At 39.5% G+C, this 549,726-nt stretch overlaps 5 protein-coding genes, 3 long non-coding RNA genes and 3 other non-coding genes across 34 annotated transcripts; 3 read left to right on the top strand and 8 right to left on the bottom strand.

Annotated features, from left to right (window-relative positions):
- The first annotated feature begins 18,403 nt into the window (after positions 1 to 18,403).
- Positions 18,404 to 25,385, top strand: TPBG (trophoblast glycoprotein). Its single transcript, XM_068678096.1, has 2 exons — positions 18,404 to 18,561; positions 18,891 to 25,385. The coding sequence occupies exon 2, from the start codon at positions 18,949 to 18,951 to the stop codon at positions 20,173 to 20,175; it is 1,227 nt and encodes a 408-aa protein (XP_068534197.1). The 5' UTR covers positions 18,404 to 18,561; positions 18,891 to 18,948; the 3' UTR covers positions 20,176 to 25,385.
- A 130,260-nt stretch (positions 25,386 to 155,645) lies between these two features.
- LOC137853062 (uncharacterized) lies at positions 155,646 to 162,253 on the bottom strand. The gene is made up of 3 exons (XR_011094207.1): positions 162,152 to 162,253; positions 159,561 to 159,772; positions 155,646 to 157,032 (listed from the first exon to the last, which is right to left on the bottom strand). It is a non-coding gene; the product is annotated as an uncharacterized lncRNA (long non-coding RNA).
- A 20,748-nt stretch (positions 162,254 to 183,001) lies between these two features.
- On the bottom strand, positions 183,002 to 264,723 carry UBE3D (ubiquitin protein ligase E3D). 12 transcript variants are annotated; one of them, XM_068678089.1, is made up of 10 exons: positions 264,566 to 264,722; positions 264,124 to 264,323; positions 262,632 to 262,722; positions 257,267 to 257,498; positions 250,776 to 250,845; positions 248,164 to 248,233; positions 247,226 to 247,334; positions 243,919 to 244,088; positions 218,520 to 218,658; positions 183,002 to 184,605 (listed from the first exon to the last, which is right to left on the bottom strand). In XM_068678089.1, the coding sequence occupies exons 1-10, from the start codon at positions 264,625 to 264,627 to the stop codon at positions 184,585 to 184,587; spliced, it is 1,164 nt and encodes a 387-aa protein (XP_068534190.1). In that variant the 5' UTR covers positions 264,628 to 264,722; the 3' UTR covers positions 183,002 to 184,584. The 12 variants fall into 12 exon arrangements, 11 of the variants coding, with proteins under 11 accessions (XP_068534190.1, XP_068534194.1, XP_068534192.1 ...); XM_068678091.1 differs by lacking the exon at positions 183,002 to 184,605 and adding an exon at positions 199,660 to 199,689; XM_068678092.1 differs by lacking the exon at positions 183,002 to 184,605 and adding an exon at positions 205,691 to 207,289.
- TRNAM-CAU (transfer RNA methionine (anticodon CAU)) lies at positions 187,517 to 187,588 on the bottom strand. Its single transcript has one exon. It is a non-coding gene; the product is annotated as a tRNA-Met (tRNA).
- On the bottom strand, positions 230,704 to 230,775 carry TRNAM-CAU (transfer RNA methionine (anticodon CAU)). Its single transcript has one exon. It is a non-coding gene; the product is annotated as a tRNA-Met (tRNA).
- TRNAY-GUA (transfer RNA tyrosine (anticodon GUA)) lies at positions 253,023 to 253,112 on the bottom strand. Its single transcript is given in 2 exon segments — positions 253,023 to 253,058; positions 253,076 to 253,112. It is a non-coding gene; the product is annotated as a tRNA-Tyr (tRNA).
- Positions 264,724 to 267,030: 2,307 nt separating the features above from the next.
- DOP1A (DOP1 leucine zipper like protein A) lies at positions 267,031 to 328,459 on the top strand. Of its 9 annotated transcripts, none has more exons than XM_068678077.1 (39): positions 267,031 to 267,150; positions 276,974 to 277,165; positions 278,415 to 278,596; positions 280,760 to 280,930; positions 282,507 to 282,696; positions 283,313 to 283,411; positions 284,476 to 284,575; positions 286,995 to 287,077; positions 288,933 to 289,041; positions 290,663 to 290,783; positions 291,501 to 291,620; positions 293,262 to 293,376; positions 293,809 to 293,838; positions 294,218 to 294,451; positions 297,073 to 297,697; positions 300,165 to 300,439; positions 301,108 to 301,260; positions 305,010 to 305,110; positions 305,927 to 306,186; positions 306,893 to 308,900; positions 309,001 to 309,112; positions 310,089 to 310,271; positions 312,231 to 312,356; positions 313,671 to 313,805; positions 314,300 to 314,355; positions 314,884 to 314,988; positions 315,681 to 315,747; positions 317,327 to 317,471; positions 317,737 to 317,816; positions 318,379 to 318,488; positions 318,650 to 318,799; positions 319,222 to 319,283; positions 319,903 to 320,055; positions 321,220 to 321,356; positions 322,672 to 322,727; positions 323,626 to 323,790; positions 325,266 to 325,395; positions 326,082 to 326,141; positions 327,863 to 328,459. In XM_068678077.1, the coding sequence occupies exons 2-39, from the start codon at positions 277,028 to 277,030 to the stop codon at positions 328,166 to 328,168; spliced, it is 7,452 nt and encodes a 2,483-aa protein (XP_068534178.1). In that variant the 5' UTR covers positions 267,031 to 267,150; positions 276,974 to 277,027; the 3' UTR covers positions 328,169 to 328,459. The 9 variants fall into 9 exon arrangements, 8 of the variants coding, with proteins under 8 accessions (XP_068534178.1, XP_068534174.1, XP_068534179.1 ...); XM_068678073.1 differs by having other exon boundaries at positions 286,968 to 287,077; XM_068678074.1 differs by lacking the exon at positions 267,031 to 267,150 and adding an exon at positions 267,176 to 267,318 and having other exon boundaries at positions 286,968 to 287,077.
- An 845-nt stretch (positions 328,460 to 329,304) lies between these two features.
- On the bottom strand, positions 329,305 to 338,392 carry PGM3 (phosphoglucomutase 3). Its single transcript, XM_068678082.1, has 13 exons — positions 337,918 to 338,392; positions 337,284 to 337,489; positions 336,474 to 336,658; positions 335,932 to 335,999; positions 335,494 to 335,627; positions 335,131 to 335,326; positions 333,494 to 333,651; positions 332,579 to 332,662; positions 331,974 to 332,072; positions 331,507 to 331,623; positions 330,729 to 330,851; positions 330,197 to 330,370; positions 329,305 to 329,619 (listed from the first exon to the last, which is right to left on the bottom strand). The coding sequence occupies exons 2-13, from the start codon at positions 337,485 to 337,487 to the stop codon at positions 329,533 to 329,535; spliced, it is 1,629 nt and encodes a 542-aa protein (XP_068534183.1). The 5' UTR covers positions 337,488 to 337,489; positions 337,918 to 338,392; the 3' UTR covers positions 329,305 to 329,532.
- A 2,774-nt stretch (positions 338,393 to 341,166) lies between these two features.
- Positions 341,167 to 514,406, bottom strand: ME1 (malic enzyme 1). The gene is made up of 14 exons (XM_068678068.1): positions 513,869 to 514,406; positions 466,653 to 466,786; positions 459,991 to 460,140; positions 438,553 to 438,628; positions 436,256 to 436,417; positions 412,323 to 412,426; positions 375,936 to 376,045; positions 365,942 to 366,039; positions 364,027 to 364,140; positions 351,686 to 351,791; positions 348,944 to 349,086; positions 346,507 to 346,680; positions 342,289 to 342,387; positions 341,167 to 341,526 (listed from the first exon to the last, which is right to left on the bottom strand). Exons 1-14 carry the CDS (start codon positions 513,971 to 513,973, stop codon positions 341,368 to 341,370), a joined length of 1,734 nt encoding a protein of 577 aa, XP_068534169.1. The 5' UTR covers positions 513,974 to 514,406; the 3' UTR covers positions 341,167 to 341,367.
- A 13,970-nt stretch (positions 514,407 to 528,376) lies between these two features.
- Positions 528,377 to 529,571, bottom strand: LOC137854536 (uncharacterized). The gene is made up of 2 exons (XR_011095218.1): positions 529,460 to 529,571; positions 528,377 to 528,576 (listed from the first exon to the last, which is right to left on the bottom strand). It is a non-coding gene; the product is annotated as an uncharacterized lncRNA (long non-coding RNA).
- LOC137854535 (uncharacterized) lies at positions 528,454 to 537,701 on the top strand. 5 transcript variants are annotated; one of them, XR_011095215.1, is made up of 6 exons: positions 528,454 to 528,590; positions 529,724 to 529,810; positions 532,610 to 532,983; positions 535,218 to 535,393; positions 535,666 to 535,780; positions 536,753 to 537,701. It is a non-coding gene; the product is annotated as an uncharacterized lncRNA (long non-coding RNA). The 5 variants fall into 5 exon arrangements; XR_011095216.1 differs by having other exon boundaries at positions 532,397 to 532,983; XR_011095214.1 differs by lacking the exon at positions 528,454 to 528,590 and having other exon boundaries at positions 529,513 to 529,810; positions 532,397 to 532,983.
- Positions 537,702 to 549,726: the final 12,025 nt, after the last annotated feature.

The raw sequence follows: 549,726 nt of genomic DNA, 5'->3' as shown, positions 1-549,726 counted from the left end.
ACTGAAGAGTATTTTCTAAGTGGATGATCCAATATATCAAGATTTTGGGATTCTTGAAGTGTGTAGTACACATCTGAGAGTTTGGAACTGTTTTTGTTTTTGTTTTTGTTTTTGTTTTTGTTTTTGTTTCAGTCTATGGTGGCAAGGTCTGAATTATCACAAATAAACATGTAATTGTCATATAGGAAAAAATGTGTCTCTGACCATTGCTGTTACCTTTTATAGTAGGAATAGACTTGTAGCCAAAAATCCCTCAGAAATGGAAAAATTAATACTTAAAAAGGAAAAACAGAATACTTACCCATCCCCATAATTTGCTGAGGAACAACAGTTTAGAGTCTTAATTAGCCTCCAGAGTGTATTTTTTGTGTTAGTATGCATCTCAGTTCATTGACTGTTGAGAGAGCTGTAGATTGACTGTGCTCCAAATGTGTATACTCATTTAAGGTAAGGGGAGATTAACCTAGGCTATAGGGCAGACATTATCCCATTAGGCAGCTTTCCGGCAATCCATGAATCCTTTCCATCCATCCAGTGTAGTCTGCAGAAATACTGAGGTAAAGTTCTGCGCCTTTTCTGCTGCGCCAGGCTTAGGTCAATGGAGGAATTAGGGGAGAAGGTGTAAGTCATAGTAAAGAAAAAATGTACTCTGCACTTTGTGCTATCACTGTAACAATCTCATAACAGATTATTGAAATTGATTCTGAATGTTGAAAAAAGATAGTAATTACTTTTATCAGCCAGTAATCCAAAAGTTCAGACTATATATCAAAAAGGAACATAATTAATCTTTTTCCTTTTCAGCTACACTAAGAATCTGGTGATGGATTTCTGCCTTCAAATTTCTATTTATGTGCCTCGGATGGCCTAATTATTACCAGTGTCCTCTGGAGCCTTGAGTAATAATTCTTATTGGCAGCAGTAATACTCTCAGTTGAAAAAAAAATAATCAACTCCAGGCTTATCTACTGCTGATACTAAATAAGTTTCCAGCGATCTTTTTGCTTTATGAACTTGAAAAGAGCAGAAGAATATAAAATATTTGGAAATTTGTATTACAAAGCTAACAGAGGAAGATTCACTGTAGCACCCTTTAGCAGGTAAAGCTTGTGCTTTGCAATGAAAAATAAATAAATAAATAAATATTTATCAGATAGCCACACATTCAAAAAAAGCTATTTTTATTACCACTAAAGGATGTCCAAATCCATAAACAAATGTGCATCTTGCTTTAAGAAACCTTATTAAATCAGAGAGACAGGTTTACTGAATTCTATATACCAATAGTGTCTGAGAAAATGTGGAGAAGTCTGAGGATAAAATAGCATGGAAAGGAGGACGGTAACGTGTGGAGACTCCCTGAAATCTATTCAGTCTGCTTCAGAGCTTCCCTGTGAAGGTAAAGTAGGAAATGAAGATGTAGTGAGTACCAAGGAGCTTTCACTGAACGAGTTTCAGCAAAGCAGATTCTTCACCGTGCAAGACTGGGAACTCCAATGTAGCCAAGGCATGTCAGATACTCTAACATCTTAACATCTCTTCTTTAATGTGTGAGATCTCCAGAGTGTCAAATTAGACCTTGACAGCATTTCTGGTATCCAAGGTATATCTTATGTTACTATGCTAGTCCAGACACACAGAAACAGTCACAAGCAATGCAAACTATGTGCAATAAGAAAGCAGTCCTGCCTTTGTACAGAATTGCAGAGAATGTACAGAGAATGAAATCTCCACAGCCAGTAGACACACCTTGCACTTACCTTGCAGTGCCATCTGCAGTCTAAAAACTCGTGTGACACACAGATGACACCACAGTACTATTTGGTTAGCAGCTCAGTTAGCAGTTATTCTGCAACAAAACTTGAGAGCCCTGCTGTTTTCATACTTGGAGCTTATTGAGTGTCCGAGGACTTAAGGCACTTTTATTGAGCTAATCTCAGCTGTGCCAGTGGCACACTGAGTATTGTGTCAGATACTGGGGGCATGTTCATATTTCCTCATTCCCAGCACGATCTGTCTCCATACAAAATCAGAGAGAGAGTAGGTTCCTCAGCTAGGACTGCTCAAAACAGGAATTTAACTTACCTGCTTTTAATCGTCCCTCGTATGAGCTGGTTTCTGACCACTGACTCAGTGCAAAATAGGGTGGAATATGATTTTGTTTGTACAAAATTGTATTGAAACCTGTGAATGAAAGGCTGTGTATGAAATAATAAACGTTTCACTACTTACATTTTGAGATTCACTTGCTTTAGTGTATGATGAAAGTACAAACGAAGATGCAGGCAAAAATATAAAAGGCATGAGAAAAGTTTCTTTTTCTACAGTTTTTAAAACAAAGCTGTGCCAAAATGGAGGAGAGCAGAGGAAAGGGGGGTGTTAAAAAGTAATTCCACTCTCAAGTAATTCCAGTTTACCCAGCTATCATCTAGGACCACTTTAAAAAGGTCATGCATATGCACATTTATATTCCAGACAATATATCAGGAAATATATAGAATATATACATATACATTTAAATAAAAATGCATTATTGATTTTTTTGTTATGGATTTCAAGTTTGATTGTAGCAATTTTGATGCATCCGTCTGATTTTTCTGCTGCAGGTTCTAACTACAAAACCAAGCAGCAGCGTATTTATGAACCACTGCTTCACAGTGCATAAATATACACTGTACCTTTTTTATCACCACAGAACCGTGGCTACAGTCTTCAAGGTTACTGAAAATTTATGAGTATTTTTTTCATCATGAAAAATTCATTTTCGTATGCTACTGAATGTTCATTGTGTTTGGTACAGGGGTTAGCCACTAGATGCCACTGTCGAGACACATTTGCTTTCTTTTCATCCTGCTTCTCCAAAGTTAGTCAAGAAAACCAAAATAATAAAAAAAAAATAATATTTTTTTCTAGTGAATATGGTATAGTGTACTGAACAAGAGCAAAGGAATATTCTTTTCAGACTACTGCAAGTAAATGATTTCATTTTGTTTTTAGCCATTTTAACTAGTTGTGGTACCATTTAGAGCCAGTGAATTCATTTCACCTAATCACTCACTACCTATCCAAATATTACAGATACAAAATTGGAAAGAGAAAGTGAGATTTCTATTTAATGTTAGTTCTTCCCTAGTTTTTGCCAAGGTCCACTCGTCTGGGAATATATGCCTTCCTTGCTTGGGTGAGAAACCCCCATTCCTTCTCATAAGACAGAGAGCTCATAACCAGCAGCCAGGGGAAAAGGAAAGGAGCCCATAAACTGGACCATTCTTCCCCCTGCTTTTCCCAACAGGGAAGAAAATAAGAAATTTCCCATTATCCTCAAGTTTTTGCATGGAGTAGAAGGACTCCATCAGCTATCTGATGCATCTAAATGCGTCTAGATTATCTAAAGCAAACCTGCAATCCTATTTCTAGACCTTGGAAACTGCAAATGCCCCTTAGTCATGTGCAGTTCTGAATGAAGATGTGTCAACACATTCCCACATTTGTTTGGTCTAGTGGTTATCTGAACACTAGCCTCGTGCTAAATATTACTCAGCTCTTGACGAGGTGCACTGCAGGCAGCGGGATCATTTCTAGCCTCAGGAGGTCTGGCAGAGCAGGAGGCTGACCTGAAGTGCAGACAGGGAAACAGCAGCCCCGTGCTGTAATTCTGATCCCATTCTGAGCAAGCACAGTGCTGTTTTAATGAGGCAAATAAAAGGACTTGTGCTCAAAATCTCGAAGTAGCTGTTTAATGAAAGTTACTTCAAAGAGTGAAATAAAAGCTGTAGTAATTCAAATTTTAAAAGATGCTAAAAATGCAGAGGCATTCATTCATTCTTCATTTTAAAAGTCTCTCTCTCTCTTTTTTCTTTCTTTTTTTTTTTTTTCTTTTTTCCTTTATTTTTTTTAAAGACTTTTAAATATATCTGTGCATATATCCTCTCTGTTGCTGCTCGCGAGTTTGGTCAGGAGCAAATTGCTTCCAGAACAAGGCTGCTACTTCTTGAAAACAGTCTAATCAGCTTGTTGCTTTTTAAAACCTTTTTTAAACAGAATAAACCTGGGAGGGCAGATTACATGCACGATCAAATTAAGTTTTTACCAAACCAGTAAGCACTTGCTCAGGTCAGTGGAGATGTTGTAGAGCCACATCACAAGACCTACATTACATCCTGAAGTGATGTGGATTTCAAAAGTACTCTTTTCAACCCAAAGTAGACCAAATCTTGTTTTCACCAGAGCCTCACAAACCTAATTTAGCACAACGGAGCAAACTGCAGCACGGACACGGGAGTGAGCATCTCGGGCAGAGGACAGGATGGAGAGGCAGAAAACCTCAGGGACCTGCCCTGTTCCCAGGGAGTGCCTGTGGCTCCCACTGCCTGGCCCCGCTGGGTCGTGACACTTGCTTTATCTCAAGGAAGGGACAGTAGGAAGCAGTAGGAAGTGTTATTTTTCCTTTTTTTTTTTTTCTCTCCTAGTGGTCAGACTTATTTGTTTGCAAGGTAGCCCTCCTTGCTCTCTCAGCTCTATTTTTGTAGCAAACAATCCGAAGGAAGAAATAAAGATCATTTTTCACGTCGAAGCTCATTAAGCAAATTTGATTCAGCTCTCCTTCCCTCCCCCTCAAAAATAAATAAATAAATAAATAAATAAATAAAAGGAAAGGAGCAATGTAATTCAGGAGCCAGTTTTTTTCCCTACACTTCAGTAACATCCTTAATGAGCTGACCTGTGAGAAATTATTTTTGTACACCTTTTGGTTCCCTTAGTGAAAAGTTCTCAGCAATGTTTCACCTCAGCATTGTCTTATGTCTTGGCTCAGCTATGCAGCAGCACAACAAAGCCTTTATTATGTCCTTACCAGTGCAGGCATATTTTAGCCTAAGTGACGTTATGCTGTCCTTCCACCAAAGCACTTGAAAGGAAAAGGCTGGGGCAAAAGATACTCAAAGGTGGTATTGGGAGTTTAGAGTCACATTAAGGAGTTTTCAAGTGATTGGTGTTGCCCTGCTGTGAAAGGGATGAGACACAATACAAGATTTTTGTAATAAACAGGCCCAAATAGATGGGGTTTAATGATAATGTGCAGTGTGTGATGATTCACGGGTTACCCTGGAGGACATTGCTGTTACAAGCCTTCCTCTGGGTCCTTTTCTTTCTGCATCCTGCTTTTATGTGACTTAAAGCTTTGTGCCCAGCCTTTTCCAGCCTGAGCAGATTACAGCCAGGTTTTTCTCAACTCCTGACAAAAAGCCCTGTGTTACCAGTGCTGACAACATCCTTGCACAACCACGTTTTCCCTGTCCTCACACATAGCCCGATACCAAAGCTGGCGTGGCTTTATGCAAAGGCCAGGCTAAAGGAGAGGAAAATAACAGAAATTATAAAGGCTGTTTCTTCTGAAACATAGGAAGGTTAATCAGTCTGCTCCAGTCTCTTACGGAATGTCTCCCATTCGCAGCTAGTAAATCTCCGATCTGGGACTCAGCTGCTTCTCACATGAAAATGGCATATGCCACCGAACCTTCAGATGCCTCAGCACCTACAGATATTTTAAACTCATAAGCACTCGCAAAAAGTCATGTCCAGATGGTATCAGACTTAAACATAGTCTCTCTCTCACGCCGGCACTTGATTATCCGCTGTCTTGCTCTTTATATTGCTTGTACTGCTTGTACCTTCTAATTTATACCTCTGTAAAACATTGCCATTTGGGTAAGGTGACACTACACACACAACTGTAAGTGGCTGCATGGGATATGAAGCAGGAGAAAATTAGGTCTTTGTATCCCATCTGTCCTGCAGGAGGAAAAAACAATCTAGAGAGAAAAGGAGAATAGGAATTGCCAGCCAACTAGGACAGCAGGAGATAAACAAAACTATTATTCTCCCATCACTCAAGGAAGCAGAAAAAAGCAATCTGTAGTGGACCCAGACACTTCATTTACGATTGCTTTTCACAGATCCCAAGATGTAAGTATTTCATGAAAGAAAGTCCGTTAAAATGTTTTCAGGTATTTTCTTCCTGAAAGCATATGAACCATCGTGATCCCCTTACCTTCAGCAGAGTGCTAGGTCACTCTCAGAGGCAGCAGTGATTCATTCTCTAGCATGCTTACATGGCACTTAATCAGTCTTTATCTGTGGACAGCAAGCACAGCAATGCCTATTCCAATACAGCTGAAATGCTAGGCATCTGCCTCATGCACCTGAAAAACTGGTAGGGAGCTGATTTCTTCTCTCAGCACAAGAGAGAATAGTCCCAGTGCCTCTATCGAGCTGCAAGAGAAGTACTGGAAAGATTCTGAGTAAGAAACTGATCTGCCAGCTGCCTGTGCTGTTTGCATGGGGAGGCAGGAGAGCAAAGGAAGGGGACAAGACAGACTCTTGTGAGGCTGAGCTGCTGGGAAAAGCTCGGGTCTGTGACCCTCTCACATGCCTAATTGGTCTTTTTTACCAGTATCTGTAGTACTCATGCAGCAGTTCTCATTTATGGTGTTTGTACATATTTCAGATGTACATATATACAGTTTATAATCTAATCATACACACAAATGCTATACTGGCCCCTAAACAAAACTGGCTCAATGTACTGTCAGCCAACAACGTGTGACAGCTATGGCCCTTAAAGCTGTTTCACCTCAAAATACTTTCTTGTTTCCTCCCTGCCCGCCAAATATACCAACATTTTAAGTCTTCAGGATAAACACATAAACCGTAATACTCTTTATGAAGGACATAGATTACTAAATAAATAAATAAATTGCACAAGCTTATAACTGTCAGCTTTTCCAAAATGTAAGCTTTGAAGCCATCCTGGGAGAAGTTCTGATAGAAAAAAAGACTCAACTGTGTTACGGTGTTCACAAATCTATTGATTGCTATGAAACATTAATACTTCATGCATCTATGTATCTTTTATATTGTCTAGAGGCTGCTCTTTATGGTCAGTTAAAGAAAACATTGGTAATCTCCAGGTGCTCTCCACATTGCCGCAGAACCTTTTTAACAGCTGACAAGTTTCTTTGTCAGAGCATGGAGTATCAGAGAGCTGTAGAAGTTGTAGACACAATCAGAATACCAAAATACTGAAAACAAACAAGAAAAAAAACTTCAGTAACAAAATGTTATGATCTAAACAATGCTATCTGGTGAACAGATTTAGTCAGACTCCCAAGAAAGTCCAGAAGTGGAAGGGAGAAACTCATAAGGGATAGGGATGATTTTAAAAGTTCATCATTAGCCTGACTCTGCTTGCATGGAAATCACTGCCTTGCAGAGGAACAATGCGCGGCAGATGTCTGGGTTTTTTGTTTGTTTATTTTTTGTTTTTGAAAGCAGCACCTGTAATCCTTTCTTATTCACTGCCTTTTTTTCCTAGAGGAAAGTTTTATTGTGGGGCAAGAAGATATATTTTAGTTGATACAAATGCCAACACAGGTCTGATCTTTCTGTCTCTGGAGAGATACTACCCAATGGCATGCAGCCCATTTCATGGGACAAAGCTAGGAACTGAAATGTAACATATGGAGCAGTTTGAAATTTAGTCAAACAACTTCTGTAATTTTAAATCCATTCTGACCTAGCAGAGTTATTTCCTTTCCATAATTAAGACCATCAGAACTGTAATAGCAGCTGTATCTGATATTGAAGAAATGCTACATTAGCAAAAATGAACATGATAAGAACTACCTCATCAAAAATGAAAAATATTCAAAGTTATTAATATTTCAGTAAGAAACAGGTGAACAAGGTATCTTATTTTACATGCTTACAGCAAAAACAAAAAAAGAGAAAATTGCAATCCATTCCTATAAAAGTGGTTGGTCCCATAATACACAGTCCAAGCAATCTGTCATGCATCAGAAATGAAAACAGCTGTAGCAGGTCAATGGGGAACAAACAGTATAGAAAACAAAAGAAGACAGTGTAAATGATGTATTTGAAATAAAATGAAAAGTTCTGGTTGATTTAAAAACTACAGAATGAGACCATTTCACTGATTGCCAAGGCTCTCTGACAGTGCATGAAACAGCCCAGTGTAGCTTGTAGATGGGAAAACAACATTTCCATGTTTCACAACAAGTCCAGTTTCAGGCAGGCAAATGTCACTGCCAGTGAGAAAGTCTTTACTGTAAAAAGGCACCTGTGTAGTGGCTGAGGCTACTGGCTAGGTTATCCATATTGCAAAGGCTTTCTACTACAGACCTCCTCTCTTCTACATATGATTGAGGTGTATGCGGATCCATTCTCCTTTAAAATAAGGGGGGCTTTATCCATGAGAAAGTAGGTTTGTACCAATTCAAAAATATAAATGAGTCTGATTGTGCAAATATAAGACAGGACTGTTTTCCCAAACCAGAAACATTTTATTTCTGCAGGTAGATAAGCCAACCACTGAGATGTAGAAAGTCAATAGTGGGCTTAGCTAAAAATTCTCCTCACAAAATTCACTTGACATTTTTGCTTAAAAAATAGTTTCAGCCTTTAGCAAACATAATGCAAACACAGAAAAGATGGTTTGTTCAAAGCTTCCCCAAACTTTGAGGTAATGTTATTTTTTCAATTAATTGAATTAAAAACTAGTTCTCTTCCCCATCCAACTAAAGATCTGCACTATACACAATTACGATTTACCTAGCCATGACTAGCTCTCTTGCCTTCTGAAGTTCAACAGAATGTTGAACGTTGAACGTTGTCTGACCTTCTCACACAATCAGTATTGCTTTCTACAAATTATTTTTATTTTGAGATTAAATGATTTAAACACTTTTTTTTTCTTTTTTTTTTTTTTCTGTCCCAGAGTTGAAGCTGCCATTAAAAAATAAGTCCAGGATACATTCTCCCCATTCATGTTTCACTATTAAAGACATTGCCTAAACAATGAATAAACCTTCTTGGAGACTACATTTGGCAAGATAAGGCATGAGATTTAGTAAGTGTAACCCAATTTATATATTTTTTCTTCATTATAGGCTGAATAGTAAAATTTAAGCAACAACAAAAAATGCTAGTTCTATTCTTTCCCTATTCCCGAAGGAGATATTTTGATATTATACATAGCATATTAATTTCTTAAGTAGTGCTATTCTAGTCATCAGGAAACTGCAACCAGTATAAATCTGCCTTGTAGAGATGCTGACTGTGAATATCAGGATGTTAGTATCTCTGTAACCTAGAAATAGTTAGAAGTCTTAAAAAGTGCCCTGCCTCAAGAATTTATCTACTTACACTGAATAAATTAAACTCCTGGAACCAAAAGGTTAACATTTGTTAAGGTGAGGGTTTTGTTTGTTTGTTTGTTTGTTTTTCTGTTTTCTGCATGAATTCATATTCACACAAAATCAGAATCTGAATAGAAAATTAAAAAAAAAAAATAAAGTAAAAAAAAAAAGTAAAAACCTGGGTATTACTTCATCCTGTCTGAATTGAAAAACTATTTAATTCTGAGCCTGCAATGTGAGTAATTGTGTAATCAGATGAAAACATTTCTACAGAGCTCCTGCTCCCACTAAAAACACCTGCAGTGTCACATTACCTGTGGCATCATTCATGACTCCACAGTGTTGTCTGTCGCATGCACATTTGGTTAAGATGCCAGTTCAAGCTTTTCCTGAGAGATTTTCTACATATGTTTTCCATCTCTACTCACTCATTTTATGCACTTGGTCAACACCTTTAAAAAATAATCACGTGCTATGCCAGACAAGCATACAAGTATAGGTAATGTTCCATCAGCAGGCATCACACAGCCAGGGTTTATTTGTCTTTCAGAGAGACTTAGGAGACCACTAATGAGATGCTGAGAGTTATGGCAAAGCACAAAATCTTCAGTGACCCACCTTTTTGGGGGGAACTGTTACTGCTTTACCAAGGCACTAAAGTCTCTGGCTCGTAAAAAGTGTGGTGTATGCTCCAGTAAGGCGGCACCATGCTGTCACTGGAAGGGAGTGTGGTTTTACAAATACCCATCCCTGAAAATGCCGCTCTTTGTTTAGACTTCAAGATAAAAGTGATTAAAAGAACCTCTGTGTGGGGGTAAATGATAGCACTTAAAGTCAAGCTGTGATCTGGAATACTTCCCCAGGACAAACCACACATACCCAAGTAAAGGAATCAGCAGAGGCTATGCCTGGCCCTGCGTGGGAAGGAATGGAAGGAACAGCTGAGCACCCTGGTGGGAAGCTGAGAGGCTCTCAGGGCTCTCTTTCCACCCCATGGCTGGACTCATAGAGTCTTTTATTTCAGTGAACTGCCAGAACTTGATGAAGTGCGATACTCAAGACACACAAAGCTCTGATTCCCAATTAATCCTTCTACCAGGAACAACCGATTGAGATCCCAAAGACTGGTGACAATTCTGAACTCAAGGAACAGCAGTACAAAGAGAGTGATCCCAAAGTGCTACTTCTCACACGGCCAGGTAAGAAGAGACTATGGTGCAGTGAAACCACGCTTATCAAGCAGTGGGTGGAGGGGTGGCAGGTGTCATTCACTTCTGAAAATGAAAGTCAGAAGCATAAATGAAGCAGCCTGAATCTTTACTGTACATTTCAGTGTAAGGGTAGAGATACCCGAATTGGCTCAAAACAAGTCAACTGAGATACTTAGAGCTCTCAGAGCAGCCCCGAAGATCAGCCTCTGGCAGTGGGCATTGTGCAGTTGGTTTTCCACTGGGTGGCTCCACTGGGTTTGAGGTACACAAATGTATTCTTTCCTGAAGGAACAGCACAAGAATACAGGCTTTTGAAGCAGGTCTAGCCAACACCAGAGCTCCTAGCAGCGTCAAATGAAATTTTGTCCAAGGCCACTCTTTTTTCTCCTGCATTTTTCCAGCTATTGAATTTGCTTTTGTTCTCCTGTGAGCCTGAACTGTGACTTGGCAACGTGAGATTGGCAAAGTGGAGGAATTTTTCACACTGATACTGGATGCTGGACAAAATACCAACTGACTGGAGTTTCAGCTGTCATAGCATATAAAAGCTTCCTTTATCTTATGTAGAAGCAACTGAAGATTACGTTTTAATACCTTTTTTTTATTTTTTTTTTTTTTTGAGTTTCAATTGGAAACACGGTGAAGAACAAATGAATGCATCCTGGTCCTTTTTTTTCCTGCCTCATCTGGTTCTGGCTTGCAGCAGTTGTTTGAAGATACGTGAGTCTGCAGTTTGCCTAAGCATGTTGGAAAGGACGAATTGACTGGAAGGAATAAATGAAATATTGAAAGTGTGAAAAAGTGAGCAGGCTGCTTTTTCTGGGACTGTAGAATTGTAGAGAAAAAAAAAAAAAAAAAAGTTTTACTTGTAACCTCACTAATGCCAAAGTACTATGAAGTTTCTATTCATAAGAATATGAACATATAAATGTAACAAGCCATGTACCTGTATTTTTGCAAATACTAAGAACTGTTTTTTTCACAATAAAGTTGATAGTAAATGCTGAAAATGTTTGCCATTCAAGACAGCATTGGCAGCCTAATACCTGACCCCAGCTTAAATGAACCCAAGACCTCCCAACCCAGTGTGATCAATCCCCAGTTATGGTAATAACCTTCATCAGCAGATTTATATTAAAAACAATAAAACATTTCCAGCACTGAAAACTTCATTGGGATCTTTTTCTCAGTATGACTTAAAGATGATTTAACAGTGTTAACAACTGCTTCCTGGCCATTTTCCCTGGCACCACATTAATTTTAAAATGTCACGTTTATTTACTTGCTATCATCATCCTGAACTTCAGAATAATTTTACCTAGCTGTAAAAGAAACAACTATTGTCAGCTTGGATCTAATTTTGTGCCATAAATCTCTGCAAGCAGGAAAGTCTGAGCAAGAACATCTTTCCTACATTGCCTGCACCACCACCTTTGGAGGCTCATCCAGGCCAGCACTTGTTACAATGCCAGCCCTGCTGTGTTTTAAGCGATGCATTTTTTTTATTATCTTTTTCAACATGACATCACAAAAAATACTTTAATTCAGCATTTCAAAACATCTTGTACAAGCAGATTTCTCCCAGTTGTGGGAACTCCATGTATGCTCATGTTGCCTTGAGATTAGCAGCAGATGGAAGCTGTTTTTCAGTTCTTTCTTTTACCTTTCTGGGGTATGAGCAGTAGGAAAAGGGACGTGGAGAATGATAGCCCTAGTCTATACTGTAGACTGTGACTGTTCTGTCCCAAATATTGGTCAGAGCAGTCTCAGTTATTTTCTGCTCTCCTCAATCATCACAAAATAAATTGCAGGTATACATGGTTCACCCTAATACTATTCTTTGATATCTTGCATATTCATATCACAGTTCCATGGTGGTCATCTGCACCCAAGGAAGGGAAGAGGCTTCAGAAAGCCATTTTACCCATTAGGGCACATTTACCCTGTGAATATGGCACAAGGAAGTCCTATTAAAACAAAGAAACAACACAGCAATTTTATCTGCAGCACTTACATGGTGTGTGTTCCCAAGAGTTTACTCAACAATATCAAGCACACATTATGGTGCTGAAATGCATTGATAGTCATGTATAGATCAAAATCTAAAATGAATGGGCTTGGCATTAAGGCATCTGTCGAATTTTAAGAGCTGGAAGTTTTAAATTTATTAATAAGTATTTGTTAATAAAAATATGCAGGCGAACAAAGAATTTCATAACTACAAAAAAAAAAATCTTTCAGAAACATGTTAAAATAGTTTTTCTTGTCATGTTAGTTACATGGCAGGGAAAGACAGATGAAAAATAATTTTTAAATGTTTTCTGTTTCTCTTCCTGTTCAAAACTTAAATTTTTTAAAAAATTATAATTTTGCCCATTATTTTCATGTCTCTCCCTTTATTTGGCTACAGACTGTAATTGAATTAATTAGATACATTGCTACACTTCCATTTTTTTCATTCTTTTTGATCCTTCCTGAGATCAAAATCTTTCAGAGCTTGAAATTGAAAAAAAAAAAATTGTAAAATTTTAACTGATTTACTTTTTTTCTAAACATCCACAATATTAAGTGATTCGTGGAAGAACTCTACAACTCAAAGCAAATGAGTTATAAAGTAGGTATGTGGTTTATTTCGGCACTGGGCACAAGCGGGATAGCTCCCAAAGGCATGCACCCCAACACAGCAACTTGCCTTGGTTATATGCAGTAAAGAGTTACATATTCATGAACTTTCCAAATATGCCTATACATATGCATAACCCATCCCCACTTCATATTAAAATTAGTTCCAAGAAGTCATTTCCATAAACTCCTCCTGTCTGCACTTGCACAGTGCCTTTTGGTGGTGGTCGCCGGGGGTTCGTGGAAACGAGGGCTGATAACTCTTCTTCATCACCACTGGTTGACCTCCTGCCTTTGTGCAGACTCAGATGTTCCTTGGTTCTTGTCCAAACCACAGGGTCGGTTTCAGCTGTTTTTTGAGACAGGTTGCCCATTTTTCACCAAAGAGAGAATCTTCTGTTGGGAAAATCTTTCAAGTAAAAAAAATCAGCTAACAGTGCTCATGACATTTTTCTAGCTCTGGCCTGGGAAGCACTGAGGAGTTCACGTTTGCATGGAATTTACAGTCTTTCTTCAGCAATCTGTGCTAGCACCATAAAAGGCAAAATGCTGAACTAGGTGGACTCTTGCTCCAAACCCAGAGCAAGACTTTGGCTCCTTATCTGTGACTGAAGTTTTTTTCCAGTTTATATTCATGAATAATAAATCTAATGGGGCAGACCTCAAGCCATTTATGACATCAGGCTCATAATTATAACTGAATTTCTAATGTAAAATGCATGTGGTACCCATAAAAGATATTAAAATTGTTCAGTAAGTGCAGTAAAATTAACTTTCAATGGCTAGCTGGTGATGACACACATCAGGTTCATTATTGTATTAAATCCATGTAACTACTGTATTTTAAGCAGGCAAATTTAGACAGAGAAAGCTGATGTATTTTGATCCTGATATTAATTTTATCAGAATGAGAGTGGCAGAATGGACACGTAATAGACTCTACATGTAATTTCAGAGGACATTGTGATTTTTGGCCACAATGTCACAGCAGTAGACAAAGGGAAAATTAAGGATATGTATTCCTCTCAAAACACTCAGTTACTGCATAACCTTTCTATTTCTCACCATAGTGGACTTAAAGACAAATGGTGGACTTCCATGGGATAAAAAGATCGGACCTAAGTAAGAGGTTCTTAGATTGAAGCAATTGTGAGAAATTGCATAAAATTTTTAAGTGTTGACAACCATGATCTAAGGGAAAGAGATTCCCAAAGCTGTAAGAAGTGGTCAGGAAAAGTCCAAGATTTACCTTTCATACATCAAGACTTACCAACACTCACCAGCTGGAGAGTCTTTAAGACTCTTTTCCAGCATGGCAGAAACACAGGTATGTACTAGTCATGTCTTCATGGGTTTATTCAGTTGAATATAGCACAGAGATCGTATGATTAATTCTGAAGGACTTTTTAAAATTAATCAACGTAGAATACCAGTAGCACAGTATGCTAGGAGACAGCTCTGTAATGTAGGCAAGCTTATTTTATACCAGTCATGCAGTTTTCTTTTCTGCATTTTATCCCATCATCCCTGCCCACCTTGAATAACTAACTATAAGCAACTCCCTTCTTCACTCAGTTTTACAGTCTGCTTTCTGACAGACATATCTTCCGTGGCCTTTTGCTTGTGCAAGCTTTTTAAAGTTAATTTAGTCTCTCCACATAAGTCAGTATACATCTAGCCTCTGAATCACTTTTACTGCTCTTTTCTTTCTTTCTTCGCTCTTTCTTGTCATTTTTCTAGTCGGAGGATGCCAGAATGGAATGCAGTATTTCAGGTGGAGTCGCTGGTGCTGGAGGGAAGGGAAAGTATCATCTTCCTTCCTTGCTGTCTGAAAGTACTATACAAATGCAGAGTGAAAAAAACAATGCTGTCTTGCTGTCTTCCTGGTCTCATTCCCTTCCAGTTCCTAAATACACATTCCTTTCATAACACAGGCATAGGAAACCCTAAGATGCGAGGAGTTGAGATAAAGCAGGAGAAGGCTGGGAAGGCAAAGCAAAAGAGCTCAGTAGATGAGGAACTTACACACCTCAAGAGCTTAGAGACCTCACAGTGGCCAGAGACAGGTCTCAAAGGATCAATGTTCATAGAGGAAAAGAGGTTGGGAACTGATTCACCAGGCTTTTTAATCTTGCATACTTGCATACAAGTATGATTTTTCAGTCATGCTTGTCACTAAGGGGAGGCGAGTCCTAACTCAGCCAGGCTGCCCTTTGCATTCACCTTGCCAGAGCACAGACAGCAATACAACGCAGAAGATGGTGGGGAATCAAACCCACTATGTTCCCAAACTGCTGAGCCTCTTCTATGCCATTTTTTGTTACTGATCACCAGAAAACCAGGTGAGCTGTATCTCTATAACTCTTAAAAATTTTTGGTGTTGGTTATATTCAGGTGAGGACACTTTGTCTGCTATCATCCCTTCCATCTCCACCTAAAGGATGCCGGAGTCCCCAGAACTCATAAGAGTGCATTATTAGAGATTCCCAATTTACTTATGTTTTAAGACAAAAAGGTTACTTATAGCTGAAATCTTTTTTCATATAGTACCAGGAAAATTTAATATACACTTTCAATGTATTAAAAATTGACATTGTTTGTATAAGACCGGCGTCTAGTTTCTTCAACATAAAAATGGACAGTATGTAAGAAAATACAAACATGGTTTTATCTTGTATAGTGACTAATGACTGAATGATTTCCACAGAGAAGTAAAGATAACCGTAGGATTTATCCTGCATTTATCATATAGACAGTGAAAACCAGAGTAGGTCACCAGATCATTAGGGCAGGGTGTTTTTGTGTCTGGAACTAAGTGCTAGTTAAAAAATAATGTGAAGATTGTATTCTGTATTGTTTCAATTTATATAAAAACCAATAACTACCTTATAAATCTACCATATAAATTTAAGTGTACCTTAACACTTAAGACAAACAGAACATAAATGTTTATGTGTGTAGCATGTGAGTACGGAATAAAGCATTCACGAAAGAATTCAAGGTAGCATTTGGTTGCTTAAGTATTTTTATGGCACCTTTTTAAGTATTCTGATGATGTTTCTTCAAATTAAGCCGAGTCCCAAGGGAAACAGAAGGTATCCTTTGGAGGACCTGCTGGATCTCTCCATGTGAGGAAGCAGATGGAACTTGCAGCTTGTTCTTCCTTTTTTTGTGGGCAGATATTTTTGGTGAAAGAAAAGAATTCTGGTCCCTGTGCTATTGCTCATTTGGTGTATAAACTTTAGCACACCACAAACACCACCCTTCCAAGGCCACTTCCTATGAGTATCTTCAAGCACTGTAGAGGCAATGTAGAAACACTTCACAGAAGAAGCATAAATTTCCCTATCAGTTATTGCCAGTTCTCTCTACAACTCTCTGCACTCCTTTAGGCAGGCATCACATTTTCAGGCTGGGGGAGCTGAAATACTGGAGTACTGATTTTTCCTGTTAACAGAAGCTTCTCAGCCAACCCAGAGGAATAACAGACACAGGAACAATTTGCTTGTGGTAAACTGTCTTCCAGTTTGAGTCTAGTCCAGACTGTGTCTTTGCAAATACTGTGTTTTAACTCAGTACAAAGTTTTGCATAAGCTTTATTCAAAAAAAAAAAAAAAAAAAAAAAAAAAAAAAAAAAGAGATGAGATTCTATGGGCTGTGCAATGCAAATTCACAAATCAATCAATCATAATATCCAAAACTCATCTAAAAAATATATATTTTTTAATTATATGTTTTTCCTTCTTCTCTTTCCAAGCACAGATTGTAAACACATCCAGGAAATCCTCTCAATAAAACTGTATTCACCAGAAAGCAGTTTCCTTCTTAGAGTACACATCAGAGAAAAGCTGTTTTATGTAAACGGGAAGAGAACAGAGCAGATTAACAAGTGTTTTTCTTCTTGCAAACATAAGCAGGGTGAGCAGGTGCAATTCAGCACTGGCTAATAGGAAAATCCTTGTTATTTATTATTTGCATTACTGCAGCACTGACAAACATGGAACAAGGAGTTCCTTGCATGAGGAGCTAATACTATTCAGAGACGCAGATGCATCTAGACACTCATGAAGCACCAGGAGAACAATTTTGGTCAGCACAGTATGATCTGTATTTTTGTTCTTTGCATTATATTAAAATTGACATTGTATCTAAATGTTTTATCAAAAAAAAAAAAAAAAAAAAAAAAGGGTACATGCAGTAAGTATTTTTTCCATGTGACCTCAGAATTGTTAATATTTTTAGTTAACTATTTTACAGGCTATCTTCTTTATCTTCTTTCAGGAAACTCCTGGAAACGTCTTACTGGCCACTGAATTCCACTGTTGTCTAACAGGCCAACTATATTTTTTTCCTTTAACTCTTCCAAAGTGTTCTAACAGATTAGAGAAGCATGCCTCTCTTACAAAACACAGACACTCTCTACGTATCCACTTCTCTAAGTTTTATACTGCTACAGCCTTTTGGATCCAGAATTCACATTCCCTTTAATAAACTAAAAACTCATGCGGTGTAGTGCCACTGCTTTTGTAACCACACATCCAGGCAGCAACCTCACAAACTTTTGGGACCACTCGTGACTCCAAGACCTTGCCTTGCATCTCTATCACTTCTGCTGTTCCTTATTTCATTTTCCCTGGGACCTTCCCATCCAACACACCCTGGTCTGGTGGGACCCCCATGCCACCAGGGGAGAGCGGTCCTACAGACTTGGGGCTTTAGCTGGTTGTTCCACAGATCGTGGGGGACCTGCTGGAGGAACTCTGAAAGAAGACAAAAACCAAAGAACAGAGAGGCCACGCAGGGAATCTAGCTGGCCAGGAAAGCAGAAGGAAGATAACTCTAATATATGGGGGGGGGGGAGGAGTGGTGTTTCCCACGTGGCTGGGTATTGAGGCTTTTGCCTTAGCACAGTATAACTTATATTTCAGTGTAAAGCTGTCCCTTTGCCACTCCGGTTTATTCCTTTGTTCCAGGGCCTCGAAAGGTCCCGCCAGCTTTATCTCCGTTTAGTTTTGCGGCTTGGTCGGGACATTTTGGTGGTGCTGCTGCCCCTTTTTATTTCACTTTCCTCCCCACAACCGGTCTCCCCGGCAGGCATCGCCCCTTCCCCGCAGGAACCCCAACCCCTGCCCCTCGACGGCACGGGGCCGGGGGCCCCCCGGGCTCCGCTCGGCGGCCAGGTAAACCTCCGGCCGCACCACCACAGCCGGGGGGACCGAGGGGAGCGGGGCTCCGGGCGGGCCCCTCCGTGCCGCCGGGTGCCCGGCTCGGGCCGCCCCGGGGAAGGAGCGGGGCAGAGGAGCGGGGACCGGGGGCTGGGGCCGGGCGAGCGGCGGTGGCGGCCGCGTGGGGCGGGCGCGGTGAGGGCTCCCCCCGGCCGGGGCGGCGCTTGGTTTCTCCTGGCAGCGGAGGCAGGGCCAGGCGCGGCGAGGGTGGGCAAGGAGTTGGCGGCGGGGCCGGGGGGGAGGCGGCGGCGGCGGCGGTGGAGTTGGCTCCGGACGCGGCGGCGGGAGGTGAGGGACGGGGCTCCGGCACCGGCAGTCGGGGCGAGCCGGGAGCGGGGAGCCCCGCGGCGGGGAGCCCCGGGACGGGGGGCGCGGGGACGGGCGGACTTAAGACGGGGAGACCCGGGGCGGGCAGCCCGGGGATGAGGAGCCCCAGGACGGGGAGCCCCGGGACGGGGAGCGGGGTCTCGCCCTGCGCCCCGCCGTGAGCCGTGGACGGGCAGAGCCGCGGGGTCGGAGCCGGGGCCGGCCACGTGTCGGGGGCGGCGGGCGAGGCACGGGGCGGCGGGGGGCGTGCGGCTCCGCGCTGCCCTCTGCCTTTCCTTCCCCCGCCGCAGGTCCGCGGAGCGGAGCCGGCTTCGCCTCGCCTCTCCTCTCCTCGCCGGCCGGAGCCGAATGCGCCCGGAGGGGAAGGTCCCGTCGCGGGCCGGGCCGCCGCCGCCGCCCACCGGTGTCGGAGCCGGAGCCGGAGCCGGAGCGATGTCGGGGCGCGAAGCCGAGCGCGGCGGGGCGCTGTGCCTGGGGCTGCTGCTGCACGTCCTGCTGGGCTGCGGCTCGGCTCAGCAGCCCGGCGGCTGCCCGGCCGGCTGCGAGTGCTCGGAGGCGGCCAAGACGGTGAAGTGCGTGAACGGCAACCTGACGGAGGTGCCGCCCGACCTGCCGCCCTACGTGCGCAACCTCTTCATCACCGGCAACCCGCTGCGCCGCCTGCCCGCCGGCGCCTTCGCCGCCCAGCGCCTGGCCGAGCTGGGCGCCCTCAACCTCAGCGGCAACCACCTGCGGGTGGTGGAGGCCGGCGCCCTCTCGGCTCTGCCCTCCCTGCGGCAGCTGGACCTCAGCGGCAACCCGCTGGCGTCCCTCAGCCCGCAGGCTTTCGGCCAAGGCGGCAGCCCGCTGGAGGAGCTGGCCCTCCGCGGGGCTCTGCGCGACCAGGGAGCCCTGCTGGGGCTGGCCGCCCTGCTGCAGGCAGGGGCCCTGCGCAACCTCAGCCGCCTGGAGCTGGCCGACAACGGGCTGCTGCTGCTGCCCGCCGGCATGTTCGGCGCCCTGCCCGCCCTGCGGCACCTGGACCTCAGCAACAACTCGCTGGTGGGGCTGCGGAACGTCTCCTTCCAGGGGCTGGGCCAGCTGCAGAGCCTCAACCTCAGCGACAACTCGCTGGGCGTGCTGAGGAACGGGACCCTGGCCCAGTGGCGCGGGCTGCCCGCCCTGCGGCACATCGGCTTCGGCCGCAACGCCTGGGTCTGCGACTGCGCCATCGAGGACCTGGTGGCCTGGCTCAAGGAGAGCGACCAGGTCGAGGGCAAGGAGGCCCTGACCTGCGCCCACCCCGAGAAGATGCAGGGCAAAGCCCTGCTGAAGATCAACGCCTCGGACCTGAACTGCTCCGTGCCCGTAGACCTGCCTTCCCAGCTACAGACTTCCTACGTCTTCTTAGGGATAGTCTTGGCTCTCATCGGGGCCATCTTTCTCCTGGTTTTGTACTTGAACCGAAAAGGAATCAAAAAGTGGATGCACAACATCCGAGACGCCTGTAGGGATCACATGGAGGGATATCACTACAGATACGAGATCAATGCCGACCCCAGGTTAACAAACCTCAGCTCCAACTCGGATGTCTGACAGAGCGCCGCGGAAGCGGGGCAACGCACAGTAGCTATGCATGAAACGTAGACTGATGCTTTACCCTTGTGCTTGCTTCCCTCTCCCCAGAGAAATCTCAGACGTGCTTGCAACACGAGGGGGATATGCCTCCACGTGATGTTCATTACCCTTCTCTCTTCGTTCTGAGATGCTGGGCAGCTGCGCATGGTGTTGGGCTGTATGTGAGAAACAAGCTGCTACTTCTCTTCCTCCTTAACCTGTTTTCGTTGGTACTCGTGGGAAGCTTTTTCAAAGATCTCAAAAGAAAAAAAGGATTCTCTCTGTGATGCTCCAAAGCCACCAGAGTTTATGTTATATATACATATATATATACATACACACACAGATACCATTCAACAAAAGCTGCCTCAACTTTTTGGGAAAAAAAAGATTTCGATCTTCTGTGCCAGTTTTGGTCTTGTATATCTGAATTGTGATGACGATGATTCCATTTCATAGACTTACACTGAGTCTCAGAAAAACAAAGAAACTCCTTTTAACAAGTCCTCTGTAACAACAAAGGAAATCAAATAGTGAGCATGCACAAATACTTTATAGTTTTACATGTTAGGAAATCTACGATCTCAGTTAGTCTCTTAGTATTTTATACTAAGTTATTTTTGATTGCAGTTTACCTGAAAAGACATTTTTTTTCTATATAAGCTGCATCTAAACTCCGTCTGAACCGTTAAATTCAATAAACAGTCTTACAAGAACTTGTGTTGAAGTTTGCTGTTTAATGAGAAATGTACGGACATCTAAGAATGTTAATAACTTTAGACTCTCTGGAGTAATAGCCCTACGGTAGTAATCCGAATAAAATTTTGTATGAACGTGTAGCTTAGAGACATAAATATTTATGACAATTTTGTGAAATAGGCTTTAAGAATTACACTGATCAACGGCGAGAGTAGTTCCACTTGGCACAAAAGCCCCAGTCTGCTCTCCCGAAACAACTGCAAAACGTCGAGACAGATGCTAGTGTCTATCTAGCTGGGAAGGTACGAGCTAATAGAATTTACATAAGCTCTTCTCTACCAAATTTAAAAACATTCAAATTAAATTGCAGAGTTTGCAAGCTAAACAAAATTGTACCAGAATGGAGGTGTTTGTTATAAAAGATATGCTTGCAGGTCCTGAACTAAATTAAATGCAGCTCAGTCGTGTAGTCAGTGAGCTTCAGACTCGTAAGTCAGTGCAGCACTTAGTAAATTAAGTTCTTGCTGTTTGATTTTAAACTCTCGGTGCGATCCTGTAGTGACTACATTCAGTAATTCGATGGAACTTTGCATTTATCTTAAAACTTCTAACAGGTATGTTTAAGTATTGTGTAATTTCTCATGCTTATTACTTGCTTGGGAATGCATTTTCATGTAAATATATGAAGCATGCAAAGACAAACTTCAGAAATGCATCATTTATTAACTAATTCTGAAGGCATATTGAAAGGTTAGCAAGAACCTTCCAATGTCCATCAGTAATTAATGCATTTTTCCTAATACATTCTTAGATTTTTAATGAAAAAAATACACCAAATGTGAAAGTGTAATGTAAATTGGTATCTGTCAGTATATTGGTGGAGCTTTTTCTACGGTCATTGTTAATGGAAGCTCTTAAGCATCTCTAAAATTTTATGAATTAGCAGCAACTTTCCTTCATTTTCAAAAATGACAGTTTTGTCATAGATATATGCCTTTGGTAAGAGCTCATAAATATAAAATAGTCCTTAAGGAATCAGAAGAAATATAATCTGTCTGGGGCATCAGTATTATTCAAATGCATTTTTCTCTCCTTGTAACTTCAGACATTGTCAAAACAAGTAGCACAAGTTGGTTTAGACTAATTTTCTATTTCTTTAAATGGGCTTTATTCAATACCAGCATTTTTTTTTAATGTGCTTTTGTACATTTGCCCTCGAAAGTAAAAAAGAACATTAAGTACAATCAATATTTTGATAAATCAGTGTATTCTACAATTAATGTGTCTTCAACAATAGCCTATTCCTCCTGCTGTATTTAAATGTATGAGCAATACCTGAATAACAGCATATGAATTTAAGTTTGTGGATTCTTAAAAGCAAACTGCTGGCCTGAATGTTAGCTGCACATATTTTAAGAATAGTGTAAAAGAGCCCGGTGTGAATAATTATTACTGTGCAACTATGCAAACTGTTCATACTTAGCATACATCCAGTAGTTTATATAACAAGGTAGAGTTTACAATAGCTATGCAGTGTGCTGTGTTGTATTGGTCATTTTGGAGATTACCAATTTACACTCATCTATACAGTGCCAAGAGGAGAGGAGTGTCATCATTGCTTAAGATGCTCCTCTAACGTTATAGGTAAAATATGTACAAACAAAGACATTTCTTGGTCAATTTCTTGTTTGTTTGTTTTCTTAACAGATGCTTTCAAGTAACTGCAGTGAAAACCTATGGTCTGTAATGTGTTAATGTAACAGACATGCATTTATAGAACCGTGTAAGGATAGGCAACGACTTGAATCACAGTCTGTCACCACTGGACTGAGTATTTGTATAGTGAAGAAGTGTAACTCTTGTACCACACCTATTATTCTAAAGATTATTATTATTTTTGTATCATGGAACCTCATTGTAATAGACTTTAATTAGAGACCTGGTGATGGAGACTTTAAACTATTTTTTCCATTTGCTTATATGTGCGTTTGTTAGGATATAACAGTTAGCATGTGTGAATATTGTGATGGATGACATTCTCTTACAGTGTTTGACTGACAGTGAATGCTTTGGTGCTTTGTATAATGCATTTGGTCTTAAATCCCCTTCTATAACCAGTGCTTGAAATTTGTTTTCCTTTCCTATTACGAAATAGTTACAGTGGTACTCAGAAGACATACAAAAAGTAGCTCCCAAAGTGCTTCAGAGCTTGGTTGAAAACTATTTAATTTAAAATATCATTAGTTTAAGGGTTCTTCTGAAGCATATTTTATTCTGCTTTGACACCTAAAACTTCAATTGATTACTATTTCCAGAGCAGCTTAATTAGCCAGGCTGTTTTATTCATTCATTCTTCAATAAAACACGTGCAGTACTGAATGCCTCTAAAATGTGTTTTGTATACGTAAAACCCCAAAGTTCTGCATGACACAGTTGTCATTGATGTTTCGAGTAACACAGAAAGGAGTGGGTAAATCTGAAGGGAAGGCAACGCAGCTAAGAAGCAAGAACGATGGATTGTCAAAGGGTCAACTGCTCTCTTGAAACTAGTTTTTGTTGTAATGAGCTTAAAACTTTCTTAGAGAAGTAACACAAGGAATTGAGGTTGTTTTAATGTATCTTACGTAAATATTTTCTATATGCCGTGTTGCCAAGTAAGAAACAGAAAATTCCCTAAATGTTTCTTTACCCAAGGTAGCTCAGTGTTAGATCACCTGACGTTTTTTACTCTCAGCAAGCCGTAATATTGCCAATAATTTTCACACACAAAAAGTACTTTGAAGCTTTGTGCAACTACTTTAAACCTTTATTCTGGGTAATTTACCTTTTAATAACCAGTGGCAATCCCCAGCGACATGGTAGCTTGTGAAGCTGCCTGTTCAGACCCATATGCAGTTGTTGACTGAGATGTCACTGAAGACAGGCGTGACAAAATATTCACAAGATGACTGTGCCAAGATCCCAACTCTCATTATTCTACCAGCATTTTCCCTGTGGTATACTCTGCGCTTTGTGCATCTACATAATTTCCTTTTTTTTTTGCCTCATTTTCCCAAGAAATCCATTAAAAGGAGTATCATGAATCTGCGCAGGTGGAGAAATCAGTCTGACTGCACCTGTATTTATGGTTTTGCATCTTCATTTCCCTTTACGTCTTAGCATGAAAAAGAGCCTTTGTCGAGGTGGACAGAGTGATAATCTGATATGCTCCTTTTCTTTAGCAGCTGAATGTTCAAGAAGAACCATTCATTCTCAGCATATGATGAAGGAAAATAGCATTTGGTAAGAAAAACGTTTCGGTTTCAAGCTTCCAAATGGCATTTATATTCTTTAAGAGACAGTTGAATGGAGAGGCTTATAAAGGAAAGAGAGATATCAGCACTGAAAATCAGAACACTATCGACAGGAAAAATCTGTATCTTTTATGTTATGGTCATGGTTTATGGGTATGGCTCTAATTTCTTCCTGTTGCTATAAATAGAGTTTTTGCTAACAGGTGGAGTCACGTCCTATAATATTTGCAAGGCAGGTGTTTTTGGGGGTTATAATAGAAGATTGCATTTAATTCAGTTTCTGCTGATTTAATAATGATTAAATGAGGCCCTCAGCTCCATGCTCTGTTTTCATAAATGTGCTGCTTGCTAGTTGCAAAGCTCTTGACTTAAATGAAAGCCCACCAAGGCAGAGGGAAAGACAGTCTGTTTGGGGAGTGTGACATTTACTGGATATCTCATACATGCTTAAAGAAGAGAAACAAACCATGTGGGTGGCAAGGGTCCTTTGCTGGTGCAGAATTAAATGCGTTCCTCTGGTTTCTTGAGTCAATTTAGCAGTAGCAGAAAAGTGGTGCCTTGTACCAACACAAACCAAACAGCACTCCTCTCCCAGCTTGGAGGGAAAAAAAAAAAATCACAAGCTTTTCAAAGTGGAAATATAGGTCTGCAGCATAAGTATGTCCCTAAAAAGGAATTTTGCTTTCTCAACAGTGTTACAATTTTCATGTCGTCGCATCCTTGGAAAACCTTGCTATGCCAGAAGTCATCTGTAGTGTAGGCAAAGCTTGAAATCAGGCTGTGCATTCCCAATCTTATCCTAAGTAGAAATAGGGAACTATTTAGAGAATTAAAATGGTACTTTAGACACTATTTGTATTTCAGTTAATAATCTAATACTTGCAATTACTTATATTTTTCAAAGTATTCATTAGATAGCTTTTCCTTTCTGATGACAGACTTACAAAATAACAGAACAGATTCGTGATTTCCTGTAATTATGCATGAAAGCATCTGAATAAATTAGCAATGTTGTTTCAGTGCATACAGTAATGAAAAGTTTTGAAATCCATCTAGTGTTCTAGAATGTTTCGCTATTCTAGACATTTTAGATATGCAAGAAACTGTTGTGAGTTTTTCAGATTGAACTTTTACTTCATAATTAAAAAATGATACCTCAATAAAATAAAATGTCTATTAGATTGCTTATTAATGTTATATGTTCTCAGTGTTGATTTAATTATTGTAAGTCCTCATAGATATTGAGGTCTTTGCTAAGTGTTTTCTCTATAGGTCAAAATGATTATTGTACTGTGAATTTGCATGACACAATAGTGAAAAAGCAACTTCCACCCAGGCAGTATGATTACTTTCTCTAGAAAGAAATTTCGTCAGTGAATTTAAGGAGTTGTGATTTAACCATTCTTGTTATTTTTGGACATGATTTGATAGCTTTTTCTTTTTTGTATATGCATTACTGTTTTTCAAGTTCATTGCAGATTCTAAATTTAACAGTAATGGATTTTTAGTTTTTAATGATTCTATCAAATTGTGTATTTTGAAGTCTTCAAATGTCTATTTACATAGTGAAACGCAGAGGCACTCTTATTGGTGTCATGCATTTTCTTACTGTGATGGAAGTATTAAAGAAAAGTGTTGCTGAAATAGAGGATGAATGAAAACAGAGAATGAATAGAAAATTTCAGAGAAAAGAAAAAAAAAACATTCTGGTGGCAAACTATTTTCTTCTTGCAACTTCTTTTAATGTAAGTACTTGGACTGTGACTATGTGGAAATTCAAGGGGGAAGATGTCATTTCATCTTGTCATAGATAGCTATTGCAGATGTCTGAAATTTTAGCAGGACGGAGCAATTTCTGGGGGCTGTCCCAGTAGTATACCTGATGACTTGGTTAGCCGTGTATTTAAGCTGCATGCTGTTGCTGTTTTTTCACATTGTTAGGGACACCGAACAGGGGAGGATGTTCAGTTTTAGCAGGAATGGGCTGATCTATCCTAGATTTTATCTTCAGGCTGTTGTGTTAATATCTGTCCACAGCCTACTGTAGCTACTCCATTTGTTCCAGTATAAATTTTGTCTGTGGCATACCCTGCAGTAGCTTTGCATGAAATCGTGGGCATTTATGCAATAAAGAACTCATTTGTCAAATTGACATTATCAAATGTCACATAGACATTTTAACAGAATCCAGGGTATACTTCATGCTGGCAATGTAAGAGCATTGAGCAAGTGAAATACCAAAATAATAAAAAATACCATTCCTTTCAAGAGTGCTGTAAGTGATCATGGACTGACACCACTTTGGGGCATTTGAACAACGTAATAAGATTGTTTTGAAGAAGGAAAGAGGAATACTTACTGTATTGACAGTTGTTTTTTCATCCTCAGGTAGGTGTCTTCACTCATTCTCTTAAACAGCTTAAGAACAAATAGTAGCCAAATCCTGTAGATAAAAAATGGAGTCCCTTTAAGCCAGTGGTTTTACCCAGTGCTTTTGTTTCCGTGTTTTCAGGAATGTGTGTTTTTGTTAGCCTGAAGAAGATCGAGAGCTCTTAAACATCAAAAACAAGAATTCTCATTTTATTTATACATGCATGCATATTTTTCATATATAAATATATATATGATGTAAATCGAGACAACAGCGGAGTAAAGTCCAAGCCACACCAATATCTTCAGTATTTTCTTTGGCTAGGTTAGGTGCCTAGTTTTCCACACACATTGCAAAGGGAATCAAAGTGTCCACATGGGGCAAGTATGCCCCTGACAAGCACTGGGGATTTAAACTAGCACTGGCACTGAAGTTGGCACAGATCGGGGTTAAGCAGCCAAGGTTTTCTAAAGCATTTTCTAAAGTGATTGGGGTTCGGCTTTCAAGGTAGTTTAAGGGGCTTTGTTTTCAAAAGCAGTTGGAACACCTTTCAGAAAATCACGTTGTGTGGTTGTTTCTTTAAGGTGAATTGAACTGAAAGTGGGAAAAAAAAAAAAAAAAGTGTGAAAATGCATGTGTCCGGTATATACTCAAGAGATGCTATAAATACATGTAAGAGCTTTTCAAATCCCCCAGTCTTTGCTCTTTATTGCTTCTTGGTTTAATTGAGATCTCCATAACACCTCTATGCAAAATATCCTCTCTCTTCCCCAGCTCACTTTTTTAATCATCTGTGATCCAAATACCCTTTTTTCCATCACCTCTCTATTGTGCCAAGCTTGATTACTTTGCCTCTGTAAGCAAAGGTACAATTCCTATGAAACAAGTCAAATAAAATAAAGAAAATCAAATATTGAAGGTTTGTTACTAAGTTAGTAGGTGATATCTGTTGTTATCTTGCACATGGGTTTTCTCTTTTCCTGTCTGCCCCTTTCTATTTGGTTTTCCAGCATACCAGAAAACTCCTGTGGAAGCCCAGAGGCAAAAGAAGATTTTAGTTTGAGAAAATAGTCTAGAAAAAAAAATAAATATGCAGAAACAGTACTCAAACTTTTCTGACACCCGGGATAGTAAAATGGCACCAAAAATAGCTCCGCTAACGCAGTCTTCATTTGTCAGAAACCCTACGCACGCAGAAAGAAACGGAGTGCTGAATTTGCGGTATGGGTGTGTGTGCTGTTTTAAGTGGATTGGGAGACTTCTAGCACAATAGCTTACTGCAGCTCAGCTCTGGTGTCTCCTTCCCAAAACCTCCTATAGTTCCCCATAAACTCTACAAGGGCTCAGATGAGTGTCGGACAGGCATTCAGCAGATTGTGGTGCTCTGTTTAGATTAATAATCACACGTGAAGGCGCTTTTTTTCAGGCACATAAAGAAACACATCCTCGTGCTTGTTAATGTTAACACAGAAACAAACTAGCTGGCATCAGCCTGGTTTTATCTGTAAATACAAAAAAAAAAAAAAAGGCTCTAAATTTGAATTTAGAAGGAACAGATGTCTTTCAGCAAGCTCAAGTGTAAATTCAGCAGGATTTCCAATTTAATCCAGGATATGATGACACTGAAATTTATTGCAAACAGAAGAATGACTTGTTTCTCCTGGTAGCTATGCAGGCTATGCCTTCCCACAGAGCAGTGCAAGGTGTTTTATTCCATAGGTTTCCAGGGAGACAGTCACAATCCAGTAGGGGTTACTGTTGTTCTTAATAAAGCGCTCTAGATTTTGTAGTTTTAGCAATTTTTCTGATGAAAATCACAGAGATAGCAGATAGCATTTGATAAATGACAATGAGTAACATGAATTGATTTGACCTATTTCAAACACATGATGCTGCGGTGCACCAGCTTAGAGCAGGTGATACCGGTGCTTCCACCGGCTAGATCATTGTTTTAACCACTAAGTAAAAAACCTCAAAACTGAGTCACTACAAAACGTCCCCATCATTTAGAAGTGGATACAGCATATAGGATATCCGAAATATTTTTGATACGGGGCAAAACACCTGCTTCCTGGCAGCAGTTCTAGGTTTGTTCATATACAAATTGTCCAATAGTTCACAGAAAACTATGTTTGCTTTTTGATTCAGAAGGAAAACTGGAGCAAAAGACAACTGAAAGAAAATCAAAATCAAAAAACAAACAGCAAAAGTTGAATTAACAGACAAAAAAGTGTCTCATCTTTAAATAATAAGTTACCGGTTGCATTAGTGATGAGAATTCAAGAAAATTTTATCTTAGAAATATATTTTTCTTCATTATACATTGGACATCGTTAACACTGACATGCTGGGGCTGCATGCAGTGCCTGGAGCCACGTGGATGGTCCAGAGGAACTGCTCAGGACCCTCCCAGTATTGTTTTACATTATTCTGCCATTCGGAGGGGAGAAGTAGAAAAGAGATCTTTGACAGAACAAACGGTTTGAGAGAAACGTGGCAGAGCCAAAAACCTAGTGTAATGTCAGCTGAATGACATGGCAATGGTAAAGATTCTGCAGCAGAGGAAGGTGCAGTTTCTTTCAGAAGTTTCAGGTTATTTAGGTTTATTCAGAGTATTATTGGAGCCACAGCTAGTTCACATATCAACATTTAATCCAGCTCACCAGCAGATATCGATACCAGGATGTGCTACACATTTTCTTTCCATTATCTTTGTGGTGCACTCTGTGCCTTCCAGCAATGCCTTAAGCAGTTGTTGTTCCCTCCTTCCCTCCCGAGGGGAGCGTGTACCCTGTCTGAGGGACAGCGTCTGCACTGCCTTGCCTCATGTTTCGGAGAGAAGCAAATTAAAGCACCTGGTACTTAAAGAAGAAGGTTGATTAGTTTTGTATATTTCCTAAATCCTGGAGGTGTTATCCTTTCCAAATGATATTTGCAATATCCAAAGTAATATCCCTTGGAACGCCTGCTGCTTGGAGAGTTTTGTCTCCTGTGCAAAAAGCCTTTTGTCTGCAAAGAAAAAGTTGTTTAAGACACTTTCTTCTCCTCTTTGATTTAGTCCTAAATGTTCATCTTTCCAAAGGAATATAATAGTCTTAAAATTTTCTTTTGCATCATGAAGTAGAACATAAGCTGTGCATAAATTTGGTGAGGCCCACAGGAAAATAGTTGTTTAGAAGCAGTGAAAAAATACAGAGCAAAAATCATACCAACTAAGTAAGGTCTTAAATTGCTTCAGAGTGAACAACCCCACTCCCCCTGCATCCTTCTTAAGCTCGCGCCGCCGCAGACATCCCTGCTGCTCCTCGGAGCAGCAGCAGCACTCCAGAAGCACCCCGGTGGTAGGATCAAGCCAGCTCTCAGGACAAACTCGTTCAACAGTAAAACATGAGTTTCACTTCAGATTTAGGACCTTTCCGAAGGTTTCCTTCAGTGCTGAGCCTTGAGATATGCCAGGCCATATCCAGAGCACTCAGGTGTGGGTGCTGTCATCTCCTACAGGCTGAATCCCCCTCTCCTCCCACCGCACAAAACCACTCTCCCGACCTGCCAAATCCTTATCTCGGGATGTAGGAGACAGGAACTCTCTAACCCAAAACTGCCAGTCAGCTACTTCTCCCCTCATTTTATTGCTGGTGCTGTGGTATTGCTCACAGAGGGCTTCCTCCCGCCTGTGACTGCAGCTTCTCACAGCAGACTGCACTGCCCAAGCCTGGCTTGTTCTGGGGGAGTGGAACAGATCACCATCCAGATACAAAAGACATGAACTTCATCCCCTTGCCTCCCTGGACACGCAACATTTGAACCTCAGGGTTGCTTTAGTGTTCTTCTGCATCAGCCAAAACTCAGCATGTGCCGATCCGAGCTTTGCAATCTCTTTAGGTGTATGAGGAGTGCAAGGGGAGATGTGCAGACAACTTCATTGTCTTGGGAATTGCTCTTACTGCCTTTAAAAGAAAAGGGGAAAACATCCCCATGCTCTTTTGTTTTTCACCTCATAAGCACACAAATAAATAAAATTAATTTTATACATTTTCAATTTATATATCTATGTACAAGTACATATATATATATACATAGATTTATATGATACATTTTAAAATTTATAACTTCTTTCTAGATTAAATATATGCATGAAAACACACAGTCCCTATACACAGGTAGGGATGGATATGCAGTTCTCGTTGGAAATTAATATTTCACTTTTATCTTATGATCAGACTTCTAGAAATAATGGTAAACAAAAGCTATTTACATTCTGGTCACCGTATTTTTTATTTTTATTTATTTATTTATTTTAATGAAATAAGTCTAATACCTAAGAGCTCATTATTGCAGTTAAATTTTGTAATAAACACTTTTGATAACAGGAATGATAGTGCAGGTTAGCACGGCAATTTTTAGCATCTATTACATCTTATGAGTAGCTTTAGAATTCATAACTTGTAAAACAGTCAGACAGAAGCCTATCCTGGGTGAATAGTTTAGCACAAAATACTCCCTTGCCTCCACTTGGGTTTTATTGCTTCTTCAGCATGGAGATGCTGCCAATATTTTGACATTTTTTTCTCTTTAAAATCTGTGTAGTTCTGTCTGATTGTATGCCTTCAGAGAAAAAGAGCAAGGGACTGGGATATTCTTGCATTTTCTTGTCAAAACAAACAAAGGATAATTAGCAGGAAACAATACCATTCAGCAGTAGGAGAACAGGTATACTCTATGCAAATATTTATGCTTCGTGCAAGGGTATTGGCATGGTTAGTGCTTTGTCTGGGTATAACATTTTGGTTGTGTACCTGGAAAGGGTTGGTCTTGGTTTTCAGGTACCCCTGTGCACAGAGGTGACTTCAAGATGCAGAGTTGCCCTAATACTGCACCACCTATGTGCTGGGCAGTAAAGGAGAGGACTCTGCATTAGGCCAATGCTTCTCAGCTCTCAAGAGCCGCCAGAACAGAGGTGCCAGAAGTTGTGTCATGGCTCCATGGCCTTCCATCACCCGGAGCCGTCACACTGCCCATGGGTGGCGAAGCAACGACTTCAGATCCTGGAGGGTCTCTCTGCAATGTCAGTGATCCTCTTTCAGCCAGTAATCCTGGCTTTGTGGCTATTTTGTACAGGTGAAGGGACATCAAAAGGAGTGATTACAGGGGAGGGCTGGAGCTCTGTCCTTATTCCAAAACTATAAAAATGTCTGACTCTTAGGGGGACCTGGGGCACTCCAACAAGGAGAATGCAAGGTTTGGAGGTGTGTTCTTGAGCCCTGGGGGTATATCACTCTTGGCAGAGATATTTTGAGTTTGCTCAGAGAGGCAGATCTCTGGTGGGGACAGGGGAAATGTTCCATGGTATTATCTTCACTAGGTTCCTCTCAGAGGTCCCTTTAGCCCATCAATCCCATCAACTGTCCTTTTTTTTTTTTTTTCTTCTTCTTTTTTGGTGGTGCAAAGTACTACAACATAAGATTGCCATTGAAAAAGGGAGAGAAAAGGCACTACACTTACCCTGATTTCATTTGCATCTTCATTTTTGCATCTTCATTTTTGCATCTTCATTTTTGCTAATGGATATTGCAAAGTGAGACTTGTTAATACTGCAAAAATTATCATAACTTTTTGACTCAGTAATAAAATTCTATAAAGTAGTAGTAGGTAGGCGTTCTAAATGCTCTGAGAAAAATATTTTCAGAAGCATGCTGTCATTTTTACCGTAAGATTTTTGGGGTAGAGGGTAGCTTTGTTCTGTATTTCTATATTGCCTGGCACGTTGGGTTGCTGATCTCTGTCAGGAGCATCCAAATGTTGCTGCAAAATAAATAATGGTAGCGCTATGCAAAGCAGTACATCACACTTTCTTTTTAGCTGCCCAGTACACTTACTGTTTTAACAAAGCCAGTGCATTTGGGATAGTGTAACAAACCCCCCAACACTCAGGCCTCCTCCTTCAGTTCTTAGCATGAAGTAAATAACATCTTCTCGGCACAAAGCACTCAACATTATAATAGCGTTCTTCCAGGAAAGAGATTTTTAAATGAGATACTTTAAGACAGGCCTAAGAATTCCTCAGACAGCTAAATACTGCTTACTAAACCAGGGAAACCCTACGGTTTAATGTAGAGAAACATGAGCTGGCTTTAAATGCAATGTTATGCACATGAGAAGTCTGGTTGTGGCGTTGCAGAACTCCTTGCGAGAGAATTTACCCTGCTGGAGATGCTGCCTCTTGCAAGAGCAGCAACAACAACAACAAGATGCCTTCCTTCTTGTCCTAACAATTCTTCAAGAAAATACAGAAAAACCTAATGAAGGACAAAACTCTCATATAGAAATAATTTTAACGAATCCCTATCTATTGCCTGAGATTGCAGCTGTGAAAAGACTTCAGGGAAAGAGGATGCCAGGTACTTTCAATTGCACCAGAAATATACTTTCTGCTGGAGTCCTCTAAATATTGTCGACCCCTGCCCTGTTAAGCTGTGCTGTCTTTCATGGAAACAGAATCCCAGAAGGGCTGAGGTTGGCAGGGCCCTTTGGAAGCCACCTGCTCCAGCCCCTGCCCAAGCAGGGACACCCAGAGTAGGCTGCCCAGGCCCAGGTGGCTCTTTAAGGTCTCCAAGGAGCAGACTCCACCAACCCTCTGGAAAGAGAGACAGTTCCCTGAGGTAGATATGCCCAGTCCTTCAGTCATCACAGCACCTCTGCTCAGAGCCAGGTCCCACAGAGTAGTGAAGCAGTGAATGGGGTCGTGAGCTTACCTCTTTTAAATAAATTGATAAAAATATCTGTGCAAGAAGTAGAAACCTCTGTGGGATGCTCTGGACTGTTAAGTCCGAAGGGCTGTAGCTAGTCTGCAGTGAAGTATTTGTATCAAAGTAATGTAAACAGTACGGTGTTTCTCCTTCATTTATTTTCTTTCACATGCTTCCAAATGTGCTAATTTTATGCAGATGTCTGTTAGCTGTAACAAATATTTATCCTCCACAAGAGCTGAGCTCTTCCGAGTGCACAGCAGCTCTTGCAAGCAGGCTTTTGAGCGAGGTAGGTACACACCTGCTCCATCTCTTCCCTTTTTTTCCAGCCAGCCACCTTGCATTACTCTCCTCAAAGGAGCTGGAGCTCCCAAGGTCTGCTTCTGGCTGTGGAGCTGTAATAGGCTCCAGTGGGAGTTGGGCGTGAGGTGTCTGAAGGTAGGTAGCAGCTCAGAAAGGCATGTCCGATACCTGAGCAAACTCTTCGTACTCCTGGCCAGCCACATAGGCTTGCCCTGAACTTCAGAATGACACACGCACAAAGCAATGCATTGTTTTTCCAAGTAAATGAGCCTTAACGTAGCAGCAGGGGGTTGGGTCTGGCTTTCCCTTTCATAGTGGTGCTTGGTAAATTTTGAATCCTCTCCAAAGGAAAACAGATAGACGTGCTTTCCTTGGATGCTGTAGCTCAATTATCTTCAAATAGTTCAAGCATACTCTGCTTATGATCACCTCACATCAGTGATGTTTCTTAATTCATGAGGGGGAAAGACTTGGAGAGAACAGGCAACTGAGATCATTTTCTGTTCTGTGAGAGCAGATCTTAATTTAGCTCATAATTCTTCTGAGTCATCACTAGAAAATATTCTTAATACTATTTAATGCTAATACTAAACCCAATTGTTAGTACTTTCTTAGTAAAATGAAATTACAGTACTCCTCTAATGATGTAATTTATGTTAAATTTTTAGACATTTATATCACCCAAAGGCCCCATTAATTCCTAAGAGTCATCTTCTTGTACTATGTATGGCTAAATATCCTTAAAAATTCCACCACTGAGGTGAATATGATTTGCTCATCAAATTACAACATAAATGCTAATTTGCTTTCCATATATATGTTTTAAATTTATATATCACATGCATAATTACACACACTAGCATATTTTTAGGAAAGACTGAAATAATCACAGGACACGACTGTGTCTTAGAGGACATCTAAGGCATTTGGGAGATTTTTGTGCCTGTGAGCTCAAGACATAGGCAAACTGCAATTGAAGTGACTGTGTGCCCCTGCTTATGAAGTTGTTCTCTGGAAAATTCATCCCTGGGACTCGATTCTTGCCCCAGGCCCACTCCTATAGACACATCTTTTTTCCTGTCTTTTGGAGGGATGGCCTGAACACTTAAGTAGGAGGCCTGTGCTGTGGGATCGTGTGGAGTAAAGGCACTTATCCCTTCTGCAGGGTGGCTTCAGTAAGAATTTCTCTTCCTGGTCCTGACACAGAGAGGAAAGGATTTGGGTTAGTTCAATAGCTACACTGAACTGACAGATCATACACTACATAGATTCTGTGAATGGAAAGTCTTTAGTGAGGACTTTTCCAGCATTCCTATAGCCCATATGCATGTGTACTTTAGTGCTATACATTGTCAAAACAGCATCTCATGGCACTGTGAAAGAAAAAGTCTAGAACAAACACCACCTTCAGTTCCAAAACAATGCACAAAAACCGTCTTAAGTGGTGAGGTATGTAATGGACAGTTCATGTTTCATTAGCATATCCTAATGGAGTTGTTCACTGGTAGTATTTTTAAAGCACTTAATAAATGAAACTGTAAAAGCTGAATTGTTATTTATATACATATGAAATGTATATGTATTTTTGTACAAGTTTTTTGACAAACCAAAACTTATCATTAAAGGAAAAATAATTATGAAATGTGATAAATTTCTCCTTCCTTTTTCTGTAAAAGCTGCTTATAGCCTAGTGCCCTAAGCCTGTATGCACAAGTCAGAGTTCAATGTTCAGTGAAGTAATGCAACCACAATATGGAGTTCCACAGATCCTTTCAAGCTCCCATGTAATTAGCTTACATGATTTAGTTAATGAATTAGCTTCCATTAATACCTTTCCTCTACAGTTACAGAGATCATCTGCAAATGCAGGGTGGCCTGGAGTTCCCTGGATGTAATTCTAAGAGCTGGGAGCTATTCTCATTAATAGCTGGGGATGTTAACTCTGAAGCTTAACGAAGACTATTAAAGTTTGAACAGTAATATCAAATTACTTTTTACCTGTCATATTCAGAACAGCGAGACCTGACACTTAAGCCTTCACCTCTCCCCAGCATTCCTGGTCCGTGATCACAGTTGTATCCAGGATGTATTTAAAGCAATTCACTTCTTATGCCTTATTGACTGACACATGTTGGAAATGCCATGGCCAAAATCTGTGCCAGCCCTCTCCAACATCAGTGTTGTTTTGATAATAAAGATATCGGCACAGAGACTAAAGTAAGAGAAGTGGAAAGGAATGGGATCTGGAGACTGTGCTGCCCAATTAGGTCTCACATGATGCAGAGAGCTGTCTGCTGGGATTGCATGGAGCCAAGCAAGGGCAGCCTTCAGTTTTCCAGAGGGAACTGTTAGGAGATGAGTCCTCGGCCACAGGTGCCTCTGCTTCCACTCAGAGCTCTGTTCACTCACAGTTCTTCTGCTTGACAAAGAGCTGTGGTATCAGTCCCAGTGTAGCCACGTATAAAATATTAAAAAGAAAAAAAAAATGTGAAGAAAAAGTATTCTTCCTATTTCTGACTGATGCATAAGGTGTCTGGACATTTGATGTAAAACCACTTTGAATTTTGTAAACGTATAGAGAAAGAGTGAATGACAAACATTCAGGGAGAAAAAGGGATTCATTAGTTTATATATATATATGCATATATATATATGTTTTAATATAATTTATTAACTTAATAATTCAATAATATAATTAATAATTTAACAACTTAATAAATATAGTTTAATAACTTAATAACTTTAATAATTAAATTAAATTAAATTAATAATTTAATGACTACAGCAAGAAGACCCTTAGAATGGAAATGAGAGTTTTCCGTAAAGACTTCTCAGGGAGATCACCAGCAAGATTAAAAAAAAATAATAATACTGGTGACAGAAAGATCACTTCATTTGCAAATATAATAGTCTCTAAGGGAGATGCTCTTACAGCCAAAGACACTACTCTCCTTGCCACTCATTGCCTCATGGCTAGTAAAGGGGACAGTCTGATCATGAAAACAGCAAATGAGGAAGCAGGTAACTAACCTACAGAGCTTTGAAAGTTATGCATTGAGACCTAGCCTCCTGAGAACAGCATAATACCCTCAGATATCATGTAAAACATACATAACTTCCCTTTTAAAAGGCTTTCAGAGAGGAAGTTTCAGGTTTTCCTTTTTTTTTTTTTTTTCCCTAATGCTTCCCTGTGCACCAGAAGAAAGGGAAAAACAGAGAAAGTTAGCAGTAGTTGTCTTGCTTTAGCATTTTTTGTTTGTTAGCGAGATTTTTGGCCATTTCTATTGACTAAAATATTTCAAAGCAATTAAATAAATAGAGACAGTAATTCCCATTTAAAACCTGGGTGGGAGATATACTGCTGAAAATATTTTTAAAACTTTATCACATGCAGCTGTCTCTGAGTTTCAAACTGTATAGTCCAGCCACAAGACAGACCAAGCCTCATGTTTCAAGGGTAGAGCCTAGAGACATAAAAACAAGCAGCTGGAACATCTAATATGCCTTTGTAGCCATGAAATGATCTCTTTTCATTTATTTGCCTGTAACATCTGTATTTTAACAGTTAAATAACATATATGGTGCATGAATTTCCTCACTTAGTACTGAAATTTGTGGCACATGATGGAACATCCACTTTATTTAATTATGCTTGGAAAAGTTAATCAAATTTAGTACAATAATGTAAAAGTAAAATGAAACCTTATAGAAAAAAAAAAATCATTTACTTCCACCTCTTAATCTGGTATCCTGAGGAAAGAATTTTATATCCCAGTCCAATTTATGCTGAGTTTTACCATCTGAAGACACATATTTATAAGGAATAGTTTTAAAAGAGAAATCCCATTTTAATTACATCTTAATCCACCCAGAGAGATGCTGCATTTTATTGATTTGATTAGTCGATGTCAATTCCTCTTGTGTACCCACAAGAAAGTTTCTCCAGAGCAAACTGAGTATTAATAGGCAATTTCAGTTATGCAGATAGGTATATATATATCTCGAAGAAAACACACACAAACAAAATTCTTCCTCTCCCTCCAGGCTCTACTCATTCTTTCTAAGAACATGCTATCCTTACTCTGAAATACATTTGTGCATCCTACTTCCACAAAGAGGAAAAGGGTCAAAACAAGGAGATGTTTTCACTGCCAGTTGTCTTAGTTTCATACCAGAAATCATTTTTAATGAGCACGTTCCCTTGTTTCAGGGCAATCCCCACAATATCACATTGCTCTGAGCAAGAACACCTGGGAGCCCTCAATAAGGTTGTGTGTAGAGAACAGACCAAAAATAGGCCTGCAGAAGATCCCATGATAAATTGCTAGCTAACATGAGTCACCTCTGAAACAAGAACCGGTGCTCTTTGTTCTTCTGTTGGCATCATTTGTATAAGATCGGTAAACTTAGCCATAAAAATTTATGGCCAGTTTGAATATGTACAAAAGAAGAAATTTCATGCATTTCCTGATGCAGATGATGAGGGAAACTCAGAGTAAATCATACTCCAAGTACAAAATCCTGCCAAGTTTTATTTAGTGTGACCTGTCACTGCCCCCCTACGCGTTTCTAACGAGGGAGAAGCATTGTCTTGCACAACGAACTGCTTTGGGGTGAAAAATAACACAGAGGATATTTCTTATACTCATAAACCCAAATTATTATATTGCAGGCAATTTAAGTCAGAGAAATCTCAACTAAGGGTTATGTAGATTTTATTCTGCTTTCCTTATAACATAGGCTGAAGACTCACAGTTCACCTTTTTCTTCCGAGTGCTTTTAGACACAGAAATCTATCTTCAATTCCCCCCAAAAGCTCACAGCTTCCAGCACAGGGTTGGTTCAGACAGTGGAAATACCCAATCCCAGCCTACAGGAGCCCTGCTGCCTGTCCTACAGTTGACACTGACTGCTGCTGGTGCAGTGGATGAAGATCTTCTGTACAATATTGCTCTCACTCTTGTGGTAGCTCATGGAGCCAGTTTGACCTGTAGCCTCTTATGTCCTCTGACACTTTTCTGACACTCTTTGCAGGAGTAAGGTGATCCTGCTGCTGCAGCATGAGGCCCATATATTGTGTTTCTCAGGGTGTGTTATGCGTATTTTATTATCATCTCTTCCAGCCAAGCCAACAAAGCAGTCTTCAGATAAAGGTAAACCACTCCTTCTGGTGGCATCGCTCATTTCTCAGCAGTGACAGAAATGCCCAGCAAAGATTTGCTGTGCAGTCACTGAGCAGGATGCTCACGAAACTATTAAGCCACCTTAATAATAGGCACTGCTTCTGCTCCATCTCGTACTAAATAAATCTACAGGCAGATCTCGCAGAAAAGAGAACAAGCATGATTTTATCCTGTCCATGCTTCTGACTGGAGAAATAGAGTTTGGAGATGTCTCCTCTCCAGAGTCTCCAAACTTGGATGTAATACTGCAGTCTCTTTCAATAAAAAGTGGCACAGTAGTAAACTTCAGACCATTGTAGGAGAGCTCTGTTCTTCAATCACTGCACCATGTTTTGTTGGGTGATAAGTTCCCTTCTGCAGGTTATTTTGGATGTATTTCACTATTGACCTGTTTTATATAAGGTAAGACATTATCCTCCTTGGAAAGACCAAGAACAGTAGCAAAGCTAGACTTGGGGAGTCTACTGGGGAGAAGTAAATCACAAAATCAGTTTCCTAATGGGAAGTTTATTACTACCTGATAATGGCTTAGTCTCCTCACTCAGACTGAGAATTACAGTCTATCTACCCTTTTCCTGTGGTTTCATGAACAGCCTGATGATTCAAAGACTAACCATTTCAAATGAGATACTAAAGCAAAAATAAAGCAGCTGTAGGGTAAAAAGTCCAATATAACTAATACAAGTCAGAAAAATCAAGAGCAAAAATAATACTTTGCTAGGGAATCCAATAATATAGATTAAAAAACTTGATCCTTCTAAGCTTGAAGATATTGTATCTGCTATTATTTTTTTTACAATCTTAAAGTCATTCGTGTATTAAATTTTGGAGCAGAGATTTTAAAGGAGAGTAGACCCAAGGGAATTCCTTAGGTTGCTCTGGGAATTTGAGAAAGGACATCTGAACACCTCTGGGAGTCTAATACTCTGAAATAAATGTAACTGCTGAATTATTCATCAAAAGAGCATGCACTCATAAATAGAAAGCAATAGCTGAGGAAGTGACCAGAAGACTATTTTCTAGGAAGACTAGAGAGAGTTGCTCAGAATTTCATTGTTCAAATTACCTGAGCTAGATATAGCTGCTTTGGTCTGATTCAGTAGCCTTAGGAAAACGTGCTCAGCACCAAGTGCTTTCCTGCACTCACGTGTTCTATATCCTCCGTCCCTCGTGCTCAGACATGAGTGATGCATAACTGTGCCCCTCCATCTCATTTTTTTGGCCAAATAGTATCATATTGTGCAAGCAGTCTGTTCCGCAATGCCAGGAGGAATTGTATGAGACAAGACACAGCTGATGGACCTTGCTGAGTGTGGCAATGCTCCCCATCAGGTTTCTCCAAGCCCCTTGCTGGCATACAAGCCACCAGCTGACCCACGGTGGCTTGCCAGAGCACCTGCAGAAGGCAACAAGAGCCAGAAACCACTGAGAATGGTTAATGGATAGGATGTTGCCCAAAGGGAAACATCAGCTTCCAGGCTTGAGTGCAGTTCCTTGCTTCTTTTTGCCCTCCTTTGAGTACTCTGCAACCTTAACCGAGAGCTGCTACTCGCAGAGACAAGGCCTGAGCTTCTGTGCTAGAAGAAATGTCAAACCCTGAAAGGGTTGCCTCTTTCTGCAGTTATTGAGAAATACATAAAATCCGTACTGTAATTCTGAAAAATATTTCAACAATTTCGTGTGTGTTGAAGATGGGAGTAGGAGCACTTGGGCTTGTACTGATACACAAGAAAAGGGAAGAAATGTGAGATAATGGTGTCCTGATCTGTCCCCAGAAGGCAGGGCAGCAGTTATTTTTACCTGCCTTGAGACTGTGAGGTGGGATATGGTCTTGTTGTTTCTAACATCTGAGGAAACAGAGGGAAGAAAGCAGAGCAGACATGTCTAAGAAAGTACAATATGCATATGAGGAACTGCAAGCCTTGGTGGTGATGTGCATAACTGATCTCTTACAGCAAGTGAATGGTGGGAAAGAGGTGTCCGGAGGCACCATGGTTTATATTACTCTCTTTCTAGAAGGTAATTGCCTATAATACCAGAAGAAGAAATATATCACAGGAAATAAATTTTAAAAGCTGTTTAGTTGTCTGATTAATTATTTTAATAATGCACAACCTCGGGTAGATTATTCTGAGAATCTGGCACAACTGCCTATAAATTGCCCATCAGCAGTCAAAAAATGGAGAGGCAATTTCTACTTGCTTTCAATCGGGTTTTTCACAGCAATTGTGTCTGCTTTTCTATGCAGGCAGTGCACCCAGAAGGGATGTGGGAGCCAATATTTATTCAATGACTTCTGGCACCTTTGTTATCCACTGGCTATTCTAGGCTTCCCATCATATCAACAGGGATGGGTACCTTCAGAGGGCAGCTATGAGCATCTGAACCATTTCCTTCTGTGGCTACATTTACACTGCTAAAGGCTTTAGTCCAGTGAACAGTGCTTGCTCCCAAGCCAAGAGAGGGTACGGAATGGCCAGTGCCCATCCTGCCTGGGGTGGCTCCTGCTGGAGCAGACTGCCCGTACACACACTGCCCCATCGTTTCACCAGGCCTCCTCTGGCTGCTCCTCCTGCAGCTTGCACATACTTATTTTCAGTGAAAGTGCCTGACACCAAACCCTGTGGCCACTGGTCCAGGTGCAAGGCCTGTCCATCGCTGTATCAACCAGGAAGGGAGGCAGACAGTCGGACCAACAATTTCTCTCCATATATAATGTTGTAACAGGAGAAGTGCTAAGGAGGAAGCAGGTGCTCTCCAAGTCTCAGACCCCTGTTTGAGAACAACATCACAATCCCTAGCTTTGTAAAATGCAGCATTACCACAAATGTGGTGTCTCCTCATCATGGGGTTGTCCTTTGGCCTTGCACTCCAGTGCCTTCCATGTAGCAACTGGAAGGTCTGGCTGTATTATGGCAGTGGTTTGTTACACTGCCTGGGTGTGAGAAGGAGGTTGAACAGTGTTCAGTGCCTGCTAGGGTGATGTTAAAAGGCCATCATGAATGAAGAGAGACAAACTTGGTGTGTTTTATACCCAAATACTCTGTCCTGGAGCGGGGTGAAAAGTTCTGCCAACTGTTTGTAGATGTTTCCTTAAATAGAGGGCTAAGTGGTTTGCTTCAGAAAAACAAACACCCCCCCTTCCCCCCCCCCCCCCCCCCCCGAAAAAAATCTAGATTATATCTAATGAGGCTGCAAGGGTGAATGAAGAAGCTAGCTGATTTAACGGTTCAGCATTTCTCACGTGCTTCTCAATCTTCCGCACCCTTTGAAGCCGAGAGGTTTTCCCATGGAGTGACTGACTGAGGCAGAGGGTAGGTTTGGGGAGCAGAAACCCTTGCCTCAGTAAAGGCAAGGAATCACAAAGAGCAAGCCTTGCATCCTTCAAAGAGGAGAGGCAGCATATGATTGCACTGGAGGGGCAAAGGAAGGGGAAAATCTCTTCATCTATTGGAATTCCTGCTTTTTCTTGTAGGACAATTCATGCAGAGTAAGTATCTGAAGTAGAGAAACATGATTCTTGATTCTCCATGCTCTGCTAAGTGCTTCTGGTACTAAAATTATGAATTGCACTCTCCCAGATTAGCAGACATTAGAATTGTGTCCTAGGATGCTCTGGCTCTGAGTCCCAATTTATGGTAGGGAGTGTGAAGAGTTTCAGAGAGATTTGGCACTGAAAGAAAGGATGCCAGGTTCCTGGGATGTCCCAATGGCACTGCTGATGGAGAGTTCAGTGCCCTCCCAAGGCTTCCCCACCAGTTTTATGCGAAGCCCATACTGCTACATGCTCACCCCTGAGCTACATGCAGTAACCCCCGGTCGCTGCAGGAGAGCAAGGGATTTGCCCAACACTGTGTGTGGCCAAGCACCGTGCTTGCTAGAAAGGAAGGTTTGTGGTGTGTGAATCCTCAATGAAGAGACACATTTTTCTCCATCTCTGAGTCAGGGGCATAAGCTCCAAAGAGGGGAGATTCTCTCTTTCCTTGTTTTCTCACTGGGTGTGTTTTCTGCTCAGTACATAAGTTGGTTTTGAGCACCACTTTGAAGCACTTCACTGTCTCTCTACAGGTAGCCTAAGGTTTCCTCCTGCAGCCAAGCACGTAGGCAGCTACTTAACTCTCCTTCCAGAACAAGGGTTTTTGGCTCTTTCTCTGTATTCTTAATTTAGGCAAAGGTAGAGCTCCTGACTGCCTCAAACCATTTTTTTCTTTCTAACAGAAAAAAAGAGATTTTTCCTTTCTCCGGTATTTTTATGTGTAGAAATATGCATGTGTTTCCAGTATTTCCACTCTTCCAAATACACAGTGAGAAGAAAAATCACCCTCTTCAAGAAATTGCCTAATTTGCACCAGAAAGCACACATCTTAACAATAAGCTATGCAACACCTACTTGCAGTTTACAAATTTAATTCATAAAATGATTCACCAACGTATGTCTGGCCATTTTACTTTCTAGAAACAAAAAATATATTGATTTATTTGAAAAATCAAATACCAGAATAAAGAGAAATTGTCAAAAAATAGCTTTATAATTCAGTTTAGCATACACATACAAATTAAGTATCTACAGCTCCAGTTATATCTTTTTTTTTCCACTGATAAGAAGATAGATTATCTGATCCATCTGTTATTTTATTTATTTTTCAATGTAATGTAAGTAAAAGCTGTCTTCAATGAAATGAGGTAAAGCCCATCAATAATTTACTTTCAACAGCTATAATATTTAAAGGTAATCATCCACTGTGGCATTTATTAGCCCTGAAGAAGTGAATATAGTATCAGATATCACTGAAAGGCCTGGAGGATTAAGGCACCAACCCTACAAATTCTGACATGTTTGCCAGTCAAACTAGTCTCCAGGATATAGTTAAACCAGGTCATAACCCTTTGCTTGAAGTAAATGCATTTAAGTCTATTCACGCTTTGGATCATTGTCTCTCTGGCTGCAGGGAAAATGTGAGAGTTAGCTCAGTACTGGAAGAAGAGATTTATATAAATGCAATATAGTCTTTTTTCTTGAAACATTGGTTAACATATAACTGATAGCCCGTATGCTTTTTCTATAAAACTGTAATTATATACCCTGTAGGGTATTATAAAAAATAGAAATGAAAAAAAAAATTAGACTGACGTGCTTTTTCAGTGAGGTCAGGAATTTCAGCAAGCAGGTACCTTGTGATTCCTTTAAATCTATCAGTGATGTACAGGGAAGAAAACTTTTGCTTCGAGTATTTGAATTACCTTTGTTTATATAAAAAACATCTTTTTTTTTTTTTCTATATTCTGGTTTAAAGAGAGACATAAAATCAGGTTGTGCTTCTTTAGCATCATGATGCATTTTATTCATTCATACCTATGATATCCAGGATTTTCTGTGCATCCAAGAAATAATAATAATAATAATAATAATAATAATAATAATAATAATAATAATAATAATAATAATAATAATAATAATAAAATCATTGCCTCATTTAGCACCTTTTCATATTGGGATAACCAACAATATATTATGATTAGAAGCAATGTTGCTAAGGGAGGAGAAAAATGAAAGATTGAGTATTAAATCTGATCCATGCATCTGAGTCAATGTTGCTACCTCATGCAGCAAATACTATTTTATCGGCATCTCCCGCCTCCTTCTGCAGTCTGCCATATTGAACTACATAGTGGCTGCCAAGAGCAAATGGGTTACACTTAACACACTTTGTCTTGAGCAGCAAACAGGACAATAATCGGTCCAGGGAGAGTTTGGAGAACAGCACTGACTGTGCTCAATGACTCCTTTAAGAAAGTTGCCTTTGCCTTGGTGCCCATCTGCTTTTTGAGGGGGGTGACCAGCAGCACCATGGCCAGCACAGCTGGACCTATCTGTATGAAACACCTGAGCAAACAAAAAGCAGCTGAGAGTGAGTTGTGACACATTTCCTACCCATTCCTGCTGCTGTTGCAGGAACTACCCTGCTGTGCCCGGTGGTGGCATTTGGCTGCTCCCAGGAGCAAAGAGTTTTATCTCCCTCCTGCAGCACCCGGCGTCCCTTTCTCTCCCTGGGGGATGCCTCGTTCATGCAGCTCCTGCTGGCAGCATGACAAGCAAGCCTGTCACACGCCTTATTGCCACATCAATGGTACAAGCTGCTGGAGAAGAGCCAGAGAAACTTCTCCTGCACGAAAAATTAAACTTCTGAGCAAAACGGAGAAAAATCCTGCCACAATCTTCACTTCAGCCGTGCAAACCATGGCCCACGGTGATGCACTGAACAGGTAGTGCAGGTCTGAATGCCTCTAACTTGGGTGCAAAGCCAGATGGACTTCTCTTGCTTAAGCTATGTTTAGCTTAAACTCATGTTTCCATGATTAAAATGTGCATAATTAATTCCATCAAACTCTTTCTACCATACAAGTGGCATCTTTGTAAGATTTTCTTCTTGCCAAATTTCACACACTTCCTAAAGAATCTGATTTCTCTTTGTATTCTGGATGTAATTTGTCATTTATTTTGGAACTATAACATCTCAGAAAGGTCCTTTCCAACCCAAACCATTCTATGATTCTGTGATACGCAACAAACATTTTTCGCTTCCCCACAAACTGTGTTTTCCATGAGCTCTGCCAGAGCTGAAAGAAAATACAGAGAATATCTGAAATTCTAGGAGAAAAGAAAGGAGAGCAAGGAACATTTGTTTTTATTCATTTTATGTAGAAAATCAATAATGTCAGATTATGACAGAAGGACCAGTATTATGAACTAATAAAACCCAGCCAGTTATTACATGACAGTTGCTGAAGGCAATTAATGTGCTGGGTGCCTTCTCATCATAATATAAATTAATAAGCCTATTAAACTCATATAAAGAAACTTTTGCACTCTGTAACTGATCCAGGTTTTCTTGTGTTGCTGTAAAGATCGGAAAAGGTCTTTAATACCTTAAAATTCATTGGGAAAAAAAAAAAAAAAAAGCGAAATGCTGAGAATGAATACAACACCCAAAATTTTACCTGGGAAAGTAAGGTAACAATTAGTGCTATCCCAAACCAGCAGGCTCGTGTATTGCAGTATTTCAGCAGTCCTGATCCCAGAAATTGTCTGCCAGGTGGATTCTCAGCTGTCAATACCACAGCGTTGCAGTGGTGCATAGCGTTGGGAGTGTTGCAGCCTTTCTGTCAGTGGAGGAACTAATCTGGGTGTTTTATAGGGGTAAAAAGAGCCAAGAGAGGTAATCTGTAGACATGTAGCACTTTTGAAATCTGTACCGTTTTGGTCAAATACAGATGAAATTAGCTGACATGCGAAAAATTATAAAGCACCTGAAAAACAGATCACATAAGCCCAACTTCCTCTTAAAAGCAAGGTATAAAGGTAGAATGGACATACTCAGCTTTTTTGCCTCCACTATACACTTAGAAAAATGAACTCACACTAACCTACCTAAACCAGAAAAAGTAGCTAGGATGCCTGGTAGAGGCTGGCACGAGGAAGGAAAAAAATATATATATATATATAAAAATTAACAAAGCCCTCAATGTCACTCTTTGCCACCAGTAGTTTAAGCCAAATTTTCAATGTCAGAGAGAGAGAAATAGAGCATTTAGTACAGAAAAGGTACTCCTTCAATAAAGGCTAAGTTTGGAAGGCTGGGATGCCACTACTGTATGCTAGAAGAAAACAGAGAGTCAAATTTATCCTTGGGGCATGTCTCAAGTAATTCCACTGACCCCAGCAGAACTATATCCCTCAGCTAGGGATGTTTTCTTGTTTTGGTAGAAGAACAGACTACAGAGAGATTTGCTGTATCTGCCTTTGGCTTCCCATGCTAGGAGCCCTGTTTAGGCACCAGCTTGAGACTTTGCATAATTGTTCTCAATTTTTGAGTCCTTTGCTGAGACCTGACCTCCATGTGCTACGATTTTTGGTGAGATGACCATTTTGCCTGTAGTAGATAGACAATTACTATGTAGACTTAACAGCTGTTTTCAAACATGTTTCCAAATTTGTAACTTGGTTCACATGTCAAGCCATTATCAGATTGCTGTGCTGAGCATTATCAGTACAGCATGCTTTAAATATCTAGACTGAGACAGCTACAGAAAATGATCAGCAAATGGCATGAAGCAGATGTACAGTAGCTATAGAAACCACAGTTTACACAAAACAAATAAGCACGGACCATTACCTACAATTTGGTTCACGTTCCTTCAAGTGCGTCATAACATCTGTTGTAAGGAACCTTGTAGGGAGTGCTGAGAAAATATGTTGAACACAAATACTGCTGAACGAAGAATAAAGCCATTTCCGACTTAATGGTGCTAAGAAGGTATTTAAATGTACTAATAAAGAAACTAATGAGGGATGCTGTTGGTGCCAAAGAAAAACACTAGAGAAAATTAGCTACAGCAACCTGCCTATGGAGCAACACACATTACATCACATTGGCACAGGGGATAGCAAGACAGTTCTGTAACTGCTTTAAACATCAATTAAAATCAAACAAACAAAACTGTTAAGAAGTTTGCACTATTTTTATTGCTTAACGGCATACAACTGCCCCCCTTGAAGATTTTGGTCTTCCCTTGAGAATCTGCCTCTCACTTCAGAAGTAGATATGAAATAAGAGGATTTGCAAAGAGGATTAGATTTCAGCCAACAGCAGTGACCACAACCTTCTTCGCCTCTCTATGGGCCTCCAAGGGTCTACCAAGAAAATATCTGTCATGTTTCAAGCAAGAAAAATTCAAAAGAAAACATAAGAAAGTTATGTAAAAGAAAACGTATGAAGGTTATATAAAAGAAAACATTAGAAGTAATAAAATATTATGTCTCTGTGCTAAGGTACATGCAAAATTCCCTCTTGTAGCTCACCCAAAGGTTTTCTTTGCCCAGAGACCCAGTGGGCAGTTGCCCTGGAGAGCACTCTGATGTCAGGAAGGTGCTTTTAGACTCTAAGACAAGGTGCTGAGTTTGAAAGGTAGCTAAGTGCATGAGAAAAAAAAAGAGAAAATTAACCTGGGGTTAGTGTTGTGGATGGTAATAAGGCTTGGTCCATAGATAAGGCTGCAGCCCTTTCTCAAGAATAAGTTGGGTGAATGGGACAACACTGATTAGCAACACTAAACCCCTGGTCTGAAAATGCTTTAATTAATCCTCAGAAAAGCTTGTTGCACATGTATTTGGTAAAAAGGTTTTGCTGACTATGTGCCTTTAAGTGCAGTCAACCTGCTGCTAGCAGCTGTACCTAGTTTTGACGAGGATCCATTGTAGAAGACTGAAAAGGAAATCTAAGAGAGATGAGCAGCCATATACACTCTGAATCTTGTCCTCATGCATCAACAAGCAAAACAAGAAATGAGTATCAGGGGATTAACTAGTTTCATATCAAAATATATCAGATAGACAGCTCCACCGCATTGTCTGTTGCAAGTCCCATACTAAGCCTTTTCTTGAAGTCAATCATCAAATCTCAAGTGTTTATTCAAAGGCCAATGTCATATTCCAGTCTACACCATTTTATTTTGTAATATTGTCAGGTTTATGATGGATAATACTAATTTTCATTGCATTGTCTAGGAGTTCAGTCTGGTAATACCCTGTTAAAATGTCTTATGACAGCATCCAGAGGCTGCATTGCACTAGGTGATAGACAAATAAATAGAAAAGAGACAATCCCTGTCCTCAAGACATTGCAGTTTTAGTAGACAACAGAAAAGGACTGCAGAAAGGAAGGGCTGTTGAGCATATTTTACAGATAAAAAACTGACATTCAGGGAGATTAAGACTTCAAAACACAGAATCTTCAAGTACACTTAAATAAGCATTCCTGCTCTGTCAAGCTCCAGGAAGTCTGCCCTCAGTCTGTCAAGAGCCCGTAATACTAAACTAAGAAGAATACAAAGTGGGAGATTTTTCCAAAGGCTGCCACAAAGTTTAGGATTTCCCAGATCGTTTCACAAGTATACAGGGGACAGAGATACAGAAGACGACTCTGTATAATGCTCTGAGAGTACACAAGATGCAAATAAAAGAAATGATCACCTTCAGGGAGCATGGAGCCTCATTTTCCTAGAATTACCTCCCACAGTAGTCATTACCAACATGTCTTTTTGCCCATTGGTGTATTATCCACTGGCAGTCCCAAATTCAGCATCTAAAGATTTGATTACTATGAGGAAAGCCGAAGTATGTCAGATTAGAAGCCTGGCATGTGAGGCGGTTTTTATTTTCCCTAAGAATTATTGAATACCATTTCTCAAATAAGTCACTCAATGCCTTGAATGATATTTTTCCCCTACATTATTCATTTTTTATTACTTTCACAACTTACAGAAGGATTTTTTCCCCAAAAAGTTTAAATAAAATATATTCAATTCAGTTCTTTTCATTATTCATTGAGCTCTAGCTTGCACTTTCTTTTTCATAAACACAGTTTATCAAAAACAAGAGTTTGAAAAGAAGGGGAGCAATGATATAACAGACATGGAATAGAATTAAGGAATACAGTCCTGCAAGTTCAAGGTAGGACTTAGAAGGGGATGAACATGAGTTTCTCTGTGAACAAATATCCAGTTGAATTTGCCATAGAAGGAATTTCCTGATCTGTCTCTCTTTAAGAAAGGATGAAGCTCCTCCTCTGATAATCTTCATGAGTTTTGATTTTTGTTTGTTTGTTTGCTTATAAGAAGCCTTTCTGACAGAATCAGGTAGCTGCCTGAAAATCTGGTCTGTAACTTTTCAACAAAAGAGAGATTTAGCCTGCAAGGCAATGGAGGAAAATTGGAGATCACCAAATGTGTTGTCTGCAGAAATCATATTTCAAAGGAACCCAGCATGTGACCAGCAGATTAAGGGAGCATGGTCATCAGGTCAAGGGAGGTGATTCCCCCCCTCTGCTCTGCTTTCATGAGACCTCACCTGGAGTCCCGTGTTCAGCTCTGAGGTGCCCAGCACAAGAAGGACATGGACCTATTAGAATGAGTCCAGAGGAGGGCCACAAAGATGATCAAAGGGCTGGAGCACCTCTCTTACAAAAAGAGGGGCTGAGGGAGTTGGGGTTGTTCAGCCTGGAGAAGAGAAGGCTCTGGGGAGACCTTACAGAGGCATTTCTGTAGCTAAAGGGTGCCTACAGAAAAGCTGGTGAGGGACCCTGTGTCTGGGGGTGTAGAGATAGGACAGGGAAATGGCTTTAAACTAATAGATAGTAGATTGAGATTAGATATTTGGAAGAAGTTATTCACTCAGGTGTGGTGAGGCACTGGCACAGGTTGCTCAGAGAAGCTGTGGATGCCCCATCCCTGGATGTGTTCAAGGATGTCTTCATGGGGCTTTGGGCAATCTGGTCTGGTGGGAGGTGTCCTTGCCCATGGAAGGGAGGTGGAACTGGATGGGCTTTAAGTCCCTACCAACCCAAACCGTGATTTCATGATTGATTCTATGATTCTATGTGCTAGTCTTGTTTAAATCAAAGGCATTTTAAAACAACATTGTGGGGACTGCCTCACTGTTTATACAAGCAGCCCTGACCTATATGTTTGCATACATGCTGCGTGATCCTCAAAAATGTTCTGCTGACTTTCCCCAGTAGCAGGACATGCTTGTGCTGTGCCTCCTGTCACCTCAGCCACCTCTCCCCATACCTGCATGGGGACTCAGGCATGCTGCCAATGTGGCTCTGGGTGATTTTTGCTTGAGCACCTGCATCAGGGGCTCAAGCCCCTGATCTGCATCATAGCAAAAGCCAGGTAAATTAAAATTAACGTGAAATTCAGACAGGGGGCAAATGCTTTGTGTGGTGGAGAAGGATGACTGCACTCCCAGGGCTGCCCCTGCAGAGGTAAAAATAAACATTAGTCAATGAAAGGGAGATGCACATCCCTCATCAACAGAACAGAAAACAAAACACACTGAGATGTGCAGGCTTTCTCATCTTTTTAAAATTATTTGCTATTGGTTTTGCACCAGCTTGTATATGGTGAGCCAATGGAAAAGGTTGCTTGTGCATTGTGAAGGACTGTGAAGCATCTGAATGCAGTCTATCACCAGACTTTAACTAGGTTACCTGGTCCATAAATGTGCTTGGAACATGTCACAGCAATGGTAATGCAGAACATAAGTATTGTTATTTTTTCTTCTTCCTTTGATAGGTACAGGAGTTAGAAATGAGCTAGTTAAGCTAATAATAGGAAGAAGAATGAGAAGGAAAGTTAATAGCTCATCCCATGTTTTCCACTCTGCAAGTAACAAGGTGTCATTTTCAAGATATCTTGTCTGTGGTTATCTGAGTGCATATACTGAATCACTGACCTGCTGGGAACTTAACAAGCAAAATCCAAGTTTAAACTGAGGCTCTAAGCCCAATTTTCACATTTTCCCAAGGGTGGACTGTCAGCTCTTAGTCTATATAATGCTTTCACATCACAGGTGTTGCATTAGGCCTAACGCGGCTTCCCTGCTTGAGATCTGTCTAATTGGTGTTGACTAAAAAGTTCCACGTGAAAATCTGTGGTAGCCAAGATAAAGGCAGAGGGAAATGATGTTAAAAATGAACAGAAAATTGCTTAAACTATATTTTACTTTACTTATTATGGAACACTAAAAATATGCCAGGAGAGAAAACCGTGGTCACTGGCTTCCCAGTGCCTCCAGAATAGGAATTGTTGTCCAATACCCCGGTTCAAGAAGGGCCACCTAGAGTAGGTTGCACTGAGCCATGTCTAGTTGGGTTTTGAATATCTCCAAGAAGGGAGACTCATCAATTTTTCTGGGCAACTTGTGCCAGTATTTGGTCATTCTTATGCTAAAAATAAATAAATAAATAAATAAATAAATAAATAAATAAATAAATAAAAGATCTCCATTTAAATTAAATTTCCTGTTTCAATTCATGCCCATTGCCTTCTGTCTTGTTACTGGGCACCATTGAAAAGAGGCTCCATAATTTTTATGAATTTCATCAGGTATTTATACACATCATTAAGATTTCCTTGTGTCTTTCCTTATCCAGGCTGGACAGTCCCAGCTCTCTCAGCCTCTCTTTGCATGTCACATGCTACAGTTCCTTCATCATCTTCATGGCCCTTCACTGAACTCTTTTGAGTATGTTCATGTCTCTCTTGTACCAGGGAACCAAGACCTGATCACAGCACTCCACATCTATCTCACTGTGTTGTACAGAGGAGAAAGATCACCTCCCTTGACCCTTTGGAAATGTTCCTCCTAAGGCAACCTGGGAGGCTGATGGCCATCCTTGCTGCAAAGGTGCATTGCTGGTGCATGGTCAATTGGTTGTCCACCTGGTCTTCCATGTCTTTTTATGCTTAGCTGCCTTCCAAACCAGTTAGCCCCAGCCCATACTAGTACACTGGATTATTCCTACCCTGGGGCCAAGATTTTGCAATCGCCCTTGCAGTTTATTGAGCGTCTGAGTGAGAGCTGCAAGCCTAAATCCTTTGGTGGATCTGGTGTCAGCTTCTTACCTTTTCCCCAACAGGCTGACAGGGAAAATCATCCCAGTCATTTGAAGTTGCTCCTTGGATGTTGGAGACCCAGGCCAAAGGGTCTCCAACTCTGTACTCTGTTTCATTCATAGGAAATGGTTTTAAGTATTCATGTAGGCTCCTGATGGGGCTGTTTTAGCTCATGTAACCAATTGGTATAGCTCTTCTTGACCCCAGAGCAAATCAGTCACTTGCTTTTGACTAATTCTTCTACAGCTGTATCCTTTTAACTTTTTCTTCTCAGAAGAGCTGAGAGCATGTCAGATCACGCCCTTTAGACTTAATCTGACTTTGCAGAAAATTCTTGGCAGGGCAGGTGATTGTTCCAACATTTCTGGTTAGTGTCTACCTAGAAATGAGAGCAGTGCTGAGTGTATATTCACATGAAGGTAGAGCCTCTTAAAATTCTTCTGTACCTGTTCTTTATTCCTTAGTTTAGCCCTTAGCTCAGCCAACAGAAGCAGGAACAATCAAATGTCTTCTTTTAAATCATATAAAGAAGAACAGATAAGCATTTAAAAAGTAATAATTCCTCAGGATGTGCAATATAGAAAGGACCTGTATAATAAATAAATAAATAATCTGTTTTTCTCCTCAGAGAGTAATGTTTTCTTAGGAAAACCTCAGCTGGCATGCCAGCTGTGTTAGAGATTGTACCCATTTTCACTAGCATGCAATATTTTTGCCCTGCTAGCTACTTAAAATGAGTTTGACAGAGGAAAGAAATGGTCATTGGGCAGAGAGTGAACAATTTTAGTTAAAAAAAAATAAAAAAAATTGCCTGTCAAAAATCAAATAAAATGAAAAAAAAAAAATCTTTATTTCCATGACAATAGTGCTTTAAAAAAATACAGCCATGTAAAAATATGGAAGTGAATATGAAATACCTAAATTAAATTAGTTGGCTCTACATAGTCCTTTATGCCATCTAGTCTATGTAGGAGACTAGAAAGTTGGCTTATTTATACACTATGGTAATTATTTTTTATCAGTTCAAATCCAAGTTACATTTATATCAGTTATCTAGGTTTTCTAGGTTCTGCTTCATTATCCCCTCCTCCAAGAACTTCAGGGCACATCGGCTTAATTACTTCCAAAGTGGACTTCACAGTGGTGTTCATTATCTGTACTTTAACATCTTTAACAATAATTTTTCAGAGAAATTTGCAAAAGTTGGTCTGCCAAAGCCATTTTCCTGATGTAAAGTTGTTCTTCATGCAGCCTACTGCAGACTTTCATATCTTTGACTTCATTGTTACTATTTGCATTCTTAATACTTCACATATTCTTAGAGCAACTAGTACTAACTCAGTCCAGCTGAAACAGTGTTACTTTACATTTGATTTAAATGAGTGTACAAAGACTGTACAAAGACTCTTATTGTCTCCAACTCTGTTTTTTAGAATAGAAGCTACCAGCATTGCAGATTTAGGGCCTGATCTTATCACTTGCTCCATGTTCAGTTACGTTCATATGTCCTGCTGATGACAAAAATGCACATAAGATACTCAGGAAAAAATACAACAATAAATAAAAGAAGAATACATTTCACATAACCCTATATTTAACTCAGATTTTTGAACCTTTTGAAATAAGAGTTTGATAACTATTTTCAGATTATAAATGGTGGAAGAATGAAGCTTCTGAAATCCATTTTTATATTTCTAAGAATTTTTGTAATATCTAATGGTGCATGAGATATGTTATTACTCTAAGGAAATCAATATTTAAGAGGTACTTGTCAATGGAAAGAAGCAGAGTTAACTTTCTGGAAGTATGGACACTAAGTTTATCGTCCTGGACTCATTCTGTGCACTCTGTTCTGCTTCTCACTGACTTGCATATTTCCCATGGAAGATTTATGTTTTAAACACATTTACAGGCCAGAAAAGTTAAGGCAGTGTGTTCTGTAACACATACCTTATGTGTTTTCGGTCTGGTTTCCCAGGGGAATACAGTTTATGTGATCTTGCTGTCTCGGCCCATCCATCCATCATGTGCTGACTACAGCCCAGCGTGGCAGAAAGGTAAGACATCAATGACAAAGAATTTCCTACAAATTTCATGAAAGTCTGTGGCAGGCCAGATGAGAGATCTAAATTAATGCCCTGCAAAGAGGGAAAGGCTGCAGAGTGAGTCTAAGCATTATTGCCAGCAACCTGGTGAGAACAAATCCATCACGCATACTGGCTGCCTGGTCAGTAGGCACACGCGTGATGTCAACCCATGCACAGAGAAAGGGACACAACCAAGATATAAGAGTACTGTGGATATGGGAGGATGGACCACACAGAGTACTCTGTGGCTGTTCTGTGTCCAAAGGAAGAGGGAAACTAGAGATAATGTGGGGGAAGCCAGGCAAGGACCTGAGGGACTTCAGGGTTATTGTGGCATGGGTAGAGGGAAAATGCAAATTTAGTGTGGTGAAGAAGCAAAGCACTGCAGTAAAGAAGTACATATAACAGCATCTGCATTAGTTCTGCTGGTTCTGAGGCAGTTTGTTCACTTGGAATAATAATGGGAATTACTCTTGTGTTTGCTGTTTAAATATGACATTCTTGAGTATGTCAGGGTGGTGGAGGCAGAATCCAAAGCTATGGGATCTATTAGCATGAATTTTGCTGAAGGACTCGAAATGCTCAGCTTGAAACAAATATTAGATTCAAGCCTCTTGAGGGGAAGTAGAGCCACATTTGAAAATGCATTTTGTATGTGCTATTTATTTATTTATTTATTATACTGTAGTTTCCCAGACGTTTCCTTCCTGCAGTCATTGTTGGAAAAACAAACAAACAACAAAATTACATTTTGTGTTTTGAATAAAAAGAAATGAGAGTAAGATCTGTAGATAGTGTATCATCCTGGAACCCCAGTGACTGAAAAGATTTAATGCTCCTATTAGCAACAGCAAATGAAGAGTTCTTGATTGTATTAAGCCCAATAACTTGTGTTCTCCTAAAGTATATCTTCCATGCAGTCATAATTTGAAGCTATCTGAAAATTAAGAATCCACTACCAATCCTGGTAATTTGTTTCCCATTGATTACGAGCAATGAATGTTCTTAGTTTCTCATTTGTATTTAACAAGCTTGAGCTTGCAGCCATTTATTCCTTTTATGCCTTTGTCTGTTAAAATGAAGAACCTTTCGGGGTCCGTACTTTCTCTCCTCAATATACACTGTAATCTTGTCACTTCCAACTTTCCTTCTGATAAACTGAACAGATTGAGCCTGTAACTATAACTCTCTTGCTCTTAAATCATTTCATGGCCCTCTTCTGACCAGCCTCCAACCTCTCAACACCCTGCAAGCAAAGCATGAACAGCAAAGATGGGACTCATCTCACCAGACTGCAAAGCTCTGAGAGGTTCCCTTTGCAATCACTTTCTGCTAGCAGATAAGTCATCTTCTCCCAGCTCACATACCTATTTCCGGATGAGAAAAATCTCTTCTAAGCTAGTGCTGATGAATCCCAGTCTGTTTTTCTGATGCTGGGCTCACCAACACTATGTACTGAGGTAAAATTACATCCTACTAGGGTGTGCTATTTCTTTGCTTTTATATCCAAAGAGCGTCTTAAGCGCTTTCTGCTTCAGCACCACTCTGGAATTTCATGTTGAATTGTTTGCTCACTGTGACCCCTAAATCCTATTCAGAGCTGTGTATTCAGGACTCAGTACCTGACCTATGGTTTTTCTTAGGTCACGTTATTGATTTAGTTATTGCCATCTGAAGGGTTTTCAAAAGATTCAGCTGTGTTGCAGTATTGGACATGGTAACAGGTATAAATGCCACTCACAGAATGGGATGGAAAACAAACAGAATCCTACAACAAAATTTGGGTCCAAAAGTAGCTAAAGACTGGTTATTTCCAAACATGAGATAGCACAAATTTCTTCAATATACCATGTTCTGTCCTTTCATGTGTGTCACAGCTTCCAGCTGCTTCATTGCTTGGAAGAAGACTGGAATTATTGTATTCCTATCAGTGACTCTGTCCAGCTTTGGAGCAAAGAATTAATATTTCACCTTGACTCTGTATACTAATATTTTTAAATGTCTTCTGCAGCTGTTGTGGGAGCTGCCAAAACAAGAACAAACAAGCAGAAGGGCCAGGTGTAGAATTTATCTGCCTACATGCTGTACTACTTCTGTAACTCATATACTTGTGTATCTATATTCTTGCAATAGTTCCTCATATATACTTGAAAATCCTGTCTTAAACACATAGAAAATAATTATATATATATACACACATATATATTTCCACTGTTTCTACCACTATTCCTGTTAAAATATACTCCCCCTGCCTTTATTATTTCTCAGGACTCAGAAGAAGGCCAGGATCTTGATTCTTTAGTCTGCTGTGCTTATTCTTAAACTGTCAGCTCATATCACTGAGCTGTGATACAACCCTTCACCTGACTTAGATATAATTGTCAAGGAATCCCAAAGGCTACCATTCTTAAGAAATTAAATAGATATCTTTGCCCAAGTTTACATGTTTTTCTTTATTGTAGTGTGTGAAATCTGTAAAACCAAGGCATCAAAACAGTATTTTAAAATATAGTTTATCCATATCACAAATGTAGGTGTGTGTTCCTGCATCTCATTGATCCTGTTAGTCCCAAAAGCTTGTCTCTGTTTATCTATAACCTGTACTAAGACAAATTTTATTATGTGTTACATTCACACAAGGTAAAACCAGACATAGATGGTAAACACAGGCAGGCATCCACTTGGATCAGGTCACTGATTCTCTCTTTGACTTCAGCTTACTTAGTATATGTAGCTTGTTGCAGAGAAAGCTTCATGGAGAATGAAAATACACAAGGTCTAGAAAGGTGAGAGTCTGTCCTTTCTGCTGTTTAAAAAATATTCAAATTCATCAGCCCTGAGATAGGGCTAATAAGATGAAGTATTTTATTTTTAAGCACCTGGTACCACTTGTGTAACAGAAACTCAGCCTTTTCAATATGAAATTATAAACACTTGATAAAACAATACCTAGGAGCTCAAATGGTGCATAATGTCAAGTTGGCCTGGCTAGATTTTTTTCCTGTTGGCACAGTCAGTAAGAAAATAGAAGACTCCAACTTTTTTATTCCTTTTTGAATTGCTCTGAAACCAATTGTCTTTCTGCAAGAGAAAACCAGGGGCATTTAATTTGATCACAGATTAATAGGCAAACTCATCCTTAAGATTGTTAATTCTTTATAATATGTATGTTCAGTGTATACACTGTAGTTTAAATGAATCTTGTGCAATGTACCTTTCTTGCCTGTGCATTTTTTCTTTTATTTAATACCTTTAAGTACTGTAAAACAACATGTTTTTCTCTCTCTCTCCTTGAAATGTTATTTGGTATCTGAAAACCAGGAACACTGTTTTGCTTCAAAGAGACTCCTTGTTTGCTGCCATTTTGCTTGCTAGTGCTCCTCTGCGTGCTCATCTCCCCTCCTGCTGCACACAACATTTTGCCCAGTGCTCAAGACACCTTTGGGCCTTAGCACTAGTAATGCTGAAGTCCTGCTTGCTGCAGTAGTGTATGTGCACAGAAGCTTAACAACTGATCAGTGTGCAAAATTTGCATCTGATCAGCACAGCCCAGTCAGCACTAATTGAAGCATTATCAGGAATGTGTTCCTGAGCAGGTCCTGATGAAAACATACAGCTGTAGTGAAAAGGCACATCTCTTCCTTGTCACCTTCATCCTTGACATCTGCAGTTCTGGAGGCAGTCCATATGGAGGACTATCAACCCAGACCTCATCACTGTTCATGGTTGGGCAATGGGGAGAGTTTTTCCCATTCCTTTTATCTCTTCTGTTGTTTGTTTTTTAATTTTTCCCAAAACTGAACTTTGTACCTTTAAAATCAACATGCCCAATCAGCTACTGATGCCACTAGTTAATCATTGTGCTTTAGGATCTACCTCTGCATCCATTGTGCTAGAAGATACCAGCAAATGGGAGGAGAAGTATATAACAAGATAAACCTATACCAGTTTCTCCAGAATACCTCTCTAGGCTCAGTAATTTGTGATTTGGGAACTTCCCTGATCCAGATATTCTCAAGTACTATGATTACAAGTAGGAGTCCTTGCTGGATTTTTCTGCCGCAGATTTGTGATTGCTTTTCAGGCCCAAGCAACCCGTCAGCATGTCATGGGCAACCTTTCAGCACATCCCTTTCACACATTCATTTCCATGTGCACTGTGTGGAAGGCTCCCTTCTGAGCCATTTGAACCTGCAGTTTTCTGTCTCTCCCTGGTGTCCCCTGTTCTTGTACTGGAAGGAATCATAAGCAACAGTTTCCATACTCCTCCATGCCACTCCCTGCCCAGCAGGACCTCTTGGCTGTTTTTTAGGGCTGCAAAGCCCTAGTCATGCAAGGCTGGAGGTGCAAAACTCCTAGAAGCAGAAGGAAAGGAGTGGGGTAGTTCTGCTTCAGTCACTCCAAATCCCATTTGACGGGCTGGGAATTTCAACAAACAGAACAAGATCCAGCATTTTAGGGTAGGGTTTGAAATGTGCAGTCTACTTCAGCACAGTTGCAGAACCATACAAAACCTCATGCTGAATGTTGCACCACTATGTACAGGACAGTGAATGTATGTAATGGTATTTAAATGCTGATCATCTCCTTTCCCATCTTACTGAGAAATCCAGTTTCATACTCCTTTCAGATGTTTTTTACAAGAAGAAAGAGCGAGACACCAGAAGCTGGATTTGACTAGCAAGGACCTCCATAAGCTGCCTACAACTCAGAGGATCAATCAGCTAAAAATTCAGGGAGCATAAACACTATTCTTCCAAACAATGGAAACTGCTCATGTCTAACTTGCAAGACAGGCACAGTATCAAGAGCACCAGTGTGAGCACAAGTATCTTTAAAGGAGACAATGTACACAGAAGTATGTCATTATGTGGAGGGGACCCTTGACTAGATGGGAAAGAAAGACTGCATGTGTCAGAAGACTGTCACTTGCACACAGCTCCAAACTGAAAATACCTGTAGCCATATAAAGAACTCTAGACAAGCCAAACTCTCCAACAAGAGAGACAGCCCTTCCAGCCCTTCCCTTTGAAAAAAGAAAAAAATAAAATAAAAAATAAATAAATATATACATACTATAAATAGTTTGTAAAATGTAACTTTTGTCACGGCATAGTGGCTGAACAATAAAAGGGGATTAGGTTACATTATAACATCTCATAATTGCATCTTGAGTGCTCTAAGTGTGAGTCTTGAACCACGGATGAGTTAAAATGCATGTCTTGATTGCAATTTGGCTTTTGTTGGTTTAAGCCTGCCTTGTAGCAACCCTTAAATCTATGTTTTCTGGTTTAATTGATGAAAGAAATAATATAGCACCTTCTACATCACAGCATGGAAGTGAGCTTTGTGAACTGCAGTTATTAGTAGTTTTGTTAAGTTTGTACCACATCCCAAGAACAAAAATAGTACACGCTGTGTACTGAGATCTGCAAGCTGGCAGAAGAACAGAAATAGGCAAAGAATCTCTTCCTGTCATTTAATCTTGTCAAAGCAACATGGACTAAAGCCTTGTCCAAAGAATGTCAACACACACTCAGCACTCCGTAGTTTCTAAGAACCAGGTCCATACATTTTTGTCAAGGTGACAGATATTTTAATCAAGGTGATTTATACACTGTAGAGCAGCTGCATGTGAACACTCTATCTCTGAGTCTCAGTTGTGTAGTAAACAGATCCCAGGGGTGTGCATGTATTGAACAATTAGTGTACTAAGTATATCCCATAAACAACAAGCATATGGAAAATGTCCTGTCAAGATATGCTGCACTGATTTTGCTGTGAGGTGGACTAATGTTTCAATGTCCACTTGCCTCTTACATGGCCTCAGATTTTCAGTTGGCCCCATTTCTCATTCTGAGCCATCTATCCAGTCTCTCAGAGAAAACATCTCATCCTAAACGGTTTAACTGACATGCAAACCAGGCTACAAGCCAACCTCTTCCTTGGTCACTGACCTCGTGTTTTCTTGTGGTCTTCCCAAATGCAGACAGACAACTAGAGGGCAAATGGCAAAACTGAAAGTGTATCTCCCTGTGAGAGTCATTGCTAACAGAACAGGTTTCTACTTGGAGTGAGCATCCAATGGTCACGAGCACCCTGCCTTTTCCTTCCTGGGAGGGTGAACATAGTGTTCACAGTCTTTCTACTGCAGGGGAAAAGGCCCCAGGTTCTATGATCTCAGATAATGAGGGTTAGAGCACTTTGAGAAGCACTGCGTAGAAAAGCCATAAAAGAAATGTGATAGCTAGCAGTTTACATGAGCAATTGCTTAAGTCACTGAGATGCTCTTTGTATGCATTTCTAATGCAGTCATTACCATAATAGCACCAAAACAATTTCTTTTCTTCCTTTCTTTTTACTGTTATAGTAATAATTTATTTTATAAAGGAGCTATATCAGCCAATTTCATATAAGATATTGCCCCTGCTTACAAATGTTACCTGTTTGGGCAAGCAAAGTTTGTAATTTAGAAAAGATTGATCTTCAGAGGATCACAGCTCCAACCACAACATTACTACATACAGAAAACACAAACCAGCTATCTTCTGCAATGAGAAACTGTATCCTGTGGCAGATAACACAACATGTGTTAACTGAAATTCCCAAATAAACATTCTCTAAGGTGTCTACCAGGATGAACATTTGGAACTAGTAACTGCGCATCCAGATTGCCTCTTCCCTGCAGGAAGAAACTTGTGCAGGAAAAGGATTTTCTTTCCAGGTTGGGATGCATACCCAGTGAAAAAGATAAGAATATACTTTGCCTTTACAACATGCCTGGGCTAGGGGAAGAATTCCAGGGTTGTCTGGCACACCTTTCCCACAGCTACCTTAGGAAATCAGGTCTAGATTAAAACATCATAAAAACAGTTCACACTCAGAGAGACAGAGTGGGAAGACATTTTGGGTGTGACTCCTTACGAGTCTCTCCTCTGTTCATTTTACTCTATATTTTAATTAATTACTTAAAGAAGAACTGTAACATGGTTAATGATCAGCTATAGGGTAGCAAAAGCTGTGGAAGATCTGAAAATGAAAATGATCTGGCAATGTAGTTGTCCAAAATCGACAAGATGAATTCAGCCCATCTTCGCCTCAAATGAAATGTGAAGGCACTATTCTTGGCAAGCTATTACAGAGCAAATCAACAGGGATAACAATCAGCTAGACAGCTGTGTGTCAGTGAAAGAGCTGGGTTTACAGGGGCTACAAATGGGTAGGGATACAGGAGTCTAGCAGAAGGAAGACAACTCTCATTTTGGGAAGTGTTACAGAAATGATACATGTTAGGAAACAGGGAAGGAGTTTCCTCCATTATGAAGAATGCTGGCAAAGAGTTGCCTGGAACACCACGTCCAGGCCTGGATTTTGCACTTGAAGCTAAGTCAAAGAAAATACAAGGAAATTTGAGCAATAGGAGGTTTAGAAAAGGAGTTCTACAGAGAAAAATAAATAAATAAATAAATAAATAAATAAATAAATAAATAAAAACACAAATGAAGTTCAGTTTGGAAAGTTGTTCTTGCTAACTTTACACTATTTAGGTCTGGTAATAGGGAATGCTTTTTCTTGATAATAGTGGAGAGAAGGAAGTATGATGACCCTGAGAGATTACGAAATCTCTGTCAATGCAGGAGGTAGGTTATGTCAATAATAGCAACTCGTCAATACTAGAACTGAGCACTAGGCCATCTCCCCTGATGACTGCCTGGGTTCTTCTGTGTCCATCAGCACTCCCCAAACGGTTCCCGGGTGTGGGCTGGCAGTTCACATGAGCCAGGAACCATCCCTAACAGACATGTTCAGTGGGAGCATCCATGGCAACAAAGCAGGAGAGCTTCAAAGTATAAACCTTTTGGTTTCAGGATCAGAGAACTGCCCCAGGAACATTTAACTGGTGTCAGTGCTGTAGTCCATCAGTAAAAGCCTGTGGGAAGGTAACAAAACCTCCTTAAGAAATGCCGTAAGGCCTTACCTAACCATGTGTTCTTGTAGTCCTATGTTCAATGACCTTTGATGGAACACACATTAAAATTTGGGTTACAGTACAATCCTAATTGAGTCCATTCTCCAGTATTTGTATAAAGAGGCAGTGAGGAAGACCTTAAAAGAAACAAACAAAAAAGGGGGGGAAAGAAAGCTTTTTTTTCCTTTCCCTGGGTGGTTTGTCTTGTAGATAACTCTAGAAATAGAAAAAGCAGTCTAATATAAATCAAGCCCAACATCTCAGCTGGAGATAAACAACTTTTATCAACTAGAAGATGCAGAACTCAATTTATTGTTATATGGCATCACAGGAACAGGCATTAGCAAGCAGTGCAAGTATATTGCCCTTCCATCAATCAGAAATTCAGAGGGGGTTAGAGGCTCCATGCTGCAGCCTCCCCGCACCAGCTGTGGGCCTAACTTTATCACGCTTTGCAAACAAAGAAAATGTCTGTAACATAGTCACTGCTCCAACTGTGCCGTGACTGATAGCAGCTTAGCTGCAGTAACAAGGAGCTCATCACGGGCTACAGATCCTCCCGAATGAGTTAGATTGCACAGTATGCATAAGCACAGCATTGCCTAAGCTGGAGCCCTGCTGTTGAGCAAGGTGGTTAACTTCATCCTAGCTCAAGTAGGCCTCTGCTGCAACTCCAGCATGGACGTGACCAAAGAAATGTCTCAGGTGCTGGCTAAGCACCTTTGTTCATGAAGGCTCTGCATCAAGAGACACCTTTCACGTGTACACTGAGAAATATTTCAGCACCAAGTCAAGGTTTCACTGGAACATACTCCTCACCACCACCACACTTCCCACACATGGCAAAGTCCTTCTTAGTTTCTTCCTTTGTATCTTGGCATCCTATTTAGGGGGAGATAGTGGAAAAAATGACACTCAGGTATCAGGAAGGTATCACTGGGTTAACCAGAAAGCAGAGGATAGGGTCATTTACCCCTCCACTAACACTGAGAAAAATAAATAAATAAATAAATAAAAATAAAAATAAAAATAAAAATGAAAATATATATCTTCAGCTTGCAATGAGAAAAGAAGCAGTTTGGTGGCAAGGATGCACCAAAATGGAGAAATCTTGTGGAAAGCGAATATTTTTCTGCTTTGTGAACTTCCCTCCCCTGCTCCCCTGCTCCTTGCCATAGTCAGGTTCAGTTCAGGTGCATTTTATTAAGATATCTACTTTATTTGGTAGAAAAAGAATGGGTAAAGGCACTAGCTTTACTAGAGAAAAAAAGTCAGAAGAACCCCAAATTCCTGGAATCTAGCAGTGGTAAGAGAATAATACAGATGGTTCAGTAATGTGCGTTTTCTGAATCCAGGATAAAGTTTAAAAATAAAGAGGAGAGAATCTCAGTTACTTGGAGCAAAGCAGCTTTAAAATAAATCTAGATATTCAAACCAACTTCTGAGGAGGAAGGTAGCTTTGAGGAATGTTCAAAGGACCTTGCCTGCTGACAAGCTTCAGTCTATTCCCTTGTAATCCCACACCATTTATTCTAAGTCTCTTGAGAGAGCAGAGCTGGTGGGTGCATGCTTTTTTTCCTATTCTCCCCGGACAGTCTACTGCATGGCTTGTAATAGGTGTTTTGCTAGCAAATAAAGAAATAAATTGACCCCCTCGAGCCCTGTAATATAGGAGGAACACGCAGTACGCTGCAAGTCTGTGTCACCTCTGAGTCATCAAATCCAGACCCCTGCTATCTCCGGTGATCACGCCGCATAAACCTATTCATAAATCTATCTTGTTCTATATTAAAAATGATGTGGATGCTTGCCCAGTTTCTAAGCCACTTTAGTTATATCCAGAAGGATGCAAACTTTCTCCAAAATCCCATCTTAGATTTTTCCACAGAGAGCTGTGCCCATTTGGTTTTGTGGCGTGGAGACCCTTGATCTTAGCTCCTCATGCTGTACTGCACTAACCCCCAGCTCTACTTTGCACAAAAGCAGCCTCTCCAGTCTCTTCCTAACTTCACTCTGGCAGACTGAACAGGCAAGCTCTTTCCAGTCTCCCCCAAAATAACAGAAAGTCCCTGACCCTCTGAGTGACCCTCCTCTGCACCTACAGCTGCTGGAGTTTGTGGCTTTGGTTGTTTTAGTTGTTTCTTTTCCAAATGAGGTAACCAGAGTTGCAATCAGTTTCCCACAGGGACTATAATGGCTGCTTGTACAATGGGGTTAATACTTGTTTATCTGCAGTGGCAATATTTAATCTGGTAGGTTTTCGATTTTTTTTTTTTTTTTTTTTTTACCAGTACCTAAAGGACTGTGATTGATCATCACACATTTCTTCTTCTCTCCTTTCCTCATGATAAATTTTTGGTTTGTAATGGCAAGTAATGCTATGAGTCCCTACTAAATTCTCTCCCACTCTGTAATCCCAGTCTAAAGGTTCAGCCAAGTTCTTTTATTTGATATTCCCATTTGCAGTGATGGTACTTGTAGGCTTTTCATTAACACCAGTTTTCATTACCACACCATTTCCTTTTCATAATAAATTCATTGATAAAACCACTAAATACTGAAACTTAACAATGTGTGATGTACTTTTAAATCCAAGACGTAATATCTCATTTTCATGTTTAAAAACACATATCCTAGCTAGTTGCAGTACAATTCATCTTACCTTAAACTGTCTTATTCTATTTTTCACTTGTCCATGTACCTGACTATTTCAGTAAATATCTTGCCTCTGATACATGCAGGGTTTGTGAATGACAGCAGCAAGTAAAACTTCATTTTGAAGAAAAAAATAGGCAAGTTCAGTAACTTCACAAATCTTTCTACCCTAGATTGATTGGAGGATATTTTTAGCTTGCTGTATTGAGCTGTTCAGTAGCAACCGAGTTACTGTTTTATTGGGGTTTTATTTATAAATGTAAGACTGAGCATAGGCTTTACAATAAGCAAGCTGCTATCTCAATAAAAAATGAGTTGGAGCTTGCTTATAGTCTGAGCTGTGCCTTTATGCCTGAGGTTAGGCACCTAGACCCACATTTAGATCCCTAAATAAGTATGGCCCGAAGCGCTGTATAACTTCATCCACTGCTGATTTCACTGCGAGTCCAAGTTATTAGGTTTCCTGTCCTTCCCCTTAGCAGAAGATTTCATTTTGGTGCAAGCTGAAGATTGCTGATGTTGCCATGCTCTGTGGCTCCTTACAGAGCATCTTCTTGCCCTTTACTTTTTTTTCTTGTTTGGAGACGGGTTAAGCAAGAGGGAGGCGGTGTGTCAATACGGAGACTTCATGCTGCTATGAGGCCAGATGATTCATGGGCACCGAACAGAAAAAGGCTGGAGACAGCACATTGCCCTCAAAATTAAACCTCTGTTGGCAGGCCCCAAGCCAGTGCAGAATGAGAAACAACAAAATGCTTGCTCATGGCTCTCCCTTCTTTCAGGTCACAGAGGTTTGCCCGGTTCGTTTGGATTAGTTTTGGGTTAGTGTTTAACAGTTGTGATGTGCTAGGCTTTGAGGGCTCCATGTTATGAAATACTTCCCTGCTCCATGCCCATAAAAACCTCTGATCGAACCTTTTACAAGCAAGATCGTAAACATGGAGAATTCATCCTGTAAGATTCACTTCCAGCCAAACCAGAAGCTGGCCTGGGACTCCTGAGCTAATGAGTAGCTTCTGTGAGTTTCTTGTGCTAATTGGCTCCTTCTGTTTTGAGCAGCATTTTAATATTGAACTCAGCCAGAGCTGAGTGGGTGGTGGGAACAGCAACACATTCCTTCTGCTCCTCGTTCCAAGGTGCCCCAGATCTGCTGACCGAAAATTTTACTGCGAGGTGCTTTGGGCTTTGCTCTAAAGCAGAAGAACTGAAGTTTGGGAGCATGTAAAAAGTAAAAGTGGCAGCAGCAATCACTGGGTGGAATTTAAGCTTAATCTCTGCTATTGTGTGCATCACTAAAGGAATGTCGAGAGCCAAGGGGGGTCAGAAAGAAAAGCAGTGTAAATGACAAGAAAAAGAGAGAGTCTATAAGAGATGTACAGTGAAATCCTGGGAGATTAATGCTCTTCATTACGAAGAGACGAGTGCTTGCCAAATGACAAGTCCCTGCAGCTATGTTCTAAGCCCACCTTTAGCCTCGCCTGCCCTTGCTAGATGAAGTTTGCAGCGCTGCCCCAGCAGCCAGAAAGCCAGTAGGAATTCCCCTCTATGAGCTGGAATAAAATCAGTCCCACAGCTTCTGAGATAAGTCACACAAACAGCGCATCTGATGCAAAGCGGTGACACTGCAAATGGTGTGCACATCGTGACAGCCCACGCAAGCAGCCAGGACTGCACTCAGCCACTCATTAATTCAGCTGAACTGAGAGAACTGGAAAAGCCCAAAGACCCACGGGAGCTTTGTGTGAGAGCCATATGGAAGACAGAAGGAAGCAAAAGGCAAGAAAACCTGACGTGCCATTTTACTTTATCATTGTCCTGCCCAGGCTGTGCTGAACACATCACATTTAGGTCTCAGCATTAAAAAAGAACAAGGGTAGGAAGAGTTAGGGGAAAGCTGTGTTTCTCATTAAAAAAAAAAAAAGTCACAGCAATTAAAAGCTGACAAAACTCCCCTCTGCAGTGTGATTTGAAGGATTTTTCAGCATCTACCATGACCAAATGGTGACAATCTATAGTCTACGTTCTCAGGACATGCTGCTCAGAGCCTAATTTTCACTAGCAAATCTCACCTCTGCAAGCTGCTTTCAGTGGTGACTGTCTTGGGAGCAATAAAATGCTCTGCAGAGAAAGATTCTTTTAGCTTTCTCCTGTTCTCCCTGGAATATCCTTTTCCTTTTTCAATTACAAAATAAATAGTGTTATGAATCTTTTAACTAAAACGGGCTTTAGAAAAGAGGGGAATACACACACATACATATATTTTATTTGTCTTGGTTCAGTGTTTTCAATCCTGCATATTAGGTTGCATTATAGCTGACTAGTAGACTGAAGCTCAGTATATTGAGCAGAAATATACTTTGTCTATATGTCAAAGGCATGAGACTGCAAACCTAATTACAAAACACTGTAGGCTTATATGAGCAGTAAAAGGAGAAGTAAACAACAGCATTCTGGAAAGCCCAAAATTTCTCAAGCAAAATCATGATGTAGATACCTATGAGGACTTTCTCAGTTTGCATATCTTGTGTACCATATCTTGTTAGGTTTTATTCAGTCTGAATTTATGAGTGCTTTTGTACCAAGAAACACAAACACCAGGTGGATTAGAGCATCAGGATTTTAACATATGATTCTACAGCGTTATGACAAACCTAAAACTAAAAGCACTATACTGAGTGCTTTTGTTTTGTTTTAATTTTTTCTTTCATCTTTTCACTGGTCAAACTGCAAGTTGCAATACCCTTTATTTGGTGTTGCTGTGATGCCCTGGCTCTGAGGTGAGAGCACACAGCTCAGCTGCAAGTCACTCCAAGGAGCATTAGTCCCCTTGCTTTTGAATCAGAGTGAATGCACTACTACTGTCTCTAAAAAAAAATGTAGTATATGAATCTTGTACACTGTTGTTTCTCTTCCCCCCTTCTTACTGCCTGTGAGTACATGTTATATTACACAGACCTATAAAAAACTCACAGCTTACTGAGCTGGGCTTGGGGATTCACTGTTGTAGCAGGTGAGTAGGGAGGAAGAATCCAGCCCAAAAATAATACTCAAGGAAGAGTGAGAAGTCAAAGTCACATAGCCATGTGTCACTTTGCAGGAGAGGCTTGGACATAAGAGTAATTAGGAACTTATCATAAATATGGACGTAGTATTGCAGCAATACCAAGGGATCCTGTGATGCACAAAGTGTGCCAAACTGCTAGCAGTCCCCAAGGAGCTTGCCTTCAAACAGCATATACCAGCACAACGCAAACCCCAGAGAGATATGACAAACCCCCAGCAGGTATATGGCACTTCTTTCTCTGGGGTGAAAGTTAACACATCAGGCAGGATAAGTCTACATATTACAATCTGATGTGCGTGTTAGAAACTAGTTGGACTCAGCATGCCAGTGCCCTGTCCAGTGCCCACTAGAAAGACAGGTTTCAGATGGAGAGCACCAAGCCCAGAAGAACATCAGCTTCATGAAGAGGTTGTCTTGCAATCATTTTTGTTCAGTGTTTTCCAGGTGAAACTGTGGTGCAGATTCTTGCAAGAGAAGGAACAGAGAAATTAAATGTCTCTGAACCATGCTGGAGATTTATCTCTTCTTAACATCCCTCTCCTCTTCTGTCCCTAGGTAAACTTAATGTTTTCTCCCAGGCAAGGCATTCTTTTATGAAGATGTTGAGTCTAAACATCAGTTTAGGGATATGGTTTAGTGGGGACTGTTAGCGTTAGGTCAGAGGTGGGACTCGATGATCTTGAGGTCTCTTCCAACCTAGAAATTCTGTGATTCTGTGATTCTGTAAATAAATAACCATCCTTTAATTCATCAGCATGTTAAAGGGAATCCAGTCTAAGAAGGGTTACACAGAGACATGGGTATCCAGGAACTAGTTTTCCCCTATGGTTTATGGCACACCATAGCAGGCACCTCTCGAACTAAGATAAAAAGATGTAGAGATTTTGTTGATGGAAGTTTTGATAGGATTTAAAGCTGCTGTATCTCAGCCATAAGTCTGTGTTTTTTAGTCTTTTATATATATATATATACCTATCTGCACACACATATAGTTTGTCTCAAACTACTTTAATGCTTGGTATTTGCCTGCTTCATGTGCAGAGTGATGAAAAACACCTTGTTTTTAATATGCCATCAGTGATACACAAGTGTGATGCACTGCTACAGTGCTGCCCTAAGATAATTAGCTGTTATCTGGGCACCTCTGTGCCACTGTCATACCTGGATTCTCACCAGCAGCAAAATCACTTGAGGTGAAGCAACTGTGCTTAGTAATAAATTTCTCTGTATTCTTGTATAATTTTAATAACAATACAACCAGTATTTCATAATCTCCTTATACCTCTGAAAAGTTTTTTTCTGGTTTGGCAAATGTATTCTAGAGTCTTGGAGGAAATAACAATAACCCCTTTAAATAGCAGTTGGTTCCTAATGTCACAGAGATGTCTTTGCATAACAGACACACCTTTTCCAGTAGAATTAGTTCATCTATTTTATTTTCTCTTTGCTGGGCATACTTTTTCCATCATTTTGTCACCGCAGCGAGCAGAAGTGTTGCTATCTAGCTTTTCCACTTCAGCTATACCAGTACTTCACCATGAGGTGAGCTATCCAGGTGGAGACTTCATGGTGCAGTGGATGCTATATCAGGGGGTGGCTGTTTGGTTACAGACACATTCATAAGAAAGCCATGAGAGAGTGCTCATTTCTGTATGTGACTTAGCTCACGTATTCTTAAGTCATGTAGGTGCTCTTCTTAGACCATGCGTGGGATGGATATATCTCATTTAAGTCTCAAAAAAATTAGTTATCAACCTCTCAACTAGTTACCCTGCTTGCTTTTATAGGCAGCAGGGAGAAGCAGGCACATTCAGATAGAAATTCATCTCATCAGGAGGTAGGTAGCTGAAGTAGGTCAGAGAGATTGCACGTGTGGGTTGCTCTCCGTTGAACGTAGTGAAAGCCTAGAGCAATCCATGGGGAATTAGACAATCAAACCTTAAATACCTATACTGTAATGGAAATAAACTCATGTGATATTTCTCTGCCAATGATAAATAGCTGCTACAAGGAAAGTTATGCTCGTGGTCATAGTTTCATGACTTGGCTTGTAAAACATGCCCTGCTCCAGGGCCCTCTGTCTCCCCAGACGCTCCTCAGAGTGTTATGGTGTATAAGTAGGTCAGCACTCCTGTTAATGTTATACCACTCCACTGATAAACCTTTTGTTTCTGCAAAAACAATGTCCAAGTGCTACTTCTCCAGCATCTGTTTGGCCGTGATAGCATGAGCATGGCTTGCAGTATAATATTTGTCCTTTTTAAATAGATCCATTAATTTATTCCCAGTGCAGCAAACCTTTGTACAGATTCACTGCTGGAAGAAAATAATAGTTGTGTAGAGGACAAATGCTTCTAAAAGGGCAGCTTGTTTTCATCCACACATTGCACACAATACCCGTTCTCCCTTTCTATTTTATGACATTAGAGCAGATATTATGCTGTATAAAGTAAATGCAAACTGTGAAGACTGATGGGAATCTTTGGTGTTGTTTTCATAGTATTTTTCCAGACTAGACTATGTTTTTGTGTCTGGTAAATTAATTAAAGCAGAAGAGTGAGACAAACAACTTGGAGTCTTGAAGAATCAACATATAAGAGACACTGTTTTCTATATCTAAGTGCTCCATGTGTTTGTATATAGTGATCCTAATTATGGTTTTGTCTTTATTTCCCACTCTGACTGAAAACAATGTCAAATATTGTTTTTGTAGCCAAGTTAGAGAACTTGGTTCCTGCAGTAATGGTGCTCGACATTTCTCAAGATAAGAAAGGTATTTTAATAAAGCAGCAAAATCTAGCCTATTCATTAAGGAAAACTTGGTATAGTAACTATTAGTCTTCTGCTTTATTTTCACTTTGCTCTACATTAAAAGATCAGCTAAGCTTTCTTCTTTGCAGAATAAAATCGTTCTGAGAACAGGCATGGATCACAACTTGAAACATTTTTCAAAGGTCTTGAGTGGAGTTAAAAGATTCATTCATTTGTAGAAATATGTGGAGAAAAAATACTGTTTTATTTATATTACTGAGCGTGGTGCAAGTTGCTATATTATTTTAGTCTAATGCATTTTCATTTATGTCTCATCTGTGGATTATAAAAGTTTTATGTCCCAGTTTCTTTGTTTAAACATGGTATGCTCTGTGAATATAACACAAAGAACATGGTCATGGACAGTAAATGCTTGTATAGCAGTTGTAATATAGCAGTTGGTATATAATTGGTTACTAGTATATCAAAAGAATATTAAATATATTCTCAAATGTTCCTTAGATCTGTACTGACCACAACACTGTAGATTTCTAAACCAATTTTAAGCAAAAGTATTTCTAGTCAACTGAAAATAAATCAGAGCTATAGCAGTTATGTTTATTGCTCACCTCTGGTGAAAAGCCCTCTTTCAGTGCCTGCAGACAACATGCACCACTGAAGGAAAAGTAAATCTTGTACCTAAAACATAAAATAGATTAATGAAAAAAGGAAATCAGAAAAAAATATTCCATGCATCAACTATCTTCATGTGTATATCATCAGGGTAACAGGATACCTGTAACAGCAAAACAGGGCACATTTCTAGATAGAGAAATGATTACAGAAATAAAGGACCTTATTAAAAGGTATTTTTCCCTTGATCATCACTCATAGCTCAGTTAACCTTTTTATTTGTCTGAGTTGTACTGAAAGCTCTTCAACATGGGAAACAAATTTCTTTTATGTTTTAGAAAGTCCCATTATACTGATTTATGTAACACCATGGAGTGCAGTTTTTCACTGTGGTCTTTGGCTTGATCTTCACCAATAGAATATTTCAAGTTGCTTTGAAAACTGAAATCTTCAAGAACAATGTTTTTTCCAGAGCATAATGACAAGGGAGCACAGCTTGCTTTCTTCAGTTCAACAGGTCCAGTTGGCCACTTTGTCTTATGTTACGTGAATGGTGGGCATATCACAGGCATAAGGAACATACACAGCAGCTACCACCAATTCCTTACTGTGTGTCACTACACATTTCAATGTTTTGCACAACCTCCTCGCTCAGGTTGCTGTCTTTTAAACTCAGATTTGAAAAATCTGTGGTGGTCTGGTAAAATTTGGCAGCATTGGCTATCTTGGCTTCTTGAATATCTTTAACTGAGAGTTTGAAGCTATATGTGACTTAAAGAAAAAGTTAAATTTTAACCATCTAATCAGGACTTTTTTGAGAATTTGGATACAGATCCAAATCTAGTAGATGATACTTCACAGTATGTGAGACACAAGCTAAGTGGCACATTGACAAGACGGGATACAGTTTGGGTTTCAGTGATGGGTTTTTGTATCTCCAAGGACATATAATGATAGCACATATATGAAGGGGACCAGATGTTCATCTAACCCTTACAGACAAAGAACAGAAATGCAATTGGTGGTTATTATTATTATTATTATGTAATAAGGATGAAGATGAATTTAGTCCTAATATTTTTCCCATACATTGCTGTTTTTAAAATGGAAGAGTCCGAGATTGCTGAAATAATTTATAGCACAAGAGACAGTATGGCTTTTGTATTGTTTTATTTATTGTGTTCCCCAGGCATATAAAGAGTTACATCTGAAAGACTATCATCATGTGTATATATCACAACTATTTCTGAAATTCATGAGGGCAGTAATTTTTCATGGATGTGAAATTGAGACTAGGTACCAAAGCGCCCAGACTTCCTACAGACCTAGAGAGTCAATGCCCACTTTCTTCAATGAACTTTTGGATGTACACATCTGGTAAAGGTACCTCCATGGGGCAGGACTGGGATTATGTGTCAACAGTCAGAGCAGAGGAATTATAAATAGTCCCTGAACAGGCATACAGTTACAGGCAAGGTGTATCTTTGACCTCTGTTTCACTCTGTGTCTGTATTCCAAGTTCCTGACTGTCCGAGCAGAAGCCTGGGGCCTCCAGCCAGCCAGGAACACCATTAAACAACTGGTCCTCACTGTGGTCTAATCCCCCACCCAGCTCTCTCTTGTGGCGTTTCCTTGTGGATCTGATGAGCTGAGACTCTCCTCCCCGATCCCTACACTGAGATAAGCAAAAGGTTGGATTCCACACTAGCAAAGGTGTATTTCTGGGGAGTTTGAATGTGATGACTGTCAATGACCATTGAATTTGAATGTAAAAACCAGAATGAAGGCTAATAAAATATTTTATTGGCAATGCAATACACAGATCCACAGATATATCCAAAGCTCTCCCCACATAAAACCATCTATAATGTTGTTCTAAAAACATCTGCAGTTCACAGTACCCACCTTCTATGGAGACACCAATTCCAATAATGTTTTTGTATAATTTTCTATATATTTTTTTCTCTATAGCAGAAAAAAAAAAAAAAGATCTCTTCTGAACATGGTTTTTAAATCATCCAGACCTTCCTATACCTTCCCAGTCTGATCTTAAACTTAAGATGACTGACTGTGCTGTTTTGATAAGAAATACTACAGTAATGAGCCAGGGGAAGAGTATTTTTCAAGCTGAAAACCAGAAAAGAATCATTAGATCTATGATAAATCAATGATTTGAACAAAAACACTATTGTGAATGAAAGAAAGAAACAGAAGACAGTCCATCAGTCTTATTGACTGGCACAAATGGGATATAGGTACAAACAAAATATTTTTTTTTATTATTTTGTTATCTTATGAGAATGCAGTGTGCTTAGGCAACATGTCATTATCTCTCAGAGATATATTTAAGCAAACTATCATGAGGGAGAAGCACCCATCAGGAAAGAGTAGACAAGAAATAGCAACTAGTAAATATACATGTATTCTTAACATTTCAGATCAAATGTGATAGAAAATTTATGTGAGTAGCAGAACAGGCCAAATATGGATATTTGCTCATATTTGAAGCAGCTGTTGCTCAGCATGACCATTGCTCTTACCTGTGAACATTCACAAAAGCAAGCATATGTGTGAACAAAGATTTGGGATTCAACTGTTCTTCATACAAATACTCTTCTTCACGCATGAACAACAGTAATGTTCTATTCAACATCTGCACTTCTGTTTAAACCGCTCCAGTTCTCTGCTCAGGGCAAGAACAGATTCAGGATGATACAAGTGTCTATATATTATGGTGAAATCAAAAGACACCCATCATCTCAGCTGGGAATGGACCTTACTTGGTACAGAGATTGTCTTACATACCTCTCTCCTTTAGGGAAGGGAGCACGAGGAACATTTCCTGAGAATGAAAATGGAAATATATTTTTCTATCAGTCATAAAACTTGCAATATAAAGTTAGATTAATAAAAAGAAGGACAGATCAGAAGATGAAGGATAAATCAATAATTCACCCATGTCTATTATGCTGCTGTCAAGTTCTCGCACCAAGAAAGGGTTATATTGAATTTTTAAAGGCAAATGAGCTGTTTGCTCTCCACAGCCAAGGCTAACATCCCGTCTGTCTGGGCTATTGGCCAGGACTGGACACCAAACTCTCTGTCCCATAAAGGAGACCTCTATCACTTCACTCCAGGGAACAGCTTCCTCACTTACCAATGACAGCAGTTGCACTAAAAGCTTTAGCAGAAATCCAGCACTGATTCTTGCTGGGGCACTTGAAGCTGATTCTGCTCCCGCTGTTCTCCCTTTCCTCCAGCAAAGAGTTCTGCTCCATTACAGCTGGAGGACAGTGTGTATGTCTTCAGTTCAGCCACGTGAGCTTACAGCCTGATAGCTCAGCACAGGCTACTTCTTTAGATGTTTCTGCCAATGAACTGGACCGAAGTGGGACAGCTGGGGCACGAATGTGCGTGCCCTTCTGCTCCTGCTGCAGGAACAACAGTCTGCAGCCCTGGGGCACAGCAGGTGACAGCTGCTCTAACAGCTTAACTCCTCTATGGCTTACTTCTGCAGGGAAGACCTGACAGCCCTTGGTCTCATCTTACTTCATGGTTTTTTTTTGTTTTTTTTTTTTTTTTTTTTTTTTATTTGTTTTTGATTCCCCAGGGTGTGGGATCATGGAATCTCATTTTCTTTTTCTTTTTAAAAAATGCTTTGCAATCACACATGCACACATACACACACACAAAACTCGAAAAACTGAATTCTAAAAGTTTATAAAAGAGAAGACAAATGTAACATTTATTTTCAAAATAAATACTATGCTTCTTAATCTCATGCATCATAATTCAACTTCATTATCTGTCAGGAGTACTGTGACTGGCAATACTCTACAAACACGGAATTGACCAACCCATTTAAGAAGACCTGACATATTCTGTCAAGAATATGAATTTCCAGGAACAGTCCATCAAAATATTCATTTGTCTGGAAAAACAAACAAAACAACACAATCAGAGGGTGAGATTCCGTAGGCCAAAATCTAATAAAGATGCATCCACTATGGACTAGAATAGGAAGCAGGTGACAGGACATAGTAATGGAGCCGAAGATGGCTAAAAGTTCCCAGTTTGTTACAGTCAGTCTCATGATGAATTTAAGCATCCAGCTGCAATACATTACAGATATACTAGTGCAACAATCAGAGCATGTAATATTAATACCACTAAAAATGAAAGATCAGAACTTCCAGGGAATGCAGCAAAGAGTGCTGGTCATTCCTGCCCCAGAAAGAGGACCTCACTCAGGGAAAGACACAAAAAGCAGCTATTTCAGTTATAAGGGGCTGGGCAAAGTCTTTGCACCCTTCCATATTTGATGCCAGTTATACCACAGAATCATAGAATCACAGAATGGTTTGGGTTGGAAGGGACATTAAAGCCCATACAGTTCCAAACCCCCTGCCACGGGCAGGGATACCTCCCACCAGACCAGGCTGCCCAAAGCCCCATCCAGCCTGGCCTTGAACACCTCCAGGGATGGGGCATCCACAGCTTCTCTGGGCAGCCTGTGCCAGGGCCTCACCACTCTCTGAGTAAAGAATTTCTTCCATATAGCTAATCTGAATCTACCCTCTTTCAGTTTAAAGCCATCATGCCTTGTCCTATCCCTACACTCCCTGACAGAGTCCCTCCACCGCTTACAATTAGGTACTGGAAGGCTGCTATAAGGTCTCCCTAGAGCCTTCTCTTCTCCAGGTTGAACAACCCCAGCTCTTTCAGCCTGTCTTTGTAGGAGAGGAGCTTCTGCTCCTTGATCATCTTCAAGGCCCTCCTATGGACCAAAAGCAGATGCAATCCTTTCCAGTCCTGTCTTCCTATAAAAACAGAAGTCATAATTTGAGTAGCAATAGGAGTCACAATCCTGGAGGTACCTAATGTAGCAAACTAATCCATTTGTGGTATGTCCTGGACAATGTATGGGTTTGGTCAGGAGTCAGATCAGACAAAAGGAAGGAAGGACCAGTTGCACTAACTCTCAATCACCCTGGTTCTTTTAAGTTTTCTGGAAAGAGTCAGAAGCCTAAGACAGGAGTCAATACAGTCACTGCCATATTGATGAGGGATACCTGTTCTGATAAGGTCTTTTTACAGCCTCTTTAACAGCCCTACTTTCTGGCCAATGCTGTGTGCCAGACTTACAGTAAACCACAAGTTGCCTCTTAACTTTCCAGTGCACTGGGTTTAAGATATTGCTGAAGAGCTAAACAAGATGGTGGGAAATTCGGATCTGACATTATTGCTGGATTAGGATCTTCCAATAGGTGTCAATGTAATCACCTCAGAGTTTCATCTATGGAAAAACAAATAAAAATTTTGCAGGTGTGCAATTGTCGTGGTTTGTATTAATGTCATGTAAGTGTCAAATAATGAATGCACTAAAAGCCAAATTATGTCCTCTGTAACACTTCAGTAACTTCAGCAGACAAGCCCAGTACAAAACAAAATAGTGCTTGTTCTTGATTTTGGGCTTGAATGAAAAGGGTTTTTTTAGCTACAGCAAGGGGATTTAAAATTCATTTCATATTTTCAGTCTTACAGATTCCTCACAAACAGTGTGTTGGAAAAATCTGCTTCTCTTATAGCCATTTCGTTATGAAGGATTTGATTCCAGTTTAGAAGCTATCCCATATATCTATACATAGGAGTCACTTGGAATCCATGCCTTGCAATGCACATCTATTATTTTAATACTTTGTACTTTTCAAATACAATCCTGGAGCTGAATTTTCTGGTAATAGGCTTAGTTTTCCCAAATGGTATTATGATAGATAGAAATTTCTTGATGAGTTAACAATACTTCATTGAGCACAGCCAATGAAATTTACATTTCCACATATAGAAAGACTTGCTAAAGAACCATAGCGTAAGGAGGGGGGAGCTTGCTGAATTGAACTTGTTTGTAACTGAGATACAGTAAACCAATTAAATTATGCTCCAGAATTGACCAAACAGAGCACTGACATTGATATATTAATCAACAGTTGATTAATACCACAATATTAATACACTGAAGTGATTCATTAATATACTCGCCAGCCTTAAGAAAAGTAGTCTGCCAGGATATATTAGATCACTGAATGGTGTACTTAAAGTGGCTGTTTGTAAAGATGATAAAATACGACAGAATCCCATAGCTTATATGACAGGACCGTGTTTTGTAGTAATGTTTTTCCAAGCAATTCTGTTTTGTTAATTCTGAACCCATCTCAGAATCAGAAAGTCCAGGCTATGCTTCTGACTCCACAACTGTCCTTGTCCTGAAACTGTGCCATTCTACTACTCTTGACTTTTCCTTCTGAGTGGCCACCTTTCCCACATCCTTAAAGAAAGGCTGCCAGTCTTATTCTGTGAATACAGCCCTCTTGATCTCCACATATGCAGTTGTTGTGTATTCTGAGATATTAACAAGAAATAAGTGATTTGTTGCAGAGTGGCAAAACAGTTTAAAGAGAAATGGCAAATCCATAAAACCAGGCTTGGACTATAGCTGGATACCTTTTGTATTGTTTTTATCAAGGCAAAAAGCTGTTCAATAAGCCTCCTGCTTCAGCAGGGACTTGTAGGGCTGTGTACTAAGAAAAGCAGTAAAAACTATTTGAAAATCTTACTTTGGCACTGAATCTTTTAAAAATGCCTTTCTTGGCAATGAGATAATATTGTACCATCAAATTGCATTATTCCTTTGCATTAAAAAGAAAGTATGAAGTCAAAAGTAATCCCAAGACTGTAGGTGACTTTTTCAACTGATTTCTGTACAGAATTCTTTCTGAGTCTCTTACCAGATGTGCAAAGGCAAGCAGAGTCTCAGGAAGGAACATTTGTAAGAGTTCATTTATTAGATCATAAAAGAATTCTCCAGGTTAAAAAAAAATAATCATCATCATTTTGTGGAATACATTTTACAGTCCTTTAAAACGTATTTTCACATTTTTGTTAGAAACCTGTGAATTCAGTATTGCCATGCAATATATTGCAAGTCTCTGTTGGGCAGTTCCAAACACTGAGCGTCAGTGAAATTAAAACTAGATTCTGCTGTATCTGTTTTTAAAGGGGATACACATTTGCCACCACTTAAAATTATTTCCCACTTATGTCTGCCAGTGTATTTACCATCATATTTCCTCTCTGGATCACAAAGGAACACTGTAATTCAGGGCTGGATCTGCAGCTGAGCTAGCCACTCGATGGTAAATATTGGCAAGTGCTGACATTTGAAGTGCCACTGCTAAAGCAGTTCCTTGACCAGTGCAGGTGAAACCCAGCACCTTGTACTCAGTGCTACAGTTCAGTAACCTTTCCATTATTTTAATACCTCTGTGTCAGGGCTGCTTTGGCAGCAATTTGTTCTGTCTGGATCTCACCAGCACACCTGCTATAACCATCTCTGAGTGTATCCTGCAGCACATCCCTTGCTGTCACTGAGGCATTTCTCCTTTGCTTGGCCCAGCAAAATGCTTCTCCCCTTCTTCACCCACCAGCCATTTTAGCAGTCCCCGCTAGGTCCCTGTTCAAGTTGTTCCCCGCCTCCTGAAGATCTTCTCACAGAGCAGATGAGGATGAAACACCACCATTGTGTGTGTGACCTTGTTTAAGATCACTGCCCTCCAGGTGTTCCCCTCTGAAAACTGAGCTTCTTATACTCTTGTGAAGGTTAATTAATGTTTGTACAGTGCTTTGTCCTGAACTAGAGAAATACAAGTGCCGAGTAGTATTAAACAGGGAGCAATCCTGACCTGCTGAGGCACATATTAAATATTGGTTAGATCTTTACCAGATATGAAATGTTATCTCTCTCTTCAACCTAGTGAGCAGAACAGAAGTGCTCTTCTAAAACTTCTTCTTCTCCCAGGAGAAACTGAAAACAAGCAACAATCCCAGTGTCTCAGCTGGGCTACCAGCACTGAGGCCAGGAAGGATCTCTGAAAAAGGAACAGTCAGCAACTGAATGTGCCCCCCTTCACAGGGAGCTGGTAGGGGATGTGGTGCAGGATCTTCTCATACCTGAATTCAGGTCAGGTGGTGGCATGCTGGGCTCACATCCAGGGCTCTGGGCCTGAAATTCCTGCCTGGAGGAAGAAGTTCTGGCTGTAAAACACCAGGGACTGAGCTGGGGCTTGCCTGGGACATACCTGACAGCTTGAGGAGAGCTACCAGATCACATGTCCCCTGTAATCCTTCCAGCTTTTCTCCAGCCGGAAAACCATCTACTCACATTAGAGCCACCTCATAACACCTCTCTTATGTGCTGCCTACCTGTTTTTGCAGGTACCTCACTTCAACTCCCTGCTCAGCCGCTGCCTAATCCCGCAGGCACCTCACATCTGCAAAGGCAGTGTTACCATTGCCCTATTTCCCCAAGCACCCCCAGAGGTGCCACCAGAACAACTTCAGCCTTATCTAACATCTGCTAATTGCAGAGGGGAGAGCAGCCCCTCACCATCTCCTTCTGTTTTAAGGGGAGACTGGTTTCAGCATCCAAACCCAAGGGTGCTTGGGGGACTATGAAGCTTTGTTACAGATCACTATAGCACTGAAGCCTGCTGTAAGGGAATTATGCTCCCAAAAGGATCTGGAGTTGAGGCTTACCTCCTCTTTCCAAGTTTTCTATTTATTACCTTGAGCCCTCTTCTCTTGACTGGCCTTTCTCTACCTTATCATGAGCAGCCTTGTTCTCCTCCCAAATTTCATAGAAACCCTGGACATCTGAAGTGGGTTTTGGTTTCCTGAAGACAGCAGGGCAGCCCGGGAGTCAGGGCTGAAGTAACCCCGTGGCCTGAGAAGCCCTGCAGACCTACCAACCAGTCTTCAGAAACAGTGGGAAAAGCCAAATCATGCTGTTGCTGCCATACTCCATTATAAGAGTACGTTGTAATTAAATCAGAACATTTTGAGCTTCTGGGATGGAAATATCACAGCTAACCTGTATCACACCCACACCCACTTGGATAACACATTCCCAGAGCCGTGCAATGCTCAGGGAGGTGAGCAGGCTTAGATGACCTTTTGCTATGATGCACCAACTATGCCACTTTCTTCAACCTACTAGCACCTTTCTAGGCTGCAGTGGGAATCTGTGGGTAAGTTGACCGCAGACACTGAGCATCAAAGGATTTTTCCTCAGGAAGGCAGCCTTGGCAGTGGCAGCTGTGTTTGCTCAAATGCTTGGAGAAAGCTGGCACTAGTTTTGGACAGGAGCCCGGAGAGAATCGTTTTAATGAGTTGTAACTTGCAATATTTCTGATCCGTGGATGAAAGAACATCCTTTACAGGGAGTAATTGTTAACTTTTTTTTTTTTCTTTTTCTTTTTTTTTCCAAGAGAGGTGTTTTTTACACTAGAATCTGTCAAAAACCCAGGACCTTCCAACCTTTGCATCTCTGCAGCCTCATTATCAAAGGGAGATTTGCTGAAGTGCCTCCTCATGAACTGAGGCATGTCAGCCTACAGTCCTCCCTAGAATTACACTCAATCATCTCTGCCTTTCTTTCAGTTTAAAACTTGGTTGTTGGCCTTCACTCCCTCACTTCCCTTCTCCCTCTCAAATTTTCTAAACTGTCAGTTCGAACAAATTTAAGCAAACCTTATGCTTTGAAGGAAAAGAAACTGGCTCCAAATCATCTTTGAGGTCACCGTGCAGCCAGCTAAATACAGAGCTGTCTGACACAATGCCAGGGCTTTGCATGATCCCTCTTCATGAACTCTTATCATGTGGTCTCAGAGCGTGCCAAGACGGGTGTTTTGTGAATATTTGTGCCACTGATACTCGCAGCTGGAGGTTGTCAACTCAGAGCAGCACAGGGTCACAACCTGGTCTTGACCATTACCTCATAGCAGGTCCCAAAGGGCCTGACCCCATGAGCACTATGAGCTGCCCCTTTCTGTTCCTCTTTTGTCTCCTACTGTGGAGCAGAGGGCACAGCCTGGCCCCAAGCTATGAACTCCCTAATTCATGATCCAAGCCAAAACCACATATTATAAAGGAGCACACTAGACCTTTTTTTTCTTCACTGATATTGACAGAAGCAGAATCATAGAATCAGAGAGTGGTTGAGGCTGGAAGGAACCTCTAATGGTCATTTTGTCTAACCCCACCTCTCCTCAAGGACCACCTAGAGCAGGTTGCCCAGGAACAGACCACGTCCGGAAAGCAAAAACATCAAATCATCCATGGCTAAAGCCTTGCTAGACCAAGCAAGAAAAGAAAATGACCACTGATATTGTGCAGGCACAAGGCTGGGGCAAGAGAAAGAAGTGGAGGGTCCTTCATTGCTCTTCATAAGGCAGATTCTCAGCAGAGCAGAGAGGGCTGCTGAGGAGCACCTGGCTTTGCACACCTGGCAGGTAAAAGGGAAAAAGGGAAAATAACTTCTCTAAGCACCTGAACAGTACATGGCCTCTTGTTCACCACGTGGAAGAATGCCATGAACAAGATGGAGAGGAAGGGAGAGCCCAGGTAACCACGTCTGACACAGTAGCTTCCATATCATGGATCTCAGGGCTGGTATTCCTACTTGCAACAGAGGATTTGCCTGTGCTCCCTGTGTCAGCTGATCCCATATGAGAGCTCAGAGGGATTCTGTTATGTGGCCAGTTTATATTCATTCTAAATGTTTCTCTGAAAATAAAACATGTGAGTTTTTATGGTGACTGGCCACCACATCAAAGTTGATTGTGCAACAGTGCCAGCATCCACAAGGTAAATGCAGAGCTGCAGACAACAGTGTAAAGAGCTTCTCAAAGCAAGATCATTGGAGCTGTACCAAAAATCCTACCTGTTAATTAATAAGATGGGGCAAAATTTTGAAATCCTCAGTTTTCAAACCCAGGGTCCTCCTAAGTAAAATTTCCCTCCAGTCTAAGTGTACTTTGCTGAGGCACTGTTCCTGTCTGTCTGCCTTTGGGTACACATGAAGTCTTTCCAAGCATCAGAAATGCAGACATGCTGGCACAGGCCTGTATGAATTCTTAGAGTATGAAATAAGATCATTACATTATCTCCTCTCATTTCCAAGCTCCTCAGATATCAATATCTGCTGAAGATTGTATTGTGCTTGCTATTCCTGCTTTAATTTTTTCTTTTTTTCACAGTATGATCTCCAAAAAATCTATTTCATGTACATTTTATTCCAATTGTTACACAGTGTGGATCATCTTTAATACACATTTGTCCTTTTATTTCTCCACCTTCATCTGTGCTCCCAGGAGAGCTGAATGTATTTGACAGACAACCAGTGGAGACATGTGTGACAAAGCAGCCATACACAGCATATAGACCACCAGATAAAATAATAGGATGGACTTATTTGTGCCTCTACCTTTAAACAAGAATTTGCCTCAAATAAGTAAGTATTCATTTAGCTGCACTGCCAAGAAGATGTAAAACAACTGCAATGCATGCAGTCTTTCCCTGCTTTACTGAGGGAAACATACATTTCTGATTCTCTGTGGTAATCATTTTAATCCTTGATCAGGTTTATTCATTTGCTAGTTTCTATTGTTCAGATACGAACTGTGAAAAGCATGTAACTCAGATCACACATGACAGTTCTTTTCAAATTACACTTTTGTTTCTGTCCTTTCCTCTACAGCACCTTTTCCTAGGATTTACCATTTTTCCCTGGATCAGACACCTGCACTGGAGGTTTTAGAGCTGTTAGTAATTTTAATGACACACATTCTGAGGAAACTTACTAATCCAGAGACTTTTCTAAAGGCAAACAACTATTTCTTTATCATACACACACACACAAGAAAATATATTGACAAGAATGACTGTCCCAGTAGATCCACAATGTGCATGGACAAAGAGCCACTGGAAAGGAAAGGAAAGGAAAGGAAAGGAAAGGAAAGGAAAGGAAAGGAAAGGAAAGGAAAGGAAAGGAAAGGAAAGGAAAGGAAAGGAAAGGAAAGGAAAGGAAAGGAAAGGAAAGGAAAGGAAAGGAAAGGAAAGGAAAGGAAAGGAAAGGAAAGGAAAGGAAAGGAAAGGAAAGGAAAGGAAAGGAAAGGAAAGGAAAGGAAAGGAAAGGAAAGGAAAGGAAAAAGAACAAGTTCTTGGTCTATAACATACTTTCATTTTTAATTCTTGAAGTTATTGACCATGTTTTGACTGTTCTATCTGATAGAATGGGATCTGGCAAGAGTTTTTGCCTTTGATTTAAAGCAGAGGTAGACCCTGATCAGTTCCTATGAAAACTAAGAACCAATGCTTTGCCTACTTTATGAGGCTCTAGATAAAAGATTTTGGCCCTTGAATAAAAACATTCCTTGGGTATACAGAAGTTTATATTTGTCTTTGCATGCAGAAACCTGAACCTCATGGAGTTATTCATATGCAAAAGAGGTTAACAGTCTTGCATGAGCTAAAATGAATCTACACGTACATAAAGACTCCCATTTGAAAAAAAAAAAAAAAAAAAAAAAAAAAAAAAAAAAAAAAGAGGGCTGTAGGAATCCTGCTTTTAAGGGTAATTTTATTCTCATTTGTTAAAAGTCACTGAGAGTAGCAGAGGGCAAGTTCATCTGGGAATTGTCTTGCCAGTGATCTCTCCTATAAAGATGAGAACCAGTGTAATTTACATTAAATTTCATTCCCTGTTGAATGACTAGACATATTCTTTGGACTTTGCTGCAGGAATCTGATGGATACCTAATGCAGAGTTGACCTCAATTCATTTCTTTTCCTTTTCAGTGAAGTATGGCCTGCTTTCAACTGTGCTACCTGTACAGTCCTCTATTTGAGGCTCTTTACTGCACATTACCATGTAACGTAATCCATAGCTAGACATGCATAAGTAATCTCCTTGCAATCACTGATGATGATACAAATATTTTGTTTCAGATAGAAAGGGTTTACCTTTATCACCTGAGACATTTCTGGTAACAAATGGTGGTACTGATATCCTGTCCCCCCTTTTCTAGGTTTTTATAATTTATGGCACATTGACCTTCTTAGGGAATTGTTAAAAGCCAGCAGGTAGCTGCTCCTGTTCTCTTACTCCCACCCTCCCCCCCCAAAAAAAAAAATAATAAAATGTTCCATGAACTGAGCAGGCAGGGAGTGAGCAATATCACTAAATTTAAAGTTAGAAATTCAAAGGCACTAAAAATGTCTGTCTAAACAAAAGAGTTCAGTGAGACTGTTTTGCAATATTTATACACACATCTTCTACTTTCAGGTCCAGGGTACTTACTCAGAATTAAAAACATAACATGGGAGGGTACAGAAAGGAAAGACGGCTCCCTCCAAGAAGAGCAATCCCAGAGAAGCTCTCTCCAAACACATGGAAAGTGGCTCAAGAGCTTGGGAACAGAGAAAAACTTTTAGAGAGAAAAATGCATTTCCTTATATTAAGATTTCCTTTGGTTGATAAGGAGATTACTGTTAAACACTTTAGCAGTGGGAATTATTGAAAAGTGTTTTTCCTGAGTGTTTTTTTTGTTTGTTTGTTTGTTTGTTGTTGTTGTTGTTGTTTTTCCTACACAAAATTGAAAGCCAGAAGACTTTGGCAAGGTCTTGAAGTAAAATGGGATTATGGTACAGAAACGTTAGGCAAACATTTCCTTTAAAATTACTTCTGAAGAAAAATTAAACTTCTTGATTTTTTTCTTCCCACAATTCCTTTCTTCTAAGGATGGAAAGGGTTGCATTTTATCAAAAAGGATTTATTAAGGGTTATTTGGAATTTTCCAGAAATAAATGTTTATCAGACTCTTCAGGGACTCCACCGCTACTGGCACAACAATTTCTGTTGTTACCCTGCATACTGAACTCCCTGGACAAAATCCTGCAAAAGTAAGGTTATCCTCAAAATCAGAGGTTAAATCTGTGCCAGAAGTTTTATCATTTCAGAATTACTTTGTGCCTCAGCAGGAATGGATGGGTTCTTTCTATTTTTGTTTGTTTGTTTGCTTGTTTTTTGTTTTTTTTTTTGATTGATTTAGAAAAGCATATAGGAGAGAAACAAGGTGCTTACTCCAACAGTAAAAGTGTCTCCTACCCCTAAAGAATTGACCTTGCTGTTTCTGCTCTACAAATGAGCATAGTGGAGTCGCTCTTCCTCTACTGCACGTCAGTAAACTCCTGGCAGACAGCAAAGATCTCTGTACCCTTTATGGCAGTAATGCCACACTGTGGTTAGCCCCTCAGGTTGTTAGAAAAATGATCATTTCTTCTTGTTCTTTCTGTGACTTTTGGCCTCTGCTTTGTTTTTCATTCCACTTTGCATTTTTGCCCATTACCACAAGAAACCCCACTGACTGAAAAATTGGGTCAACAGGGTGTAGACTATTGCAATGTCTGTTAACAAGCCAGGACAGATATATATATAATAAATGTGCTTGTGCTCACAGGTGGCGTAGATTGTAAAAAGTTTAAATGTTTAGCTTTTCTACAGTGTAACATAATGCAAGAGCGATTTTTATACAGAGAAAATAAAAGCCAAATTCTGTTTTTCACTGATATTGGTTAAAAACAAACAAAAAAAAAAAAAAAAAAAAAAAAAAAAAAAAACACTTTGCAATGTAATTGAAGTTAGTGGTATAACTTCATGTTTATTCATTAAGAAAACAGACCACAACTGATCGCAATATTTCAAGCTCTGTCTATAAATATTCCTCCATCAATTTCTTTAAACTTTGTCTAAATATTTAGATGATATATTTACCTCACTGAAGTTGGTTGCAGTTTCCAGCAGGGCCAGTACTTCACACTTCCATTTGGGTCTCACTGAGGTCCTCAACTCATCCTCCCTCTACAGTGACCTCCCACCTTTCTCCATTGAGTGATCTTAAGCAAAATTTCTAGCTTACTTTTTTCCCTCTCTTCTATGTCCACATTTTTCTTTCTATATAATCACATAAGGCTATCAAGTGATACAGAATGATGATTTAAAGTTCCTTGCCTCAGAAGAGTTTTTTCTTCTGAGAAGAAATCATTTTTCTTCATCATAGCATCCAACGATGTAGAATGTGTCCTTTGAACCATTGCTGGGAATGTGCCTTAGGCACCAAGAGCAAAGAGATGAGCAAGCAGCAAAAATCACAGCATCATTTCCAAACCTTCGGTAAGAAATGATTCATGCCCATCTAAAGCTCACTTGTTTCCACCTGTCTCTCTGAAGGGACTTTTTTCTTTTTTGTTATATGTGATATAAAGGCTTGAATCAATATAAAGACTCAACAGCTGAGCTACTTTAAAACTGCTTTTTCTATTCATGTCTCTTGACACAATACTGGCACACAGCGATGAGAAGAGCACAACATCTATCCTACATGACACAAATTACACCCTTACTGTCACAGAAGCTGCCATGGGGTATGCATTCTGCCTGTACTTACTTAGGCTCAGCCCTGAGTTTTCACACAAGCCAGGGGCCCCAGGTTGCTCACACAGTCTCCACACTGGTCTGCACTTCAGAATGAACCTGTTGCTATCCAGGTGCCTTGTCAGCACCACAAAGCCATAGCTGGGGCCTGGCATGGCTCAAGACCAATCCATGTATGCCACATGGACAACTTTGAGCTGGCTTTGCTTCAGCCCACCCAGCAAGCCTGAGCTTGCCCAGAGCCACTGAGAGCTCACCCCAGAGCCACCAAGCTGTCAGTGGAAGCCCCCTGGCCAACTTCCATGAGTGTTGTGCTGCAAAACTGCTCACCCGCTTCTGGTCAGATGTTTGGAGGATCTTCAGCCTACAGCCCTGAGGTGAGTAAAGGATTATCCAACAACTGGTATGATTTTGCACAGGAAAGAAAAAATATTTTCCAAGCGCAGACCTGAGATCTGGATGAAAATCGTCTTTAATAAGGTCGCTGAATAGAGAAAATAATAAAAATAAATAAATAAAATAATAAAGTAAATAAATGAATAAAACAATGTAAAACAGCTCAGGAACAAATATCCATCTTGATGTCAGAAAGTCTTTTTTTTTTTATGAGTGCTTTTGTGAGGTCTTCGGAGTCGATGCCACTGAAGAAGTGATGGTGGCTCAAGGTGCCCTATGTTCTCCCCAGTCTATGAAAGGAAATCCCAGCACCAAGAGCTGCTGTCTCACAACCGAGGATCCTGAGAAAGGCCTTTCTGGACTGATAATCAGCCTCTGAAGGGCCAGGGCTCTTTAAACCCGCTTTGCCAGACTCCGTGAAGGAAGCCCTATGGAATGGCCTTGTCGTGATCAGGAGCTGAGCCCCGCTGAGGAAACATCTGCGTTCCTGCTGAATCAACCTTCATCATGCACATCCCTGCAGTCATGAAAATCTGGCTACAACAGACCCAGTAGGTGTCTCTCTCATCTCCCCCAGGTGCAGGAGCAGTGCCTGCCTCCAAGAAAGTCTGGTACCCAGTTCTGACATGTACAGTTTCTAAAGAAACTGAATTTCTAAATTCTAGGGTACAAAGTTTTGGTGCAACTACGATTTATTGTGTCTCACTGTATGTGCCATAGATGTTGGTGTATTCCAATGCCTTCCTCCTTCCCTTTCCACCTTGCACTCCTGCTTGAGGTGAAGCCACACCTTGGCTTCATCCTTCTCTCCAAGTGCCAGCCCTCAGAGACATTCCTGGGCCTGCCAGCTCTAGCCCCAGAGGAGGTCAGCTCATAGTGTTGACCACCACTCCCACTTTCCCTAATCTATGCACAATTGTCTCCCAAAGCAGGACCTTCAACAGACTCTTGCAAAGCCAGTGACTAGCTGTAATCTTGGGTTTAAGGAGAGCTGTGTGTGAGTGTACTTCTACTAAGACTAGCCATTGCCCTACGTGCCAGAGACCGGGCACTAGGACAGACAAACCTGGCTCAAACCTTTCTGCTATTCTGACCCTAGGATCTTCATTCCTCTGGCCTCTGCTCTTTGCTGACAGATCTTCAGTCTCAAAGTTGCAAGAGGAACTTAAAATCATAGAATCATTAAGGTTGGGAAAGACCTCCAAGATCATCTGATCCAACCATCACCCTACTACCAATGTCACCCATTAAACCATGTCCCTAAACACCACGTCCAGCCTTTCCTTGAACACCCCCAGGGACGGTGAGTTAAGTGCTTGCCAGAATGAATCTCAGTCAAAAGGAATTCCAGGTGGTCCCAGACCAACCTGGCTGGTGGAAAGTACAGTATTAAAGACACGGCCTCTCTCCTCGGTCTCTCTCTGGCATAGTATCACATTAAATGGGTCTCCTGAAAATGTGGCCAGAGCAAAATTCATGCTCTCAAATACCTGCTCTATTTTCCAAGGAGGGACCTGAATAAGGAGGAGTTTCTCAATTTGCTCAGCACTCACTACAAACTAGAAATAGATACAGCAGGGTCATACTGTTAACAGGTTGTCTCATGTAGCAGGGTCTCATCAGCACCTCTCCCTGCCTTCATCCCTGTCTTGGTGTTTCTGTCTCCCACTCATTTCTCCAGCAGCCTTACTAACAGTCTGGGTTAGGACTGAACAGCTAGGCTGGGCAAGGAGGGGCTCCAACCTGGAAGACCGCTGGATCCTAGAATCACAGAATATCCCAAGTACGAAGGGACCCACAAAGATTGAGTCCAACTCCTGGCTCTATATGGGACCACCCAAAAGACAGACCATGTGTCCTACAGTGTTGTGCAAACACTTCTTGAACTCTGTCAGGCTCGGTGCTGTGACCACTGCCCTGGGGAGCCTGTTCCAGTGCCCGACTGCCTTCTCAGTGAAGAAAATTTTCCTGATATCCAAAGATACCAGAAAACACTTTGCCCATGAGGCTGGAGGACTCCCATGGGGAGGCAAGTGCACTGTTACACTAGAGCGGGGAATTTCTTCACTAACACCAGTCCCCAGAAGAGCCTTCTTACACTCAGCCCTACCACACAATTAGCTCTTATGCTGGGCAATGCAGCTCAGTGGAGATGCAACCTGCTACTTCTGCGTGCCCTGCAGCACTGCTGTGAGAAACGCCGTGCTGGGCACAGTAAAAGTGCCTGGCCTTTAAGTGCTGCCAAGCTGGCAGTAGCACAATGCCATGCTGCTCACCAGCTCATTGGAGGGTAGCTTAACTCCTGGGTAGGCTGTAAAGATGACACAGTACACTCATACAAGGGCACAGAGTAGTGCAACAGGGAAGCATGTCTACAAAAATATAAAACAAGGAAATGCACTGCCAAGATTAAAGACATAAAAGATGTAACAACATTCTTTAGTTGCTTCAGTATCTCGGCTGTGTTGGGAGGCTTTCTAAGTGGTTTTACAGCTCATCCTGTGCAGGCAGATCTCAGAGAATGTTTAGAAAACAGCCTTTTTCTTGTGTTGGGGTGGGCAGCAGACACAAAGCAGGTGCTCTGGGCAAGTTGCATCTTCCCATGTATACACTGGAGCAAACCCCTCCAAGTCTTTTTCTTCCTGCAAACCTGTGGATCATTTCTTCCTTTAAAATACCCTCAAGCCCTATACTAGGCATAAATGTACTGCAATAGTGCAGAAGCCAACAGACACCAGTGAACAACTCAGTGTGTGCTTGCAGCCCAGAAAACCAACCGTATACTGGGCTGCATCAAAAGCAGCATGGCTGAGCAGGCAGGCTGGGCCAAATGCCTTTTCCCCTTATTCCTCAAAGTCTTTAGCTAGTGTTGTTTTTCCTTCCAGAGTAGGTCTCTTTTCAGTGCCTGTACAACAAAGGGGATTGGGCATTCTCCAGCCCCAGAACAGCAGATCCCTGCTATGAGCATCACTCCACAGCCAGGGCTTACAGCATGAACCATGTGGACAGCCAGAAAACTTTATAAGTGTGGATGCAGGTGCGCAGGAGCAGAGAGATGACACAGGATGCTCAACAGTGTGGGTCCTTGTGCTCTCATGCATACGTCCCCTTAACACCAAAAAGGGGTGGCCTCCATGGTCAGAGCATCTCTGCTGAGGGCTGCTCTACGCAATGTGTGCTCACCCTGAGATGAAGCAATCTTTCATCTGTGATCTGCCATCAGTGCTTGCTCCATTGCAGGAGCATGGAGAGAGCTGCAGAGACTGGGACTGGCTTTTTGTCCTGCTGCAGGCCTCAGCACTCACCCACTGACTTCATACAGCTGGAACAGTCCACAGGAGCAAGGGAGCTGTGTGACACAGCACAACTGCAAGAAGATCCCATTTTCCCTATTCATACCATTACCAGCTTGAGGATCAGAGGATTTCAGTCCTTTCATCAGTCAAACAGGTAATATTTACAGCTTTCCCTTATGCCTACACTTTCTGTGTTGTGATGCAGCCGTCACCAAAGAGGTTCACATGTAGCTTCTGTGCCTTATTCCCAAGGGCTGATCATTCCTGACGTCATTTGCATTGATGGTGCCAACACACAAAGACATGAGCAACAGGAAACCTTTTTGTCAGCTCAAATTCTCCATGCTTTTCAGAAAAATCCAGGTTGGTGTAGGAAGTACCCCCCCACCCTTGCTGCAGGGCAACAGGAGTGACCGCCCAGAAGAGCAGTGCTTCTCCCTGCAGGTCAATAGGCAGAAAGCTGTAGATTTAAGTTTTTAAAAGACAATTTAGGGATCCAAAGGGCATCAGGGAGCAAAGTCTTTTGTAGCCATGCAAGCTGCTTGTATTTCTGCTTCAGAATTAATGAAAAAAGCAGCAAAGGAGAAAGGGGTCCTAGTGACTTGTTCTTACATGGGAATGTGACAAGATCTTAAAACTCACTGTAGAGGGGTTCTCCAGTACTATTTGGCAGTAATCTGCCAATAGACAACACCTTGCACATCACAAGAGTGGCTTCCATCTGCGGTGGAGAAGGATGGGAAGGAAACAAAGCATGCTTGCGATACCTGAAATTAGATCACCAAGAGACAGCGGAGAGGAGGACCGGGCTTGCCAGCAGAAAATGGAGCAACTCCATGCTTCTGAGCGTGGAGCACGGGCTGAACCTGACTGCAGGAAGGCAGGTGTCGAGGACAGAGTGCTACTTTCAACATTTCACTTTTTGCTCTTGAAGGCATAAAATAGTAAAGCTTAATTACGTGGCAGCTGTGAAGGCTTAAAAAGTATCTGTGAAACTCAGAAGAAGAAACATTAAACAACTTCCCTGTAGATTTGCTTGCACCAGCTCCCATATGGTGGGAGGACTATTTGAGGAGATCTTCCAGCTCTCTCCCATGATGCACAGATTATTCCATAATGTAGCATCTGAATGTTGCAAGGAGGAGGTTAGAGAAAGGATTTTCTTCTGGTTCCTGTGTTTAAATCCTTTTTTTTTCCCTGACATTTGCTCTTCTATTTTCATATAAGGGTTGGCCTAATTATGCCAGGTGGCTAATTAAAAATTATGTTATAGAACATAAATATCCCTAATAGCATGTAGAACTGTTAAGAAAATAAATTCTGCAAAAATCTTGGAGCATTTGAAAAGTTGTTTTAACAAGAAAGTCATAAACAGAGTATGTGTGCAAAATTAATAAGCTATTGTAGATTGCAAATTCCACTGGGAATGGAATGGGAAAATGGAATGAAGAGAACAGGGCCTAGGGTACAGCTCTCACTCCCTTTGTTTCACTTGTGAGGCTTAGTACGTTATGATTATTTTGAAATCCATACCCGTGCAAAACAAGAAGCAAAACAAAATCAATACCCCTAGCAAAAGTCTTCTCTCTGTGGTGACAAAAGTTGTATAAGAGACTCGAATAATATAACTCTAAAATGAGAGAATTGAAAATGTCAAGCTGTTACCATTAGAAGGAATAAGTAATCATTGTGAATTTATTTTTTTTTTCCTCAATGTTGTGTGTAAGTGAAAAAAAAAAGAGAACCACACAGCTCAAACCCATAAAGCTTAGAAACAGTTCCAGCACCAATCCTAAGCCTGCCGATCCGTGGTGACCACAGCCACTCTTTAGCCACCAGATAAGATACAAAATCCAGAAAAAAAAAAAAAAAAAAAAAAGTTAGTAGGCTATGAGTTCTCATATCATTTAAATTTAAAGACCATGCCCAGGAAATACCTCCATAGCCATGTTTAGAAATCCCAATGTACATTGTTTTCCACATTCAGCCAGTGGGCAGCTCTCCCCAGCAAATGGTGGGCTTTGAGCACTTGATGCTGCCTTCTACCCTCTTTTCACCATCAGCAAGAATTTTCCTGACCCAGTGACAGCCCTGCAAGAGGAAGCTGCCCTTTCTTATCCTGACATCAGGAAGGAAAATCAGGTATGAAATTCAGGTATTCAGGAGAAACCATACCATTTACAGTCTCTGATCACCCCTATGTAAAATAGGTTAGCGTGCAGGACTCCAGACTGGGTTAAATTCATTTCACCTCTGAAGTTATGTGCACTGTTGCTCTCAGCTTTCAGTCCCATTTTCTGGATAGTTTTAGCATTGTTCAAGTGAAAACAATAGTTCTCTTTAGTGAAAGGACGTTGTGAGTGGAGAAAACAATGTACAATAACAGCTGGAAACAGTGAAGAGCAACAGCACTGCATCTTGGCTCGCAAGTTGGATCAAGTGAGGTAAATTCATTGTACCGTTTGTGTTGCTCTTTTTAGTTGCATCCATTTCCAAACAACAGCTGGTGCGCAGCAAGTTTTCGCTATTGAATCACTTTTTCTTCTCCTGGTCATTAATAATTGTCCTAAAAAGGAAGCGGGTCCCTGGATGTCCCTGGTTGCTCCTCGCAGGCGTTGCAGTCGGCGCGGCGCTGCTGCCTTCCACCCGCTGCTGCCTTCCAGTGCCGCCTGTGCAGGGAGCCAGGGTCCTCACACCTGCTCACGCTGCTGCTGCCCTGCCAGAGCTTAAAAAAGAGGTGAAACAACACGATTTTAAATGCTGGTCCAAATCACTTGGCATCTGCTTGGCTTTCCTGTGGGAAGGTGGACAAGCTCAGGGGGCTTCTTTCTGGCTGCTGTTCTGCACCACCCCAAATGTCCTCTCCAGGACATTGTACAGGAGAGTTTCATCAGCTTCAAGAGTTTTAGTGGGGCTGTGGAAATCAGAGACTGATGCTGAGTCCTGACAGATCAAGCCATTAACAAAACTTGGACAGAAGCATTGCATGCAAAATGAAACCCCCAGCACAACTGAACCCTCTCATCATGCAACCCATTCTCCAGCATCCACATGTGCCACCCTCAGCTCCGTGGGAACTGGATCCATCAGCAAAGCCCCCGTGGTGGTGCTCCTCATCCTGGCAGTGCAGGGAGGATGGTGTGGGCTGGGGAGACTCGCAGAGATGGCATTTCCTCTGGACACCCACCCCAATACAGTGACATATTTTGGTAATATCTCTGAAACTCATATCCCAGCAGGGAGTGATAGGAGTGCCTGAACACACCCACCTAATGCCATTTTGTGTGCTTGAGGACATCTGAGCCCCTTTCGCAGCGCTGTCAGGTGTGACACTGGATCTGTGGGAAAGCGGTCACCCTTCTGGATCAGCCACAGAAGTCAGGCAGCCAAGCATGGGCTGCTCAGGTGGTGCTAAGCTCGCATGCTCAGGCACCTGAGTCATTCCCCGCGGATCTGAAGACGTGCCCTTCATTTGCCATATTGTTCGAGCAGCGTGCTCCGTGACAGAAATAGATACAGAGGACACGTAGAGCAGAAGTTAAAAACTACTTAACACCGAAGAAACGTTCTCACCTGAACACTACAGGGTTTCTGTACTGGGAAGAAAGTCACCTACTTTGCCATCATTGTTAATACTCCTCGTTAGGACTGTTAGTGCTTTCCAGCTCTATAGGCTCCTTTGCTGACTCTTGAGGCACTTTCAGGTTGGTTAATCCTGTCCCCCTGCAGAACAGGAAGTTATAATCATGCTTGGCATGTGGGTCTTCAGCAATGCACCAGCTATTCTCCCCTGGAAATTCGGGGGCAGACCCACAGACGTAAATCCAGCTTCTCCATTTCTCATGCAGGCTTGAGGCAGGCACCTTCCTGTATGCCAGCAAGTTCCTGGAAGGAAGAGAGCCAGCAGTAACAATTCCTCTCACCCTCCCCCTTTTTTAAAGACAGATGTAGAAAGTCTCAGTAAGGGAAAGCATAAACTCCCATGCGAATTTTTACAGCGCTTTCATATCAGTTCTTCACCCCAAGCTGAGCTGCAACTTCACCAGGTCTTGCTTCACCAAAATCTTTCCAACTTTTCATTGCCCACCTTCCAGAGCAGAGTTTTATGACATGAAGACATGCTTAGAGGCAAGTGTGGCCACAGGAAACACTGCTACAGCAAATAGCTTGAGTCTCCTGGTGGGATAGAAAGGTGGAATATATATAGCATCTTCCTCTGGTTTCTGTCTTGCTGTAGCAACATTGCTATTTTTTTATTATTTTTGGAGTCATAAAGCCTCATCCAAAAGTCAAGTATCTAAATACAAACAAACAAACAAAAAAAAATCTGCTTGCATGCAGAGGTGCTGCACACATGCTCCCTCCTGAATTGCTCTTCATTACATGTATACAGGAGCATTTATACATTTATAGGAACAGCACTTGTAATGGAGGATGCATAAGTCCAGCAACTGCAGTGTGGCAGCTGCAGCTATTGGAAGCACAGTGAGACAAACATTAAAAGCTGCTCAGAGACATGGTGCAAGCACTGGGAGGTCAGGAAAGCCCTTTCACTTTTACAGCAACCCCCATGGTGGTGCTACATATTGGGTTCCTGGGTGTACCAGAAAACACACCTTCCAGCTGCCATTCAGCTTAGTGATGAGGCTCAGAAAATGCAAGCTTTCTGCTGGTGCCATGGAGGTCTCCCAGTGAGAGACATGTTGGAGCCACTCAAGCAGCTAGTTCGTGTCTGGTGTCTGAGAAACCCAAGGAGTTGGAATGGTTGCTGTTTCCACTAGTGCTCACTGTCACCTTCCCTGAGGGAGGAAGCCCCTGGCAGGAGCAGCTGAACAAGTTGGTTCCTGTTTCTGAATGTCTGCCATTTACTGTCTGAGAAGTAAAAATGAAGATCAAATGGTGCATGTTAAAATGCTGAGTTGTTAATGGAGGCACTGTGGAAAAAGATACATGACCTGTCCACCTGCCTCTGCTTAGGGCAGTTTGGGAATAGCGGTGGTTAGGGCAGCTCCAGCATCCCTTCTTCAATCCACTGTAGCATGGGAGCTGGCACCCTCAGTGGGGATTTTTCAGAGGCTCTGGCATATATGTGCAAAGCATGATTCTTTAAGAAATTCCATATAAAAGGGACCCCGATGTGCCACTTGTCACTCTGCCCCTCCTGCCCTTAGCAAACTGCTCTGAAGTCATTCATCATTGCTTAGAGACACTGACAAACCCAAGCCCTACGCTTTCATCTCATCTCTCTCATCAGAGCCCTTTCCTCTATTCTCCTTCACCCTTGGGTGACCTTCCGGACCTTGCCACTCTCCTCATTTCACATATCTTTGAACAATACATAATAATGTATTTTACACAATACTCTTGTCACAAATAGGGAATGCTCCATCCAGACCACCCTTTCTCTGTAGACCTGTTAATCCTTTACTGAGGTATGCGAACTTATCAGCATGACCTGCAGCACCAGGTGGAAAAAAATCCAGTTTGGAGGCTTTTGTCACCTAGGCTTTTGGTTGTATTCCTGGATATTTTATGCAATGGACTTGTTGCCTTCACAGTTCACTTGATTCTTGTGATTCAGAATTAAACGTCCTCATGCCTTAGTTCTTTCCTACCAAATGTGAAGCAGGGATTTTACAGGCTGGCAACTTCATGATTTTTAACTGCTTTTTTTGATAGCTAATGTTAGGTCCCAGCAGATTCATATTTCCCTTTTCACTTTGAAATGTAAATAAGTGATTGAACAGGGAGAAAACCTTCCAAGAAATCCAAATGGATGGAAAATTAAACTTCTGGTCCTTCAGACATGTTCAGCAGATGGTAGAAAAAATGCACTACTCTTTTCCTGTTTGAAGAATGTTTTTTAATTCATTATTTTTTAATAAATCAAACAAGGAGCAGAGGAAACTGCAGACTTTCTACTCTTGTGCTATTAAAAAGAATTGTGCCAAAGTAAGTCCTAATTTGTTTGCCAATTCTACAGCACTCACAAAGTGTTGTGACTTTTTCTCCAAGCTAAGCAATTCAAGTGATTATGAGATCCCTCGAGAGATCCCTTGCAGAGCGGTTTAAACAGTGATCCAGCGTTAGCTCTTTGCAGAGAACCATTACATCTGCTGGCTCCTTCTTTAATGTTACAGTAGAACAAAGAAGCTCCATAACGGCACACCTGCATGCCCCAAATAGGTTTTTACATCACTTTTACGACCACTGTGTGTACATACACATGTATATAGCAATACACATGCACATTCATGAGTTAAATCAACCACTCTATGCAAAACTTGCTCTCAGTTCCTTTCTCTGTTATCCTTCGCAGTCAGCATTGCCAGAAGCTGATGACAGTAAAACTCACCTGAAACTTGGAGAGCGGTGGAGCTCTTGCACTGAGAGCCCCATCACTGCCGTCCTCAGGGTCCTGTTTGCTGACCTAGAAGCTGCTCCAACAGTGGTGGCTGGGGCACCCAAAAAGCAGCATGCTCTTCCTGCTCTTCTCACCAGCCTCGTGTGAATCCCTTCTCTTCCTTATTTCCATTCAAGCTGACCTGCAGTATTTAGACATCCCATGGACATTGGCAATTTTGGTACCTCATGAAATTAGAGAGATCTTCCAAAGCCAGAAGACCTCTACTTGTCTACAGCAAAAAGACCACTTGACCCAATAAGATACCTTTATGCTCAGCCCACGAGATGGGGGCTCTTATAGCATGATGCATTTCCAGTGGCATGTGCCTCAGCACAATCATAAGAGTCATGCGTAAGCACAGAAAATCCTTGTAAATGTCTGTAAGCATAGGAAAGAGACTGGGCACAAAAGAGAGCATATCTCTAGCAGGCAAAACTTGCCTTCAGTTCCCTATTTTGTCTGTGGTATTGAGACCATTTCCCAGTTCGAGTAATCAGGACCCCCTGGCTAATGGGAACACAGCAGGCACGTGGTTATTAAGGGGAGATGCTGACTTCCCGCTGGTAAGTTTGCCGTGGCTCAGGCAATTCTCTCCATATGTTTCCACTGAGCTGGAACTACAAACCACGTGTGTGCCAAGGGCGTATGAACACGTGCAGTGATTACAGTACTTGCATCACTTCTCTTAAGCTGTGCTGTTGGTAGTGCTTTTGGACTTTTTGGAAGGAGCAGAAGAGTGGGGACAGAGGCTGCTCCTCATGGCAGTGCCCAGGAGCAGGAGGAATAGCCCGGCTGCAATTACAGAGTTTCGGTGCAAGCTGTCAGTGCCCCGTGCATCTTGCAGCTCTCCTTTGGAGGCTGGTGAATACAAGAAGAAAGCTCCTTGTTCCGCCTCTGTGTAATGTGAAACTGCAGATTGAAATCATTGTGTGAGTTTGATGAGAAAATGATGAAAGAAACCTTGATTCCCTTTTATTGGAAGCTTCTGCAGTGCAGTGGAGGTTATCCGGATATTTTACTGAGCCAGTCCCTTAGAGGAAAGGCCAAACATTCATGAATGGAAGAAGAGAAAGGGGACTTTTTTAATTACAACATCCACATATTCCTTTCAGTCCTTCTTGCAAAGGGCCCAAAAAGATTAACTCTTTGTTACTGCAACACACACCTCAGTGAAAGTTTTCCTAGGTAGCATGACTGGGGTGGTATTTAAAACACCAACATGGCTAGGAGAAGGTTGCAGATGGAAATTTCCAAATGAATGTTTCCCTCACCCCGTCCCTGGCCCTTTCTTTCCTGTCTGAATGCCTCACAAGCAGCCCACGTTCCTGTTTGCCTAATGCGTCAGGGTGATGTCCTCCGAGAACTTCAGCTATTTCATCACCTTATACCGGTGGTTAAACAGGAACATTCCCAAGTCCTCAGGAGGCACTTTGCTCTCAACATTATACCTCCCCTCGGCTGCCTATACGTGGAGAGAGATCCATAACTAATATAGCTGGTGTCACAAAACTCCACCGGCACAGCGTTCGATATGAAATGCAGCACTAATTACGAAGAGCATCTATCTGCTCAAATTGCTGTTGAAATGTTAACTTTGGGAAAAGGTATTTTTATGCATAAGCTTTTCTGCAAAAGAAGTATTACTGGAAGGGAAACAGCCTGTCTCTCAGTTATGAGAACGAGCTCTGCTTTACCCTTGTTATAGCTGCTTTCAAGAAGGAAAAAAAAAAAAAAAAAGTATATATCTTCATACTGATTTTCCCCTGAAGTTAACAAAAATAAATAAATAAATACGTGGTCATGGTGACATTGAGAGAAAGAAAACTTCCAGATCCTGTTATTTTACAGAGACAGTGTTGTTGGTTTTAGCAAGCAGAGAAATTTCTTGGATCACTTTTAGGTACATGTGTAATGTACCTAAATGTAATGTGGAAAAAGATCCTTATTTGCATTGCAGCAAGTGTTTTTAATGAGGGTATCTCTATTTCATACTGTTTAACACAGAGGAAGCTTCTTCAGGATACAGAGAAGTGTTTCCCAAACACATATCACTGAGGACTGATTTTAGGATAGCTCTGTGCCAAGATCCTAAACCTGCAAACCCTGATGCGCGGGTGTAGTTGTGTAGATGTGGTGTGTGACAGACACAGGAGGAGAAACAGGGTAACACTCACTTCCCCCAAAATTAAGGCATGTTTTTCTACTCTCTTCAAAGTCTGGCTTTCATCCACAGTGCCTGCCCAGAGGGTCCCTCAGCCTAATCAACGTCTATCCACCCTGGGCAGCAGTTTGGGTCAGGGCAAGGAGGTGGTTTTATCATTTGTCAGTGTGAGGACCAGCACACAACGACTCCCTTGGAGCAGAACAGCACAAATGGGAATGTGCTAAAAGGGTTTTGGAAAGAATGGAGAAAGGATATGGCATGGAAAAAAGGTGGAACAAAATAACAATCTCAATGACCACAGCATGATCCCAGACCCAATTGAAATATGTCATTCCTGGAATAAGTTGGTTGCTTGCAATCTGAAGACTGTACAAATTTTCTGGGGAAAATAAATAAATAAAGAAGAGAGTTCTTAGGTTCAGGGAAATCATTTCCATCATTTTTTTTCACCATATAATGTGCTGTTTGTTTTAGGCACTGGCACCATTTTTTTCAGCAAACTGTTGGCTAGGATTTATTTCTTCTCTCACAAAAACCTCCCACCTGGGGTGGAGGAAGTGTTTTCAACTCATACTGCTCACCAGAATAGCTCCTTATTTCTCAGTATGTCATTTCTATCGTAGCTACATGTTTTCCCTCTGCACTTGAGAACTATTCAGTATCAAAACCCATCATGAATTATAAACTGAGATCTCACTAACAGAATGTTCTCATATTTACTCATCCTACTATTTACTCCTTAAAAAGCTGGCTAAATTACCACTCAGAGCAGATGACTTTCTGAAGGGATATTAATCCTGTGTTCATTTTATAACAAGAGGTGATCAACTAAATCTTTTTTATTATTATTTTTTCTCCTTATCCTTCATGCATTTCTTGAACTGCAGTTTTAGGTAGTTGCTCATCCTTTACTACAGGGACCAGCAGCACAGTAGGCAAGGTGATGTGCTGTGATGCCAAAGGCACATGTTCATTGTGCTCCAGGCTCAAGCTAAATCCTTCTGCCTGTTGACCTAGCTTAAAACAAATATCTGGCTACTAGGACTGATAAGTGGTCATATACAATGGAATTTTTATATCTGTATGCTCTAAAAACAATGATACTTATAAGAAGCACAAAATGTCTATGAAAAACTTTAAGTAAAATCTTGGTATTAAAATATTTTATGAAAAAAAATATAAAAATAGAGCCCTCAGAATAAAAACAGCAGTTACTGGAAGCTGAAAGAAATCCCCTCTCACAATGCATAGAAAATTAAATAACTTTGTATTTTAGTATCATTTCTTCCTCATTCACATGTTACTCATTACCTAAGCAACCCAAAATGGAAATGAAACCTTTGTATCCACAGTCACACAGGAAAGAAACCGAGGTGCCAAAAACAATGCTTAGCTGAGCCCAAACATTGGAGTGGTGAAGTTCAATTATCAGCTTCCTGGCAGCTCAATTAGCAGTTACCTTCAATTAGCATCACCTGGGCTGTTATAGCCCAGTGACTCCAGTACAGTTCAGCGGTAGCTAGTGAGGTTATTCAGCTCCATGCTGTTATTATGAGCAATGGAAACAGTGCTAACGTGATTGTTCTTGTTCTTCAAGACACAACAAAATTGAGTGTTTTAACTAATGAAACATGGTAAGTGTTGAAGCATTCATTAATATTATTGCTGTTTTTAATTTGTTAGATGATGAAGCATTAAGGTTTCTATAGTAGCTGCTGATCTCAGCTCCTAGGAATAGTGAGTTTTTAAATACTGTTTAAATAAACGTATTCTAAAATGCTTTTCTTGGGAGGTTGTTTTTGTTGTTGTTGTTGTTTTTGTGAACAAGCAATTTAGTTCTTTGAATTTGACATGCATTGAAGAACTGAGTAACATCTGCACCTCTGTAAGTATATCTGCTTGCTAGCTGGAAATTGTGTTGCTGGGGATTAAAGGTTAAAATTGAACAAACGTTGGTTTGTTCAGACCAGCATCCAGTCAGAGGTATGGGTATCCAAAGGAAGTATCATTCAAGCAGCTTGTCCACAGATGGTCTGTAACTCTGAAAGCAGCTCCATTTGAGCTAGTGCATACCTTCTTCTTGTTCCCTGATTTCCAGGAAAGCGACTGCATAAAAATAAATCTTAAATTAGTTATGTATTCTCTCTCCCCCCTCCCCCCCCCCCCCCCTTTGACAGGCCAATTATCAGATAATTTTATTTTATTTTTTTTAAACATTCTGCATTTAACAGGCAAACAATTCAGAATAAACAGGTTTTGTCAGCTCACCCAGAAGGCCTCTCCAAAATATGTACTGATTTTGTCTGTCTCAGTTGAGCTAAACCACAATCTGCCTCTGTTGTCCATGATTTTTGAAACCAGATAGAGGAGCAGATTTTAAACTGGTGTGTCAAAAAAAAAGCTTCCTTTTCACTTCCTACGGGAATGAAACACTAAAAACATTTTCCAATCATGAACCCAAATTGCATAGAAAAAAATGCATCTATTTTCTTGCAAAGTACAGCACATCCAGTCAACAGAGTCAGCAAAAGAATTTGTTTGACTTTCTTCAACTCTTTACCATTTCACTCTCTTTAGTCTCTCTAGTGAAAAAAAATCAGTCCTCATGGATGGGAACAAAAGAGGACTGGGAAAAGGTAAGACCCATCCACTGTCTTTATCTAAAGCTGTTCTTCAAACCACCATCCGGGGATCTGGGGGATGCATGTAGCAGCTACATCAACAGCTAGAGAGCATTCTCACCCCAGTGCATGTTCCGAGATGGAAAAACTTGCACTGGGAAAACCTGAAGTCTCTGTGGAATAATAACGAGGAGATGCCTTCATACCGTTCAGAAGGCAATGTCATGTACAGACCCCTCCACAGCCTTGCTTGGATGCTAGTAAAGGCATCATTGTGCCAGAGCAATGCTGTGCCTCCGCTAAAATACCCATGTGTCAATGGTCATAAAACTCAGATGGTGACCCATCATATAAGGCCCTGATGACAGCCTGGAGCAGCTGACACAAGATGCACTGAAGAAACAATCAGAGCCTAACTGATGTCAGTGAATATAGCATAGTTGAAGATGGGTTTTAATTCTGTGGAAGGCTTAAAATGTAGTAAAGGTAAATGTGGAGATATTTTCCACTCATATCTCTCCTGAGACAAAGTATTATGACACATTCATACAGAATCAGCAGCACACTGCACCAATGACAGTATTGTGTTAAAGGCACTGAGATTGAGTTAATTAGTAGATCTAAAGTGGCTGTCACAGAGAAAGGCCATGCAACCAGTAGGAATGTTGTTAGTACCTGAGAGTTTTTCACACCCTTTGCTGATGATATGATGATATGAAGCTCCAGTGTTCACAAACATTGTTGCAAAACAGCAGCCTAAGGTCACCTCTCCCAAACCACTGGACCACCCCTTCTCCACAAACCATCTTGCCAATAGCAGGCTGCTGAGCCTGCTATTGTTTCTGCTGCAGTTCAGTTTCTTCACTAAATACTTCACTGTTCTTTAGTACAGCAATACATGTAAGGGCATGCTGGCCTTTCCATGCCCGGTCACAGGTGGCACTCAGCTGCTACTTTCCAGTCAATATTGGCTCACCAAAATCTGATGAACCAGAACCTGTTTCTAAGCCTTTCTCTTCATTCTTGCTCAGCCACGCACCTTCACTTAATATGGAATTTTCCTCCTCTTTTAGACCAATTTATGTGGCTGTAGTACAGTGCCACAATGGTCAGAAAGGACAGGACACAGGGTAAGGAAAGAGTTCAGCTGGTCAGCAGCTTGAACCCAAAATACTCAGTCTCACCTCCTCTATATTTAATTGGCTCCTGTCTCATTTCTCTACTACCAAAGTTTCCATTAATAGCAGTCTCAAGGTCTCTGCTACCTTGGTGGCTTAGCTAAAGTCAACAGGAGTTCGTGTTATTTAGTCTTTAATACATGTATCTGTGTCTTAGGCTAGAATGGTATAGAGGTGTTCTGTACGTTTCTTTTGTTTTTTAATTACAGACCATGAGCAGTTACACAGCATGGATGTTTCTCTGTTCAGAAAGGTCAGAACTGCCCAACCGGTTACTGAAAATTTGATCCATGGTTTCACACAGCAGTCCCTGACACATTGCATAGCCATGCCACTGATTACTTGCTAAAACGTTTCTAAAATTAACCTATAGTATGTTTATTGTATCCCCAAGCTACATCAGAGAGCTGCCAAGATCTCCTTCCATATAAATGTTGGCCTCTCTTTTCCATTTATTTATTTGATTATATGTAATGGATCATTACATTGATCTGATCCAGTTCTGCATCTACTTGCAGGACTAGGACAGGTGTGGACATGAAATGCACTAAAATATTTGTATTTATATAAGTTCTACTTAGTTAACTCCCTTTTGATGCCTGACAAAATACAGCATGATGTCAAATGCAACAGGGCTTTCTCCCCTCCCAACACAGTACACATGTGCAGAGCTTAATCTTTTACTAACAGAGTACTGCTCCTCTGAATCCTGTGGTTAACCTATTTGATCTCTTACATTACATAGAGACACATGATGTCCGTATGAAAAAGGTTTGGTTACCACTGGCTGAGGCACAGGTGGAAGGCCTGTGGCTGGAGAACCCTGAGACACAAATGACATTGAAGAGTGGTAAGTAAGAGTGGTAAGAGTGAAGAGCACCATAATTGTAATCCTTGATGTTACACATGGAGGAAACTGAGATAACTGCCCTGTTCCCACTACTTCTTACACTTACCATTGTCTTTTACGTTGTCTTTGCATTGTCTTTTACAAGTCTCAGAGGGATATGAAGAGAAGGAGAAAGGAAAAGTGACCAAGAACAAAGTAATTACAAATCCCTCCAATGCCTCTCTTGCTTTTTGCATGGGACATGTCCCACAGTCACCCATCTGAGCTTTTTCCCCACTGAACAGCCATGATATCTCAGGCACGTCTTTCCACCTTTCCCATTGAGCCCTCTGAGCTGCAGCAGAAGAGGTTATCTTGGTATGTGGGCTACTCCTTGTCCAGTGAAAAGAGAGATCGGATGCATATTCATTCATGCCTCGCAGAAAGTAAATTTGCCAGACATCTTAACGAAGCACAAATTTAGACACAGAAAGCAAACTACAATTTTTTTCTCACCTTAATTTTGTATCGAAGTGCACAGCCACGCAGCTTCTAGAAACCATTTGAAAGTGGTAAATATAGATCCTTGATTACTAATTTTAGTGGGATCATCAAGATTTTAGGAGTCTGTCTCATCCACTCTCTGTCACTAACACTGATTTTGTACTTGGTGCTCTCCTTGCTGATGGCTCCACTTATGTGAAGATTTGCAGTCATGAAGGACCTGGACATCATTCCGACTCCAGGCATGGATGCTGGGCACCAGTCCTTGAGTTTGGAGTGCCAGCCTCAATGCCTTGTTACACCAATACTCAACTGCAAGCTGCTGCCCACTGAGGTTTCTTTGATTTGCAAGGATGCATGGCTTTTCTAGGGAAGGTAGTTATTCATCTTGCATATTTTCAAACTTAATTTCTTCAACTCCATGGAAAAAGAGTGCTGCAGATTAAGTTCGGTCATTGACAAGCAAATTTATTCTCTCACAGGGTGAGAAGGTATAAGTGAAATCTCTCAGTTGTGAAGTGAGTTTCTCCAGCAGTAATGGTTGGTTATTCAAGAAGCAGTGGTGATCTTGGTGCCTGTGAAAACAACTCAATCACGTTTAAATTGACACTTCACAATCAAGACCAAAAACTTTTTTCTTAACTTGGAGGGGTGATCATTCCAGGTCAATATTGAAACCAGCTGACAGTCTGTAAATAGCCTCTCCTGTGACCCATGCCATAGCTTCTTACAGGGTTAAAATGATTCAGTGTTTGGCCCTACCAGACTATGCTCACAAACATTTATTTAATTCCTTCCTCTCCTTTTCCTGATTGTGTGAAGGGAAAGATGAATGTACGAATGTTGAAGTATAATGTTTTTAGATCAGAGATCTGGGCATGTGCCCTGTCTTACTTCAGCTTCTCTGCCTCTAGATCACACATAAGCTGCTCGATATATCATATCTGGTCTCAAAGTTTGGGATCACTGCTCCCCAGACTCTAATAGACCCTGTGAGAAATGCAAGTGCAACTTTATAGTCAGCTGTTTCCAAAAACCAAGAAACTGTTGCAATAAAGAGAGGAAAAATGAGTTTAAAAGGAGAAAATAAATTGAATCTGTCAAACCAAATAGCAAGTGGGCTGGCTGGTTAGGTAAATAATTTTTATTGGCTTTTTCCAACTAATCTGCCTGCAGGATTTATTGGTCTTCTACTGTACCTTCAAATAAAGCAGCTGACTCTGGTTCCAGTTTATGCTTTATCCATTAATAATTTTGTACATCTTAGAGAGCATTTATATTATTTATTAATTTTATCTAACTTTAATTACAATCATTGCAGCTATTTAATGAGAAGCTGCTCCAGGACAGCTTGCTAGAATTCAAATTGCATTTTATCATTCTCACGGAGATGGCTTTTGGAACATTTGGTTCCTAACCCAAGTGCTTCCCTGTGGTCAGAAAACATTATGGAGAGGTGATAACTTAGACTGAGTTGTGCTCTGACCTCCAGAAAAAAAGAGAAATACTGGCATGTCTTGTTATTCTATTAACATAACCATGTTAGGGTGTAGTCACTCTACTTACATTGTTCAGATTTGCACAGATGTGTCCAAACACACTTCTCATCATGCCAGAGCGGGGGCAGGCAAGGAGCGAGGAGGCAGGAAGCCAGTTCATATCTCTCACCTCTCTGGTTTCTGCAGCAATGTTGAGATCAAAGCTTCCGTTTTCAGGGCGATAGATGCACTTGCACCTCCACGGTCTATGGTAATGAGTCAACAAGTACATCTTTGTGCAGCCCACTTCTGGGTTGCTCCACGGCTGTGAAAATGAGAGGCTTGAATTACATAAAAAAGATGCCTTCCCTAGTTTTCTCTTGTTTTTCCTATGTAGATCTGTCATTCTGCCAAAGAGCAGGCGATATTTGTCTCTCAGTCTTCAAGGTCATTCCTTCATACGAGATTTTGTTTTGTCCTTTCAAAGTAGCACCTGCAAACTCCACCCACTCGGGACAAAGCACTGAATGAAATCTCTTCTGTTATTCATGAATCCTACCCTTAGTTACTTTGAGGCCAAGTGGGCAGGAGAAAGATTTCTCCATCCACATATGCCACAGGAAGTGTTTCAGTGAGTCAACACTTTGCAGAATAGAAATGACACCGCTGAAGACTACAGGGCAGGGACAAATCCCTGCAGTAATTTGGCTGCTGCTTCTTATTTCTTTATAAAAAACTTACAGGTTGACCAGCCTGTTAAAAGAAATCTGACCCAGTTTATCAGAGAGTGCTTGAGGTTGGAAGGGACCTCTGGAGGTCATCTTGTCTATCTAAATGCAGATAATCTGCTTCAAAGATGATCTCAGGTCATCTCTACGTGCCAGCTCAATGCTGCATTCATTTAACTTGAAGAGAGAATTTTCCACTAATAAAATTCATGTTAATCTATATAAGGTGAGAGATGCTCCTGGGATCTCAGTGTTTTAACACAGAGCTTCATTTCAGCAGCTATGGGTTGATGCCTTCTCCTGAGATGTACAGAGAAGGCAGTCACACGTTCAGCAGAGCCTAAGGTCTTAAAAATAGTTGTGCTTAATGTGTTGATTTAGACACTTGGAGAATGACGGAGGAAAGTCACAGATAAGGTCAAGGAAAGAGAACAAACAGGGGAAGAAGTAGATATCAGAAGGGAGGGAACCATGGTGTCTGGCCTGGCTGCTTAAATAAAAACTCTAACAAAGGTACCCAATTTCTGTAACATTTGTCTTGTTATAGATACACGACAACTCTGCAAAGTACTGAGAACTTAAACAGAACACTGTAATTCCCTTGTGCTCTCAGCTGCTTAGCTCTCATTCACGTCTGCTTTAAAATATCTGTTCCACTAATATTTCCATCATCCTAATGAAATTAACAGGACTAAGGGCACAGTCTATTATGTAAAACATTGCTTTTTGGCATGAGCACTCTGCATTAAAGTTGAGACCATTAAAAATAAATATAGAATACAGAAATGAGTGTGATATATATTAACACGAGTAATAATATAACTATGCAAGTTCCATAACTGCTCTTGTATCCGTAAGTAATTATTTTGCTAAATGCAAATAAAAAGCTATTTTTTCTAGTTAAATCCAACCAGCAGCTTGCAAACTAGTTATAATCTGAAGGCAGACATAAAGCGTTAACAGTTAAAGCATTCAGACTTCATGCTTATTTACTGTACAAGGGAGAAAATGCTGGATGAGTAGGAGAGAAATCCCAGGACATCTGATAGTCAGTGAGAGACAGAGAAAAAGAGGGAGAACAGGGAGCCTCTTATCTAGAAAAAGGAATAGCAGCTGACAGAGCTGTGAACAGGTTATATCATTTTATTCCAATGTACAAATGAAATGCTTAGCAAACATTTCCTGAGATTTGAGGCTCTGTCCCCAGAGCATCACAACCAGGATGAGCATGGGTATGCACCACCTCCCCCTGCATCTCAAGGTTATTAACAGAATGAAGATGTGGGCATGGACTTCATGCCATCAGAGCCTGCTAAGTCTTGTGCACTGAATTGTCCAGAGTGGGACCGCTATTTTTTTTGCTCGTGGACAGCTGTTTTCTTCCAGTCCCCACTAACTTTCACCATAGCCAGAGCAGTGTGTCCCCAGACACCCAGCTCTACCTCACCCCGTGCAGGGGAGTATCAGCTGCTGCAGCACAGCTCTGGGCTGGGCTGCTGGCTGCACCACTGCTGTGGTCTCTGTGAAGGACACTCCTAATTGAATTAGTCATGAAAATTTGCCCACCTAAAACAGTTCATACAAAAGCTCTGAAGCACTGTTGCATGGATGCAGGGAGTTTAACAACAAGCCCTGCAACAGGGGAACAGTGCTGCTTCAAGCCATACCATTACATTTGCTACCTTTTGCAGACACTACGGATGTACACGGATTGATGTGAAACTATCACACTCCCAAACAGCCCACAAGCAACAGCAAAGCATTCAAATTGCCCATCTGGGTCATGTCTACGAATGAAAACAGGAGATTTTTGGTAATGGGAAGAGTTTCCCCAGGAGGGTACTGAAGCCAGCCTGTAGAAGACATCCTCTCTGGAACACTCAGTGCCCTCTTGAAGCTGTCACCGTGTTTGTTCACAGCTGCTTGACAGCAAAGAGATATCACACAAGAGGCCAGAGTCAATCTGCACTTCTGCCAGATGTCTGGAGAACTGCCTGGAGCAGAAAAGCCCAAATTCCTCCCAGAGGGATGCACTGTGCCATGTCTGGTGCTAGCACAGTGGAGAAAGCTGAGCCCCAGGCATACAACCTGGTGGGTTTTAGCATGCGAAGTGCAGTGGAGATGAGCATCCTCCCCACAGATGAGGCTGTCCTTGGAGTCTGGATTTGACTGACAGTCACGAGCATAGCTGAAGACCAAAGTAAATGCAGGACCATGGCTAATCTCTTCAGGAAGTGAATGCCTGTTCTTCATTGTGGCTTCTTTGTCTGTCTGCTCTTCTCATTCCTCATACTTGTCCTCACCTTCCCTTCCCTTCTTACAGACTGTTGTCACACCCCAAATTGCTTAGCCTTTCCCTCTGTGGGTTTTCCTGCTCTCCCACACAACTGTGATCTCCACAGTCCTTTGGTGTTTTGCTCTTCCTTTTCCATAGTTAGAGGCAAAATATCTTCTTGCTTGGTTCCTGGGTCAGGGCCAGGCTGGATGAAGCTTTGGGCAACCTGGTCTGGTGAGAGGTGTCCCTGCCCATGGCAGGGGGTTGGAACTGGGCAGGCTTTGAAGTCCCTTCCAACCCAAACCATTCTATGATTCTATGATTCCTCATTAAATTTCCCCATTGCCCTCAGTCTGCGTGCTCCCATCTCATACTGCACAGTTACCCTGCCTCACAGACCCCCATTTAAATTGGAGTTGTACCCATTCTTCCACTACTTAAAAGACCCACATGTATTGTTACACACTTGAAAACAGCCTGCCTTCTCTTTTCCTGTGTTGAAATCACAAGCTTTCTTCTTCATTTGACCTCTTCACTGTTTTCTTCACATCCTCCCCTTGGCTATTAATGATTTAATTTTTCATCCTTGTGGCCTGTCCTCTCGCATATTTTGGGCTCTGATCTGCCTTTCTTCCCAAAGAAAATCAAACTAAGAAAAAAAAAAATTGCTTTTGAAGCCTATATTTCCATGTGCCACTTTGCTGCATTTCTTCCCTGGGTCATGAAATTCATTGAACCCTCAGTTGTTAGCCTAGGCTACAATTATCATTTCCAGCTTTGGCTTGGACCTCTTCCAAGCTGCTTTTTATTCTCACCAGCCTCCACAAACTGCTTTCAAAGTTTCTAGCCTTGTCTTGGCTACCTTCCCGGGCCCATACAGTCCCTTCGTCTTTCTGCTGCTCTCGAATGGTCGTACATGGCTTCCCCCAGCCGGGCAGCCTGTTGCACACATGCACTGCATGTTTCACAGTTTTAGTGTCTCTCATTGCTCTCCTCCCTCTTCCCATTGAGCCTGGTGATGGCACTGGCTGATATTCCTCAAATTCTCCGTCTCTCTCCAGCTTTCTGGATCATCCAGAAGGCTGCAGTCTCTGACTCTCCCTATACCTCTCCATTACCTGTCCCTATCAACAAGCAGAGGGGAATCTGGGGACTTCAATGTAATACAAAGCAGGCAGCAATGTGATAAGTCTGAAAACTGCTTGGTCCCTGCTTCTTTGGTCTCTCAATGCTGATTAGAGTCTGTATGCCCCACCACCCAGACAGGGATGGGCACTTCTCAGTGCTGGGGCTGAAAACAACAGCTTCTGACTTGAACAGGAATAAAATCTTGGGTGCAGGTTTAGAGGCAGTACTGCACTCTGTCACTGCTGAAAGGGAAAAATGGTAATAATCTGAATCACTGTTCGGACAGCGGGATGAATGGAGTGGAAATGCGTGTCGTGTCTTCTTCTCCTGCAGATGAAATCTAACAGCAGAACGGGAGAGAAAGCAGTTGATACGGAGTACAAGTGAAAGTAACAGCAAACCTTGGTCTCTGATAATATGTTATAGCATTGTATCAGTGACAGGAAAGGATTAATTTGCAGGAGAGAGTATGCAATATGAGTTCTGTAGCACCAGCAGGGATTTTCTGCTGCACTTAATGGGGAGATCTGACATTTGTCTGTGACGTGTGAGCATGGCAGGCACTGGTGTGTTCTTCAGGCATGGCTCACAACTCCTAGCAGAACTGATAAAGTGGAAACCAGTGTATTTACCTGTGTTATGCAATGGATCCTTTTATTGCCAGCATTTTGGCAAGAATCTTCTGCAGAGACCCAAAGGGTCAAGGGGGCAGCCCTACGGTAGCAGTCCCTAAGGAATAATATCTAAACACAAACAACAACAAATTCCTGACAGCTCTGCTCTTTTCTACTCAAATGCCTTATTAAATGCATAAAATACTGATCAACAGGATGAAAGGTTCTTTTAAAAAAAAACAATCAATTACATTTTCTAGGAATATCTAAACAGTATGCTCTTTCCCCTCTTCTAGGAAAGAAAAAAGCACCTCAGGGACTCATAAACTCATAAAAATAAAGGTTATCCTATTTAAGTATGTTGGAGGCTCCCATTCCAAGAAGTGAGGAGATAGCGAACACTGTCTGGAGTTTAGACAATATCCATTAACATTACAGATAAAAGTTGGTTCTGGAATGAAGGAAAGGGTCCAGAAAGATATTCAGCTTCTTGACTGGGCAAGATTCACCACTTCTCTTCTATTAAAGAAAACTCATTAATGAACTGCAAAATTTCCCCACAGCTTCCCTCCTGCCCCATTTTAGTGTGAACGATGATTATCTTTCTGTGATTTTGCAACCATTTCAATCACATTCTTGGTTAGATCACAGCCTCACAGCCCCATCCCAGCTCCAGGGACCACTCTGGGCAAACCTCAGCACCACCTTCTCTGATGGCTTCTGCTCCCAGCTTCACTGCTTCTCCAGCTCCCAGTGCTCCTGTGCAAACCCAAACATTCTCTCCAGGTGGTCTGAAATTCTTGCTCAGCCTTGTATTTATTTGCCCATGTCTGGGCAGAGGTGACTAAGCACAGATTTACAGGGTGGATGAAGAAGCTCCAGCCTGACCAGTAGCTCAACTTGCTCAGCATCTGCCCCTGCACCCCAGGAGATGCTCGCGGCGGCACAGAGGCCACTCCTGCAGACCCACGCTTGCATATTGGAGTTCTGTGGTGATTCAGCTGCCTGCTTTCACAAATGAGCTTAGTGAATTAGTTAAATTTATTTTAAATGGAGCATGCCAGGTAAATCCACCAGCTTCGGTAAGTCTTAATGATAATAGTATTTTCCCTTTATTCCCCTGGCTTATTAGTAGTAAAAAATGGCACAATTTGCTGAGAGTATCACAGGCAGATGTATTCAGCTGAAAGCCCACAGATGCGGCATGGGGAATTTCAGCCTGGGTGGAAATTTGCCAAAGCTACAAGCACCTGAAAACAGGGTTTTGTAATGGAAAGCGGAATTTTAAACCACATAACTAAAGATACTGCCACAGCTATGCGATCCAGAAACAGCTCTTCTCTATTCATGCCAGGGGCAGTGTTCTGGGTGTACCTTACTCAGACATCTGTGGCTCAAAATCAGGAGATGTACTTCCATGATCAGCCCTCCAAACCAGGTAACATCTGTGGGCAGATACGGTACAGACAAGGGAAGATGAAGAACATTTTCCTCCCTCATCACTGTTGGAGCAATTCTGCCAGATTAAGACATCCTGGGGAGGGGCTAGGGAAGCCCAGGGGAGGAGCAGAGCCTCATTTGACACCGGGTAGCATCCTCACTTCCCTGATTTGGCTTGACTTACTGCTGCGACTCTTCAGCCGCTTGATTCCCCGAGGTGCAGGTGATATTTGTGCGGATGCAGATTTTAACCTTTTTAATCTTTACTTTGTTTCCATTTTCAAAAGGCCAGCAGATTATTTGTATGATTAGTCAATTTGACTAGAACAAAGTGCAAGCGCACACCAAATGACAAGAAAAAACAAGGAGTTATCCCAGGACCATGTCTGACATCCTGTAGCACTGTACAATGACAGAACATGAAGGAGGGAGGTGCAAGAAGGCAACACTTTCTGATAAGATTGCTACACACTGCAGCACTGAATTTTCCTTTGTGAAGGAAAGAAAAACACCGGTAGAGCTAAACACTTCCTTGCTAACCTTCCTCTCTGTCTATTTGGTGGCTGAACATAACCCCATGGTCTCCTCAGTAGTGTTACAACGTCAGGTTTACAAAGGGCAGAAGCAAGGACAGATTTTCCTGGAAGGGCTCCGAGTTTCCCTGCCTCTCCCACTATGAAAGAGCTTCTTGCAAGGTCGGTATGGATGTTACCCTCAATGATCTCTCAGCCTTTTTTTGGTGGTTTAACTTTTTCACCCCCATTCTGGTGTAAGAACTGTAGCTCTCTACCAAATCCAAATCCTTGATTCCTGCACAAACCCTTCAAAAAGACAGTACATGTATCTCCTACACAGTAGTTTTCCTCATATCCCATTAACCACATAAGGACATGAGGAGCTCATCGGCAGCTGGGATGATGAGTCAAGCACACACATTTGATGGTACGGCAGAGAAAATAATCCAAGGAATGTTAGTGTTCCCTCTGATCTGCAATACTCAGAAATACATACGGCATTTCAAGAATTAAACATCCAAGGAATTACAGCCCTGCTTTTCCTTTTATCAATCATCCCCAAAATGTTGCAATCTGTGCTGCAGTTAAGAGATCTGTCCCTCAGGGTTGCTGCAATAACCAAAATGGCCACAGGAGAGTGGGGACCAACACTGAGGTGTGAGAGCATCACCACCACTCCTCGGTGCTAATGAGTATACATGTATATAGGATTGCACTACATCCAAATGAAAAGACCCATAAGATCACTCGTATGGGAAGCTCAAGTTTCTGTGACATTTATTCACATCCTGACAGCACTTCTGCAACTTCAGTTTTTTTGCTAAGAGAATAGATTTCAATACTAAAGTGATAGGCGGCTAAAAAAAAATGAAGAATATCCCTTAAAACAAAAGGATGCTACAATCGAAGGCTCCCAGAGCACCAGTGAATTTGTTAAACACAATGCCATTAAGTTAGTCCAAACAAAAGTCTTTTAAGAAACTTCTGTAGGAGCTGTGATTCTTTTTTCTTTACAAATCAAATAACTCCTACTGAACTTTTACAAATGAAAATATGAAACCACAGGCTGTCAAAACAGGAGATTAGGAATGAATAACCCTAAATCAGTTCAGTTTGGCTGATAAGTGGAACAGCAGGATTTCTCCCTTTCCTTTTTTTTTTACACAACTCATAGCTGTGCACAGTAATTTAAATGCAGAGCTAATGCTACCTCTGCCAGGATGTAGAGTGATGGAGACAGATAACAGAATGATGGAGTGTCGATTCACTGGAGGATTTTCACAATTCTGAACACCCAGCAAAAGGGTCCTATTGAGTAATTGCACCAAACATTCCTCCATCCATACTCATTTAATTGTAAAGCTGACAGTTTTGTTTGCATGCGCTGTAGTGCAAAGCCAGAATATATATGCTACAAGCCAAAAAAATGCTCATCTCCTGCACCGAGCAGAATGGAAAAACAAAGCTCCAGATTCCTATTGGCCTTATATCTCTTGTTTTCCATGGTGAATCAGTTTGAGCATTGGCTATAATTGAACTTGCAGACCTCATTTACTTCAGCTTTCTATTAACTGCTATAAACTGGACAAAACATATCTGATGCAACAGCTGCATATTCTTAGCATTAAAAAGTAACAATAGCAAAAAGACTTTTTTTTTTCTTCATAACATCTTACTGAACTCACAGTGTGAAGTTAGAAACAGGACTGTCACATACAGCTTAGCATATATAAGACACAGTACAGAAATGATGCTTTTACTCCCTAATTATGCATGCATATACAACAATGAGTGTTGCTTCAGCCTGTCCCAATGGGGACACACAAGCTTTGGCTGAATACATGGTGACAGTCTCTGCAATTTCATTTCTTTGGCTGGGGATCAGATTTCTGACAAGAATCAGAGTTTCTCTCCTAAACACAGAACATGGAAGCAGCTTTACTCAGTCAGAAAAAGTCCACCCAGTTCAGTGTCTTGTACCTGAGCAGTGAGCAAAGGAAAATGCCTAGAATACAGCAGCACAAAAGAAAGGAAAGCACATGCAATATATTCCCTCAGCCCCCTCCAGCTTAAAGCTCTGGGACTTCCACACCACTGTGTATTTTCATCATAAATTCATTTTTTTTTTTTTTTTTACTGTTTGACACAGAACCAACCTCTTCAGTTTGTCTTACACCTAGCTCCTACTAGCATCATCTGGTCCTTCCTCATTCTTCATTAGCATTGAAAACAGTCCATCCCTATCCATTCATCCTCCATCAGGCCTCTTGCATTTTTTTAATTATTTATCTTTGACTTCTGCCATATTTCCCTTGTTGTCTGTTTTCTAGATTGATAAGTCCCTGCTCACTTATCTGTTCTTCATTCAGAGACTGTGTCCTCCACCCATCTCCGGACTCCTTCCAGTCCCACCAGTCCCACCGCACCATTTCTGAGCCAGGGCAGGACCGGAGAAGCAGATGACATGTACGAACAAAAAACATGTACGAACCTTGGACTTAGGAAAGTGACTTGGCTATATTCTCTCTTCCTTAGTCCCTACCCAATCCTGCTGTGATTTATCAGCCTCACCCAAGAGCATAACTCTGCTTTGGCCACGATGCGAAGCTCGAACGGGACTAAGCTCTTTTAAGTGGTGGTGCCCTGTTGTCCTCCCACAAAATGCTTGTAAAGTGTTTTAAATAAGAGATGAACGATGGTGTTGGTGTTCTGCATGAGCAGTTCTGTGGACTCAGCACTCCCATAAATCACCCACTGGTGAGGGCAGTGCTAAGGAGGAGAGGGAGCTTTGCTGGCTGGGGAAGGAATGAGTTCTGAAGTATTAAGGAGCTCAAAACCCCTTTCAGGGAATGAAGGCGGGGAAGTGGGAAAAAAAGAAGAATAATTATAGGCCCCACATCTCCTTAATAAAGGAGGAGATTTTCAATATTTCAGCTATGCTTGCGTTAATTAGAAACATATTGGTAGCGGAGAATTGAAGCAGGTTTGTAACTAACCAGTCAATGTAGGCATCATAGCATGAAATCACTCTACAAGCCCCAAAATGTGTTTTGCTAACCATCCATTAAATCTTAATCTCAAGTTCTGCAAGCCATTAAAATTGCACAGAAACTTTCCACTACAGCAAGTAAATCAGGAGCAACTCAGCTTTTCTGCTCGCAGTAAAAAAAAAATAGGAGAGGCAATCAGCTCAGATATGAACACAAGCTTCTCCCCCTTTTCAAGTTTCATATTTGTCTTTTTATTTTAATATGAGTATTATTCTTATAAAAATTGTTGGACTGGAGGAGTCAGAAACAAAGCTCAGAAGTAATTAAATGCTATTTTCAGCTTTCTGGGGTCTATTTATGAACCCATCTCAATATGCCTTTGACCTGACTTGAAGTAACAATGCCTCACATTGAAAAAAAGTTATTTTCCAACTTTCCTAAGCTTTGCTCTCCCTTCTGAGATCACTGATGCTACCTTAATGCAGATAGGCCAGACAGCTGGCAAAAAAAAAAAAAAAAAAAAAAAAAAAAAAAAAGTTATAATGTTGTTTTTCACCAGCTCTCAAGACCAGGGAAAGTACTCTGGCCTTTGGGTAAAATTTCAGCCACTGAGATACTGATAATCTCTGTCTTTGCTTTTGTAGAGAACCAGCAGAGCGGAGCACTACCAGCTTAAAGAGTGCTACTGGATGAATCAGGCTTGGAGATTGGAGAACAACTTTTTTTTTTTTTTTTTTTTTTTTTTTTTTAAATAGTGGCCTAATGCCTACATCTGGATGTGCCTGAGTGCTTGTTTTTTTTTTCCAAGTTCTGCACATCCAGCTGCTTCTGCAGAGATGGGGTCTAACTTTTTAGTCATCCATTTTTGAAAGCATTTGCCAAGAATCTGTTTCACACCCACCTCCGTCGCCTTCAGTTAGCAAAGTGTGAGAACCTGACATGTAAATGACAACGGAGCCAAGCTACGGCTGAAGTCGTTCCTTTAATTCACTGACATTTCTGGGACAGTGAAACTAAAAATGTCTGAACACTCAGAAGAAGAGCTTTTGTTTCATATACTAATAGCTCACGTTGTTCTGCTTATGCAATTGTCATCACTTATTCTGATTCCCAGCCCAGCAGTTTGGGGTATCAAACAGATACCAGGGATAGTATAGGGGGATAGCTCATGGTATCTGCCCTTTTCCCAGCCCCCAAAATGAAGAGAAACTTACACGGTTCCTGCAGCCCACCTCCTCAAACCAAGCACCCATTTCTGTTGACGTACGAATTTCTGCTGATGCCATGCTGACAAGGCCGTCAGCTTTTTGTGGTGAGGAAGTCACAGCAGAGAGGGAACCTGATGAGCAGAACAAGTGAGCAGATCCCTTCTGCCAGCAGCCTCCCCCTTGCTGTTTGCGGCACTCCCGGGTCCTGCTGCAGTGATTCGTGAGTCACCTCTCCCTGCATCCACTGCTACATATGGACATCAGGTCCTGTGGTTCTGCAAAGTTAATTGAAGAAGCCACTTGTAGTAGAAAACAAAAGCCAAGCTCCAAACCACAGCTGTGAGTTGCTCTCCCACAGCCCATCTGCGTGGCCATGCATGTAAATGCGTGAAGTTCTGAGACTTCCATGAAATCTGAGAATTTCATAGGAAATGCTTCTAGAAATGTATTGGGTGTGTAGAAAAATAATAATAATAATAATAATAATAATAATAATAATAATAATAATAATAATAATAATAATAATAATAATAATAATAAATATTTAATTTACGTATTTTAAATCCTGTTTATGCTACAGGCACAGTGAAGTAGGTGTGAAAGTTGTAAGAGGGAATACTGTTTTTTTGGAGACGGCAGAGTGTTTACCATTTACCTTGCCACAGGTGATCATACTGTTAGAGGTGTTGTGCAAGAATACCTTATCCTTCCTTTGCAGGAATCTGCTTTATCCCAGGCCAGCATGTTTTATTCAATGCCTGTCTCCACCCCATGCCTACACTCCCTTGTGGAAGCAGCTGGGCCATCACCAATTCCTGGGCTCTCAGAGCAGGTCCCGTTTGTGCCTGCCAGGCAGGAAGGGTGCAGACATCTGTCCTGGGCACCCCCAGCATCGCAACAGCATGAGCACAGCCTCAGCAGGGGCACCATGACTGTCCTGGGCAAAGAATGGGACAGGACATCCCACTCGCCAAGACCCCACATGCAAGGTTGGTGCCTCCGCCCTAGGCTGGCACCCCATTTCTACCTTGCGTTGGAGCTGTTCCCACTGTAGTCACAACATTTTGCATCTCAACCCATTATCAGAGAATACACATGACAAAATTGTATTTCAAGAAGTTAGGGTGAAACAGGATCTCTTACTGAATGTGCTTACTTCAGCTTTACTTTGCAAGATACAATTTAAAATAAGAGATAACTCAATGTTTCTCTTTTTGTCCCAGTCACTTGAACACGAGCAATGTGGAAACTAAAAATATTCCCAGATGTGCTCTGAGTTCAGAGCAAGACAGAGACAGGCTGAGTTGTGGGTCAGGGCTGGCTCCACACCAGCAGTACCTGCTGTGGGGTCCCCCAGACCTCTCACCTTTCCTACAGACAGTATGTAGCTGCAGAAACAGCTCCGAGGCTTTCTTAAAGACAAATTATTTTTTAATTGTCCATGGCTATTTTAGTTAGTGTAAACTGAAAGAATTTACTTTCCTTAAACATGTTTGGTTGCATGGTGGGAATCACCTATTTGTTAAGCACGTGATGCATCTTTTATCCCAAGCTCACAACCTTTGCTAGTAACTAACACCCACCCCTGCTCAGTGACAAAAAATCCAATAGATATATTAGCACTTTCTGATCCCTTTAAAAATGGGTCAGAAATGCCTGTTAACACATGAGAGAGACCTAGCAAAGGTACAGTATATGAAACTCTTAAGGCAATATGCATGCCATGGTACAAGTATTAATAGGCTTCTAATTAAGAAGCTATGTTCTTTCATTTAGTATACTGTATCGCATTTGCACATGCATGACCAGCAGCTCCAACGACCTGGAGAGAAACACTTTATGTAAATACAATCCCAGCTGCTCCAGGAGACTGGATTGGGAAATTGGAGGCATAGGATTATTGCAGCAAAGGAAGCCAGATACAGGGTCTGGGCTGCGAGTCTACAGGGATAGAGAGATACACATTATTTATATTTCTGAAGCACTTGGCCCTTACTCCTGCTCTGTTGCTGAGCAAGGGGAAGCTTACAGACAACCTCCAAGGAATACACATGAAAATAATGGGGGGAGTGTGTATATTTAGAAAGTAACCTGGAAAAACAAAATTTGTGGTTTCAGTTGTGCTGAAAGTGAACTGAAGCAGTGTCAAGTGCTTGCCCTCTCTTCCTTAGTGCAGACTAAGTGAATGCCTGTCTAATAGGGGCTGTTCTGCCATGGCTTATAGTTGCATGATTCCAATTAAAAGCTCCCAGTTTATTATCTGTTTGCACACACACACACACATATACTCACATCCTCAACAGCCTTGAGACAAGAGGCTGGTAGGTGTGAATCATGTGCCATTTTATACCTGTTAACCTTCTGGACAAAGCAGCACAAGTTACAGCCCCCTGCCTGGGCTGGAGTTTGCCAAGTGACACTGTCTGATCAGTCAACACCTGACCAATGTGCTTGTCAGATTACAGACACATCACTTTGTGAATGATGTCTAAATATGCAAAATAATGAGCTAATTCTGCCATGGGAAAAAGTTAAGCATTTAATTGGAATTCTGGAAACAATTGCTAAAGAAAGCAAGAGCACAGAGAAAAAGAGATGAAGAACTCTGCAGGGCATGTCATTAAAAATTGGCTGCTTCGAGCTCCTTCGTTCATCTTCCCCTCATAAAAGGTGCTTGCTCTTTTTCGAGAGTAAGGGGAGTCAGGCAGCAGATGCAGACCCAGGGGCCCAGATTCCCTTTCCTCTCCCTTCCCTTTCTGCACTACGTTGTCCTATTTAGCTTTTCCTTATGTCACCTTTCTTAGCCACTCTGACCAAGTACAAGAAGTAAAGTGAAGTAAATGGAGAGCAGGTTCCCATCCAGTAGAAACTAACCTTCCACTTGGGTTTTCTACTCAGTGTATCTTCCCTGTTTGCTTGTTTTTTCCTGCTGCAGCTTTTGAAAACCATTGTGCTAAACCTTCAAAATCACTAAAACTGAGAAACAGCAGTTTATCACCATTTTAGCAGGCTCAAAATATTGTTGCCAAAAGGTTTGTTAACCAAGGTAGTATCTCGTGCATACACACCTATGAAGTGTAGATGTTTCCAACTGGAAAACTTTTCATTTATCCACTGGGTTAGCAATGATGGAAATTCAGAGGTTAAGATCAAGACCTGTGTTTCAAGTTTAATAAATAGATATTCATATTGAAGATAATGTGGTCTGTGATAAGGAATTGGAGTGAATTTTTAAGGAATAAATCATGTTAGAAATCTGAGTGTTGTGCTTGATAGAATTAGGAAAATAAATGGAAAATAAGAATAAGGTAGATTAGTTATTTTGATTTTGCAATGCATGTGAAAAAGTGGTATGCAATCTACAAAAAGATTACATCGGGATAGGCAGGAAGGTGAACAAATGGTTTGCAAAGAGATTAAAGAATTGTAACAAAGGATAACAAATAGTTTTCGTGATAAAGTCTCAGAAGCTGTGTGATGAGATACAAAAGAAAAAAAGACCATTAGGTATGAAAATATTTCCAAGAAAGCAAGAATCCTTTAAAAGTCCAGATTTTGATCTTCCTTAGGGAGTTAAACAACAAAAAAAAAAAATCTCAGGAGACACCTTTGAATCTTTAGACATAATAATGAGATTTCAAATCCAAGGGGATGAGAGCTTGCTTTGGGAAAGAAAATGTAGGAGTTTAATCAGAATGTTGGTTTAATTTCCTAGGTCATTCAGACACTTCTGCAAATATTGCCAATGTCTTATGAAGGATTTTCACCGATGATCTAGGAAATATATGACATGTATGGGCAGTGCTAAGATGGGAAGCCAGCAGAATCATGCAATACTGAAATGGTAATATAATGAGGACCAGAAAGAAGATAAGAGCATAGATATTAAACAAATGAAAACTACTTGGAAGCAGGCAAGACATGAAATTATAAACCCTACGCAGAGCTAAGATCACAGTGAAATGAAGGAGGAAAGGACCAGTGTGAGCTGGGGTTGTATACATAGGTACACATGGCTTGGGGTGAGCTGGAGTCATGCGTGTGGGCTGCACAGCTCTGAAATTCAGTGTGTAAATGTTGTCCACAGGCACACTGAGGCCCTGGAAAGAGACTTCGGAGGGATTAAATAAAAACTACATAAAAGAAGCCAAAACCTAAGGTGATGTCCATTGAATAGCAGAGGATCTCTGCTCCAATCAGCCAGCCATCTAACCCAGCTTACTTCTTCAAGGCACAAGCTCCCTTTGACCGTTTTTCTTACTACTTCTATATTCAGGCTATAAATACTTCCCCGATACCAACTGAGAAGTGTTTCAATGCTTTTTCTTGCATTCCTTGCCCACAACCAAGGTATGCAGAAGAATAAAACAGCAAAAGGGATGAGAAAAAGTTGACTAAATCTTCCCAAAACTCAGGATGGGTTTAATCTGAGAAGAGGGCAAGGTTCTCACTCTATTTTTATTTTAGTTGGAAACATCTGCTTACCCTTAATTGTGATGCTAATAGAAACAGACAAGCATGACCTGTTGAACACAATTGGCCCTATAGTATTTTCCAAGTCCTGCAATTAATAATATGTCAAACAATGGGATATGGGAGCATAAAGAGGAGATGCAAACAATACTTCCACACAGTAGGTGACTGCCTACAGGGTGATTTGATTTTCTGAATTGAGAGGATGACACTTGTCAAAACTTGTTCACAGTTAGAATAACTTTTACCCAGATCATCAAAAAAATGTCCTGTTTGAGACAAAGAATGCCCCTAAGGCAAGGATCCAAAAATAATGGATATTATCCACTAGCATGCTATCATGGGGTTTGGAGTTAGCTGAGAGCATTAGTAGCACCTCTAAGGAATACTCAGTTTTCAGAGACAGGCAATGGTGTGTTTCACACTCATAACTACATGGATGTGAGGAAAAGAGAGTGCAGACTTTTAGCAGGATCAAAAAAGTGGAAGATGTCCATTAGCAAAGGAAAATTAAATTCTCAGTATAACAATGGGTTTGCCTGTTGTTTTTTCAAGTAAATAAAAACCATCGTGTTAACCTTGGAAAATTCCCAAAGTGGTTCTTCCAATAAAAATGGTCACTAGGAAATACATTTAGACTTGGAAACTAAGCCTATGCTTCTGCTACCAAATACAGTGTGCCTCAGACCATTTTCCAATTCTTGGTGCCCTCTAGCATGGCACGGCTTGTGTATATGCTGTCTCTTCCAAACCAGGGTGGGTACACCCAGCCTGCCTATTGGACCATGCCGGCTCCCCAGACATGGCATGTGACATTTATATATTTGCATATATATTTGTTATCTAAGACTTATCTGAAGCAAAATATTTGTCTGATTTTTTTTTCCAGATTATACCAAATGCACTTATCATCAAGAAAGCTAAACTACACTAGTTCCCCAGTGACAAATGGCATACTTCTATGCTAAAACACTGCCTGATTCCTTTATTTATTCTCCCTCCAAGTCTTCATAAATTTCTGTTAGGTCAAACAGCTCCTAAGCTTCCACTACTAATATACAGGAGTTCGATAATTAAATTATCTACAAGGTGATTCATATGGACTAAACACTTGTAAATCCTACTCTTCATGCCAATATATCCAACAAGACCTTATTCGTTTTACAGAGATATAGTTATAGACATGGCATAGATATGATGGCAGCATTCACAATAAGACAGGGAACGTAAGTCTAATATTTTATAGACCCAAGGGATGCATTAAATAATCTTGGCTTATTTCTCAAGCAGCTGTTAATAAGAAGTACTTAACTTGTTAATTAAAAATTTGCCACTAATTACAGCTGTGGCTTCCCACCCAGCATGAATGAAATTGCAACTGATAATTAATTATTTGGATGTGAAAACAAGTGGCATGGTCATTCTGGAATGCAGATGGGTGCGGTGCCACTGCTCCTGATGCTTCTGCAGTTGGCCTTGGTGGAAAGGCTGAATGACTCCATGCTTCTTGGCAAATTCATTCCCATCTGGCAACACACAGGGCTCAGTAACAACAATTCAAATTACTGCTGCTATCTCCCCTGACCAGGCACTCTCCCCATCGCTTGCACCTGCCTGGGTAATCAGGAAGCTCTTTAAAATATGCAACAGCACTAGCCTCTTTTTAAACAAAGTGTAACACAAGAAAATGTTATCGTCTTGTTCTATTTAAAGAAATTGTATGTAAGTCTTCTACTAGTTTACTGTCTACTGAAGCAAAGGAGTGCCCTTCAGACTCAGCCTGAGTGCTGTGATTAGGAGAGGCCACTGAAAAAGACAGAACTAACTTACAAATACTACATAGTAATCATAATGTTATGCATTTCACATTGGATCACATCTTCATCCATGCAGACTGTCATGCGGTGAAGTGTTGGTCTAAAAAAAATAATAATAACAAAACCATATCAGACCAAAACCAGGGTAGACAAAGACCAGACCTGTCAGCCTTTTTCGATGATATCAAAGATGGGGAGGGGGTTCCATTGAGGATAAAGGGAAACAGCTACAGAGCATGGAAACTGCTGTTATTCATGTTATTTTTGACTGGTTTTGTTTCTTTGAAGACGGAGCCACACACACAAAGAACAAAAAAGCAACATCAAAGACAGAAAAAACAATGTCCATATTGAATGGTTTCTCTTACTAGAGAAAGAGTCACTGCTGGAGAAAGACAAACCCAAGACTCAGCCTATCAACCTTTCTGAGCCCAGGCATGCTATTGTCAGCCCTGGAACACGTAATCAGAAAAAGAATGCCTGACTGATCAGATACACCTTCAGAAACAGAAACTAAAAACAAAAAACAGATCAGGCACAACTTTAGCACTGATCCCAAGTTCAGTAAAGTAGGTTTTCTTGTTTGGATTAATTAGCTCATATTTATTTAACTTTGGCCGAAATACATAAGTGATTTTATAAAATGGGCAGAGCAACTTTCAAAAAGTCACACAAGTAAATGTCTCCACCCAACCAATGACCCAAATGATATTCACAAAGAGGCAAATGTAACCTAGAAACTTCCTTGAGATTTGGATGATAAGTATTTACCAAAAAAGCATGACTGGGAGGAATTGAAAATCTCTTTTTGTTTTCTGTCTGTGCTGGAATCAATGCTGCTTTTTTTTTTTTTTTAATTTTTATTCATTTGTGTTGGGTACCTTTTTCCCTTCCCTTCCCTTCCCTTCCCTTCCCTTCCCTTCCCTTCCCTTCCCTTCCCTTCCCTTCCCTTCCCTTCCCTTCCCTTCCCTTCCCTTCCCTTCCCTTCCCTTCCCTTCCCTTCCCTTCCCTTCCCTTCCCTTCCCTTCCCTCTGGCACATTTTGCAGATGGGTTTACTAGATTGTCAGTGAGGAGGGTAAATTATTGTAGAGTAATTATAAGGGAAAGCTGACCACATATTCTGAGAAGGCACAGGTAGAATATATTATTTAGTTATACAGCAGCATAACTGATGAGAGGGGAAGGCTACTAAAAGTCCAGCTCAAGATGCATGTAAAGGCACAGCCTTAAGATCTTAAGACCTTAAGTCCTCTTACAAACCCAAGTTTTGTAAGTATTGTGTGGTCCCCCAGAATTTCTTTTTGGGAAATGCCATTTCATCACTGGGTGGCTATTTTGCCAGATACTGTTCACTTTAATTGGTTGAAGTTATTACCGTAGTACTGTTATGGGAATTTTTATCTTAAAAAGGTGGTGATGAGTCACCTGGTCGATTTAGCATAAATAGGAATTCACTAGAGGCTCTAGTAATAGGTAACGTCTTCCTAAACGCAGAGCTCAATTAAGCAACTAACGAGTTATTTCCTTTAGGAGAGCTTAGGCACCGCTGGAAGTAAGAAACGTAGTTTGGGTAGGAAATTCCAGCCCAGAAATTATATTGCTGATCTGGAGTTTAACAGGGAACTGTAATCAGTTGGGATTCATTTGCTTTTATATACTGAAAAAATAAAAAGTTTCAATGCAATCTTCAGAGGTAAGATCAGCCTCCACCTTGCCTCCACAGGTTTGGGCATCCAGCCCTACCACACCAAGAAACTCCTCTGAACATCAGGGTGAACCCAGCCTCGTGATCAGGAGTGGGGACCCCCACGTGGGGTCCTGGCCTTTCTCCAGAGGCCAAGAGAGGCTTCCAATGTGCAGTGCTCACCTGCTAGTCCAGGTATGGTGGGAGCTGCCTCCAGGGTTCTTCATGACTGCCCAAAGGTCCCAGCAGCAGAGCTCCTTACATGAAGCAGAGTCTTTTTAAAATTTTCTCCTCTAAACAGGCTGTGTTGAGGCTGCGGATGCCCATGAGAAATGCTTTAAAGAGAGACAGGTTTTAACCACAGTTTGGAAGAGATATTTATCCACTATTTTCCCATCGGCTTTTGGAAGCTTTATCAAACTTCCTGGCATTAAGGATCTACAAAAAAAAAAAAAAAAAAAAAAAAAAAAAACCTTCTTCTGTCTTTTTTTCTTTTTTTTTAATGTCACTTGGATTAAATCACACTGTTCATAAAATGTATTGACTGCAACTATTCCCAAACAGGGCACAGAGGACTTCGAGAAGAATCCGCTCTGGAAATGCAAGAAGAGAGTTAGCAGCTGGTTTACCAGACTAGAAAAAAAGTACCTTGCAGCTGAGAGGCCAACCTGAAAAAGCTGTCCTTGTTCTGCCAAAAAGTAGGCTGGACGTCAAAAGAGGCAAAGACCAATAGAGGAAAAGTAATTAATCCTTGACAGTTACCTTTCAGGAATAGCATATTCCCTGATGTCACTGCCTTTGCATATGGGTTGGTGTAAAAAAGACTTGATATTATTATCATATATTATCACTCTTGGCAAATGCTAAAATACAGTCTCACAGGAGCTGCAGAACATGTACCTGGTTCCATTTTGAAGAAGGGACTTTGGGTGGCCAGAATGTGAATCTTAGACTGAGGGACAACTTTGATGACACTAACCTCAGGGGGAGAAACTGCATTCCCACAGCATTCATTAGGTGTAATGGAAATGGAAACTTTAGTTAGAAAGAATGAAGAGACTAAAATAGCTTGTGAGAATAGGGGGGCTATTTTTACACTTCGGTGCACATGGAGTGCCCATTAATTTTAATAGGAGCTTTGCACTGCAATTATTAATGGAAGAACGTGCCCTGTTGTATTCTTTTATGGGACTCTGGCCATATTCAGTGACATTGCAAAGGAAGGCTAAAAGTACCATCGTCTTAGGGGGAATGGGAGGAAGGAAGAATGAAGTGGCTGTAGTAGAGGGAGAGGCTCCCACACCTTAAAACAAGAATAATTAAGAGCTGGGATTGGGGTTGAGGTCAAATGTGAAGAAGTCTCTGACAAAACATGGGCACTAAGGAGACAAGGTTGGGGAAAGGGACTCTGCAGTTTCAGGTGACTGTGGAAAGCCCCAGTAACAGCTCAAGATACCGGACTAATACATCTGAAGAGATCACCCAGCTATTGAAACACTTCAACATTTCATGCTGCCATCAACCTGTGTGAATGGCTGTGTTCATTTGACCTTAAGCCCGCTGGAAATGTTCAGAAAGCTCTAATGGAGGATTAAGACAGATGATGTGTAGCACAAACCTAACCTCCATGCAGGTCTGCTGGGAGAACCAGAAAGGTCTCAGGAGGCCAAACTCTGCCTTCCTCCTCTGAAGCCAAGAGATGCTCTCAGCTGTCACTTTGAGCACCCCTCTCACTCTGTGTTTGCTACATGCCCTGAGTATAGTATTACAGCTACTGTTCCTGGATTACCATGATGGCATGATCGGAATCTACAAGCTTATAGAGCTACATGCAAAAATGATCCTGAAAAGCTAACAATATTAAATGAAACTAAATAAGATGATGTGAAGTACAAGAGGGATATTTTGGGTGACACCTCCAGCTGTATTCATAACACACCACTAACTTCACTGTTATCAACTGTCTTTCCTACAAGTTATGAAACATCAACACTTGCATAATGTTTGAATCTTGTTTTCAATTTGTGGAGCTATTTTTCATTAAATTAAATGCTTACAAGCATCAGTTTCATTTTCCTTCATAACCTCACTATAACAAAAACCTAATGGAACATAAAAAGTAAACTATTTCTAAAATCCTGGCCCTTTTATGCCCAATAACATTGGCTTTTCTGATGCAGAGAGTAGAAGTTAAGATTTATTGAGTGACATCTGGTTAATTAAATGTCTATTTCCTATGGCGTGTTAAAGGAATCATAATGCAGAGAGTCAACATTGAGAGAGTAATTAAAGTGCACCTAAAGAGCAGAACTAACCTTGTAGTTCACTGTAATTAGAAACAAAATGGGAACAATATGTTTAGAGAATTACCTCCTTTATTAGGTTGCTATCGACAAAAACCTGTTTATGCATTTGAAATCTCATTGTGCAAGCTTCCATTTTACTTTTACCCATCTGTGCAACTTAATACCTCAGCATGGATGGCTATCTCAGGAGGAAGCAGAGCTCAGTTCTGTTTTCAAGACATATGCTAGTTCTGGGCCACTGGAGTTACTCAGGATCTCTTTCTAGGGTTTCAGTACTTTTTTTTTTTCCAGCATTGGCTGCAGAAGGTTTAGAAAGTTAAGGACTTCAGAAAGTCCTTGATAAAGGCTTGTTAAAAAACGTAAAGCTAACATATCACCAAAGCATACAGTGGCTTTTCCCCTGGTTTTCTATCAGATTGTGCTTGCAAAGCCTCAGCTACTTTTTCTGAACAGCGAATTTCCATCTGTGTCTGGGTATGAGAGGGAAATTTCAGGAAAATTTCTGTGGTACAGTAAGGCACCCATACCTGTAAATAAAACAGAAACAGGTCACCTGAGCAGACCATCAGGTCTCAGTTCAGTTTGCAGGTGTGGAGGTGGCCCTTTACATCAGGCCTTGTCACTCATGTAAGCCCTTTGCTCAGAGCAACCTAAATGGTGAAATCCATGAAACAGTCTCAAGGAAAAATGTGAGCTGCTTTGATTTTCTTTTCATCGATGAAGATAAATTTATTAAAGATGTTTGCTGTGAGCCTTCTATTTAGACTACTTAATGTCATAATTCCCTAACTTGTCAGGTTACAAAATGAACTATTTAATTGTCTAATATTCTGGCTTTCAGGAATGAAGAGCAGGAGCAAGTAAACATTTATATACACATACTGCATATTTATTGCAATGAATGAGAAGAATTTTCATTTATTTATAAGGAGCATGATTATAAGAAAAATGGTAACACAAAGTTGAGCTTTGCACATGTACACAGTACAACTTAAGTAATGAGTCAATGAATCAGGTTTCCCATTGTCTCTCTTTCCTGATGAAAGTTTTACCACTCATGAGATATTCTTTATTTTTAAGAACCATTATAATATATTATTATAAACACACACACCAACAAAAACAGAAAATAAACCAAAAAGAAAAAAAAAACATAAACAAACAAACAAACAAAAACAGTATTTTGTCTCAGAATAGAAGAAATGTCATAAGTTTGCTCACAACCTACATTAGATTTTCAGGGTCCATTTGTGGTAGCTAAATTATGTCCTTTTGCTCTTAAGCCATTGGAACATTGTCTTTTACTACTCCCTGTTTTAGCCTTACAAAGCTCCTCTATTTCCTTGATGTAGATGCAATTGTCCTGGTTGCTCATCCTAAATCAAGCTCCGAGTTGGCCCACCAGCTTCAAAGAGCTCTTTTAAATAAATTAGTCTTACAATAAGTCTCTTTGTAAATTGCTAGCATTTCCATTTCAGGTAGAAGATAATATATGCAGCCCATTAACACTCTTTACAGAACCTTTGTGTTTCTTTTTAAACCGAACAGACCTTAGAATACACTTAGTTTTCCCCCAACTCTTGCATTCTAATAACTTACTTAGCACACTATTACCATATTGTACATTACTTTTATATTACCTTTTTTTGCAATTTTGTTTTCAAAATTGCCATTCTGCCCTTTTCTCATTTCTTAGAAATGTTTTGCACTCTCCTAGGAATTTATTCAAGTACACATTAAAGCTGATCCAAGCACCTTTTTTTTTTTTTTTTTTTTAGCAAGTATAGGAAAATGTGTAGGAAACCAATAAGGTTTACTGTCAATCTTTCATATCTTTTCTAGCAGAGCAGACTTTCTTGACACCTCACAACCCATCACAAAACAAGTAGCTTACAGGTTTCTCTTGCCCTGATCTCCATTCTGCCCTACTGCTGCACTATTTCTCCTCACTTACATCCCAAATTTTACATCTTCTGTGACATTGTTAATACATACATGATAGAGGCTTTTAACCACTCCTTCATATCTAATATCTTTTATAAAATCACTTCCATCATCGGCACTCTGCCTTTGCTTTTTTCCACAGCAGAGCACTATGAAGAAACCATGGAGGTGGGAGAAACCATGACTACGTATAGCAGCTCTAAGATTTTATAAACTGTTCCCCTCAATTATTTCTGATTGATCTTGAACAATGAGTTCCAGAGAGGGAGTTCAAAGACAAAGTGATGCGACAAATTCCTCATACATAGCAATTGTACTTATTAATTAAAACAACAGTTCCAGTGCTCAGATCTGCTTAAGTCATTTTGGGCTAACGTGACACAGCAACTCATAGCGGCAGAATCTGGACTGCTTGGAGGATTTCTCCAGCTGTGGTGGTTTTACCCTGCTGGAGAGCTGAATTCCACTATACTGGTCTCTCATTCCTCCTCCTCAAAGGTAGAGCAGGAGAATATAAGATGCAAAAGGTCTCAAGGGTAGAGATCACTCAGCAACTATCATCACAGGCAAAACAGACTCAACCCAGGGAGATTAATATGGTTTATTGCCTATCACTAGCAGACTAGAACAGTGAGAAACTATGCGCAAACTAAAACCACATTCACCACTCACCCCCCCCATTCACCACTTTTTTCCACCTCCTCCTCCCAAGCAGCACAGGGGAACAGGGAATGGGGCTGTGGTCAGTCTATAGCACTTCATCTCTGCCACTCCCTCTCTCTCTGCCCCTGCTCCCCGTGGGGTCCCTGCCATGGGATGCCATCCTTCCCCAACTGAGACTGTGGGGGCTGCCCACAGGCAGCAGCTCCTCAAGCACTGCTCCCACACGGCTCCGTCCCATGGGGTCCATCCCCCAGGAGCAAACTGCTCCAGCACGGGGACCCCACGGGTGGGGGCAGCTCCCCCCAGACCCTCTGCTCCTGCGTAGGCTCCTCTCCACGGGCTGCAGCTCCGGCCCAGGGCCTGCTCCTGCGGGGGCTCTCCATGGGCCGCAGCCTCCTCCAGGCCACATCCACCTGCTCCCCCGGGGGCTCCTCCACCCATGGGGGGGCTGCAGCGTGGAGATCTGCTCCATGTGGCACCCATGGGCTGCAGGGGGACAGCCTGCTCCACCAGGGGCCTCTCCCTGCAGGGGAACTGCTGCTGCCTGCCTGGAGCACTTCATGCCCTCCTGCTGCACCGACCTTGGGGTTTGCAGGGCTGCTTCTCTCATTTTTTGATTCCTCTCTCACCCAGCTGCTGTTGCCCAGCAGTTTTGTTCCTTCCTTCATTTGTTTTTATTTATTTTTTTTCCCTTTCTTAAATTTTCTCTGCCAGAGGCCCACCCATTACTGCTCCCTGGCACTGCTCTGTCCAACAGCAGGTGCCTTTGGGTTTGGCTGGAGCTGGCTCTGATCTGACATGGGACACAGAGGCCACCCCTGCAGATCACACACTACCAAAACCACAGAATCACAGAATCATCTAGGTTGGAAAAGACCTCCAAGATCACCTAGTCCAACATCTGACGCTAACGCTAACAAGTCCTCCACTAAACATGGACATGCACACTAAACCACTATTCCAATGCCTATCAACCCCCAGTACACCCACACAGAATATTTCTTTCCCCAGGAATCAGTCCCAACTTGAAGACTTAGAGTGGCATAAAATCCTCCACATAGCTAATGGCATTTGACTGCTCAGTTATACTCCTGCACCTCATTTTCAGTCTGAAGTTATCTAGGTGTTGTTTCTACACATGTAGGTGTTGTTTCTACACATACTATACTTTGACCTGCTAAATAAAAGAGCTTTCTATCATGAAAAGTCTTTCTATGTAATGAGGAGCAATGTTATTCTGCGCTAGTGGCAACCAGCTCTCCCCAGCGTGCTCTGTTGAGGCTCTTGAACAGACAGCAATGCTTTGGTATATGAGTACTTTTCAATTCTGTAGTGAGAAGCCCTATAACCAAGGACAGATTTATTAGAATTCAAAGTCATTAACCATGAGACTGGTTCGGTCTGTTTTTTCAGTCTGCTCCAGGAAAGCAGACTGACTGCCACTTTTGTGATGAGAAGGAGACAGAATTTTTTTTGCTGAACAACTAGTAAAATACTTGTCTGAGAATCATACAAACATAGAATCATTCAGGTTGGAAAAGACCTCTAAGATCATCTACTCCAACCTGTAACCTAGTACTGGCAAGTCCACCATGCCACTAATTCTGCATCTACACATTTCCTGAAGACCTAAGTTTGGTCCAAGCTCCCAGAATTTTTTCTGTCTTTTTAATCCAGATGTGTTCTAATGTTAATGTATACAGATTTCACCAACAGCTGTCTGCCTGCCCTAACCAGGAGGCTAAGTTATGATCACTTATACCTCCTTCTTCTAACCTGTCCCTGACTACCGCATTTCCAGTTGCATGGTGGTCTAGATGCCACCAGAGTTTGGAAAGGTGCCTTGTTTAGGATACGCAGGGAGCATCTGTATGAAAGAAAAGGCTCAGTCGTCCTTACAGGTTCAGTGCTTTAGCTACTTAAGTATTTTGCAGAAGACAGGCAGGGATCTTGCAATAATCATGTCTGCAATTAAAGTACATGAATTGTAAGCAAACTTCTAAAACAGGGATGACTAGGTAACTTCAGCTCCATTCTGATGTTTTCTGCAGTAGTATTTAAAACAAACTTCTTTTTTCCTTCAAACTGTTATTTTCATTCAATATTAGGTATTGAAAATCTGAAAACCAAACTTGAAGTCTTGTTGAGGGGAGGAGGGGGTTATTCCATTTATTCTTTCTCTGTTCTCTTTCTCTGTAACTGAATGTATGTTGATTTCTAATTTTACTTCCTTTTTCAGTTTTCCTGAGTTTCTGAATACATTCTCAAGTTTGAATATCCATTTCAAGAGTGCTAGGATGATGGTCAATGGCATTTAAAATTTTTCTTTTTCCTCTGATTTTTTTTAAAAGTTTTAGAAATATTTAAAAGTCAATTAAAAAAAAAAAAAAGGAAAAAAAAGATTGCAATGAAAGAGGAAATCCCTCTGAATGTGATTCATTTTATTACATTCAGTGAAAATGTGCATGTAGTTGTGGGTTATGTAAATCGAAGTCAAGAGAAATGAAAATAATATTGATTTTAAAGACCTGGTGAAAAGCACCACCTGGAAATTATTTATACAATAAAACACAACAAAAACTATTCCAAAACTGTTCAGAACATTATGTTCTCCTTTTGAATAAGCTTCCAGTGCTCTAATGGAACTATAGCACAGTAGAAGGCATAATGAGACAAATATTCTGAAGTCATCCTTGAATTGTTCATTTTTATTTTGATTTTGTGAAAACAAGTCCCAGAAAGAAAGAAAGAAAGAAAGAAAGAAAGAAAGAAAGAAAGAAAGAAAGAAAGAAAGAAAGAAAGAAAGAAAGAAAGAGAAAAAGAGTCACAAAAACATCCATTTAAAAACAAACAAACAAAAAAAAAAAAAACAGAAAAAAAAAAGTGTATGCGTGATCATCAAAGGGAGCACAAAGCTCCCTTGCATCTCTCCCTTGGGGCTGTTATATTTCATACCTCAAGGTTTTCTTGTCTTTACATTCGATTCAAGCCATTACATTTTCAAGGCATGTCTACTTCTAAATGAATGATCTTGTATTCCAACCACCTGCTAAAGTAAATGTCAAAGCAGGTCCCAATTTACCAAAGTAGTCCAGATGAAAACTGGAGGTGTCTACAAAAATTGAAGTGAGAGTACTATTACATTTTAAATTAGCAGCATAAGTAAAGTGCCTGAGTATAACTAAGGCACGAGTATCAGTAGCTGGAGCCACCTTTTGTAGTAGAAGGAAGATTTGCCTTGCGGAGGTGCAAGCTACATTTCAGCTAGTTACTCCTGTGTCAAGAGAGTAAATATTACAGACCCTACTGCAAAAGATAAAATGTCTGCTCAATACAACTGGCAGATACTCAAGAAATAAATTGGTTTGATTGCATTGGTTTAAATCAAAGTACAGGAAAAAATCATACAATATCATAACTAAAGGTTATTCTAGTTACAAATCCCAGTGATTCGTCTTTCTAGGAAGAAATGACATGAATCAAGCTGTATTATGGAAAAGAAAAAAAAAAAAAAAGAAAAAAAGAAAAAAAAAAACACCTTAGGCTGAGGACAGCAATGAGTTAAACTAAAAGGTCTTTAATGAGAAGGGTAAGCAGGCTGTATGATAAATTGTTGCTTCAACATAAGAGAGAATGAGGTAGAAGCAGCACAAATAAATCCAGGAGTTTGTGTGTATAGTGTTCTAAATACTTGCAAGCTAAGAACACAACTTGTATGCTTTAAAAATCTTTTGTAACCTGTGAAACACTTTGATCCATACACTTTATCTGAAAGATATCGATCTATATATGCATTACCCTTTGCAGTAGGCACAGAGCTAGATGGGAGCCTTGCTTTTTGGCACCCTTTATATATAGATGGCATATGGTGGCAGAATTATTTATTTGTAATTCTGGGTACATAATTTGCATTCTGAGCTTGAGGAGCTGTGTATCAACTGGCTGCTCTGGCTAATCTCTTGCCAGCAAATTTCCTGCCGATTGCAGTTGCATCCATGAAAAAACTGTATGACTGGTCACCAGGACAGGAGTGCTTATTCCATGCTCCTGGGGCCTCATTCATTGCCTCTCACATTCAGTGAAAGTCCTTCATTTAACTGCAGTGGATTTTGGATGACAAAGCCCAGTACAAATGATGTCATATGCACCCCACTGTATGCTATGGGCAAAAACAATTAGCCCAGCACCAACTGATAGATTATTGTTTCTCATTTGACCCTGAGCCTCTTTCTTTCTCTCCCCCTGCTCCTCATGCTCTTGGAATATAAAACTATCTGTATTATTTGTATGAATTAAGTAAACCAGTAATATTAATTAATTGATATATTTTAAGAAGAGAGGGGTCCTTTGTTATTTTATGTTCTGGTCTTCATAATGAGGATGGAAATATAATCCAGTTACTGCTGGGTGACAATTATCGATGTCATGAAGCAACACCAGTACGTCTTCTAGAGGGACACACAGTCTTGACCATGGAAATCCACAGCAGCTAGGGGGGTCATATATGTCTGTCTGTCTACAACATGATAAAAATAAGCATCTTACTTCCCCCTGCAATGTGTGCAGATTCAGCTCAAGGCATTTGTGAAATATTTCACCTCACAACTGATAGGGCACCAAAACTCTTTCTGCCAGTGTACATCATTTTAGACAAAGATGAGGTGGCCTCATAAATGAAAAGAACAAGTGAAGGGCTGTCTATTTCTTGAAGACAAGAATTAACAACCCTAAATTAGATGAAGAAATTAGTACAAACATTGTAAATGCTTGCATGAAGCCAAACTAAAATTCACTGCTATATTTGAAGGGGAAAAACAATTACTTCTTTTATTTTGTATGTACTATTTGTTGAATATTAAAATATTTAGATCTTAAATTCCTATTCCCCCCACAAGGCATTATACAGCAATATATATGCAAAATATGAAAACAAAAATAGATTTGCCTACACATCAGCATTTCAAACACTCATTAACACCAGGACAAACAAAACACCGTGTTCCAGTCCTCTTTACATCATCTGTCATTTGGATATGTGGGGTATAATGAGGCAGAACCTTAATGCTTGCAGGGAAGAAAAGTTAGTTTTTATCTTTCATTTGCAACAAACATAATACAAAGCCTATAGGAGGGTTAGGAAACAGGTACCTTAGAAAAAAGTCTTAGGCCTGGATAATCAGGACATCAATCCTGAGGACATAGATTCCCCTAAGAAGTTATTTTTTGCATATACTTACCAGCATTTCCTGGTGCTTTCACCATTGCACTTGGACCATCTCCTTATTCTGTTATGTTTGCTCAGCTTCCAAATCGGCCAAATCGGCTTCAGACCAAGACGCTATGGGGTCTATTGTTCCTTGAAGACTAACCTGCAAGGATTTGTGTGAATGCTTCAGTGCCAGAAAAACTTCATTTCCTGTGTACTTCTAAGTACAGTACTTCTAAGCATTATTTAGGGAATCTATTCTTCCACTGTAACCACAGCCATATAGACTGAGGCCAGTGAAGATCACCAGTCAGGGATCAGATTTAGTCAGAGAGCAGATGATTTATGGTGTTAATAGATCTATCTGGACAGTACACAAGAGCAAAGACAAGATGCATTTCAAGCAGAATGCCCCTCAACAGCATGAACATTTTGGTTTTGTACATGTTCAAGTAGCTTTTGCTATGTATATTTACTAGAAGTTATGGAGGTTAGGTCCCTTCAAGTAATTATTAGCTTTATTTAGTAACTATAATTCTGGGCTCCCCAGCACAACAGAGACATGGACTTACTGGAGAGAGTCCAGCAGAGGGACTACATTGGAGCATCTCTCCTATTGAGGAGAGGCTGAGATAGCTGGGAATGATCACCCTGGAAAAGAGGAGTAGTGCCCAGTGACAGGTCAAGAGGCAATGGGCACAGACTGAACCACAGAAGGTTCCCTCTGAGCACCAGGAAGCACCTCTTCACCATGCAGGTGGCAGAGAAGTGGAACAGGCTGACCGGAGAGGCTGTGGAGTCACCTGGACGTGGTCCTGGGCAGCTTGCTCTGGGTGGCCCTGCTTGGGCAGGGGTTGGAGCAGGTGGGCTCCAGAGGGCCCTGCCAACCTCAGCCGTTCTGTGATTCTGTGAATTTAAGTAATGTAACCAATTACTAAGGTTATTTTGTTCTGTATAAGAAAAATAGATTAAGCATGTTTATGAAAAGTAGACTTCATCAGACATTACATTTCTCAAGCGTCCTAAAATGCTCTGACTAATAGCAGGTGGAAAAACTGAAAAAGCAATAACACAATGTACACTTTATTTTAGGTTACTCTTTGTGAGGAAGTTTATGATGGGACAAGACAGGCACAGATGACAAAATATTCCAGAAACCCAGATTCTAACCTTAAATATATACTTTGTGAGGCCAGGCACCTCGCCAAATAATCCATCCACTGCTGTCCTCATCTTTTCCAAAGTAAATCCCAGAAGGGTGAAGGGTTCTGCTATGACAAAGTAGTCTTTTGGAAAGGTATGTCATTTTCCATTTATATTGTGTTTGAATAAACTACATTAAAAAGGGGGGAGAGGAGGGAGGTAAAGGGCTCTTGTTTTTGCTGTTGTTTTTTTTTTTTCCAGGAAAAAATTAGCCATGCTGAGATGTAAGTTGCCAGCTGCAAAAGCAACCAACTGAAGAGAACTGTCTGCAGAATATTATGGTAATTCACAGCAAAATACTTTAAAAATATGTAATTAAATCACATTTTCTTGCTTTTCAGAGGTACACAGAGTACTTTGTGTGAGGTTTTTTGCTTATTGGATTCCTTTATTGTGTTGTAAGACTAAAATTTTTAATGTTGTCTCTTGATATCAGGAAAAGTTAGAACAGAATAATTAGCCTTATAAAAATTTCAGGCCAGTAATAAATGCATTAGTTTCATATTTTTCCTTTTAGTTCTTTGCCAGGATCTTGAGTGGCATTTAAATTCTTCTGTAACTTCCCCTGTTTTCTACATTTCATCTATTTAAGAGGTGGAATCTGCATTGAAATCTGAATGCCATCTAAAAAGTTTAGCAACATATGACCAATTTTTAAATAATGTATGTGCCATTGAGGCATTCCCCCATGCAAGATGCCTGGCAGATGTGTATAACACTGCAAGTGAAGGATACATAGCTACTGCTCTGATTTGTAACCTTTTCTGCCTACTTCATTCCTTCAAATTGTTAACAAGGTAAAAGGCACTAGAAAAAAAAATCACATCCTTCTTCTCGGATCTTTGCTGTTCTCTAAGTGCCATCAGCAGATGGTGTTTAACTGAAGACAGAGCAATTTTTAACTTGCAAGCAAGGCAGTATAATGACACAGGCATAGAAACAACCTGTTTCCCCTAAGTACCATACAAAGTAATGGCTCTGTATTGATAAATGTGTAGCTCCAGAAGTGGCCAAAGATGATATTACTACAAGTCAGAGAGTGAAAAGGGCAGTTGTGTTTGGTTGGTGTGCTACCAATTTTCCTTGGGGTATAGTAAGATTTCTTCTTTGTTTCTGATTTTTTTAGAAATAAACAATTTTTATCCAGACCCATTTTTCTCGGAGGCCAACCCTGAGTTTCTCTTTCTTATGTGTACCTGAAACAAAACCTAGATGGATTGCAAAGAACAAAACCCCCTGAATTCAACATGTACCCATCTCATCTGTGGTGAGTCTTCAGTCCCAAGGGTATTCTACAGCTCAAGCCTAGCAAGACAACACAAACTGAAAGATTTTTTTCTGGCTTCCACACAAAAAGAACTTCATTGAATTCCAAGGAACTGAGTTTTCACTGTCTTCACCATCCTTCACAGGAGATTTTTTCCCCACATCACTGGCACCAGCCTTCCTTTAACTCCTGTGAAAAATCAAGGTGGGACCCTGGGACCACCCTTTGAGGGATGGCAGCACGGTAGGTTGGCATCACCAGCAGTTACAGAATACAGAATCACAGCCTTTCAGCTACATGCCATCAAAAAGCAAATAATCAAATAGCTCCTTCTTATTCTAGATGTTTTCAAAGGTTTGTTGAAATAAGAAGCCTACACTTCCCAAGGCATCATCTTCCCTCTAGCACTTCTTTTACACCACATAAAGTCCCACATGCACAATATAACTTATGCTTGTACTTAGCTTGGTGAAATCTGGACTGCCTCTTGGATAGATGTTCCCCCATTTGATTCCCTTTGCCCCTCTGGCACTTCTGGCTCTCAGTATTTATCGATCATTTCTATTCAGTCTGCTTGCTTTAGCCCCTCTGTCCACACCTCCCAAAAGGCCATCTTTACTGAAAAATTCAGTTCTAATGATCTTTTATGTACTCCCTAGATGCTGAATTGTTCCAGTCAGAAGAATCTATGAATAAAAGGGTTCCCACTAGCAAGTCAACTTCTAAAAGTTGGCTGCATATCTAATATCTTCACTAAAAGCTGCAATAATAAATGTAAACAAGTCATTCTGGCTATTTTTAATTTTTGCTGTTGCCAAAGGCTCTGTGGGTTTGTTGTGTGGCTGACACTTCTACTTCCTCCCTTTGCCATGGCAGCATAGTTTTATCACACCATTTCCTGATGCCTAGAAATGCTTAAATTTCATAATTCCATTAAAAAGCATTGAAACATATCCATTAGTATTTATCTTTCCCCAGAAAAACACCCAGTAAAGACAGTACAATATTCCAGCTTATTTCTACACTTGTCCCCTTGTGCTGGAAGTGGTTAAGAAAGCCCTTTTCTTGTTAAGTGCATCTACAGCCAGGGGAGAAACAGGGAATTAAGAGGGTGCCTCACTGATGTTGTCAATAGTAAATGTGAGCCAAGAAAGTGAGAGTACAGGAGAAGGTCTTTACAGTCAGATGCACAGCTGAACCGTTTCACCCAACAAAGAACATTTCTTGTCCAAATAGTTCCCTTTTTTCTATATCATTATTTATTTTTTTTAAGGGATATGGGCTATACATAGGCAGCAAGGCAGCTGGCTGGCTGTGCATGTGTAAGGTCTGGAGAAGTTTTCAGATGTGGAAGTATCCCTGTGACAGCACTCCTTGGGCAGCTTTTATTGGAAAGGGCTCATTCTCACCCAATGGTTCCTGCTCACAAGAGTCACAACAACCAGAAATAGACTGCAGTTAGTGCAGAAAATAAAATGCCAACATCTTATTAGAGTAACAAGGCCACTGAAATATTCATGGCTAATTAGTGCAAATTCTAGATGGCAATAAGAAAGTGCTGTCAAATACCAATGAAAAGCACTGTAGTTCAAAATAAATTTGTTTTTCCTTTTCTAACCTTGTGTTTATTAAAAAAAAAAAATGGGGGGGGGGGGGGAGGGGGCACCATGAACATCTTATTTATCACAGAATCATAGAATAACATAATGGCTTGGGTTGGAAGGGACCTTAAAGATCATCTCAATCCAACCCCCTGCCATGGGCAGGGATGCCATCCACTAGATCAGGTTGCCCAGGGCCTCATCCAACCTGGCCTTGAATTCCTCCAGGGATGGGGCATCCACAGCTTCCCTGGGTAGCCTTCTCCTCACCACCCTCTTATTGAAGAATTTCCTCCTATCATCTAATATAAATCTCCCCTCTTTTAGTTTAAAACCATTCCCCCTTGTCCTAAAAAGTTGTTCTACATCTTTTGTATAAGCCCCCTTTAAGTACTGAAAGGACCAAACCCCCAAAGTCCTTTTCTGCAGGTCTGCTCTCAAAGAGTTCTCCCAGCCTATCCTCATGTCTGGGATTGCCCCAAACCAGGTGCATATTTATGAGGCCTAATGTGAATAAAAATCAAGCCCTTGGTTGCCCTTTTGCTGTGCAATGTCTCAGCATCCCTGTTGCGGACTCTGGTAAAACGCACAATAAATGACGACCTGGGGCACAACACTAAGTGTTTGGTTCATTCAGTAACCTTTATAATGATACAGTTTTATGTCAGAGATATGATACAACTTCACATCTGTGAATTGAAAGCATCTTTTAATAGAATAAGATCTCTTATTCCAGCCATTTAAGGCCACAACCACAAGGACTTGCATCCCATAATTAGAATTTGTTCTCTAGGAACTTCAAACATAACAGTCCGGGTCAAACAAAGGGCAAATTTGTGGTGTGCTTGGGATAAAGCTGAACATGAGACTGTTTATGCCGGGCTGCAGGATGAATGGAATACAATATGACAAAACAGTGATGGTGCTGTTCTCACTTGGCAAGAACCAGACAGCAAAGTTACTGCAGAGCTTGCAATGGTGGAGTTGGCAATGTAGCTCATCCTAATACATTGGAGTGTATTAAACATTTAATCTGTGTGCAAGAAATCAAGACTTCTGTGTCATATCCTTCTAACCCCCAAGAAAAAATAGTAGAAAGTATTACGTACCTATGCACACGCCCATATATACATCTACACTGCATAGAAGCAGCAGTCAGCAGATAGTTGGGATGTGGAAGTTTTCTTCCCAGCCCTCCTTCTGGCTCATCACTCCACTTATCTGTCACATACCACTTCTATACCACTTATTTAAATATGTAAACTATGCCCTGTATTTAAATATATTTAGATGCTGTAATCCCTAGGATTCCAGATCTAATGCTAAATACACAAATCTGTGTTTTTCAAGGATTGTGTTTGCTCAGTAACTTTAATTTCAAGCATTCAGAAAAACTTCTGGTTCTTACTAGGTACTTGTTAACATATGACAGGTAGTCACAATGCTACCCAGTAAACACCATTTGGGGGGATATTTTTTTCTCCATTCAAATATATATAATTAAATGTAACAGAATCAAATCTCATCCAATTTTGGGGAAAAAAAGAATGGGGAGAGGGTTGAAAAAAATGAATATGACACTTTTATCTGAGTCAAAGATTTAAAAGAAAAAAATCATCATTCATCATGTCACAACTTATTTGCCTTCTGATTAGGAAACAGAAATTTATACTGTACATACAGACAAGTGAATTTGCCGCTCACCTGGCTTCTACCAGACAAATTGTAATACTTGGTAAATGAAAATAAAGATCCTGTTATAATGAACGTGACTCCTTTCTGGAAGAGTGAACCCCTTTGGTAAATGTGAAGAGATGACTCTACCATTAGCAGCCCCTTCCAGTAGAGTGTTAGTGCACAAGGTGTGCAATGCAGAAAGCTATATCCCAGTGCTGGTCTGGCAGGACCCAGAATATGGTGGGTCTCTCACCTCTGCCAGCACTGACCCTACCTTAGTAGGTCAAATGTAGGATATGAAGGAGCCAGTGCCAAAACTTGTCTGTAGAAAGACATGTTCTTTATTCAGGAGCACAAAAAGACCTCAGTAAATCAGATCAAAGACTGCCTAGCCCAATATCCTCTCTCCAGCAATGGCTGTGGGCAGGAACAATGTGTAAAACTTGAACTTACACATCCTTCCTCACTCCAGCAGTCACTAACAGGCAGCCAGGATGGGAGGTTGCATGTAGGTTGTTGCGTTCAGTCGTTACTGACACCTTTATCCTCCGTGCAATTGTTCTGTCCCTTTTGCTCCCTGCTAGTCCACATTGCAAGAAACAGTGAGTAATAGTCTCTTATTCAATTCTCTACTCCAGTCACAGTTTATTAGACCTCTCAGTCATGACCACAGCCATCTCTAAAGTTAACAGCAACCTGTGCACACTTTCATCCCATTTAAACTGGAAAACTCATCCATCTCACACCGCTGGATTTCACATGGTCTGTTTATATTCTCCTTTCCACTTGAAGCTGACTACAGAGCCCACATCTTGCCTTAGTCATTTGGAGTCCCCAATACCTCTATTTCTTAAGTTTTGTAATGACTTGGTTGAAGCCACAAGTAGACGATGTGTCTACAGTAGTTGTCAAAGCAGAGGTAAATTCTGTTACCGCAGACTTCCATTCTTCTGTCACCTTCCTCTAGGTCTTGCTTTAACCCAAGACATAAATACCTTGACGGACACCCATTATCCCTTCTTAAAACTTCTGAACTTCTGATCTTGGACATAAGCTGAAGCTTGCATAAACTATTGCAACGACCACTGGAAACCAGTCAGTGAAGTCTACTAGCACCCTGGTTACAACTGATACTAAAATATTTTTGCTGGTGCCTAGTTAAAGTACTAGGAGAAAAAACAAGACTTGGCAGAAACAGTGGAATTACTTCCTTTGATTTCTGAAAGATTAATCTGTGACACTTAATTTTAGAAGAAAGTAGAATAAGAGGAGATAAATTAAAACAATGCATTTTAAAAGCCCCATAAAATGTTGCATTTATTCTTGAAATATTACAGATGAATTTCTGACAGCAGTAGAAATAGGCAGTCATGTACTTCCTAAGGAAAACAACTAAAAAAAAAAAAATACAAAAAATAAAACTACACAACTCCCTCAAGGGGAGAAAAGTGTGGTCAAACATCTCAGTGTCAAAAAAGAGGGAAATTTTCTGGGAAAAAAAAATGTAATACCAAGCCAAAAAATGACATTGACTAAGCAAAGAGACTTCTTCATAAAAATAAAATCTAGGTTAGTAAAAAAAAATGGGCACAGGGGAACTGTCTTAGAGTTTTGGTTGGTAGTTTTTTTGTTAGGCAATAACTTTTAAATTAGCATAGAAGTGTCTGGTCCTCTAACATTTCTCGAGAATGCCTTCTCTTGCAGTTTATTGCTGTATGTGTGAGAGCAATAAAGGCTGGGGGATTTGGAAGTTAAGGCGCTAAGCTTAGACTTGAGATGCAAGAATCCCAGCCCAGATGCATCCTTCTCAGGCACTCTCAATCCCATCCCACAGAGCTCTCCAGCTTCCCTGCCTGGTTCCAGCTGACGGCTTTGCATGAGGCACATGCTGACAAGGGCTCAATGAAGATCTGCTCACTTGGGACATTTGGGTTACAAAAGCCCTGGCCATGCTGCTGACCAGCACAGGAGGCAGCTTTTTGCATGGGAGGCCAAGAGAAGGGAGTCCCAGAGGTAGGCACTGTGCTCCTCCTGAAAGATTTGATGGGTCAGGAGAGTCTGTGACTGTCAGGAGGGCTTGGTAGGGCATCACGGATGCCTGTGGCTGGCATGGTCTCCTCACACCTTGCTGAAAACCTCCGCAGTTCCCCAGAGCTCCAGCTGGATGGCGAGGCAAGAACAGAGCTAATTACTGCTCTGGGAAGAACATGACAGAAATGTCTGCATAACATAGCGTTTAACTTCCTTTTTTTAATAGAGGGGCTATTAAAAAAGATGTTTTGTACCTCATTGAAAGTTCCAACTCCACATCAGAGTTTCAGTTCAGTTCAGTTTTCTGTTCAATTAGGGCTATTAAAGTCATCTCGACATTTTAGAAGTTAAGATGATTTACAGAATACATAAGTTTGAGTTCAGTAGATAAAAGAAGCTGTTTTTTTCTTTGTGAGCCTTATGGATTTGATACTAAAAAAAGGCAGTGTGTCCTACTCAAATACTCTCTGTTGCAATGCCAGATGGGAATCTGGCACTAGGAGCTGGAGTTGGCAATAGGCAGGAGTCCTGATTTGTAATGTGAAAGGCTAAATAATACTCAGAAATAACTGTCAATCACTGATAGAGATGGAATCATTTCAGTAAAATGAAGTCTAAGTAGCACATCTGAATAATTTATTGTGGCAGCATAATCTGCAGATTTCAGCTGTGATTACAATATAAGACTCTATTAAAGACTAAAAAGTACAGAGAATAAAGCTCAGAATAAATCAGAATCATAAAGCCACTGTCAGCAAGAGGAGAGAAAAAGTTCTCAATAGAAACTGGCTGGAGCTGCACGCTGCGAAATTCGTTTCAGGAGTTGTTGAGAATTTGGTCTGCGAATTTGGAAGACAAGTTAGACATCTAACTAGTTGTTTTTGGTTTGATGTTGAAGTTCCTTGTGAAGCTAATGAAAATTGGGGGCATCAGCGTTTCTCATAATCCAGTCATTTGGGAATAGAGCTTTCAGTCTTGGTTCCCCAGCATTCAGCATTTAGACATCACCACACAGTGCCACCTAAGTGCCTGTGTACTTCTGAGGAAAGACATCTCTGGCTATGTGTTCATAGGCTGTGTTTTCGGGGGGCAGGGGATGTTCTCTTCTCTTCTCTTCTCTTCTCTTCTCTTCTCTTCTCTTCTCTTCTCTTCTCTTCTCTTCTCTTCTCTTCTCTTCTCTTCTCTTCTCTTCTCTTCTCTTCTCTTCTCTTCTCTTCTCTTCTCTTCTCTTCTCTTCTCTTCTCTTCTCTTCTCTTCTCTTCTCTTCTCTTCCTCATGTATGACTAACACAGGAAGCCCTACTCCTCACTTCTTCTTCATAACACTATTGTATTATCAATATTAAATTAAGTTAGATACTAAATAAAATACTGAAAACATTGGGCTTTATAAATAGAGCATAATCAATCAGCTGGCCTTAACCCCTTTTCCAACCCCTTTTCCCGTAACGAGAGAAGAGATTTCTCCATTTTCACCTCAGTAGCTACTTTAAGGGACAAGCCCTAACATACCCTGGAATGCTTTTTATGAATTGGACAGCTGTGCACAGTACATTGATTTCTTTTCTTAGGGTCTTGAAGGTACAAGTGCATTTAAATCCATCCCCCAAATATAACTTTGGAGACCTCAGCTGTCTCTTGCCTCTCACTTAATGGGGTCTTTGTCAATGACGGTGGCTTCTGGGCAGTTTATGATGTGTATAAATAAAGAAATCAGAGCTTGCTGCACAGGCTCTGAGAAGCATAAGGCTGAAGGAAAAATGGAAAAAGCAGGGGTCCAGATTAAAACCTGATGGATAAAAATGCAGCAGTGATGTTTGCACAAATGTCTCCCAGAGGAACTTGGTTTTGGTTTCTACCTGTTAAGGTTGTGATGACTGACATGGAAGGAACACAGACCATGTTTTAGATTCAGCAAGGTGAGGATGTAAACTTACTTTAAAATTAAAGCAAAACCTAAAAATGTGCTTTCCTCAGCAAAAAGTGACAACTAAATTAAACCTCCCACTGAGAACAGCTCTAAGCAGAGGAAAGGGAGCTGTAAACAAAGTGGGTTCTTGCAATTATATTTGTATCTGCTGGCTATTGTTAAATCTCCAAAGACTTCTAAGACAGAGAAGAGAAAGAAACAGATCCCAATATAGATGAAGGCAGCTTAAAGATAATGCAGGCACATTTGGGCACCTAAATTCAGACTGCCTCACTGGTTTCTTAACCAGACATTCTCACTAACTGTGTGAAGATACATGAGAGAAAAAAAAATAAATAAGAAAATGAGAACTCTATGTTGTAGTTCACAGCAATAAAAGCATACCCATATAAAATAATTACTACAAGTGAACAGCCAAAATTCAGAGGAAGCCCCTACGTTGTTGGAAACATTCTTTTCTTCCATGTGTGCTCTCAGACTCAGCCCTCCTGCTGATTGTCCAGCACCTTCCACCTTTCACACTGTAAAGACATACCAAAGCTTTCTGTGCAGGCATCTATGGCAGGAGCAGCACCTTTGTATTTCCCATATTTAAGGACATAATGAACTGCTGTGTTCGACCAATGGTCCCACCCATTATTCATTCTCAGTGGTGGCCATAGACGAGGCTCTTTATGGGAGCACATGAGACACAACTCTTTCTCATACTCTGTTTTGTCAGATCCCTGTCTATTCCTGCTAACATCTGTTTATAAACTCACTGGCCATAAACATGTCTAATTCCTTTTCCAGCCTGCAGACACTGCCCCAGGCACATCCAGTGGTGACCTGTCCCTGAAGCAAACCACCTGCCTTCCAAGCAGCCTTTCTGACAGCTGTTTTCAACTGCTCTGCTTGCTTCAGGAAGTGCCCCTCCTGGGGATATTTGGTGACTACCAGTACTGCATTTGGCACACTTGGCACCTTCATGGATCTGCAAAACCTCCGTCAAATCCCCCTCCAGACTTCTCCTCCCCTAACTGGTGAGGTGGCTTCCCAGTACGCATGGCTGCTTTAGAAATAACAGTTTTCGTTAATCAAATGCTATTTGTCAAAGCTGGCAATGGTTATATAGCAGTGAGAGTCCTTGGAAAGTACAGCAGTCAGCAATATGAAATGGCACTTACCAACGAGAATTACTATATTTCTATCCCCTGCTTAGGCAAAGAAAACAGCTGAGACAATAGTTGGCAAACCAAGTCTGTATGATATATTCCACTCCGCCAGCAAGCGTGTGCTTATTTTGGCTAGTTCCCTTGCCCTTGACTGCACAGCACAAGTAAAACCTGCTCTAGTGTGTAGTAGTTTATAATTTATCTATCATTCAAAGTATTTATAGAGCACTAGTCACCAGGGTATGCCGGCTCTAGCCCTACTGATGTGTTAGAAGAGAGGGAATTGTTACAGGGGATTTATAAAATGTTTTTCTCTGGCAAGATCCTTGGTGAAGCTGCTTTTATAAAGCTTCCTTTAGAAAGCTAAAAGATGTTAGGAAAACATTACTAAAGGAAAAGTTGCAGCATGGATGTACAAAATGGCGAAGAAGAGGAGATATCCTAAATTGTACAAAAAGGTTCCACTTGAAGTAAGGAAGGTAAGTAAAGTTCAGAAACCAATAAATGTTTTCATAGGCCGAAAAAGTCATTTCATATTATTTCAGTTATTTCACAACAAATTCAGATTGTTCTGTTCCTGACTAAAGTACCAAGGTTCCAAGCAACCAAGCTCATATATATTAAAAAGTCCTTCTGATCAACCCAGATCACATTTTTTCCTCAGTACCAGTTGTAAGGCAGGCTAGGCTCTCCTGCAACCATGATGCAGGATAAGGGTAAAGGGATTGAAGTCTGATGAGGGACGTGAAGAGTCTTTACAATTTTCCTGTTTGATGCCTTTTGCCCATCACCTCTTTATCCATCCCCTTGGAAAGAGCTGGAAAACAGACAAGCCTGCCAAACCATGCAGGGCTGGAAAATCTTTGCTTTTAGACTTCTTATCTCTGGGCTCAATGAGACAAGTGAAGAAATGGGTGTCCCCGTATCTTACGCTGTGATTTATGCACTGTAAAACACTGCTTTGAGTTCAAACCAACATTAGCAACGGGGGCTCAAAGTCTAACCCAGACACGAGGTTAATGCTGTGCAGCAGCTCTGTTAACACACAGAAACCCTGCATTCAAGACAAGTCTTCTAGTGAGAATACAAGGGCTGTGTCAGCACCGCTGTGCCTGTGCAGGATGTGGTTTAAGCACTGTAGGTAGGGGGTAAAGAGCTGCAAGCTGCCAGCCCCACGTTACTCTCCTAGAGTATCCAGCCCATCCAAACTGCCAGAGACATTGCAAACAGCCCCCTTCCCTCTCCTTCCTGTCTCCAGTGGGAATAGTTGAGAAATCTTCCTGGCAGCTTTTTAAAAGTAGATGAGATCAAGTGTGCATTTAAGAATAAATGTATTTAAAACAACAAGCCCTTAAAAATTAAAACCCATCTGTTACCGCAGAACATGAATTCAAATATTCTTCATACACAATTTAACTCTGCACATGTGAGAAGTGAAGAAAAAATAAATAAATAAATAAAATAAAATAAGCTATTTGCTGATTTCCTAAATCTTGGCTATTTTTCATGGCTTTGCAGCCCAGTGGGGCTTATTGTAAGGCAGGCTTTCCTATAAGCAGCAGGCAGGAAAATGATACGGGTTTGAAGGCTGGAGGATGAGGGATGTTGAAGAGAGAGACCCAAACACGCAAGGAAGATGTGTTGAAAGACAGCAATATATGCTCCTGTAAAGCCAGCTGCTGGAGCCAGCAGCATTTGGCCTTTTGACTGGGAAACTTCCCATAGCAAACCAGCTGTGGTCCTCCTGCTGTCCAAGGACCACCTGATATTAGTTTGGTATGATGCCAAGGCTTTCCAGAAGAGCACCAGTGAAAGAAAGGAGCCACAGTTTAACAGCCTTTGTCTCAGCTAAATGTAAGTGAATTTTCATGGGCCGAAGTGGAGAGGAAAAAGCATATCTACCCCAAGCACTTTTCTTCTGCAGAAAATCTCAAAAAGCCTGACACAAACAATGGGGGGTTTTAAGCCTTCTTATTTAAAGGTTCCAAGCAATTTTACAATAGCACATAATACTCAACCTAAATATAGGGTTAGCACTGGTTTTCCCATAAAAAGACAAGTATAACACAAGTGGTACTTGATTTGGGGAAAAAAAAAATATTTAAAAAGGAATATTTAAACTGTTTGCTCTAAAGAAGTTCCATCCCCCATGATCTTTCTATCTAGTTAATAGAAAGCAAAATATAAATGGATTTACATTTGCTACTGGTCAAACCACTTCCTGTGATTTCCTTTTTTTACTTGCACGAATTTTTATGGGGAAAAAAAAAAATGAATTACAAATTTCCCACAAGAAACCACTGCTGTGCAGCTCTTGGAAACAAGTCAGGAGGGACCAAGAAGGGCAGCACTAATCCTAAGATTAAAAGAAATGAGTTATGAGAACAAGTTAGAAAACTATGTTCGTAAGTAGGGATTTAATAGAAGTGACCAAAATCATAAATAACTGAGATAACAGCAGCTTCTTTTTTAGCTTCAGTGCAGAAGATTGGATAAGGAGCACACAAATGGAAGTTAAAGAAAAATAAATTTAAAGTAAGCATTAAAAAATCACTTTTCATCTCTGATAGCAGTAAGCAGGTTAAGTGACCTGCTGCTCAAATTTGTGAGGTGCTGACCTTGGGATTACATGGGAAGGAGACTGGACTAGGAAGTGTTGTAAAAATAAGCAAACTGCACTGAGTGCAAAAGCTGTTACTTGTGGTTTCCCATATTTTCTGCTTTTATAAATGTTTCTACTTCAAATGCCATCTACCCACACTTGTAAATCCAATATTCTGCACTGAGCTTTTGTAAAAATATTAAGTACTTATTAGATCAAGAAAGTGACAAGTTTCTGTAAAAACTGAAGATGTAAGTAACCTGGTAAGTAGATCTAGGATCCAAGCATCATTCGGATGCTTTAGGTGAATGAGAAAACAGCTGCTGATGATGTCTGAACACATAGCTCATATATTCATGTAAACCCATCCTTTATCTCCCATTATGTTTGTGCTAAAAAGAAAGCTTTCTTCAAGCTGAAAATCCTGAATGATGAGCTCTTCTATGCTGTCAGCACTACAGAGGAAAGCTCACCATACACTAGCTAGGAATTAGGATGTGCTAGGAAGGTCCCACGCCCCGCATGAAGGCTGGGTGGTTCTTCTTCAGCCCTTCTTCATGTCAGCTTCCTGGAGAGGGGTTCTGTGTGGCAGCTGTGGAGGACTGAATGCAAGGCAGGTTTTATTTAGCTCCTTCCCTTTTCTTGGCTGCCATATTAATTTAAACATGGATTCAAAAAGCTGCTCTGAATTGTGACTTCAACAAGACACGTGGGAAGATGTGTCTGCAGTCCTGCTGAAACAAGGACTGAGCCACTGGTGAAATACGCCACTGCAAGGAAAAAGTTTCCATAGCACCAAAAGGCCAGCAAACACAACTTTAATATTTTGTTTTTTAGAACATTTTTTTTTCCTCAAAGCTTAAGTATTAGCTCTTAAAAATGAAAAGTTTTGAGACTGATCTCATAAATCCCAAGCAATATTAGCTTTATTTTAAGATTTTTATTTTATATATTTTTTTTTAATTTAAGGATGTTCCTATTTAGTAAAACTGCAAAGATTGCTTTCCTAGTCTGCTCTGAATTGCCTGGATCTTCTTCAGGCAGAGAATGAGAATTTTGCCACTAGCGGAAACATTTCGAGGAGCTGCTCCACCAGCAACGGCTCCCTTGTCCTTCTCTCATGCTCCATCCCACCAGCTCCGTCCATCTCTTCACAAAGATTAGGCAAGTCACTCTCCCTTACCAGGCATGTCTAGATGGTGCAGCATCTAAAGTAAGTGTCTGTAGGCCAGAAGAGCTCAGATACATTAATAGGATTAAAGCAGGGCAATGATTTGCTAGCATGCATCAACACAAACTACTCTTCAAAACACAAAGTGAATAAACACTGCCTGACAAGGGAAAATTGCCTGTTATAATGCAAATCTCTAAACACAATATTTTTAAATATGGAATTTTTTAAAGATTTTTCAATTACTTGAGGAGGGGGGTATGTTTTTTTGTTTTTATTTGGGGGGGGGGGGAGAGAATGGGAAGGTCTACATGTCCTGTTATAGAGTTGGATTTATTAAAACTGTTTTTTTGTCTCTGTCATCATTGCGATAGTAAATACATATACAGGTAGGAGTATAGTGCAGATGGTGGCAAAAAGAGCGGCTCATGATGTAGATGTTGGCAAACAGAGCTGAAGTTTTAATTTTCCATTCATTTCTTTCACAATGACCTTGAAAAGTTTGAAATATATTTAGCCAAAGTTATCAGACTGACCTAGGAGTGAGCAAGAGTTTTAGAACAAGATTTAATCAGCCATTTCCCAAACAAGAGACAGGCCTGTACTTAGGTTTCAGGTTACTTTACATTCCTTTCTAATTACACATCCCAAAATGATATCTTTTTCAACAAATGTATATCCACAGTCTTGATTTAATTATGCAGATAAAGAATGGTTGTGAAGCAGAGTTACTTTGTTTATCCTTTGATCCACTATTAGAAGTATCTTTATTTACCGTACTTTGATCATATATGTGAAATTAAATTCAGGACACACAGCATTTTAAAAAAGGTAGGTCCATTGTATTCTCTTGAATCAGTCAAGATATCATCTATTAAATTTTTTCTCCCATATAAAAAGTTTTAAGACCCATTTATTAGAGGTAACTCAGACAGCTTCTTTCTGCAGTTAGCATCAAGGAGAGAGTAAGGTATCAGGACCAAGGTGCTGGCTCAGCACTTGTTTGAACTCTTTGAATGACTCCTCAGAGATGCCTTCATCTTCCCACACACAGAAACGCTGATGAATTTGCACTGCCAGTGTCTGTCCTTACCACTCTCTGGGAGCAATGTGTGAAGGATGAAAAGTGCTGATCCTAGGGCATGGCCTTGTACAAAAAGAAAGGATGGTGGGGCAGTGTTGTCCTCCTTATCCTGAGCTCCCCACCAGCTCATTCTGCTGATTCTGTGTTTAACGGGTAAATTGGCCAGCATTCTCCTATTTTATGTAGGGAGACTTTAGTTTAAAGAGTGACATATGAACAGTCCATGAAATAGGACAGTGCTTCAAAGTAATAGTCCATTGCTTTATAATTTCCAAAAGGAAGAATTATTGGTCCATTATTGCCAAAGTTACTGCTATGTTTTTGTTTGTTTGTTTTGGCTTTCTTCATAAATTAATAAGCATTTGGCATTTGCCAGTCCCCTGGGGTGTAATATTAAAGGCTATCAATTCACTGGGAACACTCTTAAAGCTTAAATTAGCACAGCCCTGAAAATGGGTGACTTTTCTGTATGTCAAATTAAACAATTTGACAAACATATCTTCCAGCCTCTGATGGTGAGCCAGTTCTTCCTTGCATAAGTAAAAAGGCTGGGGAAGCCTCTTTCCAGCATCTTTTGGTGAAAATGGAGGTTAAAAAAATTGTGTGGCTCCTGCACTGTGGTCACATGCCCTCTGTCGTCAGGTCACTCTCAGACTCTCCAGATCACCTCATTTTTCTTTGATTTCTATTTCTGATTTTCAGAAAGAAAGAAAGAAAGAAACAAACAAACAAAAATATTCACTTAGGTAAGCAGAACAGACTATAGCAAAAAGTTGATGCAGCTCTTAAGAGTTTCAGGTTTTGCTACCACACCAGGATGTTTAAAAAAAAAAAATCACCCTCCACACAGAGAATATAGTTAGTATATGCTGCTGCATGCAAGCTGTTTCAGAGGAAATTGAAGACACTTTAATTTATGCTATGACTGCTAAAACTTCAAAAAATATTCATGTCCACATTAATAATTTCCTGGATCACCCTCAGTGAAGTGATATCTAAATTGATTACGGATTGAGTTTTGCAGACATGGAAATGTATATTTTTAGCAGCTCAGTCTTTAAGCAACCACTGGGGTAAAAGGTACGTCTTTGTTAGCTACAAGCCTGTGTTACCAGTGGTCCCTGCTCTTTAATGCCGATGTCTGTGGGGAACACTTGCTGTGCTCTGCTTCTTCCTCCTCGGTGACCGCTCACAGCAGCTCGCAGCTGCATCTGTTTGTGATCAAACCCCACAAGGGCAGGGAGCACAGTCCTTATTCTCCTGTTTCACATTTTCCAAGCATGTTTTCATTGTTAACCCCCTTTGGAGTGATTCCAATGAAAGCTGTTCTAACGTTTCATGGGCTGGCTTGGTTTCAGGCTCATCTGCTTGGGTCGAACCCCAAATTCCTCATGCAGGAGGACACCTGTGGCCTCAGTGGTACAGAGCTGGCACCTGTCTGGGATCACCATGACCTTAACAGCTTTCCTGGTGCTTGCACGCAGCATTTCCCATTGCACCGGGTGCCTGCTTGGGTGCCATCCCTTTGAACTCCCTGGCAGAAGCAGAGCAGCATCCTGCTTCCCACCTGGCCACACACGGGTGAGATTCCCTCAGACCTACAGGAACCAGCCCTGTCTGCCTTGCTCCTACACCCACAAAGCTAGAGTACAGGTTTATTTCCAAAAGAAGTCATAGAAAAGGTCAGGAGAGCAGTTCACCCTGTCCCCACTCTTCATTCATCTCCAGACTTACCCAGATTTTACTAACACCTCTCCCCAAAGAGAGAGGAAGGAGGAGTCTGTGAATAAGAGTTATCGTTGCCCATAGTACCCTCATTATTTGCACTGAAATGGTGGCAGGAGTAAAAAGATCATTAGGTAATACTTGTACAGTTGCACCTCCAGCAATCTTCATAGTTTCAATTTGCAAGTTTAATTGAGAATACATCAAATATAAATCTAGATGCCTACTAATGTTTTCTTTATTCCTCTGTGTGAAACTACTACAAGGACTTCTCTTGATGGCTTTTTTATTTTTTTCCTGAAAAATGAACAGGAGTCTTCCAGTTTATTTGCAGCAACAAAGAAATTACACATGTATAGATATAATTAACAGTGATTTAAATATAAAAGCATATGGACACATGAAGGAAAATATTCCCATATGCGCCTATTTCTATATCTCAGTGGGTGTGTATTATACTCTGACAGCACTACTTTGGAAAGAGATAGCACATATATAGAATTTTGTCAATTCTAATGCAGTTATCTAACTTGTATAATTGCATGTAATTATGTAATTGGGGTACATATACTTAGTACTTAGCAACATGCAACTATCTATCAACACGATATTCAGGAATGTCGGCATATCATGGTGGCATATAGAGACTACCTGAAATAAAACAGTCACCAAAGTTCTTCTTTGTCCCATTTCACTCATGAAATTCCCACTTCCTAACTGCACTGCAGCTTCACCCTCACTAGCTTGCTTATACTTACTTATATTTTCACTTCTTTCATATTTACTGGCATCTTTGTGTTTCAATGCTAATTGTTTTCCTTTGTCAGGAGACAAGACAGCAGAAGTTTGCCATTATTTCTGGTCAGAGCTAACCATGCACTCCTTTGCAGTGAGCCTTTCATTTTGAAAGCATTTCCATTCCCTGTCAGGGTGACCAGCAGCACATGGTGAGAGACTGAAACCAGGGATGACTTTGGGCCTTGGTCCAATAAAGCACAAAAAAGTTTGTCCTTTAACTTCAAACTAGTTATGCTGGTAGGTGGCAAGGTGTCTGCAGTGGCAACCCCTGTGCGGAGAGCCCAGGGGCCAAGACAGTTTCACCCACAGCAGTCATTGGAGAGCTCTATCTCAAGTTCATGGACTTTTTGTGTTACCCCCACATCCCACTGGGGAGTGGGGAGGTGAGTGAGAAGCTGAAAAAAGACTGTACTTGAGTAATTGTATTTTACACCTCCCAGAACTAAAATCTCTTTGCCCAACACTCCAGAAGTGAGCCTCAAGCCCTGCCTGAACTCCCCTCTCCTTTTATTCCAGGTCAGTCAAGCACTGCAGCCAACCATCTAGGTGTGGTTTAAGTTCTAACACAGTTGTTAAGAAAAGCACTTGAGCATTAGTGATTAGACACCTTCTTCATTTTCCCAGGTGAAGTACTGATTCAATTTTCTTCCTGCCAATTGCTGGAAGGCCTCCAGAAGTGTGCCACATTACTCTTACTTAATTTTTTTCCTCAGAGCCTTAAATCCATACATATTTTCAGCTAGCACATAGCACACCCAATCTCATCCAAGCAGTGCAAAAAATTCAGACTTACATAAGGTAGAGCCTGTTGTTTTGTTTTGTTTTTTCTTTCATCATACCACATAGTACCATGTCTTGATCAATTATAACTTGAAAGCCCAAAACATACCCACATTGCAAATCTGCATTTGAAATATGTCTTCTATTTTCAGGCAAAAAAAAAAAAAGACAATTCAGAGCACATCATGAAAGAGACAATAAGGGGTGGGCTAGGATCCTCAGCAGCTGCAGTCAGCTGCTATGACAGAAATGAATTTGGCTTTGCATTTTGAGATACCTGAGGCACCATGGCTAATTTGTCTCTCAGGATGTGTCAGGGGCAAGGGGAGAACAGCACTCTACCTTACTGTCCTTCCAGATCTTCTCAACGTGCCTCTGAAGTGAGGTAGAAAGCAGGCACTCAGACACACACCAAGAAACAGCAGAAGCCCACAGTGAGATGTAATTAACCATTGAACAGCTGCTAATGGGAACCATTAATTGGAAGATTTAAGGCTTGTTTTCACAAGCTACAATTTTACTCCTGAGTTCTCAGTGACTGCTGATGCTCTTGGGGATCTGGACTCCCAGATCTCCAGTTTGGGGGTCTTTAGTTCTAAAATGTTGTTGGCTTTAATTCAATACAGTACTCTGCAATTAATTAGGAATCTCATTATGGCAAACAAGGCTTTGCGATGCAATAACATTTTGCAGGGAGCAAACCAAGTGACAGGCAGGGACTTCTTAATGGGAACATTATCATATTTGCTCTAAAACTCAGAAAGTTGCTCTTCAACCTTACAGACACACAGGGATAGCTAAAATTTGAATTTCCTTGTCTGCTTCTCCTGTGGACAATCCTGCACCTGCAGGTTTTAACAACATAAGATAGGAATTTGTTCAGTCCTTTCCTAACTGCAAAGCCCTGGAGTCTTCAGGTTTGGAGATGCTCTTGAAAAGACCAACGTTACCAAATGTGACTAGTTAGTGCAGCAAGCCTACACTACGAACATTTTAATTCAGACATTGTCAAATACAAGTCATCACTAGGAAGAGGTGAGTGATGCAGGAGAGTAACTGTCATTTTAAATCATCTTCATATTACAGTTATAGATTTCTAATATACATTTAATTACAGAGATTACAAGCCCTTATAAATTATCAGCAGGTCTCTGGGAATATCACTCCCTTTGTTTCACTCTGCTTTAATTTATTGTTCCTAAATAGAGGACAATTATCATTCACAGCCAGCTGCTCCTGCAACACACTAGAGGAAAGGGATTTGTTTCTGAAGCTCGTTCTCAGTTGTTTCTCCTTTTATTTTTATTTTTTACATAAACAAGATCCATGTGTTTTCCATTTTAGTCCAACGGACAGACCAGTCTTACAGACTCCATTGGTCCCAAGACTGGCCTTCACAGGTTTGGAAGGACATTCATTCAATGGATGCCAGGGACATTTTTTCCCACCTTTCTTTCTCCAAAGAAGTATCCAGACATTGCAAGATGCCATCCACCAGGACTGGCAGCAGGCTGTTCTCACACAGCTCACTTCAGAGAATTTCACAAAAAGGAGAAATGAGATGATTCAAGTCTATCTTGGCAGCTCCAGAGGGATTATTGGAAAAGGTTTAGCAGACTTTTATCACTTGAGAAGAGCAAATAAAGCCAGTGTAGGATTGCTCCCACAGTCATCTGATGGGGTTCACAAAAGAAGAAACCAGCAGTGTTACTGTTCTTGCCCCAGACACCTGATGACACCACGGGAGAGGGGACAGGCAGGGACACAGACTGGGGGTCATCTCTCACTGCCAGAGGTGCAGGTATGCCTCAAGCACTCTGCACACTCAAGAAGGCTGAGGCAAGCAGCACCTGTGAGGACCAAACCCATGCCCTGGCCTACACCCAGACCGCTGAGCCAAGGCCTGTCCAAGATGGCAGGTATACCAGGGGTCCCTGCTCCAGGAACGGTGAGACCCTTGTGCTCATTCAGTTGAACAGAAGGAGGACCTGCAGCTAAGACAAGGGAAATGTTCACAGAAGTTAAATGAAATGGCTGTGTCAGAGAGAACAAAAAAGGACTTACGTATTTGTCTTTTTTATCAGTGAGTTTTCTGGTCTGCTCTGTTCTGATAAACCAGACAGTACTAACATTTTTTTTTTCATCAGTTTTTTATTTAATCAAAATGGAGTGATTTAGGACCAGATCCCCAAAAGCTGTGAAGCTTAACCACAAGAATTTCCTTTCCCCAATTTAAGGTGTCACAAGAGCACTGAAGTCTCACCTGGGCCAAGAGCTGGGCATAGCACAAGGGGGGTTAGTATGGTGAGATACAGCCAACGGGGCATTGCCAGGAGCAATGTGAGCCTCACATGGGCCAGTGACTGAGAGCACACCTGAAAGATTGGAAAGGTGCAGAAATGACTGATAGAAGAACATGTCTGAAGCTACCAGAGAAGCATAGAGGGATGCCCTTGTGGCTGGAGGGACTGGTGGCCACTGCCAACACATGACATGGCATCATAGATGACCATGCTGGTGGCAGCAATATCCAAAGCTGTGTGGCATCCAAAGTGGCACCACCGCACATTAGAACTAAGCCACTTCCAAGAGCCCAGCTCTGGGACCAGCTGGAGCAAGCATCACTAACTTAACAGGTCTCAGCTGACAAGGGCATGCAAGCGTGTGAAAGCTTTTTCTGGCAGACAGTCCATTCTTTGGCCTGCTAAATTAACCTGAGCTTTGCAGCATCACTTTGCCTGGTGTTCCTCTTCCTCCCCTTGCTATTAGTTAAAGCATGACACAAAGCTCTGCAAATTTGGAATATTCATTAGGAGAAGACCCATGAATATTTTATTTTTACCCTAATAAGAATCCTAACAGAAAAAGCTAGCAAAAAGTTCTTATTACAATTTTAAACTTAAGTCAGCATAAGGGAGCAGAAAGCTGAAATAACTATAGATAAACTCTTAGAAAAACAGGGCTGTGGTACAAGGAACACAGCTATCAGTTCCCTTGGGCTAAAAGGCAATGCTTTTCGTGAAGTTTTGTTGACACAAACAGGAACATTGTGAGCAAAATAAGGACAGTGGTAATGAATCAAGCTTAATGTAGTGTTATAAATTTCAGTGCTTTGTAAGAATTAGAGATAGGTAATGGGTATCAGGACTGTGACAAGGGTCTGTACTGCTCTTGTTAAAGACACCTCTGGTAGAGGACAGATAAAAGCACTGTGGAATACCGTGCTTTAAACAATGGATCAAAATCCATCATTGCTTTTGAGCAGAATACTGTTGTTTCCTTTTGCTTCCAGTTGACGTTGGTCAGCTAATCGCTGGACACTTGATTGAATTTATTCCTTTGTTAAATACATAGGAAATGGCCCAGACAACCCAAGTGGACTTCATTAGCAGAGTCTTAGTGATCCAGCTCTGTATTAAAGAGAAGAAAATACAAGACATAATTTTCTCACAAATCCTGCTGTTGTCACAAAAGAAAATCATGCAGCAGAAAGCTCGCTTGACTCCTTCTCCTTTAATTTTTAATGTTCCCCCAAACCTGTGCACTTTTGCAAGTGTATCTATGTGTTTTTGTGCACTTTTGCAAGATATATAAAAGATTAGCTAGCAAAGCTACCACTAAGCAAAAAGAAAATAACCATTTTGAGGCTGTTTTCAACCTTGGGCTCACACCTCTGAGACTATGTCCCTACAGTCCCTAGTGCTTATCGAAGTGCTACCAGGTTAGTCTGAGGCACAGGCACCACACAGAGCAGGTAGGGGCAGATGGTTGTACTTCTGTTGAATAACCTCCATGGCCAGCGTGGCATTTCATCTAGCTTTTTGCAATCACGGGTCCTTTAGACCGGCTGCAGAGGACAGCTGAAGCCTGGTCTTGTGTAAAGCTTCTCAGCACAACGTTGTCCCAGACAAGTTTTCTGGAACAGATCTCACACCTGAGGGTGAGTTCATACCGTTTCAGCTCACTGTGTCCTTTTGGGTCCCAGTGTCAGGAGCCCCGCAGCCACGCTAACTGTGCCATGTAACCACAGCCTTGGGCCCAAGGTCCAAGCAAGTCCTTTCACAGTCCCAGGAAGGCTATTTCCCTGCCTGAAACTTTTTAGAGAGTGCTGTCCATTGACTCCAGCCTGTTCATATCAACACCAGCTAAGGCTTAACCAAAGGTTAAAGAGTTTTCTGATATACTATCACTGAAGCTCAGCCTGCAGAAGGGGAGGCTCAGCAGGGAATCTCATCGATGTCTGTAAATACCTGATGGAGGATGCAAAGAGGACAGAGACAGGTTTTTTTCAGTGGTGCCCAGTGACAGGACGAGAGGCAATGGGCATAAACACAGGAGGTTCCCTCTGAACACCAGGAAGCACTTCTCTGCTGTACAGTTGATGGACCACTGGAACAGGTTGCCAGAGAGGTGGTGCAGTCTCCCTCCTTGGAGACCTTCAAAGGCCACCTGGACGTGGTCCTGGGCAGCCTGCCCTGGGTGGCCCTGCTTGGGCAGGGGTTGGAGCAGATGAACTCCAGAGGTCCCTGCCAACCCAAACCGTTCTGTGGTACTATCAGCATTGCATGCAGCTTGTCTGTGTGTAACCACCAACAAAACAGCAGAGAATTAATGGCTAGGACAGAAAAGTGAGCCATGATGTTCTCTGCATCCTCACACCGTGGCTCAAGGCTGGAAGCACTGAGCTACTATCTTAGGTTGAGGCTTGCAAGTTTTCATCATGGTTTCACTGCCCACTTGCTTGAGCACACTGTTCTGGGTGGCAGCATGCTGATGCAGGGCCGGAGGCAACAAGTGCAGTTACCTGAGCCTAAACTGTAACAGCATTTAATTACAAGGTTTTCAGTAAAAGGCATTCCTGCTTTCGGTGGCCTTTCATGGACTTCTGCTTTTGGATTGGTAACATGTATTTGAACTTTCCTTTGCCTTTTCATCACTGCATGCTGCAAGTTTGCCTGAGGGAAAATATCCCATTATACTTGCGTGCCTTTGGGGAGAGATTCAGTTTGCAAGATGCCTCAGAATCACATGCTGTTTTTTTTATAACCCTATTTTTTCATTTTAGGAGCAAAACAGAGACATAAACGATGCATAAAGCCCATGCCAGTGTGATTTTCATCACTCTCCATGGATGATCTAAGCTCCACAGCATGTACTTCACAACACTTTAACAGCGAACACGTTAGTCCTTTACATTTCACCTTACTTCCCATATTGTCCTTTTTTTTTTTTTTTTTTTTTTTTCAGTAGGCTCTGGAGGGATCAATAACACAAACCTAATAAAATCTCCAGCAGTGCCATGGGCATGTTCCTTGCATGCCGTGTCCCCCAGCAGCAGGCAGCAGCACCCAGGGCTCAGCACTGATGCACCCCAAGTTGCGCACTGGGTGATGCAAGTGTATGATAACTGTATGCTTTGTGAGCAGTTTGGAAGAGGGAATGGTGTGTAGTAGCATTCACGCGATTACTATCAGTCATTTGTATCTTATGGGTAGATTAAAATTATTCTCAGGGTCAAGAAGTACATTCCTTTATTTTTGCAAGGCTTAAGGAGCTATTGGAACTTGGAAAAAAAATAATATATATAAATATATAAGTATATATATATATATATATATATAACTTTTTCTTGAGCATCAGCTCATCTGGAAGACAGTACTTAAGTCTGAAGACAGGAGGCTGCAGTCTGCTACACCACCGTGCAGTTGCATGGGTCTCACTGATGGTATTCGGACCAGCAACAAGCTCTTCTTTTGATACATGGCCAGGTACATGTGGCAATTTACAGGTTTATTATCCTACCCTACAAATCACTGAGGGGAAGACTTACACTCCTGCCTACAGGCATCCCCCTACTGCTGAGATCTTGAGAATCACATTTTCAAGCAAGACCATTTGTTAATGAAAAGTAAAAATGGCTAAAAGCTGTTTCTCTCACCTCTTGTTTCACAGCAGGAAAGATAGCATACAGTTCTATAATAGCTATGTAATTCCATGACAAAACCAGTATCCAGATGTAGCAAGGTTATTTTTTTGTCTCTCCATTTTTCTTTGAGATGTTATCTTCCATCCACACCCTTCTTAACTTCTTAGCAACATAAAATTCTGTTTGCCGCTTATTCAGCTCTATTTCCAGTGCTTAAATACAAGCTGATTAAAAAAAAAAAAAGTTTCAGAAACCACACAATAACATTTCAAATCACATTTCAAATCAGGTAATCAGAGGTTTGACTTAGGGCAAAATGGATAATAAATTTATATTAAGTACAGTTTGATAACCAAAAACGGATTGAGAAGAGAATCATCTGTTAGGGTCCTGGTCAGCACCAAGCATTGCTACTTCCAGAAGAGACTGGCACGGATGGAGAACAGACACTTTCCCTCCTCACACAACATGTTTAATCCATAATGTCACAGATTTTCCATTGAGACTGTCTCAGGACCTCCAATATGGACATGAGAGCTTGGGAGGGGAATGCACTCTGACCTAAGGAACTTAAATTAAAATTGTCTGATCTCTTACAAAAATAATTGAATCTGAGCTGTTCCTAAGAGTAACACCTCCATTTATTGAAAGGATACTGCCTGAGAAACAGTTTTCTACAAAACAGATGCCAGGATTGGTGGGGAGTCTGAAAGAAAGCAATGTAATGGCAGTAGTCAATTCAGTGGAGAAGGAGAGCTGAAATCCTCCCTTCCCAGCCCCTGTTTAATTGGAAGAAGGCAGGAACGATAGACGAGTTCAGAGGACTAAGACTGGAGCAATCTCAGGGAAGACCCGATGGCCAATAAACCTACTGTCCTGTTAGCAGCATGTAGCGTGAGACTGGCGGAGTAAAGATGAAAAAATACCAGTACGCTTCAAGCTGACATAAGGTGAGCGGAGAAACCTTTATACAACTGAAAACTGCATCTCCCTTATAACCACCCACATCCACACATAATGGGTATATTCATCTCAATTTATTGGGCTTTTCTGTCAGACACACAGAGGGTGGAGCAAATAGTGCCATCTTCTCATAAATCAGATACCGCCCACTAGCATAGGCAGAGCCTTGAAATATAGTGGAATGCATTTGATTTCCAAAATCTGTTGTATCTGCGGTAAAACTACGGGGAAGAGAAGCAGAACTGTGTGTATGCAAATGAATGCCTAGCAAAATCGGTGTTTTTTAAAAAGTGGTTCTAAAATGCAGAGCAATAAACCTATGCTCACATTATCATCACCACTCAGGCATTTAAAGATTTGCTAGACACATTTCCCACGCCTGCATCCTTCTCCTTTTTTTTTTTCCCCAGTGCAATCTCATTAAATGAACAGCAGGATAACATTTCCAAAATGTACACATAACAATGTGGGGAAATATGTTACTCCAGATTCTCGGGCTGCTCTTCCCAGGGTAAATATTGTCCATCTCTTGTCTCTCCTCTGAGTTTTTAAGAGAGAGATGGAGAGATGGATGGCAACAGATGCAATGGATTTCTTTCTGTTTGTGTACCTAAAAAAATAATACGAGAAGGACACAACACAAAAGAGGTACCGGAGCACGGTACAGATGGAGGCTGAGGGATTTTTCCATTCCAGGCAACGCTTTTGGAAAGGGCTGCAGAGTAAAGCAGGGACCTTGCCCAAAGACCAGCAGGCTTGCTGAGAAGGAGCAAATGGTGAGGAGCAATCCAGAGGAGGACACTGAAATTGCTAATGGCCCCCTCCTGTGTTCCCACTGTACAAAGCGAGGCTGAGGGACTGGTGGGATTTGGGCCAGCCGTGAGTGGGAGCTCGGAGCTGCGGGACCTCCAAGGTGATCTCCAACCTACGCAACTCTCTAAATCTAGGATTATCATCACTAGCTGATGTTTTGTTTCTGTCTCATCAGATTTTGGAGAGGACAGGGTAGGCTTTGTGCCCTGGGATGGGTTGGCAGATAGGTATAGGCAGAGAGGGTTCCCTAATCCTGCAGCACTGGGCAGTCCCCTTTTCACCTGAGGCCAGGGCGCATTTTTCATATGGTTTTTCTGCCCTACGTTTCTGGTCAGGGCGCTCTGGGACAGGTACCTCTCTCAGATGTACTGGCTTGCACTGCCATAAAAAATAACATTAGCTGCAGGAGGACAGCCTTTTTAATTCCCTCAGTGCTGCTATTACCATCTCAAAGAGCCCTCTCTAGGAAAGGGGCTCTACTTCTGGGCTCAGGGCTATGCCTAGGACCTCCTGGATGCACTGCAAACACCACGTTCCTGACATGTACCACTCCAACCAGATTTCAGAAAGCTTCACAGGGGTCAATTAATGCTTTCACTTTACAAAAGGCATGAAGAGGGAAACAGGGAGTCACACAGAAGACCTCAATTCTCCTGACCTCTAGTTCAAAGTTTTATCCAAATAACACACCTCTGCAAGCTGTTGCTCTAAATCAGCAACATGCTAGAGCCACCAACACTTGAAATCCTGGATCCCCAGCAAAAAGTAAACTGCAGCCCAGTGATGTCCTTGAGCCTTAAACCACACAAGTTGAGCTCCCAACTCACCTGCAGGGAAATGTGCCAGTGCCTGACTTGCAACACTTCATCTTGCTGGGAGATTCACCGTTTGCCTGGAATATTACTGAATTGTTAATGATACTAAATAATTTACATTACTAGCTCTGTATTTAAAAAAAAAAAAAAAAAAAGCATTTATTTAACTTTCAGACAAATCCTTTCTGCTAGAGAGAACACCATCATAACAGCCACAGCAAGAGAAATGAAGATGAGGATTTGCCAGCAGATACCTTTTGCAGGTAGTTTCTATAGACAAGGAGGGAAACAGGGTCATTTTAATTCTAGAGGCAATTTGGTTGCTGAAGCTTGTCTGCATTTACATTTAAGTGGTTACTGCATCCTCTTTATGCACTTATGTCCATTGTTTAACTCCAGACTCCCACACAGTCCACAGATGATCCTTCTGCTTTTATAATCAAAGACTTCTGGAACATTTTCCCTATACTCTTTGTCCTATACCTTAAGCTTCAGTGTTACATATCAATTCAGATGACCTATTTTCTGCTGACAGCATTTCTCCAAGTCTTTCTGCTATAGCTTTTCACAGCTTTTCAAGAAAAGGGCCAACTTTCTGCTTACAGGGTTCTGAAATCCTTCACAGGGGTCCAAACAAGAGGGAGTTTCTCTCTCAAGAACAAAAAACATTATACATTTTCTTCAATCTTCTTCAGGGTGAAGGTCCCAAAACAAATACCAAGTTATTTCCTTCACAGACTTACAAGCCTAACATCAATGCTTTCCCTGGAACAGCTCTCACTGGAACAACTTTATATAATCTCCAGGCCTCAGAAAGATATCTTGCAATTACTCTGACTCTTTTGTGAGGAACTTAGGAAGTTTAGTGCATCGCCGAGCAGTTAACATCTGTGATTTCCTACTGAGTTCTGAGTTTTAAATCAATTAGCAGTAATTGGGACTGTTTACAGTGGGCTTTCATGTGGAACAAGCATATGCTGGAAATTTAAACTAAATATTTAAATTCTTGCACCAAATAACCATGCTGAAAATCTTAAAAGATATTTTGCCCCTGTGATGTGCTGTTAATTTAGTTAGTAACTCGTTTGCAGAACTGACTTCTGGCCTTTTAAACAAAACTGAAACCACCAGGACTGGAGAAAGAAGTGTTTTTTAATTTTATTTTTATGGTCTCCATTCCTCAACATCTAATTGTTTGCGCTGCACTGAAATCACACCAACCTGAATTAATTAAATGTAACAAAATGGCTAATTCCTGCATGGCGTGGTCTTGAACATTTTCTTCAGTCTATTAAGGTAATAAACCTACGCCATCGAATTACACTCAGAAGGGCTATATGCAGTTTTCAGAAGGGATCAAAGCCCCTGATAACAGTAGTTAGCTGTGCAGAATTATACCACACACTTTTAAATAAAACTGCTGATCTTTCGATATGGAGAAAGTACCAAACCGAGAAGTTAGCTGGGGCGCTTCCCTGGCCACCTGGAAGTGAATTCCCCAATTATGGGGGAATTGGGAAATAGCGGGTTGATCTCTCAGAGCCTGCAGGTTATCGCTGTCTTTAAGCAGCTTTGCCAGTGCTAGCGGTTCTGAGAACTGCCTTCACAGATTAGGCTGCAGGGAGGTGCCAACCCGTTGCAGATGCCACGGCACCTGCAGGGATGGGAGCTGCAATTCATCCCTGTTCCCTAAGTGGGAACAGGGAACTACTGAGAAGCCGTGACGCAGACAAGCTGAGAGAAACATCATTTGCACTAGCAATGCTGAGGAGCTCTTTCACCTTTACACTGAAGGGAAGGCGAGATGTGGCTCTTGATGTAAAAATGGCTATTGCGTATTGGAACTGAAGCGGAAAGGATTAGCACAAACCCTTATTTCCATACTGTTGTGTTACCAAGAAAATCCATAACAAATACAATCATTATCAGAGAAAGCCAGTTCAACAAAGCAATGCTTTTAAAAAATTGAAAGCTGAAGGGAGACACAATTATATTTTGTTCAGGTCAATAGGCACTTTCATTCAAGAGGACAATTATTGAATAGCAAACAAGAAGATGCAAAGCCATCATTACTCTGTAATGAACCCAGCCTGGAGCTGGTTTAGCACCTATAACCTGAGAACAACACCATCAGCCACTTGTCGGTGATTTTTTAAAGCTGAAAAAATGTTTACGTAGAGAAAAGCCAGGGAGGGTGGACATGCACACAGCTTATTTGTGAACTTTCAGCTGAATTTTCAAAAAGTGATCTCTGTCCCCATGGCTCGCTTTGCAAGCTCCTTTCCCCAGAGCCAGGACTAGCCAGGAGGGGCTGAAAAGTCCCTGATACCCACAACACCTTTGCTAAGGGGACAGGCACAAGAAGTGACAGTGGGGCAACCAGAACCCAAAACATTTCCAAATGCTTTTCCTCACAGGAGAGCTGCCTTCATCATCTTCATGGCCCATCGGGGGACTTTCTCATGTCTCTCTTGCGCTCGGGAACCCAGAAGCGGATCCAGCACTCCAGGTTCAGTGCTGAGCAGAGGGGGAGGATCACCTCCCTCCACCTGATTGTAGTGCTTTGCCTCATGCAGCCCACAATCCTATTAGCCTTCTTTGCTGAAATTTTATGCTGGTAGCTCTGCAATGAGAAGCACTCAGGAACTGGCAAACCTGCCCCTCACTGTTACATGGGCTCTCTCTAGACATTTGGGGCAGAAAGGGCTGGAAATGGTCTTCCAGAGGGTCATGTCTCTGGCCAACCACTATCATGATGATAGACTATTTGTTTCACCCTGTATACCTGAAACCACTTTAAATCATGCCTGCACTGTACAGCATGTGGGTGAAAGCTGTCTGTGCAACTATCCTTCTGTAACCTAATTCTGCAGAACGTGGTTCTTGTCTGCATTGGAGTTCTTTTACACTGCTCTGACATTGCAGAAAGGCACAAGCAGCTAAATCCACTTCAAGAATCTGTGATCCAGCAAATACAGCAAAGCAAAGGAAAATGGGGCTCACAGTCTTACAGAGTTTTGACCACATGTTTTTTCTTACAATGTGGCAGCCATTCCTTGCTCTATTTTCATCAGCGTTACCTTTTTGATTTGTTTTCATCCTAACTGATCTCATATCACTCTCCATCAGCTTTCTGTAAGGGAGGTGATGCAAATTTGGAAATTGGTCATTCCTAAATTTGTCACAGTCAAATCCTTTCCCTGTGTTTACCATTTCAAACTAAAAATATCTCTCATTTGAGGAGCTGAATAGTCTGTAATTATAAGGGTAACAACACACCAGGACAACTGATGCATTTTTAATCCTGATATCTCATGCAATTCTGATTTAAGAATAAAACGTTCAAATTGCCTTTAAATATATACTTTGATATACAGGCTTCACCATCTTTACATTAATATAGTGATATTGCTGTGATTTACAATACTTTCCAAGCCTTCCTATTTCATCGAACAACACAGTGTTCACATTAAACAGTTTCAAGTGTATTTGAGAGACGAAAGGTGACAGAACTGGTAATTACCTTGCTTCTCATTAACGATGACTTAGTACTCCAGGGATCCGTATTAGAATAAATATTCTATCTCCTGTTTATTAACCTTTGTTCTTTAATATGGTGAATGAGTGCTGATAAAGCTATCACTATTGCGACTGCCTCAGGAACTGATGATGTTTCCCCAGCTCCTAATATGATTTGGAGTCACCTTACCAAAAATAAACAGAACTTGACTCTGTTATGCTCCAGACGGTCTGTATTTCTTACACAGACACTAAGCCTAAATATACAGACAATATCAGCTGGTGTCTTACCATCTACTATGAATGAAACTTACTATATAATTCTTGCATAGTTTTATACATGCCAAATTGTAGTGAAACAAGTGTAGAAATGCATAGAACCCCTAAGTTTCCTTGGCCAAGGTTTATTTTGGAAGGTGAGCTCTTTTTGCTAAGGAACACAAGCTTTGCTATGTTGCATGGGAGGTGCCATCTGTCTAGTTTCCAACAGTAGCCAGAGCAAGCTGCTTCAGAAGCAAGTTCCCCAAAACCTAAATCTGGTTGTTACAGAGCAACTTAATTGCTTAAACCCAAGATAAATGTCCTGGAGCTGGAGAGTTTATACTGCTTCTATAACTGATCATTTTAGATCTGGCAATTTCCCTTTAATGCAAACACTAATGAAGTATAATTGTTCTGACTGCAGAACCCTAGAAGAAACAGAACAAACAATGAGGAAATAGAATAAACATTGATTTAATAACAACACAGGACTGTGCCTTGATGGAGAAAAGGCAGCTGCGGTCAAAAAAATAAGTGAAATATCCAGGTGCTAACATGTCATCTTGGACAAACTTGGTAGAAATAAGTCTAGTAGCTATAAGATACAGGGTGACTGGAAAGAAGAGGACTAAACTCTCAGTAGTGATCTTCATATTAATATTTTGGACACTGTGGTTATACAACAAAAATATGTTGCTTTGTAGTTTTGTCATATTTGTATAAATTAACAAAAAAAAAAAAAAAAAAAAGTGTCAAATAGATTGGCTGTCCTGTAAGGATTTCAAAGCTACCAAAGGGCTTAGGGTTCAGTTCAAACCTCCTACTATGGATGCCTGACATGGACTCTGTAATCTTATTAGTCATTGCCTGTCTAATAAGCCATGCCTGGGGACCCCAAACAATGGGTGCTCTAAACCACTGTATTTATTATATATAAACTACTCATTAGGTTTCTAACCAGTGCCTGTAGGGATGGCCAGCACAGGGTTCACAAGTGCTCAGCCTCTACTCACAGTAATGGATCTGAGCAACAGTGAATTTTCAATGGCACTGAAAAATCTCTGGAGATAAATCTCCAGCATTTATATAGCCTCTTTATTTTTTTTTCTGTAAAGAAACCCAGGAATGATGACAACCATTTTTGATAAGAACTGGAACATATACTTAAAAACCTGCAACCCTGATTGCTTTGTTACCTTTTAACTTCTCTGCGTGATGGTCACACTGACAGGTTTGACACTTTATTTAGTGGTGATTGGTAGTAAAATCTTCTCAGCCAGACACTTGACACCTACCTTGCCTTGTTATTTTCCTGTGCATCTCCTCCAGGGACTGATTCATTTCAGCAGTATTTGTTGCAAGCAGAACCTGTTGGAGCACAAAGTCACAGAAGAGATTATGAAGACTTCCAGTTACCTGACTCAGTACTCAGAAGTGATATAGGCAGCCATGCCAGAGGTAGCTAACAAGGATGCTTGCTGACATCCATGAAAATTGTACATATTATTGAATTTGGACGGGAACACTCAGCTTTTAGGTTACTTTCGAAATGAAACAAGACACAATAGCTTCTCTGTCTCAGGACCTGCTTGAGAAACTTTAACAGCCTCCCACTTCTCTTAAACTGCACAGCCCCAGTCTTATTGTGTACAAGAGGTATATATATGAAAAGATGTAAGTATGGTCTTCAGTGAAAAAGAAAAGTTTGCAGTAGGAAATATGTAGCAAGAAAAGAAGGCCTATGACTCATTTTTCCTAGACAAGTGTCCTGTTTTTTTGCTCAGAAAGAGCTGATTTTCTTCATAGTAGCTGTTATGGTGCTGTGTTTTGGATTCGTGATGAAAATAGTACAGATAACAGAGACATTTCAGGTGTTTAACAGGCAGGATTGCGTGTGGTACATCTGGGACAGTCCAGTCGTTCGCTGATGCTCAAGGAAGGAGGTCCTGCTCTTCAGCACCTTCATCTTCTGTTCTCCCCCTTCAGAAGAAACTACACCAAAAAAAAACAAGGCAAGTGGCTTCTGCCTAGTGAACTATAGCAGTGTGCTGCGTGGCCAGAAAGCCATCAGGGCTGGCACAGGGAAGAGGGCAGGACTACTCAGCAGAGCCCCACCTCTCACTGACCCAGACAGATATCTGGAAAGAGCTCCAGCTTAGATACACTCTGTCCTTGTGAACTGTCCATTTGTCACACGCTGATAGTCAGATCTCCTGATAGGCATAGGTGGGATCTGAATCTGTGCCATCTACAGCCCAGCTAAGTGCTCTGTGCACTTGGTCAGCATTTAAAACCAGGACTTTTGCTTCTCCACTCTTGTTATAAAGGAAACCTAGTATTAATCTCCTTATCTTTTTTTTTTTTTTTTTTTTTTTTTTTTCTCCTATTCTTTTAAAATAAAAACTAAAGTACCCAACACCAGGAAAGGGTTCATAGCTGTTAAGGGGCAGAAGCCTGACTTCTAAGCATCTCCCTCTGCTTAGATCAAGCGATTGCCTGTGACCATTGACCCCTCCAGAGGCATCCCATGGTGGCTGTGCACAGTGTAGGCTTGGTATTTCCACCACACTGCTCCACTCATCCCACATGCCACAGCATCTCACTTGCATTTGTCAAGCTCACTTTCAGCATGCCATTAGCCATAAAATGGTTGCCAGGGAGCACTTCTTTTTGCTTGGGAAAACAAAGAGAGGAATGTGAAAAGAATGGGATAAATACTTAGGGATGTGCATTATTACATCTGGGCCTTTGTCGCTTTGCTTAGGAGATGGCAGCAATAATTTTCTTTGCTCCTTTCTGAATGAAATTGGGAGGATGATGCTAAGAAATATTCTGATGTGATTGCTGGTAAACAGCTTGCATCCCCAGAAAACCAATAACTGCTCAAGAGCAAAGGAAGAGATAGAGAAGGACAACCTCACCCCTAACATGGAGGTTCACTCTTTCAGAGAGGAATAAAAACACAGCATGACTTAAGGGCATCGATAAGACACACTCAGGACAACTGAGCTGCAGGTATGCTCCCCAGCATCCTCCTGAGGAGCCTATGCAGTGATCCTTTGGTTGGGAAGAGGTGACCTCCCCTTTTCATCCCTAGGACACCACCTCCCAAGCTATTAAGCAAGGAACATCTTGGCTTTGCCCAACTCCTTCAGCTCAAGTTGGGTTAAAGCAAAATCCAAGTGTATACTCACAGCAGCCAAAATAGAGAACAGAGTAAGGGCTTTTAAGGCTTAAGAAAGAAGACCATATTCATCCTGCTTAAGAGAAATTATCCTTTTTATTCTGTAACCCGCTCTTGCTGCAGATGATCTCCTGACACATCAGGGATTCTGTCCCCTTGTGTGTCACGTGTCTCAGGCTGCGCTTGTTAGAGAAAAACCTTTCCTCCCCAGAGCATCCCAGCTTCTAAAACTTACCACTTTTTCAGGGGCTCTGAGCATATTTAATTTTTCCTCTCAAAACTTTCTTTCCACTGAAACTTGCTTGCTTCGAACTTACTCAGAAGATAATCTTGACACTTCTCCAGTTAAATTAAGAAAGTCTCACTTCTCTGGAGATGCAAATGTCACTTTGTCAGCCCAGCTGTCATCCCCTGTACTTTACTCGCCAACCAGCACCTTCTTGACTGAGTGCCACTTCACCTGCTTAACCTCCCTTTCCCTCCTTGGCTGACTCAATTGCTTTCAAAGTGAAGGTGTCTCCCAATACTGAAGTTTATATTTAAAATCAGCAAGAACATTCATACACATATTTGGCACAAACATCTAATGCAACAAGTGAAGTCAGTCATTATTGTCCCCTGAATGAGATGGCAGCACTGGGAGTAAGACAACTGAAAAAGACGGAGGTGAAAATCTTTCTTGCAAATATGCCATAAAAATATCACAAAACAGTGACAACAGAACAGCCTTTGGCACCTATAATGGATATTTTCCTGAAAAATGACAGATTTTCAACCCACATTAACTCTCTCTAGAATGAAAGGCAAGCCCAGTGCAAACAAGAACGAAAGGGAAAAGTTCAAGCCATTTTGTGTGTACATTTGAATAAGGGTCAATTTTATTTCAATACTCTTTTCTTGGGATGATCTGTTTCCTTGAGGGCTTTCACTGTGTTTCTGGATGGGATGACAAGTGAGTGACAGCAGCGCCGACAGCTCTGTTAGCTGCAGAAAGAGGACGGGCGAACACCGCATCGCACCACCTCTGGATAATGAGCTGGGTTTCTGAATGCAACCCAGATTCCTGCAGGACAAGCCACAATGTGACAGGTTAGTGGTAGATGAAGCAACACGTCCTGAGGACTTCTTATATCAAGGGCTTTTACTAGTATACCTACTATATATAGTGCAAAGAAGGCAGAAAAAGAGCTCAGGGCTTAGCCTCATGAAAGCAGTTACCTGCACAAGGCATCCCAGATAAGATGCTGAGCAAGATACTTTGAACGTAGTCATCTTCCTGGTGTCAGTGGCTGTAGGCTGTGCTTATTAAAAAGGCACACAGAGAGGGCAGATATCTTGGTTTCTACTCCAGGATCTTTCTGCCCCCTCATTACAAACCACAACCAGTGGGACAGGAGCCCTGAGGGGGAGCCAGGCTGTGTTACCAAGTCTTGGCTGCAAGGATGGGGACAGATCCATGTGTGAAGACATTAGGACATGATGATAAATTTCATTTGCATCAAAGCATCCGAGTCAGATGTGGTGCTTGTCTAGACCCAGGAAGCTTTCTGGTAATTACTCATATCCAGTGCGTTCAAACCAGCTTTGCTTTCCTCCTGTTAAAACACACGTCTGAATCACAGCAAGCTCTCCAGGCATGGGCTGCTGCTATGAGATTTCCAGACTTTGGCAGGTTTTTTTTTGTCTCATTTTGCTTGGTTAGCTGTTGTAGAGACCTGTTACTTCCAAGCTTTTCCAGAAAAAAAAAAATGCTTAACAGTAGAGAGATTTGCTCCCTCATCCTCCCTTTCTTTCCTCATGCTTTACATGTGGAAAAAAAACAAAAAACAAAAAACACTTGTGAATGAGGAGGGTTTAAAACAAGGGAAAGGAAATATGAAAAAAAAAAAAAAAACCACATTTTTGTTTCTATTCTGAAATGGTATTGAAAATGTGATTTGCTAAAAAAAAAAAAAAAAAAAAAAAAAAAGAGAGAGAGAAAGAAATAAAAAAAAATATCCAAGAGAATTATCATTTTCCAAGATACATTTAGGTCATTTTCTTTGTGTTTTTCATGGAAAAGATTTAAACCTCTGTTATTAGATATTTGATATATGGCAAAAGTCAAGGAGGGAACAAAAAAACACTTTCTATTATGAGGAAGCAGAGACAGACACACACAATAGGCATAGGGACAATATTGTTTGGCATATTCCTAACTCAGATCCTTGTGGGTGCTGCAAGAGAGTGAAAATCCTTGCAGGATCCTTTACATTCTTTCATATAATGTGCTGAAAAAAATCTCTCAGCTCCTGTTCACTTCCTGCGTTAACAAAACTCATAACACACTTAACAAAAGTATTACTTACATTGTTTAGTTTATAACTTAAGTCTGAAAAAAAAAAAAAAAAAAAGCAGAAGGGCCTTCATTTATGAAACGGTGAAAATAAATTTAATGGGGAAACAGGAGGTGCTACTGGTTAACCTTCAACATTTTTCTTATTAGATGTATTAAATATACTTCTCAAATTTACTTTCAGGTGGAGAGCACTGGAATTATTGTATCTCTGCTGAGGAAGAAAAAAGGAAAATACCGCATGTTGATCTGAGGAAAGTGGATACGAGCTGTGATCTGTAGGACTAAAGAATGAAAGACATTCAGAAACCGTAAGACATTAATGAGACAGATTGATTTAATTAGCCAGTGTAACATCATTTATCATGCTAACCACAAGAGATATGCCCATACAAGCCAGTGTTTGAAGGTCACCCTCATATGTAACATACCTAGTATGCCACCCAAGTGTCCAGCCGCCAAGAACTGTTTTAACTACACGTGGAAAGAAGCTACTGAAACACAATTACAAAAAGCCTCTGACAATTATGAAAAGCCTCCACATGAATAACGTAGTGTCATACCTTGTAATTGGATCGATTCAGCCTATTAATAATCCAGACTTTCTGGATTTCCAGTGTTTAGTGGAATTAAATGTCAGAGGTCAACAATAAAGACTTGCTCAAATAGTGTTATCTCTAGCAAAGTTGGAGCCCTTAAGTTTCAGGTAATTTGGTTGTTTTGTAACAGTGGGTCCATGCCTGACAGTCTTTTTCCCCACTGCCTCTGCCCGTTCATTATTCAGGAAAGAACTTAAATAATGATAGGCTCTGAAGGAATTCTCAGTAGCAGAAACTGAGGGCTCATTTATGGGCTCAGCTACATTGGGGTAAGACTCGAGTAGCTTGATGAAGTGACAGGAGTTCTGGGAATACATGCCAGCCTAATTTGGCTCTAAATTAGAAGCTCTTTGTCAGCTGGTGGCTCAGATATCCTCCAGCATTCAGTGCTGCCCCTCTCACACAGAGTATTTTTTGCCCGTAATTGGAATTTCCTTACTTTTAGTGTGAAATTATTCATTAAAAAAAAAAAAAAAAAAAAAAAAGCTTTTGATACAATTTCCTTTTTCATTTCCTGATTTATAAAGAGGTTGTAAAAAGTGCTTTGCAAGTGTTTATAGTGGTTTCAGGTTTTAAGCTGTGGATGGGGAGCTGTTATACTTTCCTAAGCATATACTGTTTTAATTGAAACTCCTATTAAAAAAAAAAAAAAAAAAAGGCATAACAGGATCCAGTTTGATTAATTTCCTCATTCACCCTCCTCTAGGAAGAGTTAGAAAAGCACTCCCCAGAGCACACCACTTCCACATCCTCAACATGTTGGAAGCAAAGCTTAGTCCCCTCTCGAGTGAAGCTTCATCCACGGAAGACTCAGATAGCCTGGAACAACTCAAAGCATGGATTTGCATCTCCTAAACCCTCACTGCCTTGAAGGAAGCTGGAAAGAATTCAGTGCTAACACCTACACGAGTAACAGTCAATCAGGTTTGGGACTTGGCTGCTGTGTCTTCTGCTTGCGTGTATGCTGGATGACTTGGAGTTGAACAATGATGTTGGGAATCAGATCCCGCTCACAACTTTTTCAGTAAGTCTATTTCAACTGTATTTAAGCTTTCTTTTCAATAGTTGCACAGCACATTCAGTCTGAAGAATATTTTCTGCTACAGACAAGGGTTTTTAAGTTGTTTTGGCTCCATTACATGCAGAACACAAAGAGATGAAGCCTTAATATAGTTCTTCTTTTTCTTCTCTCTTTGTCCCCTTTACATGTGCTTGTTACCTTTTAAAGTTTCCTTTGGGGTAATTTTATTATTATTATTTTTTTTTGAAGCTAGTGCAGTACTAAAAGGCCATTTCTAGCACATGGAGGCCAAAGCGATCACTCAGGGAAGCTGGTGTTACTTCAGAGGTTGAAGGGAGGTTGCAGGCTGTGTTTCTACTGATGTAAGAGACCCAGGTTGCACAAAAACAGTATTTTCATGGTACAATAATAGTGTGAAAGGAAAAAGCCTAGTTAGTAGGCTAGTAAGTTTTTAGGGAGAATGCAGGCGGACATCAGTTCTCACCGTAGAGTTCAACCTCTCACACTATATCATGTTTAATGTAATTGTAGGACCCTGCATTACTCTTCAGGTTTTATTTTTTCTGAAGGTTATTCAGGTAGCAAAGGGACATCAGTAATATGTGAAATTTTGTCTGATACCGAGGTGGTAATAGCATATCCACCTCGGGAAAGAGATCTCCTAGAATCCCTTGCAAAAGCAGGGTTGATCTCCCCTTTGCAAGCAGAGCATTAGATTTATGTGTCAGAGATCTAAGTCCATCTGCAGTACTAATTCTTCCCCTTTGTCCAAGGCAAGAAATCCCAAATCTGTCCTTAAAGCAACACACATAATGCATAACACATTTTACTTTTTGTTTTTCTAACAGATGGTTTAGATCAAAACAAGCAATGCTCATTTCAAAAAATCTGGATATTATATTAATGTAATTATATTAATTATATTAATATATAATATCATACTAACATGTTATATTATATATTAGTATGTATTAACTGATAGTGATTATATTAATAATTTATAATTATATATTGAATTAGTATATTTATAATATGTTATTATAATGTATTATATTTTATATAATATATTAATGTGTTGTGATATGTACATATATTAATGACATTATATTAATGTCAACTCTATCTATAGATAAACTGCTGCCATTTAACAGAAAGCAGAATGTCCTAGATCTGATCTGCCCTAGACTGATCTGCAGTCCCCACATGTCGTAGAAACCCAGCTACTCTGTTGATCTGCACAAGAGAACAACTGAGACTATAACAAACACCCCACCTTGCAAAATATGGGAAGTTATCAACTGCCATTAAACAGTGTAAAAATATACCGTAGTGAAACTAATAAATAAATACAAACAGGTTTAGGACATTGACTTTAGAAACATAATCCTATGTGTTAAAGGTCACAGAATCACAGAATGGTTTGGGTTGGAAGGTACCCTACAGACCATCTGGTTCCAATCCCCTGCCATGGGGGTCCCTGCCCCCTTCCAGTAGATCAGGTTGTCCAAAGCCCCATCCAGCCTGGCCTTGAACACCTCCAGGGATGGGGCATCCACAGCTTCTCTGGATAACTTGTGTCAGTGTCTCACCACCCTCTGAGTGAAGAATTTCATAACAACTAAACTAAATCTCTTCTCTTTTAATTTAAAACCATCACCCCTTGTCCTATCATTATGTGTCCATGTAAAAAGTCACTCTGCAGTGAAATGGAGATGTGAAGGTTAACCTTTTAACTGTTCTGTCGTGCAAGAAAGCCATCCTCTCCCCTGTGTGAGTGCTTCAGTTCTTGTTCCTTGCTACATAAATTACAGGCAGGGTAAGCACATTACACGTTAAGAGAAGGAAATATCATCTCCTAGCAGACTGGGAGCATCAGCTTTCCACATACATGCCAAAATGCCAGGCAACTATTAGCATGGAATAAAATGAACCTTATTTACAAACTGTCTAGAGAAAAATTATTTTTTGTCTATGAAATCCTTGACTGAAAACAAACAAACAAACAAACAAAAAACCAAACAAAAGAACTTTAATGTACTTCTTAAAACATCTCTTTCATGATGGGACTGTGTTTTTCTCTCATTTTTAAGTGCAGATCGGAAACAGCTATGAATGAACAGAAAGAACTGAGTGCCCAAACCCACAAGTGCCAGCCACAAAACCCATGAATATCCAGTAGTGCTGAGAAAAAGCTGCAATCCTGAGGGGTGGATAAAGTCTCTGATCTGATACGATTTGACAGCAAAGAAGCGTCGACAGAGCTCATACATGTTTCTGACATGCAACACCTCCCTCGGGATGCCTGAAAGTGGGTGGCAAACAGATAATACAATGTTGACCACATCGTCGACATTTCATGATCACAAATCAGTTTTCAGTTGACAAGACTCATTTTTCACTGCTACATCTTTGTTTCCAAGCCTTTGCCAAACAGTTATAACTTCATCAGTGCATTCAGGAATACATTTAACAAAATTGCCTTTTGCAGAAGTGAGATAGTACCAAAGCAATGCAATTCTGAAAAACAACACAGAGGGAAGGAGAAAAACTGTCTGGAAAAACTAGTGAAGATTGGCCCTTAATTTTCTAATAAAACACCCCAGTGCATTGTTTCATGCCTGTTATTCTCTTTATGAATTACAGTAAAATGAAATTACTAGAATTTTGCAACGTGTGCAATACTTTCATTAGAAGGATAAAAAAGACAAAATTGTGCTTTGTTATCAACAGACTCAGTGTGAAGACTGCTCACATGTGACCTTTAATCTTGAATTCTTCATGAAATCAGACGTACAAGATAATATTTGAAGGAGAGAGTCCGATCCCTGAAGCTATATAATAGGCTGTGTCTAAACATGTGATGAGCTCACAATTGCTTAATGCTTTCTTTCAAATAACCAAAACCATTTTCATATACATCATCAAAAACTTAAAACCATACTTGGATTATGTGACAAAACGCTTCAAGGCAGAAAACACCAGAAGTAAATTTCCATTTTGTGCATTACTGTATAATCTTTAATTAAAGGATCATATTAAATTAATAAATAATGCTAGCCTGGCTTATCATCTGCAGCTGTGGATGATATGCGTGGCATTCCTGAGCATTTGCGCATGCATTAGGGTAATAAAGTCCATGGTACATCTTAATATACAAAACACACAGCTAATCAGACAAAAATATCTGTACAAATTCTATTCATTCATCCATCCTCCACCTCATAAAGCCATACCACTACGATTAGTGGCTTTGTGTTGGAAAAATGCTAGTTTAACAGGAATTGTTAGTGAAAACTGAGCTTAAGCAAGACAAAACACTTGCAGTGTTTGGTGGTAAGCAGAGGAATGCAGTGACATTGGCTAGTCAACATAGTCTTCATTTTAGAAATACTACAGGTGGTAGGATGACAATCAAATCACTCAATTTATACTCAAAGGATGATGGTTTTAACATTGCTTGTTAATGAGGAAGTTTGTTCCAACCAAGTTGCAATAAAATATGCCTGACAATGTCCAGGCCTCTCTGTGCTGCTGTCTCATAAGGCTTTAAATCAGGCCCTAAACCTCAAAATGCTCTCTTCAAGATACCTAAAAACCTGGGCCCAGCATAGCTATCAGGCTTTTCAAAACCCTAGGAGCTAAGAGCAAGTGACACATTGAGTACCTGGGAAGGGGCAACCCTTGGCATACACAGACTGGGGGATGAGACGCTGGAGAGCAGCCCCACAGAAAAGGGATGTGGAGGTTTTGGTCAATGGCAAGTTGAATATGAGTCACCAGTGAGCCCTGGCAGCCAAAAGGGCCAACCATGCCCTGGGTGCATCAAGCACAGCATTGCTAGCTGGTTGAGGGAAGGAATTACTCCGTTCTACTCTGTGCTGGTGCAGCCTCACCTCCAGCACTGTGTGCAGTTTTGGATGTTAAGGACATAAAACTATTAAAGAGTGTCCAAAGGAGGGCTACAGTGATAGTGAAGGGTCTGGAGAGCACAACATACGAGGCGTGGCTGAAGTCCCTTCATTTGCTCAGCCCTGAGCAGAGCAGGCTGAGGGGAGGCCTCATGGTGGAGCAGAGGGGCAGGCGTTGAGCTCTGCTCTCTGGGGACAGCGACAGGACCCGAGGCGACGGCATGGAGCTGGGACAGGGGAGGGTCAGGCTGGGGGTTAGGGAAAGGTTCTGCACCCAGAGGGTGGTCAGGCACTGGGACAGGTCCCCAGGGCAGTGCTTGCAGCACTGAGCCTGACAGAGCTCAAGAAGTGCTTGGACAATGCTCTCAGACACTTGGTCTGATTTTTGGGTGGTCCTGTGTGGATCCAGGAGCTGGACTTGATGGTCCTTGTGTGTCCCGTCCAACTCAGGATATTACAGGATTCCAGGATAAAGACTATGTGAAACCACTTTACTGCCCGGGCACAGTGAAAGGTTATGACCTGTGCCTAAGGCTTATGCACACAATAAAAAAGGTTTCATGGTGGTCTCTCTTGTTACAAAGGGATTTCATGCAGAAACTCTGGGCCATGACAAATCCAACCTTCTCCAGTGCATGCTTCTGTCACTTCTAACAAGTACACCAGGCCGGTCATACATTTAAAATAAACAAGCAACTGCTCCTTGTTCAGCCCCACCAAATCAAGAAAGGTGTACTGTGCTTGACCTGTGCAGAAAGAAAGGGAGAACCACACCTGAGAGGTGTCACCCACATGTGACAATGTGCAAAGCTGTTCAAACAATGTAGTGACGGAGAGCCTACAACACACAGAGTAGTGAATCTGATGAGGTCACAGTTAAAAATGTTTATCTAGGATACAGTGAGCTATTATTGGCCTGGAATGTAAATAATATTACATATGGAAAAACTAAAACACCAATCAGTCAGTGGCATGTCAAATATCTCTTTGAAGTTTTATACACCCAGTCAGGAAAAGTAGGAATGACCCAGGTCCTGTCTGTAACCACAAAGCTATCAAGACTAAAACATCAAGCATCTAAGCTCAGAACAGTGATGCTTTCTGTCAGGTCTGAATTGAAGCCCAAAGGTAAATCTCTTGGTAGAAACCAAAAAGAGAAGTAACAGGGCAGAGAACCAATGCACCCATAGCTTTCCCATGAATCAATCTTATTAAACATTTTCACTAGTGACCACCACACAGTGTCATGGTCCACTAGAAATGTATTAAGAACATTTGCTGATGCAACAGTCAGAAGCATCATTAATAAAGATGAGGATCAGCAAAGTGAGGGAAAGGTTCAAATGTCCAAAGCGCAGAGTCATGCACTTTAACAATTGGATTTTCCACCACAAAATAATGGCATTCTTTGGGTCTTCACAGCTGGAAACAGAAATGGAGAAGAGCAGGGGTGTTCACAGTGAGCCATCAGTGTGATGCAGATGTGGAGAAAAAAAAAAAAAAAAAGAGAGAGAGAGAAAAGCATACTCTGACACATAAAATGAGGTATTCCCAAAGGAAATACAGAAGTATTAATGTCACTTTGCTAAGACCCACACCTTGTGCATGATTTGTTTACTCCTTCACAAGAAAGATTAATTCAAACCAGAACAGACAGAATCTGGTAGAACACAAATTTTTTGGGGGGAAGGAAACTATTAATAAAACAAACACTGAGGGGAGACAGGATTGTTTCCCAAACACAGAATAAAGTTTAAGAACCCAGGTAGAAAACTCTACTCACATAACACTGTTGGCACAAATCAGCTAGGGATACACTTATACCAGAAATCAGATTTCTATCAGAAAAGTGAAGCTCCAGATCAGGTTTCCAGTAAGAGCAGCAGGACCAAAAAAAAAAAAAACTGATTCAATTTATGAGGGATCAGGATATGAAAGGAGTCATATGAGACAGAACCATATGGAAGCGTGCCAGCACTAACAGAAGATTGGATTCAAGAGATAGAAAAGTCTTATGGGTTCTGAAATCCATCTCTTTCAAAAAATGCTTTAAAATTATGTTCTATGGCCCAAATAAAAATGATTAATACTAATAATGGAACATTTGTCTAGTACCAGCAAGAGAAAAAAATCTGCTTTAAAATGTGGAATGATACATAACAAAACAAATAGCCCATGTGAGATCTTTCTTATTTAGTAGTATTCTGGTAACTATAACAACAAATTACCACTGGTTTCTACTTTAAACATTTTTTTTTTCTAAATTTCATAAAAGCTAATATGCCCTAGTGCAAATGGTGATTCTTGCTGAGCAAGTGTCAAAATCTAGAAGATGATGAAGGTACAGATGGGAATTCATACCCTAGCAAATCACAGGTAATTAGAAAAAATGTAAAACATATCCACATTATTGAAGGCAGATATGTTCTTTTGAGCTCATGTGACCATTTAAAAAACCCAAGAGGCAAGGAAATATATTTCCATTTACAAATTATGATACCAATTCCAAAATCCCCAACCCACCAACATGTTTCTTCATCTGCTTGCAGCGATCTAAACAGCCCTTTTCAGGACAGGTTGTTAATCTGTTATCCCCATAAGCATCTTTCAGAGCCCTCTGTCAAGCTGTGCTCCCTGTCTTCCTCATGCCTTGTTTGCTTACCTGAGCACCGACCTTCCAGACCTGCCCCACTGTGCTTGTGGATGGGAACCAGCAGTGCTCTTTAAAACTCAGGATAAGAAGTTGCAGCAGTCAAGCCATTTTTGTGCATCTCAACAGCAAAATATTTTAATAATTACTGTGAAACAACTAAAACTACAGCTCATATGTTCTTCTCAATGGCCATCAATTTAAAAGGTGCTCTTTATTTAGTGCATTTTGAGTCACATGTTTTGAGAATATTTGTTCCAGCAATCTTACAAAAGCCTTTTTTCCTTTTGGGCAACAAAGCACGAGCTGTAAATTGTCCCCTACCTCCATTTTCTTTCAAACCTCAAACAAAGGACTGTTCTTGCCCTTCTCATATTAGGTCCATATAAATCAAAGCCTGGTAAAGGGCAAGTCTGGTAATCTGAGAAAACAGCCTACACTAACTATAGAATTGGATCATTACATGTCATGCTTCTTATTAGTCACAGAGAGAAACTTTTGACAAAGTTTAGAAAGGAGAGAAGAGGCATTGCATCATGAATATACTCAATAAGCCTACTGGTCTGTCTCGCAGAGCTGGTAGGGAGCACTGCCTGAATTCCTTTCTCCCCTCTTCTTTTACAGCCAGTGTCCTTGCACCGTATTTCCATGTGGGATCTGTGCTGAGCCTTCCTGTTACGATAGCATGATGATGACAACTAACTCCATGCCTGTCCAAACATGGTCTCAGGCCTTTCTCAGACACGTCTGGCCCCATTTCTAGAGGCGTGCCAACTCAACTCTATTCCAGAGAGGGAGTGACAGGGAAAGCAGATGAGGTGCCATCTCCCTCCTCGTCCATGCTACATATCACGATGTAAATTGGCAATAGTTCCACCTGAGTCATGACATGAGGGGAACGGCAGCTGTATTGTACTCACCCACCTGCCCCCATCGGGTATAACCCAGTTTATGCCCACACAGTGTCACTGGCAGGAGAATCATGACCCTTACAACACAAACATACTTTTACAAGAGAGGAAACACATGTTGGTAAAAGACAAGATAGCCAGCCAATTAGGGTGTAATTAGCTGGTGTAAATAATAAAGGTGTAAAGTCAGTTTCACAGCCCCCTAGCTGGTGGAGCTGCTGCAACACAGAATCTATCTGCAGCCTTCTGTGTTGTCACAGCAGAAGACAGATAGTAAAATGCTTCACAACCTTGAAGAAGTGAATAAAGTATGTATATTAAAATGTTATTTTAAATTTTAACATGAGCAGCTTTCTATTGTTTACAATGGGAAATTGAAGCACCTATCAATAAGGATGCAGTATAGCGACCTGTGCAATCCATGTGTAAAACCACTGGATGGGAACAAAGCAAGTGCTGCTAGACACAATTTGGCAGTGAGACAATACAGTCATGGTCATCTTTAAAAGAACACCATCTGACCATCCCAAACCACAGCATCATGGGGTCTGAACATGGTAACTGCTGTCTGCAATAAGAACAGTATCACACTTACCTGTCACAGTCAGATAGGGGAAGACACAAACATTGCTACTGAGCAATTAGCACATGGACCTGTAAAATTCCTGATATTCTGTGAAAATTGCCTAATGCTCCCTGGTGCCTGCCATAAGGCGATACAGCCCGCTTTGAAAGAATAAAGTGAGGAAGCCTAGTAAAGACGGGGTTGCTCAATATTTCTGTAATTTGTCCATCTGCAGATTGTGCAGTGCTTTAACAAAAGTGATACAACACTAGCAAGAAAGACAGAGGGGGTATCAAGAGGAACGATGCAGATGAGCTAGCACAGTACCTCAGACAAGTAACCTGCCATTTATAATAGAACACAGTTTGCTAGGAGACAAAGGAAAGAATGCAAAGTCTAAAATTGAACCCATAAAGTGATGTTCTGGAGGAACAACAATACAGACATCAAAACAGAAAGAAAATTACTGAAATGCATTTGCATTTAAACCCAGAGAGTTCTGTGCAAAACCAGCTATTGTAAATTTTAATTAAAGCTGCTCTTTATATCTACAAGGTTCCCTACACAGAACAGTGAAACAGAGGTAAGGTAGAAATTGCCCATCAGCTAACAGGGCAGCACCAGCATAGCTCCCTGTATAAAACCATTCAGTTCATCCTCACCTGCACAGGAGGCAATTTAAACTAAACTCTTTAGCCATCCTAGTTTTGGAATTAAAATAAAAACATTGGGACCTGTTTGGCATGCCAGGTTAGCTATCCCAGTTCATTACAATGGTCAAGCTTGTTTCAAAATGGCAACAAGCCCTATGCTGTTATAATCATCCTATGACCCATTAATGACAGCAACAATATTGCTGTCCGTTGTTGCTAATGGAGAGAATGGGCCTGCTCTGACAGATAGGCATGTTTTGTGTAATACACCAACAGCCACCTTCATAACTTGATAGCATATTAGAATTAAAGCTGACATTTTTAATAGCTTCTTGTTGCCTTACACTGTTTAGAAACTGCACATTAGGAAAGGCTGCACATCTGTCTCAGCTAATGTGAGCTGGGGACTTACCGTCATTGCTGATTTATTGTTATTACTTTAAGACTAACACTGTGCTTGACACTACAGAAAGCAAAAATTGAGATACTTTCTGCCATGAAAAATGCAGTGAAACATACAAAACAAGGGGGAGGCAGGGTAAGCAATAAGTAGGGTCAAATGTTTTCTAAAAAAACAGCTGCAAGGCTTCCTCTTGTTTGGTGCATACTTCCTCACCTGCATGGAGATGCTGAGCTTGTCTACATGCTTCAAAACTAAACAAAGCTTTCTGTCGTAGGTGGATCCAAACGTGGCATGTAAACTACAGTAAAATGTACCACTAATTCTAGATAATAACAAAATATCGCAGTAACTGCCTGTACTTTGTACTAGCACAGCTTTCCAAGATGATGTCAACAACCAACCGTCATCGTGATGCTACTCAACAGAGAAAGGGAGGCAAGAGCTGTGATAGACAGTTTAATAAATGAAAAGGAGAAAAAAAAAAAAAAAGAAAAAGAAAAAGCAAGTGATGCAAAGGCAATAACTCACCACCTCTCACAGGCAGGCTGATGCCCAGCTCTTCTCTTAGCAACCACCACCTAGGCAGGCACACCTCCACCTCTCCCCCCTTGTCCCTCTACCCCCATTTTTTATTGCTGTGCATGATGCTACAGACTTAACCACAAAAGCATAAATGGTCTCCGACCTAAGATTGCTCCATATGTGCAAAACCGTAACAGGGGTCATTTAAATAGGTTGGAAAAGATTTTAAGGTTGGAGTATTTCAGCGCGATATAAATGTCTTCAGTCTGCAAATATCTCTTCCATATTCTGAGAAGTTGAAGCTGTCACAGAAATTGAGTAGAACAAAGAGTAAACTGATTTAGAAAATATATTTTATTTATAAAATGAGTAAACATTGGTGCATAGACAACTTATCTTGGAGCTGGATAATTGAGTCCCTAAATACAAAATATTTTTGTTCTTACTTGAATATTGAAAACTAAAATAATAACTGAAAAATGGGATGATATCCAGACTAGGTGCTGAGAGGCCTCAGCTATTTGCCTTGGATATGTAAAGCTCAGAGAAGGTTTCCAGTACTTTGAGGAGTCACCTCCTACGTTATGATGATTTGATGATTCATTATGATGATACATAATGATACCCATCATGAAATGTGTAAAACGTGTGTCCATTTTCTTCAAAATTCAGGAATTTTCAAAGATCTCCTTCAAAAATACTACCTCCAGAACTGGTTCTCCTGAAATATGACTGTTTTCCAACAAGGTAACATCTTTTTATTTTGAGGGTTTAAAGATGGGCTTTGAAAAAGCCAGCCCACACAAATGGGTTATATTTTTTTCTTTTTGGATACCTTTTAATATACATGTTGAAAACACAGGAATTGTCACACTAGGTCAGATGCACTATTCCAGTACTTGATTCTGATTTGCCAAACAAGAAAACTGATTGATATTAAAGGAGCACTTCCTCCTAGCTTAAAAGCATTCCGTCCCAAAAAGCAGAAATCCAGGCAAAAATGCCAGGAGGCATCTTTTCCTCTCCTCAGTCCATGCACTAGTACTGCTGGACGTGGGAAGGGGAAAATTATTGCTGTCAACTAACAAGTGAACAATCCATGCTAAAACCCCAAATGGTAACAGATTCTGTGTTCTGTGCAAACGCACTGTCACTCCTGTGAAAGGCAGGTAAGTATTCACAGCAGAGAAAGACAAATTAGGGAAGCTGTACTGACTTGCTACAAGTATCTTTCATTTCCAGCAGTTTCTGCAAAGCCAGCCCTCAGGTATATAATCTTGTTTCAAGTTGAAGGAATAATTATTCCAAAGAAACATAAAACCTTGACGCTTCAAAACATCAATTTCACAAAATCCTTATGAGGTGTAGAAATATGAAAACTTCTCTCTCACGAAGAAAGGTAAACATTAATGTGGAAACAATATACATGATAAACATACAAGTTTGACAAAAAAATCTGATTTTATATTTTGTATTTATGGACCTCTAACTTTACCAGAACAAAGAAAGGAAAGAGTTTACTTTAGAGTCCAAAACATTAAATATTTTAGGATCTCTCTTTGATACCAGTTTCCTTAGGACATAGAGGTCACTACACTGTCCAGTAAAGTTAGTATTAAGTACTTAGACAATTCCCTTTTGGTTATGAATAGATCGTAACAGTGATCCCAGCTGGATGTAACACGTAAGTCACTCTTAGAATGCCATCTAAGAATGCACTGGATGTAAAAGTTAACTCTGTGTTTGGTTTTAAAATGCATCCAGGTATGAAGAGTAATGCCCCCCTCTCCATTTAGCTTTGTATTTCCAGTGTGTTGTTTTTTTTTTCCTAGAAGTCACACCATTGGACGTTATCTGCACATTTCTGCTGGAAATGGATTTAAGAACAGTTTTCAACATAGGTGTCTGAGCTCTTCACATCTTCAAAAAGGCCACCTGTAAAAAGAAGCAAAAACAAAACTGTGTTTAGTCCTAGCAATGCAGGTAAAACAAAGATGTTTCATTGTATTAATTGAAATTATATGTTATAACCATCTTTTCACATAAGCACACACTAGTGTAGTAAGACAGAAGATGCTATATTCATGCTACTTTTGCATATCTTTCAGATCATGTAAGCCTTGGCATTCCTAACTCCTTAGCAGAAAACCTTGACTCCTGAAGTATATTTTTATTTTGGTCTCTTGACTCCTTTTAAAGACTCAGTGATTTTTTATGCTAAAAATAAATGAATAATGATCAAGAATAGTTACTTAAATTTGCCTTGGAAACACTAATAGTTAACTTTAAAAATCATTCATACTTCTCCATTCTCCTGCCTTTTGTTTAGGGTGCAACTGTGCACGCAAGTGATCAGCCATCAATGCAGCTGGGGGTTGGATACATCACAGATAGGAAATGGGATAGGGACCTCTTTCAGCAGTTCTTGGTGTGTGTTCTCTTCTGCCTTGTAATAACGTGTTGGAAACATTACTATGTGGACTGTTTGTAGGTCTACGGGTTATTTGCATGGAAAGAAGACTGTTATACTCATGCAGTAGATGACATCCAGTTTGAGGTACATGCCTTCTTGGAAGTTACATGTTTATCCTTAAGTTGATATAAGTTGCAGGGTTTGAGAAACTAAAAAAAATGCAATATACAGAGAATTCTGATCACATAGATCACCTAGAGGGTGATCTGCTGATGACTGTGTGGCAGTACTAAGGAGCGAGGTCCTGGAAATGAAGAAAGAGGAGAACGAGCAGAAGGATGTGGTTAGAGGCCCTTAAAGTTTTTTCAGAGAATCCTTCTGTCCACTATTTTTATCTTAATTTTTATTTTTATTAATTTATGTGAAGCTTCATATAATTTATGTGAAGCTCCTATACACAGGACCCAAGGAAGCTGCAACAGGGGTGCTTCAGGCTGGATATCAGGAAAAGGTTCTTCACCCGGAGGGTGGTCGGGCACTGGGACAGGCTCCCCAGTGCAGTGGTCATGACATCGAGCCTGCTGGAGTTCAAGAAGCGTTTGGACCATGTGCTCAGACATAGGGTCTGATTTTTTGGGTGGGTCTTTGGGGACCCAGGAGTTGTACATGTACTTGATGATCCTTGGGGGTCCTTTCCAAATTGGGGTATTCTATGATTAGAAAGCAGTGTTCCTTTCCCACCACTTTTTTGCCTACCATCTCCCCAAAGTTCCTAAATTCACTCTTTTTTTTTTTTTTTTTTTGCTCATGCACTGCACTGCACTTGTTGCTGAACTAAATCAACCATGTAAGTTTTCATAGTTTAAATGAGAATGACAAAGGCTTTCTGGTCTGTACTCTTCTAAAGGAAACCCAAATACACATATTTTTCCACTTACATATCAAAAACTTCTTTCTTTTTTATCCCAGAATAGCAAAGCACAAGGCTTTTATCTTGTCTAACTTAAAAGGCCATTTGATAGCATCCTGAAACTAGCTTAGATTAAATCTCTGATACATTCCCCGATTTGCCACAAATATTGTTTGAACAATGTTGTCAGCCAGTCACTTTAAGTAAAATCCCAATTCCAAAGTCAATGAGAAAATGCCTTAAAGTGATCAGGAATCAACCCAAAGTTTTTATCTTTATATAGAAAAAAAAAAATCCCAGGAAGCACTGAGAAGACAAACACTTTTACTTGATTAAGAAGACAGCAAATGAGGGACCTCCTCTTTCTAGCACACTAAGTAGGCTCACATCCAGCTATTTAGAAGGAAGGTGACCTACCAAATCCAAAATGCCTAAGGACTTCTGGTTTCCTAATTCATTTGTTCTTGGTCACAAGCATGCAGCAGTTTCTCCTGCATGGATTTATTTATGTTTAGGTTTCTTCAGAAGTGACACAGAAAGTGAAGCTAACTGACAGGAAACACAATCACATGTCAAGATTTTTATCTGCCAAGATTGCTTCAGATATTGAATTGGGAACAAGCATTACACATTGCTGAACACAAGGACCAAAAACAAGATGGGCAGATGCCACCATGGAAGGACAAAAAAAAAAAAAGGAAGAAAAAAAGACTACTGTGTTACACAACAGCCTCCTGAAAATATAACCTGTTTCTTCTGCTCCACAAAAAACACAGAAGAAAAAAGTTGAGACGTACAATTCCCCTTTTTTCTCTCCAAGAGCTTTTCAACTGCAGTCACTTTAGCGAAGATTCAAATTACTCTCAGTTTGGATTTTTCAGAGTTGACCCACAATTACCAGTCTACTTGATACTCTATCTAAAGAACGTATGAAGCATGATCAACCGTGAGGAATTGACAGAATCACAGAATGGCCGAGGTGGGAAGGGACCTCTGAAGATCATCCAGTCCAACCCCCGTGCCGAGCAGGATCACCTAGAGCACATTGCACAGGATGGCATCCAGGTGGGGTTTGGGTATCTCCAGAGAAGGAGACCCCACAACCCTCTCTGGGCAGCCTGTCCCAGTGCCCTGTCACCCTCACAGCACATAAGTGCCCCCTCATATTCAGCTGGAACCTCCTCCTGGGCTTCAGTTTGTGCCCACTGCTTCTCGTCCTGGTGCTGGGCACAACAGAAAAGAGACCGGCTCCATCCTCTCAACACCCTCCCCTCAGACATTTATACACATGGATGAGGTCTCCCCTCAGCCTTCTCTTTTCCAGAGCTAAACAGGCCCAGCTCTCTCAGCCTGTCCTCACACAAGAGGTGCTCCCTTCAGGCCTCTCGTCATCCTTGTAGTAGCCCTCCTCTGGACTTGCTCCAGTAGCTCCGTGTCCCTCTGGTACTGGGGAGCCCAGCACTGGACACAAAGGCTCCAGCTGTGGCCTGAGCAGGGCTGAGCAGAGGGGAAGAAAATGCTGCTAGCAGAGGATGGTTTCGATCCATCGACCTCTGGGTTATGGGCCCAGCACGCTTCCGCTGCGCCACTCTGCTTCTTAATGCAGGCAGCAGCACCACTGACCTAAAAAGCCAGCATGCGTCAAACAGAATACTCCAACCCTGAGGATCCTTTTTAAATTTTTTAAATTTATTTATTTTATTTTTTTTTTAATAAGGGCCATGTCCCTAAGCTGGGCGAACAGAGGTAAGCCTCCTCAAGAAACTGACATCCTGAAGGCTACAAGTACGCAGCAGTGCTGTAGGAAAACAAAGGCTGCTGTAACAGCTACTGCACAGCCACTGCTGACATGAGCTTGCTCACCCCACAGTAAACACAGAGTAATTCCAGACCTGAATTAAAGCATATAATAGCATTGAGTGATTAGAACAGAAGGCAAAGTAAAGAACAAAGTAAAAAGAACATTTATTTTGGATCCTATGGCCAAAGGATGTTGAAGAGAGGACTGTATATCTGCTATAGAGAATGCAAAAAATTAAGCAAGTTTTAATATATCAAAGAGGTTTGTCAGAAAATTATTCCCACACAGGATTCACATCTAAAATAACATGACTAAAAGGTGTGAATGGGAAGTGACAAGATTAATTGTTGGTTAGAATGGAAAAAATCAAGTGACTTCCTGAACATCTCTTTCTCAGCCCCAGCAATAACAGCAGTAATAAAGTTGCAATGTTACTTCACAGAAAGGTTTACACAGATAAAACAATCAAGATCCACAAAAGTGCCCGTGTGTCTGAATCACTCATTTCTTCCAAACTGGAACTAAAATTCAGAGACAAATTTTCATGTAGAACTCAATTTTTCAGAAATGTCCAGGTGAAGCTTGACCAAGGTGTAAGTCAGCCTATTTCCCCCCAAAAAATCTCCTTGCATTGACATATTCCCACTGAGCCATTTCGCTCAGTTTAATCAGCATTTTCCAACAGTAAGTCACTTCATCAGAAACATTTCCATCAGCTCAGCCAAGGTGTGTTGTAAAGGCTAGAAACTGCTCATCGTGTAGGGAAATTTATCTACTAAGCCAAAGACTCCCATACTCAAAGACATAAAATGCAAGGAAAATCAATACGCCTGTCATCTTTCTTGAGATTTAGTCACTCCGATGAATAGAGACAGACAATAATTAACAGGAAATGTAAAATCTTACCTATGCAGAAGAGTCATAAGTAATGCAGGGCAAGGACTGAAATCCTGGCCCCAATTAAGTCAGAGGAAAAACTCACATTGACTTTAATGGGGACATAAATTTGTCCTTGCATTGCAAGGAAGAAAAACAGAACAAACAAAAAATTAAAATAAAATAATCAAGAAAATCAATAACCATTACAATACACCAGAAACAAAAATTGAAGCAGCTTTTTTTTTTAGCCCAAGACTGCCAGCTCCTTTTGTACACGTTTTTGGTGCATCACTAGAATGGATGTATTTATTGAATTTGACTACTTGATATATTTTTTAATGCATGAAATAGGCTTTTTCACTCCTTTGAGAGGACTGATTTGCAACAAAATGTTTTCCTGAACCTCTAAGGCTCCCCTACTGCCCAATAAAATGAAAAATATCAAAAGGAATAATTTGTCAGTTTGCATTTATATTTACTATCAATGTGAGTGAAAAAAAACAAACAAAAAAAACAAACAAAAAAAAAACAACGCATTATAACGCAACAAAAAATGGGTAACACATGGAAATTAGAAGCTGTGTAAAAACAGAAGAAACACAAAGATGTTTGAGAACAAAACCAGCTTAAACTAAATGACTTACAACGTTCCACCTCAACCAAAGCTCAATGTGAAGCATGTAAAATATTTCTTTATCACAACTGTTATTCCAGATGCACTTGGATTGGTAACCAGCAGGAAACTGTATGTCCTAGATAACCTGTTCTGGTGCTGTCCACTAGCTTCACAATTACAAATCTATGGGTTGGGCAAGTGGGAGTGAGTGGCTCTCCCCCAGTTTTCCAGCTAAGTAGGTCAGTTTCTCTGCAGGATGGACAACTACTGGCCTCTTCAAGCTCTAGTACCAACTCTCTCAACGAAGTCCACAAATCTAGTACTTCATTGCTACTGCTGCACTCTGGAAGAAAAATAATGTGCCAAACAGCTACCTGATCTACCAACTGAGGTGTATCAGCAAATACAGAATAAAAGTCAGTTCACTAATCAGTTTGTTCAAGGATTTTTACACTGCTCCTACCTCAGCACATCGTTCCCTTGTTAAAGTGCTCAAGATAGCTAATATTAAGCCTTTGTTAAGAGTTCATTTTTGTATGCTAGTATCCTTCCTGACATGATCAGCAACGTTATTTTTTCATTTTCTCTCTATTACATCTTAAGATGATAACCTTATTCTATCTCAAGGTATCAATGCATCTCAGCGCTCCACCTTGTTAGCCCCCACAGTGCCAGAAACTAAGAACTTTGGTAAATGAGTAAACTCCACGTTAATGATAAAGTCCATGTTTTCAACATTTTAAAGAACCATCTATAAAGAGTGAGCAGTACAGCACCACAGACATATAAACGATCTCTCTCTCAAACTCACTTTTCCTATAAACAATAAAACACAACAATTTTGTTCAAAGCTTTGGGAACCAGGGCAAGTTAAGAAATCCAAGCTGTGATGTTCAATTCTAGAAGCTGTGCTCTCTTAGCTTTCCCAGGAAAATGTGAAAATGCAAAATGTCAAAATTAAGCATACTCTAGATGTCATGATACTGAATTTGGGAAAAGCAGCTTGACGAAGTGCAGTCTGATCAAACATTGCAAGAGGCTATAAGCTACCAAAGCAGAGGCTGGCAACATTCTTTCCTCAGTATGGGAGAAGGTAGTTCTGGGGTATTAGGTTTCAGTCATTCTGCATCCTTCTAATAACATTTTATCTTAGAGAGGTTTTTGTTTTGTTTTTAATCAAGCTGTACTGCCTGACTTCACTTGATAAAAATCTCACAGGAAACAGTGGGGTGAAGGCACTCGATGCTGAATTAGGCATCCAGTCATGGAGTCAAACACTGAGGAGTAACAGGTGAAAGTAAAAAGTTGTAATTTCCGAAAATATTTGAAAAGCTGCAAAGACCCGATGAACTAGGGAGATAAAAGAAGATGGTTCCAGATGGCAGAAGCTGCTGGAAAGAAATCTGCTCTCCCCAAAATGGTAACACTGGGCAAATCGGCAAAGCGGATGACTGGTGTAAGAGAAGCAGAAGCATTACTAAAGGCAGCTAAACAATAAATTTTAAAGAAATGCAATCTGCAAATCCACTGCATACAATCTGTTTTGTGGAGCTGACAATAGATGGAGGAAATGCAGCAATAGGAGAAAATTATTTTCTCAGCGAAGAAAAGGAAAAGCAGTTCAATCTTTCAGTCAGCTGCAAGAAATAGAAGCCAGATCCTTATTTCATCAAAACAGGAAAACAACAACCCATATCTCACAAGATGTATTTGTATGCTTTCACACAAGTTCAAAACTGTTCTTATGTTTGTATTCCCTTTAAAGGAGACCAAGTGAACTGTGCATAAAGATCCCTGTGTATGTCTCTAAAAGCTGGAGAGAGTATTATTTCTAATATCCATGTTTCTCCCAATAGTTAAACAAAAGTAGGCAGAAGATATACAACAGAATTTCTCTCTAGTATCAGAGAGGGAATTGTACTTCTGTCTGCTCCTACATAATGATAAAAGAAAATAGTGAGTGGAATGTAGCTTCATGTACTTCAGTTTCAGCAGCAGATAATGAACCTGCTACAGCTATAAATGCTTCCAGAAATATGATTGCTCTGGTTTTGCTTTTCCACTGCACACTGAAGAATTAAACCCTACCATAAGGCTCAAGTCTGAGGGTTAAATGTGTAAAAGACTCTTTATGTTCATCATTTTCTTTGATCATTAGACCAATTTTATACACTACCACACGTAGTTCCTAACACTACATTATGTTTTAGAGGAAGGCAATTTACATGGCAATCTTAAATGTTATCTGTAGCAAGTAGATAATCTGTACATAAACAAATTCCCATGCTTTAGTCCTGCACACGTGCTAGCATGAAATCAAGCATGATTGAATGACTGCAGAGGAAACTTTGATTACCTGCCAGCGAAGCTACAGCCTACAATTAACATCAAATGCTGTATTCATTACTTCTCTGAACTGACAGGTAATCAGGTAATGCCATGCCATATACATGCACAGGAACTGAAAAATCCTTCCTGAGAAGCAGTGGGCAGCTGCAGACAGATCCATGCTCCTAGATCCAGCTGTGCTGGTGGAAGAAATTAACTTCACAAGTTCAGTGCTATCCCTCTGCCACAGGTTACTGTTCCTCTCTCCCTGCAAAAGGCCATTTCAAGCTTTCTACTTGGTGTCTGGTGAAATCAGACTAATAAGCTAAACTCTGGTCCATGCTAACCTGATTGATTTATCCTAGAAACAAGAACGAGAGGGCAAGAACAAGAACAATTCTGCTGGCAGACTAGATGGAAGAAGCTAAGCTCTGGTGGGAACAACAGAGAAAAGCTAAGAATAGCATTTTCTTCCACATGTGCTACTGGATTTTGAAGATAGCACTTGGTCAAAGCCTCAGACCAAAGACTAATTCAGACAGATTTGTACTGCCACAAAAGCTAGCACTAGGTGTTATGGCTTAAGCCTGAATAATTACAGCTAATACAGCTGTTTGGGTGGTTGCAGTTACAGTGCAATCAAGACGTCCTGTATGTAGAATACACTCCTACCTTGAAACAAGAATCAGAGAGAGTGAAATAAACACATCTGTGACTACAACTGAGCCTACATGTATTATAAAAAACATGCAGTTAACAGCCTGCTGGTACTACTACAACAATAGCATGCATGAACATGTAGAGAAGGCCATAATTCTGCCAGATACACTTCTCATTGCTGTAAAACAAAGACAGATCAAGGAGTGGGAGGATTAAAGCATCTGCACCACGTCCAGGTCACGGCTTTCTAAACATCTGGTGTCTGATAAACTCAGCCCGAAGTTTGGCGTTCCCATACCTGCTAACAAGAGACAGGAGCCAAAAGAATATTGTTTTCTGTAAGGCACGATAGTGTTTTTCTGATTTCTGCACCACCACCAGGAGCTGCTACATCCAGTAGCTGTTACCATCACCTTGTGAATTAGCAGCTATCAGCAATTTCTGATTTTAATAATCACATTGAAACTTAAGAATTTGCCTGCCTGTCCATACCACACAGTTTACATATTGGTGCCCACCTAAATGTTAGGGACTGCTGATGCACAAATACCTGCTCCAGAAATATGTTTTGGCACCAGTGTGAATGACTGGACACAAAGCAGATGGCACCAGATAAGCAGAGACTTGAAAGAACATTAACTGCTATATTTGCACTCGCCCCCACTGAATCCACAGACCCATAAAAAAGCAGCTGTCTTTTCCAGACTGAATGCTACCAGGCTGTTGCATATTATCCCTACATCTCTGAGGCTGCTTCTGGGAAGGGCAAAGGCATTTTTAGACTCAGATTCATAATGAATACGTAGAAGAAGGAGAAAACAACACAGGAGACAGGAATGTCCCTACCTGAACCCCACTGTAGGGTTTTATTTGCCTCAAAGCTGCCTCCTGGTAGCCTGCAAGCTCCCTGGCTGTACTCCATCTGCAAAATTGCCCTCCATTGCAATGATGTTTTATTCTCTTTTTCTTATATTGCAAGCTCTGGAGATGAGAGCTGAACACCACATCACTGTGTGACTGTTTCCCTTATGCCACACAGGTCATGTTAGACTTGGCCACTCTAATATCTGATTCACCACTAATCAATGGCAGCCACTTCCCAGAACCTCTCATAAATAATTGTTTCAGGTCCTTTCTCGTAGTGTTTTATACAGTTACCCTTCCTTGACATTTCTGGACTCAGGAAACTGAAGAACCACCAGCCTGTCCTCACAGCAGCTGAACGTCACACTCCTGAACTGGTAAGCCTTAAATACTTTACTACGAAAACAAACAATTTCAAACAAAAAGATCAACTGAGGGATGTGACTTTCTGCAAAGCTCACTAAAACAGTATTATAGGTTGACTGAACAGATATAGTTGGACAAAGTGAGTTTCAAGTATTTCATCACATACAAAGATATAGAATCCAGGGTCAGTATAAAAGCCTTCATGCCTCAATTCATGCCTCACGCTTGAATTCCAGATTACCCTCTGTGGTGGTTTTACTCAGGTGCGCAGCTGAGCTCTACCACAACCATTCTCTCACTCCACCTCCTCAAAGAGAAAGGGGGAGAAAATACAATGAGAAGGGTTCAAGGGTTGAGATAAGGACAGAGAGATCACTCAGCAGTTATTGTCACGGGCAAAACAGTCTCAGCACAGGGAGATTAGTAAAATTTATTGCCTATTACTAACAAGCTAGAGAAGTGAGAAACAAAGGAAAGAAAACAAAAATACCTTCCCTCCACCCACCCTTTTCTACATCCTCCTCCTGAGTGGCACAGGGAAATGGGGATGGGGGCTGTGGTCAGTCTATAGCACTTCATCTCTGCCACTCCCTCACGGTCCCTCTCTGCCCCTGCTCCCCATGGGGTCCCTCCCACGGGATGCCGTCCTTCCCCAACTGAGCCTGCAGGGGCTGTCCACAGGCAGCAGCTCCTCAAGCACTGCTCCCACACGGCTCCGTCCCACGGGGTCCATCCCCCAGGAGCAAACTGCTCCAGCACGGGTCCCCCACGGGTGGGGGCAGCTCCCCCCAGACCCCCTGCTCCTGCGGGGGCTCCTCTCCACGGGCTGCAGCTCCGGCCCGGGGCCTGCTCCTGCGGGGGCTCTCCATGGGCCGCAGCCTCCTCCAGGACACATCCACCTGCTCCCCCGGGGGCTCCTCCACCCATGGGGGGGCTGCAGCGTGGAGATCTGCTCCATGTGGGACCCATGGGCTGCAGAGGGACAGCCTGCTCCACCAGGGGCCTCTCCACAGGCTGCAGGGGAACTGCTCCAGTGCCTGGAGCACCTCCTGCTCTCCTGCTGCACTGACCTTGGGGTCTACAGGGCTGTTTCTTGCCCATTTGCTCACTCCTTTCTCCCAGATGCTGTAGCACAGCAGATTTTTCCCTTCCTTAAATTTGCTCTCCCAGAGGCCCACCCAGCATTGCTCCCTGGCTGGGCTCTGGCCAGCAGCAGGCCCCTTTTGGAGCAGGCTCTGATCTGACATGGGGCAGCTGCTGGGTGCTTCTCACAGAAGCCACCTCTGTAGCCTCCCACTACCAACACCCTCACACATAATCCCAATACACTCTCACAGGCAGCACTGTGCTGCACAGAACTACGTGGTGATGGCAACAATAAAGTCACTGGAAGCAGAGGTTGTACGACTGCGTTACCTTGACAAGTTAAAACCTTTGGGTTGTGGTGTAAAGGATCACGGAAAGGCAATTTTTGCAATCTGACCTGCTGACCCCCATGGGGCTCAGATTCGGGTATGAAGAAGAGGACATTTTGTGAAGGACTCTTATCTATTCAACCTCCCAGGAGTTCAAGGTCATCCTTTCACATATATATGCAAAGGATTTCTCATTGTAAAAGGAAGCAGTTTCAAGCAGCTCTAAGTCTTACAAGAAACATATTTGTGGTCTGCGGTATACTACCACAGAAGCACAAAGAAACACAGGTGGCCATGAAAGTCTGTGATTCTGTGAAAGCTGGGGAAAACAGCCTTCAGTAGACCTATCATCTAAACAGTCAAATTCCCCAGTGCTTCAAGGAGAAGGCTGGGGAAGGGCAATTCCTCTCCCGTACAGTGTGAAAGGCACTGCAGATCTATGTGTTTTCAAGTCTTCATTGAAGGAAGAAACTTATTAGGAGAATGTCACCCTGAGAAATCACTTTCTTCTTCTGTCCATGCTGGGAAAAGATAAAATATAACCAAAACAACCAAGCAGAAAGGGAAATACATTCATTTCATTCAACTGCTCATAGAATTAATTGTAACCAAATTAAGGATTTATTTTTTTAAAAATATGATTTCTCAATCTGGCAATGTCCCTTCAGGTTTTTACAAAATAAATCCTCTATAAATCAGCACACATTCTTTCTCATAATCCCTCCTAAAAGTATTAATTTCTTATAGAAATGAAGCTAGATTTGAAACGTGACAGAGATAAATGAGAAAAAGTAAGAGATTCCTGTGAAGTCCTAGGCTGTGCATGTGCACTGCAGGCTATCTTTCTGCTAACAGAACAGTTGCATGCTGAAGCTCGCCCAAGCTTTAGAGGGAAATCTATAAGCAGCTGCAAAAACAGTAGAAAATAAATCTCTGGATGTTTTAGTTTATGTGAAGACAACCAATCTTTTTTTTAGATCACGTAGATATTTGTGTGGAAAAAAAAATAAATATATATATATATATATATGCATTTATATGTTCTAAGTGGAGTATGTTATTTATTTTTTCATTTATGTTTAGATATGAGACACCCTGAAAATTCATGGCTTTGTCTATTGCTAAGCCTTCTTTATTAGCCTACATTGCTTTCATTTCTGCTGTGGATGTTACTATTTGTGGTACCCAGCATTAATACGGCTGCAGAAACAACAGTATTATTTACCTTTGTTAGCCTTAAATACAGTTTCTCTACTGCATGCAAACCACAGTAGGGGATGGAACTTAGTACTAATATTGCACTGCAATTACTGATCCAAATCTAACTGTGATACAAAACCCACGGAATTTAAGATTCTCTTAGTCAACACCAGATGATGTTTAGTTTTTACTACAGCAATTACCATGCAGAACATCAAACCTCAGCTAAGTAGGCAAACCAAGCAGCATATTTTTCTGCATCAAGTGGTTATAACTGCTGTAGAGAAGACATTTGTTTAAGTACGTGCATGTATGGGCAGTTGGGAGACACAGGATAACCTAAAACAAACAAGGAACTGCAAGCTGCTGTGTAAATTTACAGCATGCTAGTTACATCCTAAAGCTAGAGACACATGAGGAGATTAATCCTTGGCAAACCAAACTGGAACATATGCTGCAGCTCCTAAAAACTTTCCAGCTTTGTAAAATGGTGATGAAGAAGGTGGCCTAAGAGGAGGTCGCGTCTGCCACCCTTTCCAAGACCTGTGCTCTAATGCACAGCCTGTCATTTCACACATTCAAACACACAGCCTGCTGCCACAGCACAATTTGCTTCAGGTCGATTTCCTGAAAGTCATTTCAGTCTAAGGCTCTGCTGTGCTTTTGCACTTCTCTGCCAAACACGAAGATTTCTTTGCACTCTTGAGAATCTGTTTCAACTGACCAGTATCACCCATCCCAAAGCAGGGCTTTATCTTCCCTAGAAAGGGAAAGGAGAGGCACACTATTTCTACTGCAGTAGCCAGCAACTTACAGTATGTAAGCAATGAAGAAAAAAATTAAAAAGCCCTGAACAAGGCACTAGGGAATAGTATATCATCTTTTGAAAGAAAGGACCACACAGAGAGATACATGGATTTATTTTCATGACCTAGAACCAACTGTGTTGTACCTATTTCCAAGTGGACTACACAGGGCCACCTACGTGGCAACACAATCACTATGTTACCAACAATAAGATAGTATTATTCGTGGTAGATATTCTACTGTTTTCTTGGTTAATATGTTAACATTATAATAATAGAATTTTTTAGGTTGGAAAAGACCCTTAAAATCATCATGTCCAACCATCAACCTAACACTATCAAATTTACCACTAAGCCATGTCCCTAAGTGCCATATCCAAGAATCTCTTAAATACTTCCAGGGATGGTGACTCCACCACTTCCCTGGGCAATATTAACCAGGGAATTATGTTAATATGTTTTAAATCTATAAATACTATTTTTCCTTGGAAGGCTTCATGTGAAGTACAGCTTATAAAATATAACCCTATACCAGTGATCTGCAAGCTGTAAAAAGGTCTAAGTGTCCTTAGTCACAATGATTAAAAACATGGTATTGTGACTTACTCCTCTAAAAAACATGATGAATACCTTAATGGTCTGCAAAACAGCCACAGAAACCTTACGTCTGAATCATGGTATGATCAGATCCTCTCTCTTCAAAGTGAGCTGACAGGGTATGAAGCATGTCAGGTGTGAGACCTGAGATCAGCACGCTGTGCATTTATTCCTTTGATGAGATGCTGGTTTACACAAGTGTGTGATGTTCTGGCCATTCACGTCTGTTGCTCTAAACTAGATGCCATTTGTAGTATCTTCTGCACATAATTTATCAAGTGTCTTATCTCAACCAAATACCCTGTTTATTGTATTTCAATCCCATTATGCCTTTAAGAGAGGAAAGTGCTCACAAATGTGAAAGAGAAGCATTGGTTTTAGTTCTTTACTGCATAATAATTAGTGTGGTTGGACTCTCAATTGGCATTTGTCTCCTTTCCTCCTCTCCTTGCCCTGTCCCCTTTAGCCACAAAGTACTATGGAACTCACTAAAACAGGACAATGACTTAGGCGTTCTGCATCTTCAAAATCAGAGAAAAAAGACTTCTTTTTCCAGCTCAAATTCTCCCTTCACCATAAACTAACATTTCCTCTATTAGTTTCTTATATTGAAATATTCAACACATGAACTCAGATATTCTCTCTCCTCACAATCTTCCTATTTCTAACCACTACCCCCAACATTTTTGTCCTCACACCAACCAATTCTTCTCCCCTAAACCCACAAAATACTATTCTTATCAGGATTTACCTCCAACCTGTGCTATGGCTCAAATACTACTCTAGGAGACAAGTGCCCATGCAGTCTTGATCATATTGTTTCCCTAGGAAAAGGGAGATTACAAGGAAACCCACAATTATTTGCATCTCAGTACCAGCAGCAGGTGACATTCACGAGCCAGAATCCCCTTCAGGGCCTGGCTGGAGATGTCTGTTTCTTGCTTGTGTGTCCTGTCTGTTCTTGCCTTTTTCCCTGAACAGAACAAAAATAGCTGGCTAAGATTATTTGGATTCTAGAGGTAACACAGTGAAAAGCTAAAGAGAATAAGGAGCTTAACTGGAAGCATAGCAACAAAGGAGGAGAGAGCTGGATATCTTGCTAAATATCAAAATGTAGACAAGTATTTACACTAAATAAAACATATGTAGATGGTGGGGTGCATAATCAAGAATATCATACAGGTTTCAACTTAATGATTTTGGTTTCCTCCTTCCTACAGGTCTCAGTGTAATAGCAATACAGTCAGCTTGCATAGGTAAGACACCAGAGACATTAGTGCTGTATGTCCATGTATTTTTGAATTTTAATTTAATGAAAATCTTCCCTTCTCTCTTCATTCCAACTCAGCTATTTCCTAAGACAACCTTCCCATGCCTTACACCAATACACAACAGAAATCCCAACAGACAGGTAAAACTCATATGATAAACTATTGAGTAGCACTGGAGTTTACTTGTTCCATCTTCACACTGTCAGGAAAAGGTCTATTGAAAACTACTGTGGCAAAGTGCTTTAAAAGTAAAGAGGCAACAAAGAAACAAAGCCAAATACTTCTGCTTAATATTCCACCTGCTGATAGCCTGGTGAGAGAAGTTCCAGTTTATTTCTGCTTTAGTCTCTAAACAGTTTCATTTATATCCCCAAAAAATATGCCAAGGCCTGAAAGCTAAGTAACGGTCTATTATCTTCATCTCCTGCAAAGTTTTAGGCTTTGTGATGCCAACAAAACCAGCACACAGACATAAACAGTTTTTAAGAGTCTCCCTTAGCAAAGGCTACATGAGCAGAGTGTGCTGTGATGCAATGGTGAAACCGTATCACATGTACGGCACTGCCACAGTGCATGACATCACTTGTGTGTGCATCCATTTCTTAACACACCAAACCCAGACGCTACTTGAAATACCATTTGAAACACCAAGAAGGTGCAGGGAGGGGGCCCAGGAGTAATGATTCAGAATGGATGCGTTACAGATGCTTTTAATGAGAGATGTTTGGTTATGTGCTCACATTTACACGGAATGAATGTGGTCCAAACAATAAACCTACCACAACCCACAAAAACGAGGTAGAGGAGATTAAAGGAGAACGTGACGCTCTTGAGTAAAACTTTGAACCTGGATTGTTTGAACAGGTGTCTTCATTGAGTTATTTTTTGAAAACCTTCCAGAAAAAAAAAAAAAAAGTAATTTTCAAAAATTAGCTGCTTAAATTCTCTCTTTGCTTCCTGGCAGTTAAAGGTGGAATGAGAATAAATACTTCCCTGCATGAGGTATGAGGATTAATTAGTTTGTGCATATAAAGGTATATATAAGAATCAACTACTATTTTATTTTTAACACCTTATTGGGACTACTGCATTCTTACCCCTGAGTTCAGATTTTGGCAAGAGATTAGGACTGAGTTAAAACGGGAACAGGTGTTTGGAAGATGATATGGCAGCAATAAAAACACTAACAATGAAGGGAAGAATAATTTAAATGTGGCATTCATTGGTATCCTGTGAAATACAGAGAGACCCAATCACAACCACAAAGGCAAAATAACTATGGGATATCTAGGAAAACATCTGTACTAGATTCTTTCTTATGCTGGCTTTTGGTCTCTCTGATCATCCTTTTCCTGCAGAATGTCATGACACCTGTTAAAAGACTAGACAATCAATAAACAACAATTTCATTGTTTAATGCTGGTCGGGTAATAAAACATTTTCAAAGCCTCCATATGATTTAGGAGTTTAAGACCACTATCAGTGAGATCTGAGCTCCTAAATTATATCAGGCATTTTTACAGTGAGGATTTCTGGCCCCAAATATCCCTAAAGCCATTAATAGGTCAAAATGATTGCTCTTTCCAGGGATTGAGCAAATTATTTTGCCAGCTGCAGTCAGAAGAAAAGCCGAAATTAACTATTTTGACAATCAAACTCATGAAAACAGATGTTTTTGCAGGAAAAAAAAAAAAGTTACTGACCTCCCTTGAAGTTTCATAATAAAATACAATATTTACCATCTTTAGAGTATCTTTTCCTCAACAATGAGCAAGATAATTAAAGATAAAAACTTTTAAGTGTTTCTTTGTTTTGTTTTGCTTTAAAGCAGACTATGGTCAAGCCCAAATCCTGCAAGTTACTCTTGCTGGCATTAAGAGGTACTAATAACTTCATACAACCATAAAAGCAGATAAAGCAATGATTTTGAAAAGCAAAAGATTTACAGGGGAAGGTGTTGCAAAGTGTATGGAGTTTAGTAGTACTTTGTTTATTGCTATTCCCCACACCTGTTTCTTATAAGCCTAGGATATTACGTAGAAAATAAATACATTTTAACTAAGGAGATGGAGGCAAGCCAGTCTGTCTGCAGCAATGGTTCTCAACTACAGGAACTCACAGCACTGTTGACTCTCCAAGTCAGAGTTTAGAATGAGAATATCATAAGAATTTAAAATGGTTTTCTAGATTGTATTAGTCCCTTATGTCTTTCAACGTTAAAAAGCTTTCCTGTGGCCTGTGGAACTAGTAACTGAAAAATGTAGTAACCTAATTGGTGGATGCTACGTTTTTCTGTTTCTGGTGTTAGATGATGTTTGCATTTTAATAAGGTTTAATACAACTACCTATGACTTCAGTATGTTTAAGGTGCATCCCTTCTAAGTATTTCTTGTCAGTAGGCACCCATGAGAGAACTAGCCCATCAAATTAGCAAGACATTAGGGACAGTTTTTAAATGACAGACAACAAAGGATTCTCTTCAAAAAGCATACTGAAGAATACGATTCTGACCCAGCACAAAATCACACCTCCTTTGGATTCTAATGACCTTATCAACAATAACGGCACCGTTCAGAAGCTGCACTTGGCCCTGTGTCATTGATTCTGCATATACTTTTGAACAACTCTGAACAGCTCCACTTATCTCAGTTGTCCAAGGGAAGTGATTTGTCATGTGGTGAAGTGCTTATAGAGCTCGAAATTAGATTCATAAAAGGCTTATGGATCCCTGCCCCTGATAGGCAACACATAACTGTGAATACTTACTCTCCAATGAGACAGAATTGGAGAGTTTTGATGAATGATCAGCTAATAATTATTTCTGAAACCACTGGATGAAAATGAATTGGTCTTCCAAAATGAAGAGTTGTGCAAGGAACCTAAGAGAGGGCTTTTAAGACAGGGCTTGACTAACTGATGTTATGTGACAAGTTATCTACAGTAGCAGGGGACTACACTTGATAACACAGAAGAACTCCACGCAGTCCTTGCCACAAATCACACCAACTACTTCAAGCCTCCGCAGTAAAGACTGATCACAAAAGCAAGGACAAAGATGGTCTTTTAATCAGATTCCCACGTCATCCTGTTAACACAGCACTAACAGTGGCAAATGCAAGCTAATGACCTCCAAGCAGACTTCAGACGAACCTTGCTGTCTTGCATAGGGACAATAACTTCCACTGTAGGGGTAGGAGTGACCTTCCAGTACAGTACAATGATCTTTGACATACTCTAGCATTAAGTCAGAAGATTGAGTCTCAAAACCCTGATGTCCTTCTCAGTATACTACCATTATCAAAAACACACACGAAAAAAAATAACACACAGGAATTCAAAAACAAACCTTTCATTCCAAGCATAGGCTTTTTCCTCACCAAAAGAAGTGCCAAACATTATACAAAAACCCTGGGGTCTCACTAATTTATTGCCATACAATTGCAATTTATGCAATGAGCAAATGCTCTTGTAAACTTCCTCTCCCCTACTGCATTAACCCAGCTGTTCGGACAGCTGTGTAGTCACTGGATAATGCAGAAGGAGCAGAGGGAAGAGACAAGATGACATGAAAGAGAGGCCAAGAGAGATGGAAGGGCTACCTTAAACCAGATCAAATAGTTTGCTGCTGAATATAAAGCTACTTCCATAGATAACAGCAACCGGAGCTAATGCACATCATTAAAATACTCAAAATAAAGCTGTAGGCAATGTCATGTGAATGAACACTGAATGGACACAGTACTAAAATACCTAGAAATACATCCTGAAGCAGTATGTACTGTAGACAGCTTTTATTGTCATTCAGCCTTGTCCAACTAAGTCCAATAAGCAATTCAGAAGGCAGCTTTCTCTAGTATATCACATTCTGCTACTTGTCAAAGTTATTTTAGTTTCTGATTCATTACGGAAAATATAGGTAAATGATCCTGTTTGTCTTCCCTGATCTCCAAGAGATGCTGACTAGAAAACTCAAGCCTTTGCTCTCTCCAAATCTCTCTGCTATTTCTGCTAAAAGGTGATGAGTTCACAATCTTTAGGAGGTGCAATGCAAAAAAGACAAGCAGCAAACAAACAAAATCAGGTATTTACATATATTTAATCAAAGACACCAAATCCATTCTCCAAGAAAACCCTCAGAGTTGGATTTCTGAAGTTAAGCATAAGTTCATCTGTACCACTGCTCACCCTCTCTTCCTTTATTACTCTTACTTATCTACTTCATTTCAAAAAGAAACGCAGCAGCCCTTAAACATAGGGCTGTGCGTCCATCATGTACGACAACAGATATTTGCATTGTGATGGAACCAAAGACCTCAACAAGAATGAAATTACAGTCACTAATAGCCACTTCCCTTCACAGATAATTTACGCTGCTCACAAACAAACCACTCCTCAGGTAGTCATCTTTTACAGCCTCTCTTCCCTTTCCACTTGCACAATGCTTTGATTAAAATCTGAAAATCATCTCCTCAGATCACGCACCGTGCTTTTAATTTTTCAGCCAAGTGCTATGCACAGCTTTTGTCTGTAATAGTAACAGATTGCCCAAGGACACATAGCATGAGCCATGGGAGTCAGGATTTCCTGCCTCTTAATCTTACCACAGAGTAGCTCTCTCACATGACTAATTTTAGGGGGACAGCAGGTGGGGGGAAGAGAAGAGAAAGCCAGGAAAAGAGATGGAGAGAGGGTTTGGTTGGTTGGTTTGTTTTTACATAAATACAAAGTGGGTACCAACAATAGCATGTGCCCATCCCAAAATGGTGGAAAAAATATGGGGTCCATGAACATACAAGTGGTTGACATGAGACAACTGTTTCATGGCTCACTTGAACACAACTCAAAACCATTCTGTGTGTTACACTAGTCTATTTAACGAGGGAAGCTGAAGACCACCTATAATTAGTAAGAGATGAGGAACATTCAAGAGACAAATACAGATCGTGCAGAGGTGATGCATCAGCAGCTTGCAAATAATTAATACCCATCCTGATAATGCCACCTACTCCAAAAGGCCATGCAACAGTTCACAAAACCCGTAACATCACAAAGGAACAGGAAGGTCATTTTTCATCCCCACAAAAGTAGGTCACCTATCACGTTCTGAAAAAGAATCCAAGCAAAAAACAAATGGATTTTGAGACAAGTTGTACTCATTTATCATAGCAAAGCACAGCTCACACGGGGGCTTTGGCAGCCCTCTGGCTAACTGGCTGAAATGAGACCGATTTCAAAATAAAAAAGATGTTATAACAGTTGTGCCAGTAAGAGATGTAACTGCAAACGTGCATGTATGGGATATTTAAAGGCTGCTTTTCTTGCTGGGATGAGATGTTAAGATTACAGAGAGACTACTGCCTAAGTATACAGGTAACTCAAAACTCATGCATTCTACTACTATCTGTATTTATAGCAACATCAAGAAGTCTTTCATTCATGATCTCCCAAACTAACCCATAATGAAGAGATCTAGAGCAACATCCAACAGGTACAGCCAACCCCACGTTGTGGGAATGGAAATGTTGTCTTTGGGTCCCAGGGATCCCACCAATGCCTATAAATACCTGATGGGGGGAACAAAGAAGAGAGAGCCAGGCTCTTCCCAGTAGCATCCACTGGCAAGACAAGAGGCAATGAGCACCAATTTAAACAAACAAACAAAATTCCTTCCAAATACCATAAAACACTTTTTTTTTACTGCGAGGATGGCTGTTGCCCAAGTTGCCAAGTAAAGTTATGGAGTCTCCATCCTCACAGATATTTAAAACCTGACTGTCCTGCCATAGCTGATCCTACTTTAGTCACTTTCCATGACTCTTTAAATACATTTTTGTTGCATACATTTTTAAAGTGAACAAGCTCATTTAAAAAGATCGGTCACTAAGGAATCCTTCAAGACAAAGCTTTCCAATGGTTTTGTAAAACCTCAAAAACAGATTTTTTTCTACCCTCAGTCCATGCACATTTGGGGGTGATTTAGATGAACTGCAAATTCTACTTTCCCTCATCAGCCATTCTCCCTAGGATTCCCTTTATACATCAGCTTCTTTCAATCACTTGAAAGATACTTCAGTCAAACAGATAGGGAACACTTTTGAGTTATACATCATCATATAGCTTTGGTTGACTCCTCCCCCTGACCCCCTTCATACCCTCTTTTCTTTATATTACAGCACAGTCAGTCCTTCGGCTCACAGTTCCATGCAATCCATATTATTCTCTTCAAGCTTCCCCTCTTTTTCTTTAGCTATTTTTTCAGCCACTGAATTCTTTCCAGTTTCAGATGAAAATAACAATTAGACTATTATTATGAGACCTTTTCCTGTACTGATAAAAATCTTATTATTCAAAACAACACTAGCATGATTTCTTTAACAGTGAGATTTTCACGTTCTTTTTAGAAAACACTAATGACCTTCAGGGATAATCAGTTTTCCAATTTCATTCTTTCTATTCTTATTCTTATTTTTTAATCCAATTTTACCATCAAGGACAAGTATATATGAACAAATTATACATTGGAGTCATAGCTCCCTTGAGGTATCATTCTGGATTATTGAAGTACAATTATTATAACACATTGGTCTGCTCTAGGACTTCTAAAATACTGTTTAAAACTCCTTCCTTACAGCAAAGCCACTAAAAAATGCTATTAAAGCCTAATTCATCTGCATTGTAAAAAATGAACATATTTAGCACTTCACAAAACTCAATGAATGAAAACCAGCATAAGTAAATAGAAATGTAGACAGATGATAATTAAGAATATAGCTAGAAACGGGAAGGATCCCAAAACGGACGGGATACAAAGCTGGTGATCATAGCATGATCTTAAAACCTGAATAACCTGAAGCTGCTCAAAATTAAAGGTTGGACTAGATGATCTTAGAGGTCTTTTCCAACCTGAACGATTCTATTCTCTCCGTTTCATAAGGTAAACACCAAGAAGTAGCAAAGAATGAAACCTCACATTTCTACGGGGATAACTTCAATTCAATTGTATTGCACTGAGGGGGGGAACAGAAGAAAGGTTTGCCTTAGACACTCTCCTGGACTTCTCACACTAAAAACCTTATCACTTTAGAGATAATTTGAACAAATACTTTTATTTACTTTGATCATTTGCCACATTTCACCCACTTGTACCCCGAATTTAAACACTTTATACAAATTTTACTACACTGCATAAACAAATAAACTAAAAAAAACTAACTATATATTGAACCCCCAGACCCTTATATTCCTTAGTAAGCCAAATTCAGTGTGCAATGCAACTGATCCTACCTACCTTTAATTATTTAAAATCATTCATTTTCCTATAACCAACTTTTTAAAACAGGCTTTCTAGTCTTTCAAACCTCAGAAATCATTCCAAATACCTTTTTTCACATTACATATATTTTACATATAGTCATCACAATCACTGTGTATAACACAAAGTCGAGGTAATAAAAAAAGGCTCTGCTCTTTTCCCTGTGTCCCATTTCCCTGACTGAACTTCCTTCCCCAGCCATTAAATACAAACAAAGCTTGTTTAAAAGACAGACAGATCGAAAGACAGGAGAGAAAAGCACAGACCTTGAACACCAGGAGTGAAATTAAATTAGTTAACTGCTAGAAGCATGAAGCGTTAATGAAATAGCACTGGAGAATTTTCTCCTTATGAGGAACATTTATTCAATGTTAATTAATTCTTTTATTCAAAATCTATATTTACCCAAGCATAAAAATATTACATCATATCAATAGCTGAAGAGTGTAAGCACTACTGCACTAAAAGCATCTTTTTTTCCATCTAGTGAAGTGAAGCCTTTAAATCAGGCTATTGTTTGTTGATATTGTTTGAAGTGTTCAAAGAAATGATGGGGACACAACAACAACAACCCAACCAAACAGAAAAACACCAGAGAAACCTCTGCATGAACCAGAAACCACAGTTATTAATTCATTTGTCTAATGAATAGCTATCAGAGACTAGCTCCAAGCATTTTCTTACGAAGTTCACATCCAATAGTGTTAATGAGGAACTTTCAGAGAGCCCACAACAATTATTTCCCTACAATAAATCCAGGTGGCTGGTTTGTTCATTTGCAGTCCAGTTCTGCACCACTGAAACCAAAAAGTTTTGACATTAATTTTGATAGGTTCAGTAGCTGAGTTTCACTGGGGTTTTCTCTAGTTTCTGAGCTACATTTAAAACTGCATAAGCAGCAGCTCACTTCTGACAGTTCATTTTAACTAAATCACAGGAGTACAGCAATTTCCAGGTGGAATTGGAGCTATGCTTCATCTAGATCTGGTGTTGTGGATACAACATTGGTGAGTGCTAAAGTCCTCACAGACAATGGTCCAAAAAAGCAGGCAAACTAGAGAATGGACTCCTCCTTGTCAAATTTTGGCCTCACCAGTATCCTGGTTTCTCCTTGAAGAGGTCAAAGGAGCAGTACATGGCTGGAGCACTTCTCCAACTCCAGCTCTACAACAGCATCAGCACTTGAGCACACACACACACACACACAGAAAAAAGAAATTCTTATTTACTTACATGGATAAATTGCAACCCCTGAAGTTTAGCTATGTGGCATGCAACGTGGATTCAATTGTATTTGCTGTTGAATTTCTTCTTAAAAGTCTACATCAAACCCTTCAAACTGAAAAAGTTCCCACCTTGTTCACTGTTACCAGGATTAATTCCAGATTTTAGAAAGAGCACTATGGGGAAGGGGTAGAAAATAAGAGTAGAGGAGGAAAGTAAAAAAAAAAAAAAAAATACAGAATAAAACACAGTAAGTTCTACAGATAATATTTGGTTGCATTCAGATATCACCTTAAAATAGAAAGAACAGTCCTTAATGGAATATATCCCCAGGCTGACCATGCGGAATAGACACTTTTGATTAATTTAACTAGTCACTACCTACTGTTCTATACAAATATAGCTGAAAAGTATTTCCTTTCTATGGAAGCAGAGAACGCAACTTGAATTAAGAACCTGTGTGTTCAGCAGAAAGTTGATTCTACATTGTTCCACAGAAGGATATAAAGCTCAATTGTGCACCTCCCAGCCTCAGTTTTTTTACCTTCCCTGAAAAGAAGGTAAATTAGACAATAGTGAGTACTAGAAGTCAGTTTCTAACCAGTAAAAAGGCATATGTGAATTGCAGGGTTGTCTGCTCTTAAGTAGTACAGAAACAAAGTAAAATGATATGTAATAGAAATGAAATATTGACATGGAAACACCACTGCAGAAAACCTAAGTAGTCAACAAAGAGGAAAACCAAGCAGTCCTGGAATGTGATGAATTCTGAAAACCTGCTGGATGACCGGAATAGACTTTGTACGAAAACATCACAAAGAATAAGCAGCAGGCTCTTTGATGAGTTAAAACAGAAATCTGTTAGCTAGACATCCCCCATTACACAATGACAGCCATCTTTTTTGATACAGTAGGACATTTAAATATAAACACAAAAAGAAATGCATCAAAGACTGGGGCACCAACAGCAAGGAGAATTTCTATCTGAAACTGAATTATGCAGGCAAACGGTTACTGATAATAACCAGAACTCGAGTCAGTGATAGCAATTACAGAAAGTGAAAACATCTGAACAGAACAATGTCCTGTCTTTTTCAGGGTTGCATTTAGGAACAGAAAGCATTCTGAAACAACTTGTAAGTGGACCGAGCAGCCAACACAGCCCGTGAGATTACAACATTTTCACTTGTACAAGTTTGCAGGCAAGACTCTTTTTCATGTAGCCAGGGTGATAAATATTAATTTTTCTTCTATTTTCCTTGTAAAATTCAAGCCTACTAGAAGAAACAGAAAGAATTCAGCTCTCTAGCTTGTTTTATCAATTCACAATGCCAAAGCTCATAAAAATAATGAAGACTGGGAACTGACCTGTTAAGACAGTCTCTTCCTCTATAGCCTATGCTTTTATAATTTACGTTAAGGATATGGAAAAATAATATTTTTATATTTATTTTTCGCCAGGCAGAATCGTTTCCTATTTCCCTTGTCAAGCTGCTGGGAGACAGATAGAGAAACATTAACCAGAAAGCCTGGCAGAAGCCCAAGCAGCACTCCCATCCTGCCCACCCAACACTCCCCGTGATCTCACTTGGCTATTGCCTCGTCGGATTCCTGCAAGTTTTCCTACATGCTGTGAAATGGTTGCCAGGTTTCACCTCAAGGCAATAACAGCTTGCTGTTGAAGGCTAAATGATTGCTGCATCTCAGTAGGCTGTGTTAATACCTACATACCCATGTGCCCTCCTCTTCCTTCTTCCTGTAGAGTATTCCAAGTCTTATTTTGGGAGCTCTATGAAATGTATATGCTGGGATACTTCCTCGCACGCCCACGTGCAGAGCAGCTTCCTTTAATTCAGAAGTAGTGGAGCCACAGTACAAACGAATATTTGCACAACTGACCTATCTTCCTGGTCAAAACAGCAAGCAATGTAGAGACGATGGAAATAGTCCTGCTGTCTTTGAGGTCTGTCAGAATTTGGCTGGTTTATGTCAGTGGGAACAGCAGCAGCCTATTGCCATTCTCTTCCATTTTCCTTCATGTTTTTCCCTGCCTCTGGACAGACAGCTATTTGACCTCCCCCCACATCCACATATCTTCCTATTCTAGCTTTCCTAATCTTTACACCTAAAAAGTTTTCCTTCCTAACAAGCAAGAGCTTTCAAGCACTACCATTTGTCACCGGCCATCAAGCACGGATCACAGACCTATGATTTAAGCACATGGACTCAGAGCCCAGCGCTCCCCACAGACATCGCAACAGGATGATGGACTTGTATTTCCGAGAGAAGGCAAACCGTATGTTTCTCACTGGGGGCATTACTGCCTTCTTAACCAAAAGATCCATTCCAGACTCATTTTCAACTGACAATAAAAAAGGAGGGCTTAACAACCCTTTTCCTTTTCGTCCACCACGTACTTCATCATAGTCAAGTCATCGATTCAATTATTACACTCTGGCTTTGCAGACTTCTGTATATTTGCCCATTTGTCTCCTTGAAGACATCATTACCATTCCCAGCTCTTCAACACATAACGCTGCTCAGCTGCTCTGAGTGCCTTGGCAAGATGCCCTGCCTGCTAACACAATGCTAGGACTCAGTGACATCCTCTTTCAGGATCCCTCTGACTTTTGTAATCTGTGATAATACACACCTACCCCAGCCTACAGCTCCAATCTGGTAAGACTGAATCCATCTATTTTTAAAGCACCTGTAAACCCACTAAGAAGCAACCTTATAAATGCATCTCAGATTTTTTCTGGGCTTCTTAAGTAGTTTCAAAACTTCCATCCAGACTCTTAAAGGAAATGAACAGCATCACAGCTTTCCATAACAATACCCATTCACAAAGCACAAAGCATAATAACATGAAACCTTACAGGAAAAAAAATTTTCATTAGAGATTCACTGGTGTCCAGTGACTCAGTATTATTTTCAAGACAACAGCTGACTGCCTAGCTCTGTGCAGCTGATAACTAGATTTCTGTACCTTGTTTGCTGGGAGATTGGAACTTATTCCTTACTCAAGTCAATCTGTTAATTATGAACTGCACAGAGCTAAGACTAACTTGGATAAATCAAAGTTTTGGGGGGAAGCAACTCGGAAGAATTACCTATAAACCACACCAAACACATACAGCATTATTTGGTCTTACATGGGTCTAAATATTTCTTTTGAGCAGAGCCTGTTTCTTAGTCAGGAAGGTGACACTCTCAGTTAATACAGAAAAACAGATGTTCTCGAAATGTATCAGGCCTCCCATATAAAGACTCTTTAGGTATATATTCAGGTACATAAACAGAGGTATTTGGCTGATCTCATTTCATAACACATTCCTGATAAACACTCTGGGAGTTTGGTGCCTGTTCATAAAGAACATCAACCCTCATTTTGCATCTAATAGGACTTTATGGACACAAGTAGTGGATAATTAAGACCTAAGCAAACAGCTACACTTTTAGAATTCAAAATGAATTGGGAAAATCAGACCTTACACAATAGATGCAAAGGGGAAATAAAATGAGTGGTATTAATCAAGACACTTTCAATCCTGATTAGTTCCATCTTCACCCCCTTTGAGCAGTTGATAAGATGGGCTGTACCAGGCTATCTAAATTAGATTTCTGTAATCAATTGTGCATTCACGTCTAAATGGCTAATAACATATCTGAGCACATTTTCTAAGAAAACGACAATGAAATGTATCACCAGATGCTGATATTACACTTCATCCCTTAGGTCTTTTTTCTCCGTATGCAAGTGAACACGCAGTTTTTAAGAAGCCCACCCAGGTGTTTGTTGCTGGAGTCTAGATGGAGAGAATTGCATGCAAATAAGCTGATTCCTCAGGCAGATCTTCCCTCTCAAGCAGCAGGGAACTGTAGTTCCAGAAGAGGCAATTGCCTGTGTACAACACGTACGCTGCCTCTCACCGGGAGCTCATGATTTTTGTAATTAAACCCACTTCTGCTTATGGTATGCCCAGATTCGCCCGCTCTGATTTCTTCTGTAGTGGTGAACAGGCGTGGAAGAAACAGATGACAAATTCTGAATCTCAGTTTAGGAGATTTAGGTCCTGATTCTCCACCACAGAGCACTGAAGCAATCACAAAACTTTGTGCTTCCAGCAGTAAGCTCAGCCTGCATTTTTCCCATTCAGTGTTTCAGCTTAGATTTAGATGTGATTGAGTTTGTTTGGTTTCTGGCTGATAGAAACAGGCAACTCCTTGCCATTAAAGGAAGGGCAGCCATACCACGCGTTAGATAAGTGGGATAATACCTTCCCATCAGCATCTCCACAGCAGCACCAGATGTCATAACGCCACAGTGCAGAAATGCATGCCTGTCCTGCAGATACAGATTAGTCACATCAAGGACACAGAGGGGAGGTACGAGACATTGCTCAACACGCCCCTGCAAATGGAGAATATCCAGCTTTCAGATAAGAGGCTTTGTTTTACTAGTTTACGCAGAATCAGTAGTGGGAATGGTTTTTAGTTGCGGTTCAACAAAGACTTCAAAATAGTAATTACAGTTCAAGAAAAAAAATTGTTCTGTTTCAGCTTGAGGCCCTGGGAGTGAACATTAAAAAAAGCAGAGAGTCAGTGTTGAAGAAATACCACAGACTGCTCTAGAGATACTTTTGAAAAGGTGGCTTACAGTGATCACTGAGTTAGATAACCTGGGTGGTAGGATAAAAATCACCTCATTAAAGGACAATTAAATAGCAGACAAGAAAAACAAGGCAATCTCTAAATTGAACCTAGAAATTTTTATCATTCTGCCAAACATTTAAATTCATCTTTGAAGCACTAATTCTTTTAATACTGCTTGCTCTTGTCAGCATTTTCTCAAAATCACTTCATAACTCTAATTATTCTGCAGTGTTTGAACAGATTTATTATGGCTTTTGCTAAATGCAAACAAACAAACAAAAAATACACATATGTTATAACTTTTTATTTTCAAGTCAATTAAATATCTGTATGCTTATTTAGAAAAGACTGCATCTGCTTTCCACGGGCTCTAAGGCTTAGTCACTTGTTTCCTATTTACAATAAATTGTTTCAAATCAAACTTTAAAATTCCACATAATTATCGCAATAAAACACTTATTAGCACATGCAATGCAAAATGGAATCCAAACATTTAGGAGAGAGTAGGTGTTTTGGATCCTTTCCACAGGAAACAGTTGTGTTGTGTTTTTTTTTTTTTTGTTTTTTTTTTTTTGAAGAAACTATAAAAGCATCCCAAGCCAAATGAAGCCATCCTATGTCATCCTAGCAACTGACTGGAGTTAGTCAAAAATGGAGAAAGCACTTTTATCCAAATCTGCATTAAAAAAACAAAACAAAACAAAACAAAAACATTAGTTTGTAGCCAAAAAGGCTGACACTGATTACGCTTGGTTTACTCACTGCAGTTTACAATTTGTAAAACTGGTCAGTAAAGGGGAACAAAAATTACTGTATTTCAACAGAATGCAATGCTTTCTGTTGCATTTTGAGCTCCAGTCTGTGAGCTTCAGACAAAAATTAAAAAAAAAAACTAGTTTGTCTAAAGAAATCCTAAGGGATTTAGGATCCCATCCATTGTCTGCAAAATATTACAGAATATACATACACATATTCAAATTGGTAATTCATTTTTGTGGGAGATGAGTAAGCAAGTAATACAAAGCTTAATTTAAAAAAAAATGTTTAAAAAGATAATAAAATATTTCAATGCATAAATGGACTTATTTTTCTTTTCTGGGACAGGTGAATTCAAAAATATTGAAAGCCTATTTCTTCTCTCTTGATATTTTCATCTTTTATATTGCTATTTTCCAAATAGCTTTGAACCACAGTATCTCCTGTTTGACAGTACTCCAGAGGAGTGGAGTCCAGCTTAAAAGATTCTGTGTGACATCTGCAGCTCCAAATGCTCAGAAGGGAACAAAAGGAGGAGCTGAGCTGAGCATATTTTTCTAAATTTTACTCGGCAGTTTGCTTCAAAAAGGATTGTCAGAAAACACAGGTATATCTGCAATCATCCTCAATTCCTGAAGCATACCTTAAGCTAACTTCTTTTACCACAAACAAGTTTGAGAATGCTATTTTAGGCATATAGATATATGTCTCAACACTTAAAAAAGCACTGCATGTGAAGGCATGCTTTAGTTCAGACCATGTGCAGACCAAAGAGCCAGCAGTAATTTTGAATTTTGCCTTCCATGAGTCTTGTATACTTTTGACACTCACATAGTAGAGCCATTAAACTCCAATGGATACTGGTTTTATTCATTCTTCTATTTTCCGAGCAACAGTCTACTTCACATCTCTACCACTGTCTATTTTAGAATGTTCCTGCAGCTGATTAGAAGATTTCAAGTGATAAAAAGCTTTATTCATGAACTCATGAACTGAATTCATTTTTTATAATAATTTTTATTTTTTAAAAAGGCTCTACTTCTCTTCACTAACTGAAATGGACAGTGTGCTGATAAACTTCCAGTGACACTGGGTTCAGCGCTGAAGAATATCAAGAACATAAAGACTGCTCAGCTCTTTAAAGCAAGCACAATCTTCTTTCAATATCATACAACTGCAACAGTAAAAATAAAACTGCGATCTATTTAACTACAAGAACTCTTGCTACACTCTCTGGCCTTATGAATAGAGCCTTGATATGGGAAGTAAAATGCCTGGTTTCCCACAATAATACCAGTGAGAGAGAATGTGCTGAACAGCCCCATATATCATCATAAGAATTCAATATCCATGACATTTTGTGTTCGCTGTGCTTGAATTTGGAGAAAGACAAGATAAGGTTAGCAAAACACAGCAGAGATTACTTGTCACTTTAAAGCATCTCCCCGTGTTAACTGTTTTGTGTTGTAAGCTCTGAAGTACCAACACGCTTTCCCAGACTGTGCTGAGAAGTAGCAGCTGAGCAGTTCGGTGATGAAGTACACAGCATCTCAAGTGGGTGATAGCTACAAGTGCTCACAAGTATTATTTATAAAGTACAAAGTAAAGTCCGACCATTCCTGAAGCAAAGGGGTGTCAGCTCGGGTGGAGAGCCAGATAGATCAAGAGTGCAGTAAGGAAACACAGCCTTCTGTGTAATGTAATGGAGCCAAACACAGAGGAGTAAAACTGCTCAGAGCAAAAGCAAGCTAAGAAATTTCTGATTTTTTTCTAGCAGCTACATCTTCTGTCCCTTTTCTTACTGCTTTCTGCACAGCTCCAGGATAAATATGAAGTACTTCAGTCATCCTATTCCCACAGTTCTAGGCATCCTGGTTTGGTTGAGGGATTGTAAACCTGGCACAGTGCAAGTCAGGACAGCAAATCCATGTTCTCTGATAAACCTGGGGGCAGCCAGCAACCATCAAGAGCTAGTCTACCCACTTTGGTCCTAGATTTTCCAAGCTCAAGCTTGCTAAGATTTGACTCTCTCCAGTCCACCAGAAAACATCAGTGTCACTGCACAGTTATAATGGGAGATGAGCCAAAGGCAGCCTGGGACCTAGAATCAACAGCCAATTCTAACAAAAAAAGGGAAGCTTAAAAGCTGGCTGCAGTGACCACCTACCCCTTTAAACTGAGGGCTGTGTACCGTAGTCTACTGCTGCTCCTTTCTTCCAGGCTGCTCCAGTGATGTAAACCACAGTGAAAATCTTCACAGGGTCAAAACAGAATGAAAAGGGATTTCAAATATTATGTTACTAAGCAGTAGCACGCTGTTGGAAAATAAAATGTAATTTATGTCTCAGCACAGATACGGAGTCTGTTAAGCTAGTCCCAGAGAGCATTTCTAGAGCACAAAGCAGAACAGAGTTTATTACAGAGATGATTAGCAACTAAGCACATTTACTTAATGTGGTTTTTACAACCTAAACATCACCCACTGCATATGTACACCAACTAAAGATTTTGACTTGTCAACACTGCAACACTGAAATATAATCAAGAGATGGAGTAAATACAGTCTCAAACAACACAGGGGTATGGATAAGATCATTTCTGCCTACTTAATTACAGGTAGCTGATGGTATGTTATAAAGCTTTACTAACATGAGCTAAACTGTAACTTTTATTTCACAACATATACATCTGCCTGTTAGATTCATTTTAAAATACTGTATCAGAACATAAAAATGCCCCAGTGATCCATTTAGCTCCATACCACGTGTCCAACAGTGGGAACATTTAGGAAAGCAGAAAGCTTTGGCACGTCCCTGGGTCATCTCCCTGCAAACCCCCTGAACATTCAGTATCCATTGCTCAGTGGCCTAGAACCTGGCCTGCTGTTGAACAAGGCTGCCACTTGTGGATAAAGAAAGAAAACAACTTTACAATAGTTTTCAGTTCAAATATAAGTATTGTTTTAATATTATCTATCTATATGTGCGTACAATTGTTTTTTCTAGGCCACCACAGATACACTTAAGAAAGCAAAACCAGTTTTTGTCATTTTGCTATAGCTCCGTTAAGACACAAGAAATATCAGAGTTTTCTATTAGTGCCCTTTTATTATTTATCGTTTCACTCAAAGTCTTCTGTATTTTGATTGCAGAATGATCTTATGCTCAGGTAACAGCACAACTTAATATCATTATTCCACCTCTCTGCGGATCTTGCCAACTTTTCCAGGAAAAAAACAGAAAAACTAGGACATAGAATTCTAATATTTGCTTTACAGAAGGTGAATATCAGTGCAAAGAACCAAGGCAAAAAAAATGATAAGGCTGGTAGCTTATTGTAAAGCTTCAGAGAAGAAAGCCAAGGCAAATTTTGTTTCTGCTTCATAAATTCACAAATGGGGGCCTAAACGAGGTTCCCAAGGATAAAAATAAATAAAACAATATTTTCCTGGACGGTGTGTGCCCTCCAGGACAAACATTTTGTGATGCTACATGGAGAGTGAAAGTTAGAGCCAGGACCTTATCATAACAGCCATTTTTCTTCCCTCACACTTAGCAGAACTCCACATTATCTTATTAGAGTAGGTTTCAAAACTTTGCTTTTTTTGAAAACTACAAATCTGTTCCTTTCTTGTTGCTGTGAGAGCACAGACACTGGGAATCAGCTTAAAATGATAAAGCAGTGTCTTCAGCCTGAAATCATTTTCTTAACCAAAATTACTACAATCTGACATTGTCACATCAAGCACTTTGCTACACAGATTGGCAAACTAAGGTCTGAACAGGTCAATCCTAGAAGACATGTCCCCCACAACTCAGCAAAGCATTGTGATATTTGCTTCAAATTAAACCCTCCGTGGTCCCACTGAACTTCAAGTTTGAATGATCTGTTCAGTAACAGGCCAAAAGGAGCAAATATAAATTCTGAAAACATGGGTTCAACTCCAATTGGCATTTTTGGGTTTTTGCCCTCACAGATGGATGTCCTTGGAAAACAGTTTCCAAGCAAAACACTTTTACAGGAGTCACAGGAAAAACACACACCACATCCTTCCTCAGCAATCACCTCTCCTGGTGACCAACGAGGCACCACGACTCCTGAGGCACCTCATCCTGTGGCTGGGGAGAACCACCACTGACTTGTCTCTAGGCCAAGCACTGCAAGTATTTAAGGGTTTGATGGTTCAAAGACAGTCTGACAAATCCAAAATGCTCCTGGAACAATCAAGTACAACCCTGCAGATTCTGACAAGGAAAAAGAAAAGTCTGAGGTATTTTGTGTTCTTGGAGGTAAAAACCTTCCTCGATTTACTGATTCACATCTGTGCACACACATACGCAGTCTGTTTTCATTTGCTATCTCTACACAGATTAAAAAAAAAAAAAAGGAAAGAAATCCTAAGTACATGACCTTAGACTTTTATCACATATTATTGACAATGTAATGGACAATGAATCCGTTCTCCTAGATTAGACAACCAAAACATTCACTTCTTAATAGGAAACATAGATTAGTCAACTGTATGAATAGTCATTATTTACCAGTCTTTGAAACAGGATATTCTTCAATTTTATGGCTTCCAAATGTACAATCCAGTAACAATCCTGACCTTTGGTACTAAAACATCGTTTTGAAATGATAAATGGTTGCTGTTCAGTTGAGAGAGCTCCATACACAGATTCCCTGTTTCCAAGTTCACAGGATACAAACGAAGGACACAATGCAGGCGTATATTTATTTCCTAACATTTAGATGTGTTTTCAGCAGTTGTCCATCACTGTAACTGTATTATAAATCAATTGTTTGATTTTGTTTTATGGACATCTTCTTCCTAGGTTCCTTCTGGCTCCAAAATTGTGCAATAAGATTACCTTTCACTGAACATATTTCAGGAGCACAAGTTACATATTCTCTTGCCTTAACTGAAAACTGAGAATGCAGACAAATAGGAGGTACAAGATTTTCTGCTACGGACTCTTTAGGACACTCATTTCCACTAAGATGACCATTATTCTATAGCTGTCAAACACAGCTTCAGGTACGTTTACTGCTCAGCATCTGTCAACACACAGCTAATGGACTACATAACTACAAGGGAAAACAAGTATCAAAAAAGAAAAAAGGATGAGTTGATCTGTTGTATGATGATGAATCGAGATACTTGTATGTATTGCTTTTGTTCTGAAACATGCTTAGATCATGCAAATCACTATTTAACACTCCTGCAACAATGGTTTTCTGAGGCAAATTTCCATGAATAGTGAGAACTTCAGCAGTAACACAGACATTCACGTGGGACAAAACTGTGAACGCTTCACGACTAATACTGGCCTGTGTATTTTGTCCTAATGCTCCAACTGGCTTTCACCAGTCAATCTTTATTTTTTAGCTGAAGACTTATGTGTATATATATTAATTTTTTAAGACAAAAAGACTTTATATAATGATGCATTTCAACAGAATTATTGAAATTATTGAATATTCTAGCTACTACAGACTAAGTTTGAAAATTTTATGTTCTTACTTCAAACACTAATTGATTCACTAAGTGATTCACTGTTTAAAAACCCAATGGCATTGCTTGCCCTGGTCTACGTTCAACACTACTGGAAAAACCGAGGATGAAAAGAAATTCTCCTTTGCTATATATAATTTAATGAAGAGTTATGCAACACCAGAAGATAAACATTTAGTTTAAAAGGGCTTATGGGCCCCAGGGATGTCTCTATTTCCTAGAAATAACACCATTATACTGAAACAGCAGCTGCTCCTTACCTGAAAAGAGTTCATGCACTGAAGTGAAGGGGGCAGAGAGGTGGTACTCAATCCCAGTATCAGCAATAATTCCAGACAAGTTTCTGATGGAAACTTTAAGGGATGAACTCCAAAATCATTTTCCCATGCATCAGCAAGTCTGTAAATTAAAAGAAGTATATTTATATATATAAAACACACCTGAAAAACAAGTATTTCAAATGAATACTAGAATGTGCCATAGTGTTGTGATAAAAGATTCTCCTCACTTGTCACTCCTCTCCTCGTAAGTCACAGGTAAGTGTTTCTGCCAGAAATACCAGGTGCATTTAGAGCACTTTATACCTACTGCCAATTTACAGAAAGATACATAACTCAAAAGGAAAACTTGGCATACGCTAGAACAATCCACTCACATTTCTTACTCCAAGTTGAATATTTCTGAACCAAATGTTAACTGCCATTAGCAAATTCCCATCATATGATGTTTTTACACATAGAGCATTCTAGCTGGAAAATAATGCCTCCACTTTTTGTCCTTTCACTTCTGAAAACACAGGGGGGACAGACATGATTTCAAAAATTGATATTTATGATGCTCTTTAACACTAAGCACACCCAGTTCCTTTTATGCAGCTTTCTGCTTTAGATGTATTAAAAGAATTAAGATTTTTAGCGCGAATCACACCCTGTAAAACATTCTGAAAGCATGTTTCTATAAACTGTTCCTGCTACCATGTGCTGAAGAACAAGATCAGTTAAGCAAGATTAAATCAAAACATGAGAATGCTCTACATCCTATTATGCATTAAAGAAACAAGCCTGCACACACTGTCAGATTGATTAGTGATCCAGTTATTTACTAATTTTATCTGACCAGCTAGTACCATATACTCCAGACCAAGGCAGACGCCGATAATTCTCAGCAGATTTGGAAGTATTACATTTTAGAAGACAATGTTTGCTACCTTTCCATGTCCAAGACTTCAAGATTTCAATACGCAACTTTGGCATCAGCTTTCATTTCTAAATTCCTCCAGCTCTTCTGCAGACAAATTGTTCAAATTGACTATCTTTTGCTCTTGAACTCATCTGCTTGTTTTAGTCTTATCTAGAAACAGCTGAATTTTTATAAGCATATAAAAGAGTAGGCATTACTGCAAGATTCACTGCAAGTGAAAACTAAGCAAGTATTCGCACTGTCTGTGTCCTTCTGGATGATACTCATTCCCTCAAGTCTAACAAACCTTGTCTTTAAAGTCCTGCTTCTTAGATATAGACTTACATATGCATTTTTTATACATATGCTTCCACTATTAACTCTTCCCAGTGCCACCATTAGCTCTTCTACATGTCCTACTTAGCTTAAGTTACACATCTTTCTTCAGAGTCAGTATATTTTTATTTTCTTAGCTGCATTTTTAAGGAGGTAAGAAACTGGCCTCTTGAGTTTTAACTGTTTTTTTCCTTTTCTAACCTTTCCTTTTTCTCATCCTCCTTTGCTTATCTACAGGTATGTAATAATCCACTTCTGCTTCAAGACACAGAAGCAAAACCCACAGTGCACACAGGTCAGAGGGGCCTTCATCTCCTTAAAAAATAAAAATAAAAATACAGGGTTGTGTTCTTGCACTCTTTTGTTTGTTTGCTTTTAATTCACAATAAAAGAGAATTATATCACTTCTAAATTACCAGATGTACCATGTCTTTCTCAGCCCAAAGCCAGAGTGAACAGGTCACTTTGACATGAGGAGATATAAACCATACAGGGAAGGAGAAGAAAGAAGGGTGTCTGGCATGGCACCCTCTGGCATTTCAAATGGCGGTACCTTGCATAAAGGTTTCCCCACATGGCCAACACCACACCAAAGAACTGAGGCCAAAACCTGCTGCACAGCAACAGCCTTCATAATACGTAGCATGGGGCTGGAAATTGCTTCAGGCGCTGTAACTGTGCCAGACAGAGCTGGAAAAGCTGTTTAAAGCTACCGCACAAAACCTGCCTGCTAGGTGAGCAGCTCAGAAGACACCCTGGAGTATTTTCACAACTGAAAGGTACAAACCTTCAGCTAAACCTCTGGATACTTTATCTATATTAAAAGGAAGCAGGACTCTTTAAAAATAGCCTGCGAGAGGCGAAGCCCTGACTGGTCCAGAGATTGTGGGGATGTGCCAGGGGAGAACATCCAGCTCTAGATCACAGGCACTGAGCTGCCTGCAACCAAGGAGTCGTCATAATTGTAATCTAGAATTGAGTTTCGTATTTCACCATCTTTTTGTAACTTCATTTCCACACATAATTAGAAACTAACTTTTGCTATGTTCCTTACCGTGTCTCTGTTCTACATTTTTGACTGGTGATACAGGTAAATTGAGGTAAAGCTAGCAAAACTGGGGCTTTCAATTTTTTACAAATCAGCAAGTCAAAAGGCATCTTCAAACACACAGTCAGAGAGTTTGGAGACTGGAGATGATACTGTAAGGTCCTGGGGCTTGGGAAGGCGTTTCCCCATAGCAGTGCCCCTACGCAAAGAAACCGTTTGTAACTCCAGGCACTACTCAAAGCATTACAACTTAATTCAGTATCCCCATTCTATTTTTACTTCATGACTTGAAGATTTTTTTGGAGCTGCCTCCTCATATTAAAGCCCAACTCTTACAGCACTGACATTGCATTAGGGCATTTTTTTGGCTGTTGGTTTACATGGGGGAAGGACTGTTTCCATAAAGACATCTAGCCCAATTATATTATAATTCTTGTTTATTAATAGCTCAGTTATGAGCATTTCCTGAAACAATTCCAGTGTGTTCCCTTATTACAAACAAACCATGTGTGTCCTAGCACTTACAGCTCCAGGAACACTCATGTTAGGAATTAGTCTTTATGACTTATCCTTTTGCAGCATCTAACACAAGTGCTTGTGGGAAGTTTGTGCTTTGTTAGACCATGCCTCTTTGTTCTTCTTTACCCCTGAGACTCAGGGGAATATTTTGCTATAATCTTCACTGTAGAGGAAGGAGAAAAATGTCTGCTTGCAACAAAAAGAAAACAAGCCCTATTTTTTAATCTTAGTCTCATAGAACCTGTCTAAAGAGGACTGTGTCTTTTCCAGTACAGAAAAGCAAGCTGATTATTTTCTATTTACTGAATTAGCCAGATCAGTTGATAGTGACCCTCAGGAGAGCCAGTACCAATAGAGGACAACTCAGTGCTTCCACCCAAACCAAGCCCAAATGCCAACAGTTTGGTCTGGTTGAGAATTCCTTAGCCATGTAAATGAAACTGTGTTTCACTATCCTAATTTTTAAAGAAAGAGTAATTCAATTTGACATTAAGATAGGGCAAATTGCCAGAGGCAGTTTTGGGGAGGGCTAAGAAAAGACAAAAAAAAAAGAAATCAGCAGGATTCAGAAGTGCACATGGTAACTTTGGATACACGAGGGACTTTGCATGCATGTGCTCTCCTCCCTTGATTCCTAATACCTTCACTCAGCAATGAATTCTTGCTTCTAATCTGCTCTTGAGGGAAAGTAAGTTGGGCCCAGCCTGCACCTTTTGGGAACAAAGAGCCAGAACAAGTCCCTGAGAACATAGCTCATTATGCTGTCTGACAGACATAAAGAGGAGGTAAAACAACAGATTAGCTGGAAGAAGGTGAGGTTAAGAAGAAAAATAACTTATGCACAGTGACTCGTGTTTTGTACAATTCATCTTTCTGCAAACATTTGCTTTTTCTATATTGAAAAAAAAAGCCTTGAGATTCTGGGCTTTTCAGTTTGACAATAAAAATTATGACTCTCAGTATCGAATAAAAATTAATAAACTCTTCAGATTCCCTAAATCATCACAGCACACAAGACTACATACCTCAGACTGAATATGTGACAGATAAAACCTCACCACTATAGACCTTTGCGGTGTTTGGAGGAGATGTGAGTCAGGTTCAGAAATCAGGTTTTAAAACAAAAAGATGTAGTGAAACATACTTGATAAAATGGTTCAAACTAGGAGCCTGCTCTGAGTTCAGAAAAGAACATGTCAGACTGATTTTTTTTTTTCCACGGGACATTAAATCCACCTCTCTAAGTCATCATCATTCAGTTTTCCTGCCAGTGATCTCACTAACCCTAACTATTCTAAGCATCGTGTCTGTCGCTCCATCTTTCCCATTTATTTCTTTATCACCCCGTTTCTGAGAACTTTTAAGCCCCTTAGCATATTTCAACCAATTTTTCTTAAGAAAGATCTCAAATATATTAGGTTTTAGCATGTTTCAAGTTCTTCTGAAAATCAGTGTCTGAATAGTGGAAAGAAATCCAAATTAGTTACCTCATAGAGAAAAGCTACTGATGGAGCTCATCAGCAGCAGCATATATACCAGACAAACAAGTGACATTTATTTGGGACAACATTAGCAGAAACTCAATATGACATTTCCATCTAGCAAAACCAACTGCTACAAGTAAACACATTCTTCTCAAACTACTATACTCCGTAATGAGTGAGCCAAATTAGAGACTTAGTACTTTTACCTCAGCTTGACTTACCCACTCAATTTTGTGGGTACAGGGCAACTGGAAAGGAAAATCTTGTTTGGAGGTGGGAAGAAGGGTTGGTGCTAATGATACTGCCCCATAAGGGCAAAAATCAGAGCTCTTCCTGGTGTTAATCCAAACTTAAGATGCAACCCCCTACAAATGAAAATGACACCCCAAACTCACCCTTTCTGTTTCAACTACAAAATATACCGTACTCTTGGCCATGGAAACACAACAAATAGACATAAGATTAAAACATAAAACAAGACCTTCATATAACTTTCCTTTTGAGAAAGAACCACATGATGAATGCTAATCAAGCTGTTTAATATGCTTCAAGCATAAGTGTCAGAACTGAAAGCAGTACAGAAAGCAAACAGAGTAAAATTCTACTCAAGAAAGAGGCAACATATTTGGCTACTATGCTAGATGCTGATATGACATAACTATGTGCAATGTGCTAAACTTTCAAACTGGAAGGTTGAAAAAAGAAGGCAAGAAAAAAAAAAAAAGAGAAAAGCTGAGACTATTCCCCCCCCCCTTGGTTTTTTCAATACTTTCTCTAAAGAACTGGATGTGTGAAGGAAAAAACACAGAGCATGATATCATTGTCACGTTCCCATAACCAGTTAAAGAAATACAGCCAGGAAAGTAAAATTCCTACAGCAATATGAGCAAGACATTTTTAAAAAGTGAAGTGTTGTTTTCAAAGCTGTTATGGTAATAATAACGGGAAATCCAGGGAAATTTGCTTTTCTTTAAAAAATATTAGAAAATCTTTTCTGAAATTCATAGAATCATTCAGGTTGGAAAAGGCCTCTGAGATCATCAAATCCAACCACTAACCTAGCACTGCCAAGTCTACCACTAAACCACGTCCCCTAAGCACCACATCTACACATCTGCTGAATACCTCTGGGGATGGTGACTCAACCACTACACTGGGCAGCCTGTTCCAATACTTCACAACCATTTCAGTGAAGAAATTTTTCCTAATATCCAACCCAAACCTCCCCAGGTGCAACTTGAGGCCATTTCCTCTTGTCCTTATTGTTTCACTTCTTGCTTGGGAGAAGAGGCTGACCCCACTCCACTACAACCTTCCTTGAGGTTGCTGTGCTCTGCTCCCTCCAGCTGCTCCTCATACAGCTTGTTCTCTAGACGCTTCACCAACTTCGTTGCCCTTCTCTGGACATGTTCCAAGGCCTCAATGTCCTTCTTGTAGTGAGGAGCCCAAAACTGAACACAGTACTTGACGTGTGGCCTCACCAGAGCAGCATACAGGGGGACGATCACCTCCCTGGTCCTGCTGGCCACACTGCTTCTGATACAAGCCAGGATGTTAGCCTTTTTTGTCACCTGAGCATGCTGGTGGCTCCTTTTCAGCCAGCTGTCAAACAGCACCCCCAGGTCTCTTTCTGCCAGGCAGCTTTCCCTCAGCCTGTAGTGTTGCATGGGGTTGTTGTGCACCAAGTGCAGGGCCCAGCATTTAGCCTTGTTGAACCTCATAAGCTGGCCTTGGCCCATCAGTCCCACCTATCCAGATCCCTCTGCGGAGCTCTCCTACCACTGAGCAGATCAACACTCATGCCCAACTTGTTGTCATCTGTGAACTTACTGAAGGTGCACTCGATCGCCTCATCCAGATCACTGATAAAGATGTTAAAGAGAACTGGCCCCAGTTCTGAGCCCTGGGGGACACAACGTATGACCAGCCTCCAACTGAATTTAACTCAATTCACCACAACTCTTTGGGCCTGGCCACCCAGCCATTTTTTTTACCCACTGAAGTGTACACCCATCCAAGCCATGAACATCCAGTTTCTTCACAGAATACGGTGTGAAATGGTGTCAAAAGCTTTACTAAAGTCTAGATAGACAATATCCACAGCCTTTCCCTCATCTACTAAGCACATCACCTTGTCATAGAAGGAGATCAGGCTAGTCAGGCAGAACCTGCCTTTTTTAAGCCCATAGTGACTGGTTGTGATCACTTAATTCAACTAATTCTGAAAGCATGAGATGAGCAAAAATTGAAAACGAGTATTCAGATAAGACTACAGATAAGACTAAAGGTAAAACAATTACTTCCTCCAGCAGAAGTGATTGATCACAATGTTTTCAGATACATACGTTTAATTCATCAGGGATTTCTCCAATGGTCATTAAGGAATTGATCCCAATGAGTTGCTACCATGTTTATGTAAGACAGAGTAAGATGGAAAAACAGTGTCCTTAAAAGCAAGGTTTAAGACACCAAAAAAAAAAAAAAAAATTACATTTTATATTTCTAATTCCTTGACTTTAAGTACTAGCTTTTATAATTCATTGACTCTAAGTACTAGCAAACAAACCCAATTACTCAGCAGGTCATGGAACCCACCCATAATGTCCTGTGTCTTCACAAAACAAAACAAAACAAACAAACCAAAACATATTCACAGTATATCAGTGAAGTAAGAGAAATCATGAGAAAAATATTGGGAGTCTTATCAGATTTTGAAAAACTGGACAAGAACTCTTACTAGACTGCATTTTTTTTTTCCAAAAGAAATCAAGTTTCTGCTTCTTCCATTAATGGCAAAGGCATTTATCAGTGGTAATTATCCTCTACCATGCATGATAATAACTTTAAAATGCAACTGTCTCAGCAACAGACAAAACATTCTGCTTTTGAAGAGGAATAGGCGAGCCTTTTTTTTTTTTTTTTCCAGAGCTTCCCCGTCACCATCTTTGATTTACCAAGCTACTTACATTAACTTGGAGGAGTCTACAGAGATCAAAACTGGAAAATAAAAAAGCCCATACTCAGAGAACTATTCAATGTTACTGCCAAGGCACCGGGTTAATTTCACTTGTTTATTTACAATCTAAGTAAATGTGCTTTGCATTTAAGGGCTCCAAATGCTGTGAAACACTTGAAGGAGATTATTATAAGTTAGTCATGGCTTCAATGTTTTGCTGAATCAAAGCCATGCTGAAGAATCTAATATAAAAGCTGACAAAGGCTCAGCACTAACTCTCAGGGTTCACTGAATTTTGTTAAAGTTGCCCTTTCCACAAGCTGCAGCACTGATATAAATGACAGATGACTTTATTGAACCAAAGGACAAACTTGCAAAACTAAATAACTATTTGTAAAAATGATTTAATCTAAAAACAATTCTAAATTACAGTTGATGATGTGTCTATATACTTAATATACCAGGAGGCTAAGTTATTTATACTTATAATTATCCTTGCAATGATCTAAAAATGACATAAAAATCAATGCATGCTCATTAGCTTCTAAACTCTTGCCAAAATTTAAATAATATGGAACAGTAAGAAGTGCAGTGCTTTCACACTGCCTACAGCAGCCTACACCAAAATCCTTTGGAAAAAAAATTCTTTACAGAATCAAGACACTGTTTTCCTCCTAAAACAAACATCTGCAGTCTTGTTCTAACTTGGTTTATTATTCATGTTCAATAGCTGGGAATGTTCAAGTGATTTTTTGAGCTTACCCTTTTTGAGTTTATCCTTTCCCTAGGATAACCAGTTGCATGGTATTCCAAATTAACAGGTATCAAATCTCTCTGAAGAGACAATGAAGGCAAGAATGAAAATTTAACCCACTGGTGTCCTTACAAGGAGATGAGCAAGAGTAGTAGAACTTATCAAAGGGAGTAAGAGGACATACAGCAGTAACCCAGGCACCCACAGTATGAGGGGTTGCTTTTTCATGTTTAGTGTAGTGGACTACAGAGGCCTGCAACAGAAGTATTCTAGCTGCATCTCTAAGTTGTGAGCCTTTTTTCCAATGCATCACTATACAGACAGGATGAAGGTTTATTTAACTTAGAAACAGTATTTCTAATCTCCTGTAAAGTAGTCTTAACATAAAATTACTGATATTTACATCACATATTATTTAACTACACATAAATTAGTCGTATATTGTTATATGATTATATAACTATACATAAAGGAATATTAAGTAATATAAAGTATATACTATATATGTATACACATACAACCATTATTACAATTCTTTTTTCTGTGCAATGCATACTTTAAATTGAGCAACTATGTACTTCCAGCATGTGCTTCAGAAGAAGTTAGCTAGATATCCACTACAAAAACTGGTTTTAATCTTCTTATCCTACATAACATTGCGTCCTTTTTCAACTTTCCGTGTGTTACCATTTGACAGAGACAAGTTATTTAATACTAATAAGAAAGGCTTGTAATGCAAATTCAAATTTAACCTCACCGGAGTACCATCTGCCCATTGCCATAATATCTTTCAAAACGGCTGACATAAGAAGTATCAAATGTTCTTGTAATATTTCAAAGGGTCTTTTAAGTAAAATTATGCTATTTGATTGAATGAATGCTTCTGTGATTTAAAACATATTACACTTGCAGTTTTCCCATTTATAACTCCAATACGTAGCATAGATTAAGGACCCCATGCTAAAAAGTACATTGAAAGACAGGGATTAAATGGTTTTGTTTGTATTAGACAACTCCATATGAATCTTAACCACATTCAATTTATTTATATAGTTCAAATTATTTTACTACTTCTCAACATGCTTTGATTATTTTAAATTAATTACAGAAAGTCAGAGAGAAAAGAAAAAGCTGCCTACCTCAATTTGCAATGTACAGGTCAAATTATCTTTCTTTTTGTTTACATCAACCAACATTTTTATTAGACTCAGCTGTCCTTTCTTTACTTAAATGTAACTACAGTGGTTTTGTTGCAGTTATTCAAAAATGTTATTAGTAAAAATTAGTCCTGTGTTTAGCCCACAGATTTTTTTCCCTCAAAGTAGAAAAGGATGAAAACAGAAAAACAGCATTAGCACATTGTGCCAACACAGATATGGTTGTTTACAAGTAGATTACTCCTTCAAAGCACAGAAACCTATCTCCACAAAATACAACTATTTTCATGGCAATAAATCTTGAGATTTTAATCCTGTCCAGGAGTAACTTTGCCTTGGAGCATGTAATTTCCAAGTAATGCTCAACATACTTCTCCAGACTAAAGGTTTTTGGGTGTGCACCAACTGCTTTTTTACATTGCCTTGCCTCCTCCAGCTGGCTGCTATGTAATTTCCAAAGCATTACTTTTCAGTTGTAAAACCTATCAGCCATAAAGTACTTTCATTCCACTGCAAAACAGCACTAATTGTACAGTATCTGCAGAACACAAAACAGAGCTTCAGCTGCAAGAAACGCTGAAATAAAACTTAAGCATCACAGGGAAGGATTAGCAGGTGTTCACCTATCCTGCAACCTTTACGCTGAAGATTCACGGTATCTAAAACAAATGTCTGAAAAGCTAAATCAAGCACCAGTGGATAAGGCAGACTTTCGTTCACCTAGATGAGTGGGACCATGAACATTTGCAAATATACTAAATCTAAAATTCATGACAGTACTCATACCATGCACAGATGGTCAGTGAGTACATCTATGACATTATCATCTTTATTTAGTTTCAGCACCAGGTAAGCAAAAATAGGCTGATCATAGAATGAAGAGAAAATTTAATTTGAGGGAACTGACCTTGGAGATAAAATCCCAAGCTAGCCAGGTACTTCCCATGACATGTCCTACCAGCAAAACCACAGTCTAAAAAAGGCATAGCAGCATCTAGGTCCATAAAGCCACCCCATAACAGTAACTGCATATGGGGAGGGAAATTCTTTCTTCATTTATCTGCAAGATCAAGACTTTGTGGCAGAAGATAAAGCTGCAAAAGCAGCAAGCTGCAAAAAAAATAATCATCAGTTAGTTATAATTTTCATCAGAGCATCTGACTAAGGAATACAAGCTCACAGAGAAAACAAAGCTCCTGCTGAGCTTTTGATGCTCAAATATACATAGACTAGAATAATTTCAAGCTGGAAGGGACCCAAAGAACCATCAAAAGTCCAACCCCTCACCCCACACAGGACCACCCAAAAATCAGACCATATGTCTGAAAGTATTGTCCAAATATTTCTTGAAACTAAAGCAGGCTCGGTGCCATAACCACTGCCCTGGGGAGCCTGTCCCAGTGCCCGAGCACCCTCTGGGTACAGAACCTTTCCCTAACACCCTCTCCTGTCCCAGCTCCATGCCGTTCCCTTGGGTCCTGTCGCTGTCCCCAGAGAGCAGAGCTCAGCACCTGCCCCTCCGCTCCCCTCGTGAGGGAGCTGCAGGCCGCCATGAGGCCTCCCCTCAGCCTGCTCTGCTCGGGGCTGAACAAACCAAGGGACCTCAGCTGCTACTCATATGTCTTGCCCTCCAGACTCCTCACCATCTTGTAGCCCTCCTTTGGAGGCTCTCTAATAGATTTGTATCCTATAAATACAATACCAATAGTAAGAAAACATGGAAGGCAATTCAATGCATTCACAATATATTTTCCTTAAACTGCTTTTTAACATTCTTTACGTCATTTTTGCTTAGCTGGGTGCAAAAGCAGAACTCACTGCTCTTCAAAGAAGCAGCTTTGCTTAATTAAGGAGTTCTTGTACAAAACCAAGAAGGCACAGGAGCTTAGCTCTTGCTGGGTGTTGGCTGAAGTCTGTTGTGACTGCTCTTGAAGATCCGTACCATGAAGAATAGTTGGCATAGCTCCAACGTACAATGTAACTGCAGCAAAGCAATGTAGTCCCACCAAAAGAAAAAATAAATTACTCTTGTAAAAACTGCATGGCCAATGCTTTAGAAAGAGCTGCTTCAGTTTAATGGCTGTTAAGACTTTAAGCTGCAGTTTTAGAATGTCTTACTGCATCCCAGGTGGAGAGAATTAAAATAATTTTGCTGGAAACAATAAAAATACAGACTGCTTTAGCCACATCACTGCTGATGAACAATGCATCATACTGGAGGCACTGCTGATGGCCATCACCATCTCAAATTAGCAACAGTTCTATCATGACTGTAGACTGCAGGGTTTTTCTTAGTTGAAGTCAAAGATATTCCTACAGCACAGCATGAAGGACTAACTTTGCCTATCCCTTGAAATACTTTTATTTATCTTTAGCACTTCTTGATACCTTCCTGGGATACACTTCACTCTAAATTAGGACAGATGGCATGTTCTTTACCTCATGTTATGCATAACTAGTCTACTGCGCTGGGGATGGATGCAGATGACACAGAGCAGCGTGCTATTGACCTACTGCTCAAAGCCAGACTAGTCCAGCCCCCTGCTGAGCAGGATCACCTAGAGCACATTGTGCAGGATGGCATCCAGGCGGGGTTTGGGTATCTCCAGAGAAGGAGACCCCATAACTCTCTCTGGGCAGCCTGTCCCAGTGCTCTGTCACCCTCACAGCCCCCTCACATTCAGCCAGAACCTCCTGGGCTTCAGTTTGTGCTGCCCTCTCGCTGGGCACAACAGAAAAGAGACCGGCTCCATCCTCTCAACACCCTCCCCTCAGATATTTATACACATGGATGAGGTCTCCCCTCAGCCTTCTCTTTTCCAGGCTAAACAGGCCCAGCTCTCTCAGCCTGTCCTCATACAAGAGGTGCTCCCTCCAGGCCTCTCGTCATCCTTGTAGTAGCCCTCCTCTGGACTCGCTCCAGTAGCTCCGTGTCCCTCTGGTACTGGGGAGCCCAGCACTGGACACAAAGGCTCCAGCTGTGGCCTGAGCAGGGCGGAAGAAAATGCTGCTAGCAGAGGATGGTTTCGATCCATCGACCTCTGGGTTATGGGCCCAGCACGCTTCCGCTGCGCCACTCTGCTTCTTAATGCAGGCAGCAGCACCACTGACCTAAAAAGCCAGTATGCAAGCAGAATATTCCAACCCTGAGCTTCCAAATTAAAAAAAAATAATAATCTGATATTTATTTAGGGCATGCAGAAAATAAGGGCCATGCCCCTAAACTGGACAAACAGGTAAGCCTTCTCAAGAAACTGACATCCTGAAGGGTACAAGTACGCAGCAGTGCTGTAGGAAAACAAAGGCTGCTGTAACAGCTACTGGACACCGACTGCTGACATGAGCTTGCTTACCCCACAGTAAATACAGTGTAATTCCAGACAGCTCACCCTTGAAAGATTCATGAAAAGGATCTGGACACGCCTGCAGAAGTGGTGAACTCAGTTTTATGACATTACAACAACGTCACGCCTGATGCTTCAGTAGTGCCTCTGTATGAATGGAATGTGCACGTTAACTCCCAACTCAGAGGAGCAGTCTTACAGGTTTGGTAATAGGAAGTCAGAATTAAAGCTTAATGCAGAAGAGCAAACACAATGAAAATAGCAGAAATTTATCCAAGGGAAGACTGAATGAAATAGTGTAGGCATTTTGTCAGTGTGTAACTCTGAAGAAAGGAGGAATGACTAATTTATTGACATAATGTTTATGTTTGGAGCACAAAGTTTCTCAACACACAGATTTCTCAAATTTCACTAAAAGAAATTAAAAAATAAAGCAACCCTGATGATTCAGAAGTGTGTAACGTAACTTTTTACACCACACTATTGCCTCTTGTAAAATCTTTTTCATAAAAAAAATGAGGTTCATTTTTTTTAATTTAATTCAAGTCTAATTTTACATCAGATTTGTCGTTTCCAAGCCCTTAGAAATTCTATCATTTTCTAATTACTGCAAAAAACAGGAGGGAGTTGAAAATAAAGTATCTCATGAAATATATTCCATTTAGTTCTTCTATAGCTTCCTAGGAGAAGGCAGTAGGGACGTGAAACTGAAGTCCCAACAGAGGTATACATGAGCAAAAATTAACTCACAGACACAGAGCAGGGATTTGAGTGCTGATGAGTAAGGTTAAGAAATCACATTAATTGTAAAGAGAATTAACCCTCTTGTTATGGCATAAGGCAGATCTTTTTCACCTTCTGATTTCTTCGGTGTCACAAATAGATTCCTTCTAACAAGGATAAAAGTTTTCCACTGCTTAAAATTCAAGTGCTGTCACTGCATTTTTAAGAATATACTGATGGTTAGTAGTAAATTTGGCTTTGGGGTAAAAGGACACAGAGGAAAGTAAGTTCATACTTCTGTCCATGATTTCAGCTCTACCTTTATAAAATTCTCATCATTTTTAAAGTGCACTGGACTGTCTGAAAAGAACCTTTGCTTTGCATGGCTAACCACAGAAAAGTTTTTGTCTTTAATAAGGGCTTAGATAAATAATCCCAAATCCCAGTGGGCCTTGTTAAGGCAACATCATAAAATTTTTACACTTCCTTATGAGTTTGGGGAAAAAAAAGTCTATGTATCAGTCTGAGCTCACGCTGACTAATGTGGCCTTAGGGAAGGGACTGTTGAAATGCATGCGTATTGCCATTAGAAATGGATTTATAGATGCAATTATGATAAATCAGCATGGGTTTATTAAGTAATGATTAATTGTTTAAAAACTTACTGATTTTAGAAACCATGCAGAACCAAAATGTGCAGAACTAAAGTTTAAATGCTGTAAAGCTGGTAAGTTGTTGGTTCTGTGCATTGCGTGCACCGGGAGGTATTTGTGTCACTCAGATTTAGGTAACCAGTGACCTGACTGATGAGCAGGGATAGGAGAGCTGATGGAGACGGCCCCCAGCTGGTCACCCTGCCTGGATGTCTGAACCGCTCATCACTCATTTCCTAAATTGACATGGTTCACGGTGCAGCATCTTTAAGCAACCCAAAATTGGCAACAATTTACTTTCAGCCATATGCTCTGAACTGCAGCAGTTGAGGACTTGACTGTCAGGTGGCTCAGACATCCGTGCTGCAAAGGCCGGGCGAGCAGCTGGTACGGTAACCTCAGCAGCCAACCCAAGACCGTGACTGAAAAGCAGGCTTGGCTTAAGTGGGACAGTCGAAGTTCCTCATCGAGTCAGTGTAGGGAGAGGAGCAGCGATGTGGTGTGAACCCTTGGCAGGCAGCAAACCCCGTGAGCAAACACCAGCCCCTAGCAGCACACAGATGGAGTCTCCAATGTCCTACCCCACTGGCACTGATTTCAGGCCTGTGATCGGGGCTGGAGACTAGCTACAAAGAGTAACACTTACTGAGAATTATCAACCAGGCAAGTGGCAAAGAAGAATTAAAAAAAAAAAAAAAAAAGAGAAATAAAGTCAAACTGAATGCACAATGCTCTGTATAATCAGTGATCGCACAGCATTGTTCTTGCCCAGTACCTAAAACCCTGGCTTGCACAGGCACGGCATTAAAGCTCTTTGCTTAATGTTCTCATGCAGGTTATTCATACTAACTGTGCCACGCGAAGATTTGCATATGCTCCATAAACCTTAATACCCTTTTTAAGACCTATTATACCAAGCAGGAGGCCATTTCTGAAGCTGAAATGGATTTTCAGAACAATATAAAGATAAAAATGTTTTCTGGCCCCTGATTTTTAAACCTTCGGGTAAAACTAAATCATTTCCACAGTGCTGCTTATATTCCATATTGAAGTATATACAAATACCACACACTCCAGAACATTATGCCTGAATCCAAAGGGAGAAGTTATCTTGCTGTACAAATAAAAGTTGTAATCACTGTTCACAAAAAGCTCTCAGCTTGCTGCTTTAAAGTTATTCAATTTTTTTCTTCTGCTGTACTGACTTCATAAGAGAAGCAAATTCAGTATTTCACAACATAATTACAATAACCTGCAGCCAAGTGAGGAACATCACAAATCACAGAATCAGTTGATCCCGAGAATTCACAAACAGCACAATGTATTGGTTCCACTCATTCAATCCACACCATTGCCAAACAAAAGCTTAATTACTAAAGTCAATATTTCACATATGCCATATTTCCCTTTTACGACTTAAACTATAATTTCCCTGGAACAGTTTACTTTTATCATTTTCCTTATTCACTGATGTGATTGTAGCAAAATTTGTACAGATGTCTGCTCTACACAGGGTAGGACACGACACTGGCATTAAAATATCAGGTGTAGCTACAGGTCAAATTTAAATAGCAATTAAATACTAAACAAATAAATTAAACCAGCAGTAAAGCACACAACTTCCTTTCCTAAAAATGAGCTTTAAAACTAACTGCAAATCTAGAGCACACAACTTTCCACTCGCCTCTTTTTCCTGTCCTCAGCCAATGTGTCTTCACACAACAGCCAACTTTCCTCTGGAAGTACTCCTCCATAAATAACTTCCAATGCTTCACAAAAGTGTCCCTAATTTTTAAACCTCCTCCCCTCTGAGCTAATTGCCAGGTTTTCCCTTTCAACTAGTCAGAAGCTTTCACCCTTCATTAAGGCAGAGATTTATCAGTGTCTGCATAATGCACAGTTAAGTTCATGAAGCCCTCTGCAGCACTTACGTGGTTGTCCATGGAGTCCTGCTGCATGCACGGAGCAGAGCTGAAGGAATCACACAAGCCATCAGCTGCCCTTCTGAGATACCACCATGCAAGCTACAGAGAGCACACACACATACCTAGACATAGCCAAATAAGTGAAAACAGACTATTTTGGCTCTTTATTTTTTGTGAGCTTTCTTAAAATTTTATGGATCAAGAGCAAATAAATCTGGTCTCAGCTTAGAAGCATGAGGAAAAAAAAGGAAGGCATACAGCCCAGTAGCTGGGTTCTGGACATGAGCAAGAGTAGCACTGGAAGTGGAAAAAAAAAAGAAAGAGAGGATTTAAATGGAAAATTAAATCTAGGTTAAGTCAAAATTTAATTTAAGGTTGAATTTTAATTAATCAAGTCAACACTTTAGAAGAAATCCTTCCCTCAGAGGGTGGTGAGGCCCTGGCACAGGCTGCCCAAAGAAGCTGTGGATGCCCCATCCCTGGAGGTGTCCAAGGCCAGGCTGGATGGGGCTTTGGGCAACCTGGGCTGGTGGGAGATGTCCCTGCCCATGGTTGGGGGTTGAACTGGATGGGCTTTAATGTCCCTTCCAACCCAAATCATTCTGTGATTTCATATAAAGTCAGTGCTGAAATAGGAGTTGATGTTACAGACAGAGAAAATGAAGATTTGATGAAAGGAAGTAAAGAAGGCATGCAAAGACTGATTCACAGCCACCAGAACAGTGAAAACAGAAGACTTTGAGTAGGCTTGTTCATTCAAAGAGGAGATGCAACAGCAGAAAGGAAGGCAGCTGCAGATAAACTACTACAAATCCTTTGCAAATAAAGTTAATTAGAATGGACTTCAGACATAGGAAAACACATTAAGGTGTTAAAAAAAAAAGACAAAAACAACACAACATCACACTTGATAATTAATGATCTTGTTGACCAAGAGCCAAATTGAGACTGTGGTACCAGTGTGGCTCTCAACACACATGCTAACTTCACACCCTGAAGAGAGAGCAAACATACAGTGAAGGTGAACTGGGAAGTCTTTTGGTAGGTCTGTGACACAGCCAGTGCACTAAACCAGAAAACATCTCCAATACAGAAAGCTCATTTATTTCCCTGCAAGAAAAAGAAACTGTGTCAAAGCATTCCTTTTTGCAATTTTGTCATAGAATTATGGTTTGAGTTGGAAGAGACCTTTAAGATCATACAGTTCTAGCCTCCTTGCACGGGCAGGGACACCTTCCACCAGCCCAGGTTGCCCAAAGCCTCATCCAGCTTGGCCTTGAACACCTCCAGGGATGGGGCATCCACAGCTTCTCTGGGCAGCCTGTGCCAGTGCCTCACCACCCCGAGTGAAGAATGTCTTCCTAAGATCTAATCTAAATCTCGCCTTTTTAGTTTAAAACCAATATACTTTGTCCTATCACCACACACCCTGGTGAAGAGTTTTTTCCCCATCAAAGAGCTTCTCCCCATCTTCTTATCATGCTGCATCTTAAAAGCATTTATGCTTCTTGGCAATGTTATTCGTACTGAAAGGTTTTGCAGGAACCTCACTGCTCAGATATTAGAAACCTTCCAATCTCCAGTTTAACATCTTCATAATCAACCATAACAGTATGATCTCTTCAATTTCTTCTGAAGGCAATCAATGAACATTTAGAGTTATCTGGTACCCATTGCTACATTATTTTCAGCAATTTGCTGAGTAAAGACTTGCATCATACATAATTGGTGATACCAGGAAGTCACCAGGATAATTATATTATATAGAATGGCCCTATGCATAAAGAAAAGCTGCAGAGGTGCTAGAAGGGTCTGCAAAATTTCTATGTTGTTTCTATTGTTGTCTTCTCAGCAACTGATTTCCTTTTACAGAAGCCAGTGAGAGCTTCAGCACTTTCAGAAAGAATAAAATACCATCTCTAATAAAACAATCTCTCAACTCAAACAGGTGTTTGCATTTCTTAGTCATCATGAAATGCTTTAAAACTTAGAGGCCTTAATAATATTAATGACATGAAGCCCCTGCTGTTTGAAATACAACAGCTGAATATCAACTCACAGAAATAATATGCAAGTAGTTGGAAATACAAAGTCTCAAAAGACAAATTTTTAGGTATGGCTACAACCAGTAAAGCTCACTTGTTAATGGTATTAAATGCAAAATGCACTGAATCATTAAACATCTGACGGATCATCTTAGAGCAACGTTTCAGTCTTGTTTTCAGAAGATGATTCTTTACATTACCAGCACTAGTTCCAGCTGGTCAAAACAATTGTGGATTCTCTTTCTTTCTTTCCAATTAAAAAAAATATTCCTCAACTTCTGGAGGAAGTTCAACATCTGGAAAAAAAAAATAGTGTAAAAATACATAGAAACATTTCAGTAGTTTTCTATGCATTTGTTTCCATCACTAAATATCAACTTTGGACAAAGAGGAGGAAATACAATATATTGCTGAATCTTTCTGCTTTATAAGGAACACAGGACAGTTGGGAAGCTAGCAAGAAAGGGAAAAAAAGTGCATACAAAAGTGCAACTACAATGCCTGACACCTCATCAACATCTCCATATTGACATAAAACAATTGGGGGTCGGGGAAGTGTCAGAAAAATCAACTTCCACCAGGAAAAGAAAAAATGTGCTTCGGTTAGAAAACGACTTCTACCAACTCTGCTGTTGTAGCCTCAATCAATATCAACTGAACTGACTAGTAGGAGCTTAAAAGCCCAAGCTGGAGCACTGGGGGTAGGGGCATGTGGGTCAAACAAATGCCCACAGTTATTCCCAGAAGAGCCGTCTTCAATGAGACACTGCACAATTTTGCTGTCCCCAGGAAAACCAGCAAGATCAGGATCCACAGGAGCACTCCAGTGATTGCTGTACTGCTGTCTCCAGGAGTACAGATGACTCCATAAAATCTATTCGTATCACTGTGAGGTAAAGAAGAAGTTTGAAGGCTTAGCAAGTATTCTGGTAGTGCATACATGCTGGGAAGAATGTAGACCAAACGTAACACTCTTTTAACCACACACAGAGGGGAAATGGGCACAGTCTATCCTACAGCTGACTTCTGGGTAGATCTAACAGTCCTGCCTTCGGCAATTATTTGACTGAAATTCAGCAATGTACTTGTCTGAAAATCTAAAATTCTGCAGCAGTTTTATTCCCTGGAACAATACCTTCCACCTTTCCAGCCAGATCTCCTCCCCTTCTGCCTTGCACATTCATATCCACAAAGGCATCAATTATTATGCCTATTAGTCATACAAATTATTTCATTTATAGCTTAAGGCCAGTATTCAGAGGACCCAGCAAGAGAATTGCTTGCTCTGTTTATCCTCGATGCTACAGCATTCAAAATAAGCATCCAGCAGCAATATCCTATTGTTAGCACACAGACATTCAGCAAACAAACGGAAATATCCTCAACAACTTCACAAATTAGCCTTCCATGGTCTCGAGTCATATGCTCCCAATTTGCTTGTGCCTTACTGATATATAAAGTACTGCAAGTAAAATTAGCAGCCTAAATCATTTCATTAATCTAAGTATTGTTAGTTTACACAGCCTGTCATGGAGAAATACAATAGAGACAACAAATGCTAATTAATTTAAAACAGCTCAAGGCTCTAGAATTCAGAAAACCAAGTTTTGAGGTTTAAGCAGTTCTTGTCAGCAATCTGCCTAAAAGACTTTTGTAAGTTGCTTTTTTTTTTTTCCCCACTCTTTGCTAATTATAGGATTCCTTCCTGCTCAAATAGATCCTGTCATTTAAAAGGAATCATAGGTGTTGAGTATTTACAGTTTTCAAGTAAACCCAACAGTCTTTAGAAGTCTATCAGAAGCAAATTCTATGCACCTAAGTGAAAAGCTGCTATAGTTCAACCTACAATTACAACAATATCCTCAGTGTATCATGACTATGACATTTTGGCTATCCAGCTTTCAAAAAAGCAGTGTTAAAGCAAAATGAATATAACAGAGAGATACATGCCTTATAGTAGGACTTGCATAGATATGACATTGCTGACCCTCCAGCAAACTGGTCAGTAAATCGAAATATAATTATCAAGAATGCTGCATGATGTAGCACCAGGATAAAGTTTAGGTTCTCCATGTCTCTTTTGCCAGTATGAATACAGAATTTTGTTCACTAAATCCCCCAATACTAGATCTAGAGGCAACTCACTTAAAACAACAGTAGATCAGTTTAAAAGAGATTGAAAGAATATTTTTACACCTGTACTGAGCTTCAGGAACGTGCTGTTCCTGAATTGTGGAGGCAGACAGCACCAGTAAGATCAAGAAGTGTTTACACAGAAGATGGTCAAAAGATGCTTGGGATAGTACTAGAGGAAATAGGCAGGACTGTATCCTCTTCACATCCTTAATGAGATAACTACATAAACTGAGTAGTAAAAGGCAACTCATGTGCTCCTGTAAGTAACACCTCATGATCTCAGTGAGAGGATAGTGGGCTAGTTGGAACACTGATTTGGCCCAGCACGAAATTTCTTATATTCTTATGTTCCTATAAAAGCTGAATTAACTACCTGACTGTTTCAGCCTATAAATTTTAAATTAGTTTTAGACAGTCTTGCTGCTTTTAATTCTCATTTTTTCCCAATCCAATTCATCATTTCTCTCACGCAAATTCTGATAGTACCAGAAGATCTGAGCAACTGTAACGCGAATGACAGAGACATGGGAGCCACCAAAGTTGTGCTTTACTAATCAGTGTTTCACTAATAAATACGAAGAGTAAGGAAGATGATACATAAGACTGAATTGCATTTTTGCTTTACCATATTACAGAATGACAAATCCTGATTTCAAAAGCACATTAAATGTGATAGGAAATCTTGACAGCATATTTATCTTTTTCTCTAAAAAATTGGAAGCCAAGAAATAAATCAGCAGTTGTACTTGCATTCAATTTCTTAGTTGCACATTACCAGTTACTGTGTGTATGGTATTTAACACTTCTAATGCACAGTACAACAGCAGTACCTTTCAAGACGCGTAGACAGAGAAGCATTTTTTATGCTACACAAGGCAAAAAAAAAAAAAGATTATCTGGATTAGGACTGCAATTTTTATTATTTGAAAAAGTCAGAGCCCTATCTCCTTTGACTTCAGTGCTAAATTTCAAACACCATAAGCAACAAGCCCAACTGGAATGACAACATGAGCAAAATCTGAGCCAAAATAGAGACCTCCTTTGGTAGGCAAAGTTCTCATTCTAACATTTTTTTCTCTAATTCGGTTAGTACTTCTAAGACTATTTATAATTGGAAAGATTAGATACCAAAAATATGACAGCTCCAGAGAGCTGGGAAGATATATGCGTGTTTAGGAACAAGAATAAAGTTCTTCAGTAACAACCATAAAAGGCTGTTGTACATGGCAGGTCTAGTTTCAACAAACACCAGTCTGGGTGTTTCTCCTGAAAGCTATACTTACTAAGTTGCATACATCTTTTTCTAGAGGTTGGAAAGGATGTTACCAGTATTGAAGAACAGTTCTTTTCAAGAGTAATCTCTAGCTAAAGAAAAATAATAATAATGCAGTTCAGTGGGCTATATAGCTCCCCCATGTCTCTCCCAAACTCAGAGGAGTATTTTTCTTGCCTGCCTGCCCCAAATCCCTTGACTGGCATCAGACTGCGTCTTTCAAAAAGCTTTTCCTGCCTGCTCTGCTCAGCTCTTTCAGCCAGCCCATCTGTGGTGTCAGTTCTCTTGATACCACTAAAGAATCCATGAAGGGACAGGAAAAAAAAAGAAAAGATTATCTGAAATAAAACAGATCCTTTACAGTCCATTTACAGTCACACCCACTCATTTAATCATTCCAGAGATAGCACAACAAGCTTCTTAAACTACAAAACTCACTGTAAGGAAACCACAGAACAGTGGAAAATTGGTCACTCCTCAGTCAGTCAAGTCTCGGTCTGTGTGCTCACTGCGTATTTTCTACAAGCAAGAGATACTGAAATACTAGGAAAAGGCATTCTATTGCAGACATACAAGAATCAGTGATATACTATAGCATTAAAGAAATTTCAGACAATTTTAGGACAGCTTGATACTTTTATGAGAGGTGAATTACTGTAGAATCATATACAGAATGAGCCGTTCTTGGGACAACTTGACGTTCTGCAATCCATCAGTAACTGAGCTTCATAAACCTCTCACTGTACATGGACACTGATGTAATCATAGAACTCTAATAAAAGCACTCACACTCCAAAAAAAAAAAAATGTTTTGAGCCACAAACTCATTTTTTTTCCTACCTTAATCTATCCCTTTACAACTAATAAAAAACACATGAACAATTTCTGGAAGTTGCTTTTCAGCTTTCATTATCTCAAACGATAAGCAGCAAATTCTTACCTAGGAGGAGGCTTCTGCAAAAGCTGTAAACCGTTGAGAGAGTCTCTAGATGCGTATGAGAAATAAAAGCTATCAATATTTTTTGACAAACAAAGCTTTGCCTAGCACACTACTGTGTAGGGAGAAGTATGATTACCTGTACCTTCCCAAATATTTTCTGAGATGAACTCCCAGTCAAATTGCTGTGTGACCTTATTTTCAATTTTCTTCATGCATTTTTACAACACTCGCGCTTCAGCAGTATTTAACATTATCACTCCCAGCAGTCAAGGTTGTTTGTATAACATGTTATTTGCCGAGAACCTGTTACTTGAAAGGAAGACCTCTCCTGTCTGCACAGCAGATTTGTAGGTGGAGAAAAGGAGCCTTGCTGAGAGAGAGTGGCAGGCGCCAATAAATATCACAGTAAGAACAGAGCTGAAAATGCATGGGGCATCCTTCACCAAGGAATGACAGCACACTAGTCCTCTGCATATAGTTCCAACTAATTTGCTGCAGGACTGCTCATAAAGATCCCGTAACTGCCGTGAGCCTAACTGCAGGCAGATCTACCCCAGACTCATGCTATCACACACAGGACACATGTGTTTCTAGAGCTGTTTAATAGCTGAAGTAAGATGCAAAGGCTGCATCAATACAGCACTTCAAAGGCAACCCTCAAAGATCAGTGGAATAGGGCTCTGTGAGGAGAAATGCCAAGAGCCACACTATAAATAGCGTGTCTGGATATACCTAACCATGTCTTAACTTCACAGTGCCTTTTGAGCTGCTGAATGTCCTCAAGTGACACAATCTAACATACCGAGCTGGTTGGAAAGAAGTACCTGGAGCAAAGCTCTTAATAATTAACTCCCAAGGCTCCACAGGTGTCCCTGGTCCTGTTCGATTCTGTATCTCAGACACTATCCTAGAGATGCTTCTCTCGTTCACAGACAACACAAAGCTCAGAACGATGTTGTAGTCCCTTAGAGCAGACTATAGGCTCCAAAACCTTGGCAGTATTTCAAAGGCATGTGTGTATGCAGAAACAAGCAAATGAAGTAGTATTATTGGAATGTGGTGTCTCAAACACCTGTGAAACTTGCACTATTCAAGAAATCAGATGTTTTGTTCAGAATTCTTGAAATAATGCTTGAGAACTAAACACAAACACACTGCATTAAGTAGGTTGCACTGTTTCTTGGCATTTTTTTCCTCTGATGTTTTTACACTGCTGTTTGATACAGAAAGACCTCAGCCTCATTGCACATACAGGCACCACTCCAAGTCAACTGATAAATGAGTTAGTGGAATCAGATTCAAGCACTTATGTCCTTTTCATTGTGCTCTACTAGAAAAATAAGATTGGGAAAACAATACTAAAGCAACAGTAACTGTGGTTTCTGCACCTCAGAAGGAAAAAGTACAAAGTCATATCAACCAATATCAAACAAGAACAACCAGCTCTCCTCTCCCCACAACATTCATATGAAAGAGTTTTCCTAGAGAATTAGAGGAAACTAGAAATGCACATCATATCAGTTTTAAAACAAACAAACAAAAGAAAGAAAAGAGAGTTTGAATATTTTTGCTCTTTTGCCCAAATCCTTTATTTCTGTAAGAGCAGAACTGGGAGCTGTGATCAACTCACAGAAAAAAAAAATAAAAAATTAAAATAAAATAAAATAAAACTAACCCTTCCCTCATTTTCAACTGTGAGCAGGTACAGGGCTTTTTTTTTTTTTTTTTTTAATAATTGGTCCACCTAAGCCCCTAATATATTTGAGTCACATAAAAATCCACATCCACCATGTATTTTAAATATTTACTTAGGTTTATGCTTCAGTTTACTTCTACACAACATATCAGTACCACAACGGCAACATATCAGACAAAAAATATTTAATTAAGCCTGCAGACACTAAAATCAATACTGTGCAAATGAAAATATATTGCTGCTAACTCATATGAACCAGTGCCGTTCAGCTGCATACCCACATCTAACGTGACAGTTAAATACATCCTTTTGAGTTAACATTACAGGAAATAAAACAGCAGTTTTAATCACACTATTTAATTTAGATACACTTTTTTACCATGTTCAGATTCAAAAGCCATATTTTCTTCATTCCCAGTAACTTTTAACCTTAGACAGTTACACTAAAAGTAAAGTCCAACTTCCCTAGGCAGTCAGTGTAAGCTGAGAAAACTATCTTGGAAAGAAGAACTGTTTTCCACAGAGGAAACTTGAAGTAGTTACCTACTCATCTGCTCTAGGCAACATGCTCTGTGGTTTCTGCTTGAGCACAGGGCTGGACCAGATGACCTGCAGAAGTCCCTGCTGACCTCAACCATCCTATTATTCTGTGATCTAAAAGCTACAGGCAATTGCAACACTGAAGTAGACCGAAACCAACAAAATAAATCCTTTTAATTTATTTAATTATTTTAAACCTACATGCACTGGTTATACGACTGAAAACTGCCCAAATTTTGTCCTTCATAAAGTGATGTGGGCTACTACCCATGGTGCAAAATGGGCTAACGCACTAAACAAGAGGGTTCCTGCTCCTGCACATGATCTTAGGTAAAAGGATGAATTAGCATAGTTCATAACAACTTGTACATAAACTTGTATGGACATCTGCAGATTTCTTCTGCCTTTTAAAATACTTAACTGGAGCAGTTACCACAAAAAGATGACATTATGAACAGGGAACCTGATGGTCTTATGCTTACTTATAAGAAAGCAAGAAAAAAAGTTAACATGAATTGAAGAGTTTAAGCAGGAGAAATATTAAGAATGGAGCAGGTTTGCAAATATTTTGTCAATAGACCAAGCTCTAAGTACACCATGAGTTAATATGGGGAAAAATGAATAAATAAAAAAGCACGTTACTCCTCTGTGTAAGGGAAACAACTTCTATTTGTGTCATCTCCCAAGTTATCAATATGCCTGCAAGTACAACATAACTCTTTTGTCTGTGTTAAAATTTTTGCACCAAAATTTAACCACCAGATTCTCTTTGGTTAAATCTGTTATTTCTCTGGCATTTTGTTTCAAAAAATAAATAAATGTATGAGTTCAGAAGGTATGTACACCTGTGTGATTAATGGATTGTCCAAAGAACTTCAAAGAAATATTGCTCACCTAAAAAGCAAAACGAAACAAAGATTAGGACCTGAGGCCAGAAAAGGCTATACTTACTCTTTATTCCTGCTCTTAACGCATGGCTGGTAAAGAACTTTGACAGCATTCCAGGTCCCCACTGCTCCAGAGTTAGGCAGGAAAGTATCTCCAAACAGCGTAAAAACATTGTGGGAGGAGGAACTTCCTAAAGACTCCACCAGCAATGTGTCAGAATTTAAAAGCCATATCTGTAAATGAAGAAATAATTTATTTTACTTAGGATCAGAGTAAAGGAAGAAATTGAAATTGATGTCATCCTAACTCTGATGTGCCATGAACAGCTGATATGAAAGCCACATTCTGACAGTTCCTAAGAAAGCATTAACAAACATGCTGACATTTTACTTTCACTATTACTTATCACAGTCTGCTCAGCCACTGGAGAAGAAAAACAGGAGTTAATAAAACCGACGCCTGATACATCACAGTCACTAATAAGATTTATTTATTTATTTTAAGGAATTAGTAGAGCATATGGTGTTGAATGACTGAGTGCTTAAGACAGGAAATTGAAAGGCTGCCCACTGCAAGTGCCAACAAGTAAGGATTTTTAGAAAACATATAGTTATAACCAGGTAGGGCTAAGACATGCAAAGAAAAAGATAGCAATTAATGTGGCCTAAAAGTAACGCTGGGATGTACAGAAGGCTGTAACAGAGCCTCATCTGTAAAATAAAATTTAATGAAATATGGTCAGGGGAGTGGTGTTCTTCATCAGTAGTTGCTCACAGCAGTTCATGGAGAATTTACTGGGGAGAATTTTGAGAAAACTGAACTATTTGCATCACTTCATGGATTTCATCTAACATTTGTGTGATTGTGTATTAGTGTTCCAAGCTAGATTCAGGGCTTTGACGCTAAGCACTGTACAAAAAAAGTCAGGCTTCTCCTTTATTGATAGCCCAGAGTAGTGAAGTGATCTGAGTTACCAATGGAAATTAATTTTTACAAGTCCTGAGCCAGTACAAAATGCTTGTGTGTGAAATATTTATCACAGGAAACAGATTTTACGCAGTACTGCTCACTAGACCATCATCTTTTGTTTCTCATGATCGAATCAACTTCAAGTAAAACAAGTTGCCTGATGCAAGGTAACAGACATATGACATCCCCCATGAAGGGAGAAAGCCACTGTTAACAGGACACGCAGTACATGTCATACATGTCACAGTTTATCAGAGCCCAAGGCTCAGCACAGCACAGTGAAAGCTCAGTGAACAAGGAAAGAGATGTAGAGATAAAGATGTTTTGGAAGGGATAACCACTTGAGTATATGCACCCGAACGATGACAAGCAACTGCACTTAGCTTAGTGAGTGGCTGTTTTGATTTTGTTCTGGTAATTCACAGAACACATTCACAGCCTGAACTGCAAAATGTTCCTCACTAGCTAGGGCCATTACACACGGTGCTTTAAGCTGAGTGTTGAAGATGTGTTGGAAAAAATGTTGATGAAACAGACATGTCCTATACACATGGGTCAGTACCACCACCTCACTTAGCTTTAATTAAACTAAGTTCCTTAATTTTGAAATTGTTAACAGCTTCCTTTGAAGGAGCCTCCTGGGATGCTTTTCAGAAGGTGACTGTCCTTAAAACTAGTCTAGGGAACAATGTAGTTATAGCTGTCAAAGTTTTTCTGTAGCTTGCTTTAGAGAAAGCAATTAATCCATTTAACTGTATCCAAGCCATCCGATTTTGTATGTATGAAGTCATCCTGAAAGTACTTCACATATCACAAGTGTTGATATGTAATTTTTGACAGTAGCATTCTAACGCTTGTTCAGAGTATGTCCTTGTCTCAACTGCAGTCTAACAGACCTTTATTAGTAATTTAGGTACTCGTTATCTCACATCTTGATTGTTTCAATGACCTCTTCTCCAGACTTGGCAAATACAAACTTTTCTGCTCAGGCCCTCTAAGACATGGTCCATGAATCTGTGTCTGACAGACAGGTCTTTCCATTTTGTCATATTTATATTCTTGGATTATCTTCCCATTCCTTTCCCTCTCACTGCTGAATTTGACTCCAAAAAACAAACTTTGATTCATTACTGAAAAACAGGAGTTAGTATTTAGCTACTCCAAACTTTACCACAACATTTTTCATTTTGTGCCTATACGTGGTTAAAAGAAAACATCTCTGGATATACCAAGTACTAAAGTAATTCCAGACTCAAATTCCCATCCATCTTAGAAGTTTGAGGAATTATCTGTTATTAGCTAAATATAAACCTTAACCAAGTTTAACAGCATTAGAACATCACATATAATTGGCTATTATTTTTTGCTCTTCACTTTGCAATGTAATGTACTGACTACATTAGTAGTTCTTGCTGACCTAAGAAAGTATTTGTGAAAGATGCTAGAAAATTTGATGAACTTGTAGTGATTACAGATAAGAAACACTGGAGCAAGAAAAATGAGATATATACTACAAAGTCAAAATTAAAGCTTTTTATATTTTTCTGAGTAGAAAACATCGCTATTTCTGTGTGTCCTGATTTTTGGCTGGGACAGAGTACCTGTCATGCTGCTGTGTTTTGGATTTAGGATGAGAATAATGCTGATAACAAACCAATGTTTTAATTGCTGCAGAGCAGTGCTTGCACAGAGCCAAAGACTTTCCTGCTCCCCGTGCTGCCCTGCCAGCGAGGAGGCTGGGGGTGCACCAGGAGCTAGGAGGAGACACAGCCAGGGCAGGGGGCCCAGGCTGGCCAAAAGGATGGCCCACACCTGGTGGTGTCCTGCTCAGCAGCAAAAGCTGGGGGAAAGGAGGAGTGGTGGAGCACTTGTGGTGGAGTGATGGCATTTGTTTTCACAAGAAAAAATTACGCGTGATGAACCCTGCTTTCCTGAAGTGGCTGAACATCTGCCAGCCACTGGGAAGTATCAAACGGATTCCCTATTTTGCCTTGCTTGTGAACACAGCTTTTGCTTTACCTCCAAACTGCCTTTATCTCAACCAACGAGTTTTCTCACCGATAGCTTTCTGATTTCTCTCCCCCATGCAACTAGAGGATAGAGTGAGCAAGCTGCTGGATAGAGCATAGCTGCCTGCCAGAGTTAAACCACAACACTGTGCTGTTTGTGGTTCATCTGCAGTATTTTCACTACTCTACACATCAGAAAGTTTCTGCATGTACATTTGTTTACATTTAAAAAAAAAAAAAAGGGAAAGCTTCTTACATGAACTGAACTGTCCAGAACTACTTCAACACAAGAAATTGAATTAATTCTTCTTCACACATACAATCATGAACAGCATAAATAACGTGTTTTATGAGCTGAGATTCATACATTAATTTTAAGATAAAAAACTTACCAGAATATAGATCTTTCCATCATCCCCTTTTATAGTGAATCTAAATGTGCTTTTAGCAGATGACAATTCCATAAGACACTGAGCAACCATGCTCTGTACAAACTGAGACCTGTTTAAGAATTAGAGCACATATTATTTGTTTTAATAACAACTACATTGTCATTCATACCAATGCAGTGCAAGTATATGAGAAACTCCATATTGTAAATTCCACCACATCCCGTAATCACTTTTTATAGAGAAATGTAGCTTCTTTATCTTTGTCTCTCCCCCAACCAGAGCACTTATTTCCTGCAACACAATCTTTTAATAGATTTTTTTTAAACAGATCAGCAGACTAAATTGCTCCAAATCCTTTACTTTGACTGACAACAAATGTCAAATGCTGAGTAAAAGCTTTTCCCTATTATATCTTACACATGCAAACACAGCAAAGTTCAGAACAATGCACATATTTTGAATATAATTCACAAAAGACCCGTGACTAATGCATAATAGAAGACAGCTAGATCAAATTCTGTACCATCTTAGTCTTAACTTCAAACTGAATTACTTGAAAATTCAAAAACCCCACAATTAAATACTGCAAGTTTTACTTTATGTCATGTAGCCTTCCATTTCCATAATTTGTCACCACATGCCATGAAAACTTAAAATGCTTGGTTTTTTGAACTATTTATTTTGGATTTTTGTCAGAATAGAGGGACACTGCAACAAACTGTGTACAATCTCTCTTGATGTTATAAACATGCAAACAGAAAAAAAATTATATGAGTGAATACAGGCTGCAGTATCTTTCAAATGCTTAAGTCTGCGAATATGTAAAACTTGATAGCACTTCTTTATTATACTTAATTAGTGAATTAACTGAATTTTCCTACATTTCTAGCACCCTTTCCAAAATGTAAAGCTGAGCAAGTTATCTGATTTTTTTTTACCTTGGTATTGTGCTGAAACTTTCCTCCGATGGTTGTACAATCACCTCTGTGACATAGTATTTAATAGTATCTGAAGTGACAAACACGTTTAAGTACAACAGAAAAACAAACTTTTTAAAATTAAGCTGTAAATCACTGTATCACTATACTATAATTTTTCGTTCAGCATTCAATTAAGAGGTTCAGCAGGTGATCAAATTCCTGCTTTGGTATGTGGGAGGAGAAGCAACCACGAACAGAAAACATACATTACACCAAAAGAAAACTGCTCTGAGCTAATTACATGATCAGCAATTCGTCATTCATATTGATCCCTGTTTAACACTAGGAATAATCAACTTGAAACAAAGTAAGCAACAGCCAAAGCACTTGGACTGAAATGTTTTATGTATTAATGCTTGCTGGTGCCAATTAACTCTTGCCCAGTATGCACTGCTACGAAGCCAAACCTGAAAGATGAATTGAAAGAACTTTCCTAAAGTACTGAGATCAGCATAGCTTACATAAGTATTTTAGTACCCTCTGCTGCTCAGTAATGCTGCAGTGAATCACAAGAGACAGTTTTAATAACACACAGCACACACAAGGGAATAATTTTCTTCTTTGCTCAAAGAGCAGAATAGAACCTCTTCCCCAAAATTGCACTAACTTAACACTAATATACAAACCATACATTACAAATTTCAATGCAAGTATTCCCCAAAAGCTCCACTACGACATCCTTTTAGTACTAAATGGAAGAGGTTTAGAATTTAGTTCAGAATTTAATCTTCATCAATAAAGTCGGGTCAAAGATTATCACACTGAAGCTCTGGGTCTAAGCTAAAACACCGCCTAACCAGAGAGCAAGCAGAACAGGTCAAGTATGCAGAATAATAAATTCATTCCACTAAGCCTTAACATGTGAACATCAAAAAAGGATTCATCAATTCCATAAATTTTAAGGGTAAAGGGGATTGACCCATTTGACCTCTGTCTGCACACACCATTAAAACCGGATGAAAGCAAGCTTTTCAGAAAGACACTTAATCCTATTACACAGATTCCAAAGGCTTGGCAGTCCCACCCCTTGTCCAGATAAGTATTATACTTTTTTAATTATCCTCACTGTTAGGAAATTATATGTTACCTCAAAGCTTAATACTAGTCTGCTCCATGCTGTGCCTAGATCTAAGAGACAGGAGAAAAAGAAGCCAGGCCGGTCATACTAGCTCTCCAGCTATTCTCTTGAGCAAGGAATTGGTTCTGTTGCTGAATGGGCTTTGGAAATTGAGGAGATGTTTGCTTGCAGAGGTAGAAGGTAGGAATTCCCAAAAAAAAAAAAAAAAAAAAAAAAAGCCTAGTTGGGTGATCTGGGCAAAGCCAGGTCTGGCTTCCACAGCTACACCATCTCAATCCAGTTTGATCTGCAAGGCACTGATATCTTTGCTTATAAGAAAGCACCAAAGCATGACAGTCAAACCTGCTCTCTAGACTCTTCTCATAGAAATGCTTCTGTCCAGATTTCGCTATACATCTCTGATTAATTTGTGCCTGTTCTTTGAACTCTCTGTAAATTTCCTACACTACCGATGAAACATGTTCGAAACAACTGACAAGCTATCTAACTTCAGCAATGCACGAAGTCCAGGACAATTCATTTGCACGTCTACACGCTATTTGCCTTTTCCCATTTCCTGCAATCACATCAACTGCTGGTTGCTAAAGGCTTAGGTGAAGATATTTATTCACGACAATCCGTAAAGCTCTTTTCTAGCCCCTGTTTTTGCAGTATTACAGTTTGCTTTGAGGGGTTTTCAACACATTACCTTACAAGTGGTTTTCTTAAAGCCTGTACTTTTTAGATCTCTGTACAGGATAATCAGAACCTTCTGTAACTGTCTTCTGTCTCCCTCCTGACTTATTTCTGAAACAGGCTTTGCATTTTCTTTAGTTTTTATATTCTATGAACTGAGCTGGACTCACACTGTTGCAGTAGAGCAGAGGGAGAATGAAAGAAAGAACCCTGCTAGTAACAGCCTTATCATTGCTTCTCTGCTGTTAATAACTGCATTTTAAAAACCATCAGAGACTTATCTTTAGACTACTTCAGGTAAGCCCTAATAACTCAATATAGTGACAGCTTTTAAACCAATAATCTCATAATTTCATCATTAGTTGATGAGAAATATTACATGTTTCTTTGATAAGATTTCCTTTCCATGAAACCAGACTGGCTGTTAGCAATGATATCTTTAGCTTCTAGTTCTTTGCTGAACAAGTTCTGAATTAACCTTCCCATTATTCAGTGGGAATGATAGCAAAATAAACAACCTGTAACTTTTGAGGTCTCCTTTATTACTGGGATTCCTAATAAACTGGAATCTTTCTTCCTGTCTTCCAAAGCTTTGCAACTAATATGCCAGAGAAACTAGGATAAGGAAAAACTCCATGGTAAATCATTTTCAAGGTCTAACAGTGAAAGCAATCTCATCTATTCCAGAAGAGAATAACACAAACACACAGGAATCAGCCCTGCATTTTTCTGTTAAACTGTTTTTCTCCAATGCTTTTAACCTCCAGTGCTCATTGGCTGAAGCAGTCAAGTCCAGTTTAGTCTGTACATGCCATACCTGATGATATTGTTTCTCCCAGCATGGTCTTGCAGCGCTTACAAAATACTCTGGTATTTTCTTTTGATTTCTGTAGGATAAAGAAATGTCATTTAAATGTTGCTCAGTTATTCTGAAAAAGGAATGAAAAAGGAACTTTAACATACTCTCCAGAGTATATAGTTTACATTGTACTTTAGTTTGTTATCTTTTAATTTACGTATACAAAGATGTGCATTGACTATTACAGCCTTCTACATGCTTGCAAGTTTCACATTAATTTTAAAATCTGGCAATATTACTGATCACACAGCACAGCCTTTAATAGATAACAGGAGAATCTCATAATACCAAGTGACAAAGTGATGAAGTAAATTCAACTTTGATAAGGGAAAAATAATGCATACAAGAAATATTGCTAAATATATACACAAAATATTATGCTGTAATGTGACTAACACCACTCAGGAAAAAGTTCTAGTCACTGTGGACAGGTTTATAGGAATCCCACTTCAGCAAAAAGCAGAAAAGGTCCCCAGAGTATGCAGAGTTACTAGGAAAGAATTAAAGAACATAACATACGATATTCCAGAAAGGTGTGATGGATTCACTTCTCAAACAATCCCTCTCCTTCAATTCAAGTCAAAAAAGTACTGACAACAATTAATTGTAAGAAGTTCCCATATGTGGGCTGAATGTACATAATAGGAGAAAGCATGAAAGGCAGAAAACCGAGTGCCATCACTGAGATGTATAAAGTCACAAACGTTGAGGAAAAGCTGAACAGTGAAAAGTTATCTGATAGTCATTAACTCATGTTATGAAATTATAATCTGGTTTGAATCAAACAAAAAGAAGGGACAAGGCACAATATAGCTCAGTCCTCACCACAGGAAAATATTTTTCATGCTACAAGTATACATATGTTCAAAAAAGTCTTCAAAAACTCTGAGAACAATGTTCATCAAGGGCTTATTAAATACAAAAATCATGGATAATAACACCTCATTAGACAATTCTCTACACCTGCAGAAGCAACCCTCAATACATGCCGTACTGTTACACATCTATTGCTGCCCATTGAAAAAGATTTCATTTCTGCATCAACCTGTGACCTGACCTAGTAACATTCCTATTATTTATTTCCAGTGTTAATACTTAAATTCAGGATCAGTAGAAAGATACAAGCATAATTCCTACTTTAAGAGAAAGTAGGAACTCCAGAACTGGTTCTACGTTGGGTTATTAACCTGGCTGTATTTCGGTATGGCTCTGGTCTGGAAGCAACACATTCAAGCAAACACAATGATGTTCCTGACTTAATAAACCCTTATGAAACTTAAAATCCCAGGAACATAATAAGAAGACAAACCAGATTTTAACTTGTGGTCTTTGTATAAACAACTTTATAGTGCATAAACATACCCATATGTAATTAACTATTAATCTTATAGGCTTGATAAAGTCCAGACAAATCACTATCAACTTAAGAAATCATACAGCAATGTAAGTCTACAAAAATATCTAAATTTAGCATAAATTAAACTAGTTTAGGGGAAAAACTCTGCATTTGTCTTTTTCTGTGACCTGTGAAAAAGAGAGCCACAGTTCTCATAGATTCACAGAATCCTCTAAGTTGGAAGAGACATCCAAGATCATCGAGTCCAACCTCTGACCTAACACGAACAAGTCCTCCACTAAACCATATCCCTAAGCTCTACATCTAAACGTCTTTTAAAGACCTCCAGGGATGGTGACTCCACCACCTCCCTGGGCAGCCTGTTCCAATGCCTAACAACCCTTTCGGTAAAGAAGCTCTTCCTAATATCCAACCTAAACCTCCCCTGGCACAACTTTAGCCCGTTCCCCCTCGTCCTGTCACCAGGCACATGGGAGAATAGACCAACCCCCACCTCGCTACAGCCTCCTTTAAGGTATCTGTAGAGAGCAATAAGGTCGCCCCTGAGCCTCCTTTTCTCCAGGCTGAACAAGCCCAGCTCCCTCAGCCGCTCCTCGTAAGACTTGTTCTTCAGACCCCTCACCAGCTTCGTTGCCCTCCTCTGGACTCTCTCAAGCACCTCCATGTCCTTCTTGTAGCAAGGGGCCCAAAACTGAACACAGTACTCGAGGTGCGGCCTCACCAGAGCCAAGTACAGTGGGACAATCATTTCCCTAGCCCTTTGGCCACACTGTTTCTTATACAAGCCAGGAGGCTGTTGGGCCTTCTTGGCAACCTGAGCACGTTGCTGGCTCAAAATTTGAGCTGTCTCCTTCGAGCCGGAATCGAACCAGCGACCTAAGGATTCCTGCAGGCAGCACCTCTACAGTCCTCCGCTCTACCAGCTGAGCTATCGAAGGGACCTGCCTGCTGATTTGAGTGAATACATGTGCACTTCCTGGGGAGTACAGATTTTACTCACCACCACCATCATACTCTTCAATATTCAATTTTTAAAATGTGATGCCAGATAGCTCTGTTGGACTAACATCCAGAACACAAAGTGGTGCCCTGTGACCTATCACATCACAAAATAAAAATAAAAATAACAGTTTAATAAAGAGCTACATAAAATATATGCAATAGTCCTAGGGACACTTTTCATCGTACAAAGGCAAGTTTTGAGGTGTGTCCATTACAGGTTGTCTTCAGAACCTGGATCAAGGACTTCCAGTCTATACAGGCTTCCAAGTCCAATTACCCTTGTCAACATTGAATAATGCATCATCATGCATTATTTAATCAATTCCAATTCAGGGGCCTTGGGGGACACGTGGTCTGTGATTAGAGCAGCGTTACTGTGTATAGAGGTGTCAGAACTTCCTGCCTTAGTGAGAGTGGAGAGGTATACAAAGGAGACAGATGACTTATACTCACCAGTCTGGCTCATTAAGTTATGCTTAGTCTAACAGTACACATTAAAATAGCAAAAGACAGCAAAAAACAAAATAAATCAGACAATAGTAGCTAACCAGACATGGGTTATTAATGAGATGGTACAGAAAAAAGGGCAAATATAATTTCTGAATGCATGAGCAACTGAATTGCTGATAAGGGTAATAATAGAATATAACTACCCAGAATTAGTAATGTGATTATTTCCATAATGTATCTGAGTACTAAAAAGTTGGAAAACGGTTTGGAAAACTCTTACAAAAATATTGTCCGGAAAATAAATATATATTAGAAAGGAAAAGAGATACAGAATTGCAATTCTTAGTATGTTTAATTTAATAAGAAGGCAGCAAAGAGTCACGATGATTAATCACTGAAACAGCTTATCAAGGAAAATGATAAAGTTTCCATCATTTGAAGTACTAATCAGTACTGGACATCTTTCTCAGAGTCATGCTATAGCTCAATCAGGAATGAAGGATTTGATGCTGGCAATGCCTATCAAGAGTTCTCTAACTTGTACTATGCAAATACCAAAATGAACAGGAAGAACTGCTGTAGCTCCATAAAAAACAAGAAGTGGCTCACAGAATCTGAACTTGTGATCAGAAAGTCCTGATTCTCTGCTCTCTCTCTCTCAAACTGAGTACATCGTGATGGCAACTTTCCCATCCCCACAAAACAGGAATCAAAGTAAAAGCTCAAGGGAGAGCCCTACAGCCTCTGTGAAAGCTTCAGAGAACTACATCTTCCCTTGTTACAGAGATCAGAAAAAACATCTGGTTCATATATATACAGTTATCCCATTTCCTGCCCTCAAACATATGCAGTAAAATTACTTGCTTAATGGGAAGAGCAAGGACAAAGAAACTTTTTTTGTAAAAAACAGTATTTGAGGATGATACAAATACTGCACAGTGTGTATATACAGTACTTCTCTGAAAGCTACAACTTCAATGTTTTTTTCTGACTACAGTTACAGGTGCTAGCTGGGAACTGGGCAGTACCGTACCTATAAAACACCACTAATTCATTGTATCATGCTTCAACAGAAAATGTGACAGTTTTAGCCAGACTAATTAAGTCAATACATCTATTTGACAACTTACAGCTGCTGGCAATCTGCAGATGGAGGTGGATCACCAGCCTAGTATTTTCTGTTTCTGTTCCTAAGGATCCCTATGGCACCAGGGAAAATATTTTCCCCAAGAGATACTATTAGGATGCTGCAGAACCATGTGACATTTAAAAACTATGTTACACTGGAAGACTAATAGATGTGAGAAATATGTTTGCAATGGAAGGATGCTGTCTTGGTCCCACAGGAGGCTGCAAGAGTTTGTTTAAGCTTCTCTGGTATATTCCTGCTATTTTGGTCAGTTGCAAACACTTTCCAAAGAACTGCAATGCAATTAAAAAAGAACTTTCGTACTGGGGTAGACTGCAACAATATTCTCTAAAATGAGAACATTTATGCCAATAGCAATCTATCTTGCCTGAAACTTTCTATTACTCTCATATTATGGAAGAATTTTCTGTTTCAGTATGAGTGTTTTTTTTCCTTATTAGTCCAGCTTCTGCTTGATCTTACAGTTCTGCTCATTTGCTTGGCAATCGAATGATGCTAGAAATAAGCAAACACAGAAATTAGAATTCAGCACAAGTGTGAAAGATGTGGAAAGAAGGATCTGACACAAACAAGGAAAGAATTCTCAACTTCAGGACAAGTTTAAGAAAGCAAATGTGAAAATCCATCATATTAAACTAGCATTGTGTGTCTCTGACAGAAAATGGCCTCCTCCCACGTTCCAATGTTCCGCTATTATCCTGGTTTGACCCATATCTCAAAAACATTTTTGTCCCATATCCCAAAAACATTTTTGTCCCACATCCTTTTCATCACGTTTCTGCCTCAGAAACAACCCTTCCTTGGCCTTCCCTTTAAATCAATTCTCTCAAATTTAAAAAGCGTGTTGGGCAGACACTGTCTTTGGGCGGCAATATGAATTCCATGCACCCTGCCTCTTCCCATCTTTGTTCCCATTGTTCTCTGGTCTCTTTTGACACTATTAAAATGTGAGATAATTAATTTTGGGGACCTGCGGCAGAAGGCATTGTCCTCTTGGAAATTCAGAATCTTCTACTCAGCTGCCTTCTTAAGAATACTTAGAAGAAATAACTTCAATTGTCAAATAACTCCAAGAGTTAATCCAGATTAATCTCCTTCTCCCGTGCTGGTATCCCTTCAGGATATCAGTTCTTACATTCCCCTCCCCAGCCTCTGCTTTTCAAAGAACAATGGAACACGAAACCAAAGAGGCCACAGCTGCAAGACTTGCAGACACGGACAGCAGGACAGAACTGTTCCCCAAACAGATGGCTTGCTTGGATGCATCACACCAGCAACAATTGAACTGCTAGAATCCTGGTGATTTAACTGGGGATAATACAAATCCCTGATGATGGTAAACAGCAGCAGCGAACTAGAATCAGGGCCTCCGGTGTTACTCTCAGCAGATTAAAAGTTTGTTGTTGGGAATCTCTACACAGCAAGTCATCAGCTGTTAGACACAGACATTGTCAAGTCAGCAATGGTTCCCATAACTGCTGAAGGATTTCAACAACCAGGTTTAATACGTGGTATGGTTAATACGTGGTATGGCGAAAACAAAGATGATATCTGCAGGACCAATCTTTGTCAGCATAATTACAGACAAGCTGCACATTAGCAGAAAAGATTTTATGAAAATGCAAGCTTTGATGAAATAAGCTCATGGGTGCTGTTCTGGTGGAAGAAGTTGTAGCTCCAACTTTTATACAAGTGCTAGATTTCCAAGATGAATAAAGCACTGCATTTTATTTCCTCATCCCACTATTGAAACACCAGCGTTCCTATTATTTTTTCCCCCAACACATTTTGATGTTTCTAAGCCAAATGTTAGCCCTAATCCTAGAGGCTCAGACGGATATAATCTTCTCCTTTAGAACACTTTAGAAAAGTCATCATCAACAGTTATAGCCTGGGGTGGCAGGTCTCTTTCACTAGGCAGAGCAGTCAAACTCAATCTCCTTATTCTATTCTTAGAATATGAAAGCCACATCTGAACCCAAAACACATTCTGATTTTCCAAGTCTTTCTGAAGTTTAAAAAAATAAAAAAGAGTCTTTTGATCGTAATTATGGTTATGTATCCAGTAATATTTTGAGAGAAAAAAGCAGTGTTTCTCCAGTTTCCCCCTTGTTATTTGTTCCACTGTCCCTTGACAAATGCCTAACCTATTACAGTTACAATCATAATAAATGCTGATTTACTATACTCAGGATATTTTGAGGGGGAAACACTTGGTTTCAGAACTATATCATTAAACATTTTTTAATTCAGTTTATAAGGAAAAGATTTTCTTGCATATCTAGGTCAACATCAAGACATGGTGCATGCTTTAGAAAATAGCTTAGAATATTTTCTGGCTTCTATGCAGATGAATGTCAACAACTCTTTATGACCTTCAAAACATCCCCATAATACATGTAAGCTAAATGAGCCAGTGACAAAAAGGCATTTTACAATAAAAAAGTCCAAATACATTCCCTTAAGAATTATTAGAACAAACTACTTTACCAAGGTAGAGCCATTCTGAGAAGCGTGATGGCCGGTCTCCGAGCAGCATATGGGAGGTTCAGGGACATGTGATTCGTTTTCTGAATTCAACAGAAAAAAAGTGTCTCCAAGAAAACAGTCATCACGCTGAGGGTGCAAAGTGCTTTTGGCAAAGGGGTTAGGGTGACAACACCACTCTTCAACTAAAGCACTCCAGTTTTCACTTGGTAGAGGAAGAACTCTGAGAAATTTCCTGAGAGGGAAGAAGAAAAGATATTTCAATATATTATATTCTTTTATAAGATGCTAACACGCGGGCTCTTTACAAGAAGGAAAGAAAAAAAGCATGGTGTTTTCTCCAAAAGGTAGCGTGTGACTCTCCTTTCAGTCAAAGGTACTTTCTTTGGATGAATTCTGAGAAAGCAGTGGATGAGTGTTCCCTGCCAAGTTTGTGATGAAGCATTTCCCAAGGGTGAATCTCCAAAGATTATATAGCAGAGCTTCACATAACCCCCCAGATGATAGAAATCAAACAGATCTACTCGCTCATGAAAAAATGTTAACAATGGAGATTGTGATTATTTTTATTATTACTACTTATGAAGTTTCCTTGTATCAAATGTTCCTTGTAACAAATATAAAAAAATTGCTGTCATAGCAAGGGAGCATGTACTTTGAAGCCCCTTAAAGTCAGATATCAGACTTCAAAACAAAGCTAAATCCTGACCAAAATATCACAGAGCATATTCATTAAAAAAAAAGAAAAGAAAAAAAGAATAAAATAATGCAATCTTAATTTAGATTCAGATTCAAATTTCAGAAGTCACAGCAGAAAACAAAACAAAACTTCTCCTTGTTAGAGATATGGACCAAGGAGTCTGCTACAGGTGATACCACGCTTTGCTTTCTTTACCAGTGTTTTTCTCCACATACTTTCTTTGGTTACCCACATTGTCACAGAATTTTAAAAGCCAAGATTTGGAACGACTGTTTTAAGCTGTAAAACACACTCTGAAAGCTAGAATATATGCATGTAAATATATATATAAATATAAATACATACATAGAAATGTATATACTACTAATACATAATGCATACATTTAAATACATACATATAAATATATTCATATGTACTATATAAATACAGTCTTGGTCATTATGAGTCAGTGGTCAGTACTTTCCTGCCTATAGTTCTCATAAACATTGTCTGGTCCCTCCACGTGAGATTTTATTAAGAGTGCAGAAGCACTGATGGATACTGTCCACATATTTAAATTTGCTTTAGTTTACATTTTATAGAGAACTATTGCACTAGGAAAAAAACCTGCCTCTTTACTAAAATACAACATTTTTAACTCCGTGCACTCCTCCAACAATTTTGTAGATGCACTGGTAGCTGCAGTGCTGCGCTCTCTGCTGTTAGTTTCTTCAGACATTTGCCTTTTGTTCCCATATTTCATTTGCTGTTGCCCAAAACATATATATAATTACATATAGTTTTTTTGATTCCACACTTAATTAAAAACTTGCAAACACCACTTCATTCATGTTGCTACTTTGCAAATAAGCACAAAACCATAGCTAGCTAGACACCCTCTCTTTCTTGCAGCTCACAATCTTTTTCTAAAGATGCCAGTTCTTCCCATCATAGTTTATTGCACCTTTTGTATTCTTGCGTGGGTGAAAGCAAAACCTTTCATAAAAACTTCCTTCTTCATGGATCCTCAATTCATTTTAAACTGTGCTTGCCCCATCTGCAGATGAAAGTTGGAATAACTGCTCGTCTGGCCCAGCTTTAGCATTACTAGTAAGGTCAGCTCCTGGCACTAATCACCACCTCCACTCTCTGTAGTCTTACCTATTGTTTGAGATATCATGATTCTGCTCTGGTACAGCCTTTATTCTGCTCTAGGTCTATAGACTGATTATTCTTCCCAGCTCTGTGCAGTTAGTGCCAATGCCTGGACTCAAAATGAAAAAGGTCTTCATTCCCATGTACTGTTCTTTACATTACCACAGGGTGAAAGAAAAAAAAAAAAAAAAAAAAAAAGAGCTGGTATTATTCTGCAATACTTTTTCAAGTGTTACAGAAAAAAAAAAAAAAAAAAAAAAAGATTACTTTAAGCTGCAAACCAATACTGTCTAGTTTCTTTCCATTACCCTTTCTTTACTCTCAAACGCTAGAGTACATCCCTTTGAAACTTCGTGAAGACCTGAGTTCTTGCCAAACAAAAGCAGGTACTCCAACCACCAGAAGTTCCTAACCAGGTTCCTCCTACCTCTAAGTTACACAGAAAACACAGCATTTCCAGTTTATTTTAGTCTTTCACCATTCCTAGGTGGGAAGCCATATTCTGGGTCACCACCTGGGTCCCCGCATTGGAAAAATGTAACTCTTGCATGAAATTAGCTTTCCAGGAAAAAACAAAAACAACAACAAAAAAAAAAAAAGAAGCCTGAAGTTTACTAGGTACTGACTCTCTTAGGGCTGGTAAGTATAATGATAAAACCTGGCTAACTTAGGGAGTCATCTCCCCAAACTAACCCTTAATAACAGCTATGTTTCTACTTTAAGATAGCCATATAGTCAGAGGGAAACCAAGAGACACTTTCTTCTTCTGGAAGGATCTAATAAAGTCAAGCTGAATCTCCCTCTGGAGATAGCTCTGTCTCCAGACAGAGGAAGCCAAGGTAATGAACTTAATTTAAAAAAACTAAAAGTTAGGTACTAGTCTAAGACAACTGCCATACAGATGTCAGTCTTAGTTGGGCTTGGATTTGGCCAAAGAGATCCTTCTAAGACTAGATTAGAAAAAATACTCTCTAGCATCGTTATTAACTGATATCCAAGCAGTCAGTAATATCATCCTGTCTATTAAAAATTCAGAAGCTGAAAGTAAAATTGAAGCAAAATTAAACACATAACCCTTTTGATCAATCAGAGATGAAGAGAAAGAAAAAAGATCCAACTGAATTTCTTTAAGAGCAGACATCTTCATTCATTAATTAGAATGTAATTAGATGAATTCCCCTGCAATCAGTTTTTCAACAGAATACTTATGAACAAAGATTCTCAGAGTTGGAACTAATGAAAACAGTTACTTCTTCGCTGTTAACTTACGAGAAATATTTTTCACAGCATTCAGCCTCTAAGAACTTTTACATGGAGAACAACTTTTTGTTCAGCCAGGTAATGACAGGACAAGGAGAATGGTTTTAATCTAAATGGGGGAGATTTACATTAGAGGTTAGGAGGAAGTTCTTCACTCAGACGTGCTGTGAGGCACTGGCACAGGTTGCCTAGAAAATCTGTGGATGCCCCATCCCTGGAGGTGTTCAAGACCAGGCTGAATGGGGCTTTGGGCAACCTGGTCTGGTGGGAGGTGTCCCTGCCCATGGCAGGGGGGTGGAATTAGATAGTCTGTAAGGTCCCTTCCAACCCAAGCCATTCTATGATTCTATGACAGAAAGCCTTGAAGAATTATTTTATATATGAGCTATACAGCAGGAGAGAAAGAAAAAAAAATAAAAATCAAAAATTCTTTGCTGCTCTTAAATCATGGAAAAAAAAAAAAAAAAAACAACGCATCCTCTAATATGAGAATAATGTGGAAGAAGCAGAGAGAGACCATAATCCTGACCTCTGATTAACAGAAGCAAACAGATGAATCCAGTGCATCTCAGAAAATGTAGAGAGAATCACAGAAAACTGAGCTGAAAGAACTCACCTAGTCCATTTTCTTGCCTCAAGGAAGGATTGACATTTAAACTATTCTAAATGTATACCTTTAATCTAGTCTTTAAAATGACAGAAATTCCACTGGCTTCCTATGCAGTTTCTAACAGTAAAAAAATAAGCTTTAGAGTATGTTTTTTCATTTACACCTAATTTCCTTTTGCACTTCAGTAAGTTCCCCCTCACATGACAGATGACCATGCTGCCATTAGCATGGTCTTTGGACCACAGAGACCAACACATGAACTTTGTTTCTCAAAGTACTGCCTTTATTCTGGAAGCATGGGAGCGCTGGAATGGAAGGTGCTGGACAAACTGACAGCTCCAACCTTCTGCTCTTATCACAGTCAATATTTTTTAGTGGTAACATTCAAGGGGGGTTCCGAGGTCCTCTGCAAGGAGGAACAGTTTACAAGCAATGCACTAACATGCCTTGATTTTTCCATTCTCAAAAATTCCTGCTGTGTCACACTGTAGGATACAGAACCATATTTACAGTATGTAAATGCCATGCGTATGCATTTGGTGTGTTGATAGTCAGGAAATCGCCCACTCAGAGATGGAAATATACAAGGTGCAAGATCTTTTGAAAGCAAATGTTACGGAGTATAAATAAGAAGTTTCTTTACCCTATAAATGTATCAAGGAGAGTTACTGCTAGACTTTCCAATGAGACATTTCTTAAGAGAAAGCCAGGAAATCCTCATTCATTTGTGTTCACGCCAACCACAAATCCATATGTACGACAGGAAAGTAACAGAAGTTTACAGATTTACATTTGTATCACCGTTCTGAGTATTAGGAGTGACACAGATCATAAAAGGCTGCAAGCGCGTCTCCAACAATTTGTACACATCCAGCTGCAGCTGTCAAAATTGTTCATCACAAGAGCCAGAAAACGCAGCAGCTTTTTATTAAAATTCTCATTCACTCTGCAGACTTTGTGAGGAACAGAGATAAGGCCAAATCATACAGCTAAGAAACAGGTCCTGTACTCCCCAAATTCAGCATCCCTGAACTTAACAGATAGGAGGGAGCTGCTGACTGCAACCCCATTCTGACCAGGCACTTTATAACTACAGCACGCTGACTGAAGAGAATCTGTAAGAGAATGAACAGAACTGAAAAGGAGCCCTGGAAGTGCAGAGGAAGACAGAAGTTGAGGTTAAAATTTTCAGTTTTACTCCCTTCAACACTGCAGAGATGCCAGCTATTAAGACTATGAATGTTGTTAAATCAATGAAAACTAATATGTGTTCAACATTTTAACTGCAATGTTTTCAGCTCAAAATGTTATACCTTTTTTTTTTTTTCTTATGCATAGGGAAGTCCAGCCACAAAAGAAAATGTCTCACTTGAGGCACAGCAGACAACTAAGAAAAGAATCCAGACTTCCCACCTGTCAGGGCCAATGCTCTAGGTAAGCTATTCCTACCTTCCAGCCAGAATGAAGCAAGAAGTAAATGAACAAATGGTGAAAAACTGTTTCAGGTAATTTTGATTTTAGTTGTCTGTAATAGTGCTTCAAAAGTGTTCTCATCTATCAATTTCAAAATAGCTGTCTTTTAACTCTCTAACTACACCAAATAACACGAATACCAATCTGTATGGCATCTGTTGCTATAAATACAAGACACTGCAGTACTCACCGTTCTTTTACTATGACATCACCACAGGACTGGCAGTAAAAGATGCAATTCTTCTGGGGTTTCAGGCTTTCCCTCAAATTATAAACAAGTTCTACAAATAAGAGAGGATGCATTAATCTTCAAGGCTGCGTAAAATTTTCACTCATACATAAAAATCCTTCCAAATACCTCAAATTAAACAAGAGAACAATCTAAATAAGCAAAATGTTGACATTCTAAATACAACCTTATTCTTTTAACCTGTAGAAGCGATGAGATTTAGGAAAAACTTGCCACCTCTACCTCATGCCCCATATTGTTAAATAGGGGCAGCAATATGTAAATAATTATTTTAATGGTCCATACCCTCTCAGCTGGAGGAGCTGAGATACAGGTATCATCGCAAAGAATTTGTATAATTGTGTAAATTAAAACTCAATCCTACTCTTTTGTAATCAGAGTTCTGCTAGCAAGCATCTCTGTAACACGATGGTACATCCCAGTACATAACAAAAAATAGTTGGGGGGTTAAAAAAAAAAAAAAAAAAAAGGAAAAAAGCAGTAGTCTTAGGTTTTCAGCCAGGTAAGATACACAGCCACTGCTGTACTACCCAATGAACAGTGAGCAAGCAATACCCTCTGCAGGCCAGCAGACAGAAAACAGTTTCACAGAAGACAGCTCAGACAGCTTTTCCAAATTAATATATACATATACATATAAAAGCCTTCAGAGAAAATCAAAAAACATTAGGTGGAAGAAAAAACAAACTATAAGCCTGGCTCCATGTATATACAGGCTTTGCATTGCCCACTTTCTGAAATCAAGGAGTTAAAGTACATTCCCAGCACAGGTGCTCAGTATTTAAGAAGCAGGTTGTAACCACAAGGGAAAGGTAGTTAAAAACATCCCAGAAGTTCATAAGAGACGGCCAGTTTTGCATACTAATTTAAAATTTTAAAGGCTAACCAAGGTTAGTCTCTATAATTAAGTGGTCAGTGACAAATGTTGTGTTATAGCTTGGATGAATTGTGTTATTGCATTTTTAGCTTAAATGTGAAATAGGAAAGGGGAATTTTATTTTTTTTTGGGGGGGGGGGGGAATGTTTGAAGTAGTGGGGGAAAAAAGTTTGAAGTGATGCAGGAAGGCACTGGGGAGGGAATTGAATGATGCTCTCAAACTCCTGAGGAGTTATTCGGCAACAGCTCCCCTTTCATCAAGCCACTTTTTGTGGCTTCGCTTTTTAAAACCAACAGATGCTGCATGCTATCAGATGCTGGACCAAGAGCTGTTGTTTAAGTTGGAAACTGAGCCCCTAAGGGAGCCTTACAGAAACAGCAGCTGCACACACACTTAGGGCACGCTTCAAACTCCGGCTAGCGCCTTATCCCCCCACAGCCCGAAGGACAGCAGCACCCCAGACCTCCCCGAGCCCAGCTCTGAATGACTGCTACCCTCCAGCCCCCTCAAACCCCTGTAGGAAGCCCCCAGCCCGTCCCCACCCGCAGCCTTACCCGCGCCGCCCGGCGCCTCCCGCAGGCGCAGGCGGAGGTGCAGGGCCCCGCCGGGGAGGCTCCGCAGGCCGCGGCAGGAGGCCGGGGCCAGGCTGAGCCCTGGCGGCAGCTCCAGCGCCCCGCAGGCCCCGGCGCTCCGCAGCTCCAGGCGGGCCGGCGCCAGGCTGATGTCGGCCGGCAGGCTCCGCAGGCTGGCCTCGCTGCGGGGGGAAAGCACGGGAGTTACGGCGCTGGGGGGGGAGGCTTGGAAAGGGGCTTCCCCATGGAAGGAGCGTAAAGAACGAGGAGAAATCCATAACACACGGTGCTCAGGAAGCCTTTATTTGCGCGGCGGCTCAGCCTTGCCCCACCGCCCCAGCCCAGCCCGCCCCAGCCCTCCTCCATCGCCACCCCCGGCTCCTGCCCCGGCGGTGCGGGGCCGGGAGGCAGCGCCCGCAGGTACCGGACGAGCAGCGAGGCGCTCCCCGTCCCCCGCCGGATCTCCAGCACGAACGGCCCCGCCATGCCCAGCCCGGCCCGCAGCCTGCAGCGAGCGGCAGCCACACACAGCGCCGCCTGCAGCCCGCAGCCCGCAGCCCGAGCCGCTCCCAGGGCTTCTCCCCACACAGGGGCTCTCCCCGGCTGCCCTCTGGTCCAGCCAGAAGCTGGGAGGGGTTCTAGGTTGCTTGGTTCTTGGCTGGGGTCAAAGGGTCCTTTACAACGCTGTTAGCCTCTTCTGGGAAGCCCTGAAGCTTTTTGTGGTCGCACGTGTTTGGAAACACCTCATGCAGAAAGGCAGGTTTGCCTTTGGTTAGTTTCGTAGCGACTTGTTATCTAAGACACGATTGCTTTGAAGTAATACAGACCCTTGGAGGTGGCAAAACCAAGCAGATTTCTTAGGAGAGCCTCAAGGAAGTAGATGGTGTGAGTTTAGATCCTGTGGGGAAAATAGGGCAGGCAACCGTCAGCTAAACTGTCTCAGCCAAACATTTTTAATAATACACAAATTTCATCAAGTATTATAAGATGCAGGCTATACTCTGTGTTCTTATTATACCTACTGGTTGTTCTGGGTGTGGTGTTTCTCTTTTTTGTTTGTTTGTTTTGGTTTGGTTTTGTTTTGTTTGTTTGTTTGTTTTTTAATAAAGAAAATGTTTTATTCCATATGGCAGTTTTCATTTCCAACTGCATCACAAACCAACACCCATATTGCTGGTCAAATTGTTCTGAGCAAGCAGGTCGCATGTCAGACACCACTACAATTCACCTCATGACACGAGAATCAACTCCTGGTAAAAGGGACTCCTAGTAAAAGAGACTTTGGCTCTGACAGAGGCTTACACAAGACTACAAAGCTATAAATAATCTCAGGTATTTCCTGCAGGGTGTGAGCTTCATATATTCAACATTATCTGCCATAGGTTTCTCACTGTTTCTGCAGTGAAATAATTATACAGAAATGAACATCAATGTCCAAAACCATGGGTGCACTTAGCCCAGTATTTTGATTCCAGTGTCAGCAATAAGGAGATGCTATTTAGGAATAGCTCCTTAAGTGTAGCAATTGTATTAAGGGTGCTGGAAGGCACATCCCTGCCTATTTCCTTCTTGCCATCAATACGAATAATGACGACTTTGTAAATCTTGATGAAATCTTTCCCCAGCCTTCTTTCCTGAGCCGTTCCAGACTTTGTCATTGCCCCTGTAGGGCAGTGGCTCCCTCCCTCCTGTGCTGTGCCTAACTACCATACAGCTTCTCAATCTGTGAAGACAAGAACTGACACAGGAATCAATCTGACCAGTGGCTATATGGACGCCAAACACCTCCCTGTTTCTTGTTCTCCATATCCTTCCCGATGATGTGCAATGTTCTGTTGGGCTTTGTTTGAGTTGCTACTGCACAGAAAGCTGATGCAACAGTTTCACAGGACTTTTAAGATAGCTCCAGGTTTTAACAGGCAATGGTAAAAGTTCAGCAAAAGGTAAGCTCAGAGATCTCCTCACTGCTCCTCAGGGCGGTGTGTGAAGGTATGTGGTTACCTTCTGGAAGTCCTGCCATTTCTGGCAAGACCACCACTTCCGAGCAGCTCCAGAGGCACCACCAAGCCCTAGTTAGGAATTAAGTCTCAGATGCATTTGTATGGTATTTTAATGAAAAACATGTCGATACACAGTTTTAGTTGGAATTATGACACCTGTAGTGGTACTCAATGTCTCACCAAAACCAGTGGGAACTGCCAGCTTTCCAAACATGAAGTTGTGAAATACTGAATCCTTAATAGTGTAGGATTTAGTAATTTTGGAATCCTAAATTAACAGTTTAATGAGAAAAGGAATCCTGTCTCCTGTTTATTACCCCAAGCTTGGAGAACAAAACCTGCCTTGTTAGACTGTCGTCTTGATAGGATTTGTAACCTGCTACCTGGTGATCTATTTTCCCCAGGGTGTACTTTAGCAATATTTACTTGTTTTCAGACAAAGCCTGAAAGATTGATTAAGCTGCTCATGTAATTCAATTTGTGAGAAACAACCTGCAGCCAACAACACAGGCTCAGGCGAGGGTCTCAGTAAAGTAGCATTTTTATTTATAATTTTAATGGTGGGTATCTTGCAAGCTGGAGCACCCAGCACAAGCCTATGATAACCTTATATTCTCTATTACCTGACACTTTAATTCCTCACGTTTCCTCACTGAGTACCACAGGTTCAAAAACTACTCGACACTATACCATATATATATACAATTTTATTTGACCAACTGTTGATTTTTCATATTTTCCCCTTCCCTCGCGACTGGAGGACCCGTGATTTTTTTATTTCGACTGATTTCACACTGTTCGCATCCTTTTTGTCAGCCACCCTCCTTATTTTGGGGACGGCCGAGGCACTTCGTGAGGGGGGGAGCGACCGTTAAACCGACCCCGCAGGCGCGCGCCTGCCTGACGCGGGGCGGTGCTAGGCGGGGCGCGGCGCGGTGCATGCCGGGAGCTGTCAGGGCGGCGCGGGGCGGCCGGCGGCGGCGGGGCCCTTCCGGCGCGGGGCGCTCAGGTAACGCGACCCCCCCTCCCCCTCCCCACCCCGTCCCTGAGGCGCCGCCGCCATTTTCTCGCCCCCCCTCCTGGGCGCAGCGGGGGCACCCCCGGGGTTCAGGCGGGTCTAGCCGGGCCTGGGGGCTGGCGGCAGGTGCGGAGGAGCCCGGTGACAGCCCCTCCGGCGGTGGGTTTGTCGGGGGGGCGGTGTCCCGTGAGGGGGAGGGCCCGCAGCCGGCCCGCCGTGACCTTGAGGTGTGAGGGCGGCGGGGCCCGGGTGGCCGCTGAGGGGTAGGGGGGTGTCTGGGCATTGGGGATAAGCAGCAAGGCCTGAAGGGCTCGGATCTAAATGCCCTAAAACACGCTGCGGGTGTGCTGAGGTTATCCCGGGGCTGACACCACTTGTGGCCCTTGGATTTCCATGCTGGATAATTAATATATCATAAATAATAAGCATGCCTGCGTATCAGGTGCAGTAGCAGCACATCACTGCCCTCGGATTAACCGGGTGATGCTGCCTGAATCCTGCAGGGCTGCGAGCTGGCAGGGGGATCTCTTGAAGTAGCGATGTGCTGGATGTTTGCAGGCAATCCGGGCTTAGTATAAGGTTGCATATGGTATCTTTTAATTTTGTTGCCAAGCCTCAGTCTGGCTGTATCCCTTCTAAATACTTGCATTGGCCTGGCTGTCAGATGTGCTTATTTTTTTTTTGGTTGAAACATTTGGTAACTTTCCACCAAAGAGACTGAATGCAACACAGTAATGTCTTTTCACACAGTCTGATAATGATTTGATGTCTGAGTGTTGTGATTATCCAAAATGTACAGTCACTTATAACGTAACAGATGAATGTCACAAGGATGAACGCTGGTTTCGAAAAAGGCAGGATGTCAACCACATAATTCCCAGGTTGGTTTTAATTGAAATTAGAATAGGCACTTTTGGAAATTTAAGTAGCCTGGAAGGGAGAGATGGGGAAGGAGAACTGCACTTCTGACTTACTGAATGTCTCCTGTTCCCAGCTTGTTGCTGGCACCTGTGACAGTAGGTACTTAAACAGCATCTGGCAAAAACAAGTTGTCCTGCATCTTCCAATAGGGCAGTGGCTGTGCATTCCAGTGCATGGTTATGTTTACAGGGAAGGCCGTGGTTTTTTTCGGCAGCACATCTCTTGTGTGAAAATACTGGAATGCTACACTGACCACTGGAAACACTCATCACATGCACGGCAAGCTAAGCTGGGAAGAATGCAGTCTGTCTGGTGCAAGTGGGCTTGGATTGTGTTCTGCCATCATTCTCCATCTGAATAAAGGGAAGACACTGCTGTGTGTTCATCACTGGCTTTGTTGGCCTGACCAGTGTTACTGCCTGTCCACCTTTATTTTTAGTGTCTTCGTGCTCTAGCTGGGAATGATAGCTTGGGCAGGACTGACTAAAAATAATTATTACTGTTCTCGCTTGGTTTGGTTTGTTTTGTCTTTGGAGCAGTGTTGATATCCAGTGCAGAAGATGACCAAGAAGGCTTATGAATGTTGTTTTAAAAAAAAACAGGGGGGGGAATAACATGTTTTGGAAATGGCTGAGGAAAAATAGAGACAGAAAAGAGAACTAAGAGATGATAAAAAGAGACTGCATCTGCTAAATCATGGAACGGAAAAATAGAACTTTATGCAGTAGAACTTATTTGTATGCACTTAAGTTGTCTTTGAGATGAATAATCATGATGCCTGAACTTGTAGCTGATAATCAGTTAAGTGATAAATAAAACCAAAAAGAAATATGTTTCATCTCATTCTCCCCAAGCTCTCAGGGAGAAACAGTGCAGGATCAAGCATTTTTTCCCCAATGACCGAAACAAGAAGAGAAAAGACAGCACCAAAGCTACTAAGGAAATGATTTTGGTAGTCAATGCAATGTTATTTTTGTAGTTTTTGTTTTAAATTATTTATATATGCAATGTTAATTCTTTTTCTCTGGTAGGTGCTTCATCATTACAGAGATTTCAGAATATCCACGTAGTTGACAGTGCATAACTGGAGGCATTGATAGGTTTTTCCCTTAGTAACATTTTCTGTAAACAAAAGAAACAGATCAGAAATTCGTACTTGCATATAACCATTAAAAAAAATAATTAAAGCCAAGGAATGGTGTTTTGTCTGATTTGGTTTCTATTATTTTTAGAAATCAAAGAGAATGTGAACTTATTATTTATGTCCTTTCTGGCATAAGAAAGGCCCTTTCTGGCCCTTTCTGCTGATAAGGAGGGTGAGCAAGTTTCCGTCCCACAGAATTCTGTTTCCAGAAGAGTCAGAAGAGGATTCTGCCTTACAAATCCCTCTGTAATCCATCTGCAGAACATGAAAAATCAGGCACATGGCGAAATATGACCACAATCTAGATAATGTACGGGCATAAATATGGCATATGACACTAATTCAGAATTTAAATGAGTATAAAATGATAAAACCCAGTTGAAATGAGTGAATGAGTAATATCTTAAGACCTCAAGTTTTATATATAAAAAAAAAAGGGGGGGGGGAAGGGGGGAGGTTGGACAAAGTGTTACCTAAATAAAGCTTTGATAAGATCGTGTATGGAGAACTTCTGACACATTTCTGTGAACGTTGAAAACAAATCTCAGGGTTGTTTGGATACAGGACGTTAAATTCAGGGGAGGGTATATATTAGAACAACAGGTGTGGTTGTATAAAAGGTTTGTTTAAATCTTCAATTTTAACATTATTGTGAGCAAAGAATGAATGAATTATCAGGCTTTTTTTTTTTTTTTTGTAGCAATGCTTATCTTTCTGAGGTGGAGAGTACAGGTACACAATGTAAGACAATGAGGCTTATGTAGTCCCTTTTTGTTTTCCAGGCCAGAAAGTATCCGGAAGTTGGCAAAGTTCTTTAAAGCAAAGTGTGCTGCAAATCTAGGTTTAAACACAGTCGCACTGGTTTGAGTTGCTTGTTATTGTTAAGATTGCTATGAGTTGTCTTTTTTTTTAATTTCATTACTTTGGTTTTATTAGTTTTTGAAAGTAAAAAATATTGAAGATAGGAAAAGAATGCCTCAAGATAAGTCTCTGGTCAGTAAATGCTTGGAAGAGATCAGAAGAGGAGAGCTAGCTAGTTAAAAAGTAATTATATCCAAAGAGGGCAGAGTGACCATTTGAAAGAATGAAGCTGAAACGTAAAATAAATTGGTTTTTGCTTTTAGGAAGCTTTTCCTTTTCCCATGTTAGACACCTGGAGAGAAGGTAACTCTCTCAAACGCTGCGCAGCAGGGAGAGCACAAAGGTGCTGCAGGGAGAGGTGGTGAGACTACTTTCTAATACGCCACCTCATGATCTTTTTATGAAGGTGGGGAAGTTGCCCGCTGTGCAGCGCTGTCGGTTGGTTTGTGGATAGCTGAGAGAGGCCCTGCTGCTGCTGCAGCGGGTAGGCCCAGCCGTGCCAGCTTGGCAGCGCCTTGTTCTGGTGCGGGGAACAGCAGGTGATGCGCTACAGGCGATGTCACGCTTCGCTTCTCAGTAAGGGTTTCACGTTGTCGTTTGCTTTGGCATTGTCACAGTGTCTGGTTGACTCCAGGAGGTTGCATCTCATTTAAATCTATCAATAAATCTTAAATGTTGTGTTCTGTCTTCAGGATTGTTGGGATGTTAGCCTGGGGATTTACTCTGTTACAGAAGACTGTCAAAGTGCCTTTACCTATATCGCTTATGCTTCTTTTACAGATGTTTTGCTGTTACAATTCCAACTGATTATAAAGAATGTAGCTCTGTGAGGTGAAATGAAAGGAGGAAAATGCTCTGTAAAAATGTTAAAACAGTACAGGTTAAATTCTGAGTGTTTTGTTCTTCTTTCCTTCAAACGTGGAGTTGACTAAGAGGGAAATACTGTCCAGTTCTAGATTTCCTTAAAAAATGAATAGAGAAGCTGGTTACTAAGAAGACTTGCTGTATGTTCCTTAACAATTTTTAAGCTTGTTACTTATTACTCTTTATGAGCTCATATCTGGTGTAACTCAGACTCTGGAATACCATAAAGAGCAATATCAGGAAGATTATTTTGCATATCTTAGGTATTTCCATCAGACTATGCTTCCTGGTAAATTGAGAGTCTTCAGTCTAGTTGTCTGTCTTCTGTGACTTCCTATTTATCCAAAAATAAAAGGTATACTTAGTGTATTTCTATGCACAGTTTTTTTCTTGAGGTAGTAATAAGGGTGTCTTGTAGATTCTGAAGCCAGGAACACATCCATTTAGGTATCTAATCACATCTTTGTAGTACAGGCCATACACATTTTCTCATTTAATTCTTGTCTGAGTGAGAATCAGTCTTTCTCAGAAAAAAACATCTTGTGTTGGTTTAGAAGTTGCCAGTATGGATAATGCACAGATTGGTATGCGGCCTGAAATGAATCATGACATGAAAAGGAATAGGAACACCTGACTTGGTGGCATAGTTGTTCCGACGTGTGAATTTTGACTTGTTAGAAAAGTGTATGGGCAAGTTACTAATGGCAATATTAAATTTTACTGAGTGCTCTGCAGTCCTGCAAGATAATGATGAGATCAGGGCTACTTTGTGTACATATATCATGTGTGTGTTTGCTTATTTGGGTAATATGCCTTCTTTGCATCTTTACTGTACTGAATAGCTCTAGGCCAAAACAACAAGCCCAAACTGTTCTTCAGAAGACACTAGTGATGCCCCTTTTGACAGATTCTGAACGTAGAAAGTCATTTTAGAAACATGTTGAGTGGTTGTAATCGGAAAGTCTTCATATTTATTGGTAGAAGAGCCTATGTATTTCCAACACATGATTTTTGTATTAAGACACTAGCCTGGAATTTACAGTATTTTGCTCTTCATGCTTTTAAATGTTTCTGAGGAGAAGCAAAGTATAATGAGTTACCACATAACAAGACTTCTGTTTTCTGGGTGTTCAAATCTGTGTTTGTATTAAGTCTATTTAAATAAAAATGTGCTTCTGCAGTTGGCAGCTTGGTATGTGGGCACTGTACACAGCTTGAAAACAAACAACTCAGTACTGTGAAATCTGAAATTTTTCTCATCTGCTTTTTAATTATCTAGTTTTATTTTTTATTCTGTGTCCCATGGTCATACTTGAATCACTAAATAATTTTTGAAATAAACCTTGACATGTTAAAGAGTTAGAACTCTGCAGAGTTCCAAGGGAACAAGTTTGCAAAGTGAATTCCTTGAGGTACTTAGGACAAATCTTGGGAATTCTTCAAGTGAAATAATGTAAGCACATTTCTGCTCCACAGCACAGTGGTCAGCACCTTGGCCTGTATTGCAGGTTGGTATGAAGCATACAATTATCAGTTCTGTGAGGCTTGGAAAATGTAAGAATGGAACAGCAGCAAGTCAAACCTGTAGAGGAGCTGTGGGGTACAGCAGGTGCTGGAGAATTTATGAGTAGCTGGGAAGTTTTATAATCCTGTGATAAAGTTGAGATGGGATCTAGATGAAAGCTACTAATCCTGAATGTGTTGATGAGAACCGCAGCTTCAACGTAGTTTCTTTAGCTTCAGCCAAAAGCATTTAGACCATCTTAAACAGATTAATCGCTTGTGTCAACGTGAGACAGAAGGCTCTTAAGCACATGAGTTTGGGAAGGAAAAGCATTTGCTGTGGAAAATACAGCTGTAGAAGTAGCATCTTAACATGACTGGGGAAAGCCAATACTGCCTTAGTGATGAAGGGAATTGTTTGCAGGACTGCTCTGTGAACACATCATACACAGCCCAAGCAAAAGGAGATCCCCAGGTCCAGGTAACTGCTTTCCTTGTCAAAGGCATGCCCTAAGACTGGGCATCCAAATGTGTCCAGAATTGTGTGGTCTGTCTGGTTGTTTTTGTTAGGCTTTTCAATCCTCTTGAGAATTTGAAGGTAGAAAGTGTCAAGACCTACTTCTGCAGTCACTTGTGATTTAAACACAGTCTTATCAGATTGAAAGTGCATGACATTTTTTAAATAACACAGATATCTTCATCAATAATGAACCTTCTGCTCTGATACCCTCATTCCTTCTTTGTCACCCATTTAAAGAGAGGCATGGTCATGGAACAGGTTGAGGGTTATCCGTGCCGTGACTGGCCCTCCAGGAGACTGGGTGAGCTTTCAATCTGGGCAGCTTGCCTCTTCCTTCTCTTTGGGTATACCAAAAGAGGAAAAGACAACAAAAGCAAAGAATGCTTACTTCCATCCCTTTGTTTTAAAATTAGAAATAAATAATAATAAAACTTTCCAAAGAAAGTTGACCCTCATGCTAAATAGTGATTGTGAAATGGCAAAATAAACGATTTAACCTTTAGCTTGTTCGTGATGTGGCAGAAGCTCCTAATTTTTTTTAAATGGTTTTAATATGCCAAATTTTATTCTTTATCTGACTTTTCAAAATAGCACACCCTGAAAGAATAAGACTGAGTGTGATATTTACAAGGAGGTAAATGTTACTAAATTTTGACTTTGTTGTGAGATATCAGTGCCATATAATTAAAAGTTGTTAAATCTGCTTTTTCACTGTAAATGAAGAGAAAAATAATGGTAAGAATATATGATAGGAACAAGAAAAGATCAACAACTACATTTTGGAATATCTTCGGACTAAACAAAAAGGAAACCTGGTAGGACAACCATATTTTTATGTATTAGGGCTAATAAAGATAGGCATTCCTGTAGTTTTAATGATCTTAGAATAAAAATGGTGCCAGGCTTATCATAATAATACATATTTACTTATATTTTGTAGTAGTAAATAAATATTATCTCCTCTGCTCCCTGACTTATTATAGCCACTGATATAGTTTGGATAGTTTGAAATAGAGGCTCTTTGTTATGGAAAAAATATGCAAGAAATTCATTCTTTACTAAAACTTCAAACTTCATAAAACATTTTTTTTTTTTTAGAAAGAAAAATGAGGATATAACCATAGAGTATTAAGAAAATGTATTTTTTTCTCCTCTCCATAAAACTTCATAATGGTTAAATCCACCGACAGCATGTAGATTAATGCAAATATCAATTAAAAGACTAGAATAACTTCGTTAGTATTAACTGGTTGACAAAAGGCTGGTGTCTAAAAATAAATCTAGGTTGTTTGGGTAGCTGTTTTTGTTTGTTTTAAAATAGGAATATCCTGATCAGTTAATAGGTGCAAGAAGACTGTCCTTTTTAAGCCTGTGTTCCCGCTGTTTCTGTCTAACCTTTGATAATCTCAAATCAGTCCAAAGTCTCGGCTCTCAGATTTTTCAGGTACTTCAGGAATACAGAGCCCAGTTTCCCACCCAGCCGCAAGTGGCTGCATTTATGCTTTCACTGAATAGGAAAGGATGCTGATGCTTTCTTGACTCAAAAAGCATTATTTGATGTGTCAAGTACTTCCTCCATTCTTTGCGCCTGAAAAAATGAGAATTGTGTTGCTTTTGTGTGTTGCTCCTTTTTTCTTCTTTAGTGTTAATATTTTATCTTATGTTTGGAGATCAGACACTGGCAGTTGTGCAACAGCCTCTCTGAGATATCTGCTGGTATTCTGTAGCCTTTTCAAAGCAAAAGCCATCTCTCTCTGGCCTTAATCCAAAGAAAATACAGCTATTATAAAATGAAGCCATATGGTATAAGCTTCTAAGTGAAAAACAGGGCCTAAGTCCTTTATGCCGGTGAGGTATCATGACAACTATTGGTTTGGCACTCAGAATATATTTCTAAGTAATACTTTCCATTTCTGTTCTACCTTGGAGACAATCTGTCATTATTAGCCTGCCATCAGAATCAGAAGTGCAAAAGGTCAGTAGCTATAGACCTTTTTATTCACTCCTGCTATACGAGGTCTTCTTCCTTTTGTCTGTAAGTCTATACTTATTTTCTTGTTCTTTTTGCAATTTCCCTTGTCATGCTGAGACATGAGCAGTATGAGGAGTAAGATTGCAATAAGGATAAAGAAATAATACGGAACTTCAGTTGTTCTGGAAGAGAAAAAATCAATGTGATGAGGGCAGAAGAGAGAGACTTGTCTGGTACCTTGCACACGCATTGTGTGGAAGGCTGCGGGCTGAGGCTTCTCAAAGCTCCCCCTCCACCACACCAGTGGTATACTGCCTCCGACTGAAGGAACACTTCTTTTACATATGAGAAAAACATTAAAAAACAACAAAACAAACAAACAAAAAAAACACCTCAGGAGGGTTAAAGATGTGTTCATATCAATTAATCGTCAGAAGCTCCTGCTAACTAGAGGAGCAAAAAGGAAGAAGCAAAAATCTGCCAGGGCACTTTGATAAACTCAACCAGATTAAGGTAATGAAATTTCGAGCAAGACTTACTGCTTACTGATGTCTCAGTTTGGAGATGTTGGAGTCTGGCTGTCTTTGTGTTACCTGTTGGAGTGCTGAAGAGGTAAAACAGTACCAATGTAGCTGATATGGTCTGGGGTAGTTCTAAGAACTTGGAAGTGTGTTTATGATGTGAAACAATACACATTGAATTTCTAGTCTTTTTTAACTTGGCCCAAACCATGATTTTTTTCCTTAGAATTTAATTATAAATGTTTTATTATCTCCATCAACAGTAGTACACCAGAAATCAGAATGTCACTTTTTATTTCTGGTAGTGTTTCTGCTGTAACTTTTCGTAGATGCCTTTCATTTCGGGCATTCCCACTATTTTGTCATATTGCTGCTCACTGGGAATAGAGGCCAATGAGGCATGTTTTCCAGTCGTGGTGGAAGGTCTCACTGAAGCTGCTGTTTTTCAGCATGATTTCTATTTATCATGCCTGGTAGGCAGCCTAGCGAGTGCAGTTTCTTTATTGTTATACCTGTTTCACGGTTTGTTGTTAGAGGTTTCTCTTTTTCTTTTTTGTCTACTGTGCTTCAGCCTGCGATTACACACCATTTTCTTCCCACTTTCCTTGAATAAAGACAGGAGACCTGCATTTGTGGAGAGTGAAATCTTTTCAAAAGCTGAGTATCAGAGAGAATTCCCAGAAGGCTCCAATTAAAAGGGACATAAAAGCCTCTTCCCACAGACATGCTACAATAGAATTTCCCATTATGGGTTGTAGGTGCTTGGGGCCGAAGTAGCTTTGAAATGGTGGTTGTGGGGGGTATACGTATATATATTTATTGTGTGGGTAGAAAAAAAAATAAAAAGGGGTTGAGTTTCATGAAATAAATAGTTTATACCCTATATGTGTGAGGTGTTGTTTCTCAGACTAGAATATTTTCATTACTTGGTGTAAACTCCTGTGGGATGAGAATATAGCCAGCAAATTGTGAAAGCCTCTGATTACAGAACACCACTGATGTTATACTTTCTGTATGTGTGGCTGATAATGATTTAAACAAAACAAACACAAAATAGTTGTATTGCTGACTTAAAATACCAGGTCTTGTAAAAGCAAGTGTTGAGGAATTAAAGTACTTCTCAATAATGTGTGACTATTGTGTGTGTCCTTCATTCTTGTCCTCTAATCTGGAAGTGATTCTGAAAGACTGGCATCTCTTGTTTTCAGAAGGACAATAAACAGCTTTTTGGGCAGGGGCAAGGCATTAATTTTCCAAGTGCTTGGTGTTTGTTTTGTTTTGTTTTTTTATGAGGTCTTGATTATAAATGCACTCTTTTGGATATGTGTCAAATATCTGTGTGCAATGTGTTAGCCTTTGTGTAGGATTTGCTGTAAATACTCAGATTTAAGTTTGGTATTTCTGAAATGCCTCTCATAAGGAAAATGTCTTGCTTTTTCAATGAAATCATTTTAGTAATATGCCTCTGGAAGCAATAGTGTCTGTTTTTGTTTATGTATTTTGAACAGGTAATGGTTGTACATGAATTACAAGCTAGTCTCTAGTGGGGACACCGTGGGAGGATGAACACGGAGGAGCTGGAGCTACTGACTGATTCCAAGTACAGAAACTATGTAGCAGCAGTTGACAAAGCGCTGAAGAACTTCGAATATTCCAGTGAATGGGCAGACTTAATATCTGCGCTGGGAAAGCTGAACAAGGTATGCCTGTCAGGTACCTTTGGAAAAGATTCGGGAACTGACAAAGAGTGTTAGTATGATGATGTAAAAGGGTAAGGTTCCATCAGTCTAATATGCTTGTAAATAAATTAAGCTTGAACCATATGTTGAGTATGTGCAGGGAGCAATAAAATCAAACAACTGCCTTTCAAAGGCTTACAGTAGAATGCTGTCTAATTTTAAGAAGGAAAGTTGTCCACGTACTAGAAATAAACGCAACATCTTTCAATTGATGACATTTACTTTTAGTCTCATTTGATTTTATTAAAATACTGTGAAAAATAGAAGCCAGCGTAAGTATAAATATTTTTATGTAAAGTATGAGTTATAGAATGGGGATCAAATAATTCATTGGCCAGAGAATGCTGTTCTGATTCATGCTAACAGTTAATACGTTAAATGTGTTATATCAGTGATCTTTAATAGCAGTTCACAAATGTTTACAGGTCATGTAAGATCTTGTTCTGATTACTCTGAGTTTGGGATCTCCAGTCAGGGTCATGAAGTTCCCTTTACACATGCACATTTTACCAGTGTGAAGCGCTGCAGAATTTCGCATGGAAGGCATTTACATTTTGTCCTTTAAACTTTGTGGAAAGTCAAGAAGGGATAGTAGTGTTGGCAATGCCAGTGGGATAGTTTCTTTGTGTGAACTTTTCTAAAAAATCTTAACAGTTCTTACAATATGTGTATAGTATATAAAGTGAGAGCTATGATATTGTGGAAGAAAAATATAAGGACAAATACAAATAGGCTTTCTAGTCTTGAAGTATTTATACAGTTTCAGACAGTGGTAAACTTCAGTAAGTTGCCTCACTCATGGCAGTTCTTTAAAGTTTGGGTGGTGAGTTGTCTGGGAGAACTTTACTAGTCCTCTTTGAGCTACTGGCAATGCATTTCAACAAGTGGAGACAGTAATTTTTGTCCTGAGCTACTCTAGTGTGATTGTGGCATAAAAGGACTAGTAAAACAAAGTGAATAAGCTTTGAGTGAGGAACCTGCAGCAAGTGAAGTTCTGCCTTGGCATTTCCAGCTGTAGCAGGTGTACAAGTGGAAAGGCATTGCAAATAAAAAGTTCCAAAGTACATGTTAAAAGGTTTGTTAGTTGTGTTGTAAAACCAGGTGTGTGTCTTGACTGACTGTGTTTGGGAACTCAGTTGTAAAATGTGTGTATGATGTTTAACTTACTTGCTTTGTTCTGTTTTTCTTAATGTGTTGATTTGTTTGTCAGGTGCTACAGAACAATGCAAAGTACCAGGTAGTTCCAAAAAAGCTGACTATAGGGAAGCGCTTAGCACAATGCCTTCATCCAGCTCTGCCGGGCGGGGTTCATCGGAAGGCACTTGAAACGTATGAGATCATCTTCAAAATCATTGGGCCCAAGCGCTTGGCCAAAGATCTTTTCCTATACAGGTACAATAGTTTAAACAACTGTATTCTGAATGCACAGTTGAAATGCTTTTGGCTTCCTGCAGCTTATATTAATAGTATTGCTTTGTTTCATGGCAAGAATCACCCAGCTTCTTTTGCTCGTGTTACTGATGCTTGTGTAATACTGTTATTCTGAGTACTGTATACTAAAAGATATGCAGGTCACCTATGCTAGGAAATCTGGAATTCATTATTTCTTTTGGAAACAAAGTTTTGTGCATGTATGTACATAAATTGAAGTAATTGAAATGTTAACGTTTATTTCAATGTATTTACATTTCTCTGTGATTTGAGTGTAGCTTGTCTTAAAGAAACTGTCTCTTCCAAGCAAACAGGGCAACAGAACTGAAAGATTGTGTTGGTTTTTTTTTTTTGTTTTTTTTTTGTTTTAGAATGATGGGGAGACGCAAAACATATCTTGCTGTCAATCTCTAGAATTGACTGCAATGAAAACAAAGGATAACCTTGAAAATGAAGTATAGTGAAAATATACTGATTCCTAAACCTCCAACAGGTTCTTGGGTGGGTGAGGGAGGGCAAGACGTTAGGCTGTTTATTATGCAAGGAATAGAAGGATGTGTGCATATGTGTATACACACAGTTTTTAATCTTTAGCTATCCCTAGAGATTAAAATTCCATCAAGTTGAGAAATCACAGATTTAAAATTGAATTCTGATTACATAGCAAAAATGTATATTAACGCTTGGAAATAAATTGTGTATCTTAACTTCAGTTATTCTGTCTTGCATTGGCAATACATTATATATAGTTACTTTTGTGTATTGAGAGATCTGTTTTCTGGTTTTATGTTTTTTTTTAAAGATTTTGTGAACTCATAGCTCACAATTTTTTGGCTGGGTGGTAATTCAGTAGCTGCAGCATCTTGCTAACAATAAGTTCGAGGATAGTGAAAAATGCTACCTTGTGTAATGTAACTAAGAGCCATTGTTACTGATGCTTGGGAGGGGATGAAGACATTCTGATTATGGCATTATCAAAGATTCCAGTATTTTTCATGTAAGCAGAATGTGTCTGAGCATCACATCTTGAAGAACGATTAGTAGCCTTACAAAGAAAGACTGTGGGTAGTGTGCTAGTTATAGAACAAAAGGCATTTTCTGCAGAAAAACAAACCCATTGACAATGGCAAGACAGTGATTCTTGTAGATAAAGGCAAAAATAACTTTTACAAACAGCTCTGCTATTTGCAAAGATTTTCATTTCTCTGTAACATCTGTAAACTTTATATTCAGAATGATTTTTAATAATGGATCTGTAGGTTTTTTTAAGACCCAAACTTTAAAGTCTCAAACTTTTTTTTCCTGTTCATTATTTTCCTCCATTTGTCAGGAGCATTCTATCTTGAGTCCTCACTGATTTTGAAAACTATGGTTGTGTTCACACACCACTGATTATTGCTGTTACTTGTCATAATTTGTTACGTACATTTAATAGCAACAGCAGAAATGATCTTAATATGTAGGATAATCTCCTTTATTTAGCTGATCACATTTTTAACTTTCATGAACCTACATTTTCATGGTAAACTCAAAAATATGTTATTATTTCAATCCTTTAAATATTTCAGTGTAAACAGTGAGTTTATTTTTAGGTTGAGAATCTATTTCAGGCTGAATTTTGAAGTAGACTTTGTTGCTACTTAGCAGTACAAAAGCCTTAAAATGTATTTTCAGATTATTTGGTGATGTAAAAGGTCATTGTTTTTCTTTTATTATAAAAAGTGTTTTTATAAACTACCTCAATGGTTCCTATCTATTTTTGTTCTTAATAAGTGGAAAGAAATGGAAAGACAATGTATTTTAAAATGTTTTTTCCATTGTGATGTAGCTTGACAAAATTAGCATTTTATCTTGCATACTTGCTTCTAGTTTGATATTTGTATCATTAGTGAAAGGCACGTTCATTTCTGGGCCTTCGGTGCTTTACTTTTAAAGCTCATGATATTAATCTGTCAATCTGGGAGGCAGTTGTGCAGCATGGTGGTCTGCGTCAGTGCTAAATTCTGAGATTACAAGCCTGACATTTAGAACTACATTGGGCATATCTGCAAAAGTTTTATGATATAAATGAAACTGTCTCACGTGAGCAGCTTCCTAAAAGAGGTAAATTTTGTTTTTCCACAGTTCTGGGCTATTTCCACTCCTTGCCAATGCCGCTATGTCTGTCAAGCCAACATTATTGAGTCTGTATGAGATTTATTACCTCCCTTTGGGGAAAACATTGAAACCAGGTCTGCAAGGACTGTTAACTGGGATTCTGCCTGGTTTAGAGGAGGGGTCAGAATACTATGAAAGGTAAGGATATGCTAATAAAGCAATATGATGAATTATTTTTTCCTGCAACCTTTTATTACATACTTATTTTTGGATTTATTTTTTTTTAAAGATACATGGTACTCATTTAATTCAGTCATATTAATTGTAACTGAACAACATTATGGTGGAAGATTACGAACAATAATTATGGTAAACTAACTGTTAGTTGTTCCTGATATTGAAAGGGAATTGACATGAAATAAACTTAGCATTATATTTCAGTTATGGCAGTATATGGCATGTTAGGAACCAGAAACATCAGGAAGCACTTCTTTACTGCGCAGGTCGTGGAGCACTGATACAGGTTGCCCAGAGAGGTGGTGGAGTCTCCCTCCTTGGGAGACCTTCAAAAGCCACCTGCATGTGGTCCTGGGCAACCTGCTCTGGGTCACACTGCTTGAGCAGGGGAGCTGAGCCAGATGACCCCCAGAGGGCCCTTCCAGCCTCAGTTGTTTTGGGATTCTGTGAACATACTGCTTGTTTCTTTTCATGGGTTGTCACTGAAGTTACTTTTGCCATATTAGTCAGGCTAAAAGACATATTTAAACTAGATTTAAGATGCACACACCAAGCTTCCATCATTTAGATTTGTTTGTTACCATATCTAAGTTATAATTAAATCACCTATGTGAGAGACAGGCAGCAATGATCCACCAATCTGTATGGCTTATTAATATGTTTTTAGCAGAGTGGTTTGGGAGGTAATAGCTCTTCTTACACTGACTGGGGCTTAGGCTTGCTGGATATCTTGATCATAGTAGCTGTGGCATTGGTGTAGAATCTTAATATATTAATGGATGAAGTTATACTCCACAGCTTTGGGGTTTTGGAATTGATCATGTGTTTTCATATTCTTGATATTTCCGTGGAATGTGGCTTAGAACTTCAGAAGCTGGAATTTTACAACTTGTACATGAAGAGCAATTTAACCGTACCTCTTTCCATTTCTGTGTAGGCAGATACAGCATAGTTGGCATACCAACTACAGTGGGCAAGGACTACCTAATTCTTTGCTGTGCAGTTTCCATCACTCTCCAAGGGCTACTCAGTTTGCCTTTCAGGGCCTGCCGTACTGTGTGGAGGTGCTGCCCATGACTGGGGAGACGTGAGGGCAGTGAAAGCGATAGCTCTTGCTCAAACAATTGTTATGCCCTGTTATTGCCAGAAGTGCCTGGTGCAAGGCATCAGTGGGCAAAAGCTGTTTCCTTCATTCTTTTCTGCAGTAGCTGTGCTTTCCTGCTCTCTCTGTCTCTTAGCCAACAGTTGGCTTCAAGTAGCAGATGAAAAAGTTATTTGGCCCATTGAACATACAAAGTATGTAAGGTGAAGCTGTGGGCATGCAGAAGTGCTTTGTGAGCCAGGCTGGCCCAGGCTTGCTAGCTGGATCACTCTGTTCAGGCTGCATTAAAAGGTTCAGGACCAGGGCTTCTCTTAGCCACTCAAAATAAAATGTTGATCTTCCCGTAAGGCTTGATTATTAATTTATTAGAATTAGTGGTGAGGGCGAGGACTGTGCTGCATGACCTAATTCAGCTGACTTGGTTTTATTCTGCAGAACAAACACGCTGTTGGAGAAGGTTGCCTCAGCTGTGGACCAGTCAGCGTTCTATAGTGCTCTCTGGGGTAGTCTGCTCACAAGCCCCGCAGTTCGCCTGCCTGGAATCACTTATGTCCTCTCCCACCTCAACAGGAAGCTTTCAATGGAAGATCAACTCTATATAATTGGCAGTGACATTGAATTAATGGTAATGTTTTACTGACAGCAGTAAAACTGGTGTTAGACTTATTGTATAAGCTGCTTCAGGGGGGTATAGATATCTTCTGTATCTTTGAATGTAGCCTTTGAAAATACAAAATGGACATTAATTTGTTACACCTCCAGTTAAACCTATTTTTTTGAGTATGATGAAAGTGTTGCAAAGCTGAGTTAGTGTTTCAGACCTGCTTAGGTTTGGTATAGAACTTTATCTCCATTCAATTACTTCAGTTAAAAATGGTTATTTGTCTTTTTTTTTTTTTTTTTTTAATAAATATGCTTACATTTAATGTATTGTTATTTAAAAAAAGCAAAAGCTTATACTTATGTAGTTCAAAAAAAGCTTATACTTATGTAAGCTTATTTTTGCTTATAAGCAAAAAGCTTATACTTATGTAGTTCAGGGAACCTGTTGGTTATGTTTCTTCAGTGGTAAAATAACTATATCTTCCTGTTCTGATTAATTATTCAAAATTCTAAAATAACTATTTTATACATTTCACCATATTTGTAAGCAACTGTTCTTACTTTGTGAGAGTTCAGTTATATCTACCTACTTAAAAGAGAGCAAATAACTTATTCTTTTGTTCCTGCTATTATTTCAGGTGGAAGCAGTAAGCACATCAGTGCAAGATACCAGTGTCTTAGTACAAAGGAGCACATTGGACCTTATCCTCTTTTGTTTTCCATTCCATATGAGCCAGGTAGGTATTAATATAAAAGATACTAATGGGAAAACTCCTAAAGGTACTGTTTCTTATCAGTAGCAGTATTTATGCAGTGTTTATTAGTGATTTTTCTCCGAGTTTGAAGAGTCATCTATAAGAGTTTGTCTTGTAAGTTTGGCTATTCTCATGCCATGATCTCTACCTTTGTTCTTTCTAGCTTGATGTGTTAAATTCCACCTATGCATACCCAAACCCTAATATATAATATTGTGTCTAGTCTCTAAAAAAAACTTTTAATTTGCTCTAATTTGATTTGAAAGCAAATCATCTGTTTATGTGCAAGTGTCCAATTCTCAGCATTCAAAAGCAGTGAAAGCTAATCTTTTAGCATAAGTGCTTCAGAACATGAAAGAATTAAAAAAATAATTATTGGCTTTGGGTCAGCCCAGTGGAGCTGGAGTAATGGGAGATAAGGCCTAGAAACTCTAAGGTCTATTTTTTTATTTCTTTAGTGTTTTTTTTTGTTTTTTTTTTTTTAATGTATATACACAAAATTCTCAGTCTGTTAGAAATTATAGAAAACCTGTACTTTCCTGTATAAAGAACTGTGTTTTGTCATGTGCAAGTGTTTTTATTCACACTTATCAGTTAGCATAAGAATATTTTGTGTGTCCCTTTTTAGGTGGTAGGCTGACGAAATTATCAATACACATTTTTTTTAATTTTAAGACTTATACAAACCTTCAAAACAGTAACAGATGGAATTTATTTAAAATTCTTTCCTCTGATTTTTTTTTAAACTGGGTTTTGGTTGAGTTTTCTTTCAAGGGTTTTGTCTAATAAGGAAAATTAAAGTACCTTGTAAGAAAAATGAGTTGCTAAAGAAGTATTTTTGCTATTTATGAAGTGTATACGTATTTATATATACTACAGAGTGCTTGTCTAATTATTTTTTTTTGGTTTCTTAAAAGTAAGATTATGTTGTACTACTCTGAATTCATATATAAACATGAAATTAACGATGTTTTAATACACACTAAGCAGCTACCATAGAAGGAATGTTACTTTTCATAGTTAAATTGTCTTGTTTCTAACTTCAGGCAACGCGTCCAGACATGATCAGAATTTTGTCAGCAGCCCTTCATGTAGTGCTGCGCAGGGATATGTCGCTTAATCGAAGGCTTTATGCATGGCTTCTGGGTAGGTTTGCACTTTGATTTTTGACTGATAATGCAATAAAGATTGTACATTCATTGGCAGTGTTTTGCTATACTTCAGAGAAAGTTGCTTGGAAAAATGAAATGCATAATTTGTGTCACAAGGAAGAAAAGCAATCTGTCTCTCTGGGCATAAATGAAAAATGTCATGCTGAAACTCCTAATTGTTACATAAATTATCTGTATGTTTTGCTATAGCAGCAGTTATGGGCTGCATTCAGGCATGCATAGACACTGAAAGGCAAGTTTTATCTCCCTAAAACCTTACAAAGGAAATCCAGAGAACAGGCTTTGTAGTTGAAGGATAATAGGACAGAAGGGATGAAAATAAAATGGAATGTTAAAATGTGTTGATACTATATTGGTAGAGGCTTGAGCATGCAAACCTTAACTTTAAGCTTCATTAAATATTTGCATGGTTGAATTAACAAATCACCAATTATTTTTCATGTCTTCCACAGGCATAAAACATTATTTCAATCCCATTTGGGGGTAAAAATGGATTACTGAGAAGACAGACACTTACTACTACCAAATGATAGATTATCATTTATTAATACAGGCTTACTCTTCCGTATGAAATCAGTTTGTAATCAGAAAAGGATGAGAGAGAAGAGCAGCTATTTAGAAGACTTTAGTAACTACTTAGAGAATATTTAGAAAATTAAAACATTTTCTAAATAAATTAAAAATACTCTTGCCTTTTTCTTTTGAGAAAATGAAATCTGTGGTCACATGTAGCTGGTCTGTTACTCCTGAAAACCACTTTCAGCCCACTTTGAGAGAGAATTCAGGATCTTAGACGTGGGAGTTCCTAAGTGTGTCATAGAAACCAGAGACTGAATGGAAGGAAATGTTTTCCTTTTCTGGAGGGAAGACACTTATGCTCTGCTCTTACCTTTTTTGTTAAGCTTCCTGTCTCACCAGCAAATACAAATGTACTACTCAGGCTAACCAGAACCCTTCCCAGCAGCTGTAGTATCTTTCCCAGCAGATAGATAAGACATCAGAGCCAGGTAGCTTGTGGGTGAATGAGGAAAATAAGTAGCCAGGGAACACTGGGAGGAGAACTGAAGGTACTAAGGGAGGGATGGAGTAAGCAACACTATTTTTCATGAGGGAATCGGTTTTGTTGTTGTAGAAGCTGCAGGGATTTAAAGGATTAACATGAAAAAATGAGGGGTTCTTTAGTTTTGCTGTTTTGTTTTTTTTTTTTTTTTCCTGCAAAACTGCATGGATTCTTTGTTTTTAGTACTGCATATTAAATTCACACAACTTCTTGCCAGATGGATGTCATCCATTAGATGATTAAATATATCAACTTCAGCAAAAATCTTTTCATGCTTTAATCATTTTGCAGGATCCTGACTTGCAAATTATTCATCTCTTAAAGAAAGACAGTGAAATGCACTGTCACGCTGCGTGCCTACATTTTCCAATTTAGCTAAGTTTGGGGGGATTAGATATGTCTTCTGCTGTTATTGAAAAAGATATTTCATGCTTCTAAAATCACTTTTTTCTTGGTTGTGGAAGCTTCTACAGCCATTGCATGAGTGAGGTTCCCACTGTAAGATACTGGAACCTCAGAAAATAGTTTCATAATGCCTATTCTTGGTGCTGTTCTGTGAATAGTTACTGCCTCCATTAAATATATTTTCAGAGAGACTTATTGGCATTTTGTCTTTTTCTTTTTACACTATGCTGCTTTTATATTACTGTGGTATCCTACTGCTAGCACATACTGTATGTGTAGGGGAGTCAGTTATGTTTGAAGACTCTCTGAAGTCCGATGTTCTGCACAGATTATTTGATTCTGGTGTTACCTATTCCTTCCTATTGTTTTATATATGGGAGTGGTCTTACTAACATTTTCTAGGCATAAAAATGACATTCCATCTCTTTGAATTCTGGTTAGCTTAACCATTGAGATAACAGTGGTTGTTTTAGGTTGCTGCTGAGCAGAATTCTCAGACTTCTCTTCTTTTTTTTTTTTTCTTTTGTCAAATCAATTGTGTGTCTTCATAGTATTAATACTGACATATTCTTATGGGACATAGTCCTAGAGTGTCTTCTCAGAACTATAAAGTTTATGCTGTGGTATTGAACACTTGTTTCTTTTCTATGAGAAGGAATTTGATTAGGAGCGTTGAATAAAGTTAAACTTTGTAATTTGTGTGCAAACTGCTTGCATGGAAGTATCACTTACTTTCTTGTATTAAACTCTCTTTAAAATCATCTTTCTCTTGCCAACATTACTTGGACATCATCTTGGTAAGTTACCAGTGCTAATGTGTTAATTTGTAATTTAAACAAGTTGATAAAATATTCTATTAAGAGATAAATATTTATTTGCCTTCTCTTTTGTTTGCTTGAAGGTTTTGATAACAATGGTGCCCTTATAGGACCCCGAAGTACAAGGCACAGCAATCCTGAGGAGCATGCCACTTACTATTTCAATACCTTCTCTAAGGAGATGTTAGTCCAGGTAACTAATACAGTGTTTTATTGTGGCATGTGTCTTCATAAATAGGTACTGACTGAAGTTGCTGTCTCTGTCTTGTGACTTGACATTTCAATGTGACCATGTAATTTCTGTCTTACTGTGGTATTATGTCCTACTCTTCTAAAACCCTCTCAATGAAAAATGTAGTGAAGATATGAGACAATGTGTTTCTTCACAATAACAATATGATCAGGACATATGTTAGATTTCTGCTTGTCCTATTATTCCATGAATGCAGCATACATGGAAGATACTTGATTATAAGCCCAGCACGCTGAAGCCTTTTCTATGATAGAATAGAATTGGGGAGTTCTTTTCTACTAATATAGTTACAGAAGATTCCTTTAGTTTGGGAATCGGAAAATTGTGAGCAGAAAGTCATTACTCAGAAGGCCTGTGTAAGAAGGATCTTCATCCCTCCTAGGCAAGGGGAACATCTTTTCCACTGTCCACTGGCAGTCAGGAATAGTCAAGCAAGTTGACTGTCATGCTGTTTGACCCTCCAAGCCTAGCTAAATGTGCTGGGATCACCTTGTCTCAAGAACTGCGCTCCTTTTCTCACAGTAATTAAAGTATACAGACGTCTTTCAAAATGCTGTGTCTGATCTTGAAATCAGGAAGATATTTTCTCATTAAGGCAAATTGATAAGATCAGGATTTTTCTGATATTCAGTTAAATTGCAGTACTGTGTGTGGGAATTAGAGTGGGGTTTCCAACATTAGTAGCTGACAAGATTATTTAGCTTACTGCTACTTGAAGCTGATATCCAGCAGAGAGCTAGCACTTCTCAGTTTTATCTGAAGTTAATGAGAACTGCTGATTTAGTGATGAGGAAGAGAACTGAATTCCCGTAAAACAAGGAACTTGCTGGCCCTCTTCACCCTTTTCTTGCCTCTTCTGCTTCCCAGGGCAGATGATGAATATCTAAACCTTGAGGAGAGGTTTGGATGAGATGCAGCTTCACCCATACCATCTATACAAAATGTAGTGATCTTTTACCATCCTTTAGGCACTTGTTCTGGTTGTCCTTTTAAATCTGCCCATCTGTGTGTCTTAAGGTCATTAAAGTTTTTCTGTCTGAAAAAACTAATGGCAGTGTAAAGTTGAAACAGTCCATTTATTTTTTATTTATTTCTTTTTAAGCATACAACTACTGTAACACTAGAATGGAGAGTAGCTATTTTTGACGATGGGGATGATCCATTTGTTTTTTGTCTTAAAATACTTTAAGGGCATTAAAAGCAATGGTTTGGTCTAGAAGATGTAAATATATATAGATTGTTCTGTTCTGCCTTCTTCTCTAGTAGTCTCTCAATGAATTGTACTTAGACAAATTACTGAGAGTTCTGACCTTCTAAAGATATGTTAAAGTACCAAAGACTTTCCTTTTGGGATACTGGCTGATACCTCCTGATTTGTAGCAGATGTAAAAGTGGTCTGCCATGTAGATGGGCCTAGTATATGCTAGATGGACAGATTATTATTTATTCAGTCCTTAAATTCTACATGCCTTGCCTTCTCGAACAATTTCTTCAGTACTTTTTATGTCGTCTTTTTTGTTCTCAAGATTGGTATCTACTTACAGTATGTTACTGGGCATTCTCTATTTCTTTTTGAATTTTAGTATATACCTATTAATATTTCTGTGGATCAGAATTTAATCTTACAGGCAAAGCTGAAAGAATAGTTAAGCTTGGAGAAAATGAGCTGCATTGAGATAATGGTTTCCACTACTGAGAGTTTTCTCTTTATATGCAGCCTTTATTGTATCTTTATTTCAAAAGCTGTTTTCTGGTGTTCTTTTTCTTTTTCCTGTTATGCTCTTGCTCTTTGTAGGCCATGGTTGGAATATTACAAGTTAATGGACATGGAGAAGAAAGCACATTAATGCAAGACTTAAAGCCTTTTCGAATTCTTATCAGTTTGCTGGATAAGCCTGAACTAGGTAATTGTCATACTACTACTTCTAGTCTTTATTTTGTCTCACATGGTTTGCTTAACTGTTTTTTTTTTTTCTTTTGTTGGTCAAATCGAAAAAAGCTTTCTTTTTAATGACAGTGCTAGTACTGTCAGGTTACTGGATTTCTAGATTTTTCCAAGCTAATAATTTTATGTCGTTGTTAGATTTACCTTCATCCAAATGCAATTTCTTCTACTTTCACTGCATGAAATAGGAAATTCAAGTCATAGGCAGAAATGACTGCATGTTGAAAGAAATGCTAATAGGATCTTTCTCATTTCTTTAATTGAACAGTGAATTTACAGTTTCAAATTCTCAGGTGTTGCTTTTGGGAATAATCTCATTCTGCTAATATGCTCATAGAGTTCAGAGGTGTTAGCAACAAAACAATTATTTTATTTCAGAAGAATTATCAATTAGGAAGCAAGGTTTTATTTTTTATTATTTTGTTTTCATTTTCTTTTCTGCTGTTTGGAGTGTTAAGAGGCAGTTTTTCATCAGTTTAAGTGCAGGGGACTGAGACAGATGTAAATAAGGCAAAGCATTGACAACAATTGAGCCTTTTTTCTCTAGTAAGAGTTTGGGAGGTCACTGATAATTATGGAAACTTCTGTACAAATGTTCGGGGGCAGAATAATAAAAGCATAAAAATGCAGCAATTGTAAGAGTATTAACTTGAAAAGGAAGTGGTTAAGACAGACTTCAAAGAACAAAATATCTGATAAGAATTTGATGTCTTCCTGGTAATTAGTGATTTTTTGGGGGTCAGTAATGTTTTCAGAGGCAATGTGTGCACATGAAGTTTTCTCAAAATAAGCAAAGCTATGAGGATTCTTTCAGCAAAGTGAAACAGAAGAAGCTAGTAGGATTTCGACTTGGTGACCCTAATGTAGGTAATGACCATAATGAAGGTAATTCAGTAAGACTAGGAGACAACACAAGAAAACAAGGGGTATTTCCAGCAGGATCACTTTGGGAACTATTCTCAAAGTTGGTTGTTTATTTTATTTGTCCATCTTAAAAATCAGAATTTTGCTCAAATTTGAAGAAGGCACTATTTCAAAAAAATATCCTGTAGCTTATATCTGAAATTAAAGAAAACCTACCTACATTTAAAAGGAAGATACTCAAAATATTTTCTCTCTTATTACTCACATTTAAATATTTGAGTATATTTTCTGTACAGTAATAGTATAAACTAGCTTCTGGGTAGGTATTCTAAAATGGTTGTTTAAAAGCTACCTTTGATTGAGAATCCACATAGTTACGTTTAATAATACCTTAAAGATAGTGATTTGGCTTGAGCACGGTCCATGCTAACGTGCTTGCCTAGCTTTTCAACTTAGAAGTATTTGTATTGAGCCACCATTGGACATGTATGGACCAAGAATTCCCCTTGTGCTTTAGAATACTCCTAGTGACTGTAATTGCCTGTATGTTTCTGGAATGAAAAAAAAAATATCTGAAATTGAGGTAATTTACAAAATTGAACAAAATGACTTGTGGCTTCAGTGACCAAAGCTAACTAATGATTTGTTTAATTTCAAGGGTGGACTGTTGTGCTGTTATAACATACAATGCTGTCATTGCTGGTATTTCTCTTTAGGCCCTGCCATCCTGGAGGATGTATTGATTGAAGTTTTCAGAACATTATATACACAGTGCAAAGCAGAACTGGAGCTTCAGGCAGAGCCTTCTTTCAACAAAGATCACACACAGCTAAGCAGGTAGACAGTGTGTATAATGTATTTTACATTTGAAAAGAAATGCATCTTTCTGCTGCTGAAAGCATGCTGTATCTAGGCCATAGCTGTGAAGCCTGTGAGGCTGTGACCTTGTTTTCTTCCTGATACAGGTTCCGTTGATATTAATTGCAACTTCTGTGTTCACTGCAAAGGTCTGCAGGGCTCTAGTTGTTTTTTGTTTTGTTTTGTTTTTAACATTTAGAATGCAGTTGTTGTTTTTTGTCCATGACACAATTGCTTGTTTGATACAGCTGAAGTTCAGTGTTTTGATGGTATAGATTAGTTGTGCCATTCTTTACATCTGTGTTTTTCCCACTTCCATGCCCTTCTCCCCCCCCAAAAAAAAGTGTGGGCTGATGAGATTTCTTGTAGAAAAAATTGAAGATATAAGTGTTAAAAGTATTTTAAGATTTGTGCTGAATACCTCAAAATACGGAGGAGAAAAGTTCAAAGCAGGGAGGAAGCAACTAAACAACTGTAGGAATCCTCATGAGAAAACAGACAGGAAACCTGGGAGCCATACAGAGACATTAGTATGCAGAGCCTGCCCTACGCTGCCCTACACCTAGCCCTAGAGCAACAACCCTAGGGATGGGGGGAAGGTGTTTTGTCAGTGGTGACTGGCAACGGGTAAACTTGGTGCAGTACATAACTTAGAAATGAAGTCTAAAAATTTAAAATGTTTGTTTTTTCTTTTAGCAAACTGAGAGAAAACAAGAAAACAGCAGAATTGATTAAAACTGCCAATCTTCTATTTAATTCCTTTGAGCCTTACTACATGTGGGATTATATTGCTCGTTGGTTTGAAGAATGTTGTAGGTAGGTTGTAATGCTCTGTATTTTTCTGTATGTGTGTGTATGTTCTGTTTGCTTTTTTTTTCTTTGCCTTTAAAAAAAGGCAAAAGAAAGTTACAACTTAGATGATCTTATTAGGGTAAGTCTGACTAACATGATTTCCTTCTGGAAATTCCTTTCCCTTCTTTGCTTCCATAAGATGATCTGCTTAATAGCTGAGCAAAAGGCTGTGGGTGTTGCTTACCTGGGTTTTAGTAAAGCATTTGACACAGTTTCCCACAGTATTCTCCTGGAGAAGCTGGCTGCCCGTGGCTTAGACAGGTGTGCAGTTTGCTGGGTGAAGAGCTGGCTGGATGGCTAGGCTCAGAGTTGTAGTGAATTGAGTTCAGTCCAGTTGGTGGCAAGTCACCAGTGGCACTCCACAGGGCTCAGTCTTCGGGCTAGTTTAATGTTTTTATCGGTGACTGGGATGAGGGGGTTAAGTGCACTCTCAGTACATTTGCAGATGGTACTGAGTTCAGCTGTACTTTGATCTGCCTTGAGGTTAGAAGGACTCTGCAGAGGGATCTGGATAGCCTGGGTAGATGTGCCAAGCCCAACACACAACATTCAGCAAGGCTGAGTGCTGGGTCCTGCACTTGGCTTGTAACAACCCCATGCAGGGTACAGGCCTGGGGAAGAGCGGCTGCAAAGCTTCCCAGCAGGAAAGGACCTGGGGGTGCTGGTCAACAGCCAGCTGAACGTGAGCTAGCAGTGTGCCCAGGCTACTAGTTTTAGGAAGCAAATTGTATGTTTTAAGGAGAGATGGTTACCTGATAAAGGTGTGGGTTGAGTACTTGATTTAAACATATGTCACTGAACAACTATGTTGTTGCCATTTAATCTTTCGATAATTACTTAATGTTTTAGACTGGCTTTCTGTGATGCTCCTATTTCAAATAAATCACTTTTTCAGTCCTGGGGATATATGTTCGGGTGCTCTTCCAAAACCAAGAGAAAAGATGAGCATAATTAACTACTACTGAGAATGTGACACTGCCCTTAACACCTCCCCCATGAATGAGTTGGAGAAACAAATTCCTTTATTTATAATATCTTCAGATTGCAATGTGTTTGTGTGTTTGTGTTCTGTCTAACTTTATTCAGCAATAGCGCTCATCAGATTTTGAATTCTTGTTGATAATAAAACAGTGCTGTCAGTTGAAGTTGAAGTCTAGAAGAGCCTATCTTGTTTTTATCTTGCACAGCTTTAAAGCTTCGTGGGCTTTTTATTTCGTTTTTGATTATCTTAAATATTTAATGCCTTGTGTATAGATCTCGTCAAAATGACTGCTTCCAGTAGCCCTGTTCCTTTAATTCTATCATTGGTGCCTGTGCTCATACCAGAAAATACTGCAGTACATGGTGGAGTCACAAATGCAATTTTCTTTAGCCTGAATTTCGTTATTTTATGAACAAAGACTTTTTTACAGTAAAAGGCTGGTTGCATGTTTTCAGAAGAAGCCACAGTGGGGCAAATGTGGTACTTAACAGAAATAGAAGAGACTCCTTATTTGTTTGTAGGAATTCTCCCTTGTATGTACAGCTTTTTATTAATATAAAGGAATGTGGTCAATGTAGTGGGGTGGGGAAAAGATGTCATGAAACCCTATTTGAATTTTGCAGGAGGACATTACATGCCAGACTGCAAACTGGGCCTGGAGGTGGTAATGAGCAATCTGAGTTACCCCTGACAAATTTCTGCTTGTTAGTAGATTTTTTGTTGGATATAGTGTCTTTGGTAAGAACTGTTTTACTTCTTGCTAATCCTGGCATACTGTCTCTTTATAGTCTACAGAAATACCTTACTTTATTAAATTTTCTTACCAAAAAGATATTGTCATAAATTGGTGGGTAACTTTAAAAGAAATTTTGATTTCAGTGTATGATTTTTGCTGGGATGGTTGGATATTTGCGAACTTCTAATGATGCTTACATCTGAAACTTTTTTGTTTGTCCTCTATTTCTTTTCTCTAAAACTGCACTGTATTAATTACGAGCATAGTCTTTTGTAGTTTCATATGCTAGTTTAAACGTGCAATTTTCTTTTAAAGCTCTTTTAAATGTTGTGATAAGATGTATCTTTCTGTTGGCATTGCTTAATGTAGCAAAGACTGTTGGAACTGTTTTTTCTACCTGTCTTTCCTCAATTCTCTGCTTTCTTATTTCAAAGCCTACTAGAAGTATGAGAGTGCTGTGTCAGGTATGGCAATCAGCCCATTTTCCATTTACTTATACTTACTAATGATTTGTTTTGCCATTATTTTCCATTCTTTAATTTATATATTAAGAATATTAAAATAATATTATTTTTAGCCTTATTACCGTATTTTGTAACTTGTATGTAGTGAGCAAGATGTAAATTTCTGAAAGAAGTTAAATATGTATATTTGTTGGTTACCCCAATGTAAAATTCATTTTGTAAATTTTGGGAAGGATGTAGTTCTTAGTCTCAGTTTTAAGACATTCATTTTCCATATGTGTAGAACACAGTTAAGCTAATTACAGGTACCACTGTTATAGCAAATAACTATTAGGGTGGGATTTGTTACAACTCATGAGCTGTTGTATTTCTTTTCTAGGAGACTTACATTGAAATACAGACAGAACACTTGCCTCAGCTGTTGCTCAGAATGATTTCTGCATTGACAAGCCACCTTCAGACTTTGCACTTGTCTGAGCTTACTGATTCTCTGAGACTCTGCTCAAAGATCCTTAGTAAGGTCCAACCTCCGCTGCTCTCTGCAGGTGCAGATGGTACCCTGCAGCTTCCTAGTGGACACAGTAGCTCCATCAAAGAATGGGAAAATAAAAAGGTAACTTGGATTGTGCAGTGTCTTGGAAAAATGACACTTTTGTGTGTGTGTGTCACTTTCCTTTAATGAAAAGTGGGCTTCCTAAGTCAGTGTTGAACTACTTACAGCCCTTCATTGGATTTAGCTTAACATACAGCAGAAGGTGTTGATCCTTAAGGGTTTTTATCTATACTTAATAGTATGTGTATAGAAATCATCTCAGAATCAGAAAATTAGAAAACTAAAACTCCTGTTTGATATTTTAGTGCACTTCAGAAGTCTGATCTCGTAGAATAACTGAACTCAGAAGAATTCTTCACCTTGGTTATGTGTGAGGAATGTGTTAATTCATCTATCACCCAGTTTATATACAGCAGATGAATATCTATCAATTGTTTTACTGTCAAGTTCTTGGAATTATTTATTAAAGAAATAGAAGTTTCAAACAAGCCAGCAGGTATTTCTTTTAACAATTTGTCTAACGTGTTCCAGGCAACCATGGCGGTGGAAATTATTTTAAGTGACATGCCCTGAAATCCTTGATCTCTGATGGATCCAGCTGAAGAAACTAGAGGAACATCATAGAGTGGTTTAGGTTGGAAGTGACAGTTGGAGGTCACTGCTTTGGAATTGCAGGGACAATTTCAAAGTTAGATTCTACTTTAAAGCTAGGTCAGGTTGCTCAGGATCATATCCAGCTCAGTCTTGAGTATCTCCAAGGACCAAGTTCCCACAACTTCTCTGTACAGCCTGTTCATTTGCTCTGTTTGACTACATTAATAGGGTAAGGGATTTCCAAATACTTGGTTAGAATTCCCATTGTTGCAGCTTGTGTTTTTTGCCTCTTGTTCTTTCACTCTGGATTTCTCAGCACGCCTCCATCTTTTCAGCTAACTAACGGGAAGTCTTAGCAATAAAGATGCAACCCTTAGCATTTTTATTTTCCTTAAGACTGAGTAAATCCAACTCTCTCAGCTTTCCTTGTGTGTCAAGTGCTCCTCTGGTGGCCCTCCACTGAGCCACTTCAGTTTTAGTACATCAGTGTCTGTTTTTTACTAATTATCACAAGCTTGGGCACAATATTCTAGATGCAGCCTTAAAACTGATGAACAGAGGGGAGTAATTTCCTCCCTTGACATACTGGCTACACGTCTGCTAATACAGACCAGTACGTGGTTTGTATTCATCTCCAGAAGGGCCCTCTGCTCATGTTCAGCTTGTTCATTAGGACTCACACATCCTTTATGCACGATCCTATCCTTATCCTTTTTAGCCAGCTGACACCCAGCCTGCGATGGCTTTCTTTTTTTATAAAACCTATTTTAATGGAGTATTTTTGCCCCTTGAACCTTCACAGGCCTTTTTCTTTCAATTACAACCAACTGACGTGTGAGCATAGCTTTTACTAAAAGAGAACAAAATTAATTCCCTTGTTTCTAGTCTCTTGTGCAGTGAAATTCAAAAGATAGCATCACCTATTATCTCTTTGCATACTTCTTACTATGTATTAACATAGTGAAAGCTATCCCAAGCAAACTTTAGTTTTGATTCTTACTGTCTCTGGTAAAGCAAGATGCAACGCATTATATACGTAACGATGTTTGTTTTTATTTATTTACAAAAAAAAAAACTTGCTCAGATCTTTATGCTTGAATAAGAGCACAAATTTGAGGCTTGTACTGATTAAGACATTAGACAGCAAGATGGAACTTTTGGGCCTGCTGGATCTCAGGCAACATCTGCTGTCACAGTTAAAACAGCTTGGTGAGAAGTCTGTAGGCGTGTACTTTACCTGCACTTACTCCCCCTGATCCATGCACTGCTGTTTGAGCTGCATTCACCTCATTCACCTCCAGCAAGCAGAGGCTGTGACAACAGTTACCAGCAGACTATGGGAGATTAGAGCAGCACAGAAAGCTGCTGTGAATTCCTTTTGTGTAGGAATCATTCATCAGTTATGTGCGTGTTCAGAACTGATAGGTATAGGTATAGGCACTTTTTAGATTTTAATGATGTAATATCTAATGTAATTATTTACTTGTGCAGTGGGATTTTCAAAAGTGTCAACAGAGAAGCGTATGCTTTTCTACACATAAATTTTCCTGTTCTTCTTTCCTGACATCTAGTTTTACCTTGTTTGCCTGCAGACATTTTTTACTCTGTTATGATTGCAGCAGTTTTCTGATTAACAGATAACTATCTTTTCCTTTTGTAGAAGCGCATGCTAAAATCTGGTGTTAAAACAATCTTGCTGGCTAAAATGACAATAAGTAACATCAATTAGTGTTCTCCTTCGTGCTGGAAGTGAGGGTGTTCCATTGGTGTATGAATATCTTGGTTTATGATTCTGTATTAAATACCTTTTCGTATGCATTTCAGAATTCTTTAAATATTATTGCTGTTAACATTTTCTTCCTATCATGATCATGTCTATTTTTAATTAAGGTATTCTGTTTGCTGGACAGTGTTTTTTAATTGTTTTTATCATTTGGTCTATCAAGCTTACTGAAAGAACTTGTAAAAGAAAAATGCAAACGCTATTTTTGCATAAAATTGTTGCTTTCAAATGGAGAAGTAGGTAAATGATTTCTTACTAGTAAATAACCCGTTTAAAATGGTCATTAAACTTTTATCTTAATTAGGTGCCATCAGCTTCGCTTGACAATCCTAATGACGTGTTTGAAGATGGTGAAAATCCTCCAAGCAGCCGGTCGTCAGAAAGCGGATTCACCGAGTTTGTGCAATACCAGGCAGATACAACTGATGACATTGACAGGGCACTGAACGAAGGTCACGGTGCACCTGGCATTCCCATTATAGGTAGCACGTCCTCAGAGACTGAGACGGCATCAACTGTGGGGTCTGAGGAAACCATTGTACAGCCTCCTTCTGTAGTAACGCAGGGGACAGCAACTCGAAGCGGGAAAACGATACAAAAGACTGCAATGCAGTGCTGTTTGGAGTACGTCCAACAGTTTTTAACCAGATTTATCAACCTGTATATCATTCAGAATAGTTCCTTGTCTCAGCCTTTAGGGACAGAGCTTCCAGTAGACCCCAGTAGAGAGCAAGGACAGACCACAAAATGGGATAGAGAATTGCACGGAGATGCAAAGGCAAAGAAAATAAACAAGAAAAAAACACCAAAAGAATACCTTCCTGCCTTTATTGCTGCTTGTCAGCTGTATCTTGAATGTTCAAGCTTTCCCGTTTACATTGCTGAGGGAAACCGTACTTCAGAATTACATCCTGGGAAGCCTGAAGTTGGTAAGCTGAACTCTTTGTTCTTCTCTTTTAAAGTACTCGTTTTCAAAACACTTTTAAAGTAATAGTATTAATGTTGAGTTTGTGTTGCAGCTTGCCATTCCTCTTAGAAATATACGTTTTCGTCTTCATCAATTAATTTGCTTTTTGAAAACTAAGCTATTTCTTCATAGGCTTCATCAAGAACAATGCTGTCATGGGGTTCAACATTTATATGTGTCACACCAATATTAATTATACCGACTGAAGCCTGAGAGTAGAATTTAGACCTTTAGATGTTCCTCTTCACTATATGGAATGTTCTGTTAATAATACAGCTTTGTCATGTGTGATATCAAATGTTGCTATTACAAAACACGTTTTTAGCTTCATTTTAGTAGTTTTGGACTGATATGTGTTTTGATTACTTTGTGGAGTATATGGAAATATAAGATTCTGACCACTGAAAGTCATACCAGATAAGAAATTCATTAATTTTACTTCACTCCTATTAAAGGTTAAGTAGTCCTTTCCTTGAGGGACAGTTTCGCTAACCATTCTTCTAACCACAATTGCATTATGAGCAAATAAAAAAGAAAATACGAGTGGTGGGTTTTGTGAATGTGTTCACAGGTAGGTGAGGCGTCTCTGCAGATACAGGAACATGATTTAACTGTTGACAGTTCGGGATTACTGTAGAAGTGTGACTTCTTGACGGATAATCCTTTTGGCAGTTTGTAAATTCTTCCATTTACAGTCCCAATTCTGTTGAATTAGAACTTCTTCTGGTCTGTAGCTTGACAGCTGTTGTATTAAAGTGATATCATGGTGAATAAGCTTGAAGTGTGCACAAAATGAGAATTACAAGGATTTTGGCTTCATTCACGTTTTTTCTTGGAATCTTCATATTGGCAGCTTTTTGTTCTTATCGATAACTTTTAAAAGCAGTTGGCACCTCTTGCAGGATGATAGTTTTTGTGGTTTGGTGTTTCTGTTTTTGTGTTGTTTTTTTTTTGTTGTTGTTTTGTTTTTTTGAAACAGGCACATTGATTTAACGTGATTTCTTCTGTTCCTGTAGTCCTTAAGATGAATTATATATGCCTTAGCCAGGAGCAGATTGTAGCTATAACTTTGTGAGACCCAAAAATATCAAATATCTGTCAGTTGAAGGGAATGTGGTTACAGTTGTTTATTAACTAAGGGTATTGCAATGCTCAAGGGGTTCTACCTTTTGTAAAAGATCTAACACAGGTTATCATTTATAATATGACCTTGAAATACATAATTTATGATTTTTTCCAACACTAGCAGCCTACAAATGAGTGTTATGTCAGATGACTTAGAAAGCTTAAAAATATCAGCTGTCTGCTTATTACTTTTTCTTTGGATCGTCACTGCCTTCTAAGCTCCAAAGCAAAAAGCTGGTAAAGCTTGAGTAATAATGTGTTCTCGTGAAGGCAGTGATTCTAGGAATTGGTTTGACTTTGCTAAATGTCTTATTTGCTTTGCTTATTCGGCATCTGAATTTTCCCATTTGCAGTCTATTAAACAGTATGAAGAATAAGCATGAATTGTAGGTGGTTGGAGTCAGCTGGAAGGGTTTTGTTTCAGATACAAATATGTGTAGAAGCATTTGCCTAACTTAGGAATATAATCAGTAGAGTCTTTCTGTTTTAAGGACAAATAGTTTGTTACCTCTGAAATAAAAGGGTGCATTGCTCACTTGTAGAGTTGACTGTAAACTGAGTAAAGAATCCGACTTCAGAGAAAGACACTTAGATTATCAGGCTATTCTATGGTATTAAGTGAGGGGACAGTTATAACAGGGTAAACAACAGCCTACAGTGAAAGTAGACTATGGTCTAGTAGAATCTATCTTCTGTAACCCAAAGCATCAATTTTTGCAGGTGTTTTTACTTAAGTTTTACACTTTTCCAGCAGGTTCTCTGTTTTTTTTTTTTGCCAGTTTAGACTTAGTTTATATATAATAATAATAAATTGTATTGTATATAATGCATATTAACTATATATAACACCTTTTGTGTTAAGTATATAATATTTACATATATAATTTATAATATTTATATTATTATTATATGATTGCTGGTTATAAATTTCCTGAAGGAGCAAAGTGAGTGAAGGGGTATGCAATGTACTAAAAGTCCGGTCTTGTCTAAAGCATGAAATTGTGTGGATGCAATTCCATTCAATGTATTTTTCTCTTCCTTGTTCGATTTTTCCTATTTATTTTTAGTTACTAAAGTTTTGGTGGAAATGATACAGTCTTGCATTCTTGATTAGCTAATTTTTAAGTCAAAAATATGTTGAAGTATTTCTGTCCTGTGTGTACTTCCCTAAACATGTACAGTGAGCAGTTTGAAATATGAAAGGTAAAGGACAAATGTACATATGGCTCTGAATGTAAGATGAAAAATTCATAGCATTTAGAATTTTTGTTAAATGCAAATACCATCTCTGATTTCTATTTCAGACTGTGAACAAGTACAGCCTCCTCTGTGGCTTCAGACTTTAATGAATGCTTGCAAGCAAGCAAGTGATTTCAGTGTCCAAGGCGTTACTATTTCCCTTGTGATGGACTTGGTTGGATTGACTCAATCTGTTGCTCTTGTCACTGGAGAAAATCTCAACAGTGTGGACGCTGCACAGCCTCTTAGTCCTAACCAGGGAAGAGTGGCCGTGGTTATCAGACCTCCTCTTACTCAAGGCAATCTGAGATACATGGCTGAAAAGACGGATTTCTTCAAGGTACAATGCAGCATCTCACTAATGTTTTTTGTAGATTTTTTTTTCTTGGCTGGTGATTGACAGTCTTGGCTACTTTACTGTTCTTGGTCTGGTAAACAAGACTTCCTTGTGGAGTGTTTTGGTAATATTTGTAATCCATGTTGGACTCTAAATGGAAATACACAGTGGATTTTCCCACTCTGATTGTTTTGCTGACTGCTTGGGTGAAAACACTTGTTTGAAACTGTATTTGAAAATTTAAATGAAAACTGATCATATAGCATCATAAACTATTAGGGGCGTGAAATGAAGGTATACATAACGTAGGATTCTGATAAGCCACGCTCTGCACTTGAAGCTACGTAAGAAATAATTTATAAAAGATAACATATATATAATATATTACGTAGTTAGCTATAGCTAATGGAAGTTTATTTCTGGAGATACCTGAGTTCCATCTCTTAGCAGGATTTTTTTTGTGTAGTTAGTCATTGCAGCGTTTCAAACAGATGCGTAACTTCATACAAACAAAAAAGAACAGGTTTATAGATTGCCTATATGGCTGTCATATGCTGTCATCAGATGTAATGTTTCCCATAATCGCAAAGAGTTCAACATAGTTTAGAACAAAACAAGGCATGATACTCATTCACTTGTCTCTCTTGCAACTTCTGTTTTCACATCCAAAGCATATAGCTTTAACTCTTTGGGACCAGTTGGGTGACGGAACTCCCCAGCATCACCAGAAGAGTGTGGAGCTCTTCTACCAGCTGCACAACCTCGTTCCCTCTTCTAGCATTTGTGAAGATGTTATTAGTCAGCAGCTGACTCATAGAGACAAAGTAAGTTGTTCGTGTCGTTGAAAGATGACTAAAGTATATGGTTATTCATAGAGAAATATATTTGGAAAAAGGATTCAGTGCCTCAGTGGGTGTTGTAAGTAACTTCAGTATTTTTAAAGTGTTGCATTGTATTGGTAATATTCTTTCAAATGTGAAAACTGTAATCTTTTACTTGCATGCAGAACATCAGATTTATCCACCCTGACACTGACACCCTTTCCTGTATTCCCTCTCACAAGAAATCTTAATGTTATCTCTGTATTTGATCTCTGTTTTCATGATATCCTGCTGTTTCACAAACCTATAAAAAATGTTTGCAGTGGCAGTAACTGAATCTAGATTTTCTGTATTCCATGCCAGTTCTCCTGACCACTCTTCTTTCCCTGCACAGCTTCTTTATATCTAAGCCCTTTATTTTACTGTGCCCTTACCAACTGTAGTTCAGCCCTCTGGTGTGCCCTCTATTTCATCTGATTCTTGTGCCTTGTTCTAATGCCCTCTGTGCCTTTCTGCTTCCCTTCCTGCATAAAACTTGGAGAAGTTTTTATTGTTGCTCTGCTTACGCCACTTTTCTTGATAGTAAGGTTGGATTTTTTTTTCTCAAGACAGTGATGTGTGGTTCTCTCTCTTTGGTGAGAGGTGCCCTCCTTAACTGCCTTTCTTCTTGTCACCACCTTCCTTATACAGTATGAGATTTGCTTTCAGTTCCTTTCCCTTTCTGTGAGAAACATCCTTGTGAGTCTGCTGCATTTGATATTGTTACTTTGCTGCTTCTGCCTTGATATCCTTTCTCTTTTAGGCAGCAGTGAATTTGTTTTCTTTTGTCCTTCTGACTATTCATACGTTATCTGATTCTGGTTCTTTTCTAAGAATAAATGTGAATAACAGAAAAAAGAGTAGCTTGTAAGCGCAGATTCGAAGAGCTGTGCTATATATTTCTGAGCTCCATCTTCTGACGCTTCTCTTGGTTAATTATTTCCAGCTAAAGTGTTCCTGTGGGATTCTTTTCCTCTATTGGGAAGTAGAGGAATTGCAATAAATAGATAATTTCAATGGAGAGTCTTCTACACTATTTTATTCTTTGATCTCATGTGGCCTCTCTCTTCTGGAGTAATTTGTCGTTAAAAGATTTGAATTCTGAGTGTTCACTTGTTTTTCAGTTCCAGAGGGCTACTAATAAACTGCTGTAGCAGTAATTGCTACTTTTCTTTGCATCAATGTCTGGAAAATATGGTGCTTGCCTAATCTACACTAACTGACGTGGCAGCTGGGTTGTGAGTTGCCTGTGCATTTCTTTTCAGTATGCTGCTAAGGCTACTTTCCATCTCTGTCTCCTGTCAACAGCCATGGCCTTATACTTTGAGTAGAACCTCTTGAGTGATCAGAGAGCTGCTTCTCTGCCTCTGTAATAAATGTTTGGTTTCTGGTTATTACTTTGTAACTTATGCTGTCTCCTGTTCTGGGCCACAGGTTATTGTGTTTGCTCATGACCCAACTAGGTAGATTTCTCCTGTTCCTCATTGCTCTTCCGAAGTCTATTGGCTCACTGCTGGCTGTTTTTTAGAAACTAGCTTGGCTGTTGTATTGACAACTTCTGTTTTGCTGTCAGTTTAGCTAGTGCAAATCAAGTACTATTTTCAAAAGCTTTTGAAGATGGAAGGTGCTTATATCACTGACTATTTCTTTAATGTCTATGATATGTCTATGTCTGTGGTCCCATGATAGAAAATAGGGCTTCTCAGTGTTAAGAGACACACAGACTTTATGCAGGAGATCTTGTCCCTTCTCAAAAGTTATGTTCTGCTGCCCACTATATAAAGCACATGGTTAGCTTTTACTATGATTAATAGATATCCTGTTTGTCATGGTGGGTACTTTTTTTCCCCTAGAAACTAGTTTTAGATGGTGGCTGTCAACATTTGAGTTGAGGTCTTTGTACCACTCTAAATTTTAAACATATGAACTGTGTTCACAGCCCCAGCAGAATGAATGGTAGGAAATTACTTCCTTACATGCTCTGACAATTCATGGCCATGTCATTTAGAAGTAGTTGCCTTTTTGCCTTTCTACCAGAGAGTAACCAGATCAACAAAAGCAATTATGAGCCAGTTTGTCAATCACTTCAGTTCACAGGTTGGCATGTTTATAAAGCTGCTAATGATTTATATTGTGCTGGTCTGTGGACTGCTGTGACTGCTGATGTGGCATTCACTCATTTCTGTCAAACTTACTGTGAAGACAGTAACTTCTTGCATCTTACCAGTATGGATTGCAAGGACTTACATGGAATCATCTGCATGTGGTTAAGAACTGGAATTTCTACTCTCTATTCAGCAGACATGAGGGAATTGTTTTTAGGCAACTGTACAGAGTTTGCAGCAGTTTTTTTGTTTTTTTTTAAGAAGTTTTTTTTTTCTAAATACAGGTCATGCTTTTCTTTTCTTTCCAAAATTCCTTTGTTTCTTTTCTTTCTTCCTTTCTTTAAGTATACCTCTGATGTGATGTATCTTGTATCCCTTCTGTAACTTTCAGATTTTTTTTTAGCTTTTACTTAAAACTTGCGTTACTGTGGCAGATATCAGTTGTGTTAGCTGTTGCAAAGCCTCTTAGGCTGCATGTTGTAGTTAAATCTGGAATTATGCCAGATTATCACAGTAGCATTAATTGTTTGGTTTGGTCTCATTTTGATTAGAGGTAAATATACTTACCTATTCTTTATAAACACATATTTTAAAAACAAACAAGTGAAAATCTTCTTCATCATCTTGTCTCTCTTTATCGTTCAGTAGCTTAGTTTAAACCTTGACTGTATTTTAAAGTAATTTTGTTTGATGCTTTACTCAGTGTAACCATTTTGATTTTCATTCTTTGTTCAATCCTCCTGGTGCTTAGTAGCATCCTTGTCTCTTGGATAAAGCTGTCTCTAACAGATGTACCTGTGTATTATAGTGCAGCATTTACTGTTTACAGTTTTGCTCAATAACTCTTTCCTTTGATCAGCCCCACAGTAAAGAGATGAAGGCATAAAAATTGTTAAATACCAATTTCACCATTAAACATTCTCCATGTTATTAGCAGTCATAAGAAGTCAACTGCTGCAGTAACCATGTCCTTTTTGTCACAACAAAGCTATGAGTTCCAAAGCAAAAACTGGCATTTTATTGATAAGCTGTTCTCTATCTAGCTGGAGAATTCTTACATCTCTCTTTCTAGTCAACCTATTTTCTTTCCCTTGTTTCCTTGGTTACTGTATTTAATCCCATGATTCCAGACACTACCAGCTGGTTAACTATCTATAAATACTTTTTTCTCTGTCTGCCACTTTTCTCTGCGTCTGTATCCTTGACTGTTCAAAAAGCCATGCATGTTTCTTCCTTCTCTCTCCTTATGATCTCTTCTAGTGCCTTGGTGTAGATAAACTTCATGAAAACAGAGTCGTGCAGCTCAGGAGAGTAAGATTGCTCAAGTTACAACATTAAGTGTGGCTTGAAAAGGTTTTAAGTACATGGAAACTAAAGCAGCCAAGATCTAGAGGGAGAGAGAGGGAAGAATCTTTAATGTTGCTAATTGTTGACAAAGATCTGTTGTTGTCTATTGTTCTTACTATTTGAAAATAGGATATAAACATGCAGTTAAAAGTATTTTTAATAATTTATTGACATCTTGTAGGCTCCTGTACAGCTCTGTTTTTCAGTTCTTATCAGAGGCTGATGTATCTTAACAGAACCAACTTATAATTTTGTTCACAGAAAGTCAGAATGGAAGCTCATGCAAAGTTTGCAGTGCTATGGCATCTCACCCGGGACCTTCATATTAACAAGTCTTCTTCCTTTGGCCGTACCTTTGACAGGTTGGTGATGGCAAGCATGATCCAGTGAAAGATTGAGGCAAAATTATTTAACTGTGTCATAGTGGCAGCATATAGTGTTCAGAACTTAGAGAAATACATTTTACGTTCTGGTATCAGACCCCCTTCTTAGAAAAAGCTGAATGATCTGGACTCTGAGCTAGTCTCATCTTCCTAAGCTAGCACAAACACTGTGGGAAAATGCATGTTTAATTTTTCCAGTACATACTTAGCTGTAGGAAGCAGAGTAAAGAGGCTATTTTTTTGGCTTGACACTGTCACTCATTGCAGAAGTGGTAATAAATTTTGTGTTTAAAGTTAAGGAGCTTATGAATACTGGAGGTTATAAAACAGTAAAATTCAGTCATATACACGTACTGTTTTTCCCCAAGTCTGGAAAAGAAGTCTGGAAAGAATTTGTTGGTTGAAAGGCTTTGAGTTATCAAATACATTTATCCTTCCAGTTCTTGAAGAAAAGATCTTTGAATAAGTTATCTTCTTGTCCGTGCAGCTATGTGAATTGGCATTTTAAGGTTTATCATTTTTTGCTGCCTTAGCACTTATAGGCAATCAAACTTTGCTATGCTGGTAGCTGTACAAATACTGTAACACTCTGTACTACTATTACTACAGCAGCTGTGTTACTGACTTTATTGCTAGTTTTTCCTGGCAATTTCTTCATCAGGCTGTACTAAAATATAGAACTTCACATTGCATGCTGGAGTATATTCTGATATGTAGAAATTTGTCATATATCAGACTCAAATGGAATTAAACTGAGTCCTGTAGAATATGTGAGGTTCGTTCTTTCTGTTTTAGATCTTTGTTCATCATGCTGGACAGCCTTAACAGCTTGGATGGTTCTACATGGTCAGTGGGACAAGCCTGGTTAAATCAAGTACTTCAAAGACATGATATCGCAAGGGTTCTTGAACCTTTGCTCCTACTGCTTCTTCATCCAAAAACTCAGCGAGTTTCTGTTCAACGAGTACAGGCTGAATGTTACTGGACTAAGTCTCCCTATCACCCCGAAGAAGAAAATGAAAAGCACTTTATGCAGAAATTCAGCTGTGCTGATGGTGTGTACACAAGAATACTCTAGGAAGTTCATTAATGAGTTTATTAACTTGCTATTTATATGCAATATTAAAAATACAGACTTTTGTTTAGCATAACTAGCAAAATAAAGTGCTAGAATGGCCACTGCTTCTATGTGCTTTAGTGCACTTTTTTTTTAAGGCTAGGTGTCACAGCCTTGAAGTATCTTTGAAGTTTAACTGCCCTCAGATTAAGACAGTATACAAGTATTTCAATGCAGAGCATATTATTATGTCTTACAGACTTCAGTAGAACTTAAGCTTATGACCTGAAGTTTAACCAAGAAATTAGATTTTTTTTTTTTTTTTGTGAATTGGGAACACCGATGTGGGGCTGACTGAAAACATACTGATTAAGTTTGAAGATGTTTGCATGTATTCTATATTGTTAGTAACATATTAATAATTCTTTTTTTGTCAAAACACAAGTAGATAAGACTGCATAAGGCTTCACAAGGAAATTATGTTTTGTTAAGGTCTACTACTAAAGTATTTTTGGCTTGCTTATGTGAATGTGTGACTTGTTATTTACTGGTGTTTTTTTTGCATTAAAGTGAAAAGGAACTATTTACCTTACTGTTATTTAATTTAAAGTCTTGATAATAGTTTAAATTCTAAATATAAATTCTAAATTCTGTTCTGAAAAACAAGATACCATGTAAATAATTTTTTCATGTTTTTCTTTAAGCATTTTCTCACGTGCCTGTAAGCCAAGGACAACTTATTATACCTAAAGAAGGCAATGAAAAGCAGCTTGTTATGGACGAAATGGAGAACTTCAGCCTGACTGTCAACCCTCTGAGTGACCGGCTTTCCTTGTTAAGTACCAGCAGCGAGACCATTCCAATGGTTGTGTCTGATTTTGACCTTCCTGACAATCAGGTTGAAATACTGCAGAGTTCTGATTCTGGCTGTTCTCAGTCATCTACTGGAGACAACATCAGCTACGAGGTGGAAACAGAAAGCCTGAGTGCTCAAGATAGCTCTCAGACTCTGAGAGAAGACTCGCCTGATGAAATTGTGCAACAAGTCATTACTGACCTTATCTGCAGAGTTGTAAGCAGTCTTGGAGAAGAGAATGACCCAGTTAAACACAGTCTGCACTCAGAGGATACTTCATGTAATTTCAGTCCTTTGGATAACCCCGAGGAGATGACTAAAAGTGAAGATCAAAATATTCAAAGTAGCCAAAGTAGTTTGCTTAGTAATGACAGTTCCCAGTTATTGTCAGCCTCAACTGAGACTGGACTTGAGAGCTTAAGAGACGAAATTTCAAGAAATAACTCCTCACCCTGTATTGCAGCAAGCCAGCAGTCCCTGTCAGATCTCACTCTTGCTTCCACAGAGTCCAAGTCCAGAAAGCGGAGCCACAGCAGCATTCAGTTCAACTTCAAAGGAAAACTGCCGGAAAAAACGTCAGAAAAAGAAACAATTGTTAAAGAGGCTGGTAAGCAACCAGGTGCAAAACCTAAGGTGAAAATAGCCAAAAAGAAAGATGAAGAGAAGAAGAAAGCGCAAACAGAAAAGCTTAAACAAACAAATGTCTTCTTTAGTGATGGCCTTGATTTGGAAAACTGGTATAGCTGTGGAGAAGGAGAAATTTCAGAAATAGAGAGTGATGTGGGGTCCCCAGGAATGCGGAAATCTCCCAACTTCAATATCCATCCCTTGTATCAACATGTACTGCTTTATCTCCAGCTGTATGACTCCTCAAGGACATTGTATGCTTTTTCTGCAATTAAAGCAATTCTGAAGACAAATCCCTCAGCTTTCGTAAGTGCTATCTCCACTACCAGTGTCAACAATGCATACACTCCTCAGCTCTCACTGCTCCAGAATCTCCTAGCCAGGCATCGGATATCTGTTATGGGCAAGGATTTCTATAGTCACATCCCAGTTGATTCTAACCATAACTTTCGGAGTTCTATGTACATAGAAATTCTTATCTCCTTGTGTTTATATTACATGCGGAGCCACTATCCAACTCACGTTAAAGTAACCTCACAAGATCTGATAGGAAACCGTAATATGCAAATGATGAGTATAGAAATACTGACACTTCTCTTTGCTGAATTGGCCAAAGTTATAGAAAGCTCTGCAAAAGGCTTTCCTAGTTTTATTTCGGACATGTTATCCAAGTGCAAGGTTCAGAAAGTGATCCTGCATTGTCTGCTGTCTTCTATCTTTAGCGCACAGAAATGGCACAGTGAAAAGATGGCTGGAAAAAACATAGTGGCTGTAGAAGAAGGTTTCTCTGAAGACAGCCTTATAAATTTTTCTGAAGATGAATTTGACAATGGCAGTACTCTACAGTCACAGCTTTTAAAAGTGCTTCAGCGGCTGATTGTGTTGGAACACAGAGTAATGACTGTGCCTGAGGAAAATGAAACAGGCTTCGACTTTGTCATAACAGACTTGGAGCACATTGGTCCCCAGCAGCCGATGACTTCTCTTCAGTATTTACACTCCCAGCCAATAACCTGCCAAGGCATGTTTCTCTGCGCAGTGATAAGAGCTTTACATCAACACTGTGCCTGTAAAATGCATCCTCAGTGGATTGGCCTTATCACTTCCACTTTGCCTTACATGGGAAAGGTTCTTCAGAGGGTGGTTGTTTCTGTGACTCTTCAGCTCTGCAGGAACTTGGATAATTTAATTCAGCAATATAAATATGAAACAGGATTATCTGATAATAGGTAAGTATATCTAGAGGTGTATAATCTTTTTAAGCAAATTTAATTGTGTTGAATTACTTTGCTGCTGGATGAGTTCATTTAAAAATATATTTTATTTTAGGCCTCTCTGGATGGCGTCAGTCACTCCCCCAGATATGGTTCTTACTCTATTAGAAGGGATTACAACAATAATTCATTACTGCCTGCTAGATCCATCTACACAATATCATCAGGTAAATTTACTTGGGCATCTGAGAAGTTCCTGTGCAGTATATGTCAAATTAAGGACTGTAATTGGATAAACGTGCTTGTATTAGGTACTTGCACAAAACTGAAGGTCTGAGTGAGGAAAATAATAGCCATGTAGTAATCTTGGTTGTAAATGTGTTTTTCATGTATAGTGTATACATCTCAATTATTGTTCCATTTAATTTTCTACTAATTATACTTCTAAGAGAGTATTCTTAGACTTTTCTGTTGTTATCATTATTCCCTTGAAACAACAAAGTAGGAATTCCTTAACTTTCAGACCTCTAAAATGCAACTTTTTAGAACTTCATTGCGACTTCATTGTGGAACTTTGCAGACTGATGCATATCTGGCACTTTCTGGCTGGATTATGTTCATTGTGCAATATGTCAAAATATTTTCTTTCTGCTTTTTCGGTATATTCACAATTTGTCTTCAGTCAAGCAATATTTTCAGATCTGATATTAAGAGCATAGTATCTTTTAAGAATTTGGCCCAGATTTTACATGAAAACTTTTGTTCTGCTGTCTATCTTGGTTTTGTCATTTTTGTTCTTATTCCCCTTTGCCTTCCATTCATTTGAAAATAACCGAGAAGTGTTTATTGTCTGTGCAAGTAAATAATTTTGCTTAATGTATTTGTTAAACCTCAGATTCTGAAATAATTATATTTTGCAAAGGTGTAGGCAGATGATACAAAATTGATTGCCGTAGCCATGAGGTACCACATGTTCAGAACACGTTCCATTCTGAATGACTGAGAGTCAAAAGATTCTTTAATCAATTATTATTTGATAAACTCAAAGCCTCTAAGTACTGTAAAAATTACCGAAAAGCTGTTTTGGAAAAGAGTCCTGGTTTAAAGCTTCCATGTACATTGTTTCAATTTACACTATTTTACTAATGTTATTTGTGTAGATATTTAATGCTGTTCTTCCCCTCTTCCCTTGAAATGTTCTAGCTTTTGGTTAATGTAGATCAGAAGCACTTAATTGAAGCACGCAATGGGATCCTGTCTATCCTGCATATGATCATGTCTTCTGTGACTTTGCTGTGGAGCATCCTTCACCTTGCAGACTCTTCAGAGAAAACTACTGCTGCCGCTGCTGCATCCATTACCACTATTAATCTTGGGTCAACAAAGGTCAGAATGTCAGGGATAATATTGTTTACATAGTACATAAATACCTTCATCAAACTAAATCCAATTACATTCCCTTAAATGTAAATTGACTTTTAATACATTTGTCCTAATCTACCCACCCACCTGAGAAACAAGACCCAAGAAAATGGGTATTGACTCTGCTTTTAAACTTAAATGTATCAGCTAACAGCAAGTCTCCCATTTGCTTTCTACAAAGAAAATTAAACCCATCCTGAAAAATACTTGAACCATTTAAGCCACCCTTTTATGCCTCAAAACATGTAAAATGCTCATGTAGAATCATAACAAAAGAGAGCCGTCCTCTTAAAACGCCTTGTATTCAGACACTTTTGAACTAGTTCCGTTACTCATTCAGTGTCCATACTGTGATATCCTTATACATGGGGAAATAGCCCTGCAATCACAAAGATGAGAATACAAGAGGGAGTCAAATATTGAGAATGCTGCCTAGCCCTCTTATTGGAAGCATTTCAAACTTCTAATATTCCACATTTTAAAATAGGAAATTGTCAGTTAAATCTGAGATATTTTAAAATATTATTTCCTAACAGTTATTTTGAATATTACCAGGTACTTTTTCAGATGATGCTATTTTACGTCATTTTCAACATTTGGCATTCAGGCTGAAGGAGTGATCACTCCTTTTTTTAAGACTCCATGTCTTTCCACAGACGTTATCTGTCATCATATTTGTGCTGCCAGTAGGGCTTCCTAATCAAGGAAGGGAAAGGGGTCTGTATGCCATCATGTGGATGGCATATGATGTTATGCTTCTTCTGTGAAAATAAGATAAGCTTTTTCACTCTGGTTCAATATTAACTTTTCTGTAAATCCTAGGTTTTCTTTAGTTTGCCGAAATCCATAATATTCAAAAGAGCATTCAATATGTGCTGTCCATGAAAGTGTCCCTTCTAAAGTCCTTTCTAATGACAGCAACCACACTTGGCAACTGTATGAAGTGCATAGTCAAGATCTAGTATTCTATGTAACAGTCTTCTGAAAGATTAGACAATTCCTACTCAAATATATCAGACTAACATAGAAATGGCTTTCAGGAAACAGATAAAAGTGCACTTTTCTCTGAAATCTTCCTGTCATAGGAAACAGGATGAAGAACAGGATGAGAAGGTGGCTTATGAAATAAACGCCTAAAGAAATCTGGTGTGTTTAAAAAAACATGATGTTAAGAGTTTCAACAATGAATATTTTAGTCTTACAGAGTAGCTTGTTCTTTCTTCTGTGTTTTTTTTCCCTACTACTTATTTTTTCTCTCACTTCCTATCCCTATATTTCTCTCATTTCCAATCCCTATTTGTATCGTACACATCTTTCTTTCTTCATAATAATAAGCACTTGATAATTGTTATATCTACACTTACCCTCTTTCCTCCTGCCTATACATACCCAGTTTTGCTTCTTCTCATAGGTCATTTTCGGTATCACTAATCTTTCTTATTTTTTATAGTTTTTATAGTTTTCTCAGCTTGTGTACATATCTTGAAGTAAGGTGTCCAAAACTGGACATGGTACATGATATCTTCTTTCAAGAAAAATATTTTATGTCTGTCATGAAGTGCTGCTATTTATGAATGCCTTTTTCCACTTCCTAGCAAAGTCAACACAGTGAGTTTGTGATCCACAATAATCCAAAAATTTTATTTTTTCTTTTTTATGCAGCACTGCTAGCTTAAATAGTTTCTCATCCTGCATAGCTAGTTGTTTATTCCCTACCTTTACATGCAAAGCTCAAGCTGTTATTGCATTGCAAATGTTATAACATTTACCCAGTTTGTCAGATCACCTTGTGTTCTGTACCTTTCTATCTGTTGCTTTCTACTTCATTATCACTTGCAAATTCGTAAAGTATATTTTCTTATCTGTTCTGAATGTAATGCTGGGATACTTAACTAAAAGTGTATGTGTTCCTCCATATTTCAGAATTTGAGGCAGCAGATTCTTGAACTGTTGGGTCCAATTTCAATGAATCATGGTGTTCACTTTATGGCTGCTATTGCATTTGTATGGAATGAAAGAAGACAAAATAAAAATACATCTAGAACAAAGGTATGCTTATACTGCCATGGTCACTTTAAATTGCAGTAATAGCTTTAAGTGATATGGAAGCATTAAGGATAAGATTTTGGCATTCCAGTGAATAATGCATATTATGAAATGGAAAATATTTATGTTGTATTTTTAATTAGCAACTGTACTGCTGGGGTGTTACCAATTTAAAACTGATTTTCTTTAAAACCTGGTATTACTTCCCTGTACCTTTCTAGAATCTAGGACAGTGTGTGCCACCAAAGTTGCTCTGTAGCAGAGTAATAGAATAATGATGATTTGTGCAGAAGCTTAGGGACATGAATGCATGCTAAGTATCTTCATAAATAGTCAAGATTTTTGTTCATATATATTATTTGCCACAGCTGGTTAAAAGCATGATTTTGTTGAATAATTTAGTTCGCAGTGTTCATATTCAGATGTTAGTTTAATTACTATGCTTTTTACTCATCTAGCTTTTGCAGAAATAGAGTATTTGCTGCCTTTTTGCTTTTGAAGCCACAATTATAAATTTGACCTCTTTGCATATGAATTATACTTTAGGCCTTATTTATGTAATTATCTCACACATTGCAGCAGATTGTGTATTCTTTGCCTCAGCACCCTCCCCAACCTCTATAATGCATCTCTTTAAGATTATACTGTAAGTTCGGTGATGACTTTGTAGGAGCTTTCAACTTGCATCATGCCCTGGATAGAAACAACTTACATAAACTCTTGTGTAACATCTCACATATAGCATGTTGTATTTGAAGATAAGGTAAACATTTCACAGAAAAATGTGTAGTGTTTTGTGAAGGAGTGTGTTTCCAAGTTGGAAGCCATGTGGTCAAAGTTCAAATTGTAGATGACAAAGCTAAACTGATGCTTCCAACCTTGAGTTTCAGATTTTCAGATTTTTGTATGCTTACCTGCTTGATTGCTTAAGGTTCTTTGACTATTTTATTGAAATATCTTGAGCTAACCTGAAGACTACCACAAAAGTAGTTGAATGCAATATCTATTCTTAAAGGAAGCTTTAAGAGTTATTTTTATTCTGACTCAAAAATTTGTCAGGATACTCTTCCTCACTTGATAGAAATCTGCTCATTAAGAGCTTTCTCAAAAGCATCACTATCAAGATAGGCAACTTTCTAAGATACCTTTTATAGTCTGTAAAGACACATGGCTCTAAGGAGGCATTTCAGGTCTGGATCCTCTTGATCCTCCATAGTAGTAGGTCTCTTTCCATTTACCTAAGAAAAAAGCCTATGAGGCCTTAATTTTGGGATAGGAATTGTCTGTGATGGTAATGTGACATGTTTATTCTTCTAGGTTATTCCTGCAGCAGGTGAAGAACAGCTTCTGCTGGTTGAACTAGTTCGCTCAATCAGTGTTATGAGAACGGAGACTGTTATACAAACAGTGAAGGAAGTTTTGAAGCAGCCTCCAGCCATAGCAAAGGACAAGGTATGAAAACTGTAGAAGCGCTACTGATTTATTGAGCGTCTTCTTACTAAAGCTTAGAACACTGATGTAGATACTTGGTTGGCTTTGTGCATGAAATAATTGTGTACTGTACTTAGTGTGAAAATTTTGAATACCTAGTAGATAGGTGAGCTTTTGGAGGGAAGTCATGTAAGTCATTACTGGTTTTGGAACGACTCCAGGATCTTGTTTACTGCTGAACAAAAAGTGTTTTGTGGGAATGGCTTCCTTATATGAGAGAAACCCTAGTATAAGATTGAATTTTCTTTTGGGTGGGAAAGGGAAATGAGGAAAAGAGGAAGAAACAAAAGAAGAATAACTTCATAAAGAGATGCCTTATTGGGTGTTCATAATACCTTGTTAATGAATTAAGTTACATATTCAGACAATGCAGTAAAATAGTGTTTTCATTTTTGCTCTAGCAAGAGGGGAAAGACTTTCTTTCTTCCCTATAACAGTTTTCATTTTTTCCCCAGAAACATCTTTCACTGGAAGTCTGCATGTTGCAGTTTTTCTATGCTTATACTCAAAGGTAAGTCAAGAAGTTAAGCTTTATTCCTGTCACCAAGAAGCAGATGAACAAATTGGATTTTTTTTTTTTTTATATTTTATAACCCTTAGGAAGAGAAATGGCTTGTGTACTATAAATCATGAAGAAAGATTGTTTTTGAACTGTATGTGTTATAAAGAAGAAAGAGATTATTTTTATAAAGTAAAAAGGGAAATGGAATTCCCTAATTCTGCATCACCCTTCTTCCCTGTCTGAAAATTTTTCAGGAAGTCTCCCTACTGTGTAAAGAAAGCTGATCTTACTTGTACTGTAACTCACTGCTACCACTCCAGCCTTTGACTGAAAAGCATATCTTTTGAGTATACTGTTCTTCTGCCTTCTTTCTTTTCTTAATGGCTTGATGTAACCATCTAATATTAAACAGAAAAAAAATAATCTGTAGCAGTGTTGATTAACAATATCTGACAGATAAACTGTGAGGTAAAAAAGTGAAGAATGCTGAGGGAGATTATGCTATTTTCATTGCTGTCATTGCTGTCTCTATTTTAGGATTCCAGTGACCAGCTTAGTAGATAGCTGGGCAGCACTGCTGCTTCTCTTAAAGGATTCCATCCAGGTTGGTCTTCCAGCTCCAGGACAATTCCTCATACTTGGGTAAGGGTTCTTGATATCTGCAATTTCTAAAGAAGCTTAACATAAGTGTGTGAAATCATACTGAAGTGTTAGTGTGTTGACTCAAAGATAAGTGAAAAAGATCTGGAGATGAATCCCTGTTACCTGTGTTCTGTTTCTATTAGTGTCTTCTCTGAGGAATGGTTATAGAGAGAGATGAAATTTTTTATTAGAATATTACATAAGACAAGATCTTTATTACCTTACTGGTTATTGGAACCATTCAGGCTCTTTAAACATTAGATTTAAATTTCTGATTTTACTTATTCAGTAACTAATAATGCCTAATTTTGGTATACATAGATTTGCAGCCCACTAGAAAAGATTCATTTCTAGCACAGAAGCTGTTTGTGGAATATTAGAAATAACATGTTGGATATGGTTTTCTGTATAAAGCATCAAGCACCATTTTCTTGAATTTCTGGAATTTAACTTCACTAGAAAATTGTTTCTAAAGATACTTGAATACATTGCAGTAAAATATGTGATAATCTTCATGGTATAATCAAAACTAACTTAAACTTGCAAAGGTGTTTTCTAGAATATTGATAAGTAGTAGTGACATTAAGGTTTAGTAAACAAATACCGGGCGCATAAATTTCTTCAGATTTGTCATGGCTTTCAAAATTACTGGTTAACTTACAAAGTCCATATTTGCTTCATTTTTTTTTCAGTGTTCTGAATGAGTTTATTATGAAAAATCCAAGCCTGGAGAATAAAAAGGACCAAAGGGATCTTCAGGTAAGATTTTTTTTGTAGGTTTTGTTGCTTTAAAAATATTGAACAATAAATGATTTGTTTGGGAGAATCATATGAATGACAAGACAGTACCCAAATTATGTTCCTTGTAAAAGTGTTTTTAAGCAATTAATAAGCATCAAACAAATTTTAAATGTTTATTGCTGGTATGTTGATTGTTTAATTTAGTGTAGTTTCTGAAGGAAATTGGACCTATGTGCTGTCCTTCTCCATTCAGCCCAAGGACTGATGCTCAATTTTGAGCCAATTCTGATGGAAGGTGTCCTAAAGATATTACTTTAATTGACTGTGTACAGAAGAAGGATTATTAGTGCCCTCCTTGAGGGAGAGACAGCAGCTGGACAACAGCCAAGTGCTGCCAGTTTTCCAGCAAAGCAGGAGGGAGGCTTAGAGGGAGGTCACGAGGTAGGGGAGGAGAGAGAGAGGGAGATGTTAGAAAGGTGTTCACAAGTAAGAGGGTAGTGGGACTGGAAGGCAGACTAAGGAAGAGACAAATGTCAAACAGGTTGGTAATAACCAGAAAATTCAATATAGGCTGTTTTGTGAAATAATGGAGTCTTGACTGCTTCATTTGATACTTATTTTCCTCAATGCGTGTATTTTTCTTATTTTATGTTTTTAGTCTGGAGTGCTTTCTGTAAGCAGGGCCTTGCCTGTTCTAATTTTCTGTCAGTATTTTTCATTCCTAAACTCTTCTTAATGTTACCGTGTTTTCTGAATTCTTTTCTCCTGAGAACAATGGTTTGAAAAATTCTAATGTGGGACCACCCAGAGTAGTTTTCTTGCTAATCATAATAGGGGTCCAGTTGGTGTTAAAATCTTAGAATTTATTTTGATATGTATGTAGCAGCACTGTATTACAAGCTCATATTCAGATTGGCTTGTTCCCAAATACTTGATTACTAATGAACATTATTCCTGTTTAACGAGCAGATGTGTGCAGTTAGATGTGTACGTGGTTCATTTCCAAGATGATGTAATAATATCTTGTTGGAAAGCATGCAGAGCCAGTCCCAAGTTAAGCAATTGTTCATAGAATATAATTTCCTTAGCATTTTCCAGATACTAATTGTGTCTGTGGAGTAAAGCTTAGATAACTTTTTCGATTCTTATCTATTTTGACATGTATTTGTGAGAAGGTTGCTACCACAACCAGATGTGTGTTCAGAATTGTGGTCAGCATATGTGGTAGGAAGGATTTTATAAAAACGCTTCAGTCCTTCAGGATGTGATAAACACTTGCAGATCTTTGTTCTGTTAACTTCAAACCTTTTATTGAATATACTAGAACTATCTTATATATCAGTTCTGTACTCTGAAAAAGACCTGTAGTATCTTCTATTTAGTACTGTTTGTAATATGTTGAAGATGATGAAGAACTCCAGAGAAAATGAGATCATTGGTAATATTTAACAGAAGTGAATTAAAGCAGTTCTGTACATCACTTAGAGATTACTTAGAGATTTTCAACAAAAACGTGTGTCAGGACAACAAATGTAGCCCTTCTAGACAAAGTTCTTAAAAGCTTTTTTTTTTTTTTTTTTTTTTTTTTTACTATCAGGATGTAACACACAAGATAGTGGACGCCATTGGAGCAATTGCTGGTTCTTCCTTGGAGCAGACTACTTGGCTAAGACGAAACTTAGAGGTCAAGCCTTCCCCCAAGATTATGGTTGATGGAAACAATGTAGAATCAGATATTGAAGGTGACTTCATTTTCATCTTTTATTGGAAATAAAACTTTTAAATAAACATTAATTATCACACCAAAATGAACCAAGAGAAATTTAATATTTGTATTCGAACACATTCAAAATGCTTTGGTATTGTTGAGGCACTAGTGCTTTATTTGGTATGTATGGCAAAGTCTGTGCACATTCAAAGCATACACTATTAAAGTATGCCTGCAAGGTGAATAATGGCTTAAGAAAATTTAACTTTGAACTTTTTACTATTATTATCTTCATTTAGACATGTTGTCTCCAGCAATGGAAACTTCAAGCATAACTCCTTCTGTTTATAGTGTCCATGCATTGACCCTGCTTTCTGAGGTAAATACCTCCTCAAGTCTAATAAATGCTCTTATATTAATCTTTTATATCGTGGAAAGCTTGGGGAATGAGCTTTGCTGGGAAACAGTGGTATGAGTGCATACTGGTTCCTGTCATATAACAATAAAACTTTGTTGTTAAGCTAATTATAAATACTCAGTGAGATGGATGAGAAGAAAAGTGTGCCGTTTCAGATGTGTAGTACAGGGAACTGTTGTGGTGACCCACTTCATGTGTTTTAGTTTTATGTGTTATTTACTGCTGATAATCACAGTCAATCTGTGGATTTTTTTTTTTCTTTTCTAGATTGCTTTTTAGAATGATTTGTCCGAGAGTTAATGCTTCTGTATTTTTAACCTCATTTTGCGTTAACAATTAAGGGATATTTTTACTTTGGTTTTTGTGTAGTACTTGAAATTTGATCACCTCTATCATAAACTTGAAGATTCAGTGAAGGACATCATACAAAAAAAAAATATATATATATATATGTATATATATATATATTAAATAACAAGCAGTTTGGGAATTCATGGTAACGTAACTTCCTCACCTTTTGTAGGTTTTGGCTCATCTCTTGGATATGGTTTTCTACAGTGATGAAAAGGAGAGGGTTATTCCTTTGCTCGTAAATATTATGCACTATGTTGTTCCCTACCTCCGTAATCACAGGTATGTTTACAATTTATTCAATTTGTATAGATCTCTACTACCAATTAAAATTTGTTGTGTTTGATACTTCAGTTGAAATAGGCATGATAAGGATTAGATATCTATTAAAACTTTATGTAAAGCAACAATTTTAAATTGTTTCCTGTTGACTTTTTTTTTAGTGCTCACAACGCCTCCAGTTATCGAGCCTGTGTTCAGTTATTAAGCAGCCTCAGTGGGTATCAGTATACAAGGAGAGCATGGAAAAAGGAAGCATTTGACCTCTTCATGGATTCCAGCTTCTTCCAGATGGATGCTTCTTGTGTTAACCAGTAAGACCTTCCTTTATCTGCTTATATCAGTGTTTGTTTCAAATTTTACATAAACCTTTGAACGAGACAGTGTATGATGTGGTCCAAAACTTCCCAACAGGTCTCTGTTGAGAGAAATTAGAGGGATGTCGTGTGTTTTAGATTACCATTTAAATTATGAAACTTGCCTACCTAAGCTGTATTTCTTGTGCAGAAGTCTGTTTTTTCAATTTCAGTATTTTTCTGAAGTATTTTCTCTGAGAAAAAGAGGTAGACATTTTATAGTTTCAGATCAAACTGCACCAGGTAAATAGTACCTATATAGCAGAGAGCTTGGATTGCAAATTGTAGCAGAAATGGACCTGTATTAGTTAAAATAGCAGAAAAAGCTTCCTGTAATTATTTCTTGCTTTTCTGATTTGTATATAATCTTTCTCTTTTAGTTGGAGAGCTATTATGGATAATTTGATGACACATGACAAAACCACATTCCGAGACTTGATGAGTAAGTATTTATTGATGTAGTAGTGACTTCTCCCCAATGGAAACATTTTTAAAAAAAAAAAAAAAAAAAAAAAAAAAAGGGAAGAATAAGCATCTTGAAGAAAACATTTGTTCAGTGTTGATTTGAGTTTGTTCAAATTATTCAATTTTTTTCTTTTTTCTTCAACTATTTGTTTCTAGTGATCTGTAAATAAGATCTCTTGAAGTGAGAGAATTTGAGACCATCCCGGAACACAGTGAATTTTGCCTTTATGACACAGTTCCCTAAACAGAGCAATTTTTTTTTTTTTTACATGTGACACTGAACTCTGCTTAAGGAAAAAAATGATTCTGCACATTCAAAGCTTATGAGCATCTGTACGTGAAAACTGTCTTTTTAAAAAAGGTGTCTGGTCTGCCTCCCAAAGACTCCAAACCCAGCTACGCTGTGTATAGCTATGAGTTTTCTTTCAATGTATATTTTAAATCACTATTGTTAAAAGCACAAACTGCAAAAGTATCTTCTTAATGACTGCTTTTAAGCTATGTTAATGCAATGGAAGTAAGAGTTATTTGCTACTTTAAGTGGAATGGAAGGGAAATTTGATGTTAGTCTCTGTGCTCTTCGTTTTGTGTTTCAGCACGAGTGGCTGTGGCTCAGAGCAGTTCGCTCAATCTGTTTGCTAACAGAGACGTAGAGCTGGAACAGCGCGCTATGCTCCTCAAGAGATTGGCTTTTGCAATTTTTAGTAGTGAGATAGACCAATACCAGAAATACCTTCCAGATATACAAGGTCAGTAACATCGTAGCACTTCATGGAGTTTTGGAATCTGATTTTTGACTGAGGGATATTTGTATCACAGGGTAACAGCAGGTACATTTGTCCCCCAGAATATCTGTGTGCAGTACTGTTTCTGTGGTTGAAGACAAAACTTAAGCAGATTTTTAGAACTCTTTCAGTCTGAAATGGTTACAAAGCACATGAACTTTGATTAGCAGTTCACTTACCTAGATTATTTCACTGATTTGTCATTTTATACCTTGGTTGATGTCTTTGGGCACCTGAAAGGTGCTTTTTGACATGACAGCTGCTTATACCTTGAATACTAGGGATAAATACGAAGGCTGACCTTGAAGAGCTTTTGAATTGTTGACTTCTGTAGTGCTTTTTTTCTGCTTTTTTGATTGTATGTCCTATTTATCACTGAAGGTACCTATTCCACTGACTTTTTTTAAATGAAGAGATTGGGAATGGGGTCTGCTTGATTTTCTAAGAAGATGCAAATAGTTACAGCAGCTTCTTAGGTATATTGTCTGCTACTGCTGCCAAGATGAATACCTTAGTCTCTTCCTCCGTATAGAAAGTCAGATGCATCATCTTCCTCATTTCATTTGTTCCAGGACTTATTCTTTGAAATATCTTTCCCCTGTCAATCAGTAGCTGCATTTACTATGTTCAGGATACAAGATGCTTTTCAGTGGTCTGAACCGCAAAGTGCATGTGTTGGCTTGACTGATAAATTGCTTTGTTTGCCTCAGTGTTGAATGCTTAATGGTACTTATAGTTAAATGTCAGTGTGTTACCCCTGTGTAAGATTAATTTACTGTGATGATGCAGCCTTTTAATAATATACACTCTAGCTGTTTGAGCCCTTTTTGTTTTATTTGGAATCTGTTAACTCCTCTTTTTAGGATTAAAACTGCAAAACTCTCAGATGCAGTATTGCAGTAATGTGGAGAGCTTGATTGAAAATACACAACTGCTATGAAGTTTCTTGCTTTTGTTCCTTGCTTTGTGAAGGTTCCTTTCTCAGTGGCTATTTGCTACAGCTTTATTCTGTCAATGTAAAAAACACTGAAGCAATAACATGGCAGATACTTAAAGAGTAAAAGAGGGAAGAAAATGCAGGTTGGAATTATTCTGAACTGAGAAAACCTTCTTGGCTTTTTGTTTCAGAAAGGCTGGTAGAAAGTCTCCGTTTGCCACAGGTGCCCACCCTTCATTCCCAAGTGTTCCTGTTTTTCAGAGTATTGCTCTTAAGAATGTCCCCGCAGCACCTTACTTCGCTTTGGCCTACCATGATCACTGAACTGGTGAGTTGCAGTTAGCATACGTGATTTGGGAAAGTAGTGCAACTTTGAGACACAACCCAATTCCACAATGTTTAAAAAAAATTCTTCTCAATAGCATGCATGTAACTGGAAGCTGACTTATTTTCATAGTCCATATGTCTATTTTTTTCCATTTTTCCCAGCCAAATAGAACACATTAGCTTATATTACTGAAGTTCAAATGTCCCCTGAGTTAAATTTGCCTTTTCTTTTATTGTTCCCTACTGACTCCTTCAAATTCTGCCCATGTATGCGTACCCAATCCAACATTGCCAGTCCCTCTGGCTGCTTCCCTGCTCATTCAGCCTTCTTCCTCCAACGAGGCTGAGAAGCTCCTTAAAGAAGGAGTCAGAATCCATGCCGTGTCGGCAATTAGTGCTCATTCAGATCACGTTGTGGCTGAAATATTGTAACTAGCTTTATACAAGGCTCTGTTCTCAGCTTTTCTGTTTCTCATTTTACTCTGCCAAAGACAGGAGAAACACCTGTTTTCAGAGCTGCCAGCTATGGAGCCTCCAAGGTTGACCATTTGACATGCTCCTCTGGGTTTTGGGAAGAGGAATGGTGGAGTGCTTGGTGCATCCTGTGGTCCATTTAGGCTGTTAATAAAGTACTTCCTAAGGGGCTGGCTAACACAAATTACTAATCAGAATAATTGCTGTGATTTGTTTGGTATCTGTTGGTGCCTACTGTAGACAACTAACCACAGATTTAAGCAATAGATGAGAGAAGCTGTATATAATATTTTAAAAAAACAAGTGCATTTTTTTAGCAGTACCTGCATTGAATTTTAAGCCTGTGAATAGTGCAAGTATTGGAAATCCCATTTACCCTGTGAGATCTGCTAAGAGCTGGGAGCAGCATGGCTCTCCTATCCTTGTGCTGTCCCCTGGTGTTTATGCAAGCTACAGCAGTCAAGGAACTGCTTCCAGCAGGCAGCACTGTGTTATCTCCAGGAATTCACACCTGAGCTTAACTGCTTCTTTGTGATTCTTTATTCTCATTTCCTTCAGGCCTTGCTCTCTGCTGGGCTCCCTTTCTAAGAAGTGGGAGGAATTAGGCTCTGAGAGCTTCCCTGGCCATAAGAGAGCCAGGTCCTTGTGCTACTTGAGCTGTACATGAGGGATGGATTTCAGAGTGCCATTGTCCACTCGTAGTTCGGTGGGCATCATCCAGGAATGGAAATAAAGCTCCAAACAATAGTTCCTTTAGGGCTTATTACTCACACTTCCCTACAGCATCTTCCTGGGTTGCAGTCTGTAAAAAATGGTATTAAAATAGAGCATTTGATCTTCAGGTACAAGTATTTTTACTGATGGAACAGGAGCTCACTGCAGATGAAGACATTTCCAGGTAATTTATGAACTTCCTTCTTTTTTAGCTTATTACGGGTCTCCTGGCACATTGATGGACAGATGAGCCATTCTTCAGAGTAGTTTGTCTTAGAAACAATTGTCAAGCTCAAATGAAAAGGACAAGTGAAGAGTGTTCCAGTCTGACTGCAGTACCAGGAACACATTGTTCAGGGCAAAACAACAACAACAACAAAAAACAACAACTGTTAGCTTGCTCATAAACATCTAGGGTAAATCATGTATTACAAGTATGTTAGTTCTTAGTGTCTTCCTGGCTAAAACGACCCTGATTTGCAATTAAAATACACATGACATGACTTTATAGTTTTTCTGTGTTATGCATATATTTAGATTAAGATTGTGCCTTTTAAAATTCTATTAAAAAAGTGGTTTCTTTTAGTGTTAGAAAGACACAGAGATTAGGCAGAGCTTTTAATTTTGTTGTATTGCCTATTTCTATCGCACCTACCCTCTGTGTAGTGTGGTCTAGTTTCAGTCAGTGTTAGCAATAGACTCAGACTTCTCAAAAGAACAAGAGGAGTCGTTTGCCCAAGTCTTGTTGTTCATTTTTTTCCTAGCTTTGTATTCTTTTGAAGAATTTTCTCTAAAATAAAGTAATATCCACATAACGAGTGAGTTAAAACTCCCTCTTAATCTGGATGACTGACAGGAATCAGATACAGTTTAATATATTTTTATTTTTATATCTATATAAACGTTTTATTTATACACACACACACATACTAAACTCCAGCCATAGCATAGACTTGCAACGTTCTGTTTTGATTTATGCATGTCAAATTGTTTTGGTAAATAACAGTTGTGTGTTCGTAAAGGCAATCACAGAAGGAGGATCTTCCCATGATGACTTACCTGTCTGCGGTACTTTATTTTAGGACTTCTGGCCCATCCGTTGCTGGTCTAGAGACAACATACACAGGAGGAAATGGTTTCTCCACATCCTACAACAGCCAGAGATGGCTGAACCTGTACTTGTCTGCTTGCAAATTCCTGGATTTGGCCCTAGCTTTGCCATCTGAAAACCTTCCTCAATTTCAGATGTGAGTAAAAGATGCTATCGTCTAGGTTTCTGGATGTTTATCTGTGCCTCTTGGTAAAATTCTCATGTTTAAAATCTGCATTTTCCAATTTCTTTTCCCTTTCTGGTTTTCATCCAGAGTAGCCCACAGTCCAACCCCTGCCAATGGCAGAGTGGCCCCCAGAGCAAATGACACTGCCCAGCAGATGATTTGAAGCTGTTTTGATTTAGCTGTGGCTTGAGATTCTCCACACCTGCGAGCTAATGAGTAATAGCAACTTAAATCAAATATTTTGTTTTTCAAGTATTTAGTTGCAGTAATGTCTGAGAACCCAAAGTACACCCACGTGTCTCAGTGACTAAGTCATCAGATCAGATGACAGTATGATCCCAGTATGATTTCACTTAAATTAACTCCTGTGTGAGCTGACTGGAATATGCAGCAACAAACCTGCTTGTAGAGGGGGCTCTCCAGGTTGGTTTAGAGCAGCAGCGTTCATGCATGCAAACTGCTTGCACAGTGCCTCTGCACTCCTATTCCGTTTGGAAAAAAAAATGAACATAGAACAATGCTGAAGACTGCAAAAGTGAGAAGCAGCACAGGACAAAACCAAGTATTTCTTCTCTTCCTTGATGCTGCATGGTGGAGATATTTGGTCAGCTCTGATTGACCTGGCATTCTAAAGATCCTTGTGGGTGCTAGAAGGTGGAAGGACTTGTACACTGTCACTTTGTGACCTGAACTATCCATAAATCTAAAGCTAATCTAAAGGTTCCTTGATTTGTTTTATTTTCTGGGGGTTTCGCTCATAATTCTTGCCAAGCTCTCTGTGCTGTCCTAATCTCCACTATTAGTCAAACCAGTTTTATTAAGGTCATTACCGTGCCTTTCTGGAAAGACAGCCGTCATGCTGAATCATGCTGTCCCTTAGAGTTCTCACAGAGACTTGGACAGGAGCCCTGAGGACGGAAACTTCAATTTCCTGTATAGTTTATAATGCAGGTAGCCAGTCTTGGCAGTGCAGTGAGCAGAAGGGGAGGGAATGGTTTGTTTTATCCTTTTGGCCTGTGAATAGATAAAATAAATTAATTCCTCGTATCAACCCAGTATATAGAGAACATCCGGCATGTTATTCAAAGTATCACAAATGCACAAGTGTTTTAAGTAACTTACATGTTTTATAATTTAGAGTCACTTTTGGTTCCCTTGCACATAATAAAGATGCAAGTATTATTACTTCTGGTTTTGCTGAAGTATTTTTCCCTAGATACTTCAAGAAATACTAAAGGAGAAAAACAACGCTACCTTTCTCAGCCATGTTCCCTTCCGCTTTTCAGAGTGTGGCTTCGCTATTCCTGTCAAATATTGGCTTTTGGTTTTTGTACCTTTTTCTTTGATAGTTAACTAGATTTCCTCATCCTCTCCTGTTCTTAGATCCAGCAGAAAAGGCTGCGTGTTCAGTAAGGATAACGTCTGCTTGTGTTATCTCATGACAGGTATCGCTGGGCTTTTATTCCAGAAGCATCAGATGATTCAGGCTTGGAGGTACGAAGACAGGGTACACACCAGAGGGAATTCAAACCTTACGTGGTGCGTCTGGCAAAGCTGTTGCGAAAAAAAGCAAAGGTACGCTGCTTCTATCCGGCTCTGCTTTTCAGTGAGAGCTTAGTGCTGCAAGTTACTGTATGTCTGAGTGTTTATTTCAATGGAGAATGGAAAGGAGCTTATCCAGCATGGGAGATTCCTGCTGGTGTAATCTCAGGCCAGCATCAGACAAAGACGTAGGTAGGTTTATTTAACAAAAAAAAAAAAAAAAAAAGTCAGTGACTTTGAATAATTTTTTCTGTTCACTCAATACGGGGTGAGATGACCACGAGGTAATGAATACGGATTTCCAGGCCATTTCTTCTTGGAGCAGAGGAGGACACTGTCGCATGTAGCTGTGTTTTTCTTAGAAAATACTGTTTCTGAGCAAAGTGTTTCAGTTGGCTTTAATTCTGCCTCGGGGCGCTCTGACTAATGCTCTGATTCATGCAGTGGGGTGTTTCTTAGGCTCTGTTGTCTGAGGGGAGTGTGCTTAAAAACCTCCTTCGGCACTGCTGGCCATAAACAGAACAACCTGACAGTGCTGTCATTGTTTAGTAGTGTCTTGGCCCCATGAGCCCCTCTCTGCCGTTCCTGGCCAACGCGCTCTTGGGGGCCAGCAACTTCCTGCTGAAACACGGCACCCAACCAACTGCACAGCCTTCATGGCAGCGTATGATTTCCATATATGAAATGCAGTCTGAAAGTTCTCCTCTTTCCTTCCACAGGACAAACAGGAGGACTTTAAGACGGTGGTTTTGGAGGGATTGGAGATGGCCAAGCATCAGGTGAGGGTGGCCTTTGATGCTTGAGTTGTGAAATAAGCTCACCATAACACCATCACCTCGAGGCCCTGGGTAGCATTTGACTTTCTGAACTGAAAGAGAGGAGTCTTTTTAGAGGACAAAGCGAGCTATTTTTGAAGTGAAGTAATCCTAAGGGCCCTCATCTTTATAGATGGCTCATAAATTTACTTTTAAGTTGGTTTCCTACATGAATAGATTGCAAAAAGTTAGTTTTTTGTTCTAAAAGGAATCATCTTCACGAATCCTTGTGAAATAATTATGCCAAACAGAAAGCAGGCATGAAACAATCCCTAACCCAGTCTGTGTCAAATTAACTGTTGCTTTTAGTATCTGAGGAGGTAGCGGTGTTGGCAAAGATGCTGCTGTGAGGAAATGGCTTGGACAGATTGTATTTCATTGCTCAGAGGCACCAGCGGTGTTTGCACATGCACCCACGCGGCTGACTGCCGGGTACGCTGCTGCCGGCCGCATGCTGGAGCCGCTCCGTGCTCCTCGCGGGGTTGTACAGAGCACAGCGGAGACCGGTACCGAAAAGTCTCTCTTCCATGAATCTGATGGGAAAGTTTTAAATTACAAAAATTAGCAGTTTCTGTAGGAGGCATTGTCAACTCTGTGTTGGAATGTAGTCTTTATTTTGTTCTAGCTTATTTTGCAGCCTTTCTTTTCTAGAAATACCGTAGAGAATAAGCAGTATAGCTGTAATAATTGTTTCCTGTGACAGGGAGCCAAACAACCAGACTGAAATGCTGAATGTGTTCATATTTAATCTAATTGCTTTGTGAAACAGATGTCACAGGCTCCTGAATTGGAACAGACAGTTGCTTTTATTTGAAGGACAAAAATTGTATTTGCTAAATACCATTTCTCGAAGAAATCTGCTCAAAGGCTGTGCCATCACTAATCCTTACCATATGCTCCACTCCTCTTTGTTCTCCCTTCATTACTGAGCCTGCTCCTTGGCATCAGGGCCCACACCCGTGGTGGCTGCACAGCCCATGGGGTTCTTGGACCCAAGAGCAGCTGGATGTTAGTGCTCAGATACTTCAGCATGCAGACGTTTAAGGTGACCCTGAACAGTTGTTATACCAGGACACTGACTGCAAGCATTGGGTGTGTGACCGCTGCCTTCAGTGGTGGTGCTCCTGAAGTTCTTTCCCTTGAAATTCTCCCCGTGAAGTGCAAGGTGTGTAGTCAGGGGCTTGTGGGAGCACCTGATGAGCAGCTGAACTGGGCTGCATTGCGAGAACTTCCTGACGTGCTAGTGAGGTGTCTGCGCAGAGCCTCCAGATGTGCTAGTTATGGTATTTGAAGCAGCACTGCCTTTATTCTTCTGAAAATTTGGAACTCAAGCTACAAAATGAAAATGCTTCATTTCCATTCTAACACCCTGAGGGGTTTATTGTCCCTGCCACGGGCTGTAGGATGCAGCCTGAGGGCTGTCTCAGAAATGCAGCCTGCTTTACAGAGCAGATAGAGGGGCAGCGGAGGCAAGTGTTCGCCTGGTGCCGCCTCCAAAGGGCTCCAGCCAAGCGGTAACAGGGAGCAGATCTGCTCCGAAAGCTGCGCGGCAGCCTCTGTGTACTTTGTTGCTGGGATAAATAGTTCTAGGATAAGGAAAAATACTTTATCAGGCATTAGCCTCTTATTTGTGCCTGTATTTCTTGTTTTGTCCTGCATTATTTCCTGTTTCTCTCTATTTACAGAAAAACCCAGAAGAGGACAGCTCAGGGAAAACACTAAGCTGGGAGCCAGGCCACTTGCTTTTAACCATCTACACTGTTCGCAGCATTGAGCAGCTCTTGCCTTTCTTTAACGTACTCAGCCAAGTTTTTAACAGCAAAGTCACAAGCAGGTGTGTTGGACACTCAGGGAGCCCTGTCCTTTACCCCAACTGCTTCCCGAACAAGGACATAAAGATGGAGAACCTCAAGCAGTTCTCCAGCAAAGCGAGGCAGAAGATAGAAGAAATGGTGGAGAAGGATTTCCTTGAAGGGGTCATAAAAACGTGAACCAAACCGGTTCTGTTCAGCCTACATGTAATGTACCTATTTAAAAGAAATACTGTATCTTTCCCGGGTGTATAGTATTCTTTTCTTACTTTGTATGTAATGAAATACTTAATGTTGTATTTAAGTTAAATATTTGTAAATAAGAGTTCTGGATGTGGCCTGAATCAAGTGTAATTATTGGTGGCTCATATTGATTACGGTGCCTACTATTTACAGTACACATTTTGTTGTCTTGAGTTCTGTCTTAAAAAAAAAAAATCCTAAAAAATACAAGGTGCACATTTTTTTCAATTTGTTTCCAGTTTATTTGTCTTTTTTTTTTTTTGATCTGTTGGAACTTGTGCTTATTTCACAATCTCCAGAAGGCCATGCTGAGAGTTAATGCAGTTAGTATCTTTGTCGGAGGTAGATAACTGAAAGACGTGGACGAGCAATGCCTGTGTATTCAAAGTGTGCCATCCCGTTAGCTCAGCCCCCTCACACTGAAGGGGAGTAGGAAAGGTCACAGAAATCAGACTTAAAAAAGCAGTTGCAGTAATAGTGTTTATGATCATTTTTAAGCCATATGTTAAGTTCATATAAAAAAAAAAAAAGCTATTATTGCAATAAGACGTATTATTTGCAAACACTCTCTCATCGTGGTGTTGCCGCTGAAGTGAACTCAGGCTCCAGCCCAGCACAGCCTTTGGGTGTGGGGGCAGCAGAGGAGCTGTTTGTGCAGCAGCCATCCCACAGCCCTCAGGGTGGGGGAGCCGGCCTTCAGGCACAGCCTGACAGCCTGTGGCTTGGGGAGGGGGCAGGGAATTTGTCACAGTAATGCTAAAATATGAATGCAGCAGTTAGCCTACGAGAGTCATGGTAATCAGTGAAAGCTGGTCCCTTTTAATTAATCCCTTTTAATTAATCTGAGTACCAGCTGCTGAATGCTGCAGTGTCACTATGTACCTGTTACTGCCTCATGTCAGAATGCAGCCCGTGCCTGGCTGCTGTAAGGCTGAAGGGAGCCTCATCTCCAGTGAGCCTCCACTGGAGCTGCTGGGAGCTGCGCTGCTGGCAGTGCAGCAGGTGGTTCATCAGTCTGAGGGCTGGAGCTGCAGCTTTGCTCTGGACGTGAACCACCCCCAGATGCTGAGCTGGTGCTGCCAGCAGGTCAGTGTCAGGCATTGAACACCCTCCTCTCCCATCCTCCAGCAGTAAGAGGTAAGGTGTATCAGAGGTAAGAAATAACCAGAATAACGTTCTGCTCAGTTCTGATTAATCCTTGCAACAATCAAGAAGAGTTCAGTACATCCACATTAGCCAATGGTAGGAAAATGATTATTTTTAAAAAAGTCATTTTATGAACTTCAGGTGCAGTCGTATTGTTATAGCGGCTGGGGTGGTGCTCCTCTTCCACCGGCGAGGTGGTAAACGGCCAGGCTTACTTCATGGGCAAGGGCATCAGCATTCTCCTGTGGAGTATTGTGAAATTAGTTACACCGGTGTCAGGAGTGGGAGTTTAGAATAAATTTAGAATGAATATGCAATGCTACAGCCAGAGCACTGAACAGTTAGTTCATGCAAGTACTGTTTTTCCCTTATTTCTGTGTCATGTTGAGGTGCCTTCATGACCGTGGTCATGAAGATGGGGGTGTGAGCTATGACTGTTTTAAGAGCTTTGGGTGGCAACGTTTGCAACTTTTAAGTTCACATATGTTTTAATTCTTAAGGGCATCCAAAGTTTGCTTTGATTTTTTTTTCTGCCTCTTAAGAAATCATGCAGTTACTGGCTGCCTAGGTAACTTTTGTCTCAATCCTCAGTTCTCAGAAGGTTGACTTTCTTTTCAAAATTTAGCGTCAAATCTGCCTTTGGAAATATCTGCCTTTTAGAGTTAGATGTTAAGAACATTAAACATCGCTTTTATAAATCTAAGAAAATCTGAAGAGATCTTCTTTTGATCACCAAGTTCTTTGCTAAGTCTGGTACCTGTTGCATTTGATGTAATTACCATCCCCCAGTGCTTACACACAAGTTGTTTAAGTTCTGACCTGCGTGTCTGCTTCGGCGTATATCCTAACAACATCTTCTGTTCCCGACGGACGGACAAATGCTCGTGAGAACTTGTACTTCTTCACCAAGGCATCGATTTTCTCTTGTAGCCCTGGAGGTGTAACTGCCCGTCTTTCTGCGTCTGTTGTGTCAATAACTTGTCTGTCGGCAACCTGCAACAGAAACAGACTTCCTGGATTGCCCTGAGGGCAGAATGAAGCAGGCCACTGGTAAGAGGGCTTTAGGCTTTGGTGTGTGGCACTGTCGGAACCAGAGCACAGTTTGTCCCATTGCCTGTGGCTAACTTAAGGACAGTTCTTCTAAGTGGCACAGGAAGAAAAGTCCAGCTGCTGAGCGAAAAAACAGGACAGTTAAATTTTGACCTATAGCAGAGCAACACTTGAGCCTGTCTCTCTCACCCAGAATGCTCAGATCTTGTCAGCCACAGGCAAAGTGGAACAGAAGTACTGATTTACAAGGCAGGATTCTATCTTTGCGTAAGCGTATTTCCAAGAAACATACATAACTTACCTGAACTTTGAGCAGCCGGTTTGGGAAGTCGGTGTAGAAGGCATCCCACTGGTGCACAGTCAGACCTTTCAGGGACAGGATGGCTTCGATCACCAGCATGTCTGAGATGGCGTCACCCACTGTCTGTGAGCAGGGAGGAAAGGGAAGAACTGGAGAACTCAGCAGTGCAGAAATGAAGGCGTGATTTGATCAGTTAGTTTCCACATGAAGAAAGCGAATGCACAGCCAGCCCATTTGTCTCGGTTTGGGTAGGATTTTCTTTTTCTCCTGTTTTTCTACACACTTTGTTTGTGGTAAGGATAACTGCAGCACACTTGTGCAACTTTCCTAGTGAGAACCGGCACCTCACCTCTGTTCTGGGGTTAGGATGCTTAAAGCTGGCCCCTGAAGTGTGACTGGGCACTACTCCCAGAAAAACACTGGCTGTGCTAGGACACATGGGAATCCCCATGGCTGCACAGACAAGGGAGTGTCTCCACCCTCCCCTACCGAAAACATCAGCTGAAAGATGAATTGCTATTGAATCATAAACAAGTCCCATACTATCACCAGGTTCTCCTGCCATCCTATTCCCTCTTTTGATTCTGAACCCAGAAGCCTACGCCAGACTAAAGCATTCTGCATCCATTCCCGAGAAAGTTTTACATCTTTCTGAAGACTGCTACTGCCCCTTTCCTCTTGCTTTCCATCATGGCACGGTACTTCCTGCTCCAACTGGCCCTGAACAGCGTTAGCCCCATGACTGTCCCTATAGTGATTTATTTCTCTCAGCTTTTACCTGATTAATGAGGTCAATTAGGTTTTCAAGCACCTTCGCTGCTTCTCTTTTTGCATCATCTTTCTCATCTTTTGCCAGTTGTCTTATTGTATTTTCAGCAGCTTTGCTGAAGAGCACCTAGAATTAAAAAAAGAAAAAAAAAAGAAAAGCTTGTCAAGACCAGCCCACATCAAGGAGGAAAGCTGACATAGCAAGGGGGAAAAAGAAGAAAGCCTTCTCCCACTTAGGCCAACCCAAATAATTGTCATTAAGGTTTGCTTCTATGAATTTGCTTCCCCCCCACAGAAAAGGCAGTGGCACTGCTATGATAAAGAATGAAGGCAGAAAACAAGCCTGCTCTCAAGCAAGGAGAGAAAAATCTCATTGATAACTGTAAGAAGACAGTGAAAAGAACTCATTCTCAGACTAATTTGACACTTTGTGTATGTCTTGGCTGCAGAGATGATGCATTGCATGCTCGTACTTACTGTCCCGTGTCCATTTGCCTCAAAATAAACACCAACATCAAACTCCTGAGCTTTGTGATGCAGGTGTTTCACTCCAGTTTTGACACAGTGAACAGGCACCTATAACACAGAGATATACAGAGAATATAAACAGTGTTACAGACTCACTCTGGTCAGCAGATGGTAACTGCAGCTGAAGTGACAAACAAATGTCACAAATGAAGTGACAAACAAACTAACCACGCTGCGTTTCACAGCTACTGAGCTTCCAAGAGCTTAAATTATCCGTTACTTCAGCAAACTGCACGAAAAAAAGAGGATTTCATTTCTTCAAATGGAAATAAAGGTTGATTCAAAAACAAAAACCACAACCAAGGAAATCCTAATTTTGTTTAATTTTTGCCAAACCTTTTTTTTTCTTTTAAAGTAGTGAAAGCTGACTAGCATTTTTCAGCTCTGTTCTTCCAAATCTCCTTTCCCGCCACTAATGTAGTAACTGCTGCAGGTTTTAAAGAGTCATTTGTTTTAGCCGAGGTTAAGCTTTCCTAATGATCATGTTACAGTAACACTTACTAGAAAAGTAAACAACATCAGCAGAACACTACCAGGAATAAGTTAGAGAATACCTGCAGTGTTTCCTCAAGGTACCGTGTTGAACTCCCATTGGCGTAGGCTGTTTGTATTACTGCCATCTTCAACGTCTGTCCCACCTGAGCAAACCAAGAAGCAAAGCACTTTACTGTCCCCAGGCATGCAGTCAGAGGGGGTAGGACAAATGGAAGGAGAATCAGAAGACTTGTGCAGGTCTAGACCTACGTTCTCCTACAGACTCTTAAAACTCCTGGGTATCAGGGCATTAGCTCACACATCAGACACCATCCACATGTTTAAGACAACAGGAATCTTATTCAAGTCTTTGTGTTTGACAGTTTTTGTGGCTGGCTTGAAGCATCACTCCACTCAGGGACCTTGGGCTCTGCAAACTGAGCATCCATCATTAACACCAAGACTAGGAGAATTAGGAGAATTTCTAAAAAAGCATGTTTTTTTTTTTGTTTGTTTCTTTGTTTTTTCCCCTCTATTCCCTGGGGAGGATGGATGCTGTGCTACGGATACTAGTTTTAGAATGATGTCATACAAACCCCATGACTGTCATAAGTTCTCATGCAAGTAGAATGCTCAACATTTATCCAGTTTCATGGAAGCACTGAGTACTGAACCCAAAAAATAATGAAAGATATTAAAATAAGAAAATGGAAAATCACTACGTTCAACACAAAGTGGAAAAGTTCTCTCACTAAGAAAAGCTTCAAGGTTCAAATTTCAGTGCTCAAATAAAAATCTGGAGCCTGGGAGTCACAGTCTTATAAAAAGTAACATTTTTGCCATGCCAACGAGGTACAAAACATCTCTTCAAAGCGGGTTTACTTTAGGTATATGTAAAAAAAAACACGTGGGTACAAACTAACACAGCTCTTTTCAAGTATTTTACACTTTTCTCTATTTAAAGCAAGGGCATTCAATTCATACGTTAAAGTTACCTTGGCAAGAAGTTCTTTAAGGAAGATACTAATTAAAGTTGCTATTTTATCTCCATCTATGAGGTGAAAATGGCCAGCTGTGTCCGTGTAGTAATACACAATTCTATCTGCATCGCCATCGAACGAGCAGCATCTCTCATTAGGCTTCATGTCTAGCCCTAGTGCACAGAGTTAGAAATGTGAGTTAGAGATGGGAAAAAAGGTTACAACACGTTTAAATTAGCCCCAGTGCAGATCTCGTCCAGAAATTGGCTCTGTGCAGACACACACAAAATCGATGGTCAAAAACTGATACTGCTGTTACCAAGAAGCTTGCAACAGTGACGCTGTACTAAATGGCTACAGTTTACTAAACTACTATAGTTTAGACTTCTTAATTGTATTCTGTTTCCACCAGACAGACCCGTACCGCCACCTCGCTCCCGTTGGGACCCGAGGCGCTGTCCCAGCAGAAGGCAAACACACACCCATCAGCGACACCGTCACTGCAGTAGAGTTGCGGCAACAGACAGCCCGCAAACCCCAACGCTGGTAAAACAATCCCACTCCAAAGCAACCACCAGCAACCCTCAGAGCTCAACAAAACCTGTAAGTGGATGTGGTGGCCTGAGAACACCTCATGCTTTGCTGGCTCGCTATTCGATTTATTCAGCAGTGTGTCTAACACATGCAGAGTGCCAACCTCAAAACCTTTCTAGGCTTAGTGCCAATACAGAAATGGCTAGGAAGCAGTCACCGTATGACAGAGCACATGGAAATGAAATGCTCTTTTATTAAGGTACACCTGGCTTTTCTTCTCCAAGATGCTGACCAAGACCCTTCCTTGTGTTAACCTGAGTTCACTTCTCAGGAACATTGCATCTGGCCATCCCTAGGCCGATTTCAGAGCCCATTAGGAGCGTAGCTCAGAGCTCCAAAGGATGCTCCGCACCCTGCAACCCCTTCTTGGGGGAACAGACTTAGCACACAAGCAGACCAGAAAACCCACCCACGCTGCTGACACCTTTTGTCCTGCGAAGCGCAGGAACCCCAAACGTGCCTGCAAGCAGCATGCAAGGGGGCAATGCTGCTGTACCGCCATGTCCAGACATGGTGAACAGCTGAGGCGAGGGTGCAGTTGTTGACTGGAGAGCCCGGTTTAGCCTCAGGTAATCTAATATTCAAAGCAGCCTCTGTTCTCCCACTTCGGGGATTTTCCTTGCTGCTCTCTGCAGGCAGCTGGTTCAAGTCATCTTCCCCTGGGTGAGGTCAATCCGTCACTTTGCTGGCACCAAGGAGTTAATTACGCCAGCTCTTTCTCAGGAACCTGGGGAAGCCTCTGCGAGCCCAGCCCACAATATCAACATTTCCTGATAACACATCAGGAGATAAAACTAAGCTCATGTCCTCGCTGATCCTTGGGCTCCACCAGTTTAACATTCAGGTCACGTATCAGCCCATCACAGATCTCCAAACAGTTTTGACCTAGGATTGTGCCCAAAACTGCCAGAGGATTCCCTCTTTCCATCACACGAGCAGAATCACTCATACAGTCACTAAGTAAGAAAGCAGGGAGCTCAGCTCACCTGTAGCTGCTACACCCTGCACTTTCAGATCTGGAGAGGAGATAAATGGATGTAAAAATACTGACTACGTACCTTTAGGTGGCTTCTGGTGAACTTTTACAAAATCTGCACCGCACAAGTGATTGAGTTTCTCCTTGGTTCCGTCATTATAGATGTGAACTAGCACCTCCTTTGGGAGGTAGGGCTGCATCTCCGACAGCTTCAGGGCTCCGATACCATTGGCACAGTCAATCTTCAGATGCCGCTGACCCTCTCCAGAGCCGGGAGACTTGGCACACAGGAAGAAAGGCAAAGGGAACTCATACCCGAGTGACACCATAGGCACCCTCACCACACCCAGAAACGTGCTGAATTCCAAATTTCAGACCCAAACAGGCTAACAATCAGGAGATACCCATTTCGTACACTTGCAAGAAGACAAGAACCAGTATTCACCTTTTTTATCAGTTCCATAAAAGCTCTGGATAGTTTTTGGTAATAACCTTCCAGCGTTGGTTTCCCATACTGCTCCCGGGTGTTCTGACAGCAGACCACGTAATGTAGCTGTGGTGTGGTCACCAGACCATAATCTAACATAAAACAAAGGGCACAATATTCAAAAACAGAACACTGAATTAATTCATCCTTAAAAGCAGTATGGTATTTCCTACTCTACAGTAACCAAACACAACACAGGAAACACACAAGAAATTTTTCAAGTTCTGCTAAGAGAAGATGAACCCCCTTGCATTAAAGCAATCCAACTCTTCCGAAAGAAGAGTGTTACACACAAAAGTGGAAATGGCATCAGGGCTGCTGCATTAGGTCTACACAGCAGGGTCACATTTACACAGAAACCTGACATCAGACTAGAACCACAAAAGCTCAACATACCGTGGTACTGGCCACCCAGAACAGAGACACCATCTATTACCGCCTGTGAAAGCTTCTTGCTGCTTGGTCTGGAAAACAAGAAACACAGCTGATAACCTTTACAGGAAACACTTGTGTGGTTTGGAAAGGAAACGCATGTGGAAGATGACTATGAAAAGCAGGTTTCCTGCCAGTGGACTTAGATTCAACATGAAGAAATCCATACCTTTCTCTACTGAAGGGGTCAACAATAAAAAAAAAAATTGACAGTCACTAGACTAAAGAACTGTGGATATGAGTAAACTTCAAAACACACCTGGATGTGACATGGTGCCCACAAAACAGAACACTAAAGTGTTCAATTCAGAAGCAGTGCTAGGAAGTTCTCGTAATTATCAGAGAAGCTAATACAGCAACAATGTTGGAACGCTTCTGGCACTGATTTGTGATGATAGCAACCAACAAAGGCCCAACGTGGCTGCTGGGTGCTTAGCTCTCTGCAGCCCTCAGGAACGAGCTGCTGGCACCTCTGTAAAAGCAGCATACACCTATTTTGTAATTACCTGGTGTCTCTACCAAGAAACACTGAAGCGTCTTTTTGCTGGTTCACTGCTGCTTTTTGGCAGATCTCAGTTAGTGTTTTCTGTAACTCTTGCTCCTCTGCATTTGCTAGTTGGGTGGCATATTCTTCCCAGGAAGGGTGCAGCATTTCACCGAGAGGATCAACCAGCTTCACACCATTATCTTCCTTAGAAGGAAACAGAACAGAACATACTAAAAGTGGGAAACTTAAAAGCTCTTTGAAGACAACTGACACAAGGCTTAATCACATTGCTTCTTTAAATATGCAATGTTTCTGGAAAGCCATAGCTTAGCTATTTATTCCGACCTCCAACAATCCCCCAAAGTAATATAAGCAGTATATTAAGTCACAGATTCCCCCTCCCTTATAATTTTGGCATCAAGTTCATTTGACATTAAAATGTCTTAAGGAATACTCCACAGCAACAGCAGTCTAAGTGTTTGGTTTGAAACTGCTGCATTTTACTTTTTTTTTTTTAAATACCAGATTTTGCTCAAATGTTCATCTTCTCGAGGGTACTCCTGGCCTTGCCCATGTTACAAATTTCCTACATTGCAGCATTTACTTTTCCACATGACAGCAAACGAACTCTCCCATATTTTCGAGGAAAAGCAATGTTAAACATGCCACAGATCATATTTCAAGGAAGCAGGCTGAACACACCCCTTAAGGATGTGCAGGTACCTGCAGGACGTGACCTATGGGTACTTTTTGTTCCCATTATTGTGAGGGGCTTTGATTCCACCAGTGACCCCACCTGATGTCTTTTAAAATAAAAGCTTGTTCTTACTTCAGGATTGTGAGATGCTGTAACCATGACACCGATGGTAGATCCTGTGGCTCGGGACCTGAGAGCTGCCAGCAAGCCCATGCGGAACATGACGTGGTCGAGCTGCTCTGCCTTGCTGCGGAACCCAGCAGTGCCATACTGAAGGGTGAGTCCAGCAGGCTTAGGATGCAGTGCTGAGTATTTTTTCAGTGCTTCAAAATCCATTTCTAGAGAAGGAAACAGCAGAGATGCCTGTGAGAGAAGCAAGTCATTAAAGTTAGTTTCACAGTTTGCACTTCATTTAATTTTGAAGGCTACAGATATCTTAAACTGAGGGCAAGACAATACCATCAATAGCCCATAAACCCATTGGAGAGACTGTGAGGAGGACCACTACGGGAGCAACCCATGAAGGAGCCTCTGCTTTCCCAGTGCAACACTAGATAACCAGAGCAGAGCCAGATTTCATCAGATCACAAGACAATAAAGCAATTTAGCCGAGGAACTCTGAAATTCTCAGTTGTCCACTGGCAGGGCTCCCAGCAAAGCTCTGGCAAAGAGCTTCCCACTTCAGCATTAGCCACTCATTGCGTGTGACCACGGCTCCACGCACCAACCCCTGAGCCCTGATGCAGCCCGCCGCCCCTCTTCTTACCCTCGCAAATCGCAGGGAAGCTCCGGGCAGTGTCAGCGGGTATCTTCTTCGGGCTGCAGCTCAGCCAGGTGCGTGAACGCGGACAGAACACGACAGAACACGAGTCGCTCCCAGGACCCGTAACGTTGGCAGGCTCTGGGCCGGGGGTGCCACCCGAACACCCCTCCAGGAGCAGCCCCCGGGGCTCAGCCGCGTTGCTTGCAGGGGGGCGGCTCCCGGACTCACCGCCCTCAGCCGCCGCCGCCCTCCTCTTCCGGGCTCAGCACAGCCACGTAGCGGCCGAGCTCCGCCCGCTCAGCAGCCGGCGCTGACAGGACCCCCGGCGGCGGCTGCGAGACCCCAGCCCGCAGGCACAGGGGGTGAAGGAGGGATGGAGGCTGCCCCCGCCCCGCCTCGCCTCAGCGAGGTTCTCCCTGAGGCAGCCCGCGCGCCGCGACCGTTGAGCTTCAAACGGCGGCGACCGTTGGTGCTGCCCCCCCCCCCACCAACCCCAACGGCCGCCGGTGGCCGGGAGCCCGGCGCGCGTGCGCGCCCCCGCCCGCCTCATGGCGGCTCCTCTGAGAGAGGGAAATAAAGAGAAAAAAAAAAAAGGAGATCAGGCACGATAACCTCAGTTTTCTCCTGGTCTAAGATGCACGTATTCTGTTTATCATCTATAATCCTGAGAATGCTTCATCTCTTAGAGTGAATACGTGCTTAAAATAATGACAGTACCTCTATATACAGTGTGTACAATCATAAACACTTTTTTTATTCTAATATCTAATAATATCTAATAAATCTAACATCTAATATCTAATAAATCTAACATCTAATTTTGCTTTTAAACAAAGCGGAGGGGGGAAAGAAAGCCCACCTCACTCCATCACGTGTGAGCTTTGGGCACTATCTGTACTATCTTTTAGTGCTGTTGGCACCATTTCCAATATCCTTTTGCTATCATCTCATTATGGTCTCGTTACATTAATAGTAATTCTTAATAGTAGTTGTTCAACTCATTGTATTTTATGCTTATGCATAACGACCAAGCATGTTGGAAAGGAAAACACCTAAGATGAGATGAATAAAGTTTAGTGTTTCCTCTTCCCCCCCCCCCCCCCATATTATATGTATAATACAATGGATTATCATATTTAGATGTTATCAATATAATATGTAGATGAAGAATGTGACTGAAAAGTCTGAAGCAGCTGTGCTGTAAAGAACCACCAGCGGATGCCTTCCGCTTTGTCACTAAGCACCATAACTTGGAAATTGGTACAGAGCAATGAAACCACACTTACTGTTGAGCTGTTGAGGCTCGGCTGCTCAAATCTAAAAATCAAAGCACTCTGACAGCAGCTTTTTCATGACAGTGTTTCAGTACACTCTGCCAATGACTACAAAATTAATACCAATGATTTTTTTTCCAAATAAACCAAGGAAATTTTAATTTTTTTTTTTCATAAGGTAAAAAATGTGTATGGTTTCCTATTATGCAATGAGGCAGAAAATTTCTCTCCTCTTTTTGAATTCAGGACCTGCAGTCTGCAGCCGTGGCAGAGCTGAAGGTCTGGACAAATAAAGTTCATTTTTGTAGAAATACCTCTAAAGCATGAGAGCAGACAAAAATAAATAAATCAAAATGTTCAAGTACACTTTGTTTCCAGAACTGTCCAGAAAGTAAATTACATTTTTCATGGAGTGGTAATTCTATAACAGCTAATAATTCATTGCGATTTTTTTTGTTTGTTTAAAACATTGATGTGTCAGCATGTCAGTGCAGATTCCACATGGTCAGGACTTAAAAACAGTGAAAGAATTTGCATTCAGTCCTGTTTCTGCTTAAAAAAAAATTTCCTTTAAAGCAGCAAACCAAACTGATTTAGAAATAGGCCTTATCCATGAGATTTCAATCACAGGGAAATTTGAAAGGCAACATTGACGTAGACCAGAAAGTCTGTGCAGGAGAATGGTCAGACAATTCAGTTAGCGCTGTCTAAAGCTTTACTGTGAGCATGAGCATTCTTCATTTTTTTCTAAAGGAAGAAACTGCTGATAGTACACTCCAGTCATGATTCCTTGTAAGGAAAACCAAAGACTCATGACTTTTATTTCTGGATATGCTAATTTTGAATCCAGATAATGCAGGTCATGAGAGTGCTCACGAATGCTTCTGTTGAGGTTTGCAGAGGGAATCACTGTGTAGAAAAATAAAGGTTGGGTATCATTTGAAAACTGGTTGACAGATTAGAAAGTGTTAAAAAAAAAACAGAACAGTAAGAAAATACCTTCAGTTGAAATTAGTGGGTAGATAATGACTAGTCAATGACTTCTAAAAACTTCCAAAGAAACTGAGCTAGACAGTACTTAGTGAGAGAAATGTAGAATTAACGCGTTTGCTTCTCCTATAATGATGGAGCCTTTCCTCATAATATTTATTCATTTAGTAGACATCAGCTGGATGATTTGGAAGTTTGTTACAAAGAATAATGTATTACGTTTAATAATATTAATATTATTGATATTAATATGTGTATGTGTGTAATATGTGTAATATGTGAAATATGTGTATTTAAAAACATATTGGCCTGAAATATTCAGAGGTCTATATGGTATGTATAAAACAGCAATTCATTAGGTTTAATACACAAGAAGCCTACTAGCCAGCTGACTGATATTTGTAAGAAAAATACTTTGTCAAACAGCAGCCTATTTGTAATGTCCTGATATTCTCTCTTTGTCTAGAAAATGGAGTGCAAGTAACTCCACAAACTTTAAGCCAAACCATTGCAATGTATTGAAACGGCAGTTATCTTGCTGGGGAAGAATGAAATCTGATAATTTATAGGATTTTAGTTTTGCTGTTGAGTAACATTGAAGTATTGTAATCATATGTGAACTCATGTTTCTGCTTGTTCAGGTCTCATTAGAAAATTGTCATTACTCCACACAGGAGTGACCACTAAGGTTTCTCTTTGGTGGAAAATGTTCTAAAATTACCATTCTTTAAATGTTTTTTTTTTTTTTTTAATTTGCTTGACAATTTATACAAATTACATTGTGACCTGTAATGGATTGAACAGTCACTGTATGTATTTCCTAATTTTCCATTGTAATTTACCATTTTTCTGCTTAAGTTCTTATTGACACTTGTGACAAAACTCTGAACTGAAGGTACAACCACTTATTTTGATAACAAAAGGATCTGTGAAAACCATAGTGTAGGATATTTCATGTGCGATAACAATAAAAAAACAACAACACAAATACCTTTCTCAGATTATTTTTTATTTTCTCATGTATAATTAATATGACTTCTTAATCTGAGTTTCTAACCAAATATTACAATTTAGAAAAAGTCTTCTCCATCTTAAAAAATTAACTACTCTTAGGCTCACTAGGTAGAAATGTTCTGAATATTTTAATGCTTTTTCTCTCCTGTTAATCTGTTTGTTCTTCATTAAATATTTACAGTTTCACTTTCATCGCTTCTTCAGGCCAGGTATATGAGTCAGCCACGAAGCTGTTATAATCAGTGCTGTAAATCTGAGACTGGATGAAGGCTTCTAGGTCCTTGGGCTGAGGATAGGTGGAGGCAGTGTTATTCCTGTAGGCTTCCTCTGCGATCTGAAATGATATATTAAAATCCTAGTTAGTGCTCATAAACTATTTGAGTACATTTAACAGGACTTAAAAGTAGGAATTAGTAGGAATAGAAAGATGTCTTTTATCTGGACATTCATCTGTGAAAGAAAAGAAGGTTGACATGCTGGTTGACTAAGGGACGAACTGGGATAAGTACGTTATTTGAAAGCTTCCTCTCCCCGGGGCAGCTGGGTAAACTGTCAGTTACTGAAAGTCTATTCACATCCTCTCTGCATTTTCCAGTAAAAAACAAATTAATCCTCCTTCCCTGTGGAAAACCTGAGCTATAAACAGAACGCATCCCCTGTAGTTAGTTATTCTGATAGGCCAGAACAAGGGCTGGAACAAATGGGAATAGTGTCTGGATGAAGGGTGTGATTTACTCTCTCAACAGGCAACTGGTAATTAGGAAGGGCCAAAATCCTTTGAGTGTGCAGCTCTCATGACGGACAACTTGGGGACCAGTGCCCAGTGGAGGACAGTAGTTTGGGCTCTACAGCCAGCACTCCACTTTCACATCAATAAACAAACCCTTGCCATAGTTCCATCTCTTTCCTCCGTGTATTGGGATCAAACCTGGGGTTACCTTCATGAATTTATATTTACTTTAGAAGCTACTCTAGACCCAGATTGATGTAAATCAACTTGATCTTGTGTAGAGATGCGTTAGCTGATCTAATTAAATGCTCAATTACATAGAGAGAGCGGGAACAAAAGAAGTTAGAAAAGACTGAATTGACTTACCCTCACAGCAATTTTCAGTGACACGTGCTGAATTGTGACTAAAGGAGGGTACAGGCGACCTTCCTGTAGATTCTCCTCTGAAACTTGCTCAGCTATTACCTAGAAATAAAGCAGATGTGTTGAACTTCAAATGAGATACTGCTGTAGCTTTATTAGATGGTGATCTAGTCTTACACAAAGAAATGATTCTGCTTTGGCAAATCATACAGGTACTGCTTAATCCACCTGGGTAGTGTTTTTAACAGCCAGTCTGATCATTAGCTACAACTACCTGAGAGCTAGAAATGTAGGGAGTTATGAGAGGTGTCTGGCTATTATCAACTTGTCCTCCTGGCAGAAGCAGGTAAAAAGTCTGAATGAAGCAGCTAACACTGCGGTAACTCCAGGTTCACAGAGGAACTGCTCCCCTCTGTACCCTACCCAATACCCTGGTGGGTGCAGTAAGGTTTTTTTACATTTGGAGAGGAAATGGTAACAAGGGCAGCAAGAGACTAGATACTTCCATTCAGTATAACTAGTGAAGGCAAAGTACTTGTTTACATTTTAATCTGATATTGAGAAATACAGCAAAAAATAAAAATAAAAAATCCACTAGGTGGAGCTACGGTAACATAAGATCTAGGCTTTGCTTTCTGTAACAGCAACTAGGTTATCTAAAAACGGTGCACAGCCCTTTGACAAAACAAGGTGTGCACAGGATGAATCGACATTTGGAATTAAGAGAGGCAAAAAAAGAAAATGCAATTAAACCAACATATAAATCCTCAATGTAACATCACTTTGAATTGTCTGCATTTTTTCTTCACCTACTTCAAGGAAGAATAGAGTAGAATCCTGAATGGTGTAAAGAGTGACAAGGATGTTAAAAGGTTAGTTTTTGTACATGGAGGAGAACTACAGACTTGTGAAGGAAGACACAAGAAGACTGAAAAAAATATGTAAAAGACAACTGAAGGTGATTAATTCTCATACTAGTATAGGAAAGCCAAATCATCAGACAGAAGGAAATCATGAAAGGAGAAGTATTTTTTCCACAGAACTCATAATTAAACTGTGCTACTAATTGCCAAAAGATGTTCTAATGCACAAACATGTTTAAAAAGCCATCAGGCTAATTTATGAGAGAAAGCCATGCAGGGATAAAACTTCCAGCTCGAGAAGTCTGTTTAACACAGTGTTGAGAAGCTATTTTCAGCAGAAGGATCACTTTGTCCTTTCCCCTTTTCCTCTTTTCCTCAGCTTCTGCTCCTGATCACAGAAAGATACTGGGCTGTATGGTTCTTAGGTCTGACACAGTGTGGTCACTTTCACCATTTAAAGTTTAACAAATTTAAGTTTCTAACAGAGAAATTTAGCTAAGCCTTATTCCAGAATTTCAGTGAAAGGCAGCCAAAGTTGAACAAACGGTATAAAGCGAGTGGGGCATCTTGGCTTTTGGAGGACGTGTTTTCTATAGTGAAAGGATTAAATAGCAGTATTTCTGGAGTAATTTAACTGTAGGCCACATGTGCCAAGAATATTTCATTAGTTCATCATCCCCTCTCCTTCTTGTTGTGGATGGTAGGACTTAGAAGAACAGGTAATGTCCCTTGTCATCACAGAGAAATCACCTGCAATTAAGAGGTATTACAGCTCACAGTACCTTGGATTTGTCAATCAAAACCCAAGTTACATTCTGTGTTACCTGGCATGAAGAAAAGAACACTGAAAGTAGAATTTGTGGTAGTTGTAACAAGCTGTTCAAGACATTTATCAGATCTAACTGGAGAGGTGGCAAAGCAAGAAAACAGCAGTTGCAGGCACACAGCCTGGGCCACTTGTTTTTTAGTTTTTCAGTTAAGCTACCACCACAAACTGAGAAGGTCCCTATATTTAAATAGCATCTTTTTGGTGCTTTAAGTTCTGCAGCCTCTTGGGCACTTCCATTTCTAATGGAGAACACTCACAAATATCCTAAAAAACGTGAAACTGTTATGATTTTTCCCTGAAAAAGTCCAGGAAAAAAAAAAAAAAGCTTTTGCTTTGTATGATAATTTCAGGTAAGGGCCTCTAAGCAGCTCTCCTGGCCTTAATGCCTCTGCTACCTCTTCTGCAAGAAACCTTTGAAATCTGTCAGGCCAGTAACTGCCTCGAGCTCACCCAAGCCTCAGCCCCATACTGCCTCTCACACGATGAGGGAGAACAGATGTGAACAGTCTTAATTCCAGGCATATTGCAAATAGCCACCCATTGAACTTGGTGCCAACAGAGATTTTCTATGCAAGAAATTTTTTTTTTTACGTGTCAAGCTTTACTAGGAATTTTACCAGAGGATGCCACTCATTTCAAGAGAGAATTTAAAATCGTCCTCAAAATTTCTGATACCATTCCAGTTCTCTGACAGTTACGTTTCACAATGGATTTTAGGTGACTTAGCAGACTGCCTAACTGCAGTTTGACCTACAGATGTGTCATGTCACCTTTCGTCCATCAGCTTTCTATATATAGGGGCCATTTCACCCAAACCTAAATGAAGCAACTCCTAGAATGAAGTAAGACAACTGTTTAACACAGCAGTTTAGACCAGCAAACGAGGATCACCATATCCAACTGAAATTACAGGGGAGGACTTAAAGGGAGGATATAATTATCCCAAGACTTACAAAATGGATCACTGCCCTCCTAGGATGGTTAAAGCCAGTGGAGACAGTCTGGACCTTTTGCTAATTTTAAAGATGGAAATTGTGAATGTCTTTCTTATGGAGGGCAAGCTGCTGGCAAACTTTTAAAAGATGCCATAGTGTGCCATAGTTTTTTCAAAAAACTTCAGCAATCCAGCTATGGCAGCGTGCAAGTGCCCGCCTTTTAAGAAAGCTTCATATCACATCCGAAGCTCAGTCATAGGATCGTGTTGCCTACGAATTGCCTCAGGAAGATAGTAAAGGACCACTTTTTTCCATCAAATCCATGAAGGGGAACACAAGGAACAGGAATCCTGGAATGCAATATCCCGTAGAGATTTTGGAAGAGTTGCATCAGACATTCCCACTTTGCAATGTGGTGTAACCTTTTTTCTCTCTTTTTTTGATTAGATAATAACATCTAATCTAATCTAATTGCATTCTTATAGGCTTCCTCTGTATAGTACCTACACTACTGATGTATTCTCCGTTCTCTGATGCCATCCAAGAGCAAAACAGGCAGTGGGGGAGATAGGAACATCAGGACAGTGCAGGAAGTCAGGGACAAGGAAAAGGTCAGAGTAAGAAGAGGTAAAGGTGCAGTCTGGATGACCAGCAAAGGTGATGGACACAGCGAAGCATAGAAAGCTGTAACCTTAAGGGCGAAGCAGCTACAGGAAGATTGTCTTATAGCTTTGGGGAATTTTTTTAGGAAAAAAAAAAAAGTGTAAGAGCATTTGATTTCAAACTCTGCAGGCAATTTATTTTGTTTGATGAAGGGATTCTAAATGAAAAATGCTAGATTCTTCTCCCATATGTGCTGAAGATACAATCATGTGAATTTATGAATACTGTAAGACAGCAGATGTCAGATTTTGAACAATCACTGGAACCAAATGTGCTTGCTCACTGTTTATCTCTTGTCCACTGAGTGGAGATAAAGGAAGACAGACCAATAGGAGGATAACATCAGAAAAAAAAAAGATAGTTAAAAATGCCTGAGGAAAGAGAATAACCAATGCAGAAAAGGATATGAAAGAAAATCGGAAGAATAACATCATGATTTCGTCAAACTGAGGTGCAAAGAACCGGAAGGCAATGGAGCGCTTTCACCAGCTGTTAGTAAAGGAGCTCCACAGAAAATGATGCCAACAGCTCTGCTCAAAACCAGCAAGAAGCTTAAAGAATTAAAATAACTTCTGTAAGCAAAGTTGACAAAAGTCACCCCAAAGCTACAAACATCAGAATAGAGTCCTTTCAGTCTAAAATTAAACTCATGTGCGCGTGTATGCAAACTGTACACTGAAGTCCTGCTCTCACTTGTTTTCCAACAGAGGGTGAAGTTTCTATCAGGTGACTTTTGGAACATTTATAGACTCTAAAAAGAAACAATATACCTTGCAAATAAAGATCTTAACCAAAAACAAACAAACAAACAACAACAAAAAAAAAACACAGTTTTTCCAATTTTAAAGAGAATGTTTAGGTATTTCTGTTTCTTTGGTCATTATTACCAAGTTACTAAATGAAGAAACGTAAATGATTTTTAATACGGTACCTCAGCAGTTGTGAGGAAAACGTCCTCGCCGATATGTTTCAGTCCACACGCAATAACACCAAGGGCAACTCCTGGGAACACATAGGAATTGTTACCCTGTCCAGGATACAGAGTTTTTCCGTTTGGAAGAGTGACAGGATCAAAAGGACTTCCACTGGCAAAAATGCCACGTCCCTGTGTTGTAACAAGAAAGCCAAAGAAATAATGTTATTTCAGAGTCTGTTGTTAAAATATTTTGCTCATCCTTTTAAATATCTACCACCATGGAGGCTGGGTTACATCTACTTAATCTCTCTTCTAAGAGAGTGTTAGAGCTATGTGATTGAGTATGTTTCAAGAGCATCAGGATGCTGATCCTAGTGATTACTGGTGATGCTCTGTGGCTACCTGATGTCACAGAGTACATGTTGCCTTATTCAGGTAAGACAGCTTATATCTACAATTTAGAGAGTGAAGAAGTGAAGGCCAGCACCAATTATTCCTTGTGTGTGTCCACACCAAAGGAAGTGTACATTGAAAGAAAGTACACACCTAGAGCTGTAAAACGGAAAGGAATGATATTGTCATGGTAATGCTGGCTGATGCTACTGGATTTTTTTTCCCAAAACAACAGCAAATCTTACACAAAAATAACATCAATGCTGCTAAGTGCTGCACCTCTGGATGGCGCTTGGGCACCAGCTCAGGAGCTGGTGTGTGATCACCCAATACTGATAACCTGTGCATGTTTCCTAGCAGGTTTTTGGGTATTGCCAAGTGTTCCAGGCAGTGCTGCTGTCCCAGATAGGTCCCAAGCACCAGGCGCAGGCTGGCCCAGTGGGCAGTATGGAAAAGCCTGCTTGTTTGGGGGATTTAGAGGGCTTAGCTGTATGGATACATGTTATACCGTAACCTGCAGCTGACATGGGACCTCTGAACACAAACGTGGTGTGCTCCCAGGCTCCTTTCCCCTCCTCACTGAGCAGGCGGGAGCTGCATGGGGCCAGCTCTGCACAGGCGCCAGGCGGGGACAGAGGAGTATGGGGTGGCCCGGGAATGAGGACAAGGCTCAGGTTGCTAATTGCTTAACACTAGCTCACCGGAGCATTAGGCCAGGTATCGCTCAGTCAGAGCTGTGATGCTATCAGAGCACTGAGAGACGGGCTGTCAGCGAGCCTCCAGTCTCGCTTTGCACCTGGGTTGAGAAAGACCCTGACCCGCGCCGGGGCCAGCACAACCTGGTGCCGTTCAGGGGTGACAGGAGAGGAACCACACAAGTGGCTCATCTGCAGCACCGCATTCGGAGACTCTCCCAGGTCATTTCTGATACACAGGGAGAGAGGAGCCATTTCTAAGGCAGGCACAGCAGCCTCAGAGCATCAAGGGAAGAAATAACAGCCCAAAGGCTCTGCACTGCCAGCCCAAAGGACCTAGGGAGGACCCTAGAATTTAAGCAGTAAATTTAGGTGGAGAAGAAAAGCCAGCCTTTATTTATGCTAGCACTGCTGAAGTGATAAATGTCACTGTTAAATACTTGAGGCCCTTTGTATCAGAAATATCTACGCCTATTTTAGAGAACTGAAAACGTGCATTTTAAAATACATCACCGTTGCTATTCAGCTCTTCAGAAGAATATTCTGTTTAGTTTGGAGTCCTGCAGTATTTTCTTGACCTGCTTATTATATGCTTTGGTGACAGATCAAATGGTCCAGTGTATCCTTTGCTCTGCCTACCAGATGTCGTTACCCGTTATAGCCAACCCTTCATGCAGCCCACTGCACTGTAATTGTGTTCTTTTCAGTGGGGAATGGGCATGCTAAATTTGTCTTTTAAACACTGAAACTGTCATTCAAACTGCCCTGTATTGGACAAGAAATCCTAACATAAGCCATTATGAAACATATGTATAGTCAACTAATCATACATGGCAAATTCTAGACTGAACTACAGGATAATGCGTTTCCTAGCACTTAGGTACGACAATAATAAATAAGCAAACACAGTTTTCTTTCACCTGTGCCTCCGTAATAAAAAATCCTTGTAAAAAGTCAATCATTACCCCAATTCTTAATATTTATTTTAAAGATTCTGTTTCCTTTATTGATGTATTTTCTTACCTTAATGAGTATTTATAAAATCTCAAATGAAAAGCATGCTGCTGTGTATGTGTTAATTAAATGGTACAGTTCAAAAACAGGCATGAGGCTTTTACGATGGACAGTTACTAGTGCTTCAGTTATAATAAATACGATGAGTCTTGCTTTACACCGATAAAACCTATTTTTTTAAGTGAAACTGTCTCAGTAAGATTTGAAAAAAATGCTACTTAATTTAACTATTTTTTTTTTATCTACAGAGACACTATTAATATTTGTTATTTTACCCTTTATCTTTCTCTCATTTAAAATTTAAGATTTAATTTTCATTACATGTACCAGACATATTCATCTCTCGTTACCTCTGTGTATTTGTAGCACTGCTCAGCAGTGCACTCTGCTTTGCTGGTAGGATTGCTGAGAGCAAAAATAATAGGACGTTTGTTGAAAGCAGCCATATCCTGAAGAATCTCTTTAGTAAAAGCACCACCAATTGCAGCAACTCCTAAACGAGAAAAACACACACAACAAGCAAAGGTAATTAGTTCAAGGTAAGTTATGCACGTCACACTCCGAAGAACAGAGTTTCCTTTACTGCACACCTCCCTGTTTAAAATGCAGTTCAACCTCTTTCTTAACATTTCTGGTTAGAAAAAAAGTTTTCTCTACAGTACTTTGCAACAGTGAACTTTAAGTGTTATCCCAAACATATGACAGGACCTATACACCCCTGTACTGTTGGGCAAATTTCTCACTTCACTTTTGTCAGGCCCTTTACGTATGATAGAAATGTATCACCTAATTGCAGATAAGTCCCAAAATGAGCAGATAGGTGCATCTCTGTCTCCTAGTCTCACGCAATACACTGGATGGTTTCTCTCAAATGCAGTGTGTTGGTTTGCAACTTTTTGTGATGACAAGAAGAGGACAAAATAAAAGTCTTCCTACAAGCTGGTCATGCTGTCATCTCCGGCCTCAACTGATGAATCATTCCAGTTCCAAGTCTAAGGCTTCCCTGACAGCAACAATCTTTTAAAATGCAGCCCTTTCCATCTCACGAGAGATTAAAAATAATGCTTTTTCTATTCTCCAATACTGTCTGCACTTATAAATGTTTTTCACAGGGACTAAATGACAGTCTTTTGGTATGAAAGCACATCATTTAAGTCAGATTCTGCTACAGGGCAGAAGTGCAGCCAGTGCATCAGATTTGGAACCTCGGATGTTTCACCAGCCAAAAGCGGGGGGAGTGATGTGTTTCTGAGATGCCAAGTAACCTCATATTTCTGTCTCATCTACATCAGTTGGGAATCCAAGGATTGGTTTAGGTGTTAACTTGGGCACTGTGTTGCCTAAGGCCCATTTGGTTTGAATCCAAATAAATCTCCTTTGTTCTTATTCCCTGGCTAAAAATAAAAAATGAAATTAAAAAAAAAAAAAGGCAACTTTGCAATTGGTGCAAATCTATGACTTCTCCCAAAGTTTAAACATTTCTTGCTCAAGCATTTCTGTTCCATACTTCTTTTTTCTTTTTGCTATGAATAGACAAGCATGCATAGAAGCAAAAGCTCTGCTAGATCAGCTGGGCCACTGTATGTTTAATGAACAGTCATGATTTTGACTCACTTATACAAGGACCTGTTATACACCTTTGTTTCTGGTTAAGTCTGCAGTTGCCAAATGTTTAATGTCTTCCAGAACTGCTTCTGGACAGCTATTTGTAAGAATGACAACAGTCAAGTTAAAACAAAATGCCCAGAAAAAATTATATTTCTTTTTCTGTCATTGTTATTAAAATAGTAATTTCTTTGTATTTGATCCAGCTAGGGTAAGGCTTTTCCCCAAGCAATTGCAGGCAATGAAATATAGGTGGATTTACTGAGACAGAGTTAAGTCAAATATTGGGAAAAGGAGTATCAACATATTTCCCCATGACTCCTGCTGCCTAGGGGAAGATACTGAATAACTAGTCACCCAAACTGAAAAAAAAAAAAAAGAAAGAAATAATTAATTTTCATTGCTGTTTCTGTTGGAAGAGCCTTCCTTATATAGCCATGAGGGAAAGTGCTACATAGGTATAAATATGAAAATATTACATACAGTAAACATCCTTGTTTCATTACAGCAAATATTTCTTCAGTATGTACACTTAAGTGGATAAAAGTTTATCTATATAACTATCACTGATTTTAAATTCAGTTCTTCAGTTCCACTAGTTTCTTCAGACTTGTATGCTCCTAAATAAAATCTCTAGACTACTTAGTCTCCATCTTGTAGTCTTACATATTTATGCAGCATCTTTCTCTTATATTTATGCAGCAGAGAAAACATCAAGCCAAGTTTCATTTATCACCATTGTCAAAAGCTGATTTTACTAAACAAGGGCCACACAGTCAAGGTATAGTCAAAAAAGTAGCTCTTAACATGTAGCATAATTTCTACTGTGGCATTTCAGATTTTCTAGCATCTCATGAATGATTTTACTAGGCAGATAGATAAATTTTCAGGTTTTATAAAGAAATGATTCAAGTGTATTTGCTGTTTATTCCTGAAACTCTCTGAGATATAATAAACAAAATGCAATGAGATGAACAATCCTTTACTGAGATCAAAATCCTGCAGCTTTTACAAAATAAAAGTCTTTGTAAAATCTGTGTTTTCATTTTTACGAAGAACTGATGGCAAGGGACCCCAATATGAAGAAAAAGAAGGTTCACATGCAACTGGCTCATAATTACACAGCTTTGCATGTGCTTAGCTCTGTTTTCTCAGTCTAAGTTTGAGGTCATTTGTATTACACTGTCCACATCAGATCACAAGTAATTTAGGAAGGTGATAAGGTTCTCCATTAGATGTTTAAAACAACTTGGATTATCCCCCCTGTAAAATGGATGGTTTGGAGTGAAAACAGTGTTACATGCTTGGATAGCTACTATTTGTGTAAGTGCTTAATAGAAGTCCATTATGCACGCAGTGTTTTCTAAAATAACACAAAGGTAAACTCTGTTCAGAGGAACTTGATCTTGTCTTCAGACGAAATCATGTCCTCAGGTTTTTTTTTCAAAGGAAGAATAAGGTCATTGCTTTAAAGTAAAAGAAATTACCTATTAACACAGATGGTTTTATATCTTTAACAATATCTTCTAGATTTTTCATTTCAGCATGTTCATGTGCAAATCGCGTTTTCTCAGCTGTCAATGAGGCACGCCCCTGAGTGAGAGAAGAAGGAAAAAGACATTTATTATAAGCTTACTGGAACCTAATATCCTGGGATAATCAGCTTCTAAAGTATCTGGTTTAACATGTCCTATTTTCATTCCTGCTTTGGTGTCTACCTAAAAAAAACATATTAGAAAAAGTTACTGTGTATACAGCTAACACACTTAGGACAAATCTATTTATCTGAGAAGTAGGTAAGTTAAATTAATTTTATTTTATATTCATAAAAGCTCTAGAACCCAACTGTATTAACAATTAAACAAAATCATCACAAGTTTCTTCTTTGAAGAATTCTTAAAGTTTTCACAACTGTTAACATTTGGTCAAACTCTTAACGTTATCAATGATGAAGCACAAATATATTTATATAGCAAACAGCACAGAAGTGCTGGAACAGAGAGATTCATAACTTATCCTACCTTAGTTTCTGAGCTTTTTCAGGTTTGCTCTGCCCTAAAAGGATACAGACTATATGGGGTGGGGAAGTATCGGGGAGACCATATTTTGCTCCACATTTTTTATATTTCAGTCATTCATTCATTCTAGCCATAATTATAATCAGCTGTCCAGCACACTGTTGTTGTATTAACAAAATTGACTTAGCTTGTGAAACAACTTTTAACCTGACCTATACCGGCAATTTCCACTGATGCCCACCAGGGTTTCCAAATGGAGTATGATAGATGCAGGAAAAAGGGCTACAGAACAGCACTGACATTGACTGGGCTGCAAACAGGCTTCGAGCTCAAAATAACATGGAGTGGGGGGCAAGAAGGGGCCAGATCTTATGAAAATTACGTTGTCTAAACACGTGGACCTATGTCTATACACACACACTTAAAAATATCAGCAGAACAGTTTACAATGTGCATGCTTCCACCACTCATTTTGTTCTTACGTCTCAGAAAACATCACTGCGAGGGCACTTTTCAAACATAAATCTAAAAGGCAGTGCCAGACCCTCAAACATCTCACAATTTCAGCAAGTAGTAGAGGATGTAGATACATAGGGAAGTACATGAGGAAGATAGGATGTTAAACATAATTTTAACCAAGTAGCTAAGAACAGATACACAGAAACACAGAATCACAGAACAGTTTGGGTTGGCAGGGCCCTTAAAGCCCATCCAATTTCAACTCCCATGGGCAGGGGCACCTACCAGCAGACCCAGGTTGCTCAAAGCCCCATCCAGCCTGGCCTTGAACACCTCCAGGGTTGGGTGTGGTGGTTTTACCAGACCTGGTACAATGGGATAAGAACAACTCATCCACATCCACAACATACATATCCCTTGCATCTCTAGCTCCATCATAACCAACTGACAAGACAAAAATTTCCCTAATCCCAGCAAGTTCACTAAAACTACGCTGAAGTAATGGAACAGAATTATTTCCATGATTCCTCTGAAGCCTGTCAATCTGGCAACTTTGACTCAGCTTAGGACTCTGCATACTGTTGGATTCAAGCCAGGATTTGCTTCTTTTAATGGCATTTTTTGCTTAATTTTAATGAGAACGAACGACCTGTTATTGCACTTCAGAAAAAGATCCTGCAATGTGTCACCGTGCAAATCGCATCACTGAAGCTCCTCTGCTGCTCCTCAGGCAGAAACCACACCAGTTGGTATACCGAACGGGAGGCAATTTTTCATTTTCAACTGCAAGAAAAGTTTCCAGAAGGTACCACAGGAAGCTGGGTACGTCTGTTATGTGGTCAGGACCAGCTGAGCTGTTCTGCCTCACAGGATACCAGCTTTTCTTGACTCAGCCCTGATTACAAGGAATTTCCAGAGATTTATCCTCCTCTACAGATATTTTTTTTTTCATGACCAAAATACATAGTTTTCAAATTAAGAGGGTTATGTCTGCATGTATTTATACAGGTCTTAAGTGTCCTCTTGGAAATATTACCACAGAAATCCTGCTATACAGGCACCTGGTTTCCTTTGTGGGTAAATGTAAACTGCTCAGGCTCAAGAGAATGCCACAACGTTAACAATTTTTGGCACCGCATTGCTTGAATCGCTCTGTCAATACAAATTTTGAAGTCTGCCATTTCCCACTACTCCAGCAGATGTCACCACAGTCTATGCACACACATTTTAGATACCTCTCGCTTTAAAACAGGAATTCCCCTTAATCAGGAGGGGGTTCTTCACAGAGAGGGTGGTTGCACACTGGAACAGGCTCCCCAGGGAAGTGGTCACTGCACCGAGCCTGACTGAATTTAAGAAGAGATTGGACTGTGCACTTAGTCACATGGTCTGAACTTTTGGGTAGACCTGTGCGGTGTCAAGAGTTGGACTTGATGATCCTTAAGGGTCCCTTCCAACTCAGGATATTCTATGATTCTATGATTCTATATCTTTAGGGGAAAAAAAAACAAACATGAAGTTTTCTTTTTAGCCACCAAAGAACAAATGAATTTGTAACGTCCAGGCCAAAACCTTGTTGCTAGAAATAATTTCAAATGCTATAATAAAAGCTATATATTTTTTTCCATTAAAATTGGCTGGTTGTTGGAATTTGAAGTGCTCCATGGAGTCTGACTTTGAGGAAGGCTTATCCTGACCATCTGGGAATAGGTGCCCTGGAAAACTGTCCCATCTTCTGTTACTTTTTCAACTGGCTTCTTAATTGCTTATCAGGAAGATACTGGGGAGGTTGGTTTTCAATTTGGTCTTAGAATCCAGCCTCCAAGAGGCTGCCCAAGAAAAAAAGAAATCCCCTCTAAGAGCTGCAACATGGGGCCAGCTCGCTCCTCAGCCTGTCTCAGGTGCTCAGGGTCTCCAGGACCTTCAGCTCTGGACAAGGGAACAGGCAGATTTTGGGGACATCTTTGTGAAGAAGCATGTTGGCATTCTTTTATTTTCAATTTTCACCAAAACAAAAATGAAAATAACTGGAACCCTGCAGGAAACAGTTACCTCTTTGTACTGTCTTACATTTGGTTGGCTTTTGAAGGAGATACTTCAACATTTTAAAATTAAGATGGTGGAAGAGCAGTTCACACACTCATGGATAACACCAAGGACTCAAAGCCCCATTTCCTACTGACCACGACGATCGTCTCTCATTAAATTAGCTGCAAGGAGTACTCAAAAAGCAAGCAGAATGTGGTCCACTGCAACCCTTCATGGGCCATTGGCTACCAAGTCTATTGCTAGCCAGTTGGGGCAGCTTACACTCAGATTCCCTTCTGTCCTATCTTAATTTCACACCTTTAATTTCTACCATTCTAATAAGAAATAAAATTAAAAAAAATAAACTTCTTCATTTGGCTTTGGTCTCAATTAGCTTGATCCCATTACTCAGAATGAATCATGTCTCCAAGTAAATATTTTTCTAGCCTATTAACTAAGAATGAAATACTAAATTCTGTGGCTTAGCAAAAATAACAACAGCTATGTACATAGAGATTTTTGCTTGGAAAATGCCTGTAAAAGAAATTCTAGGGTTAGGGTTACACATATATACACACACACACACACACACACACACACGTATATATGAATAGCTTCTAAGAACTGTATTTTATTTGTAAATTCAGTGATCCTAAGGGAAGCTACATAATGCTTCCCTAAAAACTACAGGATTTGGTTACAAAACTCTGCTAATTCAGGGAACAGTGTTTTAGATATGAATTTGCCAATTTGGGGAATGAGAAGTTCAGCAAAAATACTAGGTGTGGCAAGAGCACTGCGAGCGTCCTTCAGTGCGCTGCCAACAGGGCAATCTGTGGCTTGTAAGAAGGAAGAAGCAATTTGGTTCTGCGTGTTTGGCCTCAAATGAGGAGGCTGCCAGTCCATTTACTAGAAGTCTCCAGGCATGTCTCCCCTGAACACCTATGGACAAAATGGGAATTCACCGAGCTTTTGTCAGACAGCAGAGAGGAAAGGATGGAGCCAATAGGCAGAAGTCTCGACTCTGGCTTCCTGCCACTTTCTGCACTCTCTGCTCCTGACTCAGGAGAGAAGCCCTGCGGATGGACCTGTCAGCATGGAGCAGCACTGGCTCAAAATCCTCTCAGAAGCCCCGAACCCATCTTCTGACATTTCCCTTTCCAGCTCTGGCTTAGCCAGCTTTTGAACTCTGGCTATCTGCTGCTGGGAAATGAGCTGGAGAGGATCATTGCACGACAGCATAAATCAGAAACTGCTCTGGTCTGCATGTGTCTCCATAATCCTAGCACATTAACACGGCACGCAGCTCACTGGTACTTCCCTTTTCTTCCGATAGGGGAAGGTAAAATTCAAAATACTCTAACACTAAGAAAGAATTTCAATGAGCTCTGGACTTCTGTATGATGCTCTGAGACTTCTATGTGAAAACATCTTTGGTCACGTTTCTGTTTGTCTTCCGAGTCCACTACCTTACCCATTTGGCATTATTAAAAATCATTCACTTAATGAAAAGGGCACAGAAAATCAGTGATGTAAATCACAGAATCACAGAATATCCGAGTTGGAAGGGACCCAACAAGGATCATCGAGTCCAACTCCTGGGTCCCCAAAGGACCACCAAAAAAAATAAAAATAAAAATAAAAATCTAAAGTTGTATCCCTTTCAGTACACCAAGCCTCAATACATTCGCGTTTTTTTACTGGGGGACTCCATGCAGTAAAGAAGAGGTAATTTACTAGGTGCATCATAAGAAATTTGCTTGAATAAAAAGCCTCAAACTAAATACTGAAACACTAGGAAGACAACCAGAGAATCTTTAATGTGTACACAGCCTGCTTGGATAAACAACACAATACACCTTCACTAGACTGCCGAAGGTGAAGAGTTAAACATGCTCAAAAATATTAATAAAACCTAAATGCAAAGATTCAATAAAAATATCAGAAATGACTTTTTTGGGGAAAAATATTGCCTCTATCACAGTATCATTTTGTACCAAGAAACCTACGGGATATTTTGGGTTTGAACAAAAGAGAACAAAGCAACCTGAAAACAGATAGGCTGCTATACTAGCCGTGGTATCTCAGTTGGAAAGTAATATGAGCTAAATTCTTTATTAGCAAATGAGTTACAATGTGGACTGTGTTAAGTCAGCAGATGAAGTACAGAGATAAAGAAACAATAGCAGCATTCTCTTGATTCTCTGTGACATTACATACGAAAGATCTTGGCAATCCTAAAACATCTCTACTCCCTAATGGGTAAGAGAAGGCCATTGCCATTATATATTAGTATTGTTGTTATTAATAGCAAGACTTGGACACCAGGATTTTGAATCCATGAGCAAAATGAGGTAAGAGAACTCGGTAGTTAAGAGCTTTACGAAAAACTGCTTGTATTTTTGATTTGAGCTGATAGAAGTTTTTAGATTTTTTTTTGTTGGTGTTTGTTTGTTTGTTGTTTTTATTTCAGTTGTTAGTTACAGTGGTTGATAAGCAGCACAACGCGCAGAGGAGATGCTGGGATCAGGCCTCAAGCAAGCGCACATCATCACAGTTTCCACAGAAACTTACTCATGTCATCACGCTATAGAACCAAACGGAGGGTGAGCTAATAAACAAGATTGACCCATCAAAAAACCCTGAGAAAACTCATCGAGAACAGCTGTACAAACAAGAGCCCAGGCTGCACAGCAGATTTTATATACAAGGTAGTGAAAAAACGAAGAGGCAAATCTCACAAATGCTACCAATTTGAAGTCTAATGCCATGGCCCGTTTGCGCTGGTCTCCCAGGGGTTGCCCCACGTACCAAGGCTGAAGAGCAGAGCAGCGAGGCAAGAGGCATAGAGGCATGGCTGGAAGCTCTCCAAGACTTGCTATTTCCATCAGCTCGGAGGCAGCTGAGAATAAGCCAGAGCACCCTGACGACTGCACTGTCCCACATTAGAGGCAGCGCTGGCACTCGTCCCGTCTCTCAACCAGGGAGGCACAAATCTATTTATATAAACACTTGCCTCTATTTGACTGTGTCAACTGCAGCTTATTTAAACAAGAGAACAGAGATCAGTACACAGATGAATTAATAAATTCATCTGAGGTTCTCAAATACTGAAGACATGAGAACCACAAAAGAACATGAGAACTGTAAGACCAAAAAGCAAAGTGGTTTATTAGCAAGCAGAGCGTTTCCAACTGGAAAAGTTTCTGGGTTTGTTTTTAACTTGCATGTTTCCTGTGAGTTCCTTATTGCAGAGTTTAAAGCAGAAGAAAAAAATAAAGCATCAAGGAAGAAGGGAGAAAAAGATTTATTTAAGAGTCATGGGAGAAGATGGTGTAACATCTCTCTGTTGGGAGATAATCTCTACACGGCTTCCACTCTTTCTGTAGGTTGCTGGTACACTATATGAAGGACTGTAGGCAGCACCTATGAGATGCCCTCCATAGCCAGACTTCAAGGTGAATATCAGTTACAGCAACGAGCAAAATGGAAGAAAAAACCATGAAGGTATGGATAAAACTCATTGGTCACATGCCAATGAAGCTCAAGGGCTTGCAGGTGACAGGCATTCCTGTGTTAGCTCATTTAGGAACTAAAAATCTTGGAGGCAGAATTAATACAGTTTGCTACCAATTCTTTTTTAAAAAAGAAAACACAAACAGCCAAGCCATCAAACAAACAACATCAAACCAAAAAAAAACACACAATGTTCTGACCAGATACTGCCATAATTGTTGGCAGTAAAACGTAAGATTTAGGTAAGAAATATAATTCTGGTGTCAACTTAAAAACACATTGTTAGAAGATTTCAGTCCTGTCAAGCATACAAAATACACTTCCCATATAAATAAGCACACAAGGGTAACAGGCAGGACAAAGGTTACAAAGACAATTATTTTAAGAAGATAAGATCTGAGAAGCAGAGCAAGTTAGGAGCCCACAGAGCAACAGAAACAAAATGGAGCAAAACAATTCATTCATTGCAATACCAGAGCGTGGGTGTAAGAAACCATAAACCACCCGGATCAGGCATCATCTCATCAGAACATCTAAGGAACGTGGTGTCAAAGAAGAAATAGCTGTATGCTAATAAATTTAACACCCCAATTTTTTGTGGTTTCACATTTAGAGAAAATAACGTGGTTATTAATTGAACACACCGCACCAATCATCCTTTTGCCTTGTCTTCAGTTTTCATAGATTACTGTTCAAGTATGAGTGAACATTGCCACAAGTGTTCAAGGACAAATTCATGCATTTCCTTTCTGCAACAGTTATACTTCATATAGATCAAGATAAATTCAAGGTGAAATTGCACAGACTAATTCCCCAGGCATAAGAGTAACTGAAAAAGCAAACAGAGTACTTTGCTGGGATAGTACAGGAGTAAAAGACTAAAACAAGGCAGAAACTGCTTTAAGTGATGATGGTGCCTTGGAGATAACCCAGACACCGCATCTTTGCTAACATGCAAGGCAGAAATAATTTAAAAATTCGCCCAAGAGACAGATATAACAATAAGTGGTATATAAAAATTAACATTAAACCCATTATCAAATGGTTTATCAAACCAATTTTTTTTTTTAAGTGATTACTTCTAAAATTGACTGGGAGCATATGAAAAATTCAGTAACAATCATAGTCAGAGTGGAAGAAAGATACCCGACTCTGTGAGCTCTAAATGTTAATCCTGTACTGTATGAGCTCCCTTGAGTGCAATGGCTTGCCAGGGATATTCAAATGGGAGAAGGAAGGGGGAAAGGAGGGGCATTTACATTCCTCTGAAAACATTTTAGGGGAGTATCTACAGATACTTGGGTATCTTCAACCTAATTAATTAGAATCACAGAAATTAGGTTTTGGTCGCTATTGCTGTCCTCCTGTTACAAAGTTTGATGTTCTGGAGCATTCAACTACCCAGCCTCAGCTGATGCTAAATGGTGCTTGACGTTCAGTTTGGGCTTCTCCCAGACTGATCCGCAGTCTTACAGGGGGCGAGATCACACATCTGATGGACATTTAAAATACAAGGCACTCAATTAGACAAAAGTATTGATGTGCTGAAGTAGAAAACATGGAGTACAAAACTGTTAAAAGCAACATTGCTCCATGTTAACATCCTCTTCAAAACAAAGGGTGGCATCATCCCTATATGATGAACTTCACTTTTGCACTAGGGATTGTGTCATTACAAAAAAATGTAGGCTTTCTTGCAAATTACAGGTGAACTTCACAGGAGAAGTAGATTCTATTTTGCAGCATAGGAACACTCCCGCCAGCTTGTCATCCATCCCTGGCAGAGGGAGGAATTCTGTGGAGTCCCTGTAAATGTTAAAAGTGCCTTACATTTTCATGATCCCCCCAGGCAGTTCAACAACTATCTCGCAGGAAGGTTTTGCAGTACCTAACTAAAATCCTCAGCCAGTGGTTAGCCTCATCTTTTTTTTTTTTTGACTGGATTAACTCACCCAAATGAACATCTCAATACTGTCCCTCACTTTCTGCCTCTTCTCAGCCACTTGACACAAATAAATTCACTGCCTTTGATGTTTGTGGGTGAAGATTTGGCCATTAATATAGCTGAGCCTGACGCTATGGCAGCTTTAAAGAAGACACAAAATGCATTCACAACACATCACACATTTATGCATAGTGTGATTAACAGAATAAAAATAGGAATAGCATGTGGGAAAGAAAAGGAATGTGGGAGACAATACCCATCAGTGTGTTCACAGAGGTAAATATACATTCATCAGTCAGTCCCTACGATAAAAGTCATAACTGAAGATATCCCAACTACTACTACATGATCTCCAAGTAAACAAGAGTGCAAAAGCAACTTTAAGAATATCTTTCATTCAAATATTAAATTTCTGTCTGAATGGGACAGGTAAGACAGGCACTTCAAGAGGAGTGATGTCTGTTTCAAAGAGCAAATTCCTACTGTTCAAGTGACAAAATTTTGATCATAATATGATCTGCAACCCTTCCTCATCCACTTTTGGAGAACAATAGCTTCAAAAGGTGTATAAAGCATATTTTACAAACAAACGAACAAACAAAAAGTACTCTCCTGAATATGAGCATTATAAGGTCTATAATAGAACAAAACTATATATATATAATATATATATATTATATATACAATATTTTATATATATAATATTATATATATTATATAATATATATATATATATATATATATAATATATAATATATTTTATATATATATATATATATATATAATAAATGCAACCTTCACCACCAACTCTTTAACCACAACATAGCAGAAAAGTTGGTCATCAAACTCAGTTTAATGAAGAAAGATGGTTCCCAGGGGAAAAGAAAAAAAAATAAAACACAGGAAAATGAAAACACAGCTGTACATGAACAATTAAAAACCCACAAAGGAAAAATCAGCCTCAAAAGCCAACTAAGTGACTTCGTGGCAGCTTTTGGGGCTGGAGGAGGGAGAAAAGGTAGAAGCTGTTCATACTCAGGCCAACAAAAGTTTCAAGGTTATTTTTCTTTGGTTTGTACTAGTTGAAATGCTATGCAAAGCAGATCAAAGGAGAAACAATGATTATAATCATACATTGCAAAATTAATGATCAAAGGACAGAACAGAATAAAAACGATGTAAAAATAATTTATTTGGACAAAGTAATTGCTGAGTCTTTGGATGCTCTGTTATTTCCCATACTGCTGAAGCAACAGCCCAGAATATTTGTAGGACTGAAAAGATCTCCCTGTTTGCAGTACACTTCTTTGAATCAGACAGTTTCTGATAGGACAAATCTTAAGGGACTCTCACTGTACAGGTTTCCTTGATAAACCTTTGATAGCAGTAAGAAATAACAGTCAGTTCAGTTTACCCAGAAGCTGTTAACAGGTGAGCTATTCTGTGGTTTGACACATCTTCTCTTGGCAATACTGAAAAGGTTTCTGATAATAGAACCCTTCCCATTGTTCAGTTTTCTCAAAAACGTTCCTCATTCTTCTATCTCATTTCTAAGTGTTTGGAAAGTTCCTCAAGTCTTGCAGCACCTAAAGCCAGAATAATTTCCTACGTGTACCTAAATCAAGGCATTCCCTCTCAGGCCAGAAAAGGAATCAAGAAGAGCTTAGTTATTTACTTGCTATAAGCATGACATCCTGGCAGCTAAATCACAAGCTTTAAAAGGCTTAAGTTATATTTCCTTTTTATTTGGGAGGACTTTGTTTTTTTGTGTACTTTTTTTTTTGGTGGGGGGGGGGGGGGACATCTAGCTACAGAGGAAAGCCAAGATGAGACTTGCAGAGCCCTCAGCCAAAGATGAGTTTTCTCCTGCCCATCTCAGGCTTGGCACTGAAGTCTCCCAAACGTTTAGCTCCAGCTGGCTCTGCCATCACGTACACCACAGCTGGAAGTGGCCACCCCTTCTCAAGCCCCCCCAGCTCTGCCAGACTTGGAGGCCGACACTTCCAGGTCTTCCAGGACAACCAGCAATGACTCAAAATGTGCACCGTCGGCTCCCACTGCTTGCATCAACATCTGGTCCCAAATTCCAGAGCAAGCCAAGTAGTGGTCAGCCCTAATCTATCTCAGACAACTGTTATGTCTGGCTATCGCAAACAGTTCACAAATATTCTCCAGGCAGGACATGAAATTCAGTGGACTGCTTTTTGGACAAAACCCAAGTAAAGGCCCACCAGAAAGAATAAGCAGAAGAAAGGAAGGTACAGACCGTGTCAGTAACTGATTGGTTTTGGCCCTGCTTGAGAGCACTGAAGCTAGAAGGTGGTGAGGAAAGTATACCGTCACCAAAGCACTGAAAATTTGGAAACTGTGAAGGGAGCGAGGTGCTGGGTACCAAGAGCAACAAGCAAGGCTTCTCGGCTGACTAGCAAATTAGCAGCAGCAGGAGGGAACAAGAAAGAGGGAAGAAGGGCTTCCTAACCACCCCAGCAGGACAGCCACACTACTGAGACCTGGTTTACTGCTTTAGGGCTGTGAAGCTCTTCTATTTCTGCTCGTGTCTGTCAATTTTTGTAACACCACCAGGAGGTGATTTTAGCCCAGTTGTATTAATTTTGTAATCACATTCCCTGTCCCTACGGAGGAGGAAATTGAGCAATGCATCGTTCTTGTTTCAACAGCCACAGAAGATACATAAATACAAGATACACTCATCTGTGTTTAGTGTCAAAGCACATTACAATTATTAGATGAACACCAAAAGCATTAAAAACACTCATTAAAAAAACAAACAAGCAAACAGAAGACCATCTGTATCTTACACAGTAGCAAGTTCCAGTTTTCTTCTGTACCTGATCAGACTACTTTTATGCTGTCTGGCAAAAGGTGTCCAAGATGACCTTTACAGTATTTTCCCATCTCAGTGCCTATGATCCTCCTATTTCCCTGTATCAGGATGAGTGAAAGGTGTTGCAATGCTGTTTAATAAACCAGCACAGATATTGACTGCAGAATGCATGCTCCTGATGCAAAGTCATGTGAATTACAGGAGAGCTAAAGAACACAGCACGACTGCAGCATGAACAAAGATCACCATAAACAAAGCTAACCAATATGTAAGGTGAAAAAGCAAAGCCAACGAGCCTTTCATATATTTCTTTTAAGTAGCTCCCAAACTATTAAATACATAACCACCTTTTAAAACATACCAGTTTCTTTATTCTGGCACATGGAATACATATGTTTCTTTATTTTGGCACACAGAAGGAATGAGGTAAGGGTGACTGATGAAGTCTCTCAGCAACTTCAAATTCTGAGCAGTGTTGATAGCACTGCAGACCGCAACATCTGCAACATGAGCTATATCGCTGTGCATAGAAGCTATTTGATGCAATACATCTCAGTTCTCACAGAAGGATGACATGTTTGCAACACCAGGAAAATATTCCCTTCAAAAATATTTTTGCTCCTTTTAAAAGAATCTTGAATGCTATCCTAATAGCATATATATGAGCATCTTCATACAAGACTGTGCTTACAAATAATAATTGTGTTAACATGGGAAATGTTAAACCCACGAGTTGAACATTTCTTTCCTTACATATCATTTTAATGAACTGCTGAAAAATTCTCTTTATTGTGTGATCATCCCTAACAGAAATGGTGCAGGAACTCCAGGCACAATCACACTCCCCTTGAAGTAACAGGGAAGTCTGTCAGTCATTTAATACGCTTTAGAAAAGAAAAACTGCTTGCTGTGTCAAGAGGGAGAAACTGCTGTAGTTGTTTTTACAAAGAATATGCTCTATCCTTTATCTACAGACTGCAAATAACTATCATTAAGTTTCTAAGAAAATTGTATTACCTTCACTATCAAGCCCTTTGAGTCAACCATCCATATCCTTTTGACAGCTGCCTCTTTAGATACTCCTTCTTTTTCCATAGCCATGACAATGAGGTTTGCTATCCCCAGCGCAGCCTGAAGGAAAAAAAAAGAAGCATATGAAACCAGAAATGAAAGAAATCCCTTGCTGACTTCTTTCCTCTAACCATTATTTTAACTAAATTATTTAATTTTATTTAACAATAAAATTGAATTATTTTTTCATGAAGTAAATACTAATATTTGGCAGTTAGGAATCATACTGAAAGGTATAGATCTTAACAGCCTTTGCAGTGTGGATAGCATAAACAAACTGTAATGTTACAACTAATATTTATTCCATATAATAATACCAAAATAATTAAATATTCTTTCTGCTTTGAATATTTTTTTTGTTCATTAGATTTTTATTTCACAATTTAAACCAAGGAAAACCACACTGCATGCCAGAAAGTACAATACAGTCCTAAAAGGATTTTTGCTCCTTATCTTTCTTTAACATGTCCATCAAGAAGGTAAGTCTCCTTTTACCTACTGTTCATGTGTTTTGTAACTCTAGACTTGGCTGTGCTCCCAGTGAAAGCAGGGGCAAGAAAAAAATCACTTATCAATATTTTGCTGAAACATATCATTCTTACTGGATTTTATATTTTATCCAACACACCAAAGACAGATATTGATTGAAAAGCAAGCAACAAAATGAACCAACAGACCACTCAGTATTTTGGATTACTAACTCATACATTTTAATGGGGTCAATTCTCATTCTTGTTCTTTATTACTCAGTTTCACTGAGAATCAAGTGAGTGCGATTCCCCTATTTCTACCTAACAGTTAAAAAATAGGTAGTTTTATTTAGGAAATACATAGTTTGTTTAGGAATGAGCTTCCCAGGCTGGAATGATATCTACCATTATCTCTTTGCAGCAACAGGCACACTGACATTACTATTACTACTAATAAAATAATACAAAATAAAAATAATAATAAAACATTAGACCATAGATTCATGTCTGTTGAACATGGAACAAAAATGGGAATAAACTCCAGAGACTGACAATCTTGATGTAAAAATGTGTTGACATACAACAGACATGGATGTAAATAATTTTGAAAATTACAGACCTGATCTCAGTAGCTGCAAATTTTGAATATAATTAAAAATACTTGGACTACACAAAGCTGAGTTACTCTACTGCACCTATCAAGGGGTTTTGTGATTATGAATAATGTTTTTCAAAAGCCTTTATGGGACTGCAGACTTGCCTCATCTACAATGTGTCTGTCATCTGGTATATAAATGCAGCCTTCACTTGTGTGCCAGTAGGTTAGAAATTTATACTGAAAAACTAGTATCAAAAAATAAATGTGCATTAAAATTTTCAGAAATACATGATCTTGACATGCAGAATACTAAAGAGCTGTATTTAATGACAGGAAAAATCAAAGGGGCACTGCTTCTTACTAAGTAACACTGACACTGGTAAATATATTTCACTTAAATTCTCTTTGGCTGCCTGATATTCATTTGGCTGCCTGTTTATTCATCTTTCCAACATTTTTTCATAGAATCATAGAATCATAGAATATCCTGAGTTGGAAGGGACCCTTTTTGTTTATTTATATTGAGAGCAGTTCAGTAACTTACAGCTGAAGAGCTAAAACCTGAAGTAATTAAGAATAGATCTCCACAAAATTTCATATAAAAAATATGAGGCCTCACTGGATGGTCAGAGAGGACTTTTTAAAGTTTATGTTCAAATTAAAAAAACAACTTTTATCAGGCCTTAGTGATCATTCCACCCATTTAATCTTCTTGTCAATTGAATACATATAACTTAAATAAATATTAAGAAAACTTTTCAGACTAGAATTTCTGCTGTGTAAAAGCACATACTTCTCCAGCCCCCTGGAACAGCACTGTGTGATCTGATAGCCTGTTCTTAGTGATACGCAGAGCAGCAAGAAGACCTGCAACAGCCACAGATGCAGTTCCTGAAAGGAAAAAAAAAAAAAGTTTTTCTTTGATCAGTCTGGAAAAAATTGCATTGATTAGGCATATATTTTAAATATTTTCACAGCATCTTTCAGCTAAAAGATACAAATACGCAGGCTAATATGAAAATATTCAGTGGAACTGGAATTTTGTGTTCTTTGTTTTTATGAAAATAAAATGCAGGTGGGAATATCTTCAAAGTTAACACTAAAATCCGATTGATTAATTCTACTGAACAGATGTCATGACTGGTGCAATCAAACTGTTACAAAATATTCTAGTTACTCTCTTTTTCAGAAGGAAAGGATGGGACAGCTCAGAAAGAAGCATTTTGAAGGACTCCAGATAGTGGAAGTTAAGAATGGTCTCATTATTGAAACAGATATCTGCACTGATCCTACAGGAGGCAACAATTCTGCAGCTTTCTTGAGAAATGGAAATCCTGTGATGGCTATAAGACCGTTAAGAAACTTCACTTCTCACGTAGAGGTTGTCAGAGTAGACAAGCAAATTGTGAATATTTACAGAGAAGCCAAGGGAACCAAAGGTATAGGACCAGCTTATTCAAGACACTGACTCTCCTACTGCATCTGAAAACCATCAAAATTCCAGTCCACTGTGAAAGAGGTTTCAATTCATCAGCCTCTAAAACATTAGAAGTACCTTTTAAATCTCTATTTGAGTTACACCACAGGAAAAAAGGTTAAAATTTAGTTTTATGAGTTAGCCTGTAGAGGCCTTTCTTCTCTAAATCAAAACTACAGAGAAGGAGAATTGTCTGTCTTTGAATAGAAAGATTTTGGTCCTCATTGTGAGAAACACCTAATAATAAAAAGTAGGGCAATAAAGGGACCTCAAGCAGGCATCTAACCCAAACTTGTTCACAATGACAGGACAATACCTCCGTTATTTCTGACAGATCTTTGTCTACCTTGTTTCTGTCTCCTTCTGAGAACCTCTGCAATGTCCTCAGCAATCTATTTCAGTGCTTCAATATGCTTTTTGTTGAAAATATCAAATCCAAATTTTTTCCTCTTCTATCTCAGCCTCTTGTCTTACCTATCATTGGAAAACCTGACACCAGTAGTTGAAGACTAACGGTGTCACAACCTGCTTTTCTTCGGGGGAACAATCCCAATTCCTCCACTCTTTCAGAAAGTTATGCTTTCTGAAACGCTCATCACTCATTCCTCTCCTCTGGACTTTATCCATTTGTTTTGTATCCTTCTTGAATTGCAGCACCCAAATCCACACTCATTATTTCGGATGAATTGTTGGCACTGTTGAGTCTAGCTGTCAGCTTCTGTCATGCTGAAGACAGCTGTAGTCACCAGTGCCTGATATCTGGCTAGTCCAGTCCACAGACCAGTTACACCTTCTGCCCTGCCAAGCCCACTGGGAGGAGGAAGGATACCAACTCCAGGTACCCATCTTACATGTTTCACACATTGTCATTTTGTCATTGTCACTAAAGGACAGGCACAAAATGGACCAGAAGAACTGGTCCATATTCCTGCAAGGAACTTGGATCCAGTAAATACTGAAAATACACCCAAGAAAGCAGATCAGTTATCAGCACGTTCACATTTAAAGACATCCTATGGACAGGGATAGGGTAGTGAGGTAGATGATACCTGCATAAAAGCTTTGCTAAAAGTGTTTTGTTTTTTTTAGAGGTGGTTCTGAAGAACCAGTAGCAAACAGCACTGATTTCATCAGGACTGAAAAAGCCGTATCAGCCACTAACAATTAAGGGTTCAAAGTGGAAAAATGGGTTTCAACACTCCTTGAAGACTTACGATGCCCATCTGATTGAGAAAGAGCCAAGCCACAGGAATATGAACGAGAGCCCTACGAATTCCCCCTTGTTCAGTTTTGGGAATAACAAGCGAAGTCTTCTTCACGCAGCGGCTGTCATTGACTGACCCAATGCTATAAACTGATTTTCAGAAGCCTGAGGTAACATGCGAGGAGATCTGCTGGATCCTGAAAGTCTGTTTCTGATCACCATGGCACTAACTGAAATAACCTACAAGTCACCTCATTGCTTTTGAGGGGACAGCTCACGTTGCTACAGATTTTTTCCTTCAGAAGTGTGAAATAGGTATGACTAACCTTCCAAAAGCACCTGGCCCAGAATCTGCACGTTGGACATTTGCCTTCAACACGGAGCTCCCCTGCACGATGTGCTTTCGCTATTCACAAGTCTTTCTCACAAGCAAAGCCAAGTTTAAAACTCAGCTGGCAGTAATCTCTATGCTGAACTCCAGAAGATGCTCAAAACAGGTCTTTATATTGTGGGCACACAAGCTGCTAAGTGTCAAACACGGGTAGCTAAGGATCTGAAAGAACAGTACGAGGAAGGAGCCCAGTCCTGGGTAAACCTCTCCTTAAAAGACAACATTTGTGTGTTGAAAGCTGGCTTTGAATCAGTGGCTTATAGGTTGGATTATCTAAGTTTCATAAATGGTAACTTAAAAAAATAATAGTAAAATTTAAGAAAATGTTTTAAAGCTAGGAAGTTTGTTGTAGAGTCACTTTGCCTACCTGAACAGTTCAAAAAAGTGTGTCTGTAGAGCTTTAAAATGGTTTGTTATGTGCTTTGTGATTATGACTTTTCCCTTCGATCATCAGGAATACAGGACACCTTGTTCTTAGCCCACTTAATGTTTAGACCATACAAATTTGTCATTTTTAGTCATTTTTATTACTTGCTTGGAGCTGAGATCATTTACTCTCTTCTCCTGCATTTCTTAAAAAAAAATAAATAAAATAATAAAAAACGGTTCCTCTGAGGCATGGCTTCATGAACACCAACTGTCAGGCTGAGACACTTCCCCACCACAGTGTCCAAGAGTTTGCTTGGTTCTTTCCCAGACGAAATTAAGTCTTCCTCTGGAAAGTGCCAAATTGGCAAAGGCCAACAATGGCAAACCAGAGAAGTCCGACCGCCTTCTCAGTTTCCCTTGGTACTCTACCAAACAATCCTCATAACCTTCAATAAAACCCCATCCTCTCTTTGGATGCCAAGTGCTTGCTTCTATTTTATGTTACACAGCTGTGTTTGCAGGAGAGAAGGAAGAAGCTGACATAACACGGCTTATCCTTAAAACCATCGATCTGGCCTCCTGAAAAAGAAGTCTGCTTCCGGCCCTGACATCCCTTCTGTCAGGCAGGAGGTGGCCACAAGTCATGGTCACCTCACCAGAAACGCTCTTGGAGAGTTGGGGAAGTGGCTCTTCAAGTCACTTTCTGGCAATGGAGGAAAAAATGAAACCCTGTAAATTTATAGTGAATGGGAACGCTGGGATCATGCTTATCTCCATGGCTGATGTCCTGCTAGGTTTGTTAGCTGGAAAAATGAACTGCGATTATGTATGAGCAGTCAGAGGACTTTTACACACTTTACTACAATACCATTTTGTGTTTTAAGGAAAAAGAAGAGATATGAAAAAAATGAATAAAACAGTATGTTGAAAGTCAACCCAATTTTGCATCAATTATTTGCAAGGTATGTGAGTTACTGCTACCCACATGTTCATTATCAGCACAATTCAGAACGAAGTTTAGGAGAGCTATTAATACATAAAGGTTTTTGTTTCTCATGAATCACCATTTGCACAGAAGAACTGCTCTAAAAATGGTATTTTAAAACTACTCTACGTTGGTTTTATTCAGACATTTGACTCTAGAAAGCATAATGGCCTCGTTTATTAGCGCACTGAATTCTCTATCACCGCTTGCTGCTGGCAGCAGCTGTCATCACTCCTCATCAGCAGCTTCCCTTATTCATTCCTCATGAAAGAGGGGAAAGCTGGCCACGTGAAAGGCAGATCTGTTTAACCGGAACTGCTCTGACTAATGGCATGACCTTAAATTTCACCGTGAATACCGAGTCGAGTCTTTGAGAAGAATCAAAACGCAATTCCCATCCAACTGCCAAAGCCCCACCGGTTCTGGTGAATGTTACGGCTCAGAAACAGAATCTCGCTGCTTTTCCTACTGTCATCGCTGTACGAAGGAGAGAAGCTTCTTCCCTTCCCTCTCCCACAGAGCACAGGTTAAACCCACTGTGTGCAGAATAAAATGGACACTGTTAAAGGTATTGTTCTCACAGAATTTCTAGAAGAATAACCAGAGCAGGTTTATCAAAGGAGAGTATTTTTCTAAAGAGGTGTACATTTAGATGTGAAATTTCAAAGTGCACTATTTTTTTTTAATCAAGCCTTTGTAAGCTGTCCAAGATGCTCTAGCCTTGCTTGGTACTGTAAGCAGTGTCATCGAGCACGAATATGTCACAGGAAACCCTAGAGACTGCAGCCTTTTTGGGGTTGGCACAGTGTAAACACTTTGGAGCAGTCTTCTTTCAGCAGATGTAACAATTAAAGAAAAAAGAAGGGAAAAAGCCCCAAAACACAAGGATGGAGAAGTTACTTTTATTGCCTGCAGTTTAACTTGAATGAGAATTAAATGGTTTATGGCACTGAAGCATTTGTACATTATTTAAAGCTTTTAAGAAATGTAATCAAATACAAGCATTTCCTTCATGTCATTTTCTCTACATCATCTTTAAAAGCCAGCAAACAGAAGGAGAGGAAGCTTTGCAGCACATCCTAAAATCTGAATTATTCATTCTTGACTAAAATATAAGGAAGTGGTAAAACTAAGATTCCTATTTCTCCATACACAACATAATGGAAATCATATGTCAACAGTGCCATTCTTCCAAATAACACAGTGCCAGAAAAAGAAAATGCATTCCCCTCTTCTCCTCCTTCTGGGAGAAAAGCTGAGAGCAAATATCCTACCTAAAGGGTGTGATCTCGTTTACTAGTGGGGTGAAGGCTGTGGGTAGCTTACATCCCATACAAATCCAATCTCTGCTGTTTTATAAGGCCCTTTCCAGACTCATCCCCAACACGCAGCCTGTTCAGCTGCACTCCCGTGCGATGGCTTTGACTCTTCTCTCCACTCACTTTGCTTCCCTTCCCTGAGCACGGTGCAGCACTGCCCATGTCCCTGCTCTCAGGGCGGAGGTAAGCAAGGGCTGAAGCAACCTAGCATTGCTGTGAAGCAAAAGGGCACTCGTTTAAAAGCTGGAAGCTCTCTCCCTGGATTAAGCTGACTTTCAAAGCTTAACACACACAGGTTAAGCTTTGAAAGATGCTCAGCCCCACACTGCAGCACAGAGTGCAAAGAAGGGAGGTTTTCAGGAAAGGAGAAATGGAGCCTTTTTAAAAGAGCAAACGTTTGGCATCTTTGAAAAGGGATACAGAACAAAGTCACAGATGGGCTGAGGTTGGCAGGGCCCTCTGCAGTCATCGGGTCCAAGTCCCAGCTCAAGCAGGGACACCCAGAGCAGGCTGCCCAGGACCAAGATGAGACAGGATTTTTCTTCACCCATAATGAGGAAAAAATGAAAGAGGGGAATCCTCGTATGTTCACGTCCTTGTATGTGTGCAAGGAAAAGCATACAAAAACTAAAGCAGGGAATTTACTTGAAAGCACGTTGATTTCAATGTAAATTTACTATCAAGTAATGGACAGTTGATATCACAAATTTACTGGAAGAAAAATGCATTTCACAGAACCCTATAGTACATCTCTTGCTAAGATTTCTATTTTTAAAATTAAAAAAATCCCAAGGTCTGTTTCACCTCGTATTAGGAAAGAATTTTTGTACTCTTTTCACTTAGCATCAGAATTTCAGACATGATATCAATGTTTGAGCAATTAGATATCGTATAACCAGCTTTTCCCAAATTTTTGGTCAGAGAACATGTTTGACCCCCATGCCCATCACAACAACAAACCCCAAACCTTTTTTCAATTTGATTTCAAGAACTGGAATTTCAAGATACTAAGTGAATCATTTCCAGTATTAACATTAAAAATAATTAATGTTAAAAAGGAGAACACTTGACAGAGAAATTCAGATTGGTGAGAATTGCAATGACTTAATGTTACGTTGGTCATAACATAACTTTCAGGTATAATTTTCCTAATTATTCAAATATCAGCCTGCTAAAAACTTAGTGTGTATTTTAGATTAAAACACGGAAGAGAGATAAAATAAAAATCTTAATACCATGTGTTCTACGTTTTTATTTAAGGTCTGTTGTTTTTAATAAAATGTTGGTGCAATTAAACAGCACAGCTGTTTAAAACAAATGACATCTAAAGTCATGATGGACGCTGAAGTTATTTGCATGGAGAAATTACACTGTATTGAAATTATTTTTCTTGGCATAAAACACAGGTTCTGTGCCCATAATGGAGGGAAGCACTGCACAGTGAAATCGGGCTATAATGCCAAAATAAAAACTTACAGAATTATACTGCACACAGAAACATTTTATATAGATTGACTTGTACTGCAGAAGTTTGTTGTTTTCCATTGAAGCAATTTTAAAGTACAGGGGTGGGGAAAATCCAAACAATTAGCTGAAATAATTGGCCTGTATAGAGGCAGAAAGACTGAAGAAATTTATGCCACCATTTCAAATTTGTCCACATCTGCAGTGACTAAAAACAACTACCGTGTGATGAGCGTTGAGAGACCCATGTAAAATAAATGCACAGCTCCTAAGACGTGGAAACTTGCCTTAAGCCACCAACTGTGCTTGAGCAGCAAAAACGCTTTCAACAGGCACACCAAAACTCAGATGGGAGTGGAAAGGGAGAGCTACAGCATCCTGTTCTGCCTGCAGCTAGGTTTTATAATGGCTATGAAGCATTGCTGCGTGTTGCAGAGGCACTCAGGAGTAAGGTGTGAAGCCACCCAGCCTGCCACAGCTGCAGAAGCACAACTGCAGGCACCCAGCTTGCTCCCGAGCTCATACACCACCTGCCACCTGCTTAGGCGCTAAGCAAATGGATTAAGGATTTTAGACACTGCAATTCTGGACTTGCACCTGTGACTTCTTCTTAAACCGATATTAAGGAGATTTGTCCATCATCCATGCAGCAGGGAATGGTAAAGGTTAGTTTCTACAAGGGGATTTTCAGCCTCCTAAACCATGGATTTCATCCTGCCTCCTTCCAGGGAGGCTCACCAAGCAGAGAACATCTTCAACCTTAAAAAAACATCTTTGTTTTGTGATACAAGCCCTGGTTCATTTCTGGCATTGGTACATTCCAAGGCAGGACTTGGAGAGAGAGGAAAAAAAGTCTCATATCTTAAAGAAAACTGTCATTATGGTCCTTCCTTCCTAAATACATTGGGAGACAACTAAAGTTATCAACCTAATTTAAATGAGACATTTAAAATTTTTGTAAAGTTTGACATAAAATATTTCTAAATATTTCCAAACATAAAATATTTCTCCCATATATGAAATTACTATTAAAAACAAGCCAATGTTGGAGAATGCTCTCTAATAATTAGAGAGCCAGATAGATAAAGGGATTTATTTTAAACACAAGGTTTTCCCTGATTCTCATTTCCAAAAATCGTATTTTTGGAAATCCGCGTTTCAGAGAAAAAAAGATGAAGCAAGCTGACCTGTGGTCAGAATGAAAATAAGCAAGAATCCAAGAAAATAAGAAGTATTTTTTTATAAAGCAACATCACTTACTGTGATCATAAAAATATTCCAAAAATATAAATTTAAAAAAATCATCATAATAACAGAGGGAAAAATTCACCGCCCATCCAAAAACCAAGATGCTCTCTAGAATGATAAAACAGGAGTAATTTCATTATTCTTCCTAATACAGAGCTATTGAAGTTGGTCTCAATCCTTTTTCCTTGAGTACAGCATTGGGATATAGAAAAAGTCACAAAGCTTTTTCCAGAGAAAAGGATGTGGTGGAGACAAAACTGTTTCCAGAAATTCTTGAATGTGCCTACAGGCACCAATAGTAAGGAGATTAATGACCAGTATTTAGTGATTTTTATACAAGGCAGATACTACGGCAAATGCTCTGCAGTGGCATCAGTTAGGGGCATGGCCCTACAAATAGCTCCGAGCCAACGGAAAACAACTGCAATTGTCCAAGCTACTACTTGCTAATAGGTATTCAGCTTGCCATATTTTTTTATTATTATTATTTTTTTTATGGTGCCTGGAAAAAGTCAGGATCATATATCAACTTTTTAAAGATTTCAGATATGTTAAGGTATCACTAAGATATATAGGGATCTGTCGTCTGGCTATCCTGTGATTGTGAAAAAAACTGCAAGACTTTCTATGAAACATCAGAAAAACTAATTTATTTCTATCCTTGAAGTAGCTTTGGCTTGTCAAATATTTGGACTAAGAGAAACTCTGTTTAATATGTTGCACAATCACTATCTTTATAAGAAGATGGCGAACAACATAAAAAATTCTCCTTGCTTGCTTTCATTGTCCTAATGCTACATTTCAGGTTTACTGCTCTAGGGCTAGAAATCATAATTTGGAAACAGAGAAAGACAGTCTTTGAAGTAGCCTGGAAAAAAAAAATCACACCGTTTAGAAATGGAGAACCTCTAAGAAGGATTGCTAAAGAAGCTAGTACCAACCACTAAGGTTGTCAAGGTGAGAGATCCTTAGGTTTTATAAACTTGGAACAGAAAGAGGGAGAAGGGAGAAAAGATGACTATATTTGGTCATTCTACCGCCACATTAGGGGAAAAGATGACTTCCTACAAAAAAGATGCTGAAGGTATTTATGGAGATACAAGGACAAATGTCAGAGCTAGAGCAGGCTAAATGCATCTCCTTTCACCTGCTGGAAGCTAAACAAGGATCAAGGCTGGAGATAACCAGAAAGTCCCAAATATCATTCATGAAAATACAAGAAGATGCACAACCACAAATTAGATCACAGAAACTGAATAAACGTAAGGACTCTATGTGGCTGCACTTCTAAGGAATGCACGAGTCCCTGAAATAGAATGACTCAGGAATGACGTTCAAAAAACTCAAGCACCTAAAGCTTGACTTGAAGTGTCACTGCAAACTGCTAGAAATGAAGAGGGTTAAATTCCCATTTTTGATCTCACCAGTACAGAGGACCTCCCTTTACCCATGAAATCGTGAGGGGGCAAGAGGCAGTGAAGGTCACAGGCCCTACCTGTGGTGCCTCTCTCCAGTTCTGAACTCAAGTCTGCTGGAAGGGATGGAAGTGAGAGTGCTTAAGTTCCTAGAGAAAGTTATTTTCTAGAGTTCTTTTTCTAACAAGAAATTAGACACCAAAGCAGTAGCTCATCTCAGTTCTTGGGAGCAAAGGTACATATGAGGCCTGTCTAGGCTGAGCACGGAAGCAATCCCCCTCACTTACAAACCTAGGCAAAACCCCAAAAGTCTCATCAGAGCCCAGTCACACAAGCTCTACCTTCTGCTGTTAACTTTCCTCATCCTAGCTTTTTGTTCTCATCCTACATCTTTTCCTTTTGCCCTCTGCTACAAATGACTCAGATGGGAAAGCAGTCATTTTCCCTCTAAAGTTGAATGCAGCCCCGGAAGTGCAATGCAAATCAGAAAGGTATTTAACTGAGTTGTCAGTTTCAGAACTGAAATAAAGTTTGACATTTACCAAGAAAGCTCTGTCACACAGAAGAGACAGTGGATCAGTTGTCACTGGAGTGATAAAAAAAACTGAGGGATGTACAGTCCAGGCTTGAACTCTGACATTTTCCCAAAGATCTGAAGTTAATAATTTATACGAGAAATATATTCACACACTGAACTATTAAAAAAAAAAAAAAAAAAAGAGTGAACATCTAAATAAAGCATGAGAGGGGAAGTAAATGAGGGGAGAGGTTAAGAGCAAAGACAGCTCATCATAAAACCATGCTTGAGGAAACCAAAGGCAAAACATGACACCATAATGGACATCCTGAAGTAAAATCCTAAAATCTATTTTTCTGACTTAAAAACATCAAAACAGAAGAGAGAGAGTTTATTACCTTGAATGTCATCATTGAAAGTGCAATACTTGTTACGGTACTTATGCAGGAGGCGGAATGCATTGGCATTAGCAAAATCCTCAAATTGAATGAGGCAGTTCATGCCATACCTAGAAAGACCAAAAAAAAGTCCTTTAAGTTAAGAACAATACATAATTGTATATTATAAAGCTATTAACATTTGCAATCAGATTTTAAATGCAAGTGTAATAGGATAATGACATAATATGATATCTACTGATACTCTTCTGTGATATTATGTATCTTTATACTCATAAATCATCTAGAAGGCATAATTAGAGTACTAATATACTTTACTCACTTCTAAGTTAAGATTAAAAGATTAGGGGAAAATGTTCTACATTTATGAATATCTCAGCAAAACCCTTCATTGAGTGATCAGCTAATGAGAAGAAAAAAAAAGGCCCCATAGGGAAGGTAATAAAGAAGTAAGAATAAATCCAAAGAACATGGATTATATTTTAATGTTATTATGCAGGTCAGCAGCACATCACTCACAAGACCATGCTTGACTATTCTTATAATAAAAGAAACATTTAGCAGAAACACAGTTAATCCAGACAAATGATAAACATGTGAGAACATGTTAAGGAAGGAAAGCAATAGCTGTAAGTTTCAAATGAGTTACACTTGGTTAATATACGCTAAAACTTTGTGTATACACAGAAATGAGGTTATCTAAATGCTGCATCTACTGTTTGACTGGGTTGTCAGAACTGATTGTCTGACATGAATACTAAATGTTCTTAAATAGTATGCTCTGATCAAAGTTATCGTGCATTTCAATGTTTCCTCATGCTTTTAGCCAACGAAAGAATTAAAACTGGCATTTCCTATAGCAATTTGAAACCTTCAGTATACACGTATGCTATGTGCATATAACTGTATTTTGAAAATATAGTATGCGATTGCATCAGATGAACTACTTAGTCATATTAGCTAAATTATGTAAGACAGTTCAACTGCATGTGTAAGTACCTTTTGATGAACCTTGTGGTAACAGTCTCAAAGTTAATGCCAATTATTACATTTCTTGGAAACAATTTGACTTCTTTACAGGCACCACTACTGACTGCAGAGTCAAACAAAGAGTTTTTAAAGAGATTACTTGACTCCCTAGTCTCCACAGCTTAATGTACATTCTCCCAAAGTACGGTCCACAGCAACTGCAGATAAGCATTTGCAAGACTGTGAAACCTTGCTGCCTTGCGTCTACTGCATGCAAAAGCTGTATCACCAGGGAGCCATCAGCAGGATTTTTCTAGTATACTTAGGTGCCTACTTTGACTTCAGCAGGCATTAGGCACCTTGGATATACCTAAAATCGTCTAGGAATACAGCAGTTTTATTGTTTTAATTCTGGGTATTAGACTCCCTAATACCTCCTATACTCATATGCCAGTGTCTAATAAACGAAAGATTGCCCTGGTTTGCTGGTAAGGTTACTTGTAAAATGGAAGTTACATTAATTTAGTATTATTATTATGCATCCTTCAGTCCTTAGACTTGAGTAAATTCAAGCTCACAGTATATTAGCAACAGGAAAACAAACAAACAAACCAAAACAAATGCCCTCAAATACTGAATGTCACATGTGAAAAGAAAAAACAAAAGTACAACTTGAATATTTTAAGATTTAGGGTCAGTACTAGAACTGCCTGTACAAGTTTGGCTCTGGAAATATCATATAAACTGTATCCCACCCTGGAATAATATTACACAAAAGTTCTTAAAAAGTGTTTTAAACATTGGTAAACCTAATGGCAATTTGCACAGACTAAGGGACCATTTGATTAAAACTTTTAAAAAGTATCGAAACAAGGTTTTGCTATGAAATTATTACTAGAACAATTGTTGTGAGTTATGGTTCATAATTTTGTTATGAAATTGTTATTAGAGACTAACCAGGCAAGATCTCAAGCATTTCCTGCTTCATCCAGAAAAGCAATACATCCGTATACGAGCAGTTCACTATAAATACTCTACTCCAATGGTAATCGAGTTTAAAGAAAAACTATACATATGTTTGGCAGCCATGTTAAGCAAAGCCATCAATATAGAAAAAGCAAAAAATAAAATAAAATCCTGTGACTAATTTAATTTCCATGGAAATCACATATTTGCAGCCACATTACAATTAGCCAGAACTACTGGGATTCCACTGGCAGGAACTGCAATCCCTGCTGAAGATAAATACATCTTCAGGTTTTACGGAAAAAGCTGGACTTCTTCAGCAGCAAAATGACAGGCAACCATTTGAAAGGGAATTTGGCAAGTCAGTACTTGAGTATAGTAGATCTCACCACTGAGTTCATATAAGAAAAGAAACTGCAGCTACTTTTCAATAACTAATTAAAGTTTCTAGCCCTACTCAGTATCTGACAGGAATTTCTGTGATTCCATAAGGGTCCAGGAGCTGACAGTTGGGTAATAATTTGAAACTAATGAGATTAACACTCTCAAGCCCTGGAACTTGGTTGAAAGTCTTTTTGCTGATGTCATTAAGCCAACGTCTGTTTCTTTATTTTACCATATATAACATTCCATTTTCTCATCTGCATTTGATTTTTCTCTATTTTCTAGACACATATCATAACTCCCCGTGAATTATATTAAATTAGAGTCCCTGTAGAAAGCTCTCACTCTATACTGGGCACGCTACCATGTAATATGGAACAGTAAATCCCCGGCGTTCCAGAAAATCCCCTTGCAACAATGAACTGGCCATAAAGGTGCCACACTTTGTTCTGGAAGCAGTGACCACACCAAAACTGCCACCAATTTCTAGATCAGTTCTTCTCTGACTTCCACGTTACTATCACAATCACTTACAGCAGAAGATGAGCCAAAATCTAAAATGATGTTTGCGAGCAACAGCTCAGTTCCACTTCCCTTTCCGTGTCCCTCTGCAGCTCCCATACCATTCTGAAGGATGGATGGTGTTAGCTTGTGATTTCTCCACTATAAATGCAAACTGTTTGAATCAACCCTCACAAAAACAGAACAATTCTTTTTTTTTTTTTTAATTTTCTCTCTCTCTCTTTTTTTTTTTTTCTTCCTACATGATGCTATACTTTCACCACAGATTTTCAGTCTGGAGATGTACCTCTTCATAGGTGGGTATGGTAGACAAATTACTGCTGGATGAGAAGGGAACCAAACGCTTCATGGCTTGCCCATGTTAAGTCATCAAATCCTGTTGTGCCTTCCAAACCACAGACGTTCCAGAAACTGTGGGCCACTACAGTGCCGTAATTCATATCATCTTTCAAACATTACGAAAAGAAAAAACAAAGCGTGCAACTTCCTAAAACACGACAATCTTAATATCTGTTCATTGACGCTTTATACAGATATGGCACAGATTGACCTCACTGAGTTTCCTCAGATAATGTACAGTGACTCAGGTAGGTCCAGAAGGAAGTAACTGAGGTCTGCTACAAACAAAATAATCAGATTTAAAACAAAAAAATAAACGAACAAACAAAAACACCACACCATTAAATGGTTGTGGTTGACCTTACATGGGATATGCTAAAGAGAAAAGGCCTGGAGCTGAGTGCCAGCAGCTCTAAACAGGACAAGAAGCTTAGGAGGCAAAGACCTTCAAATAAGAAACTGTCATGATAGAAAAAACTCTAAGAGATACTTCTCTGTATTTTAAAAGTAGTGGACTCCATATTGCCATAGTGTGAAATAAAGGTGTTAACCCATGTACTGACTATCTAAGTAGACAAACTTGATCATCACATTCCTTAGGAGGATTTCATCTTCCTATTTGTTATTTTAAGACACAATTTAAAATGTAACCTAATACCCTTTTATTTTGAATGTGTCCCCAAAACCAGCCATGGAAGCAAGCAAACATTGTATGTGGTTATAATACTACAAGCATGAGTCACATTTAACATATCTCACCTCATCGCTTGCCCAAAACAAAGACGTTTCTGCAGCTACCACTACACCTGACCCAGGAACAGATAGCAGGCATTGGGGAAATGGAGAGCCAGATAACTGCTGTGCAGGTTCATACTGAAAGGTGATACAAAGAGAACCTACCCACTGGTCATCAACCACCTTAACCAGAACACTTGAAGAAATGACGGGCCTAGGCCCCGGCTACCAACACCCAGGAAATAAATATCAGGAAGATATTCTTCCTCAGTACAACCAGAATAATTGTCTTACAAAATTCTTAACTATTTTCTTGCTCTGCAAGAAAACACTTCTCTGATAGCAATCGCCTGGCCTCAGCAGTCTGGCTAGGACTGCTGGATTCCTGCCGCAAGTGGTTTGTAGCTGTGAATTCCTCTCTTCCGCCTGCTTGGGATGTGTCACTGTAGTAGCTGATTAAACACATATAAATCATCCCTAGAAGGCGATAATCCAGACCGGCATTCTCCCTTGTAAATCCTGTTTTGTCACCCGCATCTTTTTGTGTACTCAGATCTTAGTTTCCTGCTTGAAGTCACACAGGCAGTCTGAATCCCAATGCAGCTGGGCAGAAATTCAAAGCCATCTTTCCTCTTTCAGGACAGAAAACACATGCAATTTAACATGCAACTTTAGGTTTGTCATTGAGCACTGGAGGCAAACACTGGACAATGGGTGAAAAAGAACCAACCCACTAGAATAATGTGTGGCTGATGGAAAACACTAATACCACTCCCTATTAACAACCTATGTTGGGTAACAGCCTTACCTTAGTTTGTGCAATTTTATTTATAAATTTTTATTGAATTGTCTGTGACAATGATGTTAACTTTTCAAACTATTTCTATGGATTATATTTTTATGTAACAGTCTGGAGAATAATGTCCCCAGCTCCTTAACTCCACTAAACACATCATGCTAGCATTTTGGCAACCCTACGCTCTTAAGAGCCTCAAACAAGGAAAACCCTCAAGAATCCAAAGGGAGCTATAAAAGTTCGGGCATCATTTTGAATTCAAAACATATGATCAGTAAAATCCATGCTAACTTCTACAGTGAAGAAATTTTTCTGGAAATATATTTGGATCATTTGTTCTTACTGCCAGGCATTGTTTTGGAAAGTTTCCTAAAGGAACAAGTGGTTGCTTTTCAGGCTTTTAGAGCTTTCAGAATCCTATTTGACTATTTTCTTTGTTCATGTGGGTCTGGAACTGGAAAAGCCTTAAAATCCATCAGAAGTGGTTGCCGACACCCACTCCTAAGAAGGAGCAAAACCAAAATGATAGCAATGTTGGCATTCTCTCCCTTTCCTTGTGCGTCACTCAGCCCCTCTGCCAGCCAGAACCATTTATAGTGCACCAGGACAATGTGGAAACCAGCTCATTCCTCCAAGTGCTTTAAGCTTGTTAGTTTCCATATATCCCACTGCTCAAAACAGATTTAAAGCATGACACTGCTACGGTCTCCTTCTTGTCCCAAGGCTTTCAGGAAGGGATGCCTTCCCACTTTCCTGCCCAACAGCTCTTCCAACCCGGGTACCTTCTCTTCCCTTCCTGGGTTTTTTACTTCATTTCATCCTGCATCCATGCTAGCACTTCTCCAAATTTAACTAATTTTTGAAGAGTCTACTAATTGCTCTTTAAATTGAAGACTTAGGAGTCCATCCTACTGAAACATTACATTGAAAACACTTATAAAGATATCCTATTTGTGTGTGTGCGTGTATTAAGTGTTATTAAAGGAATAATATTAATGGTCACTAGAGAACCTGAGGTAGGTTTCCTCTACTTCAATTGCTCATTGAATTAGCTATCAGATGTTTCAGGGCTGTAAAATATAAAGTCTATGAAATAAATAATATAAGATTGTTGTAAATATGTTTTATTTCTTCTTGTAGCAAAAATATTAATATTTCAAAGTGAGGACACAAAGTGTGAGACAAAAAGTGAGGGCAGCAAATTCATCTAATATTTCTGGAGACTGAAATAAGCAAAACCCTATGGCACACAGAATGACACTCGTATAGCTGTTGGACTCTAAAGGTATAGATGACCTGTACTGAATCAAGTTTGTCATCTTCAGCCACAAGGAACCCACTGCAGATTTGACAGCCAAGGCCCTTTTGCCTTTAGTAATGCACAGGAGCAATCCTGGCAAGCCCACCTGGACATATACATCCCGGGGCTTGTGAGAAGCAGGTATGAGACTGAGTGAGTGCTACCAACTTGTTTAGAGATTTTGTAATGTGAAAATAGCTCCGTCTCCCACATAACCATGTACTAAGTGTTGTCGAAGTCATTTCATATGGGCAGACTTCATCAATCTGCCTCCTCTCTGCTGTGAAAATTATTCAGGTCCCTTCAGCAGGAGGAGGGTGTCTGCATGACACAGTAAAGAGACAGTCTGACGCTTGTTATACAAGTAATTTACACTTCTGAAATTTCATTACATGAGCCAAACTCTTACACCCTCTTCTTGACATACATAAACCAGCACTAACAGACTAGATCATTACCATGAAAAAACATACCACAGAGAAACTTCCACAAATGCAGAAGTCTGCAGGCATGGCTAACGCTTGTGTTAAATCAGAGGGAAAACAAACAAACAAAAACTGTATTATAAATGCTGACAGTTTTTCTCCTTAAACAAATAATAAAAAAATACCAACATTCCTTATGGACTTGAAGGAATCACAGTCAACTACAGTGATGTTTTCTCAAGAATTTGCATTGGTTCACTTGTCACCTGATACTGAGCCCACCTAAGTCAAAAGTAAAACTCTTTGAGCCTGAAAATGTAATTCTACGTCTCCTAGCTATTCTACTTCTTTCAGTGATACTGCTCTAGCTGCTTTGACTGTGACTTAGACCAACCATCAAGCTCAAATTACCTTCAGTTTTATATTTACTTAAAAGAGATGAGTGTAGATTTGAGACAGATGATCTGAGATTTTGTTTTATTTTTTCTTCAGTTTCTTCAGTTCTTCTTTAGAGACTTGGCACTGTCCCACCTTGGCAGAGAGAGGGAAGGGTACTGAACAATTGGATTGGTCAAGTTTCTGGGCAGACTAAATCAGAAAAACAGAGAACCAAGAGAAAAATCCATCTCATCTGGAACGAGTGAGTAGCTTTATCCCTCCTGAATCCTCAGCTGTAGCTAAAGGTGCAAGTCACAACTTGCTGTCTCAAAATACAGAGTGGTCCTCACTAAGCCCTTCAAGCTTTCAAAATATAATGAGTAGTCTTAATTAAATGGCTTTACACTAAACCAAGAAGGATCTGTTATCAAAAAAAGAGCATATGAAATCCATTACGCTGTACGATAAGGAACCCTGTCCAGCTTCAACCATTTGCATCTGATTTCAAATGGGTGTGTTTGCTGCTCACTTCATGACTGTGATCTTTAAACAATTCTTAAAAATTCAGTGATAACTACTGACTTGCTCAGATTATCAAGAAATTTTAGTTTACCAAGAAAAGAATCAGAAAGTCTCAGTTCTAGGCTTTTCCCTGCACAAGTGCAAGCCAACACACTTTGCAAATAAAAGATTTTTAATGTTCTAAATTTTGGCCAAAAATACCAAAAAAAAAGTACAGCCGCTCTTGAATGGTGGTCAACAATAACATAGGAATGTCACAGGGAAGCCCTACATAGATCTCCCAGGATGAAAAATGTGGTATTATATATATATATTACAATTAACAATTACTGTGATTAGGAGAACCATATATTCTGAGAAGTCCAGATTCCTAAATCTGGAGACGAAATGTTTCTCTGGGCAAGTCCTCAGATTGCTGTATTAAATTGACAGCTGCACTTGGAAAAGGCAGAGGTTCCCATTCATTTGCACAAATTAAATTTGCATTCACTGTGTGTGTTTTAAGATGGAATTTTGCAACGTAGTGCATAAAAACTAGATTTGCTTATAAAAGTTTTTTATTCTCTTCTCTTGAGAATAAACCTTCAAATGTTCACTGCCCAGATCCTCATTTTCTCCACTTTCCAAAAAAGGGGGAGAGAGTTTGGACTATAAACAACAAAAATAAAAAGGGATTCTTGGCTGATAATTTTACATCAGAATATTTCTTTTTTTTTTTTTTTTTTTACTGTATTTTTGTGTCTGTATCTAGTAGTATTTAAAAGTAATTTTTCAATAAAGACTAATTTATTAAGATTCTTAAACACATAAGGATTCCAGCTTGGATCATTCCTTTGCTTTAACTTAATGCTTTGATGCCTTACCAAATCAGACCTGAGTGATTTAGAGCAAATGCAATGCCTTTTGGAAATGACATCGTATCTTCTGTCAGATCCTAAAGATTGCTAAGTAGCTTTAGGAGGTTAAAACAAGATATCTGCATTTATTTACATATTTGATTATATTTGTATGAGTTTATAATTATTTTCTCTAACATAAAAGATGTAACCGGATAGCAAAATTAGTACAAAGCCTGGGGCAGTACATCTGTTCTTTTCAGCTGCTACTTAAGGTATAATGAGCAGATGGAAGTCACTTCCATTACTAGCAGCTTTCACCTTGACTGTTAAAATGCAAAAAGCAATGGCCTTTCAGATACGTCTAAAAGGTTGATGATAGGAATTCTTAATGTGTTTCCAGAAGATTAAATACACTCCGCAATCTGTGTACTGTCTGAACATTTATGAAACAAACCACATGCTCCCCAAATCCTTGACAGAGTTTTTAAAGCAAAGTGTCCTATCTACCTGCAACACAAATTACACTTGAAAAAAAATCACACCCTCCCTCCAGGTATTTACAGACATTGGTAAGATTCCCCTAAGCCTCCTCTGCTCCAGGCTGAGCAGCCCCAGCTCCCTCAGCCTCTCCTGACAGCAGAGATGCTCCAGTCCCTTCATCATCTTTGCTGGACTCTATCCACTCTGTCCATGTCTGTCTTGAACTGGGGAGCCCAGAACTGGACACAGTACTCCAGGTGTGGTCTCAGAAAATGGATGATAAAATCTAACTAACTCTGTAATGAGTAGGGCATTCATTATTTGACAAAATACAAAGACCAATTTCTTCTATGAGGCAATGCAAATATTTGCAGTGTGACAAATAATGTATTGAAACCTAGTAAAAATGAAGATAGGATAGAATTTCACTTTTCTTTTCACCGTCCTAAGCATTTGCATTTACACTAACATCTTTAGATTAAATTTAGGTGATCCACACTACAGTTATGAAGAAAATTCTTTATCATACACAATATCAGTAAGTCCATTATGCCTAGATTTCACTTGGCATTTCTAATTAAAAGGGAGAACGGGTTTCTTCTGCATATACAAAAGCAGGAATTATTACATAGCTTCAGCTTTCATCCTGTTTGAATTAGGACCTCACTGCCACACTGAACTGTTGAGCACTTTTAAATCTCAAAGATGCCTCAAGTCAGAGGTATCTGATGTGTCACAGGGTTGGACCTTAAGAACAGACTTAATTCTTCCACCGTTGTCCTCCAGTTGTTTTATAATGAACTCCACAAGCTGCGCTGGCTTTCCACTGTAATCTCAATACCTCAAACAGGAAACCCCAGAACTTCATAATGGAGCTATTATTCTATGATGTAGAATAGATTCAACTTTATTACCTTTATTCCAAGATCAGCTTCAATGGAGAACTGCCAGGATCAGACAAAATCCTGGGACTTTAGGAAGGATATTTAAGAAGTGTTTTGGGACTGCATACTCTCGTGGTACTTGATGGTAAAGAAACCGGTTCTTTAATTCTCTCCTCTAACTCCCCTGAGACGAGGAAAGTAGGTTGCAACTGTTTTTGTAGGTTTTTGTAGGTTTTTGTAGGTTTTACAATTACTGATTTTAACTTCAGGTTTCTATAACTAAAAACATGAGAACTTGCAGTCCACCTTGGACACATCAGCGATTCTTTCCAAAATATCTCATAATAAGATCAACTGATCATCATCTACCAATGTGAAAAGTATTCCATGTCCCTAGCTGAATAACATGGTATATTTCTTAAGTCAATCTCTATTTTCCTCAAGCATATTTTTGAAGGGGAGGGAAGCGTATAACAAATTTATTCCAAGCATCTAGGAAAAAGAGATGGGATTTTTGAGTGCTACAGCAACTGGCGAATTCTGTACTACATCCCACCAGCCACTGGTAGCCAATATATTATAGCAATGATAATTTAACCAAGAAACTGTTTTAGCATGCGTCCATTTCAAAATCAGGGAAGTAGAAAAGCTCAAATTTAATTTGGAATCCCATCAGTCAAAGCCAATACTGCAGACTCATGAAAAGAGGCTCTGTCATATGAAATAATTTCACTAGATAGGCAAATGCATGCGTTGAGATCTAAGTGGCATTTCAGTAGAAGATAGAAGATAGAAGATAGAAGTAGAAGATAGGAGCTGAAAAGAAATCTCTCTTCTATTGAAGAGAGGGACAGAATTGCATCTTATGCTTTGGGTGTACACCACAGTCTTAGGAACTGTGGATTGAATGCCTTTGCAATCCAGGGTACTATCCACAAGGAGAGAAATACAGCAGTATCTTTAAATGCTAATAGTGGTTATACGGACTTCTGCATTTTGGACAGAAATATATATACATGCTCTCTTGTGACATCCATGTAGCTTCCTTCCACAGTCAATGTATAGGAAGACTGCTTAGTAAACTACCCTCTCAGGGGCTTACAAGGAAGAGGAATCTCAGCTTAAAGTCACCCGGGCTTAGAGCTGACACTGAAGAGCCACATCTCAGGAAACTGGCAAAATCGCTGTGTCTGTGGCTTACCAATTTCCCCAGTATGCAGGCCAGATGCAGTCTCAAAGACTAGAGCCAGGAATCATGGGATTCGAGGCTTTCTGACTTTTCTTCTGAGAAAGTCAGTATGTTCTGTGTCCTCAAGAGCACTGAACCTTAGACATTTTCTTATTCTAGAGATGGAGAGAAGATGCCCAATTGCAAGCAACTCTCTTCAGTTCTACTGACTCAAAGGAGAAGAAGAAGCACAGCACATCCACTAAGTTGGAATCAAGATCACTTATGGGTTTTATGCTTAGCACTGCATTAGGAAAAGAAGTTTGCCCAGACAAAATCTGAACTTATTCTCTGTGACAGATTCTTTATAATCATGCTATGATGATACAGTTTCTGCCATCACCCTGCTCTGAGATTTTTTTACATATGAAGAAATAACCTTGACATCTCCAATTGCCTGAAGTCAACCTCACTGTCTTAATGGATGGAGTTACTCTGGAAACCACCAGATCACTGTTCCACAGCTCTTCTGTTGTCTAAATATCGTGTCAGGTATAGAAAGAAAGGTCACCAAACTTCCAGTTGCTCTTTTGACTCCCTTGCAAGAACACCATCTACACGGGCTCTAGGATGTTTTTCTTCAATATACCTTAAGCCTAAGCGTTTGTTTGTTTTTCCATTCCACTTTATTTATGCTTGTAAGGTCATTCAGATAACTAAGCTATATGACTGTCTACTCTCCATTACATACAATATAAATATCATGGGAGGATGGGTACAAAGGCAACTAATGGAAAGGAAATGGGATGGAAGAATCAAAAAGCAAGCATAATTTATTCCTCTGGTGTGGCCTACAAGAATTCATGCTTAGACACAAAGTTATTAAGTATTTTAACAACAGTAGTGAGTTGGGAAAAAATAAATTATTATTATGAAAGTTTACACATGACAAAAATGGGATTGTCATGAAATAAGAAATAGGTTGCTGAGCCTGAGTAAAGATGTAAATATACTTAATTCAACCTGGCCAAATGTAAATTTATAAAGCAAGTTCCAAAACTGAAGAACTTGACCATGGAAAGTTATATTTTAAAGAAATCTATAGGCAACAGCATATAGCGTTGTTCCACAAATGTCACAGCCAAAGTGACCGCAGATAGAGGGAATATCAAATACGGATGGACTAATCTTACCTTTAAATTTGGTATAGTACAACCAATCCTATAATTCTTTGACCATATCTGATGTCTATAATTAAAGAATTTAACATCAAAACCAATGGACTGTAACCAAAAGCACCAATTTTATGCAAGAGGTCAGACTAGCTTACAAAAACATTTTCTGCCTTTATAAACTTGCAGTACAAATGGTCAGCACAATGCTTAAATAATATGCTACAAATCTCACACTCATTTCCAAAAAAATACAATTTAATTATATGTACACACACAGTGCACTGTGGAATGGTTGAAAGGACGTACACAAGGTGGGTTTTGAATAGACACCTGAAAATTGAAAAAAAGTGAAAAAAAAATGTGTTGCAGAAGATGGGAAGGCACTCCTCACTGAAGATTAACAACATTCTCTTGAGAAGAAAAAAAAATACGACGTGGTGAGTAGCAGAGCTGAGTAACTACAGCAGAGATTAGATAGAGGTGGACATAAAGCTGAGCAGAACCATGAAAGAACAAAAACTATTTTGGTGTAGTAAAGCAATGCACAGCCAGCGAGGAGACCTGAATAGAGAATAAGTGTGAATGAAGTGAAGGAGAGGAAGACAAGATTGGCAGCAGCATTTGTATGGCCTGGAAGGAAACCAGGTGTGCACCAAGAAGGCCAGAAATTACTGTAATCCAAGGAGGAGATTACACAAGACTGAAATGCATTGAAATCTTTCTTAATAAAGGATAAGCATAGAGGAGAGTCATGTCCAGGGAAAGACATTAGTCACCTCACACATCCTGGTGAGATGGAGAGCACAATTACTTCCCTTACAGAAGCTGAGTTTGATTTGTTTGCATGGTTTGTGCAATTTATTTTTCCAAAACTATGCTAGCAAAGCAACTGATGGGTCAGCAGAAATTAAACAACAGAATTAGGTAATGACCTGTACACATCACACAGAAGCTACCCCAAATGAGAAAATATTATATAAACACGTGTATGTGTGTGTTCAGCCCAGTTCTTTGGCTCCTGGGCATGGTGACCTGCCCTTCCTTGGGCAGTTACACAGAGCAGTAATAACATAGGTAACAGCTTCCAAACCATGCTTTAATGTAAGAGGATCAGAGATTCTCAAGAAAAATAAATGCTCCACTTACTTTTGGGTCAGAAGATTACCATTCTGTATTAATAAAAAGCTTTTCCAATAAGCTCTTTACGTGAAATAGCAATGCAAGTTAATAAATTTACATTTAAACTGCAGCAGTTGGCACCAGGAAGCTAAAGTGTCAGGATCTTGTGGAAGATGACTGAAATTAACAGAAGTTCAGAATGGTTCCGTGGGCTCTGTGTAGTTGCCTCTAAGAAAAATTCTCCCTGACTTGTAACTGGTCTAAAACCTGAACACTTTACCCTATATATTAAGTGTTTTGCGGCTCCACTGGCATATGTGGTGTTCTGAGCAATCACACCATCATTACAAAACTGGGTTGCAACTGCTTGGCTGCTGTCCAATTTTACCTATGATAGACAAGTCTCCAGTTCTTCTGGACCAGGAAAGAGAGATTCATGAAAAAAATACTGCTAGACCATGGAAAATCAGATTTATGACACGTCTATCAACTAAATAAAACTTTTTACTGAAGAGATTCAGTATTGCACATGCAAAAGTAAGGGAAAACAACGAGAATACTTTTCTGAAGTGCTTAAGTAATTCACTGTTTTGAAAATATTCATCAGAATTTAACCTAAACTCCCATCTTATTACGACCAGCTCAACTTATTTTTCTACAACTTTAATACAACTATTTATATGCATCACAATATTCAACATTTCACACGAAGTAACCTTCAAAAACTAGAAAAAACCCTTTTTGTGGCTCTTTGATACTACAAAAGTTGCAACCACTATTAATATTTAAATGAAGTCAAGTCTTCATATATTAAGTTAAAAATCATCCCTAATTGGATTTATACTTGGGAAAAGTTAGAGGAATGTTTATAAACTTTGCCATAAAAGTGGAATACTCAAGCTCAATAAAATGGTATATTTATAAGAATAATGTTTTTTCCAGAAGTCATCATAAAGAAATAATGGCCTCTCTTGCTTTCATTGCAGAAACAGGAGCTCTCTGAAATCCCTAGAGAGAAAGTGAAAGTATGTACATTGCATTTTACATTGAAAAACTGGCAACACTTTCAGCTGACCTACACCGGACATATTACTGCAGCCTGGGCTAGTGGCTATGGTTGTCTTTTATCATCATGAATTTAGGTTTTTGAAAAATAGCCTTTGAAGCAAGCTCAAACTTTTCAGTCCAAACAGTCTCACTGGTAAACTTACATTTGAATAGTTATTAACCATGACTGGAAAAAAGGTTAATTGGAGACTAAATTAAGGTCCCAGAAGTGTTCCTACTCCATTTTAACATATTAAACAGGTGGTTAGGTGTTTTAGATGGTTCCTCCTCGTAGTCTATTCAAATATTCAAGATCCTGGGGATTATACCAAGGATCTCAAAAGAGTAATGCATGAAATTACAGCTCTTATAACTGGGGTCTAGGTGAGAAAAGGAAGTGGTTGCGCACACTCCTCAGATCTGTTTATAACCCTCTGCTAAGCCTAACACTATCCTTTCCACAGTGTTTTTAAGTCTTCATCAGGGAACCTCAGACATGTACCAAGTGGTCTCCCAGTTTCTGGTATAGAGTGAAGTAAGTACTGCATGTTAATTTAGATTTTAGAGGCTTCACATCAACAAGATGCATTTTTTTCTCTGATTTTTTTTTTCCCCAAGCTATTTAGAAACTAATGATACATATATATTGGAATCCTTGGATATGACTGTAGCATACAGGCTTTGAAGAACATACATGCACCTGCCTGTCACACACCTAACATGCACGATTTTTTTTCAAGGCTATCAACCTACTGCATGTTGGGATAACCCTGAGCTCAGAACACCCCACATAAGCACTGTGAGCCTAATGAGAGCCTGTAAGCCAGTGAACCTGCACACCCTCCTACATCTTTGATAACTCTCAAAATACATATTTTTGCGTAAATGCAAGGAGGAAGTAGATGGAAGATGCTACAGTAATTTTTCTTCTAGTCATTAAGAAGTAAATATATGTATGCGTGTTACCATTCTGGGAAGAAATTTTACATGGGAAGAAATTTCATGAAGAAATGTGAGGTATAACAAAATGAATAAAGCCTCCAGCTTACAGAGTATCAGACAGATATCTAAAGGTTCACTTTAAACATTCACTGTGTCTTCTGAGGTGGCCCTAAAATCCAGCCCTCACTCTCTGGTTGCAGTTCAATGGATGCATATGATCTGTAACATACATATCATCAGAATTATGCTATCAAATGCTGTTCCTTTCACACAGACCAGCATGTACTATCAAAAAAGCTCACTTACCGATTTATTTTTTCATTTCACAAGACTGACATCTATATTTCTGCATGGCCACTAAGTCTCCAAATTCCTTATCTTTCTGAGTTAAAGTCTGATCTAAAAGTTGGCTTGATTAGCATTTTTATTACTTGGTAGGCTTTAGTAGCTAAAAACATAAAAAAGGGTCAGAGTGATAATACCACGAGATTTACACATACTGACAAGATCCTCTGTATATTAAAATAAAAAAAAAAAGTAAATAGCAAATGCCTCTTCTAATTGTCAATAAACAACTATTTCAAAACCATGTATCGTATTCATTCATGCTCAAGCAATAGAAAAAATAATGAAGAGACTGTTGCTTCCAAAAAGCTACAAAAGGAGAGGCTAAATAAAGAATAAGAATGGCACAAGAGAGAACACGCATTATGCTTTGAAGCTGAATATTTGCTTACAATGACAACATTCATTTCAACAGATGAAAAGGGAAGCTCATAAAGGAGCAAATGGGAATGCCAGACTGTCCATCTTCTTTGCTATTAGGGTATCATGCACTCTCACTATTTGTTTTTGTGAGCTTTAACAATTGGCAAAAGATATGATTTATGCAGTTTATTTAATGAAAAGGTCAAATTGCAAGAAGTAGTTTTCAGCAGCTTTGGAAAAGCTGCCATGTGCCCCTAGCCTATTAGTGAGAGCACAATCACTGCTCTCAGTAGTAGCTTACATTGCTATTGAATATCCTCCTTCCTTCAAAGTTATGAAGGAAAATCCTCCAGAATTTAGGAAAATTTCCTCTTACCAGAAACACAGCCAATTCGTTTTTGTTTTAATTTGTCTCAGAGCTCTGTCAGGCAACAATAAACTTAACTTCACTGAAAATTAGGATCAGATGGTTAACTGAGATTAGCTCTGTAAACTTCTCACAGTTTGACACCACTAACACAAGCAAGTCTCCCCTCATCCTACATCTCTCTCCTATACGATTTAGGAAGCTAGATCATATGGACTAAGCCATTAGCTACTGTAATCAGGTTTTGATGAATTCATTCAGTTTCTCATCCAAATGCTCAAAAGACACTGACACTAGGATGGATTTTTGGTCAGGAAACATATACCCATTTCACTGCTGCTCTCCCCCAGCTTCCCCAAAGAAGGCCAGGAAAGATGTACAATAACTGTAGCTGTCTGCAAAGTCTCTTCCCTAGAGATGGGAATAATGAGCTCTTGGAAATGCTTGAAGTCTACTAAATAAGAAAAGCATCTAGCAATGATCTGGTAAAACAGTTTTAATGGCATGAGATTCCATTCAATATCTCCAGTACTATTATTTTTAACTAAAAAACTAGGACAACAGCCAATTTTATACTTCTGGAACTATTATTGTTTTATAAATGTATACATATATAATATACACACATGTATCTTTTAAAATGTCTACTTTTCCTGGCATTCAATGTAGACAGCTAGTGCTTCAAATCTTGACAAGATTCAGCTAAATAATCATCTCCACCCATTTCCAAAGGCTTAGAGTATAGATGCATCCAAAATACTTTCAGCTTCTCTCCCTTTGTTCAAGCTATTAAAAAAGAAAAAAAGCATTAAGATTTTGCAAATTCATAAATATTGCATCAGTTCTGGGACGAGAATTCACAAGATTAAGAAAGGACTGTCTGAAGGGTCCATGGGGTTCTGGGAAGAGAAGCTTAGGCATGTGCGCAGTGCTGTGCAAATGGTTACCCCGTTCAAACACAGGGAAGAGAACCCAGCTTGTGCACTCCAAGCCAGTGGACAATGGCTAGCAGACAGGAGCTACTGCAGAACATAAAGACTAATGATCTCCACACAAAGAAACCCTACAAATAACAGCTCTGGAAGTCCATTTGTTGACGTCCAGATGTTGTTTCTCATCCTCCAAGCATCAGCAGAGAAGCACTGTGAAAACTAACATGCACTACCTCAACGTGCCCAGAGCTGGGCTCTTAAGTGCAGCACTTGGCAGCTAAACATTTTCAAAGTTTGGCTTGAGTTTCCAGCAAAAATCCTAGAAGAATTCTTAAATCAGACATGAATGTCATGACCTGAGCTCCAAGGAAACTCCTCTGGAAAAGGGACACTGTGGTGGCTTTCACTGTAGTATTAAAGTCACCTCACTAGCTCTCAGCTTTTGTCTCTAGTCCAAGAAGATCTCTGCTGACCTTTTTTTAGTTTCAAAGTACTTCAAAGATTCTCTCAATAGATTAAAATGCTTTTTAGATGCTGGAGTCATATTTTTCCTGAGATTCTTGCTGTGTTTGCTCAGATTTGAACATCAATACAGTACTGACAACTTGCTGTCATAAAGATACAGACTATACCCTAACCAGCACTATCTGGATCAATACCTGATGTCTGAAAAACCTGCATACAATAAAGTACAATTTTTTCAAACTGCAACATTATAAACTATAGAATTTACATTTACATGAACATTGAGAACAACACCATATCACGCCATACAAATTGGGAAGTATGTACTTCTCTCAACAAAGAGAAAGATCACCTAATGTGTTCCTATCTGGGCCAAGGCAACAGCTCGGAAAGAGCATGAAGCATGTTAGAGCTGGAATAAACCTCCACAAATGTAATGTTCAGCTGGATCACTTTAAATACAACACCAGCTTTGGATGCCATTACTTGACCAGAGCACTGGGAGAGACATAACAAGCTGTGAAAAAGGTGGCTGCAACCCAGGTATAAAGACAAAATGTTTGATGCATGGAACAAGTGAGATCTACCCCTGGACAGGAACAGCTACACATGCAAAAACACAAAAAAGACACTTTATCAAATACATTCACGTCTATTTACAGCATACCTTGCTGATAACGAGCATGTACTTTCGGCCATAATTTCAAGTAATATTATAAATCAACTACACAAACGCTCACCAGGTTTTCACTTTTTATTTTTTTGTTTAGTAATAGAATATGAAACTACAATTTTAAAGTAAGTATGACAGATTTGGAATTATACCAGCAAAATTAATAGTAATGTAGGAGCAGTCCTTGGGACAGTAGGATACGTGGCGAAAGTCCTAAGTCAGTGTTCACCACACAATCTTTTTTTGGATATTTTGTAGAGTTTAAATCATAAACAGATGTTTGAGGGAAGAAACTCTGTCTCCTCTTTCTTACATACAACATATTAATCACTCTAAAATAAGACTATAAAGATAATATCTTGCTGAGTCCTTATTACTTAGCAAGGTTACCGAACTCTTCACTTACATCCCTTTTGGGACAAAGCTTAGGAAGAAAAATTTGAGATGATCAGCAACCTATAAAAACAATTATAAAAACTATTTAGATATTTATACTCCATGGGCTTACCAAAGGACTGATGCCCCATCAGGCTGGATGGTGGCAGAAGACAGAATCTCTGCCTTCACGGGCTAAGGGTCTACAGAAATGAAACTACCTGGTGCCCTTCCTGAGACTGGAATAAACACAATTAGTTTGAGTAAGAATGAACACAATTCACGTACGTGTGACATTCCTTTCTTATTTTTAGTGTGAACTGTGATAGCAAGTAAGTAGTAAAGAAGTTAAAAAGCAGCAGTTATTGTTTATTATCTGTTTATGATAATAAACAGATGATAAATAAAAAACTGCTTATCTGTTTTTGGCATGGGAACAGGTTGCCCAGAGAGTTTGTAGATGCCTTACCCCTGGAGGTGTTCAAGGCCAGGTTAGATGAGGCCCTGGGCAACCTGATCTAGTGGGAGATGTCCCTGCCCGTGGCAGGGGGGTTGGAACTAGATAATCTTTGAGGTCCTTTCCAACCCAAGCCATTTTCTGATTCTATGATTATCCTTTATGAAGAGATGTTTTTTTTTAGGCTTTATATTAGAGGAGAGGTTTCAAAAAAACTCGAATGGCAATAAGACAACTGTTGAATTTCTGCATATGAAAAATGCAAGTAAAAGAAGTGTAAATGTCTTTAGCTGTAAAGGTGACACATCATGCCATCAGCTGGAGGCACAGGGGTTTGCACTACAACAAAGTTACTAGGTCAGGTAAATAGAGAGTGCCTAAGGGGTCTGGTACCTGAGAAATACAGGATGACAGGTTATGTTTACATGGAAAGAGAAGGGGACACAGTCAGAGATGCCAGTCAAAATAGCTTTCTAGAAGTAGCAGGACTAGTGGAAGAAATGAAAAGGTAGCTATGTTGCATCCTGGTCAATACTTCCTGGATACCCACAGAGATACTAGATTGGACAAAGAGTAATAGCTCGTGACTGAAAAGGAAGGCTGTCATCGTGAACCCTCTTTGGTCTACTGACAGAGCTGCAGCCTACAGCCTTAGGCTCTGAAATTGAATTTCATAACTTCCTTAGTACCACAGGAAACCTGACGGCTCTTAGGGCATTTACTTCTCCACCTGTGAAACAGGGATGACAACATTTTGGTCTCTACTCGGTTTGTGAAAATTAAATTGCAAGAAGCTTGAAAGTTAGCATGGGAGGGAAGCCTCCATGTACAAAGGAAAGCTGCAGGCAGTGAAAACAAAGTTTTGAAGATGTTTGTAGAGACAGGAGACAGTTGTACCCCTAAGGCAGACACTGAAAGAGCAAGAGATGTCAAATGACAGAGCCGTAATAGAGGAAGACCACCACAGGTGCAAAAAAGTCAATTAATTATAACTAATAAAAAAAAAAAAGATAACAGTTCAAACGAAAGCCTTAAAATTCTTCTAAAGAAAGATCATTAGAGATTTTACTGCTAGTTAATGCCACAAGGCAAACCTGTGCTGCAATGTACACCACAGCTCTTGTCCCTAAATATATTTACTGTGATTTCATTGCCTGTAGGTCATGGTAGGATGTGATCTTAATGTGTGCTCTCTGCTCCCTTAGCCTTAATTTCTTCTGGAAACCTAGGCCTGGGGAGGGTGGGACCTGTGCTCTGCTCCAACAGAGCCAGCCAAGGAGCCCCGGCTGTGGGACATGCCAGGAAGCACTTTGGTGCTATGGTTTCAGCCAGCAAGAGCATGACAGAGGCAGCAGAAGTCATGGAGATCGTGAAGTGATTAAATAGCAAAACCAATGCTTCTGGAAAAACAGAATCATGAATCAACAAACCAGAAGCATATAGAAGAGGGAACAGTTATGACATAAGAATTAGAGATAATTTTAGGTAGATACAATAATGGGTAGGAGCACAGGTAGGAGTAGGACTAAACACATCTCTCCAGAGAAAAGTGGACAGCAAAGGAAGAGGCAGAGATGGAACTTACAAAAGTCCAGGGACAAGAAAAGGCACCAGGATGAGATACCACAAGAAGGCGGTAACTACAGGAGGTAAGCAAAACCAGAAATATAATGGAGAAAACTGTGGAATGAGTGAGTCAATGAGTTAGTGCAAGGAAACGAGTGTTTCAGAACATTTAGGTCTCATTCCCACGATGACATAAAACTTGAGCACTGCTCAGACTGCTAGCACGTAGCCTCATGCTAGCGAGCTGCTGTAGCTGGTCTGCGGCATAGACAGTGTGATGGTTCCCGTGCTCATGGGCTGGTGAGGTGGGATGCTGCTGTGTTAAGCAACGAATGGCCAAGCCACATCAGAGCAGACAAGGTTATTGTCTTTAACAGCTTTTACCCCTCCAGCAAGGAAAAACTTCAGCAGACCACAAATAATTGCGCCATGACATTTAAAACTTAGCTAAGGCCTATACCTCGTTAAAGGGAAAAAAATTTGCAATTGGTCATTCTGACACCAGTTGCTGGATCAGGCATGCACTAATCGACCAAATCTGGCAATTTAACTTTTTTTTTTTTTTTGGAGGCCTTCATTATTTTTAATCCCAAGCACTGCTGTGATAGAAGTTGCAGTCACTTAGTGGGGCCGCAGTTCAGTGCTCCGTGCAGTCAGGAAACTCAGCTATTGTTTAATAGCCGACAGAAATATAAGCCACTGGTTGTCCTCTCACACAGCATGTAGCAGAGCAAAGCACAGAAAAAGGAAACATGGGGGTTTGCCCAACAGGGGACCAGCTCCTTCACTGTTACATCCTTGTTTTGAGGATATAAGTCGTGCTGCATTAAGGCCTCGAAGTGACACTTCTCAGCAGAAAAGTACTGGACTGACTTAGCTACCTAATAGCTAGATGAGCAAAAAAAAGAAACCAAGTTTATTGTAAATGAAGGAACACAGGTTGCTGAAGATGCGATGATCCTTAAACACAGCCTCCAACCACAGGCACAGTCTGAATCCAAGAGCCAGCCACTGCAAATGAAGAGTGTCCCTGGCATGGATGGTGGTTAAGCTTATGGCTGCTGTGATCTGAGTGACATTTCACTATGACAAAAGCAATCTGTGCCAGCTCTATTCTGGTGTCAGCATGTTCAGAATTGCAAAGTTAGTGTACAGCTATTTACTGTTTGCCACGTATCTGACAAGCGAGTAGCATGCTAGAACCTGTTCTGCCTCCTAGGTCTCCCAACTTTTTAATGAAAACAAAGTTCCTATTATTTTTGCAACAACGTACTACGCGAAACACTAAAATCAAGAGAATGACAATTTTGGATGAAAATAATTACAAAAAAAAATGGAATTGCTTTCCATTTTTCAGACATTCTTCTGCAACAGAGGTATTTTCAAATTTTTGTAAAAACACTGATAATTCACCTTCTTTGTGCCTATGTTAAAAACAACTATACATTCACATGACTTCTAAAATTGGACACAAGAGTACAGTTTGAAGTCTCCTACAATAAGCACTTGTTTCTTTGGGAATAATCAGAAGTCAGCCTTGGGTATTTCGCTTAGAATTAAGAGTAGATTAAGCAGCTCCAAAGTCACTTCTGTAACTCAAGAGAAGAAATTAAATGGAAGTTTATACTAATAAAGCCCAAAGGCTTACCATACTGCCGGATAAAGTTAAAAAAACACCTCAAGCCTATCTAGTTTAATTATTGCTTGTTTTTAAGTTTAAGTCTATAGAACCGGGCCATCGTTCTAAATTCTATGAATCTGTTATCATCTTGGTGTAGATCAGCTCAGTTAAATTACAAACCTGAAATCCCATTAAAACACCTACATGCAAGCAACAGCTTCAATGATAGAAATGCTAAGTCACAGCACATTTCTTGAAATCCCAACCCCCAAGAGATGTATCACTATGTTTATCAGCCAAAAAGAGTCCCTTAGTTGGACTTTCTCTTCTTTACCAATCACAGTAAGATTTCTAACTGAGAAAGAAGGAAAGATGACAAAAAAAATGATGACATTCAAAAACTTTTATACTGTGCAGTGTCACAGTAGTTACTGAAGCTGAAACCAGCACAGTGGTTTCCTTTGGAGCCAAGACTTTGTTCTTTGTCAAGAATTCATGTTGTCCTGTGTTCTGTGAAGTGGTTATTTGACATTGCCTCTGCTCTTTAAGCTAAACCTGCTGCCAACAAGTCTCAACTGAGAAAACACTACAGTCCCAGAAACCTTTCCTACTTCTTCAGCGCATATTAACTCCTCATTCTCAACAATCTGATCCCCTTCTTCCAAATATAGGCTAGAAAAAAACGTTTTAACACCGAATTATGAAACAAAAGCATATTGTGCAAAAACTTGAGTCCTACGGAACAGCCATTTTCTTGTCTGCAACTCTCACGTTTTCTCTGTAACATGCTTTTACACCAATAGCTGCTATTGCAAACTCTGCTCTTCTGATATTTCGTAATACAATAAAAGCTCCGAGAATTAGAATGAGCTCTACAACACTACTTTTGGGACACCACACTTCATAGCAGCACTGAATATTTGCATATGATGCCTTGAGTTCAATGAGAGCGTACAGGGAATGACTTTAAAGAAAGCATGACAAGATTTTTTTATTATGAAGTGAGAGTAAAGTCAAAGTGATTTTAAGCAAATCACTTTTTTATCTGCTGCAATATTGCTCTTGTTCACGTACAAAATTTCACCTGTCTCCATAACGTTCAACAGATCTTTTGCAAATAAAACAAGTAAACAATACCACAGTAGAACTTGTTGTTGATTAAATTTACCTTTTAAAATTTCTTAATTTATTGAAGTTTGTGTTTAAAATTATGGGAAAAAGTATCAAACACTATTTGTAATACTTACTAAGAATGGAAATGGCATTCTGACCTAGCAAGCTTAGCCTCAATTGTTTAAATCAGAAGTATAACTGCTCCCTGTATCTGTATGTTTAGCTTCTTTGAACAGTCCTGTCTAGATTTCTTAATTTATCATCACACTAGCTATAAAGGCAAGCCTTATTTAGCACATACCCTACATGAATTAAAAATAACAACAAAATCACATCTCCCACCTCTTACCACATTCCACCTCAGTTTTCATTCCTGCACCACATCGTACCTGTCTATAGCTTCTTTTGAAGCTGCTTCTTTTGAAGGCGTCTAGGACAAAATCAAAGTGATGCAAGTTCTTGTTTTCAGAGATGGGCAAACAGGAGCTGTCTGCTCACACGGTGGTAATCGCAGGTGCGATCAAACAGCACAGCTGCAGGTTGATTAATTCAGGTGGAAGCTTATTGAAAATGCACAGTGAATGGTCTACTCTATGATTCCCCCTTTAATTTTATTTTGGATTTTTTGCAAACAAGTCACTCAGATGTCTTTAGGATAGGGGCTGACAGCATTTGAAGGTGGTGCAGTTACTGTGATAGTACTTGGCAGCTGAATCCGACATCGGGATCACATCCATTATTCCCCAAGTATATCATTTTTTAAATGGCCATCTTATGACAATCAGCCTATGCTGGCATTTTAGCTAAGAGCAACATGTGAGCAGCTGGTTCCCATTTTGAAATCTGATTTGGAAAATATACCAAACCAGCTGCACTCAGTTCTCTTATCCTGAAAATGCTGTTCTTTAAAAATATTTTCCATATATAATTTACAGCTTCTGTACTTTTCTGGCAAAGAAAAGAAAACAAACCCTAACACTGTGTAGTCTGGCTTACGTTGAAAAATCGTTTTTGTTTAAACAATTTTAGAATCATTAACAAATTTAATAGAACACTTCTTTGTAGCTGCTGTGACATTCTTAAATCGGATGGTATAAATGTGAAGGATCAATGATTTAATTAGCTTTTTTTTTTTTAGTATAATCCTGTGGAGTGACTGCAGTCAGACAGCTGAAGATATGTAGTTTTCCAGAAGTCAAACATATGCTCAGATCATAATCAATTTTTCAGAAGAGAAGATTAATCAAAGCCTTTTTAATAAAAATTCAATACTGTAAAAAGATCTCTAAATGTCTGGACTATTATTTCCAGCCACAAAAATGGACTCCATAGGTCTTTAGTTGACTGCATGGCAGACAAATGCAAAACCTCTAACAAGATGGGGTTTCTATTAAAATAAGCTAAAAAACAAACAAACAAACAACGACAACAAAAAACAATTTTAATGTTGCATGACAAAAATATATGTAAACAACTGGACTTAAAAATATTGCTAAACTAGGATAGTTTCATAGTTTGGTAAAATGTGTGAGATATGAGATTACTGTGAGAATTGTAGGATTTCACAGACTCGCACCACAAATGTTGTCTGTCCTTAAGTACAGAACTATAAACCCAGATGACAAGTAGGAAAAAATATGCTGGCTAAACACACTCAAAACTTGTACAGAACCTGAAGTTAATAGAAGTTTGATTATATGTAGCAGTTGATCTCTTATTAAAAGAGTATTTTTCCTGATTTTTTCTTAATATGCTTTCAGATTTGTAGACTCTCCTGATATTAACAACTGTCATTACAACCTTTCAGTTTAACTAACAGGCACTAATAAGCAGGCTCCTATTCATATGTTTTTAAAAGGCAAAATAACTCCTGGGCGTGTTTTCTGGACCAGAGGTCTATCCTGAGCAGGAGCAGTGATGCCAAGTGTCTCTGACATTAAGGTCTTTAAAATAAAGAGAAACAAAAAGAAGTAATTGACTTTTAATAGTACAAATTAATTAAAAAGCAATTATAATAAAATTTATATTATCATTTAAGTAGATATTTTTAAGAAGAGTATTTTCTGGAAAAAAGGCTTAGCTAGTTCTAGTAGTGTATTTACGTTTAACTCCATTTTTTATTAAAATCTGCATAGTTCATTTTCATCTAACCCTGCCAGCACTCTCCTTCCAGTAGCCATTTAGGCTTGATATAAAGCAGCAACTAGATGAATTAACTTTGATGTTAAAATCCACCAAATTCTGAAATAAAGTTAGCCAATTAAGTGATACTTCTCTTGCAGTTTCCAAAGTGTAATGTTTGAAACAGATAACTTTCTGGTTTTGTACTAAGCTAAATCCCATTTTTAGAAGGAGAAGTATCAAAGTAACGCTGTGCCGGAGATAAAATTGTAAAGAATTTCCTTCTGCATGAGCCAATGCAGGGACAGCAGTAGAAATTCTCACCCCTAATTATTCAAACCTTAGAAAAATCTAAATGAGTAAGGGACTAGAAGAAAAAAAAATCTGAATTATAGAAACCCTAGTACGTTTTTCAAAACATTTTCCTTTTTTTCTCTCAGGTACACCCCCAGTTATATAAAGATAACCTACCAGTTAACTCTTATCTGATTCTGGGGACACAATCAGCAACTGTGCAATTCCAGTAATCCAGTTATTCATACACATTCCTCTAAAATTACAAAGAACTTTTGTAATTTGGTAATTAAACACATGAGCTAAACATATTCCATCATTTATTCAGGCTTTGTTAGCACTGGCACCACCGTGGGCGTCAATGAAGTGTCAGTTAACTGCACTTACATATGGTAGTGGGTCTGAAGTGTCCTATTTCATTTTTTAGCCATTTCCAGGCTAATATTTTTTACAGTGGTGTATAAACACTAGTGATTGCTAATGCAGAAATAAGATGTGCATCTGGAATTTCCAAAAAGTGTCAAAAATACAGCAGACACTAAATACTGTCTCATTACCTCTCCGTTAAATAAAAAGACAATGAAACAGTAAAAAAAAAATAAAATAAATTGCACTATCTTGCAGCTTAAAGCAGCAACCTTTAGCTGCCTTCAATTTAGCAAGCTCTCAGTATGCCTTGTTGGCAGGAAAGCAGTGTAGAGAGACTGCGGAATTAGGAGAGAGGTAGCTCTAAGCATTCAAAACAAGCCACGTGCAAAATCTGCACGCACCCCTAATATTACCAAAACTATAACCAAATGTTAGGTATAGTTGTATAGGTGGAAGGCTACCCCAAAGGATAGGGTTCTCCTCTATTTGCCAATAGTCCTGTCATGCAACAGTAGGAAGGTCACTCAGAGCCAGTGTTTGAAAGCCTTCAGGCACCTAGAGATAGAATAGATGTTGGGGCTTGATACAGATGTCTAAAGACATTGCGGTCTGAGACACGTTTGGGTATCCACAGCACCTGCACAGAGTTGGCAGATGTGACTGAGAGCGTGTGGGACAACTAAAGTACCTGGACCAGTAGCTGGATGCCTGAAAGGGTACAACACTGGACACTTATGTTTAAGCAACTGGATTGTGCCCAAGAGAACATCTAATTCCGATTTTGTCATCTAATGCTCCAGTTCCCACCTATAAAAGGGAAAAAGTATTACTCTGCAACAGTTATAAAGGCAGTGTGACTATAAGAAGGCCAGACCGCAAAGTGGTTAGGCAGATTTGATGGAGGACACACTGGAGATATTTATAAGATTGAAAAAGAAAAAAGTCTGTAAGTAGAATGTTCTTAATATAGAAAAGACTTAATTTAAGGTACTCTACATTATTTTTAAAAGGATCATACATACGGATACTGACAATGTATTCAACTCAACGATTCATCTCTGACATGCTTTCTGATCCTAGTCCCAAATCCCTGGCAGACAGTTTTTATCATAGGATTTGCGCAGCTGAAAGACTGATATGGCCATAATCTCAGGAAGGTTAAATACTTCTATTTTACAAGTGCCATATCATTTGCAAGCTTCAGTCAGTTATGTTGCTATGGAAGGTCAAAGGGATTACTGCTGCAGGTTCTAGGATGCAAAGGGAAGTCACTGAAGTTTGCACTGCAATTTCTGCCAGTGGCAAAACACGTTAGTAACATCCAAATGATGAATGCGGTTATTCCAGTAATATTTATTAATGGAGTATTATTTGCAGGCAATTGGGCAGCAGCAATGTTTACAGACCTTGGTAGACATAAAAAGAGGGAATTATTCTTCAAATACATGTTGCAATGGCATTGCTCCCAACAACGACTGACACTTAGGTGTTAAATACCACCAAAGTCATAGGGAAGTTCTTAGATGTTGTGGATCTGGTTAAGCCATGTACCCTCCTGAGAAATGGATTAATTATGATTAACTAAAAAGCCATGGTCGCACCAGGCCTAAAGCAACATCTCTTCTATACCCTCTATACGTTCTTAAATGTTTTGTATTCCACATTTCATCTGAGAAATGCTGTTTACTTTAAATGGAGAACTGGTCAACACACTGACATTAACCTCACTTTGCAGAAACTGTACTGCCTTAATCATTTTTCTATCATGAAGCACAATGGAGAAAAATACCTGCAGTTCCAGGAGAAAGGGCAGGATTGCAATTTCCAAGTTTTCTTCTTATCCCTGTGATACATAAATCTGCTTGTTCCTGTCACAGAGTAACTCTGAAAGCTGTACTCAGGCAGATCAGCAAACTACAAGTACTAGTAATATTTAATCTACGTCATTGACCCAAGGTGGTCAACAACTCCTATGTTAACCATGGCCCTCTGTGGGTCCAGGCCCTCTCATGAAGGGCAGCACTGGGTTGGTCGGCGTAGAACATCCAGTTCAGTCCAAGATGAAACTCTGACCTCAGCAGCATCTTCTGCCTCCTGCCCTCCCACAGCAGGGCATTATTTTACCAGCAAACCTCACGCTATCGAAGCCCTGCTGCTGTTTGCATCCTGCAGGCCCAGCTGGTGAGCTGCAGAGGCAACCTATGGACCGATTCACTGCAGTACCTCAGGAAATTTAGGTGGAAGCAAGGGCAGTTGAGATGGAATATGCTGAATAAATCATGCAGTGTCATGGTCTAGCAGGGCTAAAGGGCCAGGGAGGGATGAAGTGCTGAAGTACCTAATCCCATTAGCCAGACTGACAGTGAAAGAAGGTTCTCCTAAGAGTTGAAATCCAGATAGAAATAATTCTTAGCATTTAGTAGGAGAGAGACAGTGATGGGATAAGAGGGACAGATATCTCATTACACTCTGATGTGAATTTAAGTCAAAAACTTGATATTTAACTTTAGCAGAGTTTCCAAAGGGGGGAAAATGAAAAAGGAAACTGCTGCTTCTGACAGCCTGGAAAACTCCTATACTTCTGTAACAACAAGATAAACCGTGTTAAAATATTACATTCGCACAAATTATTCAAATAAATCAACATTCACCCCATTTGCCATACAGTTGCACGAGCTTACTTCTACTTTAAAATCCTGGCCACCATTTTCTACAGCTATAAAAGGGGAAGGAACGTAACTGAGATTACCCAGGCCTTTTCCACTTTAAAAATCCCTTCTTAAAATAGTTCGGAGAAGAAAAGCCTGAGAACAGTGTGTTCTTCACTTGTTGGGTTTTGTTTGACTGCAGTGAGTCTGGGACATAGCTGAGCATTATTAGAACATGGATATATCCCATTGTGAGCTCAAAAATCAGTTTGGGTACAAGAGGCATATTAAATATACTAAAAATACTCCCCTGCTCTCTCTATCTTGTCCCACAAAAAAAAAAAAAACCACAAAACAATATCCTTTCCCCCCTGAACAGTCTGACAATCTTACTATTTTACTTTTTTTTAAGGGATGAGCGATGAATGAGGTTTTATTTCTTCAAGACTCCTCTGCTGATCTTTGCTAAGAATTTCTCTGTGGTCTAGCATTATAAACAATAAATAATAACACTCTTTCTACAAATAAACTTGATGTGAGTAGAGTCTGTCTATCCTGCTATGATTTCACTTCACCGACAGATTCACTTTTCCTTATGGCACTTACTGGGTTTGAAAAGGTTGTAAAGCATATATTTGTGTCATTTCCAGCAATCAGATACAATTTAGTTTGCAGTAAAAAAATCACAAAATGAATATGTAGAAGTCTTTACAGCTGTCAGAAGTTACCAATGACAAAATCCCCAAGAGATTGTATGCTAGAGGCACAGTTGTCAATGCAATCTCTGCTCCTTGGCTCTTGCCTGTTCTGCAAACTGAGTAAAGCAAGGTTCTAGGAAAAGCTTAGTAAAAGGTCATGCCTCAAAAGAAGGAATAGTACATACACAAGGAATAGCACTGGTTTACGATTTAGATTTCCCATCTTTTCCAAGCTGGATTTTCGAACTGGAATAGGATTCATTAGCATAGTTCTACTTTTAATTTCAATTTATTTAAAGGCCCAAAAAAAAAACTGGAAAAAAAAATAATACTTGCACGTGCAAATCTCCCTGAGCTTCCACTGCCAAGGGCTTGAAGCTTGGGCATTAGGCAGTACTGTACAGACTTATCTATTGTGAGCAACAAACCAGATTATTTGGCAGCAAAAAGCATTGCAGGAGATCTAGAAAGACCTTATAATTGTGTTACAGGAGACCCAGATTAACTCTACACATGAAATGAAAAACCTAGTCTGATTTAGCCTTCATTTTGCCATGGGGTGACCGTTAAGGAAACAAAATGGCTACCGAGGCCTTTGCAGCTCCACAGTAAGGCAGCGCATCCTGCTTCTCACTGCTGTTTTGACTGTCACCTAAACCCTGACGATGGAATATTTATATTTATTTCTTACTGCTCTGGCAAGCCGCCAACATTTTTTAAGAGCATGCAGGAGAAAGGAAATGATGAATCAGAACAGTTTATATCGCTGTGAAAGCTGACTGTGGTTTTTGGTGACAAGGCCGAGGCCCTTCCCTTGCCAAGGACATTGATGGAAGAGGACTCAACTTCTGCACAAAACACTGGTGTTTGGGAAATGATGACTGTTTCTCTAGTGACAAGAGAGAGAGGGTCTTATTTTTAGCAGAGACACATTGTTATTGGCTATTTATAGAACAGAGCCAAACAAAAGTCTTAATCGAGCTCAGCTCCATTATGTTAAGCTATAAAAGTGACAGGCCCGGAGATGCAACAGAAACAAAAGCTACTGAGAAGGATGGATAGAAAACATCATTTTGGAAGTAACATATACACATTTTCTTAGTTAGCTGAGGCAGTAATCAATCCAGCAAAACCTGCAATCTGTTTTCAGATTCCAGTTCATGAAAGCACAAATGATTTTTAAAGAAAAATACGAAGGTAGATAACCTAGTAAATATCACAAATCAAATATTTTCACATTTCTAAGTCCAGAAAGAAGAAAAAGGACAAAATTTCACGGTTGGTTTTGGCATTAGAGAAAGAAGGACAAAACCTTGTGATGTAGACTATGGTGTAAGAGAGAATGGGTGTTAAGTGGGATTTTAGAAGAAGGAAGCAGAATTTAGATGTCCTGCTGCAAAAGGTCAGAGCGGGCTGGTCCTGTCCCTGAGTGTCAGCCAACTATCACCCAGCAATCCAGCCTGGGAAACTGTCCCAGCAAAAGAACTAGCAGGAAAGAAAGGGAAAAGGGCTACAAGGCAGCAAACAACAAAAAGAATTAACTGTCTACATTCTTTTTGTGTTGGATAGTTTGTAAGGATATTCATACTGGGGGGGGGGGGGGGGGGGGGGGGAATTAATTAACCTGTTCCCCATTACTTAATGGAATATACATAAGTAGAGGCCTCCTACCCGGCCTTCTTTTCCAATCCCAGAGTCCCCTGGATTTGACAACAGAAGAAACAGTAAATGAACATCTCATCTCAAAAAAAAAAACAAAAAAAAACACAACAAAGTGGAGGTAAGTTGCTTCTCTTTTCCTCTGACATAGGCAAACCCAGTTGTCTCCGAACAGCGGACCTCAGCAAGCACCACTGCTTGGGGAAGGGTTCAGGGCTCCTTAACAAACTTCCTAGCAGTGGCATCATCTATTGAGAATTTAAATGTTGCAAGTGATAACAACTATAAATCATGATTAATCACAAAAAAATAAGATTTTCCTCAGGCAAACCAGTGCAGCTGCGACAATTATGAGGGCTACAAAGATAGTGAAGTATCTAGAGCACAGGCAAATTCAGGAAGAACACAAACACATCAATGACTGGAAATGAAATGGAAGATGTGTTCGAAGAACAATTTTATCTGCGGTCAAGGCAGTGATAGGGTTCTGCTTAAGCATCTACCTTTCTCCTATCCTGCTGTCCACAGTGATCTTCACAAGGATGGTAATGTTTACAGAATTGTGGAAAGAAAAGGTAGCCATGAACTTGAAACATTGACTCAATGAGCCTGAGTCCCATGGAAGAACAAAATCTCAGAAAAAAAATCTCAAAAAACAGACAGATCTTCACCAAGTCTGCCATAGGAGGGAGTTGTTGCAGCAGTATTTCCTTCTGTGTTCTCTGAACGTCACTTTCACTTGAACTATATGGGAACATAGAGGCACAATGCAAGTCTTGGTCTTGCACCACCGCAATTCACAAGAGGACACAGGCACCGATGTCCTTGTACTCACAATCTGTGCCTGAATATACTGTCAGAAGCACTGTGTGGTCCAACCACCTCCTTCATGATGCACAGCTCTAATTACCTTTTATGTTGATGTCTTGCCAGTACATTCTCTTGCCAGAAGTAAGGTCTGTTTAGAATTAATTATTTACAAATTGAATTATATTCCAATGTAATCTACCAAATGAAAACATTAAAATATTTGTGTATTTTTCTCTTGTTGATTTATAACTCTTACAGTTGTTTTCAAAGTTAGATAAACCTTACTTACCATAAAAGACTGTTTTAAAGTAACACATGATGTGAAATGAAACGCCGCTACCATCTGTGAATAATGTAATCAGGCAAATGAGGAATAATGACTACATCATGGTAATTTAGGACAGAACATACAGAATTACAATTGTCATCAGCTTGATTTATAGATCACAAGCTTAAGAAAAGCACAGCATATAAAAGGCATGGAGAAGGGTTTAATTAAAATACGACTACGCAATGGAACACATATGACCCATGATATTACTTTTCAAGGATCCACTGTTATTGCACCTTGAAGTGAAACTGAAAACTGTCACCATCACATGCATACCAAAAGATAATTTCAGCGATATTTCAGTATGCATCACAAATCCACAGGTTTTAGCTTATAATAGAATAAGAGTTCTACGCAACTCTTTGGGGTTGTGGTAGGTCAGAAAGGAAACAATCTACCAGAGTTACACGATAGTACTTTCTATTTCCTTAAAGTTTCTTGTCTGTTCACAGGCCAGAGGTACAAGTCAGTATTGTCCCTCCCTGTAGTGGACATTGCCCTCCCCATTGCACGGTGGCTTCCATTGGGCATGATCTGTAGCAGAAAGCAAGCTGCTAGAATGCTATTCTTCCCTACTCTGGCTTTTTTTTTTCAGAGGAGTTCAAGATAGAGTTATCTTTACCAGATGTGTGAAAAGGAAGTCTCCTTCAGAAAAAGGGAAAAATTTTCCAGAGCCTTTAAATCCACTTTTTGCATCAGACGAGGAAAGTCCCTGTTATTAAAAAGGTGCTTTTGTCCTCTCCCCTCATTTCTTGTTCCATCTCTAGTCTACATATTTTCCTCTCAAGTGTTTCCATAATCCCTTCACTGTTGCATATGAATACCTCTTAGCCATTGATATATTTCTCTTTGCATCAGTGCAGGCAAGTAGGGAAGAAATAGAAAGTGGAATAAAAAGATTGAGTTATTTCTTCTGGTTATACAGGAAGTCTTGGTGCATCAACCCCAGCTACCAAAGTACTGTTTAGCAAACCCTCCTCTCATTTTTTTATTTTTTTTGTAAACATAAATATTTAAGAACAACTTGTCATTTAGAAAAATTCACTTCTGTATAAAATGTTTTATCACACATTTCTCCATAGGGTAGAACATAACAAACATTTCTGAATAGGTTTTACAGTTTGATTTACGTTATTCAGTGATGAAAATATCTGTCTGTTTTTTCTCATGTTATAAAACATTCCTTCCATTTAGAATATTGTTATTCCCCTAAATTACTGCACCAACACAGAAGCAAGAAACACCTGGTAACATCCTCAGACATTCTAGCACCTGCCCACAGAAAGGGCAGCTGCTGGCACTAGTAATAAATAAGCAGACAGATACAGATATAGGTAAATAAATAAAAGCTGTTCACTGGCTTTAAGCCAGCAGAAATCCAGATACTTTCCATATGTTTCTGCCTTCTCACATCTGGGAAAAAACACATTGTACTAGTTTCATTCTGCCACGATAATACACTGGATACTGTACCAAAACCTTTTAGCAATGGATGTTTTAAGTCTTGTTTGATTTTTAATGCTGACGCTTTCATAAGTAATTTTGATTTATAAGAAGAGTTTTTTGGAGGTGAATAGCAGTGAAGGCAAGAAGGGGAAAGTATCATAGTTCATGAAATTATACCTTCATATGACATGCTTCTTTATAAAGTACTTTATTATGTGCCATAACATTTTCTCTATAAATGATGCTGCACTATCTTATAAAAATGCAGATTTTCAAGGTTTAACAACCAATCCAGGTGATACACATGTCTAGGAAAATACCCCTGGAAGCCAGTAAGAAGCCTGTATAAAGTGCACTGCCCTGTACAGCTGGCTACTTCCACACGTTCCCAGCAAAGTGGCTGAAACCTTACTCCTGGTTGTAATAGCATTTGGCTTCTTTGGAGAACTATGAGCACAAGAAAGATCTAAAATAGGTATTTATTATAGTATTCCAACTTGCAGTCTTTTCTCTTTAATATATTTGTCCTCAGCTTTAAAGTTTGTCTTTAAATCTGTCTTATTACAAAGATGTGACAACTTTGTGCTTTGTAACGATCATGGTTATGTATGTCTTAGAGGTGAATACTCCATGGTTCTGAAAACATGACGATTGCCCCAGAACTTCTCCCATCCTCTGAATTGATTAGGCAATATCAAATAATAAAGCCTGTTCTGGAGTACCATGGCAATAACTGCCAATAAATAAAGCTAACCTAAAATGTAACTGACCAAACATGACTTGTAAAGAAAATACTCCTCTGTGAAAGAGCCAGCAAAAGGCTAGGGAAAGTGAAAAGAGGAAAAACGTCAGAGAAACTTTCACAAGGAAAAGATAAGCAGCATTCACGCAAAGTATACAATTACCTAAATCACTGCAATAGCTGGCAAGAGAAAATAATGCACAATAAATCAAATCACAGCCTGCACCTTTAACAGTCAGATCCACAATACCAGAACTAACTGCAAGCACTGGGTCTCCTAGTGACAAGCCAAACAGAAATTTTAATTTAGGAGCATATGAAATTGAACAAATTTCATAGGAAATTTAAACAAATTTTGTCTTAGCTGCATCACTTCTCCCTTCATCTTATCAAAAGAGTATCATAATCAATTTGAATGTTGTACTACAGCCAAAACAACTTACAAGTAAAACATACAAAGTTTGAATTATAAATGCTCCACTTCAAACATGAAATAAAGGACACCACTGTAGACCACGACAGATTTAGTTGAGAACAAAGTGATCTTTCAGAAGGTCAAGCTAACATAAATTGCTAAAAATTACTCAAAATAATAGTTTTAAAGATGTTTAAGTAAAAAGAACAAGTCAACCAGACCTTCAGACATTACTGAGATAATACTATGCTTGATCCTGATGATTTCCTTCAGTGTATGATTTAGATGATTTAGAATGAACTATATTTGATTTTAAAAACAAAGTGTGAGTTAGGGAATGTTTTAAGATAGAAATTCTCAAAACTCAGTCCACAGAGAGATTTGCAATGGTCCAAACCTTCCATGAGGGAGGTGGAAATACATCATTTTTATCTGAAAGAGAATACTCAAAAGAGGAGCAGATGCATTACAGGGCAGAGCCAAACCAGCAAACCATAGATCAAGAGCAAGGGATTCTTAGCCAACTGAGGGTGACAGGGAAGAGTACAGTAATATGTGGAGGAATCTGTGCTTCAAGCATGGGAATTAATACCCCCACTTGCCCAAGTTTCTTTTACACAGGAACTAGGGCAAGAAGAACAGAGGTTGTGCATATCCAGGGAAAGTCCCAGCATGGAGTCAAAATGTGGAAGGGGCACAAGTTGAGACCAAGGACCTGGAAGGTATTTCCAGGTCCCACACCTCAGTCCTGGCTTTAGAGTTCACTTCAGACACAGACAGAGATCATGTTTTGTTAAGGATCCTGCTACTTAGGCTATTTTAGGTATGCAGGTCTAGAACTCCAAATATTTTAATGAACAAGGAAAATGTAAGCAAATACATTATTTTACATGAAATGTAATATTTTATGCATCATGTTCTAATAATAAATTTAACTACTTTCTGTACAGGAGAAGAAGAGGCAAGAAAAAGAGATGATTTAGTATAGGTTTATATCATGGCATTTAAAACCAAAATACTAGAAACTTAGTCCTGTTTTGGTTTGGATCAGGGCACAAGCAGGGGTTGGTCATCTTGTTTATTTATTTTTTAAATAGGCAGGGGGAGAGTCAGTACAGAGCGAATGTAACCCTAAAACCTAGGGAAAAAGAACACGAAGACTTAATCACAACTGCAAGCAGGCAGCAGAAACAGCCTTTGCCAGGTACGATTGCTTCTTTCAGACTTCTGGCATCTCACACACAAAGTCGGGGAGACAGAGAAAAACATGTAGGCACTGCACTGGGCATAGAAAATTATTAGGCAAATACAGTCCAAATCTCATAAAATAGTTTGAAAAACTAGTTCACTTATCTCAAGATGAATTTTACCACTCATGCAGAGAATTGCAATAAAAATGCGATATTTAAGGCAAGTTAGAGACAGCTGATCATTTTATAAAATACAATGCTCAAAATAAAAAGATCAGGAACCTAGCAACTATGTTGTCATCGTTCTTTCTTCCTTTCATAGTTAAGGACATTTATTTCTCCCAAGATGAAGTTCACAGTGGAATTCTCCAAGGAATAACACAAATATATCACATACCTTGAAGTCACAGCTTCCATGAATTCATCAAGGAGATCATCATAGGCTTGACCTCTGATTCTCTTGTGTCTCAGCCCAATATACAAAGGATCTTTCAGCAGTGCCTGTTAAAAAAAATGTTTGAACTACTAGATGAACAAGTTACACTACTACATTCTACATTAATAAGAAGGGGGACAACAATACAGTGTTTGAAGATTAACCCAAGCATATGAAGTACATATCCATTTATCCACCTCTATATAAAGACTGAAGAAATGCAACAAAGAGATTAAAGAAACAGCCTTTTGTATCGAGGAAAATGGATACTCTGGTATCAAAGGAAGGGTATTGTTTCCAAGTGAAAAAGTAAAAGTTTAATCTAGGAAGTCAGGTTTCAAATGTATCTTTTAAAAAGCTTTAGTTAGTTCTTTTCCCTTTTTCCATTACATCCTGACAGCACTCTGACATTAAAAAAGCTGTTTTCTTTACTTTTATCTTCATGTTTCACAAATGTCTCCCAAAGACATAGTCCATCATTTCAACTGTGTTGACAAGCTGATATTCAGATAATGTGCTGCTTTCTAAAATTCAATATGCGAAAACATAAACAAGTCATTGATCTTATCCTTACAGCTTTCTAAAGTATCAGTTTAGACTATAGCATTCTTCATTTCAGTTATCCATGTCCACCATTTGCATACAGTTCTGAATTTTTCTATGCTTAAAACTTGCAGTTTTTCTTCTTTGAGACCTCTGATCCAAACTTTGCTCCAGGACCACAAAAACACCAAACCCATTTAACTCCATGTCTTCACTACCGGACAGTTTTATTTTGGTCTGATTTGTTTCCATGTAAAAATTTAGAAACTTACTAGACGCATTCAAAGTGTTCTGTAATTCCTTTTGACAATTTATTCCAGAAGTTCCCTGACTCAACACCTTCAGTGGCTCTCCCAGGATCACACACACACAGACACTCTGCTATTACATTTTACAGACCTCTGAAAACAAGTAAGATAATTTCTCTGTTGTATCTAGTATATAATCCTTCCACACGTTGCTAAACAGCTTGCAGAATCAGCCAGGAGCTTGACTAAGCACTTGTCATCTGAAAACAATTTCCAAACCCAACACTGCTACAGAAACCTGCACACCAACTTCAATTAAGAAGACATCATAAAGAAAAATACAGACCGCCTCTCATTGCCGGAGAGAGCCTTCAATGAGCAACACAAAGTTGTACTGGGTTTACATGGTGAGGTTTTGGTAGTGGGGGGGGCTGCAGGGGTGGCCTCTGCGAGAAGTACTCAGCAGCTGCCCCATGTCAGATCAGAGCCAGCTCCAGACAGCTCCAAAAGAGACCTGCTGCTGGCCAGAGAAGAGCCAGGGAAAGACACTGGGTGGGTCTCTGGGAGAGCAGATTGAAGAAAGGGGAAAAAACTGCTGGGCAACGCAGCTGGGAGAGAGAGGAGTGAGAAGCAGCCTGGAAGACACCAAGGTTGGTGAAGAATTAGGGGCAGGAGGTTCTCCAGGCACGCAGCAGCAGTTCCCCTGCAGCCTGTGGAGGAGCCCCCGGGGGAGCAGGTGGATGTGGCCTGGAGGAGGCTGCGGCCCATGGAGAGCCCCCGCAGGAGCAGGCCCCGGGCCGGAGCTGCAGCCCGTGGAGAGGAGCCCCCGCAGGAGCAGGGGGTCTGGGGGGAGCTGCCCCCACCCGTGGGGGCCCCGTGCTGGAGCAGTTTGCTCCTGGGGGATGGACCCCGTGGGACGGAGCTGTGTGGGAGCAGTGCTTGGAGAGCTGCTGCCTGTTGGCAGCCCCTGCAGGCTCAACTGGGGAAGGACGGCATCCCGTGGGAGGGACCCCACGGGGAGCAGGGGCACAGAGTGACCGTGAGGGAGTGGCGGGGACAAAGCATGAGGGACTGACTGCAGTCCCCAATCCCTGTTCCCCTGCACTGCTCAAGGGAGGAGGTGGAAGAGGATGGATGGGAAGACGGTGGTTTTAGTTTGCTTTTAGTTTCCTAGCCTGCTAGTGACAGTCAATAAATTGTGTTTGTCTCCCCATGTTGAGTCTCTTTTGCCTGTGATGATAATCAGTGAGTGATCTGCCTGTCCTTATCTCAACCCATGGGGTCTTTTCATCATATTTTCTCCCCTTTTCCTTTGAGGAGAGGGAGTGAGAGAGTAGCTACTATGGAATCTAGCTGTCAAACAGTGCAAAACCACCACAGAATATTTTAGAGAAGTGCCTAAATTCTTTTTACAGTTCTTTTATGTAGTAGAACTGAAAAACCCTTGGGTCACAAGCCTCAGCTGAAGACTGATAAGAAACAAACTACTGTGCTGGTCTACAGATAGTGATGTTTGTTTCTGCCTCACTTTTCTTTCCACTTCAATAAAAAACATAAAAGATATCACTTACATTAAAAAAAAAAAAGATTAAAATGTTTTTTCTGAAATGTTGCTAAACACATCACCATTTCAAAACAATTTCTAATGCATTACTTATAGATTTTCAGAAGATACACAACATTAGCTCAACTGATTGAACTGAAGAACATGTAAGTTAGAACTGAAATTAATTTGTAAGTGAAGGTAATATCACTATATATTCATAATTATTTTCATTCTTTCCTTCACCAATTCTATGTAGCATTCATGTTTGAAGAGCATATTCTATGGCTAAAATATTTTTACCTCTTTTTTTACACTATTCTAGGCATTCTAGCAGTAAAACCAAAATCACAATTACGTATCTATTCCAGATACTGCAGGAAAATCTGGCAAGAGCTGGATGCTGGGTACCTTCTAAAGTAATTTTCTCTGTTGCATGCTCTTCTGTTTTTATACAATCATTTCCAATTTTGCAGTTAAGAACTATTTCTGGAATGAGTTTTTCATTCCCATTTTGAGTTTCCCTAGCTATTCCAAATAACCTCTGGAAAATCTGATATATCAGGGATAATTTTATTTCCCTGGGAGATAAATTCATAGGAAATGCAAATTAACTTTTTATTTTTTATTTTTTTTATCAATGTGAGACCTTAAGATGAGTTTGGAAACCCTGTGCGAGCTGCATCGTGCTTCCCACCAGACGGAGCAAGCAAGGCTGGAAAGCAGAACCGCCAAGCAGCAGGAGCCTCCCCGCTGGGCATCTCTGTCAAGAGCATCGCAGGGGAGCTGAGAGACAACAAGCAAAATCCCACTGCCACAGTTTTCCTAGCTACTAGTTGTCTGCTGCTCTGTGTCCTTTGCAAGCACATCGCATGCTCCCTGGTCCAATCCAGATTAAGGCAAATTGTTTTTTCCTAAGAGGCAAATTGATTTTTATTTATTTTTTTATACATTTTTTATGTATAAAAAATTATTTTTTTTTACATTTTTTTTTATATATTTTTTTATATATTTTTTTATATATTTTTTTAACACACTGCTGCAAGACTTTTATCAAACAATCAGTCTGTGTTCTCATTTGCAAAATAATACCCAAAGAGGAGGAAAGAAGGAAAGGGAAGGAAGGGGGGAAGAAAAAAGAAACAAAACATATATCTTTGCCCCCTTTATCTTTAAAATTCTCAAGATGTTTCAGAAACTTCACAGCCAGACTGAGTCATACTGATTGCATCATGAAGGCAGCTTATGCTGGGCAGTAATTCTGTAAAAGTTCAAGAGAAATATGTGTTCACATTTATGCTGTCTTTAAAAAGTGCTAAATAAGCCACAGACCTGCCTTGAAACATAGGCTCTTATCTCTGTTATACCTCTTTTTTCATCTTAAATATATGTAGGCATTTAAATCTATAGCTAATACTAAAACTCAGAACTCCAAAACAGCTCCACTTATAAAGACCACTATATAAATGTATTAACCTATCTTTTCATGTAGAATACTGAAAACAAAACAAAACAAAACATTTAACTCAGTGTTTCTGAGGTATGTTTAAACTTCCAGCCTGGGAAGTCTCACAAGTGCAAACAATTAATTCAGCAACACATCGCTGATGAAAAGCTCGGCCAGCTATATACCAAGAGCCTGAAATTCCTTTACAGCTCAGTGCTTTCTACTTCACAAACGTTACAGTTTGACAAGAAATAGCCCAAAAGTTCCTTTATAGTCCTGTTTGGAACAACCTATGAAGAAACCCAGGGCACAGACAAAAGAATTAAACATTTGACAAGTGAAAAGAACAGTGGTCATTTCTGAGCTCCGAGTGGCAAACCATTGTGGAGCTTCTCTATTTCCAAAAGGCGCTGAAGAATGAATAAGCTGCTTAAGCACATTATCCTGTTATTCAGGTCAACACCATGCAAACCGGGTCCCCAGTTGTTTGGTGTGTTTTTTTGTTGTTTGTTTTTTTTTTTTTTTTTAGAGTGTTCACACATCTTGAGAGATTAACATTTACTATCGACTATTTCATGGCTTTCAAAACAGATCACTGGAGAGAAAGTTCTATATCACAATCAAGTGTGTCAAGCTGACATGATGATTAGGTACTTTTCCTCAATGACTTGGGTTTCTTTTGTTCCCCAACTTGTTGTCAAAGCTTAAACTTTGTTTTGTTCTTTTGGAAACCTAATCTCCATCGAAACATAACTCTGCTTTTGCTGGTTAGTGGGTTTGTTATGCATATTAAGTGACACTGGAAAAACTGGCACAAGCTTATTTTTAGGCACGCTTATTCTAAGGCTAAGAAAAAAGTCCTAAAACATTAAGGTTTAGCAGTGTAGCACATTGAAGCTTTAATAGAAATAGGAGTTTACAAGAAGAAAGGGCTTAATTGAGGCTCTGGTACTAGAAAGATCATATAGATCTATTTAGATCTTTAGCTGTGTAAAATAACAGAGTCCTTTGAAGCACCACCTGAGCATATTAAAACCATAATGACCTTTAGGGCTTTAAGAAAAAGTCAGGTCGTTTATACCATCTTACTTGTGCGCACTTACAGTAAAGAGATCAGCAAACCATCAAAGTTCAAGCAAGGCTTGAGCTGTGCACCTGGCTTTAATTTATCTACAAAAGCCAAAGCAGCGAGAAACAGAAAATTGCACACACATATTTCATCAGGAGAGAACAAACATGCGGAAATGTCATCTATTCTCAAACTTGGCACCAAGAAGTTCTTTGGAACAGATACATATTTTAGTGTGTAGCTTCATGGAAAATTGGAGGTGAAGAACCCAGAGCAGCAAGACACTGAGCCTTCCCACTCACAAACATGTCAGCAAAGAGCAGCCAGACCTCTCAATGCCACCTAGAAAGTATTTGGTGTACAGTAATGCTTCAGAGCAGAAATTCCCCCCATGACATTAAAAATGTCCAACCCCTCCATTTCTACAAATGGGAAATGATGTGCATGGAGCCACAATTATAAAACTGAAGGGGAATGACAGTTGTAGGGAACATCAGAAACGCTGTGACAAAGACATGCCTCTTCCCAGAAATGAAAAGCATTTAATTTGGTCCAGTGAGACACACAATAACCTAGAAAAATGGAGGAATGCTTCTGCCTTCTCAACTCTTAGTATTTTCTTACATTAAAACACTCCAGATTCTTCCTGTAAAGTTCTTTTTGTCTCAGTTTTCACAGATTGGGGAAGGGCTGATGAGCACAGTGGAATTTCTGTTCTCCAGAAAAGTTGGATGCTTCAGACCTCTTTTTTGTTTCCACTAGACTGAAATTTCACTCTATGTGAAACGTCTTCCAATAAAAGAGTTCATCAGTAAAAAATAATGTCTAAGTTTTGGACTTACCACTCGCTTCTATCAAAATTAATTGCGTAGTAATCAATCTGCATTCGTTTAAACATGGGGTTTGCAAGCAGTAACATGCTGAATCATGATTTTCTGCCCTGCAAGAACTGCTTACAGCTGCAAAGTGTTTTTTATGGCATTAAGAAGAACATATAAGATTTTGTTTCCTATTAGACTAGGAAGCCTTTTCTCTTTAACCGAGCTTTTTTTGAAGTCTGAAATACAGGATGATACCCTTAAAACTAACAGATTCTGTGTTTCCAAATGCTGACTGAATTTCAGATTCATTAAATCCTGCAACTAACACTGACATTAATTGGGTTTGAGGGTGTAGAATGCTTTGTAAAAAGAAGCTTCATAATCAGGTAATTATTTTTTTTTCTTCAAACTACACTTTCCCCCTTACATATTTACTAGGAAGACACCATGGCCCTTCTTATCTGAACACAAGACCTTTATCAACACATTTGCAAACCACAAGGGTGGAGAAGTAAAAAGGTTCCTTATCCTCTGTTTCTTCCCAAAAGGAGATGTTATATTTGGGACGAGCTAACATCAGCTGCATGCTGGTGGACATGTCCAACAGATAGATACCACCTACAGCACAGTTGAACTAAAACAATAAATAAATAATAAAACCCCACTCGTAGCAATGAAAACTGCCCATTGGCAGACCTATGGCAGTCCAGAATTTAAAAGATGATACATTCATAATGTTCCTTTGACATCAATCTATAACACAACTTTTCAGGGGAAGAATTTCTGTGGAAAAACATTTATAGCAAGGATATTATGCACATTTGAGAGTTTGAAATAGAAATATTTATTAATATTATGATGAAGCAATATACTAACGTAACAGAAAAGAAGTTACAGTACTTCAAATTTTGTTTAAAATACTTTAAGGTTGTGTTAAAAGGTATGGAGAGTATGTTCTCTTGCATATGTGCATAACGATCCTATCATTTCGCACAGCTAAACTAGGCTTTTTCAGTTATTTTTCCATGAAGAGAGTCTTGACTCAGTCAGCCCAACTTGCTCTTTCTTTTCATAAGACTGTTTATCTACAGCTTGACCTTTGCATCCTTTGCTTGCCTTCTGCTCAGGAAGGTTATTAATTTCTTAACCTGAAGAGGAATTAGCAGTCAAAGCTTTGACTCGCACAAGCACTTAAGCCCATTGCTCGTACTGTAGAGCTAGCTCCCACACACGCAGACAGCTTTGCCCGGCTGAAAAACTGTCAGTTCCAGTGAACTTTAATTAAAAAAAAAAAAAAGCAAGACTATAATGACTGGAAAAAATGCTTCACGGAGGAATCTTGTAACACGCTATGAAATTACCACAGCCTGTCCCTGAGCAAGAGGCTGCACAAGACCAGACCGTGCCAAGGACATTCTGTGGCCGGCTTCCGGCGCATGCATGTGGCACGGGATAAAGGGCCCAGTGTGCGAGGCCTGCGGCCGTGATGTCTGATGGGTGGCTCCATCCACAGCCTGCCCACCACCCTCCTCTCCTGGTCATGCAATGTGTAGCTCCCAAAAGCTCTCCTGGGAAGCCAAAGCCCGCAAGGCTAAAATTTACCATGCCAAAAAAATGTCACAACCTATGTGAGTGGCCCATGAAGCACGAAGTCCAAAGAGAAAAGGTGCCAGGGGCTGTGGTGTTGCTCTCTGTTTTGAGCCTGCAAGGCTGAGTCACTCGGAGCTTACTTCTAAAATACCGGAAAGGAGAAGATACACTTCAGAAAGAAAAAGCTCACCTCACCATTTTCAGGTGTAATTCAAGATATCTGAGCACCTTGAATTTCACAGTGCTGTTTGCAGCCAGGTGCCAATCAACGATCAGCAATGCATTTGCCTTAGGAAGTTCCTTCCTAGACTGACTTTTCCATTCCCAAAAACGTGGAAGTCACAGGGACCCTTGAACTTCTTCTTTCTGGATTGCCTCTAACATTACAAACAACACACTGCAGCTACACTAACTAATGTTGCCATCCTTTATACTGAATACTAAAAATGATTTTTTTTAAAAGGCAATAATACATCAAGTGAATGATATATTTTTTTCAGAACAATTAGGTTTTTGCTCTACCTGCTCACATTTCCAATATACTGTGAAAGAGATTCACTAACAAAAAAAGATACAGCTATTCCAGTAAACTTCCATTACTACTAAAAATTTATTGAAGTAAACTTAATTGCAGAATCCAGTTTAAACCACTCTGTACACTACAGCAGCTTCCAGTTAGAGAAGAGCTGCAAGTATAGCTCAAGAGATGAGCTATATGAGATGACTGAAGATGAGCTATAGGAGATGACTGAAGAATACTCCAGAGTACATCATTGTCATACAACAGATGAAGTAAAAAAAAAAAAAGGAAAAAAAGTTTTTTTCCTGGAAATTTAAATGCCACTGGAAGTTCTTCTGGTGAAACAGCTTACATTGCCTCTTTTCAAACACAGAATCTATCGTCTCAAAACAATCAGAAGCAAATATCATAGAGATGCCATCACTGACTTTGCAGTACAAGCTGTGCATTGTTCCTAAGGAGAAAAGCAGATGTTGTCTTCAGGGCTGGATTAGACGTTATTTATGAAAGTACTGTAACTGGAGGGGAAAAAAAAAAAAAAAAAAAAAAACTCCTTCAAGGCTATCAAGTTAGTTTGTCAAATCTGCATATTAGAAAAATAAAAAAACTATGAGAGATCCCCAAGGAAATACAAATACAGTTGCTCCAACATCTTCTGTTAACTGAAAGTTAGCTTTGAAACTCTAAAACTCATGAAATCCTTTATAGACCACTCTTCTGATCCTTATACCACATTTACTTGATTAGCTGTAGAATTCTTTTTCCTGATATGTGTTTGTGTGCCTCCACCATCCAGATGCATTGAGTTCATTTTTCAGATCTACGTGTAACTTCTCCACTAAACAGCACCTATGCCATGGTGCTCATTACTAAGACATTGCATTGTTAGGAGGATGGGCAAGGAGAAAATTTCTAATTTTACAATTTCCTTAATTTATGCAACACAAAATCTAGAATGATCTATTTGCTGTGTGACTTGTGCCAATCCAAAAATAAAGGCAAGCTTTGTACAAAGGGCACATGTGGGTAGAACACAGAGGCAGCTGTATTCCTGGGATGAACACTATGTGGAGACAAGAAACGTATCTGCAGTAACACACTTCAGTGATCATTTCATTTGCTCTTTACTGGAAAACTCTTGTAAAATGCTGAATTTACATCTCCCAACAGATGCCCTAAAGTTTGGCCGGATTAGGAAAAAACCTCCCAGAATTTTTTATTTTATCCTTATTTATTGTTTTAAGGATCCTAGATAAATTAAGGTACATTTTAGAAGAGGTTTTCTAACTCTTCTCCCTCCTCCTCATCTGACCATATGCTGTCTTTTTCTCCATAGACAGAAATACGATGGCACATAAACAGTCAAATAAGTTGCAGGTATTACTTCGATGCATATCTCTTGGTTGTGTTACTATTCTAAAAAAAACTCTTCCAGTTCCCCATCTTGACAATCACCTTTCTAAAGAGTTTTGTAAATGAAATAGAAACAAAAAAAAAACACACTCATCTTTCATGTAACAGGATAAAGTCAAGAGTGGCTGAAGGAAGCCCCAGGGTTAGGGTCAGGATTAGGGTAGGGGCCCTTAAAAGGAAGGATTTCCCAACTATGTATTTTAAAATTCAATACTGGACAATTCCTAGAGGCCATGGGAAGTTCAGCTTTCCAGTAATGGAGCTCAGACAACAGCCTGCTCCTCTCCCTGCGAATTTTTCTCTCTTCCTTAGATACAACATATTAGTCCCCATTTAATATTGCTTTCTGTCTCTTCCTCTTAAGAGGTCGCAAATGATTTTGGTAACAGAACAGCATCACCCCAATATCTAAGGTACTTAGATATCTAGTACTGCTGCACTGCTTCAGGCTAGCATGCTCCATATCATATGCTGCCAGAACTGCATCTAGCAGAGTTGGTAATGAGATCAGAGAGGCCTAATTCATTGTGTATTTTAGGATACACAAAAAAATATACAGCAAGATAAAGACACTGCATTATGTTTAACAATTTCGGAGAAATCTCCTAATGTTAACATCTGTCTGCAGGGATAGGGATGATGCCAACTCCACAAATGCCTGTAATTTGAGTTGGAATTTGGAAGACACTCAGAACCACGGTTTTGGAGCAAGATTTCATCAGACGCAATTTCAGGATGCATAACTCTTTTATACAGTAAAACTGAAAACAAATGGTTGTCTGCATGCCAGTGGCATTTCTTGAAAATCTTAATCTCTTGACTATTGAGAAAACAATAGTCCTGAAGAATTTGACATTGTGTAGGACTTCAGTAGATTATGCTGCATATAATAAATCTTTTAAAATAGAGATAATAATCAGAAAGCAAAGAAATCTGATAAATCTCTTGCATTTAATACATGTAATTATCAGACCACCTAGCAAGACATCTCCTACAACCAATGACATCTATTTTATATAAAAGCTTTTAGTGAATTCCCAAAAAAGCACAGACTAACAAGCTCTCTACACAACTGGTTGTCAGCAGCCCCCATACAGCTAATGACCATCATTTCTTCTTCATGAACCTCATCAACTAAACAGCTAACATCTCAATCTGTATGTGCTGTCACACACCACAAAACATTTAACAATATCCTTCATAATTTGAAATATACCTGATGGAGAATGGGAACAAGCTACAGAAATAGATTAGCACCACCAAACTTTAAAAGTTTATTATTCTTAAAAACATGAAGAAAGACATGAACCCCCACCCAAAAATGCTGAAAGAATGCTATGGACTTGTGGGTGCCACAATAAATGCTTATAATAAATTACAGAAGGTATTCAAACAACAATATTTAAGAAGGTTTAAGAAAGGTTAGAATAGTATCCAGAGTAACCTACATAGTACCCTGAACAACAAGTCTAGCATCAGTGAAAATTTTTCCAGAAATTGGAGGTGTTTTATTTTTTTTTCAACTCACAGTTTGAAAGCACACAATTTTAACATTCCACAAATGTATTGCTTATAAAATTGAAAATCTTATTCCATGTTATCAGCACATCGTGTTTCTGTATCAACAGTTCTGATATTTCGCTTTGATTTTCTTTCACATGTAACTATTAGTCTTCATCATTTGTTATATTCTTGTCTTCTCAGTTCTACTAAACCTATGGTGGCCATTCACCAAAAAAACATGTGGTCATATTCACCAAAATATCTTTGACCCTGACATCTCTCTGTCCTGTGCTGACGCTCAGCCATGATCTTCACTGGAGCTAAAGTGGCTGGGTCTCTTCCTACATATAAAAAAGTCACATTAACAATGTCCCTTTGACTGATGGGAAATTATTAATCAAGTCTGGTGACATTCTTTCGACACTGACTTTTCAGCTGTTGACTTTGTCTATCCTAACAACAGGAAAAAAAAGGCAGAAGCAGTTCTGTGCACAAAGTAGAACTCCTCCTGCAAGGCTCAACAGTTGTAGGAGCACCCTTCCCGTTAGCCAGTGACGTTTTGTCCCAGACACTAGGCCTATTTCCATGAAAGCACAAATTATGCATCTTATCTCACATTTTGTACCAATAGCTATATTTATGGCACCTTCCCTCTCATCTTCTCCATTGTGTGTCAAATTGCTGAAGAAGCAGATATCTAGTATTTACTGTTTCAGAAAGAATAGAAGCCAACAAAAACAAACAGTATCTGTTGCTGTCTTCTGAGTTTGAAGAGTTGGAAATGTTTGATATATCTTGAAATAAAGTCTGCCATCAGTTTGGTCTATGGATATTCATGCATACTATCCAAAATAAGCATTTCCAGATATTCATTTCTGCCCTCTTTTATAGATCCCCTTTGCTGAAAAGTGGAGTGAAAAGAAATGAAATGGACTGACAGAATTGCTGTTAACATCAGTATACAGCTCATGCTTTTTTAATATGAGCTGAAACCGAGACTTAAATCCTGTGCCAGCATTTATGTTATTTCTTGCTAATGCCCTTTCCTCCTCAGCTTCTTCTCGTGTCCTAAAAATCCCTGCAGATATGCTGTTTGGTAAATATGACAATCCGAAACACCATCTGGCTTCATCACATTTTCCATGGTCTAATGAAGTAAAATATTTCACAAAAGAAATATTCATAAATAGCATATTTCATAAAAATAAATTAACAGTCTCAGAAAAAGAATACCACACTCTCCTAGCCAAAATGGCAAAGTTCAAAGGATGACAATGGAACAACAGTGAGAGACAATTGGTGAGGTCTTCTCACACACTAAGAGAATAGCACTTCTTAATGATACAAATTGTTTGTTTAATAAGAGGTTGACATACATTGAAGAAAAAAAGAAAAAGTTTTAACCTTTTTAGAAGCCTTCTGTGCAATGCAGCAACCACATGTCTGAGTAGAGAGGAAAGTAAAGTGCAAATCAGGTATGAATTCACGTTATCTAAATTAAGAACCTGTATTGGATATTTCAACATCTAAGGTTGTCTAAGCTCTTGTCTAAGCCATTCAACAAAAATAGGTAGTTTTAAGATACAATTCATTAAACCGATTTGAGACAGCTACTCTACAAGAAGTGTCCGCTTTTCTTCATAAAATTAGCCTCTGATAATTAGTTCAGGTTTTGATGACTTTCAAGCTGCTTATCTCTTGTCCAGCCATTTGGGGTTTATTGAGTTCGGCAGTGGGGGACCAGGTTATTAGGATGAATCATTCAAATATGAGATTATAATTGCTCATTCTGTTGAATCGTAAGTATGGGAAAGATGAAAGGGAAGAGGCAAAAGTGTGGATGACTATGTGGGTATACTAGAAAAGTCTAGCTTTGGGTCTAGTACCCATACAATGTAAGAAGTTTGAATGGTTACAAGAAGACTGTGAATACTGATCTTCAGTATTTTATGGCAGTGTAAGTCTTTAAGCACAGGAAATACAGGACAAGGGTGAAGTTAAGTCTAGTTTTGAAATATATAATATATTATTTTGCACAATATGAATACTAAAAATAGAACATTTACTTGAAAGTCACCTTTAATTTAATTGTACTAGAACATTTGTATGCGTTTTAAAGACTGCAGTAACCTTTTTGTTGTAAAATGACAACAGTAAACCTCAGGTGAAGAAAATTAAGCCTTTACTTTTGTTTGTTGTTGTTGATGATGTTGTTTTGTTATTATTTAACAAGGACTGTAAGCATATTTGCTACAAAATGTAGACCAGGATAGGTTTTATATTAGGACAAAAAGCGACAAGCATTATAACAGAAACAATTTTAACACAGAATGTCTTTCCACTGTTAAGGAAGAAGCCCATTACAAGTGAATACGCAGGTAATCAAAATGCTGTTAGTATACCTATTATGAAATTAAGTTAGAAAAATACTTAAACAGAATAAATGCTTAAAAACCAAGCCTGTTTAAATTTCAGTTTTATTGATAAATCTGCCAATACTCATATCTACTAAGCTGTGCCTAACAAAATTTGAGAAAAGCATCTAAATGAAAACAAGGGAGGTGATGTAACACATTCCTCTGGGAATGCAGTGGTAAAGAATAGCACATGATATTCTCCATTTGCAAATGAGTCAAAACAATTAACAGCTCTAAATATGGTGAGGAAATGCTCTTCCCCTTTGTACACAATTAGTTCATAGCAGGGGTAAGCAATGTTTTCTTGTTCAGCTCTCCTAATGCACACTTAGTGAATCCCTTAGGAAGCACGAGCCATTTGTACACAGTCTTCTACCAGCTGAAGAATTAGAAGGTTTAATGCAAACAAGGAAACACCTAAGCATGTAGAAATAATAGTAATTAAAAGAATTGGGTCACTGAAAAAAGCCTGGACTGAAGAATGAGCCATTTTCCATTCCTAAGGATAAAGACAGCAACTTTTTTGACAGTTGCCTGATGCATCTCGTCAGTGACCCTGCCTGCACACATCACACTGGATATGTTTGCAAGAAAAGAGTCTATGAAAATTGATTATAGTTTTCAGAGTAAATTTGGAACATAGAAACATATGGAAAAAAAATAAAAGAAACGGACAAAAGTCAGATGCAAACTACCACGCAGTCTGACATATTTAACGAGATTAAAAGAGGAAATGTGGTTTCCAAATAAAACATAGTATTCCAAAATACAGAATATTCTGTGCAACAAAGACCTCCGTGTTAAGTAACAATTTACCATTTCTGTTGATGACAGGGCCATGTGAAAATATGGAATTTTCTAACATCCCACACATATTAACTCTGTGTATGATTTAATGGCCACATCTGCATGAGCACAAAACACTTCCACATAAATGTAAAGTCTGAACACACACCTACGGTTAGATTGAGATATGAAAAACTAGTGTATACTATGATTACTGCAATTTAAAAAATAGCAGAACTCTATTACTTCAGAATATCATGTGAGAAACACAAAGTTATCAAGAAATAGTACCTAACTCTGTGTGATGAAATATATTGAAACCAAATATCGCTAACAATTTGGGTTGATGTCTGATTAGAGAGACATTTGGAGACTCTTATTTGACTCACTATTTATAATAATGGAAATGTCTGTATTAGAATAAAAGTCACATATATCAAAATTCATGTTTATATTTTTTCCACAGGATTCAGAAGAGCACATAAAGAATTACAGTTCCTTCCGTATTCTCTGAATAAAGTCCAGAAAGTCAGTAGATACAAGAAAGTACAAAGCAAGAATTCTAAGCTACAGAAGATGACCTTTGATATGTCCTCACTTAACCAAACCCATGGCTACCATCAAGATAAGAATTTCAATATCAACTAATTCCAATATCAGTAACAATTACCAAATTGTCCCTACACAGCCCTACTTATTCACACAAAATGAGGCAACATTCTGAAATTCTGATGGGTGTTTGCATGGTGGTTTGTTTCTTACTTTAATTAACAGAAAGTCATGTATTTTGAAATATTAAATTTCCAAATAAATTCCGTGGAAAAATCGTAATCAGCCCTATATGCTGTTAAATATTCCCATGTTTCCGCTCGCTCACTTCTCTAATCTCTATGTAAAGCTCTGTGCCAGTGGACATATTCCAGGGAGTATCTCACTAGCTCAGGCACATGGGAGCCAAGAAGCTTCTTAAGAAACTGCATCAGGCTGAAATGCCTGATCTACAGAGAAAAAAATAATGAGGCATGGGAAATCCTAATGAAGTTTTGGAATCGGCTTTGGAATTTAAATGATGCTCCCCCCTCCATCAAAAATGTAAAGTAAACCCCCAAACTAGTCTATCACAATTTATCAGTGTTTTAAGAACTTCATGTACATGTGAATCCTTGGAGTAAAGGAGGTTTATATTCAAGTTTGAAGTGGATTGTAACAACGGGAATGTACTTGACATCTTTCTTTAATGAAAAAATAGAGTTTATTGTATCATTTGAAGGACTCATGTCTATAACAAACAGAAAGCTGCTATGAAAATATTAATGAGAAAGAAATACATGTAGCAGTGATAAGATATGACTCACTAAGATGATTCACTAAGAACAACATGAAAATGTTAATAAACCTGAAGAAAACTCAGGGAAGATGATATGTATAAAAGCCCAAAGAAAGCCTGAGAGACATTGGCATTTGCCACTGATACGCTTCTAACAAGCAAACAGAGGAACAGAAATATCTAGCTGAAACTGCTCTGTGATTTAACTAAAAATGCCACTCTACTTGAATATTTAATAACAATACAGATGTAGTCCTTCAATTCAATATAATTAATTACTTTTCCAGTATGTGAAAATCATGTATGACTACATGATTGACTATGTCCTTTGCTGGGTATGTCACCTAAAAACTATAACCCAGAATGCAGAGCGTTTTTGGCAGCAATTGAACTTTTAGGTTAAAAAATGGATACTTCATGATAAATAGTAAATATTTTTTGTCACTATATTACATTTGTTTTAAAATTACGTGTGTAAAAACTGCTACAAATTATCCTCTACCTCTGATGCATTTAACAATTTAGGTCAATATTTCCTTCTGAGAGCAGACTCATCTTTTCAGGCTATTGATTTGGATATACTGTTCACAAGACAACAGATATAAACCTTTAATTTTCCATTCACTTCAAGTTTCATTTAAACTGAGCTTACTTAACGTAATTTCTTGTCTGTTGCCTAAAGCTGTGATATCATTTGTTCTTCCTCTTCTGTTTCGTTATTTTCCATGTGCTATCCTGACAATCCAACCTCGCTTGGTCACAAGTCTCAAAATCTGAGAAATATAAAGCTATGAATTCACAGAACTGGCTGTTGGAAAATAATATTTTACAGATATAGCTGCAGGTTAGTCAAAAGACTGTTTCAGTTCTACATGTGTCAATAACAGATCAGCAGCATATGTCAGAAACATATTCAAATGGTAAATCTAGATTTATTATTACACTTATGAATTTTTGACACTTCAGAGTTAAAGTCAAAATAACTTCCAAAATTTTCAAGTTGTGAATGTTCCTAAATGTACAACCAGAACTGTTCCATAAGAGCACACTAAAAAGTAAGAAAAGGAAAGCTCTTCAAAAAGTAATGAAAAATATCTACCAGATACTTGTGATAAACTCAAGAAAGTTGTTCAAAGGACCCTGCAATGAGGGGCAAGTGGTGGCTGTTGTAAGTTGTATCCTTTCCCCAACTCACCCTTTAGGTCTGCAAATATATTATGGATGTTGGCACAGTTTTGGGTATTCCTGCTGTTTTAATAAAGCATGTTTAGGGGTGATGGGCAATGTCATATTTATTTTAGAAGTAAAATCTTCTGGAACACAATGGAGAAAAAATACTCTATACTGAAGCAAACACACTCTGTATGTTACTGTTTTGTCCCATTTAAGCTTCATATCACCATCAATGCAAAAATCCTTATCCTACCTAAATCTCTCTTTCATTGAAATCATGGTTTGAAGGACAATTTCAGATCAACCAGCAGTATCCATATCCCTTTCTGCACTTCTGGGAAATGCCAGACATACTCAGATTCAGACTTTCCATTTTCTTCCCACTACAGCCCATAAAATCTAGACTTGAAAAACCCTTAATCCTTTTTTTTAACTCTCTCTTCAGCCCTTAGACAGTTAGACACATTAATTAAATTCTTTATCTTTTCCACTGTACCCAAGCCCCTTAATTTTAGAAGAACCATCAATAAAAAGAGCTTGTACTTGTCCTCTCCCTTCTCTAACACAGACTAAGTCCACTCCAAATAACTGAATGGATTTAAAAGGAGACTACCAGTGTCTGCAAAATATTTTTTTTTCTTCTGCACAATGGGCTGGACAGAACCATAATTCAGAACTGACTTGACTTTTCAGTACTTCTGAGCAGTGAAAAGAAAAAATGACTCCTGTTCGACTCTAGGCAAAGTAATACCCCACCACAATATTTTCTTGCAAAGTGGCAGGGGGAAAGGGGAGGAAAGAGAAATATTTATGTATTTTCTCATTTGTTGAAGTGCTGGCAGTGTGCTATCAGGGAACGATCTTACAGTAAGATCTAAGGGGAAATATTCCACTTGTAAAAATAGCACTGAATTTGTGAAAGAGAGCACAGACAGCAAGAAAAACTCCTGAAAAGGCCTGGAGGTTACCTCAGTTATCACCTACCAGAACAGCAGGGATAGGAGGTAGGCTGAACCATATATATATATATATATATATATATATATGTATATATATTTACTCCAGCAATAGTTTTACAAACCTTAATGTCTGGAGTAAAGCACAATTGTGCCACAGCATTACCTTTGAGTACCTGGTCTGCCCTTGCTGCTCTGTGGACAGGGAAATGAGCCTGTCTACCTCAGCCAGCCAGGATAAATTGATCAGATTCAACACACCTATACGAGAAGCTGTGTATCCAGAAACCTCCAGCTGCATCACACACAGTGTCATTTGCATGCCAGAAATGCTCGAAGCTACTAGCAAACACAGCACAGAAAATAACCGAGAAACGAGACCCCCATAGGCCAGGCAACAAAAATAGCTCCCTTCTACACAGACAGGAGCAACCTCTATTCGTGGAGCTCAGGATGTGCCATTATTATTTTGCAGTAACGCTATCACTGAAGTGCTGGCTCTACTTCTAACAGCCATAATTCAAGGGCAAGGCAAGAGGAATATGAGCTCTTTAAATTCAGAGACCGCAACCACTTTATAATACATTAACTACACAAAATACAGTGCAAAACCACAATGAATACCAATTGTGACTAACTTATTTAGAAATTCCTACAGCTGTACACAATGTACATGATTTGTTTGATATGTTTATATCTCTGGTTTGATAAGATTAGAAATTACAGTTTTCCGCTACAGTCAGCTTTCCTCTGTCCAAGTTTCTATTTTGGTTGGAATACAAATAATAGAAGCAGGTTTGTCTCTGTGTTTTATCAGCAGCTTCCTTTTTCACATTCATAGAGAGGTATTTTGGAGGAATATGAAACCTGAAAGGCTGGTACCAGTACTTCTGACACTTGGAAGCAAGTTGGTGAAATGCAGAAAGCTAACTGCAGCACCATGTTGAAGAACTGAGCTTGCATTTACACCTCTGCTTTTCTGGATTCAGTCTTCTACGATGGATGCCTGTCATTCCTCCAGAAGCATCTGAACTGCCAGCCCAGTAATGCTCATTGACCTATTTAGGACAACTGTGCGAGCTGCCACATTCCTGCATTTAAATATTTGCAGCAAGTTAAGGGAAAAATATTCCAAAGCAAGCATGCAGGAAATAGCTTGAGACAACAGCCACGGTTCCTTACAGTCCCACAGTGTGGCAGACAAGGGAGCAGTAGCTGCTCGAGCAGCTACACATTTCTATCTCATGTGTGCTGTTTGGTACTTACATCTATGCATTTGATAGTTTTATGAGTAAAGGAACAACTTCAGGTAGGCATTTGCACAAAGTGAATTGACAGTCACGATTCATCTGCACGATGGTGTATAGGAGCAGCCAGCTATTTAACTGTGTCTACCCAGTGCAAGAAAAGGTTTGCATGCCCAGCTTTCTTGAAGCCATCCTGGATGCAGCTTGAATCATCGAATCATCTGGGTTGGGAAAGACCTTCACAATCACCAAGCCCAACCACCAACATGATCTACTGAGTCCACGGAGCAATCCTGATAGCTGGCTCCAGGACACGGAGGCTTGCTGCTAGAAACTCCCCACCTAACAAGTTCCTACAACACCACTTGACTTCTCTGCACTGTGGGAAAGTACCATTTAAAAGAATTGAATGTTTTCTACCTACACAGAAATTTATCGTAAATGCTAATACACAACTAATCCTTCCAAAGCTCCCACCACTGGCCATTCCCAGTACCAAATTCACACTGGCAATCTGCCCCCTGAGTACTGGACTGCTCTGTCAGCCCACAAATTGCTATAGCTTTTCTTCTAAAATACCCGATAAACAGATTGCTGATTTCTCTGTAAAGTATGCATTATTAGGTTAAGATTTTTACAGTCAGAAGAAACCCTTTCACCACTGATTTGACTTCTGTATAACACAAGCTGACAGCCTGCCTAGATTTCATTCCTGCTCTGGCTAGATAACACTACCAAACCATGGCTTATCTATGACCCTTGGAAACTAAAATACTACCTCCAAGCCATTGATAAAGATATTAAACCTTTCAGAACTGAAAATAAACTCTGAAATACCACAAAACCGAAACTATTTTATTGTTCCTCACAGAAATATGGTTTAAATAGTGTTTTATGTAGTAACACAGGTCTGGATTGTTTTTTCATTGGTCCTGTTTCTTAAATAGAACAGTATGAATTCAAATGTGTTACTGAAGGTAAAAATAAGAGCCAACCAAAAACCCCTAAATTCATTTTAATGCTAAATTAAATCTGGTTTTAATAACATCCTAATCAGGAATAGTTATTTTACTCTTATTGCTTGATTAGTCAATCTTGCTAATTTTACTAAAGCTCTATGTCAGGTTACATAACCAGGACCACAACCAGGACCATTTTATTTTAAATAAAAGCCTTAGCTGTAATTCCATCTTCCTGAACTTCTCAATTTTTCCCAGATACAATTAAACCAGACAATACTTCCTCCCCACTCAGCTCAGCTTGCTTTCCAGCAAGCAAGTTCCAGAGTGTTTGTACCACAGGGTTTTTTGTTTGTTTTATATAATAACTGGCATTATTTGGACATCCTGATTTAAGGACTTTGACAAATTGTTAAGGATTTTTAACATATTAATTGCCTGTTAACACAATGCAAAATAAGACTTCTCACTGAGAGATAAAACTGTCATTTAAAAACCATCTACCACATTTATATTGACAATGAACACTTCTACAAGTACCACCATTAAGGTGAAGTTTCAGGAACAACAGAAAAACTCATTCTTGCTCTTCATAATTAGTATGGATAAAGTTACTTTTCTTTAGTGTATTTTGCTTTTCAATTCTCTGTTAACTCAGTTTTTGATAGTTTCTTTGCGTTTTGCTTTTAACCAACAGGTTTGCCTCAATGCCGTTTATTTTGTGAGTTTAATAACAGTTCCAAGTAGCAAACATTCATATTTTAATGTTGAGATGTTTTCCCTTGATTCAAATTGATTATTTCCATCACCCTGAAATCGTCCCACTTACAGAGGTGAGTACACACATTTCAGATAGGTCTCCAATGAGTTGCAGTTGCTGATGCCTTGATATCCATTCGTTTTTCTTTGCAAGCTGTTTCTGTAACCATTGCAAGGCAATTAACATATACCTCTGTAATGTTTGATGAATGCCCAGAATGCAGAAATCACATCACCTCAGGTCTCCCAGCAATGCTTTCATAACAGTACTGAGACAGAGTACTGAGCATGAGTACGTTTTACCTGGATTGCAATCCCACCTGAGAAGTACCATCTTCACACCCTACAAACAAATGACTACTGCATAAGACACAACTTTCAGGAAGACTTTCATGGTCTCTTGTAAATAACTAATAGTACTGTTTTAAAATGTTTTGGATTAAAATGTCCCAACAGCAACTGTTTGCCTCCAATTTGCCAATGACTTGCAAAACAGGCATACTGTTTTTGGCAGTGGTCAACACTACTCCTTTTAGATGCTCAGTCCTGCATTGATTACACAGAGTAATTTACTACTTCAGTCAAGCAAGTCTTTCTACTATGTCAATTTTTCCTATTAAGCAAGTAGTTTCCATTTCTCTCGCTTATTGTTTGAGCAATTGTATACAAATTTGCTTATTTTCTTAATCTGTACCTGTGTGAGTAGCATGGTAATATCACAGCTAAAATACCTCTGCTAAAACTAACTGTAATAAAGCACTTAATAATTATCAGAAATTAAGTGAGTTGCTGCATAGAGGTACCGTTTTGTGTCCTATGCACAACAAAACAACACAGAATAAGAATTTGTGAAGTTTTTCTTGCAATCTTGCTTTAAAGTAAGATTTAATCTTTCTGGAGAATTTGCAGGTTGTGCAAAACAGGGTTATAGTTGCCAAAAAAACATATTTTGAAACTTATTTTAAAGCACTGAGGCCCCCACAGAAAGGGAGAAGGAGCTAATCTAAATGGAAAACATCTGCACGTTTCAAAAAACATGTTCAGCATAATTATTATTTATATATGCTCAAGTTATGAGAGTGATTTCTATTGTGTCTCATTATAGAAAATTCTGGCTTGGGCAAGAGAATATAGCATAAAGATACAGTTATTTTTCCAAAAGATTTAGATTTTAAAATAAAGAATTGGCAGCAGCTTGAACTAATATAACCAGCTTAGCCAGCAAAACATGATCACTTTTTGGTCACTTTGGTTCCCCGAAGTGGTGACACAAACACTGACAGTGGGGAGGGAACAGGAGCTGCCGGGGCAGAGGCAGGGTGTGAGAGGGAAGAGCTTAAGGGTGCTGGTGCCCCAGCATCACTGACTGTGACTGAAGTAGCCAGGGAACTAGAGCCAAGAGCCAACTGAACGAGGAGTAGGAGCAGGCCCATGAGGGCTCTTCAGGAGGCATGACAGCAGAGCCCAGCTTGCTCATAGTCCTCCAGCAGAATTCAGGAGTCTCATTCCCAGTTAAACCTTTAAGATAAATGCTTAAACATCTGAGCACCCAATCCCAGCTGGAAAAAACAATGATCTACTCTTTGAAGTGCAATATAACACAACCCCAAAAGAGCAGTAGTGCTGCCTCCAGAGCAGACCCCAACCCAGCTGTGATTCAGAGCCTTCATTTCTCACATGCTGTTGGCTTCTCCTCACCCCTGCAAAAACCCAGATGAATACAAACAGTACTGAGTCGTAAGCTAATATAATAATTTCTTGTAATTACTACTGCAGTAAGGAAAAACAAACAAACAAAAAAACAACTCTTTACCCAGCCTCCCTTTCATTCAAGTTAAATTTAAGGTCTCTTGCAGCAGTAAATTTAGAATTCTGTTGGGGCTTTTAGACTGTTGAGCAGCGGGTGCACATCTGAGCTTCGTGTATACTTGGGCAGGAATGAAAAGCATGCCAGCAGAATCAGTTCTTTCCTGCACTGCTAACCACAGTGCTGGCTGGGGACTGAAACATACCGAGCTGCTATGATTAAGTAGACTGTACAACTAAATTGAGGCAGTCCACAAAATGGTCCTAAAGTAACTATCCAAGTGAAAAAAACAAAAGCAACAACAAAAAACATCCTCCTGATAAGAAGGTGAGTATGCCAGAGCACCAACAAACCCCAGCTCACACAATTTGTATGCATCTTGTAATGCTTCAGGTTGGCCACCCTTCCGGACACCTTGACTGAACTCACTGTTTGGTCACAAGAAGAGTGACATAAAAGTGGAGCTATTGGTATGTGTATGCTTTTGCTTTTTTTTTTTTTTTTTTTTTTTTCCTATTTGTAGGTATACATTATATGTTTGATATATTTCAAGAAAATAATACCCCATGAAAAAGTGAAAATGATGGTGAAATTCAGGCATTAAAGCAAAATGCAGTATCATAAGTAGCTGATATAATTTACTGCCTAGAAACATTCAATAATAAATAACTGGCCCAGCTGCTCAAACAAAAAATATAGCTAATGAGACTTGTATGTGATTTGGTATAGCTATGTGCTACAGTGTTCAGATGCATTTTACAAATAAATCTGTCCACTTTCAGGAGAAGGTTCTCGGGGGATAGAGAGAGAGAGTAGCAGACTTTTCCCCAGTTCAGTAATGCTTTCATGATGCATTGTCTAAACTATCCCAGTGGGGAAGGGGTGGAGGTGTGTGCATAAAGCTGAAGTTGCACACACCCAGCCCAACAATCTAGAAATCCCAGCTGAATTCACTGGTATGGAGATGCTTTATTTAGCTTTAATACTCATAAATCTCTGATGCATTTATCATGCACAAAGTTTAATGCTTGCATCATTTATACTGTAATTTCTGCTAAAGCATAATGATATAGCTGATGATATTTGACATCATTCAGAGTCAATAATTCAAATGTTCTTTCAGCAAAAAAGAGAAACAACAGGGGCCAAGTAATTAACTAGTAATCCTGGGAGGCCTGGAAATAACAAAGCCAGTTTTCAGCAACTAGCTGCCTTTAAATCTCTCCACTTTGTACAAACGGGAAGCCAAGTAAAAGAGGGTAAAGTCCACTTACTTGAAGCACTGGGACGTCATTTGGGGAAAATTCATTGGATTATAGAGCCTCCTATAGCTGAAGTCAACGTACAGCTGAAGTACATAGATGTGCACTCCTAACATATACCAGGCTATTCTTTCAAGCTGTTCCCCCAAAATGAATTCACATCTGAAATCACTGCAGAAGAATTCCGCAGCAGAAGTAGAGATGGAATGCTGCCTTGCACCATAATTTTAACTCTGTCGTCCCCCTCTTGAGATCTAATTTCCCATGCCACTTTCTAACATTTACAATGTATGCATAACATTTTTACAGACAACATCTTCCTTACCTACTTGAGCCTTACAAAACAATCTACACAGTGCATTAGGATGAGAGTTTTTCCATAAGACTTCTTAGGTTCCGCATAATCAAAAACTGTATCATAACAAGGAAATCCAACTTTTCACAATTCAACTTTTATACAGTTCACTTGAAACTGCTAGTATTATACCTCAGAGAAGGATTTACCTCATTATCTGTTCCCACATCCAACATCACTGGTAGGCACTCATGAGGTTTCACTCCTCCACATGCGGTATAAAGTGCCAGTTTACCAACCGGGATGCCCATGCCATAGCAGCCGAGGTCTCCAAGACCAAGAATACGTTCTCCATCTGTCACCACAATAGCCTGGAGGAAAAAATAAAAGCACTGTAATCATCACTTCTTTCTCATACAGTACTGTGCATACTAAGTATTCTGTTATCATCTTACAATGGTCTTTTAATTTTCACTTTAAAATTGCAACAGGTACAAATAAATCAATAGTACAACAAAGGCCATGAATTGCTTTGTTGTATTTCACTGTGCAATTGTTACACTTTTTTAGACTCTTGCTTCAATGTAAATGGAGAACTTTACTATAAAGCTTTTAGGAATACACAAGAGAGGTATTTAGTATTACATTACAAGGGAACTGGCATTGACTCTTACATTTTTTCTGTCAACAGTATCAAAACACAATAGGAAAGGAAAGGTAGTTATCCACAAAAAGATGAACCCTGGACTCCTGGGTTCTGCTGTAACTGTTTGCAGGAGAAATAGGGCCAGCAGCTTCTCCTGCTGGTCTTTCACAGGGCTATCTACAGAGTTCTTAACCTTTGAAAATGTTTCTTTTTTTCCTTTAAGCAAATAACACACTCTGTGGTATTTATACATACGAGGCAGCATGTGTTTCCATTGATAGAAATACAGGAACTCAGTGAAACACACAAAGTTGTCTGCACTAACAAGGAAGACTTTTCACAATAAAGAACAGAAACATCATAACCTGTGTATTCATAATGAGCACGAGTCTACAGTTAGAGACAACCTAACTGTAACCTTAAACAGCTTTATACAAGATAACATTTTAAAAATACATAAAAAGCCACTGCTGTAGCTGCAGACAAATTGTCAAACTCTTGTGTTAGCATTTTAATCACAACGAAGCAGGTAGTACTACAAAAACGTTCTTGTAGCAAGAGCAATGAAGTACAACTACTACAGCAAAGCCCTTGAGGCCTAGCAGAAGCTGTTAAAAAACTTTACAATGCCTACTGCCAACAATGACATCTATCGTAAATACAATGCATGATTTTTCTTTTCTAATTTGGTGGAGTTTTGGATATTACAAAATTACATATATATGTATGTATATATATATACATATGTGTATATATATATATATATATATATATATAAATTCCATACATGTTCTGGTTTCAAATGGATTTTTTTTTTTTTAAAGAAAGAATTGTGAATATCCCTATGTACAACTTCCAAATCTTGAATAAATGAAGTTGGCTAAAACATAAATCACACTCCGGAAGAAATAAAAGAATGCAGTAAAGGATCTCTTTCTGAGCATGACCCGCAAATTTCAAGCTGCTTTTATAAAGACGGTGGTGCCACCCCTCCAAGATCGGATCAGCCAGGGAGCTGGGAGGGAGAGCGCCACATCCATAACCCTCTTGTCCAAAATTTCAACACTGCCAGTGACTTCTTGATACCAAAAGATGAAAGGGATTGTAATCTCATCAAAATAAAACACTCAGACAGGACTGCCCAGACTCACACTGTGCAAACAAGAAGCTAAATGCATGGAACTGATAATGACAATCCTTATTTACAGCAACGATTATTTCTCAGCCCTGAATGTTATGAGTGCTCGGCTGGTTTACATGAGTCAGCAACCAGACATTCAGCTTCAAGCTCGGTATGGGAAGCATCTGACAACATAGAAATTCCTTTGTCACATTCTGTGACAAACAACTTTAGCTGAAAATTTAGTAGTTTTGCTGGACTAACCCAAACATGGGAACTGATTGTCCAGAGAGGCTGTGGAGTCTCCACTACTGGAGATCTTCAAAACCAAACTGGACATAGCCCTGAGAAACCATCTCCAGGTGTCCCTGTTTGAGCAGGGTGTTTGGACCAGATGATCTCAAAAGGTCCCTACCAACCGCAACCATTTGGTGATTCTGTGAAATGCAGAAATTCAGATTTTTTTTTTTAAATGCATATTGGCCAATTAATCAATAACACAGTAAAGGATACCAATAGGTAAACAAGTAAGAATGGAAAAGCTTCACACTATAGCTGTAACATCATTGTTTCTATTTATTAAAAAAAAAAAGCTGAGAAACAATTGAAATCTAACTGATAATATGCCATCTAATCTGAATAATATATTGCACTAGAAAAAGATCATCAAAATATCTTAACCAAGTCAACTCAGGTGCAAAATGGTGTCAGCTTTGTCAAACAAACTAAACTGAAATTACCTTGATGACATTTTCTGGCCAGGACTTGAGCATTGTAGCGATGTGTCCCCGGTCATGGATAGTAATAAAAAGTCCTCTGCAAAGAAAGTAATACTTTTCATATAAACAAGCAATTAAATATTTCAGTGTAAATAAATTAAATAATAAAATAACTCTATGCAAATACATTTCCAACATACATGGATTCAGTTCAGTAAGTGCTCAGTTTTGTAGGAACGAGTGAATTAAATATCTGCATTTAGTTACATTTTCTCTGACTTCTACTGAGAGAAAACGTAACTGCTCAAAGATTCATAACCTGCAGGAATTATTTCTGCAAATTACTGAGTTTGATTTTAGAGCTCCCCAAGTACTAGCTATGTTCAAATTCATGAATTATCCCAGACCACAAAACACATCCATTTTATAACAGTGATCACTAATGCTTACACAGTCCTAACATTTATAGGTACAAATAAGTCAAAGTTGTAATCTATGAATGAAAACTGAAATGCCATATATTATTATTATATAGAATACCTCAGGAGCATTCAGTGATGTACTTTGAGAACAGTCTGCCTATTTCATTAGATTCTCCTCATTGACATAAACACAAGTGGGAAATAATCTAATGAAAATCTCTTTGTTTGGAAAGTACAAAGTACTCCCTATAGTGCTGAGCATACTGAATTTTTACTTAGAAGACTGTTTCTAAATTGCCCTTTAGTTCCATTAATACCTAAGAGTTTAAAGGAAACTGTCAGGAAAAAAAAAAAAAGATCTAATTTCATTTTCTGTTACAGAAAAAAATCAACATGGTATCTTATCCTACTCTTCACTTATCCTACTCTTCAGCCCTTTAGTCTTCATCTATTTCACTTGACATGCAGATATATAGCCAAGTCCACTTAATTTAATTCCCTTTCTTATCTACATTTCTCATGTGAGATAGCAGAAAAAATTCCCCCACTGAAGTCAATCTCTTCCAAAACCATGGAGAAAGCAACAATGAAGAAGTAAATGCCAAGGATGGCTTCTGTTAAATAAACCTTGCAATAATAAGCATAAGGAGTTGTCTTTTAACATTCTTCTAAAGCATTTCATCCACCTATTTCAAGATGAAAATTATAAAGTAAAAATTAGAGAAAAGTGCTAAAAAGAATTTAAATCTAAGTCTAGTATAGTATCTCCATTCATCTTGGCATATTTGTAATATTGGGTACATGTGGGTCTAAATAAAACTAGTAACTGAGGGAAACACTGGTCAGATAGGACTGTGAGTATTGCAAGTCAAGCAAAAAAAAATCCTGCAGTGTTTAAAAGTACAGTCAAGAAACCAAAAGTCAGAAGTTAAAAAATATATTAATTAATAAATATACCTAATGTCATGTGTTTATATAGTAAATACATACTGGGTTATTTACATAATATTGAAATATATTATTGTGTAATATATATTTATATTTTTATATTTATTTCATATTTAACTGTCTTCACCTCCCTGATATACGATGCAAAAAAAATACAATCAAACTCGTTTATTCTTTGGAACAAAAGACAGTGTAAGATACATTGCAATTAACCTTCCTAATCTTAATGATACTGAAACAGAAGCAACAACCTCACACAGCTAACTAAGCAGGATAAAAATTGTGATGTTCTTCATGAAAAATACATATGCACTGCATAAAGGAGTATGCGCTGTATAAACAGCCATTTGTGGTTAAACATTTCATAGCATCATAGAATATCCCAAGTTGGAAGGGACCCACAAGGATCATAATTTTAACTGTTTAACTTCCATTTTATGCATTTTCCCCTAGAATTGGGAATTGTCTGTCCCTGGCACTCCTGTTTCCTTCCCCTGCCTCAGGCTAAGCCCAAATGCAGCAGGCTGGCCGATCTCTGTCACCATTTCTTAGCAGTAATACCAGGCAGCAGATCAATTGCCCCAGCTCAGAGGAAGCTAGAGTCTGCAGGGGTCCAAGAGTTAATATTTAAAGCACTTTTAAGAAGCTATAGAGTTTACAGTACACAAGCGTTTCTATTTGCAACTCAGGTACCTGAAACAGAGAGTGCTAACTGAAATGCTCTAAAGAAGCAATGCAAAATAAATGCTGATGCTTCTTCCCTGATGTGCTGTATAATAAGAGGTTTTATAAAATGTTGTGTAAACTGGTTATATGAAGCATCAAACAGAGTTTTTCAAAATTGCTAGCCTCAGAAAGAGCCAATGTGGAGACAATGAGCATGATAAAGAAAATGAAGAGCACGGGAGGAAAGCTACCCAAGACATCACCCTTCTGCCTCTCCCCGCCCTCCGCTTTACATGGACCTCATAGCCCAGTGCTAAATGAAGCGAGATTTTGGATGGATTTTCTAAAGCGCCCGAGTCCAGCCCAGTGTGGTTAAGTGACCTCTTTCTTGCAAAGCAGGGAGAAAGGTCTCCACGGAGTAAATTCCACAGTGGAGCAAAATAAATGCCGGACGGCAGCTCCAGGAGGAACTTTGTCAGGATATTTGTAAGGATCTTTGAATAAGTATTCAGAGCCTGCTTCAAAAATCTGTCCAGGCGGGATCACATTCAAACAACAATGAGAAATAGGGGTGAAGTGTAAACAGAGTCGTGTCAAAAGCATTTTGTTCCCCTCCTTCCCCCTTTCTCTCCATTCTTCTCTATGTTAGTAACACGTTTCTGGACACATTGTCCCGACAGAGAGGATGCTGATGATTTTAAAGGCAGAGTTCCTTTATTCTGTAAGAATATGGAAAGTGATAGGAATCTCTTCTTCTGTCTGTATCTGTTGCCCTCATCCTTCATTTCTTCAGTTAAAGCACTTTTCTCCTTTAAGGTTTCCTCTGCAAGAAGCTACGCTGCCAGGTTGCAGCGCTGCCCACCATGAGAGCATTCAGCCACTGAAAGGCAGTGCCACGTATTTTTTCTTTTCCGTGAGACCTTGCTATGGCCAGAAACAGCACCAGCTGCACACAGTTATTATAAGGGGGCGAGGGTGACACGAAGTGTTGAGGCAGCCAGCCAGCAGACACGATAGTTACTTTTTGGCTGTCACAGCACAGCCATGCGAGGAATCGGGAAAAGAGAGTGGCAGCAATTTCTAGCCACAAAACACTGTAGGCTGGAAGCTACACAGTTTAAGTGGGATTAATTTATTGATAAACTCTATGTATTTCAGTGCAGAAATAAGACAGTATTGTCCCTATGTGTATGACATTAATAACCATAAGTTTTGTCCATGGGTTTGACTCGGTACTTCAGGATGGGCTGCTTCTGCAGATGAATAAGTAATGTGGCACAATGTAGATCTACACACAACATGTCTTGGAAAACGCGTTCAAACATGCTACACGTTCAACAAGTTGCACACAGGCACCAAGACCCACCTTTACTTCTTCTGGCCCCAGTTAGACCTCAGTTCGGCACTGGTTCCTGCCACTCCAGCCAAAGGGATCACCTCTACTAATGCCCACTTCGAATACCCAGAAAATACATGAAGCTACAGTCCAGGAAAAGTTATGCAAAGAAGTAACTGTGCCTCCTTGCTTGTCACAACACCAGTAAGCCCACAGCCCAAAAAAGTGATGCCAGGACATTGGGATCCACTCACAAAAGGGTGGATTTTGGGGAGGCTCACTGAGTTCACCATACTGGAGTATATTATGTGGAGGTCATTCAGCATCATCTAATTTGACTTTGTTTTATTTTACTAGAACTCTGAGCTATTAGAACAAAGTAAACAGAATTAAACAGGCTATTATTTGTTATGCTTCAAGGAAATAATGTTCCACTAGCAATGTATTTGTCTATTTTCTATTAAAGCATAGTTCAGGGAAATGTGTCAGAGTAACAAAACAATCCTTTCTTCCCTCTGCTTATAATAACAGGAGGTATTCTAACACGTCTCAGAAAATGCCAAACATTTTTTAATGAAAAAAGTTCAAACTTTTCTCACAACCCTTCATGTTCAAAACTGTTATTTGAATTATGAACTGTATATAGAATTATTATAGAGGTGGCTTCACTTTCCCATGCTGCCTAAATCAACAAGCTTAATCATAATAATAATAATAAAAATAATAAAGTCTCAGGGAGCAGCGTCAGTTTCTTTCTGAGCCTGCACTTTCCCAAACTCCTGCACTTTGCAAGAAAGAGGCAAGCTACTTCCCTGCTTCCTCTGTTAAAATTCCTTTACATAAACGTTGTACTGGAAACTAAGACTACCTAAATCCCCACAAAAGAATAGTTTACACTTTTTTTCACCCTGAGATAATAATATTTCCCATTGTAACTGTTCAGTATGGTCTCCTGTCATAGACAAAATGTTCCCAAACTTTTAATTACATCTTAGTGTTCTAGGGTCCTTTTCGTAGCAATGCTCCTCCCAAGACCTCTGTGGCCTAGTAAGTACTATTTGGGCTGATTAAAGAAATGAAGCTGTTCACAGATTTTTATTTTTTTCAACCTTGCCCTCCGTAGAGGAGTGAACTTCATTACTTTACAATGCATGAGTATTTCTTCCAATAAATAAAGTGGTTGCCACTGAAATTTCAGCTGCTACTGAGCTTCATCCTGAATTCATCAGTATAAAGAAACCCAGGCTTTAGATTGTCTAGACACTGCATATGCAAACCATATTTAAACATAAACATTTGTAGGAAGCAAAACAAAGACTACATCCAAAACGACATAAAAAATGGGAATAGCAGCATTAAGAGAACAGCACATACTCTTAACACCCCTGAAAACGTGGACTTGTATAGTAGTTCAGAAAACAGGTTAAATAGTAACAGTATGTGAAAGACAATGCAGAATAAGATATTAACCTGGGAAAGACATAACAGCTTGTAAATAATACATGTGTTTTAATGTTTGGCATATGGATAAACAATCCTAAATGATGGTTTATAAATCGTTATTTTATGAAGAAGCTGGCTTCAAGTATTCTGGAAGACAGAAGATAACATCTGCCAACTCCAATTAGCTAAACTTAGAAGAAAAACAGAAGCATCATTATAAACTTTATAGAGATTCAAAAACCTTATTTGTGTAGGAGTGTAGGGAGATAACTGTAGAAAAATATATCACTGTAAGTGCTTATGTCAAGGGGTCTGACCGTTCGCTCTTTAGCTACAGGAGCAGATCAGAATTCAGTCTCATTTCAAGACTCCCTTTCGACAACACTGCCTCATGGCACTATTTAATAGTGCTGCTGGCAGCCTGTGTAGCACTCTTTCAAGGGCCCAGACCCATCAAAGCTATTTATCAATCCCTGTTAGTATATGGACTGCTTTAAACAGTTACTTCAGTTAAAAATAACATCTACGTAGCAGAGATTGAAGTTCAAGGCACTTAAAGAACATTACAGTCTGCAATACAAATAAAGCCTGAAAAGCATAAAAGCATAAAAAAACACCCAAAAGACAGTAGCTCTAAGTCTGTCATCTGAAAAAATGACCTCAGGGAACAAGGTTTCAGAAAAGTTTGGAGGAAGAAAAGGCACAAAACTGTAGAGACACAGATGCCGTGGGATTTTTCAATATAGAGATTGAAACAATATTTAAATATAAATAATTATGATGGTAATAATAATAAAGTCAAGTGGGTTAAGTAGCTACTTGGTGGAAAAAATGTCACAACCCAGCTGGACTGAAATTTGTGAATGCATTTTCAAATACAGTCAAGGCTGCCAAGAGAGCTGACTTCAGGTCTCAGCTCACCCCCTTTTCCAGCCCATGTGGGATTAGGGAAGAGGGGAACCACAGGCTGCTCTTCAGGAACTTGCAACGCAGCAAGCCATCCACATGTGGGGAGGAGATCAATGATACAAGCATTGCCCCAACCACCCTTGAGCATCTGAAAAAGGCTTCAAGCACGTCTTGCTTGAAACATACTGCTCTCACTTTTTCAGAATGCCATTGGAGTAAACTCTGGCTCCGTAACTGTGCAAAGTCAGACCTTAGTGCAATGAAAAGCAACATGACGAATTAATTCCTCAACTGCTCTTAATGCAAAAAAAAAAAAAAAAAAAAAAAGATTACTAATACAATCAGAATAAAACATTACAAGCTTTACACGGCAAAAAATTTAAAGCAAGACTTATGTAGTACACCTAGAGCAAGTACACGAAACCATAATGTGCACCTCTGGCTATTTCTGATGAAAATTAAGATTTTGTCACAGTAAAAGCAATAACTTCATAGACTTTGTCACTGCAGGCTTTTTAATAATTCTTTTTTTAATTTTCCAATCATATAAAATAAACATTATTTCTTATCTAGATAAAACTTTTTAAATTAGTGTCTCACCTCCTTTATTTACAAAATCAACAGCACAACACTTCATGATCTAAGTATTCCATTAAATGGAATGTAATGATGTATAAATGGAACGAATGGAATGACAGTATTGATGCTTCCTTTCCATATAACAACAGAGTAGATAAAATTATATCTCCTTAATATTCATTTCTTAAAATACAAATATGCTGATTTAGATCTACTCCAAAAATCTCATGTGTCAAGAAAACAAGTTTAGATGTATTCTTGCTGAACCACAGCAGCATAATGGCAATTAAATGGGATGTGTCTGTTTGAAAAGAAGGCAGACTTTGAGAAATATTGTGTTTTAAGAGCCAGAGCTGTTATGCTCCAGAAGCTACTTAAATTCTTCTGACAGTTGCTCAATAAATAACTTAATTACTTACACCCTAATAGACACAAATAGAACTATTTGAAGATTGTGAATGAGAATGGTTTACCAGAGCCAGACACATTCATTTTTAAGACAAAAAAAATAACCCACTGTTCTGCTTCAATAGCTATCCTATTTATTTTATTTTATGCTGATATTAACTGTGTAAAGAACCCTCAACACAGCATCAGCCATGTATTTACTAGAAATCTTGCAAAGTTAATGATGTTTTCAAAAAAACTTTAAAATGTTATTTAAACTGTGAAGTACTCAAACAAGTAAGATCACTGTCCTTCTGTGTACTTCAACAATTTCTACTGTCCCAGCTCATTGGAACATGGAGAATTTCCAGTCTTTAGACAATAGCATCCTTTAAGCCAGTTTTTATTGACCTTTAAATCACCATCATTTGCTCTCAATAACCATTAAAAAGGACAAAAGTGAAGACTTGTTAAAAAGGTTTCTATTATGACATATCCTACTCAACTTCCACTTTAATTAAGAAGTCACCTTGAAAACGGACACTATCTCCCATTTGTAAAGCTGACCTCAGCAGCTAAAAAGGAACCAAGGGCACTGCTAAGTTCATGTCCCAGTGATACAACAGCTCTCCATGAAAGGCTCTGTAGTGCTAAGAAGCAACAGTCAGAAAGGAAGGCAGGCTAATGTAGAAAGCACATGGGTTAAACTTGTAGAGACTGCCAGTGAGCTGCCAGGCACAGAATAGAGCTGGTTTATCCATGATTGAGCTGCTGGCGTATCACGTTTGGTGACATCTCCAAGACCCACATCCGTAGGGCACAGAGATGTCAGAATTGCAGCTTCACCGAGGTTGGAAGGGACCTCTGGAGATCTTCCAGTCCAAGTCCCCTTCCCAAGCACAGTCAGCTAGAGCAGCTATTTTGCCTTGACTTCCTCTAAGGTAAAAATTTGCTACAGGCCATGCTTTTTCCCCAGTTTTTAGCAACTGTTAGCAGTAGAAAGAAAATATCCGTTCTAGTAGAGTTTGCTGCTCCTAAGACTTCTTGGGTTGTGCTCCACTGCAACATATACAGAAACCCATTCCTGCCTTCAGTGGAAACTGCATCAGAAGATAGCTACAGAGAATAGGTCTCCTGTGTTTTAGCACAAAGATGGACATCAGACACTAGGAAAGTAAAGATTTCAATTGACTACTTGCACATTTTAAATAATGCAACTTGAATTGAAAAGTAAACAATTACTCACCCTCGGTTATTTATGAGACTATTTTCCTATAATTCACAGAAATTACATTCAAATATTTTTCTGCTTAAATTTTATTTTTAATATTTGACTAATATCAGTTATGGACTTCTGATTCAAACTGAATCAGAAAAAAAAAAAAGGATGGACTTGCATTTATTGCCTGTTAGAGCATACAACTTCTTCCTTGGGCTTTCACAGTGAATCTAATTTATTAAAGCATCATCAGAGGAAGAAGCTCAAATCTTGCTAACATCCACACTGTTTTCAACATTCCTCAAAGTTGTTTGTTGCAGTGTTTAGTAGGGTTTACCGACACAGGCCTCAGGTCACCGATACACCAGGTAAGGACAAGCACAGCCCAAAGGGACCCACAGGAGAGGTAACTCCCCAGAGAGAGCAGCAGCAGGAGGCACCAAAGCATTCCTGACCTGATGTTCAACAACCAACTCATGCTGAAATCAATTATTTTCAACAAATTAATTCGCCAAGCCAACCAAGCTGCCTGAAGTGCAGCCCTGCTTGCAGGATCAGGTGCCAGGAACACAGCAGAAAGGTCACAGCAAAGTCATTACATGCCCAGCTCCTCTTCTGCCCCTATCGAGTTTGGGGCCTCCAACACATCCTCATAGAAGACCCTCAGCTTTCCTGGACAGACCACTGCTGAATAGCCTGGAAACCTATGAAATACTGAAAAATGGGGTTTTCAGGAGAGAAGGGAGTTCTGGATGTTAGTTCACTCAGCTCACCACTTCCAGAAAGTGCAAGCACACACACAAGCACATGCGCATCCATTTTGTGTGGTAGGAGGCCATATGCATCCTCACACCTGCTCCCTGCTTACATTTTCATCAGACCTACTTGGACATTGTCCATATCTTGGCCTCAAGAAAATAAGGATTTAACTACAAAAACCATATGAAGACATCCTTGCTTCCAAAAGACAGTCAATATAAAGACAATGCTTTTGCAACTGTTGCTCCACGTTTCACATACCGCACAAACAGAAACCACAAATTCCTCAGTGGCAAGGCCTTTCAGTCAGCAGTCTAGATTTTTACCTCTGACTTTGAGAGACTGTAAAATATTTGGTTTCTGCAGAGGCGAAAGCATAGTTTGAAATCCCGGAACACTGCTCTCCATTCCACTTCTGCATGAAAACAGACTCTGTTCTGCCCTCACGACCACGGAGCCAGGCTTCGACAGCCACTGGGAAACACAAGAAGCCTTCACAGGGGACGAGGAATTTCAGGGCACCGAGTCAGTGCTTTACAGTAACACAGCGTTTCTCTCCTGACCATTGATCCTATCACAGAACTGACTTCTCAGATGAGTCATTTGTTTTCCCACATGAAAATGAATGATTGCTGTTTATAAATTGACACGGAGAATACAGATTATTGTCTGGTGACAATGTGACTAGTTTTGTATGAAAGTTAAATTCCAATTTATTCTCACCATAAGAAGTTAGTCACTAGCATTTTTGTTGGTATTTGGTTCATTTCCTCTCTGTTGTTATTTTATTGAGTGTTTGGGATCACTCAACAACCAGATAACATCATTTTAAATTTTTTCTTATGAAACTTACAAACTGAAGTAGCTTTAACGATGTTTTATTTAGGCTACTGACTGCCTATACATACCAAAAATAACTGTCTAAAAATCACAACTGTGGCTGTCTACACTCCAAAACAAACAAGAGTGTTTGACTTTTATTGAAACACTCATCTTTAAAAAGGGTATAGCAACTGAAGTCTCCTAGGTTTGACTCAGTTAAAATCTGAATAATTTTTAAACACAGATCTTGATCTAAAATGTTTTAGAATTGAATGGAATGTTACAACAACAGGTCAAAATAAAGATAATTTTAGTTTAAATCCAAAGAAGTGCTCTAGTAAGCAGGCCCTTGGCATACAAAAGATTCAGTTGTGCATCCATCAAACAGTTTTGCATCCAGTTTTTATTGTTTTCTTTTAGTCTCTCAATTTTAGGTGATTTGTTGAAATCATTGCACTGATAGCCTAGCTACAATAATTTCTGTCATTTTATGTCCATATTTTCCACTATCAAAAACATAAACTTTAAAAACAGTAAAATGCAAACAACCTGACCAGAACTGGTTCTGGTCTTATTTCCTATTAAATTTACAACATGCATGAATATATGAGCCAGACAAAAATTTTATGACTGTGTCCAACAGCTTTTAACATGGGAAAAAATCATTGAAAGTCTACATGCCTTACACTCAAATATCTTTCAAGGACAGACTTTTGTAAACCCTGAATGCAATGTAAACCATGCATCACATAACCGAGGTTACAACCATCCTCAAGAAGAATTTCATTTCAAGTCCAGCACAGTGTGCACTGTCGTATTTCCACATTCTGTGTGAAGTGTCAAACTGAAAACAGGGATAGGTACATTGCCAGGAGCAAATAGAAATAGGGCAGAATTGAATTTTCTTATGTATTCTATTTACCTGGGAAAAACAAATCCCACATGCCCATATTCTAGTTATCTATGAATAAATTATTAATCAAGTAAAGAGAAAGCAGTGTTCTGTGTTATCATTTTCAGAAGCAAATATCTCCATGTCACGTTGAAGGAACTCGTTCCAGATGGCTGAGGAAAACAGTCAAAGACATATTCTTTCCTGGACTGGCAGCACGAACTTGCCACTTGACATACAGGGCAACAAATCCAATCACTCATATGTGCTTAAGTTAAATCTAAAAAACAACTCCAAGAGAAAAAAGCTAAATAAATAATGCCCTCTCACATAAGAATTCTGACAGAAAATGGTGAACTTCTGTAAGTGGAAACATGGTGTTATGGCTCTGCAAGCTACATTGCAGCTTCATCTTGCCAACAGTAAGCCAGTCTCCTAGATTTAACACTCTTGTCACCAGAAAGCCCAGCATAATGGTTAACCATCTTATTCTCCTACATAAAGTTATGAGATCTCTGAAACTCCTTTTCTTTTTTTTTTTTTTCCTTGAGACACTAAACAGAAATTAAAGTCAAACATAGCTGTTTTGGGAATAAAAAGGCAAAAATAAGAAATGGATTTTGACCATCATTATGTCAAAAATACTTATTTCAGATCAATTTCAGCCAGCACTTGCTTTTCTTACAAGAGCTACTTGATTTGTTTGGTTTATGTGCATTCTTACATTTTTGTTTATTTGCTCCTAACAGTCTCTCATACCCCTACAACTTCTCTCTAAATATATATATATATATATTTTTTTTAATTATTTTCCTGCATATGATTTAATCTCTTAATACTCATTAGCAAAAGAATATGAAGCAGAACTCACTTGCAATGGCATCACCTAACTGTGATACCAGTGGGTGGGATGCCAGAAGCTTCACCCAGCTTCTTCCACTAAACTGCAGATCGCAGTACATTAATGCCATTTCTGCTATACATTTTGTTAAGTTATTATTACCTGGACTTTTAATGTTTATTTTAAGCTTACGTATAATGCACACCGGGGGCACTTTTTAACCGAACAGCACACATAAGAAAACAGTTGTATAAAGCTGTAGAACTTTGCCAAAAAGAATGGAAACGCCATGCAAGAAATTACAAGATTTAATTCTACCTCAAAACTTTCATCTCTTGCCTCTTCCAGAAGCTCCTTAACAGCACAGGCATATGGCTGTCTCAAAAAGTGTGTGCAAAAATCCTCAGAACTGATAACCATAAATATAGAGAAACACAAGATACATTCAAACACACAGTAATTCCATTGTTGAGCTCATGAAGGCTCATAATCTTCATGACTTCTCTTCACTTTAAAGAGTCCATTTAAAGACCTGACTATTTAGAAAGCTTCTGGACAGAGACAGAAAACTATGATTTTAGAATATCTAAGCTATGGCAAAGTTAGAGAGATTTTGTTGGGGTTTTTAACTTCCTCTTTTTCACTTCATCAAATACAGAACTTCTTTTTTAAACCTACTGTATCTTGTATTAGAAATGCAACAATGGGACGATGCTGGACTGCTGAGTAATGAGAGCATTTTGAACAGAGAAGCTGCTGAGTAGGTAAGCAGGGGATTTGGGTGGTGCTGAAGGACGTGCAGCAAATGTACAGAAAACTAGAGCTGGAGAAAATCCAGAGTAAGCATATCCTGAAGGAAAACATCCTCTGGACAAGGGCTGGGATATATTCAGAATGAGCTAATAAAAGCATTGTAATGTTTCTGAGTCACTAGTGTTGTCTCATCTGAAATACTACTGGCACCTCATTCTGCAACAAGACAGCAATGGGAATTACTGGGAACTTGGATAAAGCTCTCTGCATTGAGGCAGAGAGTGGGATTCCTCTACCTCTGCAAAGCTCTCAATATAAAATAACATTAAATGCTTATCAACCACCTCTAATAATTCTTTGCTACATGCTCGTGTTGCTTACACATATTTACACTACTGGTGATGATACCTATTTGTAAACACATGCAGCAAATGCCATTTCTCTTTTATCCCACTGATTGCTAGAAGTATGCCCTTTCTCTTCTACAACATAGTCCTAGAAAAGAAGAAAGAAGCACATGCCTTTTTCTCAGTACTTCTCAAGCAATGAATTGCAAGTTTAGACACAACACATATGGACAGGTTAGAAAATGCACTTGAGATCTCCAAAAACAGCCACAGAAAATTAGTACATTGTTGTCCTTTAAGTGATTTTCCAAACATAAATGCACCCTGATAAGCAGTTCCTTGCAATGTGTTCAAAAAGGTTTCAGAGTACCCACTTCTATAAAAACAGAGGGTCTGCCATCCAAAATTCAAACAACTCTGTAGCTCCCCAGCAACAGCAAGTTCAACAAAAATGTTAAATAGTCATTAGCACAGGCGTCTACTACAGTAACACTTAGCAAAAAAGAGCAGACCCAGAATCATGCATCTGTCTTCCTTGTGAACTAAACAAATCAACAGCACTAGAACTGAATCCGTATTTTTGAATAGATTAAGACCGCTTAAATGTCAAAGTCTATACTTAGGTTAACTTTTTTTTATAACTAAAACGACAACTATAAAAACAAAAATATAAAAATAACTATGAAAATATTTATAACCATATGATCTAATGACCAATTATTACTAAACTTCCAACTACTTTTGTACTTCTTCCTGAAGCAATCTATAAAAAGGGTCCCTAAGAAGGGAAAGAAAAGGAAGCTTGGGAGGTGGCAATTCTGAAAAAAAAATAATTAAAAAAAATTAAAATGACACAGTCCCAAAGAACAATGTCAAAAACCTACATGAGATGTCCAACTGACGTGTTTGGTAATGTTTGATAGTCTGTCTTTGAAAAGGTGTTGAACTAAGGAACGTTATGTCTCTCTTATTGAAGCAAGTGGCTCTTGAAAGGTTTGCTTTAGGGCCAAGTGATGTTGACAGTTAGGGGGCTGTATAAATCTGGCAGGTTGACAGAGGCTGTTTCACAAGGAGAAAAAATGTGGTAGATAAATATTTTTGAACAGAGTAGGACAGAGCCAGTAAGTAGACCTCTCCCTTACAGTATTACCTGATTCTTTAGTGTTGCTCACAAGACTTTGGCCAAGTCGAGGTGTGAAAATTAAATAAAATTACTGCCCTTAAAGTACATTTTATTAAGGAACATACTACTCTGGGAAATCTGGAAGCTTGTAACCAGAAGGCTGGCACAGAGTCAAAATCTCTCTAAAAATTCAGGAAAAAAGGAAGACATTGAAGAGTAACATGGTAATATATCGGTGCAAGTCCTAATTATTAGTTGGAAACTATAACTTGCCAAAAGAGTATCACTATTTAAAAAAGGTACTGATATGTCTATGGCTCATTTGTTGAAAACAAAATAGCCTGCCTTTTCATAGGGTATTGGCACTAGAGAGAAAAGACTAGTCAGAGCAAAGACATTTAACTTGCAATCATGTACTTTCTGTCCACTCTCCTGCACGCAGACTTACAAAATGAGTGCTTTAACAACCCAGATGAGAAGGGTCTAACAACCACTGCGTTAATAACTGTCAGTAAGAAAATCAGTAAGAAAATTCTTTGTTTCAGAGGAATCTTCTAATAGGACATATACGAAGGAAAATAATTGTCATATGCCAAAATCCAGAGAAGTTTTAATTTACACTATCTTGGAGTTCAGATACCCTAGAAAAGATAGATTTGAGTCCTCCAAATTTATGGAGGAGAAGGAACGTTCTACTCTAATTTCACACAGGAGATGGTGGAAAAGTAAAAAATAACAGCACAAATCAAATGAGAACAGGGATCCCCTGGAAATATCCAGGATGGTGTGAAAGAAGGAGACAGGGAAACCGATGGGCATGGCCAGGACGTTAGTTCTGGCACTCTTGCACAGAAACCACCAAGGATGTTGTAGAAGGGCCTTGAGGTTTTCTCAGAAGTCTGTGCAAAGAGAAGGAAAATGACCAAACAGTGATTGCTGCCAAACATTCGGAGAGTCATGTTTTGAGTGTGGATGGCCTCATTTCCTCCCCCACACTGTACAGATATACTCCCTCCAGAAAAAACAGCAAGACACCATCAAGAGGTACAAACTTAGGACTGAAAGCCAGAAATTCCATGCTCATGATGTGTTTTAGGACAAAGCTTTTACGACCTGGATTCCTAGATTACCTGCATAAGAAATCATCTATGCAGCTTGTGAGAGTAGGAAGAAGCTAACACAAGTAATGTTCCAACTCTAAAAGATTAAATGAAAGACTACCTCAATGTATGACTTCCAGAATGACTTAGTAAATCCTATCCTTCCGCTATTGCTGTAGGTAAAACCTGCGTGCAAGCACAAAGTACGTACAAAAGACAGCACCACATGGAGGACATTATATTTCATTATGTTAGATCAGGACCATATATTTTCAATTTATCATAAGCTAATTCATGTTTCTATTCTAAGGTGCAAGTTTCTTTAAAAAGAAAAAATTTCACAATGTAACCAAATGGCCTAACCTACTGACAACATATTACCAAAAGCCATGAATTTAACATAATTTAAGAGAGACTGGATGACTACATACATATAACCTAAAGAATATCCTAATGTTTTCAAAATCAAGGTATGACTTTTTTCATTCATCTGCTTCTTTGACTTAGAAATTGGCTTAATATTTACAGAGCACTCTAAGACCAAAATGAGGCCAACTGACATCTGTGCAAGATTCTCACATCTTCCACTGCAGCATTGCTGGTTTCTAGAAGACTGTCTGGGAGAAGAGAGGAATTCAACATTCTCTTGGTGTGCCAATTCACTTTTTCCAGCTTTTCAGAATATGGCAAAATATCACACAAGGAGAACCTAATAGCCTTACTTTTAAGCTGGGAAAGCAACAGCATGCTAAGCTAAATTTTAGCTTGATGAAGGTAAGGAGCACACCAGAACCCTGCCAAAGAGTAGAACCACAGGGTATCATTAAATGTCATAGCACTTGAAATCACTGGATAGGCTGTTTAATATGATTTTATGCTATAAAATTATCAGTTAACTAAATGAGGATACTACTAACACAACTATTCACAGTAATAATCAGATTAATAATGGCTCTAAAAAATAAAACCGCTTTGCCTGGAAAAAAAATAGATTCTCTAAAAAAAATGAATCTATAGGACAGTTACACTGGTGAAGATGTTAGGTTAAATGAATCCAGATCTTCTGGTCTCAATCAGGAAAATACCACAGATCTGTGCATTAAACAGGCATTCACAAAGAAGCAGCACCAGGAACTGAACTGGCTCTTGTGATCCACAAGGACTTGACGAGTCTCTGGCCTCCTGGAAGCTCAATCTGCTTTCTGAAAAGACTTGGATGTCAAAGGCATCCAGTGGAATTAACAAAAAGAAAAATCCAGTCTCCACTGAAAACCTCATTAAAACCCATGATAAAAATTATTAAATGCGCTGCAGGAATCAACCTTGTGCTGGCAAACAGACCGCAGCTCCTGCCGCCAAGTTCTGCAATTCTGTAAGTTCTGTCACAGGAGACAAATATTTCTCTCTTCTCTAATTCCATTTCCTTATTAAAAAGTTACACTATCTTGCAGCTGACAGTCTCAGTATGCGTGGTAAACAGCGTGTCAACAATAAAAGAACTCACACTTGCAGCCCTTGCATTCAATACATTGCATCTGTAAACTCATGCAGTAAATGTAAATAGATGTGATCCCTTTGAGAAATATGAGGAGAGGAACCCCTCTCAAGTTTATATGTGCTGACGCAGTCACACACTTCAGTATGGTGGCAATCTGGTGCAATATCAGCACTTACAAACTGAGTATTTGGCACGATAAATTGCCCTCTGAAACATGGGCACTAACAACCACCAATAACATTTTAAGAGTTCTTAAAAATTACTGAAAGAGCTAAAACTTTACAACACTTATTAAAAGTCAATTCAAAATGCAATCCTGCTTGGACTTCAGGAGAAAAGAGAACTCTAGATTTGCTTTTTATAGCCATTTGTGATGAAGGAAAATAAGAAAAAATGACAAAGTCAAATGAATTACTAGAGAAGAAAACTTCTGTGAGAAGACTTTACTGACAAGTATCTAGAAGCTGGGAAAGATCCAATTCTATATGTAAGAAAAAAATAAGGAAAAAACATTTTAAAAAAATTAAAAACTAAGGCTGACATGCTTTGCCTCTTACATGACTTCATCTGAATCTTCATATTGAGCATCAATTTCAATTTAGCTACTTTTAAGATGGTTCTCAGTCAGACCGACAGCAAGTGACGGCATCAGTAAGTTATTTCAGAGGAGCTCTGACATGCCTGTGTGGCTGCAATAGTTAGCAGGGCTTGCTCTTTCCATATTCTCTTTGAAATGGGTTTTCCTTCTAGGAATGGAAATACATAAACAGACACCTAACATTTTACCAACATCCAAAGTTTTCAGCATAGCTATACTTGTCAATTTTTCCTCCCCTCTCTGAAAGCTGACTTTACACAAGAACCTGAAACTCCTGGGTGTTCTCTATACGACGTAAAAAGTTGATTTTGGATTCTTAGAGAAAATTTCCATTGAACTTTTCCATATTTATACTTTTTGGAGGAATAAAGCAACTGAAAGAACTGTTATATTTTAGAAATCCATTTATAGGAATAGATTGTTTCTTGTTAAGTCATCAAAAGTTTTCATGTGTATGTGCAAGCTTTCTGCAATTAAAGATTTTTTTAACTTTTTTTTTTTTTAATAAAGTGGTATGTAGAAACTCTTCACCAGGAAGATATCTCATAGGGATTCTGAGATAATGTTCTTAATGGTAGCGTCATTGCTGCAATAAAGCCAGAACTCCACTACATTCCCATTATAAGCCTCTAAAACTTTTATCTGTATATTTTTTAAATCCCTGGATATGCCTACAGACAGTCCAAAAGTAGAGTGAGAGGAATCCTTACAGAAGTCTGAATTCCTTCTCTGATCTACATCTAGAGGATCCTCTTTGTTCTCTCATCCTCCTCAATTAGTTGTTACAGATCAGCTGCCACATCTGCTATCAGACCTGTATTATCTCTTTCTAGAATGTGAGACTCTTATTCATTAAAACTGATGGATTTTAAGCTGAATATTCACAGTGAGTAATGCAATCCTGAGTTGAGTTTTAATGTTACAAACAAATGTCAATTACCCAGATGAGTTTTAAACCAGAGAGTCAAGTTATTTTGCAGCTGGTTCTCTTGAGAAATGTTGCTTAATCACATATCAGCTGATCGGCCAAGAATGTTCATTCTATAATTGCAAAATACTGATTCAGGATGAAAAACATCTCTTGTTAGCCACAGTGTCCTTCTATAACTCTAAGTACATCATGTGAGCCCTTACAGTCTTCTAAAAACATGAACAGGAGGTGCAGATGATGATCTCATTTAATGACCTCACTAGACACGTATCTTTTAACTTCACATTAATTTTCATTAAGTCCTTGTCTGAATATATAACTATAAACCAGAGAGTTTAAATTCGCTTTACAACATACACAGATCTGACCAAATATCAAAAAAATCTTTCAGATGTAAACTGGATAATGAGACACTGCATTTCAACTTTTGTTGTTATAAGAATGTCTAAAATGGACTGAACTGTGTTTTTGTACTCCTCATTTTGCATGCTGAAATGTTTTTTTTCTTCTTTGCACGTTCAGCTCACAGAGGGTGCTGTTTATGAGGGATGCCAGTATATAATGCTTAACACTATATGAGTCACAATCTAGAATATAGTTTCAAACCAAATGAAGTTGACTGCTTTGCAGTTGGTTTTGGAACAATTTATAAAAGGTTTTCCTTAGGGAAAAAAATGATTTCTGTAGCAGAATGCAGTGGAAGATGTCAAAGGATAGGCATAAGTAGTGAAGAATCTGTCAAGGGGGACACTCTTTATAGACCTTCCTTCGGAGACCTCTGATGAACACTGGAATAAGCTAAGTGGTTGGGGAAAATGAGAGACCAAGCGTAAGACACCATGAACACAGCTATTGGAAATTTTCAGTACAGTAAACAACCGACTTGGCTGATGATCTTTCTTCTTAAAAAAGAAAAAAAAAAAAAAAGAGATTCTTATGAGGCAGAGGAAGACTAGATGTTTTTCAGCCATCTTTACTTAAGTGAGTCATTAAAACACTTATTTGAAAGTGGTGAGGCAATCTAGCAAGACTAGAAATAAAACAAGACTTATATAAATATCTTACACGTCTCCAAAGCCAGTCAGTCACGAATATAAAGCTGACATGTAGTTGGGGAAGCAGCAGACAGCAGAATACAGCCAAGACTGATTTCAGTAGCTCAAGAATAAAACTGAATACCAAAAGATACGTCACTTAAAACATTACTTAATATTATTTAAAACATAATGCATTCATTAGCAGCTGAACTGAAGTGAAAAAAAGTGTCAAATACCAAATAATGGAATGTCTTATAAACCCATATATTTTTAAGGCTAAAAGATAAAGGATATGTTATGTAAGTAGTCTAGTATGTCTTGAATTTGTTTATTTTCACTAAGGAAATAAGCACTTTTTTAAAAGCAAAATATCAGGCTTCATTCCAGTGTTGGTGAAGAAAGTCATACTTTTAAGAACATACAATCAGGATGCTCAAATAGCACTTGTGCCTTTCTCTTTCATCAGATTGTCACTGTCACAGTCTAGAATGCCTAAATACAGTATCAGAGTGCAAGTTCACTTTCACTACCCTTACAACAGTTTAATGCATTTTTTTAAGCAGAACACAGGAAAATCCATGGGGAATATAGAAACAACACAACGTTATATGCACTGGTAGTTTTATACTGCAGTTATTTGCTGGGCTGAGAGAATTTAGCTTGCTGTTCCCAAGATTGCACAATACATGTACAACTGCTATTATGCCATGCTTTTGGAAGCATTTTTGAAAGCTTTCTATATTCTATTTGAAACTAAATGGAAAAAATAAGCTTGTTGTGACATACATTATCTACATAAAAAAAAATCCATGAGGTTTTACAGTCCTACTCAATTTTCATTATATGGTAGGCTAGTGAATGGCTTAGTTGCATAGTGGAGAACTCGGAAGTTCTTGTTTCCCAGTATATTTGTGCAAACTGCATGTCTGTAGTGTAACTTGCTTCCAACTGTTCAAATCCATAAATGTATTAGTGATAGAGGGACATGATAGAGCAGTCAGACATTGGAAGGGATTGCCCAGGGAAGTGGTGGTGTCACTGTCCCTGGGGGTGTTCAAGGAAAGGTTGGACCTGGTGCATAGGGACATGGCTTAGTGGGTGACATTGGTGGTAGGGTGATGGTTGGACCAGATGATATTTCAACCTTAGTTATTCTATGATTCTATGGTCTAGAAGTTTAGTTTTAATACATAATGTATTAAAAGACTTAGGCCATCTCTCTAAATCCTCTGCAGACAAAAATTCCATCAACGGAAAAATAATAAAAAAAAAAAGTTGAAATATTTCCTCTCCCCATTTCTACCCCTCATATCACTTTTTCCTGTGTCTTCAGTGTACTTAGTATCTGACCAGAGAATGGAGTTAAGGAGCTGATGGGCTGTTTGGATTGCTGTAGCAATCTGCCTCACCAGTTCTGACTGCCACACAGCAGAACTGTTGTCTAATTGTTTTGTGTTTTTTCTTTTTCACTTTTTCTACAAAGATGCTCCATGCATCTGGGAAGAAAGTGCAGAGTACAATGTTTGTCTCTGTGATCCAGCATGAGCAGAGGTACTTCTTGTGCAATATCCTATATGGCAATAGATATCAAAACAAGGAACAATGAGACCAGCTTAGGCAAAAATTAATTTACAGACAAGTTTAGGACTCCCTGGAAGGACAATAAAATCACCATGGTGATAATACTGAGGGAAAAAAAGGAAGATGACTTCTCTTGCTAGGGGAGGCACCTAAAAGCCACAGATTGTTAAACAGGTTTAAGCAAGCATTCCTGAGGTCTTTTTGAACTTCTTTATGTCTACAGAAGTAGGATTTTTTGTTTTCTGTAATTGGCCAGATGGTCCTGACTCACTCAGTCACAAGGCCAAAATGATTTTTACATTAACAACAAGAAAACCTTGAAGCCATAAGTCTTGTTCCTCAAATATCTCCTCCTGAAGACATTGTGAGCAGCCGTTTGTTCCCTTTAATACTGCAAATCTCTTAATTTTGATCAAAGCTTTGAATATAAAGAAGCCTATTTCTGTTAACAGAGCTATGCACATACAGCTCATATATCTCTTCCTTTGCCAGAAAATAGCAGAGAATACTCCAAAGTGTTGTTACATTTTGCCTTTGGAGCAAAGACACAGCATCGTTCACACAAGAGATTACCAGCTTCTATGAGCCCTAAAGTCTGAGTGCTTTCTGCAATATACACAAGATTCTCAAACAGCAACCACTATAAATCTCAAACTCTGTGGGCTGATGTTCAAGAGGCATGAAACAGAAGCAGACAGAAGTTACATCTGCCCCTCTTTCACACTACTTCCAAGTCACTCTACAAATACAGATACTGTGTACAGAATAAAAGCTCTCCCATAGCCTAGGAAAGCACAACTTATTAAGCAGTGAGACAAGTGCCTTAATTATTATTGATTTTTCCTATGATGTCTTTAGGTACACACATAACGCATCCTATTGTATCATACTATTTATACATGTGTGTGCATAAAACATCTATAATACAAATATATATGTAAAAGCCAATGCTTTTAATAATGCTAAAACAAATTTAAGATTCAGGACCCATTATTTTATGGTGTAGTAACATGCAGCTAGGATTCCAAGAAAGCCAAATTCAGTGAATGAGATTAAAAACATACCCTTGTTCTAACATAATTAAAACAAGCATTTACCTTCTTAATGCAATACAAATTACTGTTTAATGTAGACTGACAGTGTAGTTTGATTTATCTCAATTATTACAGTTTTGGCTTACATTCAGCTATGTTAGGACCCCCCTGCAGAAATCCACCAAGAAGAAAATAAGATACAATTACTTTTATTTGAAGTATAAACTTACATACCTTGGCCTCCGAAATGCTAAACCATATTGCTGGCAAGCCAGTCCCACAGTGGGAGTATAAACAATAGGCATGAACCTTTCTATGTCAGAAGTCAGCACTTTATAGAAGAGCTTTTCATTTCGATCCTGAAGACTCATTAGTAGAATGTATCTGTGGAGAATTAAATATAATTAGATAGGCATCAAGTGAATATATAAAGTAAATTTAGAAATTGTGTTTAGAAAATAAATTAAAGCTATGCTTGTTCTACAACAGCCTCTTTCTTAGCCTCCTGTATTTAAATCCCTTCTTATCTTAATAGCACAACTGTTTCAGACATAAAGGATAATAAACTGGTTGAGACAGAGAAAAGATGAATCCATCACAAAGCTGACATACTCGACACACTCAGGAAGCTGATCCTGAGCTGATACAGGTATAAAAGATTATGCTGCAAGAGAATACTTGGTCCACCAGAAGCTAAACCACATGCCAATAGCTCTACCTGAAATGAAATAGGCATTAAAATAAAAATTAAACAAACTTACTCTCTTGCCCAAAAAAATCAAACTAGAAATTTTAGCTTTTTCTACATTTGCCTTAATAGAAATTTCTTCCAAACCCAGATGAATACTTCAAATAAATATTTTACCAGAATGCTGCAAGACAAAGCTTTCAAAAACAAAGCAGACACATATGTCTTTTAATGCTGATGTTTATGCTTGTAATGCAATTTGCATTGTTTTATGACCTAGCAGAAATCAATTCTGGATTGCGTTTGAAGAAATTTTGTATTTATTTCCAAAAAAAATAAATGCAAAAATCATCAGAAAAATGAGAGTGAAAAAAGTTCATGCTTAGCTAGAGAAGCCTCTAACCAGTCCCATATGAAAGGGCTGCACAGCCCCTTTGGCAACCAGAACCTGCGACGAGGTGGCAGGAGTGAGGCAAACCAGTGTCCCTCCCCTGGATTACTCAGGGTGCCTTTAAGGGTGCCTTAGCCCCTACACAGGTAAAGATTTTGAAAGCAAAGAGTTGATCATATACTCTAAATATCAGCATCGTGAGACATCCTGAGCCACCTTTCCTTATACATCTAAGTTTTGAATGCTCTCCAAGGTTAAATTGTACCCTGCACTTGCAGTTCTCAGTTGCAAATACATGTACATATACAGCAATTTTCCCTCAAATTATTACATTTCCATACAACCTTTAATTTTCCTAGTGCTTTGTCATTATACAGCGTGTCTTTCAATACCCTTGTTATCCTGGAGCATTTTTCTTTATTAAAACCTTTCAACTGAGAATGATTATCCCAGCATTTCCCTTGAAACGCAAGCTCCTTCACATATAATTGTAAATACATTTGAGGGCATTCATTTTGTTTCTAGAGGATCTCAAAAGTGGTTTTAGAGACTATCAAGCACACTCAGGACCGCTCTATACCAGAGACTGCAACTACTCAGGCAAACCAGGTGATTAGGTTTTGAAGCAGTTGCCAATATATTTTCTCTCCTTTTTACTACTTTTACTTAAAATGAGAAGCAGCTATTTAAACTTTAAAATACCTTTTCATTATCCTTTCTTATTACTCAGAGCAATCCTGAATTGCAAATGCAACTTTAAATTGTACAGAAATCTTTGAGAGAAGAAACTAAAAGTTAAAAAAAAAAAAAAAAAAAAAAGAAGCTTCTTCGAGGGCTTCAACTCAAAAACCTATTTGCTAAAACTCTCCATTTTGGTTTTACTGTCTTGAAGCATTAAATTGGATTTTTATTTTCATATTGATATTTGTCATGGCATTTTTAGACTCGGGATATAGTAAAAGAATTGTGAAGATAACAATGGCATAATAACTATCATCATATTTTAAAATATTAAATATTTGGCCATATCCAAATCAGCATAAGAAATATTACTATAAGGTGACAAATATTTCTAGAGAATAGCAATTCTGATCAAAAGGCTAATTTTTAATGGCAGGTATAAAATACTTCTCCAAACTTATTCAAGCCTTTCTTAGGACTATCAGCTTTCTGAAAAATTCCTTCTTGAGCAGAAAGATCCCTCGACCCCAATGTGGTGTTGGTTATAAGGCATTAGACAACAACTATGCATCCTGTAGCAGCATCCAAGTAATCTACAGAATTAAAACCATGAAGTAGTTTTCAGCATTGTCTTTCTCAAAAGATACATTTAAAATGCAGCATTTTGTGGAATCTTCTACTAAAGCCCACATTTAATTGAAAGCAGTGAAAACAAGCAATAAAACACTGAGAACAATCATTTGTGCTATAAAAAGGGAGAAAAATATTATCTGTTCTCAGACTAGGAGTCTTGAATGAAGATTTCAGAGAAAATGTTCAGAAGAGGAAAACCAAGAACTGGCGAGTAAGACAGTAGGGACTGCCAGGCATTCAAATCTCAGTATGTCACTTTGCCCCCTTGCCTTTCCTTCACCTAAGAACTTTTAATGTTAGACTGCTATTAGATTAATTACAGTAGCAACAGCAGGATAAAAAACAAATATTATCCAAAAAGAAAACCGATATAACTACTGGAAAATTACAAATAATTTCTTAGGGTAATTCTTCCTACACTTGCCCTCCTGGCCTGCATTTTACATGGCAAAATGGAATGGTAAAAACAAAAACAACCAGCATTTGTTTGCTCTCGTCTTGCAAGACATGACAGGAAATGAAAGAAATTGGGAAGAAATGCTATTATTTTTAATAACAGCTTGTAAAACTTGTATAGCTTGTATAAGGCACATCCGTTACTTTGAATATTCAGTGTCTATAGAGAAAGATTTAAAAGAGCAAACTTAAAGAAAAAAAGAAAGTAACAGAGTATTCTCAGGAAAAAATGATCTCATGGCACCTCTCAGATGTTCACCTGTCAGTAAAATATTTTACCAATGTAACTGTTTGGAGAAAGAAAAACTCTGATAGAAGAGGCATCTGTTTGAGGGGCAAAGACTTCAGAGTCAATACAGAGAAAAACTGAAGACAATTAGGAACATACGGGGGGAAAAAAATCAAATTACTTGCAGAATTCATTGCAGCTTTTCCAAATTAAGTTAGAGGAACAGAATTATTTTCTGTTATTGGCGTCCTTTTTGCCAAGCATACCAGGCAATATATTTGCTGCTGTTTCACATTCATTTTGTGTATGAACCTGTGGTATTTCAGAGCACAGCAATTCCACACGGCAAGTCAGTAAAGAAGTTTCAGCCATGCCAATATATGCAATGCCATGGTACTATAAGCTCTGCTTTACGAACTTGCACACATCCCCTTTCTAATCAATGCCAGGGCAAGCTACAATCCTGCTGGTGTACAGTGCTGTCCTACCCACCACCAATATCTCATCAGATGATAGATACCCTCCTAAGGTACTTGGTAGCCTCATCTATGCTGTTTCCAAATGCTCATACTTAATCTTTGGGACATAAAACACACTGATACGCACCCACTACCAAATCCCAGTTCTAGCAGGAGAACAACAGCTTCCCCTTCTCTCTTTTCAGTCACTGCTCGTATGGGAAGGAAGACTAGATGCTTGTTGAAAGGAATATTTCTTTCTAGAATGAGTACCTTCACCTTCGCTAGAAGGCAGCAGGTGCATGCTCTTACACAAGATTGTCCTTGAGCACCTTCCTGCCTAGGGAACGCTGAGATTTTCTTTCACTTTCCAGTTAAAATAGTCAACGTCCCCTGACAGTCTCCATCAGTGAGAGGATTCAAGCAGTAACAGGAGCAGGATCACATTCCTTTCCCCCTTTAAAATATTTCAACACGAGTGTGAGTACAGGAGACCAGAGTTCACATACAGCCTTGAAGGACGGTATTTTTTTTAATTCAGAAAATGACTCTGAGCTCATACACATGTAGTGCACATGTTCGTAGAGCAGGGTGTCTACTGACACACTCCCATAAATTTTTTCAGACACTTGACTTATAAACACAGCTGCAAATCACATTTTGCATGCACAAGTTTTTCACACTCAATTCACACAAGCATTCTAGCTCTGAAAAGGAGCCCAAGATGCCAAAGTTCATAATCTTTAAAGGAAGTGTCTCCTGCATGCAGATGTTACCACGGCTGTCAATCAGTTGTCTTAAATGTACACCTACACATGTAACACACAACTGATTTTATTTTGCTTAAAAATGGAGAAAACAACAAAACAACATAAATAATAAAATATTTCTTTCACAAACAATATAAATACGTCTTAAAGAAACAACTTCATTTTGGGGTGACTTCTGGACTGAGAATTTGAAGTGCTTTAGGGCCAACTTGATTAAATTTACACAAATTTATATTGATCCAAAATTACCCTTGAATGCTTATTACTTAAGTGCTATGGATCTGTGTTATAAAATGAATGGCTGAGGCAACAAAGCACCTCTGGAGACTGCCAAGCAGTGGTCCAAGCAGTGCCAGTGCGAGCAGCTTGCCCTGGGCTGTGTGCACTTGGGTTCTGATGGTCTCCAAGGATGGAGACTCCACAATCTCACTGTTCCGACATTTGGCCACCCTCACAGTGAAAAAAACAGTGATTCTTCTTGTGTTTAAATGGAATTTCAAGTATTTATGTGGCACCAAGCAGCCCCCAATCCCATTTATCTACCAGTATAAATGTTGCCGCACTGCTTCTTCAGGCTATAGTGGGAAGACACAAATACCTCGATCAAAAATCCCGGTTGAGAAAACGCCACTAACATGTGCTGTAGAATAAGACAACTTTTTTTTTTTTTTTTAATGTTAATTACTAAAGTCTTTATTAAAGTATTTTGTCTAGTGATCACATTAATGAGGGAAAAAAAAAAAAGCCTGGCATTTAATACTCTGACGTTATTTTTATGAACAGTAAGACTTATTAGTTTTCTCAGCTGAAGCATTTTGCTAAAATCCTATTAAAGACAATAAATTTGTATTTCAAAGTCACAGAGTACAATATACCCTTTATACCAAAAAAAAGAGGTTTTATGCTAAAAAATGGCTTCATATTAAAAAAAAAAAAAAAAAAAAAGCTACAATGTAATCCTCAGTTCACATGGATGTAACCTTGTAAGGTTTGTGCATTTGTGCTTCTCTGGTGACAGGGCCAGGAAAGAAGTATCTTCCTTACCCAAGTACTTACTTCAGACAGAGAAACTACAAAAGACTCAAAGGTGGGAAATAATGATATTGAATTATCGATTAATTAATAACATACAGGCATTAAGCTTATCAGGCTAAGATAAATTTGGAAAAAATCTTTGAAGCAAATGGCTTCTGTAAGGACTTAAAGGCTTTTATTTATTTCTAAATATACTTGTATTTAATTAAACTTGTGTATTGTTGGTGTACAATATATGTGGATTAAGCGTAGTTTTTAGAAAATACATATCCCCTCTCCTACCCCCGAGTCAAACACATTTTTCCTTCCTTTCTTTTAGCATTATGAAGCAAGCTTTGTGCAAAGCATTCCTACAATCATGGGAGATGCCTATTTTTTTTCTGATGAATCCCACTGCAATCAAAAGTTCAGTATATGACTGTGCTTCAAATGGCACAGCAATTAAACATCCATTTATCTAGCATTTAAAAGTGATCTGATTTTTTTTCTTTTTCCACAGAATTTTTTCATTTTGGCAAAGAGCTATTTAAATACCCAAAATTTTGGGCTGGAAAACAGAATTAAGATTTGGATATACTGATAATCTCCTCTTGAATTCCACATTGTTAGATTTGTGACTTTCAATCTGTGATGATTTGAGGACAAGCAATTTTTTCCTGTGACCTGAACTACGAGCGAAAGTTCCTTGCAGCTTAAGAAACACATGCAGAAATGGCACAAAAGGCTTTTCTCCCTCCTTTTAAGTTACAGGTGAATAGAAAATACAGCAATTCTAGCAGAAACAAACAGCTGAAACGGTCATAAAGTCTTAAACGTATTGTCCTGGAATTAAGAGACTTCTTCATGGCAGAGTTACAGAGGAGATGGGGACAGAAGGAAGAGCTACTGAAACCAGGAACTCTTCACTTATAAAGAGGGCTGTGCTAATATCCCGACTGTGAAAAACAAAGGTTATTGGAACTTGAAATGATAAGAAAGCCTTGGCACCAACAGACAGGTATCTAAAAGCCATTTGTTATGTATAGATAGCAAGACAAGCCATAGCAGAGAAAAAACAAGGCACAGGGAAAAGAAAAAAAAAAAAAAAAAAGGAAGAATACTGCTTTGTTCTATAACCTATATAGCACTTAGAAATAAAACCATGTAAGTATTCATAAATATTAAGTCTCCCAAAGCCTTTTACTTTAAAAATCTGTATTACACAATAATTTTGTAATGTTTCATGTATTTTATATATTTTAATGCTTATCTATGTATATACGTGTAAGTATATTACTGAGTTCTTAGTTTTACATCAATTCATTTCCTTCTGTTGACCTTGTTTGACATTTGTTTATAGAGGTAATAAATTAATGTAAACAGCACTAGAATATTAAAACTTAAAATGAGGAGTTGATTTTTTGAAGAAAGCATTCTAGAAAAGCTAAGAACCAAGCTGCATGTTATGCATTTAACTTAATGATTCTCAGTTGTCACCAATTACAGTTCTAAAAAAAAATTTCAATTGATCTACCATCAAAGAAATAAAAAAAGGGAATCATGGTTTGATTTTTACCTGTCTAGGTCGGATGTCAGTCTTTCAAAATTCTTAAGAATACTGAAAACCTGGACATCTTGACCGAGAAAGCAAGGTGGCAATAGTCCATGAATATTCAGTTGTTGCCTCTCCTCCAAGGTAAATGCCATTCCCTGCAATAAATACATATATATATATATAAGTATAAGGAAAGATATATATCTATATAATATACCATTCAATTCCTCAGCAAAATGTAACACAGGTGAAGTCAGCATCAGAAAAAAATGAACTATTTAATACTAAACGTAATTAAACATCATGAAATGATTTTGGGGGAAGTTTTAATTCAGTACAAGAGAACAGTCCTGTAAGGTGCAATATCTCCATCCCAGCACAGAATTAGTTAAGATCTGCCAACACCACAACACTATTCCCTGCAAAGTAATTAAGATACAGTTGAAGTAGCGAGGTTGCAGTCCATGGGCTTTGAAAGGTGAATATATGTTCTCAAACACTCTTTTGTTTGGTTGTCTTCTAAATACAGAACATGGATAATGTTCATTTCAGTATAAGCATTAAGCTCTTAATATCTGAAATTTTTTCAAGATCTGGGTTATGTCAGATGCTCGTGTGATTTTTTTTATAACAGAATGTTGTAGTACAGTAAAAGTCATCACTACCAGTTTATAGTCAGAGGCTGATCCAGCACCTAGTGAAGTCAGTCAACAGAAACATGGCCATAGGGAGTTCAATGTAAATTCTGAATCAATTCTGTTTTGTTTTTCAGATTCACATTCAGTTACAGCAAGAAATATCTTGGTACAGACTCAGTGCATTTCTTCGTAGCAACCAGAAAAGGCATTTACAAGTACTCAGCACACTAAGAGGACAGTCATAAAAACACTTAAACACTTATATCCAGATTGCAGATTGGTATACTGCCAAAGAGCTGCCAAAAATCTGCTTTTTAATGAGGTCTGTTTTTCTAAAACATCTTCAGAAATTACTCAAGCTACTGAAAGAAACAGAATGTCTTTATAGCAGAAACATGATAATGAGTGTAGTACACCAGTACCAAGCATCCTAACTGCTGAGGTTTTACTTTGCTATGGTAACCGCAGCCAGTCAGGACTGTTGGACGAAATCAGGTTTTTGATAGTTTTAGGGGATAAAAAGGAATGTGAGAGGACTTTCTTCCATACATGACCTATCAAATCTATGCAATAGTTTCACACTATGTGTGTCTGCACCAACATGTTGCCCAATTCCCTTAATGTTGTGCCTGCACTGCTGGCATCCCTGAACCAGGACTGGCAGTTCCGGGTCATTGAGTCCCTTCTAGGTTAGCACCAAAAATGCCCATAATATAGTCTCTGTAATATTCTTATGCAGCTTAAACACGTTCAAAAGTTAATGTACGAGAAGTTGGACAGCATTTATTACTCTGCCAAGAGGATATACATGTATATGCATATGAAAGTAAACAAGACATTAGACAGTTGCCTAATTTTCTACACATGTTGTCTTCTACACAATACATACTTAGTTTCTTATAAAAAAATATTTGAGAAAACACCTCAGTTTCGTTCACTGGACAAAAGAGGGGAAAATGGCAATGTAATGTTACTGCATTCACTCTCCTGTGGAAAATAAACGATACTATGATACCTTCATATCTACCTATATAAATATACTTTTAAAATTTACTTGTTCATTTCATTCTTAGAATTAACCAGGTCAACAAATGATGAAAAAAAACAGGTAAGATGAGCACAAATACGAAAGGCGTCTTTCAGTGTACCTTTGCACCATGTTGTTTCAAGACAACAAATTCACAGCCCTTTACACAATGCCATCACCTCCTGTTGCACAACAGCTTGTGACACATCGCAATATGTTGGTACTGGATAGTTTGGTTAGACAGACGCTATAATTTTCAGAAGTACTTACAGAACTTATTCTTACAGAACAAAAATATACTGTAAGATCTTTCTGTCTCTTAGTGCCCTACTCTTCTTACACTAACTTTCATTGACAAGCAGGAGTTGGACTGGAGGATCCCTGTACGTACCTTCCAATTTGGGATAATCATTCTATGATTAAGCAATTCTCATTGGTGCTTGAAAAAAAAAAAAGAAAAAAAAAAAAAGAAAAAACTAGAACAATCTTACCAGACTGTCTGCACTAAAATGACATTAACTAAATTGTTACCCCTAAGTGAAATGGCCTCAAAAAAAGGAAAGAAAAAATTAATGATAAACACCAAACAATTCCGGATCTATTAAACATGCTTGTTCCACACACAGAAATGGAATGAAACCAAGTTTAATAAAGGCCAATGATAGTTTTCATATGGTTTTCCATACATGCAGGATTTCAAAGGCTTCAAAAGTGTACACAAGCCTTGTTTTTTCTTGACCCTACATGAATTTTCCGTGGTCCTGTATGTGTCTTCAGCTGCTACTGCATTTTTAAAGACCAACAAAGAAGTGAGTCAACACTCTTCAAGAGTTTCAAAGTTTCAAAGCTGATCCTTCTATCCCCACTAGACTTCTTTAACCCCATAAAGACATAAAAGCTGTGCATGTGTGCTCACGCACACACACACTTCAGCGTCAGTTCCAAATGGTTGGACTTTAAAGAGCTGCATGGTTTCAATGGGTTACTGTTGACAAAAAAGCAGCAAGCCAATTATTCTCTGCATCCCTCCTCTCCCCTATTTCTGAAAGAGAAGTTTTCTGAAAGAAAATTTCAGAGAGCTTGTGTTTGTCTTTACTGTTAGGAATCTGATACGGACTTTAATTACTACAATAGGATTTGTGGTCCTCCTGTATCTTATTTTAATACTGACACAAGAAAAGTTACTGCATCTTGCCAAGTGCACTTTTTAAAAACATATTTTGTCCTGGAATATCATATTTTCCACATGTTGCTACAGCTCCTACAGTAAGTGTTAATTTATTTTGGGCAGTACTGCAAAAACACAACACCCATCTACACCTACTCTGCTATACATCGTTTTAAAACTCTTTACTTACATACCCTTCTTTGGCACACACATTATAAAATTTTCAAATTCATAAGATGGAATATTAGTTCCTTTTTTCTCAGATACTATATATGCTCATATGAAAATAATTTTGATTGAAACACACTGCATGATGATTTAATGAGAAAACCATTTCATGCAACAAATGTGCAGTATTTCATCTGCCTATAATAGGAAGAACTAGACTACACAAATTTTGTGGTTTATGACTAGATTTCTTGCACTAGCTTTTCTCATTTACTGTTCTATCTCAGAATTGTTTTTTAATGATTAAAGTGTTGTTTGCCAGCCATCCAGCAGAGAGTGCTCTAAGTTCAGCTTGGTTTACATGTTTCATCGGCTTCCAGCAAGCTATCTTCCACACCTGGATAGGGCAGACTTCCATCTTCTAAAGCTCAACTATAATAAAAGATAGGGACATTTTTATTTTGCACTCTGTATTACAAATAATTTGTCCAAGAAGAATGACAGCTTGACGATCTAAAAGCAACACAAGATCGAGAAATTCCATCTCTAACCATTAACCTTTACAAAACTGTGCTGTTTGCATTAATTGCTTCGTGCCTTCAAAAGATAACCTAGTGATCAGAAGCAGTTATTTTTAAGTCTCCCAAGTAAGAGTTTTCAAGTCTTATAAAGGGTTTTGTTTCATACACATCTTTATATGTACTGGTTTTGGTAACGCCATAAGTTGTTCTTCAACCACCTAATTATCTGCCTTTCTCACTAACCATTTGGTAAAACTGGGCTTTTTAAAAAAACTTACTGCTCCTTAAACACAACTTCCTACTCCTATTCTCAATTGTAGAGAAAGCTTTCTGAGTCTTTCTCTCATTTTCAAGAAGTTCCACTCACTGCAAATACATTTAATTCTGAATTCATCTCTCCATTTGCAATGTTGTGAAGCTATGTACTTGCAGCAGTGATTTATATTACTACACATTGTTTGGTATTCTTTTGTTATTTAATCTTTATTAGTTTATTAACCTCTCTCTTGAACACGATGTCCTCTGCCCAGCCTCTCTCCTTTCCCTCTGAAACCCTCCATTACAAGGTTATTTTAGTGCAATTACACACACGTCAATCCTCTTGTTCAACTGCACTTCTGGAAAGCCATAAAATGGGACAAACAGCAAAACACCATTTTATATTGGATAGCATTTTGCACTGGCTTTCAGCTGAACTCTCAAGACATTCTTGAGAAGACAGAGAGCACATTCAGAATATTTCAAGAGCCAGCTCAGTCCCAGTTCATTGCCAGCAACGAGACAAATTCTCTGCCAATACAAATTATATTGCAAAGATTATATAAATTTAAGAAAAAGACAGTGCACCAAAGCTATGTGTGCATGCTGTCTATGAGCTAATGAGATTCAGCTTCACTAAAGGGTAGCCAGAACCATCTCTACACAACATTCGTTGTGGGGATCCTACTTCAATTTCTTTTAAGACCTAGCCCACTTTTGTTTTAATAGGCCAAGATATCCATGTTTAGGAAGCGGTACTCATTCAGAAAAAAAGCTTTTCTCCTTTCGTAGGCCACACAGCATGTTGCCACACAGCTCCTGGCATGAGAGTACACAGGGGAACGCTGTCTTAAAGATAAAACCATGTTCACGTCCAAGATTTCCATATTCAGTGACTCTCCTCAGCTTCTGGTAGGAGAAGACCAAGCCCAATAAGACTTCAAGTCATCCCTGGGCCTCAGAAAACAACCTGCAACACCAGCATCCAAACTCAAGTGCCAGCATGGATATTTGAGCAGAATGGATCTGTGCAGGAGGGGAAGAAGAAATGAAGAAGGCAAAAAGGTATAGGAAGAAAGTGTATCTGGAAGTGCCATCTGTTCTAGAAGAAAAAAAACCTAGATTGCTGATCTAAAATACTACCAGAGAAATATCACAGTGTCTAAAATATTTTGCTGACAACAGACAATGAGGTTCATCATTGTCTCAGAGCTCACCAAAAAGTAAAAAACCTCTCCATTAAAAGCTCATTCTGTACATCTAAACCATAAGAATGAACCGATTTCGACAATATCTGGAAAGAACCACCCAAATCTGAGGGACACGGATACGCACAACATCTGTGGCTGTGTGGCTGTGGCTGGAGGACAAGAGCTGGCTCCAAGCCACCTCCTGCAGCCTCCCGCTGGAGAGCTGGTAACTGAGCAGAGCACAAGCGCTCTGGCAGAGAAAGCACAGAGAAAGCCCACAGCTGCGTGAAACACAAGTCTGCGAAAAGATCTGAATCACTTCTTTGAACAAATAGGCTTACAGAACCCTGTAATTCCATATTCTCTAGAAAAAAAAAAAAAAAAAAGAGAACGTTTTTGAGAAGAGTTTTTGCGTCAAGATTTCCCAGGTATGCTCTGTTGGTTGCCAGTCCCACATTATCCCACACTGCTCACACCATTTTATACACAAGCTTGCCTCCAGGAGAAGTTCAACAGAATGCGATGCAGTCCTTAGGAAAATGTGATCTTTGGTACGTATAACTGCTTGCAAGGAAACCTTTTTGCTCTTCAGGCTTTTGCCTTTCGTAACTTTGGCTCCTTGTACTACTCTAGTGCTGTTAGGGAGGAATCCAAGTCAAAGCAAATAAAGCAATTTTATTTTGCTTTATTTTAAGAAAGCCTTCTTAGGCTGAGAAAGCAGCAAAACGTACATATAGTCCTGCTAGGTATGGGCTACATGAGAACTTTCATGGGCACATAAAATATTATAAGCCACTTTAAAATGAGAGCATTAAAAAAAACATTCTGAAAAACTGTGTATGTTCAAAGAAAGGATTATTAAAATATTCATAAAAATATGGCACACGTGAATTTTCAAGCGTTTAAAGCTACATTTAAGAGTATAACGATCTGCAAATCCCTTTGAGATATTTCATATTATTTGCATTAAAAAAAATACCCTTTGAGTAGATAAAAATGCAATTTTACATGCTTTCCCCCTCTACTTTGCACTTAGAGAAAAAAGAGATAAATACTCTAAATCTTTCATGCCTAACACCTGTTTAAAGGCACAACACTCCAAGAAGCAGAATAATTACTCTGGGTATACAGAGTAATAAACTCATTCTGCTAAAAAACAAGTGTGGTTCGTGGCAAGGCAGTTGGGTCTGATCATCACATATGGCTGAAGATGTTCCTGCTAGCTTCTCTCACCAATCTTATCATGATTGCCAAAAAACATTACAAGCACAGGCAACTACTGCAGATACCTGAGTCAACTCCTCCAAACAGAGGCTGAGGCCAAACTGGTTGTGAAGTGTCCTTCTAGCTAAAGAAAGGGAAAAGTCTTTCTAATGCTGCAAATTCAAGCATGTTTTCTGTCATCTGGGATCTTCTTTTAGACCTCCAAGAAAAAAAAATGCCCTTGCTAAATATCCATTTACATTCACTTTGAGATCTACGTTTCTTTTTGGAATTGTTGTTAAAAATACGTGTAAAAGAAGGGCTTCAATAGCAGTATCCAATTCTGATAAAGGAAATTCAGAATTACTAAATTTTTAGTGAATAAAAATAATCCTTTGAGATGGTTCTAATGAAGGCAAGCTGCTAAGAGGAAAGGATCTGCTCACCAGCAGAAACTTACCATAGCTTGAAGACATGCGGCATGGAGCTCAGACATGAATGCTGACCATGAAAATACAAACTCTGGGTCATGGCCCTCAGATAACCCAGACAGAAAAAAGCTTGATGAATTTTCAGAAACAAAGATCTGTAAGCACCAATATCTAAGCTAGTATTAAACTGCAGGTAGGAAAGGCACTAACAAGATACAACTGCTATCTTTCAGGAAAATGCAGCTATCTTCTCCCAAAACTATGCACAGATCCCCACCAGGGCATTTAGTCGGCTTCTTAATTGTTAAGGATTTAAGGAAAGCTGGGAAACCTGAAGTACATTCACTTTCCAATTCTATGTCCCCAGGATTTTCAAAAGCAAATTTAAAAAATCAGGTCACCAAGGGAAACTGAAACAAAAGTCACAAACAGCTTCCAACTGCTTTCAAAGCATGCAAAAAATACAGTAGCTAATAAACACACCCAGGGACTTATGACTCAAAACAAGTGCAGATGGCCAGAAGAAGATCAGACTCTTGGCAAACTCATCATGGGAATGTGTGGGCAGCTTGGCAGGGAGCTGATAATGGTGATTGCATCCGAGCATGATTCAGCCCAACACATTAGAAATGACACATCATGGCATTCTTACTCTGGCAATCTTCCTTCAGTCTGTTGTAAACAATGATCTGAAAGTAAGGAAGCAGAACTATTTTAAGAAAGTTTGTGTGTACTTGTTTTATTACACACATACATACGCAGTAACATCTTTTTGCATTGCATAATCTCTCCTCACCTTAAGTTTGCGATGGCTGCATTGCACAAACGGCAGACAATAATAAGCTGAACAGCAAAACAAGTCATCAGCTTAATACGGTATAAAAACATACGTAGCCTGCTGTGGTACAATACAGGATGGGACTGAGTTAGACATCAAATTTAGATGTTCATATGCAAGCTAGGTACCTATCCCCTCATTATGTGAATAGGATATATAGTACTGGTTGCAGAATGATCCAACTCACCCTAGAATCTGAGAGGCTCTGACATACTGGAGCAATCAACACAGGATAACTCATTATGGCAATGATATCAGCTATAAATCAACTGCATAGGAGACTGGGAGACTTGTACAGCAACAGGAAAAAGCCAGACACAACACCAGGAATAACACTCCTGCATACCTCAAGCGGAACTAGTTGCCTGCATGTGGGCCACTACACCAAGCCCCAAAAATCCTGTTGACTCCTCAGTCCATGTGTTGCACTAAAATCACCTTACTCTAAATCCTTCGTTTTATTATAGGAACTTTTAAACTCAAAGAAACACAAGATTTGCTAGGGCTGGATTTGTATGCTTTCAATCAGAGCTGGGTGCCCTAAAAGCAGATTTCACGTAATTTTAAAGCCAAAAGCTCACTTACAAAAGGTACCAGACAAGGGAACAGAAACCCCCAGCTCCCCACTTCCCAAACTCACAGACCTGCACTGCATTCCTCCAGCACCTGCAGCTGAGATAATTAAGATGTTAAGGGACAGTTGTGTTAGAGTAAGATCTGCAGAGATACCTACCCTCTTACTTTTAATGTCAGAATGCGAATGCTGCAGTTTAGCACATTGCTACACAGTAATTACATTTCAGCACAAACAACTTTTTTTATTGGTTTTTTTTTTTTTTTTTTTTTTTTTTTCATTTCTGAGCCACTTTTGTTAGTTTAAAACTCACTCGGATATATCTACCCTCAAAGATGGATCAATGCCTTGTTAAAAAAAGCTCTGCATACGGGAACCATTCTGGAAAAAAGAAAACAAGGCCTTGTAATATCACCTGCAAACTTGTTGAGCGTGTTCTTACCACAGATGTCAATTTTCAACACAGTTTACCTACACTATAGATTATAAACACTGGTTGTAGGCAACTTCAGAGCTCTGATCCCCTTGGTAGAAATGAATCTTCTTAATTACTACTTTTGTCAATATTGTCTATCTTCTACAGATGCATCACTGTATAGTTGTAAATTTAGATCATTTATAGCTACAGAATTAAAATTTAATGCATGATAGTGTTTTCTAAATAAAGATGACACTAATTTTTACCAGACCTTATCTGAAATTCTCATTCTGCTTAAAAATTAATTCCCTTGTAGAGTAGATGCTGTAAGCCAGTACTGGTACAATTGTAATCAAGGATGCCTGCAATGTTATCGGTGGAATAACTAACAAGGTATCTTTATTTATGAAGGGAATTTAGATAGTATCAGTGGACATGTGACATGTATTGCTAACCAGAATGACTTTAAATGAAATGCCAAATAAAGGTCTTTAAATGTACTAATTTTTACTAATAAAGGACAATCTCCAAGTGTGCAGTCCCCAGTATGGAATATTTACAAGTGCAAAATCAGATATTATTTGAGAGGCAGTCAGATTTCCAGGTAGGTAGATGAGGAATTTCAGTGACTGCCAACAGTTCCATCTGTTTAAAATATCCACTTATCCAAATACAGGTTAGTAAGCCCTGAAATCCTGAGGGGATTTGATAAAACTGATATGCTTAGCAGACTTTATTGTTGCCTTTCAGAGACTAAACAGATTACCAACTACTGTATTCTGTGCTTCTCACAGGGCTAAGTAACAAGTTTCTCTTCAGCAGCATAAACAACAATTAATGCGAATAAATATTTTAATTATAGTACAGAGTTACCACAACAGTAAAATTGAAATCTAGCGGAACAGTCTAAAATAAGGTGACGCAAAAGGAAGAAAGCAGCAAGAAACAGTAGCTGGCATGTTTCTGCAGCACAAATGCAGAGGAGGCACAAACCTGACGCTGGGTTAGCTGGCAATTCAAAATTACACTTTGTAAGCATCTTCCTCATTATGGCAACTCAAAAAGAAGCAAGAAGTGAAGAAGACCAAAGACCCGCCAGCCTGAAGACCTAAAGAGATTTGACACAAAAACTGAGGGAACCAAACGTGCTGAACCTAACCAGTGTAGATTCTTCAATGACTAATGTGCAGCACACTGCCTCTACTCTAATCCTTTGGGCACCATACATAGACCATGGAGAAAGACTGAATTGACCTCTAGGAGGTACCCGTCTCTCTTTTTTGGACTAAAAGAAATATAAATAACTATTTCAGACTAAATACTTTCCAGCGCCATAGGTAACCTAGGATTTCTATTACCACGGTCTATCACCTGTAAGTCTTTTTGGTCAGATGCAGTCAAAGTGTACATTGCATGCATATCAGTCATTTTTCCATTCTGCAGATCACAACTTATTTTTCATTTTATCTGCCCAGTCTAAGAGCTGGAAATAGATAAATTAATGAAAATAGCAAATACTACCTGGGCCCTTTGTCTGGGGAGCTTGCTTCATCCAATCTTGGCACTTGTTCTCAGAATCCAGCAGTACATGGAAACCAAACTTAGTCTTTGAGGGCACCTGCTTTACAAGCACAGCCTTAATCCAGCAGGTAGTTAATTTGTCCTTTTTTTTTGCCAAAAAAATCACTATTCTACTTGTAATATTTGCTTTTAAGTAAAAATCATTCCCTCCTTACTGAAAACTCATTTTATTTTGAAGAAAGTGTGCCAGCCTTTAAGCCAAGTTAATATCTTTCTTTAATGTGCCTTGACATTTTGCAAGAGCATGGTGGCATATGGCACATCAAAATATCCCCTCCGCATCTGCTTTATACCTCTTGGCCAAACCTGTATTTAGACTTCCATGTTGAAATAGAAGAATTACTCAGAAGTAGCCACTATAAATCATTGACAGAAAGGTCTTTTTTAATGAGATGATAATGTCTATATATTTATTTTCCTTACTTGATTTCTCAGTGTTTCAATTTGTGTCAAAGTAATGCAGTTAAATGAGTTGGCTTCAACAAAACTGTCGTAACTGCTACAAAAAAGCTGTACAGTTGAACTTGGTATTTTCTCCTGTGACTAGGACTAAGGTGTAATTCATTTCTTTAGCATTAGCTTAAAAGGGAAGACTTCTGTCTGGCGACAGCTCTCCAGACCTTCCTGCTTGAGCAGAGAGGTGAGGCAAGTAGCACCCCTTCCCCTTCCAGCTCCTAAAATGGGACTGGGATGAACTGGGGAATGCAGGTTATCTAGAATAAGGCTGAATCAGGCAGGACATCACCAATGTTACGAAATATGATCAGTACCAGATTAACAACTAATACACCCCTTTTGTGGGATACTGCCCATTTTGACTCTGTACCTGTTTCCTAACGAGCTAAGTTGAAAAGAAGCTAGCATGTCTTTCAAACTGTTATCTAGCCTCTTAAAGGAAGATTTGTTTTCTATATAGCCCAGATAAATTGTTTTACTACTGTCAGTATTGAATTGGACCAAACGGGGTACAATGAAGACTTTTTCCTGTTGGAACTTCCCTCATTTGAAAGATGTTTCCACGACACATTCAAGCTATGCAACTTATTAGCAGAAATAGGTTCCATACATATGGGCAGCTATTATCAAATACCATAAACTAATAAAATTTATGTGCAACTGATTTATCGCGTAAGTTTCAGCAGAAGATCAGTTACCATGAAAATGCAAGCAAAGTGAAAGTGAGCGGTGCAGCCTTGTAGACTAGGAGCAAGAGGGAATAGCTCTTAAGTAACCAAAGTATCCTCATCTTCAAAGGAACCAGCTATGGACATCAGCACTGCCCTTACCGACACTGTGTATTTATCAGTACTGGAAAGTTGACAGGGCTATCTATTAAGGACATTTCAGTTTCTACTCAAAGAAAGTAGAAAAGTGCATATGCAGGGTTGCAGATCTTGCCTTGAAACGATAATCACCAGTATTTTGTTTTCCTGTTCAGTGTTGCCAGAATTTGTTGCGCTGAAAAGCAACATTTTTGCCCTCATTCTCAGGCCTCCCCAAGATGAATAAGCTCTGTATTGTAACTGTGAAGACAGAAACAAAACTTCTAATTATATGCATACAGAAATGAAAGACAAGCATATCATGATACACTGAATAATCTTGGAAAAAAACTGCAAGAGATTATATAGTATGCAACAGCAGTAGTAAATCACTCTGCTAACAGCTGCCTTCTACCACACTGACACCCCAAGTCCAAGCAAGCAGCCAGGCCCTGCAACCTGCAGAACCTACCCAGTTATTTTTGGATCAGCACTCGAAGTCATTAGTTTCTCTCTTCTTGAATGTAGTATCACATAACCAATAACTCCTAACAGTAAATTGCACTGCTTTCTTCATTAGTAAGTAGAAATTTTAGACATCTTAATTGGCTTATACAGAATTAATAAAAAATACGGTGAAATATTATATTGCTCTGTCATTATACTTTATTATCTGATAAACTATGCTAGACAGACTTATATTACCTGAGTTATCATTTCATTTCCATGGCCTCAACTCCTATTTTCCAGGCTATGTCAGATAGTTGTTCAAGAATGTAGAAAAGAAATCTATGCGGATATTAATTGTGAATGTTTTATCAAGCTTAATGCAAAAAGAAACCTAAACTTTGCTGTAAGCCTTTGCCAAATACTGAATCCTTGGGAGTTTCATTAAATTTTGAGTGCTATTGTACCACTCTTTTTCCTTTACTAAGTAGAATATAGTATAAGTATAAAAGCATATGGCTATCGTAGTCAAGAATTCAAATATTAAGAAAAAAAAATCAGGTAATGGACCCACCCCTAATACCTCTGAAAGGGTGTATCGTAATGGGCCTCACAGGATTCTTAGCATGCATATATCAAAGCATTCACTAATGAAACAGTCTTGTTTGGAAGCAAGCCTTTCTTCTACCTATATACATATAGCCAATATAATCAAAACCTCTCTATTTTAATAATTTCTTGAAGCAGTTGGGAGCACATTTCCATACTTCATTGTCAGTAATACCAAAAATTAGTGAACAAACATACACACAGTCAATAGTTTTCTTTTCCTCACATATATTGTCTTTCAGTTTTGTTAAGTATGTAGCTGTGAAGCACCTGTTCCATGACGGGGTCTGTTTTCTCATTTTAAGTTCTTAAACGCTCAGTGTAGCCAGCAGTAGCCACTGTCATTACTAGCACCACAGGCAAAGATTATCTCAGCCATCAGGCAACAGCAGTTCAGGAATAGAAGAGTGCATATAACTTTGTCATAAAGTCAATATTTATATAAAATATGATAAACTTATCTGAACTTTGCTACAGAGACCAAATACTGATTGTATTTGTTTCTATCACTTAACACAGGAGGAAAAAAATATCAAGGACTAGATTGACTAAGAAGGCAAACTCTTAAAATGCAAAGTCAATGGGACAAATAGGATGCAGTGAGTCCAGGATCTTAGTGTGAGTTCTGATTTTGTTATCTAAAGCTATCATTTAATTCACTATACAGAGAAAGCAAAGTTATGCAACAGAATATGGAAAAATTTAACTGATCAAAGGAAGATTTTACAGATGACAGAATAATTCAATTTAAAACTGATATACCCAGCGGATACATACAGCTCTGCTTTTGCCAGAATACAACCTGCACATCAGCTGTATCTGCTCAGTGCAGGATAGATACAGAGAAAAGATCAGATTGAAAAATGTCACGGAAAAACTTTGACAAAATGTGGTATATAACTTTTATTTACATTTGACTGGACTCCAGAAAAGCTTGACTGGACTCATCAAAAGCAAATACAAGATTAAAGAAAAAGTGAACATTATGGAAATCAAATCTGAACGGTAGTTAAGGAAACCAGCCAATATAAAACCATCTGAATTTGCTATCAGACACACAAGACTTCTACCTGATAGAAAATCTGTGAAAGTGAAAAAATGCCAAGAATCCTCTCCCCATAGGCCTGATTCTTTCCAAGTTGCTACCATTTTCAAAGCAAACCATGGATTTACTCGCCCTTTTGTCTATCTGTGCCACTCATAGAAATCCTTGTCCAAAAATCATGAAAACAAAAGATCAAAACAAAACACAAATGGTCTTAGGCAAAACTTCTCCTGCACTGACTCTGAAAAACACGTCCCAGCATTAAACATTAAACACGAGTGTACTTGATTGAACTTGAAGGAAATGTTGCCACTCTGTTCCCACCTTTCACATTTTCTTGTGTCTAATTATCCAGCCCCATTAAAAGTTTTTTCTAGCTACGTAAATGCCACAGAGGGAACTATTGTGCCATATCCATCACTCATACAAAATGAGAACAAATATCTTGTTTAAACCCGATTAATCTGGAGCTGGCATTCAGCACTGCCCTTGGTGTAAGACTGCTGTGAACTCAGCAAGCTGGCAGACCTGTAAACACCACATCTACACACAATCAAGCAGCACCCTCAGTAACAGAGAAATGGAAATGGGTTTGAGATAAACTAACTACAACATTCGGGGGCTAACAGCTAAAATGTTTCCAAAAAAGAAAAAAATTATGCAACGAAGACTGTGACAAATCTAAAGAAATTTTCCTAACAGGCTCTTGGGTCCTTAGGCTTAAAAGACATATTTGAGACATATTTTAGGCAACAGTATGAGATCTACTCAGACTACGAATGATGAAAGATCATCAGTTTTCATCAGTTTCATAACCAGTTAAGTATGAAAACGTCTGTCCAACTCTTGAAATATTTCAACAGTCCACAGTAACTTGAGTCAGACCACTAACACCAAAATCAAGTCAATTGCAATCAAAATTAAAAAAAAAAAATACCGTGGAGAAACCAACCCAGGACGGTTGTGTTCTAGTTGTTTATTAATCTCCATAACACAAATCAGCACTGAACTTACTTTATTATTTCCTAAGTCTCAAATGGCATATTCTCATTACTCATTGGCCTGAAGATGGAAACATACAAAGAGGCCCTCAAATAAAGAAGCCACATAAAAAAAACAAGACTCTCCACCAAAGTCTCCCTAGAGGCATGAGAGGCTTTGCAGAGGCATCTTACATAGAGTGGAGCACTGGGCAATTAGTAACAGCATGAAGAGCAGCAAAGGAAAATGCCAGGCGCTGCACATGGGACGGAGCAATGCCAGACACAGGCATAGACTGGGAGCCGCGTGGCTGGAGCAGTCCTGCAGAAAGGGGCCTGGGGGTGCTGGTCAGCAGCAGGCTTGGTGTGAGCCAGCAGTGTGCCCTGGCAGCCACGGGACAAACTGTATCATGGGGTGCATTAACCACAGTGCAGCCACCCAGTCAAAAGAGATGATTCTTCTGCTGTATTTAGTGTTGGTGTGGCCTAACCTTGAATATTGTGTGCAGTTTTGGATTCCCAGATAAAAAACGGATGTTAAGGTTCTTGAAAGCATCCAGTGAAGGGCTCAAAACTAGTACAAGGGCTGGAAGGCACATGCTGAGGACACTTGGGTTGTCCAGACTGGAGAAAAGGTGGCTGAGAGGCGACCTCATGGCTCTCTGCGACCTCCTCAGTAGGGGAAGAGGGAGGTGCCGGTCTCTTCTCCCTAGGGACTGAGGCAGGACGTGAGGGAATGGCACAAAGCTGTGCTAGGAGAGGTTTGGACCAGACATTAGGAAACATTTTGTTACCATGAGGGCAGTCAAACACTGGAACAGGCTTCTCAGACAGATGGTTGATGCCCCAGGCCTGTCAGTGCTCAAGAGGCACTTGGACAATGCCCTCATTAACGCGCTGTAACTCTTGGTTAGCCCTGAAGCGGTCACACGGTTGGACTTGATGGTCTGTGTAGGTCCTTCTGACTGAACTATTGTGTTCTGTTCTGTTATATTCCAAGTCCTCACTGAAACCCGTGTCTTGACTGGAGTGGATCTTGAGAGTGGGAGTTGAGCAACCATCATTTCTGGCCTTACCCTTCCTGAAAACCCAAAGAAAAGCTTCCTTTACTGTGCATTACATTTCTGGACACTGTTATGCAACACTACATTTTGGGGGTTATGTGATAGTATAGCTCTTTCTTTGCTGTTGTTATTAAATGAAGTTTGATGCTCACAGGCTGCTGGATGGCTAGAAGCCTAGCTGAGGAGGAAAAGGAAAGCAGAGTATAAACATACATCGCACTTGTAGCTCATCTACTGTATGCTGTGTAATTGAAGCCACAAATAAAAACTTTGGTTTATTACTTGCACTATTATTACCCTGATTTAAACACTTTTTCTAAGTGTTAAGCTTTTTCTCTAAAGGATGAGAGATTCCCCGCAAAATGTCTCTAAAAATTAAACAGCAAAATACTTATACTTCCTTAACTCAAATGGCAGAACAAATTGAGCCAAAAGTGTTTTAACAAGCCCATCAGACTGCTATTTAGCTTGTCAGGCAAGCTATCTTTGGGGAATTTTAAACAGCTTATAACAGAAATTTTAAATGGAACAGTGGACCAAATTCACAGCGGTTGTCTGTATCTTGACTACCTATACTGTAATAATATTGCAGATACTATTCAGACCTCTTCACATAAATGTATAGGAACATTCAAACATTCACAGTTACTCTTGATGACTTGGTTTCTGGAGCCTGACAGTAAACTAAAACCTTTGTTAGTTCCTCATTGTCCCTGACTGTTTTGCCAAACCCACCACTATTGCTGCTTGAAGCAGAGACGGAAATCTTCTAAATCAGCATGGGTCTTTTCTAGAGGGGCTACTCTGGCTCTTTTGCTGCAAAACTATTGGTCTCAAAGCAGTTTCTGGTACCGCACATCAGTGTCAACTTTAAGTCTTCCAGCACAGCAACGCAATCTTTAGAAAGAACAGATTTCTTTCATCAGTGCTGGCACTCAAAATAAGACCATATGTCTAAGCTATAATATGCAAAATTTTCCAATGGCAGTTTATTTTTCTAGGAGGAAATGTGATTTACATAGATAGAACTTCAGGATCCATTTACAAGATTCATGAGAAAAACTGTTTTCCTTATAGGAAAAAAAAACGCTTCTCACTGCTCGCAGGAAGCAAACCTGAATAGCACTAGCCTTCCTGGGGACACTGCCCCAGTGTAGCTATGGCCTTCTGCTTCTCACAGGAACCAAAAGAAGTAGCTGACTTTTCTAGAAAGTAGTAAAAACAGGAAAGGCACAATAAGGAGCTGCTGTAAGGCCTAAGCCTTACAGCAGAAGAACGAAAAGCAAACTAAGGAAGTGAAACAGTGACAGGATTTATTTTCTATGGATAACTGAGAGCTCAAGGGTAAGAGTCATGCACAATATCGAGCAAGTGCATCCCGTGCACGATAACGCCAAAATCAGGCGAACAGGCATGAATGCAAATGTGAAGGCTGAAGAAAATGAGCTCAGAAGAATACAAGAATGAAAAACGGGTGCTGTGAGTAATTGTGCCAAAAAGGCTTTGGGCTGCTGTAACCTATTTCACGCACAACAGACACACATGCAAGGCACTTTACTTTGCTGTTTGCTTCTAAAAATAAATAAATAAATAAAATAAAAAGCTTAAATTGCACCCCTAAAGGTAACATCTTTACCAGGCAGCAAAGGGCAGCCTCAATAGTGGAAGAGATGGGGACTGTACTGGCAAATGAGGCCGGGCTCTCCAGCAGTGCTGAAAAACTGCAGCCTCGTGAATGAGCGGCTGGTACTGATTACACCTTGCTACAGACATTCACTAACGCTGGAACTAACAGCCTTGGCCAAGTTACGACTCTGTGATTCTGTGATGCTTACCAAACTAATCACGATCTCAAGAGCTCAATCCGCTCCAGGCCCAAAGGCAGCACCTCTGATATTCAACTTGGCAAACGCAATTACTTTCTGCAAAAGGCACCTTAGAAACTATTCTCATGTGTTGCACTATCCCAGTGAAAGTTCACAAGGGTGAACCCCGAGTCCCAGTCCGCCTTCAGAAGGAATTACAAATCACAAACTTAGGGGGAATATGAGGGTGCCTTGAACAAAGCAGGTACTTGAAACACATCATCCACTGGAAAAAATCTCCCAGCTTGGCAAGCTTTTAAAGCTGGAATCCTTAAATTACTGCGTTGAACCATAACTATTTAACAGCCCTCTGCAAAATGAATGCTTTTATTTAAAGGCTTAAGCAAGTCTATTATTAGTAGTAGTTATAAAAATAAATAAATAAATAAACCTTCAAGATACTCTAACATTTCCCACATGTGGGAGAATGAGATGAGCAACATTTAAAGATTCCCAACCCTTCATATTTTAAAGTAGGGACACAAGTTACAAAAGGTACATACAAAACTCCAATACACATGGCTAATTACAAAATTATCGATTTTCATGCACACAATCCACAACATTTACCGTGTTGCACATATAAACGTATTCTTGATGAACTAAACAACTTCTTCCACGGACTGCAGTGGGTTTACATGGCGAGGTTTTGGTAGCAAGGGGCCATGGGGTGGCTTCTGTGAGAAGAATACAGAAGCTGCCCCATGATAATGGCCCCGATGCTGGCCAGAGCTGAGCCAGTAAGTGATGCTTTTTGCACCTCTGGGAGAGCAGACTGAAGGATGGGGAAAAAACTGCACAACAGCATCTGGGAGAGAGAGTGAGAAGCAGCCCTGCAGCCCCCCAGGTGAGTGCAGCAGGAGGGCAGGAGGTGCTCCAGGCACACAGCAGCAGTTCCCTGCAGCCTGTGGAGAGGCCCCTGGTGGAGCAGGCTGTCCCCCTGCAGCCCATGGGTCCCACATGGAGCAGATCTCCACGCTGCAGCCCCCCCATGGGTGGAGGAGCCCCCGGCGGAGCAGGTGGATGTGGCCTGGAGGAGGCTGCGACCCATGGAGAGCCTCTGCAGGAGCAGGCCCCGGGCCGGAGCTGCAGCCCGTGGAGAGGAGCCCACGCAGGAGCAGGGGGTCTGGGGGGAGCTGCCATCCACCCGTGGGGGCCCCGTGCTGGAGCAGTTTGCTGCTGGGGGATGGACCCCGTGGGACGGAGCCGTGTGGGAGCAGTGCTTGAGGAGCTGCTGCCTGTGGACAGCCCCCACAGGCTCAGCTGGGGAAGGACGGCATCCCGTGGGAGGGATCCCACGGGGAGCAGGGGCAAAGAGGGACCATGAGGGAGCGGGGGGATGAAGAGTTAAGGACTGACCGCAGCCCCAATCCTCGTTCCTCGTTCCCCTGCGCTGCTTGAGGGAAGGAGGTGGAAGAGGGTGGTGAATGTGGGGATGGTGACTTTAGTTTGCTTTTAGTTTCTCACTGCTCTAGTTTGCTAGTGATAGACAATAAATTTTACTGATCTCCCTACTCTGAGTCTGTTTTGCCTGTGACGATAACTGTTGAGTAATCTCACTGTCTTTATCTCAACCCTTGAGCCCTTTGCTTCATATTTTCTCCCCCTTTCCCTTTGAGTGAGAGTGGCTGTGGTGGAGACTGGCTGCCCACCAGAGAAAAACCACCACACAGACTTACAAGATTTATCAAAGAAAAAAAAATCTACTGCAAACACCAAAAGCAAATTGCAGTTTTTTAGACTGCAAAGTAACTAGGTTCCACAGCTTTTGTTATTACCTATAGGTAATACCTATAGGTTTATTATCTATGATGATACTATGGCGTCTACTGTCTGTCATTTCTGCTGTCAGCTGTCAGTGACAGCTGTATTCAAGATCTGTTACCCAAAAGTGGGTCACCAGAACCTTCTGGCTGGATTCACATAGTGCTACCGCTTCTCTTCCCATTTCCTTTCCTGGTGGATCTTGTGTTTATAACTGTGAAATTTGAATGCCCTTTCACTCTTTGCTTTAATTACACTGTTAAGGAAATCTGCCCATTCACAATCAAAAGCAGTCAACTTATCTCCTTCTACGAGGAATTCTCTTTCAGAGGAAATTCACAATCTCACTTTCAAAAATAAAGCTTTTGTTTAGTTGTTTCAGATTAACAACACCCCAAAGATTTCATCATACTGTCTAACCCATTCAAGTAAAACATATACCTAAAGAATTAGGTATCCTTATGTACACTTCCCTTCTAGTAAATCCACAACAGTTTTACACAAATCACCATTTGCATATTTGGTTAAAAAAAATAATGCTTATTTCCTTCTGCTCTCAAACTTCACAACAATTTGTACTGATTTCTGATGTATGATTTAAGATTAGGAATTTTTCAAAAAATGGATTTTTATCAATTCCATAAATAATACTGCAGTCATCTTGGGTAAAACAGTATCCAAGTAACAGAAAACACAGAAAACAGAAAACGATTATTAAACTCCTCTCCTTCCTACCACCCCCACAATCCCAACCACATACTGGGCTCTGAAATGTCAGACCAGCCACTGGTAATATCTACTTAGGCTGGCAGTATTTGGTAGGTAATTACCACTGGAGATGGAGCAGGTCTAGACTGGTTTCTATTTTATTTATTTATTTATTGTAGTTGTTTTTTCAGAACTGGGTGCCAAAAAGCCCACGTTAACAAAAGACACTTTCAAGGACCAACAGTCCTTTTGCCTTATATACACCCGTTCTTACAGTCATATATGTTAACTGAAAAATATTTAAATGTTCTTCTCCCCTCTGACAAGAGCACTCAGAAAACCCTTTCATTTACAATTTTGTATTTGTAGTGAACTGTCACGTCACTAAATATTTTCCTGGCAGTTTAAGTCCACAGGAAAGTAATTATAAGCTTCATTTCTGAACTGTTTGATCTAGAAAATCCTTTTGTCCTCAAGCTGATAAAAGGTGCACGAGAGACATAAAACCATGGATGACAAAACTTTAAACTAGTCCTTAGATAGCACTTGTAAAAACAGGCAGAAAAACGCTATCATGTCAGATGATGAAAGGCAGGGCAGCTATGAGAAAAAAGGGATTGCTGGGGTTCATTTCCCCTCATAGCATCTACCCCTGCATATACACAGCACTTTGGCTGTATTGAAGCAAAAACAGAACGGTTGCTTTTAATCAGATCATCTGTTGTACTGTGTTCTCATGCATAAAACCAGCAAGTGCATATCCGACAGTCCAAATGATTCTTAGCTTATTAAGTCAGTTTTCATAGCTTCCTAGAAGTCAAGTGTCACTATTTTTAAGTATAAGCCAATTCGAGCAAAACTTTTTTAAAAACTACAGGAAAAAGGTTTAGATATTGTTTTAAGAGATGAAAAAAAGATATAATTTAGTTAGCATTAAATCCAAGCCTCTACTATACGCATATAGTTCATGATAACCACAAATAAAATGGAATTATGCAGGAGGGAAAGGACTTTGGGAGGTCTCCCGGCCTAACCCCTAACTGAGCAAGGCCATCTCCATCCAGCTCTCAGAGGATGGAGATTCCACTTCTCTACAGGCAACCTACCACTCTGCCTGACCATCTTCATGGTAATTTTTTTTTCTTCATATCTACTTGGGATTTCCCACATTCCAACTTGTCTGCCTTGCTTCTGACCACACCACCATGAACCCACAGCTACACCATCCCATCACGTATTTGTGGACAGCAGCGAGGTCCTCTCTCGTCTGAACAAACCCTTTTTCCTCAGTCCCTCCTCACACACCTTGTGCTCCATCCCCCAGTCATCCCGGTGACCCTCCACTGGACTAGCTCCAGCAAACCCACGTCTTGTGGTGGGGAGTCCCAAGCTGGATGCTGTACTCCAGGTGTAGCTTCATAGGTGCCATTTGGAGGGGAAGAATCACATCCCTTGACCTAGCTACACTCCAGCTGGCCAGCCCTCTTTACATTTTTTGTACAACCTTTTTTTTGCTTCAAGTGGACACTGGTAACTCGCATTTAACTTCACCGTGCCTTTCTGCAGAGCTTTCTCTCCAAGTGCTTCCCAGCCTGTACACTGCATCAGTTATTCCACCCTAATTGCAGGGCTGTTCACTTGCCTTTGCTGAGCTTCATGAAGTTCCTGGCAGCCCATTTTTCCAGCCTTTCTACATCAGTTTGAATAGCAGCCTGCCCTCTAATGTATATAGTTCTCCAGCTTGCTGATCGTGCAGCTTATTAATCAAGATGCTATCATCTTGCTTAATCACACAGCTTATTCATAAAGATGCTAAATTGTTCAACTCACCATGTTTTAACCATAATATTAATTCAGCTTTGTTCTACTTTTTAGCTTTGTTCTACTTCCCAGTGGAACAGGAAACATCAATTTAAGTAGAGCATAAAAGTATTGGTCTGAACCAAATACCTCTCAACACTGTTCTCACACAAGCAGAAGTCAAAACAAGCCAGAGGTAAATTGCTCCCCTGCAATATGCAGGGTTGCAGGATCACAGCCTGGTATAATTTTATCAGTTAGAAACCATCCTCCTTTTTAATTTGGATTTTGAGTGTTCTTTCAGTTTCTCAAAATCTGCTAGTCACCCAAACTGTTGTTGTGTTTGTTTTTTTTTTTTTTACTGCATATTTTCCTCTAGTCACAAATGAGAAAAGGAACAAATTCCCTTTTCTCTTTCTAGGCTTTTCCCACTTTCTTGAGATTGGTTTTCTCTTATCTCCCCTGGACTTGGTCTGCACTTCTTACCTCTGCTACCCTGTGGTCCTTAACAGAATCTGCTGGATTTGGACTTTTTTTTTTCTAAATCCAGATTTTTAGAAAGTGAAAGGATCAGTCTGAAATAATTCTTCAAAAAGACACACAAACACAAAAGATGTAGAAACATTTCTCCAAAGACAGTTGGAAGTATTTATTTTCACATTTTCATCTTGGAAAACGAGCAAGAGGCTCTAACAAATGCTTCCTCTTCTAACCACATCATTTTCTGGACAGAATCTAACAGCTCATTTGTTTCTCTGCTCAAGGGGTGAATATGCTTTGCAACAAAAGGAAATATAACAAATATCCGCTAATGTGGTACTGGCAGCTTTTCTGTTTATCTTGAACTGAACTTTTTCATTTTAAGATCATTTTTTATAGTAGCATCCACTGGATGTTCTATGGGAACCTTTCAGACAAGATTATGAAAGGTAGAAAGATTAATCTAATCTCACTTTCTCTAATTAGCAACCTCATTTAATTCATGGCTTAACATAAATGAAAGATCATCTCTTTTTCTTTGGACTGTCCTAAATACAGTTAATATTGTTTCTAACTTAGATCATAGAAATATTTATAGTACCAATAAGATTTTTTTCTTTCAGCATTGCACAGATAATTAGAGACAGACAAATGTTTTTCCTTATTATTTCTAGTGTGTTTACTCATCCTACGCTATTTGGCCATTTAGAAATAGTTTAAACTCCAGCCTTTTCAAGAAAGACATTGCTAGAGGGTTCATTTTTCACCTTGGACATTTCTTAATTAAAAAAAAAAAGCCAGTAGACATTGCAGCAACTTCTATGTGTACTGATTTTATGAGGCTCATCAAAATGCAAATATTCTGTTGTTAAACAGATGGATTTTTTGCAGTTCAGCAATTCTCCCCAGAGTGTTTTTCAATTGATTAATAGATTTCTAATGTACACCAAAAAGATTAATTCCATAAGGGATCATTTTCACTGGCACACAAAAAAGTTATTCAGAATCAAATTTTTTTTTTTTTTTTTAAACACTGCAGATGGTAAAAAGTTACAGCAACAGGGGGGAAGGAGAGAACCTTCTCTCTCATGTTGTATTTCAGCTTGAGCTCTTCACACACAAGATCTTCACAAAGATCTGTAACATGTCTATGCATGCTCTAAAAAGTGATCAATAGCACCTGACCCACCAAAACGGAGCCTTGTCCACACAGGACCAGTCTCAGTAAAGCAACAGAGAAAGTTGTGTCAGCCCGGCTCAAGCGGAGGAAGACACAAACCCTGACCAGATAGTTACGTGAGCAACCACGCCAACGTACGTGCAGCAGAAAGATGCTTTGGGTAGATTAGTTCACGTTGTCTAAGACAGTAGCAAAGCTCTGCCGACCAACAAATTCCTCCTGCAGGCATGTGTCCCAGCTCCATGCGAGGGCTCTGCAGGCACAGCTGCAACAGCAGAGGCTCTGCTGCAGCCCTAGGTGTAATCGCCAGCCAGCTCTCCCTGAGAAAGCCTGCAAGAGCAATTCTGCACATCATTGCCATAAAAAAAAGTATGCCTGGTTAAATAATTTCAGTCAATCTATCTTGTTTATGTTGAACAGCGCATGCAAGCAGCTCTTTAAAAACATGCACACACTGAAAACTGTTTCGGTCTGGTCGTTCATTTGTGACAAGTTTTGTACCCAATAAAATGGAAACTAAGACATAACTCTGGTTAATATAGCACCAGGGCTGAAATTAAAAGTGGAGTGTTATTCCCCCTTCCTGAGCAAGAGCAGATAGCAAGGGCACACGGTCGTTTCTGAAGCGGGGAAAGGGAAAAGAGTAATCAGTCCGGCTACTTTCCAAGTAGAACATATTTACAAAAACTGAACCGTTCCAGTTCCTTGAATGAGGTGATTCTCACATGCACTTCATCAACTGTAGAATGTAGAAATTCAAGAGAAAACATAACTACTTTTTCAATAAGAAAGCTTTCTGGAATCCTCCCAGGCTCTGACATACTAGGAATGCTAAAGCATACTGTTCTTGTTCTGCCTTGCTTTCAAAATCTACCTCAAAATCCCTATCAAGACCTGCTCTATATCCTACAAATTAAGTCAAGCCATCAGAGAGACTTATGTAACTGTCCAAAGACATTTTTCCAGGTGACACCCAAACAAAAGTTTAACTGTATAAGGAGTTTCTTCCAAGGTACACACACATCAGTGAACTGTAACAACAACTGGGGGAAATGTCACTGATGTAAATAAATAAAAATAGTATCCTGTGTTCTTTTCCAATACTTTCTAGGACAATTCACAGAGAAGCTGTCCTATGGATGGTCTCATGGGTTAACAGAAGATGCTTTACCTAAAAAGCTGGTTCTTTTCTTTCCATTGCTACATTGTGCTGAAAGAAGCTTTAATGATTTGTTTGTTTTATGGGTTTTGTGCCTTGAACACATATACAGAAACAGGCATAAATGAGAGGAGCTGAAAACATCTTTCAAAGATAGTGAAATCAGGGAATGTCAGTGATGTACGTGCCTGTCAGCATGAGGAGCTGCAGCATGAATCGCATCCTTGCAGCAGGTCAGCAATGGGGAAGGCTGGGACAATCTGCCCCATATGAACATTAGCTCAGATTCCACTGCTTGCATCTTACTCCACATTAAGCAGTACTGAGAGAGACTTTATAAGGTGCTACTAGTAGCTAACAGCATAAAGGCAGTTAGCTAAATTATTCCTTTTAGTTTTGGATATAATATAGTACCTTAGTAAGACTACATAAGAATATAGCAGTAGGCATCCAACAGTATGAACAGCCAAGGGAATTTCAGCATTAGACCTTGTGACTGTATGTTACCTGCTCCGTAAAAGCTCTTCTACTTTTTTTTTTCTTCCAGAGTTTGGAGTAAACACGGAGAAATGCATTGACCCAAAGATTATCTATCCAAAGTGATTAGATAAGAGACAAGGAAATGAAGCTGAAAATATGCTTGCTAAGGGTTTAACACATGGTGTACACACACACAAAAGTCTCAGGAAGGAAACAGAACAGCCAACTCTGCTTTTCTTGAAGTTGAAAAGAAACAAATGAGTGATTGCTGGCACCACCAAACTCTAACCCAGTCCTGAAGTCTCAGGATTCAAAGCAACTATGCATTGAACCACACTTGATTTTCAGAAAATTAGGTAAACTGAGTGCAGAAGAAATATTTTCATCAGTCAAAATCAGAGGACAAAACATTTTCATGGCTATGAAGAACTGGACCCTGTCTTCATATCCACACACATCCAGTAAGCACTGCTCCCAACCATCCAAGGTTTTCCCTGAAGTACTTCTATGCGTACGTAGAGAAGACACAAAAACATGTTGTACATAGGCTGGTCTACATGTCATTTTTTTTTTTTACTCTTTCACTATTAGATTCTATAAGTAACTTATTTCTACACCAAAATCTCTTGCATGGATTTAAAGCACATCATTTATCTATATTCACTTAAAACATCCTATGAAACGTTTTTACTTCAATCAAGGCTGATGGAACGTATAGAAGTGCTTCAACACAGATAACTAAAGGGCCTGAATTCCTTGTTTCTTTAATGATATATATAAGTTGCATGCGCTTTAGGTTTTTTGTTTGTAATGGGATGCATGCTTTTGAATCAAGTTTCTTGATTGTCCCCACTTTCTGTATTTGGCTCATATTATGGAACAGTCTCAAGAGCATTTGAACTGAATTCTTTTTGGATAAAAAGTAATTAGAAGATATGTTCCAGGAGTTCACCTAATATGCCCCAGCTGTTAGCAGGCATTTAGACCATAGGATCAAGCTACAGTTAGTCAAAAATTAGGAAAACAAGCAAGCAAAAATATTCAAATCTCTCCATTCCCATCAAAGAAAGAAACAAACATAGACAAGCGAGACCAAAAACCTCAAAAAAAAAATATTAAAAAATAAAAAACAGCAAACACACACAAAATATAATACCTCTTAAAAGAACTCCAAGTGGTTTTTAGAAGAGTTGAGCTTGAAGTTGTATACTGTGGTCATCTGGTTGACAGATTAGCACTGTTTGCTATTGAAAATACAGGTCATAGAGGGCAAAGTGTTTATTACTTGCTTAAAATTTGCAAATCTATTTATGTAAGCACACTAAAGATATAAGAGACTGGATTCGAAACTATTCCAACATGAGCATGGGGTACTGCAAGTGCTCTGCTTTTCTCTTCAAAAAAATACAGCAGAGAAAAATGTCACATTCTTTTTTGTGTTATACTTGTTATATTTCCACTGACACATTAACATCAGCAAGAATAATATGATTAAATTATTCTGAATTGTGCAGTCATAAAGAATTACACATGACTCAGAACAACTGCAAATTGAAAAAACAGCCTATAATTCCCAGGGCAGAAACAGCAGTAGATTTTGGTTTTCTCCCTAAAAAAAGGTTCCTGGTCAGTGGAGATTCTGAATAACCAAGATGCCTTGTGCTGTTTCTACTCTATTATATTTGGTTAGGTCAAGTGCATCCCCAGTATACTTTCTTTATCATTAGCCAAACTTTAAGGCTTCCACATTCATTCCTGTCTCTTGCAAGCTCCATAGCTGGTTAGCTAGAGAATACAAGTTTCTTAGCCATTCACTGAGGTGTTAGAGACTGTAGAGCTCCAGACAACTGGAGCAGGCCAAGAGCACAGCAGGGAAAGTAAGTCAATGCCATGGAGATTGCTTTAAACCTTCTTTGAAGTTGATGGCACATTCGGCAAAGTCTCAGTGCAGTGGGACATGCTTTCCTCAGGAATCCAGGAGTAAAAGCACATAGGCATCCATGTCATGCCAGCTAGACATCCAGACTTCATTTTATCTGGTGTCATTCCATTCATACAAATTGCAGTATTTTGAAGTTGTCCCTGCTTTGAGCAGAAGGCTGGATCAGAAAAGTACCAAGGGTCCCTTCCAATCTAAATTATGCTGTGACTCTGTGCCTTAGTTTCCAGGCTTCTATTAGGGCATTAAATCTGCAGAGTATCTTTAAAAGAAGCTAAAAACAGATGGGAAAATAAGAGAACAAATGATTCCAGAAACCAGACACAGAAATCTAGCAAGATGAACACAAACTAAGTTCCATTTTCCAAGTGAGAGAAATTAGTTATGACAGCAAGGCAGACCTACCCTTCTGCCTGGCTGGAAATCCCACCTGCAGCAACCTACCTGCAGGTAGTTAACTAATCATGTTTTAAGTATCTTTTGTTAGCTTTCATACTGGTTTATTTAGTAACAGATGTAGGACCTAACTTTACCAATTCATTCACCTGGAACAGATGACATCTTCGATCAGTTGGTGTGGAGGCTTTTCAAACCTTTCACCTACATGTCTCCTCTACAGCACACTTGTTTGTGGTTTCCAGTTTAGTTTCCATAAGCCAAAACCTCTGGGAGACCTGAACCACCACAAGGAAAGGGAAAACAACAGGGGTATGGAAAAAAAAAAAAATCGGCACAGTAATTTGCCCAGTAGACCCAACTAGGAGGTTTCTAACTTCTTAAACCAACTGCTTTTGGTTTACCTGCCAAAATATTTCCCAGTTTCTCAAAGAGCTGCTCTGGTTATACTGTATTTTCTTTACAGACTGATTGATAGCTCTTTGAAAATTCCAGATAGCCACAGAGAAATAAGAGATAAAAGTTTTGTTTTAAACAGTACTTCAAAACTTGTACAATATTGCCAAAAGACTAGTATTCGATAGCTTGTGAGGTTGTGCATGTGCTATTTCTATGCGGATATTTCTTCTTCCTCCTGTTATTTGCATATGGAGAATATAAATGGTTAGCTGAATAACAGACAGAAAATTTTTATTGCAGTAGATACCAATGATAGTAACCAAGTTATCAGGCTGATAATCATCCTTGTTCTTTGAGTATCTACAATATAAGTCCCCAGATCACAGGCCCCTATTCTTATGGTAGACTTTAACCTCCTTGGCTTCTACTCAAAGGGCAACATGACATGACATGAACAAGCCAGGAGATTCCTGGAGAGTGTCAATGATAATACATAGATACTGGGTGAGCCAGCCAGGGGTGATGCAGAGCTGGCTCATTTCCCTCATCTTAAGCAAGGTTTTCAAAACTGGCACCCAAAAAAAACTTTTATTCAAGTCCCAAAATCCTTGTATTACAGTCTAGGTAAGTGGACAATTGGGTAGATTAAAATTTGCTGTTGCATGGTGGAGCTCTGAGGGAAGCAGGTAAGGGTTATACTCCACCTGGAGGCCATTAACAAATGGAGCACTGCAGGAGTCTGCAATGAGACCTGTCTTGTTTAACATCTTTGTTAGTGACCTGGAGAAGGCAATGGCAGGCACTCTCATCAAGTTTGCAGATGATACAAAATAGTGGGAACCATGGATACAGTCAAGAGCAAGGCTGCCATCCAAAGGATCTTAGCCTGGAGGAATGGGCTGACAGGAACATTATGAAATTCAACAAGGATAAATGTGAAGTGCTGCAACCTGGAGAAAAAAAAAACAAAAAAAAAACCAGTACAGGCTGCAATGGCACAAGCTGGTGACTGGCTGGCTGGTCAAGGAGCAGCTCTGTTGAAAAGCACCTGGTGGCCTTAGTAGACATCAAGCTAAAAACAAGCCACTAGTATGCTCAGGCAGCAAGGAAGGCCAACTGTATTAACAGGAGCGTACCGTACTAATAGGAGCACAGATGGAAGGGAGTGATCATCCTACTTTACCTGACACTCATTAGACTGCTCTGATGGTTTTACTCAGGTAGGCAGCTGAGCTCCAGAACTGCTCTCTCAATCCCAATCCCCCTCCTCAAAGGGAAAGGGGGAGGAAATACAATAAGAAGGGCTCAAGGGTTGAGATAAGGACAGAGAGATCACTCAGCAATTATTGTCACAGGCAAAACAGATAGCATAGGGAGATTAGAGAAATCATTACCTACTACTAACAAGCTAGAGAAGTGAGAAACAAAGGAAAAAAAAATAAAAAAACTTCCCGCCCCATCCACCCTCTTCTACATCCTCCCCTCAAGCAGTGCAGGGTAATGGGAGCTGCAGTTAGTCCCTGACACTTCGTCTCCACCACTCCCTCACGGTCACTCCCTGCCCACAGTTGCTCACCATGGGGTCCCTTTCCAAACTGAGCCTGTGGGGGCTGCCCACAGGCAGCAGCTCCTCAAGCACTGCTCCCACACGGCTCCGTCCCACGGGGTCCATCCCCCAGGAGCAAACTGCTCCAGCACGGGGCCCCCACGGGTGGGGGCAGCTCCCCCCAGACCCCCTGCTCCTGCGGGGGCTCCTCTCCACGGGCTGCAGCTCCGGCCCGGGGCCTGCTCCTGCGGGGGCTCTCCATGGGCCGCAGCCTCCTCCAGGCCACATCCACCTGCTCCCCCGGGGGCTCCTCCACCCATGGGGGGGCTGCAGCGTGGAGATCTGCTCCATGTGGGACCCATGGGCTGCAGGGGGACAGCCTGCTCCACCAGGGGCCTCTCCACAGGCTGCAGGGGAACTGCTCCAGTGCCTGGAGCAGCTCCTGCCCTCCTGCTGCACTCACCTGGGGGTCTTCAGGGCTGCTTCTCACTCCTCACTCTCCCAGATGCTGTTCTGCAGCAGTGTGTTTTTTGTTTTTTTTTCCTTTCTTAAATGTGCTCTCACAGAGTCACAAACAACATCACTGCTGACCCACCTCTGGTCAGCAGCAGGTGCCTTTGGGCTGGCTGAAACTGGCCCTTATCTAACATGGGGCAGCTTCTGGATTCTTCTCACAGAGGCCATCTCTGCAGTCTACTGCTACCAAAACCTTGCCACGTAAACCCAATACAATTGCATCCATAGAATCCAGCGTTGGGTCCCCAATGCAAAAAAAGGCATCAATAAACTGGAGGGTCTTCAGTAAAGGACCACCAAGACGATAAGAGACTGCAGCACTTCCCCTGTAAAGGAACTGGGCTTGTTCAGCCTGGAGAAGGGGGACCTAACAGCAGCCTTCCAGTAACACTGAGGAGGCTATCAAGAGATAACAAGCATAAGATGAAACAAGAGAGGCTTAGAATGGATATAAGGAAAAAAGTTCCCCACAAGCACAAACACACAGGTTTTCCAGAGCAATTTCACAGTCTCCTTCCTTACTGGTTTTCAAGACAGGACACAACATGGCCCTGAGCAATCTGGTCTGACTCCACAGCTGACTCACCTGGATCAGGCTACAGACCTCCCGAGGTCCCTTCTGACAGCTCTTACCCTATGGTTTTAAAACAAAATCTCACTCACATTCCCAGTGATGCTATTATAAACTCCATCTTCTAAGTAGCCCTCAGACAGCCATTCAGATAGCCATCTTCATAGTTTTAGAAAAAAACGCATAATTTCAAAAAGCATTATAGTATTTAGCACCACAGCCATTGTAAATAAATATCTAACACTCTGGAATAGCAGTTACTTTCATTTCAAATGGTTTGTGTTATTATTGTTGCTAATATTCCTCTTTGAGTCAGGCAAGGGAAAAAAATGAATACGCACTGAAGTTGGTTTCACACATCTGTGTAAGCCAGCTGAATCTGGGCCAAAGCATTGGAAAAGCTTATTGACATAGGCCAATTGCAGTGCAATAAACATACACAAACAATTCTTCCACAAAATCAAACTAACATGCTTTGACAAAACTTACTAGACAGATAAAATGTCAGAACACAGACTAAAATGCATAGTTTGAGTCACGGCAAGAGCTTATAAAATACATGACTCTTTGCAAGTCCCTTAGCGTGGAAAACTAAAGGAGAAGGAGTAATTTTGTTTAGAAGGCATTCTTTTAAAACCCATGACATGCTCTTGTGATTAGAGTACTTCTGTCCCATATGCTGCATCTGACAAAGCCTCTCAATTGTTAACTTGCCTTTCCTTTAACTATTCATTTCCACGCATAGAGTGGAGAAGCAGCATACATGATATAGAAAGGCTGAGGCTCTCCTCACACCATGATTCCAAAGAAGTTTCTAGCCAGCACAGATTCTGCTCATGCAAACATGAATTTGGTGTTGCAAACCATAATTCATTTGCCTACAACGTGTATCATCAACAGAAAAAAGGACAAGGCAGGTAGGAAAACTAGTGTTAGTCACACAACCTCCAACCCAAATTGAATTTCGCACAGTGCTAGTACTTAGACTCCAACACCCATGGGACCAAAATGAGATTAACAAGATTTATCTTTTAGTTACAAGATTTACTGTGGATAACACATCCACAGAATGCAGATCAGAATCAGCATAGCAGATCCAGCTTCAGTTTTCTACAGCCATATGGGTGACTACTGAATTATTGTTGTTCTCCACATAGCAGCTTCACATTTATGAAGTAATAAAGTGTAAGTAAAAATGCAAGTACAAAATAAATGCAGGTGTGGGTTTTTTTTTGGTGGTGGTAGTGTGTTTTGTTGTTTTTTCTTTTGTTTTTAATGTATGTGTCACATTTCCTCATAGTATCTGAGGGGTCATTTCTATGTATTTAAGTAAAAAGATGCAAGTATGTATTTCCAGTGCCAAAAAATGCTATCATTGTATACTTCGAGAGTTTCACTGCTGGCAATTTGGAGCACAGCCAGACAAGCACCTTTCTGTAGATACTTATGTAATTAAGTATTTTTAGTATTAGGTTCACAGATAATAATTAATGAAGTGCACTTTCTGGTCACTGTTGAAATCCTGGGATAGAAAAAAGGTATCTGTTTTAAAATAACAGGTTGTTACAAAATATGGGAGGATTAAGACCCTGATCAAGTTATCTTTTAAATAAAATCTTATTTTGTCGAATATTTACTCTCCAGAACCATAATTTCTGAGAATGTCATCACAAATATATAAAAAGAAAGTGTAGCTCCTTCTGTTCAGACAACACACACATATTGCGTTGTTTCGGCACATTTGAAAAAAGGAAAGAAAGTAAAAAATATATTTCATAATCACATGAATTTAAGTCCTAGAAACATGAATTCTACCTTCTTGAAGAAATTAATTTCCACTGAGTTAGAAACTACTAGGTAGTGGTTAGCTGTCTATATTGATCTGTGCTTACTCGTGCATTCAGCTCATAAATACTGAATAGTTTCTCACATCTTCCCCCAACTCAACTGGAATGGATGCAACCCTTACCAGCGTTGCCCAGGACCAGAAGGCTCAGAGAAGGCAGCCAAGGGTCAGCTAGCACTTCATCTAATTGGAACTAATCTGTATGTGGCACAGCCTGGCATGAAGCCAGGAGCAGGTTTAGCTACACAGACGGATGATTTTTTTCCTGCCTATTCAGATCTTCCTTTTTCCTTCGAGCATTCAGGATTGGCCATGATTTGCAGTCCTATTTAATAAATTTCCATGGATATAGCAAACTGTATTTGCAGCATACTGCACATCCACTAATATATCCCCTTTATAACTGCAACACAGCAGTAGATAGAAGGACACGGACAAAATATATCTGAACTATACAGATTAGATATGGATCTACTTAGATATGACTTTTTAAAAAAAATAGCAGCCTTCTGGCTGAAATTATAAGACAATTTATTCTATAAAAGAAAAATAACATTGTAAATAGAAGCTAGAGTATAATATTACAGAAGACCACGTGACTAAGCATTATCTAAGAAGAGTGTTTATAAACAGTTTGGACTTTCTCTTCTTTAAGCCAAAAGTTACTTGAATTCCTACTAGACTAGTTATTTTAGCATGTTTTGGGATTCTTTGCATTTGTTAAAATATAAATAAAATCATTTGTGCAGCAGAGAACAAAAAGATTATAAAAACATACAACATGCTTAGTTATAAGACATGAACAAACAGGAGAATGAAGCACAGTGTTTTCATGTACTTTTTGAGGGTGGGATAAGAAAAAGGTTTTTCCTACAATAGCACAAGAAGGTATGAGAACAGTGGAACTCCCAGGAAGATGATGATTTCAATACAAGCTTTACCTCACAATACCAAGTACTTCATACTGCTATTCATTCTCAAAATTTCTCAAATGCTGCTTGCCTTTTCAGATGAGAAAACTGAATTACTGACCTAGTTTCCAGTTCAGTGCCCAACCTACTACAATATTTTGTCTCTCTTGCAGAAGTAGATCTCCCTAATTAAAGAGGAAGAAATGTATATGCCCATACTCATTAAATAGCCCTGAAGTTTGTGAAGTATGACAAAGAAAGCTTCAATCATACGCTGAAAGATTCGTGAAACACACCTCAAAGCAAACCACACTGTTAGTCACACACTCTGTTTGAACTGCTGGTGGAAGGAACATTATGACAAATAAACTTACTTTCTCATATTCATCTATTCTTACATGTTTATCTGCTACATCTTTACTGCAGAATAATAGAAGGCTCACAGACAAACTACATGTGAGCAAGAAGTTTAGGAAATAGCCTTAGTTCAAAGGGTGTATCTCCTTACCCTAGAGATAATTTTTTTTGGTAAGAATTACACCTTAGAAGGACACACTCACTTTTCACTTTCTATTTCGAGTTTACCCATTTATTCTAAGAAGCCCGAGAACTTGGTACTTCAAACAGTGTTCGTCTGCAGCCTGGCAGAAGAGCTGAGGCTCCAGTTTCATGCAGACTCCTGACCTGGAACACTTTTGTTCTGCTGGCAAGCCCAATGCCAGCGGCTACAAGGCAAAGTAGGACTGGTTGTTTCCCCAGGTGAGATGCAAAATGAGATGTTCTACTTTTCCTGAGCTTAGATAAAGTGTTGCTTTCAAGCAGCTGCTGAGGGTGTGTGGTGAAAGCTGCCTTCAAAGCAGAAAAAAGCAGTACAGCAGGTAAGTTACCCTTTCTAATACCTGTTTATACAGAGGCAATGAATTTATTTATTCTCAACTCCGATGTATTTAGCTCTTCCACTGCAAAGTTTTAAAACTAAGAAAGAATTTGTGTGCTGTAAGCAAAATAAAAGATATTTCAGAATTATCAAGCTATTTTAAGGCGCATTCCTTATTTCTATAGTTGACCCTTGAATGACCTACTAAATAGATGACCATTACAAATCCACTGTCACATGAGCAAGAAGAGGCTTTATCCGGCTTCTGCTTAGAGAAGGCAACGCAGCTGATAAACCTCATCCTCAGAGAATTTCATATGTAACCTTGTCTTAACAAAAAGCAACACGAAAAAAAAAAAGATGAACCACACTGCTTTCATTCTGTCCAAAGTCTATACGAATTGTATTCCTTAAAGAAGAAGAACAGCAGATGTCTTCATGTCTAGAACTCTGTTAAAAATTGTACTACCTTGAGCTTTTTCTTATATGCAAGTTATGTATAAAAATAATAAACCCAAGTTCACTGACTTCATGAACAGATGTTTGTTACACACAAACTCTAGTAAGTTTATGTGAAGAACTTGAATGCACTGTGCAGAGGTGAAGCCAAAGCCAAATAACAGCAGGACACCAGCTCTCCTTCACCAGGCCCAGAAGTTTTAGAGGAAGCCTGTAAAATGACACCTACATTTGGCAGCCACACAAAAACAAGGACTCTGGTAAGAAGATGCTGCAAAGGGGGCACCGCTGAGCTTTGAAGTCCTCGTTTGACAGCAGCGACCCTCAACATCCCAAGAACAGAGTTGTGTTAGAATTAGACCAATGTCCTGTTGGGATCAAGACAAAAACAAGGTAAGAATTTCCAAGAAAGACAGGGAATGAAGATTTCAAGCAGTCACCTAAAATATAACATCTCAAAAAGAATCATAGAATCATAGAATATCCTGAGTTGGAAGGGACCCTTAAGGATCATCAAGTCCAACTCTTGACACCGCACAGGTCTACCCAAGTTCAGACCATGTGACTAAGTGCACAGTCCAATCTCTTCTTAAATTCAGTCAGGCTCAGTGCAGTGACCACTTCCCTGGGGAGCCTGTTCCAGTGTGCAACCACCCTCTCTGTGAAGAACCCCCTCCTGATGTCAAGCCTAAATTTCCCCTGCCTCAGCTTAACCCCGTTCCCGTGGGTCCTGTCACTGGTGTTAATGGAGAAAAGGTCTCCTGCCTCTCGACACCCCCTTACGAGGAAGAATTAAAAGCCTGGGTGGAAGGAGGAATGCACAGTTGCAAGACCTCAGTTCTGAAGAAGGTCCAAGAACCTGAATCCCAGGACTGGCAGAAGGCTGTTCCTCCCTGGGCACTTGCTCCTTTAAGACCATGGATATGCGAGAGACTTTTAACAATTCCTTATGCCTGCGTAACACCAAAGCTACATAATCCTAGTGTCTTTAAGGAATTACTCCAACTACTGCTGAAACACACAATCGTGAGTTTGAAATGTATTTTCATAGTAACTTCAGTTTGTGTATAAATAGCAACAGATAAATTCATATTCCAATAACCAGTATCATGAAATCCAACAAGGATTTTATTCCATGGATTTATCACGGACTTGCCAGCATTAATATTCCTTATTCTGTACTTGAATGAATCTTAAAATGTCTTTTTTCAGCTAATAAATTACTCTTTTACTCTATATACAGACACTCAGTTGTAATTTCAACAACTTGAATAATAGCAAAAAATACCTGCAAAGTCTTGGAACTTTTATTTAAGAACTATACACTAAATCAGCAATCATCTTCAGTTCTTTAACATTCAAAACAAACAAAAAAAAGACACGAAAAGTACATTAGATATATCAGTTCTTCATAGACATCATGATAAAAATCTCTGAAAGAAATTAAATTTCTTCTGCTAAAGCAGATCTATTTGTTACTAGCCCCCATATATTGTGGTGTACTTTCCCCTCAGATTTTTGTGAGGAGAAAAATAGTTAGAAAAGGCAAAGCAAAAGTGAATGTTCACAACCTGTGCTAAGCATTCCAAAATATAAATTAATGCCTGACCTTTGTCACAGCATATTTTATAGGTACATACAACAGTTTTTATTCACTTCCATGCTTCTGAAATCTTGTGCTAAGAAACTACTGTATCATTACTTACGCATTTTAGCTCTATTTTCTTAGAACTTAAGAAATTTGTGTCTAATTCTATCACAAATGCAACAATAAAGAGCTGTAATGTGCTTCTGCAAACTGAAACATAGAAAATGCAAAGTCTGGAAATGTGGAGTTTCAGTTTAAAGTTCTCTCCCAGTTGGGCTTGTGAACGGGTTTACCCTTTAAAAAGTGCATGGAGGTACCAAAAATCATGTTCACTATCACTTGCTGTATGATCAAAAACTTCTGACATATACTTACTTGAAGTATACTAACAACACACTCCTGAGAGGAGAATTTATTTATTTTTTTTTAACACAAAGCAGCATTTCCTTAAAACATCCCTACTCTCTCATTTCCATTCAAGGCTGAACGGGGACAAGAAAATAAGCTAACCAAGTCTTTCTCGAGGCTTATTCTAATCATTCTCATGTCTTCAAATGGAAGAAGTATCACCTAGAGCAACTATTTTGGTGGTGGGGTGGCAAAAAAATTACTAATGTCTCCAACTGAAGACAGTAATAACTTGCCTATAGGTGCTCGTGAACTGTATAACAGCTTTCTTATTAGGTTCCTTTGCAGTAAAATACTGCATTTTAACACCTCATATTTTTAACCTATGTTTATTACCTAGATAGTATTCTCTCCAGATATTAAGGAGAGAGAGTGGAGAAGTGTGTGTGTGTAAGGAACAAAGATGCAATACCTTTACAAAGGTACTAACATAAAGAGACTTTCCCTGCATCAGGTGCACCTCTCCTGCCCAACCTCTCCAAAAAAACATTTTATAGGACTTGAGGAGATTCAAGGCAAATCAACTTTCAGTGCCTTGAAGATTCAGGTCTGTATGACTTTAGCACTACAGTATTCTCCCATTTTGACTTCTGGCTGTAACTACTGAGCTCATTTGTACTTCTTAGATAAAGACATTTTACTGCCTCTTTTGTAAATACACCTCCACATACAAATCTGCTAAGATCAGATACCTACAGAAAGAAATCCAATAAGTCAGATAGAGGTTATTACTGAAGATATTACAATATACTTCGTCATCACAACTATGCACTTACCACCAATAATGATTTAAGGCAAAGACTTTTTTAAAAAGTCATTAGTGAAAGCCAAAATTATTTTTTGCCTTTATAGAAAGGGGAATGACGTACTTCATAACAATTATTGTTCTTCTGAAGAAAGCAGTGATACTATACTATCATATCTCCACGCCAAAAGCAAACTTGAAAATGTATCACTCACAGGGGATAAGAGGAAGAAAGCTAATCTGTGGTATCTCATCTGAACCAGGTGCGAAAATCGCAGCATGTACTCCATTACAAAGATATGCACTCTCCATGAATAAGACAGATGGATCTAAAATACAAATTCAGAACTGAAGACTGAGTGCATTTAAACAAAGTTGAACCAAAGGTGTTTGTAATTTTTCAGATCACTTGTAGGGACATTTATTTTATGACTACACAAGAGAAAGAGGCAGATTAGTGACTACAGCTTTAATACTAACTTAATTATTAGAGAATAAACAGTTTTTATAAGCTAGAAACAGGTACTGGCTGCTGCTTGAACAATAAAGTAAGCGAAACCTAAGCATAAACATGCAATGATTAAATTCATTTGCTGCTCTATGTCTCTTATATTTTAAGAGCAAACCAGTGATGAGTTAGCTTTCTGAACTTATATAACAGACAAGCACGTCCTGACATACTTCCAAAAGTCACAACTATTCAAATCGTAAGACAATTATGATGGATTTTTCAGTGCTACATTATGTATTCCTTATGCATATAGAAAGTGTTTACTCTGCACTTCCTCTGCTTCCTCTACATTGTAAACAACCTCCAGGAGTATTGTGTTTCACACAGGAATAGGCACTAACAGTATCCAAGTAAACTACAGATACTGATTTCAACAGAAAGTACGCAGTGCTTGCAAGAAATGTCTCCAGGGTGCCCTGTGACCTCCTCCTTCTTCTAAGTCAGGATTTTTGCTTCCTGAATTATGCAACACATTACATTAGCAAAGCTTAAACTTTGATAAGACCAAAACTTGTTTTGTTATGCATACAGTTCAGGGGTTTTCTATTAACTCAAACCGTAAATTCGTGAAGTTTTAATATGGTTGATACAACTACCATTTACTTCTGAATTAAAGGTAAAATGCTAGTTATAAAACTGGTATTAAGGGAGAGGAAGGGAAAGGCAAAGAAAGGAGTGACTGACATAAAAGTTCAATCTGTGAGGGCTAAATGGGGTGAATAACAAAAATGATTCAACAATAGTTTGACACTTTTTTGAAGTAACAGATGGTTTCTTGTACCTTTCTTGACTTCATACATGACTTAGTTTGTTGGTTGTGTTGTGGTTTTTTTAAGTGGAAAGATTCACGGCATGTTCCACACGGAGCTTGTGCAGTAGCAGTTCCAGAAGCACAAGTCAATGGATATAGGACACCCACAGCAAATACCATGCCTAAAGCATTGATGGGATAAGGTCAGTTTCTCATGTCTGTAAACCCTGCTAGGAAGCAGTGCTGCTGACAATGTGCTATACCCCAGATCCCCTCCTACATTTATTCCAGTACATCAGTGCTCAAAATTACCCTAGGCACTGGGCTGCAACTGCTGGCACTAGCAGGCTGTCTGCACAGCCCCAGCACCGATCTGGAGTGAGAACAAGGTTTGTTCACACAGGCAGAGGGCACAAAGCCGCTCTGCCCTGTGCAGAAGGGGTGTCCTATGCTGCCACTTGGCCTCAGAGCCTCTCCTAGGGGCATCTGGTTTATGCCAGCAGAGATGAAGCCTGTATGCCCACTTCTACGTAAGCTAACTGTGGGTGGTCACAGGGCATCTTCTCAAACCTGTGTCTTTCTTAGTGATATGATAGCTTTGGATTTCATAAAGCTTCCTGCTGAAGACAGGTAAGTATTTATGTTCTGAAGCCGTAGGACTGAGCCTTCCAGTAACTTGGTAACTTGACTGGAAGAGTCTTTTTAAAAGTTCATAAATCAGCATCTTTTAAACAAACATCAGGTATATATATACACACTACTGTAATCAAATAAACCAGTGTTTATGGAAAATCCAGCTTAATTTATGTCCATTTACAATATATCTGATGCTTGAGATGTCTCAGTACAACTACGACACCACAGCAAGCACAGGATGAAAAATACACACAGCTCTTCGTATTTGGCTCCATGTACTCAAGCCTTGTTGACGGGCATGTAGGCACATCTCTGGGTCAGAAGTTCACAGGTACTTGTCCCAACGGGGCAGATCTAACTCAGCGCTGAGTGACGAGGACGGATACATGAACACAAATGGATGCCCATTATTCACCAGCTGACATTTGCCAGATGTCAGTTCCTTCCTGACACTACACCTGAGCAGAGGGAATGCAACCAGCCTGCTCATTTTCTTTAAAAGCTGCCCAACCCTGCCCAACGCTACAGTCCAACAAAATTAAAAGAGAAAACCCCACAGGTTTCAGCACATGCTAAATGTTTAACTCCTACGAATGCACACAAAACACAATTAATTTGTTCTTTGTTTCAGGTACAGGGCAGTGCAGAGACCATCCTGTGCATATAGGCACAGGAAACCAACAGTGCTCTTCTTTCTATTCTTTTCCCTTTTCACGCTACTCTTCCAGCCACAGGGCTCTCTGGCACCAACGTACATTTAGTTCAGACAGGGAAGCACAAAGGACCCCTTACAAGAACTCTTCAGGTTTGCAGGGAGCACAAGCCACTTGCTACTGTGGATGCAATCCTAGAATCATGTTTTCCAGCAAATACCTCTTTTGAAACTTCTTCGAAAGAACTATTCCACCATAAAGTTCTCTAATGAGCTGGAAAATCCTACAAAACAGACCTATTTGAAGGGTATCAATACTCTGTTCTGCACCGTCATCAGTAACATAGCACTACGGCAGACAAGCCCCTGCCACTTCGGTATCAGAACCAGTAGCAAAGAGACCTTCAGCATGAAATCAACTGCTACAGGCCTGGGCTGCAGCCACCACGAACAAGTTATGCACCAAATGCACAGCTTACTCCTGAACCACTGAGCAGGCAAAGGAGGAAAGGGAAAGGTATAACACAGCAAAGAACGCACATGCATGGCTACTGAAGCACCAAGTGCTTTTTAACTTGGGGTCACAGGTTAACAAAAAGCATCGCCATCACACGCGTTTCACTTCCTTCTCCCCTCAAAGAGGGAAGCAGGGCAGGAGGAGAGAAGTTTGTGCCTACCACAGCTGTAAATTCTGCCTTTCTCATAGACAGCTCAGTATGAATGACTGACGCAGCAGAAATTAATACATGGAGTAAAAAATGCAAAATAAGTACTTATATACCCTGAGACATGCTTTCTCCAGAAAGCACAAATAATCTTTTCAAGGTATTTTACCTAGACAAAAGTACAATTTCTCAGCAAGCTCTTATCCCACTTATTATAAGCATTCAACAATTAAATCAAAACCTAGTATAGAAAACCACATTTAACCTGTTTTACATATATAAATCCTGTTTGTAAGGTGCTTTATGCCAAGATTGCTTCTACTCAAGAAGTCTAAAGAAAAAAGGTTGAATTTGTTAGCTTGTTTTCAATCACTAAACTTTACAAGAAAAGTATACAACCAAAAAGTATGTTTAATGCCTGAAGCAGCTTCACAGCAAAGCAATTCTGTGTTTCTGTGACTACTCATACCAGCTTTCAGTCGCTAGCAGCTTACTGCTATATAGCCTACTACATAGCAGCTTCCCATTTATTTTATTTGCTTTTAATTCAAGTCACAGAACTTTGTTCCCACCACGCTGCCTCAGCATTCTTTTCCATAAATGCAAGCAAAGAACCGGAGGCCAACAGAAAGAAGAGGATACAATACTAACCACAGCAACTTACCTACTTAGTCAGGAGCAAAAACGCTAGGAAGCAATGAATACTGTAGGGTGTACACATCAAATAGAATATTATGGAAAAATAATCTGACTGAAATACTTTCTGCTTTTCCCCAAAGACTTCTTCCTTATTAACTGATTGTTCTCTGTCTACTGTAGGCACCTTACTTCCCCTTGAATGAAATACTCTAGTGCAAACCAATAAGGTGTACTACAAAGGGCATTGTGAAAAGCTTTGACTGTATTAAATATCTATCGACTGAATTGACTATTTATCTAAATAGAGTATCAGGACAAAGTATATGTACGTGAACAGATTTTATGAAGCTTTCTGGAGCTACCCCAAAGCTACCCTACGCCTCTTTTCCTTTTTTTTTTTTTTTTTTAACATAACACGTGTCACACTTATATGTGTGCACCTTACCAAGGCTTCTTTCAACCATTACATTCACTGACTCTTTACCTCTCTTTCTGTAATATCTGTTGACATTTCTCCTCCCAGAAATAGTCCCCAGAAAAAAAGGGCCAGGTTCTGTCCTGCTCAGCTGTCTGTGCTATCTCACCTTCTAGCACAGGCTCTTTAAAGCAGAAGCTATGGTGGGAAAATAACACTTCAAATGCTAGCAGGGCTTCTGCCTTAGTATTTCTAGTCTCTAGGTTCATCCTGAAGAACTGCACCTCTGGCCCTGGTTGGCAGCTTGCTCTGGCAGGTAAGCCTGGTCTCCCTCAGGGCTGCTGCAGCTGCTCAAAGAGCCCTCCACGCAGCTCCATTCGGCTGCAGAAGGAAAGACAGGGTGAGAGATAAGGAGGCATCACATAGCCAGCTAACTCTTCTTAAGCAGAACTCACCCTTGCAAAGTCCAAAACAGAATGGGCTATGGAAGGCCCTTCTCCACAGCATCCTGCCTTCAACAGTGGCCTAAAGAACATAAAGATGGGGTGCATTTGTAGTTTTCCTTCCTCAGCACATCCTCCCAATATGTGGCTTAGGAAATTATGTCTCTTCTCTCCCTCAGAAGGTGAGAAAGAATAATTCCCCTCGGTCTCAACCATCCCTCACTCCCAGACCACCCTCCCTATGTCCCGCAGAGGGGTTGTCTCTCGCACACCGAGTTGTTCTGTTCAGATGGGGAGGATCTCCTCGTAACTCGGGTAAGGCAGCCACCACAAGCTGTCCCTGCCCCAAAATTATAGTGTAGTACTGCAGGGTGTAATGGCAGTGATGGGAAGTTACCCGTATTTGAATGCATAAAAGGTTGCTTGTGCAGGACAAACCTGTCTTAAAATAAGAGAGCAAGAGAGGTAGAACAAAGCACAGAATTCATTTTTAAACTCCTTCCACACATACTGTAAATAAATGAACTAAACACCCACCTAGAGAACCTCCTATTTCAGGTTGCCATCCCACAGAACAGTAACTTCTGTTTTAGAGACCCTTGTCATAGATCAAAAGTGCAATACTTGCATAACACAAAGGCAGAATCAATACAAGTTCACTCTGAAAGGTTCCAGACAAAGATTGTATTGATCCAGCTTTCTGTGCTAGCACAGCCACTGTATCATTTACTCTTGTCAAAGACAGGAAAATAGCATGTGCTTATCCCTATAAAGACCAGAACTGCTCTGCTAGGTGATCAGGAAACATTATTATTAAAAACTACAATGGTGTAAAGGGAAAAAATGATTACAAGAGAAAAAGAGAACAGTGAGACTGATCAGCTGTTAGAGAGGGGAAAAAAAAAAATAAATAAATCCTCAAACAGGGTCATGCCTACCAGCACATAACATGAAATCATCCTAGTATTAAGTAATCTCCAAAAAAACTATTTTGCAAGTTAATACAGACACTTCTAACATGCCATTTTAGAGAGTGTTTTCTTCTTTTACCTCAAGATTTATCAGTTTTCTTCTCAGAATATCAGTTAAGGCAAAAAGTGAGCAGTGACCACTGTACACGACCCAGGCAAAGTGCTCACAGGTTTAAGTGAAGATATGAACACTACCAGTGGAAGGAAAAAAACTACTGTTCGGTATTTGATTCAGGCATAGATTTATTTAGAGGAGCTTCTTATAGGTTTAATCTCCTTCACCCAACAGCCAGATAAACCTCACTGGAATGCTTTTGATTTTTCTTAGGGAGGTCTGGGTTTTCTAAGGTCTGTTACAGTGTCACCAACAAATGTCAGTTATAAGACCTCTTTCATATGTTGCCTGCACCAATTACACGATGCATGGTGCTTTAGTTTCTCAAAAACTAAACTGGTTTTAGCACAGTAATGCAGAGCAGAATATATCTGTATTTCACAAGCATGCTCCTCCCACTGTCAGAAATGTGGAAGAAAAGCAGGAAGTAAATGCTTCTGTTTACCTCAGATAATGATTTCACTTAAATTAAAAAAAAAAAAGTTTATGATATTTTCAATAAATTAGTACATATAGACTGTGTAATCTGGTAGCAAAAACAAAGCATTCGTATCTTAATAACCCCATCATAAACAGCTCATTCTCTCAGCCTGAAATTGATTATTCTGAGAAAACATCACTACAAGCTCCTGTTGTAAGTTGGACTAGATGATTTTGAAGGTCCCTTCCAGCTGAACTAATTATTCTATTCTATTTATTCTTTCACTTTTCCTGAGAGGTCCATTTTGGACACTGTCAGAAATACAATATTGGGATAAATGGCCCTTCAGTCAGTTTCAGAATGGCTGTTGTATATCAATTTCTGTATCAAGTCAACAGACTTGCAGCCAACTTGAACCAACAATTAACAAATGCTTAGTAAAAATATGCTGAGGACCCACTAAGATCTAAAGGCTTTACTTACAGGAGGTGGTAAGGACACACCACCACTGCCCTTGCAGGTGGGACTGAGATCCGGGACTCCCAGGTGTTCAGCAGCCCCAGCAGATGGCCTGTTCTGAAATTCTCCACTGTTTTAGTGCAATTTGAATAAATGGAAAGACAGAATGTGGAGCAATAATTCACAAGCATGTTGACACTTAGCAATGGTGACAGTGGTCAGTCAGAGGATGGTGGCAAAAATAAAGCATCTGGGGAGGGGACAGAGCCCTCCAGAACTAAGATTTAATAGAATCACTTATATTCTGTTCTGTGAACTGCTCTGCTAGAGTATGAAAGCAGACTAGAAGCAAGCACCCCCTCCACCCCCCCCAATGGCACACTTTCTCCATTAGGCAAGCATTTAGACTTGGCAACTAATAAATGCTATCTGAAAAGCTTGATATTGAAATTCACGTTTGCGTACCTTCACATCAAGATTCTAAAAATAAGCAGCTTATGGGAAACTGACTTGTTTAAATAATATTAAAAGGTAAGAAATTAAAGATGAAAAGAAAGTTTAGCATAAAGTGTCCTCATGATTTGTGGGCTTAAAAATAGCATTCATACATTGAGTAAAGTATAAATGAAAAGATTTACAGTAGGAGAGAGCCAATTGCTTTCACACTGCTGTAACTCATCAGCTTAAAGAGCATACGACTCACTGCCAAAAGTTCCTAATGCAATCTATTTCAATGAAAAGAAGTGAAACTGTGTTTGTTTTCCTTGTAATTCCTACTCACAATGTGTTTAGTTGCGCAAGAGGAGGAAAAAAAATTACTGAGAAGGCTGTAATGACAGTTTTAAACTCTGTGGACCTCAGATGATAAATTAAATCATGATTATTGTTTGTAGACTTGAACGTGTGTCCTCATGTAATTAGACTCAGTATGTTAAGGTCCACTGTCCCACATGATTTTTGATGCATCACACCACTGCTAAGGTAGGGCAAACTGCTCAGTGATCTTGTAAAAGAAGCAATGGCTTCAAGTGCAGGCAAAATACCTCAATGGGGGGGAAAAAAAAAGGCATTAAGCTTTTCCATCAAGCTTTTCCTCAGTGATGTCCATACATTTGTGAACTATACAGAGTGAAGCATAAAAGATTTTAGAACTATATCGCCTAGAACTTCAACATACATCAGTGGTAAGCATGCTTCTTTTTGCCGATAAATGTTGTCAAGGTAGAAGGAAAGAGAGAAGGGAAAAGAAATTCAGGTGTTTACCCTGCATTCCCACAGCCCTCAAATACATTCCTTTTCTCAGACAGGTTGAATGGAAAACTTTTTACAAGGAATTTATTATTTGAGGACACAAACCACGAGCTTTCACATGTTGTATGCACATTTGAGCTTCACCTGCTTGCCAGACCAATTGTCTTGGCTGAAGAAATTTGCAGTGTAAGTTACAAAAACTAAATTTTACTTACGGAAGAGAAGCAAGGTTACAAGTATCAGACAAGATTCAGGTAGTACCTAAAACACGACTTGTCTTGTTTTTCTACAGGTTGCAGCTAGATACCACTATTTGGTACTTACAGCCTACTTTTGCCAAGCATATGCAAATAGGACTATTAGAGCTGGCGCAGTATCTAAAAGAAAGTGCTGATACCAAGCAATTGCAGCTCTTACAGCCATGAGATAGCAAAAATTTCTGGCACTTCTTCAGCACCTTGTACTTTAGAATCATTAAAGGAGATATTTTGTCGACTTAAAATTGAGATCTGTACAATCTGATGCTTGTTTAACAGCCTTGGCAACAGAAAGTGAACTGGGAGTACCAGCTCCCACGCTTGCAGGCACATCACAAACTATTAAAAAGGCAACCATGTTAGCAGTTTTTTTTGTTTGTTTGTTTTTAAATTTTATTGCCATTATGTAACTTGGGGGGTATAGAGCATCTATACTCACCACGAATCACCTGTCTCAATCAAAACTGCTTGCTCATTCTTGACCAGCCCCACTTTTCTTACAGCAAGCCCAGGGATTTCAGCTGACCTTTCCTACGCCACTCAAAACCGCTCATTAGATGGGTAGATGTGGCTGGTAACGAACAAATACTTTGCCTGGCTTCTCTGCTGTACAGTGCACATGTGCCATAGCACAGCTGAGGGGGGAGGGAAGAATAAAGCCTAAGCCAAGAAATCAAACAAGAGCCTTCATCTTCAGCATCTAGTCTCCAGCTATGCTGTTCAAGGGCAAGATGTGTGATATTTGAGGGATACAGGTAGCAATGAGCCTCCTCAGTCTCTGCTCTTTACAGACCACATTTTAGAGTAAGCCCTGTTTTATGTCTTAAAATATTTTTTTTTGGTTGGCTTTCCTTGGCTATTCTGAACCAGTATTTTCCATGAACGTTGCAATTGCTTAGAAGCAATCCCAAGTGAAACAGCCTCTCATTCGTTCCTTCTGGGATTTTAACGTTTTGGTTAGTTTTCATTTCACCTGACCTCAAGAGACCTTCTCAGGCCTGCACACACACAAACACAAGACACCCTCTGAGGAAAATTTGTATTCAAACACCCACACTAATAAAAGCGCTATTCATCTAACTAATACATGGAGATTTTATGGATGAGTCAACCTACCCGGTAAAACTAGACACAGTTTTTGTCAATTCATACAACTTGGCAATAAGTAAAATGGCTATACGTGCATTTGAATGCAGTGGTACCAGTCAGGGCACAAACACAAGCCAACCAGTAAAAATAATGTGCAAGAACAAAGCCGGGACTAAGGACTTCACCGAGGTTTCATGTGCTACGTGAGGTTTATCATCTACCTTTGACTTCACCCGTGGTTCATCCAGGCAGCAAATCCAGGGCCCGCCGAGGCAATAAGGAATTTTACAATCTGAACTTGGCAGCTGAGTCAGAGCTGTGCAAATACTTCCATACTCACCTGTTTTGTTTTCCTGTGTCAGAGTTTTATCAAGCTGAGCGAGCCCTAAGTGAATTAGGGATGCGATAAGGGGGTTTCGCTCTGCTGCTGCATCCCTCAGGCGCAGCCTGCACTCACTGATGCAGGGCAGGGGGGAAGCTGGGGTTGGACTTGACAGCGACAGGTGGAAAAAAAGCGGTGACAAAACGCCTCTTCCACCTGCCGGGGGTAACACACAGCACCCACACACACCGGGAGGGGAGGTAAGGGCTGGAAGAGGTGGCTGGGCAGCAGGAGAAGCCAGGCAGGGCAGCGGCAACGTGCAGCCCACCTGCAGGGGAACTTCCCTCTGCAGCATCCCCGGGCTGCCGCCGCTCTGCTCGGGGAAAACAAAGCGGGGGGAGCCCGGGGAGCCGCAACAGGGCCCCCACAGCCTCCGAGGAAGAGGAGGAAGAGGAGGAAGAGCTCAGCTCGGCGACAGGTGGCGGGGGGAGGCCGCCGGGCGCCGCAGCGGGAAGCGCTGAGCAAGGCAAGGCAGGACAGGGCAGGGCAGGGGTCTGTCAGCCCGGCGCCCCTGCCCCTACCTTGTTGAGGTGAGGGTCGCGGAGCACCTCGTAGCCCCTCTTCATGGTGAGCTGCAGGGGCCGGGCGGCGTCGCGGCTCTGGGCTGCCTTCCCTGCTCCGTGCATGGCGGGGGAGCGCTGCCGGCAGGTCGCGGCGGGAGCGGAGGCGAAGCGACGGTGGCGGCGGCGGCGGCTCCTCCTGCCGAGGTGACGGCCCGGCGGGGTGGGATGATCCTGCGGCAGGCAGGGAGGGAGGAGAGAAGGAGGGAGAGAGGGAGGGAGGGGGCAGAGCCGCGGCAAGGCGCCGCCGCCAGGCGGGGGGCAGCGGGGCGCCGCCGCTGAGTCACCGCCGGCCCCGCGCACCCCCGCCCGCGGCCGGCCCCGAGGGGCGAGGGGCGGCGGTGGCGGGGTCGGAGCCGCCCGGAGCCCACCCCCGGACCCCCGCCCGCCTCGCCCCGAGCCGGGCTGCGGCTCCCCGCGGTCCTCGGGCCGAGCCAGGGAAGGCCTCGGCCTCCGCGTTTGGCCCTCGCTCCCTGGCGGCCCCTCCGGGTCGCCCCGGTCCCGCTAGCAAGTCTTCAGCGAGCTGCTCGGGAAAAACGGAGGCAGCGCTCCTCTGTCATCACGCTTTTTGTGTTATTATTTATTTCACGCAGGGCCTGGTGTTAAGCTGCCCCGGAGCACAGCTGTGTAACGTGTCCGAGCCTTTACGGGCCTCGGAGGGCTCAGGTGGGACCCCGAGCTGGAGACCAGACCCCCGGCCTCGGCCAGGCACGGAGCTGGTGCCCCTGGTACCGGGAGCGAAGTTTCGCTTTCATTATGTTATTAAACGAGTGTGAAATCTAAGCTTCCCCAAAGGGGATCAGCTGCACGCAGTCCTTAGCCCGGGTGTGATGTGATTAGCTCTTGGGGGTGGGGTTGTGCGCCGGTTTAAGCTGTGCTATTCGGGGCAGTGTCTGGGAGGGATGGGGAGCATTGCAGAGCACACACAGCAGGTGTTCGGCTGATCTGTGCCACCCTCTGTAGCATTTCGAGGCAGCACGTCCTAAAATGGTTTGTATACAACACCTGTGTGCTGGAAGACTGGCTTCATTCTCCTAAATTCATGTATATAAACAGAAATTACTCTCATACAGATACTGTAGCCATGCTAAAGGAATTACACAGCCTAAGTCTGGGACTGAGGCTTTTGCTATTACTCACCTGTTGCAGATGAATTAAATATCAAGCAGCAACAAACAAAAATTTTGTAGCTATGTTAAATTTATCTCCTAGCGTTTAAGCTGTAGGCCACGTATCCATTCTACTGCTTCCTATTCTATAAAAAAAAAGGCTTCCTCAGAATCTGTCCTTTCCTGAATTTCCTGTTAATTAGCTCCAAAAGAAGCTAATTAATCACTTAGGGTTAATTAACCAAGGAAATTTGAAAGGCTTCCAACTTCTGTTTCTAGAAACTTGATTAGCAAGTAAGCAGAAAGATCAGTAAATAAACCTCTCCCTGCCTCTACCATCTCAGAAAGTATTATGAAAAGCAATGTTAATAAAACATTTTGAACAAACTTCAAAACTCGAGTCTCTGTTACTAATGATCTGCCCTTCCTGAGGTTTGTCCAGATGGCTGAATACCTATCCAAGTCCCAAATTTTACCTTAAAAAGGTATACCAGGCATACCAAGCTCACATTTCAGGTCTTTCTTAGTCATAATAAAAATAAAAAGCAACATGGAAACTTCCTTCTTTCCTTTCTTTGTAGGTACACTGAAACTATTCTGATAGAATGGTAACCTAAGTGCCATACTTTTGTCTAAGAGAGAGCCATGTGTACTGATGTAATTTTTATCTTAGTGTTGCAACACTAGCTATAAAAAAAAATCTGCCAAAAGTCACTGTAACAGCTATGTGTACCTGTTCAGAGGTCTGACCCCTGCTAAGGACTTGTCCTGACTCACCTTGCACCTGCTATTAAAGGCATGTAAGGAAGCAGCTAATTCGGATGAAGTTAATGTGGCTGTACTTTCTTTTATGTAATCAGGCTTTAGAAACAGTTTTCTACAGTTTTTTCCATACAAACGTATTCCTCTGTGTTTTCCTTGAAACAGAATTCATTTCTGTTCATTATGTTCAAACACCAATAAAAACAAACTCATACCGTATCATAGAACAGTTTGGGTTGGAAGGAATCTTAAAGACCATCCAGTTCCACCCCCCTGCCATGGGCAGGGACACCTCCCACCAGACCAGGCTGCCCAAAGCCCCATCCAGCCTGGCCTTGAACACCCCCAGGGATGGGGCATCCACAGCTTCTCTGGGCAGCCTATGCCAGGGCCTCACCACCCTCTGAGTGAAGAATTTCCTCCTGATACCTAATCTCAATCTCTTTTACTTTAACAATCTAATCTCTTTTACTTTAAAGCCATTACTCCTCATTCTATCCCTACACTCCCTGACAAAGAGCCCCTCTCCAGCTTTCTTGTAGGCCCTCTTTAGATACTGTGAGACATGTAAGGTACTGGAGACTGTAAGGTCTCCATGAAGCCTTCTCTTCTCCTGGCTGAACAACCTCAATACCCTCAGCCTATCTTTGTAGGAGAGGTGCTCCATCCCCTTGATCATCTTTGTGGCCCTCCTCTGGACTCGTTCTAATAGGTCCATGTCCTTCGTGTGCTGGGGGCCCCAGAGCTGAACACAGTGCTCCAGGTAGAGTCTTATAAAAGCAGAGCAGAGGGGGAGAATAACCTCCCTCGATCTGCTGGCCACCTGCTTTTGATGCAGCCCAGGATATGCTTGGCTTTCTGAGATGCAAGCTCACCTTGCCAGCTCATGTCGAGATCCTCATCAACCAAGACCCTCAGGTCCCTCTCCTCAAGGCTGCTCTCAACCCATTTCCTTCCCAAACTATATTTGTGCTTGGGATTGCCCTGGGTGAGATGCAGAACCTTGCACTAGGCCTTGCTGAACTTAATGAGGTTCACACGGGCCTACTTTTCAAACCTGTCCAGGGGTTTGAGAATCCCTTCCCTCCTGAGTGTTGACAGCACCACACAGCTGGTGTCATCAGCAAACTTGCTGAGGGTGCACCCAATCCCACTGTCCATGTCACCTACAAAGATGTTAAACAGCACGAGTCCCAAGACAGACCCCTGAGTGACACCACTTGTTACTGATTTCCACCTGGACATTGAGCCATTGAGTATGGCCATCCAGTCAACTCCTTACCCACCAAGTGGTCCATCCATCAAATCCAATTAATCACATCTCTCCAATTTAGAGACAAAGATATCATGGGGGGCAGTGTCACATGCTTTGCACAAGTCCAAGTAGATGTCAGTTCCTCTTCCTCTATCCACTAATGCTGTAACCCCATTGTAGAAGGCCACCAGATTTGTCAGGTGCAATCTGCCCTTAGCAAAGTCACGTTGGCTGTCACCAATCACCTCCTTATTTTCCACATGCCTTAGAAGATCCTCCAAGAGGATCTGCTCCATGATTTTGCCAGGCACAGAGGTGAAACTGACTTGCCTCAGCTGTCTTCCTTCCAGTCCCAGTTCCCTGGATCTTCCTTTTTACCCTTTTTGAAAGTGGGGGTTGTTTCCCCTCTTTCAGTCAACAGGAATTTCATGGGACTGCCACGACTTCTCAGATATGGTGGACAGTGGCTTAGCAACTACATCCACCAGTTCCTTCAGGACCTGCAGCTTTATCTCATCAGGTCCCATGGACTTGTGCACCTTCAGGTTCCTAAGCTGGTTGTGAATCTCTTATGATAAATGTGTCCCTGAGTTGCAAGAACAACTCTGCATTGGGAACAGACCTTTTCAGCTCAAAAGGGAATGCAAAGAAACAGGAAAAAGTGTTCTCTCCTGTCACCTGTAGAAGTCTTCAACTTGAGGCCTGGAGCATTTTGGCATTACATAAAGTTAGAAGGGATTTATTTGCCTGTCTGCCACTAATTATTTGCTTGCTAGAGTCTGTTAATTTTGTCATGCATTTGCATTAATTTTGTCATGCACCATTGCAGAGTATCCTTGACCAAGACATAAAAGTAGCACTTTAATGTGCAACACCTCAGAGTGTATGGAAGATGTGGTTCTAATCCTGTTCATGTAAGAACAAAGATCTGATTGCTAGTAAGCATTAGATTATTATCTCTGTCAGTACAGAGTTTTAGAGTGATTCTTAAGTGACCATAACCAGGACTCCATAGTATTTGAACCAGAAAAACAGTTTAAAATAGGTCAAAGGAATAATGTTCAAGTTACATCTGTAGTTAAAGGTTACTCCAGAAGGATGCATTACACAATAAATCTATAGCTGCAATAATATAAATAATGTAAGTGACAGATTTTTTTTATTATTATTATTTATTTTTTTTATGGCTGCATATGAGATACAGGTATTTTTGCAAGAGTTAACCCCCATTTAAATAAATTAGTCAGGGTCTTACATTGTCGAGTGTTTCTGACAGAAAATACAGTGGCTTTGCCCTCTCTTCTGACAGGTGCCTAATCCTATTTCCCAGATTGTTTTCATATGGCACAGTTTTAAAACTCCTACTCAAGATTTTTCAAGAGTAGCTATGCTTATGATTTCCTCCCACCCCTATATGCTATTGTTTAATGTTTTTTTCTGTTGGATCTGTCAGATCTCCCTAGATGTATTATGGATATATGAAAAACTCTACTTGAAACAGTCCTAGAAAAATCTACTAGAAGGAGCATTGAATGTCATCTCATTTGCCTTCATGTCTGAAACTATTGTTAGAAAACTTCAGTATATGAGTTACAACCCTCTTTGGCAATCCAACAATAAGGAGACTGTACAGGAAAGGAAAGATTTCCCTGTTGCTGAAGTGGTTAAGGTGGCTGGCTCAGTTTAAACATCTAAGACTGGAACTTGGGAAATGTCCTTGTGTCAAGCTGTAACTGCTCGGGTGATTTGGACCCTGTCAGCCCATTGTTTGAACTGTGGCAGAGTCTTGGATCTCTGTCTCCTGCAGTGCTGCTATGGCACTGGGGAAATGTTAGCTTCCAGGGCTACCGGTTTGGAAGAAGAAAAAGGGAAGTCCTACACCCTGATGAAAGCATCACATTAACTAAGTTGTGGTTTTTTTTAGGACTGTACTTGTATTTTATGTCTAACTTGCCCAAATCAAGGTCTTTAGTCAGTCTATTACCAACTGACATAGAAATAAATGTAAAAAGTTTCTTTCTCATTGCAGGAAAGAAATGTTTTAGAAGATTTTTCTCCCTGAATTCCATAATATATTCATACCCAAACCAAAATTCTTTCAAGTTGTTCCTCCTGAGTCATATTTTCTGCCTCTTACCATCCTAATCATGCTCTGAAAGTGCTGTTTAATGCTCAGTACAGGTTACATTACTCCAGCCGAGACCTCACCAGTCCTGAATCAACTGTGAGGTTTACTTCACGTGTTTTACCAATGGCAATTCTATTTATACTTCTCAGTAAAATGTTTGCTTTTTTTGCAATAGCACAACACCATCAACTCATGTTCAGTTTGTGGGCCGATATAACCCCATGTCCTTTCCTGCAGGGATGCAGTCTGAATGAGTTGGCAGTATCAAGTCCAATTTGGCAGAAATACAAGGCTAACTTTAAAAAAGAGGAATTGTTTAATGTTTTAAGAATAGAACTGAAGCATTTGTAAAGTTTCTATTATGTAAACATTTCACAGCAGCATTAGCAATCCAAACTTGTACTCAGTAATTTGAAAAGGAAATTCATTTTTTGATCATTAGGAAACATATTTTTAGTTAGTTAAGCTGAAAGAGAAGTAAAAATTAAACAGCATAAACAATACAACATTATTGTTTAATTTTAATATTTTTTTATAAACTGAAAGCGTTTGTAATACAAAGTTGATTATTATTTTTTTTTTATAATTTTACTTTAAACTAGGTAACACACTCTTGAGGTTGAGAGGAGACTCTAATGGTAGTTTTGAAATGCCTGAGGTGCCAGCACTCCGAGGGCCCTAATAGGTCTTGGTGGCCCTTCCCAGTTCCCCTGTGGTTCCCCCCACCCACCCTACAGCCCAGGACCCCACATCAGCCCATCAGGGCTATCAGTCCTTGTCCTGGTTCACCAGACTGGCACAGCTCTGCCTGTGTCTGGCCATTGGCCCTGTTTGCTGACTTCATAGCGTGACCTCAGACCAGCCTCGTCACCATGGTCTCATTCAGCAATCACGGGGTTGTATCTGACCCTGGCTACCCTCACCGGGCCTGACCCTGGCTTGTGTTCCAAGCATGACCTCAGACTAGCCTCGGATGGACCCAGACAGGGGACTGCCACAGGTTGCCCCCAACCTGCCCTGCTTCCTCACTGAGAGTGGTAGAATGGGTGCCCACTGTTGAGACCCTGCCGTGCCAGCTCACACAGGGAGCACGCCAGGGGTCCCAAGGGGGCCACGGGCCCCACTACACCCTGACACGATGGACAGTTGCCTAGAAGGAAGAGCCAGGCTCTTCTTGGAGATGTGGAGTGTGATGACAACAAGGAGGAGAAGCAAGGGGCACCTGGAGAACCTCCAATTGAGCTTAAGCACATTTTCCACCAGAAGTTTGGGGAGTGCTGGAGCAGGCCGCCTAGAGAGGCCAAGGAATTTTGTCCCTGGAGATTTTCAAAACTTGATGAGACAAGGCCCTGAGCAACCTCATTACGCTTTGAGGTTAGGCTGGTTTTCAACAGGAGGTTGGACTGGATGACCTTCAGATGTCCTTTCCAACCTGGACTTTTATGGGATTCTTTGGGTAGTACAGTGCTGAGAACAACAAATTCTATGAATATAAAGCAATATCTACAGGAACCGCATCATGGCCACTAAAAGCTTCTCCTCCTCATGAATTCAAGTTTCTGTGATTTTGCTCCTCTATTTCTGTCTATGTGTCTTCTTGGCCAGGAGGACTTTTACCCAGAAGAATTGTCTTTGTATCACTTTACTCCTTTCTTGTAGGAATTTTATCTGATGTGCCTTTAATCTAACCGAACTGTTTAACTTCAACAGCTGGTGATAAATATCTTAAGACTCTGTAATTTTGGAAACTGATGGTGGAATCATGTAAATACTAAAATTATTTCACTATAATATATAACTAAATTATATATAAGTATTATAAAACTGTAAAAATGCCCATTGTACATTTTATTAGTTGATGTTGCATAGTCCAGGCATTGCAGAAAAAAAGTCATACCTGTCCAACACATGTTGGTTGTGCTGAAGCACTGTGAGAGATTTTCCAACTTAAGATGTAGTACAATTAGCAAGTTTCATCAGCTCTCAAGACCACTGTGAGGCAGGGAGAAAGACAAGTGTATGTAGTTTCATGCCTGTATAGCCATTCATTTGTGCTGCACAATATGTTGTGGCAGAATGAGAATTGAATTCTGTGTTATCCTTCTGACTTATAGGCCACATCCTTCTTATTATACTCATAATAAATCTAGCACAAGGCAAATAAAATATATGTGCTTCAGGGCAGCATATTCTCAGAAGGTATTCTGGCCCACTTTGCAATCCAAGGAGATTAAATAAAGTAAAACAAAGTACAAACAAAGTAAACATCCAAACTGTTTTCAGTATTTAAACAAATAGTGCAGAATTTCCTAAAAATAAATCTATTCTTTTTAATAGCATTTCCTTTTTTTTTTTTTATTTTTTTTATTATTATTTTTTATTCAAGCTGTAGAGACTTAACTATTCATTGCTTTAGTTGTCATTCAGTCACCCATGAGCAGATCTAATGTGAACAAATCTAGATTTTCAAAGTTGATGTAAAATGCTTCTATTTTGATTGTACAGACACTCTGGAGTGGCTTAAATGACCTACGCAAAGTGGAAAATAAAGTCCCTTCTTTTCAAACTGTGCAGAAGAGATTGAAGCAAAACTTCCTTGAAATATCCTTTTTAAATTAATTTCCTGAATTGGCTGGTGAAGAGGAATGTCAACTATTTCTAGAATACTAAGTCCACTTATTTAAAAGATGTGAGATCTTGTTAGTACTATCTTCATCGCTAACACAAATGCCTTCATTTTACACTTTACATAGCTTTAGAAACTTAAGCGTGCACACATATTTCCGTCTCAGATATTTTAGAGATAATATGGAAGAACATTTCAGATTTCTAGAATTAAAAAATAAAAATAAAAATCAACTGTTTTGTTAAGTGGCCTGGAACAAATTTTTCTTGGCCTCATTTTAGCTGCACTAACAATGAATTTGGAGCTGAGGATTATTCAATGCCAAAATGAAATTGCTATGACTTTATGGTATGATTTGTATCTTAATACTGGGAGTTCACTGTCTTGCTAGGAATAATAGGATTTAGAAAAAGGCCCCAAACAGCATTTTTACTTAAATTACTGTATCAGATGTATGTTCCAGCAATAAGAGTAGTAACTCTGAGTCTCCATCCACTGTTTATAAGAATGTGGTGAATTCTTTCAGCTCTGCCAATTACAGGCATAATTCCAAATAACTTTAACACCTTTAGGATAATTTTGGAATACTATTAGTGAGTGCATTTCTGTTGTTTGCTCCCATTTGCTCCCATTTTTGCCATTACTGCCTGGCACAGTAATTTTAACGGTTTAGCAACTGACAAAGCATGCTTAGATATTTTCTTCTTTTAACTACTTCATCTCCTGTGCAAAGGCAGATGATTTGGTGAGCCTGTTAAAGGCTTTTTCTTTTCCATATGTCCTAATTACCATAAGTATTTGAGAGATTGTCCCACAAAGTCCATTTTGTTTTCCAAATCATTAGCAATGTTAAAAACAAACCTTCTCACAAAAATGTTGGCATAGGCTCAAGCACAATTCCTAGTTCATCAGTAACCCTTCCCTGAGCAAGGAAAGCTGTGTGGGGTCCATTACATGCAGTTCACTTGCCAAAGCACTGGAGGTTCAATGTATGAGATTCCAACTGTGCTTAGGTTTTTCATATACAAATGCTTTAGACAAGACCAATTAAAAGTTAAAATCTGCTAAATCAGCAGGGAAGAAGAAAGAGGCAAAAGTTTTTGAGGTAATGAACTGCTACCTTCTGGTGCAAAGAATGGCACTGCACTTTAACAAGAATCCCTAGACCAGGTTCAAGGGAATCCTGGACATCTCTGTCTATGATGCATGGTTGTTAATAGCCATGAAAGGCCTAGACACCTTCAGCATGAGTATAAAGCAGAAGGGAAAAATAATATTTTTTATAATTTTACCAAGCTTAGCACCTAGAAGGGAATATTTGAGTAAAGTCTCATAAGTAGGCTTCTGAGATGACTTTTTTCAGTTCCCACTTCACCAAAGGATATAGAGAAGCATTTCTATCAAATCACTTTTGGTGTCATTCTCTGCCACATGGTTACTCAGGTGGTAGCAGTCAATGGCTCATGATTTTCTTCACTGATAGACCTGCTCACCTTGTCTCCAAAGAGCCATTCCGTAGAGCAATGCAGACCCTCAGAGGTATGGATGCTCTGACTAAAAGTTAGATGGTTACACATACCCTAAATTCTTAATATGGAGCCAACAAGTTTTTAACAGGGATAAACCAATCTATATTACTCCACATAAAGCAGTAACTTGCCATACTAAAAATTCAAAAGTATGCAATATTTCTAAGAAAATATTTTGAAGATTTACTAGCTTGGTCATTTTGAGTATTGACATTATTTTCCAAATAGCATTATGTCCTTTTAAAATGTTAAGACTACTTCTGCTGAAACTTACTTTGTAAAATATCTAGTATTACTTCCTGAAATGACAAAGGAAGGAAATAACAGAGAATTTGTTTAAGCAGCAATTTTTGTGATTTAAACTAGTCCTGCACGAGATAATTCACCATTACTGTGGGTTTTCAGTTACAGGACAATGATGACAGGGTTTCAGAAATAATGTGGTGTTGTTGCCTGTGCATAGCAATTAGTTAGTGGCCTAGTTCAGATGAGAGTTTCAGTGTTTTATAAAATGTCTGAAGAATAGCTGTCCCAGTTAACATAATTAACTGCAAGGAACAGTTGAAGGGTACATTTTATTTATTTCAGGAAACATTACTGAAAAAATTAAATAAATTTGTGCTATAAACGAGCCCTAGGGAGAAATATGAGTCAATGGGAAATTCTAGGTAGAGTACATGGAATGGACTGATAATAACTTCACTGTGCAGCACCAGATATCTTGCCTGGCAAATAATCAGATATCTTTTTGCTTAAGTTTGTGTTTATTGATTTGTACTCGTAAGAAGCAAGAAGAGACTTCTCCAGGAAAAACATTACGTGTCTAGGACTGTTCATGTTAAAAAATCAGTAATAAATAAATAAACAGCCCTATAATTAAACCTACAATGGTTTAATCCTAGCAGGAGAGAACAGTATGTCTAAATAAAGCTACATACCACTACTTGTTACCCTATCCTACTATTACTTGTTGTAGAGTTCTCATAATTCTTTAGGGGATGTTCACACCATGGATTTCACATATGTCACTACTCAAAACCTCTAAATCCCCCTTAAAAACAGAATGCTATTTATCTTCAGTAAATTCCACCTCCATGTAGCCCTTGCAGCCCTGCAGCATTTTTCAGAAGGAAGGCACTGCAAGGGGAAAGAGAACAGCAGAAGTAGTGCTGAAGTTTGTGCCAATAAATTATGGGGACTGAGGACTTCCTGAGCCAGAGTTTACCAGCACACTGCTACAACTAACAGCCATAGATTTTGTCTGATTCTTTTTTGAATCCCCGTGCTTTGGTTTATACAATATCCTGGTGAGCTGTATTTCATAATTAACAATGTATTGTTTGAAAACGTTGTAGCTTCTCAGCTCTCACCAGGCTTATTTTTTTAACTCCTACCTCAGTAGTATGAGAAATGATAAATAATCAATACCTGTTACCTATGCTAAAAATCTTTGGGGTTGAGATGATCAATAATGCAGACAGTATCCAAAATGTAAGTGTACTATGTATGACTTAATACCACATAGATATTCACTCTTTATTTTCCAGGTTTTATGCATCGGTAATTTCTGAAACTCTATTTGCTTTTCTTACTGCCTCTAAAAGTCTGTGCCAATCTGTGGTGACTCTGTGGCCTCTTTCCTAAGTGGTCTTAAGTAAATTAGAATAATTCATTGTGTGTATGTATAATACTGGGATTAACTATTTAATCTGCCATTTCATTACCCAGTCACTTGGTATTGCGAGGACTTTTGAAACTGAATCTCACTCCACCCCCCTCCTGTAGCTGTGAGCATAGACTCTCTTTTGCCAAACTCTCTGACCATAAGGACATAGCTTTGTGAGTAGAAAAGACAAGATTTTTCTCATAATCCTGGCATCATGCATCTTTTCAGTAGTTCTTGGAACAGTTCTTGTGAACTTGCCCTACTGGCAAAAAAAAAAAAAAAAAATGTTGCAGATGACATTATTTGTAGTACCTGAACTATGGGTACGAGTATTACTGTTGTTCCCTACAAAGTGTGAGCTCCCCATCCTCTGACATCCAGAAATCATCGTACTTTTGATGCCCATGACCTCTGGTCAAACCACAAAACCTCTGTTGCCACAGCTGTTTTGGTGATTGATTGGCCAACACTAAACTGGATTGCAGAAGATGTATGTAAGTTACATGTCCATAGCTATAATTTGGAGCACAGTGGCAATTTACCTCTGCAATAAATAGCTGCTCAGGCCCTTACAAATCAATAAGTCAGCATAACAAAGTGATCCTGCTGTATTCTGCTTAAGTAGAAGGAGTTCATAACAGAGTTTTCTGGTTTATACCTTAGCAGAAATGGAAAGAATCAAATAAAAAAGTGTAACACAAAGGGTTTTTACAAATGTCTTAAATTACAGCTACATAATGGATGAGGAAGGCCAGAGGAGTTCCTGCAGTGCATACCGGTCCTAAAGCAATTCCAGTTAATATGGCAAAATAAATGTGGGCCATGTTCCCAGAAATCATGGGATAGCTGAGATGCTGAAAAATATTAATGTAGAAATATAAGGTTTAGTATGTACTTGCCCTTTGTACTGCAAAGTCCAGGCGGTGGATTTGGACATGTGGACACCAAAAAGTGATATAGGTGGTACCACTAACATATGTTAAAGAGAAATCTTGCCCCCTAAAACAGGCTCCTAAAGGCATTTTGTTTGTTTGTTTGTTTGTTTGTTTGTTTTTCACTGTGCAATGCAGACAGGTTAGCTGGTGAAATTTAGGTGGTCTGGAAAGGAGTTCTGCAGAAGGCAGAAAGTCGGGGTCCTCACAGTGCATTGATAAAAGAGGTAACATAGTAGGCAGCATCTTTCCCTGTAATTCTTACAATTCTATTTGATTATGGACTTTTCCTATAGTATAACTATAAATGAAGTTATACTACATACATACTTGCTTTAACTTCTCTGATCATCTGTGCCTCAAAAGTGAGTTGTGAGAAATACATTTATCCTGAGTGAGTCAGAACACTGTGCATGCTTTAGAGCTGGATCCAGAAAGGAATTGTTTGTTATAAGAACCATTTTTTTGGCCATGCAGTAAATCTAGACTTAAGGCTTTGAGAAAGCTGTTCGTCCATATGGAAGGAGCGTATCTCCCCCACATCATGAGATGTTAATTCCTCTTTAAACAGTTTCTCTTCCAAAGAATTCAAATGGTTTAAAGTGTTTGCTCTCAGCAGATGTTTTTGTATACTGAGTAACATCCATAAGAATATTTTGCGGCTGGGTCAGAAACAGAAGCTGTCAGAAGCTTAATCTCCATATCGTGAGAGCACCACTGCAACTTATATGTCATAATGAATCTGACAGGACAAAGATGCAATGAAAGCACGTTTCAGTAACAGATAGCCTTTGCGTAACCTTTAATCTCCAAAGTACTTTGTAAAGACCAAGTGAACAACCTTTATGTCATCTATCTGGAAACTTGTAGCTGCACATTTCTACTGTCACTTTGCAAAACAATATGTCAAATAAAAAACTGCCCGTCATACAAAGTGCTGAGCACCAAGAATTTCTCCTGTTTTACGAAACAGGCCCTTCTAGAACTGGGCTTTTAAATGATCTAGCAGCTTTTGCAGGGAATATTTTGATGACTATTCATTTTTTTGTTTGTTTGTTTTTGTTGCCTTTGTTTGGTTTTGGGGCATGTAGGACTGTGATCTGGAGTCAGGACATGCTGGTGTAAACTAAAAGGCATAGTCCCCACCCCACAGTTTTCAGAGCAAGGTCCCAATCCAGCCAACATTTGGGTGAGTATTATAATTTTATACGTGCAAGAGGTTCCCATTAGACTTCCACTGGGAAAAAATTACAGAAAGACCACACCTGCTGAGCTTCAGTCTTCTGGCAAGCACTGTACAGAGGCCTAATGGGAATGTGCAGGGAAGAAAGGTTGCCTGGATTATAAAAAAGGGTGTGAACCTTCCAAACTCTCAGGGTATGTGCAAGTTTATATTTGGATAACCCAAAAGCTATGCATGCAAATTGTCAGGGAAAATAAATGAATGGTGCATGTGCAGTATATCAAACGTCTTTGTGTCTCAACCAATATTTTCATATGCACCAAAGCGCACATTCCTTGCCGAGGGTTATATACAATGAGACATATTTAGAGTTTGGAAAGCCAAATGATTTGAATGTATCTGAATGCAGAAAGCAGTAACTCACTTTCTTTAATATTCAGGAACACTTTTTGTATTCAGTTATGGCTTTCAAAAGAAAGTAAATGATTTTCTGATCTAACAATCATGAGACAATGCTAGAATTTATTTTTGAACTTCAAAATAATGAAAATGGAAATGCTGTCTCAGCTATCACTTCAGTTTCTACTTTGTTTCCTTTGGCCACATTTTTTTTCATGGAAACTAATGTATTTTTTAAAGAAACTATGTCATGTTTTATATATGAAAAACACCACGAATGAGCTATATATCCTTTACCTGATCTCATGGTTCCACTCTACAACTGTAAATCTCACGTTTCTGTACTATTTCTTTCTGATGACTCATAAATCTCATCATACTGTGGTGGTGTAGCTTTAGTGTGTTAAGTATATTTACGTCCTAAAGCTATTATCAGTTGTCTTAACCCCTAAACTGGCTCTACTGCTCTTGCCAGCTTTGCAGGGACTCCTAATGCTCTCCCTTTGCACTCCAAACTCCTCAATAGCCTGTGACAGGTATAGTATTTCATTTGGGGTTCAGGTACAGCATGTCTATAGGTGTAGCTTCTGAATCTTCTCCTTTACACCCATAGGTGGCATTCGTACCAGTTTGTAGCATGACGAGCCTTCCCTGTGCTTTCTGAAAATATCTGACATCTCAAAATAGTTTCTCTCAAACGTGCTGGTAACACAGTTTCCAAGACACTGTAAATTTAGTCCAAGATATATTTAAAAGACTCTGCATGAAGTAAAGACTTAAAATCTGCCTTTCTTCTCGGCCTTGTTTTTCCCCTGTTAACTGAACCATGCAGTGTAACAGCCTGCTCATTTCTAGCAGCCGTGATCTTGTCTCCTGCTCACTATAAGCTCCCTCCTGCTAGGTGCTGAGCTCTCCAGACATCATTCATCACAGTCTTTGGATGCTTTGCTGCTGGATGAAGATCAGTGTCTAGCACTTTTCAGGATAAAGACCTGCTCCAAGAAGGATCGTTTGTCCTTTGCTCCTGTCAGAGGATGGATCCCAAATCAAGGAGTTATCTGTTCTTCCTAGTGCATTTATCTGTCAAGACAGAGGTGATTACACCGAACTGGGGGACTCTGAAATTAGCTAAATTTACAACATCCCATCTGCGTTGCTCAGTAATTATGCTAAGATTATGATAAACTCCATATATCTGCATAAAACTTAAATTAGTAATATAAATAAATAAATAATAATCTAACTGTATATAGACCACATTTTAACTTTATTATTTTTTATGAAGCAATAATGAACTGGGAATTTGTCCCAGTATGCTAAAAACCTAACTAATAAATCCTAAATTACTTTTGAATTAAGAACATAGAGGCATATGGGCTACACAGAAAGATAATAAGAAACTTGGTTCACATATATAGTTACTACAGTAACAACAAAAAGCAAACATTTTCTGGGAAGATAAGGATTCACACAGTAACCTTATCAGTGAACTGAGAGAAGGAGAGGGACAAAAAATTTCAAATGTGCAAATTGGCTACACCTTGTTTCAAAGCACAGCAGTACAGGCTGTACACAACAATACTCTACAGAAGTTTTATAATCAAAGCTCTACCTTCCAGTGTAATTTGCATTAACTCTACTGGAGTTGGTGCAGTTGCACGCACTTACAGTGTGGCATAGCAGCTGCAGTTAGCCTGAAGTAGCTGTGTTTCTCTAAGCTATGTTTTGTTGTAATGGAACAACTAAAGCTGCGTCCTGTCCCATTAAAGAAAATAAGAACTTTGCCATGTCTGTGCATTGGAGGGGGACAGCTTTTCAGGCAAGGAAAAGGTTTAATAACATTACTGACGCTCAAACACTTTTCTAATGCATCTTGTTGTGAAAAAGGAAAATTAACTTTAAGGGTGACCCTCTTTTTTAAAAGTTAATATATTATTCCCCCCCCCACACACACACACCTTACCTAATGCACAAGGCATGCCTTACTTCAGCCAACTGAAGTAAAGGTTGAAAGCCTGAGCCATTTCAGACAAGCTGCAAAGACAAAGAGGAGCGAGCCTCTCGTCTTCCCTCTGCTCTCCTTTGGAGCCAGGATCTCAAAGCTCTTTTCTGAGGAGGACCAGAAATTCCTGGCTTTCACTCTAGCACCCACTGCATTACTGTTGCTGCTCTCAAGAGAATTAATTCATTTTCCACAGCTGTGCTGTCTTGTAACTTGTTCCTACAGGACAAACCACGCTTGTCCTTTCTCTAGCCCTGAGAGAGGGAGTGAATGTTACATCCTGCTGATAATCTCCAGAAGTGATCCATTTCTGTAAGTACATGCTAATATCACTAGCATATGCTTAAATAACAAAGATGGGCACAAAGCAGTGTGTGCTAGCTTACAGGAACCAAAGCTGTGTTTCAATGTGCAGCAGCACTGACCTGAACAGCTTGCTTGTATACCAGCATGTGTAAATGATGCAGAAAGGCTAGGGGGAAAGACAGCAATAATTTAATTTAGTGGTAGTACTGGAGAATTAAATATTAAAAGGACCATTTCGAGGCAGAAGAGCTTTGCAGTTCACACCCTGAAAAGGAATTGAACTTCCACCACCAAATTTGCCTGTGGACATGAGCAGTCGTTCAGCTCCTTGCTGCCCCACTTGTTTATCTGAAAAGCCCTTGATGTACAGCATGTTGCAAACACACATTTCTTAATTCTGCAAAGTACCAGAGTGAGGAAAGCTGGACAGACAAGAGGAGCTGGATTGGAAATCAGGAACATTCAAAAAGCACTGAAATTTTTTAGGCAGAATATGGAGCTGTACCTGTGTTTCTTAGGAGATGATGTGCAAGAGGTTGCAAAGATTATTTGCTAACTATCCTGAAGTGATGGTACTTGCCTCCCACCCAGGTAATCCCTCCTTTCCTTTCAATTTTCCTGTGACCTCTTGCATTTTCCCGGTTCTACGTGTTATTAGCAAGTCCGAATTTATTTGCATCCGATAAGAAATGAAGTCTGGCAATGCTGCACCTACCAGTTGTTTTTGTAGGGTGAGGTCTGCTGAGTATTTGGAAAAGCAACAGCTCTGAGGCAGCTCTAGATGCTACATGAAGTGACTTTGGTAGTTCTGATGAGTAACTCTTTCCTTTCTGAGACATTTGTAATCATATTTGTACACACTGACCCCTTTATCCTTACGTATAAGTGCGATAGTTCAAAGATATATGGTTTGGGTTTGGTTATCCAGTTGGAAGATAAGGTACAGAGCAAGTAAGTAGACATTTTGTGAGGATAATCTTTGTGCCCATGACAAGAAAGCCTTTGCAATATGATCCCCATAAACTGTAGTGATTTGAAATCCTACTGTAGGTTCAGTATCACTAGTTATAATATTTGATTAAAGTCCAACAGGGCATTAATAATTACTTTTGACTGATGAAGAATGATTTACAGTTAGTTTAAAGAAAAAAAAAAAAAAAAAAAGTAATACAGGCATTAAGGAATGTGCCAGGTTCATTTACTTGACAAATGATTGTAAAGCTACTTACAAAACCACTTCAGAACATAACAGCACCTGAACTGTAACATATTTTGTAGCAGCACTGAAGAAATTAAGTGGTTTAAGAATTATAACAACAATGCCAGGAGGTATAGCTAAGATCTGGCTCACTAGGGGTGCAAGGGCAGACTTCCATACCACTCTGAAGTTACGCAGGATCCTTCATGTGACAGACCCAGTAGTGACAGCAGTCTGAGGAACCAGCAGGTAGGGAAGATATAGGCACATGCCATACTTATGGGTTAGAGCATGGTTTAGTGGTCTTTAGCCTGGGTTTTGCACAAAGGGTTGTAATTCATTTGTGTTACAATAGTGGCCAAAATCCTTGACAATATTTAATGCCTTTTTAGGGGTGGAGAGGGCAAAACGTGATGCATTCCTTACCTTAAGGTGCTTAAAGTGAAAAGCCTTCATTCAGCAAAATGCTTAAGAGCTTTATTCTCTTTCTCCACAAGCTACAGTTAGAGAAAAAGAGAGCAGAGCAGCAGGGATGATGTGAGCTGGCACAGGTATACACTTAGTCACTGGTGAAGCTGAACAGAGAATATGAAAAACTCTTCTCAAGATCTCCCCAGTTTTCAGTGCATGCCTCAGCTAGTTAAGAAAAGCATAACTGCATGCATAGACAGTGAACAGGCCATTAGATATTTTATTTCTCAACGTTTTATTTAAGTATCTTCACTTCATTTTCCAATACCATACAGCGATTTTCCTTCAATTAATGTTTTTCCTCAATAAATGTTTTTAAAACAAAATTAATTTGTCATAAAGATGAAGAGGTCATTTTTAATTCTCACAGCTTTTTGACAAAAAGCCTTTGCAATAGAAAAAGAGATTCTGAAGTTAACCAGGAAGTGAAGTGTTTGATGCCATAAGCAGTAATCCTATCTTGACTATTGCTTTGCTACATTACATAGGAGTGAATTAAGGAATTAATTGATGGTTTGAAACTGGTGTGTTGGAAATGCCAAGCTTTTGTATTTTCCATTTTAATGTCAATAGTACTGCAATAATTTTGACATCTAGTTTTTTAAAATACTACACTTTCTCAATTTGTTTATATTGGCAACGTTTGTCTTTTCACATTTGTGTAGGAAACACCTACTGGTCGGTGATTTAAGCCACTTGCTGACTGTTTTTAACTTGATAATTATATTGCGTTGTCAACAGCATTCAAGAGGATCAACAGCAAAATGTGCAGTACTGCAAATATAAATAAATTATTTTTTAAAGTTTAATTATTCAGATTTATTTCTGATATGTAAGATTTATATATGAAGTGTTCAGATATTCCATATTTATTACACATCTTAGATAGTTATTAATTGTTTGTGTTCTGTATATTTTGGCAGCCCTACGCATTTTAGTTAAATTTCCAAACTTTGAAGAAAAGGTTTTGCTTGGCTGCTGGCCACAATGGAGTGGGAAGACAAAGCAATAATAAACCTTACCACCCAAAATATTGGATCATTTTTTGCTTCCATTAAGGACAATACAGCTTTATCACTGACTTCTTCAACACAGAGACTGATATAGGTAACCCCTATATCTGGGATTTCTTCCAGTATCTCTTCAGTGGATGGGAAAGACATGCAGATTATGAGACAAGCAGCATCAGTGGAGAGTATATGAAGACCAGCTTGTCTGAAAAATGCACAAAACATCTTCTCATAGAAACCACACAGGCAATCCCTTCACTGTTCTTGGTCTCATGAGCGAGGTACCCTGCAGACACAGGGTCTGAATCCCTGCTTCTCCTTGCAGACATTGAGGCTTGATGATGGTACTTGCTCTGACTCTAAAGAAGGTTGCACTTCCCTTTTCAGTCTTTGACTCTGCTGGGAGCTGTGCTTTCAGAGAGGAGTAGAAATTCTTTTGTTAAAGGAGCAGCACACAGCTAAGAATGTATCAAGAGACTGGTCAGGCAACTTCCTCTAAGGTATGTATATTTATTTATTTCCCTAATCTTTGCTTTATAATTCGTATTATTTATAGAGATAAAATGATGGAGGGCTTGAGCTACTCAAAGGCTCATTGTCAAAAGCAGAAGTGAATAGTAAACACTAGCATCCTTGTGGTTACAGCAGCTACCAAGTAACTGGGAGCCTTGGGCTCTGCAGCCTGGTATGGCTTGAAGGCTCCATGATATCTTTCACATCTTCCATGTCTCAAAAGAGTACTTAACTAGCTGGGACAGAGCCTGGGGAAGGCAATGAGTACTTTTGTATTCTTTCAAGTTCAGGTACCTCAGGAGAAGGCTCAAGTTGACAATCAGTGAGCAGGATTCTTCTGTCTGCAGCTTGACCCAAATGTACTCCAAAAATTGGATGAGCTTGCAAGGTTTTTATAAGTTGGAGTGGAACTCCATAAGAAGCAAAGCAGACTTTAGTTTGTCTCTGGACTCTATCACACAGGAAAGCACTTAGTCAAACGAAAGCATTAGATCATCAGAACAGGGTCAGATCAAGGACCCACTTAGCTCCAAATACACTCTTCAAATGTGCATATTGAGTACATTAAATATTTGAAGAGCAGAGATGACTTCCTGCAGTTTATGAAGGTGAACAATAGGAAGCACAAGAAACAAGCACTAGTGTTCAACTGAAATCTTATCCTGTACCCCTCAGAGAAGCATACTTTCTGATTACTAATGGCAAAGAGCCAACTGCCTCTAACTGCTGTGGAGGCAATTCCCCAAGAGTTCATTTATTCATGGTGAAGAAATACAGGGTCTTTTCACATTTAAAGAAATATGACAAATGGTAGCTTCTGTTGGAGCTGCATCTTCAAGATTCATGAGACCTCATCAGCTAATGTGCCCTCTGCAGAAAAACGATATGGCTTCTCCTTCCATAGTGCCCAGAGCTGGTCTTGCTACACAGTTTGTTCCACCATGACAAAGCTCACTGAGATCATCTGTATTGATTCTCATGTCTCCACTGAGTGAGGTGTTTTCATGTATAAAATACATTGATACACATTTACTGTAAGGAAAACTGTGCTCTCTATTTCTTCTGCTGCCAGTAAAAGTCAATCCAGATTAAAAAAAAAAAAAAAAAAAAAAAAAAAAAAAAAAAAGCAGTGGCTTTTAGCAAAATGTGTACTGACATTTCCCAGAGTACTCTTCTGAGTGAATTCTGGCTCAGGAGCCAGCTGAGTTAGAGGTGATGCATTTAGTTTAGGGGTGTTGCATTTGAGTTAGAGGTCATCTGTTTACATTAAAAGCCTGGAACAGATTTTGCTTGCAAGAATTTGTCCAAACCTCTTTTGATTTATGTGAACTTTCAGCATCTACAACATTATGCGGAAAGGAGGTTCACAGGTTAAATATGTGTGCATGTAAAAGTACTTTCTTCTGTTTAGTTTGAACCTGTCACCTGCTCATTTCATTTACAGTTTCTCCTGTTGGAAAAGACAGAAAAATCAATCCCTATCCTCTGTATCCTATCTCCTAGCCACTCAAGATTTTAGAAAACCTTCTCTTGTTCTTCCAGATCTTCCAATACAAGTTGTCCATTTTCTCATATGGAATTTGCTTGATACTTTACATCCTTTTGGTTGCCATTTCCATTTTTTATTCTATCATTTCTGAGACAGATGAAGAGAATTGCAGAAGATGTGCAGACATCTTAATTTTATTGTGGCATGTTACCATTTTTCATTTTTTATTCTTTCATGACAATTCCTAACTTTCTGTCTGCTTTAACAGCTGCTCAACACTGAGAAGATATTTTCCTACAAGTAACTGTGTTTATGGCATGATTTCAAACAAAAATGGTAATAGTCAACTTGGGGTCCATCACTGAAATTGTTTCTTCCCCTGCACATCACCTTATAGTAATCTCTACTGGATTTTATCATCTATTTTATTACCCATCACACTTTTTATATCCTTTTGCAGCTCTTCACGGTGGTCCTCATCTTTAATTTACTCAGTGACTACCTATAGTACCCCTGCAAACATTCTGTGGTACCTAATTTGTTCCTGAAGACCCTTCTTGGACTTAGCTTACTTTGCAAGAGTTCGAAAGAAAAATGTTCTGGCAGTGTTCAAAAAAAAACCTCTTCCTCCCCCTTTCTTCCTCTTCCACACTAGACTCTACTACTTTTAGAAATGGAAGACAGAGAGGGTTGCTTAGGTACCAGGGGTAACCTTTCCCATTTCTTCCCTAGGTAATCGGATCTCTTCTCCAGTCAGAGAGACCTAACACATCAGTCTTCATATATCATCTTCATCAGCTAAATTGCCAGAGAAGTTTATGATCTAACTTCAGAAAAATTCTCTGTGAAAACAAATCATTTATTTTTCCAGATGCCTGGACTGGAGAATGCAACATGCGACATTCAAGGTAGATAAGCAGACAGCTAAAGGCAAAAGTAATATAGTAAAACTTGTTCTTGGTGTATTAAGTGGGAATTTGGCTATTTTTTACTGAATGACACCCTCTCACAACCAGGCACCATGCTGCTGGAGTGCTCTTTCCCATCAGGCACTCAGGTTGCCTGACTCCCTGCTTACCCTCTGCAAAAACCACCCAGGCCTTTCCCTTGTGGCATAGATTTAATGTTGGCTGTATACAGAGAAGCTAATTCCTCGCACCTCTTCATCTATTATCCACAGAGTCCTGCAACCTCTAACCCAAAACAATATGACTAAGATTTACACTACCAGCAGGCCTCTTTCTTCTGGGGGAGAGGAGCCAAGAGGGAATTTCCTACCTCTTCGTCTCAAGCAGGTATGTGTTCTCCTCATCAGCCTTTGCTAATCCTGTCCATATCCTCAGGCACAGATTCCCAGACTCAGTTTTCTCTGGCTCCCTTGCACCAGGCTCTGCTGCATTCAGTGCTTGATCCAGTATCTCATTTCACTAGCCACAGTTTTATTTGGCAAACCTGTAAAGGGTCTTAATTTGCTGATGTAATTTGTCTATATAATCACTGTACTTTTTTTTCCTAACATAGACATCTCTGCCAGAGAGCTATTTCTATAGCTATTAACAGAATTACAATTAGTTAGTCCATTAAAATTAAAATTGTTGAAATGTTATAAATGGCATTCTACTTCTGCCCTTAATTATGAAAATATTTTAATATAATTCCAAATCCTACGTTATTGTGAGAAGGAGTTTGATACAGTTTGAATATGAAGATGTTCCAAATTCAGATCAAAACCAATGCTGTTTTCATTTGAAACCTGAACTTAACAGTTCTATTTTTGACAGACAAGTAAAGGATTAGTTACTTTGTAAAACACATAGATGGTTAAAACAGCTCATGAAAATCCCTGAACATACATATTTTGTGTCTTGTTTTCATCTATGGAGTATCTGTTGCTATAACATGAAGATCTGACAGGTTATTTGTGAACAAGTCAAACCTTAGCTTGTAATGGTGAAATGGCAAGAAGAAATATTCTGCCTTGGTACAGGCTAAGGCAGAATATTTTGCAGATTTCTTTATTTTGTCCTTCTACTATTTGTTTCTGTAAGAACAGGTCAAACATGAATGACACGTGTTTTTTTTACATTCTGCAAAATCACAAGAGGACTGGACAAGTCTATAAAACAAAGATTGCCATTTAATTTTCATTTTGTTAGCAGCTGGATGTTAGGACATTTCTGAGGTTTACATAAAGCTTTCACAGTGTAACATCTGCAAAAGTTACAATATCATATGCGGTCTTTCTTTTGTTTTTCTTTTGTGCATAGGATTATCTTGTACTGGAATTCCAGAACAGTGTGAAACAGAAGGAAGCAAAAGAAATACAAAACTAACATGGGAAATATTGGGAGAAAAAAGTGGAAAGAAAGAAATCCTGCCATTTCTGCTGATCTACTTGAGCTTTCAAATAGTTTTTCTTTTTGAGCTCTCAAATATGAAAGTTCAAAATTCAATGCATTCGCAACAAATTTGGATACATGGCTTGATAAGGAGTATGGCAGCACAGAACACTGACATTTCACTTTTCTCTGTAATTGATACAGTGGAGAATGGAATTTGTGTAAACAAACACTTCTTAAGTACTGGGATTTTTCTCCTCTTTATCATCTCCTTTTTACTAAGAAAAGAAAGGGAAGGCCAATGTAATGGGAAATCAGAATGAAAGTGTTTTAGGTAAATTTATACACACAGATTTAGTCTCAAGATTCAAAATATGTAGCAAGGATTGTAAAAGATAGATCAATGTGGATCCAGTCTTCTCATAAAAGTCATGGAGAGATTCTACTTTAAAGGTCCCTTTACCCATTCAAGCTAATCTTTCTAAGCTCCCCTTGCAGATTCAGAGCCCCAAAGCCTATTGCTCTGCATTGACCCTTAGGAGCCTTAGTAAATACCTCTTTCCTTTGTGACATATGTCCCACTAGCCATCCTCATCAATAAAGGTTCCTTTGATAGCTCCTAGAGAGAAAAGGTGGGCACCCCTCTCACCATAAAGCAGATAGAGTAGACAAAGTTACAGAATATTGTGAGCTTGTAATTTGAGTCACTTTTTTTTTTCCTTCCACTGCTAAATACCTTTTCTGAAGAAAATCCAGAGAAAGTTGATCAATTTGATGAAAGATACAGCAAGTTTGTGTTGGAGGTGTTAACAATCTTGATGTAGGTTATGTCTATCTCTCTCTCAAAATAAATAAATAAATAAATTAATTAATTAAATGGAATACCTGGAAATATACCGATGAAAAGGCTCTGTACTTGCTTGTACTGTGGCCCTGTGTTAGCTGGAAGACATAGATAAAAATGATGTGTATTAGGTTTAAGTTTTAGTTTGTAAGGAAACAATTGACTGGGAACAATGACTGGAATGATAAATACCAGTGAGAAGTCTTATGCTGGTAGTGCATTTGCCTACACTGATTTTGATACACTAAGCACATTAAAGTTGTAAGAAAGCAGTCATCAAAATAGGAAGAGATATCTGTCATTAGTTTTTAAAGGCCACTGCATGCAATTTATTTTAAGAACCTCATTTTGATGGCATTGGATTGGTTATTTTAATGTTTTCATGTGAACTGTAGTTTATGACGAACTGTAGCTCTATAAATAATATAGCCTCTTATTCTTTGATGCTTAAACCACTATGATTTCAATCCATGGGCAATTTCATTTCTAAAGAATGCACTGGAAAACTGACAGCTACGATAACAACACACTATGAGAGAAATAGCTCAATTGAGAATTTTTCCTTGGCATGTGTTTTGATGACTTTATATAATATGGAGCTTATGTTGATAAAATGTAAAAGCAGATCTCTGCTATTAGTTCTTTCTTGTTCATTGGGTATGAACCATACTGTGTAAAAATTCATGAGGCTCCATACTTTTTCCCTTAGTTGTTATGCCTGGTGCTGCAATGGGGCAACTGATAGTGGGTTTGTTCAGCTGTTTTCCAGTATGTTCAGAGAACATCAAATATTTTTTGGGGGGGAATTAAAGACTTGCATTGATTCTTGCAGCTATTTCTGTGAGCTTGTGAAGGCCAAAACAGACAGAAATGCACAACATGGGTTATAGGGCTGTCAACAATTAGTTGAAAATAAGAGGCTTCTTTCTGTAAAGGCAGCCCTATATTCACTCTTTCCCCTTTTTCTTCATGTGTCCAACCATATGATTGCAGCAGTGAAGTTTCCCCAGAAGTCATCCTGAACAGGGCTTCCTGTAGCTACTTGTGTATCTCCATGAGAAGTGACCATCTGTAGGTGGCCTGTCAGATAGGATTTTGCCTTTAAATAAAGAGCTGAATCTCTACTGATCAGCAGCATCTGAAACACACACACTTTTTGTCATGTACAATACAAGATCCATCAAGTAAAGCACTTGGGAAGGATGAAGAGGAACCTTTGGTCATGCAGGCTGAAAGCCTGATACGCTTCATTGGAGGTTCCAGCCCTGCAAGGTGCATGAGAACAATTTTTATATAAATTATTGTGCTGTTTAAAGACTATTTAAATTGATTTTACCACTTCAGTTAATATCTGTAACTTAGACTTAAAATCAACGTGGGTAACTATTTCGCTGCACTGTGCAAGATATTTTAGCTGGGAATGAAAGATGAAGAAGGTTTAGATTAAACCAACATCATTTTCTTTGATCTTCTCCTAAAGGTTAATAAGGAATAATTATTTGTTCCTTTAACTTTCATGGTTTGATTGCGTCCTTTCTGAATCTGGTCATCTTTAAAAAGCTTGGCTTTCAGTAGCCCTGTGAAAAATCTGGATGAGTGGTCTACTGCCCTAGGGGAGTTTCCCTATGCAGAAGATGGTGTGACCTCCACTCAAAGAGTTTGCACATATAATTGCATTTGTGATAGGCTCTGCTTGTACATATAATTTGAAAATAATTAGAGGGTTGTGAATTTTCTCTGAAAATTTGACCCATTACATTTTCTTCTTTAGTTTCAGATCACTCATGTGGAATATGCAGTGCACTTTCGTGTCACGGGACACTCAAGTTCATCAAACGAATTAGTTAAATTAAGCATTTAGCAATATTACAGACAGGATATGCCTGAATTATTTGGTCTTTGAAAATGCACACATACGTATCATGTACAAAGCTCTATTTATGTGTATACTTATGCCAGAATGTGGACAATGATTATCATGTTCTAGGCCTGTGTAATCACACAGCTTGGGAATTTTGAATAACTTGCTGCTTGATTTCCAATGGGTATTAAGCTTATGATGTTTACAGAAGGTAGGTGCTCCCTTTCTAAATGTTGCTAGCTGCTGCATCCCCACTCAAATTTTCAGCAGGTTCCAGGTAGCGAAGAACATACATTAGTCCTCAGCCAAATGTCTCCAAATGTGGAAAAATTTGGCATCTGGCAGTCTCTGATCATGTGCTATATCCAAGTCAAGCTAACCAGCCTGGGCCTTTGTTTTTTAACTCCTGTGATTTGACAGATCTGGCAGCAAAAGTGCAGAAGAGTTGATTGAGACCCAGAGATCTGTAGCTTTGCTTAGCTGCTGCGAAGGTTGTACAGCCCAAGACAGGCTAGAGTAAAAGTCTACAGACTGGAAGGCTCTCTCAGGGTGGAGAAAAAAGGAAATAGACTTGAAGGGGGAATTACAAATGAGCTGAGAGAGGAGCTCGCTGACTTGGGAACCTCACTCTCTGGAGGAGTTTTACAATGTCATGGAAGACCTTGTGTTGTTTATTCTGTTAGAAACTGGGAAGCCTTTCTCCTGGCTGGGTGATTATTTAACTTGCAAGGCAAAAGCCATTTTCTTCTGGTGTGAGTCAGTAAATTAGTCATATAGATATCAACATGTATCTGCCAATGTAAATCAAAGAAATAGGCATTTCCATATGCTTTTTGGCATTCTATAGTTCTTTCTCTAATCTATGTGACTGCAGGCTTCCTACTGCTACTCAGCAGTAACTATCAAAGGGCAAGGAAGTTCAAAGCTGATACACAGTAAATTAATTATATTTTTTAAAGTTCATATTATAGATAATTGAAATACAGAACAATGTCATCAAAAGCAGTGCTGAACATGGAAAAATGAACGCATGCCTTCTGGAACAGCAATGGTATCTTTTGTGTTCTTAGATAACATTTCTGAAGTAACAAAATAGGTTTAAACAGGAACTGTTTCTAGACTGTAGCTTGAGTGCCAATTTTCAACAAAAGATGCATTTTCCATGCAGTTCCTGAATTACTAAAATTGAGATTTTCACATAGAAATGCACAGCTGTTGCTGCAGCAGTGTGGTGTCAGTAATTATGATTAAAACAGAGGAGGTACCAGCACAAGCAGAATAACTACATATATTTAAATCTTTCCCAAAACCAATATCGTGGCAATTGAAACAATGTATGTATGTATCTATATTTCATCACCTGCTGCAAAAAATTATTTATTTGTGTTATTATTGCTTATAGAATCTACATCCTAAACCAGGACTCTACAGTCATCTGCTGGTACATATCTTTCATGGGATATGGGCAAAATGGACACTATGGATATAGTGATAATGGTCACTGTGCTTGGTTCCAGCCCATCAATAGCCTAAGTGCGATAAATATTCTCTAGGTGTCACTGAAAGGTGTCACTTCCTCCTTTGAGGAAGGATTCGAAGGGGCATATAAATTAAAAGATAAACTCTTTTCAAAGTGAGAGATGAGAGCCAACACCAAAACCAAGTGAACATTGCTCAAACATACAATGAGTAAAAGATACCAGTTGATATTACAAGCAGAGAGATGAGTCAGCACTATAACAATGATCAGCATCTTCATGAAAGTGAAATGGGGGCATGCTACAGATGAAGACAAAAAGCTTACACTTGCTGTGATAGAGAAGGATTATCCAGTGAGTAGTCCCACAACTTCTGGTAATACTCTGAACATGTATAAGTGTTGGCCTCTGCTGAAAACGAGGTGTGATCCGTACAAACACAAGAGGCAGACAAACCCCGTCTCAAGGAGTTTTGGCTATACATACTGTTAATGAGGATTTGGTAACTGAGTCATGTGCAGTTGTTAGTTTAAAAATCTTGGCCGAGCAGAGGTATGTGGATGAGTGATAATTCTTGAGATGAGTATCAGTTTTCCATTACAAGTTGGGGCTATAATTTTCCATTTATTTTAACTTGCATGAAATTCATTCTGAAGTCAATCTTCTTGCATCTGTTTTGCTTTAATACGGATAAAGTATGCAAATAGACTAGGAGCTACAGAGATAATCAGAAGCAAAAACTTGTAATGGGTATAATGGGTAGAGGAAGAGAACCTATGTGGTTATTAAATTTCCACCAAAATTTTCATATTTGTCTCTTGAGACCAGATAAAAAGGCCCATGAAATGAAAAAAGCCCTCGCACTATCTTGCTTGGGCTTTGGGTTTGTCTCTCATACCTTATCAGTTGCACCACCAAGTAGACCAAATAAATCAATGGGGATGAATATTACATTGGTATGAAATAATCCATAGGATTATGGAAGTTGACACCAAGGATGGATTCTGTAGTACAGTTAATTCACAAAGTCATTCAAAACAAAAAGTGTGGGTATTCTGGGATAATAAGGATTCCAATAAACTACTGATTTGGTATGGTACAAATAACACCTCTGAAAACACTGATCTGATAGAAGCAGCTTCCAGCTGTCATTAGCGTTCCACACTCCCCTGCTTGCATTGCATGTTTCATTGCAAGCATTATAGCTTGACAACCTGCTAGGGAGTTTTGAGACAGGAACGAACAAAAGCAGAACATTCTTTCAAAAAAATTCAGCTCATGCCATGGTTAACTCAGCTCTTGTTTTTCCAACTAGCCTCCAGACTTACCCCAGATTTACAGTTTTCACAAGCAGCTTCTAAACAAGACAAAATTAGTATGTTTTATACTTTTTTTTTTTTTTTTTTTTTTTTTTTTTTTGGTCAGGGCAATTAACATATATTGTTAGTTCTTTGCCTGTTATATGTGGAAAAAATACATGCTGTAGCTTGCCCCCTTCTGTCTTGTCTTTGTCACTTTGCTACTCCTCTGAGAAAGGCACCGGTCAGTCTCTTTGTGGCTGCATAAGGATGCACCTTGCCTGAAGCTGGAGTGTAACAAGTGACAGTGAAAGAGGATGGGTTGCAGGACAGTCTTAGGAGGACTTGTTTTGACTAAGAAAAAGGTCAAATTCAGGTCAGCCTTTAAAAAAACAAAAACAAAAAAACTAAGCTGTCCCTCAATATCTATTCATGTTTATTATGGGTTGCCTTTGAAGACACTTCGGCCTGTAACATCTTGGGAATGACACTGGACCTTTGGAAATCCTTAGAGCAATAGCATGGCCAGAATGACAGACAGGAGATGTGATTCTCTGTAAATAGTCCTGCAGAAGGCAACACAGAGAAAGTGCAAAGGGGTCTCTGATCAGGGCAAAGCATTTCTGCCTTCCCTTTCCTTGTTGAACCATTCACTAAGTTGTTAGCATGTGGAAATGATTCCAGCAGCAAGCTGAAAACCTACAGATGGCTTTGCAACTATTAGAAATATGCAGAGATTTTAGAGCCATGAAGGACAGTAATGAGTGTTTACTTCAGTCTCCTGCATAGTATCACCCACAGAAAAGATTCCCTATTACATTGCTGCAGCTGTACTTTCCCTCAGTTACTAGCATGACTGAGGCTTGTCCAACTCAGTGGAGGTGAGTGAGAATATATGGACAGGAGAGAACTATGTGGGATGCGAAACAGAAGATGGAAGTGTTAAAAATATGTCCTGGTTGTTGTTTGGCCCTAGATTCTCCTGCCAACTTCAGAGACCCAAAGACAATGTCCGCTTAACACGCTCTGGATGGCAATGAGGCATCCTTGGCAAACCTGAGTCTGTGTTCACCATGGGTTTTGGCAATAAAACCAGTGTTGTTTTCCTAGTCTGCAGATAGTAATTACAGCTCTGAGAGGTATAAAATGCCTGTGTTCATTTCAGTGGAATATTAAGCTTGAAGTCTAAAATGAAACCTTATAAATTTCAGCATTACTAGCTATTAAACTGTTAATAATTTTAGCAGAAACATGCAGCTATTTTAGGGTTGTGAATGGAATTTGAAAATAGTATCACCAGGTTTTCTTTGATTCTTATCTTTGACTCGTACTTCATACTGCAGTTTACTAAGAATAAACAGACAGAATTGCCTTTTGATGCAATACTATTCTGGAATGTGGTTAAGTAAATGGCTCTTTTAGGGTATGGTTTTTCTCTCAGGTTTGTATTCAGTCTATAAATCATGCAACGATAGTTGAGAAATTAATCTTTTACTCTCCAAGGCATCTTTGAGATGGCAGTAAATGGTTTATGGTCACCTTCAGTTAACACTGGCCTCACAAAAGTAAAGACAATATTCTTTACTACCCATAGATCAAGGCCAACATCTCAATTTATATATATATAGAGAGAGGGTTTTTTTTTTTGTTTGTTTGTTTGTTTTTGTTTTGTTTTGTTTTGTTTTTGTTTTTGTTTTTTTTTTTTTCCTGGAGTTCTTGAAGATGTAATTTCTGTAACTTCTTTTCCTACTTTGACCGTACTTCCAGAGGAAGAGTGCTTCAATATCCTGTTTGTAAGTAGCATGGACACTCAGTTTTATGCTGAATGTCACTTTTTCTCAGGTTGCTGTTGATTCTTCTGATTTCTCAGACTTTTTAAGATGTGCATTTCACTCCTGCTGACCCTCTGCTAATTTGAATAGTGAGATTAAGCACAATGTCCCTCGCTAATTCCTCTTTCCCTGGAATCCCTTTCTCCTCTGTTGGGTCAATCACACTGATGGTAGCTAAAAATCTTATTTTATCTAACATGTCAACATCACTTTATTAATTTTCCTCTGTGGTATGTTGTTTCCATTATAGCAATCTAAAGGCTTGCAGAGGGAATGAGTGTTTGGCTTTATCCAGGCAAAGTCAGTTCTTTTTCCAAAGCTTCTTCAAGTCTCTGGTCATGTACTTTTCTCTTCACATCAAAACGTCATTGATGCATATCATCGTACTCTGTATACAATCTACAGTTCACTGTACTTTCCAGTAAAACTGGTGCTCTGAATACAGTAGGAATGTCAGTTAGAGGAAACCATTTGCTTTGAAGTAGTAAACTCACAAAAATGGTGGGATTTTTGCTGGTGGTGTTTCCCCCCTCCCCCTCCCAGCCCAACTGTACCTGGCTGCAACTTCTTGCCAACACATTATGAGTATAAAAATATTTGCCATCTGACAGATCTCCAGAAATACCTCTCCTTGTGGAACTTTTCCATAAGGAAAATGTATATATGTATATTAACAAGTGTTCATATGTGTATATATGTATATAATCTTCATGATGCTACATATTGGGTAAGACCTTTAGGTTCTGCTCTTCTAGCAATGATGAGTGAGCAACCAACTGTGCTCTTCTATTAAACATATGAATCTCAGAGCAACGAGCCTGACCAGCTTCCTTTTTAGCTGCTGTTCCTAAGGGGAGTAAAAACTAGGAAAGGCAGGACTTAGCTTGTGGTTGGGCTTTTAGCTCACTTCCATTTTGTGCATTTAGAAGAGCCTCTCTCCTATGGGTCATATGATTATACAATTCCACATTTGTTTTTGCTCACTGCCTCTCTGAAGCAAGCATTCTCTATGTTACAAGTTTGTCACAGTTTTAATTCAGAAATGGGATTTTTCTTTTTGTACTACTACGAAGTGGTAGGTTTGTCTGTCTTTTTTTTTTTTTTTTCCCTGGTCTATTATTTAAACATAAATCTAGTTCATAGACTCACATTGTGAAAATCAGGTTACAAACAGATGCCCCGAGTTTCACATCCCACCTTTCATTTTCATCTTTAAGTTCCTGCATTGATGACATCGCATCCATTGCTCTTATCCTTGTTTCTGGCACCATACTCTCTTGTATACCTATAACCAATTTAAAAGTAAGAACTATCTTGCCAGCCTGCACTGTGATAGTCCATTGGTCTATGCAAAATCCTCCTCAGCTAGCATTACTGTTGTTGTCTTCTTTCTCCTTTCTGTGCACACTCTTTAAAAATGATGCAGTTTATTGTGGTTCTTGTGTATTTTTCAGGTCCTCAATGCCAGGGTCTCTAACAGAGATCTGTTTCATTCCGTGTCTTAGTCTAACCGGTCAGTATTGTGTCACAGGAACCTCTGAGCAGCACAATAACCAACCCCAACTGGTCCACATAACAAAAGGGCTTCTGTGGCAACAAGCTCCCACAGAAGAGACACTGCCATGGAGACCATTCTTGATCGTGTAAGAAAGATCTATTGTATTTCACATCCCTTTGTTCAGAAAGCAGTAGGAATTATCTCACAACCATTCATCATGAGCCAATGAGTTATCCCAAGTGTAGGGTTGGGGGACTGGAAAAGTGTTAAAGCTCATAAAAAAATTGTTTTCTTGGGTCAAGAAAAGTAGAAAGGAACTGAAACATATGCTATCAGCTGAACTGGAAGAGTACGCAGATTAAGTTTGAGAACTGAAGAGTGAGAAAAAGGGATTTACCTGCACTATCCAAGTAATCACTTGCTTTGGAATAACGTATACTCATCAGTACCGGAGGGACTGAAAAAAGAAAGGAACAGAGAGTAAAGCTGACTTATTCCCTACTCATCGAATATGGCTAGGGACTATGCATTGAACTTTCAATTTGGCTATAGGCATTTGCATTCTTTTTGACCTCCATGAACCACCCTCCCCCGCCCTTTTTTTTTTTTTCTCCTGAGTTGCACTTGTCTGTTTTCTTTTCTCACTGTTCATATGTGAAAGAGTATTTTGTGGGTAGGTATTTCTGCTGAGGCATAATGCACTACATGGAATACAATTCTGAGATAGTGGACAAGGCATTTTCTTGTTATGATCAAAATTATTCACATGTGTGCAAGACCCGCATGAGAGCAGAATGTTAGTCCAGTGTCATAAGGCCAGACCGCATTCCAGGAGTGGCTGCCCAGCCGGTACGTCCACGCCCTGTGTATGCTGCCCAAATGGAAAGTTGAAGCTCCTATCTCAGATTTCTACATGCAAAAAATTCCAGGAAAATCTTATTTGGAAACACTTTGTAGCTCATTTGGAGGATTATCTACTTTAAGCTAAGAATATTACAGTTCTGTAAATGCACTCAAATGCAAGGTACAAATCTGGTGGTAAAAACTTGTTTTATTTTCTTCATAGATATACAGGGATGAATTTTGATAGAAGTCAGTACAATCTTGTTGTTAATGCTCATTTTCTTTTCATTTTCACTTTCTCTTGTTTCTTTTTTAGGTGTCAGTCTCTCAATGCTCAGTTTCAGCTGAATGTCTCTCAGTTGGTATATGATGTCAAACTTATTTTTGGAACATGTATAAATACCATAAGGGCTCACCAATCTTCTAATGAGATAAAATTACTTCTGAAGGATAAAATTAGCATGCTGGAACTTTTCCAACAACTATATTTTTACAGCCCTACCATATATATTATACAGTATGCTTCTAAAGAACCATTACTTGAAATATATATTCTTTGCTTCAAACTAGTTATTTTGAGGTAATTTTTAATATGAGAATTAATCCCCCCCCAAAGAAATCTCTACATTTGAACTAAAAATTATCCAAAATCTCGATATTTCAGGAAATAAAATATTAGTAATGAAAATGAATTCAAGAACAAGGTTAAAAAACAAACAAACAACAAATATATATATATGTTATGTTCATTAACATAGTCCATTAACATAGTTTTTTCCAAAATAACTTTTACAGACTTTTCATTTATCTTGAGAGCTTTCAGTGAGTGTCAGATATGAGATAGGAATGTCCTGATATGAGATAGGAGTGTGAAAGCAAGAGTCAAATCAATTATTATTAGCTGTTTCTTCCAGTTTTTACTGGAAAGCACAAAATAACCTACAGCAAATTCAGAAAGCAAAAGAGAGTGGAGAAGCATACTGGTCCCATTACCCTGAGTTCACTAAACAGAAACAAACATTTGATAGCCAAATCTTCTGAAAAATAGGAAATGTAGTACTAAGCAGCCAATTCTTGTAGAGATGACAAGTACCAATAACAACCTGCTGTGCCCTGCACTATTCAGCATATTCATACATGATCTGGAAGGGATGAGTAGTTGGGCCACAAAGCCTGGTGAGGTTACCAAATTGTTGAGGTTAATAAAGACAAAGAGCTGATCTTGAAGAACTGCAGAAAAAGTTGGTGAAGGGGAATGACTGAGAAATAAGAAGGCAGATGTATTTTAATGTAGATAAATGCAAAATGGCCCACATGGGGAAAAATGATCCTTACTTCACATATGATTGCTGCTTCTCAGGAGAGAAAGTTCTGGAGTTTTGGAAATGGTTCCGTAGGAGCACCAGCTTAGTGATCAACATCTGTCAAAATAAATAAATAAATAAATTGCTACAAAGTTTCAGGAAATCAATAGAGAACAAAACAGAGAACATCACAGTACTGCCACAGAAATCGTATTTTGCTCGCGTCTTGAGGTAAAGAATCATAGAACTAACTATTGGTTGAGAGGGACCTCTACAGGCCATGCAGGCCAGCCTTCCACCCGAAGCAGTGCTATTGCCTAGATAGTCAGATCAGGTCAGCTGTGGCTTTGTCTAGCTGACTGTTGGAAACTGCCATGGACAGAAACTATGTACCAATCTGAGTGGTACAGTTGGTACAACAGAAGGGAGAGGTCTTTTAAAGGGACCTGGACAGGCTGGAGAAACGGGACCATGTGAACTGCATGAAGTTCAACAAGACCGAGTGCAAGGTACTGCACCTGAGTTGGGGCAATCCCAGACGTGAGGACAGACTGGGAGAAGATCTCATTGAGAGCAGCCCTGTGGAGAGAGATGGCCTGCATCAAGAGATGTGACCAGCAGGTCAAAGGAGGTGACTGTCCCCCTCTGCTCTGCCCTTATGAGGCCCCACTCTGAGTGCTGCATTGAAGTCTGGGGCCCCCAGCATAAGAAAAATATGGATCGGCTAGAGTCCAGAGGTGGGCTACAAAGATGATCAGAAGGCTGGAGCACCTCTCCTATGAAGAAAGAATGAGAGAGCTGGGGATATTGAGCCTGGAGAAGACTCCAGGCAGATCTCAGTGGGTTTATGTGGCATGGCTTAGGTACTGGGGGACCTCTGTGAGAAGAATCCACTGGGTGGCTTCTGTGAGAAGAATCCAGTAGCTGCCCCATGTTAGACCAGGGGCCCACTGCTGCCCAGAGCTGAGCCAATAAGCAATGTTTGCACATCTGTGGGGGCATATTTAAGAAAGGAAGGAAAAAAATGCTGAAATAGCAGCTGGGAGAGAGAGAGCAGTGAGAAACAGCCCTGCAGACACCAAGGTCAGTGCAGAAGGAGTTGGAGGAGTTACTCCAGGTGCTGGAGCAGCAGTTCCCCTGCAGTCTGTGGAGAGGCCCCTGGTGGAGCAGGCTGTCCCCCTGCAGCCCATGGGTCCCACATGGAGCAGATCTCCACGCTGCAGCCCCCCCATGGGTGGAGGAGCCCCCGGGGGAGCAGGTGGATGTGGCCTGGAGGAGGCTGCGGCCCATGGAGAGCCCCCGCAGGAGCAGGCCCCGGGCCGGAGCTGCAGCCCGTGGAGAGGAGCCCACGCAGGAGCAGGGGGTCTGGGGGGAGCTGCCCCCACCCGTGGGGACCCCGTGCTGGAGCAGTTTGCTCCTGGGGGATGGACCCCGTGGGACGGAGCCGTGTGGGAGCAGTGCTTGAGGAGCTGCTGCCTGTGGGCAGCCCCTGCAGGCTCAGTTTGGAAAGGATGGCATCCCATGGAAGGAACCCCAATAAATTATATGAATTTCTCAATGCTGAGTTTGTTTTGCCCATGATGATAACTGTTGAGTGATCTCCCTGTCCTTATCTCAACCCTTGAGTCCTTTCCATTGTATTTTCTCCCCCTTTCCCTTTGAAGAGGGGAAGTGAGAGATTAGTTGTAGTGGACAACACTTGGTTGACCTGTGGAACTTGCCACCACAGGCAGCTGTGAATGCTAAAGGCCTACCTAGGTTTAAGGGAAGATGGCCAAGTGCCTGATAAAGAATCCCAGCAAAGGTTATTAAGTGAGTAGAAACTACATCTGCCACAGGAAACCTCTGAGTTTAAAATAATGGTGGTAGGGAAAGTGCCCAAAGGGACTACTTGATATAGGGCTTGATCTTGCCCTACACTAATTCTCTTTCAGAGCCTTTTGG

Source organism: Anas acuta, chromosome 3, assembly GCF_963932015.1.
Source record: "Anas acuta chromosome 3, bAnaAcu1.1, whole genome shotgun sequence".
In the NCBI taxonomy this organism is placed as follows: Eukaryota; Metazoa; Chordata; class Aves; order Anseriformes; family Anatidae; genus Anas; species Anas acuta.
Note: the sequence above shows the minus strand (reverse complement) of the source record. Positions and strands in the feature narration are given on the sequence as shown.

Bases quoted from the DNA above. Each gene is read 5' to 3' on its own strand.
- ME1 (XM_068678068.1), bottom strand. From the start codon at position 513,973: ATGCACGGAGCAGGGAAGGCAGCCCAGAGCCGCGACGCCGCCCGGCCC. The intron at 466,787-513,868 runs GTAGGGGCAGGG...TATTTATTGCAG, and splicing joins GCGACCCTCACCTCAACAAG to GGAATGGCATTTACCTTGGA. The intron at 436,418-438,552 runs GTAATTTCAGTT...TTTTTCCTCCAG, and splicing joins GGCCAGAAAATGTCATCAAG to GCTATTGTGGTGACAGATGG.
- UBE3D (XM_068678083.1), bottom strand. From the start codon at position 264,627: ATGGCGGGGCCGTTCGTGCTGGAGATCCGGCGGGGGACGGGGAGCGCC. The intron at 244,089-247,225 runs GTAAGTTTTTTA...CTTCATTTACAG, and splicing joins ATGGAAAGATCTATATTCTG to ATATGGCTTTTAAATTCTGA. The intron at 218,659-243,918 runs GTAAGTATAGCC...TTTAATTTACAG, and splicing joins GTTAAGAGCAGGAATAAAGA to ACTTGCTGATGCATGGGAAA.
- TPBG (XM_068678096.1), top strand. From the start codon at position 18,949: ATGCGCCCGGAGGGGAAGGTCCCGTCGCGGGCCGGGCCGCCGCCGCCG.
- PGM3 (XM_068678082.1), bottom strand. From the start codon at position 337,487: ATGGATTTTGAAGCACTGAAAAAATACTCAGCACTGCATCCTAAGCCT. The intron at 336,000-336,473 runs GTAATTACAAAA...CTTGTTTTCCAG, and splicing joins TTTCTTGGTAGAGACACCAG to ACCAAGCAGCAAGAAGCTTT. The intron at 333,652-335,130 runs GTACGTAGTCAG...TCTGTGCACTAG, and splicing joins TCACCAGAAGCCACCTAAAG to GGCTAGACATGAAGCCTAAT.
- DOP1A (XM_068678073.1), top strand. From the start codon at position 277,028: ATGAACACGGAGGAGCTGGAGCTACTGACTGATTCCAAGTACAGAAAC. The intron at 277,166-278,414 runs GTATGCCTGTCA...TTTGTTTGTCAG, and splicing joins CGCTGGGAAAGCTGAACAAG to GTGCTACAGAACAATGCAAA. The intron at 309,113-310,088 runs GTAAATTTACTT...GAAATGTTCTAG, and splicing joins CATCTACACAATATCATCAG to CTTTTGGTTAATGTAGATCA.